A 576,716-nucleotide genomic window follows, 5' to 3' on the forward strand; every position below is an offset into this window, starting at 1 on the left:
TTTTCCGTGCCGAGGGACTGACCATTGACCTAGCAAATGGGCTCCTGTGGCGCATCCCAGGAGGCCCAGACTTCGTCAATGCAATCCATCGGTGCGCAGCCCTTAAGGCCCCCCTTCCTCTCGCCCCCATCACAGGAGACCCCTGGGTTCAGGACTTTCCCGAAGTATGGGTGACAGACAAGGCCGAGTGTGGGATAGTGAAGGGCGCCTGCGTCCTGATTGAAGGAAAGGACCCCCCTCCCCAACGACAGTACAAGTACCCAGCGGAAGCTGAGGCAGGGATAGCCAAGACTATAGAAGGACTCCTTGAGTGGGACGTCATACTCCCGATGCAGTCCATCTGCAACGCCCCATTGTGGCCAGTTCTAAAGGCAGATGGAGTGACCTGGAGGATGACGGTCGACTTCCGTGCCCTGAATGCCACCACCCCTCCAGTTGCCCCGGTTGTGGCCAAGTACAATGAGATCCTAACGGCCATTGCCGCTGGGTCCCGGTTCTACTCGGTCATAGACCTGGCCAACGCTTTCCACTCCATCCGGTTGCATGAGTCTTGCTGGTACAAGTTCGCGTTCACCTTCCGCGGCCAGCAATACGCATTCAAACGGACACCCCAGGGATTCCACTCCAGCCCCAGTATTTGCCATGCCCATGTAGTTCAGATGTGGGAACGCCTCCAACCCTCCTCGAGGCCCCACGTACTGAGCTACGTGGATAACATTTTGGTCCACGCCCCCACGGAAGAATTAGCCCGCCAAATCACCAGGGAAGTCCTGGAACTCCTCCGCGAGACTGGGTTCAAGGCTAGCAGGGAAAAGGCCCAATTGGTTCAGACCAGCGTCAAGTACCTGGGTCTGACCCTGGGACCCGAGGGTCGCACCCCGGATGCCCAGCGAATGGAGGTCATTTCCAAGCTGCCTGCACCCACCGATGTCCCCTCCCTCAGAGCCCTTCTAGGAACTTTTAACTTTTCCCGAGACTTCATCGAGTCCTTTGCAGACAAAGCTCGCCCCCTTTATGCTCTCCTCAAGAAGAACACTCCCTGGGAGTGGGGACCGGAGCAACAGACAGCCTTAGCCGAGCTGAAGCGCAGTCTGGCCGCAGCCCCGGCCCTAGCCCATCCAGATGTTACCCAGCCGTTCTTTATACAGTTAGCCGTGTCCGACAAGAGCATAGGAGCCACGCTCACCCAGCAGCAAGCGGGAACCGCTAGAATAGTAGCCTATGCCTCGCGCAATCTAACTGCAGTAGAGACCAAGTTTAGCCCATGCGAAAAGACTTGCCTTGCTCTAGTTTGGAGTCTGACCCATTGGGAATTTATCATAGGAGGGTCACGTACAATAGTTCAAACCACTCACACGCCTCTCAAATATATCCTGTCGGGAAAGATACAAGATGGACAAGTCTCGAACGCCCGCATAGCACAATGGACCCTGGCCCTGGTCAACCGCGGAGTAGAATTTAAAAGGGAAACCACCGAGCCACCAGCCCCCTATGGCCTGTTAGTGACTGGGACCGAGCACGAGTGCCCCCTGGACCCGCCACCGCAGGTTGTCTGGCCAGTCACTTGGGGAGTCCCGCTAGAGGAAGCCCGACAGAACGGCTTCACTTGCTGGTTCTGTGACGGCTCCTCCTTTCACGTTGGAGGCTCTCCTCGGACAGGCTACGGCGCCGTGCGAGTGAGCGACGCCCATACTCTCAAAGGTCCAGCCCGCCCCCATTCCAGCCAAGCGGCTGAGGTGCAAGCGCTTCTGGCAGTGCTTGAGTTTGAGCCCCCAGAAAGCCCGCTTGCCATTTACACAGACTCGGATTGGACGGCCAAAGCCGCCACGGTCTGGCTCCCGGTGTGGCAGAATCAGGGGTGGAGAGCTAGTGATGGGAAACCCGTAGCCCACCTACAGCTATGGCAGCAAGTAGCAGCACTCCTTCAGTCCCGCTCAGGCCCAACGCAGGTTACCCATGTCAAGGGACACCAGAAGACAAACTCAGAGACCGCTTATTGGAATGACCAGGCGGACCTCGCAGCCAAGGCAGCCGCCACTGAAAATGCTCCCCTATCGGAACCAGCCACTGATTGTCCCCTGTACCCTGTCACCACTTGTGCACAAGCCCGCAGCCAGGCTCAGGGAACCGCAGGGACACTAGACCTAGCACAACTGCAGCTATCTGACCCAGAAGTAGCTGACCTCCTAGCCGCAGGAAGAGATCAAACAGGGAGACTCATGATCAGAGAAGAAGAAGGCATAGTTTGGGCAGTAGATACAGCCGGTGAACGCCACTGGGTAGTGCCATTGGAAGTTAGGGCTGACTTAATTCAGTTTGTCCACGAGCAGGGACACCGAGGCAAGGACCTGACTCTGGAAAGGGTAAAAGAGGTTGGATGGTGGCCTGGCATGCGCACCGAAGTAGCGCAATGGGTGGACAACTGTCTGTCCTGCGCTATGGTCAATGCAGACCCCACCGGACCTAGAGCTCCCCTCCAGCATCAGAGAATTAACGGACCCTGGGCTCGCATACAGATTGACTTTATTGGCCCCCTTCCCCCCACTCCTCGCGGCAATCGCTACTGTCTCACTGTCATAGACCCCTTCAGCAAATGGGTCGAAGCGTTTCCGTGCAAGCGCAACAATGCAGCCACCACAGCCAAACTACTGTTCAACAATGTCTTTTCAAGATGGGGCATTGTGAGAGTCATGGACTCCGATTTAGGCTCCCACTTCATCGGAGAAGTCACACAGGAGCTTTGCAAGGCGCCAGGCATCCAGCAACGCTTCCACATAGCCGGCCACCCTCAAGCTTCGGGCGCCATAGAAAGAACCAACCGGACCCTCAAGGAGGCCCTCCGCAAAATGGTTCGCTCCTCCGGGAGAGACTGGGATGAAAAACTCCCCATAATCCTAATGGCCATCAGAGGCACCACCGCAGTTCACGGGCTCACACCCCATATGGTAATGACAGGGCGAAGAATGCAGCTCCCGGAGGCCTTCTGGCTAGATACGCAGCTCCCTTCTGATATGCAGCCCGTAGTGATTAATGACGCTTGGGTCCAGGATCTGCTCTCATCCATACACGCCGTCCACATGCAAGTGGCCCAGAGGTTGGGCACCGCTCAGAAAGATATGGACCGCAAATTAGGATGGGTCAGGAACCCCAGGCAGTGGGAGGAAGGACAGCTCGTTCTGTACAGGAAGTTCTCGCAAAAGGCGCATTCACTAGCAGCCAAATGGCAAGGCCCAGTCCCCATCACGAAAAGAGTCTCCCCAGCCGTCTATCAGGTAGCTATCCAGAGAAAGACAGGAGGCACTTGGCTAAAATACTTTCACGCCTCTCAATTAAAGGAATGGAAAGGGAAGCCGCTGCAAACTGCCCCTCCTGTGTATGACCCTGGGGGAGCCGCCACCAGCCTAGCCCCCCTCTGCCCAGTGATTCGCCAGATATCCCTTCACCCTGGGCCAGAGATACCCTGTGTCCCCTTAGACCAGACCTTTGTAGCCTTAGTATAAAAGAAACAGTAGAATATGTAGATATAGGTGTGAATGTCAAAAGTTTTTCCAGTTCTATTCTTTAACTTCATTAGGCGGGCCCCACAGTTGGGACCCTTGGGGAAGACACGGCAACCAAAGCCAAATAGGACCACCACCGAGAGTGATTCTTAATTGGATTGTAAGCCGCATGTTCGGAAAAAAAATTGCACAGGCAAAAGAGATTTGCTGTGTGTGAAAGTGTTTGGAGAGGCTTTAGCCCAAAAGTGAATGCAGTCTTCCAACGTTGAAACCACCAAAAAAGGTGATTTCTTTGTTTGAAAACATTTCACCCGCCGTGCTGGTGAAGATCCCGCATCTACGTAGATTCGGGGTCTCACCTGCCAGACCCACGCTTTCGCATGATGGTCGGCTTTGGCTTTGAGGGCCGTGCCTCCCCTGGAAAAGGACCCCCAAATAGCCCAACATCCCTCTTTTACTAATGTTCATATTCGTCATGGTGAGTTGCTATACGGCGCCACCATCTAGTACGCTTTAGTGCAAAGGTAAAAGACCCGCCAGTATTTTGTAAATATGTTACCCCTGGAATATGTTATTGAGGTGCGTTCGCTACGCACAAGGGGCAGCGTGCCTCATTTACATAGCCAGGATCCCCTGCGCCAAGATGACCCCCGAACAACCCAGACCCAGTGGCGCCGGCAGATCTCGGCCGCCTCCGCCGCTTTTCGATAAACGCTGCCGAGCACCTTTGGCTCCACTTCGGCCCTTTCCGCCAGCAGCCGCCCGCCCCACGTAATCTTTTCCCTTGCCCGTACCGTATAAGGGAAAAGAAGGGGGGGAGACATATTGAAGTTTTAATGAAGCCATGCCAGGCACCCCAAGTAAGGGCAACCTAAAAGTTCCCCAGACCCGTATGCTTCTTGCTCCGTGTATTTTTCTTTTGCTCAGTGTATTTTTCTTTTTGCCCGGTGTACCTTTTTTTTTAAACCAGAAATTGGGGCCTCCCGAGGGAGTCCCTCCAAAAATTGGTTGTCCTGCAAACATATGACGAAGGCCTATTTTTGAAAAGTACAGCGAGGGCCCCCGTCTGCAGCAACCCTTATAGTTAATGGAAACCGCTCTCTAGTTTTTTTCTTTTTAAAACGGCAAGGCCAGGCCGAGCCGGACCAACACCTCTCAGCCCGCAAAATAAAAGCAGCCCGCCACCAAGCCAGGGGCACCTGAAGGCCACATAGTCCAGGCACCCAGGGACCCCTGGGGCGAGTTTGCATAATCCCGCCTAACGTTCCGCCGACCCTCGCCCGACGCAAAGACGTTTCCCCTCTGAAATATACACGCTTTAGGAAGAAGCCTCCGCATAGGAGTTCCCCAGAGCAACAAGCTGGAAGGCTCGCTTAATGCTCCGGGACTTCTCGTTCGAGTCCCGCCTACTAAACAGTGCTGGCAGAAAAACGCCCTCCCTTTTCTTTTTCCCTGCTTCATTTCATTTATTTTGCTGCAACAAACTCAGGGAGCCTGTACTTATATCCGCAGGTCTCCCCAGGATATTTTCACCACAGAAAGAAAAGGAAGGCCAGGAGATGAGGCACCTGGCTACTCTGTGTTTGCTCGTGCTGGCAGGCACCCTAACAGAGGGACGCCCGTCCAAATTAATGCCCTACCCCCACTGGAGATGTATTAATACACTAGCAGGAAACGAAATGATGGTCTGCAAGGTTGTGCAGCAGATTAATGTGACCACCCCTACGGATCGCACAAACTTCCGCAGTTGCGAAGAGCAGTGGATCCGACCCCCAGAGCTTGTTATTTTATGTGTGGGAGTGAAAACTCTGTCCCAAGAATTAGTATGTTACTCGCCTACTGATACGGTTTCACCACTTGCTCCAATCCCATGTATGTTTCTTCCCCGTATCAGGCCAGCCCCCACCGCAGTCCCGGTGGTAGACAAATATACCACCCCTGCCAACTTCGAAACCTCGCCATTTGTCACTGAGGCTTTCGGACCATACTGTGAAGTTATTCTAGTGTCGGCCGCAGTATGGAAGGCAGGAGACCCCTTTAGAATGACCATCCTACTAGGCACTACTGCCACTGAGTCTGCATCAGTCATTATCACACCCCCTTCAGGCGCAGTTCTCTCCTTTGCTATAGAATGCTGGCAGAACCTGACCTGGATTGTAAAAGAGGAAGACCTAGCCAAACACGGCCCACCCGATTGGATACTGGTTCAACAGACGCCCGAATGCCAAACCAAGCCCCTAGTAGAGAAATTTCACCGGCTTGGGCTGCTCTTTGTAAATTTGACTCATGAACCAGGCAATTATTCCCTGCTGATCCGGACCCAGGAGACCCACACCATCCAAATTGACCCTTTGATTGCTAGCAATGAACAATTAAGCCAAGGCGGCACGCATATAGTGGGCTCCCATGTTTTGAAGACTGACATTCGAGAGAGAGTTCTAGTCCGCCCGCAAATGTCTTTAAGAGAGATCCGCATAGACTTAGCTGAGCTAAATGTAACCCAGAGGCTGCCGCGGTGCGCTCCCTATCTGGAGGCCGGTAGCAAGGGTTGGAATGCATGGCTACAACTGTGGATCGATCCCTCTCCCTCTCTCTCGCGTGCCAGACGAAGCATTGCCGACTGGACTGCTCCTGCAGCCGGAGGCTTAGCAATCATGGATTCGGTCAACATTGAGACTCTCGCTAATAAGTTTGCCCATGTCACAACTAGCATCTCCGACTTAGGTAAACCGGTGGTGCAGTCCCTAAATTCCATTTCAAATGGGCAACACGAGATCAGCTCCATTTTAGTTAACTGGGAGAGTCAAATTGAAAGAGATTTTTCTCTGCTGCTCAAAGGAACACAGTCTTTTGAACGCAATGTGTCAATAGCCATGGCATGTATGCAAGCCCAACAATTAAACCAGGCTGTGGCCATGGGGCTAATTCGGCAAGCCACGGACGGGCATTTGCCCCTGGAAATTAAAAGATTGATTATGCCCAAATTGTCACCCATAGAACTGGAGCTTGAATCCTGGTGGTCTCTCGTAAATTCCTCATTCTCACCGACCACCCAGGAGCTTAAATTATTTTTATTAACGGCCAGTGCGCACGAGTCATTCCATGTGTATCCAGTTGTGCCGCTGGGACTCCAAGTCAGCGACACCGAAGTCCTCTACGCTCGCCACCCCGACCATTGGGCCCGCTTCACCCCGACTGGATGGCAGCTCGTCAGCCTCCAAGGGTGCCAGCATCGAGACCAGACCGGCTTCATTTGCCAGGACCAAGCCTTTGCACCTCATCACCCCTGTGTAGCCCCGCAAGTCGACGCCCTCAATGAGTGCTCCTTTGAGGTCGTCCGGGAGAACAGCTCCGCTGTGGTCTATATTGGGAAAGGATGTGCCTGCGTGCGAACGGCCTGCGACTTTGTGATCCTGAACTCGTTCCAGCTGAAGCCCGTGATCCCGGGAGTCAATCGCTGCTTTTGCAACCTGTCTTCGGTGGCAGCCTGCGACTTCACCTACACGGTACCGGTCTGGACCCAAGAAGAGATCCTGATGGCACCCTCCATCTATCGTTATGTGAAGCCCATCCCCCTTGGCATCGGTCTGGAATTAATCCACGAGCTCCTGGCCCACCCGCAGCTCCACCGCACCCTCCAGAGCATCCAGAGGGACGGGGACACCACTGCTTTGGTTGTGTCCCACAACGGAAAGGAGATTTTGGATCTTGCCCAGCGAATTAAGACCACCGGTGAGCATTCGTGGTGGGAGACCCTCTTTGGCTGGAGCCCCACTGCCACTGGAATTTACAATTTGGCGTTGCACCCGATCGTTGTTATTTTGGCCTTTCAAGTTTTATTATGTGCCTCATTACTTTATTTGGGCTGTTGGAGCCGCCGATAGCTCCAGCAACTCCAGCTGTCTTACCGTTTGGACCATTACAATCCAGACCTCCTCTTGCCCTAATGGTTATTCTTGGCGCCCCGTTTTCAGCCCTTGTTTGTTTTATTGCTTGTGCCGGTATGGACTATGATTATGTTTATTACTATATGTACGGATCCTGCACCGGCCCCATGGACGCTCTGCTGCCGGACACCGCTCCGAGGCCCTCTTGTGGACTAGGGGGGGACGTATTTTCCCGCCTCCCAGCCCACGGCCCGTCTCCAAACGACCGCCAGCGACGCTACCTCCATGAGGACTAGAACTGTGTGCCTGAAGCCCTTCTTGCTGCCCACCGACCCTGCTCTGCGGATTGACGCAGACAGCAAGGGGGGGTGGAAGTGTGTTTTGGGGAACACATGGACTAAGCTTGCTTGTTCTTGTAAATATGCAACCCAGTCTAGCAGCTGTACTGCGGACTGAGCCGTCTGTGATCTTTGCTGCTCTATTGTTTTACGTTTCTTATGAATTTCTCGCCATTGCTTCTTATGAATTTTACTCCCATGAATTTAGCCCCGAACTAGTCCCTCCCTCTATCCACTGCAAGTGCGCCCATGAACTTTATCCCTATGAATTTGATTTTAACCTTTTGAATTGCCTTCTTAACCCAACTCCCTCCGCCGAGGCAGTTCTAGTCTATGAATTTGATTTTAATCCAGCTGTATTGATTTGGTTTTTAATCGCAGTTTATTTTTCTGTCCCCCATGAGCCCTTCCGCCGCTTACCCCTCATGAATTGTTTCCACGCACTTGCTTTTATTATTGCTGCTTTTATTTATATACTGGTTTTAATCTCTTATGAATTGTTCTATCCTATCGATTGCTTTTAACCTCATATATACATATATATTTATTATTTTTACCACCCATGAATTACTCCAATATTGTATCGATGAATTGACCTATGCCTTGCTTGCACATTTCACTTTTATCCTGTATGAATTGCTTTTACTCCTACATTCATGAATTGAACCATGAATTGTCTTTGCTTTTAAATCTTATGCTTATGAATTAATCCATGTATATGAATTGCTCCTGGTTTTTAATGCTTTTAACCCATCATGAATTCCGTATGAATTACCTTCATCCTTGAATTGATCAATGTACACCAATATGAATTATTGCTATTTATATGCATGAATTGCTCATTGCTGCCTATGAATTGCTGTCTATGTTGACTGTAGCACTTAGCACACCCCCTGGTGTGAACCCAGAGACCTGCAGCCCATTGGTTGATCTAAATTGCACTTATTTGGTTAGGTGGTTCTCCAAACTAAATTTTTGAGTGACGCCTCCCCCTCCTTCCCTTCCCACTCCTTCTTCGCTCGAAGCTCGACCACCGGACATTGCCGACCACCTCGCCTTTGAAGTCAAGTTCGGAGACCCGCGCGCCTGACGTCACGGGGTCTCCGAGGGGGGGAATTGTTGCCAAGTAGGCCCCCTCCCCTGCTTCGAAGCCTGCTATGAACTGTGTCAAAGTTTCCTGCGTTGCTGTTTTACTGCTGCACCAAAGACTGCTTTGCACGTGTGTGTTCTGATACACGTGTCAGTTTCCTGCCTGCGTGTCGATTACCCTTGCTGCTGCTATAGACTGTGTAGTTTACTGACTCCATGTTTGGATAACTGCACAAAGGACTCTCTTTCTGGGCAACCCTGCCCTGACCTGTATCTGGACTTCCCAGTGTGCGTTTGGACTATGTGCCCCGTGTCTGCAGTGCCATCTACCACGGACCGTGCCTGTTCTTTGCCTTGGACTGTGTTTTAAAGTGTTGTTCCCCCTGCCTCCATGGAAGCCTGCCTCATATGGGCCCAAGCCGCTGCTAGCAGCCGGGCGCCCGCCGGGGAAACCTCCAGCGAGCCTGGCTAGGCGCTCCCTGGTCAGTTCCCGCCTGGAGCCTCCCACGAGCCGGTCGCCGAGCTTGCCCTCGCTACCGGGCAGCCTGCTATCCAGCCCCTGCTATGCCCAGCCGGCATCCATGCTCCTAGGCAGCCAGAAGACCCTGGGAAGAAGATTGCTTTGAGAAGCCATTTCGGCGAAGCGGGCACACCACGTCCGCAGCGAGAGCCCCTCGCCCCGCTCTGCATATCTTAGGAGCCGCCCCGGAGAAGAACTAAGTGCTGACCATCCCAAGCACTTAGAGAATGCATCTCAAAGAAACCTCCGCATTCCAAAGCTGATGACATCAGGACAAGCCCTGTCCGCTGGAACATCCTTTCAGCCCACTCGGATTTCCCCCTCCCTCTTTTGTCCCCTCTTCCTGAGGTGTCACTTATCACAATCTGATTACCAAAGTGGCCCATCCAAGCCATTCAGTGACCCATTAGACCCTTTGTTTTAATCTGTGAGAACCACCAAGTACAGCACCAGCCCCAGGGTACGTTTTGGGGTATTTAAGCTGGTCTCCCAGACCACTCGGTGCCTCGGCCATCCCCTATCCAGACCTCCTTGCTGTCCGTCTGTGGTTCCAGTGCTGGCATTGGGCCACCCTCGCTGCTGTGTCTCTGCTTCGCTCCAGGATAAGTGAGTATTCCCCCCTATCATCGTTGGGAACCAGCTAATGCGAACGTCTCTGTATTTCCTACTCTGTATTTCTTAGACCTTGTGTGTTCCTTGTATGATTGTGCAAGCTAGGCTTACGCTACACTCAATACACGTGTTTGGAACTTATTCGTTGTCTGCCTCTTTTTCACTAGAGTGTCTGGGATCGGGACCTCCGTATACATAGGTTATGATCCTCGCTTAATATTAAAGTTACAGACTGCTGCAGCTAATTCCCCATTATAATAAAAGAGCAGTTCTGGTAACACCTACACATGAAAGAAACCACATCTTGGACTTAATATTTTGCACTGAGAGAAAGTCTTGGTTCATCGTTGGAGATTTGGCCTGAACTGCTGTCAGACCATCATCTGCTGAAGGCAAAAGTGAGTATGGCCCCACACCCTGTAAAATAGGGGGTCCGGTTAAAATGATTTGCCCACAAAGGCTCATGGACCTTTCTAGATTCCAAAATGCCTGTAGGAGCATGGAACGCAAAGCTCCTTGAAGCTATTGACACCACTGATCCCTGTCAACCCCTCCGGCCATTGGGACGGAAGCCAGCTCCATGGTTTACCACAGAGCTGGCTGACTTAGAGAGGGTTGAAAGAAGTTTAGAGGGACACTGGCGAAAAACTTGTATGGAAACAGGTAGAGCCTGCTACAGAACCCACTGGAAGACCTATGAAGTGGAAATGAAAGCGGCAAAGAAATGTTATTTCTCAGCAACCATTGTGTTGGCTAGTTCACGACCATCCCAATTGTTTAAGATATCCAGACACCTCCTAACCCCTAAATCTGAACCTTTACAGTCCCAAGAACAGACAATCAGCTGCAAGGCCTTTGCTAAGTTTTTCGCAGATAAACTAGCATGAATACACTCTGATCGAGATACTATCTGTGATGCAGACAAGATGGAAGAAATGCTTAATCCACTATCTGGCTTACATCTGGACTGCCTTGACCCAATTACAATGACAGATCTTAACAGGATCCTGGTATGTATTAAAGCCACTACTTGTGCGCTCGATCCTTGCCCACTTGGCTGCTAAAATCAAGTAAAGACCACATAAGCAAACTATTGAGTTTACTGTAAATCAATTGCTAACTCAGGGCATCTTCCCCTGGTCACTCAAACAGGCAGTTATCCGTCCGCTAATTAAAAAACCACGCCTAGACAAAAATGACGTATTCAATTATCACCCAGTCTCTAATCTGCCCTTTCTGGGTGAAGAGATTGAGAGAGTGGTAGCTGACCAATTCCAGATCTTCTTGGAAAACTCTTAACGTTCTAGACCCTTTCCAGTCTGGATCCAGACCAGGGCATGGGACAGGGACAGCACTAGTAGTGTTAGTGGATGATCTCTGTCTGATAATAGACAAAGGCCACACCTCCTTATTGCTTCTTCTGGATTTATCTGCAGCCTTTGACATGGTAGACCATGCCATCCTGTTGAGGCATTTAGAGACAGAAGTGGGCATCAAAGGATGTGCCCTGGACTGCCTTAAATGGTTTCTCATGGAACAGACTCAAAAGGGTTGCCATCAGAGATCAGCTATCTCCAGAATGGGAACTATCTTGCGGGGTTCCTCAGGGCCAATCTTATCTCCCATGTTATTCAACCTCTACGTAAAGCCTTTAGAACTCATTTGCAGCTATGGAGTTGGATGTCACCAATATGCGGATGACACCCAACTCTATATCTCGCTATCCAGGTCCTCGCAGGATACAGTTGAAATCTTAGATCACTGCCTGACAGCCGTGGTGAAATGGCTGAAAAATAACAAATTGAAATTGAACCCAGACAAGATGTAAGTGATGCTTGTTGGGAAGGCAGAGATCTTAAAGGACATTGTACTCCCCACTTTCGATAGAGTTCATTTGACTCTTGCAGACTCGGTTAAGAATCTAGGGGTTACACTGGATCCAATGCTACTATTAGAAAAACAAGTTAAAGCAGCCAGAAAAAATGCTTTCAATAACCTTACTCTAGACTGGAAGATGGCTTCTTACCTCAACGTGGCTGACCTGGCCACCTGGATCCATGCTAGGGTAACATCAAGACTTGACTACTGTAATGCACTATACACAGGTCTCCCATCTAAGTTAACTAGAAGACTCCTATTGGTGCAAAACGCTGCAGCGTGACGGTTATCAGGATCAAGCAGCAGCATGAACATCACTCCCATTCTGCAGTCATGCCATTGGCTACTATCAATTACCGTGCTCAGTTCAAGGTATAGATTATCACATACAAACCTCTTCACAGCCTTGGTCTGGCACACCTATGGGACCACCTCCCTCCCTATGTTCCTCCACGCAACTTTGCTCATCTGAACAAGGTATCCTGCAGGTGCCACCCTGCATATGGGCAAAATCAACAGCAGCCCATACACAGGCTTTCTCTGTGGTGGCCCCTACCCTGTGGAACAGCCTGCCTGAGGTCAGGAGAGCTCCCACTCTCCTACCTTTCAGCAAATGATGCAGAACTGAATTATTAAAAAAAAGGCTTTTGTATTGTAGGGAGGGTCTCAGATGCTTCATTAATGAGTTAGGGACAGTAGACTTCATCACTATGTTGCCTTATGTACTATCTGTTGTTTTAAATATGTGCTCCCATGCCAGCCCTAGAACTGCTTATGTTCTGTTTCAGCATTTCTTCAACTCTTTATTGGATTCTTGCTAATGTTATGTCTTTGTAAACTTGTGTTTATTTACCCTATGGCATTGTTTATGAAATTGTCCTCGATACCGACTGTACTAATCTTGCACTGTGTAATCCACCTTGAGTGTCAGTGAGAAAGGCTGACCATAAATGACATAAAATAAATAAAATCATCACCATATTTTTAGTCCATATTTACCAGGTTTAGCTGGCATATATTGCTTGAATGGAGAACACCTCTGAATTTCACCAACTGTTCATCTATGGTAAGGCCTATTCCCGGTATTTATTGCTTTGGAAGCTGCTTGATAAACATAGTAAAGATGTCACAGCAGGCAGCAAGTTTATCTATAGTTTTATGTCCTTCTGTTTGTCATCAAGTTTCATGTATTTTGTAATGACACAAAATCTCCCTAAGCTCACTGTCGGTCTGAAGTAGGGACTGTCCTAATGATGCACCCCACATTTTCTCCAGGGATGCATGATATGCATGATACACTAGAAATACTAGCCCAAGGTATGCCTTTAACACTTTCACATTGTTGGGGTTGCTTTTGTGCTGTTGTATGAATACATGCTCTGCCTTTCTGTTTCACAGATGATGAGGTAAAGAACACAGCGACTCAAGCCAAACTTCAAGGTATCTCAGTAGCTCAAAAACGTCTATCATATCTTTCTAGTGGTGCAGTTGCCATCCTCCTGCCTCTTGTTCTGCCTCTTGGATGACCACAGGCATGAGGCCTACCTCTTCCATGTGTCTCTGGCAGCCTTTCCAGAGGCTGCTCCTCATCTGTGGAGGTACTTGAGCTTGAGGGTTGCTCTAAAGGAGCACAGTCTTCTGGTTCTGAACACCTTCCTGTTTGTGCCACATATTCTTCATGTTCAGATCCAGGGTGATCACTTTCAGAGTCACTGTTCAAGACCATTCTGAGAGCCTCTTCAGGACTCAAACGTGCATGTCCACCCTACAATGCAAATACAATACAGCTATAGACTGGAAAACTTAGTGTTACGCATTCTCCACTTGTGTTACAACCACCCATCTCAAAACAATTGCCCACTCTGAAAGTATGTTGTCATTATTTTGTGGCTCCTTGTATCGTCTTTAAGGCTCTTGCATACTATTTATGCTATCTTCTTATGATAATAATTACACAGAGCAGAGGTCTTAATAGACATTTAGTTGGAAAAAAGCTCTGTACAGCTAATTCAAAGAGTTATTCAGGAGTTATTGAATAGTCTGCGCATGGTGCTTGTTTTATTTTCCTTGCATTCTGAAAGTATGCCACCCAGCACAAAAGCTGTGCAAACATGCACAGAGCATCTACACATGAGCAGCATGTGGTTGCAAGGGAGATCATCACAACTGGCTGGGCAACCTCCAGGAAATGCCCTGCAGATTTCCAAAAAAGGTCAAAATTGACCCTTCTTGATGAAGACACCACTGTCTTTTCTTGCAAGGCCTCAGTATTTCCGTAAGAATTAAAATGAGAGACAGCAAACGAAAACCAGTATGTAGCTGGCATTTCCCTAACAAAAATCTGCATTCAATTGGATCTTATTTGTGGTTATCAGGAGGACTGTTAACTCTCAAGTCCACTTTTGTGGACTATAGCTCTGGTATGTGATCAGGTCATCAGGTCAGGCAACCAAGATAAATATTAGCTCTCCAAAGGCACCTTAAAATGACTTTCCTGCAGTCGTTTCTGATGTAAAACTCATGGGGGTTTTTTTTTAGCCCAATAGGTTACATGGGCCAGAGTGAAAAAAAACCCTGCCCCAATGGCAAAATGCATAGAGTTCTGGAATTTTTTTCTCTCTAGGGGGATTTTCTGTTTACAGAAAACAAACTGTAAATGTCAATTGGCTATACTTTAGAGACCTTGTTTACTGCTATACAACTGACAATGTCTTAAAAAGAAAAAAGAGTTACTTTTTTCTGTATTCTGCCAACCAACTGACAACTGTGGCATGAAAATGCCCCCAAATATTGCAACTATTTTTTCCTCTTTCTTTTCACTTCAACGTAAGGATTTATGTATGGTTTGATTTACTAGAAGAGTGGCAGACTACAGCTTAAAAATAGGTGTAGTTTAGATAATACATTCTCTTGTATTCTATATGTATTGTAAGCAAGGATTAATGTAGGATTTTTAAAATCTGTCATGCTTACAAATTTAGAATATCAGCGTGTACATACTGTTAATAATCTTAGATTTTAAGCTTTTGGGATATGTGCAGCACAACCTAAGCACCTTTACTCAGAAGCAAATCTTGCTGAGTTCAGCAGGAATTCTTGTAAGCATGTTTAGGATTACAGTACTAAACTCCTGCACTGAAGAACAGAATTCTTCGGTACTGGCAGCACATTAGCAGTATAATCCCATGCAGAGCTACCCAGACTGATCCTACTGACTTTTATGGGTATGTGCTGGAGTAACTCTACATAAGATTGCACTCTATAGCAAATATTTGGTAATGAAAAGTGGGTTTCCACCCCAAAAATAACATTCAAAACAACAACTAGCATTTAAGTAAAAAACTGTTCCATGTTGGACTCAAGGCCTTCGGAAAGAAACCAAGGAAAGGCTGTCTGATATTTCTTTACAACTTTTCTCTTGAGGGGGCTTAAAAACAAAGCATGTCAAAGAAATCTGCTGAAAAAAGGTTAATTTGAGTTGTGTAAATATCATTTGCTACAATAATAAATGGCATGTCCCTCATACAGAATAAGATACAACTATAAAAAAGTAACTTACAATGGCAGTATTATGGCTATCTATACTTTTATTCAATAATGAGGAATGGACAAACCCTTTCCCGCAGAAAGGACAGAAGAAATCGCCACAAATTAGCATTTTGTCTTTGTGAAAAATCACCGGATTCAAAAACCAAAAAGACCAAAATCGGCAATCATGAAAGAAAATCTATATAAAGAACTAAATATTTTAAAGTTTCAAGACTACTGGTCTGAGTCAGAAAATTTATGCTTCGGAAAGAATGTGGATATGCAAATAGCTGCTAACAAGCAAGATCGGTAAGAAAAGATTATTCTTTTGAAAGATAAAATGCATTTGTTTTGAAAATTGCTGTGCTTTATTAACTGGTTGAACCACTTTCAAAGCTCTGAATTAAGTCTACTACAGCTAAGAAGTTGAAAACCTGTAGGGCTGCATAGAGTCATTGCATCCTCTGCCCTACGTTCATAAACACTTTCTAGCATACAGGAAAAAAATCATGAGGCAACAATTCTCAGAGGTCCTGACGATGGATGCATGTATCTATTATAAATCTGTAATGATTTCAAAAAGATATCACTGAAGTTGTGCTCCCAAAATAAAGCACCAGATTGGAAAATATTTTTCTGATTTCACCTTTTTTCCCTCTGGGATAGATCAATGGAGAAGCATAAATAATGAATGAAATGCAAGGCCCGAGGACCCTGACCCATGAAAGCAAAGCTGTAACTTAGTAGTAAATTGTTAAGTGAGGCATTTATACTTGGTGTTTATCATCAAGGCCAACCATACATTACATACACACACACACAGAACTGGGGAAAAGTCTATTGTCTGGCTATCACTTGTAATCAATTTCTATTAAATATCTTACCAAGCTTTTCATTCAGTCACTCAACTTACAATAAATCCTACTGAGTTCACCCTTCCTTAGCGTTTAGGACTGCAGCCCTAAGATGCCTAATCAAGACCATTTGGCATAGAATACAGATTCCACAGAGGTAGCCATTTTAATCTTGTGGCACCTAACAGAATTATTGTGGCAACTGCTTTCATAAACAGATACATGAAACGTTATCCTGTGCTCGCAGATACTTCAGTACAGAGAAGAAAAACAATGGGACCAAACAACTCTGAAATGCAAGAAGTAAAATCTGTGCCATTTATACATAAAGCTCAAAATCATATGAGATAATCACAACGACCATTTACAAAGCAATAAAGTGGTGATAAGCCACCATTGTTGAAGATAAGATTCTTGTGCTTTTGAATTGATATATGCAGTATCTTGGTTGATTTTCACAGCCACATGAGCACATGAAACTGCTTCGTATAAAGTCAGGATGACTGAGCTCAGTATTGTCTGCTCGGACTGGCAGCAGCTTTCTAGTGTCAGGCAGAGAGAGGTTTTTCACCTCACCAGACCCTTTAACGGTTGATGCTAGGGAGTTGAGCTGGGACACTCTGCATGCAAAGTGTGTGATCTTTCACTGAGTTATGGCCATCTAGCCTGTGCTTACATCCCTCCCCCCTATATCCAAGTACAATCTTCTTCATGTAAGAGCCAGTGTGTGTAGTGATTAGAGAGCTGGACCAGGATCTGGGAGACCCACAGTGCAATCCTAAACAGAGTTACTCCAGTCTAAATCCGTTGCACTGCCAGATTCGAATCCCTACTCTGCCGTGAATGTTTGTTGAGTGACCTTGGGCTAGTCACATGTTCCCTGCCTAACCTACCTCACAAGATTGTGTGAAGATAGAATGGAGAAGAATGTTGTACACTGCTTTAGGTTCCCATTGGAGAAAAAGGCAGAGTATAAATGAATTAAATAATTAGGTAATGAAGCAGGCTCTGATTCACAAAAGCTTCTATCAAAATAAACTAGTTAGTCTTTAGAATGTGACAGGACTATTATTTTGGCAGCAAACAGACTAGCAGAGCTATCCCTCTGCAAACTGTTCTTAAGATGCAACTCTTTGTTGTTTTACCCTGATCAGCCGTTTTAAGAGGTAGAAGTGCAGCTACACATTTGTTTACATAGTACAAGAACGTTCTCCAAGGTTCACAGCATTACAAACACTCAACTTTCTATTACACCAACACGTTCCCCTCATTTTTAGTAAAGTTCTCCGGGCCAGCAACACAACCAGGAGAAATTCACCATAAGAGCATTTCTGGTCGAGAAGTCAAACAGCAGAAATAGCACTTTTTAAAAACAATCTATGTTACCAAAAAGTAAAGCAGGCCAAAATTATTTGTTCTCCAGAACTCGGTGAGAAAGTGAATAAATACCCCCCCCCCCCCGTTCCCTCATTCGCCTTTCAACTCTTTCCCCATCCATCACCTCCACACAGCGCAGCAAGTTCCACTGATTTCAATGGTGCTCTCTCGAGTAAGTGCGTATGAGATTACAGCCTTGCAGTTCGCCACACAATTCCTGTTTACACGGAAGTCCCATTTATTCCTACAAAAATATATGTGCTATTGCCTCCCAGCAAGCGTTGTATGTGGAATCGGGTGCTTTCAACCCATCCACATCGGCCCAAGTGGGACCCGACGCTCGCCCTTCTCCCATTCCCGCACTGCCCACGGCTTCCGCATTTCACGTCCGGGGCACCTGACTCCCAAGTAATTCCGCAGACGCGTAGAACTTCTCTCCCTTGCAAGAGAAAACCGTCGCCCGCTTGCCCGGCTGAAGCGACGCGAAGCAAAGCAACCCCCGCCCGTCCTTCTTCCTCGTTCGCCCAATCAGGGGAGGAGTAGCGACCACCAGCGGGGCCCGCCCCGACGCTGCCGTCCAATGGCGGCCGGCTATGGGCGGCCTCTGCGCGCAGCGATGTGGGCCGGGCCTAGACGCTACCTCTTTCGTCGCGGCCGCCATGATGCTTGTTTGCTTTCAATGAGTGTGAGAAGGAGGCGGAGGAGGAAAAGAAGGAGGAGGAGAAGGAGGAGGCGGGGGGAGCCAGTTCTCCCGTCCGGCCCGCGGCAGGAAACAAAGAGCCAGGCAGGCAGCGGAGAGACGGGGATGCTGCAGCTACAGGTACGGAGAGGAGGCGCTGGGGGGGCGCCCGTGTGGCCCCCGCGCCCCCTCCCCGCGGCCATGCACTGGGCGGGGGGCTGGTGGTCGTGGCCTGGGGGCGCAGGTCTCTGACCGGAGGTGGGCGGGGGGGGGGGGCTGGAGAGGGGAGAGGGCGAGGGGTATTCCAGAGCAGTTGTTACGGGGTAGGAGCGGAGGATTATTGTCGTAGGAGGCGCAGAGTACGGCTGGCTTCGAGGTCGGGGGATGGAGGGGGCGGGAAAGCGAGGGTTGATTTTCCCGGAGGGGGGTGGGGTGCTCTGGATGGGGGTGTCCTGGGAGACACGGGACGGGGTGCTTGGGGGGCAGTGAGGGCGGGTAGAAGCTGGTGAGGGGTCGATGGCCAAATTAGGAGCGAGGAGAGGGGGTGGCTAGAAATGTATTCAAGTCCGGGGGGGGGCAGTGTTACTATTTTTATAGTAAATGACTACTCGAGAGTGCTTTTCCTTAAGGTGGGGAGAGAGGGGAGTTAGTGAGGTGTGTAAATCTGCTGAGAGGAAGAAGAGGCATGGGCAGTGTGGTGGCTGCTGTTTCTAGGGGGTGTGAGATCTGTTAATGGGGTGTTGGGTGAAGAAGCTTGAAAGGAGCGTGTGTGTGTAGAGGGAGGCATTCAGGGGACTCCATAAACCGAGAGAACTGGGCTTCTGTACAGCAGCCTGAGAGAGGGCCCTGTGTGCTGTGGACGCGCACAGGAAGAATGTTATTGGTGCTTGAATGTGTATTGTTGACTTAGGGGTTCAGAGCTAGCAGTGTTGAGCGTTACTTTTCAGAAGTGAGAACGATATGTAAGACGAAAAAGTTTGATCTGAGAAAGTGACAAGGATTTAGGTTTTTGGGTTTTTTTGGTGGGGTGGGTGAGTGAGCCTTCCTGGAAGCTGTGGGAAGGTTTTGGAGGAAGTGACGTTCTGAGTGCTTGTTGACAAGATCTGAAGTGGTAGGGGATGACGAGGGTTGGGGGGAGGGCTCCTTGGTAGGCCTAAATAAGTATATCAGGGTTTTCAACAGTTGCTAGCTTTACCAAAGGGATAAGTACACAGATTGCAATCCTTTGTTTCTCTTTGTACTTTAAGCAGGATAAAAATAACAATAGACAGTAGCATAACAAAAATTAAGGCCTACAATGCTCCCAGTATGATCTAGTTTGAACTGAGCGTGAAAAAAGAAAACCTTGCATAGATGAACTATTTTTTTTTTTGCTCTCCCCCATCACTTCCTGAAAGGCAAATTAATTTAAACTAGGAGATGTAACTTTTTTTAAAAGCCACACTATAGATGAATAAACATGCTTCTTGTGAAAGCAGTCTGTATTTCATGATAAAGTTAAGCTTGCATCTGGTACTGTTGTAGTTGAAAGGCCTAACTGGCAAAAAGGAGGCCACAATAGACAGCCTGTGTCTGAAATAGAAAGGAAAGAGCTTTAGCTGAAATGATTGACAGCTGTGCTGTCCAATGTAACAAGCTTGGAGGCAGGAATTATGTTTGTATGCAGGTAGGTGGCTGGGCCACCGAGACTATAGAACACACATATAGGGGTAAACAGGAGGATTACAATGCAAATCTCTTGGGGTTGGATACAAAAGCAAGTCTGTTCTGTATGTTTAGGCATAGATGTGTGTATCTAAGACAAGACAGTATTACGCTGCTAAGCAAGCTAAACTTTAGCAAATACTTTCTGGTAATTGGAGGTTAAGGAGAAATTCTATATGGTAGAAGATACTAGAGTTTGGAAAGAAATTCATTAGCCATTTTTCTCAGGCAGACAGCATGTGAGTAATATTTTATTAGGTTTTTGTTTTAAGACATAATAATGCTTTCTACAGTACAAGGCATAGGTTAGAGATTGTTTGCCATAACAGCACAGAATGTTATGAATTTTAAATTAAATTCATGGATTTTACAATTTTATTTTTCTAAGATAGTTAATGAAGAGGTGGCTGTTTTCTTACTGTTCTAACATATGTTAACAACTTGTGATTGTATGTGTATGTTGAACAGTGCAAAGGTGTACTGGATTTAAACTATACACATGTTTTAGGGTTGTTTTTAAATCTGGATTTTGCCAGGTTGGTAACAGAGATTGAAAATCCAGGAGAATTAAGGAATGCTTGTGGTAATTATTTGGTATGATTGTAAAGGTTGGCAAGTGTTAACTGGTAATTGTATTGTGTCTTGCATTTCTTTTCATCCTAGAGCAGGTCTCGTAATTGGGGATTTATCAACATTTCCACTGGGGTAATTTTACAGAATTATCTGCCTATGTTCTCCCTGCTGGCTCGTCTGGACTCTGGAGTGTGCTGCTAGGAATGAAGCCTTCTCTGGGGGTTTATTCTCGCTATTGCTGAAATGGAGCCATTCGCATATGGATTAATGCTTTATTTACATTTCACCTGAATCACTTGGATCAGTTCATTTTTATAAAGGAGACTGCTGTTCATCACTTTGCTGTGAACTCTTGATATATTCAGGCTGTTTGGTATGTTTGAATCTTTAAGGAAGAACTGAAATATAAAAATAAATAAAACTAGTACTGCATGGGTAGGTAATGATTTTTGGTATTTTTTATCTTAAGATGTTAATTTTTCTTAATTAGCCAGGATTTAGTTGGTGTCATTTTAGCATATAAATAACTTGTTGGCCTGTCTAGTTCTCAAATCTTGCCTGTAGCAAGCCCCCAATTTTACAAGTTGGGGGTTACATACAGAATTGCAGATTCTAATAAATGTGGTCTGTGCCACAACCACCAGGTTGTACAATTTCATGGGAGTGCTGAGTTCCAGAGCTTGATGGGGACAGGGAGGAAAAGAGATCAAACACTTGCTTTCAATCCTAATTAAAATCTTTATTCTCAGAGTATTCAGAGTAATTAGAGCTCTTACAAACTTACAACATTCTATATCAAGGTGTGGGGGAGGCATTTAATATTCTTCCCTTCCTTCAGCATACCTATACATTAGGCCAATTTCCTTAATCAGTTAATAGTCTGCTGTCCAGAATTGTGAGGATGCTCAGAGTCACAGGAGGTGTGTCTTTGACGTTTGAACTAATTTTTTTGGCAAACCTAGTATATACCTTGTATATATATACAAGGGACACATCTGTCTTGTCAGAGTAACCCTGTTTAGTTGCTATACTGATAGGCTCATGACTATTAATTTTTTTGTATACCTGCTTGATTTGAGGAACTAGTGTATGTTTTTGCAAAGTTACGTATATTCATAGAGCCCATTTCCAACTCCATTTTCATGTTGGCTACTCCTTGATTCTGTGGCGTATGCTTTGTACCTATGTAACCTGTGTTTTATGCTTATCTCCCCTGTTGCAACATCAGCATGCCATGAAGATGTCAAAGATATCTGTGGGAGATAAGTGAAATGTACCCAAGATATTCCTGCTTTCTTTCCCATAAAGCCATTCATAGTACCATTTTGGGTTTCTATATTTGTAACTGAACAACACATCCCAGAACTCTGAGATAAGTTAATGGTGAAGCATTTAAGGTATAATCTGCTATATAAAATAAAACTTTTCATGCTTACAAATTCAGAGAACACTGATTTCATTAGTAGCAGCTTTCTGATCTCTAGAGCTGTACTTTATGCAATCCAGTTTACTTGCTTCAAGTTGAGGTGAGGTGCTAGACAAATATTACAAAAGATCATTATTAGTGTAACAGGAAGGTACATACTGCTTTTATGATTTCTCACATTTTAATTAGGCTATAAAATCTCACTTCACAACACCCCCCCCCCATTTTTATAAACTTATGCTTTTTCCGCAGCATTTGCAGCTACTTTAAAACTGAGAAGCCAATGCCTTACTGCTTAGACACATCTGTTGTCAGTGTACAGGTGGCTTAAAGTAATGATGAGTTAAGCAACATTAATTATTCAATTTTTTATCTTCAGCCTTGATACTCAAGTAATTAGATGTCTTTACTACAAAAACTTTTGTATAAGTAGCTGACCGCTGATCAGTGGTTCAGGGAGACAACCAGATAAGTGGATAATGTGAAAGTTTCTTGATGTGTGTGAACAGAACCTCATTAGTTTTGTATGAGTATAACTGCTGGGTACTAAGCTATGTATTTCTTGTCAGGGGTTTAAAGTTGTTTTTTCCTCAAATTTAAGTAAATAAAGCAGAGGAAACAAGAAGTGTGTCAGCCTTGTAGATAAAGTTCTTTTTGGTTATTGTCCAAAAAGACACTTGCACTCAGAGATAGGATGTAACAAACTGAAACAGAAGTTGAATTCCCACTGTGTGAATGTTTTCCTCTGTATTGGTGAGTGATAAAGTGTGTGGGCTGAACAAAGAGTAAGGTCATTTGAGTGCCTAACTAGAGGGATTGACTTGAGCACTAGTCCTGCAAGCTACTGTATATGCCGAGAAATAATTGTTACTTGCCCCAGCTAAAAGCTGTGTACAAGCCACAGAATTGAACTGAAATTTTTAAATGAGGCAGATCAGAGAAGATCCAGAAACCATTATTCTAAAACGTTGGTTGAAATTAAACCAAAACAGAACGTCAGGAAAAAAATAAGAGAAAAAGCCTAGCCAAACCAATATCTGGGAGGTTTTGTACTTATTTTGAGTTTGTGCTTCTGTATGCTTGCTTCATTGAGGATGGGAAGTAACATTCTGGACAAAAGATCTCATCTTTGAGGCTGCAATCCTAAGTGTAATGGAGTTAAATGCTATAAAAATCAGTGCTGGCTGAGTAGTGATATGAGCCTTTAGCTTGAGTTTTCCTTCTGAATACACTCCATAGTAATGAAGACCACCACAGGCATTCCAAACTATTTTACTTCATCTTTAACTTTGAGGTTTTGGAGGCTTCCATTCTATTAGCAAAGTCTCAACATCATTATGTGCCATGCTCATTGTTTCATTGAAGGCATGTAACATCTCCATTTTTAAAAGTCAGTAACATTGTACACAGCAAGATCCCATTCTTTTCTATTCCTTTCTATTCTGTTCCTTTCCAACTAATGCAAGGGATCACATATTCTGACAGACTTTGTGACTGTGCTACTGGAGCGTTTGGTGTAGTGGTTAAGAGTGGCAGGACTTTAATTTTTTATTAAAATTTTAACATGTAACAGGATCAACAATAAATGCATAGATAGAAGATGACATTATACATAACAATGCTCAGGCAAAAGAGCAACAACAGTCATTAATACACAATTAGTTAAGCAGTGTACTTCAGCAATAAGATTCTAATACAGTATAAAGCAAGCAAGTAACAACTCTACCGGGAGAAATATAAACAAGTAAATCCATTATATCACATAACAAGTTTATAATTCAAATTTCAGGGTTTATAACCGTATAGTAAGGTAGCTTAGAGACCAGCCATTCGTTCTGGGATAGAAATTCCAGAAATGGGTACCATTTTGCGCAGTTTGTAGATTTGGAGGGGTTCTGCAACAATCGAATTCTGTCTGTTATCTTTTCCATTATAAGGTGATCCCATACCAATTTATACCATATGTCAAGATTGGGTGGATAATGCGATTTCCATCTGAGTGCAATCGCAGTCTTTGCAGCTACCAAGAGAGTTCTGACCAATTCCTTCCTTAATTGGGGAATTGCCAAATTTTCCCAGAGATCCAAGAGAATCAGGTTTGATTCCCCACTCCTCCACTTCAAGCCAGCTGGGTGACCTTGGGTCAGTTACAGCTAGAGATGGGCATGATCCGCATTACGATTCAAAAAACCCCACGATAATGGCGATCGCGACTCAGCGGATCGTGATCGGCCACGGCCAATGATCCAGCGATCGGGAGGGGGGCTGGATCGTGCTCGGATCGGGAAGCCAGACACTCAGGTGCCAGTAATCTATTCCTGGGACAACAGAGCCAGGGGAATGCCTGAGCTGTGTTTCCCCTCCTTCTGTCACCTTGGAAACCCGAATGGAAGCCCAGCTTTCCTTGATCAGCAAGGCTTCCTTCCAACCACGGAGCAGCAAAGCAGTCACCAGTTGGGAGAAGACAGCCAGGGGAGGGAGGGGGAAGGGGGTGTTCTGTAGCCATGGGAACTCCAATCTCATCCCTGCAAACCATGATAGGCAGCTCTGATGGCCAAACACAGACAGACAAACACAGATGCCGCCGGCATCACCCACCGTTCTTTTCTTGCCAGTGCGCTCCTTTTTGGCCTGGTGGGCGGGCACATGGGGGGTGCTGCCGGTGAGCGGCCAGACCCCCTGCCCCCTGAGGGGAGGCGGCTCGTCGCCGTCTCCCTGTGCCCGCCGGGCCCGGGGGCCGCCGCCAACACCCACCTTCCCACATAGCTGGGAATAGCAGCGCGCCCCACTTTGGCCTCCACGATCCACGGATCGGGAACGGGAGATGATCGGTGTGGATCGTTTAGTCGGGATCGTCACCAGCACCGATCCACGATCAGCTGGATCGGCAATTTTTTTTGGATCGTGCCCATCTCTAGTTACAGCTCTTCTAAAGTTCTCTCAGCGCCCACCCCACCTCACAGGGTGATTGTTGTGGGGTTAATAATAGCATACTTTGTAAACCACTCTTAGTGGGTGTTAAGTTGTCCTGAAATTTTGGAGCATAATTTACTGGAATGCAATATTTTTTCATTTTTAGGATTTAGGATCCTCTTTATGATGATGATGGACTATCAGTACCAGACAAGGTTTAAAAAACTTTTGGAAGGCATGTATTTAGGAGTTACACTGACTGTTGCCGATTTTTTTTTTGCCCAATTAAATTTAAAGGATTTTAAGCCTGGTTATTTTAAAACTATTTATTGTGGTATTTAGTGTGGCATTGCTCAAGGCCAGTGGGCCAAATGAGCAGTATAATGAAAGTAAAGTAAAAATGACTTCATGTTTGTTTTTCTGTCTGCATTTCATGCATGGCATAAGCTACTCATGGAGGAATTGATGTTAGAGAAAGTTTCAGTGAATACCGTTATGATGAACTGACCCATCCTTACCCATGTTGTGTGTTGACATAGCTATATACTGTTGTATCATTGGGTAGCTTCTTCTGTACTGTGATATTTTTGTATCACACAATATGGTTAGGTTGCACCTCTGATAATGGTCTTTTCTAATGATTTAAATTACCCCACCCTGTGATTGAATTTTTTGTTGTGTTGAGCTGTATTTGTTGGATATTGCTTATCACATGCTATATTTTTCCTTGTACGTTAAGATTGCTTTGCGTTTATAGGAGATTCAGACACGACTGTTTTCTATATTCTTTAGTGACTATGCTAAAAGCAATTGTGGATAGAACTCTGTTCTTCAGATAATATGTTCCCAGATAAGTATGCATGCAACCTTAGTCCCATTCTGTATACTGCTCTGCTTGGAAATGATTATTTCTTTTATTATTATTTATATTTTATTATTATTTATTCAGTCTTTCTCACTGAAACTCAAGGTTGGTTACAAATTATGATGAAACCAATTTAATCAACAACAAAGATTTTTAAGAATCTTTTTCTTTTTCAAGAAAGAAAAAGTGTAAATTGCCAACCTGCATATCTAGTCACTTGTTTATTCCCCTGTATTTTTACACTTTAGTTATATGGCTGTATCTCTTCAGCAGAAAGCGTTATAGGATTTGTAGGCAGTCCCAGGATGACTATGATACAGGCTGTAAGAATGGAAATAGTGTTTTAGCAGGCATTAAGTGCATTTCTGTAGGGATAGGGCAGAATTAATAACCACTGTAATGGGTCTTTTTCTGGAATACTGCCTTTTTCATTATTTTCAAATTGACTGAATGATTATAAAAAGAATTGCTTGAATGATTAACACAATGTCTTGCTAGATGAACTTAAAAGGGTCTGGACTTGCAGTGCTGAGGTGTTAAAATTGTGTACCGCAACATGTTACGGTGAGATATCTGTCCTGTTCTTTGTTAGGCTGGACTCCTTAGGAGTAAGCTGGCCGAACTGGCCTTGGGTGCAAAGTAGCAGGGACATGGGCTGGAACTCATGCAATATTTAATGTCTCATGAAACCTTACATTGTTGCTTTAATGACATTGTTCATAACTTGGAATATAAAATTGTTATATTTGGCATATTTTGGCATTTATAATTAAAAGTATAAATGCCTTGGTATTTTACAAGCAAAATTGCTAATATGTGGAATACTCGAGAGAGCTATGACCTCCTGCACCCTGTGCTACATTAACACAGACATCTTAGTTTCTACCTTTTCAGAGGTGAAAAAAAATAAAAGGGAATATTATTTTAGATAGAAATTAATGCATACAGTCATAATAGGGCTAGCACTTTCATTGGCTATCAAGTTAAATTTTATAACATCGAAATCTTTAGTACTTGTAGCATTATACAAAGCAAATTAACTGTAGAAAAAAATTAATCAACATATATTTGAAAATTTGTTATGTATGGCTGGTATATACCTAGTATACAGTGTAATTAATAGTTAATGATGTAGATTGTTTTATGTAAAAAGTTGTTTCTGTACATTTTGAGGGAATAAAAGTTTGTCTTCAAAAGCATTTCATTCATTCAAAAATATTTCATATAATTTTTATTGTTCTTTCAAATCTTCCTTTGGAAAAATTCAGGAGGACACACTTATCCATAGGCTTAATACTGGCTATTATTCTATTTTTAAAGTTCTTTCTGAGGTAATCTTATCTTAATGCAGCCACATCCTTGCAGTCCTGAATTCAGTGTGCATTAAGAGGTTGAAGTATGGGGTTCTTAACATTAAACTGTACTTGACTTCTGATTAAGAACTGAAAATAAGACAAGTAATTGAAGATCGTTGTATGAACCCTATCAGTAGACCTCTCTTCTTCCATTACATTTGAAAGTAACTTAAAGATAGAAGCCTCAGTTCTTGAAAACATGAGAGCTGATGACCTTGGGTTAGATGCAGAGATCTGTGGGTACAAGGATTGCTGATCTTTCTTTTGTTCCCTTCCCTCATGAAGTCTCTTCTAACTACAGGAATGCTTATTCTCTGAGTTACAGGCTCTAGAGGGACTAATATTCATACACTTCAGGCTGAGCTGAACAAGGGAAGGGAGTGGAATCTCCCTTCCTACCACTTCCATCCTTACAGCTAAGCTGACAGGAGATGGAGGAAAGAGTGAATTTGCCCCATTCACTCAGTGCATTTTCCAACGTATGTGGTTTTTAGTATTATAGACCCACACCTACAGCTGTGAAAATCAGTTTTCTAGGTGTTGGAAAGGTCTTATGTGAGGGAGAGGGAAGAGAACAAGCTAAAGATGAACATCCTTCAGTCTAACTCCTTGACTTCCACCTACTTAAGTGTCCCAGCTTTTCTTAGAAGCACTTTTCTAAGATTACTTTTCTTCACTATGATAGCAAAGCATTACAAGTGCTTTAGAGAGTAGAATTAAAAGTTTTGGATCTTTGCTTGATAAATATTAACAATGCAAATAAACATTTCAGTCATCTAGTTTTTAGCTTATTTGCTACTTCTCCTTTTACTCAAAATAGGAATGCTAGTCTAACTGCATTTTATCTTCTCTTTCTTAAATCTGTTTTGCAGCTCTCCTAGTGGTCAGCCAAATATGGCTTCCCTTGTGGATTTGACTGGGAGCACTGCAAACATGATGGCAGGGGGTACAAAATCCACAGCTGTGTGAAATTTCCTTATTTTCCTGACACACTTTTACTGGTAAATACTTTGTAAATCTGGAAGCCTTAAAATAGTCAACTGATAGGGAATTAGGCTTGAAGAAGAAAAGTCTTGTTTGAAGTAATGCACTGCAGTCAGTTAGTGTATACAGTTCCCACTGAGAATTGTGATTCTCAGAGAGCAGTGGTACCAAGTGGCTTAAGTGCCATCTGTAGCTCTTCTGAGCACTGTTCCCCAGTTTGGTACCTTTCCCATGTTCCAGGAAAGTGAGCAAGGCCATTGCCAAGTAGGAGTGGAGATTCACACCTTGAAATAGCTGCCACTGGAAGAATTGAAGGATGGGTAAGCTGTGAGCCTCCTTGAGTTGCAACCTCATGCCAGGGAGGAAAGTAAAGGACCTATCTTCTCCATCATCCCCCTTCCCTCTCATCCAGCACACAGGCAGCTGCTGGGAGGAGAGCAGGCTGGATCCACCATCACCATGGCAGCCACTTAGGAAAAGAGTGGCCATACTCCATGGCTTACCTTCAGGAGCCTTGGTAGCCTGTCTTGCTTGAGCTGTTGGACCTTATGCTGGGGGGAGAGAGGAAACACAGGGATCAGGAAGGCGCTCCAGATGCAGCAGAGGCTTCCTGTGGAACAGCAGTGGTAGGGAGAGGCACCCCTACATGTGCAGAGATACTCTGGTAATTAAAAAAGCTATTGTAATTACATATTTAATAGTTGTATTACTGCATGCATATGTTTGGGTTGGTGCTCAAGTCATAAATGGTCATGTGGCTCTTGGTTGATGGTGATTGTGAATGTGGCTCCTTGCAAGCCACAGATAAATACCACTGTTTTAGCAACGTCTCGTCCCTGGGGTTGCTTCATTTTAAAAAGTTGTAACCTGAGGATTCTGATAGGATGCTTGCAGAGGAGTTTCATCCTACCTGTATGCTTCCCCATTTTGACAAGCAATGTTTAACCAAGGGAGAGATGCCAGTTGAACTTGGGACAGAACCTGGTGGTTCAGTTCTGCATGCTTTTTTTTATGCAGACTCTTTATATCCATTTCATTTTGACCTCTGACACAGTTTTATAACTAGAATTGTCACAGTGTCCTTAAGGGACTGTGAATCTTTTAAAACTCTGTAACTACTTTCAGTACTGTCAATTATGGATATCTTTCTGGAGTGCCCGCAGGTTTAGGAGGTGGAGACACTAATCTTTAATGGTTTCATGCCAGTCTGGCATATCAAGTCCAGAAGGAGTAATGGTGGTGAACTATTGCTCTGTGCTCTGGTATTAATTCTGTGGAGTTACTCGTGGCTCTTGTTTGCCACCTCTGCCAGTTCTCTTTGACAGTAGGAGAACCATTAAATCAGTTATATGAATGATAACCAACGTTTCTCTATTAATCCAGGGAATTTAGTGAATGTCCTTACTAGGTACCTGAAATTGTTAATGAGATGGGGACTAATAAATTGAAAGGTGGGAATTGATGGCAAGTAATTTAACTGATCATGAAGCTGCTGTAAGTTGCAGCTGAATGAAGTTTCATTCCACCTTGACTCTGGAAATACTCTTATATCCTTTATTGCGTATGGGTCTGTAAGTGATGATTGTAGTTGACTGGGCAAAGAGTTGTCTTCGTGTTGCTCCCCATTTAGAGATCTCCGCACTGTCACCTCTTAGGTGTTTCTGAGTCAGTCCTGTTTATCTAAGGTTTACTTTTTTGTTTAAATTGTGCTTCTGTTAGATGTGTAATTGAGAGCTGGAGTTTTGGTTTTTGACTGATTGACTTTTTATTTTAGCTCCTTTAATGCTGCAGTGTTAATGAATACAGTTTTCATGAATTTGTAAGCATTTTCAGTATCATAGTCTGGCTCAAAAGAGGCATAGAAACATTAAAGAAATGTTTTCTCCCTTTCTACTGAGAGTGGTCTGGGTATATAATCTCTCACTTTGGTGACTGCTTCATTCATCTATTGAAGTGGGCTCTGCCGCATGAAACCTTATGCTTTTTTAAAAAATGCTGTAGACACCAAATCACTAGCAGTTGAGTGCTAGTATGTTTGTCAGTCTTTATTCTAGTATAGTGTTGCATATTATTTTACAGGAATACACAAAACGTCTTGTGTGTGGTGCAGGGGCAAATGAGTTCCCTTCATGACCAGCATGAGAACTTTTCGGGATCATGGAATTTGGGACTAGATGGACTGTTCTTATGATAGATCTGTAATTTTATTCTTCATTAGCACTGACAAGGTCTGACACTGAAAGATGTACCTTTTGGAATAAAACATTTGGTCATGCTGCCAGTTAGTGCTTGCAGTTTAAACCATGCTTATATATTTCTCATCAGTTAATAACTTGATACTTGAAAAAGTGGCAGAATATATGGACATAATTAACTGAAAAGTATGTTTTGTGGCTGTTGGAAATAAACTATCTCTAGAATGGGAACTATCTTGCAGGGCTTCATAGGGCACAATCTTATCTCCTATGTTATTCAACCTCTACGTAAAACCTTTAGGAGAACTCATTCGCAGCTATGGAGTTGGATGTCATCAATATGCAGATGACACAGAGATGACAACTCTATATCTCGCTATCCAGGTCCCTGCAGGATGCAGTGGAAATCTTAGATCGCTGCCTGACAGCTGTAGTGAAATGGTTGAAAAACAACAAACTGAAATTGAACCCAGACAAGACCAAAGTGATGCTTGTTGAGAAAGCAGAGATCTTGAAGAACATTGTGCTCTCCACTTTCGATGGAGTTCGTCTGACCCTTGCAGACTCAGTTAAGAGCCTAGGGGTTATACTGGATCCAGCAGTATTACTAGAAAAACAAGTTAAGGCAGTGGCAAAAAAGGCTTTCTACAACCTCGTTCTAGCCTAGAAGATGGCTTCTTATCTTGACATGGCTGACCTGGCCACTTGAATTCATGCTATGGTAACATCAAGGCTTGACTATTGTAATGCTCTATACATAGGTCTCCCATCTAAGTTAACTAGGAGGCTCCAATTAGTGCAAAATGCTGCAGCTCGACTGTTATCAGGAGCATGAACATCAGTCCTATCCTACAGTCGCTCCATTGGCTACCTATCAGTTACCATGCTCGGTTCAAGGTATTAGTTAATACATACAAAGCTCTTCATGGCTTTGGTACGGCATACCTACGGGACTGCCCCCCTCCCTATGTTCCTCCACGGCAGCTTCGCTCATCTGGACAGGGTCTCCTGCAGGTGCCAGGCAGCACACAGGTGAAGTCAGCAGCAGCCCGTATACAGGCTTTTTCTGTGGTGGCCCCTATCCTGTGGAATTACCTGCCTGAGGAAGTCAAAAGGGCCCCCACTCTCCTGGCTTTTCGTAAACGATGCAAAACCAAACTATTCAAAAAGGCTTTTTACTCAAATGGGAGGGCTGTATTGTTAGGAAGATGCTTCGCTAATGAGTTAGGGACCATAGACTTCACCACTATATTGCCTTCCATATTATTTGCTGCTTTAAATATGTACTTCTATGTACCACCAGTGCTCCATGTTGTCTAATGTTAGTCCTAGAATTGATTGTGTTCTGCTTCAGTATTTTTTCTACTCTGTATTGGATTCTTGCTAATACTATGTCTTTTAAACTTGTATTTATTTACCATATGATATTGTTTATGAAATGTCGATACTGTATTGAAATGTACTTGATACTGCTTGTACTAATCTCATACTGTGTAATCCGCCTTGAGTCTCAGTGAGAAAGGTGGACTATAAATGACATAAATAATATATAAAACTAATTGGTCTGTGGGGGCATGTGACATGCATGTCATGTGTAAAGCAGTTTCTCAGGAAAGCAGCCGTAGAAGAATTATTTGAAGTAACATCTGGTGATATGAAAGTTTTGTTTGTAGCATTTGATCTGTGAAAATCTGGTGGCTTGTACATGGAAGACCTTACTTATAATAATAACATTAGATTTATATACTGCCTTTCAGGACAACTTAATGCCCACTCAGAGTGGTTTACAAAGTATGTTATTATTATCCCCACAACAAAACTCCCTGTGAGGTGGGTGGGGCTGAGAGAGCTCCAGAGAGCTGTGACTGACCCACGGTCACCCAGCTGGCTTCCAAGTGTAGGAGTGGGGGAATCAAACCTCGCTCTCCAGATTAGAATCCCGTTCTCTTAACCACTACACCAAACTGGCTTGATACGGTAATCAGTTATCTACGAAGATGCATGTGTGAACTGTTCCTTATTAGAATTGGAGTACATCTGATAACTCGCTGGAAAGCAATAAATTAGGGTATCAGTGCAGGCTGTGCTTGTAGACAACATCTGAATATCAGTTCTCTCAAATTTAAACACCTTTCAGGAGTTTTAATTGTAATTTAATTCAAAATTACTTAACAAAATGTACAGCACTTACTAAGGAGAAATAACAAAAATAGCATATATTACTATTGTATAAAGCATTTTAAAAGTGCAAAAATGCACACACATGTCAGATTGTTTTAGCTGCAGTGGAGTTTGATAAAATGGCACACAGCCTATCTATGGGATTTACACACGTGCAATTACAGCCAAGGTAATTTGTTATCTTAATGTAGTGACTTTGACTTAGATTTTACAATCAGTTTTCATTTTTAGTCCCAGAATATTTCATTGACATTTAAAGATTAAACAGTAAGACTTGAGTGAAACGTGTAATAATAATACTAATAACGTCACTTATATACTGCTCTTCTAGACAGATTAGTTCCTCACCCAGAGCGGTGAACAAGTTAGTGTTATTCTTATTCCCACAATACAGCTGGGGAGCTGGGGCTAAGAGGAGTGGCTTAGTCAAGGCCACCTACTGAGCTCAAGGCGGGAGTGGGATTCAAACCAGTAGAATACTGATTCGCAGCTGAACCACTTAACCACTGTGCTATAAACTTCCTTAGCACAGAACTTGATTCTCCCTTATTTCAAGAAACAAATGCAACCAGGGCTTTTTTTTCTGGGAAAAGAGGTGGTGGAAATCTCTATCACATGTGCGTGCACAAAGCACGCACACGCTCCAGAAAATATGCGGTGACATCACTCCCGGAAGTGACACTGCTTCTCAGAACCCAGCACAATGCATTACGACGAGATAAATGTTAGTAAGCTTGGAAAATTACACTGTTAAGAGAAAGGGTTTGTTTCCTTTCTGTATCCTCTACAAAAAGTGAAATCTTCCATTCTGTCATGTCTGTGTACAACCATGCCATGGTTGTATGTTTGTTATATTGCTTGTGCCACAATATTCTGAAGCTACACTGCATTATTACTAAATTGATGTGTAACTCTCTCTGATCATCTGTAACTATATCACAAACATTACTTCCTTAGGACCCAGAAAGGGCCTCTCCTGTTATCTTAGAGAAATATGCAAGTCTCGGCTAGCCATGACCTTGATGTATCTAGATGCCAGTTTTTACTCCTGTTCCCAGATGCTAGGAATTGGGCATTGTATACCTAACACAAAGTCATAACTGAATAGGTTCTCACATAACTCTTGTAGGCTTGCACACCAAAATCTTAACTATCATTTGGAGCGCAGGAAAATCAACTATAACCTAGATTGCTCGATTTGAATTGTCACTTCTGTCAAGCTCCGTGATAGAGAACAGACCTGAACTGCATAGATCCTAATAAAGCTGATTCTGCTGGAACCAACCTGTGTTCACTGTGGATGGGCTTGAGGGGTTTACCTGCCAGGGACTGACACATTCCCTTTCCCAAACATTTCATTTCTTTGGAATCATATTTTAAAATATGCAAGAAGGAAGGGGCCACTGAAAATCCAAAACCTGTCTCACAAATCTAAATTCTAATAGATTCCCTCTGCCAGCGTAGAAAAAAAATCCAAAATTCTTTCTCAAAACTCCACAGAGTCTGAAATTCCTAATCTAATGAATATTGAATTTTCAAATTTTCAAGGAGGGTTTTGCTTTACTGGAGCAATTCAAAATTAGATACTCATCTTTAGCTGCATTAGATTTATACTTAGTTTAAAATGGCTTTTTTGTTGCCTGCCAACTCTAACCTTACCAGTGGCTAAGCTGTTGTGACATTGTGAAATGCTCATAAATATTCCAATGTCCCAGACAAACAATATTCATAAAAACTTCCTTAACACCCACATGTCCACTGCAATTTCAGTGATGTTGATCAGCTGAGGGTGGGGAGAACCATTTGAGTTACAGCTATTAAGACTATTAAGACATAAGAACTCCTATATGAATATATTGATGAAAGCCTTCTGTGACTTGGACACAGCTATCCATTCCTAGCATAAAACTGGAATAACTATAACTAATATTTTAACTAATACAAATAACCATAACTGATATATTTAACTAACGCAGAACCAATCTGCAGTCAAAAACTGGGAACCATAACAATGTCAACTTCAGTCAACAAAAGAATGAAAGTGACACACACACATATATGCACAGCCCCACCCACCCCCATGAAAAGAAAGCAGAATGAACTCAAAGCAGCACACACACACACAGCCCCAAGTATGAAAATAAAACAGAATGAACTCAAAGCAGCGCACACATACACACACCCTCTCTTTCTCTCACTCAAACTCACAGAGGAATGAAAAAAGCAGAATGAACTCAAAGCAGCTAAGCCTCCTCTGCAGAGCCTGCACTGGGCCGAGCAGTGTCTGCTTGCATTCTCTTTCTCTCTCATTCAAGAAAGCACAATGAACTTAAAGCACCTAAGCTTCCTCTGCAGAGCCTGCAGGGCCGAAGGAGGAAGGAATCACGTGGGCAGATTCTAGAGCTGCCGGAACGCCGTTCCAAAGCGTTCCCCCTCAAAAAAAGTCCTAAATGCAACCATTCTCTAATCCTGTCCAAGGACAGATCTCTGTACGTAGTCTCCACACTGTTGCTTCTTTCCTTTTTTTAACAAGTCATAGAGACTCTAGGGCTAGAAACAGCTCCTGCCTGGGGGAAAAAATTGCTAGGGAGAAAACTTTGATAAATAAAGGGTTCAGCTCCCTTGTTGTGCCCACTTATGCTTTGCTGTAAATCAATCCCACCCCATATATCATGCATACACACTTCATAGGGGTACTGTCACACAGATATCCTATAAAAATAGGTGGGTTCTGTATTGTAGGTTGGGTTTTAAATATGCCTCCTGTGCCTGAAACTGTTGAATGCTGCCGGCTTTTATAAAGTAACTTTTAACTTAAGCATTAGCGTGATACATTAAACAACTTAAAACAAATACCATTAAATGAAATGGGACATTTAATTTGCCTGCTGAAAATCATCCCTACAATATAAGACTGATACCTGTGTGTGAAGGAGCAGTTGCATTTCTATGAGCTGATGTTCTGTCCCATGTGCGTAATGGCTTGCTTTGTACTGGAGTGATAACTTCAGTTATATGAGAACCTTTATATCTAGAGTCCTCAATGTTGGTTGTCAGAATGTTCTGTTTTGGGGCTTGTGTATTAGAGTGCTGTAGACTGCATGTGAGCATTCCGATTTCACAGGTAGTATGAAAATATTTAACAATTTTGATAATCCCATGAGAGAGAAGTCTTCTCATATGAAGCCTAGAGGACTCTTCGCTCCAACGACAAACATCTATTAAAGATCCCTGGCCCTAGGGAGGCCCGCCTGGCATCGACCAGGGCCAGGGCCTTTTCAGTCCTGGCCCCAGCCTGGTGGAACACCCTGTCCAATGAGACCAGGGCCCAGCGGGATTTGTTATCTTTCTGCCAGGCCTGTAAGACAAAGCTGTTCTGCCAGGGATATGGTTGATGCGAGGTGGTGCCCTCTAGCCGGGAGAGTATAGCAGCACATGCCCTCTGTACTAGTGACGCCCTCCATCTCTCACATATTTCCCTGCCAAATTGCTCTGGAGATGGATAAAAAGGTGGTCGGGTAGATCAATGCGCTGCTGTGTTTATATATATGTATTTTAACTATGGTATTTAAATGTTTTATGGTTTTAAATTGTATAAATTGTGATATGTAATTTTAAATTTTATTTGTAATCCGCTCTGAGCCTGCTGATGTGGGGAGGGCAGAATATAAATCAAATATAAATAAATAAATAAAATACATCAGATACAAATGATTTTTAATATAGACCATGTTTGTAGGATGTTTCATGTAGTTTACTATTATGGAAGTAGATGTTTAGAATCCTGTGTGGCTAAGATTGTCACTTTAGGTAAAGACCAATACAAGACTGATACAAAAGAGATTTTTTTTTATTAGCTTGTATCTAGAACTTCTATTTATTGCCTTTGCTCCCCAATAAATTTCTATCAGAACAACCTTTCAATATCCCAAAAGTAACCTGTTGTCTTTGATTGTTTGACCTCTAAAAATATAATGATAATGCCAAGCTGGGCCTTGGTGGTATTTAATATTACAAAGTTAGTGTTTTAGAGTGTGTGCGTTATGTGCAGTCAAGTCGCGTTTGACTTATGGCAACCGTATGGATGAGACTTTCAAAATGTCCTATTATTAACAGTCTTGCTCAGATTTTGCAAAGTGGAGAGTGGCTTCCTTTAATGAATCAAGCCATCTCATTTTGGGTCTTTCTCTTTCTCCCTCTGAGGCGGAGGACATCTTGGGTGTTTCCCACCATCCTATCGGGGAGGCAGGAAGTAGAATTTCTTCCTCTTCCTCTGGTAGGTGGGACCACCCTCTCTGTCCTCAGTTCTTTCCTGCCTCCGGGGAGAGCAGTTCTGTCTTGGGATAGCTCTGATACCTACTCACTGCTTTCTCCTGATCTTGATTTCTCATCCCATCCTCTACTTTCTGTCTCTATTTCTATTTCTACTTCTATCCTTTTTCCTTTGGATCCTTTTCCCTTCCATATTCCACCCTTTCTACTCGGAGGAGAACAGGAAAAGGAACCATGGCTTCCAGGGAGTCCTTGGATTCCGAAGGCAGCTTTTTGGACAGGACATCGGATCGGGCCCAGGAGTCCGTCCTACCGACGGCAGGGCCGAGCACAGCCGGCACCGGCATGCCACTAAGGCCCGCACGGTCCCTTGGCGAGGAACGACCAGCAGCGGAGACCTGACCCTCTAAGCTGCCCCAGATGTCGAAGAGGGAGCAGGGAAAGGCCGCGCACCCCATCCAGCCAGCTGAGGGTGCTGCGGCTCAGCGGGAAACTCAGCTGCGGCAGAAGTTTTCCCGTGCGAATGCGGCAACGCGCTTGCCAACCTCCCGGCGGGGGAAAGTCGGCCGAGGAACACCACAGATGATCAGAGCTCCAGCCGCATGGGACAGGAAGCCTCCGTAAGTGCCCCCAGCAACGTGGTATCTTAAGGTATCACCTTAAGAAAAGAGATATTGTCTTTGTGCCAACAGGAGCCTCAGTGCTCCAGTAGCGAGCATCCTCCCAGGGGGTCAGCACATAATATCACCAGCCAAGAAGCAGGCAACCCCTGGCCCACAAAAGCTGCCAGAAAGGCCATAGGCAAGCAAGCAGATAAATCTGCCTGCTGGCTGGAAGACGGGTTGTCCATCAGCGAGGGCTCAGAGGTTGGGGTCTTCCTCTCTGAGGAAGAGGAGGAGGAAGAGACACCCAAGGTAGAACAGTCCTATAGGCTGTTCCAAGCTGAGGACTACCAATATCTCCTGTCAAAGTCTGTTGCAGCCTTAGATCTCAGGGAAACCCCACAAGGGGAGGAGGAGGAACTAACAGCAGAGTCTCGCAAAATCAGACCCAAGGGGAACAAGGAGTTCTTCCCTAGATCGGAAGAAAAAGCCAAGGTCTTCCCTTTCCCCGAGTTCTTTGAGAGACAACTGAGGGCAGAATAGGCCAAGCCAGCAGCCCCCAAGCAATTCTCAAATGCCAGTAAAAAACTGTATGCTCTTCCTAACTTTGCATCTGAGTTATTACAGGTACCGATTGTAGACGCCCCCGTGGTGGCGCTCCAGTCACAAGGCCTACTGTCGGAAGATGGTCAAGGATCAATCAACGATGCTGTGGACAAGAAGGGGGACGGAACCCTCAAGAGAGCGCATGAAGCAATGGCTATGGCTATCAGAGCCTCGGCTATAGCATCGATAGTATCCAGAGCTTCGGTGGTTTGGATCTGGAGATTGATGGAACTCATCCCAAACAACAGCAAACGACTTCTAGAGGGAAGCAACAGAATCCTGAAGGCCAACACGTTCACCGCAGATGCCACCTTAGACGTTATGTCTTTCGTGTCTAGAGCTATGGCTACAACTACGTCGGCAAGACGCCTCTTCTGGCTTCGGGCATGGCCAACAGACACCCAAGCCAAGACCATACTGATGTCCTACCCCTTCACGGGCGGTAAGCTTTTCGGGGAACAACTGGACAAGATTCTCGTCAAGACCAGGGACAAGAAAAAGGTCCTTCCAAGATCATTAAAAAGAACAGAGAGGTGGTCCTTCGGCTACCAGACCTTCAGATCCCAACACACGTTGCCCAGGAGCAGACCAGACAAAAAAGCGCACCTGGAATCCCCAGAGGACACAGACGTGCAGAGGAGCCTTCCAAGCCAGATTGCAAAGACAGCAGTTCAACCACACCAACAGGCACAAGTTGGACGACAAAAGCCAGAAGCCCTGACTCGCAGGAGGCTCTGGTGGGGGGAAGACTACTTCTCTTTCGTCAAATCTGGATGTCATCCAAAGCGGATGCCTGGGCAAGAGAGGTAGTATCCAGTGGCTACTTAATAGAATTTCACTCAATTCCACCAGAGCGTTTCTTAATCTCCTCGCTAAAGAAAGACCTATCCAGATGCGACATCACACACAGGGCCATCAGTCACCTCTTGGAAATAAAGGCAGTCGAACCGGTTCCCAGCATCGAGGAACGAAGAGGAGTGTACTCCATCTTCTTCACTGTTCCAAAGAGGAATGGGCACTGGAGGGTCATACTGGATTTGAAGTACGTGAATCGGTTCATAAGACTACATCACTTCCAAATGGAGACCCTTTGCTCCATAGCAGAGACACTTCAGGAGGGAGAGTTCTTAACATCTGTAGATCTTACCGAGGCGTACCTTCATGTTCCTATCGCTCAAGCCCACAGAACGTTTCTGAGATTCTGCGTAGGGGGCCTACATCTACAATTCAGAGCTCTACCTTTCGGACTGGCCACGGCCCCGAGGGTTTTTACCAAGCTTCTCATATAGTGCCGATCATCAAACTTCGGGAAATGGGCCTCCATCTCTATCTTTACCTGGACGACATCTTAATCAGATCCAAAACCAGAGAATCCTCCATTCAAGATACCAGACGCATACTACAGTGTCTGACGGAGTATGGCTTCCTAATAAATACGTCCAAGTGCTCCCTACAACCAACACAGAGCCAGGAACACCTGGGACTGATAATAGACACCCGGGTGGGACGTTTCTTCCTTCCCAAGGAAAAGATTGCCAAAACCAAACAGTTGGCACGGTCTATTATCGGACAGACTTCGTCCCTGCTGATGGAGTTATCAAAACTACAAGGACTTTTGGTAGCAGATGCAGAAGCGATTCGATGGGGCCCCTTCCACATCAGGGCCCTCCAATCCTTTCTGCGGCCCTTCCAGTGGCAGATTGCGCAGAGACAGGTCGTGAAGATGCAGCTGCCCAGACAGGTCAAAGAAAGCCTGAAATGGTGGACGTTGGAATCCAACCTGAAACAAGGCAAGAGTTTTCTCACCCCGACTTACAGACAGATATTTATGGACGCGAGCCTTCAAGGTTGGGGAGCCACTTTGGACGGCTCCCCGATCCAGGGCACCTGGTCACTGAAAGAGCAATCGCTACTGATCAACGTCCTAGAAATGAGGGCCATTCATCTCGCAATGAAAGAGTTCAGCAGTCAGATCTACCTCACGCACATCCTTATCTGGATGGACAATATAGCCGCAAAGGCTTACGTCAACCGACAAGGGGGGACGAGGTTGTCAAGACTTCAGAGAGAGGTATCCAAGATCATCAGCTGGGCAGAAGAGAATCTTCTGTCAATCAAGGCGGAGCATGTCAGAGGCATCTTGAATGTGCAAGCGGATTGGCTAAGCCGAGAACAGTTACATCCAGGGGAGTGGTCTCTCAACAAGGAGATCTTTCTGTTTGTCACGGCACACTTCGGTACTCTGAAAGTGGATCTCTGCCTCGCATCTGAATCGCCAGGTGCCTAGATTCTTCTCCAGATATTTCCACCCAGAGGCGGAGGGCATCGACGCCCTGACATCGACATGGCCAAGGGGCCTACTGTATGCCTTCCCCCCACTGCCAATCCTGCCCAAACTACTGAGGATACGGGAGCAGAGGGCGAACGGGATACTGATAGCTCCGTGGTGGCCAAAGAGACCCTGGTTCTCTTCCATTCAGCTTCTGTCCAGCACTCCTCCGATACGTCTCCCCTTACAGCCGGACATTCTACAACAGGGTCCCATATGGCACCCCCATCCAGAGTGGATGTCACTGACAGGATGGAAATTGAACGGGGACGTCTATCCCTGATGGGATACCATCCACAGATAATTCGAACCATGTTGGCAGCACGTAAATCGTCAACTATAAAGATTTATAATATGACTTGGAAGGCCTTCACACGCTGGTGCCGGCGCAAGAAGCTGGACCTGGCGAAACGTCTTTGACGAACATTCTTGGTTTCCTTCAAGAAGGCCTGGACAACGGCCTGAGACCGGCAACGCTGAAGAAACAGGTAGCAGCCATTAGTACAGTTATACCCATGGTGGAGAGCGAAGCTCTATCCTTACATCCTCATGTGCGTAAGTTTCTCAGGGGAGCGACGCTGATGAATCCTCCCACAGTACACAGGTTTCCGACGTGGCGTTTGAGCGTAGTGTTAAAGGCTCTCACAAGACCACCATTCAAACCAATTAGAGATGTGGCCATGAAATGGCTCAAGCTAAAAGTTATTTTTCTCATAGCAATCACATCAGCACGCAGGGTTTCTGAGTTGAGTGCCCTATCCGTCCGTTCCGACCTCTGCGTCTTCCATGCAGACAAGGTAGTGTTGAGAACTGATCCATCTTTCCTTCCGAAAGCCTATCAACTTTCCACCGTTCTCAAGAAATTAATTTGCCTTCCTTTTGTCCAAAACCAAGACACTCTAAGGAACGTGTATGGCATACCCTTGACGTGAGGAGAGCCCTCAAGGCGTATTTAATTAGAACTGAACACGTCCGTCAAACAAAGTCTCTCTTCATAAACATCACGCCACCCAGGCTTGGTCAGCGCATGTCCTCAGTGGCGGTCACTTGCACCATCAAAACTTGCATAGAGGAAGCATACAAGGTCCAGAAATTGACCATCCCCAAAGGGATCACGGCACACTCCACGAGGAGTGCGGCAACCAATGCGGCCCTTCGAAGAAACGCCTCAATAGAGGAAATATGCAGAGCCGCCACCTGGTCATCACTCTCTACCTTCATTAGACACTACCGTCTACGCACCTATTCTTCGGCCACGGCAGCCTTCGGAAGAAGGGTACTACAGCATGTGGTGGAGGACGAAGATCTTGTCCCGCCCAAACAACAGTGCACTGCTTTGGGAGCACCCAAGATGTCCTCCGCCTCAGAGGGAGAACAGACCTTTGGACACTCACCGTGAAGGGTCCTTCTCCTCTGACGGCAGGAGGACATCTTGCCCTCCCAAGATCTTCAGGGACATTAGGGACATTACTGAACCTTTACTGTCCTGCTGTGCCCATTCTTTCTTATGCTGTCTAATCTTCTACTTCTCTCTACCTGTATCTAAGAGTCCTTTCGGGGCAGATGACGTATGAATGATGGGATACACGGATATGTACTGCTGCAGGGAGTCACCCGAACTGAGGACAGAAAGGGTGGTCCCACCTACCAGAGGAAGAGGAAGAAATTCTACTTCCTGCCTCCCTGATAGGATGGTGGGAAACACCCACCCTGCCATCAGAGGAGAAGGACCCTTCACGGTGAGTGTCCAAAGGTCCATTTTCTGCTGCCTTCCACTTTTCCTGGCATTATTGACTTTTCTAGAGAATCTTGTCTTCTCATGATGTGACCAAAGTATGATAGCCTCAGTCTCATCATTGTAGCTTCTAGGGAGAATTTAGGCTTAATTTAATCTAGAACCCACTTATTGTCTTTTTGGCCATCCATGGTATCTGTAGAACTCTCCTCCAGCACCACATTTCAAATGAATCAGTTTTCTTCCTGTCAGCTTTCTCAGTGTCCAACTTTCACATCCCTGCATAGTAATGGGGAATACCATAGTGTGGTATTGTCACATCCTTATTGTTAAGAATCTTCAGTTTCCTTCATAGCTGCTCTTCCAAGTCTCAGTTGCCTTCTGATTTCTTGGGTATAGTCTCCATTTTTGTTGATGATTGCGTCAAAGAATAGTAAATAGTTAACAATTTCAATTTCTTCATTGTCAGCCTTAAAATTTTGTCATTTCTCAGTACTCATTTAAATTATAAATTAAAGGTTATGAATACTTGTTGAGCAGAACTAAAGGTAAGGTGCATCTGAATTCACCGGGTTAGAATTGTGCTCTATTTTACAAGAAAAAAAAGTGATCAGCTTTGGGCATTTCCTGTTGAGATGCAATACTGAAAAGTTGTTACAGTAGGTTGGATCTAACTAGCTTTTCTGCTGGTGAAAAGAGGGGAAAAAAAGATTATGCTGGGGATCATAGGATCTGATACATGGAAACAGGGCCGGATCGAGGGGGGCAGGGGGGTAGCCTGCCCCTAGCACTGCCAGGAAGGGGGCGCCAGGAGCAGCTGCCAGCTGCCGGGAGCGCGTGGGCAGCAGTGCGGGCAGCCTCGCAGCCCCCTGCACTGCCTTTTGCCTGCCCTGCAGGACAGGGGGCAGCCAGCTGCACCCTGTCCTGCGGGGAGGCAGATGGTGGCGCGGGTGGCTTCCCAGCCCCACATGCTGCCTCCGCCAGCACACTGTGCAGGCGGCACGCTCTGCCCTACGTGATGACGTCACAGAAGTGACGTCATCACGCTTCGCTGGAGTGCGTGCACGCACTGCGCTCCCACGAGGGGGCAGATTAGGGTTGCCCTGGGTGTTGGCAACCCTAGATCTGGCCCTGCATTGGAAAAAAACATATTGGAGGAGAGCTGCAGTCAGGAGGAGAGTTTGGCAAGATTATGCAGAAATGGTGGCTGAATTGAAGCCGATATAGATGTATTGGGGAGAAAAAGGCATTAAATAGGACTTCTAGAATCTAACTAGAACTAACTATTTTGCAATGTTTATAGATCTATTGCTGCTATCACATTATAGAGTGTTTGTGGATGAGGCTGTTATGTATTCACAGTCTGGCAGTGCGCAGCATATGTTCCTTTTTACAAAGAGAACCATTTATGTTAGAAGGAAAACTTAGAGGAAAACCTGCCTTTGTAATAAATAACTCAGGAGCTGTTCTTGGAGGCTTATTGCTATGTCTCAACTAGAAAAATATCCTATGTGCATGTTGTAGTCAATATCTCCAGTACAGGTTTCTGGTAGAACTTAAAAAAGAATAAAACTAATTCTGGTTAGACAACGTAGAACTAATAATAAGGAGCAGGTGGCAATCAACATAATTTTATGTGTTTTAATGTACAAGCTGTGTTTAAATATCTAAAAGGATATATTGTCACATGAGGACTCTCTCGGTCAGTTTTTATTATCAATAAAAAAGCAGTGATTTAACTGTATGAAGAAAATGGTTGGTTCTGCTAGGCATTTGAGAGTATCTCCCCAGTTGAAATGAGGAAAATGAAAATCTTCATATATAAACAGGAGCTACTATTGAGTACTCTTTTTATCTGTATTATGGGTGTTTGAGTTAAAGGAGGCATTGTTAATATGTTAAGCATCTGCAGCATGCTGTCGGAACTAACTGAAGATCACTTACAGACTTCACACACTAGCTTGGCCCCAGTGGAGCATTTCCACAGATAGAGGGTTTCAATAGACAGAGAAAAACTTTCTTGCCTTCCTTTCCAGCTGTAACCCAAAATGCCCCCACTGAAGAGCATTGCAAGGCCTTGGAGGAGCTGCAGTTTTTGCCCAAACACTCCAATGGATCCAATTTGTCATCATTACACTTAAGGAAAAGCAGTGCAAACAGTTCTTAAAACAATTTCATTCATATATTTATGCTGAATCTGAATAATTGTAAATTATATCTCCTGTCCTTAAAAACTGTATTCATTGGAGTCTTTCGGACTTCAATATCAGAGAAGTAATAGTTTATGCAAACAAAAAACCCCCACTAGTGAAATGCACTAATCCAAGTATGCTCATTGTACTGTTCCAGCAGCAAGCTGAATATATTACTCAGTTAATCAATATGTACTAGACTAAAATGCATGCCTGTAGTTTTAAGAGAAGTGCATCTTGGCAGTTGTAGTGCCTTACCCCACAGGTTCAGTTCCTGGGACATTCAGAGCCCGCCAAAACTTGTTAGGGCCATTTCCTCCTTTGTTCATTCACACCTCAGCAGGGAGAGGAGCGAGTCGTCTCTTTTTTTCCACCACATTCACTGGGTCTACGAAGCTCCACCAAGCGCCTTTATGCATGAAAGATGCACCCTCTCCTTTTGCTATTTGGAAGAATTGTGAGTAGAGATTAAGTGTATGAAGAAGTTAAATAAAACCATTTAAGTTTGTAACCCGTGCGTGTGCGTTGACACTTGACGACAAAGGGTTGGGATTCCCTCCTTGTGTCGGAACACTCATATCGCAAAGCAAAGTATACAGTCTCAGGCAACGACTTTGGGAGCAGTAATAGTCTTGTTTTAAAAAAGAAAACAGAAGAAAAAACTAAAGGTTGCTTTAAGCTTTGCAGATGTTCTAGGAAGCTTCTACAGAATGTGTTATGCATGGCTACTACCATTCTTGGAGGTGCATCCCATGTTCAGAAGGAGAATGCCAACCAGAGAGAGCTGGTTGGCGATCATTTTTTCAATTATATTGGTAAAAAATAAGGCTACAGCTGGCCCTGATGCAGTTTAGCAGCTTAATAAATTTTGCAGTTCTATGTATTGTTTTAAGTTAAAGGAAATTTATCTTGCAAGGTCCATCTGTGCATTAATTTTTTTGTGTTGCTATATTGGTGGGGCTGTGTTTGCGTTCTTCTCCAATTTGCTGAGCACATTGATGGGGTACAGAAAGGGAAAAAGGTGAATCATTTTGAATGGCTGGAAAATATTTGATTGGGTCAAAATGTCTGCAGATGTTTAAGAAAAAATATAAATGTTTGTTGATCAAGCAGCAAAGGAAGAGACAAGATGAAAATAACACAGTGAATGTTGAAGTATATGTAAACTTCAGCAAATAGTTAATAGCGTTATATAGTTTTCTGAAATTTTCAACTTATAGGGGAAACTAAAAGTTGGTAAAATAATAGCAAGGAGGGATCATAGAATCATAGAGTTGGAAGGGGCCATACAGACCATCTAGTCCAACCCCCTGCCCAGTGCAGGATCAGCCTAAAGCATCTCTGACAAGTATTCATGAAGACGGAGGGAGAAAGATTAGTGTCAGCTTAGTGTCCCTGGAGGGAGAATTCCAAGTTTTGTGTCTTGACAGAGAAGGTCGTCTTCCAGGTTGCCACCCACCTAATTCCGACAGGACTTTAAAAGTCAACACCAGCATCTTGGATTGGGCTTAGAAACAAATTGAGAGCCAATTTGGAATGATATGGTCTTTATGACCCACTCCAGTGAACACCCTGGCAGCAGCATTCTGCACCAATTGAAATTTCTGAATGCTTTTCCCGGGCAGTCTCATTTGGAGTGCATTGCAGTAATCTAATCTAAGTGTAACCAGGACGTGCACCACAGTAGAGAAATCTTTTTTTGCCTAGGAAAGGCCACAAGTGGCTTTCCAGTTGAAGCTGGTTAAAAGGTACTCCTAACCACAGCTGTCACCTGTTTATCCAGCAGTAGGCCTTGGTCCAAGAGTATGCCCAAACTACAGACCTGTTCCTTCCTGGGTAGTGTGACCACATCCAGCATGGGATACACCTTAAATCTTAGGTCAGTCCATCTGTTCAGCAATAGCACTTCCACCTTACCGGGATTATGCTTAATTTTATTAGCCTGCATCCACTCCAAATCTGTCTCTAGGCATCAGTTCGGGGTTTCTACAGCCTCCCTGGGATCATCCAGAAGTGTGAGATAGAGCTGAGTGTCATCCGCATATTGGAGACAACGTAGCCCAAGATTCAAAACTAGATAGTTTATGAAGTCCTAGTGGCACAATATATGGTTTATAAGCTATGTTTGCCATCTTGAGTCACTAGTTGTGCAAGATTGTATTAAAAAAATTAAGGCAGAAGACTCTGCTAACTGTATCTCTTTAAGCAATAAATGCAGTCTAGAAATTTCTCCCCATAGTGGCCAGCATAGTAGCCTTAACTCCTGTGATGTAATGAAGTTGATGTAATAAAAGAATAGCTGCTTCTGTAGGCTATCTAAGAAATAACTCATTAACCGGAGTATTGTTAAATAAACAGTTTATTTCTAAAATGCTTTATTTTTACATATTGTTTCTTCTTCAGGTTGGTGCTGATGATTAGCATTTTTAAGGGCAAGTAGCAGATTAGGCACTTTGCAGAATCATGTATCTTCATGATTGTGATTTTGTGTGTATGTCACAAATGTTTTGGGATTACTTGGGTAATGGCCATCTGTGGTACGTGATTCCTATCGTTTTAGCATTAGGTGTCCTTGAGTTTTCCAACTTATTAAAAGCTTTGGTGTTACAAGATAAATTATTCACTTGCAAGACGATTTTGTGAAGATTAAAACAAATTACTTAACAAAAATAGAAGCAGTCAGAACGGTTTGCTGCTTCGTTGAGGTGGAGATATAATTATAATAATTGCCTTGGTGAAAGACTGCATGGTATGTCACTTCTAACCTATGAGAAGGGGGTATGTTTCTGGAGAGTTTTTTTCTTTATAACAGAAGTTATATTTGTTTGAATAGCATGCTTTTTCTTTATTGCTGACAGGAATGCCCAAAGAAAAGTACGATCCACCTGATCCACGGAGGATGTACACAATTATGTCCTCAGAAGAAGCAGCCAATGGAAAAAAATCACACTGGGCAGAGTTGGAAATAACTGGTAAGTGAAGGAGTACTAGGTATATAGGACACAATTAATTAATTTGTTTTGTTTAAAACTTGAGTTATATACTCATTCATTACAATTATTCCTACCTTTTTTCCTTTGTGTAGAAGTCAAAATATGTATAGGAGTCCAAGGAGGCCTTCCATCCAGACACTGTCCAGGCTCAGGCATAGTAGACATGAACTTCAGGTTACGGATCTGGGTTTTTAACTCAGATTGGGCCCAGTTCAAGATGTTTTGGCACTCCTGAATCAGCCTCAGCATTGCTGAAGTGATTCAGGAATGCCAAAGCAAACCTTACTGAAGCGCTTCGGAACACTTTGTAGCGCGGAAGCAGTCTTTCTCTTGCTGTTCCTAAGGAACACCAAGAGGAAACAGTGCTTCTGCTGCTAGTGGGGCTTTCTATGTGCTTGGGGGTGGCATTTTGCAAGCAAAATGCACCAAACCTGCAGAGGACCCTCTCCTAAACCTCCTTTCATGACCACCCAAGTTTCAAAAATATGAGACTTCATTTAGTTTCAGTTCATTTGTTTTCAGCCAGCTGACCACAACTGTCAAGCAGTGATTTAAAACCTACTGCATTAGCAGGAATTTGGATAGAAAGATGTAAAGCTGGGTGTCATCTACGTATTAATGACACCCAGTTACATAGCTACAAATGATTTCTCCTAAGGGTTTTACATAAAGGTTGAATAACATGGGGGATAAGAGTGCACCCTGTGGAACCCCACAAGTTAACTCCCACCTGAAGATAGATAGTCTCTAACATCAAACCTTTGAGAAATTATTTAAACCAGACAGAGACACATCCCCTGATATGCACTTCTGCCTCTAAATGCCTCAACAAGATGGCAAGCCAGTTTGGTGTAGTGGTTAAGAGTGGTAGAACTCTAATTTGGAGAACCGAGTTTGATTCCCCACTCCTCCAGCTGGGTGACTTTGGGTCAGTTGCATCTCTCTCAGAGCTGTGTCAGCACCACCCACCTCACAGGGTGATTGTTGTGTGGATAATAACACACTTCATAAACCGCTCTGAGTGGGTGTTAAGTTGTCCTGAAAGGCAGTGTATAAATTAGATGTCATTATTGTTATTATTACTGTGTGTATATGGTTCTAGGACCTATTCATGCTCTTGCAGTCTGAGTGCCCCTGCAGTATATCCAGCCTTCTTGCTTCCTCTCTTCTAGAGCTTATGTAAACATGTAACTTGCATGGGGAGGGGAAGGGCTGGGTGGGAGGGTCCATGCCAACCTTCTGTGCTATTTACATATATTCCTATTTGCATGATTAGATGAGAGAAGAAAAGAAGGATCTGTTCAATTTACAGAAATCCTTCACACACAAGTGCTTTAGCATCCCTTATGATACGTGTGACATCAAACAAAACTTATGGATATTTACTTTTCATCTCATGGGGAGACTCTCCTAGTGACTTTTATCCTTACCTCCAGAATGTTCTTAATCTTCAAGTAAGGCCCATTCTGAATGGCACACTAAGCTGGTGCTTGACTATTCACGCTGATAAATGCTGGATTGGCTTGGACTTCTGGCATTCTGCACTGCATGACTTTGAGATGATTTGGCATCTGCTTTCTTATTCCAGATGAGTTGAGATGTGTTTGTTTGAAGCTGTCTTTTGTGAGGGCTGGAGCCGACATCTCTCTTTAAAAAAAATTTACCTCATGCTTTGTAATGTTGCAGTGTTGGAACCCAGTGTGTGCACAATCCCTCTTCTTCCCCCTGTCCCTATATTTGTGCCTGCCATTTCTTTTTTTAAATTCTGGAGAGGCAATTGGCAGCAGAATTCTGGAGGGAAACCTACGAAGTACTTCTCACACTTGTTCCACTAGTTGCTAGCAGATTGCTCTGGTGTGGTTTGAATTGTCTGTTTTGCGCAAAGTGGCGCCTGTCTGCCGGAACAAAATGTTAAAATGCTGCTGCTCAAAGAAAACGACATTCTCATGTGACCGTGTTCTGAGATGGGGAAAGAGGATTCTTGAGATGCATCCCCCACTCCTGTTTCCAAATCACTGTGATCATGAGCCCTGATTGTAAAGAAAGGAAATAAAGAAGTAAACCCACAAAACCATCAGTGGGGAATGTGGATCACTATCAGGGAATGGGGCAGACACTGTGCTTAAAGCGTAGAAGGCATTAATGTCACAGCGTTGCGACTTTCCCAATTAAAAGCAAGTGGGGGGTTGGATGCTCAGTTGCTTGGGGCTTGTTTCAGGCTTCTAAGGCCAAAGTTTTACTCAGATGCTAATAATGTAATTTGCGGGTACAGTTTGCAAGGTTATGAATTAGCAATCTTGATTTCACAATTCAGCCGTATGAGAAATGACATCACTGTTTTACTATCCTTCATGTGTGGAGAGCTGCGGAGGGAAGGAGTGGTTTCCACTGGGTGACCAACCAATCAGTACCCAGGGAATGGAAAGGGAGGGAGAGAAGCAGTACAGGACTAAGAATTCTGCACAACTCAGTGTCAAAACTGACTTTTTTAAAAAGCCACCATATGTGTACAGGGAAAAAAGTTGAGGAAGAGCTGAGGAAAGTTCAATTCATGCCTCCTTTTCTTGTGTGGAACGCTGAAGATTGAGAGAAGCAGAATGAAATCTGAATTGCCATAAATGAATGGTGCGAAACAGTTCTAAGTGTTCTTGCTTAGTGTCCTGACAAACAGAATGTCTCAAACATTCAATATTTTTAACCATGCCTTTTCATGTCATTAATAGGCTATTGTGTTGTTTTTGTGTTCTTGTAACTAATGTTGCTTTATTAATTATGGCTGCTTTGAGCACGACTAGAGAAGGCAGTTATAGATAATTAAAGATTTGTATTCTCTTTATCTATCTAAGCCCTCAAGTGCACTTCTTTCTATAAGCAGGTACATATTTTGTAGCGCAAAACGTGGATATGGCGTGTGTTTGCTCCTATGTTTTAGTAGTCTTAGTGCTAACTGTACATTCCATGAATTTACTGATGAAAGCATTGCTCTGTAAATTCCTGGTGCTTTTCTGTGTCTTATTTCCAGACATCTGATAAAGAGGCTAGTTTTAGAGATAAGCTGCATATTTTTTGTAGAAAATCAACACTTTCACATTTGAGTTTCCCTGGAAAAACCTCTTGGGTGTATTCCTTTTGGATCTGAGGACTGCTTAATTGTTAGCTGATCTTAAAATTTGATCTTTGTTCATGTTCCCCTTGCCATGCTCCCATGGTTCTGGTTTTGAGTATCTGTTCAAAACCGTACATGGTGAAGAGCGGCACATGGGATTCCTTTTGCAACTTTACAATCTCCGTATCCTCCATGCTGGTGTCCTGTTAAAATTCTATTGATCTTTCTTAATTTGTGGCATACGTTATCTCTGATCTTCTATTATAATGGTTTCAGATAACCTCCATGCATCCTGAAGAAAGTGACCTTCCTGCTTCCAACTTCTTTTTAATAATCCCTTCATTTTTATGATGTTTTCTCTTTTAGAATGCAACTGTCTTGGATATTCTGGGTGAATAAACTATGGTCCTTTTTCCAAACAGGTCAACAGTTTGACAAAATCCTAGATCCTACACAGGATTAAGTTCAGGGTCACCTCCTCCATACCCAGTTCCATGATTGATATAAGGCACAGTCAGTGATCTTATTTTAAAACTGAATCTTTTGATGTAATCAGAACATAGTCTTACAGTCAAGTGATAAAGTTTATCCATTATCACACCTTTCTTTATCCTAAGATGTCCCTCAGGGAGATGATCAGAGTTGGTAGAAATAGCCTCAAGAGTGCAATTCTAGATGGATGTGCTGTCATATTAGCTACCCTATGAAACGGTATACTTAATCTTGTTTTTTTCTTACAGTGGTTTCTGCTTTCTTACGGTGAAGCATTTGATTGTGCCCGAAATAATTGTGAAAAGTTAAATTGTGGAAGTACAAAGAGGTTTGGTTGCTATGTGATGCAGAAATAATGAGAAATGTGTTCACCTTTTGAAAGTTGAAGTAAAAGGCATTGGGGAAAGGAGGAGGAGATTTTAGACTTTTCCTTTTTACTTGCATTGCAGATGTACTTACATATTGTGTATGACTGAGTATCAATGATCTGTGTTTGTCTTTGTCTTCCAGGGAAAGTAAGAAGCCTGAGTTCATCCTTGTGGTCGCTGACCCACTTGACAGCCCTGCATCTCAGTGACAACTCCTTATCCCGTATTCCTTCAGACATTGCCAAGCTTCATAATCTAGTGTATTTGGACCTGTCATCTAACAAAATTCGCAGTTTACCAGCAGAACTCGGAAACATGGTATCACTCAGGTATGCAACATGTGTGAACAGTGACACTGTAAGTTTAGGAGATTGTGATTTAGCAAGAAGGTAGATCGCATCAGCTTCTGCTAATTTTTATTTTGTGTTGTAATCCTGACTTCTAATGCCTAGAAATTCTGAATCGCTAATATCACGGTTATTTAGATTGTGGCTATTAGGTGAGTAATGAGAACTTGCAGATGTACAAAAAGATTTCTTTTTTAAAAAGAATTTTGGTCCTCATGGAGGGGTGCTTTAAATAGGAAGCTGTTTGAATCTGTTCCAATTTTCAGATGTGTCCTTGTCCAGATTTGCTTGGGATTATGGATTACTTTTTGGAAAATTGACTCTTAAATTGAATTTGAACCCCATGGATCAGGAGTCAGTTCTGTGCTAATAGTCTGTACCTGGATGACTGGTACTTTTCAGAGTTTGTTTCTAAACATTCTAAACATCTAAAACATTTTTTTGTCTTTTGGGGTGAACAGTCATTTGCTGCTACAGTCCATTTGTCTCTTCATAAAATCATGTCATTTATTTTGTTTATACCCCACCGTTCAGTTTCAAGAAATGTCTAAAGGAGTTAATAATTATGCAGTAAAATAAATATATTACAATTTCTAAATCACCGTTTAAAAATTACTACATTGACAGCAGCAGTAAGAAATCACCTATGAAAAGCAAATGCAAACTGGTTTGTCTTTACCTGGTGCCTGAAGCCCAGAGAAGAAAGTATTTTTTGAGGGAAGTGTTCCACAATTTGGCATCTTTTCTTGAAAAGGACTCGTCTCTTGACACCACCCACCTGAGTGCTGAAGGCAGATAAACTTCATAGATAAACTTCATTTTTCGTTCATGAAAATAAGGCCCTGGGACTTCATTTTGTATTTTTTGAAGTTCTTTCCATCACACTCCAGAATAATACCTTGATTTACTGTTCATATATTAGTAACATCTGAGGCACAATTGAATTGTAATTTCTAGTACTGGCACTCAGTTTAATTTTGGTCATAATAGGTACAACTAGGGGAACTCCGTAAATGTTTTACATATATATCATTATGATGCTTTCTTCCAAGTTGCTACATCTACAATGCATATTCTTTTGAAATTACTCATTTGTGTTATCATATGACTGAATTATCTCCAAGTACATACTTCTGTGATTAAATGTTACAAGTCTGTTGTTCACTTATGCCTAATGTGATCCTCTTCCTTGTCACCTTTTTATATTTAAAGGGGAGAAGGAAATCACTGTGCAGTATAGATTAGAAAAAGCAGTAAGTGAGATGCATCCCTAGAGGCCCAAGATCTAAAGCTGGGAATTATCCAAAATTGACATAATATATTTAAAGTTGACAGTTTCATTAGAGATGCGTGATGACTGATGTGGTTCAGTGCATTCTCAAAAATTAACAGCCTAATCATTAGATCATGGATCCCTGTTAGCTTGGCACAGTCTTGTAATTCTCTGATGTGTATAAGGTCGCCCAAAAGTTCTGCCCTGATAATAGCAATGGAAAGATTCTGAGTATGAAAACTAATAAGAAAACAAAGATGACTGCAATAATGACATTATTCCTTCCATAGGTATTCCCAAAGAATGATTGGTATAAGCAGCTTGAGAAGTAAACTGTGTACCTAAAAAGGCTATTGGAGACAATGATTTAAGTTGTTACAGAAATTGTTTTTAAAAATTGTCTCAGCATACTTAAGATAATAGATTATCAATAAAATTCATAATTCTATAATAATAGACCAGAACTAATGTAATATAAACTTTATTTGCCTTAGCGTATAGGTTTCCAGTAATTCTTATAATTTTTCTGGATCTGCAGTTAACTGTGTTTTTTAAAAAATCTGAAGTAACTTGATGCCTATAGACACAGTTTTTAAAAAAAACATCAGACTTATGAGCAGAGAAGCCCATAACTGGCAAATAGGTCTATAGCAGCTTGCTTATACCAGTATGCATTAGTTGGGGTGCTGTTTTAAAAAGTATTGAGTATTGGCCCTTTACCTCATTTTGATCAAGGTGGATTCAGGATGTTGGGACTGCTGTTGCTTTGTAGCTGTCTTTTTTTTTTTTGACATAACACTTTAACAAGATTATGTTTAAAAGACTTGCTTCATGTGTATTAATTCATAAAAATTCATATCTTCCAATTCTGCAAAGCTGCTAATCTTTGCTGTCCAGTCTTCTATTCTTTTCAAAATGTGCAGTTTTAGTAGAACTTGTTCTCTGTTGTTAAACAATTTTAGTTCTAAATAATTAACTGTTTTACTACTTTTGTCTTCATGTGACTTTTGCTAATAGGGAACTCCATTTAAATAACAACCTGTTACGAGTTCTACCATTTGAGCTGGGAAAATTGTTTCAGTTACAGACATTGGGGTTGAAAGGTATGCACTTAGTTTTTTCTTTGTCTTTTGTATGTGTCTTTCTTTGATCTCATTTTTCTGCCAGCAATAGTTATTTTTCCACCTAGGCTGCTTCTGGAACCAGACTGAAACAAGCAAAAGAAATGGCTGTTCCTGCAAATACTCAGCAAAAAAAGGGGCAACCCCGTAGGAAACACAAACAGTACGTGTTCACTTCCCCAATTTATCAATTAAAGTGCAAATGCTAATTAATTTATCAGTGCATGAAATATCAATAATATAACAATCATTTCATATCAACATTACAAAATATTTCCTGTACAGTAATAGCAGCAGTAAAGTATAAGGAGCAGAATACAATTCATATACATCCTATACATATCCGGGCATAATAAAAAGTCCTTTCTTATCCAATCTTTGTTGTCATAGTTCCTTTCCTTTAAGTCGACTTTGTCCGGGGTCTGAGCCCCAGCCCCCAGACTTGACAAGAGGGAACAGCAGGTCAACCGGGCCGACGGGCAAACAGAGGGGGCAGCCAGCAGGTCAACTGGTCAGCCAGCAGACAGCAGGTTAACTGGTCAGCCAGCTGACAGCAGGTCAACTGGTCAGCCAGCAAACAGTAGGTCAACCAGTCTGACTGGCAAGCAGAGGGGGCACCCAGGGGACAGCAGGTCAACCCCTCCCACGGGCAAATGGAGCCAGAACCTGCCTGTGCCAGGGGCAAGGGGCAAAGGCCCAGGGCCTCAGGAGGCAGGGGGAGACAGAGAGAGGCCAGCGAGTCCCACTCCCCTGGGGAAGGAAAGGGGACTAAGCAAGGCAGAAGGGGGCAAGGGCAGAGGGATTGGGGGCCCAGCAGTCACCCACCCAAAGACCTTACCTGAGGAGGAGAAGCAGCAGCAGCCCCAACAACCCAAAGCCACGCCCCAGCTAGAAAATAGTAGCCTGGCCCAGGAGTTGCCAAAAGCCAAGCCACTCCAGGTGGGGCTATTGGAGGCACTCTGCAGGAAGCCCTGGGCAACCAGCCAAGGAGCCGCAGCTGGACCCACCTTCAGCCATCAGCTCAGCCAGGGAGGCCAGGCTGCTAGCCAGGGGACTGCAGCTGGACAGGCCTTCAGCAATCAGCCAAGGCAGGGAGGCTGGGCAGCCAGGGAACAAGGCACAGCTGGTGCTGGTCAGTGGGGCCAGATCAGCTACCCCAGCTGCAACTGCTTGGTGCAGCCCAAGACCAGGCTGGAAGAGGGGTGGGACAGTAGAAGGAAGCCCTATAAAAGCTGGCTGGGAAGAGCCCTGAGGTGGTGGGTTTGAGTAGGAGTGATGGAGCAGAGTTGGAGTGGAGAGAAGCCAAGGAAAAGGCAAGAAGAAGAGTGGAGGCTTGAAGGAGAGTCTTGGGAGGAAGAGATGGTGGAAGATGCAGGGGGTAAGCAGGCCAGGTTGAGCAGGCCAGCGAGTGGATTGAGAGGGAGTCTGGGTGAGATATACCGCCCCTCCTTCCACAGAGCAGGGTCCTGCAAAATCCCTGGCCCCTCTGTGACGTCAGGAGCAGACTGCCCAGTGCCACGCCCAGCGGCAGCTGCGGCAAGCCCTGACAGACTTCCTCGATCCCCTTGAAGTGTGGATGAGTCGTAGAGGTGAGGCTGATGGCAAAACCTCCTCCCGCTCAATCTGGGGCTGGCTATAGTCCACAGATTTCGTTGTTCCTTCTTCAGGAGCGAGCACTATATCACACACGAGGAAAAATTACAAAATGAACATCCCGGAGCAGGCGCGCATTAGAAAACACTGCCGCCTGCTCCGGGATGTTCATTTTGTAATTTTTCCTTGTGTGTGATATAGAGCTCGCTGCTGAAGAAGGAACAACGAAATCTGTAGACTATAGCCAGCCCCAGATTGAGCGGGAGGAGGTTTTGCCATCAGCCTCACCTCTACGACTCATCCACACTTCAAGGGGATCGAGGAAGTCCGACTTAAAGGAAAGGAACTATGACAACAAAGATTGGATAAGAAAGGACTTTTTATTATGCCCGGATATGTATAGGATGTATATGAATTGTATTCTGCTCCTTATACTTTACTGCTTCTATTACTGTATAGGAAATATTTTGTAATGTTGATATGAAATGATTGTTATATTATTGATATTTCATGCACTGATAAATTAATTAGCATTTGCACTTTAATTGATAAATTGGGGAAGTGAACATGTACTGTTTGTGTTTCCTGTGGGGTTGCCCCTTTTTTTGCTCTGGAACCAGACTGGCATTACTTCTGCATCAATGACATTTTTTGCTTCAGTGGAAATGCTGCTGATGGAAGGGGAGGACGATTTCACTTGGTTTCACTTTCTTGCCCTAAGACCCACCCCCACCCCAATACGTAGCTTTTAGTCCACACAAGTTCTGTAATCTCTCCTACACCAGTGTTGTAGAGATCTCCAAGGACTTCTGGGGGAAGACGAGGATGGGAAGGGCCGGATCTACGGGAGGGTAGTCTGCCCCCAGCGCCACCAAAGAGGGGGTGCTGGGCGCAGCTGCCAGCCCTGGGAGTGTGCGGGTGGCAGGACAGGAGAAAGGTAGCGCAGGGGGCTGGGAGGCCACCTGCACCATTTGCCTGCCCTGCAGGACGGGGTGCGCGGCAAGCCAGCCACCCCCTGTCCTGTGGGGCAGGCAAATGGTGCGGTCGACCTCCCAGCCGCTTGCACTGCTGCCGCCAGCTCTGCAGTGCATTGGGACAGCTGGCTTGCCACAGGGCGGCATGCACCGCCCTGCGTGATGATGTCACAGAAGTGGCCAGTCTTCAGTTGCCCTGGGCGCCGGCAACCGTAGATCCGGCCCTGGAAAGGACTGCATCTTGCTAATCCTTATAATAATAATTGTGCTTATATACCACTCTTCTAGACAGATTAATGCCCCACTCAAGAGTGGAGAACAAGGTCAGTGTTGTTATCCCCGCAGTACAGCTGGGGAGGTGGGACTGAGAGGAGCGGCTTACCCAGGGCCACCTGCTGAGTTCATTGCAGTAATGGGATTCGAACCAGCAGAGTGCTGATTTGAAACCAAAGCATTTAATTGTTATGCTACATTGTCCCTAGCTTCCATGACTTAGGAAATATTTTTGGTTTTATTCATTTTAATATGCTCCTTAAAGGAAGCAGAACTGGCTTGACTAAACCCATTTCATGCCTATTATTGACCTGCGTTCCTTTCTGAAGGAATCTTGTTCGGTAATTTAATGAAGTCTCAGCTTCTCAATAATAGTTTTGGTTACAGTTCCCATGTTTTAAATTAAGGTTCCTGTATTCTAGCTCTTAAAGCAAACCTAGATCTCTGTTCTTGACGTTTCATCTCTTTTTTTTATTCATTATACTTTAACAGGAAACCCTCTTACGCAGGATATTTTAAATCTCTATCAGGAACCAGATGGAACAAGAAGGCTACTGAATTATTTGCTTGATAACTTGGCAGGTACTGCAAAAAGAAGTAAGTGGAGACTTTAAATACTTAATTACACCTTTTAAAATAAATATTACTGTCTAATATTTTTATTTTCCTCAATAGTTTCAACAGAGCAACCACCTCCCAGATCATGGATTATGTTGCAAGAACCAGATCGGACAAGACCAACAGGTAGCATTTGAGTTTTATTCTCTTCAACCAAGGAATTTTCACATTCTTTTTCTTAGGAACCTATTTCTCTTGCAGAGAGAGTACACCTTTTTTAAAAAGGTCTTCCCAGTATGGATTGCCTTGAAAACAGTTGAAGTTTGGAATTTCATTTTAAACCTAAATACGGTTATGATATTACACTCACGTAGGTACTTTGGGCAAAAATTGCTGAATTGCTTGTGACAGTTACAGTAGATCAGAAGTGGAGCCTCATATCATGTAGTGTCAGATTTTCATTTAACAACCTGATCTTATAAGAGCTTCCTCAGAAATAGGTTCCACTGATTTTAGTGGAACTTAATCCCCGGTAATTGTGCCAAATGAAATTCAGTAAGACTTCTTAAGAAGTTTAAGGATTGCTTTCAGTTTTGGGATAGGAGGGGTTATGTAAATTCTTAATATAAGCCAGTTGTTGCTAGCTGTTACATTAGCTGTTGACTTTGAGAGAGCAGGAGTTACATGTTATGTCTTTGGTCTTCTCTGTACCTCATTGCATAATAGATCGCATTAACGTTTTCTCACTTGGCCCATGCTGGATGTCCATGTGTTGCTGCTGAGTGGACATTTTTTATAGAAAACTGAGTGAGAGCCAGTATGCTGGTGTGGCTAGAGTGTGGGGTAGCGACATCTGAATTCACATCCCCACTCTACCATAGAGAGACCGTAGCCAGTCATTATCTCTCAACTTAACCTACTTCACTAAGTTGTGACAGTGAATTGGAGGAGAAGTGAGAAGAGCCAAAAAATAACCCCTTGAGCTCCTTGGATGAAAGGCAAAATTAAAAAAAAGAATTACATTGTCTTGTTGGATCAGCCATTTGTTCAATTAAGTGTAGCCTAAAACGGATGGATGCTTGAAAGAGTTAGTGCTGCATGTTACACATTGGATAACATTTGTCTATAAAAACACTCTTGTTTGGCAGCTCTGTTTTCTGTCATGTGTTACAACGTCCTCTGTGATAAATACGCTACTCGGCAGCTATATGGCTATTGCCCATCATGGGCGTTGAACTGGGAATACAGGAAAAAAGCTATTATGCAGGAAATCTTAAGCTGCAATGCTGACATCATAAGCCTTCAGGTAAGAAATAATTTTGTTCCTTTTGCCTGTTTGTTTTAAAATGTGTTAAATCATTATAAAGCATGATCTTATTCCTGTGAATTTGCAACATCTAGTTGTCATCTACTGCGCTGAATATTACTTTCTACTAATATAGTCAAATGAAATGCAGAACAAAAACCAAATATAAATAAGCCCTGTCCTCAGCAGTAGTGCTGAGTTATGGGCTTGCAATTTTGATTGGTCATTCTGATGCAATTCATTAACTTTCTCATCATATAGAAGGGTGGGTTACATGTAGAGATGGGCATGAAATGCGAAAAAAACAAAACAAGCTTTTCGTGTTTCGTCGCATTCCATGAATCACAAACTTTCATGAAATTGTCCCATTTCGTGAAACGATTCATTCGTTTCGTGATTCGTCAGAACCCAGAGTACTTCAATGGCCCCCTTCATACCCAGAGATACCAAACACATAGGGAGACTTCAGCAAGCTCTCCTCCACCCACCCTCACCCAACAAGCCAGCAAGAACAAATGCTCTAAATAAGAATATAAGCAAAGAAAATTAAAGAAAAAAAAGGTAGGCCTCAGTCAAGCTAGGTCTCAGAGCCAGGCCTACTGGGGTTGGGTGGGGTGGAGGAAAGAAGGCACCCTCACCCAATGACCTTCCCAGCAAGTCCAAGAGCTGAAAATAAGAAAGAGGCTTTTCAGTCTCTTTTAAAGCAGCAGCAAATTCAGCCAAAAGCTCTCAATTCCACTCACTCACTCCAACAGGTCTTCCCTCTCCCTCTGTCTACTAGGACTGAAAAGCATGAGGCGGAGATCTGTGCCTTATATAAGAAATACTCACATAGAGCAGAACAAGAGGTCTCTGGTTGGCAGGCAGACCTGCCTAACAAGGTTTGGAGGGATGAGATTGGTGTTCCCATGGCTACAGAAGGCCCATCTCCTCAGTTGCCTAGGGGATTAACCCCCCTGCTCCTTGCTTATAGGGGAGAAAAGAAGCTTTCTGGTTGGCAGGGAGAGCTGCCTATCAAGGTTATATGGGCTAAGATTGGGGTTTCCAATGGCAACAAGAGGTCTGCAGACATTTCAGGCTTATGTTGCCTAGGGAATCAATAGATCAGCACCAGCCTGTTTGGCATCACTAATCATTCACGAATTGGTGCCAACATTTGTGAATTTTGTGAAAACTGTGGCCCCATGAAACACGTTTCGCAAAACACAAATCGGCCTGATTTGTCACGAAATTTGATTTGTATTTCGATTTGTTCCCATGTCTAGTTACATAGCTGTAGGACATGTGCCAAACTAGAAGATCCAGTGAAGAGTTATAGAGTTTTTCTTCCAGGGATTATATGGATCTTGCTGCAGAAAGCAGGAATTGGAGTCAACCATGATATCCAATACACACCATGAGAGCCATAGCAATTCTGTTTGTTGTAACATTACAGCCTGTCACTGCTTGAAAGTGAGCAACAGTAGATTAAAACTATATACAAGGTATCTTGTTAAAAATGCAGTCGTGATGGACTCGGCATGAAAATGTCAGGATTGCCAAGTGCTGAATCCAGCAAGAGGCAAGTAAAGGCTTGAGACAGAAGGGAGGGTGGGTGACAGGTCCATTCCTCCTCCTGTGGCTAGCCAGAGAGAGAATGGCAGTTGGTGTTAGAATGATGAGCTGACAGTTGGTACTAGGAGAATGAGGAGCAGCCAGTTGGAGTTAACTGAAGAGTTAGGGTGTTGGAGTCTGGCATCCAGTAAACAGCTTCATACACTTCAGGGGAGAAATTTTTTACTTCAGAGTAGGGGGACAGTATCAGCTAGAGAAAGCAAAGGGTTTGCAACAACAGTGTAAAGAAAAATAATATTCATCTACATGTATTCTGTCATTCCTTCCCTTCCCTGTATTGTCTTCACTACCTGTATTCCATTCATGGACCCATTTTGACTTGATTCTTTTGCCTAGTTGTGGGAATACTTTCCTGTATTTTTCTGCAAACTTGTCTGGTGTCTGCTGAAGAATGGCCCTTCAGATTTTGAAGACCTTTGCAAGAATCCTGATAATCCTTTGGTTGCCAGAATCCTGATAATATTATAGAGTGCCTTTAAATACTTTCTGTCCTTTCCTGTATCATCGTTTCCACACTACAATGATTGCTGAAAGAACAAATTATCAAAACAACTGCAAAATAACATACAGGAAAAAAACCCAGCAGTTCCATAGGAAGATACTGTACCTTGACATGTGGTGGTGGAGAGTGACCTCAAGTCAACTTACGATGACCCCTGGTGGGGTCTTCAAGGCAAGATACCATCAGAGGAGGTTTGCCATTGCTTGGCTCTGCAAGCCTGGTCTTCATTGGAGGTCTCTCATCCAATTACTAACCAAGGCCAACCCTGCTTAGCTTCTGAGATCTGATGAGATCAGGCTCACCTGGGCTATCCAGGTATTTCAGGTTAAACCTTTTTTTCCAGGGAAGCTGTAAATAAGTATGGAAGTTGGATCTGCTTGCCTTGTAACTATTATTGGCCAGCTTAATGCTTCTGTTGATAGCTTGTAAATTAAAGGGAATAGAACTCATCAAACTCATTTGAACTGGTAGCTGAGAGATTTGTTTCAGTCAGTCAGTCACCGAATAGTCAGTCACTATTCTTACTTAGAAATGACATGCAAGCAACGTGTACTGGACAAGAGAGCCTTCTGGTGTACATTATTTTTAATCCTGTTTAATCACTGATTGGGCAGGTTACCAGGAGCCTTATGTATGTTCTGAGGTTTCTAAAGAATAGGTATTATTAATAATAATTGTGACTTTCAGAGCCAGGTGGACTATGAAATGCTCTTGTCTGTCTTTTCATGATCTTCCATAAAGAATGCAGTATAAAAATCATGCATTACAACCATATTTTTGAGAAATACTCTTCTTCAATTACTCTTCTTCAATAAAGATTGAATTCTATTTAAGTTGCACTTTGTTTGTATGCTCAATTAAATACATTTTGTCTTACATTGTAGGAGGTTGAAACGGAACAATACTACAGTTTTTTCCTGGCAGAACTGAAGGAGCGTGGTTATAATGGGTTCTTCAGTCCAAAATCTAGAGCTAGGACAATGTCGGAACAGGAAAGAAAGCATGTTGATGGCTGTGCAATATTTTTCAAAATTGAAAAGTAAGCTGAAATTTGCATCTTATTCTCAGATTGCAATGAATGAAGATGTATAATATCTCTTCTAATTTTTTACTCTATAATAGTCCCAGGTATTCATATACTTTTGTCCTCAGACAGCTTCTTGCAAAAAGGATTGTGTTGTGTGTGTTATATGCTATCAAGTCGCCTCCGACCTATGGCAACTCTATGAAGGAAAGACCTCCAAAATGTCCTATCATTAACAGACTTGCTCCTACAAACTGGAGGGCATGGCTTCCTTTATTGAGTCAAGCCATCTCATTTTAGGTCTTCCTGTTTTCCTACTGCCTTCCGCTTTTCCTAGCATTATTAACTTTTCCAGAGAATAACTTTTCATGATGTGACCAAAGTATGATAGCCTTAGTTTTGTCATTTTAGCTCCTAGGGAGGATTCAGGCTTGATTTGATCTAGTATCCACTTATTTGTGTTTTTGGCTGTCTGTGGTATTCGCAGAACTCTCCTTCAGCACCATATTTCAAATGAATCAGTTTTCTTGTCAGCTTTCTTCACTGTCCAATTTTCACATCCATGTATAGTAATGGGGAATACCATTGTTTGGATTATCTTGATCTTGGTTCCCAGAGAGACATCTTTATCTTTAAGGATCTTATCTAGCTCCCTCACAGCTGCTCTTCCAAGTCTCAATCTTCTGATTTCTTCATTGCAGTCTCTCTTTTGGTTGATGATTGAGCCAAGGAAAAGAAAATCTTGAACAATTTCAGTTTCTTCATTGTCTGCCTTAAAATTCTGTAATTCCTCAGTAGTCATTACTTTTGTCTTCTTGATGTTCAGATGTAGTCCTGCTTTGGAGCTTTCTCCTTTAACCTTCATCAGTAGTCGTTTCAAGTCTTCGCTATTTTCTGCCAATAATGTGGTGTCATCTGCACAGCTCAAACTGTTAATGTTCCTTCCACCAATTTTCACTCCACCCTCTTCTAATCCAGATTTCCTTATAATATACTTTGCGTAGAGGTTGAACAGGTAGGGACATAATATGCATCCTTGTCTGACACCCCTGCCATTTGGGAACCATTCTGTTTCCCATACTCTGTCCTGACAGTAGCCTCTTGTCCAGAGTACAGGTTGTGCATCAAAACAATCAGATGTTGTGGCTCCCCCATTTCTTTTAAGAGTCCTTTAAGTAAAAAAGAATTAGAATCATAGGATCATAGAGTTGGAGGAACCTCCAAGGTTATCCAGTCAAACCTCCTGCACAATGTAGGGAATCAACACCTACTTCCCCCTGTCATGTTTCGCCTGGGCCACATCAGAGGCCGGGGTGTGCACACCCTCCAAACAAATCTCAGGTGCAGCCAAATCTGGGGTAGACCCCCAAATGGAAGGAGGAGGAGGGTATAGATCACCCTCTCACCCTCCGGTTGGGCTGGCTCAACCACCTCCTTTGCTCTCTTCCCACTCTTGTCTCTAGTCCTCTCCCCGTCTCCTCCGTCTCTCTCACCTCCTGCTCCCAAGCACTCCAAAACTCTCCACCCCAATCTTCCTGCCAAGCCTGCCTTAATAGGCGCTTCCTTCCAGTATTCCCGCCCTTCCCCCATGTCTACACCCTGTCCACTGCGGACTTCCACCCCTGGGTTGATTACCCATGTGCCCAGTCAGCCAGGGATGTTGTGAGGTTTTCCTTCTCTGCTCCAGCTCCTCCCCTTCTATACCCCTTTTGCAGGATGGGGCTGTTGGAACCTCTTCAGGTGGCCTGGGTGCGGCAGTAACATTGTCCCCTGGGTGGCTATCCCAGTTTCCTGAGGCTGCACCAGTCCTGCTGTGCTTGTGTCCGGCTTGCCAATCCCGCCTGGGGTGTGCGTGGGAGCTTCCCACTTGCCCTGCTGGGTGTTGGCATCTCAAACCATCAGGAGAGTATCCTGCCCTTTGGGGCTTGGCTCAGCGGTGTGCACTCTGGTGGCCTCTAGGGCTTGCGCTGGAGCCCAGCCTCCTTCAGCACTCGCTGCTGCTGTCGCTCCCACTTCCTCTGATGCTCCGTGATCGCCTTCCCACTCCTTGGCCAGCCACAGCTTCTCTGGGCTGCTGCGCCCAGCCATCCTCCACTTCCTGGGGCCGAGCTGCTTCTTCTGTGGTCTTCATCACTTCAGGCCTGGCTCCCCCGGTGCTGTTGGCCTCAGAGTGTCACGGTGGAGGTAAGTCTCAGGGGGAGCCCGTCCCCGGACCCCGCCCCCATACCTCCAGTGACCCCTACTCCATGCCCAGAAGATTGAAAAAACCTTCAGGAATCCTGTCCAAAACTGGTCTGGAGAAAATTGCTTCCTGACCCCAAAGTGGCAATTGGCATTACCCTGGGCATGTAAGAAAGGGACATGAGAACCTAGCACTGATGTAACCCTTCCTGCCCTTTCTCTCATGATCTGCATAGGTTCACAGAATCAGCATTGCTGTCAGATGACCATCTAGCCTCTCCTGAAAAACCTCGAAAGGAGAGCCCACTACCTCCTGAGGAAGCCTGTTCCACTGAGGGACTGCTCTGTCAGGAAGTTCTTCCTAATATTTAGCTGATTTTTTTTTTAATTTCAACCCATTGATTCTGGTCCAACCTTCTGGGACAATGGAAAACAACTCAACACCATCCTCTGTATGACAGCCCTTCAAGTACTTGAAGGTGGTTATCATATCACCTCTCAGTCGTCTCCTCTTCAGGCAAAACATACTGAGCTCTTTCAACCTTTCCTCAGAAGACCGGGCCTCCAGACCCTTCACCGTCTTCATTGCCCTCCTCTGGGCATGTTCAAGTTTGTCTATATCCTTCTTAAATTGTGGTGCTCAATACTGATGTGAAGTCTAACCAGAGCAGAGTAAAGCGATACCATCACTTCGTGCAATCTGGACACCATACTTTTGTTGATATGGCCCAAAATAACATTTGTCTTTTTAGCTACCACATCACACTGATGACTCATGTTCAGTGTATGGTCTGCTGAGACTCCTAGATCCTTTTCGCACATACTACTGCCAAGTCAAGTCTTTCCCATCCTCTAATTGGCTAGGAAGCAACCCATATGTCCTTAGGCAAGCATCTATCTATAACTTATCACACTTCTGTCCTGCTACATGTAGGTTATACTGACGTAGAGGGGGTTTAAGGATGGCTGAGTTTAAGAGCTTCAAACACTCTGGAGTACAATTCAAATGCAGAGTGTTTGTAGTAGTCCAGCTCTTACTAACCCTGAGTGTTTCTGATTTAAAACATTGGATAATGCATATTCTTATCAAGAGAATAATTATAAGGAGACTGGTATAATTGCAGAGTAGTGATGTCACTTATTTCTGTTTAAGAAATGCCTTCATGTCACTTCTCTTTTGTGTCAAGTATTTCATACTTTTAATGGCCATGAAACCAAACTTTGCGTTAGTTCAGCAATTTCTGAACTAATAATAATAACAACGTTTGATTTATATACCGCCCTTCAGGACAACTTAATACCCACCCAGAGCAGTTTACAAAGTATGTTGTTATTATCTTCACAACAGTCACCCTGTGAGGTCAGTGGAGCTGAGAGAGCTCTGAGAAGGTATGACTGACCCAAGGTCACCCAGCTGGCTTCAAGTGGAGGAGTGGGGAATCAAATCCAATTCTCCATGTTAAGAGTCCTGCCGCTCTTAACCACTACACTACTACACTAAATTGTTGGCATAATTAACAAATATAGCAAACTGAGAGTGACTACAGAAAACCACTTAGGAAGTGGTAAGTTATTGTGCAGGTGTAGTTAACTTGTCTCTATTACCCTATTGAAGGGAAAGAATTTTCTGTACTCTCACTCGCCTGTGCAAATTTTTTTCCTTCTATGAACATTGTGGTACTTTATCACTTGGATGCAATCACTGTGAGAAAAATGCATGTGATTATTTTATCTTGTGTCTTTTTAAACTGCCGGTTGTACAGCAATCATGGTATACTACAGCTGTCTTATTTGAGTGAAACAAAATATGGGAAAAATTCTGACTTTTAACTGTGGCTTTAAGGTTCACCTTGGTTCAGAAACATACTGTTGAATTCAATCAGTTGGCAATGGCAAACTCCGAGGGATCTGAAGCAATGTTGAACAGAGTGATGACAAAAGATAACATTGGAGTTGCTGTGTTGCTGGAGCTACGCAAGGAGTTAATAGAAATGTCATGTAAGTAATCCAGTTTTTTAAATATATCACTCACACACTTCATTTATACCCTTCCTTTCTCCCCAATGGGGGGTCTAAAATGGTTACTCTTCTGCATTTTATCCTCACAACAATCCTGTGAGGAAGATTAGGCTGAGAGAGTATAACTGGCCCAAGGTGACCCAGCAAGCTTGCATGGCAGAGCAGGGATTCAAACCTGGTCTTCCAGATGCCACTCCATCATTCTAAGCACAACTCCTCACTGATTAAGTGGAATCTCCTACAATCTAATGCATGTACAGAACATCTTTTCTTTCTCAGGAAAAAGATTTGAGCAGCTACTTACAGTAAAACTGAACAAAGGCAGGGAGGAACATTGAGTATTAGGGCTACATGGCCACCTTATAGGCCACCTAGTCAAACCCCTTGATCATTTCAGGTAGTCCATAGCATTTCCAGTACATAGCTATCCAGCTTCTGTTTGAAGACCTACAGCATGGGAAAGTCCATCACCCCCCTAGGTAATTGGTTTCCATGTCAAACTTCTATCACCAGTTTCTCCTAATGATCATCTGAAAAACTCTTCCTGCAATATAAGCCTGTCAGAACTAGTTTCCCCCTCCAGAGCAGCAGAGAGCAAACCTGTGATTTCTTTCGTGTGCCACTCTGGGCTTTTAAGAAATGCTATCATGTCTTCCTCCCACCTTCCTAAGATGTAGAATCTTTTAAGTGCAGTGTGCTCCAGATATATTGTACTCCAGATGAGATTCCATTTTGCACTGGTAAAATGGAACTATTATTTCTAATGACCTTGATTATATGTTTCTAGTAATGCATATTAAAATTGCGTCAGCCCTTTTTTTGCTGCAGTATGGAACTACTAAATGATGTTCAGCTTGTTATCAATGTCATCCCCAAGATTCTTTTCACATTTTCTGCTGTCAGTCCAGGTATCCCACTTTTTAAATTATTTTTGCCTAAATGCAGATCTTTGTATTTGTCTCTGCTGAATTTTGTTTCTTTTTTTTTTTTTTTGAAAAATTTTTATTGGGTTAGAATCCATTATTTCCACATTTACATTCAATTTTCCCCAATTTTTTCATCTCTAACCCCCTCCCTTTCCCCCCCCCTTTTTGTTGACTTCCAACAGCTTTCCAACCCTTTGTCCCCTTTCCCTTACATTTATTAGCTTCCTCTATCTAAAACAAATATATATTCTCCATTATTCTAAGCAGTACATCCTTAACTATTTTTAACATTATATACCCAAACTGTAAGCCTTTGTTTCCATCTTAGATAAACAACTTATCCCAATTTTTCAATTTCAGGTATTTCTATATATCATAAACCATATAGATCATACATTCGTTTATATCAAACAATTTGACTTATTCTCTATATATATTACTCATTCTATCTTTTTATAATAGTTCTATATATCTCTCCTCACGTAGTCAATCAATTTGACCCATCTATATCTTCAGACATTCAGTTTGGTACAAAACTTGTCAGAAAAAAAAAGAAAATATTGTTAGTTAATCGCTCCTTATATTTAGTCCTTATAATTAATTATTTTCTCTATGTTCTGTTTGTTAACCTATATATATCTATATATATATATATCTATATATATGTCAATCTATTAATCTGACTGCTTATTAATTCACATTTATCTCTTCTCCCCCCGGTAAAGTCTCCCCCCTCTACTTCAATACTTCAGTAGTTCTCAAACTGCCACAGTTTTCCTCCCACCTCCCATTTCTTCTCCAGGTATTGTTTCAGCTTCTCCCAGTCTGTGTTGAACTGCCCTGAGTCCAGATCTCTCAATTTTCTTGTCATCTTGTCCATTTCAGCCATATACAGCAATTTGTAAGTCCAATCTTCAATAGTTGGCACTTCTTGTACTTTCCATTTTTGCGCATACAAAAGTCTAGCTGCTGCTGTCATATAAAATATCAACGTCCTGTGTTGGGCTGGAATTCCCTCCATTCCCAAGTTCAGTAGCAGGAGTTCTGGGTTCTTATTAATTTGAAATTGTAAAATTTCACTCATTTCTCTTATTATTTCCCCCCAGTACTGCCTGGCTACCTCACACGACCACCACATATGATAGAGGGAGCCCTCATGCTTCTTACATTTCCAGCATTTATTAGAAGTATTCGAATTCCCTAGCGCAATCTTCTTTGGTGTCATGTACCAACGATAGATCATTTTATAAATGTTCTCTTTGATATTAATACATGTCGTTGTCTTCATTGTAGTTTTCCACAAGTATTCCCATGCCTCCATTGTTATTTCTTTATTAAAGTTTATAGCCCATTTCACCATTTGTGTTTTAACTATCTCATCCTCGGTATACCACTTCAACAGTACTTGGTATACCTTGGATATTCTTTTCTTATCTTCTTTAAGAAGGGTCTGCTCTAGTTCCGAATTCTCTATTCGTATACCTCCCTTTACAGAGTCCGAATTATATAAGTCTCTGATCTGTCTATACTGGAACCAATCGTAGTTAGGTGATAGTTCCTCTTGTGTCTTTATTCTAAGTTTGGATGCTTCAGTTTTAGTTATTTCTTTATACGTTAAACATTGTTGTTCATTATCAACAGCTCTCGGGTCTATCACCTCATATGGAACCACCCACAAAGGGGTTCCTTCTTGTAGATAAATTCTGTACTTCTTCCAGATTATGTATAGACTTCTCCGAACAAAGTGATGCAGGAACATCGAGTTGACCTTTACTTTGTCATGCCATAAATATGCGTGCCATCCAAATATTTTTTTATATCCCTCTAGGGCTAATAGTTTCTTGTTCTTTAATGTCATCCATTCTTTCAACCAAACTAGGCAGATTGCATCATGATAAAGTCTCAGATTGGGCAGTTGCATTCCGCCTCTTTCCTTTGCATCTTGTAAAACTTTCACTTTCACTCGAGGCTTCTTGCCTGCCCAAACAAAATCTGATATTTTCCTCTGCCATTTTTCAAATTGTTTGGAGTCTCTGATGATTGGTATTGTCTGTAGCAAAAACATTACTCTTGGTAACACATTCATCTTAACTGCTGCAATCCTGCCCAACCATGACAAATTCAATCTATTCCATTTAATCAAGTCTCTCTCTATCTGAGTCCATAGTTTTTCATAATTGTTTTTGAATAGATCTATGTTCTTTGCAGTTAATTCGACTCCCAAATATTTCACTTTACTTGTTACTTCACAATCCGTTGTTTCCATTAACAATTGTTGTTTCTGCTTAGTCATATTTTTGCATAATATCTTTGACTTCTTTTTGTTAATGAAGAAACCTGCCAAGTCTCCAAACTCCTTGATCTTATCTATCACTCTTGGCATGTTCTCCAATGGGTCCTCTACAATTAACATTATGTCATCCGCAAATGCTCTGACCTTGTATGAATAGTCCTTTATTTTTATTTCTTAATTTCTGCCCAGCTTACCAACCTATCAAGTTCACTTTGAATTTTATGTTAACTTCTCAAGGTGTTAGCTGTCTTTCCCAGTTTTCTGTCATCTGAACATTTGATAAGGATTCCTTCCACATCATCTAAGTCTATTCTAATATTATATCATTCTATAGTCAAGATGAATTACTAGTCATCCATACTCAGTTAATCGCCGATAATGTGTTTCAACTGGTACTGAATGAAATCTTTTATTTCAACAAGTTTGTAAGTTTGCAGAATTTTTACTTGCCTTTAATGTTCCATGAAGAGAGGCAGTGTCTAAAGAACAATTGCAGATAATGTAAATTCAGTTATTTTGTACATAACAAAATTGAATATAGTAATAACTTGTCTGTAATAAGTCCAGAAGAATAGTTTCACATAGGTAGTTTTGTTGGTCTGCAGTAGAACAACATGATTTGAATTCAGTGGCACCTTCGAGACCAAAAATATTTTCAGGATAAAAGCTTTTCATAGTTAAAGCTCCCTTCAGATATCCAGCAGAGGGAGCCCAGAGGCCTAAAATGGCTCGCTGTTTAAAAAAAAAAATCTTGGATTGTTGAAGTTCAAATTGTGGATTTCTGGCTTGGTGATCTCTTTAAAACTACTTTTACAACATTTTTTTCAATCATTTCTGCTGCTTCAGGTTTAACAATTTTTATTTTCCATTTTAGCGGGCAAACAACACCCTGCAGTGGACAAACAGCTGGTCCTTGTAGCAAATGCACACATGCATTGGGACCCAGAGTATTCTGATGTGAAGCTGGTTCAGACCATGATGTTCCTTTCTGAGGTGAAGAACATCATTGACAAAGCCTCTCGTAGTCTCAAGACTGGTGTTTCGGGAGATCATGCATCTATTCCCCTTGTTTTGTGTGCTGATCTCAATTCCCTGCCAGATTCTGGTATGTACTGCCATATTTATGACTGTAAGATCTTTGACTTAATGAATGTTTTGTATGCAGAACTTTAAGACATGCTTTAAGTACATTGTGGATAAAGGTGGGAATAAGGAAATTGGATACAAATAATATGATAATTCTGCTAGATGTATGGTAGTATTGGGCAGGCCTTGGCCTTACCGGAGAGGATTGGTGTAGTGGCAAGTAGGGGTGTGTACTCCCCAAAAATTCGGGTTTCCTGCTTTGGGTTTACCCGAAGCGGGGAAAAATCTGGAATTACTAGAATCCCCAAGCGGCAAGCCACTTTCGGATTCTGGTATTCACCTCACTTTGGTATGCTCTGTAAACATTTGAAGCATACTGAAGTGAGGGGTAGCAGACCCCCCCCCCCCCTGGGGCAACCCCCACCCTACTTACCTGACAGGCAGGGAGAGGGAAGGCTGATCAACTGGGCAGCAGGGAAGGCCAGAGCTGGCTCCTGTGGGGCCTGCTCTGCCTCCAGCTGGGTAGCGCAGAAGCATGGAACTGGCTCCTGTAGGGCCTACGCTGCTGCCTCTGCTGCATGGTGGTCATTTGAGGGGCAGGAAGGGCTGGAAAAGCTGGCTCTGCCATGCAGCATGGAGGGCTGGAGCCGCCGCCGGCACACCGCATCCTCCAGGCCTGCAGCGGCCCGCAGTGCTGCTGAGAAGGCTGGATCTGGTGGTGCGCAGCCTGACAGGGCAGCGGGGAAGGCTGGAGCTGCCGCTGCCGCACTAGGGCCTCCACCACCGCAGCAGCAGAGCCAAGGTAAGTGGGGGGGAGGCTGGAGGTTACGGGGTTTGGGGTGTTTAAAGGGCCCTGCAAGCGGCAGGAAAGGGGCCCTTTAAACTATCAGCTGGCAGGCGGCGGGGGGATCTCCCCCCGCCGCTTGCCAGCTGATAGTTTAAAGGGACCTGCCACTTGCAAGAGGCAGGGAAAGGGCCCTTTAAACTCGTCCTGAAGCAACCTGAATGCTTTGGGGAAGCTTTGATTCGGAATTTCCGAATCGGAGCCATCATTCTGGCCCCGATTCGGGAATTCCAAATCTTTACAAATTGAGTCCGATTCCAGTATTTTATCCGAGAAACGCAATGCGCACACAACTATTGGATAGAACAGAATGGTGTATTAAAAAGTCCTCAGTTGAAATGTCATCTTCATCATGAAGTCACTGTTTTCTCCGCTTCTGCTTCAGTGCTCATTACACCATGTGGAGAGAAGTTGCTGTTATCTTAAAAGGGGTTTTGTAAGGATTGTGCTTTGAGTACTTTAAAATACTACATAAATTCATTGACTTATGCATTCAAACTCATGTAGGTCCCTATAACCTTATTACTCATAATAATAATAAAGGTTATAGGGAGTATATGTGAAATATAGATAATATAGTTAATTGGTATGTAAGGAATAGTATGTTAAATATACATATGTAGTTTGTTTTTTTTAGTTAGTATATGTACCTATTATTACTTATATAATTTTTATCTTTTTAACTAAGATAAGCAATATAGTAAGTGTAGATTGTTAAGACAATTAAAGAGATTTGATAGGTATAATATAGATATATATTACATTATTACATTATTATTATAGACCTTAAGAATTTATATGATATACTTTTTAGATTAAGTTGGGTATGGAAAACTGCTGGGAGTCACCAGAAAAAGGGGGGGGGGGGAGGATGGGGAAAATGCAATGGGGTGAACAATGATAATGATTTTTATATGTGTGTTTGTAAACCCATCCAATAAAACAAATTTAAAAATAAAACAAACTCATGTAGGTCCTTTGTCGGTTTCTATTTAAAGAATCTTTAACCTGTGAATGGTAATACAAAAACTGTCCTCCTTGTCCTACTTTAAGATGAACAGCAGTACTAGTTATGACAGTTTGTTTACTGATTATTTTATCCCTTCGCTATAGGTGTGGTTGAATATTTAAGCACTGGTGGAGTGGAAACAAACCATAAAGATTTTAAGGAACTGAGATACAATGAAAGTCTCACTAACTTCAGTTGTAATGGGAAAAATGGAACCACCAATGGAAGGATTACTCATGGTTTCAAGTTAAAGAGTGCCTATGAGAATGGCCTAATGCCTTATACAAATTACACATTTGATTTCAAGGTGAGAGTCTTTAGAAATAGGAACTTCAACTAATAGTGTTACAATGTTACAGTTACCACTTAAAACTTAATAGCATAGTGTGCAGAACCTTCTCAAGCTCTATCTATAGCATGAATTGTGATGATGGAATAAAGATCAGGTCTTTGCAAAAGCCGTGGGTCTTACATGCTTTCTGAAGAGAGGGAGTTGGATTTCTATTTAATGGTAAGATGTTTTTTAAAAGTCCTAAAAAAGTCTCTAGTCAAAGATTCCAAAACGATGAAAAATGACTAAAATGCTTACAAAAATTCTGAGGAACGTTATTGTCTCTTTGGGAGATTAAAGATCTTGTGTGTGGATTTCTGTAGCGCAGCTGATGAAAGGCTGACAGTAATTTAATTATGTCCACTACCTTAGCTGATTTTTGCAAAGATACTTGGATGTGCTTGCAATTACACACTTCTTCCCCCCCCTCTCTTTTTAAGGGTATTATTGACTACATCTTCTACTCTAAACCTCAACTGAACATTCTTGGCATCTTGGGACCTTTGGATCATCATTGGTTAATAGAGAACAATATAAGTGGCTGTCCCCATCCACTCATTCCTTCTGACCACTTCTCACTTTTTGCACAACTGGAGCTGGTGCTGCCTTTTCTGCCCCCGGTAAATGGAATCCATCTGCCTAGCAGGAGGTAGTCAAGTACATTTTAGAGGGCAACCTCAAACTTATTTGTAAAAAAATTGTAAAATCTGAATATAGAGGAGTGAGGTATGGCCAACAGGGATCTTTCTTAATGATCTTAATTTTAAATCTAGTTATTTGATAAAAGAAATAGTAAAAGCCAGGTGCTATCAGACACACAATTCTGAGCCCAACATGCTTTGTATACTGTTAGACAGGGATTGGTGCATTTGCGCCTTTCTTAGATTTGTTACAAATAATCTTGTTTGTTCTATCCAATGTACTATTTCATGCCTTGAAAATAGGGAATTACTATAATAAATTCTCTTTGCACAGATATCTGTAGCACTACTTTTTGAGGCCAGTAGTAAACATCAAAAGACCATTCTTCCATACTTCACTCCCTTCTTTTTCAGACTTGTTTGTTTGTAAAATATAGAATTTGAATTTAGCCTTTATTGATTGTATATGAACAACAGAAAACCTGATTTATGAGATTTTGTACTTTAAAAAAATCAGATTTGGAAAATGATTGTATTGTAAACTAAGGCTAAATTTTTATCTGTTTCATGTGTTATAAAGGCCAGCTTGTAAAAGAAGTTGCACCAGGCTTTCTCTGCTAATGATTTGCACTGTTAGGGTGTTTAGCCCTTATGTACTACTTTGTTTTTTAAAAAATTGAGAACACTGCTTTTAAACCCAAATTGGTAAAACCGTAGCATATTTCTTCAAGTTAGTTAACATACTCCCCCCTTTTTTTCTTTTTAACTTGAAGCAACAGCATAAACTTGTTCTCAGAACAGAACAGATAAGCTTAAGCAGTGACTGATTAGGCTTTTGTGGATTGATAGCTGTTATCAGTGTGCATTCTAGCACCACTTTTTTCAGAAGTGGAACTGCAGAACCTTGTGTACAGCTTCTTAATTTCTGTGTGTCATGTCATCCTTTTCCTGTATCCACTGTGCCTGCTTAATTTTGTTCTCAGTTAGCACTGCCTGTGCATGCAGAGAGAACCTGTGCACCCTCTTTTATTTTTTTAAATAATGTTAACATTTTGTGAAAATTTTATGAAGATACTTTTGTATAAGCTGTGGCATCTATTTTTTTTCCTTGTGAAACATTGAATATCACTTTTTGAACATGTTCAGATCGTGGGTACACAAATTCTAAGCTTCTGATACCCATGCACTGCTTCTTTCAGTGTCATTGCACAATGCTGTTTGTGTCCCCTCCCCACTAAATACCATCATGTGAATTATTTCAGTTTAAGTGTGTTCCTCAGTCATTCCTTAAAGAGTATACCATCTTCAGTTTATGAAGCAGTGTAACTAGAGATGCATTTTCAGCACAGGTTCCCTAGACAACACTTCAGATCGATCATTAAAGTGACCAAGTCCTAGTCTAAAGTGTCAAGCAAAACTAAGGTTATAACGTACCCTTATAGTGCCATTAGAGTTGGAAAGCCAAGTATATAAAAATCTGTCCTAAAAGGGAGATCCTATGTAATCCTTAGCAAATTACTTCCACTAACCTATTTCATATTTAGTGAGAGAACTTGGTCAAACTGCTTTTGTTTCAACTGCAGGCAGAGGAACAAAAGCTCACTCTTGAATTGAGAAATTCTGAATATAGTAAATTTTAAAAAACAAATGAATCTTAGTAATAATGATTGAAAATTTTATAAAGAAGAAACTATCAGCACTTACAGTGCATTACCATTTTGTTTTAAAAAGAGAACAATAAATTCTCCAAATGTTCATGTTAAGCAAAAAGTGTTTTAAAATTCCAGAAGGAAAATTCCAGATCTCGAATCCTTGTCTGGGACCTGATTTTTTGTTACTTGTTTTTTAGTTGTGCAAACACCAAACATGTCCAGTTTATAATCAGTACATCGGAATGCTGGTAATAATTGATGTAGTAGATTCAATGCATAGTGTTGCTTTTTTCTGTTCTTGTTTTTTGGGTTTTGGGGGTTATTTTGTAAAAGTGTGAATAAAAAGGTGTTTTACTCATGTTTCCTTAACAATGTGTTGATAATGTGCATCATGACAATTCTCAGTGGCAATGGAGCCGATTTAGCTTGACATTACTCAGCAACCTATTTTTGTTTCCTGATGATCTGGATGATTTAATAGTATGTCCAGAAAGCTTTATGGAAGGGAAGCACTTATTCATTTTGTATTTCTTAGAAGGGGTTAATTTTTCATTTTTAAGCTGGAGCTTGAGTGCACTTGGTAAATCCTAAAGGTTTAAGCTTTACACATGTTTTCACCTATAAAATTTATGGCAGCATATTAAAAGGTTATGGCCCATCCATGTACTCAAGGACTCTTGCAAAAGACATGTTGCAATCTGTGTGCAAATCACTTTTGGGATAGTAAGATTCTTGACATATGAGAGCTCAGAAAGCTGATAGATTCCTTTTGACTATAGATATCCTTCTGTCAAATCTTACAGCAATGATTTGAAGCTCACTTTGTGGAAATTCTTTGCATCTTTGCAAAATGATGTCAGTTGCACCAAACATGTCTGGTGGTTTCATATCAAAGTCTACTGGTTTAAAAAACATTTCCTGCTTCAAACAAATTAATACATTTCATGAACAAATGCAATAAACTATCTGTCTTCATAAAAGGCTAAGTTCTAGTAACCTTATCACTTTATTTACTGAAGGTGGCTTTGGATGTTGCCATAATATATGTTCAGTGTTTCTTATTAATGTAATCACATGGTTTGTTTGTTTTTTTTTTTTTAAAAAAGCATTGCTGGGAATGAGGTTCTCTGTCCTCATTCTCACAGTTTAATCCAACCAGGTGTCTAAGGATGATCATATGTGAAAACCCATGGAACTACAGTCTGCCATATTTCTGGTCGTTAACTTTCATGCATAGATACACGTGCATAAATTCAATTACAGTGAAATTTAAGTGGGAAATAAGTATAAAACATTAGGGGCTCTGAATTTTTAAGACAGTAGCAGAGAAAAATATCTAGGAAATGTGTGTAATTATTTTGTCACTTATGTGTGGGTTTTAAAAACTAAACAAATTTCAACTTTAAACTTATTTGTGATGCTGATCTGCATCTCCTGGTGCAACCTCTGATAAATAAGATTATAAGATTTTTGTGGCTTAAACGTAGAATAGGTTCAGACATCAAGTTCTCACTTTATCCATGGGACAAAGAACTCAGACAAAATAATTGCACTATCATTTTCAAAGGAATTAATCGCACTGCAAATGTTGCAACTTCTCAAAATTACTGCTTATGTAGTGAGTCTTTTTTTTCCTCCCATCCAGCCTGATACAGTATTTTAGGGTATGTTAACTCCTGCTATACTTTTGGGTTGTGTAAGCTTTTTTAAAACGTAGGTATATTGGTATGTTTAAGTAGTGTCTAAAATTTAGAATACCTAGTCTTTATTCACAGTACTTCTGTATAATGTGTAATGCACTGGACTAACTCTTGTTTACCATATGTGTAACACAAAAAAAACCAGCACATCATCTGCACTAAGCTCAAAGAATGTTGCATTTGTCTATAGGCAGCTCTTCAATAAGATAAATGGGAAATTGAATATGGTCTGATGGTAAACAAGGGCTTTTACTGTTCTCTTCAGTGGAACTTTCTTCTTGGTCAAATTTTAACTAGCTAGTATTATATTTATATACAGGGTTGTCTTTTTCTTTACCAATGTATTTTCCTACTCATAGCTGACCAATAAATTCAATATCTGTTTCAAATCTCTTTGAAGTCTAATTTTCATGTTTCAGCTTTGCTGGTAAGCTTACTTAAACCATAAACAGGGCTCTCGATTTTCCTTATGTCACTTTTTATTGCTTCCACCAAAGGAAGGTTTGGTTCTAACCAGATTTTTCCCTGGTGAAGAAGGGAGGACAAGGACACCTTTGACCACCTGGAAATGCTGGGGATAATGAGAACTGCCTGGACAAAAGCCATGTGGGACAAGGGCTGTATTATAAAAGGGAATTAGGTAAGAGTGAGCAAAAAAGCTGGCTGGGATCCAACTTCTTGTTCTCTGCATTGTGCTGTAATTCTGCAAGGTTGCAAATCTAAAGCAGCACAATTCCTAGAGAATTTATAAACTGAAGTGATCTGCCTACTTGGTTGCTCTCTAGGCTTTACAGTAACCCTCTCAGACAGGGAATTACTGTCTCAGGATTTACGCTGAATTCAAATGGTAAAGTTGATTATGCAGGTTAATAATTGGGCAATAACAGACCTGGTACTAATGAACATGTTACATTGATGAGGGCATGGCTACCAGATAGTAATTGCTATACAAGATCCTGGCAGCTCTGATAATTCAGCCTGGGCCATTTAGGCTTTTACAAAGTTGGTGTTCACAAAGATTGAGTTCCGTGGCCTGCCCCATACTTTCCAGTTAAGTACACATTAAGACCTATCCAGTGCGAATTTATTTTTAATGCTTAAAATGAATCCCCTTGTTTATGGTTTCCCAAAATGTCGGTATATTATACTTCCCAATGTTAACAATTCCATTTTTCAGCACAGGCTATACAAGTGCATCCTGAATATATCTCCTGTGTTGTGTAGAGTGAGAGAGATGGGGAACAGTGAGAGATGGATGAGCATTAAATTTATACAAAACTTTGAGAAGAATCTTGTCTTCTATCACTGGGATAGTTCCTAAAGCATAAGAAGACCCAAGGTCACCAAAGTGAAATTTCCTTCCTTTATGCTGCAGTGTGCTGTGTTACTCAAAATTGTGGCCCAGGTATCTGTGGATCCCTAGAAACAGCCTGGGCTCTCAAGAGAGGTGGGGCGGGGGGGAATTGGTAAAAATCGTACACCCTCTTTCCACTGGTAGAAGTATTAGGATCCAACCCTTTATTTTATTTTACAAAACTTAACCCTTTCTGCCCTAATAAAGGCCACCAAGAAAGCCAACCAATTAAAAACATAATAAAATCTTATCTTAAAAATCATTAAAACCAAACAAATCAAAACAATAACCAAAGATAAAATATGAAACGGTGAACAAGAAGGAGGGATGTGAGGGAATGCCAAGCAAAATAGAAGAATCTTCACTTGCTGAAAGAAACTGGTAATAGAAAGGGACAGAGAAGTCTGTTTGGAGAGAGAGTTTCAAAGTTTTGGTGCCATGACTGAGAAGGCCCTCTCCTGGGTTGCCATCCACTGAATCTCAGAGTTGCAGGAGCACCTGAAGCGGGGCTTTAGAAGATGACTACAGTGGTTGGATCAGGCAATCCTTCAGGTATGTTGGACCCAAACTATATACCGTTCTAAAGGTAAAAACCAACACCTAGGATTGTGCCCAGAAGCAAATTGGGAGCCAATGTAGTTTGACCAAGAGTGGAATGATATGCTCCCTGTGACACATTCCAGTCAACATCCTAGCTGCAGCATTCTGAACCAATTGAACCTTCTTGAATACTTTTCCAGGGCAGCCCCATTTGGAAGGCACTGCAATAATCTAGTTTAGATGTTACCAGGGCATGCACCACAGTGGACAGCTCTTTTCTGCCCAAGAAAGGCTGCAGCTGGCTAACCAGTCAAAACTGGTAAAAAGTACTTCTAGCCACAGTTGCCACCTAGCTTATCCAGCAGGAGGCCTTGGTTGAAGAACACCCCCAGACTACAGACCTGTTTTTTCAAGTGGCATGCAACCCCATCCAGAATGGGTGACACCTTAAATCCTGGGTCAGACATTACACCCCTCAGTAGCGGTTGCATCTTGTTGGAATTAAGCTTCAATGTATTCGCCTGCATTTACTCCAAATCTGCTTTCAGGTTCCTTTCAGGCACAGGTTCAAGGTTTCTACAGGTTCCTTGGGATCAGCCAGAAGTGTGATAGAGGTGAGCTACATCTGCATATTAGTGAAAACTCAGCCCAAATCTGATGACCTTACCCAGTAGTTTCATGTCGATTTTAAAGAGCACAGGAGACCAGACAGAGCCTTGTGGGATTGCACAGGCCAAGGAGATGAGCAGCATTCCCCAGCCCCACCCCCCTTGTGAAATCTACCCTCTAGGTAGGACCGGAACTATCGCAGAACAGTGCCTCCCAATCCCAGCTGGGAAAGGCGGTCCAGAAGGATACCATGCTTGATGGTATCTAAAGCTTCTGAGAAGTACAGGAGAATCAACAGAGTTGATTCCCACAACCAAGCCTAAAACTAGACTTGAAAGGATCTAAACCATTTGCTTCCTCCAAGAAAAACCCGAAGTAGTCTAGTCAAAAACCTTGCTCAATAATGGAAAATTTGAAACTGATCAATGACTATTGAGATCTCCTGGGTCCAGAGTAAGTTTTTATAGTAGTAGTGGCACCACCCCCTCTCTCAAGAAGGCATTGGCCATCTTGCATACTGAAGAGCTGGTCTTTTAAAGGAAAGTATTCTGTTTAGCAGGGCCCATAGTAATTATGTTTTGTAGAGGTTTTCATTAGTAGGGGTGGGCACGACTGCATAACGGACCTAACTTCCCCACGGATTTACCTCGTTCATCATTCGCGAACATGCGGGCCGTGGGCGCGTGTTCTTTTCACAAAAGCACCGAACTTTGGGGCGTTCTGTCCGTCTGCCCGTTAGCCCATTATGCCAGGATTCCCGCCATCCCTGCTCAAACAATTTCCTAGGCAACGGTGTGGCGCCACCTTCCCCATTTGGAACACACCAATCTCAGCCCAGGAAACCTTGATTGGCAGCTCTGTCGGCCAAACAGAGAGCGCCTAGCGTTTCTGTATAAAAGATAAAGCGCGTGAAGCCCCGCTTCTCTCTGCTGGCATGCGTGCGAGTTAGCAACTGCTTGCTGTGGGAGTTTTTCTTTTTGCGAGAGCGGCTTGTGCTTTAGCAAGGGCTTTGGGGCTTCGGTTACAAGATAGCTTACTCTATCCTCCATTCCTGTTTAATTTTTTTCGTGTTTCAATTCTTGCTTGCATGAGAGCACTCTTTTCGTTTTTGTTAAATCCTTTTACCATACTATCAGGTTATTCTGGTTTCTTTCCCCTTTCAAATCCTGGGGTCCTGGGGCTCAATTTCCCCCCCAAAACACTTACTTGCTTCTGGGTTCCTGGTGGGTTCTATTGTGCTCTGACCCCACCCACTTGCAGACCCGCAGTGGGTGCAAGGCAGCTTTTGGCGCTGTCTGCTTGAGTGCTTTCCTTCTTTCCACTTTCTTCCCACTTTCTTTCCTGGCTTTTGAGGTGCCCAGGGGGCTGCTATTGGGCTCTGTGAAACACCCACTCTCTGGCGACCGGCAGCATGCTTTGGGGGCTCTCTGCTTGAGTTCTTTCAAAGCCTTTCTCCAAATAGTGGGTGCCTCTTGGGGTGCTTTCCTTCCTGACTGCTGAGGTGCAAGGGGGGCTGCTATTGGGCTCTGTGAAACACCCACTCTCTGATGACCGGCAGCTCACTTTGGGGGCTCTCTGCTTGAGTTCTTTCAAAGCCTTTCTCCAAATACTGAGTGCCTCTTGGGGTGCTTTCCTTCCTGGCTGCTGAGGTGCAAGGGGGGCTGCCCATTTCAGACAAGCAAGTTGGAACTATGGGGTTCCTCTCTCGTTTCACCCTATCAAATCCTTACTTGCTTGTGGTACAATGCTCTGATCAGGTCACTCTCAGATCTGTGGTGGTCTTATGGGTTCTCTGTCCCCACATCACAGGGGCAGGTCTTGTTGGCAGAAGGTCTTCCTTGTGGCCGGAGGAATACGCACTTGTCTGGGGTCCGAAGGCTTGTGCTGCCATAGAACCTAGGGGGGGAAATACTTGTTTGGTGGGCACCACATCGTACTGGTGGGATTCCTGATGGCTGTGGTGCCCCCTCAGTCATCCAGTTTGGCTTTTCCAAGTAAAACTGGAGTTTAATGGAGGAAGGTCTCCCTGGCGGATTCCTGTCGGAGAGGTGTTTTTGGGCTGTCACTTTCTTCTGAATAACATTCTGTCCATGTTTCCAGTCCCACCCCCCAACAACAGGGGCACATTACTGAAGTATCCCACTGCCAGGGGTGGGGAAGGCATCCATCCTTCTATTCCTTTCTGCTCTGTCATTCGGGTGAGTGGTTTGGACAGTCGAAGAAAACACTGTCCTGGTTGTGCCTGGGCTTCTCTTTTCTGGGCACCATGCCACCTGTACCTCTCTGTGACAGCCACCATGCACAAAGGAAATGTTTTCTCTTTGGTAGCAGTTTGTAGGTGAGCCTCTTTTGCTGCTTCTTATTCCATCTCTTCTTTTCATGCCGTCTCTGTCTCATCATGACACCATCTAATCTCTTTTCTCTCACCCACCTTGTCGGTGAGGTGGGTTTCGGTTCACCGGAGGTGAGAAGGGTAGTTGTTCCTTATCAGCACCTGACACAGTGTTCTGGGGAGGTTGACCTTTATGAAGGGCATAGTCCTGCACCAACCAAGCAGGCACCTTCCCAACCGGCACACCACATTGGAGAGGTGGGTTCCAGGCAAGCTCCCTTCAATGGGTGCACTGCCCCTCACAATCATGTTTTTCAGGAAGATGCGTACTAGTTCCCCTGTGCTAGGCACTCCCTCGTTGTCTCTGGCCCTCCCTCCATTGCTTCGTGGCAATGGAGGCTGGGGAATGCTTCGGTCACGGCCACCAAGTTGGTGAGGTGGGTTCCTCATGCTGTTCTGGGCTGGCAACTGCACCTCAGGATTTCCCAGTCTCCACATTAGTAGGCTTCACCTTCTTTTGGGCACCTTTCCTGCAAGTTCATGGCCAGTGTCTCCATGTGGCAGAGTAGGACTCTGCCCCCATACCCCTGCTCTCAGAGCCACCCACTGGCTATGGGTCCAATCTCTCTGGGTACCTCTGCCGAAGGCTCACCTCGTTTTTTTTCACCTGCTTACGATCTTTTTTTTTTTAATGAAAAAGGGCCAGTTCTCTGTATGTGGTGGCGTAGAACTCCCATGCAAAGGGGAGTTACGTTTCTGTCCCATCTGCTCACTTAAAGTCCCATATCCATGGGACTTGGTATGTCACCCCCAATGGGGGGAAGGGGTTCCATCCAGCCGTGGGGAAGGGGGGGCTCAGCAAGCACATGAGCTTCCTTTGTTAACAGCATCACATTCGGTGATGTGGGTATTGTCGGCGACCATCCTGCTCCTGTGGACTCAAGGGCCCCTCTGAGTGGGGTGGCCAGTTCGGCTCCCTTCCCCTGAGCGTGGGGGAGGGGCCACGGCAAGCACATGAGTTGCCTTTGTTGACGGCATCATGTTTGGGGAAGTGGGTATCGTCGGTGACCATCCTGCTCCTGTGAGCGCAAGAGCCCCTCCAAGTGGGGAGGCCACTTCCATTCCCTTCCCCCAGGTGTGGGGGAGGGGGACACAGCAAGCATATGAGTTGCCTTTGTTGATGGCATCACGTTCGGGGAAGTGGGTATCATTGGCGACCGTCCTGCTTCTGTGAGCACAAGAGCCCCTCCGAGTGGGGAGGCCGCTTCCGCTCCATTCCCCAGCCGTGGAGACTTAGAATAGCCTTCCCCCAAGCGTAGGGAATGTGGCCACGGCAACCGCATGCCTTTCCTTTGCCGACGCCACCACGTTCACGGAAGTGGGTGTCGTTGGCGACTGTCCTGCTCCTGCGAGCTCAAAGGCCTATCTCCGAGTGGAGAGGCCAGTTCCAGCAGACTGCAGGGCACATGCAAGGAGGGTTGAGGCCACCATCAAAAGACACCTCTGAGGTGTGGTGCCCGCCTTCTCACCAATCACCCCAACCTGTCCCCAGGAAGGGGGCCCCCGCAGGGAGGGGGCGGCCACCGACACCCACATCTACAATGTGGCGGCCGCCCTCTCCCCACTCACCCCCAGCCAGTGCAAGGGAAGGGGGCACTTGTAGGGAGGGGGCGGCTACCGCCAATACCCACCTCTCTGACGTGGGAGCCGCCCTCCACCTGCCCCACAAAACCCAGCCTGTCCCTGGGAAGGGGGCCCCTGCAAGGAGGGAGTGGCCGCCACCGTCACCCACCTCTCTGTCTTGGCGACCACCCTCTGCCCTCTTCCCTACTCACCCCACCATGTCCAGTAGGTGGGTGATCTCCATGACCGCCACTCCTCCTCTGCATGAGGGATGGTTTTAGACATGAAATCTCACAACACTGAGACCCCTCTAATCCATGGAACCTACAGTTTCCTGTGCACGGGGGGGGGGGGGGTTCTATCCTTGCTGCCACAGCGAGACCATGGGTTTTTTCAGCAGCCGCATCCTTCATGGCCCCCATGTGTAGATCATGCACGACCCCCCGGCGATGGACATGGTCCTCCAGTCACTCGAGCAATCCTCCACGTCCTGCCCATGCAGGCCTTATGTAGTTCACCTGCTTCTGCCACTACGTCCATGAAGTGGGTTCAGTAGGTCCCTGTTGGTCTCGATGTGGGGCCCTTTCTTTGTGTCGTCGGCAACTGTCCTGCTCCTGCGAGCGCAGAAGCCCCTCTGAGTGAGGAGGCCGCTTCTGCTCCCTTTCCCCAGCTGTGGGGAACTGGGCCATGGCAAGCACATGAGCTTCCTTTGTTGATGGCATCACGTTCGGGTATCATTGGTTACCGTCCTGCTCCTGTGAGTGCAAGGAGTGGGGAGGCCACTTCTGCTCCCTTCCCCCAGCTGTGGGGGAGGGGGTTGCGGTGCCTGCATGTCCTTCCTTTGCTGATGCCGCCACGTTCGGTGAAGTGGGTATTGTCGGCAACTGTCCTGCTTGGCAACCGTCCTGCTCCTGCGAGCGCAAGGGCCTCTCCAAGTGCGGAGGCCTCTTCCGCTTTCCTCCCCCAGGTGTGGGCGAGGGGTCCGTGGTGCGCGCATGTGCTTCCTTTGTCGACGCCGCCACGTTCAGTGAAGTGGGGATCGTCGGCGATCATCCTGCTCCTGCGAGCACAAGGGCCCCTTCGAGTGGGTTGGCCGCTTCCACTCCCTTCCCCCAGGCATGGGGGAGGGGGCTGTGGTGCCCGCATGTCCTTCCTTTGCCGATGCCGCCATGTTCAGTGAAGTGTGTATTGTCAGCGACCGTCCTGCTCCTGCGAGCATAAGGGCCCCTCCAAGTGGGGAGTCCTCTTCCGGTCTCCTCCCCCAGGCATGGGGGAGGGGTCTGTGGTGCCCTCATGTCCTTCCTTTGTTGACGCTGCCACGTTCGGTGAAGTGGGTGTCATCGGCAACCATTCTGCTCCTGCGAGCACAAGGGCCCCTCTGAGGGTCAGTCCCCAAGGTCCAGTGACAAGTAGGACAGTGGCCCAGGTCAGAGCCATGCCCCTAACCCAAGCAAGCAGACACACCATGTCACTGAGGTGGGATTCGTTGGCCACTGCCCAAAGAGGCTCCCTCTAGCATAAGTCTTCTTCCCCAAAGGTGTGGAAGACATCCTTTTCATCCCTCCCGTGCCTTCCGTTCCACCAAGGAGCCTTTGAATTGCTACACCATCTCCTGTTGCGGAGTTGGCTTTCACTCAAGTACATCCATTCATTTCCCATCATGGGGAGTTGGTCTCCCCGCCCCCAGGGAGGGCATCTGTTGTTGATGCAGCCCCATGTCGGTGGGTTTTGTGGGCAGCCACCTCTCTTGGACAGGAGCACAAGTCTCCCTCCTGCCACCAAGGATGGGTAAGGGTCAGTCAGAATAGGGGAAGGGAAGTTGTTGTTTGTCTAAGTCTTTGGAAAAGTGATAATTGAAGAGTGTTACATGAAAACCTTTGGGGTGGGAAGTCTACTAAAGTGAAAATCTGTGGGAAAAACAAGGCCTATTGAATCGAACCGGTTCAAGAACCAGTTCTCAAACCGGGCCAGTCCATTTAAAAGTTCGTGGTCTGTGGTCCGTGAAAGTCCATGGACCACAAACCGGCAGTCCATGGCCAACTCCTTGTCCGTGCCCATGTCTACTCATTACTTTAGAACATGGCTGCATGAATTAGAAACCTTTAGAAGAGTAAGGAACTGGTCTGCTTGAAACTCATCAATTAGATTCCAAGATTCCTGAAACAGTGATTGTTAAACAGGTTTTTTGTGTTGGTCTCCAAAGGTACTTTTAACACTTTGGCACTTCTTTTAATTAAGTAGCATTATGATGTACTGTTTGACCTAAAAATCATTAGTTGAGAACATATTGTAAAGAGCTTGTATAAATGTGTGATGAGTTATTTGCAAATTATTACAATACATGCCTGGCCTAAGCACTTTGGTTCAGGCTCGTAAGTTCTCATAGGCCCAGTTCTGGTTTGCCGCCCTGGAAATGGAATGAACAGGCTCCTTAATTAATTGCACCTGCCTGTTGTTGCAAACCAAGGTGTTCTTGGGTGGAAGGGAGTTTCAGTTCTGGTTGCCCTCTCTGCTTTCTCGGGCCTAGCAATGCTGATATTGAAGTGTGCCCTGATTGGCTCACAGCACACACCACCATACACTCTCGCTTAGACACTTGGTTTGACCATTCAATTTGCAACCATTATTTTACCAGCATGTGAGAGACTTTGTTCCATGCTAGTCCCTACAATGACCAGAGCTGCCTGGCATGGTTGGACTTTGTGAGTATGAGCAACCTGGAAACATTCAGAGAAATGTAAGTTAGCAAGCCTTTATATCTAGTCAGATAGTTTTAGCCAGAAGTAGGTAAGCTGTTGTTACTTTATTGCCTTTTGCTTGTGTCTTATAGAATAGTTCCTGCCCTGCATACACTCTCCTGAATTAATAAACATCACTTATATTTAAGCCTATGTCTGGAGTTTCTGAGCTCTTGTGTGCAAGTTCTCCTAGAACAAACCCAGAGACTGCGAGGTCTCAACAAATCAGAGGACCTCAATCCCCCAAGAGTGCTACTAGGGGTCTCAGCAGCTGTGCACCAGCACTGTGGGAACAGTAGCCGGGAGCTGAACCTCTATACAGTTGTAACAATCTAATTGACAGTGGATGCTTTGGAGAGCAGCCTCATTATCATTATAACTACAAACATAACAAGCTACCACTAGATGGCACAATTGCTACACTTGCAAGAGTCATGAGAAATGATAAATTAATTCCAGGAGACGTTTAAGGCAAATAAGTCCCCTTAAACATGGTGTCTGAAGAAGGGAGCTCTGACTCTTGAAAGAGTACACCCTGAAAACCGTGTTGGTCTCTAAAATGCCACTGGACTCAAATCCTGCTGTTCTACTGTAGACCAACATAGTTACCCCTGTAAAACTTATTTTAGTACTTATGCATGCAGACTGTCCAAAGTGGAAGTCTTTGCTTAGATGACAATGTCTGCATTGGGGATCCCCAACTTTTTTGAGCCTGTGAGCACCTTATGAATTCTGACACAGTATGATGGGTGCATCAACAAAATGGTTGTCACAATATGGCTGCCATGGGGGTTGAAGCCAGACAGAACAGCTGCTGCAACTTCAGTCACACAGTGGAGATTCTTGTGTTGTGGTGGCAGCTGCTGCCAAAGCAATGTTTTTAAAAATCTGCACATCCAATCAGATTTCCAGTAAGAAGCCATGCTTGGAAAAGGCCTCACCTGGCCTCACCCACTTTCTAAAAACACTTGGCGGATGCCAGGAAAGGTGTCAGTGGGTGCAATGGTACTCATTGGCACCATGTTGTTCTGTATCATAGACTAATAGCTATGTACATGGCTGTTAAGAAAGATGGACTAAGGGCACACTTACCTGACTTAGCTCTTAATAACTAACATTGACCCTTTGCATGGCAGGAAATCATAACCGTCTTCCTGCCTGAAGACATCACTTGCTGTGTTCTCTTGTTAAGCAAAGGGTTAAAGTGACAAATTGTGGATTCTTAGAGAGGTTTCTGCCTTGTCCATTCCATTAAAGAATGGTGAGTTCCTTCCTTCCTTTGTTTCATAATGCTTTCTCCCCAATTAAGTCCCAGAGCAGCGTACATTTTCCTCTCTTCCATTTTATCTTCACAACAACCCTGTGAGACAGGTTATGCTGAGAGTATGTGACTGGCTCAAGGTCACCCAGAAAGCTTCCATGGTGAGAGGAGATTTGAACCCTGGGTCTACCAGATCCTAGTCTGACACTCTAACCCTTCACCACACCAGCTCCATTGCTGTTTTCTTTTTCTTCTTGCTGTTCCTGTTTCTTTTCTTGGTCCCCTTTTGCCCCCGATATCATCTGGCACCACTGCTTTAATTAATTAATTATTTAAATTCATTATATAGTGTGAGATTAGTATAGTCAATATAAGGACATTTCAATAAACAATATTAATATAGTATGACCAATATGCCACCAGAACATTTTGGGGGGCAATGTCCACATATGACAGCACTCGTAACTACATGGTGTGTATTTTAACTGACTTTTAAAAAGTGTTCATACTTTTCTGCAAATACTGGTTTATTTCCTGGTTGGCAGTAACTACAGCCTAGATATGGGTAGCCTATTTTGTGTTTTTTCTTCATCAGTAAGATGGAACTACCTATGGCTATTGGATATACAGCGAGTCAGTTGAAAGTGCTATCCTTTGTTCTTCAGCTTATGATGACCCTCCGGAGACAAAAAGATAAAAGGAGCATTCAGGAGAGTATGAAATCTGCACCTGCTACATATTTAGAGATAGTGAAATACATCGTGTCTATGAAATTTTGTACACTTGAGAAGCATTCCCATCAGGTTCTGTGGCCAGCATCGAATAAAAATGTAACATTAGAACTCAGTCCAGGCTGACATCTCTGAGAACAATCACGTAAATGTTTACCAAGGAAAGCAGCTGACAGTGTGCAGGGTAGGAAGAGAAGTAAGTGGAACGAGGATTTCTTTAGATGTCTCCAAAGGCCCAAATAGTGTTCAGGGTATTCCAAGTTTATGCAGCAGAATCTGTTGAATAATGTTTGTTAGTTACTGAGGGCCAGTGCATGTTACACAAAAATAAATATAATTGCCCCCCTTCCAGTGGCTCCACTTTCCCCCATGGTTCTAAATGCATTGAACTGCAAATATAATAGGCAGCCTTGTGATATTTTGTGATTATAATTACAACTAGGTTGTGATAATGCCTAATGGTAAAGAAAGTTAGCTTACTGCTAGCTCTCAGTTCTATTTCTATTTTGTATTGGAGAAGCACTTGTGAAATTTCACAGTGGGGGATGGAAGACTCTAAACCCCACCCCCATATACTTCAGACATTGCCCCACACTTTCAACCCACGCTGTCCCCCCTCCATGTCAGCTCCTGCCTTTTTTCTTGCTTGTTTGGGCACAAAGGCATTCAAAATGGGGACAGATACCTAGTCTGGCTGTTTTTTGTTGTTGTTTTGTTTGTTTTTACCCTAGGCCAGGCTCAATGGGCCAATGTCAGCCTCTTGGAAATTCTGGGAAAGGCTCCACATTGTGAGCAGTACCTACTTTAGGACAGTACCTGCCCTGTAAGAGGTTACGCATTCAATGTGACTGAGGCTTCTGTTCCACTCTCTGTTGTCCCACTATACAGTGCCTGTCTGTTACTCATGATTAGACATGGGCCCGAACCCAAAAAATTTAATGAACCAGTGGTTCGCGATTCGGTGCCAATGACGATCCCAAGGTCGTGAACCTCAACGAACATTTTCCGTTGCTGAACCGGGTTGCGGTTCGCGGTTTATTGGGCACAGAATGGCCCCCGTGGCACTTAGAGAGCCCATATTCCTGGGGAGTCTTTTGCAGGCTCTCCTACAGCCATCACCCAAGTTTGGACAAGATTGCTATAGGGATCTTGGAGTTACACCCTCTCCAATCTGAGGCCCCCAGGAAACTCCCACAAAAATCCAAGCTTAATTATACTCTCAGTCTCTCTCCCCAAAGGCTAGCAAGTGGCAAGCAAGAGCTCTGTCCCACTCCACTGCTCACTGAAAGTGAAACCCAGCCTGGGAGCCCACGGCTATTTATAAGCACAGCTCCCATTGAGCAACGCAGGAGGTCTGTGTTTGGCTGTCAGAGCTGCCTATCAGGGTTTGCAGAGATAAGATTGGAGTGCCCATGGCTACAGAACACCTCCTTCCCCCTCCCTCCCCTGGGTGTCTTCTCCCAACTTGTAACTGCTTTGCAGCTCTATGGTTGGAAGGAAGACCTAGTAACTACAACCAGGGAATCACCCTAAGAACCCACATACACTACTAGGTGTGTCTAATCATATTTAGTAATTAAAGTGCCAGTGCTCATACATATTACAATGTTACATGATAATTACAGTACAATTACAGGACTCATTAATTATAAAGTCCTCAGTCCCATGTTACACTTCCAGTCTTCAATATATAGGAGAGTCCCGTATAAGTCCAAGGTTCACTGTGATGCAATGAAACTCATACACAAACAGCAGACAGCTCTTAGCTCAAAAATTCCAGGTAGTGATGAGAGCTCCCAGAAGCCAAGAGTCCCCTGTTGGTACGCTGAATTCAAACATAAATAGCAGATGGCTCTCAGCTTGCAATTCTGGGGGGCAATACAGGCCCCAAGAAGCCAAAAATCTTCTGTTAATTGGCTGAAATTCAAATGTAAGCAGCAGCTAGTTCTCAGCTTGCAATTCCGGGGAGCAATGAAGGCTTGAAGGAGCCGAGAACCTCCCGTTGGTTGGCAACGAGCCCGCTAGCAATTAAATGTGCTCGTTTTGATACCTCTTCATCTTGGGCAGTTTTTTGAATCATGGACTTCTGGTCCTCCTAATCAAGTGCTATTTTCGCCAGTTAGTTGTACTTACATGATAAGCACATTTAATTGCTAGCGGGCTTGGAACCCCTCCTTCTTGTAATTTAACTGGAAGGAAGACCTTCCAATCAAGGTAAGCTGGGCTTCCATTCAGGTTTCCAGGGCAACAGAAGGAGCGCAGACAGAGTTCAGGCATTTCCCTGGCTCCGTTTCCAGGGGAATTGATTGCTGGCACCTGACTGTCTTGGCTTCCCGAACCATGGCTGAATGCACTGAACCAGGCTTCTTCTGAAAGCAGGTTTGTTGGACGAGGGCAATCACGAACCGCCAGATCACAATTGCACAATCGCCAATTTCGTGGGGTTTTGAAGTTCATAATGCGGTTCGTGCACATCTCTACTCATGACAGCTGTACTATTGACTGGCTCTTGTATTTTTCCTAAACATTGTAAAAGCTGAAAGAGTTCCCTCTGCTGGCAGGCGCTGGTCATACTCATAATGCTATTGGCTTACTGCCTGGATGGATGGGGCAACCCATGCTGTCACCATGTTGCAAATGGAAAAGCTTCTTGCTTTATGTATGCTGTTAGCCAAACTTAATAGAAGAAGCAGCCATTGTAAAAAAAAAAAGGACAAGGCCCCAGACCTCCAGGATACTCCTTGGTTTGGATTACATTTCAGGTAAAGGCACAGGTTAGAGCTAATTTTAAAGCCTACTCCATGACGATGAAGGCAGGAAAGAAACAATAATTCTCCACTACCACTGCATCCTCACTGTTTAGACCTACAGAACTCTTCTAGGTGATCAGAGGCCTATCGGATTCTGGCCTACTGGAGTAGGTTGATTGCTCTGGAACCAGCTGCAATCATTTTGATAAAGAATCTGCAGACACAATATCTTGCATTCATTCAGACTTGGAGTTTCCATTAGCAGCAACAGGATTGGATGGCCAGAGGATGCTGATTTGTCCAGTTGTGGGGAATTCCTTTCATCTTATACAGTCTGAGGATGAGGACAGGATTCTTGGAAGCTTGAGAACTACCATCTGCTTGTACGACCTTTCCCCCTTTTAGCTGCTTAAATCTGTTGAGGGGTGAGGGGTGGGCTTGGCAGACTGGGCCTGGGAGACAGCAAATGCCTCGTCGAGTGAGGGGGTGGTTGCTTCTGCCTTGTAGTGAGCAGTGGTGCTACTGTGGGTCCAGGAATGCTGGATGATTACTGTCCAGTCTCAAATGTACCATTCTTGAGCAAGGTGATTGAACAAATGGTGGCTGGCCAGCTTCAGGGATTCCTGGTTTCAAGCCTAGTTTCAGGCACTTTGGATGACCTATGCCAGGACAGGAAGAATGTGACTCTTATTAATTCTTCTGGACCTCTCAGTGGCTTATCATCCCGTGGGTCATGGTATCTTTCTGGACTACCTTTCAAGATTGGGAGCCCTATATGGTCTTGGATCAACATATCTGAAGGCCCACCTACTCCTGTATAACCAACCCAACCACTGTGGTCATCTTCAGAAGATCTCTGTTAGGAAATATTAAATATCTCTTCATGATATTTAATATTGCCTTTGTGACGAGCCCAGTGAAAAGTCACTGCCTCTGCTCTAGGGATGCCAGACCCCCAGTGGGGGTGGGGGATCCCCGCCCCCACTCCCCACACCCCGCCCTCACTTACCTAACCAGTGGGGGGGCACACCTTCCGTGCGTGGCACGCTCCAGTGCGCAGCAGCCGCTGGGATTGGGTCCATTTTAGCCCGGATCAGGGCCACTGCAGAGCGTGGGAGCACCCCAGTGCTCCACAGTGCTTCAAAACGGCTCGTTTTGGGCTCGTTTCAGGCCCGTTTTGCCGCAGATCGGGCCCGTTTTGAGACAATGCAGACCTGTTTCAGCCGAAATCGGGCTAATTTTGGGCCCGTTTTACCACGGATTTGGCCTGTTATGAGGCACTACGGAGCTCAGGAGCGCTCCTGTGCTTCGCAGTGCCTCAAAACAGGCCCGCTCCATGGCAAAACAGGCCTGTTTTTGGCCGCTGTGGAGTGCAGGAACGCTCCTGTGCTCCGCAGTGCCTCAAAACAGCCCTGATCTGCAGCAAAATGGGCCCATTTTCAGGCACTGTGGAGTGCAGGAGCGCTCCTGAGCTCTGCAGCACCTCAAAATGGGCAAGTTTTGGCATGGATCCAGCCCGTTTTGAGCCCCTGTGGAGCGTGGGCGTGCTCCCAGGGGCCATGCAATGACATCACTCCTGAAGTGACATCATGCTTGTGGGGGCACACGTGCTTCATGCGCACGCACCGCCCTCTCCCCCAAAGTAAGTACAAGGCCCCTATCCCCCCACCGGGAGGTTGAGGGGGCCTGGCAACCCTACCCTGCTCTGCCCCCTTTTGCTATGCACTTCTGGTGACCAAGCTTCTCTTCTGTTGAGTATGTAATAACTAGTACAATATCAGATAGTCTCTTGTTAGAAGGGATGGTCCATCTCTGGATGTACCCATTCCTACCAATATCTCTTATCTAAGTTGCCTACACAAGTTCTGTTCTTTTGCTCGACCAATGTTGATATTTATTATGTAACTTGCAGCTGTAGCATTGTTAGACGTGAGATCTTTTAGTGACCTCAGACTTACAGCACTGTGACATGTAAACTGATGATGCTCATTATTATATTGTACTGCATAAAAGCTGAAATGACCTCACTGATGCATTCTAACCTGCCTGGTTTGCATTGGGTGACCATCCTAATAAACCATGTTCTATTTTGTCAATTGCTTTGCCAAGCAATCCAAAAGGTAGAGGCACTTTGTCACTGCCCAAGGAAATTCCTTAACACTCTGCTTCAGGTGCCTTCACCTTCTGAGGTTAGATGGTTAGCAGTGCAGGAGAGGGACTTGCTGGTTGTGGCACCAAAAGTTTGGAACGCTCTCCCCTGGGAGACTCACCTGTCCCCTTCTGTTGTCATCTTCCTTCAGCACATGAAGACTTTTTGTTTCATTTGATGTACTCTCCCCAATGTTTTGATTGTATTTATGTTTTGGTTTTATTATTTTTATGTCCTTTTTGTCTTTGTTTTTAATGCTACAGTTTTAACTGTTTTAATTATGTTTTGGTTGATTTTAATGGTTTTATATCTATTTTTTAATTTGTTAGCTGCCTTGGTGGACCCTTGTGAGGGCAGAAAGGTGGGATATAAATTTTGTTAAATAAATACATTAAAATATTATCTTTTTATATTGCTGTCAATGATCTGGGCAGCTTAATACACTCAAAAGAACCCCCACATTCCATTGATGATCAATGGTTTTTCAGTATTGAAAACAGAAGAGGGGGAGATGGTGGCAGCAGGGCATAAGGAGAATGTATATGATATTTTCATGAACATTATCCACCATGTGTTTGCCATGCAGATTTACTGTGATTATGACAAGTAGGGATGGATAATCACAGATGACCTCCTCCAAGCTGAAGTATATCCCAGAACAACGGATTTTACAGAAACATGACTCCCCTTCATTATACATATAGCCGAGAACGTCATACAACCAAAAAATCCGGTATACCAAACTATGATGTTATGAAAATTTCAGATCTATGAATACTCATGACTATTTATCCTCCTGAACAATCAACAACAAAATAAAGCTCTCAATCTAGTGTAACATTGAAAGAATCCACACAGATAACCTGAGTTATTGATTCAACAGACATATAACATATGAATGTCAATACTGTACCTTGCAGCAACTGGCTTTATTGTTATCTTTAATGCTATTGTTATTTGTCTTTAATGTTATTGTTGTTTATAAGAAATTAAAATCAATTTCAATAAATGTTTTTAATTTTTTTTAAAAGTAGGGGATGGATATGCCACGTACTGGTCTGTACACTGCTTCTAGTATTTTTAAACTTTTTGCTTGCATACTGAGTCCTCATTCAGCAGATTTTTTTAAAAAAATGTAAAAATTAGTAACTTTATCATTCTGACATTGAAAGACCTTTAAGGGACTGAATTATTTAGTGTGCTCTTAGAATTCTAGAAACCTGGACTAGAAAATGGCCATCTTAGTGGCTCTATGGATAGAAAGGCAGAATATAGATGTTGTAAAAGAATAATAAAATAAAATTCTGCTGTGGTGGGAATGTCTTTACCCATCACTGTCAGTCCTACCTGTTACCCAAAGGGAAGGTCTCCTTGTGAGTTGGGGGGAATTAGTAGCAAGGAGGAGGCAGTGAGAGGGGGTAACTGAGGGATCTCCACCAATTTATACAAGGACTGTCCCAGCTAGAGAACTCCTTTCAATAAATAAACAGAAGTTTCAACAAAAAGGGAATTTTATTGAGAATAACAAGGATCAACATCAACAGCACAAAACACACACACACACAAACAACACGCTTTCAGGCCTAACTAGGAAAGAGAGAGAGTAAAAGTTGGGTGATAGTTACCATCCAGATGTCTGGGAGAGAGGAGGAACTTTGAGCAGCAGATGCTTCTAGGCGGAAGAATCAAATGGAGGTTTGAGGGTGGATGCTGAATCCAAAGCTTGCACACAGTTGAGTTGCAGTTACTGGATGTAACCAAGCCCTTTGGTGTGCCTAAATAAATTTTCATTCCTAACCTTAGAAAGCAACCTTCTAATACATACACAGTATTTTAGTATCTCCTGCTTTCAGGGATTTTTTCCTGGTGGTACGTGCCAGTATGCAGAACCAGCATACCTTTCAGCTGGTAGGCTTGGTCTTCCAAAATGGTGAACATTATGAGTACTGCCACCACTTTTTTTTAAAGGAAAAAAAAACCCACCTGTTTTTAAAATGATATTCAACATCTCAGTCCTAAACTCAGAAGTCTCGTGGAATGCAACAGGGCATAATCCTATGCATGCTTATGGGTTTTGTTCCTAGGACTGAAGCTGTGATGCATGACATTTATCTTATTTTCAATTTCTCTTCAGTCCGTTTCAGGGGCCCACAAGGCATCTCACAGAGATTCATGACAGTGCACTTAAGGAGGCGTGCTCATTCTAGATCAGTTTTTGTAGCAATTTACATCTTGGATGATACAACTGATTTTTTTATCAGCTGTCTATCCCCAAAGCTTGTGAGTGACCCTACACAAAATTTATGAGCAATAAAACTGTCGATAGAACCCAAAGCAGGACCAAGAATTTATTTCAATTAGGAAACTCTCAAAAGAGTGCATTTGACCAATTTAATACTGAATCTTACTTTCAATTAATTAAATTTCTCTCATGGTATGGGCCATTTAGTGGGCATGTGCTTTTCCTTGGTATGTAACATTACTCTTAATATGTTACAGGGTCCATTATAGGTAGATAGAAGGCAAATGATTTGGGGAAGACAAAAATCCACCACTTGTATCACAGTCACCCTTTGATTCATTGCTATCCGAATCACTGTTATTAGCCTTTCTAGAAATTAGACCAGAGAATTAAGTGATTTATCAAATAACAATAAAGTGTTTTCAAGTTGTAAAGACAGGACAGGAATCACCTACAATTTTTTCACTGAGGCAAGGCCTCCAATGTAGCATGAGGAGGTGGCAGAATGAAATGCTGCATGACTTGTTCTGACTGCAGGTGGGGGAAACTGGAGGTCCCTATATATTAAGCCTTTACTACTCCTTGGAAAAAAAGGGGGGGGGGGGAAGCTAGCACAACAGGAAGAAGGTTTCTCAGTGCTTTGCTTGCAGCATTGGTTTTATATTCATCAAAAATGCTACTTCCTATATGCAGCTTGAAGAGGTGCAATCCATTCTTCCATCTCAACATTCACTACCTAATTCTGGTGCATGTTTACCAAACTGAAATTACTGAAGAATGATAATTTTTTGACAGATTTGCATGTCCACTGAAGCTAGACTCTGCAACATCTGGTTCCACATGATAATTCTTTACTTTTCCTTCATATGTAAGCTATTGTGTGTGTTATGTGCCATCAAGTTGCTTCTGACTTCTGGCAACCCTATGAATCAATGACCTACAAAACAAAATGACCTATTATTGACAGCCTTGCTCAGATCTTGAAAAATGAAGACTGTGGCTTCCTTTATTGAGCCAATCAATCTCATGTTTGGTCTTGGTCTTTTCCTACTGCCTTCAATATTTCCTAGCATTATTGCTAGGAAAGACACTCTTAGCCTATCAAAACTGAGGCTTCATAAGATCAGTTTTGTATGGTATGGCTAATGTCACCTTGCTTTTTAGAGAGCCAGTTTGGTGTAGTGATTAAGAGCGTGGGACTCTAAACTGAAGAACTGGATTTGATTCCCCACTCCTCCACCTGAAGCCAGCTGGGTGACCTTGGGTGAGTCACAGCTTCTAGGAGCTCTCTCAGCCACACCCACCACACAGGGTGATTGTTGCGGGGATAACAACAACATACTTTGTAAATCGCTCTGAGTGGGTGTTAAGTTGTCCTGAAGGGCAGTATATAAATTGAATGTTATTATTATTATATTATTTTCCAGAGTGAAAGATTTTCAAACACTGGTGATGTGTTATTTTAAAATCAAGGTTTCTTAGGAATAGTACACCAATGAAATTCCCTCTCTAAAGGCCCTGCTAGGAGTCATCAATAGCGATATGGATCCTCTTTAAGTCTGCTTTACAATTTACAGATTAGTGAATAATTTATGCAGATAAACCATAGACATCCACGGTGTCTTGTAACAAGTCAAAAATTGTACATACCTTTTTTTACTGTTTGTGTATACTACGTACAGGTCCTGGATCCACATATAAACATACAGTCAATAAAAGGAATGTTGTATCACTGTCAAATGTAACAAGATACACTATGGGGACATGCAGTTTAACTACTAAAATGATAGCACATGAAGCTGCTCTTAGATGTCACACATGTACTGTTACAGATACGGTATATATATATATATATAAAAATCCTTAGAATGCGTAGCTGAACATGATTCAATAAAGGAGGGGGGACTACCAGTTGGTTATTAAAGTCACTGAAAAAATCAAACTTACAAACTAGCACTAAGACACTACAGTATAAACACAGAGTGTGGGTGGGTATGTGTGGGGGGTTGCCTCTGTGGTATCAAGGAAACTCACTGACAGGTCACCTAGCATAGCTCAATCCATAATAAGTGAAAAAGAAGCTCACCCCCCACCCCCAGGCATTTAGTCCCATTAACTAGTTGTATGTCGCCAAAGCTATGACATTAAGACCAGAATTAATGATATGTGCTTTTGAAGACTAGGAAGAAAGGAGAGATAGTTAACTGTTAAAGTTAAAAGTAATGTAGAATAAGTATCAGCTTTTGATCGCTTCAAATGGAAAATTGGTATATATTCCTATTTAGATTTTCCTTCTCTTTTAAATTTTATTTTATTATAGCTTTTTAATTAGATCTTCTGGGTTTTTCCCAATCTCTTTTTTGATGTTTACTTTGTATTTTCTCTCTCTCTCTTTTTCCTCTTTTCTTTTTTGTTTTTCTTCTTTTTGCCGCATATATTTCTACTTAGTCTTTTTCTTTTCTTAACTGTATGTTTTATAATTATGCTGAAATTTTGAACAAAAGTTATATAAAAAAAAGAACAGCATTGACATAACCATGTCCAAAAGAAATGTCCAACATGCCCTTCTTACAGGAAACAAGAATGTCATTGCTTCTATGAGACTGAACATAAGGACTTCCCCTTCCTAATAGCAGAAACTTCCTAACAATAGCCCAGTTCACAAGTTACAATGAACACGTGTAAAATCCATGTAGTGTACATTTGATGTACCCTTTATCCAGGTAGGTACTGATCCCAGGTTTTATTTATAAAGTGAATGCACATTGATTCTTTCCCACAAACAGGTATACACACATACATGCTGGATGTATATGTGTTCACTGTAACTTGTGAACAAGCCTTCTTCTGCTTCAGGGCAATGAGGATCATACATTGTTCCTGAATGGCTTATTTTAGACCCACCCCTGTACCTTCTCTGTTACTCTTGCATGCCAAATAGAAAATATTGGTTGATATGAAATAACAGAGATTATGGGGGAGAACAAGAATCTGCTATAGGGCTAAGAACTGCTTGGGAAGCAAAAGAGGTCTTACTTTCTCTGAGATCGTGATGGGAGGGGCCTATATCCTATCAAAAGGGTCCTGCTGCCAGTAGTGTAGTGTAGGCTGAGAGCGCCCTGAGTAAGGCAAGTATCCCACTTCTAACAAAAAAATTTTGTTGGCTTTCCTTCACATGTGCCCCTGGGCCCACGCAATGATGTCACTTCTGGTGAGGTCATCACACAGGACATGGCCGCCCCTCTCTGCAGCAGCCACCTGTGCTGCCGCAGCCAGCTGAGCCGCTGCAGGAAGGCTAGCTTGGTGCCCAGCAAGCTGGCCACCACGTCAGCATGCAGGTGGTGCGAGCGGCCTCCCCAAGGGTGCGGTGCAGTCTCTTGCGCCCCTACGATTTTTGCGCCCGGGGCAACTGCCCCTCTAGCCCCCCCCCCCACGCTATGCCACTGCCTACTGCATAACAAGGAGAGAGAATGGATGCAAGTTTGAGTTTACAATAGGCTGATGGCATGGGTTTATGTATGAATCTTCAATAGGGAAGTTCAGTTAAGCCAAAGAATGAGACCTGGGCTTCTAGACTGCTTGTTTCACTTTTATGTTCTTAAATACAGCAATACTGTAGATATCCTTGAGGGACTGGGGAAGACTCTTTCTTGATGCATTTTCACAACTGGCACAGGCAGAATTTAATATTGTGCTGTCACAAATTTCCCCCCATAAAATTATGTAGCTGAGATAAGAACAGGTTTCCATTCTAGCTTTTGGAAATGAAAGTAATTAGTCTATTGATTATTTGTTTTTGCACAATGAGTTGCAAAATATACAATAATTACAATTCCTCATCAGAGCCAGCAATATGTTCCCCAGGTAGCAGTGCTGCTGGTTCACTCTTGATTTTCAGTTGATTTAAATGTTCTATAGGTCATTGGACAACTGAGATTTAAATTTACATTTACCTGTAAATCACCATTTTGTATAATAAAAAACAAAAAAAATGCACTCCACAAAGGACAAAAAGAGATGTTGACAATATTGTCTTCAAATAAAGTTGCAAGTCATGATTCTGAAATCGCAGGGAGCAAGCAAGCCCTGATCATTGCTGCTTTCCAAGCACACTGATATTCTGAAATCCAGTGACAAGTTGTGGCTTTCTGACTGATGTGAAAGTACCCCATGCATCTTCCTCTGTTACTTGCCCCTCTCTTTACATTTTGGTTATAAATGAAAGACTTCGATTGCTCTTTTTCAGGACCCGCTACGGCAACCAGAGCCTGCTGTTCTCTTTGTGAATGCCTCAAAATCTTGACATTCATTTGATTTTCTTGAGGTGGATGCAGCTGGATCGGTTTCCCATTAATAATGAGAGGGTCATTTTCTTTCTGATTTGGGCCATGTTCCAGACTCGACAACCTCCTTCGGCTTTGCAGACTCTTTAGCTCTGGGCAAACCTTTCCCTTCTGCATTGGTCTTGGGGAAGGAAACCAAGGGAAACTGACTATATCATTTTTATCTATATTTTGTTCCTGAGATTTGGATGAGCTGCTTCCATGACAACTGAGCTGTGAATGATTAAAAGCAATGCTCTCATTGCTGTTAGCAAATCTACAGTAATGGGTCTTCTGAGCATTTGCATACAGGTCTTCCAGTGGGTCTGCCCCAGAACTAGAGCAGGTTTCGGCATGATCAAGAATATTTCTTTCCAGTGATATTACACTGAGAAGGGTGTTGGTCATTTTATATTTGGGGGCTATTTTTGGTGTTTCCAACAAGTTTGAGACTCTGTGGCCATTGTGCAACATTTCCAGTGTGTCTGCATCTTGGATTTTTTGCTGACTTCCTGGTGGTACTGGAATGGTGGGTTTTGCCAGTTGGCAGATAGACTGAAGGTAGTCTTCACCAGAGCAACAGCCTGGGCTCACATAAATATTTTCAAAGCTTTTTGTGTTGCTCATTATATCTTCTAGAGTATCCTCCCAGGCTTCAGTTATGGTCGGGAGAGGCTTTGCTATGCTTAGTCTTATCCGGGGAGCCATTGCTGTAAAGAAAATGCATGATATAATTAGCCCATGTGTATGGTAAAGACTTTGATGGAGCATTTTATAAGCACCATAGCTTTAGAAATGGAAAACTCTTTCGGCTGAAGAAGTGGATATGGATGTATATGAAGATCTCAAAATGAACATTACTTAAAAAAAAAGGACAGCCATACATTATCTCATATTACAATCAACATTCTTCACCAGAGAAAAGATCCTAAGTATTTTTCCTAGAGGCTTGTGCCATACCTAAAATTGCTCCAATCTGATTCCCTAATAGGCAAGATGTTTTAAACTCACGGAACCTTTCTGTTGGGCTACATGGTTAACAAGCAGCTAACCCAGAATTGGACTATGTGTCCATGTAGTTGACTGCTAGAGTGAGGATGGAGTTTTGTAAGGCAAAGATCCATGCCTTCTTCCTGGATGCTTTCTCTAACCTCCAAATTGTGGGCTACCTGCTAACAGTGCTGAAGTGGTAGAGCTGGGCATATCTGTTTAACTTTGAACTATCACCAGCTTCTTCTAGGACTTTACAAAGGTCTCTTGGTGGTTGTTATGTCATTAGTGAAGTTTCTTAAAATAATGCTGGTCAAAATTGTCAAATTATATACATGTGCCATGAAACGATATCATTTTTGTTCTGGGTGCATTCTTGTAGCTGATTTGTGAAATGTCAACTTGTTTCTACAATAAATCCAGAGGTGGCTGCATTATACATTGGTTTAGCTTTATGTTGGAAATAAATGATGATTTCAATCAAGCATGAAGGAAGCTGCAGTTTGAACATACAGTTAAACAGAATCTCTTTATTTTTTAAAAAAAGAATCTTATGTTTTGCGGCATGTTTTACATGCATAAGTTCATCTCATCCAAGGCAATAAGAGGGGCTGATCCAGAAACGAAGCTTTCCAGACATATAAGAACTGGGAGGGGGAGTATAGTTAAAAGATTACACTTAATTAGAAGGGAGAATTCAGGGTCAGGAATCGGAGCAGAAATAGATCACCACATAATTATTTACACTACAAATTATATTCAGTTTAATCTCTTAATAACGAATCCTCAGTAGTCTTGGGAAGCTTCCCCCCAAATTTGCCAAGATTCTTTTGGATAGCCATTGTGGACGGAAGGCGAGTGAATGGGCAGAGAGAACTGTGGTTATCTGTTTTTTCTTTAACTGGAAATTTAATTTTAAAGGGCAATAGCCAGTAACTTGGGTAAAATGTGACAACCGTATTGCCTCTTCGTAGTCATTCTGCCACTATCAGAGAAAGCAATCCAATTAAATTTTGGAGTGTTAAAAATACCTACCCTGTTTAAATGCAGCTGATCAAAATGCATTTAACTGAGTTACTTGATGTAATGAACCCCTTTCACCCCAGTCCTAAATAGATAACATAGAAAGTCTCACAAAGAACAGTTGGACTCCTGGCATGGAGGAAATCTCACAAGCTCTTATACACATCACAGTCTCCATGTTGCTGTTTGGTGTGACCCCCATATACTCTTTGGTTTTCCTGCCACAAAAAGATGAAGCACTGAAGCATTAGTGGCCTTTTCTTGTCTATTTATTCAGTATATTTTCCTTTAGAGAGCTACGTCCTGCTGATTGTCATTTATCCTATACAACTTTTACTACTGCTGACCATATCATCCACTGGAATTGCCCTGCTTTTTTCTTACCTGAGCATGTGGCTTGATTGCTTTAAAGCCTCCAGCGTCTCTCCTGTACTGTCTTCTTGCCTTGATTCCAGCACTGAATCCAAACCAAGGCTGAACATCAGTGAAGCAGCTTCCAGTCAGCTGATTGAGCTGCTTTTGGGTTGTGATTGCTAAATATAGGCTCACGTATGGCATTCTGTTCCCCAAGAATTCTAGTTTGATAAGTGCCTCAGGTTACTGGAAAGGCTGAAAGCAGGGAATTGGGGAGACATTTCTAAGATGATGATCCCCAGGGCAAATACATCATTTTCTTTTGACACAGTAAAAGCTTTCAGTTATGCTTTCTGCTCTGAATTATTCAAGATGCTTAGTGCACTAGGAAAAGGGCACTATATGTGCTTTGCATTTGCATCCATGGGAAGTAATTAGCAGCACATTAAACCAAATCCAAAGCATTCCTCTACTGATATGGGGGGAAGTGGCATTTAAAAATACATATGGATTCTACAGTTCAGTCAGTGCAATGTCTCTTTACTCTATAATCTCTATAGTATAGAACAGAGGCTACCAAATATATTGGCTATGCCTCAAGCTTCTGTCCAGGAGTCTGTCCATACTTCATAGCTTGTACACTGTCATTATAGAATTTTACTCAGGATTGTGCTGCCTGCAACACAGAATTTCCTTTGTGCCATGATTCAGTCCTAGTGTCTGTTTCCAATGTTAGACTCCATTATGGAGCATATACATAAAGAACAGATTAAAGGGCCAGCAACCAGGTAAAGAGAATATTCCTCTTACTACTGAGCCTCTGCAGGGCATTCCAGACACCAGGAATTTTTGCAAAGGCTTCCAGATTAAAGAGAGGCATTTCTAGACAGGCTTGAATTCTTTTTCTATAAATTAAACCCTGGGGGACTTGAGTAAAATATGGATGGGGGCAGTCTTTCAGGATGAAGTAATTATGGCTTTTCTAGCAGTAAGAACTTCAGGTGACTGAAGCTGGCAATGCTCAAATGAAAAATATAAACACATATTTTAATCAGAAATGATGGTAATTTCCAGATTCTCGCATTGATAAAATGATAATATTTGAAGGCTTTTCCTACTTAAGAGAAATGGTACTTTTCTTTCAATATCTTCACAAAAACACTTTTACCAAGGACCTGTAAATCTGTGTTAACTAAATTTAAGGCAGATGCTTAATCAGCTAAAAACACAGATTATAAGATGCTCCGGTTCAAATGGAAGATGAAGTAAATAATGCATTATGAGGAGCAGAATGCAGCATCTTCTCTATATTGCTTGTCTGCTATTATCGATCTCCTAAAAGCACTTCTAAATCTTAATGTCACATACATATTTCAAAACAACCTCATCTGGATCTATTTCTCTAATATAGTATAAAAGAGGCTTTTATTTACCTCTCCAGCTACTGTTTTTCTTGTTTTTCTGCAGATGGCTGTCAAAAAATCAAGGCAAGCCCTCTGAAGGATTTTTTGCCTTCTTTTTATATAGTGCCTGAAGATTGTCTCATGTGAAGAGAGTGTCACTATTTATGCATTGGTAGAAATTCAGAAAGTCAGCAAGAGAATGGAGAGAAAGAAGGAGCATGCCTGTGCAAATAAGCGATAACCATTTAATAGACCAGGAACACCGTAGGGATCTTTTAATTTGTAACTTTTCTGAGATATGCTTAAGAGCCCAGTTTACTTGATGAAATGGCAAAAGAGTAGAATAACTCATTCTTGAAGGTGCCTGACAAATCTAATATTAGCCCCCCCCCCCAAGTTCTTACTATTTTCAGATGCTTCAGCCTTTCACAAGGAAGCTGGGAAGGTCATTTGGCCGTGCTAATTGCATCAGTTCCCACAACCACAAAAGGAGGACTTACTTCTTTAAAAAACCTAACGACAATGAAAATATTGTTATTGCAGAGTACAATGGTTAAGAAAAAGGTCATTCTTAAATATTTTTTCCTAGCAGCCAGTATTTATTTCCTATATATGATTGTTTTCTATATATGATTGATTTTTTCATATTTTAATGGACATACCTAACTTGACCTGTTATCATTACCTAGAGGATTTCTATTCATGTGTATTAAGAGACTTATCAGAGCCCGGAAGGATTCGGACCAGAAGTTACTGGCATTGAGTTTGCTAGGTTTCAGGGGCTGACTCAGAGTTTCAGGATTTTACCCTTCTTGCAAAGCTTTATTTACTAAACATATACCCTACTTTTCAGCCCTTATCAGGGCCACCAAGGTGGCTAACAGATTAAAACTACATTAAAAAAAATCACTTCTTAAAAATCATTAAAATCAACAAAATGAAACATAATGAAAAGCAAAGCTAAAATACACATGTAAAAACAATTAAAACATACAGCAGGAAGGAGGGATCACTGAGAGATACTAAATAAAACAAAAAAGTATCCACCTGCTGGCAGAAGATGGCAACTAGAGATGGGCACAAAATGGGGAAAAAACGAACAGGTTTGCAATACACTAATTGGCCCGATTTGTCAAGAAATTTGATTCGTATTTCGATTCATGCCCATGTCTACTTGTTACTACTTCAATCTGAATACAGTACTTTGGCCATTTTGCCCTAAGCTACCCGAGTAATTGTCTTCTGGACTCAGCCTATAAAGTCATGCAAGGCTAACTGCTGTTTGCTAAAACCCAGAGGGATTGAGGCTTTCCTTTTGGTCTTAATCTAAAGGTTAGTCAAAGAGACTGCTGGTAGTTTTTCTACCCTGGCAAGTGAGGATTCACTTCCTAGATTTTGAATTCTTGTTTCTGACCTATAAGCCCAAACTCCCCTGGGGATACAGTGGATAAAAGGCTTTTTTCCTCTGGATGCCTCTCTCTCTCAGGGTCCAAGCCTTAAAGAGATGGAGTCGCTCTAACTGAAATCCAGTTACTCCCTGCTGCAGAGAAGAAACAATTCTTCCCTAGCCTAGCCCCTCAATTATCTTTTTTAAAAAACCCTTGGATATTAAAATACTTTGGAAGATGCAACATTCTGGACAGGAAGGGATATTCAGCCAATGCACAGAGAATTTGAGAATGTAAAATTACAGAAAATTTCAGTCCTAGGGGCTTGATTTCAGTGATTTCTTTAAAATGTGGCATATAGTCACTTTGGTGACTAAAACATGTGCATGACTTGGCAAGACCTCACATTTGATTGCTGGCTACATTATTCTTCCTGAGCTATAAGCAGACATGTTGCCAAGAGAGCAATACTGTCACATTCTGCACAAATGCATGCCCAGGCACGTTGAGCTAAGTCAAACCAAGGATTTGGGAGGGAACATCAGGTTAACATGATGCATGCAGCTCTGACTCTTATTCCAGGCTTGGCTGGTTACATAGAATGTAGGGGGTTTTTTTGAAGCAGCATTATTCAGTCTGGAAAGAGCATTATGGGGTTGCTACACATGCAGGGGGTCAAAGTCATGCTTGCCTTAGCTGTTATTGTATGGTTATTTTTCTGAAATTAAGTCATTTCATTCTTCAGATACTCAGCCCCTACAGATATGCATAGTAGAGGGTTAATTCACATATGGTATTAATTTATTAAAGAATGAATAGAATAACCTACGTATTTCAAATCAGCTTTCATATTGCTTAGTTAGTAGTGATAATGAATGTTTACTTCATGTACCAAAGGCAAATATTAATGGCCCAGTACAGCAGCCGCTCTGCAGCCGACATTAATCCATTTGCAGTCTTATGCCACCATCTAGTGGCTGATCGACTGTAAAGCTTCCAATTCCAACATTCATTTAAGATATGTATCGAAATTGTGACTTGCCAAATGTTGGGTTGCTTCCAGACGCTCCAATTTTTTTTGGTTTTCTCTGTTCCAAAGCCGTGTCTTCCCAATCCGCTTTGAGAACTCACCTTCCACATGCATCATCCTCATGCATGTTTTGTGGGCGTTTGTTGCGGGGGCGGGGAGGTCCCAAAACAGAAAACGTGTTCTTTATCTGTGCCTCATCACAAATGACGTTGGTGCATTCCTGCCACCTTTCCTTTTTTTTTTTTTTTGGAGTGCATGTGGGATTGTGCTATACCATTGTCTTGTCTTTCAGCTTCTGTAGAAACTGAGCATGCACAGTACTCCGTTCTCTACTGTTGTTTTCCTGCTTGAAGATTTAAATGCAAAAGTGTTTAATAAATATGTGAACAGTAGAGTAGCGTGATCGCACAATTCCATATCCTACTATATCCTCACCATTCACTCCTTATCCCCATGGAGGCACAGTATGCAGGGATAAGAAGCTAGTGGGGGGCAAAATGGTTTGCCTCCTTGGGACCTCCAGAGGCCTGGAAGGGCCCATTGCGGCCATGGGAAGGCTCAGTGCAGTGGCGATGCCCTCCCAAAGTCCTACAGCAATGGGGGTGGGGTACCCCGGCACCTCTATCGGACCTTGGGAGGGCTGTGCACAAGCCAAGCGGTGACCAAGGGGTTGGAGGGAGCCCCTGCTCTCTTCCCCGATCCCCCCTTTTGACTGATGCCATGGGGAGAGGCGTGGAGAGGGGTAGCACTGCCAGGGCCTGTTGTATTTTCCCAAATAATAGGCCTTATTGCTAGTTTGAAATAAAATCAGAAATGGCATTTCGTTCTCAATGTTGTTCCTAGACTGATACACTGATTGCTGAGTGATCCAATGTAGCAAGCACTGCAGTATGATTCCCTTTGTATACATAGATATTGTAATAACGCAAGGACCATTTAAAAAAGTTAAAAAGGGGGGGATTATACAATCGTGCATGCAAGCTAGATGCATATGTGGGAAGGGTAATGGCGAGAGGAAGGATTGGAGATTTGTGGGAGGGCGCTTCAAAAATGCTAAAAAGCATCCATATGCATTGATACGCTAGATAATTGTGTGGAAAAACCTGCATCAAAAATGAAAATGAACTAAAACAAGTTTCACAAAAAACACTTAAAAAGTGGGATCATCACGACCTGCTTGCTCATGGGAAATGATGATGCGTGTAACGAGTGAGATAACCCGCCAAAGTTCCGTTGGCAGGCCATCCCATTAAGGATGTGTGGAAGCGACCTTGGAAAAATCAAACCAGGATCACAGAGCTTTGTTTGAACCAGGGCCGTTTCCAGACGGCTTACCTGCCTCCGGAACGTCGCGCCATGTTGCGGGGAAAACGCGAAATACCGTGTTTTCTCGCACGAGTTTTGCGCAATGTTGCGCAAAACTCGTGCGAGAAAACGTGATATTTTGCGTTTTCCCCGTAACATGGCGCGACGGTCCGGAGGCAGGTAAGCCGTCTGGAAATGGCCCAGGTGAAGGGATAGCTGCCACAGGCCTCCTAATTTGGGGCACTAATCACAGCTACTGAAAGCTCTGCCTTTCCCAAAGGCCTTGTCTTTCCAATCTCTGGGTTCATTCTGGGGTTTACCCTTGCCTAAGTCATGAATTTCAGACTCAGCTTAAGTGAAAGTTATTTGTTTGTTTCAGGACTGTTTGCAGAAAGCATAAAACACTCTTACACAGGCAACAGACATTAAAATAAGAAACCCTTAGAGATGCTACATAAAATCTGCCTAGCTAAAAACATGAGCGCTAGCTACCTAAGCATCTCTGTTTGCATCCATACGTTGCTCATCCCACCTGTCTGTTGGAGCATGAGGCCTCTCCCATGCCTACCTGGGTTGGCATAGGGACATGCTGAGGCCTTCACCTTCTCTCTGGCATACTTGCATGATGGAGATGGGAACTGGGTGAGCTGAGAAGCTGTCTTTTCTTAGGACTCAGTGCATCACCCGGCAACTCAAGAGCCAACCAGGGCAAAGCTATTAATTAGTGTTTCAGATGTGTGAAAATCCAGGGAGTGGACATGAGGCCTCTTTGAGAACAGTCTCTCAAGGTCAAAACACTGGGGACTCAGAGACTACTCCACATATGTTTCTAATCAGCCCAGCCGCCACATATCTAGCTCAGCCAGAGCCTGAAAACAGTTACATTTTTGAACCTGAGTCCAGTCATTTGTACCAAAAACTTGGCTTTGGGCTATTAAGTTTCTTATACCAGGCTAGATGCACTGCAACACAAGCACCGCACCACGAGCACCACAGTCCTGCCCACAGCAATTCCTCAAAGCAGCAATTCTCTGTATAGTTATACTTTTAAACTTCCACTGTCTTCACTGACTCTGTGCAGGATTGTAGGTTATGGGCTGGTTCATATGTTACCTGAGTGGGTTAGAGCCCCTTCTCTGTATTATATCATTCTAGCAATCTGTAGGCAGTAATCAAATAAGTTAGATAAATGGTGGGGGCAATAGTTCTTGACGTTGTCAGATTTGCAATGGACGCTGTTTCATAACATGTGTTACTGTTTTTGCTTTAGAATAAGCATACTGCAGTCTGAAATTTCTGATCTGTGATTGTTTTCAATTTATTTTTTATTGCACCACAAAAGATTGTTTTCATTCTTTATTAGACTTCCTTCATCTGTTTTGTAGTGCAAATGGGGAAAGCTTTTTCCAGCAATGGTCCCAGACATTTTATGATTCTTCACATGTTGGATAATGCACTTTCAATGCACTTTAGCTATCGTTTGGAAGTGGATTTTTTGTTTCACACTCAAAAAATTCAGTTCCAAATTATCTCTAAAGAGGATTGGAAGTGCATTATCCAACGTGTGCGGAATCAGCTGATATTCTGTCCCACAAGCAAATAAGCCATACATAGATGAGTTCCCATTGATCTCAGAGCCATTTCTCCCTTCCTTCTCCACTATACACTTGTACAGGCAGTACAATGGGCAAGTCTTCTAAGACCTCCATCCCATCTTCCTGTTTCTGTCATGGTAAGTTCTGGAAGCAAGAGGACTGGATAGAGATGAGGACAGTGAGAACAGACTTCCCATCCTGTAACAAACTAATTACCTGAGTCTGCTTTTGTACACAAAAGAAGGGAGAGGGCAGAAACAGATCTTAGTAGAATTTGATGCCTTCAGATCTCAGAAGTTAAGCAAAGTTGGCCTTGGTTAGTAACTGGAGGGGAGACCTCCAGCGAAGACCAGGGCTGCAGAGACAGGCAATGGCAAACCACCTCTGATAGTCTCTTGCCATGAAAACACCGCCAGGGGTCACCATAAGTCAGCTATGACTTGAGGGCACCACACACACACACATGTTCACCTCACTTTTTTGTGGGAGAAGGAATATATTCCTTGGCTGGTGGAGGAGAAGATCCAAATGGCATCCCTTAGAGTGGTAAAAATACAACATTAAACTAAATACTAAAATTTGCTGCCTTTTAATGGTGGCCAGGAATCTTTCCTCTGAAGTGGGTGGTCAGCCTGCTTCCTGTCATGGCTGGCCTTGGCCTTTGTCTCATCCATACCAATGTGACCAAAACAGCAGCAACAAGATTTTGTTTAGTGCTTGGAGTGTTGCTCACATGTCTGTTGCTTATAAGAAGAATCTTTAAAACTTTACAGCAGTGCCACAGAGTGCAAACTTTGTGCAACAGCCTTTTAATTTCATCCTTGCTACATGCTTATGGTTCCAGGACCAAATCAATGCCAGATCCTTTAAAAATATGCTGTAGGTGGTCGAACATCTGTCTGCTGTGGGCTAAGTCCAAGACACCTTAACATGGAGCATTAATGTCTTTCTGTTGGGTTATTTTCATGGCTGGCTTAAAAATTAACAACAAGGACATTTTAGTTGTTGCCGTCGGGTGTCTCCCCTGCTCTTCAAAGCATCAGATGCATGTCTGAAGAGGCTTGTCTGATACAGAAGAACAAACTCAGTATTTTAAAAACAATCTTTTGTTTTCTGTAGCTTCAGCATGGGGAGCTGTGGTTTTAATTTATGGAACCAAGGCAATTGGCCGGAATAAAATTAATGTTAATTTCATGTTTGCTAATATGTTCTCCATGAAAGGACTTGCTATTTGTGGTTACTTCAGGATACAATATGAAAATGTTAATAAGATACAGGTTTTGTCTTCAGTTACAGTGTTTTCTGTTAATGCCTCCTTTGTTTCCACTATCAAAATTATAAAAAAGACCTGCTGCCCAGAGCTGAGTAAGTTAATGATATAACATTTATACTGCAAGTAACTAAAACTCATGGTGGTAAATAGGAAATGTCTGGAAGTATTCCAATATTTCTTTCTTTGTATTTACTAAATGAATCTGACTTGCATCACTATCATCTTTTTCTTTGTTCATACACTTTGCTTTTGACAGGAATATTTGTTCTTTAGCTTATGAGGACAGCAATATTTATCTAAAATTAGAATTGGTAGTCATATTAGGAAATGAACCCAATAGCAGTTTCCATTGCTTTTAATGGGCATGTCCATTTGCTTTCTATGGGTAACTTCTCTAAAAGGCTCAGTTGGGATGAAATTCTCAGGAATTAGACCAATCGCCCTTTTTTAGTTTAGGGCAATTCAATTTTTTACTTATGGAAGGTAAACTGAGCACTGACATATGTGTAAACTCTTTTTTCAACTCTCTATATTGGACAAAAGGGTCAACCCCTTCACAAAAGAATAAATGGACATAAATCTGATATTAAAAAATCAGAATATTCAAGAACCAGTGGGAGAACATTTTAATCTGCCAGGACATTCCATCACTGACCTAAGCATAGCAGTTCTCAAGCAGAGAAACTTCAAAGGAAAATTACAACACAAGATTGCTGAAATTGAGTTTTTTTTGGAACAATGGACCACCCCAGGGTTGAATTGGGACACTGGATTTTTCTCACACTACAGAAGATAATTTTCTGTATTTCATGCCCATGGTCTATCAACCTAATTACAAAATGTATTTTAAGCTAGCTTCCTGACACTCCAATTTACAATACTCCTCCCATCCTCTGCCTAGATTATAAAGACTCCTACTTTTTCCACTCCATGTATCTGACAAAGAGAGCTTTAACTCTCTATGCTCATACCCTGGAAATCTAGTTGGTCTTGAAGGTGCTGCTGGACCCACATCTTGCACAGCCATCCACTTGGAACTTTTTTCCTGAGTTTCTCAAGCAGCAACTGGGGAGGTGGCTTAAATTAAAATGAGGGGACTTTGTTGTGCTATATTTCATACACCAATTTTTATCCAGTTTTTTGGCTTCCTGTACCAGAACCTGACACCCCCCCCTAAAAAAAATCATTTTTGAGCATGAGAGCGTGGGGAGAGAAGGAAAGGTTTGTTCCCTTAACCGACTTTATTCCAATTTTATTTTAAATAGCCCTAATACACTCATGCTGTTGTGTTGTTGTTGTGTGAACTAAATTTTCTTCTTTGCGAGGGTGGGAGGGAACAGGAGGGCCAGTGACGAAGAACAGCTTCTGCAGCTCTGTCTCTAGGCTCGTAAAGAAACTGGCCTATCCTGGGCTGTTTCTTGCTATTCAGGTTTCTAGGACTGGTTAAGCTGCAAAGGCTTTTCTCCAGAAAAGTACTGTCAGCATGACTTTGCAGTTTTCAGAGTGAAACTGACACACAGGTTCAAAATAACATCAGAGCATCAAGGTAAGACCTAGAGGGAGTCTTGCATCTACATTACATCATCTAGAGCAATGAATCTTGGGTTGGAGTATGTGCAATGTTTCTGACTGGGTAATTAGGATCAGGCCAGCTGCAAGCAGCTTGGGACAAAGCTAGTGCCTTCATTCTAATTCACCCCCTTCTCCCTTTTGTTCTGTGTGAGTGCTGGTGGATTCCTGCTGCTCTATATTTTGTGCTCTGTGGGTCTGAACACTGCTTGAAGGTTATGCTTTTTCATAAGCTTTCCCATCTTGAATCATCTCAACAACATCCACCTGAACATACAATTCACAATGGAGAAAGAAATCGAGGGAAAACTCCCATTCCTGGATACCTTGGTCATCCGCAAAGCAAACTTTCAGTTAGGTCACAAGGTCTACAGGAAACCAACTCACACTGATCGGTACTTACACAAAAATTCCAATCACCACCCCCGACAGAAAAGAGGCATAATGAAAACATTAGTGGATCGTGCAAGACGGATATGTGAGCCGCACTTTCTCAATGAGGAAATTAATCATCTAAATCACGCACTTCAGGCAAATGGCTACTCCAGAAATGAAATCCGAAGAGCAATCAAACCCAGGATGAATCAAACAACCAAGGAAAAACAGTCTCCTACAGGAAAAGTGTTTTTGCCATATATCAAAAGAATTACTGATCAGATGGGAAAGCTTATGAAAAAGCATAACCTTCAAGCAGTGTTCAGACCCACCCGAAAAATACAACAGATGCTACGATCAGCAAAAGACAGTACAGACCCCCTCACCTCTGCAGGAGTATACCGTATACCCTGCAGCTGTGGACAAGTTTACATCGGGACCACAAAGCGTAGCATCCAGACAAGAATAAAAGAACATGAAAGACACTGCAGACTTGGACAACCTGAAAAAAATCAGCAGTGGCTGAACATAGCCTAACGCAAACAGGGCACAGTATCTTATTCCAGGACACCAAAATACTGGACAACACTTCCAACTACTTTGTCAGACTGCACAGGGAAGCCATTGAAATTCACAAGCATAAGCAAAACTTCAACAGGAAAGAAGAAACTTAAGAATGAACAGAGCATGGTTTCCAGTTCTGAAAAACACCAGGCTAACAAAACATTCTATCCCCGACAATAGCCCTGCAGAGAAGATTAGCACATCAAGTACCAATCCATATGCAAAAGAACCTCCTCAGGATACAGTGAAGCCTCCCTCCATTAGCATTCCACACCCTGGGAAACTCTTACAGGATGACTCAGCTCAACCCCACCCCTCCTGAGTAGATACAAATGACCTACATCTTTTCCACACTGTGACACTGAGAGATCTCTGTCTTTTGGTGCTACACCTCTGAAGATGCCAGCCACAGCTGCTGGCGAAACGTCAGAAACTACAATGCCAAGACCACGGCAATACAGCCCGGAAAACCCACAACAACCATCAAATCCTGCTGTTGTACTGAAGAACAACACAGCTATCCACTTAAAACTAAGCTCAGAACCCTTGTTCTTTGGATTTTGGACTTTGAAGTCTGATTTGGGTTTTGTGCTTCAGTTTGATAATGTAGCATCAAAGCTTGTGTAGAGCTTCAGGGTAGCTATTTGGCTTTGTTGTTTTCTTTCCTGTCTTGCACATTTCTATGTTTGTAATTTCTTGCACTCTTGTTAATACATTCTATTTGAATATACTTCTGCGGTTTTATTTAGGTTTCAGCACTTCAGTCTAAACCAGTTTCTTGGCATAACTGGCTACAAGCTGCCAAGTTAATTGTTTTGTGGAACTCATTCTCTAAGTGTCATACTGGCCAAGGCTGACTGTTGGATGAATAGCCAGTAGGGCTGGAAACTGGTCTCTCAGTTTCACAGGTGAGGGTTAGATAGAGAGACTGGTGGCCCTCTGCTACTCTGGGAAGTGAGGACTCACTCCCTAGTTGTGAATGTTTTGTCCTTTTGTTGAGTGACAGTGTAGGCTGTGGACTGCACAGAGAGAAGAACTTGGGTTACCCAAAATTACCCCTCCCTCACATTTTCTGAGGCCTTCCTTTGGAGAGTGATTTGATGCCAAGTTGCTACTGTGTGCTGTGTTTGCTTGCCTTTGCCAGCTCTTGTGCCAGGTTGGTGGTAGTGATGGATGGTTGATGTTGGTATTTTGTTCTGTAGTGTTACCACATTGGCCCTGGGTTCTGTCTGGCTTCTGTGAGTGATGCTTGTTCTGTTTGCAACAATGTCCGTTGCTTCAGTTTGGTTCTGCTGAAATGCTCTGATTCCACATTGGTTCTGCTGGGATTCTCTGGTTTGACGTTGGTTCTTTTGAACTCTCTTGGTTAAGCTTGCATTGGAACTGAGCCTTTGGCCAGTGGTTGTACCTGTGTGTTAGGTTAGGGGCTTTTTGCCTGAATTCCAACCAGCTTGGGATTTTTCCTCAATAGGAAACAATTGAGAATGGTGGAAAGCTTGTTCAGGGGCTCATAGGATTAGACTCATGGATCCAATCTTATTGACACTTGGGGTTTGTGTAGTGGACAGGGATGCTGCTATGTTGGTGCAGATTGCTTGAAATACATACCTGCAAACCGCCCCCCCCCCACCAGTTATGTTCCCCCATAGGGAATAACGGAGCCAAATGTATTTGGATGCCAGAATAAAATCCAGATCTGAATACTAAATCGATATTATTGGACCATAATGACATACCAGATATCTATGGTATTTTGGATACCTGGATCCCAATGATACCAATTTTTAAAGTGTGCACCCCTAGTCTGAACCTCCACCCCTATTTTCTACACTAATCGCATGCCTTCCAAAATATATAAGCAAAATTGCCTCTGCTCATCTGCACAGCTACAGAGAATGAAATTGTTCGTGTAAATACAGGACCATGTGTTTATATAGAATTAAAAAGTCCTCTTAAAGCCAATGAGAGGTTGATGGAAAGTAGAACCATCTGCACAGGAGCAACATTCAGGATGATACTGGTTTGTGAAAAGATTGCCTAAATTGTTCTGGTTGGAAGATGTTCCTGCTATGCATAATTTGTTGAGCCACTCTTTTCCCTTGCTGCCTGGGAGAACTCTTGCTGTATGGTAATATGAAACCAGATCTCCACGGTGAATGCCGGCTGAGGGAAAGTTGCAATACCAGAGGCACTCGCAGTAATGCAAACCAAACAACTTGGTGGTAAACCCACAACTGGAGATAGAGTCAAAAACACAATACTTGCTTGTAGCTGTGGCCTTTTCACTATGATGTCTGGACTGCCCGCCCTCCCCTCCAAAACAATAATTCCCTTTCTTTCATCATGTTCTTTTTGAGTAGCCACTTATAAATGAAGCCAGGAAAGAATTTTACTCTGCTCTAATTGGGTTTATGTAGAAAGGGTATTTTTTTCATTCCTCTTAGCAAAAGGGCCATGTTCCAGGACCCTGGCTACAACTGATTTACACTTGGGGTCCAGGCAGGAACCAGAGTCAAGGATTAGATGGGAGTAGTCGCTTTGCATCTCAAAGAGGATACTTAAGGGGCCTGGGGTGGGTGGTCTTACATCTCAGTAGAGGACACACCAGTGGCATTTCTAGGTGACTGATGGCCGTGGAAACAATTTGAACACACACAGCATCCTTCTTAAAGCAGTTTTCTTCTCATAGAATCCTTGAGGCCAGGATAGTATTAGTGTTTATTATTGAAAGCTGTAAAATATAAAATTATTGGAAGCTATAAAATACAAAAAGCTGTAAAATATAGGATGTATTTCCTATACCAACATTTTGTGCTCACCTTCTGACCTTCTGACCACAGCTGAATCCCTGTTATGGGTGCAACAAGCTTTGCTGTAATTTGAAATCTCTGACCTTTGTATACTTAAAGTTATTAAGAAAGTCAACTGAGTTGTCCAAGTTAAAAAGTCAAACACTGTTGCAAAAAAACCCCAGACATCTGGACTTTAATAAATTATAAAATAAAAAGTTCTGATTTGTATATACATTTTAATATACAATTCATGGCTATTCATTGCAGCAGATGTTAAAGTATATGAGTTGTATGTGAATGGCTGTGCCATATGAACACAGCTAACACTGTGCAGAGAGTAAATAAAATATTAAATGCATTATATAATAAAGGAGATTACAAAAAAAAAACCTTTGAGTACTGGGCAAAGCACCATTTAAAGACTCTTTCCATAAGACATCCAAGGGTCTGTTCACACAGCAGGGAAGGTGGTAGCCAGTGAAAATCCTGCAACTACTGTCTCTTAGCCAAGGCCAGCCAGTTGTGCAAATGTAACTGTGGTGTACAGAATCCAGCTATTGTCTTTATGCAAACGTCATTTTAAAGTGGAGTCTTGCACAGTGTGATGGGGCATCTGCCACTGGCTAGTCCAGGCAAAAATCTAGCATCTGCAAGATTTTCATGTAGCTATCATGTACTGGGTGGTTGTGTTAAGAGACCCTAAACTGGTTCCCAGAGAATACAGTTAATGAACGGAATCCTTTAAACCTGATAAATGAAGGTAAATAGTAAAACAAAGAGCTTAGCCTTGACAATCCAAGTATATGAATCACTAAAGGTGTGGTTTTAGTGGATAAAATGAAATGCAGCTGGAGCAAAGGTCTTCTTTTCCAGGTTGCCACAAAGAGAAAATAAATGGAACAGTGGTAATCCAAGTACCATGGACTATGTTTAAGAATGTTGAATGTAGGAGTTCAACTGACTCAAACAAATCCTATCCTGCTCTGATGTTTAAACCACAGCATATCTTTGGAAGATTGACTGGTTGGTTGATACCTAGTTTTGGGAACAGTTTCAGTTCTCTGCTTTTTGCTGCTGGTTTTGTAGTTTGCATATTGTGTATGCATATTGTACATAATTTATATGGTATTTGCATATACCATATACGTCACATATATATAATATACATGTAAGGTACAATGCTGATTTACTGGCACACAAAGCACACAAATAATTTTGGAGGGGAAAATTCAGAGTGAAGAAACAGAACATGGTGTGAAAATCATGAATCACAGGTTCAGTTTGCAGAAGACAAGAGGAATCGAAGTTGGGATGTTCCAGTCAAAGCAGTAGAGATGAGAAATTCAAAATCATTCCAAGCTTCAAAAACAATCCACTGAAGTTTTTCACAGCATAGAGATGAGCATTGTAGCCCTGCTAACATTTATGGATTAAGCTATTGCTATAAGGACAGAAATAAGCTAATTTTTTTTAAGTTGGCAACCCTAGCGGAACAATGCATTTTTAGGATCTAAATTTAGAATTCATTTCCCTTGGTAGTATGCGGACCACGTGCCATTTGGGGATTGTGACTAGAATCATTCCACATCTTCTGAACTATTGTAATACTGGAAACTAAAGCCAATGGGAACAAATGTATTTTATTTGTACCACAGCCATAGATAGCTATGCTCTGCACGAAACTGTAATATTAAACTGGCTAGTGACCGAATGTATAGAAGGCATTGCATGATTTTAAAAAACCCCTAGATGTTGCTTCACAGCACAATAAGCAACCACATATTAAAGCATCAAAGAACAATTAGCCACCTAGTTATTCTGTCACAAAAGAAATGACCAAGTTGTTTAGGCCAAGCAGAAGATTCTATCTCAGCCACCTTTTTTTCTTCTTAATTAGGACTTAGCTGCATCTCTAGTTTTCATAGACATATGAATTGTGAAGAAGTTATCTTATGTTTGAATTGTCAACATTCTGGCTCCTGAGAGAAAAATTGTCAGCATTCTGGCTCCTGAGAGAAAAAAAGTAGTCACTCTTCATAAAATAAAAATTTAAACTAAAATATGTATGTTTGGTCAATGTGTGGTTTTCTACCCACAGAAAAGACACGGCAGATGAAAGGAGTAGGAGAGTTAGAGGGGAGGAGGCAACAGAGCAGCTGTTCATACACACAGAAGACAAAATAAACTGTCATCCATTATGGTAGCTCCTGGAACTCGTCAATTAAAAGGTGAATACATTCTTAGTCCACTAGCAAGACTAGACCCATAATATTAATGTTGAACAGAACTGTTCTGCTGTTACTGGCTGCTTCCACACACTTTGGATAATCCACTTTCAAAACGCTTTAGTGAACATTTATAACTGATTTTCCATGTGTGGAACAAAAAATCCACTTCTAAAGGATAACTAAATTGCATTGAAAGTGCATTATTCAACGTGTGTGGAAACGGCCACTGTGTAATGTCAACATTGAACAGAACTGTACTACTGTCTGTCTGTCAGTCTCTCTCTCTCTCTCACACACACAGACAATCAGTTTTCCTTTGCCATTGCAAGCAGGAATGCAAAAACTGCAGCTTTTCCTACTACAGGCATGCTCTGATTGGAAAAACTGGTCCTATTTCAGTTCTGTCAGCCATGTTGCATTTCAAGGGCAAAGGGGCCCGCAAAAAAGATATATAAAGAAAAAGTAGCATGCCTAGTGCTGCATTATGAAATATCATGGCAAAATGATACTTCAAGTATAACAGTGCCACTACTAGGAGCAGAATTTAGTCAAGAATCATCAGAAATTGAACAGGAAAAAAAATGTTCAAAACCTTTTTTATATACTAATTTTGAATATTATTGATGTGGAAAGTATGTGCAGTTAATGTGAGCCCAAAATTTGTGCTTTTCATATGTCAAGGAAATGTATCATAAAAGAAAAAAAAATGGCACCATACATAATGTTTAAAATGTGGCTTTATATTTGACTTGGTATTTTCTATGTACTTAATCAGATGGATTTATTTCTTCAGATTTCAGATTAAAATGCTACGTTTGCAATAAATGGAAAGGGAAGCAGTGTACGGAGTATGGTGTGGTTATTAGACTGTCGGACAAGGATTCCCTAGTCAGCTATGATGCTCCCAGGGTGACCTTGGATGAAGTATTCTCTTTCAACCTAACCTGCCACACAGGATTACTGTGAGGATAAAATGGAAGGAGTACCATGTACACAGTCTCTTGAGTTCCTTGGAGGAAGAGTGGGATGCTTTTTATAGCAGGTTTATATAGCAAAGAGAAGAGACTTCCAAACATCACCAAGATTAATTAGGACAGACATCAAATGATAACAAGAGGCCATTCCCAGAAAGTGCTGCTATTTTATGAGCTGAAGTTGTCATGTGAGTATATCCAGGGCTCATTTCGAGGGGGAACGTGCAGGAACACAGTTCCAGCAGTTCCCCAAAGAGCTCACATGTCAGGTGGTGCTGCCCACCTGACTCTCGGCCATTTTGGGCCCATTTCATCCTGGATTGGGGCCAAAATGCCCCGGATTGGGCCTCTGATGGGTGGTGGGTCACTTTCCTGCTCAGCAGTGGCCCAATCCTGACCATTTTGGGCCCCTTTCAGCCCCCTTTTGCCATTTTGGGCCCAATTTTGGCCCTGAATGGCCAGGATTGGGTCCAAAACAGCTAGGATAAATGATGCCAGGGGGTGTGGCATATGCAAATCAGTTATGCTAATAAGTTCCTCCAACTCTTTTTTGCGAAATGACCCCTGAGTATATTTATAGGCATTAATATAAGAATGTATGGGAGGGGCATGGTAGATAAAATGCAATATGAAATTAACTTTTTTTTCTGACAAGAAGTGAATCTTACAATGCCCTACTGGCTCTGTAACTTTGAGAAGCTGTGTATTTGATATGTTCTGATATGATATAATCGTACAATTTACTTTAACTATTCTGATTCTTCCAGTCCAGCAAGGGAAACCCACATGTAACAGTACACCTATAAACAAGCAGTTTATGTAGGTCCAGATATGCATCTGCATGCTCATCCTCAAGTGTCCATAAGGATACTCAAGTGTCCATAAGGATAACAGCATCTTTTAAAATGCATATCGGAATGTACATCCACATCCAGCAGGAGTAGCTGTTGCACATGAAATAGTTCAGGGATGAGACATATTAAAAAGGAAAGTGAAAAGGCTAAAGTCTAAGCAGGAATATATTGCTCAAATGTGATGCCAATCCTATGTTGTATACCAGGCTCTATAGCTAATGTATATTAAAAAAGAGTTACATGATAATTATCTGATGTCCCCCACATCATTTTACTGGATCTAGCTGAATTGGAAGGAAATAATATTATCCATTGGGAGACCAGGAAATACTAATGAAATACTAATGAAAAAGTAGCCTTATGTGCAATAAACTGAATGGTTTTGGTGAGCCACCACTGAAGTCTGTTGGGGTTCTTGTTCAGTTACATTTTCTGAAGGCAAGAACACTCTCAACAACCTTGCAGTCACTTCAGAGCATTCATTTTTGATAAGAAAAGGCAGGACAGATTTTTTGAACAAGAAAAACAAAAGCCATAAACTAGCTTTTCAGTCCATGCGAATCCTGAACCATTAGCAATGCTGTTACCCAAAATCTGCAATTGTGCTCTTTTCCCTTCACATCTAGTTAAAGCAGTACACATTTCTAAGAATATTTTTAATTCTTAATTGTCTTCATACAATTGGCTCAAGCTTTAATTTCGCTATGTAAGATGGATGGCCTAAAATTTTATGCAGATATTCACAAGCCAGAAGGCATAGAAGTCTGATCTAAAAGTTGGAAGCACAAACACACTTACTAAGATCAAAAAGAGTCCAGTAGCACCTTTAAAACTAACCAATTTTACTGTAGCATAAGCGTTAGTCTTAAAGGTGCTACTGGACTCTTTTTGATTTTGCTACTACAGACCAACATGGCTAACTCCTCTGGATCTATAACACTTACTAAGAAGATCCACTGAAATTAATTGTGAGAAAAGCATGCTTAAGGCTGGGCTGTGCCTTTGCCTTTGAACAAAATGAGCAGTGACAAACTGTGATGACAATTATATCTGTACAAGCCTTCAGAAAGTGCTGTGAGATGAAACCAGTACTCAAAGCGCAGTCACACTCTACCCTGCTAAGATCTAAGCAGATCCGGTACTGTGTATTCATATATCTTTATATATGTACACAATGACAAGTGTTTGCTTCTGCTATAATAGAACTGTTCTAATGAACTAATGATAATACAAGTTGTCTGTCACCACAATGACATAACATTGCACTGCAGGAAATGTAATAAAGAAACATTTTCTTCTCAAAAGCACCAATTGAAACAAAAGGGAAATCCAGTCATTTAAAAGGTTGTGGGAAACGATCTAAAATGTTAAACACTGGTAACTGCACTGTGAGTATTTAAGCCTACAAAATATTTGTGTTTTAAAACAAAAATGACATTTGGAGTGATTTGGGTAATCTAGTGTGAGCCAGTGGCTTAACATATTCATGATTATTTCAAATGTTTTGTTATGATGCGTTCACCTAATTGGAACATGCATATACCGGAAGCATAAATAGAAAACACTATATTTTAGTAAGTGACTAGTTTATCCAAAGTCAATGGGGCTTAATAGATTAAGGAATGTTGAGGTTGTGTTGGTCCCCAATTGTGAGAATAAGAAAGCAGAAACAGTGATTAGAGTCCCCCAACAAGCCTGGAAAACCCACCCTGTTCCTTTAGTAGAGGCTTAATGGAATATTATTTACTGGGCAATGTTATTTACCTTCATGACATAAAAAGCTTCACTTGCCTATTTCCACATGTTAAGCCTCTATTAAAGGGACAGAACATTTTTCTACAGGCCTGTTGGCAATACTAATAGTGATACCTTTTACTGGAGCAACAACCAATGCTCGTATGTAAACATTTCCTTCTGCAAGAAATGATAATATTACAGGGTACCTTGATCTATTATATTGTACTCAGTAGCATAATTATCTTTTCCTTCCTAATACAGGCTGAAACAGCATACTCTCTCACCTGTTGGAGTTTGTATGATAAATAACATAACCACGTACCTACTTTATTTTCAAAGTGGTTAACATGAGGCATGTATTTAAACTTGATTCCTGAAACGGAGTCTAAATTAGATTCTTGATCTTGCAGTGATATTCTTTGCTGCCACCTGAGAATGGGAGTAGCACCACTGAACACAATAGAAAAAGAGACACGACTGACATACTGGATCCGGATACATTAACTCTAAAGTAAGAAAAGAAGCAGACAAAAATGCTGATCAGATCTTTCTGTTTTTTAAAAAAGGCCGATAGCAGCGGGAAAGAAGGGATTTAATTTTTCCATGCTGATGCAGTTTTGCCAATCAGACCCCCACCCCTGCACTGTTATTAGCCCTGGGAAGGTAAAACAACAGGCAAAAACTAGGTGCTGGCTCCCCCCCCCCCCATTTCAAGACTAGTAATAGCATAGAGTGGTGGCAGTTTTGATTGGTGAAATCATGTGATGGTCTCCCTCCATGCTGTAATCCCAGGCTGAACTGGGGCCCCATACAGCTGCTGCTGGCCTTTTTAAAACACCAGGAAGATCTGCTCGTCTACTTAAGCCCTCCAATCCACTGAAATTAACTAAACATTTCCAAATAAGAGTAATGTTTTAAAAAAGCAAATATCTACTTTCCTAAAGGTGAGGTTTTATAGGGTGCAGTAGATGCTTCCAAACATCACTGAGGATGTGGGATCAATCTATTAGCATCTCTTACTGATTTTATCCCAGTAACATTCCATTGGATTCAAGCACATATTGAAAGAGCATGAGGGCCCATAAAAACTGAGAACCCTGTAGACCATAGCACTGTTCCTGTGGATGCAGTGAAATGCATAAAGATATTGCACTAGGTTTTTTGTGGCAACCTCTCACCCTAGCCATTATTATAATATTTATATTATACCTTAACCTTATATTTAACCTTAATTAAATAACCTTAAATTTCCATTTGTTGCAAGCTATAGCATTTGGCATGTCTGCCATAGCACCACTGTTATTAGCTAGTCTCTTTGATGACATTGGCATTACTGTGGTGTTGGTTAACATCTCTATAAGAGAGAAATATATGTGCGTGTGTTATATTTGCATTTTAATGTAGTTTCCTGAGCAGCTCTCTTTTCCTTTTCTCAGCAATCAACTCTTGAATTCTCTGGTTCTTTGTCCTTTCATAGGGTAGCCTCCTCCTCAAGATGATGTTGTGTTGTGGTACTTCATTTTCTAGTCCATGGATTTTATATGGAACGTCCACTGCGTTAACTTCTGGCTGATCTTCCGTTGCATTGGAACTGGTGATATTTATCTTGGAAACAACTGGTGGCCCTGAAGAAGGGTGGGGGATATGAACTTCAACACGTGTTGAATGAGTGGGAGTGAAGTTCTCTTCAATATCATTAATCTTACTATGATTGGATTCTGTTGTATTGTCACTTCCCGTTTTGTTACTATACATATTACAAGACTTGCAACACAGTTTATTGTAACCAGGTATTGCACAGTATCGTGAGAGAACTTCCATGCGACAAAACATTGACTTGTCTCCTTGGCAACGTTCTTCTGGAAAAAAAAACAGAATAATATGTATGCTGTAAACAGGATACAGGATTATGCACACCTTGACTTAGACGCTTTTACAACAGCAGGCTTAATATATCTAAACTGAAGCTCTCTCAAATTCTTGGTGGTCAAAAAAACTTCAATTGAAATTTTATATAGTAACCAAATTTTCATGAGATAGACATGGCAAAGAATAAAACAGTCAATTATGTTCCCAAAAACTGTGGCTTCAAGGCCTTCTTAGCCTCAAACTGGCATCTTATGGCTACTGTATAAAAGCAATTAGACTCCATGTGATCCTTAAAACATGAGAGAACCACTCACCACACGAATTGTCCTGATTTCATGGAGAATTTCCATACAAATATGACACTATCCTATCAGCAGTGATCCTGAATATGGAAGCTTCAAGGAGTCCACATGGTTTATGTAGTGCCTTTTGTACATTACAGGAATTGTGTGGCTTGACAACATATGGCAGCATTTCCAACATCTTTTCACATGCAAGCCATGTTAAAATTCTGCCCCTAAATGGTAACCTTGAATTTGCCCCGCTGAAGATGGGCAACTGATGCCTCAAGATAGGGAATTCTGAGGCAATAAGATACTGGCCCCATTACACTAGAATTGGTTATGCTTGGAATGGAGGTTAATTTTAATCTATAGTAGAAAAAGAGCTTGAAAATATAGCAAAATATAGCAAAAAAATATAGCAAAAAATGAGAACATGATAACTCTAACAAAAATATTTGTCAAACTAAGCAAACCAAATTTGTTCTCTTACACACATCTTTGGGCTGATGCACTGTGTGTGCTTCTACTTTCTGCTTCTGTTGTATCAGGCCGGGCAGTGTGGCCTTTAGGGTGTGGTGAGGAATTAACCCATAATCACATCCTTCTCAGGCATAATTGCTTCTATAAAACCTTCTGCATAATCCTAGGATACTGAGTATTATCTATTGCTCCATTCTTTGTCACTAAAAAATATAGCTAATGTCACTCACAATTACAGGAAATTATTAAATGCAGAGTAGCAATCCAACTTTATAATCTTTTAATCTCAGTCTGTAAGAGGTGAATGCATCAAAGGAAACCCTGCCTGAGTAAAGCTTTTATGCAATACAGATGAAGCTGGTTCTGTTTTCTATTGTCTTCAGTGCATTAAATATTAAATCCATAGAAAATGACACATTTACCATTGCTAATATGAATGAGTAAATTGGGATCAATTACTTACATAGCTAAGTAACTGAAGGATTGCAATGTGATGAAAGGTACTTTCAAAATTCACATAATGCAAAAAGGAACAGCAAAAATGGGATGGCGGAGCTTTGATTCAGAAACTGCTAGAGCTGGGGGGGGGGGGTTGCATGAAAATCCTCTTTCAAAGGCACAGTCTGAACTGTGCATGCCTAAGGAGGAAGAATTGCATCTCCTTGCTCAGTTTCATCCAATGCCATGGCAAAATAAAAGCATTTGTTCTGGAGAAGGAGGGTGGGTTATGTGAATGCACAGAGGAGCACTCATAAAATATCAGTAACAGGTAAGCAAACTGTTTTCATTCTTCACCGTCTCTGTACATCACATGATAGAAAAAGACTAGAATGCTGACCTACCAGAGTGTGTACAGGCATGCTTAAGAAAAGAGCACATTGAACACTGCCCTGAAAGGACCCATCTGCTCTGGCTCTGACATCTAGGTTTTATGAAGGTGGACTAGGCCCAGATAGTTGTTCAGAAGAAGTCTAAGATCTGGTGATGACAACTCCACTGTAATACAGTGTCTTATTGGTCAGCTAACAGCAGAGCATGAGGGTAGCTGTGATCTAGGGACTGAATTGCTGGGAAGCTACTTTTTGCCCTTCTTTTGGGCTTGGTAGCACAGGAAGAAGTACAGTGTTTCCTGCAAGAGCTAGTTCTGCCTAGCTAGGATGACAATGTCCTACAGGTAATCAGGGAATGCCTGGCTGTCGACACATCAGGCAGTGTGTTAAATAAATGTGGGGACTAGGCCCAGATTCAAGGGAAACCTAGCAACAAAATTTGGTAGGAAAGAGATGTCTGAGCACAGGAAAGCCACAAGAAAGGGTTTTTAAAGAAAATTTAGGGGAAATTGAAATATATGCAATAATTTTCTATCAAAGTAAACTTCTTTCACTGATTTACTAATATGAAATGCATGATTTATAACTTAATCAGCTTATAAAGTTGTATGATTTGGCATATTTCTGGAATTTACAAGTATAAATGTCTTCGTATATTATAAGAAAAATTGCAAGTATATCCAGTACTTTAGAAAGTAACTGATAGGATGGAAGGTAGATGTTGTTGAACATGCAATGAAACCAAAGAGGACAGCTACTGGTACATTACAAATGTATGTAGTAAAAATTCTGGGAAGAGGCTGTTCAGTACTGATCCCTGACTCTGAAGCAATGATTTTTGTGTTCCCTGTACTAAGGAGGATAGCAAGGGGAGATAACAGATCCTATGTACCTGGATTGTACAATACCAAGGCTGATGATGTTGTCTCCAGGAATCTGGTGATGAAATCTTAGAAGAGACAGGATCTTTCAAGTGGTATGGGGATCAATCCCTAGGACTCGTCAATGGTGGTGGAGCACTTCTATGGTGGTGGAGAATTTCCAAATTGGTCTTTGGACAAGGATCCCATAAGTTGGATTTTGGGGATTGAATATTATTAGTAAACAGAATCAAGAATTATGTCTCTGATAGGATCCGGTGGTTCCTGGACTGTGTCTGCTGAAATACTTAGGCAAACATACCCCAGAGGCTGAGACTGAGGCTGGGCAGCATCTAATTTGAGTGAATGTTGTTGCTGTGTTTCTTCTTCCTCACTTCCAACACTGAACCGGCCTGGTGCTTCTGCCCCTGTGCTTGGTCTGTTGCTTGGTCAATACCAAGAAGGCTGGTATTGAGGGCTGTAGCATTAGAAGACAGTATGATACTGAGCAGATGGGCTTCTATGTAGTCAGTGCAGATTTGTTGAATGCTGCCTCTGCTCCCTAAAATGCCTCACAACTAAGAAGATCGGTTGCGCCTTACCTATTTAGAAAGTTTCAGGCAGTGGATGCAGATCTCAACAGTGGATGCAAATCTCTGAGCCTGGCTAAGACAGGAGACATGGCCATCTTTCAATGAGAGTTTGCACTGGAGACAATGAACATGGTAATATGTCAATGATGACTTTCCTTTGCACTGCCAACATTTTTAAAAAGTTGTCTTCTGTGCCACAGAATCAAGAAAGGCTAGAAAGGTTGGAAGTAACTGGAGCAAAAAAAGGAGGGAAAGAACAACACTCCGTGTTCTTATTTTGAGGAGAAAAAACTAGTTTACCTGGAAGGAATCTCTGAAGAGAAAGTTCCTAAACACAGCAGCTGCTGTGGCGAATGAAAAAGAACTAAGGGGAGATACCACTCCTCTCCCTTGGGCATACATAGTCAAGGAGATGCCTCTGAAAGGAGAGGGTTTTCATTTCTAAAAGCTAGCTAGCTGCAGAAATTTCCAAACTGAAGGTTTGTGCAGACGCAAAACCTATCAGTGTGATGCACAGACTATGGAGAATCCAAACCTACACTTAAAATTAATGTAAAGCAAAAGAAAGTGCAAAAGTGGGGTAGACGTTTTTTATTTAGATGAAGTATCAATCGACATCTAAGGGTATTTTTTGTATCCTGCCCAGCCATGATATGCATACAAACATACAGGGAAGAAGGTAACAAATGTATTCATTTCCCAGAGGAAACCCATTTGCAAAACAGATCCTGAGGTCCTGCAAAATTCATTTCTTCTTTGAGAAATAGGCACATGTTTTTGTTCTTGTGTTCACTCATATACTTATCTCAAAATATGGATGAGCATAACCATGCCTTCAAAATCTAATTTTTGGGAAAGCTTTTAAAAAGAGCATATGCATGCACACACAACAACTATTCCTAGGAAGAAGGGGCTAGGGAAGAGATGAGAAGCTAGCATAAAAGTTTGGATCACTTGGCTGCATGCCTCATTGGGAAGCACATTGTTCTGCCAGATAGAGCAACGTTCCAAATTCTCAGGAAGGAAATGAATCCATGTGCTTGCAGCCTTGTAAAACTGGATGCACATGTTTACTCTTGAAAGATTGTTCTTAATTCACAGTGCATTGGGCTGCAGTCTGATTATATGTATTTTTTACTAGTTCATTTTACTGAGAAAATGAGACCTATGACCCAGTAATCATGCCTTGATATGCTACTGAATGAAAGTTGCAATACACTTTATGCAGCAGTCACATTTGCTGTGGGCCTACAGAAGGGGGCCAGGAGGTTGGATGTAGCTGCTGGGGTGAGGGGAAAGTTACTTGCAGCACCTTCTGCTAATAAATTGCTGGATCCAATCCTTTGCTTCCAAAAAGTTTCAAATGTGCAGTTGCAAAGCTTCTAGGGGAGGGTGCAACCATAACACAGCAGGGCTATTAGAACAGCATTGCAGGTAGAGCAACATGAGTATCAGGCTCACAGGCACATTGCAACATATAACACAACCTACTCAAATTCAGAGGCATTCATGGATTTTATAAGGATACACGGTATATTCACTCATCCTCTGCTTAAGTAAAACAGATGTGTATTTAACTGGCAAACATATCAGTGTAGCTACTCTTTTTGAATTTTTTGCACTATTTTATAAGACTTAAAACAAGTTTCCTTCAATTAAGCCATTTATGCATTTGTGGGGAGGAGTAGGAAGAAAACAAAAGGTGTTTCTTTGGTTATCTTGAACTTGCATTAACCTGTCTGTTTATGGAATCAAAGTCTTGTTAGATCAAACTCAGAAGGAGACAATGATCTTCTGTAAAATTCACTAAAGCTACAGACAGTTTCTTCTTTATATTTATAAAAATGTGATAGCATAAGACAGTCATGACATATTTTATATGTATTTTTCAAACTAGTTATTATGCTAGGATCTTTTTTGGCTGTTCAGTATAAAAGCCAGTCGAAGCATCTTTAGAAAAATGCCTTACTTCCTTGTAGAAAAACAACCGCCCCAAAACATGTAGATCCAACTCAGAGTCCCAGGAGGTAAATTAATTCCTACTATCCAATTATGTCCTTTATGTGAAGTAGACATATAAAGGAATCTGCTTGATGTTTCATAGAGACAATTCTAGAAGGGGAGACATATTTGTCTCTTGCAACAAACACAAAATGACTCTGGGGGCACCATAAAGACTAAGATTTATTGTGGTGGAAGCCTTTGTGGAAAAGTGTCCACTTGCATCTGACAAAGTCTTTAACATGCCACAAGACACTTTGCCGATTCTCCTAAACCTTGCAATTCATACACTCAGGATAAAATGCATGTTGCTTCCTAAAGTAAAATCACCAGAGCTGCTGAACTTTCATCCTGTTTTATTTTTTTCAGTATGCACGACAGACTGTAAGTATGTCTCCAACTCAACAGTAAGAAAAAGATAGTCATTTGCACAGTCACTTTGGTACACATTTCAACTGGCCTCATAAAAAGTATTGAAAAGCAAACTGAATTGGCACATCTTTAATATTATGTTAAGTACATACAAAACACTAATAAAATATCCCTGATAAACCAAAGTGCATATAGACCTAGTGCACAATGCCCAGATACCTTATTGCACCATCTCTATAGCCACCCATCTCTTGAACATCACTTAACAGTTGTCTATTTTAAGGTTACTAACAGTCATGAATAAATTTATAACAGTTAAACACCAATTATTTTACATAACAGTATTCAGTGCCAGATAACATGTCTTTGCCTTTTGACGTTGCCATGTAAAATTACTCACATGTTGAAATCATCATAATAACAGCAAAATTTAAATATGTGATCACAAGATAATGACAATTTTGAAGTGCTACATTGTAAAGATCCGCAAAGCCACCTTCGTAAAATATATAATTTGGTCAAGAACGGTAGCAAGCAATTCACAATGGTACTTAGGGTCTGCTATATTAGAAAATGATATGCTATTTGATATTATAATATGGTTTCATGACCAGTGTTATAGATCTTCAACCCAAATGTATGTTGAAGTAATGTCAGTAAAAACTGGTGAAATTTCATATTGGATCTTGTTGTGGTTTTAACAACCCTTTCCTTTCTTACACAAATATTCTTCATTGTTTTATCATTCAAGTAAAATGCTGTACATGAATATTAATTCATGGTACCAGCATACATATTTAAAGCTGGAATTGGTGGTTAATGCCAACACAATTAAATTTTAAGGCATTTTTCTAAATGTAGTTTCTTACTTCCCCTCCCCTATGCAAAATGAAACAAAGCAATAAAAACTGAGGTAATTTTGTAATTGTTCACACTGTTATGTTTGCCAGTTGACACACACTGATAGGTCACACACATACATAACACGCACACACACACAACCAGTCAAGTCAAACATGCAAATGGTGAAAAAAGACTGATGGATGTAATGATGTATAAAGAGTTCAATGTTGAGCAACTTTTGACATTGCATAGTACAACGTCATACTGTCTCAACTATATTAAAATACGACACACCACAACCCAGAGCATAGACCACTTACGGTTTTTGTTGTACTGTTTTTCAGTTGGCTTTTTAAAAAGAACATAAAGAACATCCTGGCAAAACTGTGTGAAGAAACACTTGCAGTTTTTGGAAAGAAAAAACACACAAGTGAAGGAGCTTCACTTAAAGCATTGCACAGAAGCGCTATTTGTGAGAGCGTCAGCTACTTGGAATAAGGTGGTCTTCATGGTAACAAATTCAAATTCTAAAGCCAGGAATGTTTATGCTGTGAAGCATGATTGTGGAAACAATGAGGCTAACAGAAGATGGAAATGAATACTTTCATTTTGTTTCACTGCCCTGCAAGAAAACTGAAGCTAACCTGTTATGAGATAGAGGACCTTTACATAAAAGGAGAACTTAAGCACTACAAGGTGTCATTATTGTGATGCGATCACATTCACAATAAGTTCTCAGTTTCATCATCCAACTGAAATCATGAGCCAGCTAAGAACCTTTTTTCACCATCACCAAGCAAACTGATACCAGCTCAACTTTGCAGAGGACTTGCAACACGCGGTGGAGGTCCCATGCCACACATTCAACACCTTCAACACCTCCATTACCAGTGCTATCCAACCTCCAGAGAAGAAAGACACTGCGTGCCAAGGCCCAGTGCCAGGGGAAAAAAAGATGCAGCCCAAGGTAAAACTAGGCAGATTCAAGGAAATTTTCCATATAGAAAGAAGAACAGAGCAGAAGGCAAAGTCCACATCTGATGTGGCATGCATTTAAGAGCAAAGGCAGAGTTATAAACGGGTCTTTTACTTGAAGATATTTTCTGGATAGGATAATCGGGGTCCGGTCTTGACAGCCATTGTATCATGTACGTTTTCTTTGATGTATCTGATGAATTTTCTGAAACAGAAATGAGGTGGAAAGTGGGAAGAAAGAAGTATGAACACAGTTCTAGCTTTGTAATGCAACATTAAAAAACCCTGTCTGAATAAACAGAATTAATAGTTCCAAGTTTAATTTTTTAAAAGGATAATTGTCTTTAAAAAGAAATAGGAAAATATCGTTATACTATCCATTGTCAAAGTTTTGGGCACCTCTGTTTGAATTAATCACTTGCAAGCTTGAAAGGTAATGACTGGAAATGCTTTCAGAAAAGCAAAAAACAGGAAAAATGTATTATATACTTTTGTTTATGTGGATATTCATAAGGGTTTTTAAGTATATGCATGAAAATGTGATGTGTGAATGTGACACAGATGAGTACAGACAGCAAAGGATATTTCTCCAATTGCCTGATACTCCGCGTTGTCACCTGGGTACCTTCTGAGGCACACCTGAGTGTATTATTGTGTAAGATGTTAAATAATCATATGAATGCCAAACAAGGCAAATTATTTCCTTTTCTTTTTTCTTTGCACCCTGCAAGGGAAATTAACTTCTCAAGAGATGAAAAAGTAGGAGTCGGGGGAAAAAAGGAAAAAATTTCAAGGTAATCTTTAAAAAACAAAACTTTGGCGTACACTATTACCCCATTTCCAGTGCCAAATTTTCCTGAAAGCAAGGAGTTTGGCCCATGCAAAATTCACTGACAAAAGATACCTGCTTCCTAGTAACAATAGCTATCATTATGTTCACTGTTTCCCCTTTGGTTTTCATTGGTCTGTTGTATTTTCCAGCTGGTACCACCCCCCTCCCCAAAAGATATCCATACATATAGGTACTCCCAGAAAAAATATTCATATATATGGGCTCAAATTTACTGACACTGGGAATATGAAAGACAGACTATTCTGACTATAGAGAAGTAAACCCAACATTCCTTTTCATCCAGACAAAATGTTATTTAAAAATTACTAGTAAATTTAATTGTAGCAATGTCTCAAGTATCACAAAAAATAAAAACAGCTTAGCACTCACTGGGACATAAAGGTAATTTGCAGAACCTTATTGTATCAGGCTTGTCATCTTTACAAAAACCAATGATGTTTTCCCTTGTCCTGCACAGCACTTGTCTTTCTTGAGTGCCATTACCACAGGTGACGGAACACTGGAGAGAAAAATCAAATTAAGCATAAAAGTCTCTTTTGCATTATTTGTTCACTGTCAGCATGTATTATAAGTTTGGACCCCAAAGTTCTGGTTCCAATAAGAATGGAGCTTTCCTGTAATGCAAGGAGCCAATCATTGACAGAGGCAACCTTCATCTGGAAGAAGAAACCTGTTGCACTGACAGAAGTCTTCTTAACACAGCAGAACCTTAAGATCCAACTCAATGATTTTTGAGAACCCAATTATTCCGTTATCCATCATCATTCATATTCCATTATAACGAGATCTAGTGATAGTTTCAGGTCAGTAGCCATGTTGGTCTACAACAGAAGAACAAGATTTGAGTCCAGGGGTACCTCAAATATCAACAAGATTTCCAGAGTATAAGCTTTCAAGACTCAAAACTCCCTTTGTCAAATACCCTGGAAATCTTGTTGGTCTTTAAAGTGCTTCTGGACTTGGATTGTACTCTTCTAGATCTAGTGATATATACTGAAGTTAAATATGAATGCCCAAACCCAATCATCATTTCCAGGCACAGAAGCAATATTGTCCACATAGCACTTCCTCACACCAAATGACTAGACATGGGCACGAACCGAAAAAATTTAATGAACTGGTGGTTTGTGGTTTGGTGCTGACGACGAACCCGAACCAGCAAACCGCAATGAACTTTTCCCGTTGCTGAACCGGTTCAAGGTTCGTGGTTCGTGGGCGTCAGAATGGCCCCTGTTGGAATTAGAGAGCCCATATTCCCGGGGAGTGTTTAACAAGCTCTCCTCCAGCCATTACCCAAGTTTGGTCAAGATTGCAATAGGGATCCAAACTCCAATTAAACTCTCTCTGTCTGTCTCCCCAAAGGCAAGCAAGTAGCAAGCAACAGCTCTGTCACACTCCACTGCTCACTGAAAGTGAAACCAAGCCTGGGAGCCCACTGCTTTTTATAAGCTGAGGTCCCATTGAGCAACACAGGAGGTCTGTGGTTGGCCGTCAGAGCTGCCTATCAGGGTATGCAGGGATGAGATTGGAGTGCCCATGGCCCCTTCCCCCTCCCTCCCTCGGGTGTCTTCTCCAAGGTTGTAACCACTTTGCAGCTCCATGGTTGGAAGGAAGACCTGCCGATCAAGGTAAGCTGGGCTTCCATTCTGGTTTCCAGGGCGACAGAAGGAATGCAGAGTTCAGGCATTCCCCCAGCTCCGTTTCCAAGGGAACTGATTGATGGTGCCTGACTGTCTGGCTTCACAAACGGCGGAAGAACGCACCGAACTGCACCTCTAATGAACGCTGGTTCATTGGCCATGGATGCTCATGAACCGCCAGATCATGAACGGAAGATTGGGCGGTTCGTGGGTTTTTTTGGTTCGTAATGTGGTTTGTGCCCATGTCTACATATGACTTCCTTGTCGTTTTCACAGAATACATAGAACTATATGTCCAATCCTTTTATTGTTTTGTGCCTATGGATTTACCTTCTCTACCTAAATGAATGGGTAAGTTTCTGTTCATAAGTATGTTAAGTGTGCGCACATCCAAACCCAGGGGGGTGGGAACTTTGGAATAGTGTCAACTGAAATGTTTATAGCTACTTACAACATTAGCAATTAATCAGTAACTGAGCATACTTGGTAAGGCTGCTAGAAAATTGTGGGACAAGTCAGACTCTCCAAGTGGTGATGATGGCACTTGAGTCTGTTCGTTCCAGGTATTATGTACCAGGATGCTCAGGGTACCTGCTAGCTTCCCTAATCTCACTCTTGATGCAATTCTTGTTTTGTTATTTTGACTAAGCTTTCCTACAGCCCCCTGTTAAGCTCCTGTCATGTTTGAACTGCCAGCTGAGCATCAGTGTCAGGCTCTGGATGACAGACTACAGCAGACAGATCCCTAGTTCATTGCAACAAGACATTGATGCGTGATTAAATACTTTTATTCAGAAATCAGTTCTTCCCATAATCAGATCCAAAGGTCTACCTAAGAGCAAGGTAGGCCCCTAGGTAGCTCTAGTAGAAAGTTGACCAGAATGGTTACATAGGAAAATTACAAGCCTCTTCTACTTCTGCTCAATCCCCCCTCCCTTATCCCAAACAACTTGGTGCTGTGTGATATGTGTGAGAACAGCCTGCATTCTTGCTATCAGTTCCAGAGAGAGAGAAGACATAGCATCAGCAGGAAATCTAACTGGTAAACACCCAGGCACCTGGGAATGAGTGAGAACTCATTGAAATGCTAGCAATAAGATTCTATGGAAGCATACAAAATGGAGTTACCCCTGACAATATAAAATATACAGAAATATCATTGGCATGTATGAATCAGACATGACAATCAGTCTGGTTTTGTCCTCTGCTTCTTCAGCACTAGTCCCAAAATTCTCTCATGCCTTGGTTCAAATATTGGATGGTCCTAATCTGAATACTTCACAGATTTTGATGGACTGTACATTCTAGTTTACATAGATGTATACGGATCTGGGTATGCCCAGGCAAGCATGATCTCATCAGCTGAGCAGGGTTAGCCTTGGTTAGTAATTGGCTGGGAGACCCCCAAGGAAGACCAGGGACTCTAGGCAGATACAGGCAATGGCAAATCCTCTCTGTTATCTTGCCCTGAAAACTTCATTGGGAGTCACCATAAGTTAGCTGTGACTTGATGACATTTTCACCACCATATGGATGAATACACAGATCTACAAGCTATTGATATTATTGGTTGTTGTGGGTTTTCCGGGCTGTATTGCCGTGGTCTTGGCATTGTAGTTCCTGACATTTCGCCAGCAGCTGTGGCTGGCATCTTCAGAGGTGTAACACCAAAAGACAGAGATCTCTCAGAGATCTCTGAGAGATCTCTGTCTTTTGCTGTTACACCTCTGAAGATGCCAGCCACAGCTGCTGGCGAAATGTCAGGAACTACAATGCCAAGACCACGGCAATACAGCCCGGAAAACCCACAACAACCATCGTTCTCCGGCCGTGAAAGCCTTCAACAATACATATTGATATTATTCTTAGCATGTAAAGCTTTATTGGATCCAGACACTGTGAAATTGAAAGTAGATCAACTTTTGATCATCTGTGCTTTACATTTAACTTGCTAGATGCTAAATGTTTAGGAACACTTGAAACACAAACACACACACACAAAATTTAAACTTAAGGCTGCAAAGTTATAGAAACAATCCAACAAACACAAAGCTTATGCAATTCATTTTATTAGATTTTTCAAGGTTGCTTTGTGGATGACAAGAATTCGAACTGTTTGGGCTTCTGAGCAATCTTTAAACTTGTTCATTAGTCAATTGGCAATTACCTGACAGCATCCTCACTACTATTTAAAAAAACTAAATTGCAGTATAAACAAACAATGCTACAGAGTGCTGCTTACCTGTGACCAGGGTCCTATCCGCCACTGTGCAGGGCAAAGTTCTCGATTGCAAGCTCTCCTACCCTCTGGACGATTACTACTGCAGTATTTGGTATGAACAGAACGATTTGTGTTGTCATGAAGTGGCTGGATACATCGTACAGAACGCATCTGATAGCCTGTTTTCCCACAACTTTTGCTGCAGGGCTCCCAGTCTCCAGTAACCCATCTGGTTTAATGAAAAGAATCCAGAAAGTAAGTTTATCCATCAAAGGCCTTGCTAATATTTTTAAAAAATCTATTAATTTAAAATGTTCAGTGACAGAAAGCTTTTCACACTTTATCTTGTATAGATATCAAAGAACATAATCCTTAGATACTGTATCGATTGAGAAGGGTGTATATAAAAATTATCTTTAAGGTATATGTTAGTCTTAACTGGGGCCACTTCCACACACAAAAGTTTTCCCCCCACTTTGGCTTCTAAACTTTAGTGTTCTTTTTTGGAGTATCCACATGATGTCATGTGCTAATTATGCTCTGTCCCCAATACAATCTTTATCAAACTGGTATTATGCTGATATTTTGGAAAAAGTGCAGTACAAGTGCATGATCACACTGTATGGAAGGGAATATGCATTTCTTTTGCACTGGGTCTAGGTAATCAAAGACTGCCTGAAGCTGCATAGCCACCAACAGCTCAAGCACCTTTCCCAAGAATGAAATATTAGCCACTGGGCAGTAGTATAGGAAAGCTTGGTCATTATGACACATAAATATGCTTCCAGAACAGAAAAGAAGTATACTGCCTGTTCTTTCCAGCTCCTTTGATTGATAGCACAGATATATGTCATTCAGACAGTTTCTGTTTTCAAGAACTGGAATAGAAGTGCATGACGATGAACATTGGATTATATTGTATGCTTTGACTCAAGCAGTTGGAAATATAGAGGTAAACTGGAGTTGGCTTCTAATATCTGGTCACTGCAAAATTGCACTCTTGTATCCCACAGGTTAATGTGCCTGGACTACTCAAAATGAGGTATAAGAAACTGAAAAGCCAGTGAAACTGCTTTAAGAATGTCTTTTCATGGCATTATTTGAAGAACAAATTGTTTTCTTTCACCACATTTAAAGCTGAATCTGATATTTGAATGCTTTTATTTTTTCGTGCATATGGATTAGTAATTTTCAGTACAATCCTAATAATGTATACTCTGAAGTAAATCCCACTGAGTTCGATGGGACATACTTCCTAATAAGTTTAGGGTTGTTTAAGATTACACCCTCAGGTCAGCTCTTGATTTGTGCCTGTTAAAGAAAGCTCACAAAAGTAAGCTGTGGTAGAATCCTCACTAATCTCTCACACCCTAATTAACGTTCTCCAAGAATAACTTGGCTTAAATATCTACTGCTTATTAACCATTTTCAAAACAAAATAAAAATAAAACTTAGGTTTGCCAAGTCCCCCATAGGACAAACTAGGAGACAGGTGGTGGTAGGGGGGCTACTCATCCCCATGGCCATGTGCTCCTTCATGCTCCTGCATCACAGAAAAGTGATACAATTTCAGGCACAACATGGAAGCACTGGGTTGCTCTGTGGGTTGATGCTCTGAGTTTTAGAGAATCAGTCCCTGTTGCTATCCATCACTTCCACATCATGCTGGAAATAACATCATTTTCCAGTGATTCAGGTGGGCTTTGCACATGCGCAACAGGACTGTCTTCCCCCTTTCCAAGTGCCTTTCTTCCCACTAGCCAGGTAAGCAGTGGCAGGAGGCAGCAGCTGGCAGGAGCTGGGGGATCCCCCTGATATGGAGGGATCAAGGACCTGGCAGCCCTGATAAAACCTGAAACATAAGACCTCTATCCTTTAGCAGGCAAGCACATACGACTACAGTGATTCACTCATTTTACTGACTTCTTCACTTGATGATAAAATCAAGACCCGTGACACCATACACAAACAAATATCCCATAAATACAAAAGATATGTGATCTCATTTCACACTCTAATTATTCTACATTGTGTTTTTCCTAAAACAACTTTTTCTGCAGCTGCCTTGAAAGTGAAAGAACAGAATTTCCTTCCAGCTTCCTAACAACAGCTATTGGTAACACTCTAAATAATACATGTGGAAGCAAACAGAGAGATAAACTAAAATAAGGGTTGTTAGCAGACGCTAGCTTAGTAGCAGCAGCAGCAGCAGCATTCTTAGAGATTAATTTGCTGTTTCAGATTTGCCAACAGTTCAACCATCAACTAAGAACTGTGTGGAAAAGAACAATAGCCACAGCCAAGCAGTTTGTTCTATCATTATAAAGACTTCAAAACAACATATTTGTTTCTTTCAGGAGCAGCTCTAAAGCCTTTCTAAATCCTGACTGTAATATAGTAACAAATGGAAGATTAGCCTCTGTGTTTCTTACATTTTTCTACATTCAGTAGATTACAGAATACAACAGAAAGTTTAAAGCCTTACAGGACCAAAGGTCACAACTATCACAGCGTTAAGAGAAGAATCATGAATAACCTTATTGCTGAGATAGAGTTGAGAACAGGGTGGCCAACCTTCAGGAAGGGCCAGAGATTCTCCCAGAATTACAATTTATTTTCATACCACAAGGATCAGTTCTCCTGGAGAAAATGGTAACTCTAGAGGGTATACTCTAGAGGGTGCTGAGCTTCCATCTGCCCTCAAAATCCACCTTCTCCATGTTCCACCCCCAAACTTTCAGGAATTTCACAACCTAGAGTTAGTAACCCTAGTTGGGAATGAAGATATAAAAACTCAAAGGGTGGGATCCCGTGAAGCTTCCTCAACTCCACCCTCCTTCTTCAGCCTGTAATGCCTCCCTCTCCTGAAATACTGGTCTTGGGGGACAGAGGGCTCCCAGGAACAGCATGAGGGGGAGTTGGAGGTCTGCAATGGGAATGGGAGTAGGAAAAAAATCAAGCTTCCTTCTGTCAGTAGAAATTTTCTACTAGATCCAACCCAAAGATTGTAAAACTCTGGATCAGACAGTGAAATTTTGCAAAGGAAATAGTGGAAGCTTCATATATGCAACTATAATGTCAAGTTTATTGTACCAAGTGGAGACCAGGAAAAGGATAAGAGCACAGTACTGACAGAATACTCCATGTGGTATATAGAGCTTGAGGCTTGAATAGAAAAGGGACACATTATACACAGTACTCAAATTCCTCTATGTGTCTCAAGACTAGATGTTAAAACAAAAGACTGTAGCTGCTATCACTTAATTTCTGCTCTTCCTGGTAACACCTTGCAAAAGGGTTGTGCTTCCCTAATCCTGCTTTCAATAAGCAATTATGTGAAGCAGGGACTGGGAAATTATATCACATGACACATGGTGCTAGATTAGAAGAAAGAGAGATGGGTGGTGGCAGTTTCAGATGACTGATTTTCACCCTAAGGTGAAACCTAAGGCACCCTAAGGCAAACACAAGCTTAAAGTGCTTCTAGGTTCACTTTTGGAATTGTGGTAGTTTTTAAACTACATGTTTGAGAAGGCTGTCTCTATCTAGATTTACCACCATTCATTCCTCTGTAAACTCACAAATAGTTTTTTAAAAAAAATCCTGCACTCTAAATGCCCTTCACGATTGATTGAAAATTTTGTTTGGCGTATAATGTGGCACCTTACCTGTTGATTGGTGTGAGTTACACTGATCACATGACACAAGTGCTCCAAAAAGTACAAAGGCTTCTCTTCCAGGCACAATTCAAAGTCCTGCTTTTGACTTTGAAAGACCACACTGCAATCCTAAATACACTTTCCTGGGAGTAAACCCAACTGAACAGGCTTGAGTATGATTCTGAGTAGAGCCTCTTAGGATTTTTCTTTCTCAATGTTTGGCTTTTTGTTCCTCTATATTCTATCATGATATTCAAGACCACACAAGAATATTGTCTGTACACCAAGCATCCCTTGTGTCCTGGGATGCCTGAAAGGCAAGTTTATACATATTTTAAACAAACAAATAAATAACCAAAAAGGAGGAGTGTAGGAAATCATCTGAGGCTAACCACAGGCGTTTCTGTTTTCATTTATGATGATGATGATTTATTCCAGCAAAGTGAAATGCTTACATTGGCTGAGAACATTCTTGGAGATTGCACACTCTGCGAATGGGCTTTGGCTTCTGGATGGACTCACAGTAACTACGATGAACCATTTTGTGGTCAGTCTTCCTCCGACAACCATACTTTGTAAACTGATGACCTTAAGAAAGAGACTATTTTTAATCTTAAACTTTTAAATCTCTTCCACACAACTAAAGTTTACTTATTCGACGGTTTAAAATGCATTGGAGCATATCCCTGTCAAACTCAGAATAGAAATGGGTTTTATTTGTTTGGGTTAGTTAAGATGATAAATATTTACAGGATTCTGTAAAGTTGCCAGTGGACTCTTAGTTTCTCTGGGATCATGCGGAGGCACCAGTTGTAAGGATCAGGGGAGGTATGTGATTTCCATAATTTGCGTGATTGTGGTAGCTCTTATTCAAGTTTCACTGTAGCACCAATAATGGCTATTGCATTCCACCTCCCACATGCAGTCATCACTTCATGAAATCATAACTTTGAGAACTGATGGAGTCCCACTATACTCCTCACAAACAATCCTTTGGATCCTGCAAGTGAACTAGGCCAGAGAAATAAACATGGATATTCCAATGTACTTATTACATGCCATGTAGGAATGGTGGGGAAGAAGCAGATGAGACAGTTTATGAGACACACAAAATCTCATGCTAAGTAGACTCCTGGGAACAAAAAAAAATGAGTGAACAGGATGTGATCTAGATGCACATATCTCCCTCAAACAGATAGGGGCACAGAGTAGTAGCCTCCTAAAGGTCTGGTTTACTATGGGGTAGAGTTTACCTTTTCTGCTCCGAATATGCAACACCTCAAAATTTCATTACTACTCATTTACCTCTGTTTCTGAATGGAACTGTCCTACCTCTCAATTGAACTGTTCTACTACTCTTATCTGCTGTTCCTTTCCTAGTTGGGCAATATGATATGAATAACTGACAGTAATAATGTAAGCTGAAATGTTTATAGCTCTCCATTTTCATGGAGTATTTAAAGCAGGAGAAATAAATCATGCTAATCCAGCCCTGGGATTCATGGAATATTCACACATGTAAGTGCCACAAATAAAACTGTGGGAGCATGATCCGGGTCTGGAAGCTGGGTAAAAAAGCCAGATTTTTTGCTGACCCAGCTAAATCTGTCTTTTCCAGATCAAATTAGAGAATCCTGTATCTGATCCAGGCTCCGGATCAAGACCCCGGAAAAATTCATTTTAATCTGAGTAAATCCTGGAAACACAGTTGAAGCAGTGGCTGACTGTTTCCCTGTCTTCTCCCACATTTTTTCCAAGAGGGGAGTGTGAGAAGGGAGGAAAGAGTGAAGCATTGGCAGATGGGAGGGGAGAGTGGCCAGTCCACGCAGGAGCTCTCCTTGTCTGCCTGGCTTCTGTGGCACTGATTTGGTTGGGTTATGTTGCAAGTGTCCCTTGCTTCAGTTGGTTTGGGTAGAATTCTCTGTTTTGACATGATTCTTTGGTTGATGTTGGTCCCCTTGCTTCACTTTGGTGATTCTTGCTTCTGTTTGATTTGAGTAGAATTATTAGTTTTGGCATGATTCTCTGGTTTGATGTTGGTCCCTTTGCTTCAGTTTCATTCTGTTGGGATTTCTTTGGGTTGAGCTTACACTGGAAGTGAGCCTTTGGCCAGTGGCAGCCTTGCCCCTGTGTATTTCTGCCTGAAAGCCTCCTTGGAAATGTTTCCCCCATAGGAAAACAATGAATACCTTCAGGAATAGGCTCCCTGCAAATTTGGTGAAGTTTGCTTGGAAAATGCCCCCCCCCCATAGCTCCTGGATAGTTTTCCTCATAGAGAATAATGGTCAAATAAATCTGGGATTCTCTAATCTTGCCAAACTGGATCACAGACTCATTTCTGGATTTCAGGAATCCTGGATTTTTGGGGAGGATCCCTGAGACCGGGATCTGGATTCCCCAGGGGGGTGCATACTCCTAGATAAAACTATCATTGTATTCTTCAGTGAAGTCCTTTCACACATTCAGCTGCCAGTCATCAAATGATGAGCAATCGAGAGATGAAAAACCATGTGATACACAAGTTTATGTAAACCAGATGTTAATCACACAATAAATTGCATGGATTCAGCAACTAACAAAAAGGTATATCTATTCATCAGTTTAGCATTTGTTCTTTACCTCCTCCACAGGGTTTTGAACACTGTGACCATTTTTTCAAGGCCCACTCATACGTTACTGAATCTTCCAAAACATTGTTGTTGTCAACATTTAAAGAGTCTTCATGGATCATGTACTTGTACGTCAGTGAAATCTTGACACTACCATGAGGAATTACCTTGTCAGACAGATAAGATATACATTCTGAGTGAGCAAGATCTTTTTGAATTTCTCAAAGCCATTAAAAAAAAAATTAACATAAGCAAGGCTTAGAATTTCAAAACTAAGTCTAGATTAAAATGTTTATTCTTCTGAAATGGTGATAATCCTAAACTACTTTCTTGAAAATAAGTCTAATTGAAATCAGTTAGGTAGGCAGAAGAGAAGAGACACATAATGAGACAATAGCCACAGCAAGCATGAGCTCAACCTGGGGAACTTTCAATTGTTTTTGCTTCCTCTGCTCCCTCTTCCAAGTCTGATATGGCTGGCCAAGCCTCCCCAACCCTACCAGTGGAATGAGGGGAAGTAGAGATTTCCTGATATGAGCCAATGACTTCCCCTTGACACATCCCAACCCCACCGACAATGACTGCAACAAGGTGCCATTGAAGACAGAGAGCCCAACTACAGTATATTTATTGGTTGGACACTGTTAAGTATTCTCTGCCTATCCTTAACAGTAATTTGTATGACTTAATGTAAGCTGGGAATACTCATTATCAAGCAACTTACCAGAACGATGATTCCATTGCGCAAGGGACCCATAGTTTGTATCATTTCTCTATCATCATCATTCCGATATTCCCATTCCACACCCATATTAACAAACATTTTGGAATCTGGCACATAGTTGTCCTCGTTTAAAATAAATTTCCCTGTTTCTCTGTTCTTGATAGCTAGAAGCAACATGACAAACATTAAATTCTCAGGAGTGTTTCTTACTTTAATTCTCAGAAGGAAGAAAAAGGGCTAGAAGATTTCTCTGTTGTTCCATATAAGTTCTTATTTGTTTATTGAATATTACTAAATATTATATTGCATACTGTTTTATAGTTCAGTGTCTAGTGCTGATACAGTTTCAGGTGGGTAGTCATGTTTGTCTACAGTAGAACAGCAAGATTTGAGTCCAGTGATACCTTAAAGACCAACAAGATTTTTAGGGTTCTCAGGGTATGATTTAACAAAAGGAGCTTTGACTTTCAAAAGTTTATAACCTGAAAGTCTTGTTGGTCTTTAAGGTGCCACTGGAATTGAATATTTCTGTGGTGCTTAGTCTCTGAATTTTACTTTGTTTTATCCATACATAAACAAACAAATTAAATAATCACTTGGTGTTCAAAAAGTGAGGGAGGATCAGTCTCATATGGGCCATTTTATATAGTCCTCACTCAGAAGAACCCCCAAAATTAAGGTGCTGAAAGAACTGAGAATGTCCTGATCCAACTGTACCCCTGTAGTGCTTTCAAGATGAGGCTGGATGAATACTTGTCAGAGATGCTTTAGGCTGATCCTGCACTGGGCAGGGGGTTGGACTAGATGGTCTGTATGGCCCCTTCCAACTCTATGATTCTATGATTCTATGAACTGATTTCCCATGTGGCACTCACAGATGGCAAACGGCAGGTGCGTAGTTCGGCCCTGAGATCCCCTTGAAAGTTGCTTGTTTTCTGAGAAAATTATAACTAAATCTACCTGTGTGTGAGTGTGTGTGTGAAGAATGCCATCAAGTTGCAGCCAACTTATGGTGATCCCACAGGGGTTTCAAAGACAGGAGACAAACAGAAGTGGTTTGCCTTTGCCTAACTCTATGTAGTAATCCCAGACTTCCTTGATGGCTCCCATCCAAGTACTAACCAGAGCTGACTCTGCTTAGCTTCCATGATCTAATGAGATCAGGTTAGCTTGTGCTATCCAGGTCAAGGCCTGTTTAGTTATACAGGTGTGATGGTCTGCAAGTTTAAAGAAAGCCTGGAAGGTCTGAACACACACATTTGTAGGACTGTTAAGACTTAATCCCTCTCAGAGTCAGAGAGATTTGAATGGCAGGCTACTCCTAGACATCAAATTGGGTAGCTGAGCTGAGAGAGTGATTCTGTGAGGGGTGTTGAGAGACAGAGTCCTAAGGGAAAGCAGTTTCAACACCGGCAGGAGAACTGGGAAAGCTGGTAGGCAGTTTGGGTAGTATATGCAGACTCCCAAATGAGCCAAGAGAGAGGGGTAGATCTTCTAAGGAGAGTTCCCTTCCCAATTGAACAGGGAGATAGTTCTGAGAGTGGAGAGATCCCTGGCCAGGTGTGATTGAAAACTGTCTGTGGAGACCTTCAGATACAGTTAAGAACTGATGGAAGCACTGGAGTGTGGAGCGGGTTTGGGGTATTAGAAAGTGGGTACCAGCCTTCCTAGACCCAGAAAAGTAAGAGAATACTAAAAAGAAAAGTATACTTAAGTGCTTGGGGTGGGGGAACAAGGGAGCAAATCCTAAAAACAGAAGCCTTGAGTAACAGTTAAGGGTAGAAGAACTGAAGTTTGTGCATGTTCTGAACCTCAGCGAACTATAGATATGTATTTGTCGAATTTTATCTCCAAAAAATCAACTCCTGACTTCACCTAACCTATCCCCTCTAATAAACTAACTAGTTATTTTTTAAGTTTTAAAAACACCTCTGGTGCCATTTCTGTGGTTTAAGGACAAGGGAGTACAAAGTTTTATAAATTTAGAAGAGAACATAGCAAAAGAAATCTCCCTCACTGAATCACCTGATAGACATGGTAAGTACAACAAATCTTGCCTAGGTGAAGGTGACTGGATTAAACAAGGTCTCTTTGAACTTGGAGATTCTATGATCTTATCCTATCTCTTTTTTACATTTCAACTATAACTTCTTTTGCAGCCTTCACTGCTGACCTTGGCACTGCTGTTATCCCTAGCTAATTTCTACACAAAAATTTAAGGCCCCTTTCAACTCTCTTTCTGCTTCTAATTTTGAAATAGTAATTCCAGAAATGAGGTTTTCATATGCATTGCCTGCCTTCCTTGATGCTCAGCTAATCATACATCTTCTGAGTGTGTGATCCACTCTCAAAGAGTTGTCAGCATCAATACATTTTGCAGGCTTGACAAAATCAAAGGTTTATACCTTGCTCATGATTCTCCAGAAACAGCTTGTCTAGTGCAAGCAAGGAGCCTATACCAAAAATGCTATTAGTCCTATGAAGCTGCACAGAATAGCAGTAAGAGGAAGCATTTACTATACCAAAAACTTGGGTGATTCATAGCACAGTTATCAGGGCCATTTGGTTTGAATCCACTTCTAATTAATAATAATCTATAAGACATTGTCTGATATTGATACATTGAATTGTAAGGAGCGGATTTAAATTACTATTTAAGCTTTGTGATTGATTGAACATATTTGCTATTCATGGCTCAGCATCTGAAAGAGAATAGACCAGGAAAGAGACTGTGGAGATGTATGCAAAACACAGCTTGGTGAGCAGCTTAATAGAAAATGAACATTAAGCAACATTCCTAAAAGCAGTAAACTTGGGTTGCAATGCTACAATGTGGTATCTACCACATCAAAGACAACATAATTTTTGAAAGGAGGTTGACTCTGGAAGGGTCTTGCCAGATGAAATTTCAGTGCCTAATTACAATCAGCAGGTGCCCTAGAAACCCTCAAGACTGTGCTACGATGTTACCCTAAGCAGAGTTATGCTCTTCTAAATACACTAAAGTTAATAGGCTTGGAATGGTGTAACTCCATTTAAGATTGCACTGCTATTGTTGTATAGTTCAGATTATGGCCTCATCACAAATTTGGGAACCAGTAGTAGAACAATGAAAATTTAGATATCAGATTTCTGTAATCCTGGGGTCCACTTTCTTGACTGCGCTCATGTGGGGCTTCAGAGTAAACATGCAGAAAGGCAGGCTGTGTAAACAGTAGTTTTTTGGCTCTTGTCATTCGTAGGAAACAGTAACACATAAAGAGGTAACTTCAGAATGGAAATTACAGTGTTATGGGGAGGATCCCATGGAAAAATACAAGGCATGCATAAAGTTTCAGTCTCTGGCATCTCATCCTTGGGCAGATCCTTGTCTGAGCTGTTGGACAGTAACTGTCACCCAAAATAAAGGCAATATCAAAATAAAGGTTCGTTTTTGTTAGGGAATATTGCTATGTTCTATGTAATTTTTTTCAAATTCTCTACTCTGGATTGTTGAATAAAGCAAATGTGATGGGGTTATTTTTGTTGGAATATATGTTGCAAGGTCTGACATTCAGTCATTATGGGGTTAATGTGTTTACCCAGTGTACTCCCTGTTTGTATTGACCTGGAAGGAAACCTGGCACAGAGCCAATAGCTTCATCTATCTGAAAGCCTGGGAAACTGAGAAACTACTATTGGTTAATAGGTCAGGTGACTTTCTCTCTAAGGGTCAAGAAGAAGCAGATTCTCCATTTACTCATGCTGTCTAAGTTTGTACTCCATAATGTAAAGATGTAGGGAATGTTCTTTGTTTTTGTAGGGATCCCGTGTACCTTTTTTCCTTTAGAGTAAATGTTTTCTAAAAAGCGAACAAGTGTCTGACTCTCTTGATCAAGATCCATTGCAACTCTGAATTTAACTATTTTTAACTGACTTTTCCGCAGTAATGTTTGGTATGGAATTCCAGATTCTACATGATTGGGGAGACAGAGAGGGAAGGAGGAACACCTTTATCAGCAGTACCATCTTGCTGAGGATTCACCCCCTTCCTGTTCAGCTATCTATAAAGCTTGAGTGTAGCCAAAGGTGTAGGCTCTTGGACATGAGCCACAGGGCCTGAGCTTGACTCTTTGCTCATGGCTTACAGCCCAGGCCTTCAGATAAGCCAGCACATGAGTCCAGGACCACCCCAAGATGTAGCCTGCAGTTGTGTTGCTGTTTTGTATATTGGTTTATGTGAGTTGTAAGCCATTTTGACCCTCTGGGGAGAAAGTGGGGTATAAATACATATATAAAAATAAATAGATGTGAAAAAAACAAAAATAGTTCCAACTTGTCTGCAAAAGCACACCTACATAAAATAGACAACAAAAATAATACCCAATTTATCACTCACCAAGATTATGAATGGTGGCATCAGATTCTTGTATAAGCAAGTGCCTTGCACCTGCTGGAATTTCAAACATCTTAATGTAACCTGCAGAGTATAGTTGGAAACAAAATGAATTATTAGAAATAAAGGAATTGTAACATTCGTGTCAAGAGCTGAATATTTTCATCTGATTTGTTTGCAGTGAAACTGATTCCCTCACATGATTGTATGTTACTCCTTGCCAACTTCGACACAGATGTAATTTTATCTGATGCCTAAAAAACAATAATTACAAACTTTCAGCTTGTTCCATAGATAAGTTAACCTGTCTTTCTGATATAAGACTAATGGGATACTCTTGTGTGGATACTATTAATTGGGGCTACACATGCTTCACAGGTTGCAATGCTAGTAAAAGTCTGGCAAAAGGAAAACTAGAGGAGGTATATCATCTCTTGCCCCCAAACACAGAGCTCTCCAGCTCTTAGTTATGTAAATAGCTCTGGCTGAAAGTAACAACAAAAAGTTTAACATCTTACTCCTTGCTGGAATGTCACACTTAAAAGGGATAGAGGCTGAAACAGCCAAATGACTAGATAGTGGTTTTTTTCCTCTTGAGGCAGGAAAATCAGAATGACCCCAGAACGGAACAGACTCTCAAGGGGAGATTATAGATTTTCAGGACATGAGAAAGATTGTCTCCTCTCTTTCATCTTTGGATGGGCACAAGCCACGAAGCACTAAACCTTTACCCAGGGACTCCATTTGGTCCATGTGGTAAGGGACAATGGGGAGAAGACCCAACTGTGAGAACTAAGGTTATAAAGCAAATGTTGCAACTTCAAGAATTACTAGCCTATCCTAATTAAACATAGTTTAGGATAAATTTCGAGTTCAGGGTTTAGAGGACTGTGTATTTGCCCCTTTTCTTTGTATCCTTGCTCAGTATGATACTTGAACAGATCCTTTCTGCTTTTGTTTATTATGTTTTGAATGCTCTAAGTCTTATATCTGTAAACAAACCACACTATTTAATCTTGCTATCTAAAGAGTGGAAAAGTGATCCCACCATCCCATCCCTTGAGCATAACTTGAAATCACAAAGGGTCAATTGATCATCCCAGCACTAGGTGGGATGAGTGAAGTGAAAAACATGGCAATGATGAGCCTCTAAACAACAACACAGATACAGAGTGATAAAATGTACAAATCTGTCTAGTAGGAGATACTCTTTCAGAATTGTTGCTGACAGCAGTTACTAATCAGACTTTGGTACCCTCCCAGGAGCAAGTAAATGGGGTTGATTCACCAAACCAAGGCATGGGACAATCACAGTGTTTTTCTGACTTCCCAGAACCCATGGGGATGGGGTTGAAAGTCCATTTCTTCATAAGAAGACTCCTGCTGATTCAGACCAGTGGTCCATTTAGCCCAGCATCCTGTCTCACATGGTGGTCAACCAGTTACTCTAGAGGACCATCAACAGGGGATAAAGGCCTTCCCTTGGTGTTGCCCCCTGGCCCTGGTATTTAGAGGTTTACTGGCTCTGAATTTGGAGGTTTCTTTTAGTCACCATGGCTAGTGGCCACTGATAGAGCTATCCTCAACAAATCTGTCTAATTTCCTTTTAAAGCTGCCTATGCCTGTGGCCATCTCTACATCCTCTGGCAGTGAATTCCACATTTTTATTGCTCATTCTGTCAAGTGTTTCTTATAATCTGTCATGAATTTACAATCCATCAGCATCACTGGATGCCCTTGAGATCTAGTTTTTGGGAAGAGAAAGAAAAAGTTCTCTTCATCCACTCTCCTTATTTTGTAAACAGTTATCATGTCCCCTCTTAGTCATCTCTTTTCTAAAATGAAAAGTCTCAGACTCTTCTTTAGCCTTTGATCACAGGCTTAATCATCTTGATTGCCCTCTTCTGTACTTTTTCCAGCTTTGTAATGTTCTTTTTGTGATACAGTATAACTGCATGAAGTATTTCAAAAGAGATCACATCATAGATCTATATAGGGGCATAATGAAATTTTTAAATTTTTGATCCCTTTCCTAATAATCCCCAGCATAGAGTTTGCTTTTTTCACTGCTGCTGCACCCTAGATTGACACTTTCACTGAGAGTGGAACTACACGAGGCACATGGGTGCGTGTTGGGTCCTGCAAGGATCCCTGGGAAATGTTGCTAATAGAGGGACTTTCTCTCTCACACACTCTCTTTCTCAAATCCTCTGGGAGCTTAGGCTGGTGGTGAGGAATGACATAACAGGAGGTAGAAAAAAAGCCGAGGAGTTTTGCGAGGAAGAGAGAAACCTAGTCACTCCCATTTTTCTTCTCCCCTCAGGGAATCATGGCATGAATTCTCTCTCTTTCTCTCTCTCTCTCTCTCAGCTTTTTTCCTGCTGCCTCTTGTTACATCCCCCCGCCCCATCTCTGAGCTCCTGAAGGAAAACGGAGCTGAGTGGATTTTTGAAAGAGAGAATCTCTCCACTTGAGCAGCTGTTCTTTGTAAGAAAATCTACTTGGCTCAGTTTTCCTCCAGAAGCTTGGGTGGTGAAGGTGGTAGTAAGACTTCCCCTCTCAAGGAAGCTTGTGGGACCCAACATATGCTCTTCACGCGTAATTTGTCTGGTGTGGTTCAGCTCTCGGCTCCAAGGTCTCTTTCCCTCTCACTCTAAGCAAGTTCAGACCCCATTAGCATATAGTTGAAGTTTGGATTTTTTGTCCCTGTGGGCATCAACTTAAACCTTTCTACACTGAACTTCATTTGCCACATTGTTGCCCACTCACCCCATTTTTGAAGAGCTCCAGTCACCTTTGGTTTACACCACCCTGAAAAACTACACTGTTGACCCCCAGTTCCAGATCAATTATGAACAAATTAAATAGCACCAATCCTAATACCAATCCTTGTGGGGCCCCACATTATTCTCCTCCATTTCAAGAACTGTCTATTTATTCCCATTCTTTACTTACTGTTTAACCAATTTTTAATCCTTTAGAGGTCCCATCCTCTTATTCAATGACTGCTAAAGTTACGCAAGAGTCTTTGGGGAGGAACCTTGTCAAAAACCTTTTGAAAATCCAAGTATATAATGCCCAGCAGGTCACTGTTATCTACATGTTTGTTCACTTTCTCAAAGAACTTCAAAAATTTGATGAGGCATGACTTCTCTTTGCAGAAGCCATGCTGATTTTTACTACATCAGGCTTTGTTCCTCAATGTGTATAACAATTCTATTTTTGGTTACAGTTTCTACTAATTTGCCTGGGACAGATGTTAGGCTAACTGGCTTGTCATTTCCTCTGGATCCCTTTTTAAAAACTTTTGCCACTCACCAAACTTCATAGCCTGCATTTGCCAAAAAAAGTAGGGCAATCTAGAGAGGACTGGCAAAGTAACACTTAATTTAATTTAATTTAATTTAATTTAATTTAATTTAATTTAATTTAATTTATATTCTGCCCTCCCCGCTTTCACAGGCTCAGGGCGGATAACAAATACAAACATCATTAAAAACATTTAAAAACATTAAATAATACATTTAAAAACATTTAAAAACATTAAATATTACAATTCATGCTGCATAGTTCATACATGCCTCTGTGTTCGCATGGGGCGATGGTTTAACCCCCCCACTTCACGGGGGGGGGGGCACTGCCAGGCGTCAGCCATATGCCTGGTGGAATAGCTCTGTCTTACAGGCCCGGCGAAATGCAAGCAAATCTTGCCGGGCCCTTGTCTCGCAAGACAGAGCATTCCACCAGGTCGGGGCCAGGACCGAAAAGGCCCTGGCCCTGGTTGACGCCAGGCGGGCCTCCCTAGGGCCAGGAACACTTAAAAGATGTTTTCCACCAGAGCAGAGAGTCCTCCGGGGCTCATATGGTGAGAGACGGTCCCTCGGATACGTCGGTCCCAGTCCGCATAGGGCTTTGTAGGTTAACACCAAAACCTTGAACCTGATTCGGTACTCCACTGGCAGCCAATGCAGCTGGCATAGCACCGGTGTAATATGCTCCCACACCAGTGCTCCAGCAATGACCCGTGCTGCTGCATTCTGTACCAGCTGTAACCGCCGGGTCAGGCCCATGGGAAGCCCAGCGTAGAGCGCGTTACAGTAATCCAACCTAGAGGTGACCATTGCTTGGACCACTGTAGTCAAGTCACGGGGAGACAAATTTAATTTAATTTACTTTATTATATTTATATTCCGCCCTCCCCGCTTTCGCAGGCTCAGGGCGGATAACAAATACAAAAATAAGGGGCAAGCTGCCTGGCCTGCCGAAGATAATAAAAGGAAGACCTGGCAACTGCAGTGATCTGGTACTCCATCTTCAGGGAGGAATCCAGAATCACCCCCAGGCTCCTAACTATTGGGGCCAGTGTAAGTGCTGCCCCATCAAGTGTAGGAAGCCGGGGTCCCAAAGCCATCTCCCCATGACCCAGATACAGGACCTCCGTCTTCGTGGGATTCAATTTCAGCCGACTTTGTCTCAACCAACCAGCCACAGCCTCAAAAGCACGCTCCAGGGCATCAGGGGCCGATCCAGGCCGCCCGTCCAACAACAGATAAAGCTGGGTGTCATCCGCATATTGGTGACACCCAAGCCCGAAACTCCGCACCAGCCGGGCGAGGGGGCGCATACAGATATTAAATAATAATGGAGAGAGTATCGCTCCCTGTGGCACACCACATACCAGTGGCCTACGAGATGACACTCTCTCCCCAAGCGCCACCCTCTGTCCCTGATCATGGAGAAAGGAGACCAGCCACTGCAGTGCTGTCCCCTGAATCCCCACATCGGCAAGGTGGTGGGTCAAAAGCTCATGATCGACCATATCAAATGCTGCTGACAGATCCAGCAAAATCAGCAGTGCTGATCCGCACTGATCCTGATGTCTGCGGAGATCGTCTGTGAGGGCGACCAGCGATGTCTCGACCCCATGTCCTGGGCGGAAACCAGACTGGAAGGGGTCTAGGGCCGAGGTCTTGCAGCATAGGGTATAAAACCTTTGTTCATATGCTTATCCTAACACATTTAAGTATATGGAAATTTAAAATGGCCCTGCAGGTAAGATGAAAGCTGAGAGGAACAAAAAAAGAAAGACTACAAATCAGGAGGAAAAAATCAAGTAGATGCTCTAGACCTGGGGATCCCAACGTAGTGTCAAGGGGCACAATTGTGCCCGCCAATACCTTTCCTAATGCTTGCGAAGCGTTTTTAGAAAGTGGATGAGGCCAGATGAGGCTTTTGCAAAGCATGGCTTCTGACTGGCCATTGAAGTATTGATTGGCTGTGCAGATTTTTAAAAACATTGCTTTGGCAGAAACTGTTTCCACAGCACAAGTATTTTCACTGAAGGTAAGCTGTAGCAGCCATTTTGTGGCTGGCTCCATCTCCTGCAACAGCCATTTTGTGGTAGCCATTTTGTTGCTGTGCCCACTAAACTGCATCAGAATTCCAAATGTGCCCTCAGGCTCAAAAAGGTTTGGGGCCACGGTTCTAGACCAAGACTAAACTATAAATATGAAGCTAAGGATTCAACCCATTAAGCCTCTTTCAGCAATAGGTGGAACTGAACATATTCAGTGGAGAGTTCTGCTTTAGTATTCTGTTTTAATAACACCCTTGTCACTTCTTAAGCTTGCTTGTGTGTTCAGGTGGTTCATCTGAAACGGTAAGTAAAAAATTCCCTCTGTGACCTTCTTGCATGTTTCTCTGGAAAAGGGGTACTAGCCTTGTTTCTTTGGAGCCCTGGAGAAGGTTCCTTTCACTACTTTGCAGTGGGTATTGTCTCCCCCACACACTCCACACTTGTCTTCTTGCTTCGAGGAACCTATTACCTTGTCACAACCGACTTTCTGTAAACAAAGAACAAAAGATATTGCTCATCCTGAAAGAGTCTGAATTTTATTTGAATTTTCATCAGATTAAGTTATTAAACACAGAGTATTCAAAGCACTGAAAAAATGTCTCCCTGAAGGGCTTATTAATATCCACATGTGGTTTAAATACTGGCATTTTAAAACAGATCTGCTTATAGCTGCCTACTTAACTAATATTAATTCACAGTGCTTCAAGAGCATATCAGTATTCTGAATGTGAAATTACGTGGATATTGAATTCAATATACAACAACCTTTTTGTTTCATGGGCAACACCAGCAAGCAAATCACACTGAGGCCAAACGTGTACAGTTTTCTTTTCCGGTGAACTTGAAAAAAATGTTTCTCCATTGAATCCAGCCTCAAGATATGCTCTGTGACCATGAAACTCATGCTCGTGAGCAGCATGTTGCTTCAAAGCTGCAAGCCAGGAACTGTTGATTTCGACTGTATTTAGGCACATGAAGTCAGCTACAATTAAGATCCTTTTTTTGTGCATGATGTTTTCAGCGGGTTTGGGGGGTATTTGGCCAGTGAGGAGCAGATCCGTTTGGGCTTCAATAATTCCACACTTGAGGAAGTAGAACTGAAGTGGTGTTGGGTTTTTATTTCTGCATTTAGAAAAATGCCCTATTTCTACTGTGGGCTTTTTGAGGAAAGACAACATCAGCAGTTTTGTAGTGTGTATGTGTTTGTATGTGTGTGCGTTTGTGTTTGCACATGCATTACAAAGTTGTAATGTTTGGCCACTAGAGGAGGTTGTGGTTAACATCTACCTCATCCTGGTTGTGGTCTAAATTTAAAAAAAAAAGTTCTGTTTGCTGATTGGCTGGGGCATTCTGGATGGAAAGTTTAAAATATTGAGCAAGATTTTGAAGCATTTTTTAAAACAATGTTACAGTGTTGTTTTAAAAAATAAAAAAGAGAAAAAACTGGACTGAAAATACAGGAAACAACACACTCTCACACAAGCTTGTATTGGTGAGAAGACAATTTTACTGACTAGGTTAGTGGGAACACACAATGCATAACAAACAATAACAATACTTTTGTTTTAAATGATGAGGGCCAAGAGTGGTGGGGGAAGAAAAGGCCAAGAATGGTGGAGGGGAAAGGGTGTGGATGAAGGGGAGGGCAAAAGGTAGGGCCAGAGCTGATATTATTCTGACCTTCAAAAAAGCTGTTGTGATGAAGTGGGCTTTTAAATGAAAGATACTTTGTGCAGCACCCAGAGACTGAAAGGGAAAGGATTAAAAACTTCCTGAAAGGAGAATGATTGACAGGCTGCTCGCCCTCTCTGTGTTTGGCCAGTAGGAAGGTAACAATTGGTGCTGACAGAATTATTGGAGGAGTAGAAGTTTGGAGTCTCACAAAGAGGGTCAGACTAGTAACCCTCTATATGAGGGAAAAGGAAAAGTTTGCCCTAACTGGAACAGTTTTAGGTTTATGGAAGACTTTTAGTTAAAGTAATTAATTGTGAAAGCCAGCACTAATTTACAGAGACAAAATAGAACTGGGAGTTTTGTTGGCAGAGGAAGTGGGTAGTGAAAGGAGACTCTTCTTCAGCCAAGTGATCAGGGATATATGTCTTTTGAAGAATAATAATTCCTGCGCAGTGTCTAAAAGGGGGGGGGCAGATTGGTTCTAAGGAGGACCCTGGGTCTGCTGTAAAGAGAAAAGAGTGCTGTATTGAAGTCAGAATACCTAACCTGCAAAGTGAAATCTGTGAAGGAACTTTGTTAATGCAACCTAAGTCTGAATCTACCAACCTCTCACTTTTTTTAAATAATAATAATATGTTTATTGCTTTTCCAGCCGAAGCCATAAGCCATACAAACACCAACAAAATATGAACTGTACACTTGAACATACCCAATTCACATAGACATAACTCGTCATTATCACTTTAAACTATCTCACTTTTATGATCTGTAACTACTGAAACTATGTTTTAAAAAGATTATTGTGCCTAATGCTTCTGTTCTACAATCAGTTTACCTCGGATTTATTTTCCCTGCCTACTTATATACCAATGCTGCCTGATTAATAAACCTGCTGTTTCCTTTTGAACTTTACTCAGCCTCTAGTGCCATTTCATTTGAAGAAGATGTGCGCTTCTCCCCTATCAAATATTTGAGCTGGGATATAAACCATAAATACATAAGCTTAAAGTGTGGGATAAAAATATTTAAATAATACCCAGAGACACACTACTAGAGGCTGCTTAGCCACACCAAGTAACATTTGACAGTTTTGGAGGGAAAATCTGTCTAACAGTGGGGGAGTGAGTGAGGCTTACATCATATCTGGAAAACCCTTGGAAAAATCAATTCTGCAGAAGATGCAGCCTTTCCCCATGCAGGACATTAAGTATGGGAAGCAATGTGGAGCCTGAATTGGGGGTTTTGTGACCATGTATGAAGAACTCAGTTGTATGATGCTCAAACTGATGGAAAAAAAACTGTTCAGAAAAGGCATAAGTCAAATCCCATCCTTTATTTCTTTTATGGGAACAGAAAACTTGTTGGGAAAAAGGCAGGCTTTTCCTTTTTTTTAAATAAATAGAATGACCCACTGAGTGAAGGGCCATTTACTGGAGTTAGTTCTTGGGTACCTCACAAGCATAGAGAAAAAAGTGGTCAGTCCCTTTAATAGAGCTTTAATGAGAGACCATTTACCAGATGTTATTTACTGCCATGCCATGAAAAACTTCAGCTTCCCATTTGCATATATTAAACCTCTATAAGAGGGACAGGACACGATGGCAACTCATGTTACATCCATAGCATGACAGTGCTGCAAGTTGTACTCTTCCTGTGCTGCTCTAGTATCACTGGAAGAACCAGGTCACATGAGCTGGCAACTTGTCTCAAGGGTACATTAGTGACCCTCTGAGGTACCAGATGTCCTAGAGCTTCTGGCATTGCTACACACAGTAACTCATGCACCAAAAATCTAATCTAGTCCCTTCCCTCAGTTACCTTTTAAAAGCAGCTTTGGGGTTTAGTAGCTGTATTGGGAACCTGCTAAAAATCTGCACCTGTGGATTTGGGACCACGTTTTCTTGAACAGAAATAAATGTAGTCACATGCTCCAGTATTTTCTTTAATTATACAGTTTCTGAAACTAACATACAAAGAGTGGCTGAAGTCTAAGCCAAATTCCATTAGTGTGAGAATTTTTTAGTTATTTCTGGTAAAATGACAATGACAAACTATGAGTGTGTGTGTGTGTGTGTCAGTTTTTAGTAAGGTTCATATATCATTTTAAAGTTATGCTCGCTCTTACAAATGGAAAACTAGAATAAGCTTTGAAATAGATGGCACCTACCAGACAGTCCCCTCGCACACAGATACTATGAGAATCCTTATAGGAGCATCGTGTTCCATCATGTGCCAGTCTTTTCATATACACAATGTCACCTGTTTCTTTAGACTCACAGTAAAGGTGGCACCTTTCTTTAGCTAAAAGAACAAAGACTCCTGTGATTTATCTCTTCAATACATAGTTTATTATTTGTTCAGTACATGGCTGGCATTTCAGTGAACATGCTTATGATGGGACCATTATGCTCTTGTTATTTACTGAAACAAAAAATGTTCAGATTTTCAAGGATTCCCATCAACACCAAGGGAAGAATTTAGATCCATGTGCATGAGGATTTCCACTGATGTGAGCTGCATCCATGATCAGTAGTGAGGGATGTTTATATTCCGCTTCATTAATGTATCATCCCGTTAAAGTAAATTCTGGACAAAGCAAAGCTTCTGTAATGATGTTATTGTAGGGCTGCACTGACATATTCAATGGAGGAGCTAACTAGTAAATGAGGCTAAGAATGACATGCTCACCTCCCTGAAAGACGAATGGTGATATTGCTTTTTGCAGACAGGAAATTCCAAGACTGACAGACTGGCATCAAGTAGTCCATTAAAGCCATATGAAGAAAATGAAAAGTACTAACCATCATTATGTTCATATGGAAGCCAGTGGTGCTTCATGTTCTGATACTCAAAGAAAGGATCCCACTGTTTGCACTGCTCCTCTCTGAAATCTTCATAATCTTTAGGACAATCTTGCGTGCTGCAAAGCTGAAACTCATAGCTTGGACCAAAACATGTACGACCTCCATTAGCAGGGCTAGGAATTTAAAGGGGCAAAAAGCAATAATGTAAAATTACATTATATCACATCAACTAGCATTGTATCAGATCCTTAAATTGCCTTTCAATTATTTCTTTATTTACAAAAATAGAAAGAAATAGAACAGTCCGCTCGAATGATCTTCCTGTCCTTTTCTTTAGTTTTTGGCCATCTGTGACACAGGCTGTGGCACGTCAGCATAAGTTTCCAGAAAGTTGATGCCTACTCTTTCCAAAGGAAGACAAATAGCCATTAGACTCCATCTTTAGCTAGAATTAGGGCATTTCACAAGATGTCCCCCACAATTATGACACTGCACAACCAGATCTTATCAATGAAAACGTTGCTATTTCATTTAAAGTGTTCACATTTACATTCTACAGGTTTTTTTTAAAAAAAGGATGAATTGCAGTAAAAAAAGCAACTGTATTATGGTTGCCATCATCCTTACCAACTTTTAAGCCCTCATAAAAACAGAAATGGTTTTCAAAAGTTGAAAGAAGGGTCAGCTTACTGAAGAATCAACCTAAGCAACCACTTAGTTATAACCAAATGGTGTTACATTTTGGTAGTAGAACATCCATGAACAAACATGGCTCTACAACAAAAATGTTTATTTAAAAGATTTATATCCCAGCTTTTCTCCAAAGACCAGATTCAAAACAGCTTCTGTATCAAAACTAAACTATCAATCTAAACTAAAATATTTTCAGCCTTGGATATCTGTCTGGAGAATACAATGACCCATGACAATATTAAAGATGGTCACTCCTGCTTTAACATTCATTTCACAAAAATGATGCCTGTAAAAGATTTTGTTGCTACATATTAAGTTATCTATTCAACTTGCGTTTGAATTTCATGATCTGATCCAGATCTGAGATCGTGCATACAATGACTGATTCCCTTCAATAAAATGAACTGGGATCACCCTGAGAATTCAAGAGACATGTGGATCTGGCTGCACATAAATATCAAAACCATCGGACTTAATCCTCAAAATTACAATGGAAGAAAAGAGCTCTTAATTTTTCTTGGATTATACCCAAAGATAATAGACTACACTTACTGGCTTTAATCCAGCAAATGCTTATTTTTAGAAGTTGTAGGCACATAACTTCTTTTGTTTAGCTTTTTGTTTTAACACCAGCAGTGTGCCTTAGGATGTTCTCCTGGTGGAAAAAAAATCAGATTTCTAGAAGGGCATAAATACCAGTATTAGATAGTATTTGGGTCCCCAAATAGAGTTTTGGGATTTGTGTTCAGGTTTTCCCAGGATTCCAGAATTATGCCGGTTTAATTATTCTCTATGGGGGACTTGGGGAGGAGAGATGACACCAAAATTGTAGGGGACTTAGTGCCGTCCATTAATATACCCTGTCCCAAGTATGAAGTGTATTGGAACAAGGAGCTAATTCTACAGTCCGTTGCACAAGGTATCGTATTTGCATGGGATCCTTAAAATGTCAGCCCAAAATATTCCCAGAAATATATGGTACCTAGATACTAGTATCCCTGGGATTCTTGATTAGAGATGGGCACAAACTGCATTACAAATTTCAAAAACCCACGAAATTGGCGATCGCGCGATTGTGATCCAGCGATTCGTGATTGTCCTCGTCCAATGAACCAGCGTTCGGAAGAAGGCTGGTTCGGTGCTTTTGGCCGCAGTTTGGGAAGCCAGACAGTCAGGCACCAGCAATCAATTCCCCTGGAAACTGAGCCGGGGGAATGCCTGAACTCTATCTGCGCTCCTTCTGTCGCCCTGGAAACCCAAATGGAAGCCCAGCTTACCTTGATCGGCAGATCTTCCTTCCAACCACAGAGCTGCAAAGCGGTTACAAGTTGGGAGAAGACACCCAGGGGAAGGAGGGGGAATGGGGTGTTTCTGTAGCCATGGGCACTCCAATCTCATCCCTGCAAACCCTGATAGGCAGCTCTGACGGCCAACCACAGACCTCCTGCATTGCTCAATGGGACCTGTGCTTATAAATAGCCGTGGGCTCCCAGGCTGGGTTTCACTTTCAGTGAGCAGTGGAGTGGGACAGAGCTCTTGCTTGCCACTGGCTAGCCTTTGGGGAGAGAGACTGAGAGTATAATTGAGCTTCGATTTTTGTGGGAGTTTCCTGGGGGCCTTGAATTGGAGAGGGTATAACTCCAAGATCCTTTTTGCAATCTTGTCCAAACTTGGGTGATGGCTGTAGGAGAGCTTGCAAAACACTCCCCGGGAATATGGGCTCTCTAAGTGCCACAGGGGCCATTCTGTGCCCAACGAACCACGAACCGGTTCGGCAACCAAAAATGTTTGTTGCAGTTCGTGACCTCGGGATTGTCGGCGGCACCGAACCACGAACCGCAGAGTCGTTAAATTTTTTTGGTTCGTGCCCATGTCTATTCCTGACTACTGCTCAAGATACATGAATATACCACCTCCCAAATACCAATAAGCTATTTTGAGGTATATATTTGGAGCAGACATATCTGAGTACACATCCCTAGTGCTCCTCTCTTTCCACTTCTTATGCTGACAAACTACATTTCAAATTCTTTTGCAAGTTTCTTACGTGTATATAGGTGGCCTGCTGGGACAAGGAAAAGACAACTCTGGATGCTTACAAGTTATAATAAGGATGTCCTAGATCACAGCCATGGTGTCTTTCTAAACAATATTTTTATTGGATTAAGAAAATGTATATGCCACCTCTCCAAAAACCTGCTCAAGGAGAGCTGCAAGTAAGCAATCTGCTGGTTTGAATCCCTCTATTGCCATGAACTCAGCAGGTGGTGTTGGATAAGCCTCTCTTCTCAGCCCCAACTCCCCAGCTGTATTGTGGGAATAATAATAACACTGACTATATGCACTACTCTGAGTGGGCATTAATCTGTCCAGAAGAGTGGTATATAAGCACATTGTTGTTGTTAGGTAAAAACAATACACTTACAAAAATCATAAAAATGCAAGCATAAAATTATAAAAATTAAAACAAACAATAAAACAATAAATGAGCCCACTTAGAGATATAGGTAGCTTCCACATGCATGACTTACTGTGAGTTCAATGATATTGGGTAGTGGAGTTTTTTCCTGCTTCCCCTCAGCATCATGGTGCTTCTGTGCACCAGAGCTTTTCCTGTACTTTCCTGCTATCTTTCCTGAGTCTATTTTGTTGTAGTGTTTTGAGAAAGACTGCAGAAAAACTGTGCTGGCTGTCATGTGGGCAAGGAAGTCTGGATTTTTCTGGTCCTTCCTCCACAGTCCCTGTAGCAGCCACACACACACACCACTATCCAGTATGCCACCAGAGGGCTTTATGAATTGAAAAATAGCAATATAATGCTACAAGTGAAGATCCACAAGGCTTGTAGGAGGGAAATCAGATCCCCCTCCCAAACACACTGCTAGGCCATCAAGAGACTCATGGGAGGGGAAATTCACTCAATTGTCCCCCTCCCCACCATCCTCCCTGGGCCCAGCAGTGGAGTGGAGACAGGAGGTGAAGGTACCCCCTCCTCCTTGCTCACCCATCTACCTCCAGCACTGCCATCTCATAGTGTTTAGGATGATAAACTCTTATGGGCTTCCTTCCTAGTTGTATGTGGGTTTTACACACACATACGTACACACATACACATTTTAAATGTAATTTTAATGTTTTACAAGTTTTAATATCTGTTGTTTGCCACTCCCTTGGGAACCCTATTTAGGTGGAAAGGTGGCATATAAATGTTTTAATTAATATAAATAAAAATAAAATGGTGGAGGAGGGTGGAGGCAGCTGCCACTGGCCACTGTCACTGCAACCTTAGTAGTGATTTTGGTGGCAAGTAGGGCAGCTGAGGCTCTGACACACTTCCAGTGCTGTTGGTGGCAGTTGTATATGTGTAGATAACTGATGTATATTTTTGTGATTTTTTAAAAAGAACCCCCACATTTTAAAGGTTTTAGATTTTTCTGCAAATCTGGTGGTTCCCCCAAGTTTTGAGGGAATTCCTACCTTCTGTCAATGTAGACCCCATCTGAAGATTTAAGTATCTACAGGCAGGGCCACACTGAGAATCAGATATATTGATATGTCCGTTACTGTTTTAAACAAAAACTTGGACAAAAGCCACCCCCTGTACAGCAGGGGAGGAGAATGGCTGCCAAGGGAACTGGGGTAGGGAAAATGCTGCAAAAGCTGACATTTGGAAGCCCTGTTGCTGCTGAGCTGCAGTGACACCAGGGCTTCCATAAGGAAGCATTGTCATGTGAAAAAAGCCATAAATATAGCCATAAATATATACCCTAAAAACAGTAATAAGCAGCATAAAATAGTATTCCCAAAACATTCTTCAAACCAAAAAGCAGATTGTAAACACAACTGCTAGAAGATGAAACCTTTCAATTAAAAGCCCTTATAAAAGGAAATGATTTGGCCTGTCACTGAAAAGCTAAACTGGCAAAGTAGGGAGAAAACACAGTAAGGTAGGTGCCAGGTGAGCCTAGAATTAACAACCATATAATATTGAAGCAGAAGTCCAGATCACAGCAAAAAATTGTGTGATTTACCAATATTTTCAGCTCAGATCTTTATTAGACATTAATAAGTGTGGTTTGCTTAGATTTAACTTACTGAGGATTGTCACATTGTCGTGTTCTGTATTTTACTCCCGTTCCACAGGTTCGAGAACAGGAACCAAATTTACTCCATGCTCCCCAGTTTCCGTCTTGTTTCAAGATATCTGGAGTTAACCAGATACAGTGACCTTTAAAACAATGCTAAAAAAGAAAAATATACAAGTATGCATATTTTCATAATTAGCTTTAATGTTGTGTTACTCTTCTTGATTGCTTGCTCTTTGGACATAAGCCAAAAGCATATTATATACTGGGAACACTGAAAAGTAATAAAATATGTATCTTCACGTTTAGACAGGCTATTAATACTATCCACCTTCTGTAAAAGAAATTAGAGACAATTCACACATTCATTTAGCTCACTAGAAAAGACACTGAAAAATACCAATGGTTGGATCCAGACTGAATTTTCCGCTGAGGAAGGTGGTGAAACAATCCTCACCAATTACTTCCTCCTGCTGCAGGCCACCAATTTGCCTCTGATGTTGCTCCAGAGGGCCCCCTTCCCCTGTGGATCAGCAGTTGCGGAGGTCAGTGGGTTGCAATGGGGAGGCAAGAACTCTCTCTGTTCCACTAAAAGAAATGCCTTGCCTGAGCAGAAGATTATGTCAAATTCTTCTGGATGCTATACATATCAGAAAAATTATATTCTTTGAGTAGATATTCCACCATTTTAACAGATGGAATCTTGGGGCCAAGCTACACATGACGAATGACACTTGAACGGCAAGTGGATTGAGTGGAGGGCAAGTGAACAGGGAGAAATACACTTGCTGTTCAAGTGTCATTCGTCATGTGTAGCTTGGCCCTTGGTTTCTTATTCAGATCTACTTAGCTATGTAGTAAGAATGTTTTTGACTTCTAAAAATATAGTTCTAGTGCACAACAAGACTGTATGTAAAAGCCAGATGAAGAAAAGCTCAGCTTATTTTGAGCCTATGGCATGAAATTATTAGTATTTCTAATTTTAATAGAATGGTTAACACCCATAGTACATTGGAGGTAATAATTATTTTAACTCTTCTGGAAAGTATGTGAAAATATAGCTATAACAAGTCCAATTTAATTTTTAGGACTGTACCAATTGCAAAATTCAGAACATTCAAATAAATACAAAACCTGATAAACTGAACGTTATTTTACATAGCTTTAATTGAGATGGGTACATACCCTGAAGACAAAATCAAGAGGAATTTCAGATAATGTTTAGCTGAGTATGTTCTCCTCTCTCCCAGGCAACCATGTTAGAATCAGAATGAGGAAAGAAGAATTCTGAAAGAACTTACAATCAAAATTCCAGTTGAAATAAGCACCAGAATGTAACAGCCCAGTAGGGAACTGAAGAGGATGGCCTTAATAGACTGTTATGTGCAGATAAACTGTTAAAATGTGGTGTTGGGAAGAATTTTTAATGTCACCACTGCTTTATATTAGGTTGCAGTTCTGTCAATATGGGTGCCTAGTGCACACACACTTACATATACACACAGATGGCTATAACAGCAAGTGTAGTCATTCACTTGCTTTTCTGAAATATCAGCTTCACAACAACCAATGTTACGCAGTTTAACCAGCCTTCAAATCTAGGCACTTGGCAGGCACTGTATGCAAAACATATGGCTGAACACCCATTGCCAGCAAAAACAAAAGTATTTATAATGCAAAATGCCCTTAAGCATAGGATGGCCAGTATTTGAGCAGAAAAAAATATGAAAACATGACACATTATCACTAACAATGAGGAGAAAGGCTACAATTTGTAGCATTGTGACAATGAGAATACTGTCTGTGACCTGGTTGGCCAACCATTGATAAGAACAGAGAAGATGTTGGGTCTTCATGCGGGGCGGGGGGGGGGGAGTCTTCAATACGCCAGCAAGATATTAAGTGATAATTACTTTAGCAGAGTATAAGAATAGTTTTTATAATGGAGAGAGAGGGGGAGCCAGTTGCTGTTCTTAGGCTAGTTAGGGATAAGGGAGCAAACAGCAAGCATTACTCCTAAGTATCAATTCATGGGAATCACTCAAAAGAAAGATTTCATCTCTGGATATCATGTTGTGTCATTTGGCCCTTAGTTCTTCTACAACCATAAAAGAAAATGTCCTTCTACAAATAAAGGCATAGTGCATTAATTCGCAAATGAACAGACTCAGGAATAGGAAGGAGGAAAGCTGAATGAACCTATCCAGAAAGAAGATTTGGTTCTCAATGCCACCCACTAATTTATATGGGAGGGACACAGTAAACAGTTCCATGGAAAATATTCATAGCTTAGTTTGAAACTCTAACGAATTGCATTGCAATACAGACAGCTCTTCTTGAGATCTTTCCTTAATACATTTTTTTCACATTTTCAGACTGAATTATGATACTTTATTTAAGGAAGATTCTACTGTATTCCAACATATTTTGGCCCTGACAGTAGGCTTGCCAGCTTCCAGGTGGTGTCCAGAAATCTCTTGGAATTACAATTGATCTTGAGCTGACAGAGATCAGCTTTCCTGGAGAAAATGGCTGCCCTGGAAGGTAGACTCTATGGCATTATACCCAGATGAGGTTCCTCTCTTCTGCAAATCCAGGCACCCCCAGGCTCCACCCCTAAAATCTCCAGGAGCTGGCAACCTTACCTTACAGGGCATATCAATAAGATCCCAATTTCATGAGACAGTTGTGCAAAAGGCAAGCCCCTATTTTAAGGATTGAGTCATCTAGGAAATATTTTCAATGCAGCTTCTTTGGACTTACACTGAATAAAGAGCTGTACATCTTTATATTGCTTTAACAGAGAGTCTTTTGAGACAGATATGTAAGAGAAGTCAACACTTACCTATGTCCACATGAAACTACCTTATACTGATTCAGACCATTGGTCTATCAAGGTCAGTAGGGTTTATTCTGGCTAGCAACAGGGTCTCAGGCAGAAACGTCTATCACATTACCAATATCTGATTCTTTTAAATGGAGAAGCCAGGAATTAAACCTGGGATCTTTTGCACGCAAAACAGATGCTCTATCACTCAACCATGACTAGAGATGGGCATGAACAACAATATGAACTAAAAAACCCCACGAACAGCCCAATCTACTGTTTGCGAACAAGCTGTTCGTGAGGCCCCATTCTAAACGAACAGGTGGTCATTGCAAGCCTCGTCCATTGCTGTTGCTGTTCATCAAGCCAGACAGTCTGGCACCTGCAATCAATTCCCTTGGCAACTCAGGCAGGGATTGTCTGAACTCTGTCTGAATTCCTGCTGTTGCCCTGGAAGCCCCAATCTAAACCCAATTTAGCTTGATAGGCAGGTCTTCCTTCCAAGTGTGGACTGGAGCTCCAAATTTGTTACAAGAAGAAAAGACCAGGGGGGAAGGGGGCTCCCAGCTCTGGCTTTCAGGGAGAGACAGCTGCTGTTAGAGAAACAGGATGAGTGCATTGGAGCTTGAATTTTCTTTGTGTGTGGTGGGATAGGGATCTACCCCTTCAGGTTCCAGGGCTGCTGCCAGGCTCTGGACCAAGCTATTATTTATTATTGGTACCTTTCCTGCTGCCTGCTCAGGTAGAGTTTCTGGGAGTGGTGCAGTTGGGATCTACCCCTTCAAGTTCCAGGGCTGCTGCCAGGCTCTGGGGCCAAGCTATTATTTATTATTGGTACATTTCCTACTGCCTGCTCAGGTAGGGTTTCTGGGAGTGGTGCAGTAGGGATCTTGATGGCTGGAGGAGAGCCTGCTGGCCCCCACGAACAACGAACAACGAACATGTTGGTGAACAGGATCATGTTCATCAATGTTCGTTGTTCGTGGATGGTAACGAACAACGAACACCATGTTTGAGTTTTTTTCTGTTTGTGCCCATGTCTAATCATGACCCCATTATTATAGATGTAGCCATTGCAGACTTACAGTTTATTGGAGAATTCTATCATATGTAAAATTCAGTATTGCATATTCATCATAATTTAGGTATGAATAAGATTTGAAATAGAACAAATGATAGATCAAATGATAATTGAGGGCCATGTGAACAAAACCTCATTTATGTTCAGTTAATTCTGTTCTTTTAACAGCCCTAGATGCCTATATTTTACTGAATAACTATTTCACCCTGTGAGATTATGATTGAAACAATATATAAAGAAATAATCTGAGGAATCAATATGCATACTGGGGTGGCCTAAAATATGTTTGGTAGCAGATCAGTTAGATACACAAAGGGGGAAAAGTATAATTGGTTCTTTTGAACTTCACCCATTATGTATGAGATTTTGTGGTGAACTGCAAAACATATTCACCCATGGCTAACATTTTCAGTTTCTTTAATGCAGCAAAGTTCTGCCTATGACAAGGTTATTTCTATGTCCCTTTATGACACAACAATGTATGGACAGGGCTGGTTTAGCCCATTCCATCTGTTAATCTACTAAAGAGTACTTATGAGGGCTGTATCAACCAAAAAGGCTGTGGAAGCCAGTGAAAATTCTTTTGGAAAGTCCAATTTTCTCTGTCTCTGTGGTGACTAACACAGCACATATTTATCCATCTGTCTCCTGTCTGGGAGAAGCTGAGGTCAGCTTTCTCCGTGTGAAATCATCTGGACTATGTTGATTGCCTTTGGAGAACATTTTTTCCCTTGGTTAATTTCCTCTACAGTATCTTTTATTTGATTCTCCACCTTTTATGGAAGAAAACTAAATGGCATATGAGAACATGCAAGGAAATGAAAAGATGGACGGTTTATATCCCTTTGCCCCAGTTCCTTTCCCTGCAATGAATTAATTATTAGAGTTAGGGTGAATGGGGTTCAGAAAAGTTTTCTTTAAAACTATAATTCCCCCCCTCCCACACCCATCACCATCAATTCAGAGGCAAATTCGGCCTTCTTTTTTCTCTGAAGCAACCACACAAGGAATGGAAAAACTGGATAGGAAACAATGGAAGAAAGACTCACTATGACATCTGTCACACATCTCAGGTCTCTTCTGTATGGTGAACTTTACATCAGGCTTTTTGTGTATTCATCCCATAAGAATTGGATCCACTTTATTCATCAGTTCTGACCCCATATGCTTCGATTCTTTAATTCTACACTTGGAGGGAGTTGAACCAAAGTGATGTCTGTTTTTTGATTTTTGCACTAGAAAAATGCCCCAGTTCTGCTGCAGGCTTTGAGAACTCATCAGTTTCCTCAGTCGATTGCTGATGAACCTCACATGGTTTTTGTCTTTTTTCATGACACCAAAGTTGCAACATTGCAATTTTGCTATTTTTTTTAATTCATAAAAAAAGTTGATTGGTTGCTGTTCAACCAATCAGGATGCAGGAAAATAAAGGGGAGGGTGAAAGGCTAGGTCTCTCACCAAAGAATGCATTCTATATTTTAACTTTCCTGGCGGAAAAACACATCAGGGTATGTGTGCACAGAGAAAAGCTGCAGAAAAGCCAGGTAAAGACTGATTCTGTGGTAGCTGCAGCCTTTCTCCATGCGGAATGTAAAAAAGTCTAGGGCCGTTTCCAGACGGCTTACCTGCCTCCAGAACGTCGCGCCATGTTGCGGGGAAAACGCGAAATATCGCATTTTCTCGTGCGAGTTTTCCGCGACGTCGTGCAAAACTCGTGCGAGAAAACGCGATATTTCGCGTTTTATCCGCAACATGGCGTGACGATCCAGAGGCAGGAAAGCCATCTGGAAACGGCCTAGGAAGCAGTTTGGAGTTTTAATTGAGGTATTTTGACAGTATGCATAGAAGTCTGGAGAGAAATTGATGCAGTATGAGACCAGAACCAATGAAAAAAACCTGTGCGGGAAAAAACTGAGAGCTTACAAATCCTGCAAATTAAGAGCAACTATCGTTTCTAGCAACCCCTCCCAATGTTAATTATTCTTTAAAATATAACTTTTGAATTTTGGAGAGATTCTTATAAACTGTCTACACTGTATATTTAAAGTGTGAATAAGTAGCCTCAGAAAATGGACAAACAAGAACTTAAATGTCTATGGACTGTAAGGACCAAATTTCTATTAGACAAACTTTGCTCTCCCTTCCATATTGTTGCACAGACATCTCCCACTTTCATTCTTTATGCCCTCATAGAATGTCCCCAGCATTGCAACATCCAGATTCATGGGTGAGTCAAATATCTGCATGCTCTTTCTACCTTCCCATAAACCTAACCACTCCCAGTGAATTCTTCGGACCTCACCTTCCTGACTAGAAGACAGAAGGATCATCTAAAAATGCTGTTATTCAACATTGAAGGAAATCTGCTGTTGGTTTCATTGCTGATGGATAGGCTGAGTTTTGCTGCTCTATATCAGCAGCACTTGAGGCTCAGAAGGGTTAAGAGAAACTATCAGCAAGCTACAGCTAGCTAAACAAAATCAATGTAATAACCAGTTTCTGGCACTTAATTCCTTCAGCTGTTGCAAAGCCAGGATGTTTTCCTGACGCACCAACCATGTTTAGATTGGCTTGCAATTTTCATAATGGCTGATGGGAACAGAGGTATGAAATCATGATAACTTCATGCCTATAAACTGTGTGTGTGGAGGGGGCGGGGATGGGGAATCTTTCTGAACATACGTCTTTAACTGATTGTAATTCTGTTCACCATTTCCCTGACAATCTTCCAATGAAAATATTCTGATAGAGTTGAGCTACTTTCTTCATGCACTTAACTGAGATGGAATCTGCTTTGTAGCTGAATGAAACGGAATATGTATGACCTGATTCACATGTCTTTGTTGGCCATGGCTGATTTAGTAGCTAAGAGAGCTCTTGGTACAAATGTCTATTCACAACAGTGAGTCTTGCAAGCCTGTCCTAAGCCTGTTAGATTTATTTTTATTTTACTTCATTTATACCTAGCCTTTCTCCACAGTGGGGACCCAAAGTCACTTACATCATTCTCTCTTTTGTATTTTTTCCTCACAACAATCCTGTGAGGTAGGTTAGGCTGAGAATATGTGACTGGCTGAAGGTCTCCCAGCAAGTTTCATGGCAGAGTGGGTATTCAAACCTGGGGCTCCCAGATCCAAGTCTGTCTCACTAGCCACTACACCATATTTGTTCCTTGTTCCTCCTTTATGGAGTTCAGACCACGTCAGGGTGATCTTCCATCCAGGTATTGCTCAGAACAGATTTGTCAGCTTTTGCACTAGAACTTCATCACATACGTAACTTTTGACAATCATTTGTAGCTTACTTCCTCATATATTTGTGTAGGATTGCAGCTTAATGATTTCTTTTAAAGTGTAACAAAAGGAAAAACATTAAGGAGTAACCTATTCAGCCCAATTGTAGTGGGCAGGAATGCTGTTTTGTTGTTTTTCTGATGAGAGGTAATAAAATATTCTTTATTGAGGACAAGGCATTTTTGAATCTGATATATCTCAGGAATAAACTATTTTCTTCTGCAAAATTCATTGTCAATCTTGAAGTCTTAGCTTTTGTTTGGAAAACATCCAGAGCACAATGGAAGTCATAATATAACTGTAAAACAACAATGAAGGGTGATGAGGAATCCACTCACCCCTAGTTGTGTATTTCTCCTTCACATGCTATTTTTCTAGGTATGGAAGGGATTTGGGGGTTATTAAACAGCATTCAACTCTGTGCACTCCCACCTGCAATATGAATCAGTCCAGTCCAGAAACTACCTCAGAAGTAAGCTTGTGTGAATAATGGGCAATCACACATGGACACATGAAGATGCCTTATACTGAATCAGACCACCAGTCCATCAAAGTCAGTATTGTCTACGCCGACTGACAGTAGCTATCCAGCATCTCAGGTAAAGGTCTTTCACATTACCTACTACCTCATCCTTTTCTAACTGGAGATGTTGGAGATTGAAGCTGGGACCTTCTGCACATAATATCGCTCTAGCACCAGCAGAACTAGATCGAAGTGCAATGGCGGTGTCAGTGCAGGTTCACCTATGTACAAGCCAGAACTAGGTAGTGTTGGGGGTGTAGTAGGGGAGAAATGATTCAGACCATTTCTCCAGATCTGGAGAAGCTTTCACACAGTTGCAAAAGCAACTGTGATGGACTGCACTTTAAAAGCCTGGAAGTGCTGTACAAACCACTGAAGGATTGTCAAGGATTAATCCCTCAGACACAGAGAGTTTTGAGTGGCTCCAGGGAATCTGGTTGGGTAGCATGAGCTAGAAAGAGAAGGGTCTATTTCCAGCCCTAGCTGAGAGGAATTGAGTGCGAAGAGTTGGGAGATGGAGTCCTAACTGAAAGCAGTTTAACACTAACTGGGGAGAATTGGGGAAAAATTGGCAAGGAAGTTTGGGAAGTAGGTGCAGACTCCCAACTGGGCCAAAGGAAGAGGATAGTTCTTTTAAAGAGAGATTGTCCCTTCCCAGTCAAACAGGGAGGTAACTCTGGAGAGTGAAGAGTTCCCTGGTTGGGTGTGGTTAGAAACTGCGCGCGCTCGCGCGCACACACACACACACACACACACACAAGTGCTTGGGGAAAACCAATAGCCTCAAAACTTAAGCATTCAACTGTGAAGAGCAAAAGAACTAAAGTCTGTGCATCTACTGATTTTTATGTAGGTTGAATTGCCTCAGGAATTTTCAGCACCTGATTTCACCTGACCTTTCCTCTCTAACATAAATAAACTAGTTAGTTTTGAATTTTAAAAACCCCTCTGGTGCCATTTCTGCTGTTTAAGGACTAAGAAGAGGGGAGGAGGAGGAGGAGGGAACGTCATAGCAACACAGAGCACAAGTAACTTTCTGGCTGAGCATCAAGCACTTGGCTATGCTACTTCAGGTCAAACATTTACGATTCCTTTTGTCTTTCAAGATCACACAACCCATCCACATAGTGGTGGAAAATGCTGTCAAGTTCATAGCTGACTTATGGCGACCCCTGCTGGGGTTTTCCAGGCAAGAGACTAACAGAGGTGGTTTGCCATTGCCTGCCTCTGCAACCCTGGTCTTCTTTGGAGGTCTCCTATTCAATTACTAATACAGCAGCACAAACAGAAACTGCAGACAGTGTTCTACTGCAGCTCCCTACAAGGGAGGGATGAATATACAATCTTCCAAACAGATGAATCTGGAAGAATGGGCAACTCCAGCTGCAGGGGTGGATGAGGCATGAGGCTAACTTTGCCAGCAAAGAACATAGTTGCATTACGTAACTTCTTGAACATTTTTATGCAACGGAAATACTTAATACACCATTAATATACACAAAACACTGTGGCATATTCTTAAAAGCAACAGCCTTTTTGAGTCCTGCTTTTATTTAAAAGACTATGGAGAAGGAATGAGATGATAGGCAACCTCTTTGTAGTGCTGCACAAGAGCCAAATAGTTTCATGAAAGAAATCAATGCAGTTCACTCAAGAAACCCATCATCACTTTCAGGAAGCCAGAAAAATATCTTGCCAAAATGATACATCAGGCATAACAACACTAAAACACTGCTACATTATATTTTTATTATCCTGGTAACCACCAACCAATAACAGTTTGAAAAGAGGATAATAGAAATATTACTTAATAACATATGCAAAATACTAAAACTAGAAAGGGTTTTCAAAAGCAGGTATTAGATACAAAGTGTAGGCTAGAAAGTATGAAAGGCATACAGTACAGGGAAAGGATGAGAAAGGTTGTATCTCTGCTAGATGGAGGATGTTTAAATCTTTCAAAAGCCACCCCCCAAAAAACAACCCTGGGCAAATGGGCTACTTTAACACCAGTATATATACAACTCTACACAACTGCCCCACCTACTTAAGAGTTACTGCAACAGATGGAGCTCAGCTGTTTTATACTGAAAACCATTCAATAAAAAAGAAAAAAAATAAAACGAAAAGAAGAAAAATATGAATGTCTCTTTAACCTGTACAGCTAACAGTCTTAAAGAGGACACTGGAGAGGTGGTATGAGCATTTCCTAAATAAATAAATAATAAATACAGAGTACTTTCGTTTCAGCTTGGCCATACCCTGTTACAAAAAAAGATAGGTAAGCAACTACTGCACAGATAAAGAGTAAGAGAGAAAGAGGTAAGAGAGAAGGCACCTAGTCTGTCCCCCACAGCTTGAACAGCACTGACATGACAGCATAATATATCTTTTTATCATACTAGACCCTGCACAAACTCCTTTATAGGAAAAAAAAGACAAATAGGGAAGAATATTCTTTTAGCAACCAAGTAAAAGTGGATCTAGGTGGCCATTTACCACCTAGTATCATGGAGTATAACTGCACAATAACCCAATTTATTATATTATTCTTAGGGATAAGGAGCTTCTAATCACATATGGGGAGAGGAAGATGGCATGGTATAACCCAATCTCAGCAGATCTCAGAAGCTAAACGTCAGTACTTGTATGGGAGACCGGCAATGAAGATAGCACAGAGGAAAGCAATGCCAAACCATTTCTGCTTCTCCCTTGCCTTGAAGGCCCCTTGCTGGGGTCATCATAAGTCTGTGAGACTTGATGGCACATTCATATGTAATCACATATAAAGTGTGGACATGTGTGGAAATTATTGTTTTGTTTATTTAAATGTTTCTAGTCATTTAAAGGAACCCAACACTATCTACCATTGGTCAAGGAGACTTCTACAATAAAAGGAGTCTCCAGAAGTTGGCCAGTTGATGTATGTAGAGATAGGAGAAAATGATCTCCTTATGTGTAGAATTGGAGGGGCAGCAACATCCTGCCCATCTTTCATCAGCCTCCCATCCCACCTTCCCATCTCACCAACAACTGCCTCCTTCACCTCCGCCTTGCCTGCCTCACCTCCACTGCCTCAACTTGTCTCACAGCTGGGAGGTGAAATGGCTACACTTCCTTGCTGCCTCATTGCAACAGACCTCCTAATAAACAGAGCAGCAAGCCATGCTTCCTGAACTCTCATTGGATTCCTTCCTCTTGTGAGATAGTGGCTACCATTTTGGCTACCTGGCAACTGGCAGCTGAAAAATATGGCTGAATTCTCACGAAAGGATGAGAGTCCTATAAGGCATGTACATTTTGTGATGTGGTTTTTAAAGAGGCCAGAGTGTAGTGAAGCATGTGGAAGCACGGAGGATTAGCTACTCTGGCTCCCAGGTGAGGGTGAAGGCAACAGCAGCTGGCACTTTAAATTAAGCTGGCACTGTGTGGAAGGTGCACTATGAGAACTTTTTTCTAGGATGGCCAATATTCTTATACAGGGAATTAGGGACAGGATTTTGGTCCATAACCTAGTCCATTAAGCCCGTCGATCTTTCAAATCTGTTACATGGAATTCCAGCTTTCCACAACAGATCACTAGTATTCCCACATCTGTTTCTGCATGTGGAATCGATGCCACATCGGCCATCGATTCTCCACTGGGGACCAAATCTAGAAAAGGACCCATATGCAGAAGCCTGATCCAATGCAGACGAGACCCTTGCTGAACCAGGCTGACTTTATTTAGCAAAACAAACAAGTACTAACTTCCGATCTTTGGCCTGTTTAGCAGTAGGCAGTACAGTTATCCATTTTCTGATAATCCACAGCAAAAGAGGAGATTACAAAACAAACTCAATTTTCTCCTTTTAAGCAATATAAATAGGTGGGATGAAATTGCCTCCCCCCTTCCCCTCCACCTGCTCAGCAGTAGTCTGATAACATCATAAAATATGTATACATTTGGGCTTGTAGAAAATAATACAAATGAGATACAGAAAAGCTCTGCAAGGTCAGATCTACCATTTTCTTACACCAGCAGTTCAAATTTGTTTTGTATATTTTATTCTGTGATAGTTTGTCTATTCGTGAATCGTGATCCTTTCCCCCCCATATACTTGGATTTTTGGAAAAGGATAATAACTCAGTTATTTTAACATGCAAAGTTTGTGCTATACAGCAACAATAAAAACCTTTCCCAAGAGAAGAGATTTTCAGCATTGCATTATTATTATACTTTTTATTGGGCTCATTACTCATATTTATTCCCTCTTGTCAGGGATTTTAGTGAACTATTAGGCTTTTTATTAGACTAGTTGCATAAAGGCTAATTGTTATATTCAAAAGCACCAATAAAACCTGGTTTCAGAATTCAGAAGACTGCCTTATCCCTTGTTAATTTGTTCAATAAAACACTGTTTTAATGGATTTATTTTACAGCAAAGGCTATAAACTCATTAATTAACAGGAGTTCAGATGGAAAGAAAAACAGACAAGAGATAAATAACATATGACTTTAAACTGAAAGAAAAATCTAATGAGATTTCATACCTACCACTATCAGCATAGGAACTACTCATCTAAGATCTCATGTGGTCCTGGAGTTTTTGCAGGAAGGAACCACTTAGCTAGTGCCAAAGAGATGGTTCCTTCCCCAGCAATTGATGCTGCCCTTCCTTTCGCTAGATGACATACACATGGGAAAGTTCCATGTCATTGATCCTGTTTATGTGGTTAGTTTATTCTCCTGTTACAAGAAGAACACAGGAAGAAGCTACAAAATCGGTTCCAATGCTGCTGTGTGATATCCATGAAGTGGAGATTGTAGGTTCGATTCTGCACAAAATCTCCACTGATGGAAGGGATTTCCATCAACAGAGTCATAGATCCAGAGGAGTTAGTTGTGTTAGAGCCAAGCTACAAGTGACGCCTGACACAGGTTGGACACCTGTCAGCTTCCCTCAAGTTTTGATGGGAAATTTAGGCGTCCTGGTCTTGCAGCTGTAATGGAGAGCCAAGCTGCAACCAGGATGCCTACATTTCCCATCAAAACTTGAGGTAGGCTGACAAGTGTCCAACCTGTGTAAGGCGTCACTTGTAGCTTGGCTCTCAGTCTACAAAATAGCAAGGAGTCCAGTAGCACCTTTAAGACTAACAAAGTTTATTGTAGTATAAGCTTTTGAGAATCACAGTTCTCTTCATCAGTTCTCTTTGTCAGAGGCATCTGACGAAGAGAACTGTGATTCTCGGAAGCTTACGCTACAATAAAGTTTGGTTAGTCTTAAAGGTGCTACTGGAATCTGCTATTTTTCATCAACAGAGTGAAACTTTCTTTCCCTCTCATTGCAACCCCAAATACCCCCCAGCGGTGTTGCTTGAGGACAGGGACCTACCTCCCTGGAACATTCTGAGGGGGAATTGGAAAAAGACACCTTCCTCTTCCATCACTGGAAATTTTCCACTGGATCCAACACAGGTACTTATAATTTATTTAGCTGTTTCTCCATAAATTATGTCAAATGTGTCTTATGCTGAAGTCAATAAAAACTCTAAGGTGCATTAAAGCCAGCAATAAATCATGTTAATGAAACAGCATCAAAAATACAGAGCAGAGATTCAACAAGAAATTAAAAAATGCAAGATAAACTAGCAAGTAAAGTCCTACCAATGTTTTTACATGGAGAAGATCTGAGTGTAGATTGTTCCAGCTTTCTGTTCTAATACTTATTTAATTGTTACGCACATAAGCAGAAGTGTCAATTTTATAAATAAAGAAGGAATTAACTACAGATGAATTAAAATAATTATTGCAGCATAAAGGTTAGAGAGAATGTTCTTATACAAAACTAGCGCAAGTGCATATTACTAAGAGACAAGTGAGTAAGCCTTAAGGACCTGTGGGGGACACCTCATTACCCTTGTATCCCCCTCCCAATGCTATTTCCTTTTCCCCTCCTCCTGGAAGCCCCCACATCCTCTCCCACTTTGCTGCTTCTTTTTATCCTTCCCTATCAACCTTCTTTGCCCCCTAGTCTTTAGTCTAGGGGTTGCTGCCAGGCCTAGACCCAATAAGTCCTCACCCCAGGGCAGCGGGGAGAGGAACAGGAATGGCCTGTGAGGCCAAAATATCCATGAAATGGCCCTGTCCCTTCATCCTGCCTTTAACTGACAGAAATCAAGTCTTGATGGCTGGCAATACTATTGTGGCTGCCTAGCAATCCCCACAATAACTACTCATAGGGCATTCATTTTTTAAATGCTATAGGCACTGCTTTTATCATTTGCATGTTTTGAATTTTTTTTTCAGATTTTAGATTTTTCTGCAAACCTGAGAATTTCTCAGATTTGTAGAAAGATGTGGCTTGTCTGGTCATGGTCCCAATCTCCAGATTTAAGTATCCACAGATGGGGCCATGCCCTCCCACTATCGAAAATATAGTCCCCTATCTGCAGGTGGATAAAGATCCAAGGACTGTGCTGGCTTTGGCCAAGTACCTCTCCACCATATTTTCTTTAAAGAAATAAAGACTCCTTATCTGCTGCCTAAGATCACTGGATCGAAGGAGCTTAAAGAAAAAGGAAAGATGGGACCATGCTGAGATTCAGATATACTGATAAGCGGCAAACCAGCAATGACTTGGGGTGGCACTTAATTTCCCCTGTATCTCCTTTCCCTACACTATCTCCTTTTCCTCTGTCCCAGCAACCCCGTGGGGAAGATTAGACTGAGAGAGAGTGACTGGGCCAAGATCACTCAACAAGCTTCCATGGCAGAGTGGGGATTGAAACCTGAGATACAGTCATATTAGTGCAGCTTTTCTCAGGCCTAGGCCAAAAGAAACTGCATCTACTTGAAAAGCCATCTCCCCCTGCGATCCAGGACAATATCTGAGCCAAGTCCCAAGTCTGTGTACTGTCCACTTAGGCCCAGACCTGTGTAGTGCTTTGTTGTGTAGTAGCATCCATCCTTTTCTATTAACCTTTCAAAAAAAAATTTCCCACAAAGTCTGGGATATGCATTTTAATGATTTCAGTCTCTAAGTCCCTTCAGTCCACGTTTCCTATTTATCTTCAGCTTTAAACACACTAAACTCCTTTAGCATGAATTTTATGTTCGAAACGAACCATCTCTACAGATCTTAATTATTTCTGATTTTCAATATGGTGTTCCACCATATGTAGGCTCAGAAGAAACAATCATAACTGGCCCTTCCTGCTTATGTAGATTCTTGTGCTTATCCTTTCACCACATTCAGTAAAGTGATAACTGCATACAATCTCTCACCTTTCCAGGAGCACACATGGTTCCGTCCAATGGAGGCCCCTTCTTTGTTTTGCAGAAATAAGGGTTGTCAGGATGGCTACACCAAAGCTGTTTGCAAGGATCAAAGGTACGGAACTAGAAGAAAAGGACATGTGCTCATAAATTGCATCTAGAAAAAGAATATTCCATTCACAGTACATGAACAAAATTTTGGGCAAAATACACAAAAATATTTCTTGAATAATTTCATATAACATTCCATTAGCTACAGTTCGTTACAAACACATATTACAGTAGACCGCTCTTGAGGTTAAGAAGGCATAAACAATGGCCACTAGGTCAGGATCAGGTAGATGAGGGTCACTCACTCTTACTTTATGGGATTGGCAAAAATCAATCCTGAACATCACTGTAACCTGGATTGCAGTTACTGCAAATCAAGAACACTCCAGGGCTACAAACATGATGTCTCAAGGCAGCCTGAACACCACTGTGTATTGCTGCCCTCGCAATCATTATCAGTTCACTCTTCTCTGTATTCAACCTCAGTCAATTCCTTTGCAGCCAACCCGCTCTCCCATTGGCTAGACACTATATAAGCATCAAGGCTATACGATGAATAAAAGAATATGCGATTAGCACTCTGTACAGTATTTTGTCAGCACTACTGCACAGGAACAACAAATTAGGATCTGCTCTGATGACTACTAGGATGCAGTAAACATAGGTACAGATTATAGATTAATGGCAGTGACTTTAAAAATTCAGTAATAGTATCTTGTCTCGAAAGAGAAACAGATTGGAGATTATTAATACATGCGCTCATGGAGATTCTTCTGCTCACAGCCAGGACGCATAGGGTCTCATTAAACAATTTGCTAACTGCAGGTGGGTTGGAGTAAACCCCAACTCAGCTCACATTCAACATGTGACTCAGTGCTCACCTTTAAAATGGAGGCGGGGCACAAATAACCTTTCAAGTGCACCCAGAGGCAGGAGGAGCATCACCATTCTCTCTCTTCTTCACCGTATAGTTTCACTAGCATAGAAGGGCAGTGAGGGGAGGGCTACTTTTCTTACTACCAGTTCCACATGTCTGGACAGGGCCAGGAGTCACTAGTAGTGGAACCAGCAGTAGGACAAAATGTCCACTTCCCAGAGCCCTTTTCTGCTCATGGAAGCCCATTAGGTAGATATTAGCAGAGTTGCATTTTTTTGCATGAAACCAGAGGGTGTAGGAGCTTTGGGTGGTTGGGTGTGCATGGGAGAGAGAAAACTTACACTCAGAGCCTTAGTTACATTTCATGTCTTGTCTGATCAGACCCTACGTCTTTATAATGATCACCACCACAGAGGTCGTTGGGATTCTAATTCTTCTTGTGCTAAGGAGCTAGACTAATCTTAACTAAGCATAATGTTTCTTATTGCTCATATATACATGATAAATGGAACGTATTTGTCACACACAAAGACATGAAAGCCATTTGATTTGCCTCATACACATCAATAAATGGAAACACTGCTTGTAAAATTTGTCTTATGTATCCAATAAAATGGAAACAACAGACAAGAATTGACAACAACAAGCAGAGTAGGTTCTAACTTTAAATGATATTTGCTCACCCTCTTCATTGATCACTCCAGGATTAGGGCGTTCACATTATAAACCACAGTTTCTGTTGCTTTAGTAAACTCAAGGCTCATAAGTAGATGACAAGCTGGAAGTTCTGTGAACAAAGCTCTTCGTATGTCTCTTCCTGTCCTCTAAAAATCAGGTATTGGGGGGGGGGGGCGGAATTCAGATTGGAATTGTGAAGTAAAGGAAAGTTAAATCTTCCCACTGCACCATTCATTTTCCTTAAGTGAATTATTATTTGCTCTGATAGGTCAGTGGTGCTGCATGACCATTTCAGGTTATGAAAATGGCATTTATTTAACACCCCCCTATCTCACAGTCCTGATCTGAACCTCGTCCCTGTGTGCCAGATTTTTAAGAAAAAAAAATAACCTGGGAGCTCCACTGAGAGATCTCCCAGTTTCTCATCTGCTTGAGCCCCTTCCTCTGTCTAGCATTTAGTGGTTAGAGTTGAAAAAGAATTGGAAGTTAGTTTGTTTTTTTAACAGCAGATTCATTTTTACCTTATGTTATATAAAAATGGCTTTAAAACACTGACAACCTGTTCTAATCCTTGACAGTTCTGATTTAAAATCTAAATAATTATCTACAATTATCTACAAACTACAATGGAGGAGATAATTCTTCCCCATGTGGATGCAGCACTCAGAAAGATCATCATAGGACAAAAATAGGGTTGTTAAGTAGAGTTCTCTTAATTCCTCTTTGCCCAATTTCTCCCCGAATCCAGAATTCCGTTTCAATTCCTTCTTTTCGGAATTTGAATCAATTTCAAATCAATTCCTCTTTCATGAAGAGAAAAATTCTATTTAGAACGCTAAGAAGTAATGTGTTTATTTAATAATGATGATGATGATGATGATGATGATAATGATGATGATAATAATAATAATAAAGTTTGATTTATACACCACCATTCAGGATAACTTAACGCCCACTCAGAGCAGTTTACAAAGTATGTCATCATTATCCCCACAACAATCAGGTGGGTGGGGCTGGGAGAGCTCCTATAAGCTGTGACTGACCCAAGGTCACCCAGCTGGCTACAAGTGGAGGAGTGGGGAATCAAACCCAGCTCTCCAGATTACAGTCCCGCTGCTCTTAACCATTATACCAAACTGGCTCTCTTATATATTTATACTGGCTGTCTTATATTTATATACTACAAGCATAGTTGAACAATTAAGAACAAGGTGAGCCATTTAAGAAACAAACACAAGCCAGGAACATATACTTGCTGAATCAGACAACTTTTAACCTTTGCATTGTATTACAGTGGCATAACAGGCAGAAATCCACAGGTGAGGAAATCTACACTATCACGTTTGAGAAAAAAGAACTTCCACTCCCCATAACAACCCTAGACAAAAGGCTCCCTTTCCTCCTCCTTCCTTGGTGTGCACATGTACAGCAGAAGTGTGGAATTCTCATACCTCTATCTGGCTATTCCGTCCATTTGGTCCAGTTAGTAAATATCTACATTAAATATATTATTTATTAGATTTATACTAATTTAGTTTTTCCAAACTAAAGTTTGTGTTATTTCAAAATCTAAATTAGGATTTTGGAGGAATCAAACAGAATGGTAAGGGGATGCTTCTAAGACAAAGTAAATGCCAATAGTGATGTTCTGGCAACTCCAACAGGACATGCACAATAGCATGTTCTGTTCTGTTCTGTTCTGTTCTGTTCTGTGAATAGAACATCATGGGGATTATTGATACATGTGGGGACAAATATAGATAACATTTCTCAGGAGGCATGTATTTGGAGAGGAACTACTGATTTGAAATTAGAAGGAATGGATGGGAAAACAGCAACAGTATTTTATCTAGCCACAGAAATTTTATGTAAAACAGATTGCTTTCATGGGTTTTTATGTAACAAATCATGTATCTTAAAGTGAATGTATACTATCCTGATGCTACTCTCAGCACTGAAGATCTAAAGGTAGGAGCTGGCAGAAGATGTTTGTTTCCTTATGGTTTATATCTTGTGATCATTTGCTATAGGGGTGAGGTGAAAGGAAACACATCTCTGTTTTAGTACTGTGGATCTAGGGAAGCCACAGATATACTGAGCTAGAAGTGGATCTTGTAATACTAAATTAAAGTGGCCAGGATTTGCCCTTGGAATGTTAAATAGAAGATAGTTCCAAATACTAAGGTGAGCTATCCTTAATAAGGACTTCGTAGTTGTATATGTGTTCACAATAGCAAATCCCTATGAATGCATGTTGCATTACACTTCAGGAAAAAGGAGCAGAGGTCATTGCACAAATCGGGCTTTTCATTATATCCAGGAGTTAACATGACAACATGAATTATACCTTCTTACTATTATTACACGTTTTTCAAAAACTCTTAACAGATGTAAAGCACAACAATTTGTGTAATTCAGGAATAAAAAACAAGAGTGTTTACATGAATTTGTGATGCCTCAGAGTTTGCTATTATTTTCACTTTGTGTTAGTAGGATACACTGAGTTGGAGCTCATATATCTGTTCTGCAAGCAGAGGTGTTCTCTTCTGGCAGAAGGAGCCTCAGAATGGATCCAACCCAATCCTCTTCTCAGGCTCCTCACAGTGTAGAGTTGCTAACCTTAAGGAGGGAACCTGGAGATCTCCTACTACTGCAATTAATCTCTAGACTACAGAGATCAGTTCCCCTGGAGAAAATGGCTGCTTTGGAGGATGGACTTTATGACATTATACCTTGCTGATGTTCTTCACCAGGCTCCACCCACAAATATCCAGGAATTTCCCAACCCAGAGTTGACAATCCTATTGCAGAGGCAGCTGAAAAATCTGAGGTACAGCAGGATTGCATTTACTCACAGCTGTGCACATCATGTAACCCAAACCAAAATCAAAACGGCACTGCTCGTTCATTGAGTAGTAAATCCCTGGCAGCTGAGGCGGGGAAGGCCAGTCATGGTCAAAAGGATCATCACGCAAGCAGTCGTAGGAACTGCAATGGACAAAAATTACAGCCACAGATGGGAATGTGAGACTTTTGCAGTGTTTGTGGTTTCAATTCATATTTATTTCAAACAAAATAAGTACATATGTTCTCAGAAATGAATTATACAAAGCACAGTTAATACTAGGGGTATACAAAATGGAATTCCCAAGTTGAAGATATACTTGGAAATCACTGTTTTGAATCATTTACCTTGATTTTCTGGAATGGTAACACAAATCCAAGATGTTTGCAATAACAAAACTTTCCCGTAAAAAAACCCCATTTCCCCCCAAGTTTTAATGCTTACCACGCAACATAAGCAGCACATACTTTTCCCCTACTGTTTTCCTGGACAATGGTGCTTCACCTTTCCAATCAGACCCTTGCAAGGGAGGAGTACAGAGCTCTTCTAGCCAATCCTAAGATGCAGAGAGCTGCCATTCTCCTTCCCCTCTCCTTTGTGAGTTGGAGAGACAGCTTTCTTTCTCTATGAATATAGAAAGCCTGGGCTTTTTCAGGGGCCCATAGAATTCAAACCCTTTATTCAATTTGCTTGAATCTAGGATGTTCTTTGAAAGACAGGCAGAAGACACGACCTACAATTTTGGTGACATTTGGTTGATTAAAAACTATTTAACACCCCCCCCTGGTCCTCCATAGGGAATAACAGAAGTGTAATTATGATGCTGGGGCACTTTGTTCAGAGGTCCCTAGAATTTAAACCTTTTGTCCAATTTGCTTGAAACATGGGGGTTCCTTGAAGGACAGGCTGAAGTCACTCTGCTGCCATTTTGGTGATCTTTGGTTGAAAAACAATTATTCCAGCCCCACCTCCCCATAGGGAATGATGAAAGTCCCCCATTGGGAATGATGGGGAAAACTGCTAATCTCATTCCTTACTTTGTTAAACAGACCACAACAAGGAAACATGGCAAAAAGTTTTCAGCAGAAAGTTAAAAGTCAGTCACTGTAAGAGTAGGAAAATGAAATGAATGTAGATGGACTGGGGAGTGGGGTTATGCTGGTTTGAGTGCTCCTGCTAGGCTGTTGCCATTTTAGAAATTACTAGAGATAAGTGTGGCTACAAAGAAAAAGACTTACTTTGAGGATGTCTGTAAAATCAACCCCCTTTGACCATTTTAAAGTGCTGATTAAGCCCACAGTGCGCTAGGATCAGGTGATCTTGTTTTCCCCATGCTGAAACAATCCTCCCCATTGGGGACACAAGATTGCTTGATCTGCTGTACTACAGGCTCTTACAGCATTTTTAAATGGCCAAATTCATCTCTAAAATGGCATCAGCAACTACAGGTCATACGAATTGAAAGGGGGGGAGAAGAAACAAGAATGAGCCCTCAGCAGTTTGCTTTCACCCAGAGCCTTGCTGCAACACAAGCCTCAAGCCACTCTTTAGTGCAATCCAAAAAAACCCATCCCGCAACAAGCAGTTCCTCTGAGCCGGTAACCAGCTGGAAAATGAAACCGTGGCTCTGTGCTGAGTCTTATATACTAAACGCTCACATAGAGAATAATAGGAGCTCCCTGGTTGGCAGCCAGAGCTGTCTATCAAGGCTTTCAGGGTAAGATTGGTGTGTTTCAAGGGTAGCAGAAGGTCTGCAGGCGGCTCCTATGTTGCCTAGGGAATTGACTGCTCAGTGCCGGAATGTCTGGTTTCATGGACCGACGGACCGGCCATGTCATGCCCATGAGAAAAGGTGCATCCCACGACCCACCAGCTTGTGAATGTCAAACCAGCCCAGTCTGTGTAAAATTTTGGTCTGTTTTTTGGTTTGTGCCCACCTCTTCTCTTGAGCATGCTCAGGTCAGTTTCACTTTTATATTTGCTCAACTGCCATTTGCTCTAGTGTATTTTCACCTTATTAGAGTTAGCTGAGATCCATTTTTCTTAGAACAATAGCAGACAACTCCAAAGCCATGAAGGACTTTGTATGTTAAACCCAATCCTGACAAAGCAAAAGTGCTGATGGTGGGCTGTCTGAGTAGATTAAGGGAGGCGAACTTGCTTCTTCTTGACAGTGACAGTTCTTTTGAAGGGATGGATAAGAGTCTGAGAATGGTCTGGAATCCAGTATTGACCCATAACTCTCAGGTACAGCATGGTGGGCATGATGCGTGGCTGGTGTCTGGTGGACCAGACTGGAACAGATGACTGTCTTGTAGCAGGCACAGGCATAGAACCCTGCTACTTGTCACATACCTCAGGAGAGCTGTTTTTACAGCTTAAACTGGTGAGCTATTAGCAGCACCCTTCCACCCCATCCTACTCTGAGGATATCGGCCTTCTCACTATTATCCATAAACTTATATCCTCCCACGTGTTATAGCTGGAAGCAGCAGATGGTGGTCTACAGCAGTCTACTTATGGACGTAGCCAGACCATAGGGAACATCTAAAACCTATATTGCAGTACCCTGATCTAGCTGCACTGGCTGCCTGCTAGCTACCATGCCTAGTTCAAGGCATTGGTTATGATCTTTGCAAAAGCTGACTTCAACGGACTTAGAAAAGTGTAACTCTGCTTAAGACTGCATGCTGAAATGACCTAGGAGCAGCATATTTGTCAAAGCATTGCCTTTCCATATGAACCTCTTTGTTCTTTAAGAGCTGCCATAAAAACCTTATGTTAGGCTTCTTTATTACATGAAATGACATCTTAAAGAGTCAGGGCAGAGTGTTTGCTGTGAATGCAGCACAACTTTGAAATTTGCTTTTCAGTGAGGCTCACTAAGGGCCCAACTGGATATGTCAGTGTCCCTGTATCGGACAGGGGACTGCCACTGTCATTTTAAAGCCTCTCCCGGGTGATTAAAAATACTGCCAGGACCTGGGCCCACATGACAGTGAGACAAGGTACACTTGTCTCCTCCTCCCACCACACCTTTACAAGTGCCAAAAAAAGCCATTGGGTGGCCATTTTGGCACTTGAAATGGTGCAAGTGGAGGAAGAAGGGTGCCTTGTCTTGCCACACAGCAGGCCTGGATCCTCATGGCATTTTTAAATCATCTGTGTTAGGTTTTAAAATGGCAGTGGTATCCCTGTGTCAGACACATGGATCCTGTCACATCTAGTTTGGCCTCAAGTCACTGGCATTTGAGAACAAAGTGTTTTTTAAACAGTACTTTAAAAATCGTTTTTACTTGTCTTGTTACTTTGTCAGTTATTTCATTATGTAACTTGATTTAAGATTTTTATAATTTACCTATAAATTTTAGAAGGCTAGAAGGAAGGAATTAAGGAAACAAATTGTATTGGGATTAGGAGCTAATTAGAAGCCAGCACAGTCACACTGCATATATTTCAGGTTCACCATCTCACTGAGGAGGCAGACTGTGACTTCCAGTATCACCTGATATTTCATAAGCATCTTCAAGGGCAGACTTCTGTAGAGTCTGTTACAATAGTCAATTCTCATAGTTACAAATGCACAGACAACAATTACAAGATTCAGAGTTACCTCCTGTGGTATCCACATAGTATATCTATTTCAGCTTCAAAAGATGGCACAATACATTTTTGATAGCAATGAATCACATCTATTCATCAAATAATCTTTTTGTGTCTGTTCTTTAAAAAATGACAGACTCTCAATTGAACAAGTCTATTTTTTTAAAAAGGCACTGGCATAAAACCAGATCATTTTAATCTATTTGCATTTAATTATACCTAAAATTATTGTTTTAAGAGAACTGACAAAAAACATATATTGAAAAGTGAGAAAACAAATTTATTTGCTATGTTGCCCCTGTACAAGCTGTTAGAAATTGTAATTTATGTTTTTATGGCCTTTATCCCATGAATGTGCCCTGACCTGGACAGCCCAAGTGAGCCTGATCTCGTCAGAGCTCAGAAGCTAAGCAGGGTCAGCCTTGGTTAGTAATTGGATGGGAGACCTCCAATGAAGGCTAGGGTTGCAGAGGCAGCCAATGGCAAACCACCTCTGTTAGTCTCTTGCCATGAAAACCCCACTAGGGGTCACCATAAGTCAGCTATGACTTGAGGGCACTCTCTACCACCTCCACCCCCTGAATGTAATCTCTATATTACTAGCAGGATTGTTTTATGTTTAAATTCCAAACTTCATACCTACCCAAATAATGATATATAAAAAGCTTCAGTCTAGAATAATAGATGACATTTCATCATTCTACTCACTGAAGATATCGGTTCAGCTCCTGCTGGCTGCATCGAGACCAATGGAAACGATGGAATGCAGCCTGGACCAGAGGAGCCATTATGCTTCCCATACGGACTTCATCTCCACATCTGTTCCCTTGGCCATCGTGTTCCATGCCTAATCTAGAAGAAAACATGGTAGAACAGAGCCTCTTGAAGATTTTATTGCCTTATTTTAATATTCTTTCTTTTCTACCAGTTGTTAATTAGTATTTTCATTTAATTTGTGTATTACTTATTTGTTCTATTTGTATGACATCCTTCTTTTGAGAAGCTCAAAAGAGTGTACATAGGATTCCCAGAGGTCTTTCACTCAGGTACCTACCAGGACCACATAGTACCAAAACGGCAAGGCCTTTTCCGTGGCCTGAAAACCCCAGGCATCCAACTGTCCTAAGCTGCAACCCAGTTACCAAGAGGGAAAACACTGACACTATGACATAAAAAAACCTGTAGATCAAGCATATTTCCCTGTACCAATGACATGTAAGTGTATAGAGTGTCCAGATCTGATGAGATTTGTTGGAGTCAGTGAGAACCAGTATTAGAACAGAATAAGCAACATTCTAACCACTAACTTGCTAGTCCAGCCAAGGCCCTGTTAAGCTTACTCAGGTATCTTTGGTGAAAGATCTTATCAAAAGATTTTGGGAAGTCTAAGTAAATAATGTCTACCGGATCACCCTTATCCATATGCTTCCTAAACCTCTCAAAAACACTTTGGCATTTGAATGCACATGCAAGTGCACGCAGACACACATGCACTCACACATACACCCTGAATGTGGATAAACTGTATGAAACAGATTTCAGCATCACTCCTCCATATCAGCAGATGGCAATGCTCTTCTCCCACCACCCCTCTGATAAACCCTACTATAAACAGAACACCAATATCAGTATCCATAGTGGAAGGAATGCCATCCTGCTCCCCTCTCCCATTCAGAGCCTTCTTATATCCCTATACAGCTCTTTCTCTCTGCACAATGAAGCACTCACATTCAGAGGTTGAATAACTAGTATTCAAGTGAGAGGGAGGACTGAGTTCAAGCAAGTGAAGTGGGCACAGAATTCCTCACCCTCAAAATGGCCCAGTAAAAGCAAGATCACAGGACAGGGGTGTTCTGTTGAGTCCTATTGCAATCCCTGCACATGCTAACAGATGACCTGAAGTTATGTCTATGTTCTCATTAGATACCATTTTCAGCATGTGAAGCTAAAATACAGGAAAAATTAATTCGGATACAGGTGTAAAAAACAGGGTCTTGAACTCTGTCTTTTACACTGGTAGAAGGTGGAAAGGGGAGCAGTTTGCGGATTCCCCCCTCCTACTACAAACCTCTGCTACACACACACAATTCCCTGTGGTCCTCTGGTCTCTGCCACCAGACATGATTTACAAGGGCACAGAAGGCTGCAGGACGAGATGAGAAGTCTGAGATTTCACTTCTGCAAGCATAGCTCTACTCATGCTAGTAGGGCTCAAGCCTGGAAGCTTTCTTGTTCTTGCCTTAATCATAAATAATATCTGGTTCACAATATCCCTGGTATGTTATATTGTCTATGACAGAAGAGAATACATTGAAAGTTGTTCTTAAAGGACACTAATCTTAACAGGAAAATATGTTCTTGGTTCAGGAGTTCCAAGGCACCCATGTGGCAGCCTTGACTAGAATAACTTTCCTATATTTTCCAAAGGAAGAAACCAATCTGTTGATGTCTTCCATTGTTTGCATATTTGTTTCTCTGACTGAAATCATGGCTAGTGGAAACCCCACCATTATACAATATATGAGGATCGATTAAAGTGCTACTTACACATGTCCCGTTTCATGGGCTACAACAAATGCTGAGGAGAAGCCATCTTCATGGTTGAGTGTACAGCTTCGGACTGGATGACACATGCCAGTAACAGGAGCATAGCCTATTTGGTAAGAATCAGGAAAATATAGTTTGCTTCCACACAGAGGATTATGGTTTATATCCTAAGGAGTAGGCACATTTTTTAAAATACTTTGTAATCAGGGTGCCTGAATTGTTTAACTGCATACCAAACATGTTATTTCTAGTAGTGAGATCTTCAGGATTCTGAAAAATTAAATGCTGACTTATAGGTATCATCAGTTAAGTCAGTGAGATGAGCAACTTGTGGCCACTTTTCATTATCTCAACACACACACACACACCTGTTTTAACGTCTATATAGTGATATATATTATTTCAGTAGTACATAAGCATTTTTGTCAGAAAGTTTGTCATGAGATAAATAAGTGTCTTAGGGCCAAGCTACAAGTGACAAATGACACTTGAACAGCAAGTGGATTGAGTGGAGTGCAAGTGAACAGGGAGAAATACACTTGCCGTTCAAGTGTCATTCGTCACTTGTAGCTTCGCCCACAGTTTGGCTTCTTACAAAAGTCATTTGTAAAATAATAGAGATTGCTTTGGCCTGGGGATGACATAAGTGACATAGAGTTTGAACAATTTTCCAGTTGTCCAGAATGCAACCCAAACTGTACTCCCCAAGAAGTTAATTCCTATTACAATGTGCAGTTTACTTGATCTCCTTTCCTGTTTGCTTTTTGCCACACAGGGTCTAATCTTCAAAATCAGTAGCTAAGAAGCTAAAATTTAAGCAAGTGAAACAAATTAGCAATTTGGGATACGGTTGGTGGAAAAGTAGCCTTAAATAATTTCAATTAATCAATTATTTATTTACTTATTTGTATTTTATTTATTTATGTCATTTATAGTCTGCCTTTCTCACTGAGACTCAAGGCGGATTACATAATGTGAGATTAGTAAAATCAGTATCAAGGACATTTACATACAGCGTCAAGGACATTTCCATAGACAATGCCATAGGATAAACAAATACAAGTTTACAAAGACAAAACATTAGCAAGGATCCAAAACAGAGCTGAAGAATTGCTGAAACAGAACATAATCATTTCCATGACTGATATTAGACAACATGAAGCACAGGTAGTATACAGGAGTACAAATTTAAAGCAACAGATAATATGTAAGGCAACATAGTAGAGACGCCTATGGTCCCTATTATATATTATTGTTGATCAACTTATTTCACATACAGCCTTCATAAAGCAGGATCCAAAAGAATACAAGAAAGCAAATTGCTCTGTGATGCTGCACAGACGAAACTTGCCAAGATGAAAGAGGAACAAGGTGGGGTAGGAGGAGGGCTCTAGGAGGCTTAAGGCAAATACAGCTTTGCTGCTACATAATTTGTGAAATGTCAATGAAATTCAATCTGTTGTATCATGATTTAGTAGAGATAACATTATATAATAGGTTCTGTTCCATACAGAGCTTACCTTGCATTCCAGAGGGGCCAAAATCCTGCCTTGTAAGAAAAATAGCATGATCATGATATTCAGCATGTCCAGTATCAGGTTTCTGCTGTAGGTAGGCCCAGCGACAGACATTCTCTAAACTTTGAGAAGGGTTACCGATCTCAATTAAGCTCATGGACTAAATGATTAAAGACAAAAAAAAATAATGTTTTGAGCCTACTTGTCTCTCTTAAGAACCTTTAAGTTATTTCAGTAGTAAGTTATATATCTTTTATGGCAAAGTTATAACAACTAAGCCTGTAAATTTAAGCTAGGGTCCCATTCTCTCAGTGGGGGCGGGGGATCCCCCACTCCCACCCTCTGTCCTCCTGCTGCCTCTCACCTGGCCTTTGGGGGAGAAAGGTGCAGGAACAGGTCAACAACCCGCTGGAGCTCTCTCCTGAGTGCTCCGTGTTCCATGTTGTGTTGAGAATGACATCATTCCCAGTACAATGCAGAAGTGTTCTGGAGAGAGAACACTGTATGCGCATTCAAGATTAAGTACTCACATTGCACTCTCCCCACACACACACAGCCCATTTGAGCCCCAGGGAACCTTACAACCCTAATATAACCCCAATTATTGGTAGGTAACTCTAATCTGTTACACTTTGATTGTAACAATACTTAATTCATAAATAAGCAGAGTTGTAGCCATGAAGTATATGTGAATCTTCTAGATGTTTACTGACTGATCTCCAGTTTGCAAGATCTGATTATGTTTGTTAATGATAGGGCATTTTGGAGGTCTTTCATTCATAGAGTCACTATAGGTTGGAGGTGACTAGACAGCACAACTAGAGATCCCAGGCCCCTGGTGGGGACAGACGATCCCCTGCTCCCACCCTCTGCCCCCTACCACCACTCACCTGGCTGGCACAGGGAAAGGCAAGGAAATAGGCCTCTCAGGCATGCTCTCAGGGCAGCATGACTACTCCCAGGAATGATGTCATTGCACTGCCCCGGAAGCACTACCAGATTTCGCAGCAAGCCGATTTGAGCCCCTAACAGGCCAAATCAGGTCAGTTTGGGGCCCAAATTGGCCTGCTGTGAAGTGCGGGAACGTTCCTGGCTCCTGTGCGATGACATCACTTCCTGTCATAGCGTCATCCTGGGAGAGCAGACCTGGCAACTCTACACATAACACACACACACACACACACACACACACAGAGAGAGAGAGAGAGAGAGAGAGAGGATTACCAGGCTATATGATTAGTGTAGATGTAACCCATGTCATTTTCTTTTTAACATTTTATTTCTATTGAAAGTTAGAATTTAGAGTCTAGGGGGCAAAAAGTCACAGAACATGGGCAGTTAGTAAAGTTGATCATAGAGCAGAACCACAAGTGACAAAAGGCACAGATTGGACACTTGTCAGCTTCCCTCAAGTTTTGATGGGAAATGTAGGCATCCTGGTCTCACAGCTTCGCTCTCTGACTGCTGTCCAATGGACTTTTCAACTGTCACTTGTCCAACATTCCACCAAGCTGCCTACATTTCCCATCAAAACTTGAGGGAAGCAGACAAGTGTCCAATCTGTGCCTCTTGTCACTTGTGGTTCTGCTCATATATTACCAACTGCCAGAACCCCACCCTCTCAGTCAGTCTGGCCTTCTAAGCAGGCAACAGAAGGCTCAGAACTTGATTGAGGGAAATGCTAATTTTTTTCATGGTGCATAATGGGCCCAATCAGAAAAAAACTGCATATTTGAATTTCCCTTAAAGAACATAACAAATGGGGACCTGCAAGGACTTGAGGGGGTGGGAACCATTTCCCCCCTCTCCCACTACATCCTCTGATCCTTCCCTGCCTCCAAAGCGTCTCCCCCTTTTCCTGCTTCCTTCTCTCCTTCTCACCCGCTTTTTTCTGCCCCCCCACCTCATCTTCACTTTCTCCCCAGCAGCCTTTCCCCTATGGCCTACTTGCTTGGTGCCATTTGAGTACGGCCCAGTTGCATGGTGGGGAACCTGCAAGGACTTGCAGGGATTACTTCACTTTTCCCTGTACCCTTTTCTCATGTTATTTTTTCTTTCCGTATTTGTGACAGCTTCAGTATGTTCACCTTTCCCGACATACTTCTCTCCTTCAAACCCACTAAACAACTTCCCTTTAATCTCCCCCCCCCCCCATATTCATCTATATTTATTAATTTAAATCAGTTATATACGGTCTTTTTCCACAACAGGGACCCAAAGCAGTTTCCATTATTCTCCTTGCCGCCTTATTATCCTGATAACAGACTTGAGAGTGTGTGACTGGAACTGAAAGTGTGTGACTGGATCAAAATCATCCAGTGAACTTCCAGAGCAAAGTTGTGATTCAAACATGGGTCTGCCACATCCTACTTTGAAAATCTAATTGCTACACTACATTGGCTTGTTGAGGAGGGCTGCTGTTGAACAGTAGCAAGCAGCCAGGGTGAGTCATGCAAGTCATGTGGTATCACCTGATGTTGCTTTTTGGCCTGGCCCCAATGAGTCCTCCCTCAAAGGCCAAAATAGCCCTGGAAAGGGCCATGCCCCCTCCCCTGCCTTTTACTGACAGAAACCAAGCCTGAAATATTGGCAGGGCTGCCAACTCCAAGTTGGAAAGTGTGTGTGCGTGTGTGCGTGTGTGGCCTGGGGAGGACAGGATTCAGGGAGGGGAGGGACCTTGATGGGATATAATGCCATAGATTCCACTCTCCAAAGCAGCCATTTTCTCTAGGGGAACTGACTGCTGTTGCCTTGAAAGCAGTTGTTATTCCAGGAGATCTCCAGTCCCTACTTGGAAGTTGGCAACTGTAAATATTGGCTAAACTGTTATGGTTGCTTAGCAACAGCCACTGAGAGCATCTAGTTAAAGCTACAGGTTCTTCTTTGATCATTTTGGTGTTTTTTTTAACCTCCCCCACCGTGTATTTTTTTTAGATATCAGATTTTTCTGCAAACCTGGTTTTTTCCGGTGTACAGGAAGATCTGTCTTGTCTGTTCATGGCTCTGATCTCCAGATTTAAGAATCCAAAGACCAGCGCCACTTCACTATTACTATATAATTTTATAAAGGAAGAGTTTGTCAGATATTGTTTAAAACTCTCCTGAGTCAGTCTGGCCTGCAGCAGGTGAAAGAAGGCCTAGAACTTGACAGAGGGGACTGCAAATTTCTTTGCAGGCCCAAGCCAAAGATAGAAAACTGCAAGAACAGCAGCCAGGAACAGATGAAGAGGACACAGGGGAAGAAGCAGCCCTGCACTTCTTTAATATAACATTTTGAACTTACTGTTCCCTTTATGTTTCTAGGTACCATTTCTTAGGGCTTGCCTTTGTTCAGAGGGCCCTTTCTGAAGGGCACTGAAGATCCTGTCTCTGTCAATGTTGCTATGTTCATAAGAATTATGATTCAGTTATACTCGGGGTTGTAAAGTTACTGGGTTTATGATAAATATTTGTTACCTTGAAAGCTATAATATCTCAAGTGTTTTATTTTTGAAGCAATTTCATAATTGCCAAGCCACAAGGGTGATGTCATTTATTGACCTGAATCCAGCCCCCCAACTGGCCAACTGGAAAAGATAATTTAAGAGAGGAGTACGTGTAGCCAAGGTTCTGATGGATTACTTAGGGCCAAGCTACAAGTGACAAATGACACTTGAACGGCAAGTGGATTGAGTGGAGCGCAAGTGAACAGGGAGAAATACACTTGCCATTCAAGTGTCATTCGTCACTTGTAGCTTCGCCCTTAGACACTCCATCTTAGGGTTGCCATTGTTGTGGATAGGAGATTCCCTGCACCCAGCTCTTGTTTCCCAGTGCCACTCCTGCAGCCAGCAGGAGAAAAATAATTTTTAAAAAATCACCATTGGGGCAATGTCATGATGTCATTGGGATCTTGTAATTCTTCAAAAAATATGTAGAGAACAAACTGGCTCTACTGAACTAATGGATATAGTAGCACTTTTAAATGTAGTAATTGTTATATCCCTGAATTATACGCCAGAAAGTACATTAAAATGACTCATTATGAATTTTCTCTTCTTTTCAAAGTAAAGACAATTCAAAGGTTGTGACACTGAGGACTCTGTTGATATTTTATGTCATTTGTGTTTTACAATTTCAGTTTTAGAACAAGACTTATGCACTTACTTTAATTGCTAAAATGTAAACAAAATAAAAGGCATTGGTACTCTGTTTTTTTGTTTTTTGTTTTTGAATTTTAGTTATTTTTTAAATAAGTTTTATTGAGAGAAATATAATAATAAAACAGTTAAATACAAAATACAATGGGTAAGCAGTCTCAAGTAGAAAGAACAGTTTACAGAATGGTTTCTTACTTTCTGTAACAATAACAACAACATAACAATTCCTTAATTCCAGTAATTACAACAGTAATGAGTAAAAATGGGTGGAGGAAGGATATAAGCTATTGTTCTCAATATATTCATAAAATGGGAGCCATTTCTCCCAGAAGCCTGTATCCTGAACATAGTGATCCATCTGAAAGAGCCTGTCATTGATTTTTCCATAATTAAATGATTCCAGATTTTCGTCATCCAGAGATCTAATGTTGGTGCCAATTTATTTTTCCATTTGGTTGTGATTGCATTTTTAGCTGCAATTAAGAGTGTGTTAATAAGGTTTCTTCTAATCAAGGGGATTGAAGTATTTCCCCATAGATTTAGAAAGAGAATTTCTGGTGGCATAGGAACGTCGTATCCAGTGATATCTTTAATAGAGGTTAGAACCTCTTTCCAGAATTTTTCGATCTGTGGACATTTCCACCAGCAACGTGCATACGTGCCTTCAACTTTACAGCCTTTCCAACACAATGCTGACACGGATGAGGATTTTAATGATATTTTCTTTGGCATTAAGTACCACCTATTTAAGATTTTGTAGGTTTGATGCTTAGTAACTATTGCTCTAGAATTATATGTACTTGAAGACCATATTCTTTTTCAGTCATCTGATGAAATTTCTTTATTGCAATCTACTTGCCACTTCATCTGATAGCTAAATTCTTCAGCTTTGTTACTTGATAAACAGATTTTGTATACCTTAGCTATCATACCCTTCCTAGTAAATTTGGTCGTATCCATCAGGTTTTCAAATTCTGTTTTGGGTAGTTTCATTAATTTTTTTACGTTTAGTCGTTGGATTATGGTTTGAATTTGTAGATACATAAACCAAAGTATCAATTTTTGTACTTTCTGTTCTATGCCTGCCTTCTCAAGTTGCCCTTTGTCTGACACTAAATCTTTTATTCTGATGTGTTCAGAGTTTCCCCAATTTTTATTGAATTGTTGTTTTAATTCAGGAGATAGCCATTGCTGGGAGACAAAAGGGGAAAATCTAGATATAGTTGGTGCAAGTTGGTACATGTATCTGGTTGTCATCGATTGCAATATTACAGTCCAATCTGAAGCGTCTGTCATTAGTTGTAATTGGAGAAAATTCAAAAGCTGCGTCACTGTGTGATAGAAGTCTATATCAGGGTAATTGAACCTGCCCTGAGATCTCTTTAATTTTAAAATTTTAAACGCAATTCTGGTTTTTTTGTTGTGCCACAGTCCCCCTTCCCTCAGACCCCCTGCTATTAAACCAAGCATACATATTTGAACAATAACGTTACCCTTCTGTTCAACAGACAATAGCATTATACAATTATGTGGGTCTAATCAGTATTTTGCTTCCCTTTTGAGACAATGGAGAGTAAGGCAGTTTCCTTTTTTGATTTGCTTTGTTGATTTCCATCAGCGTTTCTACATTCAGGTTCAGTAAAAGATTTTCTCCCGATTCTTGATCCGATGCTATTTGATGTACGCCTTGATGGATGACCAGTATTTTGGTTTGATTAATCCATTTGTATGGAATGTTTGCATTTCTCAGTGATTCCGTTGTTGGTTTTAGTTCTTTTCTTCTAAGTAGAACCTCGTTAGAGAGATCAGTGAAGACTTATACTGGAGAGCCTTTGAATGTCAGGCATCCTTTCCCCCTCACTTCCTCTAGTATCCTTTTCCGTGCTCTGAAATCTGGAACCTCTATTATTATATCTCTTGGCATTTTCTTGCTGTTATATTTCCTGACTGAGCCAATGCGATATGCCCTTGAAATATATGGGGCTATGCCATCTTCTAGATTAATCTGTTCTGCAAGCCAAGCTGCTATACAGTTGTGAAGATCCTCATTGTGAGTGTACCCTTCGTCTATCCCATGAAGCTTCAAATTCTTCTGGTGAGCTCCAGTTTCAAGGCTCAGTATTTTTTCTTGTTGAGTTTCAATAATCTTTTTCAAATCGCTTACAGCTTCTTGCATTTCTCTGCCAGCTTCCAATGCATGCTGCACTTTTTGGTTCGTTTTATTTATTTCCAGCTTAACTTCATTAAGCTGTTCCAATAGAAGATTCATTAGTTGAGAGATTTGTTGTTAAATATTTCATTGCAATTTCACTAATTGCGGATACAGAGAGATGTCATCATATTGTGTGAGGTTCATTGCCTTGCTTTCTCGAGCGTCGGCCATTTTGGAGCCTGTTGCCTCAGCATTGTCCTGTGGCCTTGATTGTTTTGGCACGCTGAAGAAGTCCTGTAAGTTTTTCAAAGACTTCATATAATGTTTTTTCTTGTCTGGTTCTCGTTTCTCCATCATATGCTGTTCGAGTTTGCCGTTACTCACTTGTAAAAAGGGGGGTTTGTGTCTGAAGGAACAGAGCTCTATTAACACGCAGCCATTCCCTAGGGCTCCAGTGCCATGCCTCCTCCAGCATTGGTACTCTTGATTAAAATGGTGTATTACAAAGGGAGAAAGAATGACTTGTGTCAAACTGATTTGTTAAAAACTATGAGGTTGAAAAACAGGTCTCCGTTTCAACCCAGGAATGATCCCAGAGCAAGGAGCACACTTCCGCCTTTGCTCCTTGCTGTTACCAGTCTTTGGCCTTCTTGTGAATCATGGAACAGTCAACTTTGAGTCTGTGTTAACTGTGTCCTTCTGCATGGTTGCATAGTTGGTTTCCAAGAAGTAATGTTTTATGACATGGCTACCTTAGGGTTCTAACCTTTTATTTCTTATATGAAATGAAACTATGAACTAGTAAAATCACAACTATCTGCAAAGGACACAGTTTACGGAGTTACCCAAATGTATAAATATATCTGGAGTGTGAACAGTAACTTAGTAATACTCCATTGGAATAAAAGTACAAAGATCTTAGTATTTGCAAGTAGACAAGATGGCAGGAGATCTGTAATTTGATTTATTTAAAAAAAGGTAATAGATCTATGGAGATTGGAATTCAGACTGGGGCTGCAGTGCTGTAAAAAAGGACACTTAACACATACACAGCACACTGTTCCCTTCTCCAGAACTGCTATTTGACCACAGGAGAAAATGTATAGGAACGATACAGGTTTTCAGTATGTTTTCCCACATGGAGCAGCAGCAGTTCAGAGGAGTATGTCTGATTTGCCTGGGATAATGCCATGGTGGAAAGTGTTAAATCTCTCCCCAGCACTATGGCCCTGATCAGGATTGTTTCCCTATCATCTGTTTTTTTAAAAAAATATATAAGTTCCAATTATGGATCTCTTGGCATCATGTTTAGCTTAGTCTCCAAGGTTTGGAATTCAACAAAATAACACCAAACACTGACAGTGAAATCCTAAACAGAATTACTACAGAATTCTCCGGCCATGAAAGCCTTCAACAATATATAGAATTACTACAGTCTTAACCTATTGATTTCAATAACCTTAGAGTAACTCTTCTTAGGATTGCAGTTAACCCAGATTGCATACTGTAAAATACTCCTTCCTAAATGCATTATCCATTAGGTTTCGAAGCGACAAGTCTGATTTCTTTTAACGTTTCCTTCTATGTTATTTTCCCCTTTCAACATGTCTTGTTTATTTCACACTCCATAAACATTTGGAAAGGAAAAAACAAGGCCATATCTGCTGCTCCCATTCTTCCTTCGTATGCTCATCTGAAAGGAGCTCTGATTCTTGAAAACTCTTACCTTGAAAATCTTGTTGGTCTCTAAGGTGCCACTGGACTCAAATCCCACATGTTCATCTGGAAGTCAGAACAGACCCTGTATTCATGCATTCTATTCATGCATATGCTCTGTACAGGTGCAAAATGCATGGGCCTTTATAGTACACATGTAGGCTCTTTTTTGACCCTTGAATATATGGAGATCTTGCCAGCCCATTGTCTGGAGCCCCTGCCCCCACCTGCCACCGCCTGGCCGACTCACCTGGCTGGTGGAGGGAAGGCATGAGGGAGAGAAGTGTGTGAGTGGTCCTATGCTGCCCTTATTCATTAAAATCATATCCAAATGGGCAATTTTTAATAAATTGGCTTCAGCATGATGTCATTTTCCAGTTTGATGGGGGAGTAGGGTTGCAAGGTCCCCTTACCCTCTGGGATGGGGGAGGTGGGAGACCTGGCACTTACCTTTGCAGATGTCTTCGTCTACACATGCTCTCAAGCTGCACAATGGCATCACTTCCAGGAAGTGATGTCACTACACAGGGCCTCGTGCCGCCCTTGGGAGCATTCCTGCACTCCGCAGCAGGCTGATTTTGGCCTGTTTGGAGCCTAACTGGGCCTGTTTGGGGCTAAATTGGCCGACTGTGAAGAGCAGGAGCTCCCATGCTCCCTGAATTGGGCCGGCACAACGTGTCCTGGAGTGCTCCCGCACTCCACCGCAGGCCCCAAACAGGCCCAATTTGGCCTACAGCGGAGCACATGTGCGGGGAGCATACCATGGTTCCCCTGCCTTTCCCCCCACTGGCCAGGTAAGTGGAGGAGGGGGGAGCAAGGGATCTCCCACCCCCAGCAGGGGGACTGACAACACTTTGGGGGAGGAGAGAGTAAGGGAGCACACATGAGTGAGAGTGACTACCCTTCTGCCCCCTGCCCCCAGCCCCCTGTTCCTCCAGTTGGGCCCTGTGGGACCTGGTGAACCAAGATTGAGGGCAGGGCCAGCACATGTGATCCTTCATCTTTCACCGTGTTCTTCCTATGTGCATGAATTATGTGAAAAGGGTTTCAGTTAGGTAGCCATGTTGGTCTGTAGGAGAACATCAGGATTTGAGTCCAGTGGCACCTTAGAGACGAACAGGATTTTTCAGGGTATATGCTTTTGAGAGTTAAAGTTCCCATCTCCACTCCTCCTGGCATCCGAAGCTTTGACTCTCAAAAGCTTATATCCTCAAAAATTGGGCTCATGCCTGTTCTGCAGGAGGCTAAACTGAAAAACATCTTACATAGTATAATCACAGCTTATGTAACCAAAGAGTTAATAGTTCACATGTGTTGTCAATGGAAAATAATTCGAAGGGGAAGAGAATGAAGAATGTAGCATTTGTACCATATTCCCAAAGGAACTTTGCTGTATCTTATGAAAACGAACTGTCCATCGGATGTTATAAAATGAATGACTTAATTGTAACATCCAGTAATTTCCAGAATTTTTAAGAAATACACATGTGAACTCTAGCCTTGCACTTGCAAAATAATGTTACTAGGGCAACAATGTTATCATAACAAGAACCACAACCATTATTTATATGTCAGCTTAGTGTTCTAAATCCATATTGTTCCAGCATTCTGAACATAAAGCACAAATGACACTCTGCCAAGATTTTTTTAAAGTTAAATATTTGGACACCAGGAGGATACAGCTGCCATTTTCAAAGGACAAACATACAGAATATGTGAGGTGGTATTCATACAAAGGACTGGGTGGGAACATAGCATAGATATAAAGACAAAGCCTTAATGGTACAGATTTATCTTGACCAAAGATATTTTAATGATGGTATACCTTTGTTATTAATATTTTATATAGGATTTTACCTGTTTTATTACCTAATTACCTGGATCTGTATGAAAACAGCAGATATAAATTCAATAAACATTACTACTATGAAAGCCTTCATAAGATTAAGAAATGTAAGTTAGGTAATCAGAATCACTATCTTCAAACATCAAGACATCATCCACTATTGCAATATGGTGAAATTTAACACCTGTAATCTAATTCAACAAGATAAAGTTATTTTAAGATTTTACTTGATTTGGGAAGAATGAGAAAATAAAATGGGATTAAGGTGAGGGCAAGACTTATGCCATTTGTGTTTTTTTAAAAAAACCTGAAATAAAACTCAGTTACTATATGTTAAGGAACATTTCATTATCATGCATTATTGATGCCACCAACAATATTAGAAAATAAAGAGCTTTTTTTGCATCAGAAGACTGATGACAGACTGAATTAATTCAAGACAATTGCCATCAAGAAGACACTAATGAATGGAGAGAACAATGATGCTCAAGGGAAATACTAGGAACAAAATCCAGTTTATCTCAACATTCAGTAGTGGAATAGAAAAATCATTTCTAGAAATCTAGAGGAGTTAGCCGTGTTAGCAAAAATAGAAAAGAGTCCAGTAGCACCTTTAAGACTAACTAATTTGTAGAAAGGAACCAAGATATCTTTAGATCTAAGACAGGAGTAGGCATAGGCAAGTAGACATGGGCATGAACTGAAAAAAAAAACCCAAATACCCTGTTCGTCATTCAGTGCCATCCATGAACAATGAACAACTAATATGGACAAACATGGACTGTTCCCAGACATGTTCATTGTTTGTTGTTCGTGGGGGCCAGAGCCCCCCCCAACCCCCCCCCACTTACCCCCCTCCCCTCAAACCCACTTACCTGGCCCTTTAAAGATCCCTTTAAACTATCAGCTGGCAGGCGGCAGGGGGGGGATTCCCCCCTGCCGCCTGCCAGCTGATAGTTTAAAGGGCCCTTTCCTGCCACGTGCAAGGAGCAGGGCCCTTTAAACATCCCACAAACTGACCTTCCCAATGTCCAATACCCACCAAATTTGCAGGGGACATAGTCCTCACTGTCCTCTGAAGACCTCCCAAGTTTCAGAGAGATTGCACCTGTATGATTGGTGGATGTGGGCAAGATTGCTATAGACTCCAGTGCAGTTGCTATGCTCTTAGCATTTTGTCTTCTTTGCCACTTGTTTGCTCTTCTGAGAAAGAATAAGATGCTAACTAGCTACAATGGTCCTGTCTAGGGTTAGGATTTCATTCTAAAACTCCTTAAAATGAAAACATGCCAGTTACAATTAAAGTAATCATTTAAAGTAATCAGAGCATACATGGTTTTGTGGAGTGTGACTTAATCTCCGATCCTAGGCAAATAGAAACGAACAGTGGAGACAAAGTCATTCTAGAACCCTGTACTGTTATTGTCTTCTTCTAAAACATCTGGAACCAATTACTGCCAAGGGAAGGGTTCCAGATATAATGAAAACATCGGTGTAAGTCACAAATGCTATTCTGACATTCATGAAGAAATAATGGATCAAAAATGTAATAATTTGTACAACCCATATAACCCATCATCCCGGTAAAATCAATGCCAGTAGTCTGTTATAGCAGGCACAATGTTTTTTTAACAGTGATGTCAAGGAGGTATAGCAAACTAACAAGGTGTAGCAGGTTTGTGGGTGTTGCTTGATGGGAGGGTTTGAGTACTTGAGGGATCCAGAAAACAGTATTTTATAAAAGAAAGGAATTGGTTTCTTAAAACTTGGCTGAGTAAAAGTAGCATATGGTGCTAGGTTGTGCTGCTGCCAGGCGCACATAGGAATTAAAAGCTAGTAAGGGTGAAAGGGAGACACATTTGCCAAAAGGAACTCTATTTGATTGACTGTTGAAACTTCTGATACGATAGGAAAATGGTTCCTTCCTGATATAGTTGGAGAACTGAGGACAGATCTTCAATCACTTTCTTGTAACCAGACAAGCGGATAAACCTGGAATAAATAACACCCCACTCCTGACAGTCATCATTTGGATGATTTAAACCTATATGGTTACCTGGAAGATTGATGAGAATTTATATTGCTGTAAATATTGTTGTCTGTACTATTGTTTCCTTGGATCACACTGATATTCATTATATGAATATAGAGAGAGGGGCACAGGCATTTTACATAATTTATATAGGCATAGGCACTTTGTATATTGTCATAGGAAAAATGGAGTATTCTGTTTAGAAGCACTTTAACCTGTCTTATTACAGATCTTGAAACTGACATGTGATATACTATCATTTGCCTGCCTCCTTGTTAATACCTGTTTGTCCTTTATACTGAGTTACATTAAATCCCTCTTGGGTTCTTTGTATATTATTCTATTACTGTTTTTGCTTGTATTGTGTTATATTTTGACTTTTCTTTACTTAGTGAGTCACAGCATGATTCTTGGACTTCTGGTTTGCTACTGTGATGCTCTCTTTTTTGTTTCCAGTTACTGAAGTAAAACAGAACTACTGGTTCACATTTTCGATCTCCTCAAATCTCAGAAGCTAAGCAAGGTTGGTATTTGGTTGGGAGACCACCAAGGAAGACTCTGTAGAGGAAGGTACTGGCAAGCCATCCCCGGCTTCTCATTAGCCTTGAAAGCCCTTGCTGGGGTCAGCAGAAGTGGGATGCAACTTGATGGCACATAAGTATGTGCATATTCTGAAGACTACTGCTATGGTTTAGTTAACATATAACATGATCTTAATAACCTCCTTTTGTGTAGTGAACAGGCTAATCAATGATTCCCTGCTGTTTGTTTTTCTTTATTATTATTTAAATTTTATTCTTTTCTTTAGATTGGTTTTTTTTTTGTCTTGCTATTAGGAATTTTTTATGAACTGCTATGGGAGTATCATGGAGAAGTGGGATAAAAATACCTAAAATAGTGGTTCCATTTTTGTTACTGAGAGGTATATTGAACTGGGCTTTTGAAGAATGAGATTTGATTGTTCACCAAAGGCAGAAATTTTTATTTATTTATTTATTTATTTATTTATTTACGTCATTTATAGTCCGCCTATCTCACTGAGACTCAAGGCGGATTACACAGTGTGACATTAGTACAGTCAATATAAAGAACATTTCCATAATGACTATTTAGTACCAGAAAACAAGGTAAGTTTGTTTTATCTTGTAAAGGACCTTTCAAAACAAATCCATTAGATGGTGCTCCAGCTGTAGATTCTGGTGACTCTGTGCCTTCCTTTTGAATACATGAAACTTACTAGGGGTGAAATACTTATCTTGTTAGATTTATAATGGACAGTGTTTATGCTATTGATAGCATTTAGAACAAGGTAGCATTCAAGTCAGAGACAATCTAAAATATATTCATATGCCTTTAAAAATGACAAAGGACTCTAAGCCTCTTCAAAATATTTCCCTAAAATGCTTCCTTAGGTTATTTCACTCTGCCACATGAACTAGGCAAGTTTTTTTTAAGGTAAGCAAAAAGGTCGGGGGGGGGGAAGCATATGATATCCATGGTAACAGAGCCAACAACAACAGCAGAAACAACAGCAAAACTCAATCAGCAAACTGACATTTTCTGTTTAAAGGACGGTGAGCATTATTTTATGGTAGTGGTATGTTAGAGCCTCCCCCTCTAATATCACTATATAAATACATAACCCAGCAGAAATGTTATATCCAGTGTAAAATATTAGTCTGTGCAGCATCTTACAGGTAATGAAATCTGAAAACCATGATGTGTTGTCAATCTCATAAAAAATGAAAGCAATCTATCATTCAGAAATAAGAGAGAAGAAAAAGAAACATATATGACGTTCAGCAATAAGGATCTCATTGCACTTCCAGTTCTGTGTCCAAATGCAATTAAAGGCACTGTGTTTAATCAAGAAAGCTTCACTATGTTTTGAAATTTGTTCCTCAGCAATGGCCACTGTCTTCCTATGGGCTAATGAGAGTGACAGCCTTTTCATGCAGATACAAAATTCCAGTGTTTGGATTGATTGCAAATGGATGAGGATGGATGGAAACTGGACAAGAAGAAAGATGGAGAGAAGGATTTCATAAGAGGTTTAGTAAAGTTCTTAAGTGACATGCAAGGGAACGGAATAAACCATCCTCTGAAAAGTGGCAGGCAAGTAAGGAGGATTTTAAGGAAAGAAGTAAAGTGGAAGGTAGGGATAACATCAACTCCCACTCCCAGTGGCTTGCCTCTCTTCCTTTCCAAACTGGTATTGCAATAACCACACTTTCTTATATAAAGTATTGGAAAGGGTGCAGGGAAAGATGACATTGGGTCACAACAAAAATCTGCTTTGCTGCTGTCCAAATCCACCATAACATTATTTTGTTGGAAGCTGTTAGCTGTTCAGAGTTGCATTACACATAACTTCGTGAAAACTTGCAGCTGCTTCCCTTGGAGTTTCAGAGCAGAAAATTCTCTCTCAATGTTTGTTTTTTTAATAAACATACAAATTCTCTGTGTTGGTTAATGCATACTTTATGATGTGTACTATAGACTCTGAGCAGCATTTTAAAGCTTGCCAGCTAGCTAAGGTTAATAATGTGAAGAGAATGAATAATAATGGGAATCAAGCTTATACCGTGATCTCGGATCTTGAAGGCATTCCTAAAGATGCCATTCTAAAGGTGAAGCTACTCGTCGTGTTACTCCAGAAGTTCATAGTTAGAGCAGGAATGGCCAGCCTCTATGTTTCTGAGAGGCTCCTCTGTTCTGCTAGAGATAATCAGGGACCAGAAGACATTTTGCCGCACAGTTTGACAGCTTCATAGGCCATCAGATTCAAGTTTATAGGAGCATCACATTTTGGAGCATATGTGAGATATGAAGTTAGGATGGTTCCACACAGTGACCATTTTGCATGGCTGAAGAATCCATTTTTCACAGTGGGTTGCAAGCAGAATTAATATAATGCTACATTACTCTTAAAAATCTGGCAATGTCTGGCCACAAGAGCAAGATCCTTCTACAGGAAGTATATCTCCTTCAGCAAAGTATTAACATTCATTCTTTGTGTTTAACAATCAATTACTTTCTGTTCTTTCTCGGAGTGGGGTGGGGCTTCTCCCTCAGCATTCATGAACAGATTATCAGCAGCTGTAGAAGGAGAGGCTTACATGCTGTTTTTACTTTGTAGGAAGTCAAAATCATCATTAACATTTTTTAAAAAAATTATTTATTATTTATAACTGCAATAACAGTTGTCTGGGGTTGCAGGAAATTCCCCCCAAACTTTCCGTGGCCCATTCTGAGGCACGTGCCTACTGGAACGATGGGACCAGCAGCTGACAGCACCAAGCCAGCTGGAGCTGGTAGCGGCAGGACTGACTGGTGGGCAAGGCTCTGAGGGTGGCAGCTGTGCTGCTGTTGAGCCAGGGCCGCAGGGGGGTTGGTGGCAGAAAAGCTAGCCAATGGGCGAGGTCCTGAGTGCTGCAGCTGTGCTGCTGTCCCTCAGGGTGCTTCCCTGTCACCATTGGGCCAGGTAGCTGCCCTTCTCGGTAGCGATGAATGCGGCCCTGCCTGTGGAATGCTCCCAGTAGGCACGTGCCTCAGGAGCTGCCACTGATGGCCAGGACAGGGCCACCAGAGAAAGTGAAGGCATAGCAAGCTAGCCAGTCCTGCCCTGCAGTGCTGCCCAAAAGGACCAGTGAGGGGGTGGGGACAGGTGCAGGGAGAAGCCCAAGAAGCCCAAGGATGGGCCTTTGGCCCCCTCAATCAGCCCAGAGGAGGAGGGACCTAGCTTTGGAAAGGATGGACCATGGGGAAGGAGCAGGAACCCCCCTCCCCGAATGGCCCTATGAAGGCGGGCCTTCCTGCAGTGGTTAGGAGGAAAAGAACAAGTAGCCTACTGGCGAGAGAGAAGGGCAACAGGCTACTCAGAGGGGAGAGAGTGTGCGAGGGCGCTGTAAACCCCCCTCCTCTTCCAATTCTGAGGCACACCCAGCAGCCAGCCTGGACAAGCAGGCCATCCTGGAGGGCGAGCCCTTCCAGTTTCTGACACCCCTGCAGTGGAGCCTGACAACACCATTTTAAAAATAATGATCATTTTTAAAAACTTAGTAACTTGACTTGCTCAATGTAGAAAAAAAAAGTTGTTCTCACCAAACCTAAGAGCTACTCATCATTCATGAGTGCCATGAGATAAAGGACCAACCAGTAACAAAATAACTAGTATCTAAATAGTCTGTAAAAGGAAGGATTTTCAAGGAATACTAGTGCTGAGAAATTTCAACAACCTTTGACTGTTTACATGGGAAAGCGTGATTCTATTAATTGCATTTTAAATAAAAGAAAAATCACCACAAATCAAGTCTGTAATAAATCAAGTCTGCAGTAAGAACATAAAATAATGGAATGCAATGGGCTGATGCATCATCAGGATTGTTCATTAAAAAATGTGCGACCAGATCATGGCAATGGTGTAACCTTGTGGCTGACTACCATAACATGCTGCTACACCACTGGAGCTCACATTCAGTATTGACATTCAATATGCTTAGCACTCTTTCTTGTCCTAAACCCTCAAAGCGTATCATGGAAGTGCTAGCAAGGATGTCCATTCATTTCCAAACAAATGAAAAAATGAAGCAAAAAATGGCCATTCAGTCTATGTGGGCAACTTAGGATGCTGAAATAGTCAGGCATGTTCAGTTTTGGAATAAATGTTATATGACATGAAACATTATCCTGAACTCACGTTCTGTCTGACTGTAACTGAATTTTTGTTGGAGGGAAAAGGAGCACAAAGCTGCTAGCTAGCAGCAAGTAGGGTTAAAAATGGCATCCAAATGCTGATTCCCTGACTGTCTCATCATCTGTATCTGAATGCAGATAACAACAACAACAACAACAACAACATTTGATTTATATACCGCCCTTCAGGACAACTTAATGCCCACTCAGAGTGGTTTTACAAAGTGTTATTATTACCCCACAACAATCACCCTGTGAGGTGGGTGGGGCTGAGAGAGCTCCAGAGAACTGTGACTCGCCCAAGGTCACCCAGCTGGCTTCGTGGAGGAGTGGGGAATCAAACCCAGCTCTCCAGATTAGAGTCCTGTGCTCTTAACCACTACACCAAACTGGCTGTCATGTGCATCCCATTAAAAGAAAAGGCATTTGGATGTACATCCCATTGAAAGAAAATCAGCATCCTCATTTGGATCCACTTTCAGACTTTGCTTTAGATCTGTAGTACCTAAAAGCAAGGGTATGGGATGGTAAAGCCATAAACTCTAAGAGAATATAGCAGCTCCCTAGTCAAGATGTTGCATGTACGATCAGAAGCCAGTCTCCATGGAGAGCACCCCCTCCCCAAAATAGGGTTCCCAACATTGTTAGCAAATGGGGGGCTGTACCTGGGGACAGTGGAGTTTGTGGAGGATGTGCTGACACTTCTGGGTGATGCCTGAGGAATTTTCCCTAATCTCTAAGGTAAAGAGTAGGAAGTAGGGAAAATTCCTAGAACATAACTCTGGAGCCCCCCCCCCTTTCCCCCTTCTCCTCAATGTCTCAATGTCAGAAGATTTGGGCTGCAGGCAGAGAAATTCCTACTGCTCCCAGGCAATTGGGAAGCCTACCTATTAAGTAGTATCATTTAACAGTAGTCACAGTTGAGCATTATAATTTAACAACCTACTTTGCACCCATCACATTATAAGTAGGAATGTGCAAATTTTCATTAAATTATTCATTAAAAATATTCATTTTACTTGTTGATTTTTAATTTCCATAGATTTAAATGGGAAACAAATCCTTCCTGCCAAATTTCAGACAGAAAGAGTCCCAGTATTATAGGAAACCAAACAGTAAGCACAAAGAATATATAGTAATAAATGTATTTTTATGAGTTCTTACATTCATGTCTCAAGATAGGTGAGGATCTGTTTCTTTTTTTATAAAATGGATGAAGCTGGAAAAAGGAACAAAACTTGCCCCTTCTCATGCCTTACCTTGCAGCATTACTATTTCCCAAAACAATTCTGATGAATATGGCTGAGACCAAAAAGTGGGATACATTGAGAGTGACAGACTGAACTTTTTAGTCTCCACTGAGGCACCAGTCGTAGGTGGGCTTACGGTGAAACTAAAAAAATGTCAATTTGGATTGTCTGAAGTCAGGTACCTAGGACATCGGGTAGGGAGTGGGACAATAGCCCCCCTGTGGGACAAAGTAGAGGCCATCCGAGATTGGGAACCTCCTAAGACTAAGCGTCAAGTGAGAGCGTTTCTGGGACTTGCAGGACACTACAGAAGATTTGTTCCTAACTTTGGAGCTGTTGCCCCCCCCCCAAAAAAGATTAGAAGTGCTGTACAAACAGCTGAAGGACTGTTAAGGGTTAAATCTTCAGAGAAACAGAGAGCTTTGAGTGACTGGCCACTCCAAGGAATCTGATTGGGAAGCATGAGCTGAAGAGAGAAAGACTTCTGAACTGGATGCTGGGGAGAAGGGAGTCGGATTTCAGCCTAGCTGAGAGAAATTGTGTACTGCCAGTTTGGAGATTCAACCCTGACTGAGAGCAGTTTAACACAGACAGGAGAACTGGGAGAAAGTTGGGAAGTAGGTGAAGTCTCCTATTCCGGTCAAAGACAGGGGATAGATCTTCTAATGAGAGGAGAATTTCCCCACCCAGTCAAACAAGGAGTAAGATCTGAAGAGTAAAGAGATCCCTGGTCTGATCTGGTGAGAAACTGCCCTTGAAGACCTTAAGAGTAGAGATGGGCACAAACAGGGGAAAAAACCGAACACGATGTTCGTTGTTTGTTGCCATCCACGAACAGGGATTCACGAACATTGATGGACATGACATGTTCACAAATATGTTTGTAGTTGGAGGTTTGTGGGAGCCAGAACGGCCCCCTTGGGACTTAGCTGAACTTGAGCCAGGGAAAGGAGGGTCCATGGGTCTCCCCCTTTCATGTCATTTTCTCTTCACAGTGGCAAAAACTGGACTGTCTGCTGGAAACTACTTTGAGGGGTTACAAACTGACCTTCCCAATGTCCAATACCCACCAAATTTGCAGGGGACATAGTCCTCACTGTCCTCTGAAGACCCCCCAAGTTTCAGAGAGATTGAACCCTGGGAAAGCCATGATCCATGCGTCCCTCCCTTTACTGTCATTTTCTTTTCACAGTGGAAAAAACTGGACTGTCTGCTGGAAGCTACTTTGAGGGGTTACAAGCCAGAAGGAAAGCCAGAAGGAGTTCAGACAGAGTTCAGACAGTCCATGCCTATGTTGCCAGGGGAATTGATTGAAAGGCGCCAGACTGTCTGGCTTTACGAACGGCTGAAGAATGCCATGAAGAGGGCTTGGAATGAATACATGTTCGCCAGGAATGGGGCCTCATGAACAGCTTGCTCGAGAACAGCAGATTGGGCTATGGTTGTTGTGGATTTTCCGGGCTATATAGCATATGGATTGGTGCTTGATGTGCTAATCTTCTCTGCAGGGCTATTGTCGGGTATAGAGTGTTTTGTTAGCCTGGTGTTTTTCAGGACTGGACACCATGCTCTATTCACATCAAGCATCAATCCATATGCAAAAGAACCTCCTCAGGATACAGTGAAGCCTCCCTCCATTAGCATTCCACACCCTGGGAAACTTACAGGATGACTCAGCTCAACCCCACCCCTCCTGAGTAGATACAAATGACCTGCCAACATCTTTCCAGACTGTGACACTGAGAGATCTCTGTCTTTTGGTGCTACACCTCTGAAGATGCCAGCCACAGCTGCTGGTGAAACATCAGGAACTACAATGCCAAGACCGCGGCTATACAGCCCGGAAAATCCACAACAACCATCATTCTCCGGCCGTGAAAGCCTTCAACAATATATAGCAGATTGGGCTGTTTGTGGCTTTTTTTTGTTTGTATTGCTGTTCGTGCCCATCTCTACTTAAGATTCAGTTAAAAACTAAAGATGAGTACTGGTGTTTCAAGAGAAGGGATTTGAGTACTGGAAATAGGGTACGAGCCTTCTTAAAACCAAAAAAGTAAGAGAAAACTCAAGGAAAGTGATTGGGAAAACACTGGAACAAAAGCCTCCCAACATAAAGATTTAAGTAAATGTGAAGCGCTTAAGAAATTTTCATTAGTTTGGAACATAAGAAGTAAAGTCTGTGTACGTACTGATTTTACCTCAGAGTTATCTGTATTCAGTTACCTCATAAATTTTCAACCCCTGAATTCACCTGACCTTTCCCCAATATGTTAAATAAAATATTTTGTTATTTTTGAATTTAAAAATGCTTCTAGTGCCATTTAAGTTGTTAAATTCAAAAGGAGGGGAGTCATATTGTGGCACAGTGAGCATAGAAGGGGAGATGGTTTAGCTCCTTGCCGATTTCCTGTTTTTGCTCAAAAAAAATATGCAAGCTTCTCTCTCCTTTCTTTACATATGAAAAATACTATTGAACCTGAACTGGAACTGAACCTGTTAAAAATGATTACAGGTCATTTATATTGCCAGTATGACTTTTACTACTAAGCACATTCATAAAAAGCAGAACATTACAGGCCACAAAAGAATAAGAAGTTTGTATGACCTTTGGACTTATTTCCAAAATTATACTTACTTTCCCATAGCTCAACATGATGATTCGCACCAAGACAACATTAATATGGGCTCCTAAGGACTCATCATGATATATTTCATTAACCTGCAAGACAACATCGAAAAGTTAGTAATCTTGTATTCATGACAAGTAATTACAGTGCAGATAACATATAATATTCTTTTTGGATCATCTCCAGAATGAATTCCTCATCTGTTTTAAGGTTAAGGATATTTTTGACTGAAGCAAAAGAGACAACACATACCCTTAGGAAACCTCAGATAGAGACCCCTCTCTCTTATCTACCTACTTACCTATACACATACTCACTCCACAAAAATACATGAAAACTGGTTATATACTGCTTGTAGGCCAGTGCTAAAGTTATAAATGAAATAGTTCACAGAATGCAAGCCTGTGAGGAAACACAACCTTCTGATCCAGACGCTATTGTTCCTAGGGGTGTGTGCCAAAAAAGTATCTGTTTCAGTTTTGTATCTTAGGGTTCTGAATGAACTATGTACTGTTACTGGGGGTTTTTTTGGCTGGGCATTGCCAGCTTGGACCTAATCCATTTGGATTTTTCATTATCATGAGTTTTGGCCCCGTTCTTTGCAATGAGATATTCCAAGATGCTGGCTTTCTAGGACAGCTCTTTTGCACTTAATGGCACCAAAATCACACAGAACACAGTTCTCTCTCCAAGCCTTTGATCCATTCAGTTTTTCCTCAGTTACACTACACAGAAGGTGAGTGTTGGCAGGTGAACGCTATGGCGAGAAACAGGTTGGCAAAGGGCTAGTGGGGCGGAGGCAGTGACATTAAAAACAATCCTGCTTTATGTTTACCTTTTCTTTTTCTACTATGCCAATGAATTATCTTTGGTGCCATTATTTCCTTACACTTACTCCAAGGGAAGTGTCTTTAAAATTGCATCCTATGATCAAAGTCCTCCAGGGCTATTAGCAAGTTTGATTGATTGAACTGACCCCATTCACCCCAGTAGCACTTTTCCTCACAGTGACCAACCATCCAAATGCCCTGATGGGGGTGGGGAAGACAGAGTAGTATCACACACAAAATATCTACTACCAGAACCATCTTTGCTCTTGTTCTTTCCCTTACAGATGTGTTACAGACAAAATACAGTATATCCCCATCTCTCCATCAAGGTTGCATCTGACAGAGCTCCTCTTTCCACATCTACCAGTTCTTTTTGTGTCCCTAAGTATACATGGAATTACAACAGAAAAAGAGGACCCATATATTCACTGAAATAAAGCAACAATCAACAAACCTCCCAAACAATCAGGAGGTTTGGGCTGTGGTGTCAACAATATGCTGATAATACCCAGATCCACCTTCTCCATCTAATTCAAAGGATGCTGTTGATGTTCTGAACTGATGCTTGGAGTCAGTAATGGGCTAGAAGAGGGTGAACATGCCGAAACTGAATCCTGACAATCCTTCTCTGGGTTAGTAGAAAATCTGACCAGTGATGTGAGATCTCCATTCTGGGATGGGGCTACATTCCCCCAGAAAAGTCAGTTTCTCAGCTTGGAGTACTGCTTTACGGTCACATTAAAAACTCAAGTTGCTTCAGTGTCTTGGAGTACATTTGCCCAGTTTTAGCTGATGCATCAGAATCCATTCCTGGTTCAGTCAGATCTAGCCACAGTGATCCATGCCACAGTGACATCTTGACTAGACTATTGCAATGTGCTCTACTTGGGGTTACCCTTACAGACAGTTAGGAAGCTGCAGTTAGTGGATAATGCTGTAGCTAGACTACTGGTCAAGGTCAGCTATTAGGAACATGTGACCTTATTACAGCAACTACATTGGCGATCTTGTACATAAGCCAGACCAAGGCCATGAAGAGCTTTGTATGTGACAGTCAATACCTTGAGTTGAGTCTGGTAACCAGGGGAGTCACTGCAGAATGGGAGTAATATTCATTCTTCTCCTAGTTCCCAATAATAACTGAGCTGCAGCATTCTGCACCAACTGGAGTCTCCAAGTTAACTTAGAGGGGAGACGTTTGGATGGAACCTAATTAAATGGAAACATATTTTATACACACTTACTACCAATAGGTGGTGAGCTAGAGCATTGAGCCACAAGATAGAATAGAACACGTAGGCCAGTGGGTGGCAGTCAGAAAGTAAAGGAGATGATACCATTGGTTGATGACTTGCTGGATATGAAAGAGGCATGGGGCTGACCTAGAAATAGAGTACTAAACAGGGTATGAATTAGATCTGGTGTGACTCTTAACCACTGAATGGATGAAAATGAATAGGAAGAATTCTGAATAACATCCTAGGGTTTGGCATGGCCACTGCATAACTATTCAGAAAAATAGTTTCAGGTGGGTAGCCATGTTGGACTGCAGCAGAACATCAAGAATTGAGTCCAGCAGCACCTAAAAGTTCAACAAGAATGTCAAGGTCACCAGGAATTTCAGGGATTTTCTGCTTTCAAAAGTCAGTATGGTGCAGTGGACGGAGTGACAGACTAGGATCTTGGAGACCCAGGTTCAATTCCCCACTCTGTTATGGAAACTCACTGGGTGACCTTGGACCAGTCACATACTCTTGGGGACTAATTTACCTCACACAGTTGTTGTAACAAAAAAATGGAGGAGAGAAGAATAATGAAAGCCACTTTAGATCCTCACTGAGGAGAAAGGCGGGGTATACATGAAGTAAAATAAAATACAATAAAATCTCCCTTCATCAGATACAAGTGTTAATAATCTTGTGCATTAATTCTTCCACTTGTAATATTTTCATTTTTTCTAAAATGTGAAAAGGTATTACAGTTCTTCCCCAATCTTTACAAGCATCAGAATAAACTTTGCAAGGATAAGAACCAATAATAACAATGCCATTTGCCCATTATCAGCAGGCAGACACTCGTTGGTGCTCCCTCATCTCCTCTGGAGCTGCATGGGAAAAATAAGAGGGCAATGATTGGGATTGTTTGACACAGCAACCCACTTCTGGCTGGAGACCCAGAAGTGACATGAGCACATCAAGCAATGATCTAGCAATGCTCTAGGATCTCTTCAGATTGGAGAAATTCCCAGATCATCACACAACATGATGATGGCAATTCTGAGCCTCCATTGCACTGATATCATCATATCAAGCATTACCAATTTCACCACATCAAGCAATATCAATTTCATGAGGCTCCACTAGTCACTTCTTTAAGTGATGTCATTGCGCCTGTCGGCAGGCATGCTCCTGTGCAACACAGGAGCCAAAGTGAAAGCATTGTGACTGGTGGGAGCATGTTTGTGGTGCATTGGCCTGGGACGTTTTTTGCTTCCCAGGCCCATTCCCTGGTGAGGTGAGTAGTGCCGGGGGGCAGAAGCTGGGAGCAGGGGATATCCTGTCCCCACCAGGGGACCTGGTAGCCCTAGTTCATAGTGTCCATGTGATAAATAGATTATTATACTTGGATGAGGAAGATTAACATTTGAGTAAAGTGCTTCAGGAAATTCACTGGGTCATCTCAGACCAGCCATCCTCTCTCAGTTTAACCTTCTTAACTGGCTTAAAATGGAGCAGACTCCATGTTGAACTCCTTGGGAAAAGCTGGGATATAAAAAAGGTAAACTTGTTTGGATCCACAGACAATTAAATTGGGATGTTGACTAAGGCCAGTGGATATAGTTGTCTTACTCACCGATTTCCCCCCCACACGCACACACCGGGAGTATTTATACTTTGCTATTAGACAGATTTAACAGTGATTCCCTCCTCCTAGGTAATTTTGGAAACTGTAGCTCTGTGATGGTAACTAGGGATCTCTAACAAATAATTCTCAGAATCCATACCAAGGACTTTTTGAGGGAAGCTATCACAGTTACAAGGATATAAAATGACTATAATATTGTAGTATACATAGGCAATGATAGTTGTCCCCAGTCTTGGACCAATCATTCTCTCTTTCAGCCTGATCTATATGACAGAGTTGTTGAGAAGATAAAATGGAGAAGGAGACAACCATGTACAAGTGCCCTCAGCTCCTTGTTGGAAAGTGAGATCAAAATGTAACATATATGTGGATGTCTGCTGGTGTCAAATAAGGAAACTTACTCATTTTATACACCTCCACTATTCTCCTCACTGTGGACTGATGTAAGCAGTTTCTTTTCATGGTATCTTAATCTCATGATCCACGAACAGAGATGGGGGAGGGACCAAGGTCAGTTATGTGTGCTATTGGACTAAACAACAGAAAATCTGGCCATTGTGTGCACAGATGTGCTAACAAAATACCAGTAGGCCATTTTGTACTACTACATGACCAATACTTTCTACTTCTGAACAAAGTTTTTAAAACCTCACAAAACAGATGGGCTGGCAAAGCTAGTTAGCTTATAGGGTCTTTTGTTTCATTTTTGACAAGCACTGGCTTTAGAAAGGTCACAGGTTTCTGCTGGTTTCATAACCAGTTTATTTTCTTGAACTTCTTCCTTAAGCTATTTGGCCTTATCAACTTTTGCCTACAAACTATAGTACAAACATGTTCCAAAAGAAGCACTAAATGCATAAACATAGATGTCAGCAACCCCACCATATGGTTGCTTCAAGACACAACATAACAACGATCACTACAATCCATTGTACAATCCTCCCCCCACACCCCAAAATAGAGAAAAACCCCAGATATGAGTCCCTGCATAGTTGTGTCTTGGATGAAAAGTTCTACTCACACTGAAAGGTTAAATTCACACAGTGCAGAAGACAGGTTTTTACCACTCCCTCAGCAGGCAATTGCTGTGTTGCTTCTGGAGGGATGTACAAACCAGAGCTATGTCTCCAAGATGCCATAGAATTTTAAATGAACAGGGAGTATACCATAAGAACATAAGAACATAAGCAAAGCCATGTTGGATCAGGCCAGTGGCCCATCCAGTCCAACATTCTGTCACACACAGTGGCTAGAAATCCAGTGCCATCTAAAGGACTGTCAGTGAGGCCAGGACACCAGAAGCCCTCCCACTGCCTTCCTTCCAGCACCAAGACAACAGAGCACCACCTCCCCACAAAGAGAATACCATCTATCTCCTGTGGCTAATAGCCACTGATGGACCTCTGCTCCATATATTTGTCCAGTCCCCTCTTGAAGCTGGCAATGCTTGTAGCTGCCACCACCTCCTGTGGCAACGAATTCCATGTGTTTATCACCCTTTGTGTAAAGTAGTATTTTCTTCTATCTGTTCTAACCCGACTGCTCAATAATTTCATAGAGTGCCCACGAGTTCTTGTATTGTGAGAAAGGGAGAAAAACACATCTTTCTCTACCTTCTCTAACCCGTGCATTATCTTGTAAACCTCTATCATGTCTCCCCTCAGTCGTCTTTTCTCCAGGCTAAAGAGCCCCAAGCGCCTCAATCTTTCCTCATAGGGAAAGTGTTCCAACCCTTTAATCATTTTAGTTGCCCTTCTCTGTACTTTTTCCAGTGCTATGATATCTTTTTTAAGGTGTGGCGACCAGAACTGTACACAGTACTCCAAATGAGGCCTCACCATCGATTTATACAGAGGCATTATGATACCGGCTGATTTGTTTTCAATCCCTTTCCTAATAACCCCTAGCATAGCATTAGCTTTTTTTATGGCAGTCGCACACTGTGCTGACGTTTTTAGTGAGTTATCTATCATGACTCCAAGATCTCTCTCTTGGTCAGTCTCCGCCAGTTCAGACCCCATCAACTTGTATTTATATTTTGGATTTTTGGTTCCAATGTGCATTACTTTGCACTTGGCTACATTGAACCTCATTTGCCACATGGATGCCCACTCTTCTAGCCTCGACAGATCCCTTTGGAGTGCCTCACAATCCTCTCTGGCTTTCACCACCCTGAACAATTTCGTGTCATCTGCAAATTTAGCCACTTCACTGCTTAATCCCAATTCCAAATCATTAATAAACAAGTTAAAAAGCATTGGACCCAATACCGACCCCTGTGGCACCCCACTGCTCACCACCCTCCACTGTGAGAAGTGCCCGTTTATACTCACTCTGTTTCCTATTAATTAGCCAGTTTTCGATCCACAAGAGGACTTGGCCCTTTATCCCATAGCTACTGAGCTTACTTAGGAGCCTTTGATGAGGAACTTTGTCAAAAGCTTTCTGGAAGTCAAGATAAACAATATCTATCGGGTCTCCCTTGTCCACTTGTTTGCTCACTCCCTCAAAGAACTCTAACAGATTGGTGAGACAAGATCTTCCCTTACAGAACCCATGCTGAGTTTTCCTCATCAGCTTTTGGTCATCAATGTGCCCACTAATTTTATTTTTGATAATAGTTTCCACCAACTTACCCGGTATTGACGTCAGGCTGACTGGCCTGTAATTTCCCGGATCTCCCCTGGAACCTTTTTTAAAGATGGGGACAACATTAGCTACCTTCCAGTCCTCAGGAACAGATGCAGAGTTTAATGACAGATTACATATTTTTGTGAGGAGATCTACAAGTTCACACTTGAGTTCTTTCAGAACTCTTGGATGTATGCCATCTGGGCCCGGTGATTTATCAGTTTTTAAATTATCTAGCAGTCGCATAACCTCCTCTCTCGTCACCTCAATGTGACTCAGGTCTTTCAAAACCCCTCCCAAAGTCAGTGCTTCCGGAGTGGGCATGCACTTCTTATCTTCCACAGTGAAGACAGAAGCAAAGAACGCATTCAGCTTCTCGGCCATTTCCCTATCACCCTTTAGTAATCCTTTTACGCCTTGGTCATCCAAGGGCCCCACTGCCTCCCTAGCTGGTTTCCTACTTCTAATATATTTAAAGAATTGTTTATTGTTTTTCTTTATGTTCTTTGCAATATGCTCCTCATATTCCCTTTTTGCCTGTCTGATCACAGACTTGCACTTTTTTTGCCACAGCTTATGCTCCTTTTTATCAACCTCACTCCGACTAGTTTTCCACTGCCTAAAAGAATCCTTTTTGCCTTTTACAGCTTCTATTACATTGCTTGTTAACCATGCTGGCCTTTTCCTAAACCTATTTGTGCCTTTCCTAACCAGCGGTATATATTTAATTTGAGCTTCCAGGATTGTAGTTTTAAATAGTCTCCAAGATTCCCCAAGTGTTTTGACCTTTTTTACTTTCCCTTTCAGTTTCTTCTTCACGTACCCCCTCATCTCAGAAAAGTTACCCCTTTTGAAGTTAAACATGGCTGTGTTGGTCTTATTAGGCAATTTCCTATTTATACATATGTTGTACTCAATAACATTATGGTCACCGTTCCCAAGTGGTGCAATCACATTTACATCTCTCACCAGGTCTTCAGCATTACTGAGGACCAAATCCAGGATCACCTCTCCCCTAGTAGGTTCTGTAACCATCTGTTCCATAGCACAGTCATTGAGACAGTCTAGAAACTCACTTTCTCTCCCCCGATTCGAACACCCATTGGCCCAGTCAATGTGTGGGTAGTTAAAATCACCCATTACAACACAGTTTTTTTGTTTAGCAGCCATCTTTAATCCTGTCATCATTTTATAATCCTCCTCTATTTTCTGATCTGGAGGGCGATAACAAACTCCCACAGTTAAGTTTCCATTTGGGCCCATAATTTCAACCCATAGCATTTCCAGAAGCGAATCTAATTCAGTTACCTTCTCAATCTTACTGGAATGTATACCTTCTCTGACATATAGAGCCACCCCACCACCAACCCTTCCCTCCCTATCCTTCCGATATAATTTATATCCAGGAATCACCGTGTCCCACTGATTTTCCTCATCCCACCAAGTTTCTGATATGCCCACAATGTCTATGGATTCGCCCAACACTAAACATTCCAGCTCCCCAATTTTACCTCGGACACTTCTAGCATTTGTATATAAACACCTGTAACTTCCCCGGCACACTTTGCCTCGAGACGTAGTTAGGTCATCTGCACTGTTTGTCTCCATCTCAGTTGACAACTCTAATCTATCTCCCTGTAGAAGTGTTATACCTAGCCCTTCATCTCTCTGAGATGAACCATCCTGAACCAGAGACACTTTATCTCTTGTCGGCTTTCCCCTAGCATTTAGTTTAAAAACTGCTCTGCCACCTTTTTGATTTTAAGTGCCAGCAGCCGGGTTCCTTCTCGGGACAAGTGGAGACCGTCTCTCTTGTACAGCTCCCGCTTGTCCCAAAAAGAATCCCAGTGCCTAACAAACTTGAACCCTTCCTCCCTACACCATCGTCTCATCCACGCATTGAGACTCCTGATCTGCGTTTGTCTCTCTGGCCCTGCGCGTGGAACAGGTAGCACTTCTGAGAAGGCTACCTTGGAGGTCCTGGCCTTGAGTCTCCTGCCTAACAGCCTAAATTTTTGTTCCAAGACCTCACGACTGCATTTCCCAACATCGTTGGTTCCAACATGGACCACGACCGCTGACTCCTCCCCAGCACTATCTACCAGCCTATCTATAACACGCGTAATGTCCGCTACCTTCGCACCAGGCAGGCAAGTCACCATACGGTCAGAACGCGGTTGTGCCACCCAGCTATCTACTTGTCTAAGGATCGAATCACCAACTACCAAGAGCCTCCCTCCCGCCCCACCCAGGGATGATTCCTTGATGCGAAAGGAAACCTGCTCACCAACTGAAGAAGAGGTCCCTTCTGAGGGCATGTTCCCCTTATCCTCAGTACAGTGCCCTGATTCCACAAGATCCTCATTCTCCTTGACAACAAGAACGCTGCCATTTTTAGAGTGGGACACATCTATCCTGTCCCTGAGAATCTTGTCCTCGTGCCTATCTAACTGTCTCCGCTTCTCCAGGTCAGCCACCTTGGCCTCAAGGGTACGTACTCGTTCCCTGAGAACCAGGAGCTCCTTGCAGCGAGCACACATCCAGGACTTCTGACCAGAAGGCAGATAGTCATACATGTGACACTCAGTGCAATACACTGGAAAGCCCCCAACCCCCTGCTGGCATTCTGACTTCATTATTCTGTTTTAGGAATAACACACTAAGAGGAAAGAAAACGGCTATGATCCCCCGGCTAAGAGCCACAGGCCAAGAGCCCTTTAGCTCTTGCCCTTCGGCTCGCGCCAAGGGCTCGCGCCCCTGCCCAGCAGTTGCCTTTTCAATGCAAAAGGTCACTTCCTGCTAAGCACAGGAGGTGAGCACAAAGGGGGGTGTGTGGCTTGTACTCCAGCAACCCCCAGCAGCCTTACAAACACACTCACCCTCAAACACAATCAAGCCCAAACACACTCAGCCTCAAAACTACACTCAAATCAACACAAAACTACACACAAAAAGCCCCAAAGCTAGAGAGGACCACCCTTAGCTTCTCAGCTTAACCCACCACAGCCAAGAAAGGCAAAAAGCCCTTACCTCCTCTAGCAGCTGCAGACCATGTGCTCCTGAGCCCAGGTGACCAATTTCTTCACTGAACTAGAAGAACTCCAATGCATTAGAAGTCAAACTAATTTTCCAGCAATGGTTCTGTTTACAACAACATCCAATTGTTTCCATCATAATCTTGTTTCCTGCAGTTGAGTTTAGATTAATTTTCTGAGTTTTCAAGGAACTGTCATTTTTTTAAAATGTGGCATTCCTGCCCTTTGTACTTTCAGGGATCTGTTCTCTCTCTCTGCTGCATTTACCTATTAAAGGCAAATTTCAAAATGGACATTACTGCGAAACATTTATCTTGTGAGTCATTAATTTATTAATTTATTATCTATCTATATAATAAAATATTATAATAAATGAATCACTCACAAGATAAGTTCTTTTTGGCAGCAATGTCCATTTCAGAAAAAATAAAAGCCATGTGTCCACACATTTTGGCCTGCCTTGTATTCACTGAAACCCTATTCTATCCTGACATGCAGGAAGGATTGGGTGTTGAGTTTGACATCACACGAAACTTTTGACGCATTTGGAGTGCCTCCAAAATATAACATGAGATTGTCTGACTCCTCAGGGTGAGGGTTTGTCATGCTGCCGGTGGGAGGGGGGAGATGGAAGGATGTTCACCATGACAAATGTAAGTCAATTTATTGACTCTTTTAAAAGGCGTTCCCAAATTCTACCTCATTCTTCCAACATACTGTCACACTTTAATCTGACCAAGAACAAGCACCCTGGCTATGTAAACAGTAGAGTGTTTGATTCCAAACAAGTTACCAGAGACAAGCATAGTTTTTACTCTTGCTCTAATTTTTATTCCCAAATTCATTCCCCTTCTTTCTCTCATATAAGTAAATGATTGCTATGTACTCCTGTGGAGAAAAAGAAAAAGTTGCTATTGAAGACACTGTTACACTGTCCGCAATTTCTACAGTCCCCTCAGCAACACTTTGTGATGCATCTCTCACTGACAGGAATGCCACAGAAGGTTGCAAAGTGCCTTTGTGTATAGATAAAACAGCGATGCACTGCACCCCAGAGGCCTCCTTGCAATATACTAGCCCAACCATTCAGACGCACCCTGTCTTTCATAACAGCAGACATTTTGATAATGGTAAAATAATCAACTGAAAACATTCTAAACAGCATCTTTTGAAAAAAACATTTGAATGTCCAGGTAATACAGAATTTTGTCCATTAGGCTAGTTTAAAAGAAGGCTACGGAGAGAAATACTGGCATGTTAATGGAAACATGATAATCTGGCAGAGACAAAATAGTCTGAAGCTGAAAGCTAGATGACAAGTGGCCTGTTTTACTTTGCGGTGATCCTTGTAGATTAGTGAGGTTGAAGCTGGCTTCATCCCAGTGGGTGAAAAAAAACTTCTGGCATTTCTCTGATAAAAACTGCATTGGGGACTGTGACCTCAATTATAAGAAATAAAAATCAGACTATCCAGTTAAGCCATTTTGGGCAAATCTCTCTCTTTCTTGTTCACTTTACTATGGATATTTATTTGTCTGAGAATATAAAACAGATGTATTGAATAAAGAATAAGCCATTGAGTTTGAGATTGGGCTGATGTAAGATTCTCATTTAAATTTTATAAGAAATGTCAAGTTGGTCCTTCCTTATTTTGAGGCAAAGGTTTGAAACAGGAAATAAAATAGCATTGTCTTTGTCCGCTTAGATGTAAAACTGAAGAATTACCTCACCAAAAGAATTGATTTCTGATGTGGTAACTTTTTCCATATTTTATGTAGTTTTCCATGCAAACACTTCTCACTATAAGCAAGAGTTGTCAAAGATCCCACATCTGGGCTTTGCCATCTCAGAAACAAATATATCAATTGACCCTACTTTGAATGGGATGGGCAGAGTAAGACCCTGACTCCATAATTCTCTCACAGTGAAATATAAAAAACCTTTTTCAGAGTACTAGAGATCCACCTCAGAAGAGGAGGCACTGACTATATTGAATCACAAAGACCCCAGAATTACTTGTCCTGGAATGAGGGTGATTTTGTAGTGAAATCTTCCAACCTCTTGTTGCAGCATTTTGATAAGTAAAAAATAGCAAAGGACATTATACAACATGTTCAATCAGTGAACGATAGAATATTTTTGACTACTCCTCTTTAAAAATAAACAATTTGGCTATGCAACAGCTTGAGCCCAAGCTAGAAACCCATCAGGACCCCGCTTTTCTTCCAACTTCAAAGACAAACAATGCTATTATAAAACTTTTTTTTTTTTTTTTACAAAATGACCATTGTGATAACAGCTATTAGAATTTCCAGCTGAAGTAGGTACAGATGTAGGTGAAGCACATTTTGTACTTTCTTAACCATCTACAGGTACACATTGCTAAAGATTTGCTGTATGTATCAACAATCAACATACGTATTGGATAACTCACTGGGGAAAGGAATCAATTTATTCCACAGCTACATATTTTATGACTTCCTTACAATTACTTTATATCTTAAAATAGATTTAAGTGACATGATAAATAAAGGTGCCTTTCCAAATCTGTTTCAGTGTGTCTGCCACAATGTTGTTAGATTTATTTGGCTTCCTTTAACTTGAAAATGTAGAAAACCATCTGTTTCATCTGCATGCTTCTTTTTAAGTCACTGACAAATAAAATAAAAACCTCCCTATATAATTGACTGATATTGACTTTTTAAACTTGAACTTTTGGAATGTGCCTGTAACCGTCAAAGGAGGACAGGCACACATATTTTGATTGTTACTAACTTTTCTACTCTTTCCATTTCAAGGCCACAGTATTAAGTATTCTCAAGGACTATAAAAGGTGGTCACAAAATTCCAGCCCAAGATTTGAACTAAGGGGAAACATGAATGCAGTATTGCATTTCAACCAAGCGAAATGAGAGTTCACAACTCAGTCATATACAAATGGAATTGAGAAAGCGTCAACATTTTATTGAACAAGGTATGTTGTCTTTGTATATTATTCTACCAGTACAATCCTATGTAGAGCTATTCCAGTCTAACTCATTGATTCCAGTGTATTAGAGTGGAATAACTCTGAATAAGACTGCAGTGTAAATCTAGGTTCTGTCAATCTACAGGTTGCATACAATAACCCCCACATTAATGTTATAGTATACTGAGAATGAATATTCCTCACATACTAAGACAGAAAGACTGGGTTTAGGTCATCTTATTAAAATCTGTAAAGAGAAGTGACTGCCGCAATTGGAGCTCTGAAAAATTAATCTAGGCAAAGTAACTCATGTCAGTCCAGAAAAAAATTAATTCAGAGCAGGAGCAAGTAATAGTTCTGTACTTCAGAATAAAAGTTGGTGTTCTATTTTTAATAGCCGAAAGAACCATACTAATTTCCACCAAATATACTGTAATAATGGACAGGTGAAAACTACAAAATATGTTCCCTCTCACACACACATCCATCCTCTCTGTACTTCTTCCTTTCCTGTTGTCTTTCTACCCTATCCAATCTCTTTTTCTGTTCCCATCTGCCCTTACACACATATGCATAGGATCTCTCTCTCTCACACACACAGCCATTCTCAATAATAGTGACCATAATGCTGAATCCACCTTAGCTTTTGTCTGTTCAAGACATTCCTGTCAACTACCTGTTCAGTAAGCAGTACTTTAAGCATGGGATGCAGCCCTAGCTCTACTTTAGTTCTGGGGTTCTAAAAAATCTAAGTGTATTGGAACACCAAAATGTAAACAAAGAAAACTCAGGGAGGACATTCTAATAATTCATTCAATCAGTTGTTGTGAAATACACTGTACCGTTAGATTATTTTAATTGAATCGGCTTTATGGGCCCACATATGCCCGTCTACTGAAGTGACTGGGGATACTCTTTAAAGAGTAAAAAAGCTATGCCTTTCTAGAGAATTTTCAGGAAAGATTTTCAAATTTTCTTTCCTTCCTTAATGCCAGCAGTAAAAGGTAAAGCACTGAGTACTGATCCATGGAGGGATATCGCATCACAACATTTTCTTGGCAGACTTTTTGTTACGGGGTGGTTTGCCATTGCCTTCCCATCATCTACACTTTACCCCCAGGAAACTGGGTACTCATTTTACTGATCTTGGAAGGATGGAAGTCTGAGTCAACCTTGAGCCTGACTTCCACCAGGATCGAACTCAGGTCATGAGCAGAGCTTGGACTGCAGTACTGCAGCTTACCACTTTGTGCCACAGGGCTAATGCCAGTGAGGTAACCTAATAGACACAGCTTAGAGAGTACCTTCTGTTCCTATCCTGCTCCAATTCAGCTAATTCCAATGCTGGAAGAAAGGAGAAGGCTGAAGACACACCATGACATTCATGCACATACCCCAATCTAGAAAGTACATAAAAACTAGATTTACCTTAAACATGCAACTAACCTTATTAATTTTTCCTTATTATTACTATATTTCTGAAACTTGATGTTTATTTTGAGGTATGATTTAAGAAGGCAAATTGGTTTCTGATCTGATCTGAAACACTGACAGATTACTCACAATGTTCATTAGTGTGAGAAGATACTTCTGAACATGTTCTTTCCCATGGAACTGTACAACGGAGTCATCAACACCAAGCAGAACTTCAATGTTGTAATCATCATCAGCTGCATGCCTTGGATATCTCCTTCTCCTTCTGGAATTATGGATCTCATCATCTAAGAGATTCAACATGCTCTCTAGATTGCTTAGGTCAGCTTCTGTAAGAAATTGCAACAAAAAAATCTTATCAACAGCTCATTAAACTAAATTAATTATACCAAAATTCCTGTTTCAGTTCCAGTTTTGTACAAATTGGAAAGTTGGTATAAAGTTACTACCTTGCTGGATCAAAGGAATGCTGTAGACATAGTTTATCTCGATTTCAGTAAGGCTTTTGATAAGGTTCCACATAATATCATTGTTGACAGGTTGGTAAAGTGTGGTTTGGATCCTATTACTGTTAGTTTGTTAATGGTTCCTCATCCTCTTGGAGAAGAGTGACAAGTGGTGTGCCTCAGGGATCGGTCCTGGGACCTGTTCTGTTCCACATTTTTATAAATGATTCGGATGAAGGAACAGAGGGAATGCTTATTAAATTTGCAGATGATATTAAATTGAGAGGGGTAGCAAATATGGTAGAAGACTGAGTTAGGATACAGGATAATGTTTTTTTTTTTTTTGAATAAAGGTTTTATTGGGTAGGTTGACATACATAATCCATAATCCATAATATAACTGTATATACCCCTTTTATATATATATATATATATATATATATATATATATATATATATATATATATATATATATATATATATATATATATATATATATATATATATATATATATATATATATATATATATGTCCCCACCCTTCCCCCTCCCCCTTTTCTTTTAAGACCCCCCAACAACACTATAACCTCTTTATTTCTTATCATTAACTCTATTCTATTATTTGTCCCTATTATCATAGGTAAAGCTCATATATATTCTCTATAAATCTTAGTAACTATCCAGAGATGGATCCAGGATAATGTTGACAGGCTGGAACACTGGGCTAAAACAAATAAAATGAATTTCAACAGAGATAAATACAAAGTTCTGCACTTAGGTAGGAAAAATCAAATGCATAATTATAGGATGGGGGAGACTCATTCTGGCAGTAGTATGTATGAAAAGGATCTAGGGGTCTTATTAGACCATACACGGAACATGAATCAGCAGTGTGATGTGGTAGCTAAAAAGGCAAATGCAATTTTGGGCTGTATCAACAGAAGCATAGTGTCCAGATCACACGAAGTGATGGTATCGCTTTACTCTGCTCTGTTTAACCTCACCTAGAGTATTGTGTTCAGTTTTGAGCACCACAATTTCAGAAGGATATAGACAAGCTGGAAACTGTCCAGAGGAGGGCAATGAAGATAGTGAGGGGTCTGGAGACCAAGTCCTATGAAGAAAGGTTGAAGGAGCTCTCTATGTTTAGCTTGGAGAGGAGATGACTGACAGGTGATATGATAACCATCTTCAAGTACTTGAAGGGCTGTCATACAGAGAATAGTGTTGAGTTGTTTTTCACTGACCCAGAAGGTTAGACCAGAATGAATAAGGTAAAATTAAATCAAGAATTTTCAGCTAAACATTAGGAAGAACTTCCTGACAGTTAGAGTGGTCCCTTAGTGGAATACACTTCCTTGGGAGGTGGTAGGCTCGTCTTCTTTGGAGGTTTTAAAGCAGAGGCTAGATGGCCATCTGACAGCAATGCTGATTTTGTGAACCTAGGCAGATCATGAGAAGGAGGGCAGGAAGGGTTACATCAGTACTTAGTTCTCTTGTCCCCTTCTTACATGCCCAGGATAAGGCCAATCGCAACCTTGAGGTGAGGTAGCAATTTTCCCCAAGTCAGTTTGGCTAGGGATCCTGATGGTGTTTTGCCATCTTCTGGGCATGCAGTAAGGGTTACTGGGTGTGTGTGTGGGTGGTGGGGGGAGGTAACTGTGAATGTCTTGCGTTGTGCAGAGGTTGGACAAGATGACCCTAGAGGTACCTTCCAACCCTATGATTCTATGAAACTTGGAGGAAGACTATTAAATTTATGCAAATAACCTGAATTTCTTCAGCAATACAAGGCAGAAAAAGTCTATTCCAAAGAAGGTTTGCATGGACAAATAAGCCACTTCATGTATACAGGACTGCTTGTGGATATGTAGTGGTGCAAATGAATCATTTTTTTCTGACCAATCATAATCTGCAGTGGAGGGAATATAGTCTTTTTTGGATTGCAGCCATAATTTATTGGGCATTAGTTCTCAAGCTGCCACCGCTGAACAATGTTGAAAAGAGTAGTATATTTCTATCACTGATTCCTGACACCCTCCAGTAAAAGCACCACATTTCCCACTCCTGTCAGTAGCATTCCGTGGTAGCAGTGGGCATTGGCTCTGTGACCCACCACCCAAGCTCTTGCAGTAAGACAGAGAGAAACTAAGAATTTGCACTTATACCAGTAAGGGTTATAGAACATTGAGTACTGATTCAAATACATATATGCCATTATACAAACAAATATGGCTTCCTGAAGTATCACCTCTTTGTTGTTTTAAAATCCACTTACATTCAGATGTGAAGAACATGAGAAGTAAAAAGTTCTTTGTAAACAATATTATAGAGCAGGGCTTTTTTTGAGCCGGAATGCCCCAGAACAGTGTTCCAGTAGCACTTTAAAATACCCATGTGACTGGTGTCATGTGAGTATTTTTAAAATGACCTATTTTGGCCTTTTGGGGCCGGGATTGGACCCAAAACAGCCTGGATCGGGCCACCACCAACTTGTTTCAGCCCCAATCTGGGCTGTTTCAGCCATTTTGGGTTCCCCCGCCCGTCAGCGGCCTGGTCCAGGCTGGTTTGGCTCTGATCCGGGCATTTCAGGGCCATTCTGGCCATTTTGGGCCCATTTAGGGACCAAAATGGCCAGGTTTGGGGATGAAACAGACTGGATCGGGGCCAAAACAGCCAGGATTGGGCAAGCCTGTATTAAGGGGTGGGGTCAGAAAATCATACAGCCTGTCTGCCTGCCTGCACTTGGGTGATGGAGACTGGTGGAAATTAATGTGAGAACATCTCCTCATTATTGGAACAAAACTGCAAAGCACAAGGAAACATGGCACCAATAGGCAACAGCATTACAAAGGTAATAATTTATTGGTACTATAGAAAAAGAAAGAAATGGATATAAAGCAGAATTGTTTTGAATACTGCTGTCGCCCTGCTACCTCTTTGCCAGCCAGTTTCTCATAGGGTTGCCAGGCCCCCTTACCCTCTTGGGTAAGAAGACCTTTATGATCTTCTCACACATGCATATAGCATGTGTGTGCACCTGTCAGAGCATGCTGATGTCACTTGCGGAAGTGAAATTGTCATAGCTGGTGGAAGCGTACCTGCTGCACGCTGACTCAGGAGGTTTTTTTTGCCTCTCAGGCCTATTCCATAGGACTCCTTCTCCTGCCAGCCACATGAGAGGTAGTTGGAGGCAGAGGCTTGGAGCGGGGGATCCCCCACCCCCACCAGTGGACCTGGCAGCTCTAGTTTTCCACCATAGTGTACACCTGCCATCACTTGCCTTCTTCAGGGTCTGTTGTTGTTGTTGTTGTTGTTGTTGTTGTTGTTGTGTGTAGTGTAACTGAGGAAAAAAATGGTGGATTGATGGTTTAAAGGGAGGAGTGTGTTCTATGATTTTTGGTGCTGTAAAGTACAAAAACAGCTGCCTCAAGAACCTTGAAGCCCAACTGGCTGTTTTCACACGGCCACGCACCCGGAAGATCGCATGAAACTCACAGCATAAAAGCATCTTCCTAGCGTGATTTCCTGGCAGGATCCCATTTAATGGTGCTTTTTCTGATGTCATTGGGTCATTAAAGGGGATCGTGCCGGGAGATCGTGCTAGGAAGATGCTTCATGCTGTGAGTTTGTGCAATCTCCCGGGGCACGTGTGAAAATGGCCATTGCAAAGAATGGGGCTGAAACACATACCAAAAAAGCCAAATGAATTAGATTCAAGCCGGCAACTCTCTGTCCAGAAAAAACAACAACATAGTTCTTTCAGAAACTCCTGAGCTGCAACTGAAATGGAATTTGTTTTAGTGCACACCCCTATTGACCAGTCTTACAGAATGTTGAGAACCACACACTTTTTCTCAAGGAACCATTACACAATAAACAGTGGCTGTACATGTAGGTTCCATTCTCAGATGCTTTCCCCTTAAGCCTGGTATTGGGAGGGACCTTTTAAGCCTTATTTTTCAGAAAATAGGAGATGTTTCTATAATAATGTGGATTTTATTGACTACAAAAGAGACAGGAAAACATTATGTGTGTGAGAGAGATAAATCAAAAATGCATTGAACAACAATATTTCTTAGAGTAAGCACTTGCTATATCCAAATGTATCCCACCCACAACTAAGTTTCTAGAACCCACCCACAAACATTCCTTAAAGGGGGGATGGTGAGGGAAGAAGTAGGAAAATGAGGCTGGCAAGGGATAAGGAAGGATAATTAGGAAGGGCAGGCAGCGGAGTGTGTCAGAGCAAGATGACGCAGAGAATAAAGGAGTGCTTTGGTTGACAGTCCTCTTTTGATAACATCGGTCTAACATTTGTTAATCCTTCTAATCCCCCAAAGGGACAATTACATTATAATTTAATATTGATTTATGTTACAACTTCAAAAATTTGATGGGAATGTGGGGAAAATGTACCCTGGAGCAAGCTGGTTGAGTTTTAATGCAGGATGATGTCTTTGATTAGCAGAAGCTTGAACCAACGTAATGGTTTTCCATAGTGTTCCTTTATAGCTAAAATATCTTGAGGAGTGTCTTCTGTTTAATGAGGTATTACTTTTGCTTTTGGGCAGAGTAAAATAATTTTGTAAAAGCGCCTTGGTATTTGTTTTTGTGGTTTGTAGTAATTCTGGTTTAATGATACCAAAACAAATATCATGTAGTTGAGTACCACTTAACCTAATTTAGTCTGTTTCATGTCCTGTACAAGATTTTTATCAGGGGACTTAAGAATAGGATTTAAGAATAGGACCTTTAATTGTAATGGATGATATGCAAGCTATGGCCATTTTTCAAGGTGTGACATATGCTTTCGATGCCCCCACTTGCTATTTAAAGCTATCATAATGGTCTATTTCTAGAATTGGGGCTTTTAAAAATTAATACTATTTTAGCCACCTTAATTTTGCTTGTAAGCTGTTCTATCCATCCATCCATCCACCCATCATGCCTTTACTTGTGATTCAAGGTAGCTTACAAATCCCAGTTAAAACTTGACAATTTCAAGCCAATAGAATAATACCCATCTCCCCTGGCAGATCCCCCCCAGCAGGTTCTAAGCTTGTTTTTATGTATGTTTTTGATATAGATAATTTAACAACTATAGTGCTTATTGTACGGTTTATATTTGCAGGCGAGTGCTAAATGGGGGGAGGAGAGCGGGGAGGGGACACGGCGACAAGAAACACACAGACACAGTGCTGGAGGTAAAGAGGCCACAACTTTATTGAGATTACAGCTCGGGAGCAAAGGCGCGCATAGGGCACAGATCTGAGCATCGGCTGACCCGCCTGCCAAGCTGATGAACCACATGCCCCCTCAGACCCCTGCTGAGGGGGGGAACCATGGGATGACAGTCAGTGGGATGCCAGGTGGGTGTACACCCCTGTGTGGATCATCCCCTGTCACCTGGGAGTGAGGCGGACTGACAGCCCCCGTCTGGGCATGCACCGGCCATTCCTCACTCCCCAGACCCCTTATGGGGATCCCCATAATAGGGAAACTGAGCCTGAGGGCCCTGTTTTCCCCCAAACGGATCGGTGCCCAATGCCCCAATCCACAGCCTGCGCAGTCCGAAGTTGTGACAAAAGGGAGGGCTGGGCGGGATGCCGCCACGGGCCAAGTGCTGAGGGGTGGGGAAGAGCCCTCTGACCAGGGGCCTGCGCCAGATGTACCTGGGCGGTGTTACCTGGCCCCTGGACACTCCCCACCCCTCCCCAACATGGCGACCACCATGCTGCTTCCCCGCTTGCCTCCCCCCGCATCGCCCGCAACTCAGGCCCCCAGGTGAGTCTGGGAGCCATTATTTGCAGGCAAGTGCTAAATGGGGGGAGGAGAGCGGGGAGGGGACACGGCGACAAGAAACACACAGACACAGTGCTGGAGGTAAAGAGGCCACAACTTTATTGAGATTACAGCTCGGGAGCAAAGGCGCGCATAGGGCACAGATCCGAGCATCGGCTGACCCGTTTTTGATATAGATAATTTAACAACTATAGTGCTTATTGTACGGTTTATATATCTAACAAACAAATATGTTTTTTCTTCCTTCTACCCTCTTTTTAAATATCCATCTTAATCAAGGGAATTTGCACACAGTTGGATATTTTGGTTGATCCTAATAATATATTTTTGTTTTAAGATTATTCTGCAGATCAGCATAGCTGCCTATGAGCTTTATTTTAATTATGTAAGTTTTTTCCTTTTTTGCAATAGCTAAAAGCAATGAAATTAAATGACACGTTGAATACGATTAAAATAATATGTGTGATTCACTAAAATTGTGACCTTAGATAAACTGTACAGCTCTAATTAATAAAATGAAATTATCTGGTCTTGAAATGTATGATGTCACGCCACAGCCAGAATCAAAAGACTGTTGTTTGATTTAAACATATTACCATGTTTCTTATCACAATGTATCACGTGGTGTCACCAGTGGTACATAACTTATATGCCGAATTTGTCAAGTTGACAATTACACCAGAAGCCCAACAGTTGATCTCAAATTTCCCATGTCCCCATAGAAATTATCTTTATTCTCTGGAAATTATAATTGCTATTTTATTAGAGTACCTTTTTCATAAATCGAGGGCAATAAGAGAGACATGAACAAAGACAGAGTGATTCATTCAACACAGACTTCCAACAATATCCCCATCTAAGGGAATCATTCCGTCAGGTGTTTCTGTGCACAGCATTCCCATTTTCTGCCAAATATTGCACCCTATTGCAGGCTTGATTTTCTTGATTTTATGTGGGGCATACTTGCTTGCAATTCCTTCCTCTGGCCTAGTGGCAGACATTTTGCTTGTACCTTCTGTCAAGCGGGTACTACAAATTGATATTGTTGTGCACAGACTTGTGCCTCTGTGGTTCGTTCTCTTTTTCCCAACCAACCACAATAAAAATTAAAAAAAAATCCAGGAGTCCTTCTTGAATTGAAGCAAAACAGATGGTTATTAACCTGGGGGATGAGCCTCTTCCCTTACACAGAAGTAGACGGTCTCCTTGTGTGTAAAAAGCTCAACCCCTTACAATAGAAGTGTAGAGTAATTAATACTTTCAGATAATCATAACAATATTACAATATTCTAATATTTGCTATCTTATTGGCTCATAAGGTATCTAGGGTTAGTTCTGATTTGAAGATGCAATTCTGGGTTGGCTCTTCTTCTGGGGAGAATTCCAAATCCTGCAAACCCCTTATCTTGTCCTCAATTCAGAAGGACATAGGCTAACCTCTCACCCACTTTCTTCTGGGCATAATACTTTCAATAGCGCCAATGCGTCTCGATCTAGCAACCTTGATACCCTCTGATAACTGAATTCTGCTGGTAAGAAGGGATGTTTTATTTTCTCTGTGTCCTTTCCTCCAGTTCCTTCTCTGCCTTAAGGAAAGTAGGCCACAGGTGGCCAAAACCAGCTTGCTGCATCAAATCAGTTTTCTACAAAAGGCTCTCTGGTACTGATTTCTTTTGGAATCTTATAGAATAATATAACATATGCATAATATTTTATAAGTGCATCTCTAAAAGCAGTATATCAGTTCTTACACAGTTTCAAGTCTTCTTGTTTCCAGTGTCATATTCTTACAGGTTGTATTACAAGTACTACATTGGCTCCTGAGCATAGGAAGAAAGTGCAAGGCATATATGTGTTGTATAAAAGTAATATATAAAATCCTTTTCTTCAATTCTATATCCATCAATATGGATAGTGGGACTGCATTCCTTCCTCATTGCATTCCTGCAGGATAGTTTTGTTTTGGAGGGCACAAGCCTTTTGCTTGTGTCCTCCCAAAAGCATGCAGGATAGCTGCCACAGACTGAGAGTACTATATAAATGCTTCCATTCCTTGTAAAAGCTAGTATTGTAAAACAACACAGAGACAAGATGAAATGTAAAAAAATCGGTTTAAGGGAAGATAGGGGGGAAGGAAACTACAGAAACTGGTGTTGCACGATGCTGCAATCTTACTTTGTACTTAAAAGTGATGTCATGGTATCATGTGGTGCTCTAGGATTTTCTCCAGATATTTGGAGAACATTAGCATGCAGATGATACCCAGCTCTGTATCTCACTATTCAAATCCCCTGATGATACAATGAAGATACTGAAAGCAAAGAAATTGAAACTGAACCAAGACAAGATGAAACTGATGCTGGTTGAGAAGCTGGAGATCTTGAAGAATATTGCGCTTCCCACTTTTGATGGGGTTCAGTTGACTCAGCTGCAGTTGACTCAGCTGCGTTGACTCAGCTGCAGACTCAAGACTCAGCACTGCTGCTAGAGAAGCAAGTAAATTCAGCTGCAAAAAAGGCCTTTCCCAACTCAGACTAGCTTGGAAGATGGCCCCCTACCTTGACACAGCCAGTTGGGCCACCTGGATTCATACCATGGTAACACTGAGCGCATTGTAATGCGCTCTTCATAGGTTTCTCCTCAAAGTCAGATTGGAAACTCCAGCTAGTACATGTGACTTGATTATTGTCACAAAGAAGGCAGAGCATGCATATTACTTCCATTCTGCAGTTACTCTATTGGCTACCCATCAGTTACCAGGCTCAATTCAAGGTTCTGACCATCACATGCAAAGCCCTCCATGGCCTAGGCCCCTCACATCTGCAGGACCACCTCTCCTTCTATGCTTCTCTACGACAGCTTCGCTCATCTGAACAAACACTTCTGCAGATACCACCCTACAAACAAATGGGCAAAATTAAAAGCTGCCTGTACACGTGATTTCTCTGTGGTGGCTCCCTATCTTATGGAATGGCTTGCCTGAAGAGGTCAGGAAAGTTCCCACTCTCTTGGCTTTCCACAAACGATGCAAAACTGAATTATTCAGGGCTTTTTTACTCAATCAGGTAGTGCCTTAAGGAAAAGGTTCAGAGAGATGCTTTGGGAAAGGGACAGGGACTGTAGATGATATTTCCAAGTACTGTCTATTGATGTAGATATGCTCACACTGGGTAATTTCTTCATCATTTAATAACCCATGTCAAGACAAGACAAGACAAGACAAGACAGAACCTTTATTGGCATAACCGTAACAGTGTCAAACCATGTCAAAGTACTTAAGTTTTGTTTCAGCAAGGCCCATCTCTGCCTCCCTGTACTAGAATTTATGCTTCTTTTCAGATTTCTTTTCAGTCCTGGCCCCAGCCTGGTGGAACGCTCTGTCAATGGAAACCTGGGCCCAGCAGGACATATTATCGTTCCGCCGGGCCTGTAAGACAGAGCTGTTCCGCCAGGCGTTTGGTGATTGAAGGGGGCGGTGCCATGTCGGCCTCCCACCTTTGGGGTGGGGAAGGTTCTCCCCACCACTGCACCTTGTTAATTTGTTTTATTATTTGTATATTGATTTTAGTTTTTGTTTTTATCAATTTTAACTGTTCACCGCCCAGAGCCCCTGGGGATGGGCGGTATATAAATTGAATAAATAAATAAATAAATAATTTCTACAATGCATACCCTATGTCCTAGTTTATTGTAGATTGTATTTTCTTGAATATCTCAGTTGCTAATCAGATTGACATACACTGTGTAATCCACCTTGAATCTCAGTGAGAAAGATGGGCTGTAAACAAACAAACAAACAAACAAACAAACAAACACAAGAAAATGCAACGCTTCAAAAACCCAACAATCTACAGCCATGGGATTTTTAAGCTGTATTGTCAGTGAACCTGGAGATTCCTAAGCACATCCCTTCTGTCCTCTGCCCTCCACAAGTGATACACTGATACTTGGCAGCAACTCATGTTCATTGACACAGATCTACCACCATCACGTGTAATTCCACATGACTATAGCTCAATCATATACTTGGCTTTTGGCTCATTGTCTGCATAGCAGTGACACTGAGCCTGTTTGTAGGTCTAAAATTCCATCCTCTCCTGTCACCTGACCCCAGGAATCATACATTTGTTTCATCATTCTTCCTCACCTTTTTTCTTAGCTTGTATCTCAATGCCCTCTACTTGTCTTTTATCTTACCCATTACATTTTCCTCTAAGCCACATAAGCTTCTTCATTATTCATAAATCCTCTTTTCATAGCACAGGTTGACTGGGAACTCGATGCTGTATATCATGCATAAGGAAATTGGACTAATCCAGGAAACTAAATTAAAGTGAGGGGTTGTGAGGTGAAACTAAACTGAAATCTGAAATAAACATCAGATATAATGTATTGACAAAATGCTACATTGTTCAACTCTGGTTCAGAAAACAATTTTATAAAAATAGATGAAAACATATGCTTAGGTGTTCTTAAAGTTAAAAGAAGTTTATGCACATTTTTGTGGTATAAACTGAAACACAGGGATACATTCTACACTTAACCATAGTTCAAGGTGGCCTGTAACCTACTAATGCTCCCGCACTTCACAGTGGCCCAAAGCACATGCAAGAGGGGATTGACCAAAGTAAGTGCCAGGCCCCCTCTCTCACCAGGAGAGTAAGGAGACCTGGCAACCCTACCCTGAATGGACTTAGGAGATCCGTGGAGGAATTTAGCATGTTTGGCAGCCAAGAGCAGAACCGTTTCACTCCCCTGCCCACCTCACATGCTCAGAAGGATGAAGTCACCATGAACACAGCAGTCACTCCCCCCCCCCAAACACACACATACTCCATCATCAAGCCACTCAACCTGCACCAGGGCACTAAGGATTAACCTTTTTGCATTATTTACAGGTCTTGCTTTTGAAAGCCAAACCAAATGGGAAAGTGCTAGCACAAAACCCTGTAGCATCACAATTGATATGTACAATATGTACATATTGTATAGAATAGATCGATTTTCTCTCATTTTTCAAAGTAGCCAGAATATAAGCCTTACACTCCAAAAGCTTTCCCAATATACTACATTCTTTCCACGCCATAGTGTTATCAGCTCCTAGCAAGTGTGGACATGGAGAGGTTATAATGGGCTGAAGTTTCCCTTCCGGCATTTCATAGTCCCTTCACACAGCTCCAGTGTATAGCAAAACCTTTGCCCTGCCGCTGGATCTGTATTTTTAAACTATGCCTCCCGGCCAACATTGTATCTCCAGATGTCTCGTGTAGAGAGACTCTGAGACAGTGTGGTTGAATAGTGGGAGTCTGTGTGGTACAGAGAACACTTGCCAGTATTTAAGAATTTTAAAAAGCATTTATTAAAGAAAACAATTTCACATTCAAACTTTTAAGCACAACACCAAAGCACGCAAAGGAACACAAAAAGAAAGGGGTAAAAAAAAGCAATTCCTCTGTCCCTCCCTTTGTAAATGTCTAACTGAAATGTTCTGTCTTAGAAAGTTTCAGCTCACTGAGCAGTCCTCACACCTTCCATGGTTCAAGCCTCCAGCCTCCACAGAGCTAACAGCCACCATCTGCCAGGAGCCAGCTCTCAGCAACTTCAGCTTCCAGTTCGAATCGGCCAAAGAGACCTTTCTCCCTGTGCCAGGAAGTTTTATTGTCTCAGTTCTGGCAGATCAAAGGGGCAAGTCAGAGAGGCTTTTCTTGAAAGCTCCAGGAAGAAATATTTCTGGCAATTTACTCCTCCAAGTCTCTGCTCCCCTTTCCCCCACATATGTGGAAGTGTAAGCTTTTAGCCACAAGGTTGGGTGTGGCTTAGAAAGCATTTGGCTTTCCCTCCCCACTCCTACTTGTTCTCAGCTAAGGTACACTTTTACACTGGGGTTGGAAGTTTAGATACAGTCGACATCTACAAATAAAAAACATTTCTCCACAGCCCTGCTGCAACTGTAGGGAAAAACAGGACCCAATTTTTAAGGAGGCAGAGCTTTGACAGAGAGTATATGAGACCCTGCACAGTGAGGGAGTGTCCACTCCCCAAAGCAGGGATGAAGTGAGGCTGCTTTTGGAGGTGGTAGATCCCTCTCCCCGAGATGGGGATTAGTCTGACCTAAAGGGAATCAAGGAATCAAATAAGGTATCTAAACAACTTCTTTTCCATATGAGTTTCCCCCTGTGTGTTTGCACGGTGCCCTATATTAATTGTGCTTTGTTTTACAACTGTTATTTTACTTAACTGTTATGCTATATGGTAAATAAATTAATTTTTCTATTCACTCTTCCTGGATCCTTCATTCCTCATTTTTGGCCATACAGCAGGGCAAACCCCAACCAAAGAAGGAGTCACCTGGCTTTAAGGAGGGTACTCTGAGTCCTCTCCAGTCAAGCTTAGAGTTGCCAGCCATCCACAAGCAGCCCCCTGGAGCTTCTGGGAGCAAGGCATGGTAATGTCATGATGTGTGATACTGCAGCATCATTTCCAATGGAAGTGACATCATGGTGTCATGGCAATGCTTTAGGATTTTCCCAACTCTCTGTTTTAAAAAACACTGCTTTCCCCCTCATTTTGCTCCTGCTGCTCTGCTAAGCAGCAATGGAAATCCAGAGCCTGGGGCTTGGAGGTCTCCTGCTACAACAAGAGACCTGGCATGGCTAATCATGAGTATGACCCAGCCCTGCTCTAGGGCTGAAAGAGGAAGGAGAGAAGGAGCAGAATATGGGGCTGCAGGGCAACTTGAAAGGGGCCCCTTTACTCAGAAAATTCCTACTCAGCTCCCCCCTTCCCATGACAATGCGGCTCTCCCAGCAGCAGCAGAATGCAGCTTGAGCTGGGAGCCGTCCTTTGCGGCCCTGCCCTGGAGGAAAGGAGACAGGCTCCCTTCCCAGGCATCCTGGGCTTAGCCGGGGGGGCGGAGCCAAGAGCCTGATTCAGGCGGCTCCTCTCTTCCCAGCTGCAGTCTCTTTGAGTGCTCGGCCCACCCACCTCACCCTGTTTTTAGTGCAGGAATACCCGGCTGCTGGGTCCAGAGCCAGGTAGGAATTTTTTCCCTCTTTTCCCTGATTGGCCTTTGGGAAGGGTTTTTTTTTGCCTACCTTGCACTAATTTACTAACACACAACCGGGGAATCAATACTGTATCATAAACAACTTTTAGTATTTAATGCTATGTAAAGTGCCAAGTGCAAAATTGTGCAATAAATACATCAATCAATCAATAAATACATGCAATAAATACTGTGTACAAAATCTGTCATCCACAATGCTACCAAATTCATAGCTCAAATGAGCAATGTCCACTATGTAGGGACCGGAGTGCTCGGAGACGCGTCAGGAACAGATTGCAATGGTAAGTAGTCCACAGTCCAAAAATGGAACAACGTAGCCAATTGCATATTGCCGACGGGCTTGTGCATGCAATTCTCAATTCTCGTTTCGTTCTATAACTTCTTCCTGGGCAATATTACACTGGACTGGAAAGAAATTACATACATAGTAGGGCACAATTTCAAAAAATACAATATTTATACTAGCCTTTTTATTATATACAAAAACAATAGCGCAAGTTAAAAGTCCAGTCCAGTGTAATATTGCCCAGGAAGAAGTTATAGAATGAAACGGGAATTGAGAATTGCACACACAAGCCCGTCGGCAATATGCAATTTGGCTACGTTGTTCCATTTTTGGACTGTGGACTACTTACCATTGCAATCTGTTCCTGACGCGTCTCCGAGCAGTCCGGTCCCTACATAGTGGACATTGCTCATTTGAGCTATGAATTTGGTAGCATTGTGGATGACAGATTTTGTACACAGTATTTATTGCATGTATTTATTTATTGATTGATGTATTTATTGCACAATTTTGCACTTGGCACTTTACATAGCATTAAATACTAAAAGTTGTTTATGATACAGTATTGATTCCCCGGTTGTGTGTTAGCAAGTTGTTTCTCTTTACCGGTGGAACTCCCTGGTTACTTCAGTTACCTTGCACTAATGGCAGTGTTCTGAGTTATTGTTGGGTTGTGCTGTTTAGTTAGTAGTTGGCAGGAGATTTTAGGAATAGGGTGCGGGCTGGTGAGCACCCTGTGGCACTTCCCCGTGAGTGGGGACAGGGCTGCCATTAAGGGCGGTATGCATGCTTGCGGCTACCGTACGCTGGCAGAAACCTGCGGGGATCCTCAATACAAGGCCTCCCCTCATGCCGTGCGGCTGGGGCGTAACAGGTGCTTCAATGGGGATCTATGGCCTGGCAGCCCAGGTTGCAGCCATTCAAAGGATGGCCTACACCCGGGGGCGTGGGGCTCGCCCAGACAGGTCAAGGCGGAGGTCCGGAGTTGACCCCAGGGCTTGACCTGTACCGCTTAGTTAGCTCTTGCCATGCATTACCTTTATGGTCATTTAATAAACGGCCCTTTATTCCAAGTCTGTGTCTGTCTCTTCCTTCCAGCTGGGGTTGCAAAAGCGAATCAAATGCAATTCTTCAAATCTTCTGCAAATTACAGCAGTTCCATTGTAGATGTGCATGTAAGTTAATATGGAAAGTGCTTATCTCTGCAATTACAAAAGCAATAAGCAAATACAAAATTCTCATATCCCGAACAACTTTTGCAGTACTGATTTAACCTCTATGATCTTGTTGTTTTCAGGTTCTGTAATGTGCTTCAATATTTCTTAAACCTTCAAAGCTCATTTGAACACTCGCAGATACCAACTGGAATACTTCCCATGACTTTAAGATGGTGGCAGATGTGATCTCATTAAAATACAATCCTTATAACTAACCATGGGCAGAGAGATGAAGCCAAACATAGTACAGTTATTCTCCCTATGCTCTCTGATTCTCCCAGTGGAGAATTCCGCAGTTTGTTTTCCCAAGGCCAGCACTTTTTTGATCCTGTGTAACATATTATATTACAAATTTTAAATTGTTGTGGCAGATAGTTCATGAAGGATTTGTCTTCCAGTGTTTTTCTTTTAACTTAATGCTGTTTCTTGAGAAGACTCACTTAAAATACAGGTGGAGGTGTGGCGAAATAAAAGAACAAAAATATGTGCTTGAAATCCTGGCCTTGCAAATAATTCAGCTAATGCTGAACTGATTATTCACTGCAGAACTCTCTTTCCTGAGCAACAGATTATTTGATCTGCTCCTCAGGTGCTGCCGCCTACCCCCTTGTATTTGTTTCTATCCCTGTTGTTCCTTACTTTCTTGTGTACCCACCTCATCCACTATCTACCTTTGACTGCATCCTAAAGATCCTATCCCCAGAAAGATTCTTCAGTGACCAACTCTAGTTTGCCCTTGATGCTGCTTTGTTTGCTTTCTCTAGATCATGTTCACAGCTAGAGATCTTGGAGTCCTCTGCATCTTGCTTTTATCTTTTAGAACAGAATTCATGGTTACTATTCCTCAGCTTGGCAGAACATGTCTTCCCACTGTCCTCTGATCTTGGTCCCGATAACTCAACAGTAGATTCCATCTTGTCCCCCATGCTTGGGTAAGGAGATAAAGACCAAGGGTGTGCGATTTGGGTTTCCGATTTGGGATAAATACCCAAATTAGACCTGATTTGTAAAGATTCGGGATTTCCAAATCAGGCCCAGTATGCTGGCCCTGATTTGGAAATGCTGAATCAAAGCTTCCCAAAGTGATTCGGGTCACTTTGGGAAACTTTGGGGTGCTTTCAAACCCTTACTCAATCCAGCTGACCGGTAGAGGAGGATCCTCCACCACCAGCCAGCTGGAGTTTAAAGGGCCCTTTCCAGGCTTGTGTGGCAGGGAAAGGGCCCTTTAAACTTCAGCTGGCCCCTGGGGGGATCCCCCCGCCCCACCAGCTGAAGTACAGAAAGTCCTGCTGCTGCTTATTTCACCCGATGGGAGGGGGAGGAGGGAACCCCTTCTTCCCCCTCTCATCGGGTGAAATAAGTGGTGGGGCGGGAAGTTTCAGTGTGCTTCACATCTTCACAGAGCATACAGAAGCAGGGCAATAAGCAGTTTCCGAAGCGGCTTGCCACTTTGGAAGTCACTTATTTCCAGTTCTTTTTCCCACTTCAGAAATTCCAAAGCAGGGAAACTGAATCTTTCCATCCCTGCATACCCCTAATAAAGACTTTTTTGTTTTATTTGGCATTCCTTCATTAACTTCTATTAGTCCTCTCTGATTGTGTGCATATATGTCTTGATGTGTTTGTCTTTTGTTTAACTATTTTAACTATTTTATTTATATTTGTATTTTAATTGCTGAGGGTGCAGGTGGGACGGGGGAATTGCTGCTGTACTGAAACTGGGGGTTGGCTGGGGAAAGGCAAGCAGGAATGATGGGACACTCCTCCTGCAATTCTTGTGAGTTCCCACTTATTGATAGCTATTTAGAACACACAAACTTTATAAATATAATAATTTATAGTCCACCTTTCTCACTGGTACTCAAGGCAGATTATAAGTAAATATATTCTGATATCAACATGTAATTCTGATGTGGAGTATCAACCATCATGGAACTTGAGGCATTATACCTACCATTCCCAGAAGTCTCCCATTTTGATTGAGCAGGACTGCTTCAAACACATCCTGTGGCTATGCCGTCAAAACTGTTTCTAATTAAAAAAAGGTAGGTGGGTTTTGGGTAAGGAACAAGTGTATGGCTCCAACTTGCTCATTCATTTTTATCCTGAATTAATTACCCAGTTTTCCTACCTTTCCCTAGTGTGGGTCCAAGGTCACTTACAGGAAATGTCAATGACACTGAAGTTAAACTTAGAACCTTACATTTTCCTTCACTGGTAGTTTTGTCAGCATTTCAAAATATTAGCTGTTGGTTATATTTAAGAAATATTGTCCATAGTTACTAAAACAGAAATACAGAACAATAAAATATCTTGTAAGCTCCATAAAACAGAAAGGATTCTCCCCTCCTCAAGCTCTTAAGGAATCTTTGAATTCTCTTTCATTTCCATCTTATTATCAGACCATGATTGGTGAAAACCAGGTTTCCTATTGTCTCCATAAGGTGAACATGTTCAAGGCTATTTTCATTAACCTCTGCCAATGAGACACTTGAATGCTCAGTCAATTCTCCTACAAAATACTATTAAATTATAGAGAATTAGCACATTTAATGATTGTGATAGCTGACTCTTTGGCATTGTGAGTGACATCTCTAACAATCTCATTTGCAATTTGAGGAGGATGAAATGCCAAGTCTTGATACAAGGCTTGAATTACAACAGACTATTGTGAATATGTCAACCCTTTAACCTATGAACATTCTAATTTTGTTTCAGAAAAGGTAAATTACATTTCATTACTTTATAATAGTTACTTGCAATGAAATATCACAGGTAGATCTCATACCTCAGAAAACCAATAGCTCCATTGTGATGCCACAAGAAGGGATACATATGTTCAAAACAAAATTGGCAATCACCACTGAATCTTCATCTTTGAAATGGAACATAACTAAACATACATACATGCACACTCATACACACACACATTCCATTACAATATGCTGACTGATTTTTGAGACACTGAGGCCACCCAATTGCTAGTACATATACCAAATCTTGTTAATATTTAACTGATAGTACAGAAGATGATTTTTTATAATAATGCCTTGAAGAATAAAAGATCTGGTATTGTTTTAGAAAAATAAAAACACAATACTAAAAAAAATCTACAGAGCTCCAAATTGAAGCAGAAACGCACAAACACCCAAAGCATCCAGTTCCTAGTTATTTGAAAACCAGTTTGAACTTTATGTAGCAAGTGTGGGCACCATGTGATCACTGCAGTACAAAACTATCAGAAATCAAAAACTTGAAAACATATATTCTCAAACACTTCGGAATATGGAATGGACAGGTCAGGGAAACTCAGCTGTAGGGTTGTTAAGAGAAATTCTCTTAATTCCTCTTCACCCAGTTTCTCCCTGAAATCCATAATCCTTTTCTTTCCCTCTTTTTAGGAATTTGGAGTCAGTTTCTAATCAATTCCTTTTTATCAAATACAAATTTGAAGAAAGGAGGGCAGGAAGGGAGGTTCAACAAAATTTTAGAATTTTACTCTGTAAATGTTCAGGGGCAGGCCATGTCTAACCTTCCAACCTTCTTGCTAGAACACTGCCCTGAGGAGAATAACATAAAACAACTGCAAGGGCTGAGGATACAAAAGGGTGTCTTGTTTTTTCTTCAAAGAGAAATGAAAGAGAAATCCTAATATTAAAAGAGAAAAAAGAGAATAAGAGGAATCAATGGCTATATCTAAAGAAGTGAATTTTGGGAAAAGAAATTCCCTACCCCATAACAACCCTAATATTCATCATGTATCCATTACTAGAGAGACAAATAGTCCTTGTTTACATTACTGTAAGAAAAAAATAATTGCACTCTAATGAAGAATATATTTTCTTGCACTGAAAAAAATTATTAATTAAAATGTTCTGTTTTAAACTGTACAAAAAGTCAAAATGGAGATTTTTGAAAGGTCAAGTGTTACTAAAACTTCTGTGTAACATTCAACCAAACCAGGAATATTTCGAGTCACAGAAAGCCAAATGGATATAAATATTGCTTTGTTCTCTTATGGTGTGTGGGTGTGACATTGATCTGGACCTCAGGGCAACAGCTGAGAAGTGAGGCTTGCATAATTTCATATTATGAGAATGTGTCATGGAAACAAGAGAGGGGTGACCAATGTTTTGATACTTTAACAATGTGGGATAAGCACTGTAGTGCAGATAGATGGAAAAAACTGGGATGGTTGGCAATAGTTGCAGCACCCAGTAACACAATTTTTGTATTAAAAACTCATTTCAAATATAAAAATAACACTTCTTCTTGTGATATTTGCAGGCTAGCAAAACAGCCTGTTTATTGCTGGGATAACATTGTGCAGAAACTGAAAGGAACAGGAAAGAAAAGTCTAAGGATGGAGTCACGCTCCTGATGATAAGTTCTAAATTTAAAATTTTACTGGTTAGATTACTGCAACAACAGTCTGGACCAATAAAAAAAAAGGTTCACAAGGCTCAGAAGAATAGTAATAAACTGAACGTTGCGGTACTGTGCCACAAAGACTTATACCTTTCTAGGTTCATTGACTTCCATGGACTTAGAAGGGTGTAACTAACTGCACTGTTAAACCTTCCCAGTTCCTGCTTGGTGAGCATGAAAGCATGAGAGGATGGTCAAATAGCTAGTCAGCAGCACTGTCAACACTTGTCCTCCTGCTCCATACTTCACGTATGGAGAGGGCTCTGTTTGAGGAAGGGAGACCTAGATTTGAATCTCCACTTTGCCATGAATGTTTGCCATGGGCCAGTCACATACTCTCAGCCCAATGGAGAAAATGGAGAGGAGAATGATGTAACTCATTCTAGGGCCTGCCTTTCTAGGTAAAAACCCACTATGTTGCCTTATGTATTATCTGTTGTTTTAAATATGTGCTCCTATGAGCTACCTGTGCTTCATGTTGTCTAATGTCAGCCCTAGAATTGCTTATGTTCTGTTTCAGCATTTCTTCAACTCTATATTCTCACTAATGCTATGTCTTTGTAAACTTGTGTTTATTTACCATATGGCATTGTTTATAGAAATTTTCTTGAAATTCACTGTACTACTTTCACACTGTGTAATCAGCCTTGAGTCTCAGTGAGAAAGGTGCACTATAAATGAATGAATGAATGAACGAACAAATGAACGAACAAACGAACGAACAAACGAATGAATGAATGAATAAAAAGGTGGGGTATAATTGAAGTAAGTAAATAAATTAAACAACCAATTGATTATGTTGTGTGATATGTGCTGTCAAGTCACCTCCGGCCAATGGCAACCCTATGAATGAAAGACTGCTAAAACATCCTATCATTAACAGCCTTGCTCAAATCTTGCAAACTGGAGGACGTGGGTTCATTTATTGAGTCAAGCCATCTCATTTTGGGTCCTCCTCTTTTCCTACTGCCTTCCATTTTTCCTAGCATTATTGACTTTTCCACAGAATCTTGTCTTCTCATGTTGTGATCAAAGTATGATAGCCTCAGTTTTGTCATTTTAACTTGTAGGGAGAATTCAGGCTTGATTTGATCTAGAACCCACTTATTTGTCTTTTTGGCTGTCCATGGTACAGCCAAACTCTCCTTCAGCAACACATTTCAAATGAATCAACTTTCTTCCTGTCAGCTTTCCACATTGTCCAACTTTCACATCCATACATAGTAACGGGGAATACCATAGTTTGGATTATCTTGATCTTGGTTCCCAGAGAGCCATCCTTATCTTTAAGGATCTTTTCTAGTTCCCTCATAGCTGATCTTCCAAGTCTCAATCATCTTCCACTTTCTTGGTTGAAGCCATTCTTTGGGTTGATGATTGAGCCAAGGAATAGAAAATCTTGAACAATTTTAATTTCCTCATTGTCAACTTTAAAACTGTGTAATTCCTCAGTAGTCATTACTTTTGCCTTCTTGATATTCAGCTGTAATCCTGCTTTGGTGCTTTCTCTTTTGGCTTTCATCAGTAGTCGCTTCAAGTCTTCACTATTTTCTGCCAGTAACATGGTGTCATCTGCATATCTCAAATTGTTAATATTCCTTCCATCAATTTTCACTCCATCTTCTTCTAGATCTAATCCAGTTTTCATGATATTTTCTGCATAAAGGTTGAACAGGTAGGGAGATAATATGCATCCTTGTCTGACTCCTTTGCCAATTGGAAACCATTCTGTTTCCCCATGTTCTGTCCTAACAGTAGCCTGTTGTCCAGATTACAGGTTGTGCATCAAAACAATCAGATGTTGTTGCACCCTTGTTTCATTTAACACTATCCATAGCTTTTTATGAATCACACAGCTTTGCTGTAATCTATAAAACACAGGCTGATTTTCTTCTGAAATTTCCTGGTATGTTCAATTTGCTATTGTAAATTTGCAATGTGATCTCTAGTACCTCTTCATTTTCTGAATTCAGCTTGAACATCTGGTGTTTCTCATCTTTGCTGTGGAATTTTGAGCATCACTTTGCTTCCATAGCAAATTAACACAATAGTCTGATAGTTGCTGCACTCTTTGACATCCCCTTTTTTTTGAAATTGGAATGTAGACTGAGTGTTTCCACTCTGTGAGCCATTGTTTTGTTTTCCATACTTGTCAGATTCTTGTTAAGATTTTGATGGACTCAGTTTCTGTAGCTTGAAATAGCTCTGTTGGTATTCCCTCTACTCCAGGTGCTTTGTTTCTCCCAATTGCGATGAGTGCAGCTTTTACTTCATTTTCTAAGATTTCTGGTTCTTCTCCAAAAGATTCTTCTTCAAAGGTATCTGTCATCCTTCCATCTCTTCTGCACAGCAATTCAGTGTATTGTTTCCATCTTTCTTTTATTTTGTTCTAATTAGATACTGTATTTCTATTTTGATCTTTCTGCATCCATGACTTGAATTTCCTTTTGATTTCCTGGATCTTGGGGAACAGATCTCTTGTTCTTCCTTTTTTGTTGTTTTCTTCTATTTCTTTGCACAGATTATTATAATAGATTTCTTTGTCTCTTTGTGCAAGTCTCTGAAAACTGCATTTAGAATTCTGACTCTATTTTTGTCACCTTTTGCTTTTGCTTCTCATCTGTTTTAAGCAATTTTAAGAGCTTCCTTAGTGACCCATTTAGACTTCTCCTTTCTTTTGGCTACCAAAATAATTTTCATACATTCTTCCTTGATAATATCTCTGGTATCAGACCATAGTTCTTCTGGCTCACAATCAATTAAATGTAGTGTTGCAAATCTATTCTTTACGTGGTACTTAAAATATTCAAGAATATTATTTAGATTATATTTTGCACTATGATTCTTTTAGTGTTTCTCTTCAGCTTTATTCTACTTTTTGATATTAGCAACTCATGATCTGTATCACAATCAGCTCCTGTCTTGTTTTAGCAAGAAGAACAGAGTTTCTCCATCTTCTGCTTCCAATTATGTAATCTATTTGGTTACTGTATTGGTCACCCGGTGATTTCCACATATATAATTGTCTATTTGGTTGCCTGAAGCACGTGTTAGCAATGAACAGGTTGCTGGCTTCACAAAATTCTCAGTCACTCTCTTGCTTCCTTTCATGATCCTAGTCCAAATGTTCCATTGTTTGATTCTGCTTTGTCTCTTATTTTTGCATTACAGTCCCCTTTGATTATCAGCATATCTTGTTTAGGTGTGTGATCAATTTCTTCTTGGACACTTGCATAAAAGTTTTCAATTTCTTCCTCAACATCTGCAGTTGGGGCATAAACTTGAATGATGGTTATGTTAACAGGCCTTCCACAAATTCTGATTGATATTAATTGGTCAGATTTTGCATTGTAGCTCTCGGCTGCTTGTGCTATGTCTCACTTTACTATTAGAGCAACACTGTTTCTTTTGAGTTTGTCATTTCCGCAGTAAAACACTTTACAGTTTTCTGACTGAAAATGTCCTGAGTCGGTCCACATTAGTTCACTCACACCCAGGTCTGCAATTGTTTAATGTTCCATTTCTTGTTTTATGATTTTTAGCTTACCTGGCTTCATATTTCTCATGTTCCATGTTCCTATTATGTGTGTTGCACAGCTTTGGACATTCCTTTTGCATCTATTTACATCGCAACTGGGTGTCCTTTTGGCTTTAATCCAGCTCCATCGTTAAGAATAGTGCTATTTGTACTTGTCCTCGGCTCTTCTGCAGTAGCCAATTGAGTGCTATTCGACCTGGGGGTCCTCCTGTCTTCCAGCACTTTATCTTCTTGGACTGATTGGAGGATTATTTAATTGATCCCCTAAACAACCCTTTAATTAATCACACAAAATAATGTATTAAATATTACAAGTCCAATATCCCAATAGGAGTGTGTGAGTCACTTTGAAATGCTGAGTCAGTACTGGAGTACCATGATTTATCATTAGTAACATGCTCAGAAAACAACTTTCCCAAAATATATTCTAGGGTATATTCACACTCCAAATTCCAGTGTATCTTTGGATAGAAAAATGTCTAACAAAAATATCAGTTTTGTATTTCACAATATTCAAATGACTAGAGCCTGAAAACACAGTTTCACCCAAGGCAGAAACCGCCTAATATTAATAAAATGCTATAGTGCTTATATCTGGAGATTTTCTGTCCCAGAAACATCTCTCTGTGTGGTGAGGTAAAAAGTACTTAAAAGTACTTCCATCTCTCTCTTCTTTTTTTTGTGGAGGGGGACCTCACAGGTAGAGTTGCCAGGTCCCCCTGACAATTTTTCGGAGGTCAAGGAACACAGAGGGGTGCAGGGTGTGTGGGCTGTGTGCACTCCTACACCTCATGGTCATTGCATGGGGCACAGGGGCACACATGAGTTTTGTGTCAGGCCTTCTATAACAATTGGCCCCAAAACATAGCAATTTAGGCCAATACCTAGAGAACTGGTCCTCATGTGATGCCGTCGCTTCCAATGTAACTGGAAGTGATGTCATTGCTCATATGCAGGCTGCCTGCTGATGGCGGGTGATCTCTGGGCAGCTTGCCTCCTCCTGCCATTGTCCAGCAATCATTAGGCAGAGAAGCACACTGCTGGAAGTTTACCTTCCACTGGTGGACACCTGGCAAGTCTACTTACATGGTATTTTTCTACCCCAATATGTTTTTTTGGGTTGTGGAAAGAAAGCACCCCAATGACAAAAGAACTAGATTCCTGGGATTGTTTTATACTTGGGGGCTTTTTTGTTTACAGAAAGAAGACTGTAATAGGCTGTACTTTGGGTGCATTGTTCACTAGTGCCTGTAACAATGTCCTAAAAGGAAAAAGTTCTGGAGCCTCTTCTCTATGCATTCTGCAAAAAACTAAAACAAAACACAACCCTGTAACTAGGGTGGAAATTCACCATCCAATTATATTAGCAGGGATTTTAAAAGACATACAAAGCAGCATGGACTGGAGTAGCCAATATTTTTATTGCATTATATAGCCAAACAAGATATGAAAGGGCTATAATCAATAAAGCCTTACTTGTTACGATGCTCCAGAGACCCTCATAAAGTTCCACAAAATTGATTGTTTATAAGCCTGCATGACACTTCATAGAGTTCCATAGCATAGAAGGTTTTTATCCAACTTGTCAATCACTCATTCTACAATCTTACTTCTTTTAATACTTTATTAGAAAAACACTAGCTGCAGTATAGGCCTGTCTAATTCCACTAGGATTATTCTGCTATCCCAGAGAGGTTGCAGTATTAGATTATCATAGCAAAATCCAATACAGAGTCTTCCAACACCTTAAAGACTTAGAGTTGGCAGCCTAAGTATATGCATGTTTACTACAAAAAGAAGAGTAAAGTCAGGGGAGATTAGAGCCTACATCATCAATGCATGAAGTGTTATCTTTTATTGGCAGAAATATATATTTACATGGTTGCATTGTCATCAGTAGGGCCAAAAGGCATAAAGTGCAAGAGATACAGTTAGTCTGTGACATTTTTACAGAAAACTCAAATGTATACAAGATTAAAATAGCGACCTTTCACAACTACAGTAATTCAGTTGGTGATGATGATACAGTTTTCTTAACTGCTATGCTGACGTAGCAGCTCAGAAATACATCTTAATTATGATTTTAGTTGTAAGCTGCCTCAAGCAGCTTTTCATCATCCTCACCATGGGGTTGCCAGGTCTCCTTGCCCTCCCAGTGTGGAGGGAGCACCTGGTACTTACCAGGGGTGATCCCCTGAGGAAATGATCTCATCACACCCAGCAGGAGTGCACCTGCTACGCACTAGCCCAGGAGGTTTTTCCCCTGGGCCTTTCCTCCTTGCCGGCCAGGTGAGTGGCCGCAGGAGGCAGAAGCTGGAAGTGGGGGATCCCCTGCCCCCACCAGAGGACTGGCAGCCCTACATCAGCATCATCAGCTAAATGAATATAATCACATTTGCTCACAAATTGAAGAAGAAAAATTATGAATAAACGGACACAGCTAGGCACACATCTGACAACAAAAATGGCAATGTTCAAAAACTAGTGGGATATGTTAAGCTCCTAGAATTCAGTGCTGATTAGAAAGAAGAAAAATTCAAATGATGAATTCAAAATTAAATTAACTAAAAACCACCAGCAAAATTTATTGCATTCATTAAGTCTTAAGTGAGGCAATCCCTTTCTTGAAACACTCAGGCATGTGAAGTGCCAGGCCTGCTGGAGGCCAAGTTATCCTAACGTTTATGCCTGCCTGACCAGAGCTATGGAAAGCCTTTTGGGTAAAGATCTTCCGTGTAAGCATTAGCAGAAAAGGATGATCTCATTTTCAGAGACATTTCAAAGCTTGTTATCTGTCACAGGTGCAAAGTTCCCCTGAAACTGCTAAGAAGGCAAGTTGACGTACCCATGGCTGGACAACATTCCACCTCATTAGCTTATGGACCAACTTGGTTCTCAAGGGAGGATGGGCAGTGCTGGAGGAGTCTGATTCAGCTGCAGTGTCTCATGTCCTTACCGCACTGCCATGTCCTGAATGATTAATTAATCTTGCCCCTGTTGCTGACTTTTGGGAACAGAGGTTGGTTCAGTTCAGCCCCATATTTGTCTTGAGTTTGGCATCTGGACATGACTTCAGCTTTTGGCCATTTGGATTTACAATCATGCTTTGATTCTTAGAAACTCTGATACTGAACTCGGTGTTATACTGACCAAAGATTTTGTAGGAAATGTTTAGATGCTAGATTATTTAACTGTTTTTTCTCTATCCTTTATGCACACTTTCTAGTTTAGTATCATAATCACTTATTAATAAACAAATTATATTTGACAACTATGTGATGTTTTATTTCCTAGAGCATTTATCGTACATGCTTCCGGTATATGGCACACTGTCATCTCAGGCAGTGGTTTTCAAACTTTTGACCCCGGGAATGCTTTCCACATTGAGCTATTTGTTGTAGAACCCCCTACAAGTCAGTCATTGCACTTGAAAATCCTATGATGTACTCAAGGATACTCAGTGAATTTTGAAAGTGCACTGGCCAAGCATATTGTGTCTTAATTATTCTCCTGTGGGAGCTGTGAAATACATCCCAGAACATGCCTGATCATCTCACATAGCTGTGATTGCACAGAAAGATGAGTAATGGTGGGCAAGCTTTTCCATCCTCATTGATGTCCTCACTGTGGAGTGCCTTACATGCTTTTGAGGGCCCTGGGCTTTCCTGGAACACAGTTTGAAAGCCATGGATCTGTAGAGTCCATCTCTTAGGGGTGTTGGATATTAGCATTTTTACAGAGACTAAGTACTCTTCAGGTCTCCTCTAAAACTCTGTTATTATGCATAGGGATTGTACTTGTTTATAATAATCCTCTGGAAACTGACATGTATCACCATAGAAATAACAAACTTTGCCATCATTTGTGGTGGAGAGGGCCCTCAAGTCAGAGTTCACTCATGGTGACCCTGGTGGGGTTTTCATGGCAAGAGACTAACACAGGTGGTTTGTGACTGCCTGCTCCTGCAACTCTGGTCTTCGTTGGATGTCTCCTAGCCAGTTACTAAGTAAGGCCATCCTTGCTTAGCTTCTGAGATCTGATGAGATCAGGCTCACCTCAGCTATCCAAGTCAGGGCTTGCCATCATTTGGGAAACTTCATATCCTAGATTTCTTCACAATTCTTGAATGAGTTTTAAAAGTTCACATTTTTGCACAGAGGGAGACTTTGAATAATTTTATGGCTCAATGGTCAGGAAAAAAAATTGGTGTACCTTCACACACCAAATGTAGGAATTGTGGGTCAGGCACAGCTTTCTCTCCCAGGCCCACAGAACATAGACAGGTTGGTTGCAGTTAAATAAAACAATATGTGTAGAAAAGGAATACATTTCTTTGAATCAGTGGCAAATATTTCAGTAAATATTAGAAATACAATTAATTCAGCTTAAATGTCACTTTGGACAGCACTGAAAAACACTCTGAAAAAATCAGAACTATCAATCTGATTGTTAGAGATGCAAGGCAACGAAGACACATCTGTATTTTCTTTCTCCATACCTTTCTGGGTACACAGATATATATAGATGCCCCACTGCTATACTCACTCACAGTATGAAAGTCTAATTTTTTCTTCCTATGCTTTCTTCTCCATATACATTGACACCAACATCACCAGCCACCCTGTAAAAGAGTCACAAAGCTTGGATTGTATCTTAGAGCCAAACTAAATGTTTTAACCAGTTTGTCACAGAGCCAACTCATGTTCCCTGCAGCCACACAGCAGCTATGGGGAAAGGCTTGAGGAATGGCTTCTTTTAATAAAGGAGAGCCCAAATAGGGTTGGAATGCTGTCATGGTGGGAGGAAGAGTTCCTGCCCCCCACAAGTTGTTTTCCCACACAAAAATAGTATGGGAAGGAGATATTTCCCCATTTCTGTTACTCCACATGGAGTATTCTGTGCATAAATAACAGCAGTAATGGAGAAATATTCCCTTCCACACATGGGAAAATGGTTTGGAGTGGAGGCAGAAACCCCTCCACACACACGCAGTAGCATTCCAAGTGCATTTGGGTTCTCCTTTTTTATTTAGAAGCCATTACTTGCAACAGCTGTGTGGCTATGAGGTACTCAAGTTAGCTCCATGGGAAACTCATAAAAAGGGAAATGTTTAGTTTGGTTCTTAGAGTCTTCTCCCTCTTTTCATCCACATATTCAATCTGTTACTAGGTCATATTGCGTCTCCCTTCACAACACTGAAAATATGTAGCCCATAATCTACATCCTCTCAGCATTCATACTCCACCTTTTCTGTGCTATCTGACTTAAGATAGCACAACAAAAAGCATAGAAGCAATAATTTGCAGTACTGCAGCCCAAGCTCTGCTCGCAACCTGAGTTTGTGACCTGGCGGAAGCCAGGTTCAGATAACTGGCTCAAGGTTCACTCAGGGCCAAGCTACACATGATGAATGACACTTGAACGGCAAGTGGATTGAGTGGAGGGCAAGTGAACAGGGAGAAATACACTTGCTGTTCAAGTGTCATTCGTCATGTGTAGCTTGGCCCTCAGCCTTCCATCCTTCCGAGGTCGGTAAAATGAGTACCCAGTTTCCTGGGGGTAAAGTGTAGGTGACTGGGGAAGGCAATGGCAAACCACCTTGTAAAAAAGTCTGCCAAGAAAACGTTGTGGTGCAACGTCCTCCCATGGGTCAGTAATGACTCGGTGCTTGCACAGGGGACTACCTTTATCTTTACCTACTATATAATTAATTAAAATATATCGCAGCCCCCTTATATTGTCCACTACTCTGCCATGAAAAATAATCTTTTGTTGTTCTTATAGGGTTACCATCCCAGTGAGAGTTTTGGGGGACAGTGACAAGCTATTTGATATCAAACAAGAAAAAAATTGAGACAAGTTTGTAGATGAAAGAGACATCATCATTAGTCACTAACTCCAGTTAACTAACATGGTGCTCATTACCAAAGGTGAGGTAATATGCACATATTCTAGCAGGATTTCCTTTAACAATAATACCTAACAACAACAAGTGCGGTTATATCCTGCTCTTCTAGTGCCCCACCCAGAGCGGTAAACAAGTTAGTGTTATTATTATCCCCACAATAGAGCTGGGGAGCTGGGGCTGAGAGGATTGGCTTACCCAAGGCCACCTACTGAGTTCATGGTAGTAGTGGGATTCAAACCAGTAGAGGGCTGATTTGCAGCTGAACCATTTAACCACTGTACTACAGCAGCTTCTGCACCTTAGATTGTTACTAGGATAAATTAACAATCATCCTTAGTTCCAGGCATATAAAAGATGTGCTCAGGGCCATAGTACTCTGTGCAAAAAATAAAAAAGCAAGGTCAAACTGTGCACCCTACAGAAAGCTCAAATCTGTAATTTGTTTTACTCCATAATATATACTGTTTTATAGATTACTCTGCAACTCATGGCAAGAACAGGAATCGTGAATACTGCATATTGAAATAGGGGCTGCTTAAATTATCTTGCTGCCTCCCACAAAAATTAATTTTTCTGCTTTGTCCTAGAATTCATTAAGTGTGAGGGAGAGGAAGTTGTGCTTCCTTCTCGGTTTTTCCCAGCCTCGGCCTTTCCCCTCACTACATTCAAGTGAATGGATGAAATGGTAAGGACTGTTCCAAGAAGATCCATGAATGGAATCACTCACTGGTCTGTGAGAGGCATCAATACAGATCAAGCAAAAGCTGAACCCTTTCTTTCTATGCCATTTCCTGATCCTAATATCTCTTCCCCCCAAAGAGCTGCAATTTTCCCTGTAGTGGAAAACTTCAACAAATGGGGCAAACTGTAGTTCTGTGGTGGATCACTTATAGCAAGAAAGTCTTCAGTGAGCCCCCCTTTCCCACTGCCTCTGTCTTCATTGGGATCTCTACTCCCTGACCTTTCAGTTGCTCTTAAACCTGAAAAATCATCGATTTGGGGGTCAATATTCTTTGGATGTAGTGCAGTATAGCTTTTCCACATGGAGTTACAGCCTGGGGTATGACTAATTATTAAGTCCAATATATATCTTGTATGGGACTAATATGGTATTGTAAAACCATGCGTAGGTGTTGGTATTGGGTATTCCTACAGATGAGAAAACAAGTCCTTAATTTTTAAGCATCCAATTGCTCTGTGCAAAACAGGAAGAAGAAGGAGCAAGCTAAATCATTAGGCCAAAGTATAAAATGAACACAGCAACCACAACCAGTACACTTTTCATCAGTCTCATTACTTTGCCATTACAGGGGATGTACCTGATGGAGATTGGGAAGGACAAGAAATTATCTAATTTTATCACATAGAAACAGAACTCAGCTGCCTGAGTCTGAGAACTTTTCATGCTCTTTACTGGCAAGTAGCCCTTTAGATATTGTGAAAAAGAAAGGATTGAAAGAGAGGAGAGAAAAATATTGCTCTACATGAAAGATCTCAGTTTTGGCTACTGAGTTCCAATAATAATGTTTTCAATTCAAGTTCTATCCCTGCCTTTTAATTCCACTTCCTAACTCAGATTTATACTAGCTCTCTCAGAATTAAGCCTTCCTTCCTACAACAATATAGTTTATACTAACAGTGGCATTCAGTCAAGATAAGTAAAACATTTGCTTCAAAGTTGTACTCTAAGGCCTACGGTATGGTGCCAGCAGCAGTACTGAACTACATGCACATAGACACACACACACACACACAATTGAAATCCTGTCAACCATTTAAAAATGAGCAGGAATGAGAGAACATCTGGATTTAGGTCACTGAAAATTAGAAGACGGGAAAGAAAACATGACTCTGAAACTTCTCATGTGGCAGGGAACAAACTGGTCTGCAATTTGATTTGAAATCCCAAACCATCACAGAATATAGCAGAACTACCTGAGTTTGCCAAATCAAAACAGCCAAAAAAACTGTAGCCTGCCAGGAAAACCAATATGCCTGTTTGATTTTCACTGGATTGCTCATGCAAAAGAAGATGACTTTTTAACACAGCATGAGGCAGTATAGTGTAGAGAGATTAGAATGCTGGACTATGGGTAGAACTGGGTTCAAATCTCCACTCAACAACAGTGACCTTGGGCAAATCACTTTCTCTTCTCCTATCTCACAGGATAGTTGTGATGATAAAAGGGAGTAAATATTTATTGTGCCCTTTCATTGAAAGAAAGGTTGGATAATAAGCTAACAAGCAGCTATATAGTTGTAGCTAGCAGGGTCGGCCTTAGTTAGTAATTGGACAGGAGACCCACGAAGACCAGGGTTGCAGAGGCAGGCAATGGCAAACTACCTCTTTTAGTCTCTTGCCATGAAAACCACCAGGGGTCGCCATAAGTCAGATATGACTTGAGAGCAGACTCCACCACCAGTCTGAAGTCATGTAAGAAGAAAAATATTTGCCTAAGTAAATGCAAACCCCAGGGCTTCAGAAGCTATAGCCAGCCCTGCATTTGTTCAAGAAAAAAGCAAACATTTTTGCAGAACAGAGCTCTAATCTAGGCAATGTTAGTCATCACCAATCTTACTGAAAGCAATAGGAATCATGACTAACTTGTTCCACTGGTTTTACTGGGTCAGGTTCCAATTGTTCAGCACAAAAATTGTTCCACTGAAGAAACCAAACCCAGTTTTGCTTGTTGTAATTGAGGGCTAAACCAGACATTGTAGAGTCCATTTCAGAGAAGAATTCAGCTTATTTGAAAAAGTGTGTGCATGGTGGGAAGATCTTCTGGTCCTGCTACTCCACAGGCCCCGTCAAGATCAGGCCCCTGTGGCATTTTTAATTGGCCGTTGGCATTCATGCATTGGACCCATGGACACCATAACATCTTGTTTGTCCCTGAATTTAACATGCAAGTGTTGCACAATTAGAAGAGCAAAACCTGGTTTCTGTTTAAAAACAGTTGGTAAAAGATTTGATGGGAAAGTTTGTGAGAATATGGGCTTTCATTTATTTGTTTGGAGCTCAGGTAGACATTTTGTTCAAAATTTACATGTAACCCTTCAGGAAAAAGATACTGAGGTAGAGAGGCATACAGTAGACATGGGCGCGAACCAAAAAAATTTAACGAACCAGCAGTTTGTGGTTCGGTGCCAATGGCGATCCTGAGATCGCGAACCACAACGAACATTTCCCGTTACCAAACCAGTTCGCAGTTTGCAGTTTGTTGGGCGCGGAACGGCCCCTGTGGCACTTGCAGAGCCCATATTCCCGAGGAGTCTTTTGCAGGCTCTCCTACAGCCATCACCCAAGGTTGGACAAGATTGCAAAAGGGAGCTTGGAGTTATACCCTCTCCAATCCAAGGCCCCCAGGAAACTCGCACTTGACACAATTAGAGCCAACAGTTGACGTTGGCCAAGTGTACAGAAGGTGGGCGTTGACAGAGGCTGCCGGGCCTGGTGGGCACAGAGAGATGGCGGTGAGCCGCCTCCCCTCAGGGGGTGGGGGGGTCTGGCTGCTCACCAGCGGCAACCCCATGTGCCCGCCCGCCAGGCCAAAAAGGAGCACGCTGGTATTCCCGGCAAGGGCTGGAAGATGTGTATCGGGGGTGGCCACCAGGCCTGGCAGGCACAGGGAGGCGGCAGCGACCCGCCTCCCATCAGGGGGTGGGAGGTCTGGCCGATCGCCAGTGGCACCCCCCATGTGCCCGCCCACCAGGCCAAAAAGGAGCGTGCTGGTATTCCCGGTGAGTGTCGGAAGGTGTGTACTGGGGGCAGCCGCCAGGCCTGGCAGGCATGGGGAGGTGGCAGCAAGCCGCCTCCCCTCAGGGGGCAGGAGGTCTGGCCACTCACTGGCGGCACCCCCCATGTTCCCGCCCGCCAGGCCAAAGAAGAGCACGCTGGTATTCCCTGCGATGGCAGGAATGTGGATGATGGGGCGGCCGCCAGGCCTGGCTGGCACGGGGAGGTGGCAGTGAGCCACCTCCCCTCAGGAGGCAGGGGGTCTGGCCACTTGCCGGCGGCACCCCCATGTGCCTGCCTGCCAGGCCAAAAAAGAGCGTACTGGTATTCCTGGCGAGGGCCAGAAGGTGTGTACTGGGGGCGACCGCCGGGCCTGGTGGGCACAGGGAGGTGGTGGCGAGCTGCCTCCCCTCAGGGGGAAGGGGGTCTGGCCACTCGCCAGCAGCACCCTCCATGTGCCCGCCCACCAGGCCAAAAAGGAGCATGCTGGTATTCCCAGCGAGGGCTGGAAGGTGTGCACTGGGGGCGGCTGCCAGGCCTGGTGGGCACGGGGAGGTGGCAGTGAGCTGCCTCCCCTCTGGGGGTGGGGGGGTCTGGCTGCTTGCTGGCAGCACCCCCCATGTGCCCATCCACCAGGCCAAAAAGGAGTGTGCTAGTATTCCCGGCGAGGTCCAGAAGGTGTGTATTGGGGGCGGCTGCCAGGCCTGGCAGGCACGGGGAAGCTGGGGGTCTGGCCGCTCACCGGCAGCACCCCCCATTTGCCCATCCGCCAGGCCAAAGAGGAGCACGCTAATATTCCCGGTGTGGGTGGGAAGGGATATGACTTTCGGACAGGGGCCTGATCCCGCAGCAACTGTGGGTCCTCACCTCGGGGTCCCATTGAGGAACAGTGCGGCGGTGGCAGCCAACAGTACACACCTTCCTGCCTTGCCGGAAAGAATGAAAGGGAGAGGACCTGTCATGTGGGAGGTAAGTGGGAAGATCCCCCCCCCAACCTCCAGGCCAAAGAGGAGCACACTGGTATTCCCAGAGTGGGTAGGAGAGGACATGTCATCATGAGGAGGGGAGGGGGAAGATCCCCCAGCATTCGTGGGTCCTCATCCAAGGGTCCCACTGAGGAACAGTGTGGCGGCGGCAGCCAACAGTACACATCATCCTGCCTTGCCAGAAAGAATGAGAGGGAGAGGACCTGTCATGTGGGAGGTAAGTGGGAAGATCCCTCCCATCTCCAGGCCAAAGAGGAGTGCGCTGGTATTCCCAGAGTGGGTGGGAGAGGACATGTCATCATGAGGAAGGGAGGGGGAAGATCCCCCAGCAGCCACGGCTGGTCCTCACCCGAGGGCCCCACTGAGGAAGAATATGGTGGCAACCGACAGTACCCACCTTCCTGCCTTGACGGAAAGGATGGGAGTTGTGGGACACATTCCCACCCAGCTGAAAGGGGTCCCATCAGTCCCATTGACAGGGGAGCCACCACATTGTCAACCGACTGTATCCCTATACAATACAATCAGCTGCAGGATCGCAAGGGGGGAACCAAGGAGGGAGCAGTAACCAGGGAGGGAGCAGTAACATGATAGTCCCTCGTGAAGCAGGGGCTGACCTGATCCGCCGTCCTGCCTTTGCAGAAAGTAGGGGATGGGCAGGACAGGGGACATTGTTTGGACAGGTCAGAGTGGTTCCTGAGAGGGGGAGAAGGAAACGTGACAGCAGCAGCTGCAGCTGACATTGGCCACCTTCCTGCCTTTGCGGGAAGGACATCAGTCGAGCGACCCATTCCCCCCTGCTCAGAGGGCTCAGCGTTTGCGATGGATGGGGGCTCCGTGCAGCTAAACTATATGTGAAACAGTTCCTGAGCTGCTGTGCAAGTGCTCGATGGACGCTGCCATCAGCCTCACCCATCTTCCTGCCTTGCCGGAAAGAATGGGAGGGAGAGGACCTGTCATGTGGGGGGTAAGTGGGAAGATCCCCCCCCCACAACTGCCAGACCAAAGAGGAGCATGCTGGTATTCCCGGCATGGGAGGGAGAGGACATGTCATTCGGATTGGGGGCCTCATCCCCCAGCAGCCACCGTGGGTCCTCACCCGAGGGTCCCACTGAGGAATGGAGTGGCAGCAGCTGCCTCCTGAGCCATCAGCCTTGAGATTGTAAGCGGCACTGTCCCAGACCCCGAGGAGACAACCTCCGCCAGCGCAGCCTGACGAAGCACTCTGCTCTCACCAGCATCACCCACAGGGCAAAGTGATCCTTCCACTGACCTCCGCTCACAAGAGCTGGTGGCCCCCTTTCTCCCCTCAATGGATGTTTCACTGGGTGAGGAGGGAGACAGGCTCGAGTGGTGCCTCTTCAGATGCCGAGTCAGGCCTGTCGAAGACAGGTGCTTCGGGTTTTTGCCCCTGCGCACCAGGACATCACAGGCACAGCACCGCACCACACGGGGGTCATCAGGAAGGGCCCAAAAATGCCTCCATACGGTTACAGGCTGTGCTGTGGGGCTGGACACGGACAACGGGGGTGAGGGGTGAACTGCAGGAGGGGACACCACCGAGAGTTTGGGATGGGGATGGGAGAGATCTTTCATAACACACATACCATTCCTCCAGGGATCCACTGAGCTTGGCCCCAGGGCCTGGCAGCAGCCCTGGCACCAGAGGGAGGAAGGGACTAGAGCCCTATCCCGCTGCTCCCACAGACCTGACCAGATCAGGCACTAATGTGAGCCCTCAGCCGAGGTACCCACTGAGCTTGGCCCCAGGGCCTGGCAGCAGCCCTGGCACCAGATGAGATGGATCCCTATCCCCCAAAGCCAAGCTGAATTAGTCTCTCTCCCCAAAGGCTAGCAAGTGGCAAGCAAGAGCTCTGTCCCACTCCACTGGCACCAGAGGGAAGGAGGGACTAGAGCCCTAGCCCACCACTCCCACAGACCTGAACCAATCAGGCTCCCACAGACCTGAACCGATCAATAATCAATGTGACCCCTCAGCTGAGGTGCCCACTGAGCTTGGCCCCAGAGCCAGGCAGCAGCCCTGGAACCAGAGGAGATAGATCCCTATCCCCCAAAGCCAAGCTGAATTAGTCTCTCTCCCTAAAGGCTAGCAAGTGGCAAGCAAGAGCTCTGTCCCACTCCATTGCTCGCTGAAAGTGAAACCCAGCCTGGGAGACCATGGCTATTTATAAGCACAGGTCCCATTGAGCAATGCAGGAGGTCTGTGTTTGGCCCTCAGAGCTGCCTATCAGGGTTTGCAGGGATGAGATTGGAGTGCCTGTGGCTACAGGACACCCCCTTTCCCCTCCCTCCCCTGGGTGTCTTCTCCCAACTTGTAACTGCTTTGCAGCTCCGTGGTTGGAAGGAAGACCTGCCGATCAAGGTAAGCTGGGCTTCCATTCGGGTTTCCAGGTCGACAGAATGAGTGCAGACAGAGTTCAGGCATTCCCCCGGCTCTGTTGCCAGGGGAAGATTGCTGGTGCCTGAGTGTCTGACTTCCTGAACCATGGCCGAACGCACCGAACCAGGCTTTTACCGACTGCAGGTTCGTTGGACATGGCCGATAACGAACCACTGGATCACGATCGCGAGATCGCCATTTTCGTGGGTTTTTGAAGTTCGTAATGCGGTTCGTGCCCATCTCTAGCATACAGGAAACCTTCCTTATTAGATCTCTTTCTTGTTAAAAAGTAATATTGCATGCTTTTGCCATGCTCCTTCACAGTCTCCATTTTGCTGACTTTAGTCTCTACTTTTTGGGCCTCTACCAGTCAGTCTATTGCCAAACTCTTGCTCTGGCTCTTTTTAGAGTAAGAGGAGGCGAGTTGGTAAAAGAATAGGAGGGAGTGGGATGCCCAGCTTATTACAGCAACAGTGGCACAATGGCCAAACAGGATAGTGTGCCACAAACTTGGAGACTAGGTCCTTGGCTCAATGCAAGTCATGAGAGAAACTGAATTTATCACACACTACCATCTTGTCACACTGCGGGGCGCCCCCTGGCGGGTCCGTTCTGGGGCGTTGGGGAGTCGGGCGGGTCCCTAGCGGGTGGAGGCTCTTTCCCAGGCGGCCTCAGACCCACAGGCGGCCCTTGTCTGAACCAGCAGGCCGGTCAGCACGTGGCTCCACCCAGGCCAGCTGCACCTTCGCCTTCAGGGCAGCCTGACCTCCTTCAGCAGTGTCAGTCACAACCACACTCGCAAAACTCCTCCTCGGCCTGCCTCCAGAGCCTCCTTAAATCCCTTCCCTGCTTCAACACCACCCCCTCTCTCAAGTGCCTCCACCCAGCGTCAATCCCACCACCTGGGCCACCTGCGGCCACGCCCACTGGGCCCACCTCCCCCTAGCCCATTGGGGAGTTGCTTGTAGGGTCGCCCCGCCTTCCCCTTTCCCGACTGGCCTACTGCCCTCCTCCCCCAGGACGGGCACCACTCCTAGCCTCTCCCATCCCTGCCTGGCTGGCCCAGCCACTCCCTGGGTGGCCCACCAACCGCAGAGGGCCCTGCCCCTTCCCCTGCCCTGTTGCCTCTGGTCGCTGCCCAGGCCAGCCTGGTGTGCCTGCGCCAAAAGATAAGGCTGTTCCCAATTACAGTCACTAAACAAAGGTGGTCAAAAGACCATCGGGAAGGAAAATTCTACAATACTATAGTGCAACAGTTTATAAACCTTTTCAAGTGATTTTAACAATAATACATAATTACGTCATATTACATATCATATCATTTTTCAACATTTTTCAGCAATCTTATTCATAATACATAGAAACAAGAGTCCTCTGCAAGAGGACCTGAGGGTGTGACAGCAATGCAGCAGGAAAAGTCTTTAAAGACTCAAAATAACGTGTCTTCTTTAGCTTTTTTCTTTTTTCAAATTTTTCAAATGCCAAGATGGAAAAGTACGTGGCTGGTCCAAAGATGAGAGTGCACCGCTGGGCTTTCCAACTCGCCTGGCTTGCCGCTGCCTCCCCCCTTGGCGGGGCCTTCCGGCCGTGGCTGCATTGTCAGCCGCGTTCCTCGGTGCCTTCCCCCGCCGCTGGTCACCCTGCCGCCCAAAGCTCCTGGCGGCGGTGCAGCAGCGTTTGGCAGGCCCGTGGGGGTGTGACAGCTCCCTGCTGCTGCTGCGGCCCTCGGCTCGTCCTTGGTCCCCACTGCCAGGTGAGTGGGGCCGGGGTCTCCGCCGGGGGGGGGGTGAGGGCGGCCGCAGTCCGAGGCCGCTGGGCTGGGCCTTGGACACATCTTTTGGACTATTATTCATGGTACTTTCGTCCAACCAATTTTCTTCTAGGCAGAACATGCCCAGGGTCATCATACTATAATGAATAAAGTACAATGGTTTATTTGTTCCAGGTGCTTGTGCCCAATTCTTTATTGCACAACCAAGAAAGTCTATTGTACCCCTCCTTCCCACCCCAGCTTTCCTTTCCTTTCTTTATCTGGAAGGCTTTACAAACCAAGGGCGCTTTCTTGACATACCACCAGCTGATCTAGTAGTTGTCCACTATTTCATCTGAACTCCCAATTACCGCTTCATTCAAGCTGGTAAAAACCAAGTGGTTTCTTCCTATTTCTCTGCTCCTATGCCAAAGCTGCCCTGAATTTCTAAAAGTGTGCTTGGTAATTGGATCATGAAGTGTTCTTGCTCTGCTGTGCACTCTGAACCTGGAATTTAGAGTGGGCACTCTAGTATTTGATGCTATACGCATGCTTGATATTATTCAGACTGCCCTGCCTGAGAGTATTTTTATTCCTGTTCAGTAAAATATTCCTGTTCCCAATATTATGGTTCTCAGTGCTTTATTGAGACTTACCTATGAGTCTCTAGTCTTTGTTTAAACAAACTTGCTTTAAAATTGTGCATGCATCACCACCTGCTCTTTATGCCAGATGCTAAAGCTTAAACCTGCATTACCTTTATAAAAGAAATGAGAGGTGATAGAAGAGAAATTTATGTTTGTTTTTTTCCATAGTGAATCTGGACCTAAGTAGAAAGGGGCATCTTTTATTTATTTTTATTTATTTAAAATATTTCTATGCTGCCATTCCACCCAATTCAGTGTCCCCAAGGTGGTAAAAATTAAAACTTTTCAGACATTTTACATGTTATAAATACATATAAAATATTTATAACAATTCCATAAAACATAATATAAACACACAAAACATAAGAATAAAAAATACATGTACATAAACCTGCAGACAGGGAGGAGGGCTAATAAGAGATGGTGAGGGAATGTGTTAGTCTAGTACATGTCTTCTCAACCACACACAGTAACAATGGCTAAGACATTTTTCTGTAAAAGCAGACATATAACCATGGAAGAGGTGTAGCCAAGACTGTGCTGACTCCTCCTCCCTCCTTTTCCTCCACCAGTCAGCAGGAAATCTGGGAAGCTTAAAAGCAGCTTATAGAGACACTTATAGACAAAATGGAAGCGCTTTGAATGGAAAAGTAAAGTGCCCCTGGGGAGGGGGGGGGGGAGCCTTAACCCGCTTTTCATGGGTAACATTCTCTCTAAAGGAGCAGATTCAAAGCTTGGAGGTGATTGTGGAATAGTGTTGCCATTTACCTAGTTTTAGCAAGAACATCTAGCTTCTAGTCAAGGGGAAAGTTTTGACCAATGCTGGGACATCACTTACTGTTTCAGAACAAGAAGTGATACCATGATACTTTAGGAATGTTCAAGTATCTATGGTTTTTATCACAGAGATTTGGAAATTTCGAGAGCATTGTGACATCATTTCCTGTTTCAGGGCCAGAAGTCATATCAGGATGCTTTAGGAATTTTAAAGTTTCTATGGTTTTTACTATAAAGATTTTAACATTCCTAGAGTATCACGAAATCTCTTCCTGTTCCAAAACAAGAAGCAGCATCCCAGCAGCCTCCCCTGCCCCCTGCAAATGCTCCCAGGGATTGCCAGCTGAGGGCTGGCAACACTGTTTTGCAGTATGCGTTATCCTTGGACAAGCTGGTTGTGAAGTTGCTTTGATTGCCTTTTCCAATGAAGATTAGTCCACTAGCAATGACCATTCCTCAAGAAAATTGACTATGATACACATGCCTTGGTGACTGTGATGGACTGCACTTAACAGCAGATTTCCAAAGTGCAGCAAAATCAGAGAGCTGGGAGGGGAAGGGTTAACTTGAGTGACAGGCTGCTCCCTCTTCTCTGATTGGTCAGTTAAAACCAGTTTGAAGGCAGGCAGTTGGTTTCTGACAAGATTTGGAATCAGGAAGGCTGACCTGAAAAGTCACACGGGTTCACTTTTAGAGTGAAGAAAGAAGACTCCTTTGCCTTAACTGTAGTATTACTATTACGAGGAAGAATTCTATCTAAGAATTCAAGATCTAAATTCAGCATAAGCTGAAGTACGTTTTATCCAGACACCAAAGAACTGGGAGTGTGTTTTGGCGAGAGTGATTGGGCAGCCTCCTTTTCAAGCCTAAAGAAGAAGGGTTATATCTTCTGAGGAGAAGAAGATTAATTCTTGTCCAGTTTCTAAGGGGGTGTTGGCTCTGAGGCGAACCTCGGGCCGGTTGTAAAGAGAAAATGGTTTTAGACTAAATCCAGGAAACTTGAACTGTCATAGGAAAATTCCTGAAAAACATTGTTGCTGTAACTAAATTACAAAGTAAAACACCTCTCACGGTTAAGAACCAAGAATATATGAAAATAAACTTAAAGGATACAGTTTGCCTGTTACACAATGTATATTCTGTAATACCAACAAAATTTTACCTCTGTATTTACATCCCTTGACTACTTAATCCCTGCCTGTTAAATAAAATTGTTATTTCTTTTTGAATGTTATACAGTATCTTGTGCTATTTCCAACAAAAAAGAAGAGGGCTAATGTTTTTCCCCATCAAGTTCCTGGGCTGGGCTAAAAAGCCAAAATTATATCTGCGTGTCAGGGTGGGACAAACAGACTTTCAAAACCACAAATATTAACACACTACTTAGCACTGCTCAAAGGAGGGTAACTGAATTTTGGTGGGAAAATGTGCCTCACAAAGGGGAGATTGAAGGTGGGATCTGTCATAGTGACACCAAGGTTAGATTATTGTAATACACTCTTGTCTGCAGAGTGCAGTGGCCTGTATGTGGCTAAACAGCCTTTCTTTTATACACAGGCCTCAGGCCTTACTTACTCCTTGACTGGGTAATTTTAGGGTATATTTTAGCCTCATAAGTGAATCTTCAGTACAGAATTTTAACTCTGTTACTGAAATGCGGCATTAGGCACAATCTGATTTCCTTTTCTTCTAGCACAATCTTTGTCTAATGGTAGGCTGATCAGTGTGAAATATACTTCTGTTATATGAGTATGTGTGTGTTTTTAGCAAAGTTGAAAGAAACTCACCGTGAATGGCTTAAACGTAAGAAATTACAATGGCTCAGTATTCTGCACAGGCAGGATTTAATATGAGGTGAAAATGTCAAAATAAAAGGTCAGGGAAGTGAACTGAAAGTTAGCTTAAAAATCCTGTTTGTTGGTGAAAGCTCCCAGTAATATTAAAAAAGGTTAGGAGGGGATATATAAATTGTGAATATTCCACATTTAATTATAATGTTGTGTAAGAGAACCAAAATGTCCTGTTTCACATTGAAAGTGGGACAATTAATATAATAGAAATTCATAGCTGAGTTTTGTCTTGGGATAGTTTGTAAAGTGATGCTTTCCCACAGAGATGATTTCAGGAGGCAGAAACAGGTAGGAAAATGGAAATCCTGTTAAAAAAGTGTGAATCAGAAATATTCAGAATTTGTTGGAAATCTGTATTGAAGTCTTGGAGCTGAGACTCAGTGGTAGGAAATCTGCCTGTGACTCTAGAGAGCTGTTGTCACTCAAAGTTAGGCATTACTGGCCTTAATATACGAGTGGTCTGACTCGGTATAAGGCAAACTCATGTACTTGGAATTATCCGCAGAGTGGTAAGTGTGCAGCCCAAGCTCTGCTGACAACCTGAGTTCGATCCTGGCAGAAGCTGGGTTCAGGTAGCCAGCTCAAGGTTGACTCAGCCTTCCATCCTTCCGAGGTCAGTAAAATGAGTACCCAGTTTCCTGGGGGTAAAGTGTAGATGACTGAGGAAGGCAATGGCAAACTACCTTGTAAAAAGTCTGCCAAGAAAACGTCGTGATGTGACGTCCCCCCCATGGGTCAGTAATGACTTGGTGCCTTTACCTTTACCTTTAAGCAGTAATGATTTATACTGTTGCTAGGGTTCCAGTCCCCCGCTTAGGGTGGGGGATCTCCTGTTCCCACCATCCACCCCCCACCCTCGCATACCTGGCTGGTGAGGAAAAAGGCGAGGGAACGTGCCTCCTGGGGCACATTCCCAGGTGGAACAGCACACTCCTATGCACCACAGTGGGCTGATTCCAAATAGGCCTATTTGGGGCCTAAATTGGCCCATTCTGAAGGGAAGGAACTGGCCAGGGTCCTCCCGGCAGCACTCCCGTGCTCAGCAGCAGCCCAGTTCGGCCCCAAACAGGCCAAAATCAACCTGCTGTGGAGTGCAGGAGCACTCCTGGGCTTGTCACACCACCCCAGCAGCACTCCTGTGCTCCACAATGGGCTGACTGGGGCCCAAGACAGGCCTGATTTGGCACTAAATGGGCTGAAATCAGCCCGCTGCAGAGTGCAGGAGCAGTCCAGGGTATATCATGCTGCCCCAGTAGTGCTCCCACACTCTGCAGCTTGCCAATCTCAGGTCCAGATGGGCTAAAATCCACCCATTGTGGAGCACAGGAGTGTTCCCAGGGGCACCACAAGGCGATGACATCACTCCCTGGAAGTGTTGTCATCGTGCATCTGAAAAGGTGAGCACCAGGTCTCTTGCCTCTCACCCAGAGGGTAAGGGGACCTGGCAACCCTAGCTGTTGCAGATGCAGCTTTAGAAGGGAGCTCTGACCCTTGAAAGTTCATACTCTGAAAATTTTGTTGGTCTCTAAGACACCACTGGACTCAAATCCTGCTGTTCTACTGCAGACCGATACCCACCTAAAATTAACCTCATAGGAAATCTTTTTATAGATGGTAGTGTGGCAGAACTGTCAGGGTGTAAAGGCAGTTGTGAGGGGAAAATGGATCATTCCTGGCTTAAACAAAAGTAAAATTTCTTTATAAGAACATAAGTATGATGGTGTTGATAAGTATATTGGTTTCAGAATAGTTTTTAAGCTTGGTGGTTTCACAAATAATCTCTTCTTAAAGGTATATGTGATTAATAGGCCTATTCAACCCTTAAGATCTTGGTTAATGTCACTGAACTTTCATTCAGGCTGTAAGATGTTGCGGGGGTGGGGAGGGAGATAGAGGGGTCAAGTTACAACCTAAAATGTAAAATATATTCCAAAAAAGTATTTATTATGAATGTGCATAATAGGTTAGAAACAAGTTAAAAACATAATGCCTGAATGGCAGGCTACATGCATATGCTAAGAATTGCTAAAATGTTCTTCATACACAGATGATGATACAGTTCAACAAGGCTTTTTTTCAGGGGGAACGCGGGGGAACGGAGTTCCCGCCCCCTGATCTCCAGACAGAGGGGAGTTTAGGGCAATCTAAACTCCCCTCTGTCTGGAGATCAGGGGGCGAGTCCACCAGCCATGTGAGCATTTTCTCCGAGGGCAACCCACTGAGTTCCACCACCTCTTTTCCCAGAAAAAAAGCCTTGCAGTTCAATGACCAACACAAAGACAGACCATACACATTTTGGCTCTAAGGCCTTCCTCAGAGGTCAATTGTACAGTATTTATAATCAAACACACCTACACATTCAGAAACCATTCTTGGCTAAATTTATTGTACAAGCCATTTAGGAGCTAGTAATGCCATACTTTGGAGAAGGTAAGGCCAAGGCTCTCCTGAAGCGATATTAATGGGTGGGTGGGAGACTGATTCACTGATGGGACATCTGCATGCCTACCCATTGCCACAGGGGCTTGCACCCACCTAGATCTATCAATGTAATCACATCTGCAAGGACAAGCCTTCCTGAGCACAAAATCTAATTACTATCAAGCAGTCAGATGGGCTTGCTTACTTGTACTGACCTGTCTGAATGTCTCCTATCAACCTGCTTTAGGCATGGGTAAAACTTCCACTCTACCAGCCTTTTTCATACCCCATCAGCCCTTTTTGTCCACTCTGCCTTGAGGCAATCACCTTTTTTTTAACCTTTCTGGGAAGATTGAGGATAACCTCCTTCCTAGCCCATTCAAATTTAAGAAAGCTACAGATTTGCATCCAGGACTCACTATGAATTCCTAGATATTACAATTATTTCTTTGATATTCTTTTGTGCAAGCAGCCTAATCCTCTCTGCTGCTCAGAGGCTGCCCACTCCACTCTTCCCTTCTGGAGCCAGCCAAACTTTTCCTTAGAATGTTCAGAATGAGATCCTCCTCTCTCAGAGCGGAACTACAAGTGACAAAAGGCACAGGTTGGACACTTGTCAGCTTCCCTCAAGTTTTGATGGGAAATGTAGGCAGCTTGGCAGAATGTTGGACAAGTGACAGTTGAAAAGTCCATCAGACAACAGTCAGAGAGTCAAGCTGCAAGACTAGGATGCCTACATTTCCCATCAAAACTTGAGGGAAGCTGACAAGTGTCCAACCTGTGCCTTTTGTCACTTGTAGTTCCGCTCTCAGTCTCTGGCTCACCAAAGCAGACAATGTACTCTACCCAGCTCAGCAGACTGAAGATAGGAAAACTCCTTCTTGGTTCACTCCTTTCCTCTGGAAACTCTCTCCCCCCTCCTTTTTAAATTCACTCATTTCTCCTTGTGGCCATTCCCAGGGGCAGAATTCCTTCTCAGCCAGAGGTATAGTTTTCTTTTACTTCCTCTCCTCTCATCTAACTCTTCCTATGCATGTCCCCCAAAACACAGCAATTGCACTCTTCTTATGCTTGAATACAGTTTATTTTTTTATTTATTCATTTATTTATGTCATTTATAATCTGCTTTTCTCACGAAGACTCAAGGTAGATTACACAGTGTAAAATTAGTATGGTCAATATCAAAGACATTTCAATAAACAATGCCATAGAGTTTATAAATGCAAATTCACAAACATCTGAAACCAGCAAAAATCCAACACAGAGTTGGTGAAATGCTGGAACATAGTATAAGCAATTCTAAGATTGTACCCCTATATTTCACTCAATAAATTCTAAACCTTGCTTTGGAAAAAGTCTATTTGTTTCATAGTTACTGGTAGCCTATTAGAGACACTTTGAGCCTGCTTGCCCACTATCCAGGTGCAAGATCCCTAAATCACATGTTCTGCTCCCCATAATTGTCAAGTGTTTCAGTTTTCTGAACGGGCCAGGCTGTGGAAGTGGGAAGAGGTTTTCTCAACACTGAGCTTAATTCCCCCAAACTGGTTGCAGTTCTGGTTGAGTGTCCCAAACCTAAGTTACAGAATCCAAAACACAAGTTGCTCAGGCTGAAGGGTTCAACCTGTTAGCAGCCATTTTATACCTCCAGGCTAAGTCTTATTCTTGGACCCACAGTCAACTGACCAAAGTAGCTCTCACTGAATTCTTTCAAACAGGATGTATTTTCTCTGCTGGCTATCTTGATAAGGGCGTGGTGATGCAGAGGACACTGGGCCAGTAGTTGTCTCTAAAGCCAGGCAGATCAGATAGCTGACAGAGCAAAGCTCCAGAACTTCTAGCCACCATGGTGCCTCACACTTAGTGCTGCCAGTGTTAAATATTATCACACCAAAAGGTCCTTGTTCCAGTTTTCTGAGAATCTTAAAGGGCTGATTGTTCAGTTTCTTGGTAAACCTTTTTTCAATTAATCTAGCAAGAAAACAAGTATCATGTTCCACATATTTTGTTAATGATAATAATGGCATAAAATAGCATTTCAAACTCCAGATGTTCAAGGGAAAAAAACACTAATCATGTTCAAACTTAATATTTTTATGAGTTTCTTAAAATATCCAATATTTTTTTCTCAAATCATCTCTACAATCATAACAAATAAAAATTTAGATTTTAATCCCCCAGACACTGCAGCTACAAAAACCTCATTCAAATTAAGCAGGATGGATTTGCAGCAAAGCAACCCATGGTGGGTTGGGCCATGATTTCTTCATTCTCTATTTTGAGAGGAACATTTATTTTTTTAAAATGGCTGGATATTTCTTGAGTGAGTGCTGGAGGGCGATTTTCACCAATTCCCCTCTCCCATGAGAGACCTCTTATCCTCAGGTTATTCTTGGAGGTCTTCCTAACCCACAGGAGCACCACCGGGGGAGCATTTTTGGCAGCTGTGGGAAGGAGATTATATGATTGGTAAAAATTGCCTTCCTTCTTACATGTGCAGAAATTCTAGGCAGGATCTAAGCCAACCTTTTATTTCTCTGCCAATGGGATGCTTCCTGTAGCTGGGATTTTAGGAGGAAAATGTATGTTGTGAGACATAAAGAAAAATTAAAGAGAAGATTAAGTTCAATTAAGTTTGAGGGAATTACCATCTAAGTCAATGGGATCTATTCCCAAGAAAATATATTTATAACTAGGCTGTATATTGCAGCTTTTAAAACATCATTTATCATTTGAACAGCTCACATATAGGATCAGATGCCAGTTTCTATTATTCTACATTTTCCAGAGCCCAAGGATAAGAACAAACAAAGAAACTTTCTGTCTACCTGTCTGTCTGCCTGCCTGTCCATCTACATGCTAAATCAGAACAGATGCAGAACTACACCCTAAATAGTTTGACACCTTACACGGTTCCTGCTGAAGCCTCCAAAGCTTCTTATAATCTGTATTGCTCCTATCTGAATCATTTCCAATTTTTTCTTGTTTATATTTTTAACAATATAAAAATAAATGTCAAATAGTCTAAAGGGTGTCTCAGTTAACACATAACAGCCAAACTGTGCATCCCTGTAGTGCTTGGACAAGGACAAGAGCCACTTTTACAAGTTATAGATCTTGTTGGCTAATTATCATAATCATCATCAGTGCATCTAATTCTCAACATGGCCAGATCTGTGTATATTTTAAATGTAGAGACTGGAGCCATGAACAGATAAGACAGATCTTTCTACAAACCTGGAAAATGCCCCAGATTTGCAGAAAAATCTAAATCTTAAAAAAAAAAAATGATGGGGTTAACCCCCCCCCCAAACATAAAAGCAGCACCAGTAGTTTTAAGAAACAAATGCCTTCAACAGCAATTGCAAGGCAACCAGAAGAGTATACCTAGCCTTCAAGCCTTGATTTCTATCAGTACAAGGACGGGGGCTTTTCAGGGATGTTTTGGCCTTTAAGGAAGGGCTTATCAGGGTCAGGCCAGCAGCAACCATTGGGTGACTTGCCACCACATGACTTGCATGACTTTACCCAGGGTTGGCTGCTTATTACTGTTCAACAGCAGCCATGTTTCAAAAGACAGTGTAATATAGTGGTTAGAGTTTTAGGCTAGACTGTGAGAGAACTAGGTTCAAATCACCACTCTGGGTAACCTTGGGCAACTTACATATTCTCAGCCTACTCTGCCTCATAGAATTATTGTGAGGATAAAATGGAGGAGAGGGTAATGATAAAAGCTGCTTTTGGTCCCCATTGCGGAGAAAGGTGGGGTATAAATGAGGTAAATAAAGAAATATAGCTGAAAATTAGGGCAGATGGTGGGTGGGAAGGAAAGAAGGAAGCAGGAAAGGTTAGGATATGGGTGTTGTCAGAAAGAGAGAAAGAGTAAATAGGCTGGCACCATACAACTGGGCCATAGTTTTCCCAGGTAGAGGCTGCCAGGGAGAGGAAAGGAGGGGAAACTGAAGATGTTGGGAGATTAAATTGGCTGATGGGTGGAAAGGAGAGAACAAAATAGGAAAGGAGGAGAGGCTATGGAGAGGAAAGAGTGGCTGAGGGAAAATAAGATGTCCACTGCAAGTATTTGTGAGTCCCCTGCCTCTATAGATTTATTTACAACCCAGCTACAGATTATATGATCACTAAATATGCAAATTGAAGCAAAGATCAGATGAAGGGGTTCTCTATAAATCTAAAAGATAACTCAGGTTTGCAGAAAAAACTGAAATATATATTTATGAGGGGGTGTTGCGGGGAACTTATCATGCTCATGTGCAAAGTGCACTTGTGCTCCGGAGCTTTCGGTGTTATGTTGGGAATGACATCATTCCCAGCACACCAACGAAGGGAAGCCCTCTCCACGGAGGTATTTTGCTTGTTGCACCAGAAATGTCATTCTCAGGGCAACAATGAAGACTCTGGAGCGTGCAGGAGAGCACTCCGGAGCTCCGGAGCTCATTCTCCGTACCTTCCCCCCTGTTGGCCAGGTAAGAGGTGGCAGGGGCAGATGCTGGGAGTGGGGAATCCCCTGCCCCCACCAGGGGACTGGGAACCCTAACTGCGAACAGTAGGCAACAATATTGCCAAACTGTCCAGGCCTTGGTTTCTGTAAAGCAAAGCTATGGAGGTGGGCTGGTGTGGGCAGACAAAACAGCCTTGAAAAACGTTCTCTCTCATCATATCCCACAATAGAGGACACACAAGGCCCAGTACCCACTGTTCTTCCTTCTCTCCACCGCAGCCATCATGTAACTCAGGGAAGCTAAAGGTTGGCTGATGAGTTAAAAGGAGAGAAGGAAACAGGAAAGGGGGCCATGAAGGCTGCATGGAAATGGCAAACCACCTCTGCTTCTCACTTGCCTTGAAAACCCCTTTCTGGGGCTGCCATAAGTTGGTTGTTGGCATCACATATGTATGTATGAAGGCTGCCACAAGGAAAGAGAGGGGGAGAGGATACAGGAAGAAATGGGATTTCCCCCCCCTAACAAGTCCTTGTAGTTTCCTTGCTTGTATTTCTCTATTATTTTTCTTTATTCAGGAAAAAAATCATTTTAGTAGCACCTAGACAGCTAAATAAAAAACAATTAATTCATTTAGAAGCTGACTTAAGCTTGCCATCTTTATACTTAGGACACAACACTGGAAATATAAAAAGCATAATTTGCCCCTAAAAAGTTGCTATGGAGGAGAGAGGTACATTGGATCTTGGTGATGGCATGGAGAATGATGGGATTAACATCTCCCTTAACTATTTCCCCAATCAAAAATTTCCCCTGTGGGTTAGTTAATCCCCAGGTAGAGGAAAAAAGAAGACAGACACAATAATGGATTCTGTCTTTTCACCCCTACCAATAAGCAGACCAGGCCTTCTGCTATAGTGAGAGACCTCTTGCTGCTTACCCCTGTTCTCCGTTAGTGCTTGCAAAGCCAGCAGGAGGAAAATAGGGGAAGTGGAGGGCATTCCAGTGTTGCTCCAGCACAAGATGTCACTTCCAGTAAAACAGAAGTGGTAGCATTACATTGGAGGCAATGCTGTAGGATTTGCCCAAAACTCTATTGTTTAGAGTTTGGGACTAGAGATGGGCACGATCCAAAAAAAATTAACGATCCAGCTGATCGTGGATTGGCACCAGCAATGATCCCAAATTAACGATCCACACCAATCATCTCCCGTTCCCGAGCCGTGGATCGTGGATCATGGATCGTGGAGGCCAAAGCGGGCCGCGCTGCTATTCCCAGCTATGTGGGAAAGTGGGTGGTGGCGGCAGCCGCTGGGCCTGGTAGGCACGGGGAGGCGGCGACGAGCCACACTCCAAACAGCTGTTTCAGGGGGGCTTCCAGCAGCCCATGTTGGGGCTCTGTTCACCCTCCCTCAGCAACACAGGAGGTCTGTGTTTGGCCGTCAGAGCTGCCTATCAGGGTTTGCAGGGATGAGATTGGAGTGCCCATGGCTACAGAACACCCCCTTCCCCCTCCCTCCCCTGGGTGTCTTCTCCCAACTTGTGACTGCTTTGCTGCTCCGTGGTTGGAAGGAAGCCCTGCTGATCAAGGAAAGTTGGGCTTCCATTCGGGTTTCCAGGGCGACAGAAGGAGGGCAAACAGAGCTCAGGCTTTCCCCTGGCTCCGTTGCCAGGGGAATAGATTTCTGGCACCTGAGTGTCTGGATCCCCGATCTGAGCCCGAAAGCAACAATCCAGGCGTCTCCCGATCACTGGATCATTGGCCGTGGACATTCACGATCCGCCGGTTCACCATCGCGCGATCGCCATTATCATGGGTTTTTTTCGATCGTAATGCGGATCGTGCCCATCTCTATTTGGGACACATCCCAGAGCATCACCTCCAACATAATGCCATCACTTCCAGTTTTCGTTAGAAGTGATGTCGCACGTTGGCATTGTCCCTGAGGAGTTGCCAGCTGTAGCTGTAGCTGGCAACCTTACCTATCTGCTTAAAGTAAACTAGGAGGCCATCTTAATTGGGGAAATGGCATGCACAGAAGTAACCCTCCATTGTCCAGCTTCATGGTTCAAATCCATATTCCTCTTTCTTCTAGATGCTTTTTAGGGCCAAATTACATGCATGGCCTTCCAGTCACAGAACACTAGCATTACAGCTAGTTACTTAGCTGCAAATCTTGTTGAAGTAAATATATTTAAAAACAAAACATAATGTGAAATACAGAAATGTTTCTGTTTGGGAAGCTTTAACAGATGACAAAGAGTTTGCTACCTCAGATTCAACTTTGCCCCCCATCCCAATTTTTTCCCCCTGTTGCTGGAATTTGTAATAGATTGTCAGGCTGCCAGCATTGTATATATGTTCTCCCCAAAACATTTCTACAAAATGGAATCATCATCCTGAAACCAGCTGCTTAGGAAATCATGTCCTGATATTCATATACCAGTCAGCTAACATAATTTTTTGGATCTTCCTTTTTTAGGTCAGATTGATTCGTAAATAGTACAAATAAAGTTGGACAAGATTTTTAAATGGACAAAAATAAGAATATACAGAGAAAAACCAGTCCAGAAGATACAAAGGTCAAGGCATGTCCCCCGGAGAGAGCGGGAAAAAGACAGCAATTGGTCCAAAATAAAATTCTTACACCCCAGAGCAATCAGCCATCTCCTGCTGGAGATGGCTAACATTTGGCAGATGATTAAATAGGAAACAGAAATGTGGGAAGAAGACAATAACCTTATTTTGGTGTCCATGAGAGGAAGTGAAAAATCTGTTACAATAAAGGTCAGCCAAGGTAACATGGAAGATGGCCTAGACATGCAGTGGAATTGTGTTAGTCCATACCTGGGAATTTTGCCCTGCTTAAAAATATACTGCAAACAAAGCTTAATAATGCAGCTGTTATTAGTATTACAAATAGATACTACTTTATTAGTGAAGGAAACACAAGATTACATTGGCTGCCACCAAAGAAAATAGCAAGTGTTTACATTCTAATACTTCAAAAAGACACACTTCACCAGTTTGGGTGGGTAGGTGTGTTGGTCAGCAGGGGAAGAGCAAGATTTGAGGTCATTTGCACTGTAGACACCAACGTGATAACCCTGGAAATCTAGCTGGTTTCTAAGGGGTTCTTGGGATACTTTCTCTCATGCTCTTCCAAAAATCAAGCATGACTATTTATTACAAGTCTAATTGTGCCATCCTAATAAGATGACCAACCTTCAGGTGGAGCCAGGAGATCCCCCAAAATTACAACTTATCTCCAGTCTACAGAGATCAATTCCTCTGAAGAAAATGGATGCTTTGGAGGGTGGCATCATACCCTACTGAGGCCCCTCCTTTACTCAATCCTGCCCTCTTTAGGTTCCAACCCCAAATCTTCAGGATTTGGGGTTGCCACAGTGCCAGTGTGGCAATCTTACTTCCTGAGCAGAGTTAGATCCTTCTAAGTAAGGCTACCAATCTCAAGGTGGAGCCTGAAATTCTCCTGGAATTACATCTTATCTCCAGTCCAGGATACAGGGATCAGTTCTCTGGGGGAAATGGCAGCTTATGGCCTCACATCCCCACTGAGCTCCCTCTCCTCCCCAAACCCTGCCCTCCACTCACTGCCAACAACTCTAGGAATTTCCAAAGCCAACATTGACAATCATACTCTAAAGCTAATTGAGAAATGAAACCCTGCCTAGGACTGCATGCTAAACCAGATGAGAGCAGTGTTGTTGACTTAGTTGTCTTTGTTATCAGGGCCATTAATAGCCACCCCCCTACTTGGGGCAGAGGATCCCCAGCCCCCAGCCCAGGCCTCCTGCTGCTGCTCAACTGGCCAGCAGAGAAAGAAATGGGTGGACTTGCCAGTCACCATTTGCCCTTTTCAGGCGGCATCACTTTTTTTCTTTTCAGGTTTGGCATCTTATACACCCAGAATTGATGTCATCATCACATCACCCTAGAGTTTTTGCCCAAATACCAGAGTGGTTCTGTCATGGTGGTGACGTGATAAGAGTCACTACCATAAGTGACGTCATTATGTTTCCTGTGAGCACATATGCACACTGATGCACATACATGGGTAAGTTTCCCCCACTGCCAGCTGTCTCCCCTTGCCCACCACCAGTGGGTAGTGGTGACCTGGCAACCCTGACCATCAATCAAGGGCCTTTAATCTCTACTTCAATCACAGATACTACTCTTAGACTGCATAGCAGTAACACAGTATTATCACTATAAATGCTAGGTGGTAGGACAAAATAAATTAAACATGTGTTATTGCATATCTCCAGTATCCAAGGGATATAAACACAGAAAGAAGAAAAAAATCCTGTTGCCTCAACAATACAACAAGAAATGCATTTATATTCTGGCATTGGATTGTTGGTGAATAGCGGAATGTGGTTCATGATTGCATCCAAGTTCTTATTTCTTGATTAAAGAAAGCAACTTGGGGCCAAGCTACAAGTGACAAATGACACTTGAACAGCAAGTGGATTGAGTGGAGGGCAAGTGAACAGGGAGGAATACAGTTGCTGTTCAAGTGCCATTCGTCACTTGTAGCTTGGCCCTTGGTCTGCATGCGATAAAATGCCCTTTTCATTATTAATTTAGAAAAAAAATACTGATCATTTAGGACACAAGGCAAGCTTGATTGTGTCGCAGACTGCAGGACTTGTTCTGGGAATTAAGGATCTGAGGCTGTGATCCAGTCACAGTAGTTATCTAAGACTGGGTATGACTAGGCCTCAGAAATTTCAATATGAAATAGAAAAGAGATATACACCACCAGCTCCTGAATTGGTAGGGAATATTAATCTCTAGATCAGCTAGGCCTATAAATACTGAGAGCTTGTCTTCTATGTCTGCCTTCCTCTGAACGGCTTAATAGCCTTGGGTCAGTCACAGTTCTTCCAGGTCTCTCTCAGCCCCACCCATCTCACAAGATGATTGTTGTGGGGATAATAACATATTTTGTAAACTGCTCTGAATGGGTGTTAAGTTGTCTCGAAGTGCGGTATGTAAATTGAATGTTATATTGTTATTATTATTCAAAAGCCAAATCAGAAATTAAGCAAAGGATCTGGGACATCAAACTTCAGCACCATTTAAGTTCTACTATAAAATGCCATCACCTTAAGAACAATGGCCATTTTCACATGTCTTATCAGCTCCAGTATGTTGTGCAAAGCTCCCACAAGGACAGTGTCTTCCTGGCGCGATTTTGCGGGAGCGTGCCACTGCAGGGTGCGCTGCGCCACTTGGGGTAAGTGGGGGGAGGGGGAGCAGGGGGGAGCAGGGGGGAGCAGGGAATGGGCCTGGGAGGCAAATAACCTCCCATGCTAGCACCCATTGGGTGTGCTCCCCTCGAGTGCAATGATGTCACTTTTGGAAGTGATGTCATCACGCCTTGTGGTGGGCATGCTCCTTCACTTCACAGGGGTCCAAACTGTCCCCTGTGAAGAGCAGTAGCATGCCTGGTACTGGGTGTGATGATGTCATTTTCAGAAGTGATATCATTGCACCTGCCTGAAGATCTCAAAGTAAGTCTATGTTTGGTTATGGCCTAGCATGGACGACACCAGGTCTTGCTTTTGATCCAATAACTTTTTGAACTGATTGGTACTGGGTGCTCTGGAATAGTTACAGGCATTGTTATTTATCATACACAAAAAAGAACTCACCTTTTCCAGTTATGTTGGCTTGTCACTTAAACTTGAATGTTTATTGCTCCAAGAACTATCAAACCGGATTTTGCTTGCCTACTTGGTTTGGAGTGGGTGTAATAAAGATTCCTTAATCTTACTAATACAAGAATACACCTACTGCAGCACAGCATTATACTGAACAAATAAATAGAAAGTAGTAATTTTGAATCACAGTAGGGATGGTAACTCTCTGGTGGGGGAGGGGATTCCCTACCCACACCTTTCCTCCCCAGCATTACTCACCTGGCTGGCAAGGGGGAAAGGAGGGAAGGCATGCCGGGGGTCACTGGAGCATGCAGCAAAATGGTATGCATGCTTCGGAGGCCCTGATAATACACTATGTTTGTGGCTGATTTTGGCCCCATGGAGACCCTATAGTTTCTGGTTTTCAATGAGAAGTGATGTCATCAGGGCCTCAAGGGGGCATGTGCACACATGCCTGGATCAGGGCCCACAACTGTCCCTGCAACCCGCTGTCCACTGCTTCTGAGGTAAGGGGGGGCTGGCAACCCTAATTCATAGTAAATCTTATCTGATGGTTCTTCTAAACTTCCTCAGTCTAATATGTATTTTGACCCAAAATTAAGGACATATATTCCAAAGAAGATTTGGTTCATGACATCTGTTGCTCAAGGAGAATCAGGAACAGCCAAAAAGAATCCATCCAAAATTTACAACTTAAAGTGACTCTAAAAAATTGGCTAAGAAATGGAGAATATCTAATCTTTTCTAGAGCTATCTAAACCACAAATTCATTTTGAAGCTTCTTCATCACTAAATTACATAGCCAATGTCCACAATGTTTAACACATTTTCTTCCTTAATTGTCTCCAAGAATAACAATTCCATATGTTTATCTTGTACATGAGTGGAAGCAGAAGGGGTGAAGCAATGTATATCTCACAGTTTTCCAAAAGGAAAAAAGGGGTTGTTTTGAAATAGGTTTTCAGGCAGCTTAAACTTAATGTACACAGCAGCAAGATGGGGTCTACCCCGGCCCTAACACAATTTTGTTTCACAATGGAATTTTATTTGGGGGGACATTTTCATTAGCTTTCTACAAGTACAGTGACTGAAACTGTAATAAGTCCCCAATCTTAAATATATGCTGCAATAGTATTCACCTGCTTTGCTGGTATACTCCATTGTTACTCTGTTGATATATCATTACAGACATGGTAATCAGTAAACACCAGCCTACACACCCTTGGCTCCTGGCACTGCCAGTTAGAAGAGCAAGCTGCGAGAAAGATCTTTTGTACAGTTTAATCAGTTATTTCCTTTACAGATGATACAGTTATACTCAGGGGCACCTACAGATCAATTTCTACCAGAGAACACTCTATTAAACTATTCATTAGTGCAGACAAGGATTTCAGGTGCAGTGAAGATTTAATCCTCCACTCTCAAAGTTCCCACAAGTGACTAGATTACAATACAAAGTGTTTTTCCATGTTCAAAAATGCACTGCAAGGACAGAACTTTGGCATTTCACAAATAATACATGGATTACACCTACCAGTACGTGTTATTTAACATTTTAAAATCCAGTTTTACAATTCAAAGCATCTTTATCTCCCTGATGATTTTATTATCGAATAGGACATTGCACTTTTAGTGTTAATGTTTCTTTACTAAAGCTGAAGATTACTTGCTATGTTATTTACTTAATAGAAATCTACAAAAATAGAAGGGAAAGTGATACCCCTCCCTCCAAAGAAGCTACAAAATACAGACATTGAAAGAGTGTAAAAATATAGTTATTGAATATAACCAAATGGTATAACACAGTACTTCAAAAATATAACAATGAAATACAAATGAGTATGCTTGAAAAGCCCTAATACTGAATAGTGAAATACAAACATTTCTATATGTATAAAAGGCAATGCAATTGTCTTTCAAATATGCTGTTCCATTAATCTGGTTTTGTACCCCCATGGAACAAACACAGTTTCAGAGCTTCCTCAGAGTTTCCACTGAGGAAACACTGTAGGAAGAAAAGTGTGTCACTGTGACAAAGAAGCAAAAAGAGCATATTTCCAGGTCACATGCATCTAGTTTAATCTTTAGCTTCTTTGGTATATTGTACATAAAGCCTGTAGGAAATGGGTGTTCATTTAGGGTTTTTTTACTCATGATGAAAATGCCAGACAATATTGAACATAAAAGATTTGCCCACATCTACCTAAGCGTCTTCCACATGGGCTACCTACCCCAAGTTCAAAGCTTTTTGGAAGCTATCTTCAATGTTGAATTTATCTCACAAGGTTCCACAATCTTACTCCCCTCCGCCATGTTATTCAAGATGTATGTAGTGCCTTTAGGAGAAATAATGTGTAGCTTTGGAATTGGATGTCATCAATACATGGATGACACGCAGCTCTATATCTCTCTATCCACATCCCCTGGTGATGCAGAAGAGGTCTTTAGCCACTGCCTGACAGTTGTGGTAGCTGACTGAAAGCAAAAAAATTGGAACTGAACCCGGATAAGATGGAAGTGATGCTGATTAGGAAGGCAGAGATATTGAAGGCCACTGTGCTTCCCTCTTTTGATGAGCTTCAGTTGACCCTTACAGACTCAGTTAAGAGCTTGGGGATTATACTGGACCCAGCACTGCTGCTTAAGAAAGCCAGTTAATGCTGTTGCAAAGAACATTTTCCACAAACTCAATCTAGCTTTGACATGGCTGACCTGGCCACTTTGTTCCATGGCATACCACTGATAACACTGAAACTAGACTACTGTAATGTGCTCTACATAGGTCTCCCCTCAAAGTTAACTTGAAAACTCCAGTTGGTGCAGAATGCTGCAGCTCGATTATTATTGTGCGCTAGGCAGAGCATGCCTATTACTCCCATTCTGCAGTCACTCCATTGCGTGCCCATCAGTTACAGGGCTCAATTCAAGGTCTTGACTATTACATACAAAGCCTTTCATGGCCTTGGCATTTTATATTTGTGGGAGTGCCTGTCTCACCATAGCTGCTTCACTCATCTGAAAAGGCCTTCTACAGATGCCACCCTGCAAATGGGCAAAATCAGCAGCTGCCTGTACATGTGCATTCTCCTGAAGAGGTGGGGAAAGCTCCCATTCTCCTGGCTTTCTGGAAATTATGCAAAACTGAATTATTCAGGAAGACTTTCTTACATAAGTAATAAGCTATATTGTAAGGAAAAGGTTAAAGAGATGCACTGATAAAGGTATAGCTACTGTAGACTATATTATTATTCACTGTCTGTTACTGTTGTTTATTATGTCATGCCAAATTGCTTTCAACGTTGTTTCAGTTCTGTATCAGATTTCAAATTGTTTTCAAATTGTTCCATAATCAATTCCCTATTGTATTGTTTATTGAATGTCCCAGCTGTTGATTGTATTGTTTTACACTGTGTAATTCGCCTTGAATCACAGTGAGGAAGGCAGACTATAAATAACATAAATAAAAACAAAAAAGTTAAAAGGGATGAACAAGGACGTTTCAAAGGATCTTTTTAGCTTCAATAACAATAAACAAGAGACTACATATAATAAGCTTTAGTTCAGAAAAGCTTATGTGAGAATAAAAGTCTTAAATGCAGAAGTATCATGACCCCCTCTGATCAGCTCAGAGACTCTGACCTACAGCACTTAGAGGAGGAGCCACTCCCATGGAGAATATTTAAACTGGATATACCAAATTCTTGGTATCTCATGCTCTTTTTTAAAACATGGAACAAACCTGATCACCATTCATATGCAAACAGTACCATATAACGTATTTTTTAAGCATTATGTATACAACATGTAGTCAAAAGATTGTCCCTTTATTAAATCAATCATAAGCAGAACAGAAAAACAAAATACTAGTAGGACTCATTCACAGTATCGATAATAGCTGCCAATTTTCCTAGTTAAGTGCTACTTTGTGAAACTGGAAGCACAGAGGTGTCCCTGGAACAGGCAAGTGTCCTTCTTCCCTGAGATATCCCTCTGTTGACAGCAGGAAGCATGCTACGGAGACTACTCTGTGTGTTTAACCATTGACTGTGCATTTGTTCAGGAAAACCTATTGCTGAAATCCCTGGAGTAAATAAATGCCAAGGAAATAATTGCACTGCAAACATATGCTAAGCAAATCAAATTCAAAGATGGCAAGAAGGATAAACAATTTTTCTTTCCTGAAATCCCATGGCAATCTGACATTTAAAGACGCCATAAGCATGTTACTTTTATTAAGTGGGAGGGGCTGTGACTCAGCAGTAGATCATCTGCTTTCCAGGTCCCTCCCAACGGCAATCACTGGCATATCCAGTTAAAGGCATCAGATAGTAGGTAACATGGAAGACTTCTACCCAATTCCGTGAAGAGCTGCTACCAGTCAAATTAGACTATGCTGACCTTGATGGACTAGTGGTCTGATTCATGATCAGGCAGCTTCATGTGTTCATGTGCCTTTAATTGTAGTCACATCTAAGAAAAATGAAAGAAACCAAGGAAAACTCTTGCTAGTTCATTTTTCTTAATGGCTCCAAATAGGGTTTACCACTTGAGAGCTTTATGTTTGTGCTTTGTGGCTCAAAAGAATCTTGAAAAGATTTGCAGAAAACATTTCCACAGATTTCCTAGTATCAGATTGGTCACTGTTTCACTCAAAATTATAATTGTTTTTTTCTGGTTTCATTAATGAACTAAAAATCTGTAATCTACATTCAAACTGTCAAAGCACAGAACTTATTACTGTACACATACACAGGTATCTTCTCCTCCGTCATAAACATCATATCATATCTGTGGTGTTTTGTAAACTATCCTGGGATAGTTTGGCATACTGTACTGTTTTAATTAATTTTAATTAACATTTACAAACTGTGATAATGGTTTTAACTGTTTATTAGTCAATGTTTGGTAAATTGTGATGTTTGGTAAATTGCGGCTATAGACAATAAACTTTTTGGACATAAACACATGCCATTCTCAGTTATTAAACACCAAGCAAATACGGGACATGTCATGTCTCAATTAAATATTATTTTGAATGAAAAATGTGTAATTTCAAATAGCATTATCAAATATTAGAAAAATTGCCTAGACAATTGGATGAAAATTCAACAAATTTATTTGAGTTTAAATGCACTGAAATCAATGTGTTCAAAGATGGTTAATTCTCCAATGTATTGTGGCATTCAGATTCTAATCTGAAGCAGAGAAACCTGTAATTACTATTTTGAAGAAAAAATGGCAGTGCTAGCCATATTGTCCACATGCTGAATTTCACTGAAGAATCAACACTGAAAAAGCAGCATATTAACTACCCATTCATGCTTGCCTTCTCGATAAGACAAAGAACAAATGCTTACAAAAATCCTTTTTTGCGCTGTCATGTCTGAAAGTGAAAAGCCTATACTAAAATACAAATTCAGTTAAGATTGTTACATTCAGCAATTATACAACAATAGATTTCCCCCCCTTCCTTTGAAAAGGTTAAAAAAAATTCTTATAGTTTTCATGTCTCACAAGGAATGGTAAAGCTGCTATAGATGGATGGGGCCACACTATTCATTGGAGTCATGTAGATCCTGCTCATGCACCTTCTTGGGCACCAGCAATGAGGTCATTTGCCCAACCTGCATGATTCCTCTTTACAAAATGTACTGGACCTGTGTGCAAATAGCTATCAGGAAGCTGTAACTGTGGCATGTATGAATCAGGTCTAAGAGGGACTTTATAGTTCCTCTAGATTAGAACTAGAAATTCATGTAACAATGAACAATGAAATGGGAGTTACTTGCTCTGATTTGCTATACACCATTGTTGCGCAAGAAACTATGTGGGGTTATGCTAGCTGAGCTATGAGTGAGTGGAGAGTAGCTCAGCTAGCCTAACCAGAAGTTTATATGGCCAGGCCAGAAGCGGAGTACAGGTGGTATGAGCAAGATGGGAGCCAGGAGGCAAAACCAGGAGGTAAATCAGCTGTGAAAGAAGCCAGAGACCATGATGGGACTTAAAAGAAGTCCACACCAGCCTAGAACTTTCTGCTCAAAACACACAGTACACCACAGCACATTCAAGGCAAAGCAGCAGCAGAGGAGACCCTCCTGGGGGTTCAAGGCAGACCATTACTTGTATGCTTCTGAGAGTCCTGGGTACAGCCAGTGATAAGGTAAGCTCCATCCCATCTAACCACTCAGGACATGAACTCTGGGAGGCCAACAAGTGGTAGCTTAGGGTTGTATCTTGTAAAGCTACATAAATAGATTTCACAGTATTATTACTGTACATCAGTATCTTCTGCTTACTACAGGCTACCTTGGTTGTGAGAAAACTTATGCAACATAGTTGAATAGCTTGACCCAGTTTTCCACAGGGACTGAACAGGGTCAGAGGGTTTGAACATGGAAACTTCAAAAAAGTATACATGTGGGGATGGTCCTGACAGTGGTTCTTTATAAGTGATTGATGGAGCTCAGTTTCCTAGTCAGTTTCCTAGAACTGCATCAAGATCATGACTATCTCAAAATTGTCGAGCAGATACAGTAATCGGCAAGAAAGTCCAAAGTGTCATTAAAAACTTGCCAAGCCAGTGGGAAAATGCAGATACACCCCCTTTCCTCCATCAACCAGCAGCTGGTCAGTTATTAACTATTACTTAACCACAGGAAAGGAAAGTATATTAAACACTGGTTAAAGTGCTATGCTGCGAATCTTTTTTGAATCATTTAAGAAAAGACTAGACATTAGTTAAAGGGCATTGAAAAAGATTTTTTAAATGATCAGTAGAATAAATATCTTCTGAAAATACACATTTATCATATAAATTTAAATAGCTGTTTTCCATAAGCCCGGAAAACCCACAACCACCATTGTTTTCCATAAGTTTCTCAGTAAAATGACGAGACATAATGCTCAAGGCTTTTCCCATTCCACTACAACAGAATGATTTACAAAACATAAATTGGTTTTATAAATTAGAAACTTGTAGCAAAGCTGAACCAATCTTTGCTTATGGAACATTGCAGCATCTTCAGACATTCTACCAGGGACTGAAAGAGGAAGCACCAGCAACTCAGGATTTCAGTAACGTTGTATTGTCGAAGGCTTTCACGGCCGGAGAACGATGGTTGTTGTGGGTTTTCCGGGCTGTATTGCCGTGGTCTTGGCATTGTAGTTCCTGACGTTTCGCCAGCAGCTGTGGCTGGCATCTTCAGAGGTGTAGCACCAAAAGACAGAGACACTGGACACTGAGAGATCTCTGTCTTTTGGTGCTACACCTCTGAAGATGCCAGCCACAGCTGCTGGCGAAACGTCAGGAACTACAATGCCAAGACCACGGCAATACAGCCCGGAAAACCCACAACAACCATCGATTTCAGTAACGTTTGGCCTTTTCTGCATGGTGAACTCTATATTAGGTTTTCTGCATATTCAGCCCATGAGGACTGGATTCTCTTTATTAATTGGTACTGTCCCCATACTGTTTGATTCTTTAACTCTACACTTTGTGGTAGTTGAACCAAAGTGGTGTCTATTTTTTTATTTCTACACTAGAAAAATGCCCTGATTCCACTGTGGGCTTTGAGGACTTTTTAGTTTCCTCAGTTGATTGCTAAGAAAACTTACAAGGGTTTTTTTTTTGTGCATTTTAATGGCACCAACTTTGTAACATTGCTATTTTTTTTAATCAGGAAAAAATTAGATTGGTTGCTGTTCAACCAATCAGGATACAGGGGAATAAAGGGGAAGGTAAAAGGCAGAGGCAGGGCCAGGGCCAGGCCTCACATCAAAGAAAGCATTCTGGACTTCAAAAGAGCCCCAGTTTGACTTTACTGGAAAAAAAATTGGAGTATGTGGGCCGGGGCAAAAGCTGCAGAAAAACTGAGGAAAGATCAATTCTGCGGCAGTTGTAGTATTTCTCCATGCAGAATGCAAAAATGTCTGGGAAGCAGTTTGGAGACTGAATCAGGGTATTTTGACCACGCGCGCAGAAGTCTGGAGAGAAATTGATGCAGTATGGGGCCAGAATTGATGAAAAAGCCATGTGTGTAAAGGACCTTTGACAGGGAAGCTAGAGCATCTCCCCTGTTAGGAGACTGCTTAGAAAAAAAGGATTAAACACTACATCCATCATTAATCAGGTAGGAATTATCTGATTTCTCATGTAATTCCAATATGAAAAGTTAATCTTTGGGAAATATTGGACCAAATACTGGACAGGTATGATAGGCTGTAAACAGGAGAGTTTCAGAAGGACTAATGTGAGATCAATTAGTCCGCTGGGACAAACAACTTCTGATAGATAAAATACCGTATGTACCCTGGGGCCTTCTTAAAATTTTACAGCTCAAGAGGAGGATTTTTTGTTGATCCAGCTTCTCGATTGTTCCAGTGTAAGGCCATTCTACAGCTCCTGTGTGCTGCAGAGATCTGGGGTTGGGATGAGCATTTGATCTTGACCCTGGAACCAATCCAAAATCTCCTTTTAAAGAGAATTTTCGCTTTGCCTTGCACTACTCCAGCAGAAAGACTCCCGTGGGCTTTCTGGAGCAAGCAAAGGAGTCTCTCTACTAGTCTGATTTTAAAGCACAGTGATGAGCTGCTGCATTCAGATGCTGTTTGCACAACTGACTTTAAAAATGTCCTCCAACATTATTCCCAGGTAGATGAGTTTCCTTGCCCAGTCTCAACATATGAGATCAATGCGATATTGGTCAGAAGTACAATTCTCTGTTCCAATTTTTTTCTGTGGTTCAAGTTGCTACATTCTTGGAATTTCCAGTTAAAAGGATATCTGGTAGCAGAGATGGGTCGAACTGTATGTTTGGAGGGCACATAATATATCAACACTGCTGAATAAGGGCCAAAGTTCACCACACTTTTTTGTGAGTCAGGTCCAGGACTCATTTTCCATGTGTTCACCCAGCAACTGTGAGGAACATTTTAAAAATTAGCGGGTGCTCAGTTCAGCTTGGACTTGTGGCATGGAGAGGGGAGGAAAGGCCCCTGCCTTCCCCCTATGCTATTTTCCACAGCTGAAACAACCTGGCCGGGGGCAGGGGGTGGTTATTAGCAAAACTTTGGAGCTGTACAAGCACAGAATACTGCACCTGCAACTTCAAAGTTATGCAAATAACTCCCTACCAGGGCCCTATTGGCTTGGGAAAATAGGGGGCGGGTGAGAGCCCCTGGGAGGCCCTCCTCCCCCCACACTGCAGTTCCAAGCTGAATTGGGCTCATGCAGGCTTTACAAATGCCATTTCCTGCAGCAGTTGTGTGGCTTATAGAAAAAAAGTGAGTCATGTCGGGGAATGTACCATTTAGTTTGATTCTAAGCAGGGAAGGGTCTGCTCAGTGCCTGGAACAGAGATTTCCTGGGAATCTTATACAAGCCACTTTGCATTCCAAGACAACAACAAGGTAGAATAAATAAATAAATAAATAAATAAATAAATAAATAAATAAATAAATAAATAAATAAATAAATAAATAAATAAATAAATAAATAAATAAATAAATAAATAAATAAATAGCTCTGTCAGAAGCCTTGGAAAGTTGCTGCTAGTCAAAATGTGCAGTGTAAGGCAGATGGGCTGATGGTTGACTAGGTTTAAGGAAGCTAAGCATATTTTAAATATATTAAAGCAAGAGAATTAACTGCTACTTTCCTAAAAGACAGACAGTGCAATCCTAAGAACAGTTAGTCTAACTCTTCGTAGGATTGCGCTGAGAGTCTGAGAGCAAATTTAAGCTGTCTACTCAGAATCCTGATCATATTTATTTAATGGGGCTTACAATAAAGTTGGTACTTTACATTAGTACTTTGTACTTTACATTGGTACTTTACTGAAATATATTCAGCATTTCCATTACTCTGCAATTTCAGAAAATAAATTAAACTTTGTATTAAATGTACATAGTATGAGGGCATTTAGCTCAGTGTTACCGAGAAATCAGAAAACCCTGAAAGTCACATGATGTATCTACGCAGAAAGATGGCAACATAAAAGTACATTCCAACTTCCAAAGCTGACATTTCTGTGGTGCACCAGCTTTAACTCATTAGTTTTATATAAATGGGAAAATGTTTGATTGTCCTGTTCCTGTGGGCCATAAAATAGGAGCAAACGGGAAAATGAAAACCATCCAATGTTTATTTGTTTTCACTGGATTATTTCTATTATTTTGCAGTTGTTTTTAATTGGGGAAAATAACTGCATGTCACATCCAGCCATTTTTAAACTATCAGAACTTCAGATCCTCAGAATGAGCCAGAAGATTCAGGCCACATGATGACACAAAATGTTAAATCGCTTGTAGTAAAGGGCTCAATTATCAGAAACCTGCCTTAAAAGTCAATGTTTTGCTACAAAAAAATCCAAGTATTGAGAAAGTAATCAGCTGGTAGTGCTATTCTTTAAACCATAATCAAACTGGTTCAGAGTTATGTTTCTACTATTCAATTATACTTCACAACATCACCAATAATCAAATGTAACTACACCTCCTTTAATGGCCAAAAATTAATGGGTTTGATAAACATACTTTCAACCCAGCATTCACACACCACAAATTCTTGTGTCATTTGGAATGGCTAAAGCTGCCTTCCTCAGTCAGGCAGACTCTGATCCTACAAAAAAGGCTACATAACATGTAAGATACTTTTTAATCATGGAAAATAAATAACACTGTATATTGTGGCTGCTGATGTAATTAACTGGTTTAGAAATTTATCTGTGTCATTTTTTAGACACTGAAGCAGCTAAGAATATAGTTTCCCTTTTCAAAGCTCCTCCTGAGATTGAATGGTTTACAGCTAATGAAATGAATCCAAAGGAAATTGGCTTAGATACTATCAACTTAAGAAAACAGGATATCTATCAACTCATGTAAGGAAGTTTAAAAAATCAGTACAAACTCTACAATACTCTAATCATAATGGTATTAAATGGATACATATTTATTTTGTGTTCTTGTACTTGCAGGTCATGAGTTCATAAAGTCTGCCATTATTACACATTGTGACACAGAACTGTATGGCTCACTTCTGAATGCATACTGGTTTTGCAGGGTGATCTTGAATTATATGGGTTGGATTCAATGGCTTGCTCTTGCAGTCTTCCTTCTCTGAATAAGCATTTCTGCATCAGAGAAAGACTTCTTGTATCCAAGTTAGACTTAGCAGGAGGGATCCAACCCCTATTTATTTACTACTTTACTATATATATTTACTGTATTGAAAACATGTCCTTAGCGGTCCCGCTGAGGCAGAAAAGCAGGGTACAACGTTTGCAAATAAATTATAAATAAATAAATAAATACTTACACTGGACTTTAAACTTTCTAATAGGAAGGCAAGAATTATTTTACCAAAATTATTCTAAATTAATGACAAAATCACCACAAAATAATAACTAAACATCACAGCCTAGCAATGGAAAAATAAAAACCACAGGTGGTTGCCAGAGCACCAATCATGGCTCATATAACACCTATCCTCCGTCAGCTGCACTGGTTACCGGTTGAGTACTGGGTCCGGTTCAAGGTTTTGGTGTTGACCTATAAAGCCCTATGCGGACTGGGCCCAGCATACCTTCGGGACCGCCTCTCCCCATATGTTCCCCGGAGGTCGCTTCGATCAGCCACTAAGAACTTGCTGATGGTCCCTGGCCCCAGGGAGGTCCGCCTGGCTTCTACCAGAGCCAGGGCCTTCTCAGTTCTGGCTCCAACCTGGTGGAACTCTCTCTCTGAGGAAACTAGGGCCCGGCAGGATTTGTTATCTTTCTGCCGGGCCTGCAAGACAGAGATGTTCCACCGGGCATTTGGTGGGGGCTAGGCTGTCCTCTCGCTGGCCATACCACTGAAGACCTTCCACCACCCATGCAGGACAATGCTGTATTTTAATATTTTATACCCGCCAATTTTAATTGTTTTGATATGTTTTAATGTTTTTATAATGTTTTTACTGTTTTAATCTGTTGTTAAACCGCCCTGAGCCAGTCTGACGGGGAGGGCGGTCTAGAAATGTGATTAAATAAATAAATAAAATAAATAAAAATAAAATAAAAAATAAAAATAAAAGACTATACATATTTTCCCTACTTATATCAGCTGCAGATAGAATATCAGATCCCAAAAGGATCAGAAGTCACCACCACGAACACACCACAAGTGCAGACTGGTGACTGGGGGTGGGGATGCCCAAGTATCTGAAAAGCTCATTCTCTGAACATATATATTTTCTGTCTGTGTCCTCTGAGTAATATATTCCGTAAGGACCACCCTCCTTTTTCAGAGTATCTAATAATTTTGGACTGAAGAGTTTATTTTCATGCTATCATCTCCATTCTCTTGGATCAGCCTCCTTGTTAGTTCGTAGATGAGTTCATACTTACTGAAGGAAAAGAAACTACACAAGAGTGGCACTAGAATGGGATAACCAAGGTTCTCTCATACCACCCTCTAGTAACATGGCTGTTCAAGGGGAGGGAAGAAAATATATATATTGAGGCCTAGGACCTAGGTCTGATTAATAGACTGCAGATACATAGATAGACCAGACTAGCAGACGGGACTAGCAGATAACTGAGGTGTACCTAGGGTTGTATTAATCTGCATGTTTTGTAAAGGCTCATAGGGTATGTGTTTAAAAAAAGAGGTCACCATGACTAGAAGAGGTGGTATAATATAGGACTAGGCTAGCTGAAAAGACTGAAGAGAGAGAGAGAGGAGTGCTGAAGCTACTGCTCTTTGGAAGGCAAAGCTTGTTTCCAAGCTTTGGAGCTAAGATCATAGAGCTGAAACTGCTAGCTGGGAAGAGCTGAACTGTTATCCCTTTAGACCAGCAGTAGCTGGGAAGAGCTGAAGAAGCAAGAAAGAACAAAGAGCAGGAATTGCTAACGGCTAAACTCGTTGACTGCTTGAGACCAGCACCCTTGTACAGAACTACCCCACTTTGTCTTGCCAGGAGAAAAGGGGAACTGCTCCTAGGGCAACAAGCAAGCCCCAGGATTCAAACAGCATCTTCACAAGAAGAGTCCTGCTGTTGTGAGGACTTCTGAATATTTGGAACGCAGTTCCAGGCATAGCCTCCAGCCAAACCCACAGAACTGTCTGCACACTCTACCAAGTGGATTGTGTTTGTAGGACTCTTCTCTGGGGTCACTGGTTACTGATCTAGTATTGATAACTTTGGGAATGCGTTCATAGTTGTGTTCTGTTATATTTAAATCAATTGGATTTATATTTTGAATTTGTAAACATATCTCTAGACATTGAACCTGGCCCTCAGGACTCTGGGTGTTACATATATATTGCATAATGAAAAAATTACATTTCCTTATATATATATTAGAAAATGTCATTCAGTCCTAGATTTTTCATTATGCAATACCTTCGAGTTCCATTTTATGTTAATTTATGTTCTCATCAATTCCTGCTGACATTCATGATTTAACTGGCTAGGTTTTTGCTGAACTGCTGAGCCATCCATTTAAAGCAATACTGGCTACATTCGCCTAGCATCATTTACTATGTTGCAGTTAGTGTATACTGTAGCACAATGATTTATGTGCAGCCCTTCAAGAGAGGAACATTCTCTCTGTTTTTCCTCAGAAAAAAATGACCGACACAGATACATGCTCTCAGTTGTTCACAAATATAAACCTGGGGTCATTCATTTGATGTTATTATTGCATTTCTAAATTCTACTGTCCATTAAGATATTCTAATTTTTACAAGTAAAGATATAACCTATTTTATCTTTTTAAAATGTGGTGGAGATTAACCATTGTAACAGTAAGGAAAGATATCCAAACAGTAAAAGAAATGAACTTTATAAAAGTTTTATTTAGTTGTCAATGTACACCATTATTTAACTGTGATGTTTTACCATAGATACATATCATAAAATATAAATGAATTAATACAAACTGTTCTACTGAAGCAATTTTTGAAAACATCAAAAACTCAGCTCTGCATGAATTCTGTCCAGAGACACAGATTTATTCAACTGAACACTGAACTGCCAAATAGTCTTTTTTTAAAAAAGCAAGAAAGAAAAGAAAAAGCTCTTAAAGACACAAAGGTCACTTCATTGTCCCAAATCACTGCCTTCTGGATTACCTAAGGAGATATGAAAAGCAACTTATAGCGATATAAGTTTAAAATGAGGATGATGTTGGCAGAAAAAGACAATTTGACATAGAATGGTGAATGCTTTAGTCACAACACCTGAAGTTTCATGGAAAATTTATATGAAAAAAAATGGAACCCATCTCCTTGTAGGGGCAACCACAGGAACACAAGTAATGAAAAGAAAAACTCTAGCATTTCAGTCAAACCCTCAGTTACACACTGCATCTCATTGCAGAATGACCAGAATGCAACCAACTGGTTATTTATCGGTGTGTCAGTGCAAAACATTTCTTTTTAAATGTGAAAGGGGCCAAGCCACTTTATTCACATAACTCTCTGAACTGTTGACAGTTTTGGTTTGGAGTCCATCAAACATGGGAAAAAAATGGAAAGCTGGTTGGAATCCCAGAAGGAAAATTTAAGAGAACTTTGGTTAAACAAGCATTTGTAATTGATATTAGAACCTGCTCAACATCACTTTCACTTGATTCCAGCAATGCTTTAAAATGTGGTTTGAGGCTATATGGTAGCTAATGGGCTGAGAGGAATTTCAGGCTGTAGAGTCAGTTTTGTTCCACTTGGTTCCTATTGCAGGAAAAAGGCAAGCCAATCCTAAAGTCCTGCTAAACCAAGCAGCTGCTATAATTGGGTGAATGTTGGCATAAGTACTTTGATCTAGTACATTCCCAGCAGACAAGGCAATAATACATTAGAAATAGGAGATAATGCAGCAACATTGATAGTCCCACAGCATCCCTGGAAACTCATCAATCACAATATCACTTGCTGATTTCCCCTCTCACACATTACCTAAGTATGGGAGCCACTAATGGACACATGTTCAGAGAAATGCCACAATCACGATACTGTATTACAAACAACCCCCTTCAACACAAATGGCACCAAAACTTGTTATTTATTCTTGAACTAACTCTGTGCCTCCTAGATGCAGAGGAGTTAGCCGTGTTAGTCTGTGGTAGCAAAATCAAAAAGAGTCCAGTAGCACCTTTAAGACTATCCAATTTTATTGTAGCATACTGGACTCTTTCTGTGCCTCCTGTGGCCCAGCATTCCAGTTTCTTACACGTAGAAACTAGTGGGGAAAAATCAAATCGTGCAGATATCGGTTACAAGCATTAAAGAGTACACCTTTATAATGGTTTCCCTATTAAGAAGATAAGTTTTCTGAAGCTACAACAAGAAGGAAAAATGAAAGTTAAAAAAGCACACTTACAGGATACAACACTCAAACCATCTTAATAGTTCAGTGGGAAACAGGAGATAGATTTCAAATCTTGTTTCACATCCGTGACCTTCACATGACAAAGCTCAATGTTTTGGGCCACTCTGACACCTCCCAGCTCACATAGCAACACCCTAACAAATTAATGAAAAAGCTAAAAACACACACAGACACACAACGAGGTCTTTGTATTCTATCAGGCACCAAGCCTCATTCCTTCCGCTAGCAAACTGGTTGGTTTCTGATATGATCATGAAAGCAGCGCATCAGGGCTTCCCATAAACAAAGTAAAGATTTCTACATACTTGAGGGACTCCTCAAGTAAGCACAAAAATATGACTTCCTTAATGAAGTGGAGTCCCAATGGTTTAAAAGTATAGCTATACTGGTATAATTTTTCCACTAGTATAAAAATTACACTGTCTCTTTACAAAAATCTTTAGCAGCAACTGTACGCAGTCCAGCAGCCAAGGATAGGATCACTTTGTAAGAGGCTACAGTCCTCAAGGCCACTCATTCAAGAGCAGTTCCTCGGAAATGATCTACAGTTTGCAGCCTTACCTACATAAAGAAATTCAGAACTTGAAAAAAAACACCCTCTGCTGTAGAGGAAGAGTTCTCCTAAACGTATTAAAACATGTGCTAATCTAATAGAAACATCAGGAAGGCCTCTGGTGCATAGGATATTTATCCTAGCAGATGTCTAAAATTATATAGAAGGAGAAAGCTTTATAATGGCTTTTCTGAGAACACAGACCTGCACAACACAACACAACTCATATAAAGCAAGTATCTCTCATATAGGTGGGTAAAATAGGATTATGATTTCATTTGGGAAAAGTCCATTACAAGTTCATCTATAAGCGATGGACCATAATAGTTCATTGCCTTTTGGCTTACAGGATCATGTGCACAGAGATCAGAGATCTGCTCTGAGCCCACTTGTGGGGAGCGTGGAATATACATTGAATAAATAAAAAGAAAATAAAAGAACTTAACATTAAAAGGAAACAAAGAGAGAGGTGGTGGGGGTGAAGGTAAGGTTGCCACTGCCAGTCCCCCAGTGGGCCTGCTCCCAGCCTCCCCCTGCCCCGCCACCACACACAACATGGTTGATATCACTGTTTCTGTTTTTCCCCTCACAACAGGCAAATAACATTTCTGATAGTCTGATACCTCTATAAGTAGTCCTTCTTCCAAAATATTATATATCCCACACATCCCATCCTGACTGTTCCCCTTGAAAGTCAGGTTCACAGTGTTATATTCATATAGATGTACTGTACCCTGTCAACAGTTACTTTCTTTAAGTTCAGGCATTGTGTTGCACAGAATGTAACAGACCAGAACTTTCAACTATTACATGTCAAATTAGTTTTGTATTTCCTCATGGGCTCACTTCCACTCAGTCTGGGAGATGGCAACAGTAGTGAACTCTGACTTAAGCTACACAGAGGCATATACTGTGAGATAAAATCATATTACACTTCTGACAGTTTTGATAAATATTTTATTGTTTTATTGTAATTTTATATTGTATTCATTATATACTATTTAATGTTGTTGTAACCCGCCTTGAGCCTGCTTGTGAGGCAGGTGGGCTAAATATCAAATAAACAAACAAAATTACTGTACATATCATGCTGGAGTTGATTTATTTAAAATATCCACACCTCTCTTTTAAAAAACCTCTCCATGCAATAATCTTTTAAATAATATTGCAATATCTCTATTGTGGAAGTTGTTAAAAAGAGATACTTTTATGGTGAAAAATCAAAATTCATTGTTAAGATCCTAAGTGAAACATCTGCTTCTATTGGATATTCTTGTTAATTTTTTCTCTTGTCAAGTGAAGTCTTTTTTCACTAGTTTGTTTTTTTTCAGATTCAAATAAATCAGACTCTATAAAACTCAAAAAGTGGGAATAAATATTAAACAGATGGAAATAACTGCTGGAATGTAAACAAAATGGAATGTTCAACGTTGCCACTAATGTTGTATCATGGTAGTAATAATAAAACTACTGGCATTCATTGACTAACAGTTTCAATGATCTTAGATTGGATTAACTCTGCTGAGGATTTCACTGTTCACTGGTACAGTAGCATAAAATGTTAATGATTTGAACACTGAAAGTACTCCTGAAACACAGCTGTCAAAATAGCTACAGTCCAATTTGTATGAGGGAAGGTTAAATTTGGTTTTGTTGGACCATTGAGGGGTTTATTGAGGGGTTTCTGCCTGTGGCCATGGATGCCACATTCCATGTGTTTCTATTGTGGGAGTCTGGATTTTCCCACAAGAGAGTGGCTGGGGTGGTGGTCAACCTTCTTTGGGGAACCATTACATGGCCCCTCAAAGTCCAATCTCCCTGATGCTTGGATGATCTCCAGAGGGCAGGTAGGAGTAGGTCCCCTGCAAGTTTGGTGCATTTTGCTTTCAAAGTGCCACCCCCAACCTCTTAGAACAGCCCACTAGTTTTCAACACATGGTTCAGTTTGGTTTGGATTGAATTCAATGGATGATTCTCTGGAGTGAAGTTGATCCCCTTTCATCAGTTTGGCTGCACTGAGGGAGGTTGTTCATTAGTTCACTTCTAGTTGCTCACTCACTTGCTTCATATGGTTTGTGGTGTATTTTTAATCAAATTTTTCTTATTGTGATTCTCTGGTGTTGAAATCCACAAGGATCTATGCTTTTCAATGGGCAAATAATTTTAACTGCCCCACCCCTTTGTGGGGTGTCAGTGCCAAATTCACCTTTGCCTTCAGTAGATAATGGTTCAGGTTGAATATCCAACCCTGAAACAAGCTCCCCCTTCAAAAACTTGGTGGAAAAGATTCATTCTAAAGTGTAGCCTCTTTAATGTACTGGGCCCATCATTATTTGAGAGAGGCTCAGAGACTATAAAATCCTGGACATGAATGTTGCCCCTGCAGAATGTCACCCCTACGTGTCTCCAGCACTGGATCTGAGAGCACCTCTGTGACAAGAGGGTGCCCAATGAGGAACTAGATGGCCAATAAACAAGCAGAAGGCATAATCTATCCTTAGCCCCCAACAAAAGAAGCATACAGTCAATGCCACCTACAGTTTGTACCAGGAGTCTGCAGAAGTTGAAGGACTCAAGGAGGATAATGACAGCCCTTCCTGCCCACCCACCTGTGTGGGGTTGGTGGAGGACTGCATAACCAGGCAGAGTTAGTTGGGACAGACACACTACATCATTTTCTTCTAACCGTGTCTCTGTTATGCAAGCCAGATCAATTTCCTCTTTCTGTAACATCCTGGAGAGTCATGCAGTTTTGTGCCTCACTGATCTGGTATAGAAAAAAGGTGAGGGAAAGAGGGGCTTTGCATTGTCACCTCTCTACATGCTACAGAAATTAGACAGGCAGAGAGAATTCTTGCCAGATACTGGGCATCTTTGAAAAATCTCACCCCCGTCTCTCCCATGTCCACTGAAATAGCACATACATCAAACATCCTGCTGTGAGCTACAGGCCAGGAGCCCACAGCCCTTGTGTTCTCACCCTTCATAGGAACCAGGTTGTTCATTGGTTCACTTCTGGTTGCTCACTCACTTGCTTCATATGGTTTCGTTGTGTATTTTTAATCAAATTTTTCTTATTGTGATTCTCTGGTGTGAAGTTAGTCCTCATAGGGAATAATGCGGCAGAGGGACCCTCTTTGGGGGGGCACAACATGGCCCCCCAAAGTCCAATCTCCTTGAAACTTGGGTGGCCATGAGAGTAGGGTTGGGAGAGGGTCTTCTGCAAATTTGGTGTTATTAGGGAAGAAAATGACTCCCCCCAGGCCCTCGGATAGCCAGGAGCAGCATTTCCCATTTGAAACAATGGCCGAATCTTCCCTAATAATCCCAAATTGGCTTAAATACGCAAAAATTTTTCCTGCTGTGGGTAAACTAGAAGCAGGAAACCCAAATCTTTTGAGGTTGCACACCTCTGTCAGGGTCAGACCTGGCAGCAGCCACGGGTACAGATTTAAGAATGGTTTGGGACACAGTCAAAGCATTTTAAGAAGCCACTTCATACATCATAATTCGAAATTGAAGGGGGGGAAAGTAGGAAAAAATGCAAGGTATTCTGCAAGAAATTAAAAAAGGAAGGAGAACTGAAGAAAGTGCTGGGGAATTAGGGGTGTGCACCCCAAAAAGATTTGGGTTTCCTGCTTCAAGTTTACCCAAAGCAATAAAAAGATCCAGAATTACCAGAATCCCAAAGTGGTAAGCCGCTTCAGGATTTTGATATTTAGCTCGCTTTGGTATGCTCTGTGAAGATACAGAGAAAACGGATAAACACCATGCTGTAAACTGGCAATTAACAATGCAAAGTTTACTCTTACAATACAGAAGATGAAAGACTGAAACAGTGGGGGGAAAGTTTCCTGTATATTGAGAATGACTTTCATTTGATTGTATATCTACCTGTACATGCCTTATTTTAATTTGTTAAGTATTGTAAGAGTAAATTTTGCATTGTTAATTGCCAGTTTACAGCATGGTGTTTATTGGTTTTCTCCATAAAGATATGGAGCATACTGAAATGAGGGGGAGCAACCCCCACCCCCCGGGCAACCCCCCTCACTTACCTGGCTAGCAGAGAGAGGGAAGGCTGATCAGCTGGGCGGCGGGAAGGTGCCGCTGCTGCAGCGATGGTAGCAGCCCGCGGGAGGTCAGGACGGCCTGGAGCTGGCTCCTCTGCCACCATGGTGGCCTGCACAAGGCTGGGACAGCCTGAGGCTGGCTCCTCTGCTGCCGCACTGCCACCTGTGGGGCCTGCAGCAGCCAGCTGGCCACTGGTGAAGGCTGGAGCCACCTCCTCTGGCCCCCCTCAAATGGTCACTGTGGTGGCCATTTGAGGGGCAGGAAGGGTCTCCTCCACCTCATTCACCACTGTGGTGTCCATTTGAATGGCAGGAAGGGGCTTTTCTGCCTCTGCGTCCTCCGCTGTGCCCCTCACAAGGCCAGGACAGCCCATAGCCGGTTCCTCTGCTGCCACACTACCACATGTGGGGCCCACAGCAACCAGCTGGGTGGCAGAGAAGGCTGGAGCTGCCACCTGGGCTGCCGTGGAGGCCAACAGGGAGGCAGGAGGGCCCAGAGCTGCCTCCTCAACCACCACTGAGGCCATGTTGGCCAAGGTAAGTGGAGGGGTGGGGGGCTGAGGTTGGGTTGTGGGTTTGGGCAAGTTTAAAGGGCCCTGTCACTTGCAAGTGGCAAGGAAAGGGCCCATTACACTTCACCTGGCAGGTGGGGGGATCCCCCTGCCTGCCAACTGAAGCCAGCCCCGGGCCCTGAAGCTTCCTGAAGCAATCCGAATGCTTTGGGAAGCTTTACGGATTGAGTCCAATTCGGGCATTTCCCCCCTGAATCGGATACCTGAAGCGCACACCCCTATGGGGAATGTCAAGGTGCAACAAGAGATAAAATACTTACAGCAACAGCTGTCAATGTTAACAATAAGGGACTTAGAGAAAAAATTGAATTTTGCTAAACAGAGAAATTTCAAATTTGCTTATCAACCAGGAAGGTAGTTGTCATATAGACTGAGAAAAGAGAGAGAGAGAGAAATGATTTTAAAATTGCATGTTGGGAATACTATGCTAACAGAAAATGGGGCCATCCAAAAGACCTTTTTAAAGTATTATTCTAATTTATATAGACGGCAGGAGATTTCCTCAAAGAAACGGAATGATTATTTAACAAAACAGAAGCTACTCAAAATTACGGAAGAACAACAACAGGTGATGAATGGCCCAATAATGATTCAAGAAGTGGTGGAAGCAATTAAAAAAAAGATGTTCACTAGGAAGTCACCAGGTCATGATAGACTATCAGGCCGTTATTATAAATGCTTTGAAGATGAGATCTTAGCACCTTTGCAAAATACCATGAATTCAATTTTATTGGGAGGAAAGATGCCAGAGACTTGGAAAGTTGTTAACATTACATAGATACCCAAAGAAAGGTAAGATTTGACACTAGCAAAAAATTATAGACCTATATCGTTGTTGAATAATGAGTACAACTACAAACCATTTACCATGATATTAGTAGAAAGGCTTAAGGATGTTCTCAAAGACTTTATTCATGAAGATCAAAGTGGTTTTTTTGCCCTAAAGACAGTTGAAAGACCAAGTGAAAAAATACTTTGGAGACAGACCATACTAAATGTGACTGGAAAATTGTGGATGACTTAATCTCGATATAGTGGCTTTAGAAGAAGCACACGGGTGCGAAACGGGATATTCTGAAGTTGGCAAGCCCGTTGCCACCTCCAGTCAGGAGTTTACAGTAAAAAAAATTTTTTTGACTCACCGGCCAATATTGATTTTTTCTTCATTGTGCACTGTAAAATTTAGTTCTATACTTCTGAACATAAAACTTCATTGTTGGATTGTGGTCCCTGTGATTTTTTTGGTTTTCATTGCTTTTGAGACCACCCCCCTCTTTGGATTCAGAATTTGGTACTCTGGCAGGTTTCAAAATAAACGAACATAAAACAAAAATGTTAACAAAAATATAGATATTAAAAATCAGGAAGTACTGATGAGAATAACAGGTTTCACAGTTGAAAAAAAGGTAAAATACCTAGGTATCACACTGATGGGGATGAATTGTATGCTATTTCAAAATAACTATGTTAAGACATGGAAAGAAATTAAAAAGGATATGTTAAGATGGGATAAAGTACAGTTGTCTTTATTGGGGAGAATATCAGTTATTAAGATGAATGTTTTACTTAAGATGTTATTTTTGTTCCAGACAATACCTGTTTTAACTTCAGAAGTACCATTTAAACAATGGCAAAAGGATATATATCAACATTTATATGGCAAGGGAAAAAACCAAGAGTTAAATACAAAATTTTACAAGATACAAACGAAAGAGGTGGCTTAGGCTTACTGGACTTGAAGTTGTATTTCGCTGCCTCATGTCTAATGTGGATGAAGGAATGGATGCGTCTGAGAAACGATAGGCTCTTGACTTTGGAAGGTCATGTCCTGAGATTTGGATGGCATGCTTATTTGTGGAATGATAAAGTAAAGGTCAATGTAGACTTTAAAAATCACTATATAAAGAGAGCTATCTTGAGAATTTGGAACAAATATAAACAGACTATCACAGGAGATACCACTTAGGATTTCAACACAGGAAGCTTTTTATAGAGGTGAAATGACAACAAAACAGAGATGGTTGACATACAGAGAATTATTAGAGTTATCACAAGGAGATTGTAAATAGAAGACAAGGGAAGATCTAATAGCTAAAGCTTATAAATGCCAATGGTTCTTTTATGCACAATTACTAGATAGGTTTAAATCAGATAAAAAATCATGGGGCTTTGACTACAATAAGACAGAGTTTGTAAAAGAGCTTTGTACAAATGATGAACACGTTATTTCCAAAATGTACAAACTTTTGTTGAAATTTGAAATGGAAGTAGATTGTGTGAAAGACTGTACGGTAAAATGGGCTAAATTTTTTGGGTATAACATACAAATGGACCAGTAGGAAAATATGTGGGTAAAGAGGCTCAAATTCACTTTTGAGTTCCACATTTAGAGATTTTTTTTACAAAATGATCAGTGGTATATGTCTCCTTATAAATCAGCAAAAATGGGTAAAAGTATGTCAAATAAATGTTGAAAATAGTTCAGTTTTGCATTGTTTACGAAAAGCCAGGTGAGGGCTCTTCTGACTTCCTCAGGCAGGTCATTCCACAGGATAGGGGCCACCACAAGAAAACCCGTGTACGGACTGCTGCTGACTTCACCCATGCACAGCCTGGCACCTGCAGGAGACCCTGTTCAGATGAGCAAAGTTGCTGTGGAGGAACATAGGGAGGGAGGTAGTCCTGTAGGTATGCCAGACCAAAGCCCTGAAGAACTTTGTATGTAATAACTAGTATCTTGAATTGAGTATAGCAACTGATGGGTAGCCAGAGGAGTGACTGTAGGATGGGAGTGATGTTCATGCTCCTGCTCGCTCCTGATAACAGTCGAGCTGCAGCATTTTGCACTAATTGGAGCGTCCTAGTTAATTTAGATGGGAGATCTATGTATAGATCATTACAATAGTCAAGCCTTGATGTTACCATAGCATGGATCCAAGTGGCCAGGTCAGCCAGGTCAAGATAAGAAGCCATCTTCTAGGCTAGAATGAGGTTGTACAAAGCCATTTTTTGCCACTGCCATAATTTGTTTTTCTGGTAATAACACTGGATCCAGTATAAGCCCTAGGCTCTTAACTGAGTCTGCAAGAGTCAGACAAACTCCATAGAAAATGGGGAGTACAATGTCCTTCAAGATCTCTGCCTTCCCAACAAGCATCACTTCAGTCTTGTCTGGGTTCAATTTCCATTTGTCGTTTTTCAACTATTTCACCATGGCTGTCAGGCAGTGATCTAAGATTTCTACTGCATTCTGTGGGGACCTGGATAGCAAGTTAGAGAGTTGGGTGTCATCTGCATATTGATGACATCCAACTCCATAGCTGTGAATGAGTTCTCCTAAAGGCTTTACATAGTTTTTGAATAATATGTGAGATAAGAACCCCGCAAGATAGTTCCCATTCTGAAGATAGCTGATCTCCCATGGCAATCTTCTGAGTCCAAGAGAAATGATTTAAACCAGTCCAAGGCACATCTTTTGATGCCCACTTCTGTTTCTAAACACCTCAACAGGATGGCATGGTCTACTATGTCAAAGACTGCAGATAGATCCAATAGAAGCAATAAGGAGGCATGGCCTTTGTCTATATTCAGACAGAGATCATCCATTAACGCTACTAGTGCTGTCTCTGTCCCATGCTCTGGTCTGAAACCTGACTGGAAAGAGTCCAGAGCGCTAGAGATCCAAAAAGGTCTGGAGTTAGTCAGCTACTGCTCCCTCAGTCACTTTGCCCAGAAAGGGCAGATTAGAGTCTGGGCGATAATTGGCCACGTAGTTTTTGTCTAGGGATGTTTTTTTAAGTAGTGAGCTGCCGGGGAAAGTTTTATCATCTTTGATGGACTTGTCCCAAAGCAAAAAAAAAAAAAACTGGTTACAAATTCATATTATAATACAGAAAATTTTGAAGATCAATATACAATTTAAACTAGAAGCCTTTTTGTTGGGACTAATGGACAAACAGTTGGAAAATAAACATGGTATCCTATTTCTATACATGACAATGGTGGCTAGGCTTTAATATGTGCAAAAATGGAGAAGTACAGTATTGCCTTCAGTGGATGACTAGATAGTGAAGGTGATGGAGTTAGCAGAGACGGCTAAACTTACAGCTTTGATTAGAGATAAAACATTGTCTACTTCTACGGTTAAGTGGAAACCCCTTATTGACTTTCTGCATGAGATGGGGGAAAAACCCAGACTGATGATGATTTGTGGATTTGATTTCTAAGAAGATAATCTTGGGAAAAATAATTAGAAAGGGGGCAATAATTAAAAGGCAAACTCTGGAGATATCAGAACTATAACTGCATTGTTTGTAAAGATATGATAGGTGTTGCAGAGAAAAATGGAAATGAAATATGCATTATTATTTTTAAAATGTTCCTTTCTTCTTTTCTTCTTTCTTTTTCTACTCTTTTTTTCTCCTTACTCTATTTTTTCTCTCTCTGCCCTTTTTATTGGGCTTTTATTCTCATTAATAAAACAATAAAGTATTCCTAAAGAAGACCTGGCAGCAACCACCAGGCAATTTGCAGCCACCTGACTTGCACAACAGCCCAGCTGTTTGCTTAGGATTGATTTAGATCATGGAGACCCAAGTTCAGCAGAGAATATAAAAGGTAGGTTGGTTAATGGATGGGAAGGAAAGAAGGAAGCAGGGAAAGGTGAAGAAATGGGGGCTGCCAGGAGGAGAGAAAAAGATTTTTCTGCAAACATGGGGCATTTTTCAAGTTTGTAGAAAGATCTGTTGCCTCTATTCATGGATCAAATTTCTGGAGATAATCCACAGATTTGGCTACACTGAGAATTAGATGTTTTGATAACTGCTTACATTCCATTTTCATTCTAGCTCACTATAGATTCTTTAAATGTTAATGTCAAATACATTTTAATTGTCTACATCACACTTTTTTACTCGATTTATTTTCAGCTTTTCATGGGAAACCAATGGATTTTTAGTTTGTTTTCATATGTTATTAATTTCAAGTCTTCATGTCAGCCTCTGAAATGTCACCAAGTGTTGCCATGGAAAAGTCAATACAGTCTGGCTCCCTGCAGATGTGGAACTGTATTCACCACAGAAAACACCTGGAGATTATAAACAAAACTGATCTAACTATAAGAGCTTCATAACAGCAATTCGTGAATACTAGGTTAAGGTAGTGTTCTTAAATATGTTTCTCTGAGTTATGCATGAATGTTCAAAATAGCCTCCTGTTAAATTTTATTTTTCAAATTAGCTTCTAAGTAGAAGAAAAACATTTCATATCCTAAAGCCTTTAGAACAGTTGTGGGAATTTATGATATTTGGTCATTTAGAAAGATTGTCTGTGTTGCTTTTAAAGCCATGCAACTTCAAAGACAAGAAGGGTGGATCAAGAGGAAGACAGGAAGAAAGATACGAGAGAGAATTAAATTTAAATTTCTTCTAGGATGTCACTCAGCATGACAGAGAACATGTTCTGAAGAGGATTTATTCAGTCTAGCCCTTGATACAGGCCCTTGATTCTAACACAAACGCCACAGCTATGGAAAGCCCATGCAACCCTGTCCAGGGAAGAGGTGGTCAGGTGGAAGCAGCACCTCTAGACCTGAACCTAGGGTTGCCAGGTCCTTCTACCCTCTGGGTGGGAGGCAGGAGACCTGGCGCTCACCCTTTTAGACTATCTGAACCCCAGAGCGAAGTATCCTGATGACCTCTACATCTGCTTCTGAGGCTTGTCATTGAGTCCCATGGCTGAAAATGGCAAAGGACCTGTCATGAGGTTGCACCAGAGGAGTTCAAGACACCAAAACAGAGCACAAAACTTTAAGTGACACTCTGATCCACAGGAGGGTGAGACCAAGTTGGAGTTTTGTGAGCCTGATCCAGCTCAGCCTGGGTGTGGAAAGAGCTGGCACAAATTTTCAGCCTTGAAGCTATAAGTCTTGCAACTTTCCTACAGCCAAGCTTAGGGCTGTCAGTCCCCCGATGGGGGCAGGGCACCCCCACTCCCAGCCTCTTCCCCCTGCTGCCATCCACCTGGCCAGTGAGGGGTGGGGAAGGCCTAGAGAATGGGCCCAGGAGGCAAAAAACTTCCCAGGCCAGGGTGCAGCAGGTGCGCTCCAGCCCAGTGTGATGACAGCACTTCCAGAAGTGATGTTATCACACCAAGCGGTGGAGACGTGTGTGAGAACAACTCCAAAGGTAAGTGCCAAGTCCCCCCTCCCACTGGTAGGGTAAGAGGACCTGGCAACCCTAACCAAGCTTGGAGTGTGCAGTATGCAGAAACCCTTCAGTCAATTCAGCCCTGGGGACACTCAGAAAACACCGGACATAGGGGTGCAAGACTATGCACTTTGTTTTCTTTCTTTTAGTTTTTGTACGTATTCGTTGTGAGCAGATTTGTCCAGCTTATTTTCCTTGGTTTCTTTTATAGCTTTTTATGTGCAAAACCAGGCATGTAATGTCAATTTGATCATATTGGAGGGGGGCAGGGTAATTGCAATTTTGTTCCAAGTGCTAAGAAACTATAAAAGAAACTTTAACCTTTGAATCAAAGTCACCAAATTTGGTAGCATCTGTAATATCTTCACTGGGCTACTAAGTATGCAGGATAGTTTTTAAGGAAAGCTAGAGGCATACAGCTGCTTCAAGTGCAAACCATTTCTTGGCATTTCATGACATTCAAAGTCAACAGATGCTTTCTGCAGTTCTTTTAACATCTGTAACAAGCTTCCCTGTTCACAGTAAGAAAAACTGTCTTCAGAGGCAAACAGATGCAGACCAAAAATGTGTAGCAATCTTGTATGATAATTTATTTTATTTTATTTATTTTCAATTTATATTCCGCCCTCCCCACATTTCCAGCAGGCTCAGGGCAGATTTAACAAGCATCCAAGGAGCCACTTGCTACTATAATTTTTTTTACTTCTATAGCATTTTAATGAGGAAAACATTTATTTATATCTTATTTTAAAACATACCTTTTGAAGCAAATATTTTAAAGCAAGTAGAAACAACATTTCTTATACAACATTTGCCCATGAAGACCACTCCAGTCCTAACCTTTAGACATCAACACCAAACATCCACAGCAGCATACCATTTTAAAAAACTTGCAACAGACACAGTATATTTTGCCACTTAAGCCAGATATGCTTCAAGTGCACTCTGATACCTCTGATACAAGACCCCTCTTCAGCAAGACACGTTTACTGGAGCTCAGATGAAGCACATGCCTTCTACAAGCACTAAGTGATTATCAGTGTTGCCAGCCTCCAGGTGGTGGCTGGAGATCTGGAATTACAACTGATCTCCAGGCCACAGAGATCAGTTTCCCTGGAGAAAATGGCTGCTTTGGAGGGTCCCTCCCCTCCACAAATCCCACCCTCTCCTGCTCCACCCCAGCAAAGCTCCAAGAATTTCCCAACCTGGAGCTGGTAACCTTAGTGACTATACAGAAACCCAGACCTTTTCTGTGCCTCATCACAGGCCTTTTGGGGATGCTGAGGTTCAAGCCGTTTGCACTGGGAGTACAGGTGCATCTTGAACCTCATGCAGAGGTAAACAGTCATGCAGATCACTAAGAGTGTACATTGACTACAGTTTCATGTATTGCAGCTAGCTATTAAGTATATTAAGGAATAAAAAAAATACGGATTTTTTTTAGTATAAGATCCATTTTACCTTTAAATCATGTTAGCATGTCAAGCCTATGGCTAAGTTCATTATTTCTTAGTTCAATAGCAGCCTATTGCTTCCTCTCTATCCCTTGCCTATCAAGAGTATGAAATCTTGATCAACATGTTGAGTTGCACCTAGTATGTAACAGGTATAACCAAATTTATTGCAAGATTAAGTATTGTATGAAATGTTCATTATATTTTAAAATAAAATTATTTATGTATATTTTACTAATAAAAGAAAAGGCAAATCCCTAAAACACAGAAACCTCTAAAACACAGAAAAATAGATATTAGAGTACTACATGTTTCAAAAATTCAGAATAGGTGTATACAGTGTATTTTACTCCTTGAGTATTTTACAGACTCAATGTTCAGATTTAATATATTGTATTCAATCCAACATTTATTTATTGTATAGGTAAAAATGTATCTTATTTAGATTTCCATAATACACCTATTTTTTCATTTTCAAGGCCTCCAGTACTCTTGTATCAGTTTTCCTACATTTTACTAACATACTTGTTTCAGAAGCCATGGCTAAATTAATATACAGCTGATGGACAAGAACCTTTGGCACTGAGTAAGAGTGTGTAAGGGGTGCTGATATAAAAACAAGGGGTTGGATTCTGTGGTCTATTTCTGCCCTTGCAAGGGTTAAGAGATGAGGAGGGTGATTTGCGATTATTCCCCCTTCTATTACAGACCAATGGTGCCTAGGGTTGCCAGGTCCCTACCCTCCTGCCAGGGCAAGGGGGGCTAGCACTTACCAGATGTGTCTTCATGTGAGTGCAGAGCATGCATGCACTCCTGGTGCTCCTGTGATGATATGGTGTCATCTTTCAGGAAGTGGAGTCATCACACCAGTCATGGGTATGCTCTCACACTTTGTGCAGGGCCAATTCAGCCTATTTGGGGCCAAAATTGACCCCGGTGAACTGTGGGAGCATGCCCATGGCTGTTGCAATCATGTCACTTCAAGAAGTGAGTTCATCACACCCCACTGGGAGCACACCAGGTGCACGTTTTTCTGGGTTGCCTGCCACTGGCAGGCAATTGCTGGGGAGTTTACCACCTCCCTCCAATCACCAGCAATCAGCAGCCAATGAAGCAAACTCCAAGGAGATTGCCCGCTATTGGCAGGCAACTGTGAACCCTAATTGTGCCCAGTGCTGTTCCAGGGAGGGTCTCTGAACATTGCAGGTGGCATTTTGAAGAGTGCAGGGGGCTACAACGGAAGAGAAGAGTGTAAAAGTTCCATTTTGTGAACTGACTACACTGATGGATCACAGGATCTAACTCAGCAGGTTTCAAGAATACTAGAAGACCCCAAAAGGGCATGCAAAAGGGTTGTCCTAATGCTGAAACCCAGAAGAGATGCTACATCAAGCAAAAGCAGCCATTGTTAAGAGGCACATACCAATCACAGTCATTACATGTCAAGTTCAAGTTAGAGTCTGAAAAACTAAAACCAGGAAAGTATATAGCAATTCAAAACTAATTTACCAGTAAACTGTTTATTAGCAGCAAAAACATAGCTTGTAGTTATGGTCTCTGCAAAAGCCAGCAGAGTGAAGCTGAAGTTGTAGTAAACTCTTTGTCCTCATTCTGCAGACATAGCTGGAAGTAACACAGATCCTTCTGCCATCATCACCACCATGGCCACCATTTCCAGCCAAGCAGAGATCTCAACAGCACACCAGAAAGATATTTTTCTAGGCTGGACTCCAAGCAGCACATCTTCTACAAACAAACACACAGCTGAGAATACTCAAAACCATCTGGAATTTCTTATTAATTTTTACATCACTTAAGGCCTTGCACGTGGCTTTTCCATCCTGGGCAAGGGCAAAAAACTCAGAAAGGATACAATCCTATCTATTGGTTTTGTCTAACATCTCATTGTTTATCAAGATATAATGCTAGTGGTAGTTTTAAAACAAAATTTAGGAATGTGAAAACATAAAACAGCATAAACTACACAGTGGGTTATGTGGAAAGAGAACACATCATCAACAAAAGCTTTAGATTTTGGCTGAAGCAGCTATGAATTCCTATTTCATGAATAAAATCAAAACCTCTGCAAAATACTTTAGCTGAAGGACACTCTATATTTGATTCAGGAAGAATTTTAAACTGTTGTTTGAACAGCTTGCCAAGAACCTCCTTCACACACAAAAAATCATCTTGCATTTTAGCCTTTTTTAGACATTCACATTTGTGAATACGAATGCCTCCTTCCATTAACCATGTTCAGAGGAAGGCCAGAGAAGAGCCTATATAGGTGGGGGGGGGGGAACCTTCAAGGATTTCCAGGGGGTAGTCTCATTTTCCCCTCTCCACTATTTCCTCTTTCCCTTCCCTGAAAGCCCCTGAAAGCTTTTCCTTCACACCCTCTAGCCAACCTACCTTTATCTGCCCTCTACCTTCAGCTTTGCTTCCTTACCTTCCCCTGGCAGCCGCTTCCTGGGAAAATTCTCTACAGTTCCAGACGCATGGTGCATCTTGCAGTGGGCAATCTACTTTCTCCTGTATCCCACTCCACACACTATTTCCACTTTCCCTCCTCCTTGCAGCGACCATATCATTATATTTCCCTACATCCTTTTCTCCTTCTCACCCACCCACCAACCTCTTATCTGCTCCCATCTTTAGCTATATTTATTATTTACTTTGCTTGTACTGTGGCATTCTCCACATGGGGATCCAAAACAGCTTACATCATTCTCCTCTCCCCATTTTATCCTCGCAACAATCCTGAGAGGAAGGTTAGGATGAGTGTGTGTGACTGGCCCAAGCTCACCTAGTGGTAGGGTTGTCACCTCCAGGTGGTGGGTAGAGATCTCCTGGAATTACAACTGCTCTCCAGGCAACAGATATCAGTTCCCCCAGAGAAAATGGCTACTTTGGACAGTGGACTCTATGGCATTACACCCCACTGAGGTCCCTCCCCTCCACAAACCTCACCCTCTCCAGGCTCCTTCCCCCAAATCTCCAGGAATTCCCCAACTGGGAACTGGCAATCTTGCCCAGTGAATGCCATAGTAGAGTGAAAATTAAAACCTCCCCGATCATAGTCTGAAACTCTAACCACTACACCACACTGTCTTTCAAGGCATGGCTGCCATTGAACAGTAGCAAGCAGCTGAGCCTGGGTGAGTCATGCAAGACAGGTGGTAGCAAGCATCCTGGTGATCGCTGGTAGTCCTGGCTCCATGGATCATCCCTCAAAGGCCAAAAGAGCCGTGGAAAGAGCCCTGCCCCCCCCTCCATCTTCTACTGACAGAAACCAAGAGTTGAAGACTGGCAATACTGTTGAGTTTCCTAGAAATGGCCATAACAGGCCACTGAGAGGGCATTTATTTCTTAAAATTGCAGACACTGCTTCTATTATTTGGAGAGGGGGTTTATTCCCACAATGTTTTTATCTTCTTTTTTTCTTTTTTTAGATTTCACATTTTTCTGCAAACCTGGGGCTTTTCTCAGGTTTGCTGAAAGATCTGTCTTGTCTGTTCATGGCTCCAGATTTAAGTATCCACAGATAATGCCATGTTTTGTGTAGTGGTTAGGAGCATGGGACTCTCATCTGGAGAACTGGGCTTGATTCCCCACTCCTCTGCTTGAAGCCAGCTGGGTAACCTTGGGTTAGTCACAGTTCTGCCAGAGCTCTCTCAGCCCTGCCTACCTCACAGGGTGATTGTTGTTGTGGGGATAATAACAACATACTTTGGAAACCACTCTGAGTGAACATTAAGTTGTCCTGAAGGATGGTATATAAATCGAATGTTATTATTATTGTTACTACATTGAAAATTAGATAAACTGATGTGTACAACCATAGACCTCTCCCTACGTAATCAGTCCCTGACCATACAGAGGAAACCTTACATTTATTTGAAATACCTGTATATTGCCTCTCCCAAAAGAGAATTTAAGGCAGTTCATAACAATGCAATCAGTTACATCACATCAAATTGCATTACAATACTACCCTATATATAAAAAAACCTAAGGCAACTAACTCCCCCACCCCTCCCCCAAGAAAATCCTAGATGGAGAAAAGCAGCTTACATATTGCCTGCAAAGGCTCAAGCAACATTTAACTAATTAGTGAGCAACTGAAGCTACCTTATTTTGCTGCATGTACAGATCAGCCAAGAATTTGTGAATTGTCTCCATGGCTTTTGAAAGGAGAGGATTTGAAAGGTCAGTGATAGCTTTTTGACATATGCAAATCACCTCTTGCTTAGCTGCTGTGGATTTAAGGGGTTCCTTTCTGCTTTCATGGTTGTATTTTCAAGTTTTATTATGCATTTTAGCACCTCCTATGGGAGTTTTTTTTTAAATTCTTAAATTTGTACATGACCTGTGTGATTGAGCTGAAAGGCAACACCGAAGAATGGATTTTAAGAAAATAAAGAAATATACTTATATCCTTGTTCTCTAATGTGCCACATGTAAGTACTTTTATCCTGAAAGCCCCTGAATATATGCAGCTCTTTATACCATTTAAAACTAATAAGATGGCCCTGTCCTACAGGCTTACAATCTTATTAAATGGAAATTAAGCATTTAATTATTAAACATAGCCACTCAATCACATACGACTACAACATTTAGAGCACTTCAAGCAAAGCAGCCATTACAAAAAGATTCATGCTAACACATATCCATTAAATCATAATTTAATCACCTTTCTTTGAGCTGAAGTTTGTATGATTCAACCTAATAGGTATAAATTGTCTGAACGAAAATAAATGATGGCACAAGATAATTTAGCAGGATGAGGAACTTTTATTACTGTATCATGTAACTGGGAGCAGAACATCATCCTGTTACCTTGATCTGTCATTTACTAAGTATAACACCATACTATAAGAATTTATATTTTTATTTATCAATGACTCAACTGATAAAATTAAAAAATTAATCGCCAAGAAAAAATGAAGATACTTTCTGAAATTCAGATTAGCATTGGTCAAATCCACATTACTCATTCTAAGTCGCATGTTCCCCGCATTCCCCACGCAATCCCGAGTGCCGGTCACATTACCTCATTAAACAGACGCATTTCATTCGCATTTCTCCCGAATATGTAGTCACAGGTTTTCAACGGGAGTTTCACAGTGGCCGTGAATGGGCCAATGCGCAATTTACGTGGTTTTTTTAAAAACCACCCCCCTTCCTGTCTCTCCAGCCGTTCCGAGAGTTCCTATTGGCTGATTCAACTTGCAAGTGCTTCGTAGTCTGCAAAAGACTGTTTTTGACTTCATAGCACTGGATTTATTGATTATGCTGTTTCTGAATCAAATCTGGTAGTTTGAAAAATCATTTTGGGGTGAATCCATCCTCAGAACGGACTTGCGAAACTTCCTTTTTAACTGTTTTTTATTTTTTTTATATTACTGTAATATCAAAATTACGAAATATCGAAATAATGACACTCCAAGGAAGTGAAACTTCAGTAAAATTCAGGCACTGAACTGTCCTGCATAGGAAATGCCCATGAAAGCTTCCCACATGCTTCCAAATTTCCAAAAAAGAAACGGGAGAGAGCCATCAGTGCTGTCAGTGGAGGAAAGAGAGGCATCATTATCTTCAATGATGTTTCTTTATAAGGCAAGATCGAAATAACGGAAAAGTGCGCTCAAAAAAATAAAAAAAAATGGGCGGGAAAAAAGGTCCCACCCCAAAAAGCGGTTTTTGAGCGGCCATGTGACCGGAGGGATGCGCGAGAAAGACGGATTGGAAGCAGGAATGTGAACGAAGAGGAAAAAATCGCGGATTGGAGGCAAACGGAAGATATCCGATAAACATGCGGGTAATGGGTGAATGTGGATTCGACCATTGCTAAACTCATTTTAATGCTTGACTTGGAGCTTCCACAGAAGTGGTGTTATTCAGTAGTAGATTATTTGATTGCACGTCTGTAGTACCCTCTGACATGCTCTTGGGAAGGTGTTGGGAAATGCGTACCTTGGAAACATTGTTCCAAATATAATTGACAATTGGCCAGACATAGTATACCAAAATTACTAGGAACATATCAAAAGTATAATTTTCTTGATATAGTTGATGTAAACTAAGACAATGATACTCCTGAGGAGCACAGTTATTTAAAATTGCCTTTATCGTGTCCTTTTTGTTGGAAACCATGAAGGCTTACAACAATTAAAGTATATAATAAAAAGACAGAGGCCATTTTCACACGCACCTGTAAGCATCCGGAAGATCGCGTGAAACTCATGGCGTGAAGCGTCTTCCTAGAGTGATTTTCCGGAATGATCCCCTTTAATGGCATGATGACATCAGAAATCGTGCCATTAAACAAAATCGTGCCGGGAAATCACACTAGGAAGACACTTCATGTTGTGAGTTTTGCACGATCTTCCAGAGGCTTTGGCCATGTGAAAACACCCAGAGTTACTGTACAAAAAAGGTTGAAATAATGTTTGACACTCTATCAACTACAATTGGAAGGTACTCACAGAGACAGATCATCCCCATTTTCATGCTTGCCAGATCCCCCACTCTAATGGGGGATACCCTGCCCCTAGCCTCCACCAACCTCTGCCTCCTGTCATGGATCACCTGGCCAGTGTCAGGTCTGACATAAGTTCCTTGTGTGATCTAACCAGAGAGACTCCATTTTAATTCTGTCAGTGTTTTAAGCTCTTCTTTTGCAGGTGACAAGCAGTCCATATGAGCTGGTCCAGTATTGCAGAAGGAAGCAAAAAACAATCTTAATAACTTGAATTCATTTTGACCTGGAACACATAAATACTAACAATATTCCTAAACCAAGCATAGTTTTATTTGATCTATGTCTAATACGAAGAATCTGGTTTTTAACAGTTTTAAAAGATAAGTAAAGTGCATTTAAAAAGCTTATATTTTATAACAATTCAGTTATCTTGCATTTTATTCCTGTTCCATGATCTTGAGAAATGTACCTCACCTTGCTGTGTTTTTTCCTTTCCTAAGTGACCTTTGAGGTTATAGATGTTTCTTGAAAATATCACAGCCCCAAACTGAGCTATAGATGAACCTAAAATAATCTATTACATTTCCCCCCATACATTCCACCCCGAAGAAGGCTCATAGTGGAGTGTACTGTTCTCCTCTCCTTTGTTGTGCCCTCACAATAACACAGTGAGGTAAGTTAGAGTGAGGGAAATGACTGGCCCAAAGTCATACAATGAGCTTCATAGTTCAGTGTGGATTTGAATGTGTCCTGCAGGTCCTAGTCCAGCATTTGAATCACTGCTAGGGTTGTCAACCCCACCCCATCCATTCTAAGCTGCCACTCCTGCAGCACCACTGGCGGGAGGGAAGGGGCTGGCCAAAGCATGTGGTGAAATGATGTCACTTCCAGTTCAAACCAGAAATGACAGGGTCTCATCAGAGACAATTTTTTTAGGAATTGACCCCAAAACATACAGAAAACACTATAGTTTGGCCTGATCTCTAAAAATTGGTCCAGCTGAGACCCCATCACTTCCAGTTTGAAGTGATGTTATCCTGAGCCTCTCTCTCTCTCTCTCTCTCTCTCTCTCTCTCTCTCTGAGAAGAACTTGCACCGCCCACCCTCCTGGCACCCCACCTCCTAGTTTTAAAGTAGAAGTACCTGGCAATCCTGATCACTGCATCACACTGGCTCCCAATGAATATTTCCCAAATATGCAGCTACTACATATTTAAAATTTGAAAGATTGATCACCGTTATTTGCCCATAAGGAGCTTCAGTTTGTGATATTATGTTTTGCTCAAAGATGAGGTCATAACTCTAGCATTAAATTATAAGACAGTTGGTCGCATGCTAGGGCCCCAAGATTCACGTATCATGCTTTTCTGCAGGAACCAAATTCAGCCAAACAGAGGGTGTTCAGGACTTGAGGGAGGTCTTTTGAACTGCTGTTAGGTTTGCCAACCTCCAGGAGAGGGCTGGAGATCTCCCAGAATTACAACTGATCCGCAGCTACAGATATCAGCCCCCCCTGGAGATAACAGCAGCTTCAAAGGGTAGATTCTATGGCCTCACATCCTTGCAGAGTTCCTTCCCCAAGATCTGCTTCAGGAATTCCCCAACCCAGAGTTGGCAACCTTAGCTTCTAGCCCTGGATTGTGCTATCCTCAGAAGACAAGGCAGGTATCAACCATACAGGCCTTTGGGATAGGGTTAATGCAATTTATTTTCTGGAAGGCCTATAGAATAGAAAAAAACTCAGAGAATAGCATCAATTAGATTTGTCCCATGACTGTTTTTAGTTTATTGTTCTTTATTAGTTTTCAGTTTTTACATTATGATTTTTTTTACTGTTTTTATTCGTTATAATGCTACCTTTGGTACTATTTTAGGAGGAAAAACAGATTAGAAATTTTATAAACTAAAATAAAAAAATATATACGATTAAAAAATAAGGCAGAATTCTCTACAAACTAATTTTTAACACTGCATGGAAAAAGGGAAAGAGGCAGTAAAGGGATCAATCCATCATATCACATTATCTGAACTATAAAAATAGAGCTCCTTCAATGTATCCAAAGTTGGGTGATAAAGCTGCTTCAAAGCTCCTATTTATTTTTTTAGTAAAAAAAGTTTCATCAGCCACCTTGGTGGTTAGCAATAGTGACAGCCATTGGCCTAACAATCCCTTGAGACTCATTTCCTCAGAAGTGCATAACCCCTGCTTCTTATTCAAGAGCTGAATCACAGCAAAATTCACAATCCATCTTGCCTCTGAAAAGCTGTGTGACTCTGCAAAGTGAAATTCAGAAGCGGGGGGGGGGGGGGGAGAAGGCAGGGGGAAAGACAGATGTATTTATCATGCACATACGATATAGGAAGGAGACAAAAAAAGTCATTGTAGCCTTACTGACTGCAAAATAAGAGAACTCTCATTAATCACCAGGGGTACACACTGAAGGAAAAATATTGACTGGATTTTAAAAAAACGTCAGTTTTCTAATGGAGCAATTCTATTTAAAGGTAACTGGTAAATTATAGTGGCTAGTGGCCAACCCTGGGCCAATTTATGAGTCTACTGAAGAATTCCAGACAGAGAACTAAAAACAATATGCATTGGTTTCTTATAAGTAATCTATAGACTTTTTTAAAAAAAATCAATAGCATTTGTCAGTTTGACAAACTAGAATGGAAGCACTCTTCCCTTAAATATCTCTGAAATCTACGAAACACCTTAATTTTTATAACTTTGTGGTAGCCTTTTCTATTTTCCTCCTCATGGGAGTAGAGATGGGCACAAACAACAATACGAACTAAAAAAACTCACGAACAGCTCAATCTGCTGTTCACGAACAAGCTGTTCTAAACGATCAGGTGGTCGTTGTGATCCTCGTTCGTTGCTGTCCAATGCTACCTTCCCAAGGCACTGCCCCCAAATCAGAACTTTCTAAACTGAGAGTTGGCAAATTTAAATAAAATAACCCCCAATCTCGGCATGCTGTCATTTTCCTGTGCTATGGCTGGGCATGTGCACACTTCATGCACATGCCCCATGCCTGCCTCCCCCATTTCCTGATACCTTTCCCCCTCTGCCAGCCAGGTGAGCAGCAGCAGGGGATAGAGGCTGGGAATCGGGAATACCCTGCTACGGTGGGAGACCTGGCAAGCCTCAAAAGAGATGGAAATCTGAATGCTCCTCAGGTTCACAAGTTAGATCATGGATGGAGAGAAGCACATTTCTTGAAGCAAAGGCTGCATGGGAGACTGAAACAAGGAGAAGCAATGGAGCCACCTGCAAATTAAACACCTAAGAAGAGCAATTGAAAGTACTGCCCTTCTTACTAAGCAAGGGTCAACAATGCAGGCTTCTGGCATTTACATGTCTATCAACTGATCTAGAGACATCTTACTGCTTGCCTAGCCAAAAAAGAATCCCTGTCCCATTCAGAATCCAAGTACATTCACTTATTTGTTTGCTTGCTTGGTTGTTTATTGAAACATTTTTACCCTTCCTTTCCTCTTCATTCAAGGTGGCTTCTAATAGTAGGTTGTAATAGATTAACATTTACAGGTAAAAGCAAAATACAATAATATCTTAACTTTATGAAGACCTATAAAAATCATGAACACAGGACAGTTGGACTGCACTGGCTGGACCCACCCCCCGCAAGGGAAAACTGCAAAAAGTTGCATTCCTAATCAATGTGGTGGAGTCTATGTACACATGCATGTAGAACTTATCATATGTTTTTGGCTGAACACAGGGACACTGGACAGGGCCAAGAACAGTAATCACTCTCTCTACTCTGTCTATGGCTATTGTTCTGGAAAGCTCCAGATGCTAATAGGCGGTAGCCTCAGTCTGTCCTAGTAGGCTGTATCATACTTGCAATCTAATATGAGCAACTTACAGCGCCATCCTAAACAGAGTTACACCCTCCTAAATCCTTTGAAGTCGATGGGCTTAGAATGGTATAACTTTGCTTATGGTTTGCACTTTCATATATAATTGTTATGGTCTTTTACTAACTTTAAAAAAATTGAAATGAACTATATTATTGCAGTTCCGTAACAATAAACTCCTGTGTTCTTTTTTATATATTATCCTTCCATATAATCTCACATCCAATTCTAATGTGTCAGACTTGTGTTTGAACTAATGGCACTTGTTTAGAACAGGAGGCTGTAATTTTTCCAATCCATTAATAAAGAAGTGTTGTGTTTAAGGGGCTGGAAATTTTGAGTCCTTTAGCCTCTTACTGTTATTGAAACAACTACAGATTACCTTGCCAAGATGCATTTCCTTTTTTCTTTAAACTCATAAAACATTTTGATTAAAACTGAAATGATCTCCAGCTTGACACAATCTTGCACCATTCTATTAGCATATGTTCTCTTCAAGTACATTCCATTTCTTTAAAAGGGAAAATGTCTGAAAAACACTGATACAAAAAGTTCTTTTAATATCCCTAGTGTTCTGAGATAGCCCAAATTCTGTGGAACAGATGGAATACAGAATTCAGCATTGTAAAATGCAGGCAGCTTAATAATGAGAGGGCAAGGGTCAGGGGAAGGCCATTCATACAGATTTCTGTGCATCAGTTTTAGACTACCACTTTGCAGCAAGGTTTTACCAAGTGTGACGACTTGGTTCCATGAAAAAAGCCCACTGAAAAAAAACCCACAGGAAAAAAAAACCCACAGTCATTAATGCTCAAAAGAAAAAAGCCCACATGGAAAGAAGCCCACATGGGAAAATGCCCACATGAAAATAAGCCCAGATGGGGGAAAGCCCACAAGGAAAAAACCCATACAGAAAAAAGCCCACACAGAAAAAAAACTCACACAGAAAAAAAACTCACCGAATCAAAGAGTTGGAAGGGGCCATACAGACCTTCTAGTCCAACCCCCTGCCCAATGCAGGATGAGCCTAAAGTATCCCTGATAAATATTCATCCGGCCTCTTCTTGAAAACTGCCAGTGAAGGGGAGCTCACCACCTCCCTAGGCAGCTGATTCCACCTTTGAACTACTCTGACTGTGAAAAGGTTTTTCCTAATATCCAGCATGTAATTTCTGCATGTCATTTACGCCCATTGCTTCGAGTCCTGTCCTCTGCTGCAAACTGGAACAGCTCCCTGCCCTCCTCCAAATGACAGCCTTTCAAATATTTAAAGAGAGCAATCATGTCCCCCCTCAATCTCCTTTTCTCCAAACTAAACATTCCCAAGGCCCTCAGCCTTTCCTTGTAGGACTCAGTCTCCAGACCTCTGATCATTCTCGTCGCTCTCTTCTGCACCCTCTCGGTTTTGTCCACATCTTTTTTGAAGTGAGGCCTCCAGAACTGCATACAGTACTCCAGGTGCGGCTTGACCAAGGCAGTATAGAGAGGCACTATGACCTCCTACAATTTCAATGCAATGGCCCTTTTGATACAACCCAAGACTGAGTTTGCCTTTTTTTGCCACCACATCACACTGACTGCTCATATTTACAGTCCACTCTTACTCCAAGATCTCTTTCACATACACTACTACCCAGAAGTGTATCCCCCATCTTGTATTTGTGCTTCATAATTTTGTGGCCCAGATGCAATACTGTGCACTTATCTATGTTGAATTGCATCCTGTTCACAACCGTTCACTTCTCCAGAGTATTCAGGTCTTGTTGAATTTTAACTCTTATCTTCTTGGGTGTTTGCCACTCCTCCCAGTTTGGTATCATCAGCAAATTTAATGAGTAGCCTGTTTACCCCTTCATCCAGATCATTAATAGAAATATTGAAAAGTACTGGGCCCAAAACCGAGCCCTGTGGCACCCCACTGGACACCTCCCTCCAATCCGATGAAATGCCATTGACCACCACTCTTTGGGTGCGGTCCTCTAACCAGTTCCCTATCCACTGAACTGTCCTATAGTCCAGTCCGCAGTCTTCTAGTTTACCCTTTAGAATGTCATCATGGGGAACCTTATCAAAAGCTTTACTGAAATCCAGGTAAATCATGTCGACAGAGTTCCCACAATCCAGTAAGCTCGTCACTCGATCAAAGAAGGAAACTAGGTTGGTCTGACAAGATCTGTTGGGGACAAAACCATGTTGACTTCCCCGGATCACTAAGTGGTCCTTCAGATGCTTACAGATCGATCCCTTTAAAATCTGCTCTAATATCTTCCCAGCAACAGAAGTCAGACTGACTGGCCTGTAGTTTCCCGAGTCATCCTTCTTCCCTTTCTTAAAGATTGGGATAACATTCGCTCTTCTCCAATTTTGTGGCACATCCCCAGTCCTCCAGGAGGCCTTGAAGATGATGGACAGAGGCTCTGCAAGTTCTCTAGAAAGTTCTTTGAGCACTTTTGGGTGCACACCATCCGGCCCAGGGGATCTGTATTCATCCAGTGCAGCCAGGTGCCTCTCCACAACCTCTCTGTCCTCCATCAGAGTTTCTCCTTCCACTCCCAACAGTGGTCCAATTGCCTCTTTTACCTTGCGTTTGCTTCTCACATACTGTAGAAGTTTTTCTTATTGTAGCGAGCACCCCTGGCCAGACCCAGCTCATACTGAGCTTTGGCTTTTCTGATGGCTGATCTGCAGTACCTAGTAACCCTCATATATTCCTCTTTAGAGGTCTGTCCCCTCAATTTCCTGAACATTTCCTTTTTCTCCCTTAGCTTATTCTGGAGCTCTCTGTTCATCCACATCGGTTTCTTGAAGCCCTTACCATATTTCCATCTTGCTGGAATAGTGAGGGCTTGAGCTTGCAAAAGCTCATGTTTGAGAAAAGCCCACCCTTTACTCGATCCTTTCCCTTCAAGCACACACCCCCACGGAATGACTCTCATCAAGCCTCTGAGTTCATTGAAGTCAGCACTATGAAAATTTAACCTATGAGTTTGGCTACGAACTTCTTTGTCCCCCCGCCCCCCACAGCAACTGGAATTCAAGGAGGACATGGTCACTTCCCCCTAAGGTCCCCACCACCTTCACCCCATCTACCAATTCTTCCCTGTTGGCTAATATTAAGTCTAGTATGGTTGAGCCCCTTGTAGCTTCCTCCACCATTTGAAAAAGGAAGTTATCGGCCAGGCAGTTCAGGAAATTGCGTGATTCATGACGCTTTGCTGAGCCTGTCTCCCAGCACACACTGGGGAAGTTGAAGTCACCCATAATTATATGGTTCTGATGTCTGGATACTCTACCAATCTGTTCAAGGAGGGCAGCATCCATTTCCTCTCCCTGGTCAGGCGGTCTGCAGCAGACTCCAACAACAATACCCTTTGTCCTTCCTCCCCTTATTTCCACCCATATACTTCTCTAAGGAAACTTATCCCGTGGTCCCAGAACCCAAAGCGCTCCTGCCGGCACCACCACCTCAGCCAACAATTCACCTCGAGTATGGTCTGCTCCCTTTGCATTCCTCTTCTTTTGACAGGAAGGATAGAAGAGAATACCACCTGTGCCCCCACTGTCTTCAACTGCCTTCCAAGAGCTTCATAGTCCTCTTTAATTCTTGCAATGGTATTCACGGCCGTGTCATTCGTTCCCATGTGAACCAGCACAAACGGGTACTGATCAGTTGGTGTGATCAGTTTCAGCTGTTAGTTGTAATATCCTGAATTCTGGCTCCCGGAAAGCTACACATCTCTCGGAGTAGGGGAACTGGCCTGGACACATAACATTCCATACTTCTGAGCAGAGAGTCCCCGATGACGACCACCTTCCGTTTTCTTCCACTTCCCTGTGGCCCCATGCCCTCTTCACTCCCTCCTCCACTCCCTCACAGGGAAATAACATTTTTTAAAATTAATTACACCTTTTTAAATTGAATTGCAGAGATTTGGGTATATATGCTGTTGAGTGCAGCAACAAACTGTTTAATTTGCACATGTGGAAAAATTCTCACATATTGTAATTTCTATTTGATGGACTGTAGAGGGACCTGGCTTGCCACGAACTAACACTGGCTAATGCACAGGCAGGTCACCTAGAGGTGAAAAAGAGGAAATATAAGGCACTACATGACATGGTTCTGTGCAGCAATATGAACAGTTGGAAGATAAACTTAATTACTTAAGGACAGGGCTTTTTTTCAGCTGGAATGCGTTGGAACGGAGTTCCAGAACCTCTTGAAAAAGGTCACATGGCCAGTGGCCCCACCCCCTGATCTCCAAACAGAGGGAATTTAGATTACCCTCCGCGCCACTCAATCTAAACTCCCCTCTGTCTGGAGATCAGGGGGCGGGGCCACCAGCCATGTGACCATTTTCTTCTAGGGCAACCCACTGAGTTCCACCACCTCTTTTCCCAGAAAAAAAGCACTGCTTAAGGAGATTGGCTAATTTGCAATGAATAATTATATCTGAGTTATTGTTGTTAAATAATTGTTTCTTTTATTATTAGGGTTAGGTAGTCTTTTGTCGTGGTGTACCACAATGTATTTGTTAAAATACAAGTAAAGGGAAATCAAGATAGGAAATCGACTTATTTTAATGTTATCTTATGGTTTTGTTATCTTATGGTTTTACTTTTTAATAACAAAATAAGTAAATAATATTATTTGAAAACGTTTAAGCCATATAGTTCTTAAAAAGCTGAATATACTAGACAATCTATACATAATTTAATTTAACATCTTTCTGTCTTTACTTTAAAATTACTTCATACCAACATTAAAAAGGCTGACAAATTGTAAATCAATAAATTTAAAGTATTTATTTTTATTTAAAAATATAGCAAGAGTTTAATTTCTGTTATTGTTTTTCTGTCTTATTAAAGTTCATTGATAACAAAATGGTCACTTATATTTTGTTTCATGTGAATATGACATATTTTAATCCTAAAATAACAATATAAAATATAGGTAATACCTGTTCATTCTCATACATGGAAATGAATGGTTATCCCCAATTATAAATATCTATGGTGCTTTACATGAAAATTACAGTATGTGGGCATCCTGAACCCGGCTGGGTGAAGGGGGCAGGCATTGCAACCTTCTCCACAACTGATTGCAGCTGGGTGAAGGTGGGGCGGGCATTGCCATCTGCTCTGATCCTGATCCTGGGTGGGTGAAGGGAGAGAGAGCATGGCTGCCTGCTCTGTGCCTGATCTCAGCCAGGTGAAGGGGGATGGGCATTGCTTCCTGCTCCATGGCTGATATCGGCTGGGTGGGCATTGCCACCTGCTCCATTCCTGATTCTGGCCAGATGAAAGCAGGGGGGGCAAGCATTGCCACCTGCTCCATGTGTGATCCCAGCCGTGTGAAGGGGGGATAGGCATTGCCACCTACTCCGCGCCTGATCCTGGCTGGGTGAAGGGAGGGCAGGCATTGCCTCCTGCTCTGCGCCTGATTCCATCTGAGTGAAGGGTGGCAAGCATTGCTGTCTGCTCTGCATCTGATCCCAGCTGGGTGAACAGAGGGAGGACATTGCCACCTTCTCCACACATGATTCCAGTGGGCTGAAGGGGGAATGGACATTGCTGTCTGCTCTACTCCTGATCCTGACTGGGTGAAGGGGGGAGTGGGCATGGCCTCCTGCTCGGTGCCTGATTCCAGCCGGGTGATAGTGGGGCCGGGCACTGCCACCTGCTCCGCTCCTGATCTTAGCTGGGTGAAGGCAAGGGGGCATTGCCACCTGCTCCACGCCTGATCCCATCCTGGGCTTCCCTCTGTGGTGCGCTCTTGAAGGGACAGGCTGCCTCTTCTGGGCTTCCTTCTACAGCAGCGCTCTATGGAGGTGCACCAGGGTAGGAAGTGAGTTGTCTGAAACACGGTTAGACTTTCATATAGTAGGATGTATACACACAAAAAAGAAGATGAAGAATAGTGAGAAGAGGGGAGTTATCACAACAAAAGGCCATAAGGTCCAGTATCTCCCAGGCCATAGATACATTCCACTGCACAGCACAAATGGAAACACAATCAAATGAAGAGCTATCCGTCCGAGAGAGTGTGACCTCTCTGCTGAGGGTTTTCCAAAGTTAGGCAAACTGAATTACAATTGCTGTCTGTAGTGAGGTAGCCACTCCTGGTCTCTAATGGGCCCAAGGCTGATAATATCAAATCTGCATATGAATTTCATTTCAGCTGCTTCATACTGGAATCTGTCTTGGATAAAAGGTGAAATTATCTTTCACTTGACAGATTCCTGCACCAATTTATTATTACTCATTATTTTCAAGATTTTGAGAAGAATGACAAGGGAATAGACAAGATCAAAGTAGATATCTATAGATTGCCTTATCTTAAAGGCTTATTCTAATCATCTAACAATGCAATCCTAATAAGTGTTACTCCAGTCTAAGCCCATTGAAATCAATGGAGTAACTCTACTTAGAATGGAGTAACTCTACTTAGGATTGCACATAATTGAGCTAATGTTTTCATTCTTCTCCTTTCTCTAATGCTCTCATCAAATTGCAAGAAGGAGGTGGAGAATTTAGGGAAAAGGTATGAACACATTCACTGTGGTAGTCTGAGGAATCAAATCAATGTTGCCCTTCAGCGCAGCGAAGTCAGACACCTTGAAATGTCTTTGGAATTCTCTTAACCAATAAAGTTCTGGTTCCCATGTGTAGAGATATTATTCAAGGATAGGTATCTTGATGGAGGGCCAAAATAATATTCATATGTATGAGAATAGCATTACTTTTGTACTGTATGCAGTAACAAACTTAAAATGTTATCTGTGGTGTACCTCTTGTCAGGAGTTTAATGATTTGATGCAGGAAAGGTAACTGGATGCTTAGGGTGTCTTAAGTGGATGACTATATCTGAATCAGACCAGATCAATGTCATCCAGGACAACTGGCTGATTTGTGTGTGTGTTTGTGTGTGCACATGTGAGTAAGTGAGTGAGTTAACAATGGCATGGAATCTCAAAAACACCTTGGGGTAAATCAGATTATACTGGAGTGGATAGCTTGGATTGAATTTGCTGGGTTCAGCTTTTCAAAATGATAAAAACATCTATTTTGGAATTGTCATAAGGCTTTTGTATATTCCTCATCTTTTACTGTGACACCAAGAACTTACCTCCCTCCCCACCCCTGCCACCACCTCATACCCTCCTGCCTTGTAGCAGTTAACGAGTTGTTGAATGCCCTGTGAATGTTCCAGAAGAACTTACTGTCAGACAGGGGTTTCTCTATTCCTTTGTACAGGGACATTCTGTTCCTCTGGTCTTTGTCTCTTCTTCATTTTTTTCCCCCAAGTATTTCTACTGAGACACAGTTAACCATGAAAGGCAGGGAGGTTAATGAAGCCATTGTGATATAAAATAGGATCTATAGGTGAGACAAATACTGCACTGGTCAAGGACTAGGGGTGCGCAGTAAAAAAATGTTTCCGTTTTGAACCAGGGGTTTCTGAATGAACTGCATTCCTTTATTAGTTTGTTCCAGGTAGTCCAAAGGTGGTTTAGATCTACTCTGTTCTTTTCATCATCATAAAGTTTGGCCCGTTGAAAGTGCACAAGGTGCATGTTGGCTGCACGTGCACACATGCACTCTGTTCTTTTCAAGGGTGGCTGGGGAAACAAGGCTCTGGGGTGGTTGTTTTTGCACTTAATGGCACCAAAATCACACAGAACACAATCCTCCCTCCAAGTCACCAAACTACCAAGTTTGAGCACACAGAACAGCAATGGTTTTCAGTGTTTATGGCAGGGCTGGATCTAGGGTTGCTGGCGCCCAGGGCAACCCTAGTCTGAGCCGTTGTGTGTGTGAGCGCAGTGTGCGTGCGCTCCTGGCGCTGCGTGATGATGTCACTTCTGAGATGTCATCACGCAGGGCGGAGCATGCCACCTGCGCAGTGTGTCGGCTGAGGCAGTGTGCGGGGCTGGGAAGCCACCCGTGCCATTTGCCTCCCTGCAGGCGAATGGTGCAGGCGGCCTCGCAGCCCCCCACGCTGCCTTTTGCCTGCCCTGCAGGACAGGGGGCGTGCAGCGCTGCCACCCACACTGCCGCCCACACTGCTGCCCGTGCTCTCTCAGCAGCTGGCAGCTTCTCCCGGCGCCCCCTCCCTGGCGGCACCAGGGGCAGACTACCACCCCTGCCCCCTTCAATCCGGCCCTGGTTTATGGACCCAGAAGAATGCTTGGGGAAAGGCATCAAGGAGAGTGTTGGGTGGCTGCGCGCACACACTGGTCTTTTCAAGGGGGATGGGGAAACAAGGCTCTATTCATGTTTAACCAAAAACTGCATTGTTACCAGTCATTAGCCCCCCCCTGCTCCTAGTCCAAAACCCCATTGATCCAACATTTCTCCTCAAGCGCAAAACACACACAACAATGGACCCTGAAGAAGGTGAGTATCAGTGGGTGCACACAATTGTGGGAAATTGAGTGGCAAAATGTGGCAGTGGCAGGCCAGCTACTAAACAGGAAAATGCTCCATTGCCAACCAGCACAGCTAAAAATTTTAAAAGACTATTCCTGATTTGTTATAGTGCCAATAAGTTGCCTTGCCCTGCTATTGCCTGTTGATGTGTTGTTTCTTCCATTTTGTAGCTTATTCCCACAATGAAGGGTAAATCCGTCCTTAATGCTCAGGAGTAGTGGCTCACCAGATTTGATGTGGGTGGATCTAACTGAGCTCTGCCTTCAGCTCTGATCTTTGAACTCCAGAACAAGAAAGGCCAGAAAGAGTGAAGTGTTCCTATAAATGCCTCCATCTCAGCATCAGACTTCTTGTCACAGTGGACCTGCTGTCACTGTGACTGGCACTTAACTCGATGCCCTCTGCCTCTGAGCACCAGTTGTTCTTCAAAAGTTACTATGTTTTTGACCAGAGTAGACCATGTATGCCACTATACTACCATGATCCTTTGCACTTAGCTCTCAATCGATCTTGACTTGACAGGGCTATAATGTTGTTTCGTGCAATATGCAAAACACGATAAAGCGCTGGCAGAGAAATGTTGAGAGGTGCTACAGTACCGTGGACATGGGAGTCAATGCTATGTTTCATTCATAGGCTTCTACACCAGTGATTCATCTCCTTCCTAAAACAGTCCACCACAGTGAGACTGGGAGCAAGGGGAGGGGTTCTCTGGTCTTGTTATTGGGGCTTCGAGGGAATGAGGGATGATTCTCTTCCCTTTTTTTATTTTTGACCAATAAATGTGGGAGACCAATCAGGTCACCCTGCTATCTCTGCTCATTTAACACAGGGTTAACAAGTTTTAATCAGAACAGATGAGGACTTCTACACTCCTAGCTGGCTTGTGGTGGCATCTAAGCAAAGGGCAGCAACAGCAGAAGGGCACTGAATGGGCAACTCAGTCCACACATGTCTGGGTCCTCCTCAGTGCAGCTCTCCCTTAATAATTGTTTATTATTTCCAATTTTCACCCTATTCTGCATAACATGAGCCTTTGTGGCAGCCCATGACTTGAAGACTGGAGGAGACCACTCTCTCCTCAAACCCACAAGTGCATTCCTGCATGGACATTGGTTGCTTGACGGCCTTGTACGTAGAAGCACACAGAAGGCCATTGTACGTAAAAGCACACAGAAAGGGATTGGTGATGGCAACACTGATGATGCTGTGCACTCTGTTGCTCCCTCCCCAATGCAAAGCAAGCTGTTTGCACATCAGACCCTACAAACTACTCAGTGCAAATGCCGTTGCCTGGGAAGCACCAAAGACAAAATGTACTCATGCACAACGCGCACATTCCCCTTTCTGCCAATAGTGCTACACTACGTTAGGGCTCAGTCTTTTCTCTTGGGATCCAATTGATTAATTCCTTTTAAGGAAAACACAGATCCTGCCACCTGCCATTGCCAGCCCTGTGCCTACCTGTCCGCACTGCCGCTGAGCTGTAAGAACCGAACCAGTAACACACAAACTTTTCAGTGGGGGATTAATTACAGCTGTTTCCAGAATTTGTTTCACCATTCCAGAAGCCACTTTAACAAACTGAACCAATGATTTGCAGGTGTATTTCTGGCTTGTTTTATTTTACACACCCCTATCAAGGACCCACATTTCCAGACCTCATAAGGAGAATTCCTCTCCCTGCTTTTTACCTCCATACAACCAACAAATCATTTCTAGCTGTTTTTTCCTCTGCCCCCACAAGAAGATAGTTAAACTCTGCAGTCTTGGCCTTTCTAGAAACTAAACCATCTATTTTAGACATTTAAGAGACTTTTTATTTTCAGTATGATTCTTCAGTCCTTTGCTTACCCAATTTATTCTCAGTATAGGACATGCTTCTGTGAGTCAAGTCTGTATTCACAATTGAATTCATGCCAATGCTATTTGCCAAGGAATACTTAATATCTGATATTTTAAGGAGCAATGACAGAAGGTATAAAATTCTTTCAAGCTCTTTTGTTGCAAAGGAACTTTTGTAGCAGTTAAATATTTTCTGACACCAAGCTAATCCGTATAAAGACATTATCACTACAGCAATCAGTGTCGAAAGAATAGGAAGGACTTAGGGATGTAGCACTTACATAGGCAACCCCATCATATGGACCCATTCATAAAGCCTGTTCATCAGGATTTAGACAAATTCAAATTAATCAACATCCTATCTTTTTTTGATAACTGTTCATCAACACCACAACAATACCCCCATGTGATTTATCCCCTTCAAAAATGGACCCAGTTCATCTATTCAAGGCAGTCAGGGGCAAGGATCTTACAATGGAGAAGCCCTTTCTTTCTACCACTTTTCACAGCTGCCCCAGCTATACTTACAAACCTGGTTCTGATTTTTTTTTAAAAAACCTACATATATCTACAGTGGTCATCATTCAGCTAGCATCCACAGCAAATTCATCAATGACTATGCCACCCTTGACTACTGCATACATCATGGAACTAATTTGCATGTAGTCATATGGCTTTTGCCTTGCTGGTAATAGTCTGTCCACTCCTTAGCCCCTCCCCCATATAGGTTGTGGCTGATGAAATTTCAAGTGTGAACTGCCATTCAAAACCTGCAGTTTGAGGTCATATGAAAACTGAATCAGTGGTGCTTCATCTGTAGAGATGTGCATAACAAAAAAAACAGCCAAAAATTACACACAGAACTTACTGGTTCAGCTTGTTACAGTAGCTTCTGGAACACTGAATCAAATCTGGGAAAATAAATTCAAATGAGTTTCTCCTGCTAAAAAGTCTTAATTTGTGTTCATTTTGTTAATTCCGACTGTTATAATTTATGTCCTCTCAGCCTGGTTGTGGTATTGTTAGCCACCTTCAGTTTGATGAGACAAGGTGGGATAGAAATGTTTCAAATAAATCATTAAACCTTTTCACAGTTGACCTACACTGCTTATTTTAACAAAATCAGAACACTTCAGGAAGATGCTAAGCTGCTCCCGTATTTGAAATTTCATCTCTTCAGTTCCTTCACTGCTTCTAAACGGTAACAGCTGAAATGTGGTAATGAAAGAGAAGGGATTTCTCCTGTCAAGGATGTCAAAGTTGAGAGCTTATACTGACTACTGGGCTCATGCTTTTAGTTGTGCTTTAACTAGTGCCATCAACATCTCAGCCTTACCTCTGTGCTGGAAATCTGGGTGCTCACTGGGAGGTGTTTTCTTGGCAGCCGCCCTACGATACACAACGTGTGTCCTACCTTCCTCCTCCTCCTGCTTCCCTTTTTGCAGAGGTTCAATGAAGAACTCGTCCTTGTCTGTGCGAATCATGCCAGCCTGAAGTGACAGGGCAAAAGATGGAACATTTCAAATGACTGCCCATGCAGCAGGCATTTTGAATAAAGCTTTACAATATGCTTAAGCACACTTCAATGCTCTCCAGAGAGTAGTCAAGATGCAGACAGTAAGCAAGGTGAATTCTTTATTAGAGCAAGAAAATACAACATCAGAGTCTCAGCTTGACAAGGAAGGACAGCGGTAAAGCATTAGACTGAAGTGATTCTAATTCAGGAATCTAATTAATGAAGGCTGGGCTTGGGCTATGGAAAGAGAGGGAATTATGATCAGACCACCCCTGCAATGGAAGAGTTAGTATGATGCAATATATTACATTTTATCAGTCATGTTCATTGAAATGGCATCTGTTGGTATAGGAGTATGCAAGCTTTTGAATTACAGAGAATTATAACATCTGGAATCTTCCTACTTTGAAGTTGCAAATTCTATGGCACTGAAAAAAATCTCCACATTCTTATACAAATACAATTTGATCCAACAGAAGAGGCAACGTGCCTCAATTTCACTGCCTGTTCCCTAGGACAAGCAGAGCAGCCATGCTTTTGTCACCCTGATGAGTGTTTCAATGTTGATATGAATATTACTATGTAAACATATTCACCAAGACACAGTTTTAACCACACAAAGGTAGGAAATCATCCCTGTTTATACTACAAAGGAAGTGTGATGTGACAAGCTGCTATACACTGAAAACAGTTAGCTCCAGACAGAAGTTTAGAAGCTGCCTTTTGCACTGATTAATGCTTCTGGGCTAATTAAAGCTGCCTTTCACACTAATTAAAGCTTCTGAGCTTCTTCAGAAGCAGTCCCACATACTGGTTTACAATACTACAATCTAGAGGTTACAGTGGCATTAGCCTTGCCAGGTTCCCACCAATGGTAGACAATCTTCCAGCAACTGAAGTCTCTGCCCACTGGAAGAGGCAGGCTGCTAAAGATTTTCCACCATTGGTAGAGGCCAGGAAGTAGGCTGGGAAAATGAGCATGAATGCCCCCATGCCCCCAGCCAATGACATCACTTCCAGTGTGATCCAGAAGCAACAGCAAAACACTAGGTAGCACTGGAAGTAACCTTATTGACTGGTGCCATGGAGTGTGCACACACTTCACACATGTAGTATATAGGGAAACTGCTGCCCCACTGCCCCAAACCCCCACCATCCACTGCCCTCCCGCTAGTTGCCAGGGAGGAACTGACAACCCTAAGTTACATGGATCAACATTTGTATACATTTGAGAGTGAGAGCTAAAGAAGGGTAAGTAGTTTCACAAACATGAAACTTTCCTACATATGATACATATGCAGGTGAACTAAAGAACAGGAAAGGCCATTGAAGTCCTACTCACCCAACTAATTTAACTCATGGTACTTGTAAAGACAACTTTTAACTGAGCCAACCCATTGTTGCATGTACCTGATAGAAGACCATTAACTTCCTCAGAGAAGAATTCCGCTTTTCATTCATGATAATCAACCCTCATTTCAGGGAGGCTTGCATTCGCATGCAAAAGACAGATCCTGTATCTGCCAGGATTATCCTGTCACAAGGTAATGTGAATTAAAGCAACAGTTGGATCTGCTTGTGTCAGGAAAATCTCATCTGGCCCAAGAATATTCTTATTTGATCTCTGTACCAAGCAATGGCTACATTTTAGAATCAAACGATCTTCATTTGGTACAATACACCATCTGGTTGCAACTTGCTGCAGATGCAAATATGGACATCTGCACATTTATTCAAAACTCAGTCCTGTGGCATCACATCACCATGAAACTAAACTGGATGAAGATCACAAATCCTCCAGGAAAACCCATAAGCAATTCCTCAGCTGCAAAGCTACAATTGTCTTCAATTAAAATTTGATTTCTATAATAAAACTTAACAGAAGTCAAATCTGTCAGAGCATCCATCCAATCTAAATTGAAAGCCTTTCCCTTATATTTAATTTAGGGTACCTAGCTGAGATTATTTATCAGCTGAGACCTAGCTGATGGGCCACTCCAGGTTTTCCGCAGAAGTGATGTCCTATCATCAACAACAGCACTTCCTCCCCTCCCCTCCCCTCTCCATTCCCCCACTGGTTGCCAGGCTGTGCCCAGCAACTCTACTCTTGGCAAACATTTCAGTATCCCACAAAGATATTTTATTATGTAAATGTCCACAAGTGAAAGATCTGGCATAGCGCTAGCTTCCTCTGCTGTAGTTTATATATGCAAAAGGAAACTGAATTTGAAAACAGTGACCTGGAACTTCTTAATCTAATTTAGATAGAGTCTACATTCAACAAAGGAAAAGAGAAAACTGGCTAAGCGGACAACAAGCCAGAATGATTAACAGACACTTAACTGAGAAGATGGTATTTAATTTTTTTAATGTACTTGAAGAAGAAAAATATCATCCCTAAATGTAGTTTTGCTTAACATTTCAACATGTGATGAGAGGCAAATTCCAAACCTGTGCCTGAGCACTCACATACAGGTTGAAAAGAATTTTCGTTGTCAGATAAAAGGAAGAAAATTATCCTCTTTTTTGAAACCAACAAGGGAAACAAACAATTGAGAATGGCTACTGCATCATACCAATGCTGGTTCCCCATGGCACTTCCATTCTTGCAAGCCACTTTCAAACTCTGCAACAACAGCTGCATTAGAGGTACAGTTATAGGCTTGAATCCAATGAAGTGCTTCTGCAGACAGAATGATTTCTGCCTGCAGAGCACGGCTTTCTCACTTCACCACTACTGCTGCAGTTCAACCCACCCCCCTGGAAATGCTGCTCCATTGGACCCAAATTATCCACATACACACACTGTCACCCTATATGAGGTAGTTAGTTTCCCATTTAAATGGTGCTGATTTCAACTGAACATGTTGCAATAGGGAGCTAATGAGATGGATCTGATTTACCTGGCAAAGGGTTTGGTGGGGTGCACTCATCAAATATTGGGGGAGGGGGCACAGGATTGCTAAGCAATACCAACTGCTGTTGTACATGCTGGATGGCTCCACCTACTAAGAACAGTAGATTTGTGGAAGCCTTCAGAAAATGCTAAAAAACGGCAGATGCCACACTAGGACAGCTAAGCAAAGTTGAAGATTGTGGCTGGAATGTACCTAGAGGCAGGGCCGGCGTGCCCATTGAGGCCAGGTAGGCGGTGGCCTCAGGCGCGGGGTGCCAGAGGGAGTGCCAGAGGAGGCGCGGGGGGTGGGAGCGCGCGCCACAAAGCAGCAGCCGCCTATCCTCCCACCACCGCCGCCAGCATAAGCCCCCAGCCAGGCGCAGCCGCCGCGGGCAGGCATCTGCGGCGGCGCAGGAAACCAAGCGGGAGAGCTTGGAGGCTGCCCGCCACAGTGATCGGGCTGGTGGCAGCACGCTCCGTGATGACATCACATGTGACGTCATCACGCAGGCTGGTGCTTGCACGTGCGCACAAGGGGCGCCCAGCCAGCCGGCTGCGAGTGCCGCAAACCCTTGCGCTGCCCCTGCCTAGAGGGATAGCTCCAATTAGCTCACTGGAAGAACTAGTTTTGAGAGCTGGTGGTGAGGAAGCCACAGAGAGAGCATAGCTCCTTGCTTAAAGTCCAGACTGAGTTCTTTGAACCTGGACCACGTCCACGACTGTTAAGGGCTCAGTACTTGACTAGAGTAGGGATATGTTTGAAGTGAATGAAGACTGCAAAATATTTTTAAAATTCTAGAATCCATGGAAATGTCTTTTTGACTTAATACTGTAAACAGTTGATGGTTAAATTTCATTGACTTCAGTAGTACATGGACATGAGAAACTGACAGGATGACATACCAAATGCAAAAAAGAAAAGAAAAAGAATGCCTGTTCTGGCTTTTACACATTATCACACAACTGACACCCTTGTCTCCCACCATGCCCACTATCTAGCCAGGGCCAGGCTTCTTTGCACCCTAGGCAAGGTTAACTACTCCCTGCTCCCCGCTAGCCTAAATGTGTTTTAACTGAACTGTCCTGTTTTGAGTTAAATTATTTAATATGTTTATTTTATATTCTTAGTGTTTTATATTTGTATGTTTTACTTTTGCTGTACACTGCCCTGAGTCCTTCGGGAGATGGGCGGTATAAAAATTCAATTAAAGTAAAGTAAAGTAACCAATTTATATGCCATCGTCACACTCAGCAGCTAGGGCACCCATCCTGGGCTAGTTGACTGGGAAGCAAGGTAGCTCACTAGCTGGTTGGCAATTCAAGCCTAAGAGCCAAAACACATGTTAAGAAATACCTAGGTTCAGCACGTGTTCTCTTACCTCAAGGTTTGCAGGGATCTGTAGGAGTCCTGGAAGCTTAAAGTTTAGCATTTACAGAGCAGCAAAAAGGGGAAGGGAAATACAGGCTCCTGTATTTTAAGCTTTAAGCTTCCAGGACGCCTTTAAGCTTCCAGGACACTTACAGATCCTTTAAGCTTCCAGGACTTTAAGCTTCCAGGACCCCTACAGATCTTTAAGCTTCCAGGACACCTACTTTAAGCTTCCAGGACGCCTACAGATCCCGGCAAACCTTGAGGTAAGAGAACACGTGCTGAACCTAGGTATTTCTTAACGTGTGTTTTGGCTCTTAGTCCAACAGTCCAGGTCAGGTCACAGGCAAGGCAGTCCAAAGCAAGGCAGGCAGGTGCAAGTCCAGGAGTCGAGGTTGTTAGCCAAGAGTTCCATCAGTGGGGAGCAGGATGCAAGGGAGGGTCAAGAGCTTCCAGGAATGGGAGTGCAGGTCGCAGGGAGGGGCGAGCTCGGTTGCTTCCACGCCAAGCCTTGCTCAGTGTGCTCCTTTTATCCCCTTGGTCAGTTAACCAGCCGGCACGCAGGTGTTGCCTCTTCATCTGACTCCATCTCCTCGGCTTCGGCATCCAGTACCACCTGGCATTGTGCACGGAAGTGGGTGCATTGAGTTTCTAATCTCTCCATTGAAGGTTCTTCTTGCACCATGGCTGGTTCCATTGCTGGGCCCCTCAGGTCAGTTCTACGCCCCTCTGAGGTCTGCACCCTAGGTTGCTGCCTAGTTGGCCTAATGGTAGCACTGGCCCTGTATTTAGCTATAGATGCTTGATGTCATCTCACCCACCATCCACCATCCAGTAGCCTAAAAATCAATCCTGCCCTAGCACATCACTGAAAACAATGTTGACTGTGACAATAGTTCAGGATGAGATCAATCAATCATCCTTCCTTCTTGCAAAGCTCATGTGCATGTTTCAAATCTATAGAGATCTTTTCCTGGAGTATTAATTTGGGTTTTCAAAATAAAGTTCAATGCTCATATTTGGTACAAAATAAAAAAATAAATGGAAAGAATTACAGAATAGCTAGGTTTACCAAAGCAGTAAAGTCTAGCAAGCTACTGGCAAGAAATGCAGATTTGACAAACAAGCCATAATTTCCTCCCAGGGGTATGTTGTGCTCTTTTGCAAAAGAAAATGTAGTTTGTTTAAGTTGAGTAGAGCAAATCATTACTAGAGAAAAAGCATACCAATACTGAACAAGCTATCCATATGAAAATGTCTGTAGAAATAACCCAAATGTATAGCATTTTTTTTTAAAAAATCCCTTATGTACACCGTATAATCATCTATTTTTTTGTAATAGCTATGGCTATGCGACTGTTTACCCAGATTTTGGCATGGAAGCTCAAAAATTAAGGACAACTTAACACCTACTCAGAGCAGTTTACAAAGTATGTCATTATGATACCCACAACAACAAACACCCTGTGAGGTGGGTGGGGCTGAGAGAGTTCCTAGAAGCTGTGACTGACCCAAAGTCACCCAGCTGGCTTCAAGTGGAGGAGTGGGCAATCAAACCTGGTTCTCCAGCTTAGAGTCCCGTACTCTTAACCACTACACCAAACTGTATGTAAGTGATGTGCTGCCCATGGGAGTGTTTCCACACTTCGTATGAGGCTGATTCTTTCAGAATTAGTCTGTTTGGGGACAAAATCGGCCCCTGAAAAGCATAGGAGCACTTCCATGGCTGGACCGATGACTTCACTTCAGGAAGTGATGTTATTGGGCTCCGATGGGGGCGTGCCCATTGCACACTTGCCCAGGGTTGCCTACCAGTAGTGGGCGATCATTGAGCAGCTTGCCACATTGGGGCAAATTGCCGGAAGTTTGCCTGCCACCAGCACACACCTAAAAGCTCTAGCTGAATGTTTCTTTATGAGCCAGGACTTAGCCTGCAATATTCACTGAGCAGGGTCTGGAGCTGGCTTTAGAACTCAAGGTTGTGGCCTAGTAAACTGGTTGATCCAGCATAGACAGTCTTCCCAAGTCTTGGTTTAAGTAGGCTGGGATGGAATTGTCCCCAGCTGCACTGCTGACAGAAACTGGACTTCCTGAGGCTGCTCTGCATATCAGTCAGTATCCTGCAAGGAACCACCGACAGCACACTACTCAAGCGCTACCATAGGGGCTGAATCCACATTACCTCTGTGCATCCTGGCGTTGCACTAAATGTTCGCTAAACACCCGGAAGTATAGCGTCTTTCAAGCACGATTTCTGAATTGCGCTAGAAAGACGCTATACTTCAGGGTGTTTAGCGAACATTTAGTGCAACACTGGGACGCGTGGAGGTAATGTGGATTCAGCCAGGGTTGCATGCAGTCAGTCTGGCACTTTGTCTCCTTTGTTCCACCTTGGGCTGGGCTTTCTGCTTCTGGCATTCCTACAGACTGGGAGAGGGCCCTGAGGCACTACATGATTGGGTTCAAGTCCTGCCTAGCAGAGGACTGGAGACTCAGGGGCTGATGGCAAGGTTTCCCTCACAGGTTCTGACAGAGTGTCCTCTGGCACTAATGAGACATCCACAGGGGCCCCTGCAGTGCTGGTCCCTCTGGTCCACCTCAGTCACTGATCTTGGCTCCTCAGGCTACTTCCTTGGGGATTCAGAGTCACTAAGTCAGTCAGAGAGAGTCATGACATAGCCATACCACTTGAGGTGGTAGCATTGTCTCACACGTACAGACACAACAAATATACAGTATTATATTGTCAATGGCAGGGGCAGTGGATGAAGCAGGAGTTTAAGTACAGGAGCAGAAGGAGTCTCAAGAATTGCCAGGTAAGGGGACCTACTACTACCAACACACTCCGGAGGTACAACTCTTTTAACTTTTGAAATTTTTATAGAAAATTATCAGTGATAAATGCTAAGTGCAAAAAACAATTTTGTGCAAGTCAATATCGTCATACAAATTCATAAATAACATGAAAGTAACATATCTAGCAGCAGTCAATTACAGTCATTCATGAATAGTCCAACTGGTGAAAAGTCCATATAAATAATCCTTAATTTCTTATATAGATGTTACTTTCTTGTATAGATGTTATTTTTATCTATTCTCAAATGTATCACTCAGTTGATGAAATCTGACGGAACAATGAGTGATACATTTGAGAATTGCTGAAGGCCATCTATAAAACTATGCCCGTGAGGAAGTCTTAGTACGAAACGGGGATTGAAAATCTGCTGTCTTGAACCCGTAGGCTGTTCTTTGAAGAGAGATTCAGCTCCAGGTTGTTTCCACCTGCTTGATGGTCGACGCTCTGAAAATAATAATAACACTAACTTGTTCACTGCTCTGGGAGAGGCACTAATCTGCCTAGAAGAGTGGTATATAAGTACTGTTGTTGTTGTTGTTGTTGTTGTTGACCACAAATACACTAGAGAACTCAGTGAAACAACCCACTATTGTTCTCACTGTCCCTTCAAACACTACTAATATCTCTTGAATTCACTTGGCTTTCTTTAAAAGTTTAATTTGCCGGAAATTTTGGGAACTGACAGCAATCTCTGGGTTTTACAGTTTGAGGTCTTACTGCTAATTAAATGTCTCCTCTGGCTGAACACTCTGCAAGTGCCCTAATTGTCTCCTCATTCACATTCACATCACAGCTTAATGTTCTAGACCCGTAATGAAGTAAACCTGCACAGCATCTACAGCTGCTTCTCAAAGGCTCCAGAGTTCAGACCCACACTGTAGCTCCAGCTTTAATTAATGCTCATTTTCTCCTCATTAGTACAAGCACATGTAAGTTTCTTTCTTGCTACACACACTGAGATTTACATCTCATTTTTTGTGCATGCAATATGGCAAAGAATTATATGTATATAAACCTGAAATTAATTTGTGCTGGGGGCAGGAACTAACTAAAGGGATAAGCCAGCTGGAGTGCATAATCAAGTATGCAACACAACATATTTATAATACTGCTTAAGAAAACTCTTCCAAACCTTTTCCTACTTATCAAAATAAAGCTGGCCTTTAATCTATGCTGACATGATTATAGGAACTACCTGAGAATAAGAATTGGCTCACAGCTATCACCACTGCTGCCACCACCTGTGAGAAATGAATCCTCCTGTATCTCAGTATGTTTAGGCCAATCCCATAAGCCCAATGGAGACAAGTCAAGAAGCATCTGTTTCAAAAATGAATGCAAAGCAAAAACTTGAAGGTCTCAATATAAAATATATTGTATATAAGCTGTTTAATTGCCTGCGATCTCTTCAGGCATAGCATAGAAGGGAATCATGGTCTACACTGACCCCTGCACTGCAAATACCAGGAGCGTGGCTTTCTAGCCTTGCCTGGACTGCTCAACAGAGCAAAACCTTCTGTCTGCTGTAGTCTCAGGACCTGGTTTTCTGCTTCTTTTCCTCCAACCACCAGCCACTGGCCTCAGAAGATGCAAGCTACAGCTTAACTTAGGTCCCACATGCCCAACCTAACCCAGACAAAAATAAAGAGAGGAGATACTATTGCTAGCAGGGCAAAGCTTTTACCTCCTGCTCTGCTTTGCCCCTGAAACCCACGGAAGCTACTTCCAGGAAAGAAGTGCCTGGGGACAGACTGTTGTTAGTGGGGGAAGAGCTTTATTCCTGCTCTGTTCCTTCCCTTCAGCCTTTGGAATACACATGCTAAATCTGGATTGGCAAATTCCAGGAGATTTGGGTCTGGAGCATGGGGAGGGTGGGCTGTGGAAAGGGGAGGGACTTCAGTGGGTTATAATGCCACCCTCCAAATCAGCCATTTTCTCCAAGGGAGTGATTTCTGCAGTCTGGCAATCAGTGTAATTCTGGAAGGTCTCCAGGTCCCTCCTGAAGGCTGGTAACCTTACCTTGAAAGCTTAAAGGGCAACTGTATCCAGAAAAGAAGGAAGTGCCTGGGGGAGGCTAGCAGGGCAGAATTTTTACTACCTGTTCTGTTCCCTTCCCCTTCCCTCAAAATTAGTCTGAAGACAGGTAGATTTGTTGTATTTGATGGTTTGTTATTGCTTCCTCCCAGGGGTTTTTTTCTGGGAGAAGAGGTGGCGGAACTCTCAAGAGGGAAATGAGGAAGAAACACATGGGTTTCTTTGAAATAAAATTATTTTCAAGAACCAAGTATTTTAAAGAGGTTCCGGAACTCCGTTCCCCACATTCCCCCTGAAAAAAAGCCCTGCTTCCTTTTATTGTTAGCTGCCTTGAGTTCACATTCAGTGTTCAAATACCAAAATATATAAACAAAGGCAGAAGACTGTATCAGCTTCAGATGAAAGCAAGAGTGTCCACAGAAGACACCTCCTCTCTGTCCAGACACTCCACCAGCCTTCTAGCTCCTGCTGGCCCTGGAAAACTCTAGCTAGAAGAGCAGAGGAGGGTGTGCAGCCTCTGCCAGGGTCCCGGCAGCCATGGATCAAGTGCAGTTCAGCCATGTGGATCAGGCAAAGAGCCCAACAGCAGAATGTCACCTCATTGTGGCTCGATGGGCGGCACCATGGTCACATCCCAAGCCTGACAAGTTCCACCTGTATGCCAGGGAAAGCAGCCCAGCCTCCTTTCTCCTCCAGGTGATAGATCCCAAGAGGGGATTAGGCACTGGGCCAGGGAGGGTGGGGACCTGCTCTATTTAGAAAGGTTTCTTTGAGGAAGCCAGGAAGGAAAAGGAGGGTCAGATCAGTCCTGTGAGCGGAAGGAGTGACCACCCCGAGTCCTTAGGGGACTGGGTGAGGCAATCTCTCTGCAACCCTTCTGAGGCTTAGGTAACTCCTCTCCCCACCCCCCCACCCCGCCCCCGGTTGCTGGGTCAGCCAAAGAGCATCAAGTGGATGTGGAGCGAGAGGTGCTTCACAGAAAAGAAGGTTCTGCAGACCCCCTTGTTTCAGAATAAGATGGCTTGCAAAGAACACTGGGGAAACTGTATATCCCAAACTCTCCCCATGGAATAGTCCCATATCAGTTTACATAGACAGTTTACAAACAGAAGCAGACACTGCCTGTGATATGCCAGCTGCAGTGGAAATGGAGGTACGTGGAGTTGTTATATGGCCCTTGCCCCTCATTAACATTTGTTATGTGTGTACTCCAGAAATACTTTGTGGCTTAAAACAGCCCTAAGGCATAGGGCAGCACCCTCTACAAATCTCCTGACCTTTAGAGCCCCAGAGTGAGGGAATAAACTAACTCAACAACAGAAATGTATGGACCAAAGTTCCTTTGTCTCCCTTCTATTTTCTTTACTCAAGATTTCTGGTGTCAGAACAGGAGTCACATATGCAACAGACTGTTCCAATGTTACCCCAGATCTTGTGTGTGAACTGTGTGTGTGTAGGGGATGTTCTGATGTGACAGGTCTTACATGGGGACTGATTTGGGTAACAGAGCCCCCCTTCACAATGCTCCTGGATCATAGCAGTTGCTGCAGAGCATGCACTGAGCCAGCCAGAAAGAAGAGACAGAGCCAAGTGGGAGCAATGAGTGGCCAAGAAAGTGGACCTTAGAAAGAGGAGAAGGCTGCTTGTCTTTGTTTTCCTTTGTCTTTATCTTGGGTGGTGCACTGCCGTCTTTCCCCCTCATGTATCATTTTTAAACTTTCCATTGTCATGCTACTGGACCATGCTTTCCACCCATGCCTTTTGGTGCTTCAACTAAATACAGCTGAGACTTAGTGCTCTCTGCTTTGCTGCTGCTGCTTGCCTGTTCACTGGCTGTTGTATCGCTCTGCAGCTGTGCAACCGCAGACAAGACTGGAGTACCTTCGTCTGCATCTCCCGAGCCTCTGGGGGAGGTGAGGCTTTGCAAGACTCTTTTAGAGTTAGTTGCCTGTTATACATGCGGGCTGGTTGTGTCCTCTACAGACAAGTTCTTGCCTGTGCATCTTTTAAAAGTTCTGGACAAGGCAATGCAAATAATTATATAAAAACTAGACCACTACAAACCAAACTGTTCAAAATTCCATGTGAAGCAATGGACAGCCGTCATGCAGCATTCCTTCAACGTGTAGAGGTGAGGTGGTTATCACAAAAGATCATAAGATCTTTGAGCTTCATCACAAACATAGACTGTCTGGTGGTTTGACAAATTACTCATGGCTGCTGAGACTTGCGTACCTCGCAGATATATTCACCAAGCTGAATGAAATTAATCTGTTGCTGCAAGGAAGAAATGTGAACATTTTCAACATAAAAGAAACTTTCACTGCTGTTCTAGAAACTGGAATTTTGGACATAATCCATAGAAGAAAAGAATGGCTGCTTTCCTATGCTGAATGACTTTTTGAGTGAATCCAGTTCTGTTCTCGATGAAGGTATTTGCAGTGACTTTGCACAGCATTTTAGTGACTTGCACTGCTATCTTTCATGCTTTCCTCCCATAAACCACAACAATGATGTGTTAAGAAAGCCATTTTTAATAACAGCCAAACCAGTTGGTTTATCAGCTCAAGATTATGAGAACATGATCAACATTACTTCTGATTTCATGGACAAACAAAATTTCAGCAACTTCTGCTAATTTGGTTTTTTGAGTTGCAAACCATGCGGTTCATAAGCTTTTCCCCTTTGCTACAATGTATTTGTGTGAAATTGCACTTTCACATTACACCACAACAAAAACAAAAGACAGGAACAGACTTGATCCTGTACCTTATATAATAATCCAGCTTTCTGGAATTATTGCTGATATTAAATGGATTTGCAAAGAAAAACAAACAAGCAAACTGATCCCATTAAATAAAAGAAAAAATATATATAACCAAACAATGACTGTTATTAATTTTCTGATAATTGTGAGGGGAAAGAATTTATAAGAAATATACAAGAAATGAAAAGTTTGGGAAACCAAAAGCATAAGATGTCACCCTTCCCCCTAATACTTGTGCCCCTGTACCCAGGACAGGTCAAAAAGTCAGGATCCTTACAGCACCATTCTAAGCAGAGCTATACCTCTCTATGTCCCTGAACTCAATTGGTTCAAATTGGTGGAACTCCATTTAGAATGGCACTGTAATTTACTTTATCTTCCTGGGTTAGCAAGCTGCCTCAACCAATTCATGCTTATTATTACTGTGGATATACACAGTTACGCTAGGATTGCCATGTTCCTAATCCCTGATTCCCCCACTTCAGCACCCGAACCCTGCTGCCACATGATAGGCCAGTGGGGGCCAGTGGCACACAGAATAAGACCAAAACTTGCACCAACAATACGACATCATTTCCAAGCTGACCTCAGAAGTGATGTCATGCCACTCTAGTATTCAGCAGAAACACTATAGTTTCTGATGAATCCTAGAGAACATGATGTCACATACAGGTTTGCCCTGGAAATACCATGTTGTTTGTGCCTCCTCATGGTGCTGTTCCCTCAGTCACTCTCTGTTGCATCCTTTTCTACCTATATTTATACTTTTGTCCACCATTCATATACTACTTTAAAATGAAAATACAGAATAAACTGTGAAGACTGGAAAATCCATTTTTTCTTTTAATGTAACAGAGGACTGAAAGTGTGTCATAAAGCTTTGGAACCTTCAGCTACATTCTTATACTGTAAATTACTGCCACCCTAAAGCTATAATAATTTATACTGTCTCCAGTCTGGGACAGGAACATAAAAGAAGTGTTAAACTTAAGTCTTCTTTTTTAAAATTTTAACATTCTATAAACTGACTGTTTTCAAGCTGTCCTTTATACATGTTTTCACTTGTACACCCCCATTAGAAAAGAAAATGTGATAATATTATAAACATATTTCTCAGGATAATATTGCACTGATCGATTAGCCTGCTTTTTACATTAAGCACAGGGCAGCCCTGAGCAAATGAAGTGAAATGATTTATGTTTGGCTACAGCATCTCTGCTTATGAAAATTTACTTTTAGCGGCAATATAGTTTTGACAGGATAACCCCAGTAGCTTGTAATTTGAACCTCAAAGTGCTCTGCCAGCACAAGCCCCCTGGATCAGGCTGTTAGTTATTTAACAATTATTCATGCTAAGTAAATAATAATGACAGCATGACTGCACTTTCCAGGTGTATACAGACCATAATACTCCTTGGTTAAAAGACACTGCACGTAACCCTGCTTCCAAAGTTTCCAAACCCTGTATTAAGGAAAACCAGTTTCTCCCATAATAAATTATGGAAATTAAGGGCACATTCTATCACATTTTATATCTCCAAAGAGCTTGGGCCAGCATACATGGTTAGGTAGGTTAGACCGTGAGTAGCTGTTCTAGATCACCTGGTAAACTCCATGGCACAGAACACATTTTACTCCTGCTCTCCCCAGTCCTTTGTACATTCCTTGCCACTGACACCACACCAGTTCTCAAACCATTTCACTCTTTCACTAGGAGGCATTTGTGCCTCCTAGAATTCATCATAAGACTCAATAAGACTACATTTCTTCCCCCTCCTCTCTCAGTTATAGGGTCCGTAGCAGACTAGAGATTATATTCAAATTATGCCAGTCTCCCACACCCGTCACTCTCCTTACCATGGCTCTGGACATGTCATTTTTGTGCTCCGAGGGCTGGGTAGAGTCTGGACTTGGGCATGGGAGTTTGTTTCATTTCTTTTGTTTTTACTGTTTTTACTGTTTTTACTGTTTTACTGTTTTTACTGTTTTACTGGGTCTGTACATTCCTGGTTTTCTGTCTGAACTGGACAAAGCCAGGGTTGCCGTTCCCCCAGTGAGGGTGGGGGATCTTCCAGTCTCCTCCCCTTGCCATTACTCTCCTGACTGGTGGGGGCAAAGACATGGGAATGGGCCTCCTGGGGTGCACTCCTGGTGTGGCATTTAAATATCACACCCAGGAATGCGTTGTGCTGGCTGATTTAGCCTGTTTGGTGGCCCAAATTGGGCTGACGCAAAGCCCAGGAGCACTCTTGTGGCCTGCACGATGACATCACTCCCAAAATCAATGTCATCGCGCTGCACCAGGAGCACGCACATGCAAAGGCATTGAAAAGGTAATTGCCTAGCAACCCTAGACAAAGCTCAGGAGGGTTGCAGTACTTTTCTGAGATATCTACACCCCTTTTTAGACAATGAAATGTGCTGTGTTTAACATTAAAGTCTATGGGAGAAATGATAGGAAACAGTAACACATACAACGGCTTGAGGAATTGGCACTGAAGTCACTTAGCTTAAGAATCCTAGCTTGAGCTTCTGGGAGGGATTTCCAGTGACAGTTAAACTACTGCTGTTGGCTGCAGCTACGTTTTCAAAATCACTCCTTCTTCTCCATTTCCCTCTGCCAGATCTGCCCCCTCCCATGCTACACATAACTAGAAGGATCCTTGCCAGTAATGATGTGCTGTGTTTGTCAGATAAGATACTGTAAAGCATGTATGACATTTATGTGATTTTATTACTGGACTGTGTGCGATGTAAACAAATAAAATTAAAGTGTCATGCTTAGATTACATTTGGAACACCTAGACATACATCACAGACTGAGTTACACAAAACAAACACATTCCAAATTCACTGTAATTTCCAAAGAACCACAGCAGTTTCAGGGGGGAAGGGCACAATTAAAAATCAAAAGTATTCAGTAGGATACAGTCAGGCACACTCACACAACACAGCAAGTCACATACTAAGACACTAGTTATATAATCTGTTTATGTTTGGTTTTCTTTTTTAAAATTTTATTAAAGCAAAAATGAGGTACAGAAAAGAAGGGGGAAAGGGGGCAAGCAAAGCAGATGTAAAACTGTGTACTACAATTATTAAAATACAAAGTTCCAAAGTCATAACCTTTATAGATATTAAAATAGCGATTAAATATTTTTCTAAAATAACACATGCCAAATTCAAACCTATTCTACTTGTTATTTTAGTAATAATAAAGAAAGAGGAAAAACAATTATTACCACTAACATGACTTATTATTAATATAACTGATTATCATAATCTTTAAGAGCCTTAAGATAAAGTATTATTAGGAATTTTAACCTATTTCTACTCCTGTCTTCATTACTTTTACTTAACAGTAATAATGCTGACTTTTTGCCAATATTTCAATATTATACAATATATTATCTTTATATAACTAATTATCTTACAATCAGGTTGTCAAATATATCAATAAAGAATTAATGAATGGAGATGGAGAGGAGTAATATTTTGTAGCTTAAATGTGCTGTGTTAAATATTCTGTCCAAGGACAGCCTCCCCACTTGCCCCAGACTCCCCCTCCCACCCCCTCAGGCCCCAACTCACCATTGCTGGGGGGCAGCCAGAGCCCCCAAAGCCAACACCAACACCCAAGGCAGAAGGGATGAGGCAGCTGGGACCCGGGAAGATGGTGCCGAGACCACCGCAGTGGCTGCTTGGGAACGGGGCGGCCCCAAGAAGAGTGAAGCGTGGCTGAGGGCTGGCCGCAGTGGCACCCACAAGCCCAGCAGCTCCGCTGACCCCAAACCAACCCAGGAGGCAGCGGAGATGAACAGGGCCAAAAGCAGCGGCGGAGGCAGCCACCGCACACAGTCTGGCCCAGCTGGCCCTGCAGCTGGAAGAAAGGGCCGAGGCACACCGGGCCAGAAGGGGGAATGCGGCAAGAGGGCTTTGCCACCACTGGGAATGAACTTGGACATCTCGTGCAGCTCCACCTCACCACCAGCACAGCACCCAGGAGGAAGACACCCAGGCATGCTCTGCCTAGCTGTAGCCAGCCAGAGGAGGGGAGTAATTCCAGTGCTGGATGGGCCAATGGGACATGGGGGATGTGCAGCCCTATCAAGGCATGGGGTTGAGGGAAAGGGATGTGGCCATCCATGGCCACAGTATTAGGTCTGGCCTGGGGGGACAGGACTTAGGGTGGAGGGAGGGACATGTAATAGGAGGGAGGGGGGATAAAATGGGGCAGATAACCTCCAGCCGGGGAGGAGGAAAGAGGAGGGCTGACCATGGAGCAAGGATAGCCCCTCTGGCAAAGAGTAGGGGATTGGGAGCTTTCACCCCATCCCTCTCCTGCCATATCTGAGGCCAAGTGAGGCAGCCCCCACAAGGGAAGAAATGACCGACGAGGCATCCAGTGTAGGCTGTTCCATGGCAGATCCGGCAGGCTAGCCAGCAGCACTACGGAACACCAGCAAGGGCGTGGACCCAGCGAGGGGGAACCTCACATATATTCTGTTTATGCTTTTATGTATTGTTTATTGCCTTTACTTTTAAAATAAAAATAAAGAACTAATGCAGCAAATGAGGGGGAATTAAATTAAAAATTGGCCTCCAAAAAGCCAGAATTGACAGGGGAAAGCAAAAGTAAGATTTAGAAGGCAAGCTACAAATCAAATAATAAAGCAGGAATCGGAGGGGGGGGGGGAGAAACTCCCATGTAAAAACAGTAAAATGTTTCAGAAAGAATTAGACAACACAGCACACACAAAACAAAAACCATATTCAAGAAGAAAGCTAAGAAAAATAAGAAAGGAACAATATAGTATAAAATTTTGCACTGAACTTTGGCACAAGAAATCCTGCAAATACTCTCTCTCTAAATCCTTAGAAACAGAAAAGTCTCACCTGATATGCTTCGGGATTGGACTACCTCACACACTTATGTAATTATAGTGACTACAGCCTGCAATCAATCAATAAAACCCAAATGTTCTTCCTCTCCCCTGCCCCTGGAAGACAGCTTTATGCCCTTATTAGAAAAAAACAGCAGAGGGGAGACATACAGCATGAAAGCAGATTGGGGGGGGGGAGGTCCATTAGATACTTTTTTCATTTTCATATTAATTAGCATAATTTCAAAACACAGAATTGTGTAGTTATTGTAATAATAACGAAATAAATGCACAAGTCTAGTAGATTCACACAACGCTCACATTGTGTGTAATGGCTAGCCCACGGACACCAAAACTAATGTGTAGCTGAGGGTGGAGGGAGAGAGAGAAGAAATGGATCAAGTCCTGCCCACTTTCATCCATTATTTTGAACAACTTAATTTGAGTTCAGAATTTACCATGGAACTAAAAAGGGCTAGAAAACGTCTATAAAACCGTGGAAGAAAACGTGCAGAATCTGATATCAAGTGCTACGGATTCCATTGGAATACCTATGAAGCAGTGATAATGACAAAGAAGAATTATTTCTTTGCAACCATTGCATCAGCTGGTTCACAACCATCCCAATTGTTTAAGGCATCTCAACAGCTTATGACTAGAGACGGGCATGATCAGCATTACGATAGAAAAATACCCACGATAATGACGTTCGCGCGATCGGGACCCAGCGGATTGGTGCCATCCACGGCGACCGATCCAGCGTTCGGGGGGGGGGGGGGGCTTCATCGGGGCTTGATACGGGCCATCAGGATCTGATCGGGGATGCAGACAATCAGGCGCCAGTAATCTATTCCCGGGGCAACGCAGCCAGGGGAATGCCTGAGCTGTGTTTGCCCTCTTTCTGTCGCCCTGGAAACCCGAATGGAAGCCCAGCTTTCCTTGATCAGCAGGGCTTCCTTCCAACCATGAAGCAGCAACACACTCACCACCAGTTGGGAGCAGAGACCCAGGGGAGGGAGGGGGAAGGGGGTGTTCTGTAGCGATGGGCACTCCAAACGTTTTTTGCTTTTTAAAAAAACAGGGCTTTGTAGGAGGAATGGCTGTTTTTCTGTTTGTCACTCTCTGTTTTTAACCTGCTTTTAAAACACTGTATTTTGTGGGAAAACTTCATTCATGGCTCTGTGTGTGTATTTAAAATATGCTTTTGGAAGACTGGCTGCTTGATTTTAAAATTGGGTGAGGAGGAATGGAGCATTCTGTCCCTGCTTTTTTTTTAAAAGCTGGCTGAAACATGTTGACAGGGTGTCTCTCTCTCTCTATTTGGAGAGGAAGGGATGGGTTAAAACTTTTTCCCCCCTCTGCTCTAAGTCTGTGTGTGTGTGTGTGTGTGTGTGTGTGTGTGTGTGTGTGAACGTCCCCTCCCTGAGGGAAGGCAGCTCGTCGCCGGGTTAAAAACTCCCCCCCCTGCTTTAAGCGCCCGGCGGTCACCGCCACCACCCACCTTCCCACATAGCTGGGAACAGCAGGGTGCCCCTCCACTTTGGCCTCCCCGGTCTGATCCACAGATCAGAAACGGGAGATGATCGTTGTGGATCGGTGATTTGGGGTCGTCGCCGGCACAGATCCATGATCAGCTTGATCGGTAATTTTTTTTTGGATCATGCCCACCTCTACTTATGACTTTTAAATCTGAATCTCACTGGCTCAAAAACAGACAATTCATTGTAACACCTCTGCAAAGTTTTTTTGCTGATAAAATAAAACAAATATATACTAATTTTAATATAGGTGAGGTGGGAGATATGCTTAATATACCATCTGGTCAACTTGTGAACCATTTTATCTCAGTTACGATTAGAGATATTGACAAGATCCTGGCATCTGTGAAGACCACTACTTCTGTACTAGACCCTTGTACATTTTGCCTGCTAAAACCTTGTAGAGACCACATAGTGGAACTGAGCACTAAACACGTGATTCTCCTTAATAATCCTTTAAGTGTTTGGATCTTAAGGGCCTTGCTATACAACAGATGTGACACAAGCAGGATCAAGAATTCCTGACCCAACTCACAGTCACACACACTCACAATCACATAGCTAGATTAGATTACTGCAATGCACTCTAAGTGGGGCTGCCCTTGCAAAGTTCGGAAACTTCAACTGGTGCAGAATGCTGCTGCCAGAATGTTGACTGGAGTGGGTCATAGGGACCATTCTACTTCAGTCCTGGCCCATCTACACAGACTCTCAGTCTGTTTCTGGGTACAATTCAACATGATGGTGTTAACTTTCAAAGCCCTACAAAGCTTGGGACCAGTATACCTGAAATACTGCCTATTTATTTTATTTATTTATTTATTTATATTTCAATTTATATTCAAACCCAACTGCTCCCGTCATTGTTATAGGCCCTTCGAGTGTTCCCCTCCTTATAAGATTAGACAAGTGGCAACCCAGGATAAGGCCTTCTCACTCGCACCCAAACTCTAGATCTCTCTTCCCAGAAAGGCTCACCTGTCCCCCCCCCGCCCCCATGCTGTCTTCCACCAAAGGGTGAGAACTTTTTTTGTTTCATCTGGCATTCCCTCAGTGATCCCTCTTTCCTACCATATATTTTAACTATTGTTTATATATATATATATATATGCATTTTAGTGTAATGCATGTGTTTGGTTTTAAGTGTTGGCTTGGTTTTAAATGTTTTAGCTTGGTTTTAAGTGTTTTAATGATGTGTTTTTATTTTCTTTTAATGCTTTTTTAAAATGTATTTTTATTATGTATGGTTTTACTCTATTAGTCACCTTTGTTCAGAACAGAGATTGATACAGATATTGTTGTGACCTGCACAGAGCCTCCTTGCAGGGAGGGAGGGCTAGAAATGGAATGAAATGAAAGGTGGAGTGTAAATTTTCTAAATTAATAAATACCATCAGGGAATTCACTTTATAAACCTCTCCATCATTCAGACTCAGAGCACTGTGAATGGGGATGAGGGGCTTTTGCCTTCCTGCTCACACCATTTTCCTTAGCTGCAACAGCTTTGGAAATCCCTATTTGTTCCTTTCTTGGGTTCTATCCCCAACAGCCATTTTCACTATGGAAAATGGTGCATGAGGGAAGGCAAACATCTCTTCCCCTCATAGTGCTCCAAGCTCCACCGAGCAACAGAGTGGTTTGTAAGTTGGGTCCCCAATGGCATGTGTGATACATGCCTTTTCAGGATGGTTCCAGGATTTCCCAAATGTCTAACACAATCAAAGATCACAGGGAGAGGCCTCCTGATTGTCCCATCAACCCAAGAAGCATGGTTGGTGGGTACATGAAAAAAGGCTTTTTCAGGGGCACCCCACCAATTTTGGAACCATCTCCCCAAGGAAGTGCATCTGTCCCTCTCATTCTCTATCTTCAGGATGCAACAGAAGACAATTTTATTTAGAGTGCTTTTTTGTGTCCAGCTTTCAAAACGGAGGCAACCTGCAGCAAAACCAACATTCTGAAGCATAATGTCAGAGTTTGGAGCAGAAAGGTAGCAAAACTTTTGGTGGGGGTTGTTTTAAGGTTGTTTTTTTAAAACAATGGAGACAAAGATGTCTTCACACTCCACACACTCAAATTCATCCCTCTCCCCCCACCCCCACCCCAAAAAATAAGGACAAGAGTTCCAGAATTTCAAAATCTGAGAAAAGTACCTGGATCAGCATTATGGAATGGTAACCAGCCAATATGGATATCCAAAACAATGAAAATATGGCCCTCTGAATCCTGTATACAAAATTAAAACAGATTTTTCCCCAGCATACACCCCAAATTCTCATCACAACTTGTGCCATAATGCCCATTGTGCCACCCTCACATGCAGGAAATTAGTGCTGCCCCTTCCCTGATAAGCAAACTTCTTTTCCTAAGCAATAAATGTAACCATAGAGCAATTTCAAATCTAATACACAACCCAAGATCACCACATCACTTGGATGTCATTCGTGTATGCTGCTATTGAAATCTCTAGACCCTTTGCTCATGTTTTCTTTGATGCACATATGGACCACCTTTCCATGCTCCTGTGCTTTTATCAGAAACACTGGGTTATATTTCAAGTATAAAAGGTGGATGTCTGGTATATTTAGCCCTTGCAGCTTCCATTAACAAGAAATGAAAGGTAATCAGTATAAGCAGCTGTCCTTGGTTGCTGTGTACTGTATTGGTAGAGCATGTTCACTAATTCATGGTATATGTTTACTCTTGAGGCAGTTTCAGCCACCTTCTTACAGAGGTCACTGGCTACAGAGTCTGGTCTACAAAGAGTTAAACAACAGATTTTTATATTTTAGCAAAGAAAAAAAACATAGCAAAAAGCTTTGGCAAGAGGACAGATAGGCAGCTCATGCGTATATGCAGGTACTGAATTTAAAGGGAAAAGGATTATTAAAAGAACTGTTGGGAGTGAAAATGATAAATACGGCAGATCCTGTTTACTGAAGGGACTGCAGCTTGATTACTATAGTTGCAAGCTGGGCATAATAATTGCAATCCTCCAAAACAATATTCTCAATCTCAATTTCCTTCCCATTTTTGAAGGACCAAAGCAGAAAAATCTAGCTTGTGGATTTGTTCTCATTAAGATCCAACGGAGTTGAATTTATCTAATTTCAATGTAAGTAATTATTGCAAGAAGGGGGCCTTAGCTCAAGCACAGAAAAATTCCAGTCTTAGCAATAAGAAAAATGCTGGGATGTGGTTTGTGAGGTACACAACCTTCCCTAGTAAATGCTATTTTGGTTCTCAATCGTAAGAGTTCCTGCAACACTTTATTTTCACAGATATCTCTGCAAAAGATGATGAGTGATGATTAATTGCTGAAGTAAAGAATGATATGAAGAAATACAAGGATAGACTGTGGAATTAAATGGACAGAAGAAGGTTTGAAATTTGCCTTTTAGATGTTACATGTATATATTTATTTATTCATTTATTCACCAAAAAGGAGCTCAAGGTGTCTTACAATACAAAGTATAAACAAATATAAATATAAAAAACCATTAAAACACAAATTAAAAAAATACAGTGACATACATTAAAAAGTGGTTAAGCAAAAGTCATCCTAAATAAAACAGCTGCCTCCTGAAATTGAAAGGGCCAGGTGCACCTCCTGAGGGGAGAGTGTTCAACTAGCATGGGACCACCATCAAAAAATCCCTCTCCCACCAACTGAGCTTCTTTGGGTGATGGGACAGTCAGGATGGCCTCTTGGTCTTCCAGTTAAGATGGCGGAGTAATAAGAAACAACTCTGTGCCACACCTATTTCTTTTGCTTGTTATGCTCTGATTTGGACCTGTTTAGTTTGACACAGTGTCCATTTGCCTTCACTTTACTGTATTGTTTTCTGTTTGTTATCATCTTGTGATAAGTGGGGCTTATAATGTTAAACTATGAGCCATAAAGGAAAAAATACAAAGACAGATGCTTCTTCTTTAGCTGGTGTTAATATGCAAGAAGAAATAGTTTCTTTGCTGAAAAAAATGAGGGCTCAGTGGAAAAGCAAACTGAGCAACTAAAACAACTTTCTGCAAGTGATAAGGCAATTGATAACTTGATTTAGCTTGATTTGATCTAGAACCCACTGATTTGTCTTCATTGTCAACCTTAAAACTAATATTTATTTGGCCAAATGTGATAAGAATATTTTGTATTTATATTTACCTACTGTGTATTACTTGGCTGTTTGCCTTTACCAGTCAATGAAAATTGATGTACTATTTGAGAATCTATTTTTGTACTAAAGCTAATTAATTGCACTATGTCACTTTAGAAGGTTTATAAACAGAAAAGATTCGTTTAGATTTAGTACATGTTTCTTTAAATCCCTTAGCTGTGGGTTCCACTACATATTCTGCTTATTGTTCCTAAGGGCACTTCTCTTGTTTCGTTGAACTTTTGCAGAATGGCAAGATTTACAATTGCAACATTTGTTGGTATTTAAATATGGGCCGTTTCCAGACGGCTTACCTTCTGCCGCTCCATGTCGTGCCGCGGCTCGTGCTGTGGCGAACGCAAAATATCGTGTTTTCTCGTGCGAGTTTTGCGTGATGTTGCGGAAAACTCACGCAAGAAAACACACTATTTCGCATTTTCTCCGGCACGAGCCACAACATTGCGGCATGGAGCGGCAGAAGGTAAGCCGTCTGGAAATGGCCATGGTCCTGCAGCTTTGAGTGTTTCAGAATCCCTCCCCGCCCCCCACACCCTTTCTGGAATCCCTCCCCGCCCCCCACAGCCTTTCTGGAAACACAAAAATAACCCCAAAAAACAAAACCTACTATATTTTTTTATAAATACTTGATGTTCATTAATAAATATGATATGCAGAATCTCAGAGATGAATGGAATAGTGAGCTATATCAATCAAGTCTGCCAAAGTAGTGGGACATGGCTTTATGTCTTATACTTGTTGCTTATATGAATCTTAAGCTGTGACTTATTCAGCAAAAAAATTATGTTTAGGGTCTATTAGACATCAAGATGCCTTTTTAAAGTAAAGCATTAAGTACAGTATCCAATTGTTGACGATGTACCTTACAACATTAATCTCTTAAGCATATGCTCTGGACATGTCCAATTATTTGTCCTTTTGAGAGGAAGTAATAAATTATTTTTAATTTGTATTAGAATATTCATTTATTTTTTAGGATGTTTGTATACTTTTAAACTATTTGCTTGACTCATGGACCCTAACTGAAGGTTAATGGAAATGGATCCTCCATACCCTTACAGTCACTAAAAGACTTATACTACAGCATTGGAAAGGCAAAAGTCCATTTCCCGTAATTCATTGGACTAAGGACCTTATAAATATCAATGTTTGAACTTACCACATATGGACAACAATTACGTATGGACTTATTTTTAGATATTTGGAGACCTTTTATAGAAGCCTGTGTATACATTTACCAGCATTTTTTTTCTTTCTTTTTGATTTGCACAAATAATTTTTTTTTTAAATCAAAAACTAAGGAGGGCCTTTTTCTGTGATCATAACTCCCAGGCAGGAATTTACAGGAGAAGACAGATACCCTGGTCACAAGCCATATAGGACTTTAAAGGATAAAAACAACAACTTGAATTGAGTTCAGCCACGGTAGTTACTGAAATATCAGGATCACATGTTCCCAATAGTTGGCCCTGACCAGCAGCCTAGCTGCAATTTCAGTCAAATAGGTTTGTTAAAAAATTGATATTTTTTACTGACAGCTGGAGTGTAAATTTTACTGATTCTGTGAGACATTATGTATTATAAGATACATAAGAAAATATATAAGAAAAATATGATATAAGAAAAATATGAACATTACATCAGAGTGCTATACTATAAACAGATTGCATAAATATCCAGGAAAAAAATCTCTGGTGCCCTGGGGAGAAGCCTTCCAACTAGAGATATATACTTCAAGAAAAATTGTAATGATTTTGGATCCAGATTTTTGGTTTGGCACTGTTATAGTTATCCTTTAAAAAAATTAAAAACCCACTGGCAGTAGGGTTGGAAATGGCTGTTGTGACATTCAAGCCTTGAAGTTCTGGAGCCTGCCAGTCTACCTATCATTTTCTGACTGAGTGGGTTGGCTCTCTTGCAACCAATGCTGGAGTCAGGGAGAAGCCTCCATTGTAGACAACACAATGCCAGCATATTATCTCTGGGTAAAGTTTGTTCCTTTCCCTTTTTAAAATATAAAGGGCCATGGGTAGAGGTCAGATCTACTTGACCATCAACTGTTAGTTAGCATCTATTTTCCCCAGCTGGCATCTATCTTCTGACTAACAGCTGTTTCTTAGACCCAAAACACTCCCCCAAATCCAGGAACTAAATATTTGTTGCACCCAAACTGACCGAAAGCAGCTAATTTGGGGAATAATTTTGGCTCATGTATACCCAAATGCACAAATCTACTTCCAACTATTAACCGTGCTAACGGCATTTGCTTCCACAGCCAATCTTTTTTCAAAAATCATGGTTCCCCATTCAGTGTTCGCCTATATGATACCTTCACAAGATGTCTATGACAAGTCACCTCATTTATCAATGGGAAAAAAATGGGTATGTTATTCCACACACTGTAATTCAGTTTTCCCACAGTCACAGTAATAAAGTATTCCAAAAAAAGACAAGCAATTCATCACACTAATTAGCCCCTTTAAGAATAACACATGAATTATACTTTATAAGGATTCACCTGCAAAAACTGTTCGTGATTTGTGTATTTAGTTACCATATTTTTATTACTGTATTTCTTTTTTCTAATTACTCATTACTAATACTGCAGAGATCAGTAAACGTAAAACATCCTCATTGGTTTTACTTAAAAGTAGCCTCAGATATATGGGAGATTTCACATTCTCCAGCATTTCACAGATGAAAACAAGTTTGTGTGCGTACATGTACATATGTACACACACACGTGTGTGTATAGCAGTCCAAATGATGGGGCCAGCACAATCCAGTCTACAGGTATGCTACAGAGAGGAAGCTGCCAGGAAAAACAGGATGAATGCAAAAAAGATATCTTGAGAAGATCATCCAAACAACAGGCTACAACCAATGTTTCCCAGCCAAGGTTCTGTAGAACTCATGGGATTCTGCAAGACATCATCAGGGGTTCCATGAGAAACTGAATAAATTAAAATTTTGAAATACTGCAAAAAATTCCAAAAATCCAAATTGGGGGGGGGGGGGATTCAACATATCACTCTAAAAGTAAATCTTATATTGACTTTGGATGTGAACTTTATGTTGATGTTTAAGTAAAGTTTATTTGATATTTGAAAAAACAATTAATTAATTAATTAATTTGTTTGTTTGTTTATGTCATGTATAGTCCGCCTTTCTCACTGAGACTCAAGGCGGATTACATAGTGTGAGATCAGTACAATCAGTAGCAAGGACAAGGGTAGGCATTTCCATACAGTGTTAAGGACATTTCCCTAAACCGTGTCATAGGGTAGTTGAATACAAGTTTAGATAATAGAAAAAAGACAGGAGAAAAATGCTTCACTTTTTTTCTTACAATGTAAGCTGATTTGTATTGGACCAGAACCAATGGGTTGAAATTAAATCAAAACAGTTTTCGGTTAAACATTAGGAAGAACTTCCTGACAGAGTGGTCCCTCAGTGGAACAGGCATTCTTGGAGGTGGTGGGCTCTCCTTCTTTGGAGGTCTTTAAGCAGAGGCTAAATGGCCATCTGACAGCAATGCTGATTCTGTGAACCTAGGCAGATCATGAGAGGGAGGGCAGGAAGGGTTACATCAGTGCTTAGTTCTCATGGTCCCTTCTTACATGCCTGGGCTAATGCTGATCACCACCTTGGAGTCAGGTAGCAATTTTCCCCAGGCCAGTTCGGCTAGGGATCCTGACAGTGTTTTGTTATCTTCTGGGCATGGAGCAGGGATCACTGGGGGGCGGGGTGGCAGGGGGATGTAGTTGTAAATTTCCTGCATTGTGCAGGAGGTTGGATTAGATGACCCTGGAGGTCCTTTCCAACCCTATGATTCTATGATTCTATATAATGGGCTCTTGACAAATAAATTCTTGACAATTAGGCTTCCTATCTGCCCTCCGTGGTGGGCAATCTCCCAGGATTTTGCTTTGTTACTCACCAATTGCTGGAGATCATCCGCCACTAGCAGGCAACCATGCACTTCCTGAAGTGACGTCATTGTGCCAGTTGCAGTTGCGGTCAATTTGGCCCTAAACAGACTGAATTTGCCCTGTGCAAAGTGCAAGAGCACACCCATGACCAGCATGATGACGTTACTTCCCCATAAGTGACATCATCGTGGGAGCACTCGGAGCATGCATGCACGAAAAGAGAGAGGCGCAAGGAAACTGCCAGTTCCCTCCATCACCACCACGAGGGTATAAGGACCTGGCAACTCTACTGACAATACTTAGCAGTAATTGAATTGTGCTATCTGCCATCAACTTTCTCTGGCCTGTAAGCATTTTTATAGGTAGGGTTTCCTCAGGATCTGAAAAATTAATTTGGGGGTTCCTCCATAGAAAAAAGGTTGAGAAATACACACACTTGCTGTTTAGAAATTAAGCATTTATATAATTTAGACATTGCAAAACACATTTATACCGTTTTGCAGCTGTGGAAAGCTGAGAGATAAGGCCCAAAGCCACTTAGGCTGCAATTCTAAACACACTTACTAGTGAGTAAGTTACAGTGAACCCAATGGGACTTACTTCTGAATATACATGCTTAGGATTGCACTGTTAGTGAATCTATAGTCACTTTCCTTCTTTCCCACATTTCATAGCCAACAACTGAGGGCCAAGCTACAAGTGACAAATGACACTTGAATGGCAAGTGTATTTCTCCCTGTTCACTTGCCCTCCACTCAATCCACTTGCCGTTCAAGTGTCATTCGTCACTTGTAGCTTGGCCCTGAGGAACAAACCCCACAGCTATTTAGCCATATAGAGACCAGTTTCCCTGGAGAAGAGGGTGGCTATGGAGGGTGCGCTGTATGGCATTATACCCCTGAAGTCCCTCCCATCCCCAAACCCTGCCATCGCCAGGGTTCACCTCCAAAATCTCCAGGAATTTCCCAGCTTGGAACTGGCAACACTACACATGCATAAACATAGTCCACATACTCACTCGAACCTATTATATAGGCAGAGTGGGTGGCTGGGTAAAAGGTAAAAAAAAGTTATCTCCCTTTCTCTAATGGGCTCTTTATTTATAAAAGGGAAATGTTAATTTAGAAAACCTCACCAGGGGTCCTCATAAGTCAACTCTGACTTGATGGCACCACACACAGACATGCACGAACGTGCATGTATGTGCTGTTGAAAAGCAATTGTTTCACTTAACAGCCAGCCAAAGAGGTCTGTCTTCTTGTGCTACATTCTTCTTCAGCAGGCAGCCTAAAAGCTTTTTGAAAAAGAAAAGAAGAAATGAACAAACGCACAAACACATAGACACTGGTGAGATGGGAGAAGTATCTTACTTCGTGTCTAAAAGCAGTCTTAGGGAGGCCTGATAACAGGAATATACCTGTTCTCATGTAAAGAAGCTCTGAGTTTTTCGCCTTAAATTAACCATGTTTAAAGACTAATAAATTTTGTTCCCTTCAGTTCACACTCTTGTTATGCTCCACTGTATGAAGCATTTAATTTTCTCCAAACAGTCCCATTCTATGTATACAGAAAAGTAAATTAGGTTAGGGTCAAACTGGATGAGGCAGTCATCCTTGAGTTCACCCCAAGGATGCACTGCCATTTTAGAGAGAGAACCCACCTGGGAACTCCTTTGCTTCATGGGGAGGGGGGGGGGGTCAGCATAAGATGCATACTCTCCAGCTTGGGACTCTGGGCACCAAAGCACTTGATGAAGTGCCATTTCTCCATGTCTACCAATCCAAGGCAGGATGCTATTTCACAGAGCTTATCCAGGTGACAAAGGGGCTTAAATCTCAGGCTTCTGAAGATGTAGACCCCGAAAATGTATAAACTATAAACTACTTGTTTGTGAGGCATTTTGCAGTCAAATGTCTCATATCTGCTGGAACTTGTTCTGCAATTAAGTTCAGTTTTGGGATGCTATCAGAACACAGCCTTGTCCTAGTTATATTAACAGCTTTCAGTTGGGGAAGCTTGAGGAAGTGTACAAACTGCTTAGATGTGAGCAGCTCACTCCATTTACGTTCAGCCCTTGCCCCTCTTGGTTGTTATTTGAGTGGGTTCAGAAAGTTAGAAATGCCTCCTTGAAGGTGGAGGTGGTCCTGGTGGTCCTGGCTGCCTTGATGGATGCAATTGTGAGGCGTTCTTAAAGAAAGCATCCATGCACCTGATTAATTATCACTCAACCAAGCTAGACATTGCAATGCACGGTAGCTGTGTGGCTTCAGCAGTCTTGGGAGAAATGAATTATCTGAAGCACTGAATCAAAAATACACTTGTGAATGGTGCACACATCCCTTCCCACCAATGGAGTGAATGCGAAGGGCTCAGTCTCTCTCTTTTGGATCCAATTGGTTGCATGATGAGCACAGACAGATTTGCCATTAAGGAAAATAAGATGCTGCCGGATGGCCCACCCCACTGCCTGGCCTGCCCGTGCACCCTCTGCAAAGTAAGAATTGAAATGAAACACACAAACTTTTTGGTGGCAAAGGGAGGGGTGTCATTAAAGCCTCAGTTCCAGAACTTGTTCCACCATTCCATATGTTGCTTTGACAAAATCAGCAATATCTGTGTGTATTTTTGGCTCATTTTTTCATTTTGTATGCCTTTAATGATGACCTCATAGGGTTTTCAAGGCAAGAGACATTCAGAGGTGGTTTGCTGTTGCGTACCTCTGTGTAGCAACCTTATATTTCCTTGGTAGTCTCCCATCCAAGTGCTAACCAGGGCTGACTCTGCTAAACAGCCAAGATCTGACAAGTTCAGGCTAGCTTGGGCTACCCAGGTCAGGGTACATCCATATACTCTGAAAAAACACCAGACAAATATAGGAATGGTAGGATAAATACCCTAAAGAAACTAGTAATTTGCTTAAGTAAGGAAACTCCTTGATATGGAATATTCCTATGCAGTTATTCAACCAAGATGGGAAGTTGAGTCCTGTCAGGTAGACAGCTGGACACTCTGATATCCCAGCATCCAAATTTCCAGATTCTCTATTGCTTATTCTGTTTCAGAACATCATTTTCTCAGATGCTTTAATACTGCAGCCAATAAAGCAAACTGATTTTTAAGCAACTGTTCTTTCATTCAGGGACAAGGACTTTACATTTTTACACTGTTCCTTCAAGAGACCATCTGTGCTATGGTAACAATAATGAGGAGTTTTCTGACACTTCAGGCAGAGACAAAGCAACAAAAACACATGACTGCATAACTCAAGGGGAGTCCAACGATATCCAGATATCAAGGGCAGGGAACCGCCTTGTGGCTGCTTTCCTGAGTGAAAACTAAGCATGGTGACAAACACAGCAATGTGAAGCACACTGAAATACTTCAGAGAAGACAAGTGTGCTGAAAAGTGTGTCTAGAAAAAAAACTCAGAAATATAGCTCATAGAGGACAAATGCCAGATGAGGAGATACCTTGAGCAAGAGGCAAAAGGTGGTAGATTGTGTTCAAAACAGCAGTCTTGCCACAGTTAATTTAGTTTCATTTTTTAACCTCCCTATTAGTACCTTTTATACTTTACTCATTCATATGACTTCCTTCCTGTAGAATTCAAAATTCACTGTGAGTAAAATAACTTTGTTTGGGTTTAACTATGCAAAATCACTCACAGAGACCTTGATGGTCCTTTTCAATAGCTTTCACCTCTGAATTGTTGCAGGAATATGACCAATATTAATAGGTTTGCTAATCTCCAGGTGTGGTCTGGAGATTTCCCAGAATTAAACTGATCTCCAGACTACAGAGATCAGTTCCTATGGAGAAAATGGATGTTTTGGAGGGTGGACTGTATGGCATTATACCCTGCTGAGGTCCCTCCCCTCCCCAAATCCCACCCTGCCCAGGCTCCACCCCCAAATCTCCAAGAATTTCTCAATCCAGAGCTGGCAACCCTCAATTAACAACAGAAGCTAGGTGTGCCCTGCCCAGCAAGGAGATAGCAGGCAAAGAGTCAAGACTGCCCTGGAAGCGTTTATATTTAGCAGGGGTCAGAACCAATCTCCTGGCCATAGTAGGCCAAAATAAAAGAGAAATTCACTGCAACCAAGACAGAACGCTGGAAATCTCAGCAAAATGCAAATAATTTCAGAGAGGTAGCTATGTTTATCTATTGTAGGAAAAATTAATAGGAGTCTAGTGGCCACAGTGTAAATGTTTAAGATGCCACTATACTCCTGTTTCTTTATTTGTTCAAGGCTCTTATCTCAAGGCTGATCAATCTGATTCTGCCAAAAATTAGATGCGTAGTGTTGAAAAGTTATCCCAGGATCATGAAGCAGAATTATAAAATTACTGGTTTGAGCTCTGTTTATTTGAAATTAGCAGCACAAATTAATCAGCAGCATGTGAGAAATTGCATCAGTACAATAGTGCCAATACACAGTAAGAATAATGCTCAAACAATAAAGGAGACGAGCTTAGACAATGACAGAGGGGAGGGAAGATGTATGAAAGATTTCTTGCCAGAAAAAATTACAGCTCTTTAATAACATCCAAACTGTTATTAAAAATCAGCAGTGGCTGAACATAGCCTAACTCAAACAGGACACAGTATCCTATTCCAGGACACTAAAATACTTGACAACACTTCCAACTACTTTGTCAGATTGCACAGGGAAGCCACTGAAATTCATAAGCATAAACACAATTTCAATAGGAAAGAAGAGACTTTAAGAACGAATAGAGAGAGAATGGCTTCCAGCCCTGCAAAACACCAGGCTAACGAAATACTCCACATCCCACAATAGCCCTGCAGAGAAGGTTAGCATATCAAGCACCAATCTATATGCAAAAGAACCTCCTCAGGATACAGTGACGCCTCCCTCCATTAGCATTCCACACCCTGGGAAACTCCTACAGGATGACTCAGCTCAACCCCACCCCTCCTGAGTAGATATAAATTACCTGCTAACATCTTCTCCACCCTGTGACACCGAGAGATCTCTTTCTTTTGGTGCTACACCTCTGAAGATGCCAGCCACAGCTGCTGGCGAAACGTCAGGAACTACAATGCCAAGACCACAGCTATACAGCCCGGAAAATCTACAACAACCATCGTTCTCTGGCCATGAAAGCCTTCGACAATATATTGTTATTAAAAAATCAAGAAGTTGAGCAGAAATTAGGAACAAAGGATGCCAGGCCATTTTTTCAGACACAAAAGCCCTTTCCATACATGCCAAAATCATGTAGGTTTAAAGCTTGGAGATTCTACTATCTCCCCCAACCCTCGCATCAGGGATAGGCATACTGAGACTTCACAATTCTTGAGTGTATAAAAGAGCTTCTAAATAATGTAAGAATATGATCGATTTGGAGAGCAAGCTTAAGCATGTCTACTCAGAATAAGGTTGCAACCAGTAAGAGAGGAGAGAAGGATGGGGGAAATGTCATTGTGCCATCACTTCAAGAGAATAGAGTAAAACTGGGTATTTGCTGCCTGTGAGCCATCACTTTTCTGGCTGTTCTTTTTCCCATTGCTCCACCAGGTGGTAGCAGGCAGAGAAGAGGGAGGCCCTAATTCAGGAGTAAGTCCTATATTATTCAGTGGGGCTCACTTCTAAGAAAATTCCCTAAGGACTGCAACTATTTTTAAAAATTATTTCTTGACAGTCTGATGGCCCACCAGTATTGGACAGAGACTGCAGCTGTACGTACCCAGTCCTTGGGAGAACAAAGACACTGATTGAAGATAATGGAGAACACAAAAGAATAGCCCCTGGTAACCAGCAGGGGTTGGAGGAGACAGTGGGTAATAGGGGGAGATTTACCAGTGACTTAATGATGTCACTTCCAGAAGTACCTTGCTTTTGTAATTAAGACCTACATCCAACTCTCCAAACTCTCAGTTACTTTGTGGAAGTTGCTACATATTCACACACAGTTTTTGTTTGGTTAAGAAGAATAATTTTTCAAAATTCACCTCACTGTCTCCCATTATCTACTTAATTACAAATAAAGAATACAACTTCAGTGCCTCTATCCCACACTGACTGAGGAAGTTTAAATGGTGTAGCATTCAATTGTTTAATATTATTTATTTACAGGAGCTCAGGACTTTTATCCCATTTTCCCTTCACAATAACTCCATGACGAAGATTATGGCTGACGTAGTGTTTTTGGCAGAAAGTTGTCAATTACTGTAATGTCATGCTAAATACAAAAGTGGCTTTTCCTTGGAAAATAAAGGGGGGGCAGGCTTTTGAAACATTTTCAGAAGTTTAAGTACCTGACAGGAATAAAATAATATGATTCAATTAGACTCTCTCAGTGACAAAAAGCAAACAATGAAACAGTGAGTAAAAAATTATCTAAACAGAGATTTGAACACCAGTCTCTTAAGTTTCTTATCTGAAGGATTGTAAGGCATGGTCTAGCAACTGGCAGGAATCTGGGAGGGGGGGTATTGGGGGGTTCCATCAGTGACATCACTTCCATGAAAACCCAAATATGACATCTGGCCTCTCTAGGCATCACTGGAAAATCTATTGTAAAATTATAAAGTTTCTGGCAATTCCTAGAGAAGATTGATGTTGCTCCCAGGTTTTTCCAGGATGTGATATCACATTGTTGTTCTGACACTGATTTTTTTTTGGGGGGGGGCGTATTTTCTTCCCAGTGCCACTCAGGAAAAGAGGGTTGCCAGCAGGAGGACTCCTATCATAGTGAGAGGCATAGCAACCCTACCCTGACAATCTATCCACTATGTCAGCAGGCACTTTTGACTGAACATAAACTTCCTGTTCCCATCTAATGTCTCCAATTTCATTTTTTCATTATATTGTCATTGTAACTTACATGTTCCTGCTACTAACACTGAAGCAGCTATTAAGAAGCTCAACTATTTAAAACAGCAATATTTGACCCAGATTGACCAGTATCATACAAGTTTCCTCATATATTTTAACATTTTCAATTGCATTGTTTGCAGCATTCAGGAAAAGTATACTTTTTCAGAGGCTAGGCAAACATCTGCCCAGCAATTTGCTCAACCAAAGCCCATTAACTCTGACGTCATTCCAAGGAAGAGTACAAGAAAGAAAATAGCCCAAAGCGAATGCAACACAAATGCTAAACATCCAGTCCAATTGCAAATAGGGTTGCATTAGATTTCTAAATACAAAATGTTTTTACTCCCAGTTAAAATGCATTATCTGAGTCAAAAACTCCACCATATATAAAGACAGAAATGGGGTTTTTTTTCCAAGTTCTGGTTGTTGTGGGCCTGTTTTTTTTCCAAGTTGTTGTGTGTGGGGGGGGGGGCAATTTTAGAATTTGGGTTTCCCCCCTATTTTTCCCAGTTGCTGTCGGGGGGGGGCAATTTTAGAATTTGGGTTTCCCCCCTATTTTTCCCAGTTGCTGTCGGGGGGGGGGGCAATTTTAGAATTTGGGTTTCTTTCCCTGATATTCTCTGTTTTTTCCCAGTTGCTGTTGGGGTGGGGGGGATGTTTTAGAATTTCCCTTGTGTTGTTTTCCCTGTTTTTTCTCAATTGCTGTTTGGGGGCAGTTTTAGAATTTGGGTTTCTTTCCCTGTTTTACAGTTTGGGGTTGTTATTCATTATTGTTTTGTTGGTTGGGGTGGTGGTGTTTGTAGTTATAGCAGAGTTTGGGTGGTATACTTTGGGTTTCCCAGAGTTCTTAGTTTTAAATAGTGTTTTGTAAAGTAGGCTAGGCCTTTGTCATTCTTTGCCCTCTAAACTTAATTGTTAGGGAATATAGGATAGTTTTCCCCATTAAATAGGCTTTTGTAGGAAAGGAATTAGTGAGAGTTAGGTTCTGGTCAAATTATACTTTATATTCATATAAATAGGCTGTCCCTACTCCCTTAACTAGGGTTTCCCTGCCCACCTCTGTCACCCTTGGAGCCAGGCCAGGTGCGCTTTTTGTCTTAGGCTTTCCTGTGTATTAGGGTTTAGGGCCAGCTTGATTCCTGAAGAAGAATTCAGCTGTTTGGTGGTGTAGGTTTAGGTTCACAAAAATAAATAGGGCCATTTAAAAAGAGATTTCTGATCATCTCCAGGAATAGAGTCACAAAAACAAAGATCTAAAACAGGTAGATAGGTTTTGAAACTAAAGCTTTTGGCTAGGTGCTTGGAGGGGGGGTTAAAAACTTAAGAGCTAGTTAGTGTAGGTTCAAGGAGGGGAAAAGAATGAGTGACAGGAAAGCTGCGAGGGCCCCCGGGGGGAAGGCTAGAGGGGTGGTTTCTACCCAAACACACACACACAATGCAGCAGCACTGGCCCAGTCCCTGTGGGTTCAAATTTGTTCAGATAAATGTGAATAGATGCCCCAGAAATGTTGACTGCCACTGGAATAGGAAGACAGGGAGAGACAGGTTTGGTTAGATAAACTGAACTCTAAACTGTGTTATGCATGCTGCAGTTGTTTACTGTTGTTTAATGTTTTTAAAATGCTGTTAGATGCTGTTAAATGTTTAATTTTCTTAAATGTTGTTAAATTCTATTGTTGCTATTAAATGTTATCAATGCTGTTAAATGTTGTTATTGAAGGGGTGGGGGAACAGGGAGGAATGGTGTGGGTGGGTGCCAGCTGATGATGAAGGCTAGTTCCCAGCATTGTCTCATTGGCTGTGTTCAGCCTGAAGTTGGCATGGGGGGAATCCTTTGCAACTGTGGTCTGTGAATGCCATTGCATTGTGCTTGTGGCTTGGTACTGTCTGGTTCTGCTCTGTGGTGTTTCCCCAGTGGCTGAACTCAGAGTCTTCCTGCAGGAAATGACAATGATTCTGCTGGACTAAGTTGCAAGAGTGTCCCCTGGTTGGATTTGGTTTGGGTGGAATGCATGATGTGATACTATGGTGAAAATCCAGGAAATCCAAGAAACACATTTGTAAAGAATTTCTTTTGGTGTGTGATTCTCTGGTGTGATGTTATTTTTTTGGTTCAAACTGAACTGTATGTTGTGATTTGAATGTGCCATTAATGCCTTTACATGCCCTCAGCCCGCTTGTGAGGAGGGAGGGCAAGGAATCCAAGAAATACATTTTTAAAGAATTTTTTGTGTGTGTGATTCTCTGGTGTGATGTTAAGTTTGGGTTCAACTAGATTGTATGTTGTGATTTGAATGTACTGTGATGTGATGTCCTCCTGTAATGTAATGTGCATAATGCTGTAATGTGGGGAGGGAGGGCAGGAAATCCAAGAAATAAAAATTTTAAAAATTATTTTTGTTGTGTGTGTGTGTGTGTGTGTGTGTGATTTTCCGGTGTGATGGTGGGGGTTGTTTTAATCTAGGACTGTAAGTTGTGATTTAATAGTGATGGTGTGAATTGTGATGTTTAATGCCATAATTAAGAAATAATTTTTTAAAAAATCATTTGTTTTGTGTGTGTGATTCTCTGGTGGGAAGAGAGTGGCTGGCCAGCCACCTCTGGGGGTGATGGAGGATTTGGGGGGGGGGGTGTCTTTCCTTCTGCTTTGCTTTCCCAGGGATGAGCTTGCATCAAGGGTGTGTGCCTGTGCTGTGTGGCACCCACCCTGTGTGTGAGTGCCCCAGGGGAAAAAGTCTAAAAAGTTCTCGTCATAGGGAATAATGGAGAGTGGCTGTCTAGCCATCTGGGGGTGATGGAGGATTGGGGGTATGTTTCTTTGCTTCTGCTTTGCTTCCCCAGGGATAAGCTTGCATCAGGATGCATGCCTGTGCTGTGTGGCACCCACCCTGTGAGTAAGTGCTCCTGGGGGAAAAGTCTAAAAAGTTCTCATCACAGGGAAGAATGGAGAGTGGCTGGCCAGCCAGCTCTGGGGGTGATGGAAGATGGCAGGGGTGTTTCTTTGCTTCTGCTTTGCTTTCCCAGGGATGAGCTTGCATCAGGGGTGCATGCCTGTGCTGTGTGGTACCCACCCTGTGCATAAGTGCCCCTGGGAACAAAGTGGAGGATTTTGGGGTGTGTGTCTTTGCTTCTGTTGGGCTGTTGGGGGGTGGATTGTGAGTGGGACTGTGGCTGCAGCCACTGGCAACCATAATCCATGTGTTTCTGCTGTGTGGGAGTTTTCTTCACAGTAGAAATATGGTGTGGGATGGAAACCACTTTGGGGGGGGGCATAAAATGCTCCGCCAAAGAGCAATCTCCCTGAAACTTGGAGGAGCTTGGGAGGAGAGGAAGGATCAGGTACCCTGAAAATTGGGTGCATTTTTCTTGCAAAATGCCACCCCAAGCCACCTAGAAAGCCTCCCTGTTTTTCCCTATAGGGAATAATGGAGAGTGGAGGAGGATGGGGGTACCTTCTTTGGGGGGGCATAACATGGCCCCCCTGAAGTCCAATCATTCTGAAACTCAGGGGGTCATTAGAGGAGAGTTAGGAGAAGGTCCCCACCAAGTTAGTTCAGAAAGAAAATGGCCCCCCAGACCCCCGGAAAGCCGGGAGCATGTTCCCCATTGAAAATAATGGCCGAATCCCCTAGTGACTACAGATATGCAGAAGGAAGGACAGAAAAGGCTTAAGAGGAAGTCAAAATGAGCAGAAATGTTCAAACTAGCCTGTCTTATTGCCAAGGATTAATTATCAGCAAGCAAAAACTGAAGTTTTCAATTTTGTTAAGCTTTCCACAGATTTCCTCTCCCCTGCCCAACCAAAGCAAAGTCAATGCCACACCAGATTATATTATAACTTTTCAGTAGAAGACAACATGAGCTCAACCTCTGATATTCTGTCTATTGTCACCCCTGAGAACTCTCTGATAGGAACAACTGTGATCCAGCTCATCCATATGGCAAGGTTTATGCTGTACTTGTATTATTTTCTGAGTCCTTGTATGCCAACTCTTTTTTCTCTTCCTGTATTCAAGTTCAATAGCTATTTTTTTTAAAAAAAATGAAATAAAGACAGCCTGATGAAAAGGTTCGTATAGAAATCTAAGCAATGCAGGTGGCAAGGTGGATTTCTGTCCATTGTTTTGCTTTTTCTATGTTAGGACACTGACTTAGTATTCTTGTTATTTGCAGCCTGTTTGAATAAATGAATGAATGAACCAGTCTCTGTTGCTATAAGAAAGAGCCTGCATGAGAGCTCGCATCAGGACTTGACCCAGGTACCTCAGAATCACTACACCTGCTGCTGCAGAGAACCATATGCCACACTTACTATGCTTTCATCTTTTATGTGTAGTATTTGGTTAGCATCAGCACTAAATACAGTTCACAGAATTGTGTTTCTGGGAAGTTGAGCCCATATTATTTATTCAGTATTATTTTATGGAAAACATTTCAGTGCTGCCTTTCCCTCAAATAGGTTCCCCCATCAAAACATTTAACATTAAAAACGTTTTAAAAGAATTTAAAACAAGGTATATATAAAATATCTAAACAATTCAATAAAAACACACAAACACACAAAACAACACAACTAGGGATGAACACCAATAACAATTAGTTGGGGTATACCGAACAAAACAAAAAAATCTTCACAGTAGAGGGAGACTGATGAATCTTCCTGGAGAGGAAGTTTCAAAGTTTTGGCATCACAACCAAGAAGGCTCTTTCTCAGGCTTCTACCTGTCTGGCCTCAGCTGGCAGAGGCATCCTATGCATCTCAGAGATGCCAAAAGTATCTGAGTAAACAGGTAGGCATAATTCCGGTATGCTGGCCCTACACTAGGCTAGAAGCAAAACAGGAACCCATGTAGCTGGAGTAAGACAGGAGAGATATGAACCCTACAACCCACTCCAGTCAACTTTCTGGCTGTAGCATTCTGTAACAACTGCAGTTTCCAGACAGTCTTCAAGGGCAGCTCATATAGGGCGCACTGCATTAATCAAATCTAGATGTTACAAGGGCACATACCACAATGGCAAGATCTTTCCCACCCAGGAGGGGCCACAGCTGACTCAGCAGCCAGAATATATTTATCTATTATTATACTTATTATATTTTTAACCTGCTCTCCCTGCAAGCGGGCTCAGAGCGGGTAACATCAATCAAAAAAATCACAGTAAAATATGTCAAAACATTAACAAGATGAAAAAATAGTGCATAAAAATCAGTACAAGAGGCAGCAATTCTTCACAACAGCCCAAATCAACCTAGTACATCCCATGGGATGGGTGATGGCATAACAGGTAGGTCGGCAGACAATCAGGAGGGCTATGTTCCCCGCTCCTGGCCTTCACTGCTACAGGTTTATCCAACAGCACCACCAAGCTACGAACTTACTCTATAAGGAGAATGCAACCACATTCAGAACAGGAGATATTGCAATTCCTGGATCAAATCTTCTTTCCACCAGTAGCATCTCCATTTTGTCACAATTAAGTTTCAGTTTGTCAGTCCCGATTCAGTCTGTTTAGAAATGTTGCTTCCTATCAGGCCAGCCTGGATAAAACAATGTACTGTGTATACATACTTATCATGGGAAATACTCAGCCTTGGTGCACAAATTTCATGAGATATCCACAATAAAATCAGTGGTCCATTTTATCACAAGTGCTATGTAATCTGCATGTAAGACCACTGCCTGAGATCATTAGAAGCCTTGGAGTCGGTTGTGTCACTAATATGCTGATGTCACCCAGATATGTATTTCGTCCTCCAAGCTTCCAGGAGCAGCTGTGAAGGTCCTAGGCCAGTGTCTTGAGGTTGTGGCCAAATGGCTAAGGATAAACAAACTGACACTTAACTCAGACAACACGGAAGAAATGCTGCTGGTTGGGGAGGCAGAATGTTTGGCTGGTGTTGATCTGCCACACTTCAATGGGGTTAAGCTTTCTATAATAGTTCAAGTTAAAAGCTTGGAAGTGGCCTTGGACCCAGCCTCGTTAACGGATAAATACTGTTGCTAAGTGTGCCTTCCTGTTTGCTTTCAGGTCCAGTAAGTGCTGGCTGTTACATTTAAAGCCCTTAATTTATTTACATTTATAATTTGTGAGTTTTAACCTATGTCTTAATTTTTCTAACTGGACTATTATAATTTGCTTCCTCACAACATAGTTGCTGAATTTTCAGCACCATGAGTCCAAGAAGATAAGATGGGATAGAAATAATTTAAATAAATATAATTAAATAAATGAAGCACAAGAGAATCTAGGGAAAGGAAGATCTGAAAGTGATAAAACCCAATTATTTTGCAGCCAAAGCCTTAGGATACAGTGTTGCAATTTTGGTCATATTTCACCTTTCTCAAAAAGTAGATTCTTACACTCAGGATGTTCAAATTACAATACACAGAGGAAACCTGATCTGTCTTGGAAACCCAGAGGATACATCATTATTACAACTTCCAAAAATTTAATCAAACCAGGTCTTCCTTACACACTTCATGATTATTGAGAGATGGCAGATGAAAGGTGAACTTAACTTCTCCATTGCTTTTCAACTCATGCCACATCTACCTTGAGTTCCAGAACTCAAGGCGTCCAACTAATTTATTTGGTCATCACTAAAATTCCTTCTTATATGCTTGACAACAAGGCTATGTATGAATTTTATCAAAACCTCTTTGAATTCTTCCAGTAGATATTTCTCAGTTTGTTTCATGGGAGAGGCAGATGGTAATAAACAAATTTATTTGGCTAAAAGGCAGCTAAATATAAATGGGCAAACTTTCCAGAAGGATAAAGGTGACCACTGGCTAATTACTGGTAGAGGATAGTTCTGTTCAAGGACCTTCAGAACTTGAGTTCTTCCTGAGGGGGGAGGTGAGCATGGTGTTTGTGTGAGAGAAAAAAAAATGGCTGTTTTGAGTTCTGTAACAGCTGGGCCAGAGAAGGAGAGAGGAGAGAAGTAGACAAGAGATTGCTGTGAATGGACTAGAACTAGGGTTGCCAGTCCCTTTTACCTCAGAAGCGAGGGGGGGGTGCAAGGCAGGTACAGAGCCCCAATCCAGGCTCTTTGCATACATGTGCTTCCCAGAGGCCCCAATGACATCACTTCCGGGTGAAAAATGGATGTTATGGGGAATCAACTGAGCCAAAATCGGCCCTGAATAGCATTTTCATTATGTTTGGGGCTGATTTGGCTCTGCTGAGACCCCATAGCTTCCAGTTTTCCACCAGAAGTGCACCATCAGGACCTATGGAGCTCACACACATGGCATTTTGCCACATGGTTCAGTGACTCTTAGCCTGCCTCCTCCTCCTTGCCCCCCTGCTGGCATCCCTAACTGGGAACACCTCCCTGTCAACCACTCATCCCTTTCTCTCGGGAAATCTGAAGGGAAGAGCAGCTCTGTTGTCTTGAAGGAGGCCTCTTTGCCTCCAGTGATTTGTATATTAGCCATTAATCAAGTATTACAAAAACATTGTCAATCTTTTGAGGGATCTCAGTCCCTGAAGCTTCTTATCTTTTGGGAAAGTGAGGCAGATTTAACAGCTAACTTGTTACCAATCTCTCTCTCTCTCTCTCTCTCTCTTTCTGCTAACTGAATGTAAAATTTTGTGCATCTGATAAGTGGGTTCTGACTTAAAAGCTTATGGCATAATATATTCACTACTCTTTAAGGTGTCAAAAGTATCTTTGTCAATGATCTCTTGATTAAACAGGAATCTTAATCCACCTAGCATCAGACAGAACAATTATTTGTGAAGGCCGTTTTAAGTTTCTGCCTCTAGTTGAAGAAATCCAAGACATTCTCACATGTTGATTCTATCAATATTGAAAATACAGACTAAGGTCCAAGCTACAAGTGACAAATGACACTTGAACGGCAAGTGGATTGAGTGGAGGGCAAGTGAACAGGGAGAAATACACTTGCCGTTCAAGTGTCATTCGTCACTTGTAGCTTGGCCCTATGGCTTTCTTTAAAAAACAGATGCATCAACAACGGAATATATTTAATACAAAGGCAACATAAGCACACTTTAAATTGGAAGTGAGGGAAGTATTCATATTCAAGAATTACACATTTTGTTTAATTTTATTTTTAATGATAAGTATTTTTAATATTTTAACAACTCAGTAGACATTGTTAAAACCTCAGCCATCTCATGCACTAGCAGTGATAATCTGTGCGTATTAGTTCAGGCCTTTAAACTGTATTAAAGGAGCTGTTTTGCTTCTACCCATGGGTTATTTTTAAAAAATGAGTCTAACACTTCAGCTCCTGGTTGGCATGGTATACTGTAGCAAAGACGGCAGATAGATCCAGGAGAAACAACAAAGAAGCATGGCCTTTGTCTATATTCAGACAGCGGTCATCTACTAAAGCCATCAGGGACATCCCCTTCCCATAGCCTACTCTGAAACCAAACTGAAAAAGATCCAGAGCACAAGATATATCCATGAAGACCTGGATTTGGTCTGCCACTGCTCTCTCTTAATTCAGTTAAATTGTTCCACATGGAACAGATTCAAAGGGTTGCTGTTGGAAACCAGCTATCTTCAGTGTGGGAATTATCTTACAAGGTTCCACAGAGTGCTAACTTATCTCCCATGTTATTCAACCTCTGTGTTAAAAAGCCTGTAGAAGAAATAATTCATAGCTGTAGAATTAGATGTCATCAATATGTGGATGATACCCAACCCTATATCTCACTATCTAAATCCCCAGGTGATGCAGCAGAGGTCTTAAGCCACTACCTGACAGCTGTGCTCAAATGGCTGAAAGTGAACACATTGAAACTGAATCCAGACAAGAAGAAATTAATACTGGTTGGGAAAGCATAGATCTTGAAGGACACCATAATCTCCATTTTCAGTGGGGTCCAGTTGTCCTTTGTAGACTCAGTTAAGAGCCTAGGGGCTATGCTGGATCCAGCACTGCTGCTAGAGAAGCAAGTAAATGCAGCTGCAAATAAGGCCTTATTCCATCTCAGTCTATCTTGACATGGCTGATCCGGCCACTTGGATCCATGCCATGGTAACGTCAAGACTAGACTACTGTAAAATATTGGTGTCCCTTTAAAGTCATCTTGGATATTCCAATTGGCACAGAATGCCACTGCTCGATTATTATCAGGCATGCATTTTGCTCCCATTAGTCACTTCATTGGCTACCCCATCAGTTACTGGGCTCAGTTCAAGGTTTGGAACTCACACATACAAAGCTCTTCATGGCCTTGGGTCCACATATCTACAGGACCGCCTCCCTCCCTATATTCTGCCATGTTCGCTTCACTTATCTGAACAGAGTCTTCTGCAGGTACCATCCTACAAATTGGCAAAATCAACAACTGTCTGCACATGTGCATTCTCTGTTGGGCCCTCCACCTTGTGGAACAACCTACCTGCAAAGTGAATTATTCAGGGTTTTTTTTTTACACAGATAGGAGGGCTGTACTATAGGGAAGTGGTTTCAAAGTGATGCATTGGTAAAGGGATAGAAACAGTAGACTAAACAACTGGGTACTGTGTGCTGCTGTAAGTATGCTCCTACTGGGTAGTTTCCACATTATTTATATATCATGTAAGATTGCTTATGTTTTGTTTCAGCATTGCTACTGCTCTTTATTTGGATTTATACTTGAAATTGCTTAAGTTTTGTTTTCAGCATTGTTTCAGCTCTGTAGTTGCATTTAATCTTGCTTTCAAATTTTTGCAATCCATACCTATTGTGTTGTTTATTAAAAGGCCTAGCCATTGATTGATTTACATTGTGTAATCTGCCTTGAGTCTCAATGAGAAAAGCAGATTATAAACAAACAGATATGTTATTGTCTACTAGGAATCCTGAAAGATTGGTCAAAGAAATACACTCATTGCTGAGAAGTCATAAACTATTATGAGAACAGCTCCAATCCACTGAATATACTTCTCTTTAGGGTCACCTCTTTAGGGTTGCCAGGTCCCCCTGTCCTCCCAGCGAGAGGCAGAGGACCCAGCAGCACCTATCTTATCCTCTGTTCCTCATGCACATGTGATCCTGGGCCCTCTCGATAACATCACTTTCCAGGAAGTGATGTAATTGTGTGGGCCACAGCCCCTCTGGGCTGCAGCCGCTCTGCGGGAGGGCAACCTGAATCAGGCCGCTGCAAAGCGTGGGATTGGGAGCACTCCTGTGCTCCACAGTGGCCCGGTTCGGGCCAATTTGGGCTCAAATCAGCCCGGACTGGGCCTGAATCAGCCTGGATAGGCCTGGAACGGGACACTATGGTGTGTGAGCATGCTCTTACACTCCACAGTGGCCCATTCCAGGCTGATTCAGGCCAGATTGGAACCACAGGAGTGTGCTGCTATGGGACTTCCACTCAGAGTCACAGATGGAGGAGACTCGAATGGAAAACATTATTCATGTTAGATTGATACACCATAAGAATAATAATTATTACTTCCAATCCTGCTCTTTCATGGGAAAGATACATTTTCACTATATTTAATCACCCTCTAAATTAGGCCTCGTGAGAGTGTGTTTCACAAATTAATTATGCATACAGATTAGAGTTCAGGAAGATGCCCCTCCGGCCACTGGGAGAAACAGTTTGTGGTCATTTTTGCAGCTTGAATTTAGAGAGAGGCTGTAGATAAAACTGGGGTCTACCCTTGAGGCTGAAACAGTAACTGTCTGGGAATATGATTCAACAGACTCAACCATTTTACTGTTTCTAGAAGTTTACCTTTTTCCAGTAGACTCTTCTTGTTCACTTGTAAATAAAAAGACACAATAAATTCCCAATACTTTCTCATTCAAAGGCAATGAACATTTTCAATACTGCTCACTTAGGAGAGTGGGGAGTAGATAGCAGTAGTTTGTGTAAGAGTGAGGACAGGAAATAAAAGATGGCCTAACCACATAACCCATTTCAAACAAATGCACTTTGCTCAAGCATTGGAAGACTCCTGATATGATACCCTATAGTTATTGGGACAGTAGAAGAAGTATAATTATGACTTCCACACAGGCTTTTTACTTCCGTTTGGGCTCCCAACTGCAGTGGATTTTGAGCTTCCACACAGCATCATTGCCCATCCATTGTCTTTCTATGGGTTCCCCATGCTTTCTCTGTGTTTTCTCTAACTACTTTTGATTCAATGTTTGTCTTCTGTGTGGAAGGTAAGTTGTACTTCCCCCTCCTTCATCAACATTTTCCCTGCCATGTTGGCCCACAGCTGCCATTTCATTTCCCATGCCACTGGTTTTTTTTAAATTTGCAAGAGCTAGAAAACTACAGTATAATGACTACCTGTTAGGTTCTCTGAATTCCCAGAATTCATTTTTAAAGTAAGTCTCTAGCCACTTTCAGTACAGAGATAGAAGGGGAAAGGTGTATCTTGGCAATCTAAAGAGGCAAAAATTTCAAAATGAATGCTGGGAATTAACAGGACCTAACTGATATGTTGTTATAATGTTACAATGCTATAACTATAACTATAACTATAACTATAACTATAACTATAACTATAACTATAACTATAACTATAACTATAACTATAACTATATCACTCTCTCTCTAGAGAAAGAGATATTTAAATAGTTATATATAGTGGGATGATTGATCATTCATTGCATGGAAAGTACTGAACACATCCTAATCATTCTGCTCTGCAACCCTGGAAGCAGATGCATGGAATAAGTGAATAGGAGGCTGGAAATCTTAAGCAGCACCCACTACATCCAAGGCAGGACCAGTGGATACATCACCCCAGCTATGGCACCATTTTGCCTCACCAAAGGATTTTACAAAACAAAGCCAAGGTTTTAAATGTGTAATACAACCACTTCATTTGAAAGAATCTTGGTTATTAGAACACAAACATTTCTGGTCTTTAAAAAAACCTCAGTGGCGGCTGGAAATCCTTTAGTAATGCTCCCAAGTAACCATTTGGCTCAGTCAGTTTTGGATGGTTCCTCTAACCACATTATCTGGAAAGTGTAAAGAAATGCATGTGGCCCCTGCTGAAAATTCTAAAATGAAAAGAACATAATTCAGAACAGTCATTCTAGAACTCAGCAGGATTTTCACAGAACTTAAAAAAAAACACTCACAAAATATTCTGAATATTGATTGAAAAGGCTGACATTTTTCATGTTGACATTTCCAAATGAAGACATTTCAAAAGCAGTTGGTTTATTAAATATTTTGACATTTCAGCTTTTCATTTCAGTTCAAATTGAGGAAAAAATTATTTCCAAATGCCTGGGGGTTTTTTTTGCAGAACAAAAAATTCCAGTTTCATATAACAGAGCACGCGGTCTCCCTACCCCAATGCCTAGATGAGGTTCACAGCTAATTTGGAAGCAGCTGCATTGAGACAGCTATCCTTGGCTGAATCCATATTCACCTCTAACCCACATTTTCCCCAGTATTTTTGCGTTTGTCTTCAATCCGCAAATTTCTCCCCTCCATTCACATTCCATCCTCAAATGCGTTGTTCTCACGTGCTCCTACGGTCACACAGCGACTGGAATATCCGCTTTTTTAAAAAAAAAATTGAACTGACTTTTCCGTTATTTCGATATCACAGTAATCCAGAGAAAAATAAAAAACAGTTAAAAAGGATGTTTCACGAGTCCGTTCTGAGGAGGGATTCACCCTAAAATGATTTTTCAAACGACCAGATTTGATTTAGAAACAACATGATCAATAAATCCAACGCTATGAAGTCAAAAACAGTCTTTTGCAGACTACGGAGCACTTGAAAGTTGAATCAGCCAATAGGAACTCTCGGAACGGCCGGAGAGACAGAAAGGAGGGGGTTTTAAAAAAGGGGGGGGAATTGCGCATTTGCCCATTCACGTCCACCGTGAAACTCCCGATGAAAACCTGTTACCACATATTCGGGAGAAATGCGAATGAAATGTGTCTATTTAATGAGGTAATGTGACTGGCACTCGGGATTGCATGGAGAATGCGGGGAACATGCGACTTAGATTGAGTAATGTGGATTCGACCCTTAGCACAACAGAGTTAACTATTCCATTATTACAGTTCTTACTATTGTCAGATGCATTTCTTGGACAAGATACACAGTCAAAGATGCATAATTTCTGCTCCTTCAAAAGTTGTTTTGTGATAAGGAGTCATACAACTGAGCATACTTTCTAGTACCACTCTGCCTTTTAAAGGAAGAGTTTGTTTGGTTGCCAGTAGTAAGAGGACACTTAATGTAAAATGCATCAGTCTATTGACAGGCATGCATTTAGTTACAGTAAAAGTTCCCTATGGAGAATGGTAATGTAGAAAACCTGCCTAGAGAACAAAAGTTCAGTCTAGGAGCCAGATTTGTTTGCTTGCTTTTATTCACATCACTTCCTGTTTGTTCCACTCACCTGAAACTGTTTTAAACAATTTAGGGGGATTTTCATCATTTGCATGGCTCTTAAACAACACTATCTTATCTAAATTGTTGGTAATGCTGTAACATTATCTCCCAGAGAAAGAATGCTTTACAAAATGACCCCAAACAACCCAACATTATATGACAATTCTGCAAGATACCGTGTATTAACTTGCAAAGCAAACAGCTATCCTAACACATTATAAAGACAAGCCCACAAGAAAAACATGTTACAGCAGGGCAATCAGAACCAAGATAGACATTTATCTTGAGAGGTATGGTTGGATATCTGCACTGTTTCTACAAGCAAATGTAACAGAACAATAGATTGCAAAATATTAAAATGAAAAGAAGCCATTGGTTTGAAGGGAAGTACAAGTATCTCTCCTACTCTACAATGAAAGTATACTACTTAGGGTTGCCAGGTTCCCTCAACCTCCCGGCAGGGGATAGGGGCCTAGCACTTACCTGGAGAGAGGGGGCGCGGGCGCGGGCGTGGGCGCGTGCCCCCACAAACGCGATGATGTCACTTCAGGAGTGACATCATCATGCAGCCCCTGGGAGCGCGCCCAGGCTCCGCAGGGGCACAAAAGGGGCCCGATGTGCACCAAAATTGGCCCATTTTGAGGTGCTGCGGAGCACAGGAGCACTCCAGCACTCCACAGTGCCCGAAAACAGCCCCGTTTTGCCACGGATCAGGCCCCTTTTGAGGCGCTGCGGTGTGCAGGAGCACTTCTGCATGCCCCAGTGCCTCAAAATGGGCTCAATCCATGGCAAAATGGGTCCGATCCCAGTGGCTGCTGTGCACAGGAGCATGCCGCGCCGCATGGGAGTGCGCATGGAAGATGCACACACCCCTGCCGGTTAGGTAAGTGGGGGTGGGGAGTGGGGGCAGGGGTCCCACACCCTCTCTGGAGGTTTGGCATCCTAATAATACTTGAGTACCCACAGTGAAGTTATGTTTATGAAAGTTACTTAACAAATGCCTGGAATGTACAAAAAAACCTATCTATAAAAATTGTCATTTATTTTAAAAGTTCTTTCTTTTATGCTTCCTAAACCGTAATCCTGTTCCATGTATTCACTGAATGGTTCTCACTGGTGCTGTGGTTTCCTAGAAAATTTTAAGCCCACACTGGATAACCTGTATCTGAAATTCACAACAATATCTTAGGAACAGTATAGCTTGGAATGTCTCTGCAAGGTTAAGTGTTAACACAGTTGCACATTCATGAGAGAATGGGTATTGGTATTCTGGCACATCCCAGCCATGTTGGATGTTGGAATGAATGCTGAGCAGAGCCATACTACTGTCTCCTTGTTTTTTATCAGGGAAATTTGATGTCAACCTTAAATATAGCTATACAAATAATTAACTTTGTTGTCTTTGAACAACATGGTGGCTTTGGCAGTTGGAATATGGAAACGTTGCTTGAATAAATAAGAACATGCATAGCTTTGTTAGCAGGAAAACAGCTCTAATCTTTGGAATATAACTTCTGGTATATGCCTATTAGATGCTGCATTATATTAAAGATATTAAAAACAGCTTTTGTACAAACCAGACATTTGGCATTCTGTTCTTCATGTGGCTCTGTAGACATTTCATTTATGAAAGCTAATACCATATTGTAACCAGCATGTCTCACAGAGAACTGCAAATTCAGTCTTCACAATGGCATATTGCTGCCTTCCTCTGGGAATCTGACTGCTTGTTATTCCTTCTTTTATATGCCCTCTAGGTCATGTTTTGAGAAGAAACTGGCACAGAAGACTCGCCTCTGTGCATACTAACAGTACTTTGTGGCTGTTTTCAGATCATCTCAAATAAACACAAAATTTTAAACCTATAAGAGTTTGCCAACATTGGAAAGCCAAACTCCATTAGCAGAAGACCTTGGTTGTACCCCGCCTCCTTCCTGCAGCACAGGACAAAAACACGAAGGGCTCTTTTAAAGCGTACAGCATGAGTCACAATGAAATTGCAAGTGGACTGTCCAAAAGCACCTCACAAATAGGCTTGTATCCTATAATACTGGCAGATGGAATAGAGCTTGTGCAGTAGGAAAATTTCCTTACTGTTGTCTGGAGGTTAGTGAACTTTCATGCACAGCATGGGGAGAAAAATTAGAGTCTGCAGTGGGAATACAATCAATGGAAATCCTCTCCCCTTCTTCTAACAACTGAATAGATTACCAAAAATCGATGGAGGGATACAAGCCCATCTCTCTTAAGTGTCATAGTTGTCATAGTTCCTATATATAAATATGAATGATCTTTGCTAGAAAAGATATTAAGAAAAGCCTCATCTGCACATTTCAATGTAGACTGTCTTGGCGTTCAACCCCCCTGGCCACCATTCCAAGTGCTGCTCACAGCGACTCAGACCCCTAGCAGCCCTCCTGGAGGGTTGAACTACCTTGTTTTGCTTGAGACTTCCTGGTCTCCAGGTTCTTTTCTCTGAGCGAATCTGCACGCAGCTGGTCAGAAACTCAAGACTCGGGCTTAAATATAAAGGTTGTTTATTAGATTAGGAGAGTGTATGCAGGATTGCAGGAACCACTCTATCAAGGCACAGGCAAAGGCAAATAAAATAACAAACAACTAATCTATTTCTTGCTAAAACTATCTGTCTAGTCATGAAGCTTGCTAGCTTGCTTTTCTCTGAAGAGGCTTGAGTTGTTCATACTCACAAACAAAGTCCAAAACCATGCCAGGTGGCTCTGGTCATCTCAGGCCTGACACGGAGCAAAGTGTCTCACATGCTGATGGAATAAGGTAGCATTAAAATGGTCAAACGAAATCTCAGTGACAGTGTGTAGCATGATACAGAGTGCAGTGAGGAGCCATCTCTTCTAGTAGTGTCAGTCAATCAGGGCACACTTCGCTATCAGCGTTGCTAGCCTGAGAATGGGAAAGGAGGACTTGCATAGCCAAGTGTCCCTTCTACCCCTAAGGACACCTAGTCTGAGCAACAGCTTTCAGGTGGAGTTTGAGCTGCTCATTCCATTCCCAGGGTGACAAGCCAAAACTGGGCCTGTGAGATCTTAGGAGCCTGAACCAAAGAACTTAGAATGTGTTTATATGTAGCTCTTCTAGACATAGACAAAGGTGGATCAGAAGAAAGTAAACTAAGGGAAAAGGTATGGGACAGATCACTGGTGGGACGCAGACCCGATTTTTGTCCATGGCATCCCTGATTTTCCCAGAACTCCATCACCAATTGCCGATCCAGTGGGCACAGGACATCTCAATCAGCAAATACAGGGGGAGGGGGAGGGGTTCCAACATTGCAATGTTACTATGCATGCTCAATTTTTTTTAAAAAAAAGTGTGACATGAATTGCAAAGCCACGAAAGCCCAAAACTACACTGAGGCTTCGAAGCCCATCTAAAATGAAAAATAAGATGCCAAATCAAAACTGCCTTGGCCAGTGTGGAATACAGGAGTGCCATGCCAAAGCCATTATGATCGAGGCAAATACTAATAAATGGTGGTTTAAACCATAAGTGGGAAAGGGACCACTGTGCCAACAAGCCCCCGCCAACAGCATAACCTACACCAGCTACTAGGATAGATGTACATTTTAGCATGGTTCTGTATTCTCCAGGGACTGTGTCTGAATAAATGAAATTAGACATTTCTATGTTGTCCTTGGGTCAATCTTTTAAACGCCACATGGCTGAATTTTATCCTATGTCCTTTCTACTCTTGAAAACCTACTAAAAGAGAAAGGTTATAAACTTAAGTCTCCAGTTGATTATGATACATAGCACACTTATAGTGCAATCCTATTGAAAGTTACTCCAGTCTAAGCCTATTGAAGTCAATAACAACAACAACAACAACATTCAATTTATATACCACCCTTTAGGATGACTTAACACCCACTCAGAGCAGTTTACAAAGTATGACATTATTATCCCCACAACAACAAACACCCTGTGAGGTGGGTGGGGCTGAGAGAGCTCCTAGAAGCTGTAACTGACCCAAGGTCACCCAACTGGCTTCAAGTGGAGGAGTGGGGAATCAAACCCGGTTCTCCAGATTAGAGTCCCGTGCTCTTAACCACTACACCAAAGTGGCTCTCAATGGGCTTAGACTGGAGTAACCCTCCAAAGGATTGCACTGTTAGTATCCAATAGGATACATATTCCTCAGAACTAAGTCCATTGTGACCAATATAACTTACTCTAATGTAACTGTACATAGCCTGCAACCCTATGCAAATTAGCCTAAAAACAACACAATTTGATAGAGGATGCCTGTAGTTTAATTGATTACAACAACACTAAGTGCCGAATAAATATTATAAGGATTACAAAGTCTTTATAAAGAACCTCCACTTTAAAGAAAGCCAGATACTTATTAGTATGATTATTATCATTTATTCATGTGACAAATGCTAAGGATGATGTTATGTTTAGTTCTCAAATAACTACACAAAAGAAATGCCAATGACCCTGATCTCACACATATGGAAACTTAGTATCTATATATAGTGTAACTTTAGAATTGCTTGAACTTCAATGAGGCCTCCTTTGGTTGCATAAGCTTTTCTTCAGGATCTCTTGGGCTATTGTAATGTCTGTGATTAACTATTTCAGTGGTGACTAAAAGGCAGATACATGCTTCACTAAAATTTCGCTTTCCCTGCAGTGGGGAGGGTTTAATTCTCTACTATGGGCCTGTGGAAAACCTTGTTTGTTCTTTGCTATCCTTTGATTGTTCTGCAGTAAAATGAAGTAGTCTTCAAAAAAAGCAAAGCCTAACTTCTATTTTAGACAAAGGAAAGATAATTCATTCAGACTACCTTAAGTCATGTTACAAGTAATTCTTTTCACTGATATTCTTGTATTTAAATGGAGACCACCATATAGTTTAATACAATGCCAAGGATGCTTTGCTAATGCCAAAAATCTAACACTGTTGAATCACAGCTAATGACGTTTCTCTTGATACTGGCATAAATAGTGCCAGAACTGATAGCACTAAAGAATTTTAAAGCGGATGTTTTGATCGAGCCATTTTACTAATTAAACTTAACAATTTATCACTAATCTAAAATGAACTGGATTCCAGAGCAAATGCAGTCAGAAAACAAGTACAAACATAACTTGAAGTCTAAGACAGATTTGTCTGACTAATATTATTGGATGGTAGGATCCCCTTCCAGAACTCCAAATCTGGAATAGTACAGTTTTTAAAAGCCCCATTTAAATGTCAAAGGCATATCTATTGCCCTGAGGTCAGGTGAAATTTTAAATCCAAGAAGATTATTTCTATGCTTTGATGGGCCATTTATTCCAGTGCTGATGATTATGCGAAAGAAAAACTCTCTGATTTTCCCAGGGTGGGAGTCCTTCTACATTCCTGTTTCTTTAGCTCAAGGCCTCCAAGGACCAGATCTGAAGCTTTGCTTAAGAATGGGCCTAGTGGTTCAGCCAATCCCTCTGAGTGTGGCCTTATTAGCTGGGATGAATCTCCCCCCAACTTGGAGCCCAAAGCTGGAGATTCCTCATCTACCTATTCTATTGAGATTGATTTAATTAATTCCTTCAAAGCACGCCCAGCAGGGGGACAAATGTCTATTACTGATAGGCTGAAGCAAGTGAGAACTAGACTGTTGGAGATGAAGGATCACATCCAGTCTCCTATACCCCTCGCTTCCACTGTAATTGTAGCTCACCCAGAAATTTGCTTAGGATTGCTCTCAATTTATCTAATATGCTGCTCTGTAATGGCACTGGGAAAAATTGTTCTGTCATCAACAAAAATCGCCTCTGCAGACATGAGCCATAGACACTTACTTTTTATACATAATTAGAGATTTTTGACACTCAGACAAATACAGAAATTCGGATAGGACACCATAGAAAATGTGTTACAACAAACATTTCCCAAGCTATAGAAATTAATTTTGCAAAAGATCTGTACCCATTTTAGGTGATATATATAATAGGTGAAGGTAGTCCCCTGTGCAAGCACTGAGTCATTACTGACGCATGGGGGGATGTCACATCACAACATTTTCTTGGCAGACATTTTACGGGGTGGTTTGCCATTTCCTTCCCCAGTCATCTACACTTTACCCCCAGGAACTGGGGTACTCATTTTACCAACCTTGGAAAGATGGAAGGCTGAGTCAACCTTGAGCCGGCTATCTGAACGCGGCTTCCGCCAGGATCGAACTCAGGTTGTGAGCAGAACTTGGGCTGCAGTACCGTAGCTTACCACTCTGCTATTTACCAATACCCATACCAATATAGATAAAGATATAGATATAGATATTGTTTAAAGTTGGTAAGACATTGCCCCAGGAGCAGATAATTTGAATGGGGACTTTTATATATCTTCCTAGAAAGAACAGGTAGGAAATATATGGCCCTTTGGTCACTTCAAGACTTCTCTGTACATCCACAGGACTGTGAGCTCTTTGGAATGCTGTTAGCTATATATACAACTACTTCAATGTAAATGATCTCAGTGTCTGTATTTTTTTTACTCTCACATTCTCATACTTGTGAAGATAATTATAAGAACACAAGGGCAACAAATAACAGAGCTGAATCTGATGTTTACAAATATAATGATTAAAGAGGTTTTCTCATTGACTTGGTACAACCACCAAATGTTTCTGCTGACAGAAGGATTTCAGTCAACAGAGAACAAATTCTAAACTTCCCCACCACTGCATCCCAAAATGCCCCCCAATGATGCTTCCAGCCAAGGGTCCTCCCCAGGAAAAAGCATGAATGGGGCCATAGGTTATAGCAGGAGTGGAGAATCACTGAAAATAGTCCTCCTTCCTTCAGAGGAAATCCTCTGTAAGATCCAGTTCATTTATTTTGAACATTTGATACTGACTGTTTTTATTGGTCAATATAATTATCATGGAAGATTCCATTGGTTGGATACGCTTGCTAGGAAATACTTAACAATAAATTAAATTTTCATAATGTATAAAATACCATGGTGGAGTGGACAAGCAGCAAGGGAGTCATTATTCCAGGCACTGGTATCCTTGACCCTCCACACTGGTGTAATTCTTTGGTGTGTAACTTCATTTACTATGATAAAAAGGCCCAAGTATCCAATATCCATTCAAGTATGTGGGCTTCATAAAGGACTGTAATAGAAACGGAATTAAATCACAGTAAGCAGTTGAATAAAACATCACATCTTGTAGAACAGAGTTCAACCACAGATAAATTTCCACCGAAAGTATCTTTGTTGAAAGACTGCAAAACAAGCATACCATAAGCCAAATAAAATTTTCCAAAATACCTATCTAAACTTCATTTATCAAATCTGCAGTGCAATTGTCAATTGAAATAAACCTCAAGCCTATTAGAAACTCATCTTCATTTTTTAAAAACTTAATTCCATTTTTGAAAATAATGGTTGTCATTGTCATAATACCTGAAACATACCAATAGCTAAGAAAAAAAACTATCTGACTTATTATGACCTAGTTAAAGCTACCATTCTAAATCTTTATTTAACAATATCTTCAAACTGCTATAGGACAGATGGATTTTTATATCCATTTAAAAATTTTCATAGAATTCTCTTTCAGAGCAGAACTTGCATTATATACGGCACTGGGTTTATGCTGAGGTACATCAATATTCTGTCTATGTTAATCTGAAAGAGTGACCATTTCTACATTAGTGGAAGGATGTCTCCTTATCTATCACATATTTTTTATTCTATCCTAATACATGTTTTCAACCCACTCAACTATCCCTGCCAATCTACGATCAGACTTGTTGCTCCATGCAAGAACCAAAGCCATTAAATTATGGACATATCTAATTATCCAAGAGCAAAAGAAAGTGTTCAACATGGAAACAACACAATCTCTACAATAAAGTCCACCTCGATTACATGCAATCAAGGTATAAGTGAGAAAGCAGAAGAGCAAGTGGTAATACATAGATGAAAAATCATCTAAACTACGTAATAACACCAGAGACCTCATAAGTCCCATAGCCAACAATGCCATCCTAAGTAACTAGTGGCTACATCCTTCCAAGTCTAATTACTGTTAATGAGATACTGAAGTTACTGTATACAGTACAGGCACATTGACCTGAATGGAACTACATCTGTGTGATGGATCATTTTAATAATTTCACAGCCTGATCTAAAAAGCAATTTTATTTAGCTCCTGCAGAGCAAACTGTAGTGGATTAGAGAAACCAAGCACCTAGTTGGTTAAACCCAAGTTTTTCTAGCTCTTTCCAGCTCTTTGAACAGACCATACGAACCTTATGAGACTAACAGTGCAATTCTAAGCAGAATTACCCATTGATTGCAATGGGCTTCGACGGGAGTAACTCTGCTTCAGATTGCACTATAAGATAACTAATAGGAGAAGGTGGAAGGGTGATGGAAACCCCCAAACTTCTATGGGCAATATTACTTAGGTTGGTTGCCAAGGCACTCAGTGGGCAGAAGGAATTCTGAAAATGCCTGTTACTAGGTAGTAATAAAAGCCACTAGGTAAAATAATCCATTTAAACATTAATTACCAGAAGACAAAGGAGCTTCTCCAGAGATAAGTAATAATGAAGCTTCATGGCCAATTATAGAGGTCCATCATCATGCTTGATCTGAACCATATTAATATGATCAGCGCTGCAAGTATAAAAATCAAGATCTTAAAGACTTGTTTCTTACTCCTACCCAAAGCTATCAGTCATAGAAAATGGAGATGTTACTTGGTAGAGAACATTTAGAGTGTGTATTTGTGCTTTGGTAAAGAACAAGAATCTCAAATCATAGCGTTAGATAATGGGAAACAGCAAGTCTCAAACAAATTTAATGTTTCAACTTTTAAATGAGGTTTTCATTTCCTTTGCCAACTCAGTCATTAGATCCAGTGCTCCATTATTAAAGAACAGTCCGTGCTCCATTCCACAGAATGGAGCACTCCAGAATGGAGTGCACTCCATTTTGGAGTGCTCCATTCCACAGAAGATGGGCCCCTAAGAACATCCTATGTGAAATTACCAACATTGGCTATCCCTCCCAAAAGTGATGCCATCATGCTGTGCTGGGAGAGTGCATGCAAAGCACATGCCAAAGAAAATCAAGGAAGTAAGTGCTGGGTTCCCCCTCCCACCAGGTGGGTAAGGGGAACTGGCAATCATAGGGTGAGAATGATTAAGAAGGATGATTTTTATAAAAATTTCACCAGTTTTGCTGATTCCCCCCCCACCCCACTTCTGTTACCACAAATATAAGGCGGTGAAGTATCATGAGGAGACAGATCCTAATCCAGAGCCTGAGCATAAAACAGGAACAGTATTGGACTCCATAAATAAAATCTCTGGTGCTCATTCAAATAAGATGAGCAATGGCTGAAGGTGGAACAGCTTAAATTAAATCTAAGCTTCCAACCTTAAGGGGTAAATTTCAGATTGGGGACATACTTAAGTATTAAGAAAAGTTAAAAAAAAGAAGCATTAGGTAGAACATTATTTTGGTCTTCCAAGTAATTCAAAGAATGTATCCATATATACAATAGTGAAATTACACATGCTTAATGTTATTTTTTATATTGTGTATAATAACAAACGTACATCTCAGGGGACAGACATATTTCTAACATACTGATTATTATTTGCTTTCATAGGTAATATAAAATTAACCTTTATATGCATAATCATTGACCTAAAGGAAAGGGTTATTAAGATTATTTCACTTAAGATAACATTAATTGCTTTAGGGACCAAACCTAGGTAGTTCTGCTCAGCAGTTAATCTCATTCTGTTCAACAGGGCTTACTCCCAGGAAAGTGTTCTTAGGAGTGCAGCCTTATTGTTCTGGTTGGTCCAGAGAACTATGAGCACAAAAGAAGATGTCATGGTCACAGCTATACCTTTTCTCACAGAATGAACAAGGTCTTTTACAGTTCTAACCAGTGAACAGAAATGGTGTGAGTTGGGAAAAAGGGATGCATTTAGTCAAATATTCCCCCACCAGCATGGCTGATCAACTGTGAGAAGCTTCTAGCAGAGTTTAAAATTAGACATGGGCACGAACCAAAAAAACCCCAAACCACATGATTTGTGGTTCGTAGCATTCCACAGAACCTTGAACCATGAACTTCCGACGTTTCCCCAATTCGTAGTTCGTGGTTCTTTGGCATTTCAACTGCCCTGCACTGGCTGCTGAAGCCGGTGCGGGGCGTTTGAAACAGACAGCCCCTTTCTTCTACTGCCAGGGCAGCAGGAGAACAGGGCCATCAGTTTCACAGACCCTGCACCGGTTTCAGCCAATGGGCTGAACCCAGCGTGGGGGCTGTGAAACTGACAGCCTCTTTATCCTGCTGCCCGGGCTGTCAGTTTCACAGACCCCACACCTGTTCCAGAGCTGCCAGAGCAGCAGGAGAAAGGGGCTGTCAGTTTCACAGACCCCACACTGGGTTCAGCCGATGGGCTGAAACTGATGCAGGGTCTGTGAAACTCTGAACCGGCCACGGAACGGCTGGAAAAATTTGTTCCAGAAAAACGCATTCCCATGGAACGCGTGTTTCGGTACAAACGAATTGGCCATTCCATTCGGAATTTTGTTCCGTGGTTCGTTTCATGCCCATCTCTATTTTGAATCCCATGCCTCTGTCTGCTCTTTCCTTTCTAGAGCAGTAGCATTTTTTTTCCAGAATTCAGCACTACAGTATATGATATGCAGCCCGTTCAAAACAGCGATCTGGGAAAGTATACATGATCTTGATCTGATGGAGTGGATGCTTGGTATATCATATATTTTAAGTACAAAATTTTGATCTCTATAAAGGAGAAACCAAAAACCTGATAAAACAGAAACTTTAATTGAAACAAATTATACTAGGAGCACACACATGCAATTCTACAATTCACCAAATTTCTTCCTGACCAAATTCTGTGAAGCTAGACCTTTGTACCAATTTATTCTAGGCCCATCAGTGGCAGCTCACCAATTTTATCTACATAATTTTTGATGTATACATTTACTACTGAAGCAGTTCCAGAGAATAACCAACATAACCAACTCCTCTAGATCTATAACTCACATAATGCAGTATCCCTGGCACAGTCAAAGGAAAGGTAAGTATTTTTATCTATCATATGACTTACTGTCAGTGCATCTTCAGTTGGAACAGTTTTGTTAAGACATTTACTCTTTTATAAATCAGCAATTTAATTTTAAATCCTTAAATTTAAAAAAATCTGTTTAAATTGAGATCATCCATACAACACAGTACATCTCACTCTCCCTACTGTTGAAAGTACCTTGGGCCTGTATTAGAGTTGCCAGCCCACAGGCAGGACCTGAAGATTTCCTGAAATTACAATTACTCTCCAGACCACAATGATCAGCAACTCCCCCCACCCTCGGCCTGGAGAAAATGGCTGCTTTGGAGAGTGAACTCTGTGGCATTATACCCTGCAGAGGCCCCAACCTTCCCTCCTCAGGATTCACCCCCTAAATCTCTAGGAACTTCCCAACCCAGAGTTGGCAACCCTAGCATGTATTGAGCCAAAAGGTCTACAGTTATGTATCTACTCCAGAGGAGGTTCAGTGCTCTTAAAACTCATTGTAGTCAAGGCTCAGGAAGTAGAATCAAGGCAACTTTTTAAAAGAAGTAGGGGTGCTGGACTTATGCATAAGATACAGTTAGTTGCAGTTTAGAGCTTCAGATTTATGTGGGGCCTCTGAAGAAAAAAAAATCCTAATGATAACAAAATTGTAATAAAATAGGGAACCTCTTAAGCATCACATAGTTTAGGGCCTCAGCATGTCTTGATCAAGCCCTAAAGAGCAAGTAATATAAACTCCATAATGAAACTGTTTCTCCCACCACCTCCTTCTTTCAGTTACCTCTTAAAGGGTGATTTGATTTGTAGTGGACCATTCTAGAGCAGTTTTCAGTTGCTGCCTCAATACTTTGTTGAAGGCCATACTCAGATGTCCAGTATTTTCTAATTAAGTAAGCCTGCAACACCTATGGACAAGCTCCACGCACACACTCTTTCTTTCCCCTGAAGCTTGTTAAAGCTACAACAACCCCATCTGCTTGTTTTCCACTGCAGCCAACAAAGGTTTAAGTAGGGTTGTCAGTTTACCTTCCTGGTTGTCCAGGGACACCCCTCGTGCATGCACAGCCCTGTGCTGGTGCGATGAGATCACCTCCAAGAAGTAATGTAATTGCACAAAGCTAGGAAGCATGCACGCACTTTGCAGCAGGCCATTTGGGGCCCAAATTGGCCCACTGCAAAGCATGGGACCATCCTTGGAGCAGAGCAATGGTGCCTTCCCCCCCCACACACACACACACACTGGCCAGGTAAGCGGTGGTAGGGGGTGAAAGGAATGGGATCCCTCGGCTTAAGAGAACCAAATATCGCCACTCAGTGGCCAGGCAGGACACTCCTGGAGAAATCCTACTGCATTTACTGAAGAAATATGGAAAGAGAGACTGGTTCCAGCTGACTGCCGGGGTAGATGGTGACAGGACTGAATGTCTTTTTTAAAAAGTGGGAAAAAAGATCAGGGTGGAGAAGTCATGATGGGAAAAAAGGCTAGACAGTTCAGAGGCACCAAATCCCTCCAAGACAGGGTATGTGGACAAGGTGTCTGCATTTATTTTTATCTTTTCTGCAGCCCTGTTGACTGCAGGCACTTTACTGCTATTAAGTACTTTAAGGCTATAAGACTATGCACATTTACCCACAAGTAAATGCCATTGAGCTCACAAGGGATACTTCTGAGTAAACATGATTAGGGTTCCATGGTAATTTTTCTAGTTATTTCAATGAAAGAGCTAACCACAGAGCTTTTAGTGCAGCAGTACTCACAGTACTGGGTACTGGTACCTTTCTGGGGGCTCTCCCAAGTCTTGAGGGGGGAATTGGTGGAAATCAGTGCAACCTTATATATGAATTCTGACTAGGGTTCCAAGTCCCCTGGAGCCCAAACCTGGAAATGTGGATTGGGGGGGGGGGGGGTGCATGCACCCAGGGGGTTGTGGGAGAGCAACACTTAAATATACCCTTATGTTTTATGACTTGTCCCCTTGAGATCATAATATGGCCAGGAACTCAGTGGTTTTGCTTTTAAGAAGATGTAAAACAGCAGTATAAAGAAAACAACCTATTTTTAGTTTTGTCTGTTGTTTGCTGCACTACAGTTTTTAAACCCAGAAAACCATGTATGTATTTGTATATATTAAAGGAGTTGTGTGTGTGTGCGTGTGCATGTGAGAAACTAGGATTGAGTAGATCCTGGATAGAGTTATCAGCAGCCTGGAGAAAGATGTCTTAATAGAAGCTTAATAGGGTCTTATTTATCTCCATGCCCTTAAAAGCTTCAGCAGCTCATTTACACACATGAGCCTCTATTAAAGGGACAGGCATTTTTTCTTTTATATCATGTGTGCAGTCAACAAATTTTTATCACATGTGCCCATTGTTTTTATTGAAACCATCTGGCAACCCTGGAAGTGAGATCTATCCTCTCTTTACTTGCTTTTGTGTATGAACATGCTATTTCAGAGTGCTTTTGGAGGATTCAGTGTTTGGGTTTTGTCTGCATGGAGTATGGATTAAGATGTAGGTTGCAGTTTTTGATAATACTATTACCAGGGCTTTTTTTCTGGGAAAAGAGGTGGTGGAACTCAGTGGGTTGCCTTCGGAGAAAATGGTCACATGGCTGGTGGCCCCGCCCCCTGATCTCCAGACAGAGGGAAGTTTAGATTGCCCTCAGCACGGAGGGCAATCTAAACTCCCCTCTGTTGGGAGATCAGGGGGCGGGGCCACCAGCCATGTGACCATTTTCAAGAGGTTCCAGAACTCCGTTCCACCGCGTTCCTGCTGAAAAAAAGCCCTGACTATTACACTGTTTGGTTTTATTATTGCAAATGTGCATTGGCACACATTCTTGAAAACCGCCTTTCCACTATGTGTGGAAAGGTGGTCTAGAAATACTTTAATTAAACAATAATACACATGGATTCTTTCAGAAATTAAAAGTAAATCAAGCTATATTTTCAGTCAGGCAGCCTATGATCTTTATTTGTCAGGGCAAGGTCATCATACAGCAAGAAAATTTAAAATCAAAATTAAAATGTAGCACTTGGCATTGGTATAGATTGGTCTGTCCTACTTCGTTCTCCCAAAGCATTAACTATAAAGCTAATAGTCTGTTTCCATTTTCTGCTCAGGATGACAACCTTTTACTGAGTCCACGGTTTTCATTTTCTTGTGGCTAATCAAGGATATATATTAAAGCAGGTAAGCTAAAAGCAAATATTTGAATAATAATTTCCATAATCTATGATTATTCGCAATCTATACAATTTTCAGAAGTTTCTACAGTCTCCAATAATGAGCAGAAAAACTTTTTTAAAAACCTATTCCCATTTCTGTCTCTCTCTCATTTCCTAATTATTCCCTAACCCATGAGGCAGCCTCCTAATTAAAAAATACATCAATTGGCTTGAAAGAATACTCGGAAGCAATTGTCATTGCCTATTTATTTTTGTTCTGCTGTTTCAGTTTCACATGAGCTTTATGTTCTTTATATTCTTATATTCATATCCATTTCCAAGACATTAATTTCTCTATAAATGTCCATGAATTCCACACATGCCCCAAAGCTATTTTCACCTACAACTTTTTAAATACTAAACTTTTTAATGTACCAATACAATAAAATAATCCAGTCCTTCCATAACCTCCTTGCATAATCCTTGCATGCTTTAGGTTGCCAGCTCCAGGATGGGAAATACCTGGAAACTGGAGGGGGGGGGGAAGAGCCTGGGGAGGGTGGGGTTTGGTGAGGGGCTGGAGCTTAGCACATTATAAAGCCATAGAGTCCACCCTCCAAAGCAGCCATTTTCTCCAGGGGAACTCAACTCTGTCATCTGGAGTTGAGTTGTAATTCCAGATCTTCAGGCCCCACCTGGAGGCTGGCAACCCTATCAATGACCTCGACTTCCAACCCAAACCAGAATTATTCCATACTATCCAATCTGAATGAAGACATGTACTAAGTGTCCTTATTAATTAGCTTCATTTATATTTCTTATATGTGCCCTATAGTATAAAACAGCTTTTGTGGTTCTTTTCTTGGGCTTTTCTTTTCTGGGTTTCTGGTTCTTTGGGTTTTTGGCTTTTGGGCCTCTATTTAAGACTTTTTCCTGCTGGCTTGTTCTGTATGCCACTATTTTGAGCACCAATTTTCTACTACTTTTAATACTCTCCTATCATGCCCTACTAACTTTGGATACCCCACCATCAGGCACTTTTTTCAGCTTGTGAGGGCAACTCAATGGGATCCTTCATGCCTATTTTTCTTTCCTGGAGTTCATTTAGAAGTCTTCCATCTTGGACCCATTGTTCTTCATCATCATCATCACCATATACCTTTATTGGCATAACAGCAATCACGGATTGGAAAGGTATCCGAACCATATCATAAACAAACTCCAAATGTATAAATCCATACAGACTACTAATTTAAATTACCTTTAAATTTAAGAAGTTCCACAAGAAATTTGGCAACTGCTTCAGTAATTTCAGGAACCAAATCATTTAAAAGAAACTGACACTTGAGGTTGTCACTCAGATGACATTTAGAATGTAGTAAGTTAAAAAGCAGACATTCCCAGGCAGACTCATAAAAAGGGCAATCTAAAATTAAATGGTCAATTGTGTCTAAGGAATTGAGACCACATGAACATAAGCGCTCTTGCCTTGGGATCTGGAGGTACCTGCCAGCAAGCATCCTGGAAGAGAATGCATTAACTCTGGCCAAAGAAAAGGCTCTGTGCTGAGCAGGAATATCAAGAGCATGAAGATAATAAGCCATCCTGCGGGAAGACTAACAAGACCAAGCATAGCAGGTGAACAAATACTAGGTTGAGCTAGACACAATTTTTGCTGTTTGATGTCTATGAATCGTTGCTTGATCAATTTAAAGATACAAGATAGGACAGGTCATATGTTTTATTATTGCATCCACACATACAGATCTGCTAGCATATTTAGAACATGACTTTGACTAGGAAATCCATATCTTCCTGTTAATTATGACTGTTCATGAGTTGTGTATAATATGGAGTGTACACAAGTGAATATCCCATTGTTTCGTTATGTGTTTTCGTTGTATTCTTTCTAGGCTGTCCCTTCATAGCTGTTCAGTTGTTTGTTTATTTAATAATAGTAAAGCCCCATTTATCATACTTGAGTGTCAAGTCTTTAATTCTCTACCTATGGGAGGCAGTCCACTCTGCCTGTTTTCCCTTCCTCTCTCTCATTCTGTTCCTCCACTTTTTCTCAGTGGCATGAAAGGATACCAAGCTTACTGAATGGTGTCCTACTAGCAGTCTATTTTAAGAAGCAGTGATAAATTATTGTTTTAATATTATACTGTGTTATGCTGTCTCAAGCACTGGGTAAAACTGACAAATAAAATAAAAAGTATACTGGAAAACAAATGGTTTAAAATTGCCCTTGCATTTTTACCTAGATGTCTGGCATAGAGTATAATGTCTGTGACAGAAAAGGGAAAATGTTGACTTTCAGAATTTATCTTTGATTTTACCCAGATTTCTTCTAATTTCTACATCGAGACAGTTTAAGGATCAATCCAGAAAACCAAGCAGAAGCAATGGTGGCAGTCAAGGCACCTGCAAATACCTCTGGTACTGCCACTTCATCTTTCTAGTCTACAATTGAGGTCTGAATATTTCTAGGGATTCTTCTTTTCTCCCTTACAATTTGTTTAGCCTCAAAGAAGATCAGCAACAGGGGTAGTACGTGGTAGTTGTTTTTTGGGGGAACCAGTCCATGGGTCAGGCAAGAGAATCATCATAACTAGGACTGAACAGGTGAGGCCAATGGCAGCATATGGTCTGAAGCCAGAAGATCAAGAAAAATGGCTCAAAGGTATGAAGGGAATGAGCCAAGTGAATTGAGGGCAGATTGAACAAGCACTTTGGGTACTGAAGAATCAAAAAAGATCCAACAGAGAACAGTTCCATGCCAATCCCCCATGGCAAACTGATCAGACTGAAAACAGGATGAGATCAAAGGCAGAAAAATTGCTCATACAATCTCAGCTCAAAAGATGGATCTTCCAGTTTCCAGAGTCTGCAAATATCCAGACTGAAGTAACTCCTTTTTCTATGGACCAGCATAGGGGGAAAAGGACAAGTGCCAGCAGTAAATGGACTAGGATTTCACACCTATTGCATCTGACATGTCTGCTTGTTCTCTCTCATTCTCTCTTGTTCTCACCCTCCTTCCATTTGCCTATATGATGTGCATCTATTTCAACTTTACACACAGTGCATGTTTCATGAATGAAACAGTAATGTGGAAATTGGCCCTCCCAAAACCAAGACAAACAGACCAAATTTCTGAAGGGAGTGTCTGTTGCCAGTAACTGATACAAAGATAGTAAAGCATTTTTGTTAATTTATAATGCTCATACAGCTGCAGAATCAAGCTCTAGGCAAAGGAAAGGGCACATTTTTCGCCTGTGTGTTCTCTCTTGCATCACTTGAAAGTTCTATTAATACCTGGTTTCAAGCTGCTGCTGAGCGGGGAGCAAGGAAAATTGATAATGGATATTTTTCCTGTTTCATCAGGAACAGAGGGGAACATAAGCTTTGTTTCACTCCTTATGGATCCAGGTTTTCCCTCTGTCTTTTCAAAGACACATGACAAAATATCTGTATTTTATTCGGATACTTTTGCCAACAAAATATTCCAAAATGCAAGAGCTCGTTTTCCTAAAGGGGCCCCCAGGGAAACAGTAGGCAAAAAGACACAGCATAAAATATCATGATCAAAACAAATAAAGAGCACTTGCCTATCATCAAGATAGAAAGGGGAGATGGGGAAAAATTCAGCAGAAAGCACTGTCTGAGAGTTAAGCAGTGACTGGGATGTAATAAATTCAAGTGGCTGAACTGTTTCAGTTCACAGATGTTTAGGGGATAGTTGAGAAGTTAATTCCACTGAACAAAGCCAGCATAAATAAATGCATGTTGCCAGTTTTTCTCCACTTTTCACTGTTGAATGTGGAGGCTAACGATCAAAGAAACTAAGCACAAAAGCACAGAAGGTTTACTTTAGGAGATGAGATATGACAGCCATTTCCACCTGAGCACATGCAGAAATCAGAAAACAACAAGAATCTCTAAAACCTAGAACAGCACAATTTCAATCTCCTCTAGGAATTAGCTAAGTAGTCACCTCTTTATCCTGTCAAACTGGTTTCCTGTTCTTTCTTTACTTCATGAGAACAGAGCTGCCTAGTCAAATATAAAAAGGTCCACCTAAAGTTTTAAACTTAAGTCTCAGTTAGATTAACAGTTACACATGGAGCTAAAAACTTCTCAAAAAAAGGAAAGACAAAGGCTGTACAGACAGTGGGGCAAAATCTGATGAATGTCATGATGGCTGCAGTTTGTGGAATTAGAATGTTCTCAAAGACAGAACATGCTTGATTTCATACTAGTGTTTTGTCTACCATGGGGATACTTTTTGAACACCTGCTTGATAGTTGAACATGCTTTGAACATGCTGAATAAGGCTGAACCTGATAGTGATGAACAGTTAGAAATTTACTCATGAAGATTCATCCCTAGCCACGCCACATTTGAAATTATTGGAAAGGTTCCTACGCTTAAAAAAATTATCTTGAACATTCAAGAGCAGGTGAAAGACTTCTGATATAATAATTATTCTGGTACTTTGCTGTCTGGTTTTCATTTTTCAGGAAGTGGAAGGAAGAAAATTTGAGGACCATCAGAAGACATATGCATGATATTACAGAGATTATCCAACTGGAAAAGTTTCCACTGATCAGAATAATGCTGACTAAAGTTTTTGTGCTCAGCATTTCTACTTTATATCAATCATCGCATCATCTTGCTGGCATGGAGAGGACTTTCACTTTCTGTGCAACCATGAGTCCTGGGTGTCTGAGCTGTTTCGTTACATGGTGGACATGCTATTTATATTTATTTATTTTACAAAATATATATTCCACTTTTCTACTTTCGCAAGGGCCACCAAATCAGCTAACAAATTAAAACATACATAATAAAATCACTTAGAACCGTTAAAACCAACCAAAAACAACAGCAACAATACATCATTAAAGCAATTAAACCCAGAGCTAAAAAGACATACAAAGACATAAAAACAGCAATCAAAACAAAATACTTAAAACCAGGGCTTTTTTCTGGGGAAAGAGGTGGTGGAACTCAGTAGCATAGCATGGGTTGCCAGCACCCACGGCAACTCCTGGCAAGAGGTGGCACCCCTGGTATCACATGTGCATGTGCGAAGCATGCATGTGCTCCCAGGACCGCACAATGATATCAATTGAGGGAAGTGACATCATCATGCAGGGCGCGGCCACCACCACCCTGCTCACCTCCCTGCCCCTTACCTGGCACCACAATGTTCCCTCTAAGCTTATGCTTTGATAAAGTTGGTTAGTCTTAAAGGTGCAACAACAAAACAGGAAAACACTTCCTATTCTCACAAAACAAACAAGGGAGCAACCAGGCTCAAGGAAGTACACTAAGGACATTAAATAAACAGCACAGCATATGGTCAAGGTTTTTCACCATTAGGAGTGTATAATTCAAAATTTGTCACCATTTAGAGTATATAAATCAACTAGACCCACGCTACATATGAGGTTTACAATAACAGTTGCTGAAAGAGAGTTTAAAGTAAGTCCGATAGCGGAAAATATAACGAGGGTACGCCCCGCCAAAGTCTGTGCTGGTGTCCGTAAAGTCGCTGCGGTACTCAAGGCTACTGTCAGTATCAGCTACAAAGCCGTAGAAAAGTTGGAATGGCAAGGCTCCTGTCAGAGAAGAGCTGTAGGTAAGTTGGAATGGCAACGAGCCACGCCGGCCTCTTATCTCTTCACTCGTTTCAGATTTATATCTTTCTTCAGGCCATAACATCTATAATAAACCGCAATATCCTGAACTACAAGTCTAGTGTTCTACCCAATCATTTACAACCAGATTGTTCTACTTACAAATGCTGCCCAATAGAATCAAATTGGTATTCAGCTCTATGCAAAGGCTGGGGACTGGCCTCCTATCTTCAAATATATACTGATCAGTAACAGCCAATTAAGATTTAAAGTCAATTAATAGAACATGATACCCCTACCTAATAGAAAATATTGAAAGGAATTTTAAATAATTTATTGCATGTAAATATTAACAACTTTCTTATCAGGTAGGATGACGTTATTGCACAGAACATATTATGGATTTCCAAACGAGTATTTATGTATTTATTTATGTATAGTAATGATTCACATATTTATTGTAAAATAATTTATTGTATTAATTATAGTTCAATATTTTTATATATTTATATGTACTCACGGACGTTTACACTGTGCAATTTTTATACAGAAGAGGTTTTACTATTTATATATTAACTATCGCTTTAAGGATTGAATGGGCTATTATGTTCTATTAATTGACTTTAAATCTTAATTGGCTGTTACTGATCAGTATATATTTGAAGATAGGAGGCCAGTCCCCACCCCTGGGCAATTCACAACGCCTTTGCACTTTATTTCTTTAACTGCTTTAGGTTACACAGTAGGAGGGCACAACAGGGCATGATAGCAGTGTACTACACAAAATAATACAACCCACTTCACCGTTTTTGACAGCAATTGTGTTTGGGTGATTCTCTGATGTGAAGTGAGTTGTGTTATTTTTGTGTAGTACACTGCTTTCATGCCCTGTTGTGCCTTCCTACTGTGTAACCTAAAGCAGTTAAAGAAATAAAGTGCCTTTGACAGCAATTTTTGGGGTGATTCTTTAATGTGAAGTGAGTTGTGTTATTTTTGTGTAAGATACTGCTGCCATGCCCTTTGGTGTGCCCCCCTGCTGTGTAACCTAAAGCTGTTCAAGAAATAAAAGTGTTTTTGACAGGAATTGTGTTTTTGTGATTCTCTGATGTTAAGTGAGTTGTGTTAATTTTTCTGTGTGGGGGACTGCTGGTGTAATGTGTCATAATGCTTTGCCTACTTGTACTTTGAAAGGGAGAAAATAATTTTTTAAAAACTTTATTTTGTGTTGTTCGTGTTTTATTCTTTGTTGTGCAGTTGGTTCCCATCATAGGGAACAATGGGGCTGGCTGGCCAGCCATTTCTGTAGGTGGTGGGGGAATTTGAGGGAGAGTGTCTGTGGTTCAGGTGCTCTTTCACAGGGACAAGCTGGCACTCAGAAGTGTGCCCACCATTGTGGCACCCCTGGGCTGTGCAGAATTGCCCAGGGAAAGAGAGTTTAGAAGTTCCCAGCATAGGGAACAAAGGGAGAGGGCTGGCCAGCCTGTTCCTGGGGTTATGTGTGTGGGGCTACTGGGGGTGGATTTGGGTCTGTGAGGGGCTAATTTGGGAATTTGGGTCTGTGTGGCAGCTGGGGGGGTATAGGGTATGTGTGGGGCTGTAGGGGGTGGACATTGGGGGCCGAGAGCACCTACTTTGGGAGGCCATGAAATGCCCCCCCCAAGTGGGAGCTGGCTGAGCCTTGGTGGGGGTGGAAGTAGAGGTGGGAAAAGGGGCCCTGAGGGTTGGGGGGCATTTTGCATGCAAAATGCCACCCCTGGCAAGACAAGCCTCCCCCAGCTGTAGGTTGTAGAGAAAAGGTCACCTACTTGGGGAGGCCATGAAATGCCCCCCCCCCACAAGTGGGAGCAGGCTGAGCCTTGGTGGGGGGTGGGAGGAAAGGTGGGAGAAGGGCCCCTGAGGGTTGGGGGGCATTTTGCATGCAAAATACCACCCCTAGCAAAGGAAGCCTGCCTCTTCATTTTTTCCCCATAGGAAATAATGGAGATCAGCAGCAGCAAGCACAAAATAGGAGATAAGCAGCAGAAACCTAAAGCTATGCCCTTTTTTAGGCGAGGATAGAGGGACCTGGTTTGGGGGGGGCCATAACATGGCCCCCCAAAGTCCAATCGGTCTGAAACTTGGGGAGTTGTTAGAGGGGAGTTAGAGGAAGGCCCTCACAAATTTTGGCTTGATTCAGTGGGAAAATGCCTCCCCCAGGCTTCAGAGAAGCCTGGGGAGGCTTTTTCCCATTGAAAACCTTTCCCGAACTCCTGAATCAAGCCGAATCGATACCCGAATCGCTATACCCGAATCGGCTTGGCGATTCGGGTACAGCTGTTCCCGAATCAGCTTCTCGATTCTGGTATACCCGAATCAGGAAAGCTGAACCACTGTGCCTTTGCACACCCCTAGGCAGGTATAAGAGCAGAAGTATCAGAATCAGAGCAAGAGAGCCGAAGGTGGGGCAGATATAGATTTAATGTTGAGAATCTCATCAGCACTTCTGGTCCCTTGTTGCATATTTAAGACCACAGCAAAGTGTAAAGTTCACATATAAATGGTGAAGGAAAGGCAATTGAAGTAGTAAGGAAAGCCGCTATGAAGCAGCATGTCCCAGCATTTTCTGACACAGGCAGACTGTTGAGAACTTTTGAAAGCCAAATTACATGAGTCATCATTGGACTAGCAGTTTGCCAAAAGACTGGACACTGTTAAAAATGATTAGCCCTATCCAAAAAAACAGGGAACAGTCAGAGTTCTGGAAAATTTCAGACTATCACTTTGATCAGACACGCCTGAGAAGTACTGTCTAAAAAAATTTGAGGCAGAAATGAAGCAAGTCCTTTGAGAGACATTGGTAGGGAACAATTTGATTTAATTTTGTTTAAGGAAGAGAATGGTAGAGACTATACTAGGGCAAAATAAACAGCTCAGAAGAAAGAGAAGAGTGTTGGCCCTGTACTAAAGTGAGTAATTGATTCTTCAAGGCTTGCAACAAATCCACTTACTTGAAAAAGAGTAGATAAATCCAACTCAGAATGGAAGTAAAAACTCCTGGATTTAAATCCCTAACTGTATCTATGGCCTTATATAAATTATGCCACTCTTTTTATTATAATCTTGCACTGAGCCATGCGTCCTATAATCATTATTTCAGATGTATAAATTATGCCAAGCCGAACCATAAAAATCCTTTGGTTTTAAAACCCATATGTGCATATGGTGTTTGAGAAGATCAGCACAACACGGAAAACTCTCCACAGAAGGCTATGCAAAAACTCTAATGCTTGAGTTTGTGTGCAAAAGGATTAAAACAAATCCATTTGTTCAAAATCAAATTATGTTGTCTACAAATATAGATGCCTTGAGAACAAAGCTCGTTTGCCATATTATTTCCATGAGTTACATCCATATTTTATGGATTTTTTCCAACAATTAGTTTGAGTTTCTTCTATCAATTAAAAAGATCTTTTTTAAAAAAGTCAGAACTTCCTACTCACACTGCATTTTTTAAAAAAATCTCATCCTTTCAATTATATTATTACAAAAGAAGGATAGCCACAGAAGAGGTTCAGCAAATTATTGCTGCAATTCATTGTAAGACCTAACGGTTATGAGATTGTGCATTTCTCATTCCATTTGAAAAGGTCACAAACACCAGCTGGAAAAAGATTGTTAGGTTTCAAAGTGCCAAGTAAAGGCTGTTATCCAGAGCTGTTTGTCAGCTGGGTAATTAGAAAGAATCCAGAATAGAATTAGTTGGGATATAGACATCTGATAGCACAAAGCCTTAACTTATTATTGGGTCCCAGGTTGTGGCTGGAAGACATATGATGCAGGAGCTTTGCTGAAAACTAAGTTCCAGGTATGGTCATTGATCATCAAATGATACATAATGATTTAATACTATGTATTCCTTACAGAAAAAGGAAATGCTACATATTTCTTCCCTATTACCAATGAAAATGCTGTAAATATTTGCCTTCTGATCTTTTAATTTCACTGGATATCTGGTATGTGGTACTCTCTTTTCATATTGTGGAATACATACAAAACAGAAATTAGCATAACAAGAATCAGGGTTGGGGAGTAGACACTATTAGATCTCAGCACAGTCCCAGAAAACAGTCCCACAAAAGTCAATGGCTCCAATTCATAGGGCTGCAATTACAACTGTAAAGGTTGAGAGAAAACCTACCCCTTCCTTGACTCTAGGGTCACCTTAACTGGAAAGCCCATCAGACTGAGGGGCAGTTTGCAGGTATTAAATAAGCAGGGCTAGATGGGGAAAATGTAGACATAGTTAATTTAAACATGAAACAGAACAAAAGGCCTAACCACCTCTACGAATAAATTGCCAGATGGAGACATACTTCTAATTAGTCACAGCTGGAGATAAAGTAAGTAGGTTTATATATTTTGAAATTTCTTCTGATAGCAAAATTATGCACAGAAGCTGCACAATAAAATGTGTAGTTTCCCCTTCTGGGAAACTGGAAAACATAAAACTACAGATCAGCAGAACTTGGCACTGTGTAAAGGGGAGGGTCTTCATGATGTGCTGCAAGAAAAGAAGCTTATTAGGTATGATTAGGAACAGGAGGAACACTTCCATCAAAACCTAGGGAGTTCATCAAATGAAACATACTGCTTTTTTTTTCTTTCAATACTGGATGCTTAACTATAGGTCATATTGGAGCATTCAGAATTAGTCTTCACCACACATAGCACTCCCTATTAGACTCCCACATTTAGAATGCTTGAAACAACAGTCCAGCTCAGACCAGCAGTAAATGAGGGAAAAGGGGAGAAAACAAGGAGCAACAGCAAGAGATGGGCATGAACAGGAAAAAAAATGAACATGATGTTCACTGCCATCCATGAACAGGGACTCACGAACAACCACGAACATGGCCTTGTTCACAAACATGTTCGTGGTTGGATGTTCGTGGAGGTCAGCAGGCTCTCCTCCAGCCATCATCCAAGTCAAGATTGGGACAGATACAGGGTTTTCTGAATGATGTCTTGGCCCTAGATCCCTTTCAGTCCGGGTTCCGGCCAGGACATGGGACGGAGACGCTGCTGGTTGCCCTCACAGACAACCTTCACAGACAACCGGATCGAGGTGGTTCAGCGCTGCTGATATTACTGGATTTGTCAGCAGCGTCTGACACAGTCGATTACGATCTTCTGACCCACCACCCCGCCGATGTGGGGATATGAGGGACTGCCTTACAGTGGCTTGTCTCTTTTCTCCACAGTCGGGGACAGAGGGTGGCGCTTGGGGAGAAATTGTCACCCCGTCACCCATTGGTGTGTGGGGTCCCACAGGAGGCAATACTCTCCCCTTTACTGTTTAACATCTATATGCGCCCCCTTGCCCAGCTGGTGTGAAGTTTTGGGCTTGGGTGCCATCAATATGCAGATGACACCCAGCTGTATCTGATGATGGACGGCCAGCCCGGCTCAGCCCCAGATGTCCTGGAACATGCATTTGCAGCCGTGACTGATTGGTTGAGTCGACTGAAACTGAACCCAACAAAGACGGAGGTCCTATACTTGAGCCATAGGGGACTGGATTCGGGACTCCAGCTCCTGACCCTCGATGGGGCACAGCTTGTGCCTGTTCCAAGGGTTAGGAGCCTGGGGGTGATCCTAGATGCCTCCCTGAAAATGGAGGCACAGGTCACAGCGGTTGTCAGGTCTTCTTTTTTCCATCTGTGGCAGACCAGACAACTTGTCCCTTACCTGTCTACCTGTGACTTAACTACAGTGATCCAGGCAACGGTCATCTCTAGGTTGGATTACTGTAACGCGCTCTACACGGGCCTACCCTTGTGCCTGACCCGAAGATTACAGCTGGTGCAAAATGCAGCGGCGCACATCATTATGAAAGCACCAAATAGGGTGCATATTACACCAATATTGCGCGAGCTGCATTGGTTGCGAGTGGAGTATCGGATCAGGTTCAAGGTTTTGGTATTGACCTATAAGGCCCTGTGCGGACTGGGGCCAGCATATCTGAGGGACCGTCTCTCCCCATATATTCCCCAGAGGACCCTCCAATCAGGAGAAAAGAAATTACTATCAGTCCCTGGCTCCAAGGAGGCCCGCCTGGCCTCGACTAGAGCAAGAGCTTTCTCAGTCTTGGCTCCTACCTGGTGGAACACTCTGTCTACCGAGACCAGGGCCCGGCAGGATTTACTATCTTTCCGCCAGGCCTATAAGACAGACTTGTTCCGCCAGGCTTATGGCTGAGGCTGGGCCTCCACTGGCTGGAGGATATAACATCTACTCCCCTCCCTATGAGAGCTGCCCACCACTGTTCTGAAGCTGCTGCCATGTTACAATTGCACTGCTGCACTTTCTGTAACCGCCACTTAAAAAAAGAGTGCTGCTATTTTTAATATCTTTATACAATGCTTTTAATGTTTTATGATAATGTTTAATGAAATGTTTTAAATGTTTTTAATGCTGTTATCTGCCCTGAGCCTGCTTGCGGGGAGGGCGGAATATAAATATGATAAAATAAATAAAATAAAATAAATAAGATCCCTACTGCACCACTCCCAGAAACCTTACATGAGCAGGCATCAGGAAAGGTACCAATAATAAATAATAGCTTGGCCCAAAGCCTGGCAGCAGCCCTGGAACTTGAAGGGGTAGATTCCTATCCCACCATACACAAAGAAAATTCAAGCTCCAATGCACTCTCAAAATGCCAACAGCAACTCTCTCCCTCTCCACTGTCTGCAAACTAAGCCAGAGCTGGGAGCCCCCCCCCCCCACCTTCCTCCTGCTCTTTGCTCCCTGGTAACAAATTTGGAGCTCCACACTTGAAAGGAAGACCTGCCTATCAAGATAAATTTGGCTTAGATTGGGGTTTCCAGGGCAACAGAAGGAGTGCAGACAGAGTTCAGACAATCCCTGCCTAAGTTGCCAAGGAAATTGATTGCAAGTGCCAGACTATCTGGCTTGATGAACATCAACGAACGAGGCTTGCAACGACCACCTGTTCATTTAGAATGGGGCCTCACGAACAGCTTGTTTGCAAACAGCAGATTGGGCTGTTCATGGCTTTTTTTTGTTCATATTGCTGTTTGTGCCTATTTCTAAACAGCAGCAAAAGAAGAGTTCAAAAGTGAGTTGACCTTGTGTGTGCAACACCTTGGTTGATAATCCAGCCAGGACAAATTTTCAGTCAAATCCTATATGCTAATGATTTTTGCCTGTCTATATGTCTGGGGTCTGAGGCTCAGCCCCTGGACTTACCAGAACGAGGGGACAGGAGGCAGCCAGGAGACAGCTACCCAGCTGCCCCAAAAGTCACCCAGGCCCTGCACAGGCTGGCAACAAAGGGGGGGGGGGAAGAAGCACCCAAGCTGCAGAGGGTCAGAAGAGGCAGGTAGAAGCCAGCTAGCCCCACCCTCCAGTGGGAGGCTAAGAGCCCAGGCAGGGAGAGTGATGACAGCTTGGAGGGGACCAGACCAGAGGGAGAAAGCACAGGAGACAGGGACAGCCAGCCAGCAGCCAGCCAGCCAGCAGCCTTACTGGCAGGGGAAGAAAGGCAACAGAGGCAGCACAGGGCCACGCCCCAACCTGCAAGCAGGGTGGAAAGGAATAGGAAGGGCCAGCTGAGGCTGAGAGCAATGTAGTGCAAATAGAGTAGAAACTCCTGGGAGAAAAGAAAGGCACACTCTTACAAATTATCAAAAAGTATTTTCAAAATGCAATGTGCTACTAGTTTGTGACAATTATACAACAATGCAAATCAACAATTCCACATATGTATGAATGACCAAACCAGGAAAGAACAGAGTCCCAACATAAAGTCTCTCTCCATGGGTATGTAAACTATATTGTATCTTCTTTTATCCTTTTGTTCTCCTTGTTAGCAGCGAAAAGCAGAATGGATGGAAAACAGTTCCATACCCAATTCAATTCAATTCCACGCCCTATCTGGGGCCAGCTCATAAGCTCAGATTTCATCTGTCACTTCCTCAGGGGCATTGTTTTCCGCTGTAGTTCTGATGGAGACAATCATATTTCCAGAAACCCGGATAGAGGCAGCTGTGCATTCTCTCTGTCAGCCAGCCAGACAGCAACCTTACCGGCAGGGGAAGAAAGGCAGCAGAGGCAGCACAGGGCCATGCCCCAACCTGCAAGCAGGGTAGAAAGGAATAGGAAGGGCCAGCCGAGGCTGAGAGCAAGGCAGCCTCAGGTGGTACTGCCTGAGGCAATCAGCAAAGAGAGCCCCGCAGCCAGCAAAGGAGGCACAGGTGTGGCTGGCCAGAGCAGCCAAAAGAGCAATACCAGGTGTGGCTGCCTAGTGGCTAGAGTGCTGGGGAGCGTGGCTGGCAGGTGGAGCCAGGAATGAGTGAAGGGATATAAAGGAAGACCTGCATTTTCATGATGACATTAATTCCAGGAAGTGACATCATTGCACAGGTGTGGGAGCTACCAGTGAACCGGTTTGAGCCCGAAATGGGCCCAATTTGGCCCTTGGGGCCAAAATTAGCCTGCTGAGAAGTGTGTGAGTGCTCTCAGGGGGAGCATGCTGACATCACTCCTTGACATGATGTCATTGCACTACCTCAAGAGCGCACTCAGGAGGCCCATTCCACCACCTTTCCTCCCCTGTTGGCTAGGTGAGTAGAGGCAGAGTGTGGAGGGTGGGAGGATTCCTCTGCTCCCAATGGAGGAATTGTATCCCTAGCATCAGATCAGGGTTTCTACAGCCTCCCCAAGATCAGCTGGAAGAGTGAGATAGAACTGAGTGTCATCTGCATATTGGTGACAATCTAACCCAAATCACCTGATGACCTCACCCAGCAGTTTCATGTAGATACTAAAAAGAGTTAGGGGCAAGATGGAACCTCCTGAGCAGCAGACCACCAGCACCATCTTCTGAAACCAATCCTCCAGGGCCAGAACCCCCACAGAATGATGCCTCATAATCCCAGCCTGGAAAGGTGGTCCAGAAGGATATCATGATTAATGGTATCAAAAGCTGCTGAGACATCCAGGACAATCACTCTCACTGTCCATTTCCTGGCATAGGTCATTCACCAAGATTGTTTCAGACCCATATCCAGGCCTAAAACCAGATTAGGAAGGAACTAAACAATTTGTCTCATTCAGATAAGCCTAAAGCTGTCCGGTCACCACCCATTCAATCATCTTGCTCAATAATTGAAATTTGAGACTAGTTGGTAGTTGTTAAGATCTCCTGGGTCCAGGGTAAGCTTCTTTAGGAGCAGATACACCACAGCCTGTTTCAAGGGTTGGGCGAGCACTTCCTTATTTCAAAAAGGCATTAAATACCTCTCAAACCCAGTCAATCAGTCCTCCTCCACCCCCATTTATTTAGCCAAGAAGGGCAAGGGTCATACAAGCAGGTGGTAGGCCTTAAACCTCCAAGGATCCTGTCTATGTTGTCAGACCGAATGAACTGAAAAGTATTCCAAACAACTGGACAAGTTGCCCCCCTCCAAACAGTCCACCTCCTCCTGCAGGCCAGATCCTAACAGACCTCCTACTACCCAGACAGTTCTGTTTACCTACACTGTGTGGACACAATGAGACTGAGAAAGTGTTGTTTCGTTGCCACCAGCACCACTATGGAGTAAGCTTTAAAACAATGCTTCACCTATTACTTATTGGATTTGTCCCAAGTCTTCCTCCACTGTCACTTTAGCAACCTCCTTTGTCTTTTCATTACCCACAACCCCTCAGTAAACCACAGGGTTACTTGAGCTCTAGCAATTGGGAAAGAGTGCCTAGAAATGCATCCACTGCCTCCTAATTGTTTATTTATTTTTCTTTAAAATATTTAACACTTGTGTTTCTTTTGTTGGAATATAGGTTGCAAGGTGTGATATTCAGTCATTATGGGGTTAATGTGTTTACCCAGTGTACTCCCTGTTTGTAATGACCTGGAGGGAAACCTGGAAGAGCAAATCTTATCTATCTGAAAGCCTGGGAAACTGAGAAACTAGTATTAGTTAACAGATCAGGTGACTTCCTCTCTAAGCTGATTCTCCATATTGCTCATGTGGACTTTGTACAGCAAAGATGTAGGGAACAGATTTCTTTGTTTTGTAGGAATCCCATGTACCTTTTTCCTTTAGAGTAAAAACAAACAAGTGTCTGACTCGAGTCTCTATTAATCAATATCCATTGCAACTCTGAATTTTTAAACTATTTTAACCCACTTTTTCCCAACATCTTTTACCACATTTGCAAAACTCAAAGAAATAAAGAAAATCCTAAATACTCAATTGAAAAAAAAAACCCGCTAAACAGGGTACAGTTAAACAAATACAAGTTAGGCCAAATATCCACAAGAACCAAAAGCCACATTAACCGGGGGAGAGAGCGAGGCCCTGTTGTGGTGGAACATGGGGACAAAGGTGCTCCCAAAGATATGAGGGACCAAGGCTATGAAAGATTTTATCACATACAAAATCTCGAATTGAGCCCAGCAATTGATGGGCAGCCAATGGAGTTACTGCAGAGTAATACGCATGCTCCACATAGCTCCTGATAATAATCAAGCTGTGGCATTCTACATTAACTGGAGTCTCGGGGTTAACGATGAGGGATAGCTATGCATTACAGTAAACTAGTTTCGACATTACCATGGCATGGATCCAGGTGGCCAGATCAGCTGTGTCAAGGAAGGGAACCATCTTTCAGGCTAGACTGAGTTTGTGAAAGGCATTTTTTTGCAACTACATTTACTTACTTCTCTAGCAGCAGTGCTGGGTCCACTATAACCCCTAGGCTTATAACTGAGTCTGTAAGGGTGATATATTTTCATTGGAACTTGTTATCTACAAAACCTAAGAACTTGTATGCGTGAATTGGAGTTATGATTAAAAATTTACTGTGACTATTACTCATATTTGTGCTGTTTATCACGGAATCATTATGGAACTATTCAGTGTACAAGAGCATCTTTGCACACTTGCTGGCCTAGACAAAAAGAACGAAATCTATCTTTTGACTGAACAACATGTTAAAATTGTTGTGCTATATTAGTACATTCTTAGGATGAAAGTAGTGGGTTTCACCAGGTTCCAAAATATTAGAATTTAATACAGAACCATGACCAAACATTGGACAGGGCTGGACAAATTCCAGTTGTGGTTCTTTTGTGAGCAGGGACAATGAGTAAGCATTGGCACAGACTGTAGATTCCCCATCAGGTACAGTCTTCAATCAACACTGGATGTCCTTCTGAAGGTTATTCTTTAAACAAACACAACTTAATTAATTTTAAGTGATGGCAGAATAGAAAGAGGCATTTACTTCAAGACATGTTCATCTAGATGCTCTTAAAGAGTCCCTTCTAAATTTCTGGGCTAAATAAATCATTCTGAGCACCAGGAGGTCCCATTTATTTCTGTATTAAAAGATCCCTTTGAATCTTTTATTTGGCTCAATCATGCCCAAAGACAGCCTAGAAACTACAGTACAGTTAGTTAGGCTTGGGAGTGGACTAGTTTTAAAAGAGTTTGAAGTAGTATAATAGAGGCATCGTTTTCCCTTTTTATCCCCTTTTACATCTGATCAAACATATTAAGCAGGTTTTTGAAGCACTACAACACTTTTTAACAGATATTACAAAGGAAGAATGTGCACATCACAGACAACTACGACTCTGTACTGAAAGGTTTGCAGGGGGCAGGGTATTATCTGCCTCCAGCCAAACCATCTCTAAAAGATGCTAGATTGTGATGTTTCCCCAATAAAAGCAACAGGAGCATCTATAACTCTACATAATTGAGGATACTTAGTAAAAGTGGGCTCTGTGGGCTCAGTTTATTAGGGCAAATAGTTACGTTGATTTCAGTGAATATATAGTACTAGATGAACACAAGAAAAAGACTGTGATTGTTGGTGAGCTAGCATGTATGCTGTATAATAGCCTTCTGGTCATTATGAGCAGAGAGATGGAAGGTATCTATTTCATACCACAATGTTCAAAGTACAAACCAAAGTGCCCCTGGAAGTTTAGGAAAACAACAGATGAAGAAACTTGTGAGGGGGGGAAATCTTTTTGGCGTGGCATCCCTTTTTGTAATGGAAATTCCTCCTTGGAATGATTAGATTCATTCCAGGAAATAAAATGGGTGAGTTTGCATGATCAATTATTCTAGATCATTTTCTTCCTTTCTGTGTACTCCACGTGGTTTTTGATCTTCTGCAATGAAACCCACATGGTTGAAATTTTACTCTAACACTTTGAAGTATGTTTTTTTCCACTGACGGTCTTCTCATTTGGAAAGCTGTGGTCTGGCATTCCAGCACGTTGAGTGTATGGACAAACATAAGCATTATCTCCTCTCATGAAACTAGAATAATTTTCTCCTTAACTGCCACAAAGGCAAGTTAAGCACAGGCCTATAAGTGAGTGCTTTTTTAAAAAACTAGACGTACAGTGCTTTCGCTGTGTAAACAGCATTATAGCAACAACTAGTTACAAAACTATTTTGAAGCATGACAACTTTTATAAAACAAGTGATGTTGTCTCTCCCATTTTCCTCCTTTCTTCTAGGCTTGCCAGTCTTCCTGCTATAGCTGGAAGCCTCCAGCCAGCAATTCCCATTGCCTGCCAGCATTTCAAGCAGTAGCGGGAGAAAAATAAAATTTAAAAAAGAGTGATGTCATTGATGTCACTACATTGTTACAAAGGGTAGCTCTAGGAATCTCTAGAAATTTTATTGGTTTATGCACACCACCCTGCCCCCTCCCCCAGGTCTCTCACTGGTTGCCCGGCTTGGCCTGACAACCCTACTTGCTTCTAACCTTCCCACCCACAAGTTAACCTACCCTCGTGACTTTAGCTATCTTCAGCTGTCTTCAGAAAATGGTCGTTTTGGAATGTAGACACTACAGCATTATATCCTGCTGAGGTCCCTCCCCTACCCAAACCCTGCCCTCTCCAGGTTCTACCCCCCAAATCTCCAGGCTGGCAATGCTAATCAGCCCCCACAAAGTCCACTGAGGGCATACATTTCTTAAAGATATAGGCACTACTTCAATTATTTTGGGATGTTTTAAACCAGCAATGCATTTTTTAAAAGATTTCAGACTTTTCTGAAAACCAGGAGCTTTTCTCAGGTTTGTAGAAAGATTTGTTTTGCCTATTTGTCTTGCCTATCTCCAGATTTAAGTATCCATAGATGGGTCCCGATTGAGAGTGAAACATGCTGATATTTAAGACATCAGTTCAAATGGAAAGGGAGCATCTAAGCACCCCAGAATCTTTTCAGAGTTGCATTCTCATGTACAGAATTAAACACAGAATACAAACATGCTTTTTTAAAATCTGTCATCTACCTTGGGTCCCAGTTGTCTGGGGAAAGGCAGGATTGTAAATGTTTTAAATAAATAAATAAATTGGTCAATGAAGAAAATCAGAGGAGACAGAGAAAGTACCCTTTACCGTCTAATTCACAGAATAATATGTGTGTATTAGATGCTTGTTAGACATATTTCTAAGCTAGAAATGTGTTTTTCTCATTTCTGTGCTATCAGCAGATCTGATACCCCATTCTGCACTCTGAATTCTTATTTTATAAGCATACTAGTCTAAAGATACTCCCACAATTCAACAGACAAGCGTGTGGGGAAGCAGATAATGTTGCCCAAGATGGAATGACAAAAAGTACAGAAAAAGAGATTAGAATCACTACAAAATATCTCTTTGAAAGGACATTGTAGTATTGTGAACACCAGGACTAGAGATGGGCACGAACAGCAATACGAACTAAAAAAAGCCACGAACAGGCCACCAACCCATTAAAAAATTCATTAATTACCTTGCTGTTAACTGATTAATTAAGCAATGAGCATAAAATATCACTTCATCTCAATACAAAGGATAATGTATGAATATTTAATTAAAACAATATTTTAAGACATTAAGCACCATGGGACTTTGAATTCAGCAAAATTTAATGCTATTTCACAGGAAGGCAATTTGCTTCAAAATTCCATTTTTAAATCTCTATACTTAATCAACCATGACAATTGATTAATGTTTTCTAGTCCAGCACTAATGAATTCCCTTTTGAGGTGTGGCAACTTACCTTTTTTCCATGCCAAAGATTGCCTCTCTCAGGATAACTAATCTTATTTCTTATACTAGATCCAATCACAGTCAAGGTTGGCTAGGGTTCCCTGTTCCCAGTGGGTGCAGGGACTCCCCCGCTCCCAGCTTCTGCCCTCTGCTACCTCTAATCTGGCCAGTGGTGGGGGAGGTGTGGGGAACAGGTCTGGAAGCTGTAGAGCACACTTCTCACAAGCTCCAGAGCCTTCGTTGGCATGCCGGGAATGACATCATTCCTAGTGTGACAATGAAGGCTCTGGAGTTCACGCACGCTTTGCTTGCCCACATGGTAAGTACCTCCCCAGCACACTCTCTGAAGACACCCCACATCCCCCGGGTTGGACTCTAGGGGACCTGGCAACCATAGGGTTGCCTGGATTGAGGGGAGGGGGAACTTTTTGTATCATGGGAGGGTGCTAAAATTCCATCCCCTTTCCCACCATCCCCCCTCCACTGTCCAGCTGAGCAGCAGCCGGATGCACTCATTGATGGAGAGGGATTCCCCGCCTCAACTGGTGGATTGGTAAATTTGATCACAATACAAACTCTAAGGCCTAATTGCAGTGTAGCTGACTGTCTTATACAGTTTGTATCACTGAAGTCACCTTGGCTTTCTTGGTCATTTACATTCACCTCTGTTCTTTAAACCCAGTGACCAACTTGACTTTATGGCATACCCTCTTCCCTTAAACTTCCAGAACAAATCTGTTTGCCTAGTTCCTTAACAGCTCATAGAGTTCAGCTTAACATGCAAGAAACATTTTTTCCTACAACAATCTCTCTTTGGCTCTGCCTCAGAATACTTTACTGCCACGTCTTAGTTGAAAATGGGACAATGCCAAGAATGAGATAAGCGCAGACAGCCTTGCCTGGGAAACACAAGTAGAATGCCTTCTGCAGAAGGAATTATAGTCTTTAGCAGACACCACTTTAATTTATTAAAAGAGGAGATGGGTCAGCTATTTATTCAGCAATTTAAGAAATGTTTACCCTCCCTAATTTAGTTGTTTCTATATTGTTCAAGGCAACAGCCTAAGGTTTAATAGTGAGTATTACTTTTGACTGTTCAGTAAACTCAATGCTGAAAACTTTCATTCTCACACTGCAATAAGAAAGGTGCCACTCACCATCTGGCCGTGGGCTATTCTTTTCATTGGTTACTAAAATGAAAATCCTGCCTACTATATGACACCACCAAAGACAAAAAATATCTGCAACCTTTCTTTTATCATTCTACTTTACCTGCCCCCATCTCCCCCAAACAACTGTTTATCAAAAAACATGTTAGCACTCTTGATTTTATTATGCAATTTCCTTACCAAGATAAGATCAAGAACAGCACTTTTATGATGGCATTGCCTTAGGTAGTTTCTCCACCAAAGGTGTCATTTTATCAGCAATAGACATACTATAGCATTATAACATTCTAATAATCTACTAGTTTTTCTGTCTACGTAGTACTTTATCTGTTTATTTATCTAGTTTGGTGTAGTGGTTAAGAGTGGTAGGACTCTAATCTGAGAACCAGGTTTGATTCCCCACTAGAGATGGACACGAACAGCAATACGAACAAAAAAAAGTCACAAACAGCCCAATCTGCTGTTCACAAACAAGCTGTTCGTGAGGCCCCATTCTAAATGAACAGGTAGTTGTTGCAAGCCTCGTTCATTGCTGTTTGTCAAGCCAGACAGACTGGCACTTGCAATCAATTCCCTTGGCCACTTAGGCAGGTATTGTCTGAATGTCTGAGTTCCTGCTGTTGCCCTGGAAACCTCAATCTAAGCCCAATTTAGCTTGATAGGCAGGTCTTCCTTCCAAGTGTGCAGCTCCAAATTTGTTACCAGGGAGCAAAGACCAGGGAGGAGGGGGGCTCCCAGCTCTGGCTTTGCAAACAGTGGAGAGGGAGAGACAGCTGCTGTTGGCATTTTGATAGAGTGCATTGGAGATTGAATTTCCTTTGTGTGTGGTGGGATAGGAATCTACCCCTTCAAGTTCCAGGGCTGCTGCCAAGCTATTATTTATTATTGGTACCTTTCCTGGTGCCTGCTCAGGTCAGGTTTCTGGGAGTGGTGCAGTAGGGATCTTGACCAAACTTGGATGATGGCTGGAGGAGAGCCTGCTGGTCCCCACGAACATCCAACCATGAACATGTTCGTGAACAGGGCCATATTCGTGGTTGTTCGCGAGTCCCTGTTCATGGATGGCAATGAACAACGAATATCATGTTCGTTTTTTTCTGTCCGTGCCCATCTCTATTCCCCACTCCTCCACTTGTAGCCAGCTGGATGACCTTGGGTCATTCACAGCTTCTTGGAGCTCTCTCAGCCCCACCCACCTCAAAGGGTGATTATTGTGGCTATAATAAGAGCAAAATAAGAGAGAATGATCTGAACTCTCCCAATTAGTTTGTCCATCATCCTGTTTCCACATTGTTTGAATTTAAACATTTTAAATTGTTTTACGGAAATGTAATATTTATTGTGACTTTTAAATGATGTGATTCACCCTGAGCCCACTTGCGGGGAGGGCAGAATAAAAATCTAAAATAATAAAATAAATACTTTGTAAACCACTCTGAGTGGGCATTATGTTGCCCTGAAGGGCAGTATATAAATTGAATGTTATTATTATATTATTACTATTATTACTTCCTCTGAATTCCAAGTCTGTTTTTTTTTAAAGTAAGTCTGTAGCACCTTTTGTTGCTACAGTATAAAAAGAAAGGCATATCTCCAAAACAAAAGGACTACTGACTTACTTTAAAAATGATCTAGACACACATATGAAGGGATTGCTCATTACATTTGAAGATGACATAAAACTGGGAGGAGTAGAAAACACCCTTGAAGATATAGGATTCAACAAGAGATGGACACACTGGAAAAATGGGCAGATTTGAATAAGATACAATTTATCATGGATAACCGCTGAGTTCTCCACTTGGGTAACAAAAATGCAAAGTATGAATACTGGATGAGGGATACACTTCTGTGTAGCAGTGTGTGTGAACAAGATCTTGGGTTGATAGGAACCAAAATACAGTTGGTGTGATGCAGCAGTAAAAAAAGGTGAATGCAATCTAATGTGTATCAACAAAGGCATAACACCCAAATCACAGGATTGTCATTGTCCCGCTATATACCATGTTGGTCAGGCCCCACCTGGAGTATTGTGTGCAGTTCCGGGGGCCTCACTTTAAAAAGGATCTGAACAAATTGGAACGGGTACAGAGGAGAGCAACCAGGATGATCAGGGGCCTGGAGACCAAGCCCTATGAAGAAAGACTGAGGGACCTAGGAATGTTCAGTTTGGAAAAGAGGAGGTTGAGGGAGGAACGATTGCTAAATTTTAAGTATTTAAAAGGCTGTCACTTAGAGGAAGGAAGGGAGTTGATCCTCTTAGCCACAGAGGATAGGACCTGAAACAATGGGTTTAAACTGCAGGAGGAAAGGTACCGCTGGGCATTAGGAAAAGCTTCTTCACATTAAGAGTAATTCAGCAGTGGAATCAGCTGCCTAGGGATGTGGTGGCTCCCCTTCACAGGCAGTCATCAAGGAGTGGCTGGACAAATACTTGTTGAGGATGCTTTAGGGTGTTCCTGCAATTGGTTAGGGTGTTGAACTAGATGGTCTGTAAACCCCTTCCAACTCTATGATTCTATGAATTACCACAATGCTGTGAGGATGCAGGAGAAAATCCACTTCCCATAACGTCCAAACCAAGACAAACAACCCTTGTGTTAGTGACATCATATAATGTGGATGGCTTGAGAACTATCACAGACTAGACATGAGCATGAACAGCAATATGAACTTTAAAAACCCACAAACAGCCCAATCTGCTGTTCGCGAACAAGCTGTTTGTGAGGCCCCATTCTAAATGAACAAGTGGTCGTTGCAGCCTCGTTCATTGCTGTTCGTCAAGCCAGACAGTCTGGCACCTGCAATCAATTCCCTTGGCAACTCAGGCAGGGATTATCTGAACTCTGTCTGAATTCCTGCTGTCGCCCTGGAAGCCCCAATCTAAACCCAATTTAGCTTGATAGGCAGGTCTTCCTTCCAAGTGTGGACTGGAGCTCCAAATTTGTTACAAGAGGAAAAGACCAGGGGGGAGGGGGCTCCCAGTTCTGGATTTCAGGGAGATACAGCTGCTGTTAGAGAGACAGGGTAAGTGCTTTGGAGCTTGAATTTTCTTTGTGTGTGGTGGGATAGGGATCTACCTCGTCAGGTTCCAGGGCTGCTGCCAGGCTCTGGGGCCAAGGTATTATTATTGGTACCTTTCCTGCTGCCTGCTCAGGTAGGGTTTCTGGGAGTGGTGCAGTAGGGATCTTGATGGCTGGAGGAAAGCCTGCTTGCCCCCACAAACAATGAACAATGAACAATGAACATGTTCGTGACAGGATCAAGTTCATCAGTGTTCGTTGTTCATGAATGGCAACGAACAACGAACACCATGCTCTTTTTTTCTGTTCATGCCCATGTCTATCGCAGACAGAGATATCGAAACAAATAAAATGGCCCTGTTCAGTTCTACTCAGACATTTACCATTTACATAGGAGTACGATGAGATGGGACAAACAGAAATTCTATTGTACACTTGTTTAGCTTTTAGGAAGTAAGAGAAGCAGTGCAATCCTACCCAGTTAAACCTTTCTAAATCCATTTACTTCAATTCACTTTAAATCTCTTTTTCCAGTCCTGGATCTTCTACAAATTCTTATTTCTCACTTTCCCCGTGTTGCTCTGGGTTACAAAACATCTAACAGCATGAATCAAAGCTGCAAAACGAAACTTACAATTTCTTTAGACAAAGTATTAACACTAACATACCTTAAACCTAGCAACAGCTTATCTTGAGATCCGGTGGCTATTTATAATTACTAAGTTCTAAATTATTTGAAAGCAATGCAATTTCAGCCCACATTTGTCAGAAACCCATCTATACAGTTGATGTGGCAGACTATGAAACTAGCCTAGGCAGAAGAGTCACAGGAAGAGATAACACCAATCTTTGACAGGGCCATTTTCATATTTCTGGTAAAATAATACAGAACACCAAACCAAAAGGGTGGGAAGGAACCATCCAAATATGCTCAGGCAGGATAAATAAGTACTGTATTTGTTAGATGCATATAGGGATATTATGTGCTATATGATGACACCATGTGATTTTTTCATGCCATTTGTCATGATAGAACTTCAGTGAAGAAAGTGACAGCACCAATTTTAGACATGGTCAACCAGGAAGGGAAAATCAAAAACACCCCACCCCCACCATCCAGTGTCATCTTAACTAACTACAACGGAACTTGTGCCGAAAACAGTGACATTCATATTTAGATGGAGACTGATTATCTGATCCTATTCTGATATTGTTTCAAGTAGGTTCATTTACTGCTATGAAATGAAACGGCAAGCGATTGGTTTGGTCTGTGACTTTTTCGGGGAAAAGGTTCAGGTGTGGTGCTTTAAGTCAGTTCTAAGCACAACAAGACTATATTCAGCCAAACCAGTCCAACTCTTACATTATCTGATAGATATGATTATGTGACAAGGATGCACACCAACAGTTGTCAAAATGCCTTTAGGGAAACTAATCCAAACAAAAAGCATTTGTATGTTTGGCATAGGTTCAAGAATGAAAATAATTCATCCCCAAAAGAAACTGTGTAGCTAAAAGCCAGACATATTTCTTTCAGAACCTCACTATAGCAGAGCTATATTTTAAAGTGTCCTCCTTTTACAATCCTGTCTCAAACAATGTAATTAAGTCCTTTTATACAATGAAAATAAAAAAGCAGGAAATTATCTGGTCCTATCATAAATTGTTCTGAAAATATTTCCATAATACATCTCAAGTGTATTTTGGCAACTTCATTTTCATTTATGTGCTTTTTTGTAAAACGTATGCTGTCATTTACCATTTTCTCACAGACTACCCCACTCATCTGCAAACTGAATTTGTAGAGATCACACTCAATATAACATTATCTAAAACATGAATGGTACACATGCCAAAATTAAATGAATTGATCATTTATTTGTCATGATATTATCATGAATAGTATTAGTACTGATTCATTAGCTATATACACATTCCCAGAGGACTACAAGTAGATCAGGGACAGACTGGGAAGTTAAATGGTCCAGAAACCAGGAACATTCAGTAAAGCCCTGAAGGGTCACCGACCTCAGAATTGGCCAGCTGGCAGCAGTTACTATTGTGTTGACCCACATTAGTGTTGCTGCTGAAGGGAAGGTGACAACAGGGGTGGTCTTAGCCATAGGGCAACTACCACAGGCCCTGTGCTGAGTGGGCCTTGGGATACCAGACTAACTTAAACCCATTCACCTGGCTGGCAGGAGGGAAAGGAGAGGGAAGGCAGACCAGGAAGCAGGAAAAGAGCCACCAGAGCACAAAGCAAAATGGTGCATGCACACTCCAGAGGCCCCAGTGATGCACTTCTGGTTGAAAAGTGGAAGTATAGGGTTTCAGCAGGGCCAAATTGGCCCAAGGTATAGCAAAAATGCTACATTTGGGGGCCAATTTTGGCCCAGCTGAAATCTCATTGCTTCCGAATTTCAACTACAAGTGACATTATCAATAGGGAAGCTAGCCTCCAGGTGGTGGTTGGAGTTCTCCCAGAATTACAATTGACTTTCAGACTACAAAGATCAGTTCCCCTGGAGAAAATAGTTGCTTTGGCTGCTCTAGGGCTGCTGAGGTCCCTCACCTCTAGGGATGCCACACCCCCAGTGGGGGAAGGGGATCCCCCGCCCCCACTTACACAACAAGCACAACAAGCGGGGGACGCGCACCTTCCATGTGCACCCCCCGCAGCGCTACATGCTCCCCTGTACAGCAGCTGCCAGGCTCGGGCCCATTTTGGCCCAGATCGGGGCCGCTGCGGAGCACAGGAGCATTCTGTGCTCCACAGGGGCTCAAAATGGGCCCGATCCATGGCAAAATGGGCCCATTTTCAGGCGCTGTGGAGCACAGGAGTGTTCCTCCACTCTGCAGCACCTCAAATTGGGCCCATTACGGCACAGATTGGGCCCATTTTGAGCCCCTGCGGAGCCTGGGCATGCTCCCAGGGGCCATGTGATGATATCACTCCTAAAGTGACATCATTGCACTTGTGGGGGCACACACACATGCTTTGTGCGTGTGCACCCCCTCTCCCCCAAGGTAAGTGCCAGGCCCCTATCCCCCACCGGAAGGTTGAGGGGGGGCTGGCAACCCTACTCCCCTCCTTACATCCTGCCCTCTCCAGGCTCTACCCCCCCCCCCCAAATCTCCAGCATTTCCCAATCTGGAGCTGGCAACCCTAGTTATGAAGGCCTCCAGAGTGTACATGTGAGGAATCAGGACCCACCCACCCCCCATTTGCCTAGCAACCCCCAGTCTCTCACTTTCAAATTAAAGGGGACTGGCAACTAGGATTGTCAGTCCTCTAGTGGGGGGACTGACAATCCCAGCCTCTACCACCCCACCACCACTCACCTGGCTGGTGGGGGGAAAGGTGGGGGAATAGGCCTCCTAGGAGTGACATCATCGTGCAGGCCATAAGAGAATTCCTGTGCTTCACACCAGGCCGATTCTTAAAGAATTGGCCTGTTTAAGGCCCAAATTGGCCTCTACCCTCTCCATTTTAATCAATGGAACTTATTTCTCAATAATTGTGCCTATGATGTGTGATCATCCTGTCACTTCCCCTCCTGCATGTAACTGCTTTTATGCTTTTTTAGGCTTTTATGCACATTGTGTCTCTTCTGCACAGTTCTTTCTCTCCGCTTGCAAGGCCAGGAGCATACACTGTGCATGGCCAGGAGCAAGCCACTTCAGGATTCAGGTATTTTAACTGCTTCAGTATGCTCTGTAAATAGTCAGAGCATACCGAAGTGAAAAAGCTGGGGAAGTTTTGTCTCCACCAAGCTTTCCCCACCCCCACCCCAATCAGATGGGCAGCAGAAGAGGAGGCGCTTTAAACTTTAGACCCCCTGCCCTTGCTCCAGCTGACTGGCGGCTCCACTTTTTGCAAGCGGCGCTGCTTGCAAGTGGCGGGGGGTGCTTTAAGTTTGCACCCTTGCTCCAGCTGACTGGTGGAGACTGTCAGTCATCTGTAACAAGGCCAGGGGGTTAAGCATCTCGATGCTTTCCAAAGTGATCCAAATTGCTTCAGAAAGCTTTGATTTGGGATCCCGAATTGGGCCCCTGATGCTGTGCCCAATTCGGATACCTGAATTGAACACCCTACCCAGAATCACTAAGAGCACCATTGGGAGCCAAGCCGCCCCTGAAATGTGACATCATGTCAGCTTATACACTATGATTAATTTAGTTACCAAATTAAATCATGCTGATAATCAAGTCAAGTCAGGTATATTGGTATCCATATGTGTACATGGTTGGTTGTGGCTTTGCTTTCAGAAGCCAGAAGAGAGGCATAGGGGTCCTGGCATCCAAAGATGGCGTAAAGAAGCAGCATGATCCAGACAACGGAAATTCATGTGGGTGTCAAAAGAACTGTCAAAAATTAGACAGTGAAATTGTTTAGTGCGTAACTCTGAGGCTTTGCCCAGCCACTGTGTCCTCAATAACAAAATGTTTTGCCTAAGCAAAAGACAGGCCACTGCCTGTCCTTTGCTTAGAATACATTGGCTATGCATTTGTGAATCTTAATAAAGTTGGATGTTTGCAAAATAACTAACAACAAAGGTCAGTTACCATGAAAGGACAAAAGTCTGCCTTGTGAGAGATGATCATCAGGGAAGCTTCAAAGGTATAAAATAAAGGCAACTTCCCATTTTGACAGAGACCAACAGGGAAAAATCAGGGCAGTGTGTCAAACACCAGAACTCTGGCTTCTAAAGTACTAGCTACTAACTGGACTAGCCCTTCCTTGAAGTATGCTTGTTGTAAGTGTGAGTGTGTGCATAAACATAATCAGATGCTTAAGAACAGGGGCTTAAAAAGAACTGCAGGAACTCATTAGCATAATGCATTAGCATAACTCATTAGCATATGCCACACCCCCTGACATCACCGGAATTGTGTCAGAAGGCAACATCCACCCCTCATGCCCCTTTCTGCAAAAATCTCCAGGTATTTCCTTAAAACAGAATGAACTTAAAAGCAGCTTACCCTCCTCTGGAGAGCCAGCCCTGCTTGCACCCATGCACTCACTCTCTTTCACAAGTCACAAATGAAAATAAAGCAGCATGAATTCCAAGCAACTTACATTTTCTCTCTCTCCCCCCCCACTCACGAGACACAAATGAAAGTAAAGCAGCAGAGCAGAATGAATCCAAGCAGCTTAAGTTCATTTGGAGCCCAGAACCACTTGGCTTGCGCTCATTCACTCATTCTCTCTCTCCCCCCTCACCCCTCACGAGTCACAAATGAAAGTAAAGCAGCAGAGCAGAATGAATCCAAGCAGGTTACGTTCCTTTGGAGCCCAGCACCACTCAGCTTGCACTCATTCACTCATTTTCTCTCCCCCTCCCCTCATGAGTCACAAATGAAAGTAAGGCAGCAGAGCAGAATGAATTCAAGCAGCTTAAATTCATTTGGAGCCCAGCCCCACTCATCTTACACTCATTCACTCATTTTTTTTCTCTCTCCCCCCCCCCCCACGAGTCACAAATGAAAGTAAAGCAGCAGAGCAGAAGCAGCTTACATTCCTTTGGAGCCCAGCCCCACTCAGCTTGCACTCATTCACTCATTCTCTCCCTCCCACCCCCGGTCACAAATGAAAGTAAAGCAGCAGAGCAGAAGCAGCTTACGTTCCTTTGGAGCCCAGCTCCACTCAGCTTGCACTCATTCACTCATAAAGTAAAGCAGCAGAGCAGAATGAATCCAAGTAGCTTACTGTTCCTTTGAAGCCCAGCACCACTCGGCTTGCACTCATTCACTCATTCTCTCCCCCCCACCTCCGGTCACAAATGAAAGTAAAGCAGCAGAGCAGAAGCAGCTTACGTTCCTTTGGAGCCCAGCTCCACTCAGCTTGCACTCATTCACTCATAAAGTAAAGCAGCAGAGCAGAATGAATCCAAGCAGCTTATGTTCCTTTGGAGCCCAGCTCCACTCAGCTTGCACTCATTCACTCATAAAGTAAAGCAGCAGAGCAGAATGAATCCAAGCAGCTTACGTTCCTTTGGAGCCCAGCTCCACTCAGCTTGCACTCATTCACTCATAAAGTAAAGCAGCAGAGCAGAATGAATCCAAGCAGCTTATGTTCCTTTGGAGCCCAGCACCACTTGGCTTGCACTCGTGGGTGGGGCCAAAACCCATGTGACCTCTTTTCAGATCTATCGGAACGCCATTCCTGTGCATTCCGCCTCCAAATGATCCCTGTTTAAGATCTCACATCACCCTGTTGGTTTAAACTATATCTAAAGTGCTGCAGTCTCTGGTCTCTTGAGTTTCTTCTCTAACTATCCAACCACCATTGAGCAGCATTCTCATCATCACTAACTGGGCTCAGTTGTCCTAAACTGGTGGCCTCGATATGAGTAAATTCATAACAAGTGTGCTTGCTCTGGCTGCCAGTGGCCCCCCAGAATAGCATCCTATTGGGAATTTTTTTTTGTTAAATTAATAATTGGCCCAGGGATGAACTGGCTATTTATAAAGCCAATGGACATATAAAGCTACTAGCATGCATTCTACCTTACTTTGAACCAATTTCTTCCATCCTAAGGAAGATTTCCTCCAACTTAAGTGGTTCTTCCATTTGAGGAAGACTCCATAACTTGCTCAGTAGGGAGGAAGGATACATATTACTAAGAAATGTATACATCTTTTCTTGGCATTAATGCTGCAAACGTTTAGGTTATCTATGTATTTGTTGTAGTATTCCAATGGTAAATTGTAAGCATTTTTGGTTATGAAAACATTCCTCCATAAACCTGTTGTACTATGCAGGGGTATGCAATCTGGCTTTCTGATCTGGCTTTTATAGCTAGATTTATGCCAATTTGGTATAATCTGGCTATGCTGGATTATATTAGAGAAACCTAGATCAGATCCAGGGAAGCCAGCACACGATGTCCAGATTAATCCAGGTTACTTTGGGAAATGCAGCTTCTGCCTGTTTGCTGGCTCCTTTCTGGGCTTCCAGAGTCTCCCTGGGCTTTGGGGGAGGAGAGTGGAGGGGAGTCAAGCATGAGAGAGGGTGGAGTGCGGCAGGAAAGAAAGGTGAGTGGCCAATCAAGTCAAAAGTTGTTTTTGTCTGGCCAGTGGGAATTCTTGGATGGGAGACAGCCTTTTTCAAATTGCCTGCAAGGTTAAAAAAGCAGGCTTGCCTCAGACCAGACTTCATTTTGAGAGGAACCGGTCTTCTGTGGAAAGACTGTACTGAGTACTTGTTTGCTGTCTGGCCTCTTCTGCTTTTGGAGTTACCCAACCCATGCCACGGGATTTAACTGCCTGGATTACTGTGATGCTGCTGCCTGCCTAGCAGAAGACCTGGGAACCTGTGCTGCCTGCCTGGAGGACTTCTACTTGGTTTGAGAATCATATAGACTCACAGTTTTTTTACGGTCTTTGAGGGGAGGGGGCGGCCTTGTGTTTTTGAGGGATAGGGTGGCATGAGGGAAGAGAGAATTTTTTTCTTACAATTTATCACTGATAAATTGCTTTTGCTGGTGTGTGTGTGTGTGGGGGGGTGCTTTGGTTTTCGCTAAATGGTTTATTTGCAGTTAGTTGCTGTTCAATTATTTACTGACTATTCTCATTTTTCTCTTGTTGTATCACATGCTGGTTTAAATGCAGGGGAGAATTGCTGCTGTTTGCCTTTTTTACTGCAAGACTTGTTGTTCTTTGGGGGAGGAATAGCTTTTATCTTGTTGTTGCTTTGCCTTTTTCTTCTGGTTTAAAGACAAGAGATATTTGTTGTTGAGAGTTCCTGTTCTGGTTTTTTTTTGAGGAGAGGAATTGCTTTTCACCAAGAGGTATGTTGTTGCACTGAAATTGTTATTTTTATTATTGTTTTTGCCACTAGTGCAGTTTTGTTGGGTTGTCCAGGAACTTGGTGAACTTTTCAAAAGTTTTTTTTAACATAGGTTAGGTGGGGGCCTAGTTAACAAAAAAAGACAAATTAAATTTTTAGCTTATAGGGACCAACAGAGTTTTCCCCGTAAGAGGCTTATGTAGGAATTAAGAAGGTTTCAGGTGTGTTGTAGCCAAATAAGTAAATAGCTACCCCCCTTAGTAAAATAAAAAACAGCTAGGCTGCTGCTGCCTTGCTCTGGGTCTCTTGGGTAGATGCTTTAGGAAAGGACTAAAGTTTGTACTGCCATAGGCTGACCAGTAGTCTGGGTTTCAGAGAGTTTCTTGATTCTTGGCAAGGAATGAAGCTTACTGCTAGTGTAGTTAGTTAATAGTCCATACCCAAATAAGGTTTGGCCCACATCAGCATCACAGAAGCCATTTCCCCAACATTTTCTTTCTGCCATGTCACCTCAGGGTTTTTAAAACGGTATTCTATAGTGTTCTAACAATCTATTTCTGCGTACCTATTTCAAATTTAATAGTGCAATTTTAATGCTATAGAGAACACACTGTGAACAAAAAGGTAGGTGAGGAATCGCTGTGGCAGCTGTGATGATGATGACAACCCCAAGAGGCAATGCAGATGCTTTGAAGCCCACGCAGAAGGGGAATGGAGTGGTAAAAAGTACTCAGAGAATGATACCTGTAGAAGCTCTGTCACTTCTGTATTTGCAGCAGCAACCAAAACAACATGGAGAATACTTGCAATGTGGCAGCTGCCAACAGCAAAAACTGAAGATATACTTGAGTGAGAGTTTATACAAAAATTTTACTCCATCATTTTAATGTATTGGAATAGATTTATTCAGGCACCACCACTAAGATTAATTTGGTTATAATTTATAGTCAAGGGTTTTTTTAAGATTAGAAAGCTTGTTGAATAAGATATTTGTATTTTTTATTATAATCCACATATAAAATTGTCAGGTTCAATATTAATCTACATTTGTTTCAGTTTCCTGAGTTGTAGTGTAATCAAAATTATGTGTGTATTTACCAGTGTAAAAATCTGCTAAGTGAAATTCCTGTAAATCAAAACTGAGAGTGCCGGACAACTTCCAACAACTAGGAGTTTTCAGTAACAGCTGACAAAAGTTCCATTCCTGATGCACCTAGGGTTACCAACTTTCAGGTGGGGTCTGAAGATCTCCCAGAATTACAACTGATCTCTGGACTTCATAGATCCAATCCCCTAGAGAAAATGGTTGCTTTGGACGGTGGGGTCTATGGCATTATACCCCCAAGGTCCCTCCCATCCCCAAGTCCCACCCTTTCCAGGCTCCACTCCCAAATTTCCAGGAATTTTTCAGCCCAGAGCTGACAACCCTACTGATTCCCTCACAACAAAGCACCACAACTTTAGAACTGAGAGCCGGGAATGAAAAAGAGCATATTAAATTAAGATAAAGCTGGTTCTTATTAGGTCCATATAAGAAACTTAAGTAGATGAGTAAGGTTTTCCAAACAACTAACCCCCATGCTATGTAATATGTTGGTTTTAAAACTTCCCTTGGTCTCCAAAGCAGCTCACCATGTGGCATGGGGAAAGGGTCATGTTCTAGAAATAACAATTATAACAAGATTATAACAAATAAGATTTTTTTGTACTTCTGGAACTAGTGTCATAATTTTAACCCTAGCCATAGTGCCATATAGTGAAGGTAATTTATATGCTAGTGGTTCCCAACCTTTTTCAGCCTGCAAGTACCTTCAGAATGTTGACACAGGATGGTGGGTGCAACCACAGAATGGCTGCCATGGGAGGCAGAGCCAGTCACAAAATGTCAAGGAGTGAGGTTATGCATCACTGCGAAAGTAGATCTATTGAGCTAGCTAAACTATGAACCCCTCATCTGGCCATATCTGTCTTCATTTTGCAGGCATTTAATGCACTTATGCAAAAGGTAAAGGAAAAATGTTTCTTCTTTTGGCTTTCCCTTTACATGAGCCTAGTCATTTTTAACTTGTACTATTACTTGTAACAATGACAGTTAGTATGGTTGCCAGTTCCCCTTACCCTCCTGGTGGGAGGGGGGATCCGGCACTCATCTTTTTTTTGTTCCTCACATGCATACAAAGCATACACATGTTCCAGGGCCTGCATAACAACGTCTCTTCTGGGCCTGTGTGATGATGTCTCTCTGTGCACTTCACACTGGTGGATTTGGACTCATGCAAAGTGTAAGAGCGTTCCTGGCGTGGTGCAATGACAACACTCCCGGGACTGACGTTGTTGCACCCTCCCCCAGGAGCATGATCAGGAGGCCTGTTCCTCCACCGCGCCCTACCCCCGCTGGCAAGGTGGGGGTGGAGGGAGGAGTGCGGGAATCACCTGCCCCCCGCCAGGGGACCTGGGATACCTAACAGTGTTGAAGGATTGTCAGCTCCTCGGAGCAAAGTGAGGGGCAGCGGGTCCGGCAGTGAGCTAAATACTCGACTGCTGGACCTTGGAGAAGACCGCGGCCCCAGGCCCTGCCCGCTCACTGTTCCGAGCCCGGGCAGCCGCGATTGGCTGCCCGGGGTTTGAACCGATTGGCCGCGGGCCCACCCGGGGCATGCCGGGCGATCCCGCGGCCATGGCCGCCGCATCTTCCCGGCCCTCCTCCTCCCCGGCGGCAACCACGACCCCGGGTAAGTCCGGAGTCGCCGTTTGTATTTTTAGAATATACTACTTGGACAGACTCCAAAAACTCTAAAAGCTCCACCTGGCCCCACCCACTTTCTAAAAACACTTCTCAGGTGCCAAGAAAAGTGCCAGTGGGTGCCATGGTGCTAGGGTTGCCAGCCTCCAGGTAGTGGCTGGAGATCTCCTGGAATTACATCTGGTCTCCAGGCCACAGACATCATTTCACCTGAAGAAAACGGCTACTTTGGGGGGTGGACTCTATGGAATTATGCCATGCCAAGGTCCTTTCCCTCCCCAAACCCCACTTTCTCCAGGTTTCTCACACACACACCCAGATCTCCAGGAATTTCCCAATTTGGAGCTGGCAACCCTACATGGTGCTTGTTAGGCTTGCCAGCCTCCAGGTGATAGCTGGAGATCTTCCAGAATTGCAACTGAACTCCAGGCGACAGAGATCAGTTCCACTGGAGAAAATGGCTGCTTTGAAGGGTGAACTGTATAGAATTATACCCCACTGAGGCCCCTCCCCAAACCCCACCCTCTTCAGGCTCTGCCCCCAAATTTCCAGGAATTTCCCAACCTGGACCTGGCAACCCTAGTGCCCATAGGCCACATGTTGGGGATGCCTGAGTTACAGTAATACATGCAGATCAATTAACACCATGGTTTTAACAAGGAATAAAAATAAACCAGCACACAATATGCAAGTCTGAAAAATCTTGTCTGAATAAAGCTCCATCCCTTTATTAGAACAATCCAATAACTCAAATTCATAAAATCCTCAATATTTTGACCCAAATTGATGCACCACTATAAACACTGTTTCCATTTATCTCTAATTTTAATGTTCTCTAAAGCATATTGATAAACAGTGCGTCATCAGTTAGCAAGTTTGTGTAATTATGTTACACATTTACTGGACAAATGTTATAGTTTGTTATAATCTTGAAGCCCTCTTACAGTCCAAATTCAGCATCTCCAGATTACCAGGTCCAGTGATTCTCCACTGATTTCCATCAATTTCCATGCAAAATGATGATATCAGGGCGCAAAATGAATCGGAGAGTGGTTATGATAGGAACTCTAGAGCTGGAGTAGCACATAACATTATCTCCCTGTTTCCAGTTTAAACAGCAAAACAAATTTCATGTGCCCCATAATTTACAAAAGAAAGCTTTACAAGACGACAAGCCAGAGTGAAAATTTTACAGTCTTAAGTACTGCAAAGAGTTTAAAAGGACTTGATTTATTTTAATTCTTAGGGGAGGGGAGAACTCACATACAGATTCCATCTGTCTGTAGTGATGCTTGAAGTCACACAAATCACGCCATGACAAGAATTTTTCATGCTATGACTGCAATGCTGAAATTTACCCCTACAATTATGGTTTATGGGCTGCAACAGATTCCATTGTTTAGATCAGTTTTCTCCCACATACCTGTGCCAAAGAACAAACCAAATAGAGCCCCCCCCCAAAGAAATACTGTAAAACTATACTATACTTCTAAGCATATTTTTCTGTGTGAAATAATAAGATCCCTCAGAAAAGGTTCACATAAAGCCTTAGGGCCACAACTAGGGTTGTTAACTCCAGCTTTGGAAATTTGGAGGTTTGGGAGTGGTGGGGAGGAGTTTGGAGAAGGCAGCTCAAATAAAAAATGAAACCACAGAGTCTGCCCTCTGCCATTTCATCCAGAGGAACTGATCTCTATAGTTAGGATATCAGTTGTAATTCTGGGAGTACTCTAGATCCCAAATTGCCAACCTCCAGGCTTGCCAACCTATTGGTGGTGGCTGGATATCTCCTGGAATTACAACTGATCTCCAGTTTGCATGAGATCAGTTCCCCTGAAAAAATAGCTGCTTCAGAGGGTGGACTCTGCTGAGGTCCCTCACCTTTCCAAGCCCCACCCTCTCCAGGTTCCACCCCCCAAATCTTCAGGAATTTCCCAGCATGAGCTGGCATCCCTACTGGAAGTTAACATCCCCAGCCACAACAGATGGGACACTGGTCGTGTCCAGCATTTCCAGTGTTTATGAAAATTCAATTACCAGGCATGGAAGGACACAGATTGGTATTGCACTGCAAGAGCTGGGGGGGTGGGGGTTGAGTCTTACCCTGGCATTACTTCCCAGCTCTAAAATGGCCCTGGGGAGGTATTCTTTGGATTGTGTGCCCATATCCATACCCCAGGAGACAAATAGTGGCTCTCAGGATCAATTTAGAAGTGCAGGAGCACTCCCATGGCGGACATCATAGTGTTCACAGGAAGTGCATGTACCGTGCATATTCCTGGGTGCCCAACAGTGGTGGGAGATCTCCAGGTGGCCAAAAATCTCCTGGCAGTCACCAGCGACTGGCAGGCAAGCAAGTAAACTGCCTGGAGATTGCCCACCACTGGTGGGCACCTGGGATCCCTACCTGGGATTACTGAAACTCAGATGTTTAACATCAGTTTGCAATATGGCATAGGAGTCAAAAATAAATTTGGGAATGAGTTATGTGGTTTTTCAATCCTAGTCCTGATGTTTATGCTTGGAAGATGTAGCCAAAAAAGTGATAAAGAATTAATAACACTTCCCATATTCTAAAATCTTAAATCTGATCTTAGTTTCTGAAAATCACAAGGTTGACTTGGAAATTGTAATTATTCAGTAATCCTGTGGACTGAGGATTGCTTTTCTCTTTTGCACAGGGTCTAATTTGTACTAAAGGTTTAATAAATAATGATTAAATTATGTATCTATACCATTTTTTGCTTATGCTAGCGATCTGACAGGAGTTACACTGTAATCATACAATGTAGCTACTCTACCAAAATGACAAAAAACTTTTTTTATTACATTAACTTTCAAGAACCACCATAAATCTTAACTATTTCTCTTCTGCTTAGTGTTTGGCATGGGTAACAGGAAAAGCATACTTCAGGCTGTTTTCTGGCATGCTAAATTCAACTAGTTCTCTTGTTTCTGTATTTTGGTAATTAAACATATGTCTCAAAGCTTTATAGTTTCAAAAGTCATCTGCTTATTATCGACACATTTGGAACTTGAAAAAGGGTGGTTTCTATGGAAATATGAACAAGTTATCTACACTGCAAACACCGCTCTGCATTTTTCCCCACAAAATGTACTGAACATACAGCAAAAATGTTATCTTTTAGCATTTAAGTTGCCAAATTTCATAATTTAATATTTAAAGAAGTATCTTCACTGTACAATTCAACGTTAGACAGAACATTTACACCCCATGAAAGTCCATTTGTAGCACACACACAAAAAAAAAGTAAATCAATGATTTTCTGTTCCTCATATTGTAATTACATGCATTTCACTGAATGTACTGGCATGCTGGAATAACTGCAGTTGCCAAGGGCGCCCAGCCTATGGGCATCACAATAAAATATACACATATGATCAGTGTACTGAATGTTTTTCAAGTTGCCCTTAATCATATTATGCAAAATCAGCAGTGAGTGTGCAGGAAATCCTAGCTAATTATATGACAAAGTGTGATGGCCAGAAAGATTTTTAGTGTGCCATTATAAGATTAGAAAACAGTCATGCACTGAAATTTATCTAGATTGTGAGGACACTGTAGGAATATTACCATGGAGAAAATGTCTGTACTTAAGCTTGAAACTCAACTACCATCTCCGCAAGCAAAAGGACTGCTCGTGGAGTGTGATTTTCCCACCCTAGTGGAAGCCCCAAATGCACTCTCATGCTGAAGGAAAAGACTTCAGGACACATTTTCGGCTCCTGTGGGAGGAGTAATCAGAAAAGTAATGCTCCATCAACAGAAGATCTTGCATCCACAGAAATTATAGTCAGGATCAAACACAAGAGGTGTAAAGGGGAAGGGGTGAGAAGCTTCACTTTGCCAAAAGATTATTGGGAAAGATTATTGGAAATACTAGATTTATAGTAACTGCTTTATGGTTGTCAGCTTTTGAGTTCCCTTAAAAATGGTGAGTGCATTGATTCAGTGAGTAAAATGATGGGTCAGTGCCTCAGTAGCACTTATGAGGACAGAAAGATGGGGTACAAATTGTGTAAATACATTTACAACTTTAGAGTACCTAGGGTTCCTAGTGCCCAGGAGGGAGTGGGGGATCCCCTGAAACCAGCCTCTGCCCCCCCACTTTTACCTGGCCTGCAGGGGGGAAATGTGCGGAGAATGGGTCCAGGAGCTCTGGAGTGCACTTCCACACACTCCAGAGCATTCATTGTTGCACCAGGAATGGCATCTCCATCGCAACAATGAAAGAAAGGCCCCCATGTGGGGGTATTTTCCTTAAAAACAGCTGATTTTAAGGAAAATACCACCGGGGGGGGCTTCTCTTCATTGATGCACCGGGAATGATGTCATTCCCAGTGCAACAACAAAAGCTGCAAAGTGTATGTGTGCTCGTGGTAAATATCCCCCAAACGCCCCCCCCAAGACCCACTCAGTCCCCCCAGTTTGGACCCCTGGGGACCTGACAGCCCTGATCGTACCTTTCTGTCCTTGATGTGCATTAGCTATTCAGCTTATATTACAAAGAAGAAAGCTATGTCAGACTTTTCAATTCTGGTCTGCTATAGCAAAATGATAATGTGAAGTATAAATTGACAGAGAATCAGGGTCAACATACTTGAATGGTGGCAAGCTGAGATATGTGAATACCCTTTGCACAATATGAAGGCTATATAACAAAACCACTCTTCCATAACCAGAAATGAGTGACTGTTTTTCCTCCTTTTTACTCTTGGTGTTGATAGTTTTGAGAAAATATTTCTGCTGTCCTTGGCAACACACAGTACCCTTAGTTCCAGAAATACCATGATACTGAAAATATCTACATCATAGGCTTTCTGCTTGGACCTTCCAGGAAACTGATTTCAATGGACTTAGACTGGAGTAACGCTGCTTAGGATTTCACTGTTTGTTTGTTATATATCTAGCAATTACAAGTCAGAAGATGATTCTGTAAGCAAAAAGTCCATCTGTTAAACAAATTATAATTTCATGGCAAATGAATTAATATGAATAATAATGAGATCAGAATTATACTGGTCATTGTTACTAAGACCTCAGTCATATGAAGTCTCAAGGGTAGAACACACAATACACCGAAACATAAGAATTCAAAGGGTTAACGTAAGGCTTGTAACGTAAGACACCATCCTAGCAACCATGGATGTGGAGGCTTTATACACCAATATCCCACATGCAAGCCATAAGGAATATTATCCCGGACAAAACCACAGCACACCTCTCCACTGAACTTTGTCACTTCGTACTCACTCACAATTACTTCGAATTTGGTGACAACTTATATCTACAGATTAATGGCACAGCCATGGGCACACACATGGCACCACAATATGCTAACATATTCATGGCGGACTTGGAGCAACGCTTCCTCAGCTCCCATCCACTGGAACCACTATTATACTTAAGATTCCTGGATGACATCTTCATCATATGGACCCATGGGAAGGAAGCCCTTGAGAGATTTCATCAGGACTTCAATAACTTTCACTCTACTATCAACCTAAGCCTGGACCACTCTACACAACAGGTACACTTCCTGGACACCACTGTACAACTACATAATGGACGAATAAATACCACCTTATACCGGAAACCAACAGACCGATACTCATATTTACATGCCTCCAGCTACCCTAACCCTAAACATACCACTCGGTCTATTGTCTACAGCCAAGCCTTACGTTACAACCGTATCTGCTCCAATGCTCTCGACCAAGACTCACACTTAAGAGATTTACAACAAGCATTTTTGGAACTACAGTACCCACCAAATGAAGTGAAGAAACAAATCAACAGGACCAGACTAGTACCCAGAAACAGTCTGCTCCAGGACAAACCTAAAGGAACTAACAACAGAACACCACTGGTTGTCACCTATAGCTCCCAGCTCAAACCCATCCAACGTATCATCAGTGAGCTACAACCCATCCTGGAAAATGATACCTCTCTCTCAGAAGCCCTCTCAGAAGACCTTTCCTTGCCTACAGACAGCCCCCCAACCTTAAACGACTTCTCACTCACAATCATGAATCGGCCAGCAGAGTCACCAGCACAGGTACCAGGCCCTGCAACAGACCCAGATGCCAGCTCTGCCCCTATATCTACCCAGGGAATACAATTACAGAACCCAATGGCATCAACTACAGTGTCTCTGGCTCTTACAGCTGCTCATCCTCCAATCTGATATATGCCCTCATGTGCCAACAATGTCCTACTGCTCTGTACATTGGACAAACCAGCCAACCTCTACGCAAAAGAATAAATGGACACAAATCTGACATTAGAAATGGAAACATCCAAAAACCAGTGGGAGAACACTTCAATCTACCAGGACATTCCATCGAAGACTTAAAGGTTGCTGTAGTTCAACAGAAACCTTTCAAAAACAGAATCCAACAGGAGGCTGCTGAATTGGAATTCATATGCAAATTTGACTCTGTCAAGCTGGGACTGAACAGGGACTATGAATGGTTATCACATTATCACAGGTAACAGATTTCCTTTACAGAGGCAGGGTCTGGGGGAGCCCAGTGGCACCTGGCGTGGGCTTCCAGGGACCACAGTTCTCTTTGTCAGATGCATCTGGCGGGGAGAGCTGTGGTTATCAAAGGATTATGCTGCATTGGAATTGGATGGTCTGGTTGTTTTGCTGCCACAAACCAACACGGCAAACTCCTTTGAAGCCTCACACAAGCCAATTAATCTCCATTCCAAGAGGAGATGTTTACATTTACTAGCAAAGGAAAGTTTTGGTTCCATCCCTCTCTCTCCCCCGCTAACTACATCTTCTCTCTCCTCCCCTTCTCCCCCCTCCTCTTCTATATTTGACCAGTTTCTGTACCATGCATCTGACGAAGAGAACTTGATTCTCGAAAGCTTATGCTACAATAAAATTGGTTAGTCTTAAAGGTGCTACTGGACTCTTTTTGACTATAGTGAAAGCGATAGATATGTGACAAGATGTTCAATACAGTGCTTTTGCATTGAACTCAATCATGTCCTTCCACTACCAAGACAGAACTGCAAGGTCATTGTCCACTAATTAGAAGCTGCCGTGAGCCCTTGCTGATGGAGAGGGGTCTCTCACGCTAGAGGGTTCTTCCCTACGCCACTAGAATTGCCAGGTCCCTTATACCCTCCTGGCAGAAGGGAGGAACCCAGTACTCACTGGGACAATGATCTTCATACATGAGTAAAGTGCACATGTGCTCCCAGTGATGACATGATGATGTCACTTCAGGAAGTGATGTCATCACACCCTCCCCCCAGATAGGCGGGAGCAGGTGGAGGTGAAGAGTTGTGTGCTGGCCAAGCCACAGGGTGGTGATTATCTGCTGGAGTTGGAAGATAATGTAAAAACCTCAAGCTATTAAAAGTGCAGACTTCAGCGTTCTTGTGTGTTGCCTCATCCCTGACCCCACAGAGAAATGATGGCCCCTCCTCAAGGGAATATGGACCTGGGCCCTGGAGGCTTCACACATATACTCACAATAATTGGAGTGAAGATTCTTGTGTTGTGGTTGCAGTTTTTGCTGAAGCAACTTTTCAAAAATTCTACTCAGCCAATCAGACCCTCAGGGGCTAATCAGAATGAAGCCCTGTTGGACAAAAGCCCCAACTGGCCTCACCCAATCTCTAAAAACACTTGGCAGGTTTCAGGAAATGTATCAGCAGGTGCCATGGTGCCCATGGGCACCACGTTGGGGACCCTTGGATTAGAAAATCTGATCTGGGAGATCCTGATTCAAATCCCTACTCTGCCATGGAACCTTGCTGGGTAACCTTGGGCCAGTTATGTAATCTCAGCCTAATCTGCTTCAGGGCACTGTTGTGAGGATTTTTAAAAAAGCAAGGAGAATGTTATAGGCCACTTTGGGTCCCCCATCAGTGAGAAAGTAGGATGCAAATGATGGGTCCCCCATCAGTGAGAAAGTAGGATGCAAATGAAACAAATGTCAAATTTTGTTCTATACAGATATTTCCTTCAATCCAACAGAGTATTTCCATGGATGGGCTTCCATCCAGTGAACGCAACTTTATCAACTCCCACCTCCCATTGCAATATCCCTCCAAATGTTGCTTCTGCTCCCAGGAACAATATTTCAGAGAGCATTCTGGACTGCAGCAGGAAAGGAAAGTGAAAAGTGGAACTGATGGAACTCAGTTTGTGGAAATACTTCAGTCATTTACTTCAAGCCATTTCTTTAAAACTGGTATATTGAAAACTTCTAAATACAGATAATGTTTGTAGTCATTGGACACATGGTTTTAATTATAATTGAAAGTATTGCTGTACCTCATTGAATGTGTTCCCCAGTCCTTGGCCATTTCTAGATAGCCAGGCATTCTTGTCCTTTTCCCATTCATTATGTGTGTTTTGTGGAGCTGCTCCGAAAACTCAGCCTCCATACACACTCCCCCAAAGTGCTTACCTTGTGCTTTGAGTTTACAGGACAGCCTCCACAGTCATAGAAAAAGTGGTTTGGGAGAGGCTGTCGGGCACTTTGTTACTATCGCCCACCTCCCTTTCAATTTTTTTTTTACTCTGCACATGTACGATCACATGCTGAGAACTTCAGGGGAGGAGCTGGGTGGTGATCGGATGACTCCTCAGAGTGGTTTAACCATTCACATGCTCAGGAAAGCAGAAGTGCTCCATCAACCCATGGCAAAAGAAAATATCAGGGAAAATGCGGTCCCAGGAAAAACACCAAAAAAGGTAGGAAAACAGCCTGCAAACGTTTTGCAAATAGAGACATGTGGAACCCTTGGGAAAAGCCATCAGAGTTCCGTGGGTGGGTCTATAAGGTTGGACCTATAAAGACGTGCGGAAACAGCCCTTCTAGCACTGTACTACATATAAAGACCTATAGCTTTACCAGAGTACACCTCCCATAAAAGAGTGGCCTAAACCAAGATAGAAAATTTCTGTGTCGAGCCAAAATCAAACACTTCTGTATATTAGAACTAAATCATGTATATTGTTTTGACCAGCTTTCTTGGCAGCAAATATAATCAGAATTGATTGCTTGTCACTGAAAACTTTGATTTTAACAGAACTCAATTTCCCTAAGCAAATTAATCTGTCATCAGAATGAGCACACATGATAAAAATGTTTTGCAGGGTAAAAGTATAATTTCACATGCTGCATTAACAAGATATTAAACAGGCTTATAGGCTGTAATATGGCCCCATGAAATCTGTGCAAAAACAGACCATGTACGATATTTAAGATAGACACAATACCAACTTCGATGCAAACACATAATTTAGACATTATACAGTTTGTCTGTTCACACTCCTTTGGGGACAAGTGCTAAAAGAGATTCTAAGAGACTTTTTTTACTGCTGCCTGGTATCAGGTTCTCTGTGCTGCTTTACCTCGGGGCATTTCTCTTCTCTATGACAGGCTGTGTATTTGCATTCTCACATTTCTGTGACAGGCAATAGTTTATAATAAATCTAAGATCAAGTATTGTGTGAGACTGGATTTTCAGGACCATTTTATACTTTATAAACCAGATTGTTCTAGTGTGTCCATACCATGTCCTGTGCAGACAATGTACGGTTTGAAGGGGACACATGCAGGAGAAGTATTATTAATTATTGACTCCCAGACACACTCAGTGCATTTATACAGGTGTTCAAATATCACAGTTTTCACTGCATGACCATGAAGTAGACATAATAACAAGCACAGAGTGTGAAGTCGCCATCAAAGGGTGTCAATTTTACAGGGAGAGTGTGTGGTAGGGGGAATATGTGTGGACTAGCTTTTAAAGTTCAAATATAATTATCTAGCTTTTCTGTGAATAAAAAAGGAATGAATTAGCTACCCATTTCTATCAAACCATTATTTTCTGAATGAAGAGATACGTTTAAGTTGAAAAAAGGAACTTGGAAAATGTTTAGGGCAGACAAATATCTTTGAAAACCATTATTTGTGGAACATATGAATGCCTCGTGATGAAGATTCCTAGCACGGGCCAAAAGTTTTCCGATCCAATGCTTTCACATGATGAAAGTTGTATGGAAAGCTGGCTGCTTCTGTAATGAATGAAAACTAAAACACTTTTAAAATATTCAATGGATTAAAGAGTAATATTTAGCTAGAAGGGGACAAAATATGGACTGGTTCCTTCACAGAGCTATACACAACAATTCAGAGATCTCAAAGAGTCAGGCATTAAAGTTAGCATTTTATTAAAAAGTCAACCACACATGCTCATAAGATTTGCACTGTTTAATACTGGATATGCACCAAGTTCAAAACAGTAACAAATTATTTGGGGAAATACTATATGAAGCTTAATTGTACTGAAGACATTAGCACTTCTATTGCCTTTATATCCAGATGGTCCAACAGGATCTGTTTTGGAGTATGATGTTTTCCTCCTTGAGTAGTGCTCATTGCAATCCTAAACAGAGATACAACATTCTACATCCATGCAATTAAAGGTGTAATTCTGTTCAGGACTGCCATGTAATTGTACTCTACAAAAATTCTTAGAGGAAATGGACCCCAGAAGTTTATTCTAGTGCATATCAACGTATAGGTAGAGCAGAACAGCAGCAAATAACCATGCCGGTGGACAATTAGGGTTGCCAGGTACCCCTCACCTCCTGTCAGGAGGGTAGAGGTCCCTGGCACTTACCTTGTACTGGGCACGAAGTCTTCTTTTGTGTGTGCACACTCCGAAGCCAGCATGATGACATCACTTCTGGAAGTGATGTCACAACGCCAGCCATGCAAGTGCTCCCGTGCTCTGCACGGGACCGATTCAGCCTGTTTGGGGCCCAAACTGCCCCCAAACAAACCGTGGGAATGCTTCCATGGGTGGTGCAACGACGTCACTTCTGGAAGTGACATCACTGTGCTAGTTGGAGGACATGCACAGCGTGCACTCCTGAGGTACCTGCTGGTGGCAGGTAAGCTCTGGGAGCGTGTCCCCTCCAGCCGATGGCTGGGTGATCAGCGGACAAGGAGGCAAATCCTATGGACAATACTAATCCTAAAGCCGATCCTAAAAGCAACTGATTAGCCGGTGGTCTGCTGAGAATTTGTAAATGGTGGCAGCAATTTGTACATCATAGCAGCCAAAATACTAAGGGCCAATCTAGATGTGATGTTTTCCATAAATTGGATCTGGTTTTCCCTGGCCCAACTCTCATACTCATAGAAAACAGCTGCTGAGAATTAATTTGCCAATTTGGATTGGGATCATGGAATAAGGAAAGGAACGGTGTATTGTCGAAGGCTTTCACGGCCGGAGAACGATGGTTGTTGTGGGTTTTCCGGGCTGTATTGCCGTGGTCTTGGCATTGTAGTTCCTGACGTTTCGCCAGCAGCTGTGGCTGGCATCTTCAGAGGTGTAGCACCAAAAGACAGAGATCTCTCAGTGTCACAGTGTGGAAAAGATGTAGGTCATTTGTATCTACTCAGGAGGGGTGGGGTTGAGCTGAGTCATCCTGTAAGAGTTTCCCAGAGTGTGGAATGCTAATGGCGGGAGGCTTCACTGTATCCCGAGGAGGTTCTTTTGCATATGGATTGGTACTTGATGTGCTAATCTTCTCTGCAGGGCTATTGTCGGGGATAGAATGTTTTGTTAGCCTGGTGTTTTTCAGAACTGGAAACCATGCTCTGTTCATTCTTAAGGTTTCTTCTTTCCTGTTGAAGTTTTGCTTATGCTTGTGAATTTCAATGGCTTCCCTGTGCAGTCTGACAAAGTAGTTGGAAGTGTTGTCCAGTATTTTGGTGTCCTGGAATAAGATACTGTGCCCTGTTTGCGTTAGGCTATGTTCAGCCACTGCTGATTTTTTTCAGGTTGTCCAAGTCTGCAGTGTCTTTCATGTTCTTTTATTCTTGTCTGGATGCTACGCTTTGTGGTCCCGATGTAAACTTGTCCACAGCTGCAGGGTATACAGTATACTCCTGCAGAGGTGAGGGGGTCTCTACTGTCTTTTGCTGATCGTAGCATCTGTTGTATTTTTCGGGTGGGTCTGAACACTGCTTGAAGGTTATGCTTTTTCATAAGCTTTCCCATCTGATCAGTAATTCCTTTGATATATGGCAAAAACACTTTTCCTGTAGGAGACTGTTTTTCCTTGGTTGTTTGATTCATCCTGGGTTTGATTGCTCTTCGGATTTCATTTCTGGAGTAGCCATTTGCCTGAAGTGCGTGGTTTCGATGATTAATTTCCTCATTGAGAAAGTGCGGCTCACATATCCATTTTGCACGATCCACTAATGTTTTCATTATGCCTCTTTTCTGTCGGGGGTGGTGATTGGAGTTTTTGTGTAAGTACCGATCAGTGTGAGTTGGTTTCCTGTAGACCTTGTGACCTAACTGAAAGTTTGCTTTGCGGATGACCAAGGTATCCAGGAATGGGAGTTTTCCCTCGATTTCTTTCTCCATTGTGAATTGTATGTTCAGGTGGATGTTGTTGAGATGATTCAAGATGGGAAAGCTTATGAAAAAGCATAACCTTCAAGCAGTGTTCAGACCCACCCGAAAAATACAACAGATGCTACGATCAGCAAAAGACAGTAGAGACCCCCTCACCTCTGCAGGAGTATACCGTATACCCTGCAGCTGTGGACAAGTTTACATCGGGACCACAAAGCGTAGCATCCAGACAAGAATAAAAGAACATGAAAGACACTGCAGACTTGGACAACCTGAAAAAAATCAGCAGTGGCTGATCATAGCCTAACGCAAACAGGGCACAGTATCTTATTCCAGGACACCAAAATACTGGACAACACTTCCAACTACTTTGTCAGACTGCACAGGGAAGCCATTGAAATTCACAAGCATAAGCAAAACTTCAACAGGAAAGAAGAAACCTTAAGAATGAATAGAGCATGGTTTCCAGTTCTGAAAAACACCAGGCTAACAAAACATTCTATCCCCAACAATAGCCCTGCAGAGAAGATTAGCACATCAAGTACCAATCTATATGCAAAAGAACCTCCTCAGGATACAGTGAAGCCTCCCTCCATTAGCATTCTACACCCTGGGAAACTCTTACAGGATGACTCAGCTCAACCCCACCCCTCCTGAGTAGATACAAATGACCTACATCTTTTCCACACTGTGACACTGAGAGATCTCTGTCTTTTGGTGCTACACCTCTGAAGATGCCAGCCACAGCTGCTGGCGAAACGTCAGGAACTACAATGCCAAGACCACGGCAATACAGCCCGGAAAACCCACAACAACCAAGGAAAGGAACGGCTTCAATCTTCCCATTTGCACCATATTTCTGGCCCCAAACAGCCTGGGGGTGTTATTTGCCCCACTGGCAGCCTGCACATGGGTTCTCCCAATGGAACAAAAAAACAGCCCTCCAGGGTTATTCCAGATCAGGAAAATGAAGCCCACACACACACACGCCACGGTCCAGATTAGGATTGCTAGTGTCCTGGTGCCAGCAGATGAACCCATACTGACACTCTCCATCTTCCCGGCAGTGCTCAGTGGAGCGATGGGTTGGGGGTAAATGGGAGGGGGGAAGCTTGTGTGATCCCGCAATGTCACTTCTATCACCATAGAGTTTTGGGGAAACCCTACAGTGTTACATGACAGCCATAAGTGACATTGTGGCATTGTGCAAAGCCATTTCTCACACACACACACTAAACCAATATGTTTTCTCTCTGTCATGTAGGACACCTTGAGCCACAAGGAAGGCAGAACACAAATGTTTTAATAAATATAAATAAATACATAAATAAAATGGATTTGAGGAGAACAAAGTTGGAAGCCACTTTAAGTCCCCACAGGAGAGAAAAGAAAGGTATAAATATAAATAATAATAACAACATTTGATTTATATACCACCCTTCAGGATGACTTAACAGTACACCCATTCAGAGTGGTTTACAAAGTATGTTATTATTATCCCCCCAACAATCACCCTGTGAGGTGAGTGGGGCTTGGAGAGCTCCTAGAAGCTGTGACTGACCCAAGGTCACCCAGCTGACTTCAGGAGGAAGAGTGGGACTGGGGAATCAAACCCAGTTCTCCAGATTACAGTCCTGTCACTCTTAACCAATACACCAAAATGAAAGACTCATTTTATATGTCTCCTAAAAAGACCTTAGAGAGACACCTGTTCTTTGCCACTCTGAAGCAAACTGGGTTCTTTATTTTGTTAACTTGACCTTATTTTCTTATTGATACACTAGGGCATAAGATGCACAGAGGGCAAGGAAGAAGATTGTACAGAACACCTCAGGCTCCTTGGAATTCATAAAACTAGTTTCTGCTGTTAGCTTGTTCAGAACCAAGCATTTCTGTGTGGCTGTTGAATTTGGGTCCCTTCTTTAATTATGACATTACCAAAATTGAATTTGAGAGCTGATATACAGTTAAAGCAGCAACCACAGCCAGCCCCGGAGCCAGGGTTACTAGCACCTGAGGCCGTCTTCGTGCATGCGCGCACATGCCCCCGGACTGCGTGATGATGTTATTAAGTGATGATGTCATCACGCAGTGAAGCCAGGCCATTGGCCGGCGGGTGGCTGGGGTGGTGTGAGAAGGCCACCTGCGCTCCGCACGCTGCCCTGGCCGCCTGCCATCCCTGCCTCGCGATTGCTGTGCCCGCCAGGGGGCATGTGGTGGCGGCGGCATGGGGCTGGGTGGTGGTGCGGGGCTGGGTGGCGGCAGCACGGAGCATGCCTCAGCCCCCCGTGCCCCCTCCGGTGCCCCCTCCAGCCCTGCTGCGCCCGTGGCCCCTGACTCACCACCTCAACGGTGGCACTGGCCCTGACCACAGCCATGGTTGATGGAAATTTGCAGACACAGGTAGGTACAACAGAAGAGGAAGTGGCAATGGATTAACATGCAGTAGCAAGAGGTAATACTACTGCTCACAGACCATTTCCCAACTCTGGTGATCCCAAAGGACTGTGGTTGAGTTTGTCTCCTGATCAGTTTTAACACAGCCTGACCTTTTAAGTTTAACTGCAATTCCACTCAGAGGATAGTTTTATATTTACATATAATTAGAGAAATTAACATAAGCACATGAGCCACAGCTGCTGTTGTTTTGGTCACTGTAATCCTTGTCCAAATTCCACTGTGAATGGGTGATCTCCATATGCACTAAATGTCTGATGCAATCCTGCTGCCTCTAAACTAGTGTCCTCACTTCCCTAACCTCTCATTTCAATGTAATAGGAGAACTGAGGCATGCATTTATGTACCTTGAAAAAAACTGAGGTAATGCAGATAAGATACCCAGTGCTAATGCCAGTCTCTGGGATGTGCAAACTTCATGGGAATCTATGTAGATTCCTTATTTTCATCCATATGGCTTATGGCAAGACAGCATTTTTGTCTAGCAGAAAGACTGCATCCTGTCAAAGACGTTGTTGTGTTTATGGGATATCTGCAACAGCCTCTGCCTGGAATGGTATTTAGAAGCAGCAGCTTTGAGAAAAATGGGGATATATTGTCTAGTGACTCCCCTAAGCAACAACAAAAAAGCAGGGGAAACCAACTACAAATATTACTTGCTTATTTTGAAAGCATTTATCTAATCCTAGGTTATGTCTCCATTCACATTCCAATTATAATATGTATGGGATTGTAGCCTTAACATCAGTTATAGGCAATTGGTTTAAAGAGGAGTGTGGCAATCATCCCCCGAAGTCCCACCTATCCTCCAAGGCTATGACCCAAGTGACTGCCAGCCAATCAGAGCCCTGGAATTCCACTGGATGGGAGAGTGTGAGATCAGTGTGGAAATCAGTTGTAATTTGGTATCCCTGAAATCTGATTAGAGAATCCGAATTTATTCAGCCATTATTCACTATGGGAAAAAATATCTTGGGGCGGGGGGGCATTTTCCAAGAAAATTCCACCATAATTGCACGAAACCTACTCCTTCCTGCCTACTAAAGAACCCTCAAATTTCAGGAAGACTGGACCCAGGGTCCAATTCTATGGACCCCTGAACAAGGTGCCCACAGCCACTCTTCATTGTTTCCTATGGGGGAAACATTTCCAAGGCTTTCCTAGGCAGAGGCAACTCCTGACCAAAGGCTAGTTCCAATTGTAAGTCCCACTCCCATGCAAGCTGAAACAACAAAGCACAACAGAACCAAAGTGAAGCAAGGGAACCAGAGAATCTCAATGTCAAACTAGAGAAACCCAATGAAAAGTAGTAGAGAATCCTTACTGAAGCAAGAGTGAGAGGCTCACTGGAGCCGCAGAGTTTAAAGGCAGCTGGCGGTGACCTTTTGGAGCTCAGGCAGGAGCAGAGAGGCCATATGGGAATCCAGTCTGCCTGTTGCCTCCCATGCCCCGCTGGCCTCACACTGCTTTCCTAACATGGTGCAAGGCTTACCTCCACTTTGTGCTGCTGGTGCTGTCCTCTCGCTCACCGCTGCTCTACTAGCGGCCTGCTTTTTCTATGGCTGAGTGATCTGGTCCATCACAGCTTGGCTCCTCAGATCTGAACCAGGATTCTTTAATGTGATCTGGCATGGTCAGATCATACCAGATCAGCATAAATCTGGCTATTTTGCCGGTTCATAAATTCTGGATCGCACACTTGTACTGCAAAAACGCCAAACTCAGCCTGGAGGCTGGCAACCCTACTGATAAGGAGTGGGAGTTCACCGTAGATATTTCCTGACAAAATGCATTTACTGAATATAAATTATTATTGAAAATAAAATTGTTGTCCAGAAAAAAGTCTACAGAAGTTAAACATACAATACGCAAAATACAAAATCTCACAGTCACACTCTGAAAAAGTACACAGAAAAGTGATTCAGAATTCTGGATTCAATTATAGCTTTCTGTCTGGCTGCCCAGATGTGTTTTGAATTTTTTTCCTTTTCACTTTGGCCCGCATTCATTTCTCATCCAAGCAGGGGGAAACCCAGTGGAAAGCAATTCAGACACCTATTTATACCAGCAGAATAGTCAGATCTCTTTGCTCTTTTACCACACACACCCTTCCCCTTTTTTTTGAAGAACTGTTTAACTCTAGCTGTAAGGGAACATAGTAACCTTGCTGGATCAGACCTCAAACCCATCTAGTCCAGCATCCTGTTTTCAACGGTTAAGGTAAGTCCAATGTTTTGGGGGCGCTTCCCCAGCACATGAAGGCAACAGTCTGCCCCACTGTTTGCCTTCAGCAAACAGTCCTCTAGATGTGGAGGTTTCATTAAGCTATAATATCAAATAGCAATTGGTAGACCTTTCCTATGTGGCTTTATCTAATTTCCTTACAAAACCATCTAAATGAGTGGCCATTCCTACATCGTGTCTGCAAATTTTATGTTGTCTGATATGAAAGAACTACTAGTATCAGCAGGTGAGACCAAGTTCTAGGTTAATAAGGAAGAGGGATCATCTATCAACTTTCTCCAGACTGTTGCACCTCCGTCCACATCCCTTTCTAGTCATCATCACTTTTCAATACTGAAAAGAGAAGGGGAAGTGCTGCAGTTCCAGCCGTGCTGTTAGGCAGGGGTCTCCTCTGCAGCCCCATGCAGCCAGGGGGCTGCATACCTCTGCCCACTGGCCAGTGTTTCAGGCCTGCTGCTGCTGCTCTGGACAAGGCAGAAGCACGTGTGGAGCCCCTGTGCCTACCCTGCTGGTTTGCAGCCAGATGGCCCTTGTCGCCAGAGCCAACAGTGGTGAGTCTTGCCAGGAGGATGGTTGCTGCCTCTATGATCCTCCATACCTGTGCTTGGTATTAAGCAGGTGATCTCTGGACAATGGGTCAAATTTCCAGTTGGAGAAAATTGGGCTAGCTTGAGAAAATGGTAGCTGTATGCATGAGCAAGGTAGACATATTAGGAATCATTGAGAAGAGGTGCTTTTATGCACCTTTGCTTAAAAGTTATAGTTTACCCACAGTCCTGGTATATAAGGCTGATTTCATTATCAGGACTAATGAAGGACTGCAACGGCACCAGTGGTGCATCTTTGGGACTGTTAAGAGTTGTACTGAGGTATGAATTCTAATCCTACTTGCTGTCCTGCTTTTCTCTGCAGTGCTTTCCCCCCAATATTGAAAAAAAATAATATCTATGGATTGGACCCAGCAGCAGAAGGAACACAACTTTGGACCAGTAACTGAAATCCACTGTATGTATATCTATTGCTTATTTAGCTCAATATTTTCAGGTGGGTATCTGTATTGGTCTATAGGAGAAGAGCAAGATTCTGGTCTAGTAGCACTTTAAAGACCAACTAGATTTCCAGGGTATGAGCTTTTGAGAATCAGAGCTCTCTTCATCAGATATGACAAAAGCTCATACCCCTGAAATCTAGTTGGTCTTTAAGATGCTACTGGACCCAAATCTTGCTCTACTTACTTCAATGTAACCACAAACTTCCCTGGTCTTGGATCAGTGAGACAATGATACACTGGCCCCTTTCCTTACTACAAACAACAACCCATGAGGCTGTTAGTCCACTCATGTCCCATGACCCTTGAAATCAACTTTCTGGAAGTCATAAGGGACTGTTGTGCAAAGAGGAAAGAAGACAGCAGAAAACCAGACTGCTAGCACCTTCTGCTGATGGATCACAGGCCCCAACCAAATGAGTATACACTGGTTTAATTACATCCAGAACCAGTGGTCATTGACATTGCTACACAAGGCGGCAAACAAAGGGCCAGAAAGCTTCCAACTGAACTGACTATAGAATTATACCCTTCTTACCTATTTGTCAGCTTTAAAGGTTTTATGATTCTTGGGATTACAGGTGTCTTTTGTACATTTTTACAGATCCTTATCATAACACAACTCCAGTCCACTCTGAAGCTCTCTCTAAGCACTACATCAATTAAAATCATTCTTATTAGAAAGAACCTGGCCAAGATTAAATGACAGCTATTCCTGTTATGTCCCTTCCTATTAGGAGTGGTTATTGACCCCATCTACAATTCAGTAAAGTAGGGAGAAATTAATGGTAAGGAAGGGAGCAAGATAAACAGTGCAATCCTAAGAAGAGTTACTCCAGTCTAAGCCCATTGATTTCACTGAAAGTCACCTAGAAAATCACCTAGAAAGCTCCATGGTTGATAGGAGTTTTGAACCAAGGTATCCCTTGGTGCACACTCTTATCGAATCACAAAGCTTTTGTCAGAACCCTTATTTTGCACCTGGATAGTTTGGAGACAGTTCTGCAATATGAAAACAAGCAGGATTCAATATCATTATACCCTGAGAGAGAGGGGGTGGGGCGGGAAAGAAGCTCCATGGAAATGTCATATATGCTTTGAACGAAGATTCAGTGGGTAGAAGCTGCCAAATATTTGACAAGTATCTTTTTAAGAAACAAGCACTGTTGTGAATAATCCATGCTCCCCTAGTGAGAAGAGTAAAGGGATGTTTGAATATATCCATGTTATATTAAATTATCTGGAACTGTCAACTTTTTAACAAAAGTAGTTTTTAAAAAAAACATAGTTTCCAAGGGAAAGATAAAATTTAATACAAACACTTTTCTGGGAGTGAGTTGCTTAACACACAAAATGGGGCAAGTTGTTTAAGTGGAGATACTGGCTAACATGCTGCAAGGAAAGCAACATATCTCTGTATTAAGGTGAAAGCAGAGACACTCTTAATCTTTTGCAGTTGTTCTCAAACAAGGTTCCATGCATCTAGAGATTTCTTGGAAACTTAATGAGAAGATAACTAGTAATGTAGGACAAGCTTTCCCAAAAGCCTACTTGTCTCACCGCTACTGATATTCACAACCACTGGGAGGGCCACAGCTAAGTGGTGGAGCACATTCTTTGCATGCAATCAAAAAGATCTTCGGTAGCAGAACAAGGGGATGGAGAGCCACCACAAGAATATCCCATATTGAGCTAGATGGGCTAGTAGTTTAATTCAACATGACAGCTTCAGATGTCTACTGGCATATCATCTACAGTAAGTGATTCTTAACCTCTCATCTATTACCACCAATCCAGTATGCAACATTATCATTGAACAATGGCAAGTAGAAATTTAGAACATAAAAAGTACCCCAGGCAAATGCAACTTAATTAATGGGTATATTTATGACGTACTCATGCAATATATTGTTTGTTTGATGGCCATCAGCCAACTCCTTAGTGTTGAGATAGAGTCCTATTTTCTTTGTGCCGTTTTTTTTAAAAGGCTGAGTGAGAAATCTGGGATTTTATCCTCAGGTGAGCAGTATAAAGCAAATATCTCTCACTGGCTGCTAAAAACTATTGAAAGAACTGCCTAAAATCCCAAATTTCCCCCAGAACAGATAGATCACCCCTGTTAAGAATCACTTCACTTCTCTAGAGCCTTGAACAGGCTTGTTCATGCAGGATGATGGTGCTGACTAACAGCACATGGCCTAGGATCCTCAGAGAGAAGTTAGTAAGGGAAGGGTTTCCTGAAGGTAGAAAATTTGTAAGCCACTCATCATCTATACAATAACCTCCTAATAACAGCATTATTTCAGAAAACTATTCCTGAATCAAGTTTTATTTTTCTAAATACTTATTTCCAGTTTAGTTATTTTTAAGATCTTACAATCCTAGGTAAGAGATCGTTTGCTAGGAACAGAAAAACACCTGGAATACCTTGATTTAAAGATGTTTCCAGCACTCCTCTCCCTCTATATTGCCATAAACACTCCAAATGACAGTGGGAGTTGATCATTCACTGCAATACTGGAGCCACAATTTTATAGAGGAAACATGGGTGTAAAATGTTCCGTTTCTTTTAACACAAAACCCACTGATAAATTAAATTTTCATGGTGATGTATACATATATTAGGAGCCAGCATAGTAGAGAGGTTAGTCTAGAATCTGGGAGATGGAAGTTCAGATCTCCTCTCTGCCATGACGCCCGCTGGATGACCTTGGTCCAGTTATTGCAGGGGTGGACTCAAAGGTTAAAATGGCCCTGGAAAGACTTTGCCCTATAGCCTGCCATGGCCCCACCCAGAAGAGGGGGGGGGAGAAAGCACAGGGCACCCAAGAATCAGCAGTGGCCACTCTGGGCTGAGGGAATTCCAGGGGTCTGTCCTTTCTTCCTTTCCTGCCCATTTCCAGCTAAGGTTTCTCCTCACTCAACTTACCCACTTTGCCCGCCTCACAATTCACTCAAGAGCAGCGATGCCTTCCTTTCTCATAGCTCACATTTAGCCTAATTGAAGATGCCTGCCTATTGGCCTGCTGCGACAGCATGCAAGTCATTGCTCCTCCACCTCTGGAAAGAGCCCTGCTAGATCAGCCGCAGGGCTGCCAATTTCTGGTGAAAGTGGTGGCAGCAGCTGCTTCCACCAACCACATGTAGTGGTTGGGCTGCTAACTTGTGGTAGTGGCAGCTTTCTCCTGCCTTGTGCAGGGTAAGGCATGCTACTCACTTGGAGCCAGGGTGCCCCTGGCAGGGGTGGCCCAAGGGGCCGCCCCTGCAGGGAGTAGTCATTGGCCCACCAAGACTTTGACCAGTGGCCAGTCTGCTGCAAGTTACTTTCTCACAAGGTTGTTATGAAAATAAAATAGAAGGGGGAAAGTCAATGTATAACACCCTGAGTTCCCTGGAGGAAGGACAAGATTAAAATGCACTTAATAAATTCTGTGTTTTCATTTACTCATACAACTTTCTAGCAAAGAAAGGCAATACTATTTTCATTTTACATTTCTTTTCCCTTTGCCTTTACTTTGCAGTTAAAGAAGTCATGTTCTTTTGGCCATTACATAGCCTTTTAAAGATGCAAGAGTTTCTTTCATCATTAAAATGCATAGACCCAACCTAAGGGAGGAGGTGTGGGGTGTCAACACAGATAGATGGAAGACTGCACAATCACCTGGCAGACTCACAGCATTTGGTTAGCTGTAAATGTGGTCATGATGGATGGGATCCACAATACTGAAGAATACTTTCAAGGCAGGGCATTGTGTTACTTTCCACATCAAAGTCAAGCAATCTGCCAGATATGTAACACAGAAAGATGCCCAGTTTAGATCCTTCAATCCTATGCATGTTTACCCAAAAGCAAGCCTCACTAATTTACCCCAAAACATGGATTACACCCTTAAAATGGAGACCCATAACATAGCCATCAGCTACCAAAAATTAGACCAGTTTGAAACCCCCATTATGCTGGAAGAATCATTTCTATGGCAGGCATTTTCTAATCTGCACACCTCTTACTCTGGTATATTGTTTCAGATTTGAGAGGAGGTAGGATTCTCAGCAAGCTTCAAAGAACTGCTGTTTGATATATTCAAGATTAAGTGGCAAAAAGCCATGTGCTCTAAGAGCATTTATTTTGGTTATTTTATAATACCTCATAATAACTGGGGATACAGGACTGGACCCTGCAGGGGGCTCAGGAGCTCCTGAGGAACAATCATATGTGATCTCAAACACAGAGTAGGCTATTACCTCCAGCAGTCCCTGAATGGTGACCCTCTTTCTATTCTGAGACAGTGAACATGCAAAATTCAAATGAGAGAATGGCTAAGAAAGCAGTAATACTGTATCACAGACAGTAAAAGCCTGTAAATACAGTAAACGAAGGGATAGGTTTCAACTGGTAGTAATTTGAAGACAGAAGCCAACATTTCACAAATTAGATGTTTGTTTGTCCTCTGAGGTAATTATGAGTTTGTCCATATGAGTTACTATATTAGGGAATGAAAGTATAGAGGACATAAATATACTTTGTGTAATATATAGGAAAGATAAAGAGACCTCAGCCATACTAAGTTTTTAAAACTTCAGACAAAAAAACGCTTCTTGCGTGGCCTAGGAGTAGAAAGGATTTGTGATCCTGTAGCAAAACAGTGCAACAAAATGTCATATGAGAAGGAAATACCTACATTTTATCCAGAAGTTTGCAGTGTACCCCTAAGATATCAAATGTGATTGCCTTAAAACATACAGTCCAGATGGTAGCCACCTGTTTGATGTAGGAAATTACTCTATCCCATTCTCAAATGAAAAAGCTACTGGGAATATGATACATTCAGAGCGCACAAAAAGAAAATTTATGAACAGATAGCAATCTATGGACAATATACACAGTAAATGACATACAATGGATAATATACACCTGAAGGAATCTGAAATTCTGTTGAATAGCTGCTCGTGTAGTTCTGTGCACATGTAAATTTATTTTATTTTATTTATTTCAAATTTGTATTCCGCCCTCCCCGAAACAGGCTCAGGGCAGATAACAACATATTAAAATACAATTAAAAATTCATATTCATTAAAAACAACACATTTAAAACAAGATGGTGGACAGCCTTCACAGGGAGGGTTTTATACACCCCTTTTTTCCAGGCCGGCGGAGGCCCAGCCTCAGCCATATGCCTGGCGGAACAACTCTGTCTTGCAGGCCCGGCGAAAAGATAGTAAGTCCTGCTGGGCCCTGATTTCAGCAGACAGAGCATTCCACCAGGTGGGAGCCAGGACTAAAAAGGCCATGGCTCTAGTCGAGGCTAGGCGGGCCTCCTTGGGGCCAGGGACCACCAACAGCTGTTTGTCCCCTGATCGGAGTGTCCTCTGAGGAATATATGGGGAGAGACGGTCCCGTAGATACGCTGGTCCCAGTCCACACAGGGCCTTACAGGTCAATCTGATCCGATACTCCACTGGCAACCAATGCAGATTGCGTAAGAATGGTGTTGTATGTGCCTTATTTGGCACTCTCGTAATAACACACACCACTGCATTTTGTACCAGCTGTAATCTCCGGGTGAGGCTCAAAGGCAGCCCTGCATAGAGCGAGTTACAGTAATCTAGCCTAGAGATGACCATTGCTTGGATCACTGTAGTTAAGTCACAGGTTGACAGGTAAGGGACCAGTTGCCTGGTCTGCCGCAGATGGAAAAAAGAAGACCTGACAACCACTGTGACCTGTGCCTCCATTTTCAGGGAGGCATCCAAGATTACCTCCAGTCTCTTAACCCTTGGAACTGGCACTAATGGTGCCCCATTGAGGGCCAGGAGCCGGAGTCCCAAACCTAATCCCCCGTGGATCAAGTACAGGACCTCCGTCTTTGTCCGGTCCAGTTTCAGCCGACTCTGCCTCAACCAACCAGTCACGGCTGCAAAAGCATGTTCCAGGACATCTGGGGCTGAGTTGGACCAGCCGTCCATCATCAGATACAATTGGGTGTCATCTGCATATTGATGACACCCAAGTCCAAAACTTCGCACCAACTGGGCAAGGGGGCGTATATAGATGTTAAACAATAAAGGGGAGAGTATTGCTCCCTGTGGGACCCCACACACCAAAGGGTGGCGGGATGACACTTTCTCCCCAAGTGCCACCCTCTGTCCCCGACTGTGGAGAAAAGAGACAAGCCACTGTAAGGCAGTCCCTCGTATCCCCACATCGGCGAGGCAGTGAATCAGAAGATTGTAATCGACTGTATCGAACGCTGCCAACAGATCCAATAATATCAGCAGCGCCAAGCCGCCTCGATCCAGATGTCTACGAAGATCGTCTGTGAGGGTGACCAGCAGAGTCTATGTCCCATGTCCCGGACAGAACCCGGACTGGAAGGGGTCTAGGGCTGAGACATCCTTCAGGAAGCCCTGCAGCTGTTCCACCACCACCTGCTCAATCACCTTTCCCAGAAACAGGAGGTTCAAAACCGGGCAGTAATTGACCAGGTCAGTGGGGTCCAGCGATGGTTTCTTTAAAAGAGGCCTCACCACAGCTTCCTTTTTCCCAGAAAAATACCCAGAGCCTAAGGACAGGTTAACAATGGCCTCCAGCGAGGACTGCAGCCCCTCGGCACTGGCCTTTACCAGCCACGATGGGCATGGGTCCAAGGTGATGGGCCTAACTGATTGCAGGGTCATCTGCAACTCGACAGAAGACAGTATATCTGATGGAACAGCTGGCATGAGTTCTTGATTTTTGCAAACTTCTACATGTTGAAGCAGCATAATCAGCATTCCTAGTAATATTATTCAGGTGCAGATACAGAGGTCCCCAAAACATATGTAGGGACAGGGCTGCAGCAGGTAACTTAGCCACTTTGGGTCCCTGTTGGGGAGAAAGGCAGGATATAAATGAAGTAAGTAATAAATAGAGAACCCCAAGATACCCAGAACAACACTGGATTTTTAAAATATAAGATATGGTCTGAGGGTTACACGTGCACGTTATCCTCGTGCTATCTTGGAACTTGGGCCACAGAAAGCCATCAACCACCAGAATTGGGACTGAAGGGAAGTAAGCAATTTCTACCACTAGTTTTCCTTCCAGCTGGAATCTAAACATGGAAGAGAACTGATACTTTAAATTATGACACCGTATTCCCCCTCATAGATTAGCCTTAATGAGTCTTTCTGTCCCCTCATAGTTTAAAGGACTGTTGGGAAGAAAGAGAAATATTGTCCTCTGAGCCTAATTCACCCCAGCCTAGCCAAGATGCAGCTATGGATGGTTTCTAGGTACAAGCCCCTCATCAGCCCAATCCTATTGCTGGGGCTTCACTCTTCCCCAAAGCCCAAGGAATACGGAGAGGAACTAAACTCACACACTTCACCCTCTCACTGCCAGAGACTGCCGTTCAGGGGTTGTCTTAGCCAATCAGCAACAGGGGCAACTGCCATGGCCCTATGTTTGAGAAAGGTTTGGGAACTACCCATAGGCCCGCTAACTCAAATGGGGTTGTACCTGCCCCATCTGGGACTTGGGCAGCTGGCCTCTAATGGCAACAGTGGCTTTCATCTCAGCTGCCGCATAGAGAGAGGGCCACTCCTTGCATGGTCCGGGGTGGGGGGCATGCACGGATTTCAGAAATCGGGCTAGAAAGACACTATACTTCCGTGTGTTTAGCGAACATTTAGCACAACACCAGGATGCTCCAAGGGTGTGTGGATTTGCCCCAAGTCTCTGGGCATACATCTTCTAAGCTGAACCAAGGCAGGCATAACCTGAAATACACATCCAGCTGTAGATAGCTGTTTGCTCTGCATTGATTTGATGATCTCCAAGAAGTCTCCTTTGGCATAGCAGCTTGTTTAGTTGGAGTGGAGCAAAGAATCATGGCTGGGAGGTGACAAGAGAGTAAAAGGTGACATTGCTAAGAATTAAGATAATGCAGAAAGCAAAAAAGGGCAGAGCAAAACAAAGGGTTATGATAGTTGCTCAGTGCTTTACAACACAAAGGTAAAAACGAGAACATATGGCCCATGGATCCCCTTGGTCCTTATGGGATCACTACAGCAGGTGCAATGTTCCTCTGAAAAGTAAGCTAGGGACCAGTTTGCCTCAGCCCACATGATTTAAATGTGGTACAAGGCCTGATTGGTTGAGCTGGGGTGGCTCAGTCAATCCAGGTGGGGGCAGCAGGAGATGTAACTATCTGCTCCTCTTCCTTCATCAGGCATTTGCCACAAGAATCAACTCACCCTCCCTCCCTGAGTGTATCATGGGAATAGCTGGTCACCAATTGGGGCCAAGCAAGAATTTTTGCTTTCCGCCAAATTGGCAAAGGTGGATCCTTTGTTTTCATCTGTTCCATGATGTCTCTTGGTGATAGGATCTAACTAGGCCTGGTTAAAATACTGGTTAGGGCACAACTAGTTTGGCAGGAATAGGGCAGGTTGCTCAGGATAGGTAGGGTTAATCGGCAAACACCATGAGGCATCATGGTGATGGGATGTGTGTCCAGATCAGGCCATCACATGCTGTGTGGTTGGGTGGTGCTGAAAACGAGCACCTCAGGTGCTAAGCAGCATCTCTTGTACTTGGTAGGAGCCTTGCAACCATCAGGGGAGGTGGATGAAGCTGAGCATCGCGTGGCATAGGAGGGCTGTGCAGGATATAACAAACAAGGCAGACAAAACCACCACCCAAGTTTGGAGCCAGAGAGGATTTCCCAGGTTGGCACCCAAGGAGGATGCCTGGTGCAGCCCACCCTCAAACAGTCAGCTAATTGTTGGCAGAGATCAGCAGTTTAAAGTTAAATGTTTAAATAAATAACTAAACTAGTTGAATACACATAACTTGAGTTTGTATATTTATTGCCATGGGTCACATTTGGGTGGTGGGACAATATGAGCACAGGCACTCATAAGCTATTGGTGCCACTACCACTCCTTTTGTCCAACTTGGAGTAAAGGGACAGCATGGGAAGCGTAGCTGAAGTAGTAGTGGGTGAATTCCCACCCCAAACTGTTACTTGTCCCCATTTTCGCTCACCATGCAGATTCTATCACCACCACCATCATCCTAGAAATATTACTGCTACTGTTACTTTCTCTTTCCCGCTGAACACATGGCATCCATATTTCTGAAAGGATTCCACTGTCCACCTGTTCCTTCTGAGCACAATTCAGAGCCCCTTTAAAGCTTTAAACAGACCAAGACTCAGTTATCTTAAGGACCATCTTCACTCATACAAGTAGCACAAGCACCAAGATCTGTTTCAGATGTAGAGTTACAAAGCTAAGGGAGCACACAGGCTCAAGGAAGTCACAAACACTCAAATTTCATACAATGTAATTCATCAGTGTATTTATATATGTCCTATCATAAAGTCCCAAACCTACATAACCTTAAAGCCCAACTGATTGGCTGATGGAAATTTCCAAAGCAGGAACCAATGTCCGATATTACTTCCCGTTAGTAATATCAGACACTGGTTCCTACTTTGGAAATTTCCATCAGCCAATCAATTGGGCTTTAAGGTTATGTAGGTTTGGGACTTTATGATAGGACATATATAAATACACTGATGAATTACATTGTATGAAATTTGAGTGTTTGTGACTTCCTTGAGCCTGTGTGCTCCCTTAGCTTTGTATTCCTTAGGAAGTTTTTCCCTGTTGTTGATATCAGATGTAGAGTTGCCAATCTCAAGGCCTGGAGATCTCCCTGAATTACAACAGCTCTCCAGACTTCAGAGCTCGGTTCCCCTGGAGAAAATGGCTGCTTTGGAGGATGAATTGTATGGCATTACACTTTGTTGAGGTTCCTCCCCTCCCCAAATTCTGCCCTCCCCAGGCTCCACTCCTCAAATCTCCAGGAATTTCCCAACTTGGAGTTGGCAACCCTATTCAGATGCCCTATGCACACTGTGATTCAGTGAGGCAAATGACTGTCAGGGATAGTAGCTATTCAATGATGGAGGCATCACTATCTTCTTGGTGCCTTTCCTGTTAAATTTTAGAAATGAAGTGTCCAGTGCTGGGGCCTGACTTAGGGAACGCCGCTGGGACACCCACCCCAGAAACAAGGCTTGCAGCCCCCCAGTCCAGCCCTACCACCCTTAACACTCACCCAGACAGGAGAGGACAGATGTCAGAGACACCAACAAGGGCTAAGAATGCCAAAGAAGCCCCAGGAGCAAGAAGCTCTGGCAAAGCCTCAACAACATGAGGCAGGCTTGGCGACGTCTCCTGGGTCCTAATGACTACCAGTTACACAGTCAGGGTTCCAGGGCAGCCTCTTTCCTCAGCCCAGGGGAAGAACAACAGCCCAGGCAGGGGGAAAAGAGGCAGAGGGCAGAGACAGCCAGCCAGCACCAACTCAAGCAGCAGGCCAAAGGCAGCAAAGGAGGCACCAGGCCACACTACCACTCAGAGGCCAGCAGGAGATGTGCAGCAGCACAGCAAAGCAACGGGCAGGCTAGAAAGGGCGGGGAGTAGCCTGGAAGGGTCAACAGCAGAGCAGCCACAGGTGTGGCTGCCTAAGGCAGCCAAGGCAGCAGCTAGGTTGTTAGGGGTGGGGCTAGGAGGTGGAGGCTGGGATTGGTGAAGGGATAAAAGGGGCGCCCCCCCCCCACAAGCAGGGTGGAGAGTAAGGAGTTAGATAAGGAAAGATGAGGAAGAGACAGGAGTATCTTGAGAAGGTAGGGACAGCAGTTAAAGGGGCAGTGGCTGATCCCAAACTGAGAGGCGCTGCCAACCCAGACAGGAGAGCATCACACTAAGTTAAAACATGTTTATTTACCCATCCCTAGGCTTGTTTCTGCACACACACACCCCTGCACTGGCCAAGTGAGGAGGGTGGGGGACAGAGGCTGGGAGCAGAGGATCCTCTGCCCTCATCAGGGGGCTGATAACCCTAGGGACGAGAGTTATAAACTACTCATTGTTTTCAAATTAATTGTTATCATTTGACTGCTTTTTACCTGCTACAAAAGGATTTTTAAAAAAATAAATATCAATTTTATTTGCTGTACTGCATTTATGCCCTGACCTGGATAACCCAGATGAGCCTGATCTCATCAGCTCTCAGAAGCTAAGCGGGGTCGGCCTTGGTTAGTAATTGGATGGGAGATCTCCAAAGAAGACCAGGGGAGGAGAAGAAGAGGAGGAGGCAGGCAACAGCAAACCACATCTGTTAATGTCTTGCCATGGAAATGCCACTTGGGGTTGCCATAAGTCAGCTATGACTTGAGGGCACTCTCCACCACCACCGCCACATTTATAGAAATCATACTGCTTTTTAGTGGTTGTACATTTACAGTGTGTGTTTATTCTGTACACTGCTCAGGAGTTTCAACTACACGGTTAAATAATTAAATACATGGAGGTGGTGACCCTACTTAGACTGACAAGAACAATTTAGGAAGCAAGGAAATACAGATTGGCAAATGATATTTCCCCCTTTTTCTAATTTAATCTGCTAAAAGTTCAGAGGACATGGAGTTTCTCATATTACACAAGAAAACCAAAAAGTATATTTGTCTGTCTTTACCATGAATAAATGCCTTGAAATGCTGTACAAGGCAAATTTTAACTTGATGAAATTATGTTAGGAGACTGTTTGCAATAATAAGCCCTGAAATATGTGCATTGATTATGAAGATGCTGAAAACTCACAGATGGAGACAAACCTAATGGAATCATTTGTAGTGCAGCTCTTCTGATCTACAAGAGAGCATCTGAATTACATTGTCTACTACCCAGATGACCACAATTTTGTTTGAAAAATGCAAGGTATAAAAAAAAAGTATTCTAACTTTCAGAAGAAGTATTCACAGATGCTTTTGCTTAGGTCCAAATTACACAATTCTGTTTGAACTCACAAGTTGGGTCAGGAAAACCTGGGCCGTTTCCAGACGGCTTACCTGCCTCCGGAACATCGCGCCATCTTGCGGGGAAATATCGCGTTTTCTCGCGCGAGTTTTGTGCGACGTCACACAACGTCGCGCAAAACTCGTGCGAGAAAATGCGATATTTCGCGTTTTCCCCGCAAGATGGCGTGACGTTCCGGAGGCAGGTAAGCCGTCTGGAAACGGCCCTGCATTCTCTGCAATCAGATGGCAACTGCAGGGAACTTATCACCCCCAAGCTGCCTGGTAGGGATCAGGAGTCGGACCACGGTACAGGGGGAGAGCTTCATCCCCCTGTGCAGTTTTCCCAACCAGAAATAGCCCTAAGGGGGTCATTATTTGCGCCATTGGGGGAACTCTCACGCAGCCCCTCAGCAGGACAAATAATAAATGCCTGGGGCCATATCCTGGCCCCAGTCAGGAAAATGGAGCGGAAAGGGGATGCTGAAGCTCCTCCTTCCACAGTACTGGGACCCCAATCTGAACAAGGGCACTGGAGTATGGGTTGGCTAGGAAGAAATCAGGCTCAACTCTTGGAAAAAACATCACTTCTAGTTTGGCCCTTAATGCCAAACCAATGCACAACTGCTCCACAGGTGACCAGAAAAGTGACCAGAAAAGCACCCAGTTCCACAGAACAGCAAAACATGTTTGTGAATCCCTCTCTAGAAGAAAAATTCTTTGCCTAAGCAGCAAAGAGCAGCTCCTCACACAGGACCAATGCCCCAATTAGTGTAGCCCAGACTACACCTATCCACTAAGCACCAGCTTCAGTGCACTAGCTCATTGGTCAGCACTAGAATTCCTAGATCCCCTTGCCCTTCTGGCAGAAGGGGAGGGCCGGCACTTAACTTGCCTTTGTTTTTTGCATGCACACAAAGCGCGTGTACATTCCCACACTTGTGCAATGACAGCATTTCCAGGGAGTGACATCATTGCGCAGGAGCATGTGCACACTTCTCAGGAGGCTGATTTGGACCCCAAATGGGCCCAATTCAGCCTGTTTGGGGCCCATATCAGCTGCAAAGCACAGAAGTACTCTATGATGTCACTCCCAGGTAGGGACATTTTTGTGCCACCCCAGGAGCATGCCCAGGAGACCCATTCTCAGGAGGCCCGTTCCCAGGAGGACCTTTCCCTCCTGCTAGCCATGTGAGTGGGGGTGGCGGATGGAGGGTAGGAGCAGGGGATCCTCCATCCCCACTAGGGGCCTGGTAACCCTAGGCAGCCCAGAGGTTTCCATTATCGTTCTGAGTCCCTGTCTGGTCAAAGGATTCCATGAGATAAGGCTTATCCATCCATTATGATCTTCCCTAAAATTGCATGGGTAAGGATGACCTCTGTCTATGATGTACCTGCCCATCTTCTCTCCCTGTACCATTCAGAAAAAAAACTAAGATAAAAGATTGAGACTGACATGCTGCACCTCCTGGACTAGTGGTTAGTAAGATGGCAGAAAGGGGGTCAGGCAGTTAAAGATGGAGAGACGGCACCTCATTTGCCCTACTAAGCCTATGGCTGCCACTCTCCAGGTGATAGCTGGAGATCTCCCGGAATTACATCTGGTCTCCAGATGATAAAAGTCAGTTCCCCTAGAGAAAATGGCTGACTTGGAAGGTAGATTACACGGCATTATACCCAACTGAGGTCCCTCCCCTCAAACCCCACCCTCCCCAGGCTCCACCCCCCCAAACCTCCAGGAATTTCCTAACATGGACCTGGCAACCCTAACTAAGCCAGTATCTAGTGGTGCACGAGGATGGGTTTCTCTGCCACTCGTTGCTTGCTTCTAGCAATGGGAAAGTCAAAATCTATGAAAAAAACAGACATAGCTGCCCTGAGAGTTCTTGCTGTTACCTCTGATATCCCCATCTTTTACCTGCTAATTCATATCATGCAGGAATATGTTCTATAAAACCACATACAAAGGGGGCTTTGTTATGTCATAGGACACATAGGTCTTAAAAAGTAATAAAGCACAAGTTCCTTTCTAGGGAATAATGACTGACTAGGAGTACCACTTGTCATTAACCCACCAAGACGTGCCTTGTACTGTGGTCGCTACTGGCTTTAAGGAAGTTTAAATAGTACTGCTGCTGTACCAGACATTTCTAGGCACATCAGCATCTGGGAAAGTGGCCAGAAAGTTGGCTTTCCTCTAATAAGGATTATTATTGTGGAATTCTTGTTTTAAAAGAATGAAAATACTAAAGAATGAACCGTGCTTGGTTTCACAACCTTTTTATATTTTATGTGGCAATCGTGTTCAGCCACAGCTACGCCCATGTTACACAAGTTCCTTGCAAAAAGTGTGTCAGGAGGGAAGGCAGATAATCTAAATATTTGGGAACATGGCCCAAGAAAGACCCAGTCCCTACCTACTGAATGTGTAAAAACACATCTGCCTTCACACGACGTTTTCTGCAGGAAAAAAAGCCACACCCACAATGTAATATTATGTAGCCATGAAAAGCATGAAGCAGCTCTGCCATGGGCATTGCCACACAAACATGATCAGATCCAAACTCAACAATGTTTGGCAACAAGAAATAAACTCCTGACAACTTTTTCACCACAAAAAAGCAGCTTTTGGCTGTGGCCATGTGATTTTCATCAGATCTACTTTGAGTCTTCGTCACAGCAAACAACATTTCCCAGAAATAACAGGAAAATATGATACACAAATACACATGGCCTTGCAGTTGACTCCTAAGGCTCTTTTATTTTAGCTCACTTGTCTGTTTGGAGACCATTGTAATCAAAAACTTTCAGAGCACAAAAGCTTGTGTTTTATCCATGACATATCTCCCATCTAACTCAGTTCCACTGTTTAGACTGGTCACATCTGACCTGGCCATTCTGAATGTTTTTCTGCATTGTGCACATCTAACACCTCACTGTAGGGGTGGGGGCTGTTAAAATGGTCCTCCTAAAGAGGCTCATGGATGCTTCTGGATTTCAAAATGCTCTGGAGGTGGTGATAGAATTCTAACCACATTCTCTGTTGAGATCCCATTGGGAGCTTGGAACACGAAGCTTGAGACCGTTGACAGGACTGCTCCCCATCAACCTCTCCTGCCCTTGCAGTGGAAGTTAGCCATGTGGTTAACCGCAGAGCTGGTTGACCTAGAGGGCTGGAAGACATCTAGAAAGATGCTGGCCGAAGACTCCCACTGCATCTGATGCTGTGCGCTGTAAAACCTATTGGAAGACCTATGAAGCAGCAGTGATAATGGCAAAGAACTCTTATTTCACTGCAAACATCGCATCATCTGATTCACGACAATCCCAATTGTTTAAGGTATCCTCTAACACCTTTACTGGCTCAGAAACAGTCAGTTAGCTATGACACTTTTGCAAAGTTTTTGGCTGACAAAATATCTTGAATATGCTCCGATCTGGATACCAACTGTAATACAGCTAAGATGGAAGAAATGCTAAGCACATCATCTGGACTGTGCATGAACTATTTTGGCCAACTGACAACAATGGATATTGACCAAATCCTGGCATCTTTAAAGGCCATCACTTGTGCATTGGATTCTTGACCATCTTAGCTGCTAAAATTGTGTAAAGACCTCTAAATGAGTGCTTGATGTCAATAATAAATCAGTGACGTGTGGCACTCAATTAGTGACTCAAGGCACCTTCCCTCTACCACTCAGGCCACTCATTAGTTAAAAAAACAGCCCTATACAAAAATGATGTGGCCAATTATCACCCAGTCTCTAATCTGCCAACATTTTCAGCCTGTCTTCCACAGATGCCATTTTGTGGTGGCACCCACTGTACTGTCTCAAAATTCCACAAGTGCCCATAGAATTAATAAGGTTGGGTGCCCATGTCCTAAATTACAGCCCTGAAAAGGTCTACAAGAGACTGCAAGAAAGTAGTTTTCAGGGCCACAACTTTATTCCTTATTTATGCAACATTTAGACCAAACCCAATGCTCATGGCACAAACTTGAGTGGGAAAAGAGTCAAGCCCTTTCTGTATTATTGTAAACGCTAATATTTAATAAGTATAAAATAGTTTTTTTAAAAAATTCTACTAGTTTCACATGGATGGAGGGTATGTAGATCATAACAATAACTTGTGCTATAATTCTTTGAAGACCTTTTCATGCAGACCTGGGACTTGGCCGGCATAATGAGGGCACGGCTGTTTCAGAACATTGCCAAACAGACAGATGTCAGAGGGCAGAGACCGAGGACCTACAAAGTACTAGCAGGCACGAGAATGCTGAACACTTCCCCCCACCTACACTTTCCCCTAGTTTCCTCCAAGCTTCTTTTCTCCTGCTCAGGCTCTGGCTGGAACTAAGTTCTCCTGAGGGGGACGGGGCACAACTGGGGAACTGGGTAGTAGCAAGGTAGCAAGAAAAAATTCAGCACCCATTTTTCACCTACTACTGCTCTATTTTAGATCCACCTGCATCTATTCCTCACTTCATATCTGTACCTCAAAACTCATGGTTTGCAGCTATTAGGTGGAGATCATTTAGAAAAGAGATTGAAAGAATGGATCAGATTGGCTGCAAAGTGAAGAATCGCATCTGAAAGGTCGGGGTGGAGAAGAGCTCCTTGAAATTTGAACTGGATTTTATACTTAGGCATGCCATATCTCTCCTTCTCCTATTCATATCACTGTTTTTAGCAAGCTTTTGCTGCTGGAGCAGTAAAGGACTTGCATGTAACCAAACTGTTATTCTTACAAACTGAGTGGGGAGAAAGAGAAAATCTTACTAAAGGAATTTATTAGAGGTATGAGGTAAGCAACCAGCTTGTATTTGGCCCAATGCTAACCATATTTAATCAGAAATAATTACATGAGACATACTTCAAAATAATTGTGTTTAGGATTGTTGTGCCATGTAAACATCGTAGGGCCATTATGTGTAATGTTTTTCCACAAGTTCATCCCACAACTAGGGATGTGCGTTTCGGCATTCAGAATGCCGAAAGAATGCCGAAACAAAAGTGTTTCGGCATTCTTCAAGAATCCCGAAACGTTTCGGGGAATGCCGAAACGTTTCGGGATTGCCGAAAGAAAAACCCGAAACGTTTCGGGATTCTTTCGGCATTCTTTCGGCATTCGAGAATCGCCATTTTGATTTTGCTAGCCGTTTGCCTTAGCAAGCGGCTAGCAAAATCCTGCTGGAAGCAAAGGCTTCCTGCAGGCTCTTAGCAGAGGGGAGGGGGGGAGAAGGAGTGAATCACTCACTCCTTCTGTCACCCCCCACCCCTCTTGCAAAGGAGGATAGGGAATCCTGCTTTGCCTTGCAAATGCAAGGTGCAAGCATTGCATTGCACTTTGCATTTGCAAAGCAGCAGAGATTCCCGCCAAAACTAACAGGTAGGGGAGGGGGAGCAGGAGGAGGGTGGCTCTTGGAGTGTGGGTGGGGAAAGGCAGGGGACTGGGGACTTTAGGAGTCACCAATCCCACTGCTGCATTCTCATGCCAGCCAATAGATTTAAATCTTTGGCTGAGGCTGCAGCAGGGGATTTAAATTTGGAGCAAGACTGTCTGGAACACTTCTGTTGCTGCTGCTGCTGAGCTGTGACCGAGAGAGGAGAAGAAGAGAGACTGCACCTGGAGCCTGGAGGACATCTGCCTGGAGGATCAACTGTGCTGGACATCCTGAGAGGACACCTGGTAGGCCTTTTTAAAATTTTTGTAAATTTTTTTGATGCTGGGCAATGTGCTGCTGTGGCCTGCCTCTGCAAAAAGGTGTTGCAGTTTATTCTTGGCATGGCCTGGGGGACAGGTTGGGCAGACAATGTTTGATGGTGGGGTGGGGGTTTCAGCATTGGTTGTTGTGCTTGCCTTCTTAAAGCTTGATCCACTGTTTTAAGATTAAAACAAGAGTGTGCCAGCTTTGGGCCTACACAGGCCAGAAGCCTTTCTTCTGGCTGGCTCTCACAGTTGTGCTCCACAATCTGGAATGGTGTGGCTTGCTTTTCTGTGTCTGGTCCCCTGCTTGCAAGGATTCCCAACAGGCTCCGTCCTGATCAACTGTGCCAGCCTGTGGGCCACACACAGGTATGGCCTGGGGGACAGGTTGGGCAGACAATGTTTGATGGTGGGGGGGGGGGGGGTTCAGCATTGGTTGTTGTGCTTGCCTTCTTTAAGCTTGATCCACTGTTTTAAGATTAAAACAAGAGTGTGCCAGCTTTGGGCCTACACAGGCCAGAAGCCTTTCTTCTGGCTGGCTCTCACAGTTGTGCTTCACAATCTGGAATGGTGTGGCTTGCTTTTCTGTGTCTGGTCCCCTGCTTGCAAGGATTCCCAACAGGCTCCGTCCTGATCAACTGTGCCAGCCTGTGGGCCACACACAGGTATGGCCTGGGGGACAGGTTGGGCAGACAATGTTTGATGGTGGGGGGGGGGGGGGTTCAGCATTGGTTGTTGTGCTTGCCTTCTTTAAGCTTGATCCACTGTTTTAAGATTAAAACAAGAGTGTGCCAGCTTTGGGCCTACACAGGCCAGAAGCCTTTCTTCTGGCTGGCTCTCACAGTTGTGCTTCACGATCTGGAATGGTGTGGCTTGCCTTTCTGTGTCTGGTCCCCTGCTTGCAAGGATTCCCAACAGGCTCCGTCCTGATCAACTGTGCCAGCCTGTGGGCCACACACAGGTATGCTGCTTTGGCCAAGGTAACCCTTTTTGGTTGCTGGCCTGGCACTCACAGTTGTGCTCCACAATCTGGAATGGTGTGGCTTGCCTTTCTGTGTCTGGTCCCCTGCTTGCAAGGATTCCCAACAGGCTCCGTCCTGATCAACTGTGCCAGCCTGTGGGCCACACACAGGTATGGCCTGGGGGACAGGTTGGGCAGACAATGTTTGATGGTGGGGGGGGGGGGGTTCAGCATTGGTTGTTGTGCTTGCCGTCTTTAAGCTTGATCCACTGTTTTAAGATTAAAACCAGAGTGTGCCAGCTTTGGGCCTACACAGGCCAGAAGCCTTTCTTCTGGCTGGCTCTCACAGTTGTGCTTCACAATCTGGAATGGTGTGGCTTGCTTTTCTGTGTCTGGTCCCCTGCTTGCAAGGATTCCCAACAGGCTCCGTCCTGATCAACTGTGCCAGCCTGTGGGCCACACACAGGTATGGCCTGGGGGACAGGTTGGGCAGACAATGTTTGATGGTGGGGGGGGGGGGGTTCAGCATTGGTTGTTGTGCTTGCCTTCTTTAAGCTTGATCCACTGTTTTAAGATTAAAACAAGAGTGTGCCAGCTTTGGGCCTACACAGGCCAGAAGCCTTTCTTCTGGCTGGCTCTCACAGTTGTGCTTCACACTCTGGAATGGTGTGGCTTGTTTTTCTGTGTCTGGTCCCCTGCTTGCAAGGATTCCCAACAGGCTCCGTCCTGATCAACTGTGCCAGCCTGTGGGCCACACACAGGTATGGCCTGGGGGACAGGTTGGGCAGACAATGTTTGATGGTGGGGGGGGGGGTTCAGCATTGGTTGTTGTGCTTGCCTTCTTTAAGCTTGATCCACTGTTTTAAGATTAAAACAAGAGTGTGCCAGCTTCGGGCCTACACAGGCCAGAAGCCTTTCTTCTGGCTGGCTCTCACAGTTGTGCTTCACGATCTGGAATGGTGTGGCTTGCTTTTCTGTGTCTGGTCCCCTGCTTGCAAGGATTCCCAACAGGCTCCGTCCTGATCAACTGTGCCAGCCTGTGGGCCACACACAGGTATGCTGCTTTGGCCAAGGTAACCCTTTTTGGTTGCTGGCCTGGCACTCACAGTTGTGCTCCACAATCTGGAATGGTGTGGCTTGCCTTTCTGTGTCTGGTCCCCTGCTTGCAAGGATTCCCAACAGGCTCCGTCCTGATCAACTGTGCCAGCCTGTGGGCCACACACAGGTATGGCCTGGGGGACAGGTTGGGCAGACAATGTTTGATGGTGGGGGGGGGGTTCAGCATTGGTTGTTGTGCTTGCCGTCTTTAAGCTTGATCCACTGTTTTAAGATTAAAACCAGAGTGTGCCAGCTTTGGGCCTACACAGGCCAGAAGCCTTTCTTCTGGCTGGCTCTCACAGTTGTGCTTCACAATCTGGAATGGTGTGGCTTGCTTTTCTGTGTCTGGTCCCCTGCTTGCAAGGATTCCCAACAGGCTCCGTCCTGATCAACTGTGCCAGCCTGTGGGCCACACACAGGTATGGCCTGGGGGACAGGTTGGGCAGACAATGTTTGATGGTGGGGGGGGGGGGTTCAGCATTGGTTGTTGTGCTTGCCTTCTTTAAGCTTGATCCACTGTTTTAAGATTAAAACAAGAGTGTGCCAGCTTTGGGCCTACACAGGCCAGAAGCCTTTCTTCTGGCTGGCTCTCACAGTTGTGCTTCACGATCTGGAATGGTGTGGCTTGCTTTTCTGTGTCTGGTCCCCTGCTTGCAAGGATTCCCAACAGGCTCCGTCCTGATCAACTGTGCCAGCCTGTGGGCCACACACAGGTATGCTGCTTTGGCCAAGGTAACCCTTTTTGGTTGCTGGCCTGGCACTCACAGTTGTGCTCCACAATCTGGAATGGTGTGGCTTGCCTTTCTGTGTCTGGTCCCCTGCTTGCAAGGATTCCCAACAGGCTCCGTCCTGATCAACTGTGCCAGCCTTCGGCCCACACACAGGCCTGCTGCTCCGGCTTTGGTAACCCTTCCCGTTTGCTGGCCTGGCACTCACTGTTTTGCTTCACATTCAGGTTGTTTATCGTTGGTGGACCTCTTCTGGACTGGACTGCACTTGGTGGACATCGGCCTGCAGATCTCTGCGTGGAGGGTCAACATTGCTGGACATCTGCACTGGTGGACTGGTAGGGTTGTTGTTAAATTTGGTTTTTGAGCTTATGTCTGCTGCTGTGCCTACCTGCGAGCATATGCTTTGGCTCTGTCTTTATGGCTTGGGCCGGGGGGGGGGCATTTTCTGGTTGGGCAAGAGGATATTGTTTGGGGGTTAGGGGGGCCAGCATTGATCGCAGTGCCTGCTTTCTTTCATGTTTCATTTTTCAAGTTTGAGTGTGGGGTGGGCATGAACTGCTGTTTCACAGGACTAAAAAATGAGTGTGCCAGCTTCTGGCCTGCACAGGCCAGAAGCTCTGCTGGGTGGATGTGTTTTGTTTTGCTGCTGGTTGGCCCTAGCCTTTAAGGGGGGGGGGCTGACTTGGCTTGTGCAACGGGGCCTTGAATTTTGGGGTTGCGTGTGCGGCGTGTGGTGTTGACTCTGCTAACATTTCCAATTTTCTTGACAGCATCGTGGAGGAGAGGAGGACCAGCTGCAAGACCGCCTGAACATCGCTGGACTGCAGGACTGGTGTTACTGTGAGCGAGTCCGGGTTCACATTTGGGTGGCCTTGGGGGTGGGTTCTTGCTAGCTTGGGAGGGGGGAGGCTCATCTTCAAAACACCACATCCACACCCCACACCGACATACCACAGATACATCGGTCCCGCTAAATAGTGTCTCTTAGGTAGGTAGGCCAGTTGGTAGGTGATCAGTGGATAATTGCCCTCAACATAATTATTAGGGAAACCGAGCCTAGTTTTTTTTAAAAAACTAAATAGGGACTCAGCAGGGAAAGCATTAGTGAGTGAGTGTTAGGTTTGAATTCTATATATATATATATATATATATAAAAATTTGTAATAGCTGTCAATAGGCTTCCCATTAGTGCCCCCATAACTAGGGTTCCACTGCCCATCTCTGGCACCCGTGGTGGTGCCAGGCCGGCCCGGGCATACTAGTGTGTGAGTGTTTAAGGCTTTGTCACCTGTTATTGGGGTTTAGGGCCAGCTCAATTCCAGAGGAATTCAGCTGATTGGCAGGCTCAGGTTCCCTGACATAAATAGGGTTGCTTAAAAAGGCACTTGATTGTTCATCTCCAAGTCACAGAGCCACTAGAAACACAGATTTATAGCAGGTTAGTTAGGTCTTGAAAACAAAGTTGACCTTTGTTTTCTAAATCTTTTCTGATTAGTTAGGGTTGAATTTGGGAGGGGAAAGTATGTCAGAGAGGAAAGCAGAGAGGGGCCCCGGGGGAAAGGCTAGGGAGAAATCTAGAGGGGAGGAGGGGAGGGGGAGGGGGACTGCTGCGGCAGCCCCTCCATCTGAGCGGAGGAGGCCCTCCCCTGCGCTGCTGCCGTTCACCAGCCTGGCTTCTGGTGACAGGAAGAGGGTTCGCAAGACTCTCTTTCCTGAGGCAGCTGCTGGAGGGCCACCCCCAACCCGGGTGCGTGAGGCAGGGGCTGGCACTGGGCAGGGGCCTGCTGCTGAGGCTCCTCCTCCTCCAGTGGTTGCGAGCCAGCTGCTGGAGGAGGGGCAGCATGTGGTGTCTCCTGGGATGGGCGCGGAGCACATGACTTTCCCTGCGCTCCCGCTCACCCCAGGAACCCGGAGGATGTTGGAGGAACTGCCCGTGAGACCCCCCCTGGGGCGGTCCACCCCAGTTTCCTCTGAGGCCAGCAGCAGGCCTCTCGCGGCTGTGCAGGAGGAGAGGACGCGGGAGGAAGAGGCAGAGACTGTGGTGGAAGAGCCCACATCTCTGCCCCTTCAGCCTCGTCCATCCCCACCTGCCCGGCCGAGAGTGGGACACGGTGTGTCCGGCCAGAGCACCTCACAGGAGGTGCCGCAGGGTGGTCCCGAACGCGCTTCTCCTGGGAAGCGTGGGATGCCCTTTTCCTCCGAAATCTGGAAGCACTTCCAGACAACGGAGGATCCCCGAGCAGCCCTGTGCCTGCATTGTAGGCAGCGCGTCAGCCGTGGCAAAGATGTGTGGCATCTCTCCACGTCTGGGATGAGGTACCATATGAAGAGGCACCACCAGGCGGTGCTTCTTCGGGAGGAGGGTTCGAGTGGCGCCGCACGGCCGCCAGCTAGCCAGAAGGAGGCAGGCTCCTCTGGTGCTCTCCCCCCAAGGGTACCTGCAGGAAAGGGACGCCAAGCCTCTCTCCCGGAGATGCTTGGTATGCAGGGCGCTAGTGTGCCCAGAGAGGGGATCCGGAGGGCGAGCAGGCGCATCACGCGCCACATCGTCAACATGATAGCAGTGGATGGGCAACCGTATTCCGTAGTTGAAGACTTCGGCTTCTCAGGGCTGCTCCAAGATTGCTTTCCCTGGTACGCCGTCCCTGCTCGCACGTCGTTGAGCAGATCGGTGGTGCCCTCGTTTTACAGGGCTGCCAGGGATCATGTGAAGGCACAGCTGTCCCGGGTTGCCGGGAGAACTGTGCACTTCACATCGGACATCTGGACCTGCCCAAGTGTGCAGCAAGCGTACCTCTCGCTTACTGCTCACTGGTGGGAACCCGAGTCGGTTCTGGGTGGGGGCCGGGGGGAGGTGCCTAGCACAGCTAGACAGGGAAGGATGCGAGACCGCCAGGCCGGCTACTGCAAGGCCTTGCTTCACGCCGAGGTGCTCGACGTGTCCCACACGGCGGAGAACATCGCTGCCACCTTAAGGAGACAGTTGGACGAGTGGATAGGCCAGGGACCCGCCACCGTGGGATGCATGGTGACGGACGGTGGCAAGAACATGAGGGCAGCGGCGCATCTAGTGAGCCGAGAGAGCGTCTACTGTGCCGCTCACAAGCTTCACCTAGTGGTGAGAGATGCGCTGGGGTTGGGCTCCTCGAAGGAACCCGTGGATACCCGGACCCGTGAACTCCAGTTACTTGTCCAGAAATGTCGGAGGCTCACGGGTCACTTCTCGCGCAGCGTGAAGGCCACGCACGAACTGCGCCAGACACAGGTCAGGACAGGTGTGCCAGAGCACGCTCTGATCACTGACGTCAGCACTCGCTGGAACTCCACCTGCGCCATGCTTGAGCGCTTGGTGGAGCAGCAGGCCGCACTCCACGCGTGGCTCTCCGAGCACCGCGGTGCGAGTCAGGTGGGTGAGTTCAACCGGGAGGATTGGCTCACCATCACCCAGACAGTGGAGGTCCTGAAGCCCTTCAAGGACTTCACTGTGGCGGTCTCGTCAGACACGGCGACCCTCGGTCTGGTCATTCCCCTGGTGCACACGCTCCAGAGGAATCTGGCCACCCTTGCAGACCGGGTCGCGCCCCGTGCTGACCTTGTTCCAGCGGTGCGCGCATTAGTGAGAAGGCTGCAGCAGGGCATAGCTGCCAGGCTAACTCCTCTCACTAAGGAAGAGTCATACATGTTGGCGACCATGTGTGACCCGCGCATAAAGGGCACTTTCGCCGAGCGGGACGGGAACCTCACCCAAGCCAGAGACGGGCTCTGCTCTTGGGTGAGGCGCAGGCAGGCCAAGAGGGGACGCCTGTCGACAGGGGGGACGCAAGAGGGGCCCTGCCGTGCGGGTCCCTCTGACGCCCCCTCTGCGCAGGCCCCCCCCGAGGCCACCACCAGAGTGCCGATGGAGATGGAGATGCTCCGGTGGGCCCTCGTCCCCTCTGGGGTCGTGAGGACCGTGAGAGAGGATCCGGCGGAGGCGATGGTCAGGGACTACCTCGCGGAGCCCTGCGAGTCGCTCTCCACCGATCCGCTCAGCTACTGGGCCAGGAAGGAGTCGGTCTGGCCGGACCTCTCCCTCGAGGCGCAGCGGCTGCTCTCATGCCCTCCGACGAGCGTGGAGAGCGAGCGCGTCTTTTCACATGCGGGCGACATTGTCGGCCCACATCGCACTCGCCTTCTCCCATGGAGAGTCGAGCAGTTGACCTTCCTGAAGGTCAACTCTCGCCTCTTCGATTTCTCAGGACTGGACTTCCAGAGTGACTGAGGTGAGCCCAACTTGTGGCCTGCATCCTCTATGAGTCCAATCCTTTGGAATCGCGCTCTCCCCTGTATAAAACCCTGTATATACAGTTAAAACCGGCCAGTAGAGGGAGGGTGGTTAGGAACCAGTGGCAAAGGGAAAACACCCAGCAATTTGAAAGCCCCCCCCCCAGGGTATTCAAAACATCTCCCATCACTGAGACATACCCTGTGGGACCAAATTTATTATGAGAAATAATGCCCCAGAAACATGGATTGCTACTGGAGGGAGAAACAGGTTAGATAGGGATTGCTTAGGTGTTTTTATCAGATGAACTCCTTGTAAAAAAAAATTGTAGAAGAATTGTTGTACTGTTTTTTGAAAGTTGATGTTCCGTTCATGTAAAAAAAAGGAAAAAAAACCAAAAAAAAATGTTGTGATTATGTTTTTTAAAAGTTGATGTTCTGTTCATGTAAAAAAAAGGAAAAAAAACCAAAAAAAAATGTTGTGATTATGTTTTTTAAAAGTTGATTGAATGTTCATGAAAAAAAAAAAAACCCAAAAAAATGTTGTGATTATGTTTTTTAAAAGTTGATGTTCTGTTCATGTAAAAAAAAGGAAAAAAACCCAAAAAAAAATGTTGTGATTATGTTTTTTAAAAGTTGATTGAATGTTCATGTTTAAAAAAAAAAAAATTTGATGTTAATGTTGGGTTTGCATGGTTGGGGGATGCGGGTAGAGTGGTGGATGGGCACCGGCCAATGATGATCTCTCACAGATGTTCCCAGGTAAATTCTGAGGCTGGTGTGGGGGTGGGGGGAGACCTCTGCAGAACTGCTCCAGAAATACCATTGTCCAGTGCCTTGGAAGTGCCCAGTTCAGCTTTGTGTGTCTGAACTGAAAGCACAGCCACAGGAAATGACATAGGTTCTGCTGGACCCTGTTGCAGTGGTTCCCCCACCCATTTAGTCATGTTATGGAGGGAGAGTTGTATTAGGCTGGTAGTTATGATCATCTTCTGTTTCCATGCCCTGTTGTGCCCGCTCACTATGTAACCTGCTGTAATGTTCAAAACTTTACTGTTTGTCCATTTCAAAAGAAAAATTGTGTTTAAGATTCTCTGATGTGTAGTTAATTGTGTTGTGTTGTGCTATGAGGGACAATAAGTGTAATATGTTGTGATTTGTTGACCACTTGTAATTTGAAAATGAGAAAATAAAGGTTTTTTAAACTTAATGATTGTGTGTCTGTGTTCCCTTCTTTGATGGGAGGTTGGTTCCCAGCATAGGGAACAATGGGGCAGGCTGGCCAGCCTGTTCCTGGGGTACTGGGTGTGGGGCAGCTGAGGGTGGTTTTGGTTCTGAGAGGGGCTGAGTGGAGGATTTGGGTCTGTGTGTGGCAGCTGGGGTGGGGGAACTGGGTTTGTGTGGGGCTGTAAGGAGTGGACTATGGGGGATGAGAGCACTGGTTGTCCCTTGTGCCCAAGTAGGCCCCTGCTACTGTCCTGGTGTGGGCTTCCATGCCTCTATCAGTTGCTGGCCCTCCTTTGCCATCTTTTTCTGAAATTTTCCTAGGGCTGCCAAACTCCTGGTTGGGCTTGAGTTCAGGTTAGAGAGAGTAGTTCCCTACAGAGAAACTGGCTGCTTCCAAGGGCAATCTCTTTAGAGGGCAAATGCGGACCATGGATTCTGGGGGAGATCCCTACTCAGATTTTCCTTTCCACAAGTCCCACCCCCAAATTGCCAGTAACTTCCAAGGCCAGAGTTTGCCACCCCAGAGAGATCCCGTTCCCACCCTCTTAGCCTTGGCATGAAAGTTGTAGCCCCCATGGAACGCTTCCAGGTTCCTGATTCCAAGCCCAATGACACCAATGTAAGACAATCCAGACCTCCATCAAAAATGGATTTTAAGTAGCAGTGGGATTGGGCTGCATTTCAGTCATTCACATATCTGGTTGTGTTCCCAAACATTTAGCTTATGTTTTTTTAAATCAGCGTATGGCACTTAAGGACACTTTTAAATGGTTCTAAAAACATTTTTTTATTATGAAGTATTTAATGTGGCATTGATCAAGGGCAGGCCTTTTGGCCAAATGAGCAGTATCAGTACAGTAAAATTTAGACAAAGCTCATAGGAGGAAAAAGCATTCACACTGTGAAGTGGGAAGAAAGTTTCAATTTACATGTACCATGGACTCCGAAAAAGACATGTAAGTGGCATCCAGACCAAATCAGGCCTGCTTTCTCCCTTGAAGATATCAATTGATGATAGTGCTTATGTCACATCATGAGAAGACAAGGTTCACTAGAAAAGACAATAATGCTAAGAAAAATTGAAGGCAGTAGGGAAAAGAAGAATACCCTAGATGTGGTAGATTGACTTCGGTTTGCAATACATGGACAAGGTTTTTGGGATACTGTGGAGCTCAATATAATTCTAAAGTACACCACAAGTGATTTGAATGCATAAAACATACAGACACATACACATAAAATGTATATACCCCCTCCCCACCAAATTAAAGGTTTATCTTATGCCCCGGTTTTCTCCCCCATGGGAACCTAGAGTGGTTTACACATTGCTGTTCTCCCTTGATTTGTTTCACCCTCATCACAACCAGGCTAACAATAGACAGCTGCTCCATGCCTCACATTGGAGTGACTCCACCGATGGCCTTCTTAGTTGTTGGAGGGGGTGGAGGGGGGGGAGGAAGGAAACAACGCACTCCTGCCCACTCTATCTGGGGCCTAGGTGACCAAATTGCTTGGCCTTGGCAAGGAGCCAGTGGTGGGGCGGCACTGGTTCTGGGGCCCCGTCCAGAACATTTGTCCAGGGCCCCAAAATCACGTAGACTGCCTCTGGAAAACACAACACAATTGTTTACTTAGGCTGAGCCAAGAACATCCATCAAGCCTACAAGGCACAGAATCAGAGTCTGCCAGATTCTAGACCAACTCTCTAGCCATTGCACTACAGTGGATATCTAAAAATTGTTCATACCCCCACCAGCAACTTGAACATTTTTCTCCAAAAGGCACAACTTGGCTGGGTCTCAAAAAGGACTATGATGCATGGGCCTGTCAATGCATACTGGTACTAAGGCTCTGGCCGGGGGGAGGGGGGCATTGTGCCAATGCCACCCTGGCTTTGGAAGGGGACAGTAAAATAGAAGAAATAATCTAGCTTCAGTGCCTCCCCCCCTTCTCTGTCTCTCTCTCTCTCTATAATGTGAGTGAAAACATTACTATACCATCACTGAAGCCTACAGGATACTTAGGGTCTGTTCACACACGCATGATCATTTAATGGCAATGCTCTGGCATGATGATGTCTGTTCTAGGAGGTGATGTGATCATCACACAAGGCTGGGGAGCACGCACAATTCACAGCAGGCAGATTTGGGCCACAAGGGATCCTGCTTTGGCCTGTAGGGCCCAAATCAGCCCACTGCAAAGCACAGGCATACTCTCAGGGCAGCCAGATGACATCAGTGACATCACGGCAGCAGCCCCTGGAGCGTACCTTGAAGGCTCATTCACTGACTTTCCCCCTTCGGGGTGATAGGTGAGAGTGGGGGATCCCCCACCAAGGGGAAACGGATCCCTAATTGTGTCTGAGGTTGTGGAAATCAAATGGGTCATTACCTCCATATTGCTTCTGTCTTTGAGGGACTTACATGCACATTATATTTAACTCCAGATTTCTTGATTGTCAAGGAATGCATGTGGTGGGGGGTGGGGGGAAGGGTGGGAGAAGGGCACCTGAGGGTGAGGGTGGCATTTGGCATGCAAAATGCCACCCCTGGCAAGACAAGCCTCTCCCAGCTGTCAGTGGTAGAGATGAGAGCAGAGCACCCACTTGGGGAGGCCATGAAATGGCCCCCCCAAGTGGGAGCAGGCTGAGCCTTGGTGGGGGGATGGGAGGAAGGGTGGGAGAAGGGCCCCAGAGGGTTGGGGGGGGGGATTTTGTTGCTGTGGTTCCCCCCCATTAAGTCATGTTATGGAGGGAGAGTTGTATTAGGCTGGTAGTTATTATGATCATCTTCTGTTTCCATGCCCTGTTGTGCCCGCTCACTATGTGACCTGTTGTAATGTTCAAAACTTTACTGTTTGTCCATTTCAAAAAAAAAATTGTGTTTAAGATTCTCTGATGTGTAGTTAATTGTGTTGTGTTGTGCTATGAGGGACAATAAGTGTAATATGTTGTGATTTGTTGACCACTTGTAATTTGAAAATGAGAAAATAAAGGTTTTTTAAACTTAATGATTGTGTGTCTGTGTTCCCTTCTTTGATGGGAGGTTGGTTCCCAGCATAGGGAACAATGGGGCAGGCTGGCCAGCCTTCTCTGCGGGTGGTGGGGGGGTCAGGGGGGTGGTTGTCTGTGTGCCAGGGCAGGTGCTCTTTCCCAGGGACGATTTGGCACTGCCACCATTGTGGCACCCCTTGTCTGTGCAGAACTGCCCTGGGAAAGAGAGTTTAGGGGTTCCCAAAAGGGGAGGGCAGGCCAGCCTGTTCCTGGGGTTATGGTGGGTGTGGGGCAGGTGGGGGTGGATTTGAGTCTGTGAGGGGCTACTGGGGGGATTTGGGTCTGTGTGTGGCAGCTGGGGTGGGGGAACTGGGTTTGTGTGGGGCTGTGAGGGGTGGACTTTAGGGGCTGAGAGCACCTACTTGGGGAGGCCATGAAATGGCCCCCCCCAAGTGGGAGCAGGCTGAGCCTTGGTGGGGGGTGGGAGGAGGGGTGGGAGAAGGGCCCCAGAGGGTTGGGGGGCATTTTGCATGCAAAATGCCACCCCTGGCAACACAAGCCTCCCCCAGCTGTCAGTGGTAGAGATTAGAGCACCTACTTGGGGAGGCCATGAAATGGCCCCCCCAAGTGGGAGCAGGCTGAGCCTTGGTGGGGGGTGGGAGGAGGGGTGGTAGAAGGGCCCCTGAGGGCTGGGGGGCATTTTGCATGCAAAATGCCACCCCTGGCAAAGGAAGCCTGCCTCTTCATTTTTTCCCCATAGGAAATAATGAAGAGAGATCAGCAGCAGCATGCTAACAATATGCTGCTCCTTTGCTTTCTTATGGGGAGGATGGGGGGACCTGCTTTGGGGGGCCATAACATGGCCCCCCAAAGTCCAATCTGTCTGAAACTTGGGTAGTTGTTAGAGAAGGGTTAGAAGAAGGTCCCCACCAATTTTGGGCTTATTTGGTGGGAAAATGCCTCCTCCAGGCGTCCTGAAAGACGGAGGCATTTTCCCAGCAAAAAAACCCGAAAGAATCCCGAAAGAATGCCGAAATAATGCCGAATCCCGAATCCCGAAAGAGATTCTTGTTTCGGCTTTCGGCTAATGACGGTAGAGAATCTTGTTTCGGGTAATCCCGAAACAAGAAAGCCGAAAGTTTTTTCCTTGCACACCCCTACCCACAACACATTGGTCATATTTTTTTAAAAAAAAACTTTTTTTCAGTCAGTTACATGAAAATGCAGCATGTGTGAGACCTTTAAGCAAAAATGAGAATGCTGAGACTTTGTTATGAGGATTCCAAGTCAGTAGTTTAGTAAACTCAGCCCAATCCTACAAACTGTCTCTGCCCAGAAAAGGAGACAAGCACTGCCTTTCAGAAAGTTTCAGGTGAGTAGCTGTGTTAGCCTGAAGTAGGAGAACAAAAGTAAGAGTTTAACAGCACCTTAAAGACCAACAACATTTACCGGAGTATAAACTTTTGTGAGTCAAGTTCACTGATGAAGTGAGCAGACTGGGCTCAATTTTTTTCTGCCTTTCAGAAAGACAAGCTTCCATGTTATCTCACTGGGTTAATAGAGGAAGGGTAACTGGCTGTATTATTTTTAGTGGTGATATTCTGGATTGACAAATAGTGGTGTACAATATAGCCCCCAAAGCAATTTTATCTTACCTTGGTGACCCTAGAAAATTTTAATCATACTATGGTGAAAATAAAGAGCCCCATGGCGCAAAGTGGTAAGCTGCAGTACTGCAGTCCAAGCTCTGCTCACGACCTGAGTTCAATCCTGGCAGAAGCCGGGTTCAGGTAGCCGGCTCAAGGTTGACTCAGCCTTCCATCCTTCCAAGGTCGGTAAAATGAGTACCCAGTTTCCTGGGGGTAAAGTGTAGATGACTGGGGAAGGCAAAGGCAAACCACCCCAAAACAAAAAGTCTGCCAAGAAAACGTCATGATGCGGCGTCCCCCCATGGGTCAGTAATGACTCGGTGCTTGCACAAGGGAATACCTTTACCTTTTTTACTATGGCGAAAAGTTTGCATCATTCTTAAAGAGGGAGGAAGTGTTTTCCATCTTTGAAAAAATTCAAATGTTCCACTATTTCATCTTCCTTTCTGATTTTGTGTATATAATATTCATTATTTGTAAATTTACATCTGTTTGTAATACTGTCCGAGTACCTATAGTTCATAACTAGAAGGGTAGCCAGATGGCACCAATCATCTTGAAACCTGAAGTGTAAAATATACTTCTATGTATCTTACTTGCTGTGTAGAGAACAAAGTGGTCCTGTGGTAGAAAAAAGGAGTTCCACCATGTATTTTGCGATCTGAGCTGGGGCCCTTTGCCTATTTTAACACAGTGATTAAGCTTTAACACAATATAGAATGAAACAGATTCCACTGTGGAAAATGTAAATGGAGCTTAAGCTTAAATTCCAGTGAACTTTGTCTTTCTGGACACAGAAGAAGAATGCTATTGGATAAGACTAGTGGTCCATTTAGTCCAGCATCAGGTTTCCTGCCTGGCTAACCAGTCTCCTCAGATCACCACAGAAGAGGCAGAGAGGCCAATAGTTTAGCCTACTGCTCCCATTCCCCAGCATCTGGTATTCAGACATCCCATTTAACCATCACAGCTAATAGCCATCCATGGTTGCTTCCTTTATGAATTTGTCTAATCTATCTAAACTAGTGTCCATCAACACACCCAGCAGCAATGAGTTCTACAGATTATGTATACATTTTGTGTGAAGAAGTACATTGTGTTATCTGTCCTGAGTCTTCTCCCTATCAGTTTCATTGGATGACCCACAGTTCTAATTTTAGAAGAGAGAGAAAACATTATCTCTGTCCACTTCCTCTAATATGGTGCCCCAGTGTGGTGCCCACGGTGCCTGCCAGTACACACCGAGTATTTTTAGAAAGTGGGAGGGGTCAGGTGGGACTTTTGCCCAGCAGGGCTTCTGATTGGCCATTGGGGATTTGACTGGCTGTACAGATTCCAAAAAGTATTGCTTTGGAAGCAGCTGTAACCATTGCACAAGGATCTTTACTGCATGACTAAAGATAAGCTGTGTGTAAGCAAGAAAATATTTTTAAATAATATGTTCATTTTTAAAAGCATCCTATTAAGCAGAGCTTCTGCCTGAAAGGTTGAAGAGTTATTATTAATTATGTACAACCTTACTCCCTGACATTTTGTGAATGACTCTGCCTCCTGCAACAGCTTTTTTTGGTTGCACCCACCACTCTGTGTCAGAATTCCAAAGGTGCCTGAAGGCTTAAAATGTTTGGGGACCATGCACAATTTTATAAACCTTAGCTGTCCTGTTTCTAAACTGAACCCTCCTCCCCAAAAAAGCTTTAGCCTTTTCTCATAAGTAAGTTGATCCAACATCTTGATCATTTTGGTTGCCTTTTCTGCACTTCGTCCTGCTCTACAATATAATTTCAGAAATATGGTGAGAATTTAAAATGTGGTTCCATCATAGAACAATATTAGGGCACTGCAGTACTAGTATACAATTTGCCTTTTTCATTGCCACTCACTGAGATAATATTTTCACTGAGATCTCTACCATGATCCAAGACCTCTTTCCTGGTTAGTCCCAACCAGTTCAGACCACATCAATGTATATATAAAGTTAGGATTGTTTGCCCTGATGTGCACCACTTTTCACTTACGTTAAACTTCATTTGCAACATTGTCACCCACTCACCCAGCATGGTCAGATCCTCCTGGACAGCCTCATAATCTGCTTTTGTTTTCACCATCCTGAAAAATTGGATGTTATCCTCAAACTTGGCTACTTGACTGCTCATTCAATTGCATATAATTTAAGAACAATTAAGTAATACCTGTCCTAATGAAGATCTCCAGGGGGCCCCTTTATTTACTTCCCTCCAGTGTGAGAATTGTCCATGTGCCCTAATTCTTTGTTTCCTGTCATTTAACTAGTTACTAATCCATTATAAGACCCATTCTTTTATACCATGAATGTTAAGTTTACTCAGGAGCTTTCGGTGAGAAACTTTGGTGTGAAAAGACTTTTGAAAGTCCAAGTATATAAAGTCTACAAGCTCACCTTTATGTATGTTTGTTGATATTCAACGTTGGTTACCTCTCCAAAAGGAGAACCAGTTTGGTATAGTGGTTACAAGTAGTGGGACTCTAATCTGAAGAACTGGGTTTGATTCCCCACTCCTCTGCTTGAAGCCAGCTGGGTGACCTTGGGTCAGTCACTTCTCGTCCAGAGTTCTCTCAGTCCTACCCACCTCACAAGGTGATTGTTGTGGGGATAGTAATAGCATACTTTGTAAACCACTCTGAGTGGGTGTTAAGTTGTTCTGTATATAAATCTAATGCTATTATTGGTGAGGCAGGACTTCCTTTTTCAGAAGCCATGCTGATTATTTCTCAGTAGGGCTTATTCTTCTATTCACCAATTCTATATTTAATAAAAGTTTCCATCAATTACTGGCCTGTAATTTTCTACACCCCCTTTAAAAAAAATTAGCATTTAGCAACAGCTTGTTAGAGCAGCAATTTCATGTTTGAATTCTTTAATAATTCTTGGTTGCACACCATCCAAATGCAGCATCTTCTTTATTTTATTTTGTCTGTTAGGCTTAGGTGATCATGTCTCAACACCTCTATTTGACTCAGTCAGGAAAGGAAGAAAAATGTTATCTATAAACTTTCTCCATAAAATGCATTATTTTGACTAATTTCTTCTGACAACCTCTCAGAAAACAGCAGTTCCAGACTGGATAGCCCCCTGGTATCTTTTGTGGTGAAGACACACTGCAATCCTAAGAAGAATTACTCCAATCTACACCCACAGAAATACTGTCTGCCTGTGTTGCAGCTCAACCACCTCCTTGGCCATTTTTCTGCTACTGACACAGTCATATAAATCTGTATTGATTTTCTTAATAATTTATATTTCTCAAATTCTTGTTTTGTATGCCTTACCTGTTAAATTTATATTAGTTTTGCCAGAACCTATGCTCCTCTTTCCACATTTTAAAAAAAACCTTCTTGGCTTTTATGGCATCCCCGACTTTACTAGTACTTTGATGGTATCTTTCAGAATCTGTGGCATATATTGTACCTGAGCTTCGGTTATTGTAGATGTTAAAAAAAATCCTGAAGGGAACTGGCCATTAACTTTCAATTTCATTTGGACTATTTTTTTTTAGAAGTTTCCTCTTCTGGAAATAAATGTAAGTGCTGGATTCTCCAGTAATTTTCCATTACACAGATGTTGAATAATAGTGCTGGAGTCACTGTTTCTACTGGTACAACAACACTTAAATCTCACATTGGCCTGAGCACCATTCAGGGTCAAGTCCAGGGTCATTTCTATTAGCATCATCTGACACTGCCACCTAAGGTTACTTTCATTTTTCTGGCAAGGTTCCAATGCCTTTAACAGTTGCTTTGGATGCAGAAATACAGTAGGAGATGAATGTATGTCAAAAGCTACTCCTGCTAAATGCTTATGGGCTGGGCTCCTATTAAAGGCACAGGAACACTGCAAAAAAGAGGGGGGAGCTAGCAGTCCTATATCATTCCTCTAACTTTTTGACCAGATCCTGGGGAAAGTATGAGTCCATAAACTCAGACAATACAGGAAGTTCACAATCTAAGCTTAAATCCATTTATCATATAAGTAGTACCAGCTGTATGTTAGCAAGCATCTCTCTCTCCCCCTCTCTAAACAAGACAATACTGATGTAACTAGAAGTTTACGCCCCAAAGTAAAACTAAGCAAGGTTTGCTCTATATAGCAATTGTTTTCAAAAACACAGCATAGGTCATACAGCCTGACTCCTGCATGTGTGTTCTGGAATGGAAAACTTATGATTAGTTTTAAGCTGTATAACATACAAACAGGTCATCAAGCATGGAGTCCTCACATATGGTGCACGTATTGTGAAATCCATTAAACGTCTTCTCCCAGAGTCCCTCTGATTCCATTAGACAGATAAGAGAAATGTAATGAGCAAGAGACCTTGAAAAGGGCATGGCCTGGTCCGAACCCCCTCTCCACAGACCAAAAGCGAATCAATTGGCAACGAAGTCTGTCTTTCAGTATTATCATGTTTTTAAAGCACATATACTTTCACTACAATCTTTTCTAAACTGTAGATGGAGGGGGGAAATCACAGACGCTGACATCAGGTCACTGTTTCAGATGTGTGGAATAGCTTTGAGAGGGCTTTCTAGATTGTCATGTTGATAATTAGTGATTTGTCACAACAATTATGCTACAAAGTTATGAGTCAATTCAGAGTGAATGTGCCTCCGTTACTTATACTGCTTCATCACGCTTTACTTCATGTAAAGGAACGTTTCCTTCATTTGATTTCTTAATTAACATAACAAATGAGGTGTGATTTTTTTTTTAAAGGCAGAAGCTCTGAATTAAAAAGGGGGGAAACGGTTATTCATTCTCTTAGGTATATAACAACAGGAAAGCATCTTACCAGTCCATCGCAATTGCTTATTGCAACAGAAGCATTAGGCAAGTCGGTGATATCCCCAACATAGAGGCAATTCCCATGGAGTGGTTCAATGTAAGTGACATTAGAGTCCACCTGCCATTCAATAGTTGCTCCAGGGGCCACCAGCCGGGAGTTTGGTCTCAGTCTAAAATGAAATTCTCTTCCAAAAACAGTGACATTATAAAAAATGTGCTCATTTGCAGTTTGATGTGGAAGATCCCCTGGAGTGTCCCTTCGGAAGCGCCCTTTTGGAGCTCCAGACACAACCTTGGAGAGGAACCTGCCCTCAGAGTCTGTGGTAGTCGGGATGACAAGTCTGTATTCTTCTAGCACTCCCAAAATAGAATCTGGAGAAAGAGAGAGGAAATAATTAGTTATAGTAAAAGTCACTCCAGACTTCTTCCTCCTTAAGATTACTGTATTCCTTTCCTCAGTTGTACAAAGGTGTGCCTTCACGCCCCATATATATCACACCCCATAAAACTCATGCGATTATGGGGTTAATATAGCGTAGAGGGCGAGCTCTCCTACAATGCAGTCACCTTGCATCACTAAGTATGAACCGAGTTCAACGTCAAGACATGTCAGCGATGCCGGGTTAGCCAATCATCAAGGATGCTGCTTTTCTGCAGCTGGGACAGGAGGGCAACAGGGATAATAACCTCTCCTAATGCCCCAACCCCTCATAAATCAGTTTTAACCAGGGTAGCTGGAAGCAGCATGAGGATCTCAAGGGGCAAAAAACTTTCACCATCCCATCAAGCGTCCAACATTGCCATGAACTTCCAGAAACAAAACCAATTGTGGAATCCAGTAAGTAAACTTTGAAGTTTGTGATTGGCAGTTGCAATAGAAAGCTTTTTTAAAAAGAAGTCAACCTCTCGGTCCATCTCACTGTTTTAATTCAAACAACAGCAGGAAAGAAAATCAAGTCCTTGCCAGGTGTTCTATTCCACACATGGAATTCCAGGAATCGACACACTAAACTCGGGTCTGCCACATGCGTTCTACTGTAAACAGAGTTCATTCGAGGTCCCCCCCCCCCCCGCCGCCCCCTTGCGCAGTTGAAACTCTCGTTTCTCAGGCGATCTAGCGGGCTCCACGCAGCTCTCTCCCCCTGGTCGCCCTCCTCTTCCCCCGGGACAGCGAACCAGAAGTAGCCACACGTGGCGGCGGGAGCACCCCCGAGCCTTTCCTCCAGGCAGCCAGGGTCAGTGCGGCGCGGCGAAGTCTGGCCGGGAGGGAAAGTCCTTCGCGGCTAAGTTGAGAGCCAGCCAGACTGCGAGCGAACCTCGGGGAGCGACAGGCGGAGAACGGGCGAGAGGGCTAAGCCAAGGGAACCCCAGCACCTACCTCTCTCCCCGGGACTGTGCGGGGCCCCCGGAGTCAGGAGGAGCGCCCAGCAGGCGACCAACGAGGCGATCTCGGCTGCAGGACCCATGGCAGGCGTAGCGCAGCCCGAGCCCAGCCTCTGGAGCCAGCCTCAAAGTTCCCTGCAGGGGACTCCGGCCACATTGGAGGGCAGCCGGCACCGCCCTCTCGCCCGCGGCGCCTCTGCCAGCAGGGAAACCTCAGCCCCGCTGGCACTGGCGCATCCGCTCCTCTCCGGCGCTCAGCAAGCGGCCGCTCTCCTCGGCGAAGGCAGCAGAGACACCAGGAGGCGGCTGGCTGGAAAGCGCAGGGCGTGCAGGAGGGAAGTCCGCCTGATTGACAGAGGCGCTGCTGCCTGCAAGCCTGCCACAGCCCGGCCGAGTTTAGCCTGATCTAGCCTGGCCTGCCCGGGCGTCGGCAGCTCCCTGAGACCCTCGCCACTCCTGCCGCCCTCTGGGACCAAACTCCGCAGCCGCCTCCCGCTACGGGACACTTTTCTCCAACACAGCTTAGAGGCGGTTCCTGCGGGATCCTGACCATTTCCCCCAGCCAATCGACAGAATCCTGCTCTTTTCCAAAGACACTGAGAGAGAGATCGCGCCGCTGATTGCACCAAAAAGAAGCACACTCCGAGGAATCGGGCGCGTTCTTCTGCTGCTGTTTAAGAACCTCGCAATATCTCCCCGTTCTGACCGAGACTTGGGATTCGTTTTAAATAGACCCCCCCCCCTCGAAGTCCAAGTGGAGACTGTTTGTTGGCGCTCCCTGCACGCACCCGAGCAATTCTGGCATATATCACTTTGTGGTGTCATGGTCCCCAAACTGACCTGTGAAAGATCGTGTTACAGGCTACCTATAGAGTCACACCTGCCTGTTTTACCTGCACCAGATATTCTTGGATTTGCCATATCCTTATTGTCAAAGTAATCCCAAACCGAATCTTACATGGTCCTAAAGATTCTTCTGGCCTATCCACGCATTTTTTCTCCCCTTTTTTGTTGTCCTATCCATGCACGTATCACATTCATCTTGTTTGGTATTGCAAAAAAAGCCCTTTTTGCACACGCCCAGTTCATGTTTACTGTACATGTACGCACACAAACTCAATCTCACAACCACAGGAACATCAGAAAGTCCTTTAATGGCACAGACCTAAAAGTATAACATGAACCATTGCACTCTTACTTAATTAACTTATGCATTTATTACAACATATTTCTGAATAAGCTTACATAGAGATAAATTGTAAGAGTCAAGTTCTGAAACAATTTGATAAAAACAGAGAGGCAGCACAATTTCTGCCAGATGTTTTAAGCTTAATTCTCTTACTCCTGCTGTCTCTTACGCAGTCTCATGGCTGCATTGTTGGAGGGGGGCAGGGGCAGAATAGAGTCACACCTCACTCATTACCACGGCACAAGATTAAATAATTCATCTGAAATGGGGGTCTGCAGAATCTCAATATTTTTCACTTGTAACCTAAGATTGTCATTTCAACTGAAATAAAACCATGGCTTTATTGTGTCCGTTGAACAAAAGTACAGCATTCTTCACTTATTGCCCCATTTTGAGTGTATACTGATCACAGTGAAATATTTTGAAATCCCACTGATTATAAAACAAAAGTTTAGTACGTACTTGAAGTCTAGGGGACTAAGACTTGTCTAAGAGTTGTATGGGACTTTCTTCCAAGAATGTTTTAAGACTGTTGCCAAAGTCTTGGTTGAGACCCCTTCAATTAGCAATGCTTCCAAATCCATGAATTAGTAAGAACTCAGGGCCAATCATCATCCATAACAGTTATAAGGAATTTGTTGTTCATTCAAGGCATTTCAATTAATTACAATATATATTATTACATTATAATAGATATTATAGCATTGCAGACGAAGAGCAGAGACTGAGACAATGGCTTGCCTAAGACCTTCTTGGGCTGCATGTTTTTATCTGGGGTGACATTTGAACTGTGTGCTTCCTCTTAGTATTATTGCTGTCATGAAGAAGCAGCTCTGTCATAAAGACATAGTGTTATTTAGGCCAAAATTAAGATTAATTAAGGTAACTCAGCACAAAGATAAGATAAAACACAGGGAAATGATTAACCAAATAGCTGATATTAAAGTTTGTATGAGTAACCAAGGAGAGGGAGAGCTATTATACAATTAAGCTCTCTTATTATAAATTTTGACTATCTTTCAATTAGTTTAATCTAATTTCAAATGCAGTGCTTGTATAAGTTTCAAACTAATTTCAAATCTATTTGTATAAGTTTGCATAAGTTTCAAACTAATTCCAAATGTAGTGCTTGTATATGTTTTTCTTATGCATTTTCTGTTATTATATCTTTTTAAAAAATAAAATTTCTATACTATAAAAAAAGACACGGTATGAAATTCTTAGACTAAAATCACCTTCTTCTTTGTGGACTCCAGTACAAGCCACGGGCAGAAGAATCCTTAGTGCAATCCCAAATGAGTTACAACCTTCAAAATTAATTGACGTCAATGGACTTATAAGGGTGTAACTCTGTTTAGGATTGCAGTTTGCTGGTATGTGGGGAGCCCCTTGAGATGGTCCCATTCAGTGTTGGGATACAGTTCTGAATGTAATTGTCCAAGAATTTATGGAGTGTTGGCTGCATTAACCATAGCTGGTATTAAGCCAAGAATGAGCTGGGGATAGGTCACAGTTAATAGAAGAATTAATCAAAAATTGCCTTTTCTTACTATCCCAAATGTGCATCACTGGAAGAAGCAGAGTGCATATTTTATGTCCTTTAGGAACAGCTGTAATTTCCCAGATAACATTGCCCACTGGACATTACCAGGGCCCTGTCATGAAGGGAGCGATATTTCACTGGGACTCAGGGAGTCTAGGAGGGACCAGTCTGGATGACAAGTTCCTTATAATGATATGGTCTATTTATATCATTTCAGAATTAAACTAGATTATTTACGATGGTTGTTGTGGATTTTCCAGGCTGTATCGCCGTGGTCTTGGCATTGTAGTTCCTGACGTTTCGCCAGCAGCTGTGGCTGGCATCTTCAGAGGTGTAGCACCAAAAGACAGAGATCTCTCAGTGTCACAGTGTGGAAAAGATGTTGGCAGGTCATTTGTATCTACTCAGGAGGGGTGGGGTTGAGCTGAGTCATCCTGTAAGAGTTTCCCAGGGTGTGGAATGCTAATGGCGGGAGGCTTCACTGTATCCTGAGGAGGTTCTTTTGCATATGGATGGGTGCTTGATATGCTAATCTTATCTGCAGGGCTATTGTAAGATGTAGAGTATTTTGTTAGCCTGGTGTTTTTCAGGACTGGAAACCATGCTCTATTCATTCTTAAAGTTTCTTCTTTCCTGTTGAAGTTTTTCTTATGCTTGTGAATTTCAATGGCTTCCTTGTGCAATCTGACAAAGTAGTTGGAAGTGTTGTCCAGTATTTTAGTGTCCTGGAATAACATACTGTGTCCTGTTTGAGTTAGGCTATGTCCAGCCACTGCTGATTTTTCAGGTTGGCCAAGTCTGCAGTGTCTTTCATGTTCTTTTATTCTTGTCTGGATGCTACACTGTGTGGTCCCGATGTAAACTTGTCCACAGCTGCAGGGTATGCGGTATACTGCAGAGGTGAGGGGGTCTCTACTGTCCTTTGCTGATCATAGCATCTGTTGTATTTTTCGGGTGGGTCTGAATACTGTTTGTAGGTTGTCCTTTTTCATAAGCTTTCCCATCTGATCAGTGATTCCTTTGATATATGGCAAAAACACTTTTTCCTGTGGGAGACTGTTTTTCCTTAGTTGTTTGATTTATCCTTGGTTTAATCGCTCTTCTGATTTCATTTCTGGAGTAGCTATTTGCTTGAAGTGCAAGCAAACCCACCTTCCTGAGCAGATATAAATTACCTGCTAACATCTTCTCCACAGTTTGACACTGAGAGATCTCTGTCTTTCGGTGCTACACCTCTGAAGATGCCAGTCACAGCTGCTGGCAAAACATCAGGAACTACAATGCCAAGACCACGGCGATACAGCCCGGAAAATCCACAACAACCATCATTCTCTGGCCGTGAAAGCCTTCAACAATATATAGATTATTTACTTTTATAACACATGAAAATATGTATATTTGGATTGAATAGGATGTAAGTGAGAGGGCCTTCTGCTATATGATTGTCCTGGGCTCAGAAACCTTAGGCCTGGAGGCCACTGGAGAGTAGGTACTATGTAAATTAAAGTTATCTATAGAACCAAGATGGATCCATATTAACTATATCATCTGCTTCCCACTTTATTCATTTTACAGCTATGGGAATAAAAAGAAATCCTGTGCTGGCAACTGAGTAACATTCAAAGGCTTAGCAAGAAAAGGAAAGCATCTGTATGCCATTGTCTCTTTCCTTGACATTTCCAACCCTTTTGTTCTTCATATCTCCTTTCCCTCTTTGATATTAGCAATGGACAACCCCAAGACAAAAAAGCACCTCTGCTACCACTGATTTGGGGAAATTTCAGCTCTAAAGAAGCAATAAAACTGTAATTGCCCAATCATCTCCTTCTCATACACACACATCCTTCCTTTTATCCTGAACTCCATAGTGAATTGTAGGGATGGATACATAACTGATCATCAAAGCTGACATTCAGATAGATTTATTTACAAACATCCAAAAGGAAGTTGATAAGACCGATTATTCCCAATAGTCCAGTACTACTGTAGTGACTTCCATCATAAGGATAAGCTTTTGAAAGTTAGAGCCAGGGCTTTTTTTCTGGGAAAAGAGGTGGTGGAACTCAGTGGGTTGCCCTCAGAGAAAATGGTCACATGGCTGGTGGTCCCGCCCCCTGATCTCCAGACAGAGGGGAGTTTAGATTGCCCTCCGCGCCGCTCAGTCTAAACTCCCCTCGGTCACAATCTAAACTCCCCTCGGTCTGGATATCAGGGGGCGGGGCCACGAGCCATGTGACCATTTTCAAGAGGTTCCGGAACTCCGTTCCACCGCATTCCCACTGAAAAAAAGCCCTGGTTAGAGCACACTTCATCCAATGTGCAGAGGAGCATAAATCCATTTGATGAACATGGCTGCAACTCACAAAAGCTTATGGTAGAATAAATTTTGTTACTCTTTAAAGTGCCACTGAGTTTCTGTTTAATTTTGCTACAACAAACTAACACAGCTATCCCTCTGGAACTATTATTCTCTGTGCCCCACAAAACTTGCAGAAAGGAGGGAAGAAAATCAAAGATATATTATCCAGAAATGAGCACACATTTCTCTGGCCAAGAGTGCAATCCAAGTAAGTATGCAAATGTTTTGCAGCCTTGCTTGGAAGTATATAGCTCAGTGTGGCTTCTTTAGAACAAAAAGAAACTGCACAAAGCCATTCTCACTTTTTTCTGCTCCTCATCTCTAACTTGTGAGATGGGACTTTGGGACCTTACTCATTGTGTGATCTGTCATCTGGGGCTCATAGAACTCATAATGGAAGAAATCCATGTTTGTACATGACAGCAGAAGGAAGAGGTACACATTGATCATATACAAATTAATCTTTCACAGAGCTGGTTTAGCAGTGGGGTCAAATTCAGCAGAAGACCAAATTAATGGAGTATGAAATTCAATTCTGTACAAAGGTCTTTACGTATCATTCAAATAATGTTTTCCAAACTGCCTGATTCACAGAACAATTCAATGCTAACACATCTGGCTTTACACTAAGTTTAAATTCCATTCAAGTCAATAGAAATACCAACTTAAATGCAAGTACTTTGGTTTAATTGAGTAATGGATTGGGCGGAAAGTGATACAGCTGTCTGGAAAGTCTGCAAGTGAGATGAGTTTTCCACTAGCAACAGTTTTGGGAAACTGTTAAATACACAGTTGGTTGTGCCACTTCAGTGCAAAAAGCATTGATTGAGGGAGGGGCTGTGGCTCAGTGGTAGAACATCTGCTTTCCATCCAGAACGTCCCAGGTTCAATCCCTGGCATCTCCAGTGAAAAGGATCAGGCAGTAGGTGATGGGAAAGGCCTTGACCTGAGCTCCTGGAGAGCTGCTGCTAGTCTAGGCAGGCAATACTGACCCTGATGGACCAATGGTCTGAGTCACTGTAAGGCAGTTTCCTGTGTTCAATGTGTATCCTTCTTAGGCATGATTTCCTGGAAGTAAATCAGATCCAATACATCTCTTCTGGAAGTAAATCCCACAGAATTCAGTGAAGTTTTATTTGCAATCCCTTTACTAACCCTACTTTTGACCTTGCATCTATCCTTCTGTTCCTGTCTGGTTCCACACTGAGTTGATCTTTTCATTGAGCTATTCCACCACAGATCCACAATCTCTTTCCTGGGCTGCATTCACACTGGGGCAGGAAATGACACTTTTGCTACAGATATAGCAGATGTAGCAGAAACCAGCATGGAAATGGGCAGGAACAGCATCCTCACCCACCCCCTTCTCCATGCTGCTGATGTGACCACCCACCACCATCACAGAAATGACAATGTGACATCAATGGCACTGCCTCTCCCACAACTCAGGAACCCTGCTTTCCCCCTTGCCCTTTCACAGTTGGGTCACTACAGCCAGTTTGGTGTAGTCATTAAGAGCAGCAGGACTCGAATCTGGAGAGCCAATTTTGATTCCCCACTCCTTCGCTTGAAGCCAGTTGGGTGCCCTTGGGTGAGCCACAGCTCTTTCAGAACTCTCTCATACCTCACAGGATGACTGTTGTGAGGATAATAATAATATACTTTGTTAACTGCTCTGAGAAGGCATTAAGGGTGGTAATCAAATGTTATTATTATTACTATGTAATGCTGCAGCTCAACTGTGAAACCAAAAAAAGGCCTGCTAAGAGATGAAAAGGGAGGGAGGAAATGGGAAGCTAAGCTTTGCTCCCTCCCCATACTGGCTGTGGCCGGAGCATCCACCCCCAACCACTCCACAGTTCTTTCTCTGAACCAGGTCAAAGGGAAAAGCCCCAGGAGAAAGCCTCATGAGCCACACTCAGAAGGGGCATGACATCATGCAGATGCTCCTAGGACATCCCAGGCATCACCTTGTCTGCATGTGGTAAAATCACTGTATAGTAGCAGCCCTGATCAATTTAAACTCCAGAACTGAAGTTAAGATTTTTTTGCCCCCATAAACATCACCTTATTTACACTGAACTTCAGTTACAATTTGGTTGCTCATTCATCTAGTTCAGGAAGAGCTTTCTGGCTGTCTTTAAAGTCTGCTTGAGATTTCATATTGCGGATGTTAGTGTCATCAACAAGCTTGGCTACTTCACTGCTCTCCCTTCAGCACAGACCATTTATTAATCAGTTTAATCGCGTCAGTTCCAATATACATTTTTGGAGACACATTGTTGTATACCTCTCTTATGTACTTGTGCTGATTGAAGGTGCCACCAGATTTACAGATCTCTCTTCTAAACTAAGTCAGCTTTGTTGCCATGTAATCCTGCTTTTTATCTTCTCAAATCTCTAACCTACTATGAAACAGGGCACACAGATTTACTTGGTTATTTATTTACTTTTTTTAAAAAATACTTATTTATATGGTATTCCTGGTTTGCTTTTCTCACTGAGACTCATGGCAGATTGCACTGTGTAGTCAATACAGTCAATGGCTGAGACAGCCATTAACAATGCAATAGCGGTTGGAATTGCAGAAAGAAATCTGGATACAGAGCTGAAACAATGCTGAAGCAAAGCACGAGCAATTCAGCATGACATGTTAAACGATGCAGAAATCACCTAGTAGGAGCATGCCTGCTATTCTTTAGCAAAGTATCTTTCTGAACTATTTCAGAGTCTTTAAGCTGACTTTGAGGACAGACCTATGGAGAGTGCTTTACAGTAGTCTAGTCTTGATGTTATCGTGCTGTGGATCCAGGTGGCCAGATCAACTGTGTCAAAGTGAGGTGCAATCTTCCATGTTAGGCCAAGTTTGAAGAAGGCATTTTTACAGGTGCATTAACTTGCTTCTGTAAAAAGTCTCTATTAGATTGATTTGGAGGTTGGATAAAGTGTGTGAATGCTTTATAGCACTGTAAAAGCTGTTTCAGGGTTGCAAATTCTCAATATTAAAAATTATGCATCAGACTCTCCAAATCAAGAGATTAGCTTTAAAATCATTGTAACTTTTTGACAATGTATTCTTCAGATGTATTGTTTCCAAACCTACAGACCACCCTGCAAGGCCACAAAGGCTAGATGCTTTTTTTAAAACAAAGAATACTTTTCAGTCATACTTTGAGCCATACTTTGAGCCTTTGAGACTTACTGATTGAACTAGGGATATGGCAAGCTCCGGTGTTCAGTCCATACACTATAATTTTGTTATTTTCAATTTAGCTTTTAAATTTCTGCTTTTAGGAATCTAGCCTGTCACTAGTGGTCCCCAAAGTAATTCTTCCTTAGTCAATATTCCCAGGCTGTAGGACATTAACACTTTGGAGCAGTTTCTTAATCTGTTTCCCATCATTTATCCAAGTGGTCAAATTCTTCAGAAATCCAGTCCTTGTAACTCTCATCTTCCTTGGCATTTGGCTTAGGTGCTTGGTCTCAATTTAATGAACCATAGCAAACGCTTAATCTTAATACCCCTTGATGTTTCATCTCCCATCATAACTCATAAAACTTCATTGTCACTGCATTCTTCATTAGCCATCTGTATTTAATTATGACTATAATTGTATTTTGATGACTGGTACAGCTCGTTACTCCATATATTCCCCTCAGTTTCTCATGTAGAACAATCTAGTGCCATCATATTAATATTCTAGTCCTGTGATGTATGTCAGAATGTTTAAGAAACACTTGTAATCCCTGTATTCATATTAAGTTTGTCTTCATTTAGCTAATTACCAATGGAGCATTTGATTATCTTCCTTTGTAAATGTTTCTCTTTACTATCCACTGACTTTCTAATGTGTAGGCGCTTTTGATAAGAGAGAGTAGCCAAATCTATTTAGGAAATTTCTTTAAGGTTTCTCTCATACAAACAGGCTGCTACACCAATAATGCAATCTTAAACTGAGTTACATCCTTTTAAGTCCATCAGATTCAATGTGTTTTGAATGGTATCATGCTGTTTTGGATTGCACTGTAAGAGTGTTATCCCAAGTAAGCACTATTCCAGTGTCAATAATAATAGCTATGATCTTATGCACTCCCAGCTAGAAAGTCAATAGCACAGCAATACAGTTATACACGCACACACACATCACTCCTATAGCATTTGGGGAAACTCTACAAATCACCAGTAACATTGTTTACCAACACAGAAGTCTTAAGGTAGAGATGGTAATACATCCATTTGCAGAAATGGCAGAGATACAGCGAGGTACATCCATAACCCTGTGACTTGTTGTAAAGTACAAGCTCATCCCCCAGAACAGAGAACAGAGAATTCCCCATCAGTCTTTCTCTTGGCCCAGCTGTCAAGAGGTTTGCCTATAGAATCTAGCAGCGGTTTAGCATGGGTTGCCAGCACCTGGGACAACTCCTGGCAGGTGGCACCCCTACTACCACATGTGTGCATGCGCAAAGCATACGCATTCAGAGGACTGTGAGATGACATCACTTCTGGAAAGTGACATCATCGCGCAGGGTGCACCTGCCCCCCAAGAGCTCTCCCACAATTCAGGCCACTCGCCTCCCCGCCCATTACCTGACAGTGCACTCCTGGCCAGCAGCCAGGTGGCCAGGGCAGCACGGGTGGCCTCCCAGCCCTCCTGTGCAGCTGCCTGCACTGCCACTACCAGCTTTGCACACTCCCAGCCAGCAGCCGCTGCAGGAGGGCCAGCTCAGTGGCCAGAGAGCCAGCCACCCCGTGGTGCAGCAGGCAGCCAGGGTGGCATGGACAGCCTCCCAGCTTTCCTACACAGCCACCCGTGCTGCCACCGCCTGCTCCATGCACTCCCAGCCAGCAGCTGCTGCAGGAGGACCAGCTTGGTGTCCAGCAAGCCAGCTGCCCCATTGGCATGGCAGGTGGCCAGGGTGGTGTGAGCAGCCTCCCAGCCCTCCTGTGCACACAGCCGCCCTTGCTGCTACCGACAACTCCACGTGCTACCAGCCAGCAACCACACCCACCACCCTCTATTTGGTGGTGCCTGGGGCAAGCGACTCCCCCCCACCCCCAAATACCACCCTGGAATCTAGAGGTTTTTTGGAAGCAGGTTCATGTCCTGTTGAGATGCCAGTAATTCCACACATTTAACAATAATAACATTGCAAATAACATTTCAATTGGGATCTGCTGATGGGAAACGGGCTTATTGCTAGAGAAAAGAGAGGAACGCATATCAGTCGTGGAAGAATACACACTGTGATAGCAGACTGAGAGGACTCCGAAGAATACGCTTTCTGGTAGATCAGAGGGAAAGGAAAATGCAACTGGGAACAGGAAATTTGGTCTCTGTTACCACCCATGGGAGAAACAAATGTTGTCTCCACAAGGCCATGTTCTTCTAGCAGCATTAATTTTGAGTGGAAAATGAAAGAAGCAGCAAGACTAGAATCACAGCTCCACAGAGCAACACCCTAACTATACAGCTACAGGAGAAGACAGCTGTACCATGAACAGGAGGGAAATATGTTCAGATGTTGAAGCTCCCATTACATTGAATACACTGCACTACTTCACAGACATTAGTGGGCCTAATTAGACATTTACCTTTGACATGAGATGAATTTGCCAGCTAGAAGAGCAGGCAAGTTCTTTATATTGAAAAGGGGAGGGATGGCTGAGAACATGTCATTGGGACACAGATGGCAACCCCTGGGAGGAACTGACAGTTTGGGAACAGGTGTGGCAGAATTGCATCAGTGTGCAACAGCACTTCCAGAAAAAAACTGGAAGCGACATCATTACACCATTATTTCCAGGCTGTACCTTTAGGATGGTAAAAGGTAAAAGTAGTCCTGAAACAGACTGAACCAGACATTTTTTCAGTGCACATCTCTGATGAAAATCAAGGCTGACTGTGAAGAGCCCTAGGAGGATCTCCACACATTGGGTGGATGGGCAACAATGTGGTAAATGAAGTTAATTATGTAAGGTGATGCACACTGGAACAAAAATGCCAGCTTCAAGTATGCTTAATTGGATCTGAACTTGCTGAGACTGAGAACGAAAGAGATCTTGGTGCCATGGTGGATAGTTCAATGAAAATGTCAACCGGGAGTGTTGTAAAAAAGGAAAACTCTGTACTCGGGATTATTAGGAAATGGATCGAACAGATAGCCAGTATTATAATACCCCTGTATAGATCTATGGTGTGGCCTTACTTGGAATACTGTGTGCAGTTCAGGGCACCATATCTCAAAAAGCATTTTGCAGAGCTGGAAAATGTACAGAACAGGGCAACCATGACGATTAAGGGGTTGGATCACCTTTCCTATGAGGAAAGGCTGAAGAACCTGGGACTTCAGTTTAGAAAACAGACAACTAAGGAGGGACATGATAGAGGATTATAAAAATATGCATGAGGTAGAAAGAGTGAACAGAGTCTCTCCCAAAATACTAGAACTTAAGGGGATCCAATGAAGCTGGTGAGCAGTAGATTCAGCACAGACAAAAATACTTCTTTACACAATGAGTAAGTAATTAAAATGTAGAATTCACTGCCAGAAGATATAGTGATAGGTATAGACAGCTTTAAAAGGGTATTTGACAGAATTGTGGAGGATAGATCTATCAGCGGCTTCATCATCGTCATGATGATGAAGGGGAATCTCCACATTCAGAGGCAGTAAATTTCTGAATACCAGTGCCAGGAGGCAACATCAGGGAAAGGCCTTTGCCTCTGGGCCCTGCTGTTGGCCCTCCAGAGTAACTGATTGGCAGCTGGGAGAGACAGGATGCTAGACTAGATGGGCCACTGCTCTGACCCAGTAGGGCTCTAATGTTCTTAAAAGCCAAAATAGATGGTAGCATAAAAACCAGAGTGCAGTCATCCAGAATGCTTTCTCATTATCAGTATTCCTATGAAATTATATAGTATTGAACCAGACAGAGGTTTGTTGCCTTCCATGGTCTCAGGAAAAGATCTTCTTCATCAGCTTTGCTAAACAAGAACCTTTTAATTAGAGATACCAGCAGCTGAACCAGAGACCTTCTGCATTCTGCCGCACTCTTATGCGGCTCACCTCTGTGCTACTATTGATTAGGTAACATCTCCTACAAAAAATGCACTGAGGACCCTTAGCTTGGCTTTTTTTTTTAAAGAATTTTTTATTGGATGGGTTAACATACATTCTACCAATCATTTTACAACATAATTTCCCCATATATTGATATATGTAGCCCACCCCCTCCCCCTCCCCACTTTTCTTTGTTGACTCCCAACAGCACTATGAATCCTTTATTTCTTATCGTTAACTCTATATTACTTTCATTTGTCCGTATAATTAAAGGCAAAATTCTAGCTTATTCTTTATCATTACATTTCTATAATTATCAATAGACTACTCTTATCCTATCATATCCCCCTTAATTCCACCTAAATTTGATTTTAAATTTCCCCCATTCTATAAAAAGTTTCACCTAAATTTATTTTCATAACTTCCTTATCAAACTATTCATTTCCACCATATACAACAGTTTAAATCAAGTCTTCAACCTATTACAATTTGTTTCTTTAACCAATTACATATAACTTTGCACTTTTGCTTTAGCTTCAATCCCTTAGATAGCACTTTTAACTTAGAACTAAAAACTTATTCCTTCAAATAATTCCATCTGTAGTTTCATTCTTATATTTCTCTCTCTCCACATCTTTTACAAATAAATTTTACTTTTACATTTTTTTTACTTAAATTTTGTTCTCCTTATTTTCTTATCAATTAGTTCATTTAACTTTGCATTTAGCATTTTCCAATTTGTTCATTCATCTTACATTGTCAGTTTGTTCCTTTAATTTTACATTTTAACCATAAATTCAATCCCCTAGGTAGCTCTTGTAGCTTAAAGCTGAAAACTTAGTCCTTTAAGTAATTCCCGTTTGTAACTTGAATCTTGCACTTTTGCCTTTTTCCCGGGTTTTCTCTTTCACTTGAACGATATTGCCTCTTGGTAAATTCTTCTGTTGTACATAACTGGTGTTGATTCTGTATTCTGTGTTTATTGTTGGCTCTTCTGATTGCTTCTTTAAAAATTCTGCCAGGACTTCAATCATTTGTTCCTGCACACTCTGCGTTGTTTCCCCTAACATATCGCGAATTCCCAGCTTAATGCCTAGTTTTGTACTCAATTTCTGCCACACCATCTTGAAATGCTTGTTTTTCAACTTTTAAGCTCGATGTCAAATCAGTGGTTTTTTGTTCCATCTCTTGAGCTATCTGCTTTGTTACTTGTAGCTCATTCTTCACCTCCTCTTCTGCTTTTAGTAAATCCTTTATATTTTTAATCAAACTTTGTTCCATTTTCTGCATAGATTGGCTCAATTCTTCATAGCCCTCTGTAACTTTTTTTCCCAGCGATTCTATAGCCATTCCTATGGCAACCTGCCATTCCTTCTCTACTTTCTTCATGCTTCTACACTAGATTCTTCCCCATCCCAGATATCCTTTTTATCTTTTATTTTGAAAATCCAGACTATTTTAATCTCACCAGATATTGGGCGGAGAGTCTCTATGGTAGCTTGCTTCGTCCTTTTCCCTTCCGGAATGGTGGGTATCCACTTCCTTTTGTCCTCTCGTTGCTATATCTCACGTTTTTTCCTTTGTTTTCCTTCCGAGGTCTTCTTTGCTATTTCCACTTCCTTCTTGCTCTCCAGATTAAGCCTCTCTAGGCAGTGTCACTTGTTGTTCTCCTTGCATTCTAGCCTCTCACAATGTTTGCTCCACAGCTTCTCAACCTCCTCCCCTTTTCTCACTGCCAGTTATCTCTTCCAAAACCGCAGGTATGCATAAACAAAAATTAATTTCACTTCTTTTACGCTTTATAGTCTATCGAATTCCACTGTTTCCGTCAAAATGCCTTGCTCCTTTCTTGTTCTATCAGCTTAGTCCACAATTTTAACTATTAGTTAAATTTCTCTTCTCATTTTAAGTCCGAAAGCAAGATAAAGATCTTTTACCTCAATTTGTTCTGTTTGGGTCTTTTGTGCTGTTTCTTTCGTTTCAAGTTGGCCAAATCTGGTTCTGAGGCTTGGTTTCTGTTGACCTTATGCCAAACAAATGACTCAAAGAGTACTGCAGAGATTTTAGCTTGCCCTTCTCCAAGGGGACCTCAAGGCAATGAGGAAAATCCTTTATCCAGGACCTCCCCCACTGCCGAGATCTCTCACTCTCCGGGTCTCGTAGCATTCTAGCTCCTATTCTACCTGTAGAGGAGTAGCAGAAGGTGATCTAAGCACCTGGCCTGCCCAAACAGTCACTCTTGATGATCCAGCTCTCTGGACCATGTCAGGTCTCCATTAGCCAAACCGGAAGTCTCCTGGACCCTTAGCTTGGCTTGAGGAACATGTTTGCTAGAATCGCTCATTGAACAGGATTGCTACTTCTTTCAAACGGTCCTGCTTGTGCACCATTAACACAAGAAATTTACCAAGAGAAGGTTTTCCTTGGTATGGAGCAAAACCCTAAGAAAGGTTTCAGCCACCCAGGCTGTGGAAGAAACCTGTAGCTTCAGGCAAAGAAATGAGGCCAATGAAAAGGTGGCAACTTAATTCTTGCCATCATTATTCTGAAAATAAACATTTAATAGGAATGACATTTATATTGGGGATGTTCTTTCAAGGTGCTGACAGAGAGCTGAATTATTATTCACAACAATAATGAAACACAAAACCCCATTTCAGTTATATTTTTCCTTAATTAAATGTATTTTCTGCTTTGGAGCTTTGAATACAATTACGGGGCTCGGAGAGAATGAACTGGTGGGATGCTTGATGCAGAAAGGGGAAAAAATGCAGCAGAGGGTATATCTCATGGAGAAGTAGATAGCAGAGCCACAGCCACGGAGTTAAGGTGATGGATGCAGAGTTTGACTCTGAAATAAGTCCTTACAAATTAAATTACAGAAACATACTACTGCCCATATCTAGAACTGGTGTGATATTATTTCTGCTTGTCATTTGGGCTGATTTGTGTGCAGTGCTTTTTAAGTAGTGCAGGAGCAATATGGGGCTGTTTGTTTGCTTGCTTGCTTGCTTGCTTGCTTGCTTGCTTGCTTGCTTGCTTGCTTGCTTGCTTGCTTGTTTGTTTGTTTGTTTGTTTGTTTGTTTGTTTGTTTGTTTGTTTGTTTGTTGCACGCCTTTCTTGCTGTGATCCAAGGCTGTGATCCAAGGCGGAATACACAGTGCAAGTGGCTGAAAAATCAGTTGGGAACATTTAAGTTCCTGTATGGGTTGCCAACTCCTCCCCCCAAAGAGATTCTTTAACAGCTGAATGGCAGGGAGAATATCATCAGGCACACTTTTCTGTCACTTCACAGCCCAAAGGGAAAAGCCAGATCCAGTTCAACCTCTCCCTCCTGGTCTAAATTTCAGGTCAAAACCCTATTCATCTATACTAGATGGACAAAGAGCTAACTGACTGAAGCTGCTAGCTTGCACAGCCATCATTTCTATGTATTGTCAGAGCTACCCAAATGTGACTTGATTTTTTCTGGAGGGAGAGGAGACAACAATGGTGGCAGTTATTCCACACCTTCAGCTAATATTATGAGGGCCATTACCATTCCTTGTTTCTGTGCTTTATTCTGCAAACATTACTAGGTTGTAATATCCATCTCGCCTGCTCATATTGCTGTACAGATTAAGGACTGCTAAGTTTTTAATACGTATTTATATATTTATAAAAATATTTATATCCTATCTTTCCTTATGGCTCAGGGTGGATTATAAATCATAGATAAAAATTCACCATTTAAAATGAATAGAATAAAACTATAGAATAAATAGAATAGAATAAAACTCCTTCCCCCACCCAAATATGCCTACAGTATATATCTCATTAAAAACCACGGTGAATAAAATGCAGCACCTTCTGAAGCTTTCTATTGATGATGCTCCCCCCACTTCCATAGGGAGCCCATTCCCCAAAGTGGAAAGGGCACGAGCTCTGGAGGGTCATCTTGAGTGAGGGAACAACCAGTAGGTGGCAGCACGAAGACAATAGTGACTTACAAAGACATATGGGAGGAGACAGTCCTTTAGATAAGTAGGTCCAAAGCCATGATGGGCTTTAAAGTTCATACTCAGCACCTTGAACTGGACCAGATGTAGTACAAAAGTTGGTGACCATAGGTGGGGGTTTTTTTAAGGAAAGTGATCCCACATTTTTAAACATCCTGAACTTTAATAATATAGCAATATTACATTTTTAAAAAATCAGTCCACAAATTACTTTAACTGTTTTCTTAATTCATGAGAATGATCTACTCATATGCCCAGTGCACTATGTGATTCTGGAATAGTTCTTATGCCTACATTACAGTATTCACTGCTGCAGTGTCATATAGGAGATATGGTTCTTTCAGCTGTTTGAACCTGCTTTGCAGATTGAATTTTATTCAACAATTACATTCCGTACAATGAGGTCGTCTAACAGTTCCCTCTCTTTCTAGTGTACAATCCATTACACCCCAGGTATTTTCTGTTGTTGCCCCACTGCTGAGGAACAGCATACAGGAAGTGATGAAATGGGAACCTACCTGTAAGGTTTCCTGGTAAGGCTGTAAAACGCCACTAAGAGATTTTAGGTGCAGCTTAAACTTACAAGTGTAGGCTCTGGCTTATTTGTATAATGATGTGTTTGAATGGTTTAATATATGATGGGCTTTGTATTGTATTTGTTGTTATTATCTGTCTTGGGATCTGACAGTGTCAGGAGAAGCACAGGGTATATAAATGCCCTAAATAAACAAATAAATCACAATAACAATGACATTTATGAGACTGATGTATCCTCTTGGTGTGACTACGCTTATATTTCTTACACAGGAAGAACTCTGTCCACGTGAAGGGGCAGGGGGAGAGAGAGAAAGATGCCAAGGGCATGATGGAAAAGGTCAAAGTCTGCCTGCAATTTGTAACTTGCTTAAAATGGACACTAGATAAACGTGCATAGGACTGAAATCTTCATTAAACTATCTGAAACAATCATTATTTACATGGAACTGTTACCACTGGAATTACCATTCTCTTTCTATAGCTTTACCATCCCTTTTTCCTAAATAAGAACTACATTGCAGACAGAAATTCAAGTTTTCAACCAGATTAGGGGAGGGGTGAAGGATATGCAGTGACAGGAAATTCTATATGAATTTTTGATTGCCATGCATTGTATGCAGGGTGTGGAAACTCTGTCGTTAAAGGGGATAAATGCCATTGAATATAGTAGGATTTATTTCACAGTAAACCTGCATAGGCTAGGGCTGCACAGAGATTGTTTGAATCTGAATACATATATTTGGAGGGAAGAAGCAAGAACCTGTATAATGGAATATTATTAAAGTAGCATGTTGTAAAACAATACACCATCATCATCATAATAGATTTATATTCCACCCTTCAGGACAACTTAACACCCACTCAGAGCAGTTTACAAAGTATGTTATTATTATCCCCACAACAACCATCCTGTGAGGTGAGTGGGGCTGCTAGAGCTCTGAGAGAGCTGTGACTGACCCAAGGTCACCCAGCTGGCTTCAAATGGAGGAGTGGGGAATCAAACTTGGTTCTCCAGATTAGAGTCCTGCCGCTCTTAACCAATACACCAAACTGGCTCTCTCTGATTCCTTCTTAATATATATTTTTAAAAATATATTTTAATATATATATATTTAATAATGTACTCAGATACATAAAAACAAAACATAGTCCCAAGGGTTCTTCTCATCCAGCAATGGATAAGAAGAACCCTTATCTCCAACAGAGGCTGCTCAAATGCTTCTAGGGTGGCCACAAGTAGCATGTGAAGGCAACAGCCCTTCCATGTTGTTTATCCCCAGAACCTGGGATTCAGAGGAATACCATCTTGGAATTTGAGAATTCTGTTTTAGTATAATGGCTAATAGTCACTGACAGACATCTCTGTTTAAACTCTTTTTCAGATAATTTAAGCCATTGGCCATGACCACCTCAAGTGGCACCAGATTCTATTAGTTAAATAGGCATTGTGTAAGTAGGTATGACTCTGCAACATAATAATGTCATTTATATGAGTGGACATACTATGTATTTTCATTCTTTTTTCTCTTTTTTTCAAGGAATAAAAATGAATTAATTTTATTGATATCCTTTCTAGTCAAGGTAGGTGACACAAATTAAAACAATGCAGTCATATAATCAATATAATCAACAAAATTAGACTACAAACTAAAGAGTTTACCGCATAACAATAAAAAGGTGTAACAACTACTCTAAGGTTTTCTATATATCTGAGAATGGCAGCCATTTCTACACCCAACTGTTTTCCCCTTTCCCCATTTTGCGCCCGGGGATAAGATGGCCTCTCATCTCATAATCGATCTCATTAACAGGGACAATTGAGACTAGAGACTCAACTCTTATTTTGCCACAGTTCCTCTGCCATCTCCATCTCCCCTGCATGAATTCCTTGATGGACTGTAGGGATCTGATTTCAACTGAAGCTTTCTCCACATTCCAGGCATTTATATGGTTTCTGTGAGGTGTGAATTTTTTGGTGAGAAGAAAGGCTTCGAGTCTCAGTGAAACTTTTTCCACATTCCAGACATTTATATAGTTTCTCTCCCGTGTGAATTCTTTGGTGGGAAGAAAGGTGGTGACTCTGTCTGAAACCTTTTCCACACTCCTCGCATTTATATGGTTTCTCCCCTGTGTGAATTCTTTGGTGAACATTAAGGTGTGCACTCTGCCTGAAGCCTTTTCCACACTCCTGGCATTTATATGGTTTCTCCCCTGTGTGAATTCTTTGATGGACATTAAGTTGTGCAATCTGGCCGAAGCCTTTTCCACACTCCAGGCATTTATATGGTTTATCTCCTGTGTGGATTCTTTGGTGGACAGAAAGGTTTCTACTTTGACTGAAGTTTTTTCTACATTCCAGACATTTATATGGTTTCTCTCCTGTGTGAATTCTTTGGTGGACATTAAGGTGTGCACTCCACCTGAAGCCTTTTCCACACTCCCGGCATCTATATGGTTTCTCTCCTGTGTGAATTCGTATCTACTGTAATTGAAACTTTTCCCACACTCCAGGCATTTATATGGTTTCTCCCCTGTGTGAATTCTTTGGTGGACAGAAAGGTTTATACTGACACTGAAGCTTTTACCACACTCCAGGCATTTGTATGGTTTCTCCCCTGTATGAACTCTTGATGGACGTTAAGGCTTCCATTGTGATGAAAGGTTTTTCCACACTCCAAACATTTATATTTTTTCTCCCCAGTGTAATCTGTTTCATGGGAAGTTAGAATATAATTCTGTTCAAGGGTTTTTCCACATTCCAGGTGTTTAAATTTCCCCCCTCTGTTATAGGTGTTCCAATGTATATTAATATCCAATTTTTTAGATTTTTTTTCTCCATTTCTAGGACACTCGATCCAATTTTTACCTTGGTATGCTTTTTTAAGGAGTGGAATTTCTTCAGAATTGTCACCATGTGAAATATCAGGATTTTTCTTCCCACTAAGTGGAGTTTTTCCCTCCCTCATCCTCAAAGCATCACAATATTCAATGTTCTCTTCCCCATGGGAATACATAAGTTTTCTCTCCATCAGTGGATGTTCATCTGCTGACTCCCACACACCATCTGCCAACCCCGCCTCTTCATTGGAGAACATGACAAGCTGCTCCTCCTCTTCCTCCAGCCAGGATATGGAGGCAGGTTTGGAAATCTGAGGTTCCAGAGAAGCTATCTTCCGAAAATTCTCCAGCATGACTTCCTTGTAAAGAGCTCTCTGGCCTTGGCTCATCAGGGTCCATTCCACCTGGGTGAAATAAACAGCCACCTCTTCAAAGGACACCCGATGCTGAGCTGGCTTCATGGTGGATCTTTTCAGTTTACCACATAGAGGATACGGAAGAGAAGATACCAAGACATCAAGGGTGTTTTTTTGGCTGTCTTGAGGAGATCCTGCCACTCTGCAGCATGATATCGGGGGGGGGGGGCTGGAAAGGACCCCCACCCCCTCCCCACACACCCAGAGGGGCAGAAAAGTAGCCCAGATACTGAGGGCATGTATTTTCATTCTTGATATGATATGATTCTTGATATGATATGATTCTTGGTATGATATGAATTGTTAGGGTTGAAGAATGGGGCATCTTTTTACATTCCCACAAATGTAATAAAATTACACTTGCATATATATTTAACTACCAGCATTTCTGTTGTTGACTCAAACTTAAATAAGCAGGGACAGAGTTGACTTTGTAGCTGGTGAGTAGGGATGTGTGAATCAGGTTTCCGATTCCAGTAAAACACCAAATCGGACCTGATTCCCACAGATTCAGGATTTCTGGATCGGGCCCAGCATCCTGGGCCTGATTTGGAACCCCCGAACCTAAGCTTTTTAAATGGGTTTTAAATGTCCCTTTCTGTGCCACTGCGCAGCTACAGGGAAAGGGGCATTTAAACTGCAGATCAGCTGCTTGGTGGGGAAATCCCCACCAAGCAGCTGATCCATGCTGACAGCTGCAGTGAAAAGGCCCTTTAAGCTCTATCTGGGTCATGGTGGGATTCCTTCCTTCTGCGCTCCACCTGGGTTGTGAGGGGGGGGGCTTTTTGCTGCCATTTGCATTGCAAGCAGCGGCAAAAGGGCCCTTCCGCACTCCACCTGGGTCACAGGGGGCACTTTTTGCTGCTGTTTGCATTGCACCGCGACCCAGGTGGAATTTAAAGGGCCCATCACAAACCCTGCCAAGCAGCTGATCTGCACCTGCGGGGTTTGAACTCCCTCCTGCCACTTATTTCACCTGATGGGAGGGAAAGGAGGGGGTTTCCTCCTCTCCCTCCCATCGGGTAAAATAAGCGGCAGGGGGTAGTTTGTTGGATTGCTCCGAATCTATTAAATAGATGCTGGCTTCAAGCCATATAGAGTTTTAAAGGTCAATACCAGCATCTTGAATTGAGCCTGAAAGCAAACAAGGAGCCAGTATAGATGAAACAAGACTAGAGTGATAAGGTCCGTACAGCCCACTCAAGTCAACATTCTGGCCACATCATTCTGTACAAAGTATAGCTTCCAAACAGTCTTCAAGGACAGCCCCTCATATAGTGCATTGAGGTAATCTAATGTAGGTGTTACCAGGGAGTGTGCAACAGTGGCAAGATGTTTCTCATCCAAGTAAGACCACAGCTCCTCATCAGCAGAAGCCCTCCAGCAGCACAATGGGAAACCTACCTTCAGGGTAGTACTGAAACAACTGCAGAACAATGCCTTCCAGTCCCAACCCCGAAAAGTGGTCCAGAAGGATATCATGATGCAGTTTGGCCAACAGTGTCAAAAGCCGCCAAGAGGTCCAGAAGAAATTATGCTGGTCTAAGCTATGAAGAAATGTTGGAGGGGGCAAAGTTTAGTGGTTGAGCACATGCTTTGCAAGCAGAGGTCCCTTATTTAATTCCTGGCATGTCCAATTGTAGAATCTGATAGTAGGTAATGTGATAGGCTCAGCTAGAGACAATGCAGAGCTACTGCTAGTTATAGCAGGTATTACTGACCTAGATAGACCAATAGTCTGAATCAATATAAGGCAGCTTCGTATGTGTTTATGTGTAGGTAGCCTTCATAGGACTGCAAAGGATATGATGAATGTACTTCACCTTTGTTTTTCTATGATAATGGTCCTCACTGATCCAAAGAGTCATTGGCAATTAATCCAAGAAAAATTCCCTGGCAGTATGTATGTATGTATGTATGTATGTATGTATGTATGTATGTATGTATGTATGTATTTATTTATTTATTTATTTATTTATTTATTTATTTAGGAAAAAGATATGCCATCTCTCCAGAGCCTGGATGTAAATAGTAGACAATAGAAGATGTGGACATAATTGGAGGTGGGGATCACTGTTTGCTTCTGTGAATTAAGATTTGGCATAATGCTAGCCAAGGTCTGACATTTCCAGTAAACTGAAATATAAGGTAGTATTGATCACCTTTTTATTTCCACATTATTAATAAGGGTGATATATTTTACAACAACTTGGTTTCTTGTCCCATAGGAGTGGCAATGATAATTCTGCACTTTCTCTACCTCTCAGAGAAAAACAAAAAGCTCCCATGGACTCTGCTGTGTCAAACAGATATTTATTCTTAGGGAACAAGGGTAGCTTTTAAAAATAATAATCAGTCTTTGTTCATGAGAGCGTAGTTTATGCACTTCATCTTCCAGATCAGAAAATCATAACGCAGCAAACAATGAAGGAACTTTTTCCGCTTCCAGCTCTGGCTAGAAGAGATATTTTGACTGAGCTGATAGAAAAGTCATTCACAAAAATAAAATAATCTTTAAAGAACCTCTGCTTTTCCTTTTCTTTCAAAATGGTTTGTTTATATAATATTTGCTTTATAGTGGCTCATTGATGTGCAAACCCGTCTAGTAGAGAAAACAAGCGTGGAGGCACTTGGAGGGGAGGAAAAATTCTACACACCCTACCACCACTCATTTCCACTTCCTCCTGCAGCTTCTTTCTGCCCCTGCAACATTGGCTTTCTCTTCCTCACCCTCCTGCTGCCTCTCCCTCCATCCTTCCCTCCTTTCTTCTATGTTAATTTAATTTAATTTAATATATTAATTTTATTTATTTATTTATTTTATTAATTTATTAATTTATTATTTATTAATGTTGCCTTGTCTGCTCATTTGCAGCACTGATGACATATCCCTACCTCATCCAGCAGCAGAGTCTCTGTCACCATCCCTACCACTAATCCTTTTACACCACCTTTACAGTCACTGCTGCACACGCCAATAGTGGCTGTGGCATTTCCTCTTCCTAGTTGCCTGCCTGGCCAGCTCACCCAGCATTCCTGTCTTTGCTGTTTCTGTTGCATTTTCCTGTGTTTGGGGTTGCCAAGCAACCGTCAAAATAGCCACTGAGACTTCATGACTAGAGATATGCATTTAGATATTTCTGGTCCAAATATATATCTGAAAAATACCTTTGCACTATTTTTTGGATAAATTTGGGTGTCAGGGTGGTATTCAGGAGCTTTCAGAATACCAAAATGGGTCCCAAAACTGCTATAAATATTCAGGAATATACAGAAATACTTGAGCCAGCATTTTAAGGCTCCCAGGACTGTTTTTCTTCTATTTTACAATGTTTCTATGTCAGAGCCTTCTTGCCAGGTGTAAAGGAACAGGTGTTTTCTTTACACCATGTCTTGATATTGGCTTGCCAGAATGGTTTGGCTTGGATTCTCTGGTTTGAAATTGGTTCTGTTGCCCTAACAACAGTGTCCCGTGCTTTTTTGTTTGTTTGTTTGCCTTGGATTCTTTGGTTTGACATTGATTGTGTTGAGCTTGACTCATTGGCCTGTAGTTCTGCTGGTATTCTCTGGTTCTGTTGGGCTTGTTGGTTCTGTTTGCATTGGGAGACTTTTGGCCAGTAGTTGCTTGCTCTTGTGTGTTTGCCCTTGTGAAAGCATGGAATTCCCGCCCCAGAAAAACCAATGAAAACAAGTAGGATGGCTGGGGGCACCTTGTTCAAGGGCCCATAGAACTGGACCCCTTGATCCAATCTACTTACAATTGGGGGAGGGGATTTAGTGGACAGGCAAGACTAGGTTTCCTGCAACTTTTGTGTCATTTGTTTGAAAAACACTCTCTGGCCCCAGTCCTCCAGAAAGATTCCCCATAGGGAATAATGGGCATGAAAAATTTTCAAAATTCCAAAAAAATTCCAAATTCAAATACCAAAATGGTATTGGGGGCCCCAAATAATCCAAAATACCAGTATTTTTGCTCTTCCTTCTTTCTAAATTTTCAAAAAAATCTGTTTTTTTTTTCATTTCTATGTTTTTTCACAAACCTGGGGGCTGTCTCAAGTTTGTAGAAAAATCTCCCGTACCTGAACATGCCCTCATTTTAAAGATTTTTTAAAAATCTACATTCTAGGACTATTGTTCTGATGTTAGCTGCTCATTGTTGAACATGTAATTTGATGTTTGTCTGCTATTTCTGTCAATGTTTGTTTAGCTTTAGGGGTGTGCACCAAGAAAGTTTCCATTTCAGTTTTGGTTCGAGAGGTTTCTGTAATAATTAATTTAATTTAATTTAATTTATTCAATTTATACTCCGCCCTCCCCACACCAGCAGGCTCAGGGCAGATCACAAGGCTTAAAACACATTGCACAATTCAACCATTATTACCATTAAAAACATAAAATACTACATACCACAATTTAAAATACTACATCTATATAAATATAAAAACAAGAAACATAGCAGCACATAATTTAGACGCTCACCTTTTCACTGTCTCCAAAGCATTTTTAACAGAAAAATATGTGGGAGATGGAAGGTGACATTGGATGGGAGGGCATATAGTTTATCCACACACCCCCAACTAGGGGGGGCACCGCCTAGCATCAACCATATGACTGGCAGAACAGCTCCATCTTGCAGGGCCAGCGAAATGCTAACAAATCTTGCCGGGCCCTGGTCTCATAAAACAGAGCATTCCACCAGGCTGGAGCCAGGACCAAAAAAGCCCTGGCCCTGGTCAATGCCAGGTGGGCCTCCCTAGGGCCAGGGATCTTTAATAGAAGTTTATCGCTCGAGCAAAGAGTCCTCTGGGGCTCATATAGGGAGAGGTGGTCCTGCAGATACATCGGTCCCAGTCCACATAGGGCTTTATAGGTTAGTACCAAAACCTTGAACCTGATTCGGTACTCCACCGGTAACCAAGGCAGCTGGCGCAATACCGGTGTTATATGCCCCCATATCAGCATTCCGGCAAAGACCCGCACCGCTGCATTCTGTACCAGCTGCAACCGCCAGATCAGGTTCAGGGGAAGTCCAGCATAGAGTGCATTGCAGTAGTCCAACCTAGAGGTGACCATTGCTTGGACCACTGTAGTCAAGTCGAGGGACGATAGATAGGGGGCAAGTTGCCTGGCTTGCCGAAGATATTAAAAGGAAGACCTGGCAACCACAGTAATCTGATCCTCCATTGTCAGGGAGGAATCAAGAATCACTCCCAGGATCCTAAGCCAGTATAAGCACTGCCCCATCGAGTATAGGAAGCCGGGGTCCCGGATCCATACTTCCATGACTCAAGTACATGATCTCCGTCTTCATAGAGTTCAGTTTCAGCCGACTTTGTCTCAACCATCCAGCCACAGCTTCAAAAGCATACTCCAGGTAATCCGGGGCCGATCCAGGCCATCCGTCCAACAACAGATAAAGCTGGGTGTCATCCGCGTATTGGTGACACACAAGCCTGAAACTCTGCACCAACTGGGAGAGGGGGCGCATATAGATATTAAATAATAATGGGGAGAGTATTGCTCCCTGTGGCACACCACGTACTAGTGGCCTACAGGACAATAGCTTCTCCCCTAGCACCACCTCTGTCCCCGATCATGGAGAAAGGAGACTAGCCACTGCAGCGCTGTCCCCTGAATCCCCACATCGGTGAGGCAGTGGGTCAAAAGATCATAATCGACTGTATCGAATGCTGCTGAAAGATCCAATAGAATCAGCAGCGCCGATCCACCCCGATCCAGATGCCTGTGGAGATCGTCTGTGAGGGCTACCAGCAGTGTCTCCACCCCATCTCCTGGGTGGAAACCAGAATGGAAGGGATCTAGGGCTGAGGTCTCCTTCAGGAAACTCTGTAGTTGTTTCTCCACCACCTGCTCAACCACCTTACCCAGAAACGGGAGGTTTGAGACCAGGCGGTAACTGAGCGGGTCAGTGGGATCTAATGATGTTTAGATTCCATTATTAGTTTGTTCCAAGTCAGCTGGTGCTGGCTTGGAACTGATCCATTTGGGGTTTTTTTCCATTTCATGAGTTTCCCTGTCTTGCATGCACATTGGCTGCACATGCACAAATGCACATTGTTCTTGTTGAGGGGAGCAGCTCTGGGCCAGCTGTTCTTGCACTTAAACAAAACCAGCATCCATTAGTCCCCTCCTAGCCTAAACATTCATCCTTGAGTAAAATAATGTGCACACGCAACAATGTACAGTAGAAGGCGAATGTCAGTGGGGGGAGCAGCAGCAGTGGGGTAGGAGATCACTCCAACCAGTAGCTGCAGTGGAGTAGGAGAGTGCTTCAAATAGGAGAGCTCTCCAACCAGTGCAGTGCAGCAACATTAAAAACAATCTTGCTTCATGTTCACCTTTTTTAGTGCCAATAACCTGGAAATGACTCTGGTTCTGTTGGGCTAAATTGCAAGAGTGTCCCTAGCTTCAATTTGGTTTTGGTGGAATGGGTGTGATTCTCTGGTGTGATGTTGGTCCTCTTAAGGAACAATAGACAGCCAGTTTGGTGTAGTAGTTAAGAGCTCAGGACTCTAATCTGGAGAACAAGGTCTGATTCCCCACTCCTCCATTTGAAGCCAGCTGGGTGACTTTGGATCAGTCACAACTCTTCTAGAGCTCTCTCAGTCCCACCCACCCTCTTCACAGGGTGATTGTTGGGGGGATAATAATAACATATTTTGTAAACCGCTCTGAGTGGGTGTTAAGTTGTCCTGAAGGTGATATATAAATAGAATCTTATTGTTGTTGTTGTTGTTATCAGTTCTTCCATAGACTATGGGCACCTTTAATTGCCTCAAAAAAGGGGACACCTTTATTCTATCTGTCTGATACTTGGCAGTATAGATGGCCTGAGCTTTGTCGAGTTCAGACAGAAAACCAGGAAGGTACAGATCCAAGAAAGGGGGGGAGGTACTTCCATTGACACCAGTGGGAAATAATAACAAAACAGAATTATGAAAATGAAACACCAATAATGAAAGAAACAATAACAAAACAAAATCATATGAAAGAACCCAATAACGAAACGGGCCCTTTGGGAATTAATAATAAAAACTAAATAAATCCACAAACCAGAGAGCCAGTTTGGTGTAGTGGTTAAGAGCAGCAGGACTCTAGTCTGGAGAACCGGGTTTGATTCCTCACTCCTCCACTTGAAACTAGCTGGGTGACCTTGGGTCAGTCATAGTTCTCTCAGAGCTCTCTCAGCCCCACCCACCTCACAGAGTGAGTGTTGTGAGGATAATAATCACATTGTAAACTGCTCTGAGTGGGTGTTAAGTTGTCCTGAAGGGTAGTATATAAATCGAATGTTGTTGTTGTTGTTGTTGTTGTTGTTGTTGTTGTTGTTGTTGTTGTTGTTGTTGTTATAGAGTGGCTGGTCAGCCTGCTCAAGGGGTGCTAGGGTTTGGAGGGGCATCAATTTGGTTCTGTTGGGCTTTTCCAAGGATGAGCCTTGGCTGCAGTATCCTTTCCTGTAGCTTCAGAGATCCTCCTGTAGCTTCAGTTTGGTTCTGTTGGACTTTCTGTGTGTGGAGCATGCCTATGGCCATGTGTTTCTGCAGTGGGAGTCAGCTTGGACTTTTCCCCTATAGTAGGAATAAATTGAGAGGCTGGGGACATCTTGTTCAGGGGCCAACAAAATTGGACCTCAGGTTTCAATCTTCATGAAACTTGAAGAGTCTTTAGAGGATAGTCTCTTGCAAATTTGCTTAAAAATGCCACCCCCATCCCCCTGGAGAGCCCACAGATCTTTTTCCCCATAGAGAATACTAGGGATTGGAGAGTGGCTAGGAGCACCTTCTTTGGGGGACCATAAAATTGCCCCCTACAGTCCAATATTTATGAAACTTGGGAAGGGTCTTTAAGGAAAGTCAGGAGTAGGCACCCTGTAAATTTGGTGGAATTTGGTCAAAAATGACCCACCCACCCCCCAGCCACTGTATAGCCCCAGATTGAGTTTCTCATAGGAAACAATGGCCAAATTTGCTCTGTATTACCAAACCGAACTAGAGAATTAATTTAGCAATCAAGGATTACCAATTTTTTTCTTCAAACTGCCGAACTGAATTTACTGATTTTTTTTTTATTTGCCCATCCCTATTTCTGACTGTTTCCCTCGATCATTAAAGCATGAAGTTTCTCAGGTTCAGGCATTATTGTGTTATTCTTTCTGTTCATGAGAACATAAATAGAGCCTGCTGTTTCAGACCAGTAGTCCATCTAGACCTGCATACTGCTTCACACAGTAGACAACCAGTTGCCCTAGAGACCACAGGGCATGGGAGAAAGTGAAAAAACTCACTCTGTCCACTTTCTCCACCCATGCATAATTTGATAAACCTCTGCCATGTCTCCCTTTAGCTTTCTTTGTCCTAGACTAAAAAATCCCAGTCTCTCCAGACTCTCCTCCAGCCTTTGTTCCAATGTGCATCACCTTACACTTACCCTTGCTGAACTTCATTTGCCACACTTGTCCACTCACCCAATTTAGAGACATCCTCCTGTAGCTTTTCACAATCCACCCTGGTTTTCACCATCCTGAATCATTTGATATCATCTGCAAACTTGGCTACTAGGCTACTCACCCTCAGTTCCAAATCGCACAGAGGCCAATTTTAACCATTCATATTTTCTAGCTGTCTTATCTTTTAAAGTATACTACAATATTAGTCACTCCTATTTTTTAAAAAAAAGGGAAGGAGGCTCAAAAAGATTTATGGAGCAAACTGAATAAAAAGCTAAGCCAAATTATCAACAAAGAACAAAAACAAAGACATTCTATTTTCTAGAATACGGAATTTTGTTGCTCTGAATCTGTTTGATTAATTTGCATGTGAATCTGCTTCCATTAGTCTCAATAGAAAGAAGTCTAACTCAGATGCTTTTCAACTCCAGAGACCACCCAACGCTCACAGTTAGAAGATAGTTACCAAAATAAGAGTTATAGGGTCACAGAAAGTTAGCAGAATTTTTTTTAAAAAATCAATGTTCTTTAGTTTTCTCAGGTCTTTGATATATACATATTACTTACTTACATTGTAATCCCTATGAGGACAGTGATAGATACAAAACTTTTGAAATTGCAATAAAGTACTAAATATAAGAAATAAGATCCTTTTCCCAGAATTACAATATTATAGTTCTCTTCCACTATCATAGATTGTGTGTTGCAAAATACTTTAGGTGGCTGAACACCCTTGCTTTGCCTACAGGCAAGCTCTTCCACTACCTGCAGTTATGGCTGCCCACACTGCCTGCACACCCTTTCCCCAATGGAGCTGGGTCGTGGCTGCAGCAAGAAGTGCCACTAACGTGGGCCATCAGGATCACTGATTCTTTGTGCATTCCATCACACATCCTTCTCCAGCAGTGCTAGACAGCATATGCAGCTGGAAGCAGAGGTGACAAAACACTTACAAGCAGACATTGGAAGGGTGTGAGTACAGGCATCCAAGGAGATGCCTGAGTAGGGAGTCAGCAGCAGTGAGTCCCACCAGAATCCATGGGCCCTAGCAGCTGACCCACCTTCCCATGTGCTGACCCTGCATCCCCTCCTATCTGATCACAAAGGCACATTTGCAAGCAGCATGCATGTACATGTGCCATATATCCACTTAGCTTTCCCCCTTTGTGCCTTGAGAGCTACATGTACTTTGAGGGGTGGGAAAACAAGAATCCAACTAATGCTGTGGGACTCGAATACATGGATGCTGTGCTGGCAACTGACTGTCATGTAAGTCAATACTCAGTCTAGGGTAAGTTATCATGCAGCCTAATTTGTTGGTTTATGTGTATTCAGTTGTAAATACCACTTACAATAAGCCATGCTTCAAAGTAAGCGTGCATAGAATTGTGCAGTTGTTTACAATAGGAGAGTTGCTGAGCTTGCTACTGAAACAATGCTTATAGGGTGCATAATGCATCATAACCTCTGTCCATACAAGGAGAAAGGTATCACCAGCTACTCCTCTGAATATCCTGAGAATATACTATACAGATGAGTATGTAGAGCTTTGGAAATGTCGGCTGCTGGGTGGAGCAAAGCAACTACTTAATTGGTATGCTGGGTGGAGGGTATGTATGTAGCTACTTTGTTCAATGTAAACTTGGTGGGTTATGGAGCATGAGCGCTGTTTGTTTTGAACTGGGAAAGGATCCCAGCAAAGTGCAGGAGCACACCTGCAGCCAGCATCATGACATCACTTCAGAAGTGCTGTTGTTGTGCCCCACCAGGAGCGCACTTGGTGCACATTTTCCTGGGTTGCCTGCTGGTGACATGGGTGGGGGGTGCCACCTTCCACTGATTGCCTGTGATCGGCAGGCAACTGAGCAACCCCCCAGGAGCCTATGTGAGCCTCTTCTGGCTGAACTCTCTTTTGGCTCTGAGATCTTCTCTTCAAACTGGAACTCGGGAACTGCGGTGTGCTACAGATCCTGCAAGAAGACAGCAGCTGCAGGGTAACCATGCACATTAGTTGAGACTTGCACTCTGAGGGGACAGTGAGTAAGGCCCTGGCTTATAGGCCATCATTAATCTTGGGATTCTGGGTCGTTGTGGGGGAAGTTCCATATCCAGCATTACAAGTTCTATCTATCTGTTACAATGAATACAGTTTGCTTATATCAAGGTGCGTGAGTACAAAGTGGAGTGGTCATGAACTCACCCTTGATTCCAACAACTGGGTTACGAGTAAGTGTAGAGGTCTGATATAATGTGACATCTCTGTAAGATAAGAGCAGAATGTGACACTGAAGAAATTCTGAGGTATTCAATTTGAAGAGAACACAAAAAATGTTCCTTCTAAATTTCCCTCTGATACATTGAAACAGCAGAGCAAGATTCAGGTCTAGTAGCACCTTAGAGACCAACTAGATTTCCAGGGTGTGAGTTTTCGAGAGTCATAGCTCCCTTCATCAGACACACGAAGTGAAAAAAAGGAGTCTTTAGAAGCATTGTTTCCCATTAAAAACACATTTACAAGTTTTCCACAATATAACTTTTGCAACCAATCTCACCAACTGCCTCCTTCAGTTAATTGCTACCAGGTCCAGTTTTCACATTGGACTCTTGGCATTTCATCTCACCCAACCAATCGGGGTATGGCTGAAATTTATTAATCCTCAGGATCCAGGTGAGAAAATTTGAAGAAGCTGAGAAACATCCGTGAATCTAAAGTCTTACATCAAAGGAAAAGAAAATCAAACTATGAATCCAGTGATCAATTTGTTTTGAATATTTAAAAAGTTTAAAGGATTATCTCATTTTCACTGAATAACCTGGTTGTGCCTTTGCCCGTTTTGATTGTCCCCAGTAGAGTCTATCTTCTTGTAAGCTCTTTCTCTTAAATGAACAGAACAAAAATAAACTTAATTTTTGAAATTCAGGATACAGGGTAGACATTTCCAATTGAGACACAATTGATGGGTGCCAGAAAATGGTAAAAGAATTCAGGAAGCTAGTGAGGTTTGTAGATCTTGGCAATGAGGTAGGAACATGAGAACAAAGAAAGGGTCTGCAGAGTTTGTGCCAGTACCCACAACCCCAGATCCACCACTGCTGCAGGATGTATTCAGTGCGCATTATAGGTGACGACCACACAGCTGCTTACCTAGTTATTATTAGGTAGTTTATAGGTTTCCAATATACCATGCTGATAGCAGCACCAGCTGTCTGGCTTCCCATTTATAGGGCTTCCATAATTCCCTAATAGGTGCCTGCCCAACATTTCAGGAACCATTTCACAGTACAAAACCAGCACCATACTTAGGCAACAATTTAGCATTCCACACATGACAAAGAAATATGCCTATAACAACTCGATTGGGGCCCGCTTGGCCTTTTTTCAAAAAACCTATAATCAGAGCCATATTGCCTGGGGTAGGTGTCCTTACTCTGGCAGTTCTGCAAATACTTTTGCTTTAATAGAAAAACAGCAAGCACTGAAGGACTATAAAACATTCCACAGGAAAACCATCAAACAGTGGTATTGAAAGAATGTTTTATTAGCAACACTAACGATCTTTAGAACAATAATGGCAAGGCCAATGTTTCCATATGTTGATGAGAAGAAGTGTGGATAAATGGACAGATCCTTCCAAAATAATGAGAAACTTTTAGTGCAATAGCACTAAGCATTTGTTCAGGATTCGCTTCTGAAAGCTGCTAAAGAACATTTCAGAGAGATCTATTGTGTGAGAATACTTATGTCTTTATTATTTAAAAATTAGGCCAAGTCAACAGAGCAAGTTTATGAGGTTAAAGGTTAAAAATGGCTCATTTGCCATGCCTTCCCTTTTGTACAAATTTTGTCCAGATGCTGCGGGAAAGACAATCTGAGCAGCTCACCAAGCAAGTGAGCCTGCTCTCCTGTCTTGTCGTGAGAACAATATTGTACCTCCAGGAATGCTACATGATTTGGGATGAAATCCAGTTGATGGGAGGATTCCCACAACCCAACCCACTATGCATATAGCTATAGCACATAGCATTCTGTTTTCTAAGAACCAATGTGACTTGTAAATGTTCAGCATTCCCATTACATGTTAAGTTTGCCCACTTAAAGTTGCAAAAAAATTTCTTCTGGTGGTTCCCTCAGTTCAGCAGGTGTGTTGGTCTTCCGTAAAAGTTCATCCCTTCATTTTGACCATCTCTACACTTTAGAACAGTTCCTGAACAGGCTGGCACCTTCTACACTCTTGTCTTTCCAGAGAGATCACAAGATGGTTTTGTTTCAAAGAGCATTTGACTGAATGTTGATTAGATAATTGGGTGTTTTTGTTGGGCCATTCTTTCATGTAATTTTAATTCTGCTTTATTATAAGCTGCTTCAAACCTCTGGGGAAAGCAGAGTATAACTTAAAACAAATGTAAAATTAAATTAAAAGGTTAATAATGGAGAAGTACAAGAGGGAGACATGCCTGGGCTTATGAGGCATGGGAATCTTTTTACCTTACCACCTCTGGGTCTTCCCCATTTCCCCCACCCCATGGTGGATCTGCTCCCCCCAGTCCATGTTTCCCTCCCAGTCTAATTCGGTTTCCCCATTGCCCATTTTCCCTTCTCTGTTTCTAGCTGTTTTCTTTCTTTCCTTCCCTCCCTAGAGATGCGAAGGCCCAGAAGAAAAATAAACTAGAAAATTTGGGGGGAAAGACCTTTTCTTCTATTTTTTTTTTCAACAGAAAAGCTGAAAATGTTGAGCAGTACTAAAAAAAATCCTACGAAATATTTTCTCTTTTAGAATGTCTTTAAAAGCATATGAGGTGGTCGTGATGTAGACATATACAGCTCTTAAATCCAAGATGCATTTCTGCATCTAGAAGGCTAGCTAATCATCATGAGCAGAGCATGCTGGGCTTTCGCTGCTTCTCAAGTGCATGCCTTCAGTTGTCCTTTTGACCTTACTCTTCTTTTGTGGTTGACCTTTCCACATCTCCCTCAAACCACTGTGTCACATATACCCATAGATTGGGTAACAAGTAGTTTATTGCCCTACCTTGCTGGAGGGAGAAAAAGATCAGAAGGAGGAAGGCCAGACACTAGACCAAAGCCTCAAAGGGAAACTCTGAGAGCAGAACCACAAGTGACAAAAGGCACAGATTGGACACTTGTCTGCTTCCCTCAAGTTTTGATGGGAAATGTAGGCAGCTTGGTGGAATGTTGGACAAGTGACAGTTGAAAAGTCCATTGGACAGCAGTCAGAGAGCGAAGCTGCGAGACCAGGATGCCTACATTTCCCATCAAAACTTGAGGGAAGCTGACAAGTGTCCAATCTGTGCCTTTTGTCACTTGTGGTTCTGCTCTGAGAGTCTCATTGAGAACTGAACTCTCTCTAACAGTAGCCACAGAAGGAAGAAGGCAGCATCTAGCTGGAACTACATTTAGCTGTGCAGATATATTATTTATCCTTTGTGGGACCCTTTTTCTGGCCCAAAAAAATTATGTTATTTACCACAAAGCTTGTGTTTTATGTTTAACTGATATTTTTTCCTATTTTTCCTAAGGTACATGTGCTAAGATAGCATAGAGGTGCATCAGCATACAGTATTGAGGATTCTTGCAATTTTGCTTGTAGAAAACTAAGGCATTTATACATTTTAAATTCCATAAATATGTCAAATATTGCAATTTTATATGCCAAGTAAGTTATAAATGATGCATTTTAAAGCAGTAAAATTGGATTAGAGGCTTTCCCACATGGTTAACTTGTTCCTGATTTTTTTAGTAGTCGATTCACAAGCATTGGAACCAGTTTGGGTATAGTTTTTCTGCTCATCTGCCCTCCCTCTACATTTTAACAGTTGAGGAGTCAGTTTATTTCTTCCTCACATTCGCTAAATAAACAGGATTTTCAAGTGAGGTTGCCGCATCATCAGTGGCATCATCAACAGCATCACAGCATCCCTTCCTTTTTTATTTTTAGTACACACTTAAGTCCCCTTGGGACTTTTTGCAATTGTTTTTAAAAAATCATTATTTTCATAATCTTATAATGACCTAATGTAATAATTGGTGCGGCAGATTCTCTGAATCCTCAGCTTTCATTTGTAAAAAAAGTAAGTCTCTAGCTCCTTCTGTTGTAGAGAAAGGCATTTCCACAAGAGAAGGGGCTAGAGACTTGCTTTTTTAAAAAATGAAATCTGTGGATTCAGAGAATCTGCTGCATCTATTATAATGTTAGATCATTATAATTTTATGAAAATGACAATTTTTTTAAAAGACAAAAAGCAAAATCAGGAAAAGGAAGGTGGCAGGAGGACTGATTTGACTATGACCATCCATTTCTGCATTCAGTCCTTACTCCTAATTTCTTCGGAAGTGAAAGCGCTTTTCTTTGGCTCATTTTCACTTGTTTCATTATGTACCTCTGTATTGGGGTCAGATTAGTATCCAATGAAAAGTCTGTGTTACTTGTCCACACGGTCTTTCCCCCTTTTTGAAAGGACAGTTTTGATTGGCTGTCAAACTTCCTTCATAGTTTTGCTGTCATCCCCCTTTCAAATGTCCCCACCTTTTCTTTCTATCCTCCTATCTGCACTTTTATTTATCTTTGCACATGTGCTGAATTGCTAAGACAACCAGGAGTTTTTTTTTAATTTGGAAATGAGAACTCCGTAAAGGTTCTAACAACATATTGAGACACCTTTCAACATGTCTTATATGTTAGAATGCTGGGGGATAAGACAACACAACATCACTAAGATGACTGCATTGAACTAAAAAAAATAGACAAGATCAGAACAAAAAAACCTAATGATCCATGTTGCAACATAAATGCACCTCACTTTACAGTTGGAAGGAAATCATATGGTGGTTAAGCAACTTCACAATCTCAGCATAAGATATTGGGGGGGGGGGGGGTTTAAACTAAAAAAAGTTGAAAGAGGAGAGACAGAAGTGAGGGAAGGGTAGGGAAGGGCAAGGTTGGGGGCAAGGTGGGTGTAACTTCTGCATGGTGGGCAGATCGAGGAAAGGCAAATGAAATCATATGCACTGGAGTCAAAGCCAGCATAGAATTGTATCAGAAAAAACTCAGGGCAACAAAGCATCCACAAAACCTGGACAAAGCCTGGATACATTTGAACTGACTGCCAAAGGTACCGAATGCTGTACAGACATCTGCAAAACATCTGACACAGTATAGGGCTAAAGGGGGGGGGGCAAGTAGCTCATGCATTAAAGGTCTATGATGAACAACCAGTCATCAGAAAGTTGTTTTGGAGATGGGTGGGAGTTCCAAAAGAAACATTCTGCACAAGGAACAAAGGTGACTCAAAATGATCAGGGTAAAACTGGTCTCAAAAGAACTGAGGAAAAAACAGGGAAAACAAAACCTGAAGTGAAAACTAAAGAAAAACAATGTGTGCAGAAATCAGGTGATAAATCAAAGCTGTATGGGGCCAAAACTGATGGAAAAAACCTGTGCAGAAAAGCCCTAGGTTTCATTTAACAGTAAGTATTGCATATATTTCCCCCCAAAATTATTTTTCCCCTAAAAAGCCCATTTTCCCCCATGGCTTCAAAGTTTCCAGAACTTTTACATCTCTATCCCTTCCCTCACCTGATCCACTTCATCATTTTTGTCCTCCTCCAGATATTTTCAATCCTGGTTTCCCCTCTACCACCTGGTAAAAAAAAAGATCATAATTCAAAACCAACAAAATAAAATTCCAAATAATTCCCTCCCTTCAAAAGATACCACATTAGAAACTCTGGCAAATAAGACGGCTTTGCAACACCTCCTGAAAGTTTCTAAAGACAACAAACAGTTCCTCAGTTCCTCAGGAAGCTCATTCCACAATGGGGGAGCTAGGATGGAAATGGAGGGTTAGCTTCAGTAGGGAAACAGCCGGATGGTGGCAGCCTGAGGATCTTAGTTGTCACATCGTTAGCATATGGGAGAAGATGGCTCAATATACAGCCCAATACAGAGTGCATTACAGTAATACAACTGCAAGCTCACAAAAGTATGGATCAGCATCTCCAGATTGGCTGAATTTAAGAAAGGACAGAGTTAGCGAACTAGATGTAGTTGATAGAAGGCACTCTTGGCTCCTACCCCAACTTGCTCTTTAAATAGCAAGCTGGGTCTGTGAGCATCCCCAAGCATTTAATGTGCTCCATAAATGCAATCTCCACTCTACAAGTGGATTCAATCTCTTTAAAACAGCCTCCCTATCTAACATTGACTGTGTCTTTTCTGGATTCAGCTTCAGCTAGTTCTGCCTTAGCCACATGACCACAGCTTCAAGATACCATTTCAGAGCTAAGACAAACACATGTGGAGACTTGGATAATGAAACATAGAGCTTGGTGTCACCCACATATTGATGACACCCAATTCTGATACCCTGGACAGTCTTATTCTGTAATATCATATAAGAGAGAATAAAACACAATGGCATCCCACAGGACAAATACCACCCAGTTGATTCTTCTCCTCTGGTGGAAACTATGAGTCCTATCAGACAAGAAAAAGCTGAAACCACCAACAACTGAAATCACCAAAAGCTACTTTCCTAATGCCAGCTCCCATATTTTTCTCAGCCAGTACAGGAGAACTTATTCCAGATAAATTCCAGATAAACTCCAGATAAACGCTCCTTGTGGTATCTGAACATACATCTCCATGAACCTGTCCTCCTTCCCTCCAGATCAATGATTAGGGTTACATCTTCCTGTTTCACTCAGCCGATTGTAGTCCTTCTTGATAATGTTCAAAGGCATATTTTAAAAATAGTTTTCAATGCCATCTTTTTTAAAAAGGAGAGAAGTGGCCAGGTAGACTTCTCTGAGGAGAGTATTCCAAAAATTAGGCATCAACCCTATCCAGAAGAAGGCTTTCATGGTCAAATCAACACTTGCTTTCCACAGTCCCTAGTGGATTACCTATTAAAGTTAGGAAAGTAGACCATCTTGTAATTTGGTGGTATACAGGGGAAATTGAAGCAACTATGGAAAAACTAAAGTTTAAATGATGGCCCAGAACTCATGATGCCAAAGCAACTAGACGAATCCAGGATGAACTGACGCACTGATCAAGATATTAAACCTCGATAGGCAATGGTCAAGCATGCAACTGTTATGCTGTACTTCTCCAAGCACCCAGCCCATAAACATTTACATTCATTCAAACAACTGCAACAAGAAAAAACTAAGGGAGAAGACTGAAGTGTATCCAGTGTTTAAGTCAGAGAAGATGTGAGTAAATTTTATTCCCAACATGCCTGGTGAACAGATCAAAGCAGTTCCTCCAAACCACTCACAAACCCAGATTGTAATAAACCTTTTTATTACCTGGAAGAGCTTAAACTAGATAGTTTTCCTTAGCACTATTGCTGCCATAAGTAGCAGTGACAATATTCTATGTTTGCTTAGATTCATCCAGAATTTTTTTCCGCATGTGTGTTGTGCCGTAGCCATCATCCCCTGTTCTATATTGCCATAAGGTGTGTTTCTTTCATCTACACCACATAGATTCAAATTGATTTTTACAGCTGGCATTCCTAGCTTGTAGAAATAGTGAAGATTATTCACTCTTGTAGTTCTTCAAATATTTTTGTGTGTGTTTCATCATTCTACAAAAGTTAAATGAAAAGTTTGAGAATTAAACACATACTCGTGCATGTGCACATACACATACACAATGTCCTTTCAGCAGTGCAAGATGAGCTTCCATTTTGTTCCCCTACAGAACAGATGTTCCGTTTCCTACTCATGTAAGCTCATTTTGCAAGGCTGCATAATTTACATTTCACTGCATGCTGTAGAAGGGATAACGATGGGCTACAGAACGATTAACAGATTAAAATGTTCCACAGCACACACATGGTCAATTATAATTTTCTGCTTCTTTCTGCTCTTTGAGCTTACAAAACAAAAAACGTGCACAAACAAATAATATAGCATTAACCCAAAAATTTTGCAGCTGAACCACCCTTGAAAAGAATGAAACTGGTATCATAGGCTGATTCCCCACACGTTGGATAATGCACTTGCAATGCACTTTATCAATAGTTTGAGGTGGATTTTTTGTTCCGCACACAACAAAATCTGTTCCAAATGATCTATAAAGAGGATTGGAAGTGCATTATCCAACGTGTGCAGAATCACTCAGTGTGAAGCTGCTCTTATACATAGCTAAGGATCCAGTTCATCAAAACGAAAAGGAATTTGCAAAAGACCATTTTATTCATTCATTCATCCATAGTCTACTTTTCTCACTGAGACTCAAGGCAGATTATACAGTATATGTCACTACAATCAATGGCTGGGACATTAAATATTCAGTAAAGAATACAATAGAATAAGGATTGCAGAAATTGGAAAAACAAGCAAAAATGTGACACAAGGCTGAAAACAAAACATAAGCAAGTTGATATAACATTACACGACACAGAACTATCCAGTAGGAGCATTTGTAAAGCTTCCATTAAAATATTGCCAGTGGAACTCTACCACAGATGACATTAATGTGCCAATGATGGCATACCAGCAGTAGCATTCTTAGCACAAAAAATTTACACTGAAAAACAGTGTGCAATCCAACAAGTCATCCTGCATTTAAGCCAACTGAAATTGAATACTTTCAGTACAGAGTCACAGCATACTCTTACATTTTATATTTCTATACATGCTCTGAATTGAAAATCACAAATCATGTAATCCATTTTATCACACATTTTCTTCCTTGTTCTGATTCTGTGGCATGTTGCAATAAGATTTTATACGTTTCCTAATAACATTGTGCATACCTTTCCTAATAGGTGTTTTGAAGCTCCAGTGATTAGTTGTTCAAACACTGTTTTCTCTCTTAATCAGCCACCTTCTTTGGATAGTTGTTCTTTGAATTTAGACACTTTGTGATAATATATCAGCCATGAATGCTTCTTCCTTGATCCTGAATTTCTTGCAATATATTTATTTTTCCTTGTTTATCCATCATATATTCAGTCTACATAATTTTATTTCTTGTGATAGTATCATAATGGGCATCTATTGGTGATGTCAATGGTGAAGCTGGCAGACTTCATCTATTTCTACATTGAAACCATATTCTTAATAGTCTATCCCTCAAAATATGAGTACCATCTTGTCTTTGAATAGTTTTTAATGCTTTCTTGAGCCACAAAAAATTATGAATCCCTTACTTGGTGTCAATCATCTCCAGTTATATATTTCTTCTGTTTGGACTAATGATCCATTCCAATATCCAAACTAGTGCCACCGCTTGATGGTACAGTTTAATATTTGGTACTGCCAACCAACCTCAGTTTTTTAAATCTTGTAGTATTTTAAATCTTATTCTTGGTTTCTTTCTATTCCATACAAAATCATTTATCCTTTTCTGCCATTTAAAAAAAAATCTTCTCATCTATATGGATTGGCAACATTTGAAACAAAAAGTTCAATTTTGGTAATATGTTCATTTTAACAGCAGAGATTCTTCCTAGCCATGATGACATTCTCAATTACCAATTACCAATTACTTCCCAGCCAATTATCCCCATCTTCAGTAACACTTGTCCAAGCCTTTTGATAATTATCTTTATATAAGTTATCATTTTGTCCCATTACATTTATTCCCAAATATTTGGCTGGTTTTCCAGTAACAGCACAATGTGTTATTTTTACTATCTCTTCTTATTCCATTCTGGTTGTTTCTAATAACATTATCGGGTTCGTCTTCTTTTTGTTCAATTTATATCCAGAATACAATCCAAATCTAAATATTTGTTCCATTAAATATTTCAGAGAAATATTTGGTTTTGTCACTGATAGGACAACATCATCCGCATAACTTTTCATTCTGTATTCTTTGCCTCTTTTTAATTCCAACAATTCTACTGTCTTGCCTAATTTTCACAGCCAATATTTCCAATGCCATAATAAACAATGCTGGTGGTACTGGACACCCTTGAGTTCTTTTCGCTATTTCAATTTTCCCCATTAGGGAACTGTTTACTAAAATTCTAGCTTGTTGGTAAATGTAAATGCGTTGCATCCAATTTAAAAATTTTGTGTCACAGTTCATCTTTTGTAATACTTTCATCAAAAATTGCCAAGACACATTGTCAAAAGTTTTCTCAGCATCCAAAAACATATTTTATCTCCTTTCTTCCTAGAATATTCAATGGCATTAAGCAGATATCTGATATTATCTCTTATGTATCTCTTTTGAACAAATCCTGTTTGATCTTTATGTATTAAATCTGGAATACATTTCCTTAATCTGCCATTATTGTTGTAAACATTTTATAGTCCACATTTAATAATGAAATTGGTCTGTATGATTGTAATAATAGTGGATCATTCCCTCCTTTATATATTAAAGTTATATTTGCCTCTTGCCATGTTGATGGTATATACTTTCTATCTTGTATTTCATTCAATTTGTCAATCTGTCCGGACTGGGCGCTTTGCCTATTTTTTGTTGTTTGATGACAAAGTTGAGCTCTTGTATTATTATCACTTGGTTCAAGATTATTCTTTGTTCTGATGTAAATTCTTTAATTGGTACCTCAGATAAATATTTCTCCATCTCTACTTCATCTATATATTCAATTTGAAAAAAAAATTGTTCCTTCATTTTTTGTTCTGCATTAACGATGTGGTTTCCTTTCCTGATTCCCAGTATCCTCCTTTTTTCTGTCTCTTTTCTTAAACAATGCTAAATATCTTCCAGGTTTGTTTGCAGCTTCAAAATGCTTTTGTTTTAAATATTTCAATTTTTTTCTGCACTTACTTCTTCTACTTTCAATAAGTTGAATTGGTTTTTTAATTGCTTCATTTCCTTCCATTTCTTATCACCAGTAATCTTGTGCTCTTGTTCCAATGTCTCCTTTTTTTTCTGTTATATTCTTTTTAATCCACTGCTTTTCTTTTTTTCTTTTGTTCTACTATTGCCAATAAAGTTCCTCTGATACAGGCTTTACTAACTTCCCATATTGTGGTTGAGTGAACATCAGTTGTGTTGTTCAGCTTAAAATATCCCATTAAATCCTTCTTACGTTTTTGTACTGCCTTGTCTTGCAACAGTAGGGTGTCAGTTAATCTCCATCTTGCAAGATAATTCATTAAATCCATGACCAACAACTGCGTCTTCTATAACCTAATTTACATGTTATTGCATAACTAGATAAATCTATCAAATCTTGTCTTTGGCATTTCATGTTCTTGGTGATGTGTTCTTAATTGTTAGCAAGAGGTGACAGAGAATTCAGTGTCATTCAGGTTCACTAAATGATTAAATGCTACTTTGTAGGCATAAGTCATCTCTTTTTTAAATTGGTGCACTCACATACAAAGCTACCTTATGCTGACCATACCATTAGTTCATCAAGGTTAAAATTCAGACTGGCTGTAGCTCTTCAGGGTGTCTGAGGTCTTTCACATTACCTATCATCTGATCTTTCTCTTAACTAAAGATGCCAGGGATTGAGCCTGGGACCTTCTGCATGCAAAGCAGATATTGTACCACTGAGCCGCATCCCAATCCCATAGCTCTCCTATCACAAAGAAGAAAAAGATAAAGGAAACTTTTTTTCTTCAAATTGTTACTGAACCCCAAATCAATAATAAATCATTCAGGCAACTGAAAAGGTGGTTTAAAAATAACTGGGTTATATTCAATCATTTTTTGAAAAGTGACAATGCTTTAATACTCATCGTGATGAAGCAAAAATATTTTGGCTGAGAAAATGTGCAAAGTCTGACTTCACTTTTCCACAAATAGTCATGCTAGAACTTTAGAAACTCAACATTACTTTTTATTTCCTTCATTCAAACATAAAGCTACATTTCACTTACCATTCACAATGGTGTTTCTCTGTCTTGTTAATTAAAAAAAACAAAGCAGAGAATGAGGGGTGGGGGATTGGCTAAGATAGCACATATAAAACAGTTTCTTCATTACTTGTGATATTGCAATCACTAAAAATATTTCAGGAAGTTTAATATGCCTGCAAGAAGTTTGTAGAAAACAGAACTTGTCAGAAAATGTAATTCTACCAGATTACCAAACACAACATCTCAGTTCAGATGTAATTTACAAATCATGGATTGTTGTTGTGAATGAGCCTGGGTTTGAAATCCTGGAGAACAACTCCTAGTTCATGGTTTGGAAGGAAGCAATAGTTTGCCATGAAAGCAGAAGAGTCTGATCCATACCAAAGAGGAGGAGGGAGAGTAGAAAAGCCCTAAGATCCTCCAAGTGTATTTGCTTAATGACAAGGTATGATATGTTAATACGTCTGAACTATGCCAGACAGGTGCAACAAAATGAGGTCGTAGAATGGACTACAGCCCTTCAGACTGCATGCCAAGAATCATTTCTTAATGTTCCCCTCCCCATCTAAAACTCCCTGCAAAATTAACAACCAGCCTACAAAGCAAAGGATTGCCCTAGAGACTTTCTTCTTGACATGCTAATTTTCTGTCTGCAAAGCATTTTTAATATTAGGAACTATTTAAAAAATGGCACCCCCTACCTGTATTCTAAAGTGGTACAGCCCAGTCTACCATCACGCATTCTTTAATTTTATTCCCACGTTATTCTGCTGCTGGAATTATAGCCAGTATTAGATGATCAGACGGAAGCAGTTTTCTTTCTCTTGACATGTGCTGTGCTGGGCTGTTAAAGCCAGAATAAGTTACTGTTAAGGGCCTTTATTCCTGTTACAGCCCCCAATGTGAAAGTTAAAGGAAAATATTTCCACATGGCAGCAGCTCTACGTAAGAAGCCATAATATGTAGTGCTGCTTACTACATGGCCTCACATTCTATGCAGAAAGTCACACTCTCCAGGCCAGCACTTGGTACAGCCTGCAGCTTCTCCACACAACACTGAAGTTTCACAAACAAAGCAGTGCAACAGATTAATGGAGACAGCTCACAGAAATGTATTGTACAGCTATCACTCCAACCACTCATGCCAAATCTGAAAATATGAGGTGGCAGTCACTTTTTTCTGTTTCCCACCTTCAGTTTAAAGAGGTTGATGTCAGAAATTTGAAAGTTAATTCATATATATCCTACTTAATATATGAACATTCAAATCTTGGGCACTTTTTTTGGTCAGGTTCTCATCATAGGCCTATAGTACAGTATTATAATAGGGATAAAAAGGGGAACAGAGAACCATCTACATTACTCTGAACTCCTTAGTGGGTTAAAAAAAATACCAGACAGGCAGAGACAGAATCACAGGTTCAAGAAGTGTTATTTAATTCCCCTACAATAAAGCTAAATCCTACAACCTCAACACTCCTGAAATATTAGTTCATATAATTATGATTCTAACATTCTATAATCAGAGTTAAAAGAATCAAACAGAAAGTTGTCAAATGTCCATAACCAATCAGGAATATGTTTAAATAGAATAAACCCAGATGCTTTAGTCAGGCAAACCTTGCCAATGCTAGACATTTAACTGTTCCCTAGCAAAACAAAACCTGGAGGAAAATTCCTTTCCCATCCTTAACAGATCGATCAGTCAGAGTTTCAGGGCAACATTTGTCACTGATAGCCATAATCCTTTTCTCAGCAAGCCTAGCTCAGCAAATTGGATAGGTGGATACTCTTATAAATATACCTCCAATAGTGAGTAAGAATAAAGAATATCATGCGCTGCTACCTGGAGGGAAACTTTTAAAGAGCTTTAAATAGAATAAACTCCAGTGTGCTGCTGATGCACAATAATTGTATAGAAAAATTCACTCCCTCTTCTGCTAAGGTACAAAGATATTTCAACCTGGGTTCAGTTCTGTAGTCCAAAGTTCAACTCTTACTACTTTAAAATAGCCTATTGGACTTTAAGAGCTATAGTGCAATCTACCTACATACCTCATTGCTTTCTCACAATTCAGCATGCAATGAATAAGTTTTGCCAACCGGTCATGAAAAAAATGTCCTGACCCTTAAAGAGAGGTTTGATGTGCAAAAATTGGCAATTGATACTGTTCATGGCCTGGAGCTAAATAACATTACCCCAAAACTGCAGCAGATCAAACTGATTCAAAAGGGGCAACTAGAGTAACCAATTTAACAATATGCAACCCTAGCAAGGAAGCCATCTTGAAAGCCTGCTGCTGATACTCCTATCACACTGTTATCGATCACTAATGCTCATCCTTCACTATAGATTGCCTGCCTTTATGCTTTGAGCAAGAGCTTAGGGGCAGAGCATTGCGTTCAGAAAGTCTCAAGTTCAGTCCTTGCCATCTTCTGGTAAATGGACCAGATAGTTGGTGATATAAAAAATTCCTGCTTTGCATCCCATTAAAATGTAGGTTCAAATAGTTTTCTAACACAAGGTAACAGGATTCTGTATAGGATTGCCATGCCAACTGCCTGAAGAAAATATGCCCTGTCTCTTAATGAGGTATTATTTGCCTCCATGCCATGAAAAGCTTCACTAGTATTTTCATACATTAAAACTCTATTAAAGGGGCAGAACATTTTTTTTCTATACCTATTGGCAGCCCTATTCTGTATCTTAGGAAACGGGACAGTGATTAGCTCATGCCTAGAGCCCATCTTTAACAGGCAGAAGATCCCAGGTTTAATTCCTGGCATCTCCAGCTGGATCTTACTTACTTACTTACTTACTTACTTACTTACTTACTTACTTACTTACTTACTTACTTACTTACTTACTTACTTACTTACTTACGACTTTTATTCCGCCCTCCCTGCAGGTGGGATCTGGGCGGATTACAGCAGTTTAAAACACATATAATTTATACACCATAAAAACAGTAAAAACATTTTAAAATATCCAACAGCACAGCATACAACACAATATAATGGCAGCTGTCAATATGCACTAATTAAAAAAACTGGATGGTGGACAGCCCTAATAGGAAGGGTTCAGATCTTTCACTTCTCTTCTTTTTCAGCTGGTGGAGGTCTAGCCCAGCCTCAACCATATGCCTGGTGGAACATCTCTGTCTTGCAGGCCCGGTGAAACGATAGCAAATACTGCCGGGCCCTGGTCTCAATAGACAGAGAGTTCCACCAGGTTGGAGCCAGGACTGAAAAAACCCTGGCTCTGGTTGAGGTCAAGTAGGCCTCCTGGGGCCAGGGACCACCAATAGTTGTTTCTTTCCTGATCGAAGCATCCTCCAGGGCACATATGGGGAGAGGCAGTCCCACAGATACAATGGACCCAGTCTGCATAGGGCTTTAGAGGTGAATACCAAAACCTTGAATCTGATTCGGTACTCCACTGGCAGCGAATGCAGCTGGTGCAATATGGGTGTTATATGTGCTCCCCTTGACACTCCCATAATAACATGTGCCACTGTATTTTGAACCAGCTGTAATCTCCGGATCAGACTCAAGGGAAGCCTCATATAGAGCAAGTTGCAGTAATCCAATCTAGAGGTGACCATTGCCTAGAGTTAAGTCATGGGTCAAGAGGTAAGGGACAAGCTGCCTGGTCAGTCATAGGTGGAAAAAAGAGGACCTGGCAACCACTGCAACCTGCGCCTCCATTTTCAGGGAGGCATCCAGGATCACTCCCAAGTTCCTAACCTTCGGAACTGGCACAAGCGGCGCCCCATCGAGGGTTAGGAGACGGAGTCTGGAACCTAAACACCCGTGACTCAAGTACAGGACCTCCGTCTTTGTAGGGTTTTACTTCAGTTGACTCTGCTTCAACTAGCTAGTCACAGTTTCAAAAGCATGCTCCAGGACATCTGGGGCCAAGTTGGGCTGGCTATCCATCATCAGATATAACTGGGTGTCATCTGCATATTGATGACACCCAAGTCCGAAACTTTGCACCAGCTGGGCAAGGGGGTGCATAGATGTTAAACAGTAATGGGGAGAGTATTGCCCCCACAGAACACCGCACACCACAGGGTGGTGGGATGACACTTTCTCCCTTAGCATCACCCTCTGTCCCTGACTGTGGAGAAAAGAGACAAGCCACAGCAAGGTAGTCCCTCGTATCCCCACATCTTGTTATTTGAATGGCTACCCAAGTTTGTCCCTTGGCCTCTAGCGGTGTGCCTCTGAGTGCATCCAAAGCGCATACTAACACAACACCACTAGGTCAACTTTTATACCGGAACCTTTCCTGTGTATGTGGGGATCCAGTGAAAAGGCTGTCCCTGGTTTATTGGAACAAAACACCATTTACAAAGGAGAGAAATATTTCATAACTCTCTTAAGTTGCAACTTTCTATGCAAACTAAACTAGTTTTAAGTAAACTAAAAATGTTTACTAACTCAAGATAGACAGGAATAACAATATGAAAGCAATGACCAACAACCTCATACAATAAACACAGAGCAGCAACAAGACCAATCTACAGTATAGTTTCCCATTGACTAAGCAGGAGTAAAAGATTCTCTTGACTTCTTAGAAGCTAACATGGGGCTTAGTCAAAATAACACACAGCATCAAAGGAATGGTTACTAAGGCAAAGATTATTTTTTTTTAAAAAACCCATGAGATAAACGTAAGTGAAGATGGGAATGGTGACCTGCACACATTCTACAAGCTATTGTAGGTAGTTTTCCACCATATACTAAACAAATGAGCCCATATAGCTGTTAGGCACTGTTGGTATGATTTTCCTTAATGTGTCTCTGTGTAAATATGGGTGCAAAATGAGACCATGCGACTTGTCCTGAAGAGATGGTACATGGGAGGTCTTTTTCCACTGTGCTTCCTGTTAGTAATCCAAATGTGATAATGTACAAGAAAAAGAAAAATACAGCATCACTGAGAAATTTTCAGCATCATAGGATGGCACCAGATGCAGCAAAGGGAAGGCAAAGTTCATACACACAGAGAATCAAGCATACAAAGCCACTAGAATGGCCAAACGTGAACATGCTTACAGTAGAAGCTGGGTAGAAGGCAAAGATAGATAAGTGATTGGAAGGGAAGAAATAGAAATAGTGCCAAGGAAAGGAAGACTGAAAAGTGAATGGGAGAAATCAAAAGAGAAAGAGCTCACAGACAGAGGAAAGCAGGCAGATGGTGAAATGCCCAGCCTCAGAGAGACAGTATAGATCTAAAGGAAAGCTTGATCCAATAAGGACAAAGAAAGATTTGATCTGACTAGACAAGATCCAGGGAGGCAATCTTCTAAGGACAAAATAGATCCAAAGAAAAGCTTGGGCCATGAAGGACCCTAGAAACAGAAAGACATAATCCATAGAGAGGACAAAAGACAATTCAATCCAAATGGACAAAGGACAGATCTTTGGGAGCAACCTTTATACTGTTACAATTACTGAGCCATGCAAAATGAGGTTGATTAATATTAACATTTGGGATGTGTACTTTTTTCCCATTGGGCTCCTTTGCTTAACTCAAAAAAGGATTGGATATATCTGTGATGAATATGTGGCAAGAATAGGCTAAGAGGCTCTGGGTTATGACATCTGCTGTTTTGTTGGCAACTTGAAGTTGTTGTGTTAATGTAAGGTGTTACAGCATTTCTTCAGTTCTGTATTGGATTTCTACTGATTTTAAATCTGCAAATTTGCATGTATATACCTTGTTTTATGTTTATTGAAATGTTTGCAGATTTTAAAACCGGGGTGTGGCCAGAAGCAGCAGCCTTTGGAGTGGTCTGAAGGAGGAGATTAAAAGGCCAATTGACCCTTGTAGGTTGTGGCTTGCATGGGTCAGCTGGCCCAGTGGATCCAGAACCGGCCAGGAGTTGTGCTGTATATTTTGATTTTTCTTCTTCATTTTTTAAAATTATAGTTTCCAGGAGGGAGGGTTAGTAAGCCACCTTGAGTCCCTTGTGGGGAGAAATGTGGTATATGAATGCCAAAATAAAGTGAATGTCCCTGTGACCCCTCCTTGAAGTCCTGGAGAGCTGCTGCCAGCTAGAACAAACATAACTGATAAGTGCAGCTTCTTCCATCGTAATATTTCCATGACAGGAAAAATTGCATCCACCTGATGTTGGTGTACTTCATAGCTTCTAAAGTGAAAGAAGCCATCTCACTTTTAGATTTTTGTCATCTTATTCCACAGGCATTCCTCATAAAAATAAGTCTTGGTAATAACTGTGTTTTCCTATTTTTATGATACCACTATTTTAATGCTATGGAAATGGAGGCCAAATCTGAGAAGCAAAGGCTTTAGAATAATTTATGTGCCTATTTTCAATAACAAGATAAGGAGAAACAGATTCTGTCAAGGGTTGCCTGGTCCCTACTCAGAAATTGCATCCATTTCTTTTACAGATACACAGCTTAAAAATAACTCAAGGGGAGGGGGGGATAACTCAGGAGCATGGGAAGATAAAGCTACAGGAAGTGACTCAGCAGAAAGAAACAGAGTTCAGGAGATATATGCAGATTTTTTAAATAAAGACTTTTCCTTATTACTCCTGCCTGACTCTGAAGTAATTATCCCCTGACTTGAAACACAGTGAACTTTATGGCATAGAGAGGATTTGAACTCCACTTCCCCAGATCCTCGTGTCCTAGATCCTACTTTAATCGCTATACAGTATTAGTTTTCAAAATAAAATTTGTTTGTGTATGTTCTGCAATTAAATAATTACTCAAGTCTCTCATTTATAGGGCTACAGCAAGCACACAAGGAGCACCAGGTTGCTTTTCACTGCACTGTGAGGCGTATTGTTGCTTGATATTGCCAGTTAGGAAAATGTCTGTCGAGCCATATGTATGGGGAGCTCAGTGTGGTAAAGAATGCTCTTTGGAGCTATTTGATAAGATGATGTTTTAATCAGTATGGGATTCTCAGTGCAAAGCAGCAGAGCATGCAATAAAAAGGGTGTTTTTTAAAAAAAATGTCATGGAAGAACTGAGAAGCCAGCTCCTGTTAAAAATTAGCAGAAGCTCCCACGTGAATCTTTCTATTCCACGCATAAGAGCAATCCTATGCAGGTCTCCTCAGAATCCTACTCAGGCCTATTCAATGGTGTTTACTCCCAGGAAAATATTATTAGAATTGCAGAGTGTATCTATCTTTTTGGCTATGTGCTAATTTTTAGTAGTGGGTTTGGCTACCAACTGTGTGGGGAAAGTATGTCTTGTTTTTTTTAATAGACACTTAATGGGATGTTATTTGCCAGGTGATGTTATTTATCTCCATGCCATGAAATGGTTCTTCTGACCTTTCCACACATGCCATGTTAAAGGGACAGGACATTTTTCTTCAGGCCTTGTGGCAACCCTAATGCTAGGGCCATAGTGGAAGACCTTTCACCACATTTATGACACATATAAAATCTTCTTTCTCAGTGTAGATACAACCCTGCATGAGATAACAGTATAGGCTTAGAACTCAATGGATCTCTCTTCCCTGCTTTCCCCTTCCTTGCACTCCACAGCACTCCAGCCATGCATGCCCCTCCCCATATACTGATCCAGCTGTCTTCCTTGCCCAGGGCTCTTCCTCAAGCCCCAATCTCTTCAGAAAAGAGAAAAGAGGACTCAGTTGAGCCGTACAGACATTCTTCCCCGTGTGTACAAAGCTGTGCTTCTACATAGAAGAACTGTGCCTGGTGTTGTCTGCAACAAACTTGCTTTTGAATCTCTCTGGGGCACGGGGGCTCAATGATAACATTCGATGGGGTTGGCGAGTGTTATGGGGAGGCTGAAAAAAGATGGTGAGTTCATTTCAGACTTAGAATTTTACGTAATGAAGTGATACAAGATTTTTCTTTTCTCCAACACCTCACATTTCATTTGGTCACAATTAGACATGGGCACAAGCAGCATTACGAACAGAAAAAACCTATGAACGGCCTAATCATGCTGTTCATGAGGCCCCATCCTATACGAACAGGTGATCGTTGCAAGCCTCATTCGTTGCCTTCGGCAGCTGTTCGTCAAGCCAGACAGTCTGGCACCTGCAATCAATCCCCCATGGCAACTGGAGGCATGGAGGGACTGAACTCTGAACTCCTTCTGGCTTACCTTCTAGCTTTAACCCTTCAAAGTACTTCCAGCAGAGAGTCCTGTTTTTGCCACTGTGAAGAGAAAATGACAGCCAACGGGAAGACCCATGGATCATGCCTTTCCCGAGGTGCAATCTCTCTGAAACTTGGGGGGTCTTCAGAGGACAGTGAGGACTATGTCCCCTGCAAATTTGGTGGGTATTGGACATTGGGAAGGTCACTTTTGTAACCCCTCAAACTAGCTGCCAGCAGACACTGCTGTTTTTGCCAGGACAGGGGGTGATTCTCCCCTGCCACCATCCGATAGTTTAAAGGGATCTTTAAAGGGCCAGGTAAGTGAGTTTGAGGGGAGGGGGCTGTGGGGGTTTGGGGGTGGTTCTGGCCCCCACGAACAACGAACATGTCCGGGAACAGTTCATGTTCATCCATGTTTGTTGCTCGTTGTTCGTGGATGGCAACGAACAATGAACAGGGTGTTCAGGGTTTTTTTCCCATTCGTGCCTATGTCTAGTCACAATTACACCTAACAGTTGCCATCACAATGCTCTCCCCTTGGCAAGTGATCTCTGCAGTACCCGTAATGTAAGAAACACTGCAGTTAGTTTGGCAATGCCATCGTATGCTTCCTCTTTATGAGCTGCCAGGAAGGTTTTACATTAAAAAGTGCCCTTTGTATTTCTCAGTCCATAGGCCCTTACATCCTTCCTTCTCTGTTTTTCATATTTAAAAATAACTTCCCCAAACAAATGGGACAAGGCAGTTTGCAGAACTGATGCTACCTTCTACATAAGTTGCTTTCTAAGAACAGAAATTAACAGAAGTAGTGCCTGCTCCATTGTGAACGGAATGAGCCAACTGCAACCATCTTGTTCATTTCTTACTCTGAAGAACATAATAAGGAATGCCAGCCATGATTATACAGTACTTCTAATCCACTTCCATAATGCGGCTCCTTTGTTGCAAGCCAGGTGCAGCATCTCTTTGATGGCTGCTTGTAACTTGTGGAACGGAATTGGATTAGGGACTCTCCAGTAGCAATAACATTCATAAAGAGCTTAGGATCTATTAAGAAGTTCACTTTAGGTCAGTTCCCTTAGGTCAGGACGTGCAAACCATGGGGAACAAGAGATTAGACTAAATATCTTTTCCAGGCAAGACAAGAAACACTTGCTGAATATTCTCTAGGCTATATTGACCTGTTTCAGTACACATGGACTTCATTTCCACAGTGACTTATTATGTCCTCTTCCATTAGGGATTAGTGTAATTATGAAAAAACAGACAATTCAAATCCAAAATATGTGCTACAGAACTGCACACACCCTGTTAAATATCAAAATATGAGGTTGTTGCCAAGTAGGCCCCCTCCCCTGCTTTAAAGCCTGCCATGGACTGTGTTAAAGTTTCCTGCGTTGCTGTTTACTGCTACACAAAGACTGCTTTGCACGTGTGTGCTCTAACACACGTGTCAGTTTCCTGCTTGCGTGTCAATTGCCTTACTGCTGCAATAGACTGTGTAGTTCACTGACTCCATGTGTGGTTAACTGCACAAAAGGACTCTTTTCCTGGGCAACTCTGCCCAGACCTGTATCTGGATTTCCAGTGTGTGTTTGGACTTTATTACAAGTGTGCCCCGTACCTGCATTGCCATCTACCACGGACCGTGCCTGTTCCCTGCTTTGGACTGTGTTTTGTGTGCTGTTTCCCCTGCCTCCATGGAAGCCTGCCTCATATGGGCCCAAGCCGCTGCTAGCAGCCGGGCGCCTGCCGGGGAAACCTCCAGCGAGCCTGGCTAGGCGCTCCCTGGTCAGTTCCCGCCTGGAGCCTCCTGCGAGCCGGTCGCCGAGCTTGCCCTCGCTACCGGGCAACCTGCTATCCAGCCCCAGCTATGCCCAGCCGGCATCCATGTTCTCAGGCACCCAGAAGACCCAGAGGAAAAGACTGCTTTGGGAAGCCATTTCGGCGATGCGGGCACACCACGTCCGCAGCGAGAGCCCCTCGCCCCGCTCTGCATATCTTAGGAGCCGCCCCGGAGAAGAACTAAGTGCCGACCATCCCAAGCACTTAGAGAATGCATCTCAAAGAAACCTCCGCATTCCAGAAGCTGATGACATCAGGACAAGCCCTGTCCGCTGAAACATCCATTCAGCCCACTTGGATTTCCCCCTCCCTCTTTTGTCCCCTCTTCCTGAGGTGTCACTTATCACAATCTGATTACCAAAGTGGCCCATCCAAGCCATTCAGTAGCCCATTAGACCCTTTGTTTTAATCTGTGAGAACCACCAAGTACAGCACCAGCCCCAGGGTACGTTTTGGGGTATTTAAGCTGGTCTCCCCGACCACTCGGTGCTTAGGCCATTCCTATCCAGACTTCCTTGCTGTCCGTCTGTGGTCCCAGTGCTGGCATTGGGCCACCCTCGCTGCTGTGTCTCTGCTTCGCTCCAGGATTGTGAGTATTTCCCTTATCATCGTTGGGAACCCGCTAATGCGAAAGTCTCTATATTTCCTACTCTGTGTTTCTTAGGTCTTGTATGTTCTTTGTATGCTTGTGCAAGTTTAGGCTTACGCCACACTAAATACACGTGTTTGGAACCTTATTTGTACTCTGCCTCTTTTTCACTAGAGTGTCTGGGATCGGGACCTCCGTAGACATAGGTTAAGATCCGCGCTTATTTTAAGTTACAGACTGCTACAGCTAATTCCCCATTATAATAAAGAGCAGTTCTGGTAACAGTTTACTGGTGGAGAATGCGGGCATAACCCAGTTCGTGTGAATACATGTGAGTCGACACGCGTGTCTTCAGCGAACTGACTTAGAGGAAAATTTTCCAGACCTCTGTGTAAAGAGCGCAATTTAGCTCAGGGAATTAAAAGTGTGAGTGTGTGTGGCTCTAGCGAGCATTTCTATCTTGTGGGTTGGCTTTTCCCCCATTTCCTCCTTCAGCCAGCTTTGGACTACTTGCCTTTTGTGGTGCACCGCGAGGCCCTCCAGCCGTTATAACCGGTGTACTGTGGGTGAGGACCTCTGAACTGGTGAAGTTCCTGGCCACCTTCCGGGCTGGCTAAACGCGTCTATGTGGGTGGGATCCCAGAGGTAGGCTCTATAGATATATACGCATATATACTTCCTGAAGCAGCACATATAAAACTCTTTTCCGCCCTCCCCCGTCTCTCCTAAGTCCGTCCAAACCCCGTTCCTGCCAGCACTTAGGCTTCAATCCCCGCTCCGGAGGAAACGTGAAGGGATCGATAGTCCGTTCGCTTTAGTTAGCTTTGGGAATCTAAAGCCAGGTTCCTGAAGCCCCGCGGCAGCCGGCCGCACCGTGCTTAAGAGTTTTAAGGTAGACTCTTGGGCGCCTTTCCGCTTGCGAGTTTTAAGTCAGACTCGTGGGCGCACCTCGCTTGGGAGTCAGTGGGACTCTTGGGCACACTTTTGCTTGGGAGTTGTTAGAACTCTTGAGCGCACCTCGCTTGGGAGTACAGTAAGCTTTACTCCTGGGCACTTTTGCTTGGGGACTTGCAGAGGCAGTCCTTGAGCGCATTTAGTCTTTTGGTCGAGGCTTGGAGACAGTTTAACCGTTTGTCTCTGAGCGTGAGGCCTGGGGACACTTTGAGTTTAGTTCTTGGGCAGAGAGCTTGAGAGCATTTGTAGCTTCTGAGCAGAGGCTTGGGAGCATTTCTGGTTGCCTAAGCATAGGCTTGGGAGACCCCCTTAGTAGCAGTTCCTGAGCAGAGGCTTGGGGACACTTTTTGGTTTCCGAGTATAGGCTTGGGAGACCCCTGAGCTTTGGCTTCTAAGCAGAGGCTTGGGAGCACTGAGCGTTTTTGGTTCTTGGGCTTAGAGAGCTTGGGAGCACCTTCTGAGCCAGTAAACTTTTCCTGGTCCCGTGGCTTGTAGGCAAGCTTGAAACGGGAATAGGAATTTTCCCCTCTCCCCCGGTGGAGAAGGATTGAGTGTAGAACCCTTAAAAATACCCTGGTAAACCTAAAAGTAGGACCCTTGAAATCACCCCCTGGTAAAAACCCTGTGTAGTACCCAGTTTAAAAATCCTTGAGGACCGAAGGGAAGGATAAACCTCCCAAAGGAACATAGAGAGGAAAAGTTGTTAAAAACCCCTAAGAATCCAGTGTAAGAGTCCCCGAGGACCCGAAGGGAAATAACCTCTGAACGGCCCCTAGACAGGAAAACTTATAGGGAGCTTCAATCGCCCCACCCCTGGTGTCGCTGATCCACTCTTTAACCTCCCCCGAGATCAGCCTTAAAAGAAGTAAAATGTACCGGGCAGCCCCCACCGTGCCCCGCCTGGAGAAGTGGCTAGTTAAGAAGGGAGATTGCCCTTGGGAAGCCGGTTCCTTCAAGGGACCCGACCCGCTCCAGATAGTCAGAAGCGCCTTCCAAGATTTTTGTGAAAAGGAGAAACCTAGGTCAAGCAAAAAAGACAGATATGGAGCTTGGGCACTTTTCACCGCCCTACAGGACAGCGTGTCCCTAATTAATAAGCTACAGGCAGCTCAAGAAGAGCAGGAACAGGAGATAGAACAGTTAAGGAAGGAGAAGAAGGAGTATGAGGAGAGAGCAGCCGAGTGGCGCTCAGAACGCGTTAATTTCATGATGGAAAAACAGGGTCTAGCCGCTGCCCTCCAAGACGCTCAGCACAAGGCTGAAGTGGCCACCGCTCGTGCCGATATGGCTGAGCACACAGTAATTGAAGGACAAGAGAAGATTGCAAAATTAACCCATGCTGCCCAGTTCATGGCAGAGCAGAAAGTCGCAAAGATAGCCGCAGCAGACCACTCCGCTTGTAGGAGGGAGCTAGAGGCCCTAAAGCAGCACCTGGGAATGCAGCAGGCCATAATCTCCGCCGCGCATCCCGCAGCCCTCTTGGCCCTCCCAGAAGATAGTAAGGATAGCTGGGCATCTCAGTCGCCCCAGCCCGAGGAAGCCCCACAGCCCCTCCATCCGATAGCTACTAAGGAAATTGTATCCATGGACGAGGACGGCAGGAAGACAGACCGGGTTGTTAAGGAAACCCACAATTGGAGGCCCGAGGAGCTCCAAGCCATAGCAGATCGTATGGGGCCCTTGAACCGAGACACGGCCATCCAGTGGTTCACTCACGTAACCACCTCCCAGCCCTCCGCTAGTGGTTCCGATGTGGCCCAACTGGCCCGCCACTGCGCCAGCCCCGAAATAGTCACAGCCCTCAATGCCTACGTGTCCAACCGAAGGCTAGCCACCCGCAGTCAGTATGGGTCCATCAAGGAGTTATGTGCATTCCTATGGCCCACCAAGAGTTTAAAGGCCCTGTATATTGCAGAGTCTCAAAAACCCGGAGAGGACCCAGAGGCATACTTAGCTAGGAAGCAGCTTCTCGCTGAGCTAGCAGACGAAGTGGACCTAGATGCAAGCGATGTACCCGACTTCGATGAGCTAGAATTCAGAAGGGCAGTCATAGATGGGCTCAACAGCACCACTCGCCTAGCCCTGGCAGGAGTAGAACCTGGGAGCATCTCATGGGGAGACCTGGAAGCTCGCATCAGGAGCATTGCTGGCCTATTGCGAGAGACCGGAGCGATCCGCCATGTGAAGTCCCCGGCCTCTCGTAGGAAGGAGAGCGAGCCGATAAGTGCAGTCACTTACGCCAATCATGGCCCCCACTCTCAGTACCGACCGCAGGGACGCAACTCGTACTCGGAGACAAGGGGAGGAATCCTGAGGGGAAGGAGCAGCAGTTTTAACCGGGGAAGAGGGCCAAGGGACTACCGCCCGGGAGTTTCCTTTGCACCCACCCCGAGTTACGGTTCCTCCTCCCAGCAGGGACCCCACGAGCCCCGATCACAGGATGCGCCCCTAGCCCCTTCTCACTCTCGAGCATCGCACCCGTACAACCATCAGGTCTACCCACCTCCAGATCAGTCTAACGCTTGGGGAGCATCACAGGGCGACCACGAGGGCTACCGGGACCGCGGCAGCACGCCCCAGTCCAGGGACCCCCTCCGTTGGGAACTTTGGATGCGCCTCAAAAACATTGGAGCGAACATGGAGCTATTCGATGGAAAGCCCACGTCCGTTCTAATGAAGGCGATCATGGAGTGGGAAGACCAGCAGCAGCCCCCAGTACCCCCGTCGGCGCCCCCTTTACCGCCAGACCCTCCCTTCTCGAGTCCCCCGATAGCTGCGGTCCGGGAACGCCCGAGCCCCAACAACCCCTTTAGAGAACGTGCCACTTTCACAGACCAGGGTGCAGGATCAGAATAGGGTCGCCCCGAGTCCCAGTCTCCCTCTGTGGGCATAGTTGCCAAACTAAAGCCGGACACATGGGGGAGACCGACAGTGAAGGCAGGGATCGGGACTCCCGGGGAAAAGAAGAAGCCTGCCACCCTCCTCATAGATACCGGAGCTTCACTTAATATACTCCGGCCCACCTTAGTTACAAAGGGAACTCAAACCTCTACTACCATGCAGCTCGCCGGTTTCGGAGGCGGCATGCAAGAATCCCCGGTCTGGCAGGACATCCCCCTCTCCGTTGGGAACCTGGCCACCAGGATTTCGGCATGCGCAAACCAGGGAGAAGATGATGGACTCTTGAGTATGCCGTTCTTCCGAGCCGAGGGACTGACCATTGACTTAGCGAACGGGCTCCTGTGGCGCATCCCGGGAGGCCCAGACTTCGTCAATGCAGTCCATCGATGTGCAGCCCTTAAGGCCCCTTTGCCTCTCGCCCCCATCACAGGAGACCCCTGGGTTCAGGACTTTCCCGAAGTTTGGGTGACAGACAAAGCCGAGTGTGGGATAGTGAAGGGCGCCTGCGTCCTGATTGAAGGAAAGGACCCCCCTCCCCAAAGACAGTACAAGTACCCAGCCGAAGCCGAGGCAGGGATAGCCAAGACCATAGAAGGACTCCTTGAGTGGGACGTCATACTCCCGATGCAGTCCATCTGCAACGCCCCACTGTGGCCAGTTCTGAAAGCAGATGGAGTGACCTGGAGAATGACGGTCGACTTCCGGGCCCTGAATGCCACCACCCCTCCAGTTGCCCCGGTTGTGGCCAAGTACAACGAGATCCTGACGGCCATTGCCGCTGGGTCCTGGTTCTACTCGGTCATAGACCTGGCCAACGCTTTCCACTCCATCCGGTTGCATGAGTCTTGCTGGTACAAGTTCGCGTTCACTTTCCGCGGCCAGCAATACGCATTCAAGCGGACACCCCAGGGATTCCACTCCAGCCCTAGTATTTGTCATGCCCATGTGGTTCAGATGTGGGAACGCCTCCAACCTTCCTCGAGGCCCCACGTACTGAGCTACGTGGATGACATTTTAGTCCACGCCCCTACGGAAGAATTAGCCCGCCAGATCACCAGGGAAGTCCTGGAACTCCTCCGCGAGACTGGGTTCAAGGCAAGCAGGGAAAAGGCCCAATTGGTTCAGACCAGCGTCAAGTACCTGGGTCTGACCCTGGGACCCGAGGGTCGCACCCCGGATGCCCAGCGAATGGAGGTCATTTCCAAGCTGCCTGCACCCACCGATGTCCCCTCCCTCAGAGCCCTTCTAGGAACTTTTAACTTTTCCCGAGACTTCATCGAGTCCTTTGCAGACAAGGCTCGCCCCCTTTATGCTCTCCTTAAGAAGACACTCCCTGGGAGTGGGGACCGGATCAACAGACAGCCTTAGCCGAACTGAAGCGCAGCCTAGCCGCAGCCCCGGCCCTAGCCCATCCAGATGTTACCCAGCCATTCTTTATTCAGTTAGCCGTGTCAGACAAGAGCATAGGAGCCACGCTCACCCAGCAGCAAGCGGGAGCCGCTAGAGTAGTAGCCTATGCCTCTCGAAATTTAACTCTGGTCGAGACCAAGTTCAGCCCATGCGAAAAGACTTGCCTTGCTCTAGTTTGGAGTCTGACCCACTGGGAATTTATCATAGGAGGCTCACGCACAATAGTTCAAACCACTCACACGCCCCTCAAATATATTCTGTCTGGCAAAATACAAGATGGACAAGTATCAAACGCCCGCATAGCACAGTGGACCCTGGCCCTGGTTAACCGCGGAGTAGAGTTTAAAAAGGAAACCACTGAGCCACCAGCCCCCTATGGCCTGTTAGTAACCGGGACTGAGCACGAGTGCCCCCTGGACCCGCCACTGCAGGTTGTTTGGCCAGCCACTTGGGGAGTCCCGCTAGAGGAAGCCCGACTGAACGGCTTCACATGCTGGTTCTGTGACGGCTCCTCCTTTCACGTTGGAAGTTCCCCTCGGACAGGCTACGGCGCCGTGCGAGTGAGCGACGCATGCACTCTAAAGGGTCCAGCCCGCCCCCATTCCAGCCAAGCGGCTGAGGTGCAAGCGCTTCTGGCAGTGCTTGAGTTTGAGCCCCCAGAAAGCCCACTTGCCATTTACACAGACTCGGATTGGACGGCCAAAGCCGCCACGGTCTGGCTCCCGGTGTGGCAGAATCAGGGGTGGAGAGCTAGTGATGGGAAACCCGTAGCCCACCTACAGCTATGGCAGCAAGTAGCTGCGCTCCTTCAGTCCCGCACAGGCCCAACGCAGGTTACCCATGTTAAAGGACACCAAAAGACAAACTCAGAGACCGCTTATTGGAATGACCAGGCAGACCTCGCAGCCAAGGCGGCCGCCACGGAGAATGCTCCCTTACCGGAACCAGCCACCGATTGTCCCCTCCACCCTGTCACCACCCGGGCACAGGCCCGCAGCCAGGCTCAGGGAATTGCAGGAACACTAGACCTAGCACAACTGCAGATATCTGACCCAGAAGTAGCTGACCTCCTAGCCGCAGGAAGAGATCAGACAGGAAGACTATTGATCCGAGAAGAAGAAGGCATAGTTTGGGCAGTAGATGCAGCCGGTGAACGCCACTGGGTAGTGCCACTGGAAGTCAAGGCCGACCTGATTCAGTTTGTCCACGAGCAGGGACACCGAGGCAAGGATCTGACTCTGGAGAGGGTCAAAGAGGTTGGTTGGTGGCCTAGCATGCGTACCGAAGTAGCACAATGGGTGGACAACTGTCTGTCTTGTGCTATGGTCAATGCAGACCCAACTGGACCTAGAGCTCCCCTCCAGCATCAGAGAATTGATGGACCCTGGGCTCGTATACAGATTGACTTTATCGGTCCCCTTCCTCCCACTCCCCGCGGCAATCGCTACTGTCTCACTGTCATAGATCCCTTTAGTAAATGGGTCGAGGCATTCCCGTGTAAGCATAACACTGCAGCCACCACGGCCAAGCTACTGTTCAATAAGGTATTTTCGAGATGGGGCACTGTGCGAGTCATGGATTCCGATTTGGGCTCACACTTCATTGGAGAAGTAACCCAGGAACTTTGCAAGGCGTTAGGCATCCAACAACGCTTTCACATAGCCGGCCATCCCCAGGCTTCCGGCGCCATAGAAAGAACCAACCGGACCCTCAAGGAGGCTCTCCGCAAGATGGTTTGCTCCTCCGGGAGAGACTGGGATGAAAAACTCCCCATAATTCTAATGGCCATCAGAGGCACCACCGCCGTTCACGGGCTCACGCCCCATATGGTCATGACAGGACGGAAAATGCAGCTCCCAGAAGCCTTCTGGCTAGACACGCAGCTCCCTTCTGATATGCAGCCCGTAGTAATTAATGACGCCTAGGTTCAGGACCTCATCTCATCCATACATGCCGTCCACATGCAAGTGGCCCAGAAGTTAGGCACAGCTCAGAAGGATATGGACCGCAAACTAGGATGGGTCAGGAACCCCAGGCAGTGGGAGGAAGGACAGCTCGTTTTATATAGAAAGTTCTCACAGAAGGCACACTCACTAGCCGCCAAATGGCAAGGCCCCGTCCCAATCACGAAAAGAGTCTCTCCAGTCGTCTATCAGGTAGCTATCCAGAGGAAGACAGGAGGCACTTGGCTAAAATACTTCCATGCCTCTCAATTAAAGGAATGGAAAGGGAAGCCGCTCCAGACCGCCCCACCAGTATATGACCCTGGGGGAGCCGCCGCCAGCCCAGCCCCCCTCTGCCCAGTGATTCGCCAGATGTCCCTTCACCCTGGGCCAGAGATACCCTGTGTCCCCTTAGACCAGACCTTTGTAGCTCTTGTATGAAAGGAAACGGCAGAATATATATATAGGTAAAAGTTAAGAGTTTTTTTTTTCAGTTCTATTCTTTAACTTTATTAGGCGGGCCCCACAGTTGGGACCCTAGGGGGAAACACGGCAACCAAAGCCAAATAGGACCACCACCGAAAGTGATTCTTAATTGGATTTTAAGCCGCGTGTTCGGAAAAAATTGCACAGGCAAAAGAGATTTGCTGTGTGTGAGAGTGTTTGGAGAGGCTTTAGCCCAAAAGTGAATGCAGTCTTCCAACGTTGAAACCACCAAAAAAGGTGATTTCTTTGTTTGAAAACATTTCACCCGCCGTGCTGGTGAAGATCCCGCATCTACGTAGATTCGGGGTCTCACCTGCCAGACCCACGCTTTCGCATGATGGTCGGCTTTGGCTTTGAGGGCCGTGCCTCCCCTGGAAAAGGACCCCCAGATAGCCCAACATCCCTCTTTTACTAATGATCATATTCGTCATGGTGAGTTGCTATACGGCGCCACCACTTAGTACGCTTTAGTGCAAAGGTAAAAGACCCGCCAGTATTTTGTAAATATGTACCCTCTGGAATATGTTATTGAGGTGCGTTCGCTACGCACAAGGAGCAGCGTGCCTCATTTACATAGCCAGGATCCCCCACGCCAAGATGACCCCCGAATAACCCAGACCCAGTGGCGCCGGCAGATCTCGGCCGCCTCCGCCGCTTTTCGATAAACGCTGCCGAGCACCTTCGGCTCCACTTCGGCCCTTTCCGCCAGCAGCCGCCCGCCCCATCTAATGTAATCTTTTCCCTTGCCCGTACCGTATAAGGGAAAAGAAGGGGGGGAGACATATTGAAGTTATAATGAAGCCCTGCCAGGCCTTCCAAGGGAGGGCAACCTGAAAGTAACCCACGCCCGTGTGCTTTTGCTTTGTGTGTTTCTTTCTTTTAACATGAAATTGGGGCCTCCCGAGGGAGTCCCTCCAAAAATTGATCCTAGGAAAAAAATGGTCCGCTGAAATACATACATGAGGTCCTGCAAAAAAGCAGAGGGAAAAAGGCAAAGCAAAAGCAAACCATCATAAAACATACCTTCAACCCTAACCTCATCTACTTAAAAATTATTTTAGAAAAATAGAACGAAGGTCTCCTTTAGCAGCAACCCTTATAGTTGCTGGAAACCGCTCTCTAGGTTTTTTTTCCTTTCAAAACGGCAAGGCCAGGCCGAGCCGGACCGATAGCCCTCAGCCAGCAAAATAAAAGCAGGCCGCCACCGAGCAAGGGGCACCTGAAGGTCACATAGTCTAGGCACCCAGGGACCCCTGGGGCGAGTTTGCATAATCCCGCCCAACGTTCAGCCGACCCTTGCTCGACGCAAAGACGTCCCCCCTGAAATATACATGCTTGAGAAAGAAACCTTCGCACAGGAGTTCCCCAGAGCAACAAGCTGGAAGGCTCGCTTAGTGCCCCTGGGACTTCTCGTTCGAACCCCGCTTAACATACAGTGCTGGCAGAAAAACGCTCTCCCTTTTCTTTTTCCCTACTTCACTTCATTTATTTTGCTGCAAGAAACTCAGGGAACCTGTACTTATATCCGCAGGTCTCCCCAGGATATTTTCACCACAAAAGGAAAAGGAAGGCCAGGAGATGAGGCACCTGGTTACTCTGTGTTTGCTCGTACTGGCAGGCACCCTAACAGAGGGACGCCCGTCCAAACTAATGCCCTACCCCCACTGGAGATGTATTAATACACTGGCAGGAAATGAAATGATGGTCTGCAAAGTTGTGCAGCAGATTAATATGACCACCCCTACGGATCGCACAAACTTCCGCAGCTGTGAAGAGCAGTGGATCCGACCCCCAGAGCTTGTTGTTTTATGTGTGGGAGTAAAAACTATGTCCCAAGAACTAGTGTGTTACTCGCCTACTGATACCGTTTCACCACTCGCTCCGATCCCATGTATGTTCCTTCCCCGTATCAGGCCAGCCCCCACCGCAGTCCCGGTGGTAGACAAATATACCACCCCTGCCAACTTCGAAACCTCGCCATTTGTCACTGAGGCTTTCGGACCATACTGTGAAGTTATTCTAGTGTCGGCCGCAGTATGGAAGGCAGGAGACCCCTTTAGAATGACCATCCTACTAGGCACTACTACCACTGAGTCTGCATCTGTCACTATCACGCCCCCTTCAGGTGCAGTTCTCTCCTTTGCTATAGAACGCTGGGAGAACCTGACCTGGATCGTAAAGGAGGAAGACCTAGCCAAACACGGCCCACCCGATTGGATACTGGTTCAACAGACGCCCGAATGCCAAACCAAGCCCCTAGTAGAGAAGTTTCACCGGCTTGGACTGCTCTTTGTAAATTTGACTCACGAACCAGGCAATTATTCCCTGCTGATCCGGACCCAGGAGACCCACACCATCCAAATTGACCCTTTGATTGCCAGCAATGAACAATTAAGCCAAGGCGGCACGCATATAGTGGGCTCCCATGTTTTGAAAACTGACATTCGAGAGAGAGTTCTAGTCTGCCCGCAAATGTCTTTAAAAGAGATCCGCATAGACTTAGCTGAGCTAAATATAACCCAGAGGCTGCCGCAGTGCGCTCCCTATCTGGAGGCCGGTAGCAAGGGTTGGAATGCATGGCTACAACTGTGGATCGATCCCTCCCCCTCTCTCTCGCGTGCCAGACGAAGCATTGCCGACTGGACTGCTCCTGCAGCCGGAGGCTTAGCAATCATGGATTCGGTCAATATTGAGACTCTCGCCAATAAGTTTGCCCATGTCACGACTAGCATCTCCGACTTAGGTAAACCGGTGGTGCAGTCCCTAAATTCCATTTCAAATGGGCAACACGAGATCAGCTCCATTTTAGTTAACTGGGAGAGTCAAATTGAAAGAGATTTTTCTCTGCTGCTCAAAGGAACACAGTCTTTGGAACGCAACGTGTCAATAGCCATGGCATGTATGCAAGCCCAACAATTAAACCAGGCTGTGGCCATGGGGCTAATTCGGCAAGCCACGGACGGGCACTTGCCCCTGGAAATTAAAAGATTGATTATGCCCAAATTGTCACCCATAGAACTGGAGCTTGAATCCTGGTGGTCTCTCGTAAATTCCTCATTCTCACCGACCACCCAGGAGCTTAAATTATATTTGTTAACGGCCAGTGCGCACGAGTCATTCCACGTGTATCCAGTCGTGCCTCTGGGACTCCAAGTCAGCGATACCGAAGTCCTCTACGCCCGCCACCCCGACCATTGGGCTCGCTTCACCCCGACCGGATGGCAGCTCGTCAGCCTCCAAGGGTGCCAGCATCGAGACCAGACTGGCTTCATTTGCCAGGACCAAGCCTTTGCACCTCATCACCCCTGTGTAGCCCCGCAAGTCGACGCCCTCAACGAGTGCTCCTTCGAGGTCGTCCGGGAGAACAGCTCCGCTGTGGTCTACCTTGGGAAAGGATGTGCCTGCGTGCGAACGGCCTGCGACTTTGTGATCCTGAACTCGTTCCAGCTCAAGCCTGTGATCCCGGGAGTCAACCGCTGCTTCTGCAACCTGTCTTCGGTGGCAGCCTGCGACTTCACCTACACGGTACCGGTCTGGACCCAAGAAGAGATCCTGGTGGCGCCCTCCATCTATCGTTATGTGAAGCCCATCTCCCTTGGCATCGGTCTGGAGCTAATCCACGAGCTCCTGGCCCACCCGCAGCTCCACCGCACCCTCCAGAGCATCCAGAGGGACGGGGACACCACTGCTTTGGTTGTGTCCCACAACGGAAAGGAGATCCTGGACCTGGTCCAACGAATCAAGACCACCGGTGAGCACTCGTGGTGGGAAACCCTCTTTGGCTGGAGCCCCACCGCCACTGGAATTTACAATTTGGCTTTGCACCCGATCATCGTTATTTTGGCTTTCCAAGTTTTGTTGTGTGCCTCATTACTTTATTTGGGCTGTTGGAGCCGCCGACAGCTCCAGCAACTCCAGCTGTCTTACCGCTTGGATCACTATAACCCCGACCTTCTTCTGCCTTAAGGATTGTTCTTGGCGCCCTCCTTTTACCCTTGTTTATTTGCTTATGTTGTTATGAACTATGAGTATGTTTTATTATGTGTATGGATCCTGCACCGGTCCCATGGACGCTCTGCTGCCGGACACCGCTCCGAGGCCCTTTTGTGGACTAGGGGGGGACATATTTCTCTGCCTCCCAGCCCACAGCCCGCCTACGAACGACCGCCAGCGGCGCTACCTCCATGAGGACTAGAACTGTGTGCCTGAAGCCCTTCTTGCCGCCAGCCGACCCTGCTCTGCGGATTAACGCAGACAGCAAGGGGGGGTGGAAGTGTGTTTTGGAACACATGGACTAAGCTGCTTGTTCTTGTAAATATGCAACCCAGTCTAGCAGCTGTACTGCGGACTGAGCCGTCTGTGATCTTTGTTGTTCTATTGTTTTATGAATTTCTTTCCATTGCTTTTATGAATTTTACTCCCATGAATTTAGCCCCGAACTAGTCCCTCCCTCTATCTACTGCAAGTGCGCCCATGATCCTCCCATGAACTGGGATCCTTTTTATCACCCCCTATTAACTTTATCCCTATGAATTTGATTTTAACCTTAGGAATTGCCTTTTTAACCTGACTCCCTCCGCCGAGGTAATTCTAGCCTATTTATCATTTTATGAATTGGGTTTTATCCGGGTCTTCTCCTGAGCAGTCTCTTTTAAAGGTTATTTTATTTCTGATTTTAAACTCCTATGAATTTGGTTTTAACTGAGACCCCTCCTGTGCTGCCTCTTTTATTGGGTATTTAAACATTGGTTTTAGACTGTATGAATTTGGTTTTAATCTGGCTCCATGAGTTAGCCTTTTAATTGCGAAGTTTATTTTTCTGCCCCCATGAGCCCTTCCGTCGCTTACCCTCATGAATTATTTCCCCGCACTTGCTTTTACTATTGCTGCTATCATCTATGAATTAGTTTTAACTTCCCAAATCATTGCTTTTTATCCTATATATATATGTATTTATGATTTTAACCATCTATGAATTGCTCCACCCTCTATGAATTGGTCTATGCCTCACTTGCACTTTTCACCTTATATGAGTTGTTCCCTCACCTATGAGCTTTGTTTTAACCTCCTATGAAATAGCCTGCTTTTATTCTTACATTCATGAATTGTATCCAGGAATTGCCTTTGCTTTTAGTCCTATGCCTATGAATTAATCCATGTATATGAATTGCTCCTGGTTTTTAGTGCTTTTAACCCATCATGAGTTACGTATGAAGTATTCCCATGTATGAATTGATCAATGTACACAGATATGAATTATTGCTGCTTGTATACATGAATTGCTCATTGCTGCCTATACCACTATGATTGCTATTTATTCTGATGATTGCACTTAGCACACCTCCTGGTGTGAACCCAGAGACCTGTAGCCCATTGGCTGATCTAAATTGCACTTATTCGGTTAGGTGGTTCTCCAAACTAAATTTTTGAGTGACGCCTCCTCCCCCTTCCCTTCCCACTCCTTCTTCGCTCGAAGCTCGACCACCGGACATTGCCGACCACCTCGCCTTTGAAGACAAGTTCGGAGACCCAAGCGCCTGACGTCACGGGGTCTCCGAGGGGGGGAATTGTTGCCAAGTAGGCCCCCTCCCCTGCTTTAAAGCCTGCCATGGACTGTGTTAAAGTTTCCTGCGTTGCTGTTTACTGCTACACAAAGACTGCTTTGCACGTGTGTGCTCTAACACACGTGTCAGTTTCCTGCTTGCGTGTCAATTGCCTTACTGCTGCAATAGACTGTGTAGTTCACTGACTCCATGTGTGGTTAACTGCACAAAAGGACTCTTTTCCTGGGCAACTCTGCCCAGACCTGTATCTGGATTTCCAGTGTGTGTTTGGACTTTATTACAAGTGTGCCCCGTGCCTGCATTGCCATCTACCACGGACCGTGCCTGTTCCCTGCTTTGGACTGTGTTTTGTGTGCTGTTTCCCCTGCCTCCATGGAAGCCTGCCTCATATGGGCCCAAGCCGCTGCTAGCAGCCGGGTGCCTGCCGGGGAAACCTCCAGCGAGCCTGGCTAGGCGCTCCCTGGTCAGTTCCCGCCTGGAGCCTCCCGCGAGCCGGTCGCCGAGCTTGCCCTCGCTACCGGGCAGCCTGCTATCCAGCCCCAGCTATGCCCAGCCGGCATCCATGTTCTCAGGCACCCAGAAGACCCAGAGGAAAAGACTGCTTTGGGAAGCCATTTCGGCGAAGCGGGCACACCACGTCCGCAGCGAGAGCCCCTCGCCCCGCTCTGCATATCTTAGGAGCCGCCCCGGAGAAGAACTAAGTGCCGACCATCCCAAGCACTTAGAGAATGCATCTCAAAGAAACCTCCGCATTCCAGAAGCTGATGACATCAGGACAAGCCCTGTCCGCTGGAACATCCATTCAGCCCACTTGGATTTCCCCCTCCCTCTTTTGTCCCCTCTTCCTGAGGTGTCACTTATCACAATCTGATTACCAAAGTGGCCCATCCAAGCCATTCAGTAGCCCATTAGACCCTTTGTTTTAATCTGTGAGAACCACCAAGTACAGCACCAGCCCCAGGGTACGTTTTGGGGTATTTAAGCTGGTCTCCCCGACCACTCGGTGCTTAGGCCATTCCTATCCAGACTTCCTTGCTGTCCGTCTGTGGTCCCAGTGCTGGCATTGGGCCACCCTCGCTGCTGTGTCTCTGCTTCGCTCCAGGATTGTGAGTATTTCTCTTATCATCGTTGGGAACCCGCTAATGCGAAAGTCTCTATATTTCCTACTCTGTGTTTCTTAGGTCTTGTATGTTCTTTGTATGCTTGTGCAAGTTTAGGCTTACGCCACACTAAATACACATGTTTGGAACCTTATTTGTAGTCTGCCTCTTTTTCACTAGAGTGTCTGGGATCGGGACCTCCGTAGACATAGGTTAAGATCCACGCTTATTTTAAGTTACAGACTGCTACAGCTAATTCCCCATTATAATAAAGAGCAGTTCTGGTAACAAGGTCACACAGAAGGCACATAACTAACCAACAAGGAGATTTATTTTAACCAAGAGCTAAACTTAAAGTGGAAAGTGAAACTGCTCTTACTAAGATCGGTCAAGATGGTTAGCCATGTTAGTCTGTCTGTGGCAGTGGAAATGATCAAGAGTCCAGTAGCGACTATAAGACTAACAAAATTTGTGGTAGAGTATGAGTTTTCGTGAATCACAGCTCACTTCTGTTTCTGAAGAAGGTAGCTGTGACTCATGATGAAAGCTCATACCCTATCACAATTTTTGTTAGTCTTATAGGTGCTACTGGACTCTTGCTCTTTTCCACTGTTCTTACTAAGAGACTAAATTCCAGCACTTGCTAATATGGCAAGCCAGGAGGGCCAATACATTACACCCTTTTCAAGGGCAGTGATAGTTCCTTTGTGAGTATGGTTGCCAGCTCCATGTTGGGAAATTCCTGGAGATTTGGGAGGTGAAGCCTGGAGAAGGCAGGTTTGGGAAAGGAAAAGACCTCAGTAGGGTATAGTTCCAGACAGTCCACCCTCCAAAACAGCCATTTTCTCCAGGTGAACGGTTCTCAGTGGCCTGGAGATCATTTGTAATTCCAGGAGATTTCCAGTCACCACCTGGAGGCTGTGGCAACCCTATTTGTGGGTATGTACAAGGATACATAAGGCTGCCACAGTAAGAGTGCCAACTCCAGATTGCAGAAATTCCTAGAGATTTGGAGGTGGAGCCTAGAAAGAACAAGGACTTCAGCTAGGGTTGCCAGGTCCCTTGGAGTCCAAACCAGGGGACAGGGATAGTTGGGGGACTCATGTATCTGGAGGACTTACCAACACTAGATTGGGGGCCAATTTTTATAAAATCAGCCCCGCACTAGGGCCTTCACTTCCTTGCTGCACCGGGAATGACATCATTCCCTGTGCGACAAGGAAGAGATCTGGAGTGCACAGGAGCATGCTGTGGGGCTCCTGGGTTCATTCCCCACACTTTCTACCCCCACCCCATGTGCAAAGTGAGTGGTGGGGGGAGGTGGAGGCTGAGAGTAGAGGATAGGATCCCTAACTTCAGCCAGGTATAATGCCATACAGTTAACCCTTCAGAGAAGCCATTTTCTCCAGGGAAATTGATCTGGGTAGTCTAAATCAGTTGTACTTCCAGGAGATCTCCAGGACCCCACCTGGAGACTGGCAACCCTATCTAGTGTTCTTTCCACCTTCATTGCATTGTTTAGGCATAAAGGATTTGAAGAATTCCTGAAAGGCTTGGAATATTCAAGTGTGTTTCACTCCTCACATTTTTGTAACAGCTTTAGATATAAATTACCTGATTAAGAATCAAGCTAAAATCACCTACTGTAATTAATGTATATTACACCCACTGGTAAAGAAAAAGAGCACATACTGCTAAAACCCTTGGAAATAAGACATACTTAACATTTAAATGAGTGTTTCAACTTTTTCTAGAATTAGGATGCAGCTTGAAGCCCATACTGTTAGTAAACCCACTCAGCCAACAGCCAGCTTTAAAAATTGAAGTAGAATCAGAAAAGTCCTCTTTTTATTGCAATGCCAATGCTGAGATTAGGAACTACATTTTCTAACAACTCTTTCCACTGAGAGAAGGGCAAGAAGCTAGAAAGATGAGGGGGGAAATCTATATCTTAGATTAGGTTGCCAGCTCTGCACCAGCTAATGTTGGGATATTTGAGGGGGAGTCCTTGGGGAAGGAGGCATTTCAGGGAATGTGACATTGCATCTATTGTGATGCTCTAGGAATTTGTCCTATTTCTATGGTAAGGATTATAGAGACTGGTCAAATTCCTACCGTGTCATGGACGTGTGGAGGTTTGGAGGGTTTTTACTGGAGGGATTTGAGAAACTGCTAGTCACCATTGATGCTATTCCCCTCCGCCCCCTCCTTTGTCCTCCCACTCCTCAGATCATTCAGTGTATGGGATTGCCCACTGTCAGCAGGCAAAGGAAATCTTAGATTTCTGCAGCAAGGCAGGAATAATCTTGTGACAGCTGGAAAGGCATCAGTGGGGATTGTAGAAGTTGGAGCAAAGAAATCCTATTATCTGACTGACACTAAAGGCTGATTAAAACTAATTATGCTAGGGGAGCCCTGGAAAGAAGGGGTCGGAACCCCAAGCATTCATGTTACTTACCTGGCAACCCCAAAAGCCTAGTTCAAGGTTTTAAAGCCAGTTATTTTCTACCCCTTCAGCATTTGCCTCAAATACTATCTGCTTAGGCATACTGCTGGTTTATATTCACATTACAAAATACTCTCAGAATTTAAGGACAAAAGATTAATTTGTCCATCTTGCTTAAGAGTGTTCCAAACAATTAAGAGAAGCACCACTTCTAATCTATGGAAATTTCTTAATGTCCTATCCTCTCTCTCTGTCTTGCCATATTCTGTCACCAGAGTTCCACTCCAACATCCAAAATTATCGTTATTTCTGAAAAAACTCCTGATGTCTCAGTTTCTTACAACGGAATAATGAACCACAGAGACTCCAAGGTGCAATTCAGGATATTTGGTTTCCATTCCTAACTTCATTCCATATGTTTTACACAGCCCTGAACATACTTCTGTTCTTTTGCAACCAGCCTGCGAAGTGGGGTTCTTGGGATTTCTATTGCCATTTCCCCCCTTTTCTGTTTTCATTTACAAAGTCTGTCCTCTCACATGTCAAATAAGTCAAAATAGATTAAACGAGGTTACACTTTCCTGTAATTGTTGTTCATCGAGTGGTCTTCTGTGCAGTCCCACACGGCGCATGTGCAGGCCAGCCACAAAGAAGATTTCCAGAGATATCTAGAAGACTCAGAGCACCTCTCCTCCCTTTGGCGTTTTCCTGCCAAAAACATCACACGACTAGGAGGAGGGGTGCTATTCCCTCAGTTCTCTCCATGCTGCCACTGGAGACCCCCCAGAAACTAAGGTTCCAGAGAGTTCACAGTGGGCAAGAGTGTGCCTGCACAGAAGGGATGTGTGCCTGCACAGAAGACCACTCAATGGACAACAGTTACAGGTAAGCGCAATCTCATTTTCATCTTCCTGACTTCCGTGCAGTCCCACATAGGGAGAGTAGCAAGCTCACTTACTAAAGGAGGTGGGTGTGAAGCTCGCAAAGTAAGAGACTATGGAGGATCACCTTCCCAACAGATGCTTAGCATCTCATTGACATTCACCCAGAGGTGCTTCTGAAGAAGCTGAGAGTTCTCTACAAGTTCACTGCCAAAGCACAAGCAGGATGTAGCAAGGAAAAAACAGTTCTCTGTTGGGGAGAGCCATGCTAGGTAAAGGGCTTTGAAGAGTCATGCACTCAAGGGAGAATGGAAGATTTGTATGCACTTACCATGAAGCTTCCTTTCTCAGTGATCCGAAGTGGGGCAGTCCTTACTCTTGGGGATATAGCTCTTCCTCTCTGAAGGCAGGGTCAATCAGACCCTGTTGATCTCAGAGGGGAGGGGCTTGTCCCTGGAATCCCCAGTCCATTCTCAAGCCCTGACTCCCCATCATGATACCAAGAGGGAAAAATAACTCCCCTCATTTTTTAATAAATAGAAAGGGAGGAAGACTATCGTCCTAACTCTTCATACGATCCTAGAAGCCGCCCCCCAAGAAACTCATGTGGGTAAGACTGCCCCACTCCTAGACCACTGAGAAAGGAAGCTTCATGGTAAGTGAATACAAATCTTCCATTCTTCAGTGAGGGAATATACTGATTTCCATGTGGTCACCTTATCAATTGTCTCTAACTACTAAAGAATTTATAGGCTGCCAATGTCGCTGCTTCCCTTCATGAGTGTGCCATGATGTCTAGAGGCATCTCCAGACCTCTGGTTTGATATGCCAGAATTATCTACCCCCTGTTTTACCTACTTAGCAAAGAAATGGACACTCTCTGTCCCAAGGATGTCCTCCTGAAAACACACAGCTAGTGTCTCAGACTTGTGAAAACTGTTTAGTCCTGCCCAACTGGAATCTCATGTATGTATATCAAGATAGTGAGATTCCCTTCCCTTCCCATGCTTTGGATTAGGTTAGAAGGAGGGAAGTACTATCTCTTCTGTTCTATGAAAAGGTGGAGTTCACCTTCAGAAGAAAGTTCTGAACATAACTTGCTCTACCATCTTAAAGGAAGAGGCATGGATCTGTATCTACTGCTGGTGCCTGCCATTCTGACACTTGTCTAGCTGATTTTATTCCCATCTGAAAGATGGTTTTAAAGGTCAGTTCCTTTAGAAGACATGAGGTCATAGGCTCAAAGTGGTCTTTTGGATAATGCTTTCAATACCAAATTAAGATTTCACATGGGAAAAAAGTGAATCCTTGGAGGTTTCAACAATGAGGTCCCCTTCTAGAATCTGTTGCCATGAGGGTGATGTTTCAGGGAATGTCCCTTCCTAGAACTCCTAAATGTTGAGATGGTCGCTACCTGTTGCCTAAGGGTGCTGGTGTTAGACTTTTCTTTGACCCTTCTTGAAGGGAGGATAGTAACTCCCTAATTGGCCCCAAATGGTTACATGCCTCTATCCATGCACTCTTCTGGGAACTTGGCAGGAATTTTTATACGCTCTGTGGTACTCTTCCTGGAGGCTAACATAGTACCAATTATGCCTTCTGCATAGCCCAACCCTATTCGTTGTTTGCATTCAATCTCCACACTATGAGGCTTTTCAGAGCTGGTTGAGGGTGTATTGTTCCCTGCATCAACAGGCCCTCCTTCAGTGGGAGGTGCCAGGGATCCATGCTTGAAAGACTCTTCAGGTTTTGAGACCACGTCTTTCTAGACCTGCGGGGTGCTATTAGAATCACTTCTGCACTTTACTATGTGATCTTCTGAACAACTCTGTGCAATAGCTGTACTGGGGATAGCGTACAGGATGTGTGGAGGCAGCTCGCTACTCAAAGCATATATCCCTATGGTTTGAGGTTTTCTTCTTGTGCTTTGCCAAAACTGTGGTAGACCAGTTGGGGAATCGATCTAGATAGCACCCATTCTGCTTGGTTCATCACTCTCTGGCTTAGCTAATCCACTGGGGAGTCTGCATCTTTCAAAGATTCAAGGTGATCTTTCATCTCTATAAACATATGGTGACCTGTGGGAAGATCCTGGGATTCCACTAGACCCAGACTGATGGCTCTGAGTTCCAAAGGGTTTACACTGTTGATCATTTCTTCTTCAGCCAGATGCCCTATGCCATTCTTCCCTGGATGTGAGATCCCCATCCCCAAAGACTCGTCGTGTCCATGGTAATCACCATTCTCTTTGGTTCCCTGATTAGGATACCATTGTGGGACTGGATGAGGTCCAGCCATCTGTCATTTCTCTGTTTGAGGCTCTCTGGCAACTAAACTATCTTGTGCTCTAACACCTCGTGGTATGGTAACAGGCATCTCTGGAGTGCCCAGGTTTGGAACCTTGCCTCCTGGAGGGTATCCTATCCTCAACCACTGAGGCAGGAGCATCACTTCCACCTTCTGCCTCCTTAAGACCTCTGTTGTCATTACCGACTCTTTCTTGTCTTTCCTGTGACAGAAAAACTCTGTGTTGAGCCGTGTCTATCACTACCCCCTGATGCAATATTTACTGGGTTGGGAGTAAAACTGGTCTTTTCTTCATTGACCATGAATCCATGGTCACACAGACAGGCTACCATCAATTTTATCATTTCCACCTCTTGTAGTAGGCATGGTATTGTGACCAAGATGTCATTTGGATATAGTAGTCTAGCCATGCTATCAGTGCTATAGGATTCTGGTGAACACCCTGGTTGGCGCTTTCAGGTCAAAAGGAAGAGCCCAACATTGGAAGTGCCTCTGAGAGATCTGGATTTCCCAGATCCTAGCCCAGTGATCTAACCACTATACAAAACTGGCTCTTGTTAGAAAAGTTATTGTCAGACTATGGAATCCCAGTTATCTAGAGTTCGTCTCCCCCCTTCTGCAAGAAGCACAAAGTTCCTTGATTCCAAAAGGTTTATTGAAAGACAATGCTCAAGATACAAGTATCCATATTCCAAGGATTTTAGGCCTTGGCTGAACGGGAGCTTTTTTGAGAATGACACATAAAATGAAAGTAACAACACTTCAAACACCCCTTCTCAGCCTCCCAACTTAGTCCTGTCCAGAAGGCCTGGGAATGCGAGGACATCAAGGTCGACCGGGCTGATAAGAAGTCTTTGTTCCCATGGATATAGGTGGCCTGGGCAGCACCTGGGCCTGGAGGGAGAGAACTAAATAACTACAGATTATAACAGGAGAACATGGCGTAGCTTTGGCTTAAGAACTGACATTCTCACAGGTATCATACAGGAATGACCTCAGAGCAGGATGGAGACAATTGCAACAAGAACTGTTTCCTAGCAGTAGCAATTGTAATGATGTGTAGTCAGTTTCATGTGTTATGTTAGTCTCAGGACACTAAAATCTAGATCATTTCCAGTCTAGGTTTTACTCATGTCTGTGTAAACTGGCTGAAGGTCTGGTAGGGAAGGCCTGTGCTAGACTTTGTGTTATTTTCTTTGTTTTTGCTGAATAAAGTTACTCTGTGTTGACTAAAAGAGACCCTCTGCATGTTCTTAAATGACTTCTGGATCTTACAGCGTTGAGATTGAGAACCCTGAGGAGAGCCAGCACCATTCCCTGGTAGGAAAAAAGGGAGTATGAGAATATATGGAAACAACAGGGGGAAACTGCCTTCAAAAAGCATTGGACTTAGAGGTGCAGGTTTATCATCTCTATTAAAACAGAAGCAGCTGAGGAGCCCCAACCATTACACTGATGGTTCCAGGCTGCCGTTTCACTGTGTTAGCTGTATTCTTGCCTCCAGGGACTCCAACTCAGAACCAAGGACAGCCTAGGAGGAGCAAAGATTCCTTCAGGCAGGCAGGCATATTTCCAAAGGCCTTGGGGAAAAACCTCTCAACTTGGATCCAAGGCCACCTGCACCTTCAGAGCTGACACGGCCAAGGGAGTGGAGGAGCCCATTCTGGCTAGCAGGCAGCCAAAGTGTTTAGGGAAAAAAGCCTGTCAGCCTCCAAACCAAGAGATCTGTTATGCTATAATTCCAGGTGTCTCCCTTCAGAGCTGACACAGCCAAGGAGAGGAGCGGCCTTTATCCAGGCAGGCTTGCAGGCAAAGCCTCTTGTAAAGAGGCTTAGAACCAAGGACTCTGTCAGGCCACATTTCCAGGCTTCTCCCCTAGGAACTGAGGGGGCAGGTGCCTTTAATCAGTCTGTCATTCCACTGGAGCCTTGAAGGAAGAGCCATTTTGAGAAGACTCTGATGAGCCACACCTCTGGATTTAACCTTTAATCTGGAGTTAGCTTTAATCAGGTTGGCACATAGCCACAGCCTTGGAGAAGAACCATTGTGAGGAGGCTCTGACAGGCCACACTTCTGGACTTAGCCCTTGGTAACCAAGGGTTCCAGGGAGGAAGTAGGTGCTTTAATCATGCTGGCATTTTCCAACATCTTGAACATGCCTTTGTTTGTTTGTTTGTTTGTTTGTTTGTTTGTTTGTTTGTTTGTTTGTTTGTTTGTTTGTTTGTTTGTTTGTTTGTTTGTTTGTTTGTTTGTTTGTTTGTTTGTTTGTTTGTTTGTTTGTTTCAATTTGTATCCCACCCTTCCCACAGCCTGCAGGCTCAGGGCAGATGGATTTATTTAACAAATAAAACTTCTTAAAGGTAAAGATGTGTAAACTAAAACATCCTTAAATATACTTTCTGCATCATGACATTTGGGCACACTTTTCCAAAGTATAAAACCATACAGTCATCAAATTTACAGTGTGGTATAAATGAGTTGTGCAAATCTTGGGTCACTGCCACTTGTGCTATGATTATTAGGCACATGGTTTTCTGTATATAACTGAGTCCACATATTTTTTTGTTCTACAGCAGCCTTGTGACTGGCTTTCTAAAATTTCTGAAGAGTAAATTTATATGAGACTACAAAGTGCTGAGTGTGTTGGTGAAGCTGAGAGCAACGCTGTCAGGAGTTTAGACTCTGTTAGAGTCTAAATTCCTAGCAGATTCACTCAAGGTGGAATGGTCAAAGTCAAGACACCAGACTAAGATGCATCCATCCCCTCAGGAATCAACAGTCATATTGTTACTGGAACTGGTCTCCTTGCAATAAAATGATTTGTGGAGGAATTAGCAAGCAAGAAAGACAGCTATGCAAGAGGCTGGTAACTATGGGATCTGTCCCCAGTTTCTTCCAGGTCCCTTCCCAAAATAGCAAACGAGGCTGGTTCTTTTTTATTATTATTATTAGTTTTTATTCGAACTTAGACTAATAACAGATTACTCAAGCTTTGCATACAACACATGTAAATACTATACATTTCAGTCCATCTCTTCTATACAATCATAATTATATACTTCTTTCACTGCTATCCTATTATTACTGTACTTTATTTAGTTCTAATACTCATTTTCATTCTCATTCTATCAGTTTGTGTCCTGCTAAATCACACTTGAGTTCTTATTTTGTATTTTCGTTCCATTCATCTATAGTGTGGAATCCATCTTCCTTTCCAGTTATGTCTGTTTTATTTTTCCCTTTTATTTGTTCTGTTAGTGTATCCAGTTCTGTAAATATATTTTGTTAATTTTAATTCCAGCTTAATCTAGTACCTGGTCGATCAAACCTTACATAGTTAACATATTATTTATTACTTTTGATTACAGCTTAATCTAGCCTCTGATTGATCAGATCTTACAAATTAATACATATTTCTGCAGTATATTTCCATCCATGGCCCTTTTCACACTGCTTACCTGCTGCTGCAATGTTGCAAAATATCACGCAAAAAACGCAGAAGATAGAATCTTCTCATGAGAGTTTTGCGTGATGTTACACAAAACTCTCGTGAGAAGATGCTATCTTCCGTGTTTTTTGCGTGATATTTTGCGACATTGCAGCAGCAGGTAAGCGGTGTGAAAAGGGCCCATCTCTACCATTCAATCACCTTTCATTACTATCAACCTATTATTACTATAAGCCTACTTTATTTAGTTCTAGTACTTCTTTCCTTTTCATTCCTATCTTATTTAAATATGTTTAAATTCTTATTTTATATTCCCATTCAATCCATCTGTCGGGTGGTGTGGGGTCCACCTTCATTTCCAATTGTGTTTATTTTTTCTTTTTAAGTAATTGCATTGTTGTTCAATAATGAGGAGAGGAAGTAATATTTTCTTCTTTTCTGCCTCATACTCCAAGGTGTCTCCTTGAATATCTTCACCTTTTGTATTTGCAAATGTATCTCTCATTTCCCTCGATGTTATTTCTCTTATCCTTCTCTTTGTAAATCTCACATGTAAATCTCCCTCTTAGCAATTTCATCTTCCTTTTAGAGTTTGAGTTCATTCTATAGGGAATGTCTGTTTTTTTTAAAGTTCTCCATTTCCCCTTTTCAATATTGGTGCAGTCACCTCAAAGGATATGTCCCTCAGTACTTCCTCTTTATTTCCAGTTATATTTTGTTTCATTATGACTTCTTCTCAAGTTCTCTGTTTAATCTCCACCTTTTCCACCTTTTGATTTATTGTATCCATTCCTTCATCTACTTTGGGGATTAAACATGCCAAATTGGGCTTGTCTTGTTTGTTTTCTTTCAGTTGTTCCTGTGATTTATCCACTTTTCCCCTTAGCTCTTTAATTTGTTCTGATACCTGTGTAATACTATTCTGCACCTGTGCTATATTTACTGTAAACATTGTCTCTATAGATTTTGCTTGCTCTGGAAAAGGTTTTAGTTTTGTAATTTTGCTCATTTTGAAGCTTCTAGTGGTTGTTGTTAACCCTTTAAGTTTGTCTGTACAGCTAATGTACCCTCCTTATTTTTATATTTTCTTGTTGTGTTACCTTGCCAAGCCGTCTATCACACTTAAGCAACAATTATATTAACATTACTAACACCACAATATCATACAATTTGGAAGAGACTCATGGAAACAAGTACAAGCTTTAGACCAGATGCTTGTACTATATAGAAGTCATAAACCAAACTCTTTCCTTGTTTAACAGTTTAACACAGGTAAACAGAATTAGTTACCCAAATCCCCCAGACTTTATATCTTTAGTGACTTTATTTTCTTTACTCACTCAGCAGGAATTTTCCTTTCGCCTCTGTAATTTTGTAATTCCAAGCAGGTCATTACTCTTCCTCTTTACAAGCCTCTCCCATGCTTGAAACTCCCTTTGGAAGCTGTTTCCTCAGGAGGGGTGGGGGAGGGAATCCACCACACCGTCCCTCTCTTTTAATCTTCTCCGAAGGGCTGAGTCTTTCTTTCCTTTCTGTTATCATGCACGGGTCTCTTTTATTTTGTAGACTTACAGCTTGTTTCTCAGTGAGCTATCTTGTTTATAAGAATTTTGCTCTTTGTAATCTGTCCGTCCACTGCTCGCAGCTTGTTGCCTGTAAAATGGCATCCACAGCGGTCTGTGCTGTGAGGAAACTCACAGAATTCCAACTCCAATGCCAGGAGTGAATCCCCAGTTAAGCCTCTTGCTTCAGAGTCCCCTTTCCATGGTGTCTCCTCAGAACTTAGGAATCCCAAGCCCACAGACCTCTGAGTTTTGGCTCTCCTTTGGAGACAAGCTCCTCGGAGCTGCTGACGTCACTGTGCCATAGCCGTCTCCCAAATGAGGCTGGTTCTTGAGGTCCAACAATAACTTTTATTAAGAACAAAATGACATGCACATACACTAGCAATTATGGGGTAAAAATACTCTCTCACACACACAGAGTACTAGGAAGCTTAGTCAGAAATTGGGAATAGACAAAGAGGGAGCAAATATATCTACCTATCCTGAAGAGGGGTCCAGTCTGTGGGAGGTGAGAGTAGCTTCAAATGGCCAGCATCCTCAGCCAAGACATCAAGAGGCTTGGGTAAACCTCAAGGGAACAGTGCTTGTGGATCCGGAAGCGTGTACAATTTGAATGAGGCCAGGGCTCTACCTTTATAGGTAAAATGTGCCCTGAGGTGGAAGAGCCAACCTAGCCATTAGGACAAAGACTCCAACGGTCAGTTCCTGGGTTGGACAAAAGGTCTGAGTACCTTGATTGGCAGCTGCCAGGGTGTGTAAAAGCATATGCAAAACGTGTTCTAGTGCTGTACAAAAGGAATAGTTTGTTGGTGAATTCCACCGGAGCTGAGTTAACGGTTTTTAGGTGGGAACTTTACTTTCCCAGGAACAACAGTATATACTTATGAATGTCATTTGATTAACTCCTCAATCAAGGACAGAAGCTCTCATCACAGAAGAAGGGAAAGGAATGTGTTAAGTGGGGATGACTCTGTGAGACTTTTGTTGCACTGGGCACCCTTGGGGCTGGAGGGACAGTAAATCCAATCATCTCTTAATCACTCCGCATTCCTGTGCAGCATTCCATGCATGTCAGGTTCTCCAGGGTGGGACTTAGCAACTGTTAGAGGCTCTCTAGTGGCAATACCACAGCCATTTTAACTCCAGTGGCCTGAAAATCTTTAATATCACAAGCAGCCATATCCAGAACTGCTTATTAAAATGGCAGAGACTGGGGCGACTGCTTACAATATCAGCAGAAGAGGATTGACAGTTCCAGTGGTGAGGGAGGCAGAGGAATCCATGAAGGTAGCTACTGGACAGCAGCAGTAATGGAACATGATACTGGTGAAGGATCTTTCACAGACTACAGCACAGACAGTTCAGCTAACCCTGGTGAGTATTACACAGAAGAAGGCACTGGTAGAAAGCACTTCTAATAATCTCTTACCTTGAGAACTCTATGATGAGACAACCCAAACTGAAAGAAGATACAGTGCTGGAAGACAGGACCTCCAAGTCAGAAAGCATTCCATTGGCTACTAGGGAAGAGCAGACGACAAGTACAGATAGAGCTGTTCTTAATGATGCAACTGGATTAAAGCCAGAAGGACATACAGTTGCTGATGTGAATAGATGCAAAAGGAAAGTCCAAAGCTGTGCAACACATATAATAGTAATATGGAATGTGAAAGGTATGAATGCAAGTAAGCTTGAAATTGTAAAACAAGAAATGGAACATTTAAACACTGTAATCCTAGGCTTGAGAGAACTAAAGTAGAATGGATTGTGACATTTTCAGTGAGAAAATCACGAAGTGTTCTACTCTGGAAATAACAAACTTGGAAGAAAGAAAGAATGTTGCTTTCATAGTGAGGGGAGATGTAGCGCAAGCAATCAGGAGTTATAATGCGAAAACTGACTAAATAATGTCAATTAGATTTCATGGAAAGCCTATCAACATAACCGTCACTCAAGTTTATGTGCCAATTACAGATGCTGAAAAAGGAGAAACTGAAAGCTTTTATGCAAGTGTCCAGGAAGAAACTGATTCTATACCTAAACAAGATGCACTGATCATCATAGGTGACTAAAATGCAAAAGTAGGAGACAAAGCAGAATCAAACATTGTTTGAAAATTTGGACTAGGATTACGAAATGAAGCAGGACAGTGACTCAGAATTTTGTAAAGGCAACAATTTGTTCATTTCAAACACATGCTTTAGGTAACCCAAATAGACAGTTGTATATGTGGAAGTCACTGGAATGGCTGATACAGGAATCAAATAGATTGCATAACTGGAAGCAGAGGACAGAGAAGCTCTATTCTCTCTATTAGGATCTGATTGTGGTACAGATCACCAGTTATTAATACCAAAAATTAGAATAAAGCTGGAGAGAAATACTAAAAGAATTGTAGTGCCAACTACAATCTAAATAACATTCCTGAAGAATTTAAATATCCTATAGATTTGCATTACTGAGCTTATTAGATCCAGAACTGGAAGAGCTGTGATCTGGAACACGAGACATTATCAAGGAAGAATGTGTAAACACTACCCCTGTAGCCCCCCAAAAGGAGAAGCCTTGAGGGATGACTGATGAAACTCTTAAAATTGCTAAAGGCAGATGAGAAGCAAAAGCAAAAGGTGACAGAAATAGTCAGAATTGTAAACTCAGCTTGTCAGTGACCTGTAGCAGAGACAAAGAGAACTACTGCAAAGAAACAGAAGAGAACAACAAAAAAGGAAGAACCAGAGGCCTGTTCCACAAGATCCAGGAAATCAAGGGAAAATTCAAAGCCTTGCCAGGGATGCTGAATGATCAACACAGAAATACAGTATCGAATCAGGACAAAACAAAGAAAAGATGGAGACAGTGCTCTGAAGAATTATACAGAGGAGATGAAAGGATAGCCAATTCCTTCAAAGAAGAATCTTTTGATGAAGAACAGGAGGCAATCCAGAGGGACCTTGGTTCATGTCCTGCCTGGTGGGGGCCCAGTGGTGACCTCTACAGCTTGTTTGCAGGCTCAAGCAGATTGGACTCTGGCGCTGCTGCCATATGGTCAGCTGGGGCCTCTGCAGCACTACACCCTTCCTGACCCTGACCCTGCTGATCCTCAGGCTCTACTTCTGAGGCCTCCAGGCTGAGTCACTGGCCTGGCCAGAGGGCTGGTCAAAGAGGATCATGACAGAGGGGAGTACAAGGATGCACTTGAGAGGCAGAGGTGCTTCACCCTTGTGGCTGCTAATTGATGGGTGAAGAGTCTAAATCAGGACTTCAGTTTAGAAGTTCAGAGCTGTGTATTGTCCAGTTCTGCATGATGAGGTTATTCTACTTATACGTAGGAACCAACTTGGTAGTCATAGGGTACGTATACACTCAATACATTCTTGAAATATTTCAGGTACAGGACATGCTAATATTTCCTTTAGGTTAGGACTGGCACCAGGATGGCTTTAGGAAGTCTGAGCTGCCTTTAGAGTACAATTCACAAAACAATGCAGCTCAACCAAGTGTGAGCCACATTGAGCTCACTCTCAGTTTCTGGCCACTGATGACTTGCAAGCTAATTCCCATAACAACAGATGTGGCACCTTGCAAACAGACTTTTAAAGGCTCAGCAACTAAAAGTGGTATGATAGAGTTTAGCATCTATGGGCCAGATTTATCTGATAATCATGTCAGAACAATATTTGTGCTGCTAATTAGTACAGATATACACAGAATATTTTCATAATTGTTTGCCTAAGAAGAGTTCTTTCTGTTTGTGTACAAGTCAAGTCCACAGCTGGTCCCATAAAACACAGCAGGCCTTACTTCAATAATAATGTATCCAGGCTTAGACAGTAAGTTTGGCAAAGAATGGCATATAACTCAAACCTCATACCAACAGATGTTCAAAATAATCCAAGTTCTGATCTAAGGGTGGAACTCAAAAACAAATCTGTATTCTGTTAACTGCTAAGTTTGGTTAACAGCACTTAACAGTCTCACTGAAAAGATGGACATGGTACAATTCAGTCAGAAGTGCATAAAATAGGTGTACTCCTCTGAAAAACAGCAGCTCAAACAATCATAGGAATATCCAATAGCGAATGGGAAAGAATGCATTCAGGTATATCCTCAAGTCATCCTAAATCTATGGTCTCCAAGCCTTCACCAGAACAGAAAGAATCTCAAGCAAGGATAGCTCCTAGCCTGGAACACTTACAAACTTTGTTAAAACCAAACAACCTTTCTAAATACTGCTTCTCCCTCCAACATTTATTCCCTCCTCCAGGTCTCAGTATCCCAGCAACAGCATGAACACTCAATCCCCAGGTCAACACACAGCACCACAGCCAGCAAGAAATTGCTTTGGATGCTAAAACTCAAAGCTTAGAAACAGAACAGTGCTGCAGGTGAGGGGAGGTTAGGCATTTGCCTTGGCTATATTGCTTTTCAGAAAGGAATAAAGCACAACCATTTGACAGCACAAATGGGGCTTGTCACATAGATGCACCTGCTAACTTTCTTATTCTGTGATAAATATATAATGAGCCGCTTGTAACAAATTCCAGGGAGTTACCTCTTCCAAGCTGCCTGATCACTTTAGAGACAACTGATATACCACACAAAGTACTTCAGACTTTGCAAAATACAAAGGTGGCATTCTCTGCTAGATCAAGGCTGAAGGGCTCATCGTTTTTTGGGATCAGCAATTATTATTGTAGTTAAGGCAATAATGACAAAAATGTGATTTTTTTTGCCATTCACTTTCTCTGTTTTTTTTTTACATTAAACAAATTCCCTTTAATGCTATTTAATGAGAATCATGCTGGAAAATACTCTCAGTCAACACATTTATTTTCCATCACTCTGTTCTTCCTGTGGTATCCTTGGACTCTTGTCTCATTTAATTGCTGTTCTCACTCCTGTCCTACAACTTCTCAGGAATATCCCTTCAGAGATGATTTCAACACCATGGCTACCTCATACATTACATTTTTAGGTATAAAAAGAGTGAAAATTTGACAAATACATGTTTATCACATATGTGAATCACACTTACCAGGCAGAAGAAATATGCTAAGGCAGTCCCAGGTTTGTATAATGTATAGTTTGGGGTGGTTTCTCCCAACTTTTTAAACTTAAAGTGACTGTGAGAATTTTCAACTTGACTGGAGGGTTAACAGAGGGGGAAGGGCTAACCTTTTTCTTGCCAGTTACTCAGAATAGTCCCCACTCAAGCTGCTTTTCTCCTGAAAGGAAAGTAATATAAGGACCCTATACCAGTGAGAAAGCTGATTTTAAATAGACAGCCTGCAGGACAAGGAGTAAAACTACATTTCTTCTACCTCAACCGAGTCTTAAACAAGCAGCAGCAACATGATGATGAGAAATTCTATAGGTGCTCCCATCATAACTACTTTATGCCAAGAAAAACCGCACATATGGAACGTCTTATTATGAGGGAACTGTTGGCTTATTATAGAGAAGGGGGTTGCAACCCTCATCACAGCCTCTCTGAACGTTGGTACCTTGGAAAGAAACATTGAAAAAACCAAAAGGATTCACTTCAAACAATATTTATATAATGGAATGAACAGTTTCAACTAAGAAAGTTAAGTGAAACCAACTTTCAGGTCTTTAACTCCTTATCATCTCCCATTTGACCTGTAGGACGAGTTTGAGGATCTAACAGAAATGATGCATCAGGAGCTCCCACTACTTTTTAAAAGTCTCCAATCAGTGGCACTGGGGCCCAATTCAGATCAGGACTATAGCATTTGGGTGGGGGGAGTTCAGCCTTCTTAGAGGCCATTTTCATGATCTAAAATGGTTCAGAGAACAATTATTTTGCATTGGGAAAACTTACATGTACTAGTATCACATTACTTTAAAAATGTGCCACTTACTAAGCCAAAATTACACATGGCACACTATTTGAAAAACCAGATCCCGGTATGTGACTCCATGTACCGGTGAGTTTTGATGTATGTTCACTACCTGCAGAGTTCTACATTGTCTCTAATGGCACTTCTGTCTTTGGGAAGGGTTTATTTACTGCATGAAACCTAAAGTTATTTGATGGACAGACTAATCTTTCTGAGACAGGCACTGCTATATCACCAGTAGCAGTCACAACTGTGAATGAAGGTCATGCTGAAGAGAAACTTGGCTGTGCACAGGGCTTTTTTCTCAAGGTAAAAATACGACATAATGTAACATCTGTTCAACAAAAGATACCATGTTTAACGTTCTCAACCAGAAAGGCTGTATCAGAAGAGCTTAAGAACCTGGTACAGAAAAACATCATTGAAGAAATCAGTTCATCTAAGTATGTTTCACCTATAATGATCGTGAAAAAATAAGGAAAGAGGTATTCACTTTTGTGTGTAATTAAGAGAACCAAGAAAGGTTGACAGTCAACCACTTCCACACATAGAAGAAGTCTTTTCAGAATTCAGTGGAGCATATATGTTTTTTACTCTTGATTTGCAGGGTGCATATCACTAGGCTGTACTGCCTGAAGATAGCAGAGACCTCACAGCATTTATTACACATGATGAACTATTTTGTTTTAAACTGATCCCATATGGATTTGCTTCTGCTTCTTCCAAAGAATGATGTCTCTAATTCTGAAGACTCAGCATGGAGTTCAGTGTTATTTGGATGATATTATTGTGTTTAGAAACACTCCTAAAGAGCATAAAAATAACCTGCAATCTGTATCAAAATGCATTAGAGAAGCAGGCTTAAAGCTCAACTTGGCAAAATGCAAAATCCGGCGAACAGAACTCCTTTTTGAGGCATACAGTTTCATCAGCTGGCCTGAAACCTGATCCAGACCATGTTGTAATATTTTCACAAACATCTCGAACTGATTAAAAAACCTTGCATTCCTTCCTCATGTCTTAGTATCCAATTTTATTCCAAATTATGCTTCTATCATTGAACCACTCAGAGAGCTACTACGGGAAACCTCTAGTTTGATCTGGACAGCTGTTGCACAAACTAGTTTTGATACTAGGAAAAACTTAATTTTCCATAGCCATATCAGGAGGTATATTCTATTTTTATTAAATTACATAACAAAGGGAAAAACTCCTGATTTAGCTTTAAGCTTTTGTTGGGAGATCTCTGCAGATGACGTGCAATTATTTTCATGTTTATTTTCATTTAAAAAGCTGTGTTCAGTTTTTTAAAACACATCTTCAATGTCATTATTATATTTGTTTTCATTTCCACTGTCTTGAATTTGGAAACACATTTCTGGATGTAACTTGTTTGGTTTCAGTCCAGTTTGGATGAAATTGATGATAACCTTCAGCTGAGCAATTATCCCTGCCAAATTTCTAAGAGACTGGATGAAGAGTCCAAGATTTATAGATAATCAGAGTAAAGACCTATGTATCTAAAAAAAAATGGATGCTATGGCATTAAGAATAGTTCTTATTCAACTACCCTGAAAAGTGGAGCAATATTAGTATACCAAATGGGATTCTTTCATGGCAGAGAATGAAGAGGAAAATATTTGGCACCCCCAAATAAATAATATTGTTACAGAGCAGGCAGTGGTTTGCATTTGGCAGCCCCTTCCAGTAAGGTAGGCAAAAATACAGAAAAGGAACAGGTAGATGTTTTGCTTATATCCCCAGAACTTCAGGCAAAGTTGCAGGAGGATTAAAGGCAGACATTTTGCTCACAGTTCAAAGAACTGCAGAGGTGGCACAGAGACAGGTGTTAGGCTTGCACCCCAGAAAATAGGCAACAAAGCAAATTTGGCAAAGGCTATTTGGCATCCCCAGGAAGACAGGAAGCACAGAAGCAAATATTTTGCTTGGACCCCAGAAAACAACACAATGTTAAACATAGGCCAAAAGGAAGATGTAACACTGCATATCAAGGAAGACTGGCAAAATTACAGGAGGAGTATAGAGGCAGATATTATGTTTGATCTTGAACATGACAAGCAATAGGAAATAGCAGGTACAAGCTGGGATTTGGCACTGGTCTGAAGACAATCAACAGCACAGAGTGTATATGTATTCCTATTGATATTAATAATATATACAGAGAAATTCACTATCAGTAACACACTGTTAGAGGCATATACAGACTATTGGTCTAGCAATAACTAGTGGAAGCTAGGAGTCTGCACCAAAAAAAATTGGGAAATCTAAATTTGGGATTCAGGGATCCCAAAAATTCAGAATTCCCAGAATTCGGTACAGATTCTCTAATTCAATTTGGTTATATCAAAGAAATTAGGTTTAATTCAGTCATTACTGCCTATGGAGAAATCAATCTAGGGGCTGTCTGGGGGGCTGGGGGGTCATTTTTCAAGAAAACTTCACCATATTTCAGAGAACCTACTTCTGACTGTCCTTTTAAAACCCTCCAAGTTTCATGAAGATTGGACCCCAGGGGCCAATTCTATGGGCCCCGAAAGAAGCCATTCTCCATTATTCCCTGTGGGGAAAACTATCTGAGCTCTATCTAGGGGGCTGGGGATAGCATTTTGCAAGCAGCTTTGGAAGCGACCTACTCCTGACTGTCCTCTAAAGATCCCCCAAGTTTCAGGAACATTGAACCCCAAGGACTAATTCTATGGGCCCCTGAACAAGGTGGCTGCAACCATTACATTTGTTCGTATTACAGGGAAGAAGTCCAAGCTGACTCCCACTGCAGAAACACACTGGAGCAAGGCTGCCGTGCACAAAAGCACACTTCCAAATTCAAGCTCCACAAACAGAAAGCCCAACAGAACCAACCTGAAGCCCTCCCCAAACTACTCAATTGCCCTTGAACAACCTGCCACAGCCACTCTCCATTCCTGCCTATGATAAGAAATTTTCCAAGCTGATTCTCAGGGCGCAAACATACTTGGGCAAGGATGCCAGTGGCCAGAAGCACACTCCCAGTGCAAACGCATACTTCGGAAAGCCCAGCAAAACCAAACTGAACCAAGAGAATGGAATCCCTCCAGAACCAAAGTGAAGCAAGGTGACCAATGTCAAACCAGAGAATCACATCCATTCCACCCAAACCAAACTGACGCAAGGGACACTATTGCAACTTAGCCCAATAGAACCAGTGTCATTCACAGCAGCCAGGCACTGGGTTCAGCCAGTGTGGGAACACCACAGAACAGAACCAAGCAGTACCCATCCATCAGCATAGGGCAATGGGAAGTAAGCACAGTTGTATAAGATGGATACCAAGAACAACCAGCAAAAATTTACATTAACTGTGAAACACCAAAGTTCTATGCAAACAAAAACCCTACCAGAAGGGTAAACAGACCCCACTTCCAGAAGAACAACTGAACCAGCAAAAATAATCAGCAAATATTAAACACCAAACTTCTATGAACAAAGCACCCCAAGCCCAACAACAGGGGAAAACAGATTCCTCCCCAGCAAAGTATAAGTAACACCATGTTCAAAAGCCAAACCAAAACACCCCCAGACTCACAGCAAAAAGAAGTTTTTAAAAAGCAAACTAAGAAAAAGATTGTCCCTCCCCCTCAGCTCTATCCTTCCCAGAAACCGGACCTACCTCCCCCTCCCAAAAGACTGAAAAACCCAGTAAGTCTACACCTCTCAAACTAGGCAGATATCCTCTAGGTGTGGCAGTTTGCTATTCCTCAGCAGTGCAATAGCAGTAGAGAGGCACAGGGGAGGCTGGAATCCACTCCAAAAGAAGCACAGTCAGGCCAGAGAAAGCCAACAGCCAGCATCAGCAGCAGTGTCTTAATTTCAAGGCCAGACCACACCATACCAAATGGAGACTGGTCTGAGGCAAGCCTCCTTATTTAAGTCTTGCAAACAGTTTGAAAAATGTTCTTCTCAGAAATTGTCATTGGCTAGGGAAGGATGCAAAGATCCCCCTCACTCCCCCTCCCTGCCTCCTTCCCCTTCCCTCCTGCCTTTGCCTCACTCCCATCTCCCTTGTCCCCACTCCCATAGTGGGGAAAAAAGCTGGAAACACTGTTTCATTGCTTTTTCTTCACAAGGAACTAGAAAAGGAATGGCCAGACCTAGTTTCTGAATTAAATCAAATTACACTTAATTAATTTGGTGGTGGGAATTCAGGATACTGAATCTGATTCGGTATTCTCTATTTTGATTTGGGAAAGCCAGGTTTAACCAAATCAGCAAAAATGTGGCTTTTCCTCCAAATCCTGGACCCAAACTGCACACCTCTAGTGGAAACACATTGGGTTGAATCTTAAAGCAAGAATAGTTCACAATCTGCATGATGGCCGGGCCATCAGTCCCATTCGGGGGCCAGACACTGCAACCAAGAGGGGTGGGAGAAAGGTACCAGATCCTCGAGGCTCAAATGGCAATGAGGAGAGAAAAGCTGGAGCAAACCACCCAGCTAGTAAACGAAATGATGAGCTTACCAGTGGGATCCGGTGCACAGCTACTGCCAGAGAAGCAGGGGAAAGCTCCACAGAATGGACAAGAACAAGGAAGTGCAGAAAGGGGGAGAGCAATTTTAGTGACTTCAGAACATTTTATTGGAACTCAAGTGATTCCATCCACTGCACAGTTTCCTATAGTTACAAGGATGGGAGGATCCATTCCACCTCATGCCGCAGGGACAGCCTCTAACATAGCCTCTTGGGGAGAGGTTATGGGCCCAAGTGGGCCCCACAGCCTTTGACCATACCTCCGATCGTGAGCGGCACAGGGGCACCAATTGCCACAACGGGGATGAGAGTGTCGAGGAACCTACCAGTTCAACCTCAAGCAAGCACAGGGGCAACGGTTGTCGCCAGTGAGATAAGGGTGCCCCAACCAGGCCAACCACAAAAAAACCCATAATCAGGGGTCATTTCATAGAAAAAGAGCTGGAGGAACTCATGCTAACCTATTAGCATGACTCATTAGCATAACTCATGCATAACTCATTAGCATAACTCATTAGCATATGCCACGCCTCTTGCCATCGCCAGAAGTGTGTCATTGGTATAACTGATTTGCATGTGCCACACCCCCTGACATCACCTATCCTGGCTATTTTGGACCCAATCCTGGACATTCAGGGCCGAAATTGGGCCCAAAATGGCAAAAAGGACTGAAAATGGCTGAAAAGGGGCCCAAAATGGTCAGGATTGGGCCACTTCTGAGTGGGAGAGTGATTCACCACCCGTCAGAGGCCCGATCCAGGTCGTTTCGGCCCCAATCCAGGCTGAAATGGGCCCAAAATGGCCGAGTCAGGTGGGCGGGGCCACCTGACATGTGAACTCTTTGGGGAACTGCCGGAACTGCGTTCCTGTGGGTTCCCCCTGGAAATGAGCCCTGCCCATAATTGTCCCAACAGGGGCAAGAGTACAAATAGGACACACCCAAGGAGGGGGTCCTCAAATGAATGTCCCTTAGAGGATTCAAACGAGACACATGCAAGGGGGGTCCCCCAGTGAATATCCCACAGACAGCCCAGGGAATCCAAGCGCAAGTTTTTCAACCACAGTATGGAGGGATACCGCAGGCTGCTCCAATGAACTACAGAGCAAATGGAGCCTACCAGGTACCTTACGTGGCGCCGGGACATGTTCAACCACCCCCCTTCAGAGCGGCCCTGATCTACCAGGTCGTGGGGCACCAGGGAGCAGGAGCTCTCGCAATGGGGTTGCTGCAAAGTTGGTTCAAATTGGGATATATTATAGTACAAGCCATGGAATTTTTTCAGGACTGGGGGCATTTGTTTCCATTGGAACATAGTCGAGTAAACCACCTGGGATCTCGAATGGTAGGAGCAGCAGCCGAGTGGTACATAACCCTATACAACATGGGAGCACCTGAGCTATATGACTTAAACGCTTTTGCAAATGCACTCAAAGCTCAATTTGATGACCCATTAGAAGGGGAAAGAGCCAGAACACAGCTCAGAACCATCAAGCAGGGGTTCAGAACCATCAGGGAATACGCTGCCGAATTTAGGCAACTAACCACCAAAGTACCGGGCTATCATGAAGGAGTAAAAATTGAACTCTTTTGAAATGGTCTAAATGCTGATCTACTAGACCATGCATTAATGCAAGATGATCCACAAACTTTGTTAGGGTGGATTCAACTAGCATGTGAGGTTGAAAATAGAACCCAAGTAGTGAAGCTTGTAAGAATGCAACAACAGGCAGGGTCAAGGAGATCCACCACCACTGAAAGGAGTCGCATCCCGCTGGGTTCCAAAACCCCTACCTCAGTGCTTGGGAGAGAAGCATGATGGAGACAAGGACTACGTCTAAATTGTGGGGCATGGGACATTTTGCAGTGCAATGCCCTGGAAAATCGGTGCAGGGGGGAAAGAGCCAAAGGTTACCCAAACCCGCAGGCCCCTCTAAACTGCCAGGTTGGACCCAGGGTGTGAAATGGGGGAAACCAGAGACCGGCTTGGATGTTGATGAGGGTCTTGGATACGCCAAGGAGCCCACACAAAAAGAAGTGGAGGAGGATTCTACCTCACTGTTGGGAAACGAGACAGACCTGCCGTGAAGAGGCCCCACTGGCAGGTCCAAAAGGAATCTGAACCACCAAAGGTGAGAGAAAGAGGGGCCATACTGGTTATGCCCGTGACATTACTAAATCCGAAAAAGGGAACTCATGTGCGGGTGCAAGCTTTAATAGACTCTGGATGTTCACGGGATTTAATATCACCAGCTTTAGTTAATGGACTGGGCTTAGAAATAACCGAACTCGAAGACCCTATAGTATTTGAACAAACAGATGGGTCTAATATGCACCCCGCTCAGCATAAAACAGCATCCATTCCTATAGGCATGGAAGACCATTGGGAGAATCGGTCATATATAGTTAGTGATGTAGCCAAATACCCCTTGGTACTGGGAAGTCGGTGGCCATGGGACCATGATCCATACATCAAACGGTCCACCAGGATGGTGGTCTTTAAAGGTGATCATTGTGCAAAGCATGCATGGAGGCACCCTCCCCCTTAAAGACTGTATTGTTAACCACAAAAGAGGAAGGAGTCATTCCCTCTGAATACCAGGATTTAAAGCAAGTGTTTGATGAAAAAGAAGCAGATGAACTACCAATGTCATGATGAACTACCAATGTCATGATGCAAAAACTGCTGGACATTTTGAATATCTCAAAACATTACACTTAGTACAAAGCCAATTTTGGTGGCCAGCAATGAGAAAGGATATATCTCAATACATCCACATCTGCCCAGTGTGTATAATGGGAAAATCAAGGAAGGGGAAACCCCCTGGACTGTTACAACCATTGGAAACTCCCCCTAGACCATGGGCTGTGATTTCAATTGACTTTATTACTGATCTTCCCCCCTCAAAAGGACACACAGTCATTTTAGTAGTGGACGATCTCTCTTCAAAACAGGCTCATTTTATTCCGTGTACTACAATATCTACAGCTATGAAACTAGCCAGCCTGTTCTTGAAGCATATAGTGAAACTGCACTCATTTTCTAATAAGGTAATATCCGACCGAGGTCCACAGTTCATTGCCAACTTCTGGCAGGAGCTTCTTAAACTCCCGGGGATTGAACAAGGAATTAGCTCCGTCTATCATCCTCAAAGCAACAGACAATCTGAATGCACAGATCAAGTGCTTGAACAGTTTTTAAGATGCTACATTAACTACCAACAAGATGATTGGTTTGATTTTATTGATTTTGCCGAATATGCATATAACAACTCAATACACTCTTCAGCAGGGGCCATACCATTTAAGATAGTACATGGATATGAAGGAAATGCTCTGCCTTTCGCTACAGCCCCTGAATCCTCACAGGGAGGAGATCTGGAGGAATGGTGGACTAAGTTAACTTCCCAATGGGGAATCATTCAAAAGACTTTGGACAAAGTCAAAGAGGATTACAAAAAAATTGCTAATAAGAAGCGCTCAGAGCAATGGGAACTGAAACCAGGAGATTTTGTATACATCTCCATCAAAAACATAAAAGGGGAGCAACCTAGTAAAAAGCTTGACTGGAGATATCTAGGTCCTTTCCTTGTAAAGAAAATAATCAATGATGTGACTGTAGAGATTGAACTTCCAAAGATCTTAAAACAAATCCACCCTGTGTTCCACTTCAGTCTTTTAAAAAGGGCTCCCCTCCCCCGATCAGCGGCATCCTGAAAGGGGACCCCCACATCCAATGCTAGTGAATGGACATATTCACTATGAAGTGGAAGAAATCCTGGACTCTAAGATTAAGCACAACAAACTCTTTTACCTGATCAGGTGGAAGGACTTTGATGAATCATACAGAGAATGGGCAAAGCAATCCCATATGAATGCACCCAGGCTAATTTCAAACTTCCATAGGCGCTATCCTGACAAACCAGGCCCTTAGGGAGAAGGGCCATCTTTAGGGGGGCAGAATGTCGTCTGTAGCCCATACATCCATGTCATTATTCTAGGGAATGCTAATTGCTAATACTGTGTTACTGTGTTTTGATTTCATATTGCAAATACTATGTGCATCACTTTCGTTTCTCCCTCTCACAGAGAGCTCCAGAATAAGCTAAGGGAGAAAAAGGAAATGTTCAGGAAATGGAGAGAAGGACAGACCTCTAAAGAGGAGTATATGAGGGTTACTAGGTACTGCAGATCAGCCATCAGAGAGGCCAAAGCTCAGTATGAGCTGGGTCTGGCCAGGAGGGCTCGCTACAATAAGAAAAACTTCTACAGATATGTGAGAAGCAAACGCAAGGTAAAAGAGGCAATTGGACCGCTGTTGGGAGTAGATGGAGAAACTCTGATGTAGGACAGAGAAAAAGCAGACAGGCTTAATGACTTTTTTGCCTCTGTTTTCTCCCTGAAGAACTCAGGCACATCTAGAGATAGTAGAAAATGTGGCAGGACACCTGAGTGGCTAATTGACATTGACAAAGAGGTAGTGGAGAGGCATCTGGCTGCACTGGATGAATACAAATCTCCTGGGCCGGATGGGGTGCACCCAAGAGTGCTGAAAGAACTTTCCAGAGAACTTGCAGAACCCCTGTCCATCATCTTCAAGGCCTCCTGGAGGACTGGGGATGTGCCACAAGATTGGAGAAGAGCTAATGTTATCCCAATCTTTAAGAAAGGGAGGAAGGATGACCCGGGAAACTACAGGTCGGTCAGTCTGACTTCTGTTGCTGGGAAGATATTAGAACAGATTTTAAAGGGATCAATCTGTAAGCATCTGAAGGACCACTCAGTGATCTGGGGAAGTCAGCATGGTTTTGTTCCTAACAGATCTTGCCAGACCAACCTGGTTTCCTTCTTTGATCGAGTGACCAGCTTACTGGATCGGGGGAACTCTGTTGACGTGATTTATCTGGATTTCAGTAAAGCTTTTGATAAGGTCCCCCATGACATTCTGATGGGCAAACTGGAAGACTGTGGAGTAGACTATAGGACACTTCAGTGGATAGGGAACTGGTTGGAGGACCGCACTTAAAGAGTGGTGGTCAACAGCGTTTCATCAGATTGGAGAGAGGTGTCCAGTGGGGTGCCGCAGGGCTCAGTTTTGGGCCCGGTACTTTTCAATATTTTTATCAATGATCTGGATGAAGGAGTGGAAGGGCTGCTCATTAAATTTGTTGATGATACCAAATTGGGAGCAGTAGCAAACACCCAAGAAGATAGAATTAAAATTCAACAAGACCTGAATACTCTGGAGAAGTGGGCAGCTGTGAATAGGATGCCATTCAACAAAGACAAGTGCACACTATTACATCTGGGCCACAAAAATGAGAAGCACAAATACTGGATCAGGCATCTGATGAAGAGAACTTGATTCTTGAAAGCTTATGCTAAAATAAAATTGGTTAGTCTTAAAGATGCTACTGGACTCTTTTTGATTTTGCTACCACAGACTAACACGGCTAACTTCTCTGCAAATACTGGATGGGGGATACACTTCTGTGCAGTAGTATATGTGAAAGGGATCTTGGGGTAAGAGTGGACTGTAAACTGAATATGAGCAGTCAATGTGATGCGGTGGCAAAAAAGGCTAATTCAATCCTGGGTTGTATCAAAGGCGCCATAGCATCAAAATCGCAGGAGGTCATAGTGCCTCTCTATACTGCCTTGGTCAGGCCACACCTGGAGTATTGTGTGTAGTTCTGGAGGCCTCACTTCAAAAAGGATGTGGACAAAATCGAGAGGGTGCAGAGGAGAGCAACAAGAATGATCAGGGGTCTAGAGACTGAGCCCTACGAGGAAAGGCTGAGGGCCTTGGGAATGTTTAGTTTGGAGAAGAGGAGGTTGAGGGGGGACATGATTGCTCTCTTTAAATATTTGAAAGGCTGTCATTTGGAGGAGGGCAAAGAGCTGTTTCAGTTGGCAGCAGAGGGTAGGACGCGAAGCAATGGGCTAAAACTACATGCACAAAGGTACTGGCTGGATATTAGGAAAAACTTTTTCACGGTCAGAGTAGTTCAAAAGTGGAATCAGCTGCCTAGGGAGGTGGTGAGCTCCTCTTCACTGGCAGTTTTCAAGAAGAGGCTGGATGAATACTTGTCAGAGATGCTTTAGGCTGATCCTGCACTGTGCAGGGGGTTGGACTAGATGGTCTGTATGGCCCCTTCCAACTCTATGATTCTATGATTCTATGATTCTCCCAGCCTGAGAACACAGTTGGGCAATCTATTTCTTTGAAGCTCACCAAAATGACCTTGCGGTGTCTGAAAACGTTACCGTTTCTCTGTGGCTTGTCTAGCTGATATATAAACTCCAGCAAAAGTTTCCCAGACTTCTTCCTGCTCAAAACTGGTGGGTTAGGGAGGAGGGAAACGTTTGAGTATTTAGACCTGTACTTTCCTTAACCCTCTATTAAGCCTCTGTACTTTCCTTAAGCCTCTCTCAAGGAAGCTGTACTGCTTAGAAGCTTTCTTGTTTCCAAATAAGCTGTGGACCTGTATATGGGAATGATCTGATTTCTGAATAAAAAGTCATTTAACCAGGAACCTGTGTCTTGATGCAATTGCCCAGAGATCTAACTGCTGTATCCTGTCATCCATAGCCTGACAGAGGAGCCTCTATATATCTTGCTCTAGTAAAGTTAGTCCGACATTCCTTTTAGTTTGCAACAGTTTGATTTTCTTATGATTAAAATCTGAAATTTCTTTAATTTCCTATGGGCAGCATTGCTAATGCATTGAACCTGTCTTTGGACATAGTATTTCTCAGGAAAGTCTTCCCTCTTTTCAGAGCAGAAAATGTACATTCTGATTCTGCAGTAGTAATTGGTGTGGCCATTCACTGTTCCTGCAAAATATGGGTCCAGGTCTTTTGGTGCTACACCTCTGAAGATGCCAGCCACAGCTGCTGGCGAAACGTCAGGAACTACAATGCCAAGACCACGGCAATACAGCCCGGAAAACCCCCAACAACCATGGGTCCAGGTTCTTGTCCGTAAGTGTTTTCAGTATTGTTGAAGCATGTTTGATATTGTAGAGCTCTTGCATCTTGTGCAATGTGGAAAGCTCTGTCTTCAGCTTGACTTTCCATAGCACTGGGGTAGGCCTCTACTGCTTCCTGCAGGGCTTGCTCTGGGAACTTCAATTTATGTGCTTCAAACAAACTACTGTGTACCAATGTTACACTTACTAGATGTTTAGTGAACTCAAATTGCTGTTTGGCATGTGAAATGACAACATCACAAACTTCTGCTGCAAGTTGATCTAGGGTTTCTTTGCTTTTGCCTCTAGGCAGCTGAGATTGCTCAGGGAGCTCAGAGAACAAGCCTTGAATAGAATCTCTCACTGCACTGATACTTCTAACAAAATCAGAGAGAGCTGCCCTAATTGCTACAGAGAGAATGGTTCTTCTCTAGAGTTCACTGTAGAAAATATCTACAACAGTCATTATTTTGTGGAACAGGAACAAAACGTAAAGGAATTGCTCATCTTCTTCTAGCAGCTGAATGAATCTCCTGGCCTCGCAGACAGCACTCTGATCAAAATTCCAGGCTGTTACTTCCTTAAAGCATTCTATAAGTTCCTGTCTCCTTTCAAACACCTCATTCTCTTAAACTTGCAGCATGTCTGAGATGACCTTGTGAGTCATCTTTTCACAACTATTTTCAGAACTTCAGTTCTTTTTGCTGAATGCTCAAAGAATGCTGGAAACCTAGAAATGTCTGCAAAGAACACCCTCACATCATTTTGGAATGCTGTTTGTTGCATTGTCAAATTCAACTGGTGAGCATAACAATTAACACAGTGGACATTTGGGCATACATACTAAATCCTCGTTTGGACCCCTCCATGCTGTCCACACCACACTTGCTCCATCATAACTCTCAGTTTTTGCTTGTCAGCCTCTAGACCAGTGTTTCCCAAACTTTTTCTCATGGAGGAACCCCTAAATTATTTTTCTCAAATCGCAATGAGTCCCTACTAATGAAAACCTTTACAGACCAGAAAAAAGTTGATTACGGGGAATGTAATTCAATTACAGCTTACATTGTAAGAAAAAAGTGAAGCACTTTTCCAGTCTTTTTTCTTTTATCTAATCTTTTTTTTCAAATAGCAGAATATCAAATCAAAATAAAGTTTACATCCAAAGTAAATATAATGTTTACTTTTCCTGTGATATTTGGGCTTGTTTATTTTTGCGCAAATGTTGAATTCTTGGTTTCTTGTTTCTCATAGAACTGCTAACAATGTCCTGCAAAATCCCAGGGTTCCACACAACCCCCTTTGGGCAATTGTCTAGCAATTTCTGGCAATTGTCTCAGTACAAGAAGCTATCAACTATGTGAATGCATAGAAGTGTTCCACTGCTGAGCCTTCGCCATGGATGTAATGAAAAATCAGTACAGATTGACAGTGCATTGACACATGTATGGTGTCATCAGCCTCCACGTCTACAAACTGAATACTTAATATAATCCCTGGTCACTGTAAGCAGTTCATTCTGATTTGTCTTTGAAAGACCTCCAACTACTGTGGCACAGTGCAGATGAAGTTCCACAGCAGAATAAATTGAAGCAACCAGGTTCACCATACCTCTGAACACTCGTGGATTTATTGAATCCTCAGTCTCAGCATGGCCATGAAGCACAAGGTCAAATGCACGGCAGAATCTTATGCAATCTATTATTTTTGAAAGTATGTACCTGTTATTCTCCACATCCTGTTTATGTTTTCTGACATGCCTGTGTTCATTTGTTCAGCAATGATGACACTCCCTAATATTGCCTGCTTTGGACAATTGTCCATGTGACCTGCACATTCCTCATTCTTTTTTATTTCTCAGTGAGACGGTTCATGTCACTCACTCTTGATCCCTGTCTTCTCACCCCTAAACAGCAATAGGGAAAGCAGAACAATAATTTGTTGAGCTTTTCCCATATAGCCACTTCCTTCTGTCATACCAGGCCCTGTTGAATCCCCATATGCTGTTCTTTCTTTTTACTCTCACAGTTGATTCCATGTGTAAATCTGGACAGTCAGGTCCACATTTTTTTAACAGGACTCTTTTTAGCCAAACTCAGTTTTGAAAAAGGACTTTGCAGCAATGCATCTACAGCATTCATCTTCACAACTGACTTCGAATCAGAAAAACAAGACAGAAGGAAGAAGAACACAGTTTCCAGGGATTTTTTTCAGCTGGAACACGGTGGAACGGAGTTCTGGAACCTCTTGAAAATGATCACATGGCTGGTGGCCCCGCCCTCTGATCTCCAGACAGAGGGGAGTTTAGATTGCCATGGCGCCATGGCGCGGAGGACAATCTAAACTCCCCTCTGTCTGGAGATCAGGGGGCGGGGCCACCAGCCATGTGACTATTTTCTCCGAGGGCAACCCACTGAGTTCCACCACATCTTTTCCCAGAAAAAAAGCCCTGACGGTTCCAAACAACAAGCCCCAAAGTGATCAAAAGCCCCATAAAAGGGGTTGTGTAGCAGTTTTCAGCAGGGAAAAAGGTATCAGGGTAAACAGCTTCTATTCCCCCCAGGCTGGGTCCCTCCTCCCCCACCCACAGCTGTTTTTTTCAAAATGTTGTTAGAGAAAATAATTACATGTATTTCCATCCTCAGCAAGGCTTTAGAGATTTTTCAAAATAACCCTGAAGCCCAACACAGTGATGTTTTCAATGGATAACAGACATGACAACAATGTAAAAATATAAAAAAAGATTTCAGAAGAGGGATGTTAAACAATGCTTTTGTCTTTTCTCTGAAGCAGGATAAAGAGGAATGCATTAAAATTGTCTAGGGTGGAGATTAATGTCCAACATCAGGTTATAATTCCTGCCAGGATCAGCACAGCTCTGGAGTGGGATGTTGAGAAAGGATGTAGAAAACTTTGGAGACTTTCACGGCAATGCTGGCCAAGAATCTTGCTGTGCTGTTTTAGGTACAGGTTGTCCTGACCCAGACAAAGGAGGGATGATGCAGTGACTTGCTGGATCCCTTACAAACCTATATATTCATGCTATCCATGAATATATAGAGGTCAGAATAATAATCACTTCCTGACAATATTCCTTGAGGAATATAGCCCCTTCTGCACTCCAGACTTACTCCTTATTTTTCAAGAAGTCAAGCCAAAACCAATGCGATCAGCTTGGCCATGTTCCCTCTGCACCTCTTCCAGGTAAAGGTGGTGTGGTGTCGCTTTATTAATTCTGCTCCATATTCAGTTAAATCAGAATTGCAGAGTGCAGAGTGCTGCATCACTAGTGGCATCATTGGTGGTGTCACGGTGCAGACCCTTTAATTTTTTTTTTCTTTTTGCACATGCTAAATCAATGCATTGCTGGAATGCTGAAATTCTCAGCCCCGTCTTTGTTTATCTGATGGGCTGATTGTAATGAAAGCTATGGGGAATTCTGCACCTCCTGCATGCTTGCAAACCATTGGTGCATCAATCCAACACTAGATTTAGAAAAAGAAATACAAAGAAAAGGAGGAGGGGGAGGGATCAAAAGGAGGGAAGACGGAGTGACTGCATAGATGAGAATGGCCAATCAAAAAGAAGTAGGCTGGCAGGGGGCAGTAGAGGGCTGAAAACTAAAAGTTGGCATAAAAATTATGCATGGGGGAAGCGCCGACTAGAAATCAGCTTTTTAAAAAGTTGGGGAAACAGTGCTCCCAGAAAACCTGTGGAAAAGCTGGGAAAACCTTGGCCTACTGCTAATGGCGCAATATAGGCTTCGGAGAGTTGCAAATAAATCGATGCAGTTTGGGGAATGAACTAGCGAAATTAACTGTTGCAGAAAGGGTTTATGTTATATTGGAACTGAATAGTACATGCTGGATAAAATTAGAAAAGGGCCTTGACTGGATAATTTACAATATAAGTGATATTTCCAAAAACTAGTTTTTTTAAAAAAAAATGGATCTGAAATGTTAGTAAGGAGAGAGTATAGTGTCCTTTACATTTTTTGGGGTGTGTACAAAAGGACCATTTAAAGAACTGTATCTGCAGATTTTTTCCTGCAGTATGAGCCTGGCATTGCAACCATAAATACTGGAGAAGCCAAGGCCTCCTGCTATAGTGGGAGGCCTCCTGGCAATTCCCTTTGATGCCTGATGGTGCCTTGAGCAATGGCAGGAGAACTTGGGGGGAAGATCTGGCATGCCAGCATCATGCCAGTATCCCCCAACATCATTTCCAGTTTAAATTGGAAGGGACAAGGAATGCTCTAGCACACTGCTACTCAAAGTGGTGGTCCATGGACCATTGCTAGTCCATGAGTCCTCAGTTGCTGCTCTGCAGCAAGTTCAGGAAAAAAAGAATCACTATTATAATTTTTAAAATTGCGCTGGACTTCCACTAAGAATTCTAATCAGTTGATAAAGTGGACAATATTAAATAATGTTTTCAGCTGCACATAATATAATATTGATAACATGCCATTGCACTATAGTATGTATATACCTATGTATGTTTCACATTAACACCCCCCACTACCACCACCAAAAAACCAAACAAGCCAAATTAAAGCATTTTCTGCATATAGGCAGAAAATGCATTTTTTCCCCTTCCCATCCAGCACTGTGGCAGGACCATTGAGGCCAGCTTCCCCTGTGCTGCCCAGCACTGTGAATCTGCAAGCCAAGCTACCCTGGGCCCAGGCAGTGCTGCAGTGAGGTGAGCCAGCCTGAGGCCGCCCAGTACTGCACCTCAGTAAGGCGAGCCATTCCAAGCCCAGCCACTGCCCCAGACATGCAAGCACCCCAGGGCTGCCCAGCACTGTACCTTGGGGAGGAGAGACATCCCACGGCCACCCAGCACCATGGTGAGACCTGGGAAGCACAAGCCATGACAGGACCACTCTGAGAAAAGGTAAGGAACAGGGGGGAGGCGTTTCAGAGGGAGAGGGTAAAGGGTGTTTGGGAGAGAAGGGAGGAGGGTAAGATTGTTTAGCACCAAAAGGGGGGAAACTAATTGTCTTTGAGAGGGAAGGGAAAAGGGTTAAGGGTATTGGGGAGGGAGTAAAGGTAAGGTCTTTTGGGGATAACAAAAGTAACAGCTAAGGGTGCCTAGGGGCGGGGGCCACACAACAGGGAAGAGTGGCTGGGACAACTGGGAGAAAACTGTCTCTACATTCTGCAACAATCTGTTGCAGGGTACCACCTGTACAAATCTATACACATTTGTCATTTGGGATCCTGTCCAGACCCACTAATCTGAGAATATAAGTATCAATATTTTATAAATATTTTTGTTAATGACTTTATTCATTGGGTTTTAAAATAACTAAAATAATATTTTCTTGGATCATAAACAAATAATAGTGATTTCATATTATCCACATAGATGCTCATCCTTTCAGTAAAAGGGAACATCTCCACGAGTAAACTACACTTGGTATGCACACTCCCATTTCAATTAAAATAATGAAGAATGTTAGTTTTACTGATCTGGTGTGCTGCATGCCTCTGCAGATGCAATGAAAATATGGCACAAATATAGTACTGGTCACTGGCACATTGAAAAGAAAATTGCCAGTCCACTACATCAGTTTGAGAAGCACTACTCTAGCACTCTGTAAAGACTATGGTAAATCCATAGAGTTTTTGTGAAATACCGGTGTCTGGATGCATTGGGAGTGATTTCAGCACGTCACCAGCCATGTCAGCACATCAATGGCAGCAACATGATGTTGACACAGAGACTTACTTGAAAGATAAATCTCTCTCCAGTTGCCAGGGGAGACCTGGCAACCCTAATAAATACCCCAATATTAATTAACTTATTTCCCCAATGTTCATAGTAGGTCAAATGTTGAATCAACTCCCAGTGTTGCTCCTCTCCCTATGC

General features: G+C 42.7%; 2 protein-coding genes across 2 annotated transcripts; one reads left to right on the plus strand and one right to left on the minus strand.

The window, feature by feature from the left end:
• The first annotated feature begins 18,274 nt into the window (after positions 1-18,274).
• On the plus strand, positions 18,275-76,813 carry CNOT6 (CCR4-NOT transcription complex subunit 6). The gene is made up of 12 exons (XM_054976214.1): positions 18,275-18,403; positions 47,053-47,166; positions 51,296-51,482; positions 53,791-53,876; positions 57,227-57,331; positions 57,410-57,478; positions 58,441-58,598; positions 61,599-61,753; positions 65,763-65,917; positions 70,032-70,262; positions 72,201-72,403; positions 72,868-76,813. The coding sequence occupies exons 2-12, from the start codon at positions 47,055-47,057 to the stop codon at positions 73,078-73,080; spliced, it is 1,674 nt and encodes a 557-aa protein (XP_054832189.1). The 5' UTR covers positions 18,275-18,403; positions 47,053-47,054; the 3' UTR covers positions 73,081-76,813.
• A 37,840-nt stretch (positions 76,814-114,653) lies between these two features.
• Positions 114,654-476,116, minus strand: ADAMTS2 (ADAM metallopeptidase with thrombospondin type 1 motif 2). The gene is made up of 22 exons (XM_054976819.1): positions 475,677-476,116; positions 474,306-474,670; positions 325,270-325,423; positions 221,775-221,974; positions 207,891-207,974; positions 187,429-187,585; positions 185,909-186,014; positions 184,070-184,213; positions 179,769-179,901; positions 175,317-175,430; positions 160,336-160,481; positions 155,545-155,720; positions 154,911-155,044; positions 151,433-151,556; positions 145,717-145,797; positions 141,339-141,502; positions 140,625-140,781; positions 138,461-138,593; positions 134,368-134,575; positions 130,855-130,984; positions 129,748-129,837; positions 114,654-122,384 (listed from the first exon to the last, which is right to left on the minus strand). The coding sequence occupies exons 1-22, from the start codon at positions 475,762-475,764 to the stop codon at positions 121,921-121,923; spliced, it is 3,552 nt and encodes a 1,183-aa protein (XP_054832794.1). The 5' UTR covers positions 475,765-476,116; the 3' UTR covers positions 114,654-121,920.
• Between the last annotated feature and the right edge of the window lie 100,600 nt (positions 476,117-576,716).

Source organism: Eublepharis macularius, chromosome 4 (genome assembly GCF_028583425.1).
Source record: "Eublepharis macularius isolate TG4126 chromosome 4, MPM_Emac_v1.0, whole genome shotgun sequence".
Taxonomy (NCBI): domain Eukaryota; kingdom Metazoa; phylum Chordata; class Lepidosauria; order Squamata; family Eublepharidae; genus Eublepharis; species Eublepharis macularius.

Excerpts from the sequence above, each read along its gene's own strand:
- CNOT6 (XM_054976214.1), top strand. The coding sequence starts at position 47,055 with ATGCCCAAAGAAAAGTACGATCCACCTGATCCACGGAGGATGTACACA. Across the intron at positions 51,483-53,790 it reads GGAAACATGGTATCACTCAG|GGAACTCCATTTAAATAACA; the intron begins GTATGCAACATG and ends TTTTGCTAATAG. Across the intron at positions 57,332-57,409 it reads GGCAGGTACTGCAAAAAGAA|TTTCAACAGAGCAACCACCT; the intron begins GTAAGTGGAGAC and ends TTTCCTCAATAG.
- ADAMTS2 (XM_054976819.1), bottom strand. The coding sequence starts at position 475,764 with ATGGGTCCTGCAGCCGAGATCGCCTCGTTGGTCGCCTGCTGGGCGCTC. Across the intron at positions 184,214-185,908 it reads GCCCATGAAACGGGACATGT|ATTAGGCATGGAACACGATG; the intron begins GTAAGTAGCACT and ends GTTTTCTTCTAG. Across the intron at positions 134,576-138,460 it reads CAAGAATGTTCTCAGCCAAT|ATGGGTTACTGGAGACTGGG; the intron begins GTAAGCATTTCA and ends TCATTAAACCAG.